The 576716-nt window shown below is 34.2% G+C and overlaps 46 protein-coding genes and 1 long non-coding RNA gene across 68 annotated transcripts in view; 23 read left to right on the top strand and 24 right to left on the bottom strand.

The window, feature by feature from the left end:
- Positions 1 to 2554: 2554 nt before the first annotated feature.
- Positions 2555 to 4593, top strand: LOC140056801 (uncharacterized). The gene has a single exon (XM_072102287.1). The coding sequence runs from the start codon at positions 2761 to 2763 to the stop codon at positions 3547 to 3549; it is 789 nt and encodes a 262-aa protein (XP_071958388.1). The 5' UTR covers positions 2555 to 2760; the 3' UTR covers positions 3550 to 4593.
- Positions 4594 to 5390: 797 nt separating this feature from the next.
- LOC140057172 (DNA repair-scaffolding protein-like) lies at positions 5391 to 37457 on the bottom strand. The gene is made up of 17 exons (XM_072102726.1): positions 37379 to 37457; positions 36710 to 36866; positions 36360 to 36586; positions 36010 to 36105; positions 35572 to 35774; positions 35157 to 35429; positions 34000 to 34105; positions 33110 to 33342; positions 32501 to 32683; positions 32198 to 32282; positions 31959 to 32096; positions 31191 to 31437; positions 30605 to 30742; positions 30191 to 30284; positions 29748 to 29865; positions 29317 to 29487; positions 5391 to 7929 (listed from the first exon to the last, which is right to left on the bottom strand). The coding sequence occupies exons 1-16, from the start codon at positions 37388 to 37390 to the stop codon at positions 29317 to 29319; spliced, it is 2481 nt and encodes an 826-aa protein (XP_071958827.1). The 5' UTR covers positions 37391 to 37457; the 3' UTR covers positions 5391 to 7929.
- A 156-nt stretch (positions 37458 to 37613) lies between these two features.
- Positions 37614 to 299512, bottom strand: LOC140056278 (tRNA-dihydrouridine(20) synthase [NAD(P)+]-like). Of its 3 annotated transcripts, none has more exons than XM_072101597.1 (13): positions 299227 to 299512; positions 42987 to 43152; positions 42593 to 42638; positions 42369 to 42504; positions 42123 to 42231; positions 41739 to 41804; positions 41309 to 41466; positions 40814 to 40982; positions 40104 to 40225; positions 39667 to 39816; positions 39302 to 39389; positions 38851 to 38921; positions 37614 to 38382 (listed from the first exon to the last, which is right to left on the bottom strand). In XM_072101597.1, the coding sequence occupies exons 2-13, from the start codon at positions 43137 to 43139 to the stop codon at positions 38208 to 38210; spliced, it is 1443 nt and encodes a 480-aa protein (XP_071957698.1). In that variant the 5' UTR covers positions 43140 to 43152; positions 299227 to 299512; the 3' UTR covers positions 37614 to 38207. The 3 variants fall into 3 exon arrangements, with proteins under 3 accessions (XP_071957698.1, XP_071957696.1, XP_071957697.1); XM_072101595.1 differs by lacking the exon at positions 299227 to 299512 and adding an exon at positions 44439 to 44478; XM_072101596.1 differs by lacking the exon at positions 299227 to 299512 and having other exon boundaries at positions 42987 to 43187.
- LOC140057308 (lysophosphatidylcholine acyltransferase 2-like) lies at positions 44582 to 58557 on the top strand. 3 transcript variants are annotated; one of them, XM_072102919.1, is made up of 12 exons: positions 44582 to 44832; positions 45437 to 45582; positions 45894 to 46111; positions 50571 to 50744; positions 51233 to 51326; positions 52303 to 52440; positions 52531 to 52656; positions 52845 to 52992; positions 53129 to 53227; positions 53651 to 53789; positions 54121 to 55639; positions 58063 to 58557. In XM_072102919.1, the coding sequence occupies exons 1-11, from the start codon at positions 44716 to 44718 to the stop codon at positions 54249 to 54251; spliced, it is 1530 nt and encodes a 509-aa protein (XP_071959020.1). In that variant the 5' UTR covers positions 44582 to 44715; the 3' UTR covers positions 54252 to 55639; positions 58063 to 58557. The 3 variants fall into 3 exon arrangements, with proteins under 3 accessions (XP_071959020.1, XP_071959018.1, XP_071959019.1); XM_072102917.1 differs by lacking the exon at positions 45894 to 46111 and adding an exon at positions 48456 to 48679 and having other exon boundaries at positions 44583 to 44832; XM_072102918.1 differs by lacking the exons at positions 45894 to 46111; positions 58063 to 58557 and adding an exon at positions 48456 to 48679 and having other exon boundaries at positions 44583 to 44832; positions 54121 to 56503.
- LOC140057309 (lysophosphatidylcholine acyltransferase 2-like) lies at positions 59378 to 74434 on the bottom strand. 2 transcript variants are annotated; one of them, XM_072102920.1, is made up of 11 exons: positions 74107 to 74433; positions 73181 to 73326; positions 71675 to 71898; positions 71114 to 71287; positions 70174 to 70261; positions 68943 to 69080; positions 68617 to 68742; positions 64472 to 64619; positions 63648 to 63746; positions 62987 to 63122; positions 59378 to 62003 (listed from the first exon to the last, which is right to left on the bottom strand). In XM_072102920.1, the coding sequence occupies exons 1-11, from the start codon at positions 74242 to 74244 to the stop codon at positions 61867 to 61869; spliced, it is 1554 nt and encodes a 517-aa protein (XP_071959021.1). In that variant the 5' UTR covers positions 74245 to 74433; the 3' UTR covers positions 59378 to 61866. The 2 variants fall into 2 exon arrangements, with proteins under 2 accessions (XP_071959021.1, XP_071959022.1); XM_072102921.1 differs by lacking the exon at positions 68617 to 68742 and having other exon boundaries at positions 74107 to 74434.
- On the top strand, positions 76494 to 82655 carry LOC140057234 (monocarboxylate transporter 12-like). Of its 2 annotated transcripts, XM_072102802.1 has the most exons (6): positions 76495 to 77367; positions 78138 to 78434; positions 80236 to 80528; positions 81066 to 81291; positions 81824 to 81967; positions 82368 to 82655. In XM_072102802.1, the coding sequence occupies exons 1-6, from the start codon at positions 77196 to 77198 to the stop codon at positions 82589 to 82591; spliced, it is 1356 nt and encodes a 451-aa protein (XP_071958903.1). In that variant the 5' UTR covers positions 76495 to 77195; the 3' UTR covers positions 82592 to 82655. The 2 variants fall into 2 exon arrangements, with proteins under 2 accessions (XP_071958904.1, XP_071958903.1); XM_072102803.1 differs by lacking the exon at positions 78138 to 78434 and having other exon boundaries at positions 76494 to 77367.
- On the top strand, positions 90063 to 99166 carry LOC140056597 (uncharacterized). The gene is made up of 2 exons (XM_072102025.1): positions 90063 to 90689; positions 97193 to 99166. Exons 1-2 carry the CDS (start codon positions 90308 to 90310, stop codon positions 98134 to 98136), a joined length of 1326 nt encoding a protein of 441 aa, XP_071958126.1. The 5' UTR covers positions 90063 to 90307; the 3' UTR covers positions 98137 to 99166.
- On the bottom strand, positions 102812 to 113099 carry LOC140057121 (uncharacterized). Its single transcript, XM_072102662.1, has 8 exons — positions 112857 to 113099; positions 106912 to 107047; positions 106395 to 106546; positions 105885 to 106119; positions 105293 to 105462; positions 103925 to 104090; positions 103502 to 103585; positions 102812 to 102879 (listed from the first exon to the last, which is right to left on the bottom strand). Exons 1-8 carry the CDS (start codon positions 113097 to 113099, stop codon positions 102860 to 102862), a joined length of 1206 nt encoding a protein of 401 aa, XP_071958763.1. The 3' UTR covers positions 102812 to 102859.
- On the top strand, positions 116772 to 117956 carry LOC140057092 (large ribosomal subunit protein bL17m-like). The gene is made up of 3 exons (XM_072102630.1): positions 116772 to 117010; positions 117256 to 117324; positions 117568 to 117956. Exons 1-3 carry the CDS (start codon positions 116858 to 116860, stop codon positions 117901 to 117903), a joined length of 558 nt encoding a protein of 185 aa, XP_071958731.1. The 5' UTR covers positions 116772 to 116857; the 3' UTR covers positions 117904 to 117956.
- Positions 121367 to 130135, bottom strand: LOC140056334 (uncharacterized). 2 transcript variants are annotated; one of them, XM_072101679.1, is made up of 10 exons: positions 130100 to 130135; positions 129407 to 129477; positions 128791 to 129081; positions 128179 to 128356; positions 127355 to 127503; positions 126182 to 126888; positions 125721 to 125890; positions 125182 to 125280; positions 124723 to 124885; positions 121367 to 123058 (listed from the first exon to the last, which is right to left on the bottom strand). In XM_072101679.1, the coding sequence occupies exons 2-10, from the start codon at positions 129467 to 129469 to the stop codon at positions 122965 to 122967; spliced, it is 1914 nt and encodes a 637-aa protein (XP_071957780.1). In that variant the 5' UTR covers positions 129470 to 129477; positions 130100 to 130135; the 3' UTR covers positions 121367 to 122964. The 2 variants fall into 2 exon arrangements, with proteins under 2 accessions (XP_071957780.1, XP_071957778.1); XM_072101677.1 differs by lacking the exon at positions 130100 to 130135 and having other exon boundaries at positions 129407 to 129510.
- Positions 131272 to 140108, bottom strand: LOC140057062 (protein maelstrom homolog). The gene is made up of 14 exons (XM_072102607.1): positions 139826 to 140108; positions 139228 to 139350; positions 139042 to 139123; positions 137969 to 138160; positions 137233 to 137363; positions 136713 to 136767; positions 136347 to 136497; positions 135863 to 135925; positions 135601 to 135754; positions 135157 to 135240; positions 134855 to 134894; positions 133964 to 134170; positions 133449 to 133586; positions 131272 to 133204 (listed from the first exon to the last, which is right to left on the bottom strand). The coding sequence occupies exons 1-14, from the start codon at positions 139964 to 139966 to the stop codon at positions 133065 to 133067; spliced, it is 1701 nt and encodes a 566-aa protein (XP_071958708.1). The 5' UTR covers positions 139967 to 140108; the 3' UTR covers positions 131272 to 133064.
- On the top strand, positions 141810 to 160760 carry LOC140056308 (DBH-like monooxygenase protein 1 homolog). The gene is made up of 13 exons (XM_072101634.1): positions 141810 to 142191; positions 142842 to 142988; positions 144643 to 144816; positions 145249 to 145335; positions 150452 to 150622; positions 151162 to 151264; positions 151536 to 151702; positions 152033 to 152087; positions 152279 to 152403; positions 152724 to 152783; positions 153648 to 153769; positions 154584 to 154728; positions 155168 to 160760. The coding sequence occupies exons 1-13, from the start codon at positions 141922 to 141924 to the stop codon at positions 155354 to 155356; spliced, it is 1815 nt and encodes a 604-aa protein (XP_071957735.1). The 5' UTR covers positions 141810 to 141921; the 3' UTR covers positions 155357 to 160760.
- LOC140057124 (DBH-like monooxygenase protein 1) lies at positions 161258 to 164933 on the top strand. Its single transcript, XM_072102667.1, has 6 exons — positions 161258 to 161368; positions 161727 to 161873; positions 163002 to 163175; positions 163588 to 163674; positions 164099 to 164269; positions 164787 to 164933. The coding sequence occupies exons 1-6, from the start codon at positions 161258 to 161260 to the stop codon at positions 164931 to 164933; spliced, it is 837 nt and encodes a 278-aa protein (XP_071958768.1).
- Positions 173903 to 178936, top strand: LOC140057125 (DBH-like monooxygenase protein 1 homolog). Its single transcript, XM_072102668.1, has 4 exons — positions 173903 to 174328; positions 174686 to 174832; positions 178323 to 178496; positions 178832 to 178936. Exons 1-4 carry the CDS (start codon positions 174059 to 174061, stop codon positions 178934 to 178936), a joined length of 696 nt encoding a protein of 231 aa, XP_071958769.1. The 5' UTR covers positions 173903 to 174058.
- On the top strand, positions 178921 to 184133 carry LOC140056723 (DBH-like monooxygenase protein 1). Its single transcript, XM_072102192.1, has 11 exons — positions 178921 to 179012; positions 179205 to 179372; positions 179845 to 179947; positions 180393 to 180559; positions 180844 to 180898; positions 181400 to 181524; positions 182168 to 182227; positions 182465 to 182595; positions 182853 to 182991; positions 183205 to 183710; positions 183942 to 184133. Exons 2-10 carry the CDS (start codon positions 179256 to 179258, stop codon positions 183385 to 183387), a joined length of 1080 nt encoding a protein of 359 aa, XP_071958293.1. The 5' UTR covers positions 178921 to 179012; positions 179205 to 179255; the 3' UTR covers positions 183388 to 183710; positions 183942 to 184133.
- LOC140056734 (DBH-like monooxygenase protein 1 homolog) lies at positions 189804 to 197683 on the top strand. Its single transcript, XM_072102209.1, has 13 exons — positions 189804 to 190215; positions 190574 to 190720; positions 191808 to 191981; positions 192317 to 192403; positions 192901 to 193068; positions 193535 to 193637; positions 194083 to 194249; positions 194532 to 194586; positions 195083 to 195207; positions 195817 to 195876; positions 196113 to 196243; positions 196508 to 196646; positions 197043 to 197683. Exons 1-13 carry the CDS (start codon positions 189946 to 189948, stop codon positions 197217 to 197219), a joined length of 1803 nt encoding a protein of 600 aa, XP_071958310.1. The 5' UTR covers positions 189804 to 189945; the 3' UTR covers positions 197220 to 197683.
- LOC140056630 (receptor-binding cancer antigen expressed on SiSo cells-like) lies at positions 198164 to 203788 on the top strand. 2 transcript variants are annotated; one of them, XM_072102066.1, is made up of 5 exons: positions 198164 to 198376; positions 199009 to 199200; positions 199828 to 199965; positions 201905 to 202012; positions 202373 to 203788. In XM_072102066.1, exons 2-5 carry the CDS (start codon positions 199027 to 199029, stop codon positions 202583 to 202585), a joined length of 633 nt encoding a protein of 210 aa, XP_071958167.1. In that variant the 5' UTR covers positions 198164 to 198376; positions 199009 to 199026; the 3' UTR covers positions 202586 to 203788. The 2 variants fall into 2 exon arrangements, with proteins under 2 accessions (XP_071958167.1, XP_071958168.1); XM_072102067.1 differs by having other exon boundaries at positions 198164 to 198299.
- Positions 203925 to 205861, bottom strand: LOC140056739 (AAC-rich mRNA clone AAC4 protein-like). The gene is made up of 3 exons (XM_072102212.1): positions 205377 to 205861; positions 204886 to 205091; positions 203925 to 204332 (listed from the first exon to the last, which is right to left on the bottom strand). The coding sequence occupies exons 1-3, from the start codon at positions 205739 to 205741 to the stop codon at positions 204106 to 204108; spliced, it is 798 nt and encodes a 265-aa protein (XP_071958313.1). The 5' UTR covers positions 205742 to 205861; the 3' UTR covers positions 203925 to 204105.
- LOC140057126 (AAC-rich mRNA clone AAC4 protein-like) lies at positions 206402 to 206957 on the bottom strand. The gene is made up of 2 exons (XM_072102670.1): positions 206735 to 206957; positions 206402 to 206604 (listed from the first exon to the last, which is right to left on the bottom strand). Exons 1-2 carry the CDS (start codon positions 206955 to 206957, stop codon positions 206402 to 206404), a joined length of 426 nt encoding a protein of 141 aa, XP_071958771.1.
- LOC140057244 (AAC-rich mRNA clone AAC4 protein-like) lies at positions 226725 to 233258 on the bottom strand. Its single transcript, XM_072102814.1, has 3 exons — positions 232918 to 233258; positions 227381 to 227604; positions 226725 to 227228 (listed from the first exon to the last, which is right to left on the bottom strand). The coding sequence occupies exons 1-3, from the start codon at positions 233145 to 233147 to the stop codon at positions 226978 to 226980; spliced, it is 705 nt and encodes a 234-aa protein (XP_071958915.1). The 5' UTR covers positions 233148 to 233258; the 3' UTR covers positions 226725 to 226977.
- On the bottom strand, positions 277039 to 278523 carry LOC140057128 (uncharacterized). Its single transcript, XM_072102672.1, has one exon. It carries the CDS (start codon positions 278521 to 278523, stop codon positions 277039 to 277041), a length of 1485 nt encoding a protein of 494 aa, XP_071958773.1.
- Positions 278598 to 280487, bottom strand: LOC140057135 (uncharacterized). Its single transcript, XM_072102685.1, has one exon. It carries the CDS (start codon positions 280485 to 280487, stop codon positions 278598 to 278600), a length of 1890 nt encoding a protein of 629 aa, XP_071958786.1.
- Positions 286029 to 287785, bottom strand: LOC140056946 (uncharacterized). Its single transcript, XM_072102481.1, has 2 exons — positions 287294 to 287785; positions 286029 to 287025 (listed from the first exon to the last, which is right to left on the bottom strand). Exons 1-2 carry the CDS (start codon positions 287653 to 287655, stop codon positions 286791 to 286793), a joined length of 597 nt encoding a protein of 198 aa, XP_071958582.1. The 5' UTR covers positions 287656 to 287785; the 3' UTR covers positions 286029 to 286790.
- Positions 299513 to 300394: 882 nt separating the features above from the next.
- On the top strand, positions 300395 to 302047 carry LOC140057136 (uncharacterized). Its single transcript, XM_072102686.1, has one exon. It carries the CDS (start codon positions 300395 to 300397, stop codon positions 302045 to 302047), a length of 1653 nt encoding a protein of 550 aa, XP_071958787.1.
- Positions 302048 to 302687: 640 nt separating this feature from the next.
- LOC140057137 (uncharacterized) lies at positions 302688 to 303314 on the top strand. Its single transcript, XM_072102687.1, has one exon. It carries the CDS (start codon positions 302688 to 302690, stop codon positions 303312 to 303314), a length of 627 nt encoding a protein of 208 aa, XP_071958788.1.
- A 2091-nt stretch (positions 303315 to 305405) lies between these two features.
- LOC140057249 (uncharacterized) lies at positions 305406 to 307022 on the bottom strand. The gene is made up of 3 exons (XM_072102817.1): positions 306694 to 307022; positions 306064 to 306254; positions 305406 to 305866 (listed from the first exon to the last, which is right to left on the bottom strand). The coding sequence occupies exons 1-3, from the start codon at positions 306816 to 306818 to the stop codon at positions 305685 to 305687; spliced, it is 498 nt and encodes a 165-aa protein (XP_071958918.1). The 5' UTR covers positions 306819 to 307022; the 3' UTR covers positions 305406 to 305684.
- A 4650-nt stretch (positions 307023 to 311672) lies between these two features.
- On the top strand, positions 311673 to 312283 carry LOC140057372 (uncharacterized). Its single transcript, XR_011846930.1, has 3 exons — positions 311673 to 311710; positions 311831 to 311954; positions 312240 to 312283. It is a non-coding gene; the product is annotated as an uncharacterized lncRNA (long non-coding RNA).
- Positions 312284 to 317336: 5053 nt separating this feature from the next.
- LOC140057140 (uncharacterized) lies at positions 317337 to 318107 on the bottom strand. Its single transcript, XM_072102689.1, has one exon. It carries the CDS (start codon positions 318105 to 318107, stop codon positions 317337 to 317339), a length of 771 nt encoding a protein of 256 aa, XP_071958790.1.
- A 99-nt stretch (positions 318108 to 318206) lies between these two features.
- On the top strand, positions 318207 to 322374 carry LOC140056829 (uncharacterized). The gene is made up of 3 exons (XM_072102323.1): positions 318207 to 318270; positions 321649 to 321899; positions 322160 to 322374. The coding sequence occupies exons 2-3, from the start codon at positions 321800 to 321802 to the stop codon at positions 322372 to 322374; spliced, it is 315 nt and encodes a 104-aa protein (XP_071958424.1). The 5' UTR covers positions 318207 to 318270; positions 321649 to 321799.
- Positions 322375 to 323511: 1137 nt separating this feature from the next.
- Positions 323512 to 325730, top strand: LOC140056841 (uncharacterized). Of its 3 annotated transcripts, none has more exons than XR_011846833.1 (4): positions 323512 to 323584; positions 324079 to 324323; positions 324515 to 324637; positions 324921 to 325718. XR_011846833.1 is itself a non-coding variant. In XM_072102338.1 (4 exons), exons 2-4 carry the CDS (start codon positions 324089 to 324091, stop codon positions 325588 to 325590), a joined length of 921 nt encoding a protein of 306 aa, XP_071958439.1. In that variant the 5' UTR covers positions 323512 to 323584; positions 324079 to 324088; the 3' UTR covers positions 325591 to 325729. The 3 variants fall into 3 exon arrangements, 2 of the variants coding, with proteins under 2 accessions (XP_071958439.1, XP_071958440.1); XM_072102338.1 differs by having other exon boundaries at positions 324079 to 324216; positions 324921 to 325729; XM_072102339.1 differs by having other exon boundaries at positions 323555 to 323580; positions 324079 to 324216; positions 324921 to 325730.
- Positions 325731 to 328593: 2863 nt separating this feature from the next.
- Positions 328594 to 350220, top strand: LOC140057820 (ammonium transporter Rh type B-B-like). Of its 3 annotated transcripts, none has more exons than XM_072103568.1 (12): positions 328594 to 328636; positions 330186 to 330281; positions 331769 to 331933; positions 333445 to 333628; positions 334725 to 334875; positions 335570 to 335714; positions 336083 to 336246; positions 343109 to 343246; positions 343686 to 343819; positions 344044 to 344225; positions 344493 to 344566; positions 348638 to 350220. In XM_072103568.1, the coding sequence occupies exons 2-12, from the start codon at positions 330224 to 330226 to the stop codon at positions 348704 to 348706; spliced, it is 1464 nt and encodes a 487-aa protein (XP_071959669.1). In that variant the 5' UTR covers positions 328594 to 328636; positions 330186 to 330223; the 3' UTR covers positions 348707 to 350220. The 3 variants fall into 3 exon arrangements, with proteins under 3 accessions (XP_071959669.1, XP_071959670.1, XP_071959671.1); XM_072103569.1 differs by lacking the exon at positions 328594 to 328636 and adding an exon at positions 328856 to 328981; XM_072103570.1 differs by lacking the exons at positions 328594 to 328636; positions 330186 to 330281 and adding an exon at positions 330844 to 331169 and having other exon boundaries at positions 348638 to 350219.
- Positions 350221 to 351497: 1277 nt separating this feature from the next.
- Positions 351498 to 353964, bottom strand: LOC140057821 (probable N-acetyltransferase san). The gene is made up of 5 exons (XM_072103571.1): positions 353839 to 353964; positions 353290 to 353426; positions 353064 to 353186; positions 352572 to 352638; positions 351498 to 351985 (listed from the first exon to the last, which is right to left on the bottom strand). The coding sequence occupies exons 1-5, from the start codon at positions 353844 to 353846 to the stop codon at positions 351826 to 351828; spliced, it is 495 nt and encodes a 164-aa protein (XP_071959672.1). The 5' UTR covers positions 353847 to 353964; the 3' UTR covers positions 351498 to 351825.
- Positions 353965 to 354200: 236 nt separating this feature from the next.
- LOC140056132 (V-type proton ATPase catalytic subunit A) lies at positions 354201 to 383319 on the top strand. Its single transcript, XM_072101393.1, has 14 exons — positions 354201 to 354279; positions 355298 to 355391; positions 355656 to 355784; positions 356431 to 356645; positions 356867 to 357004; positions 357433 to 357584; positions 358047 to 358209; positions 358514 to 358622; positions 363465 to 363587; positions 365104 to 365218; positions 365892 to 366099; positions 367510 to 367664; positions 374588 to 374759; positions 380357 to 383319. Exons 1-14 carry the CDS (start codon positions 354277 to 354279, stop codon positions 380447 to 380449), a joined length of 1869 nt encoding a protein of 622 aa, XP_071957494.1. The 5' UTR covers positions 354201 to 354276; the 3' UTR covers positions 380450 to 383319.
- A 2825-nt stretch (positions 383320 to 386144) lies between these two features.
- Positions 386145 to 398282, bottom strand: LOC140056939 (uncharacterized). Its single transcript, XM_072102467.1, has 2 exons — positions 398148 to 398282; positions 386145 to 390592 (listed from the first exon to the last, which is right to left on the bottom strand). Exon 2 carries the CDS (start codon positions 390580 to 390582, stop codon positions 389023 to 389025), a length of 1560 nt encoding a protein of 519 aa, XP_071958568.1. The 5' UTR covers positions 390583 to 390592; positions 398148 to 398282; the 3' UTR covers positions 386145 to 389022.
- An 18872-nt stretch (positions 398283 to 417154) lies between these two features.
- LOC140056632 (bombesin receptor subtype-3-like) lies at positions 417155 to 422477 on the top strand. The gene is made up of 2 exons (XM_072102069.1): positions 417155 to 417307; positions 419803 to 422477. The coding sequence occupies exon 2, from the start codon at positions 419820 to 419822 to the stop codon at positions 420951 to 420953; it is 1134 nt and encodes a 377-aa protein (XP_071958170.1). The 5' UTR covers positions 417155 to 417307; positions 419803 to 419819; the 3' UTR covers positions 420954 to 422477.
- Positions 422478 to 423760: 1283 nt separating this feature from the next.
- LOC140056631 (galactosylceramide sulfotransferase-like) lies at positions 423761 to 432231 on the bottom strand. The gene is made up of 3 exons (XM_072102068.1): positions 432165 to 432231; positions 426329 to 426583; positions 423761 to 425380 (listed from the first exon to the last, which is right to left on the bottom strand). Exons 2-3 carry the CDS (start codon positions 426442 to 426444, stop codon positions 424240 to 424242), a joined length of 1257 nt encoding a protein of 418 aa, XP_071958169.1. The 5' UTR covers positions 426445 to 426583; positions 432165 to 432231; the 3' UTR covers positions 423761 to 424239.
- Positions 430285 to 433218, top strand: LOC140056633 (galactosylceramide sulfotransferase-like). The gene is made up of 2 exons (XM_072102070.1): positions 430285 to 430457; positions 431263 to 433218. Exons 1-2 carry the CDS (start codon positions 430342 to 430344, stop codon positions 432371 to 432373), a joined length of 1227 nt encoding a protein of 408 aa, XP_071958171.1. The 5' UTR covers positions 430285 to 430341; the 3' UTR covers positions 432374 to 433218.
- Positions 433219 to 434488: 1270 nt separating this feature from the next.
- On the bottom strand, positions 434489 to 436223 carry LOC140057144 (galactosylceramide sulfotransferase-like). Its single transcript, XM_072102694.1, has 2 exons — positions 436102 to 436223; positions 434489 to 435569 (listed from the first exon to the last, which is right to left on the bottom strand). Exons 1-2 carry the CDS (start codon positions 436221 to 436223, stop codon positions 434489 to 434491), a joined length of 1203 nt encoding a protein of 400 aa, XP_071958795.1.
- Positions 436224 to 437088: 865 nt separating this feature from the next.
- LOC140056183 (cilia- and flagella-associated protein 44-like) lies at positions 437089 to 462719 on the top strand. 2 transcript variants are annotated; one of them, XM_072101476.1, is made up of 32 exons: positions 437089 to 437120; positions 441087 to 441428; positions 441513 to 442302; positions 442708 to 442870; positions 442953 to 443272; positions 443564 to 443843; positions 444146 to 444304; positions 444529 to 444676; positions 444951 to 445045; positions 445223 to 445438; positions 445578 to 445688; positions 445942 to 446094; positions 448060 to 448180; positions 448928 to 449034; positions 449218 to 449378; positions 449596 to 449902; positions 451866 to 452081; positions 452192 to 452322; positions 452768 to 453122; positions 453446 to 453634; positions 454002 to 454186; positions 454903 to 455053; positions 455484 to 455767; positions 456683 to 456987; positions 457145 to 457260; positions 457430 to 457606; positions 457951 to 458147; positions 458782 to 459007; positions 459302 to 459436; positions 461057 to 461077; positions 461586 to 461654; positions 461771 to 462718. In XM_072101476.1, exons 1-32 carry the CDS (start codon positions 437090 to 437092, stop codon positions 461912 to 461914), a joined length of 6405 nt encoding a protein of 2134 aa, XP_071957577.1. In that variant the 5' UTR covers position 437089; the 3' UTR covers positions 461915 to 462718. The 2 variants fall into 2 exon arrangements, with proteins under 2 accessions (XP_071957577.1, XP_071957578.1); XM_072101477.1 differs by lacking the exon at positions 461057 to 461077 and having other exon boundaries at positions 461771 to 462719.
- Positions 462720 to 463403: 684 nt separating this feature from the next.
- Positions 463404 to 466918, bottom strand: LOC140057463 (intraflagellar transport protein 46 homolog). Of its 2 annotated transcripts, none has more exons than XM_072103135.1 (8): positions 466855 to 466918; positions 466207 to 466315; positions 465950 to 466032; positions 465681 to 465847; positions 465155 to 465323; positions 464564 to 464811; positions 464195 to 464408; positions 463404 to 463937 (listed from the first exon to the last, which is right to left on the bottom strand). In XM_072103135.1, exons 1-8 carry the CDS (start codon positions 466885 to 466887, stop codon positions 463827 to 463829), a joined length of 1134 nt encoding a protein of 377 aa, XP_071959236.1. In that variant the 5' UTR covers positions 466888 to 466918; the 3' UTR covers positions 463404 to 463826. The 2 variants fall into 2 exon arrangements, with proteins under 2 accessions (XP_071959236.1, XP_071959237.1); XM_072103136.1 differs by lacking the exon at positions 466855 to 466918 and adding an exon at positions 466720 to 466824 and having other exon boundaries at positions 463405 to 463937.
- A 61-nt stretch (positions 466919 to 466979) lies between these two features.
- On the top strand, positions 466980 to 490659 carry LOC140057461 (protein Aster-B-like). Of its 7 annotated transcripts, none has more exons than XM_072103129.1 (19): positions 466980 to 467438; positions 476728 to 476787; positions 477532 to 477579; positions 477960 to 477986; positions 478512 to 478733; positions 480550 to 480679; positions 480983 to 481067; positions 481186 to 481289; positions 481648 to 481743; positions 481890 to 481970; positions 482968 to 483165; positions 483415 to 483541; positions 483848 to 483997; positions 484337 to 484458; positions 484670 to 484815; positions 485482 to 485582; positions 485881 to 486033; positions 486540 to 486856; positions 487234 to 490659. In XM_072103129.1, exons 1-19 carry the CDS (start codon positions 467077 to 467079, stop codon positions 487372 to 487374), a joined length of 2670 nt encoding a protein of 889 aa, XP_071959230.1. In that variant the 5' UTR covers positions 466980 to 467076; the 3' UTR covers positions 487375 to 490659. The 7 variants fall into 7 exon arrangements, with proteins under 7 accessions (XP_071959230.1, XP_071959229.1, XP_071959231.1 ...); XM_072103128.1 differs by having other exon boundaries at positions 486537 to 486856; positions 487234 to 490658; XM_072103133.1 differs by lacking the exon at positions 466980 to 467438 and adding an exon at positions 474319 to 474484 and having other exon boundaries at positions 486537 to 486856; positions 487234 to 490657.
- A 1551-nt stretch (positions 490660 to 492210) lies between these two features.
- LOC140056353 (protein SSUH2 homolog) lies at positions 492211 to 501023 on the bottom strand. The gene is made up of 12 exons (XM_072101700.1): positions 500638 to 501023; positions 499611 to 499739; positions 498913 to 499074; positions 498425 to 498485; positions 497365 to 497497; positions 496819 to 496879; positions 496285 to 496409; positions 495881 to 495943; positions 495576 to 495748; positions 494678 to 494780; positions 494323 to 494424; positions 492211 to 493193 (listed from the first exon to the last, which is right to left on the bottom strand). Exons 1-12 carry the CDS (start codon positions 500672 to 500674, stop codon positions 493047 to 493049), a joined length of 1296 nt encoding a protein of 431 aa, XP_071957801.1. The 5' UTR covers positions 500675 to 501023; the 3' UTR covers positions 492211 to 493046.
- Positions 501024 to 501683: 660 nt separating this feature from the next.
- LOC140057275 (protein Aster-B-like) lies at positions 501684 to 505035 on the bottom strand. The gene is made up of 6 exons (XM_072102858.1): positions 504766 to 505035; positions 503851 to 503976; positions 502954 to 503066; positions 502600 to 502742; positions 502227 to 502327; positions 501684 to 502016 (listed from the first exon to the last, which is right to left on the bottom strand). Exons 1-6 carry the CDS (start codon positions 504839 to 504841, stop codon positions 501985 to 501987), a joined length of 591 nt encoding a protein of 196 aa, XP_071958959.1. The 5' UTR covers positions 504842 to 505035; the 3' UTR covers positions 501684 to 501984.
- Positions 505036 to 506277: 1242 nt separating this feature from the next.
- Positions 506278 to 511287, bottom strand: LOC140056500 (etoposide-induced protein 2.4-like). The gene is made up of 8 exons (XM_072101887.1): positions 511206 to 511287; positions 510644 to 510830; positions 510292 to 510419; positions 509712 to 509836; positions 508604 to 508720; positions 508177 to 508288; positions 507535 to 507721; positions 506278 to 507180 (listed from the first exon to the last, which is right to left on the bottom strand). The coding sequence occupies exons 2-8, from the start codon at positions 510826 to 510828 to the stop codon at positions 507090 to 507092; spliced, it is 945 nt and encodes a 314-aa protein (XP_071957988.1). The 5' UTR covers positions 510829 to 510830; positions 511206 to 511287; the 3' UTR covers positions 506278 to 507089.
- Positions 511288 to 511369: 82 nt separating this feature from the next.
- Positions 511370 to 576716, top strand: part of LOC140056460 (palmitoyltransferase ZDHHC23-like) — a 94643-nt gene continuing 29296 nt past the window's right edge. Inside the window, exons 1-4 of one of the 2 annotated variants that reach the window (XR_011846764.1) lie at positions 511370 to 511581; positions 511798 to 512646; positions 512956 to 513123; positions 515295 to 515570. Coding sequence is in view for 1 of the 2 variants with exons in the window: in XM_072101827.1 (XP_071957928.1) it covers positions 511454 to 511581; positions 511798 to 512646; positions 512956 to 513123; positions 515295 to 515529 (1380 nt within the window). In the remaining variant the exon portion in view is untranslated. Of the gene's footprint in view, positions 511582 to 511797; positions 512647 to 512955; positions 513124 to 515294; positions 515887 to 576716 lie in introns of those variants that run through there. The other variant, XM_072101827.1, reaches the window with a different exon arrangement.
- LOC140056461 (follistatin-related protein 1-like) lies at positions 516200 to 549152 on the bottom strand. The gene is made up of 10 exons (XM_072101828.1): positions 549001 to 549152; positions 548776 to 548851; positions 535802 to 535862; positions 530762 to 530859; positions 527551 to 527680; positions 526656 to 526816; positions 524476 to 524603; positions 523982 to 524094; positions 520737 to 520800; positions 516200 to 518567 (listed from the first exon to the last, which is right to left on the bottom strand). The coding sequence occupies exons 1-10, from the start codon at positions 549006 to 549008 to the stop codon at positions 518210 to 518212; spliced, it is 1197 nt and encodes a 398-aa protein (XP_071957929.1). The 5' UTR covers positions 549009 to 549152; the 3' UTR covers positions 516200 to 518209.
- On the bottom strand, positions 550898 to 575072 carry LOC140057158 (galanin receptor 2a-like). Its single transcript, XM_072102712.1, has 3 exons — positions 574856 to 575072; positions 552913 to 554003; positions 550898 to 552610 (listed from the first exon to the last, which is right to left on the bottom strand). The coding sequence occupies exons 2-3, from the start codon at positions 553981 to 553983 to the stop codon at positions 552500 to 552502; spliced, it is 1182 nt and encodes a 393-aa protein (XP_071958813.1). The 5' UTR covers positions 553984 to 554003; positions 574856 to 575072; the 3' UTR covers positions 550898 to 552499.

The raw sequence follows: 576716 nt of genomic DNA on the forward strand, positions 1-576716 counted from the left end.
AGGCGTATCTACTCTATATTCGATTTTTATGAATACCTAAAGCAGTTACTATATTATTACTCATAATATTCTAATGGTATTAATTTAGTTGCATTATTGTTATCAACATAATATGATTATAATTAATACAATCAATATCATATATATTATAATTATAGTAATAAAGAATAAATACGTTCAATAATGCACTTAAATGTGAAATAAAAGAAACACTACTAATTAATGCTAGCTTGATAGACGATTGATTAGATTTAACAATTCACACTTCCTCAAAACAAATATACAATAGTATTGTATACCTCAGAATACGCGAGGTGACGGTGCATAGGGTGCAACGTGTGCGCGCGCGGGTTTACAAAATATATATGCCCGGTATCGCCTGGTAGGGTTTTATGATATAAAGTACATTTTAGTGGTAAATTTAACTTATATATTTTCCTTTCCAGAAACAAATTCAAATCAGTTAAAATAACGTGACAACGCATTCAGTTTAAGAATAAACCTAAAGTTTTTACATCAGAAATGTATAAAACGTACAATTAAATATCACAATGAATAATTCAATATAATTTTAGCATGTACTTGATAACCCTACCGGGCGTTACCGGGCCCTACCGGGCGTAGATTAGAATCGCGACTCTCTCTCCCGATTGTAGTATTGCTGACTTTGTGAGGTCGATATAATTTTGCAGTGAGCCCTCTATAGTGTAAATGTTTATGAACTTATATAGGAGCAGTAGTTATACACATTGTATATAAGCCAATTTACAACTTTTCCACTTTATAAGAGCCACTTTAAAATGTTACATAAGTCAAAAATTAATATTAAATTAAAAATTCATTTATTTTTTGTATTTTATTGTTTATGTACTGTAATTATCAATTATTGTACTGTATAATGACATCGCGTAAATAATGAAGTGAGCCCTCTATATTTACACAACTTTAAATGAGATTCACTGAAAAACGGATTAATTCATCTACTAGTAGGTCTAAAACATTATTGTTTCGTTAAAACGGAATCATAAGAATCATAGAATATGATTAACATCAATTAAATTAAATATAATATTGTTTACGAACACATTAACAAATAGTGGTTGTAAATTAGGGACTTTTTTTAATTGTTTAAAAGTGACATTTTTATCATCTTTTGGATTTAGACCAATTAAGATCTTAAATTATAATGAATTTTGATGTGAACTTTTTGATTTGTGAATTATCTTTATTAGTATTACTGCAATTTCAATTTGAGATAAAATTAAAACTTAAAATTAAAATATTGCTCTTTCAGTGGTGGGTCCTATACTAATTTTTTTTTTCAATTCAACTGTTAATAATATAATTTCAAATTAAATATTAACAATTATTCTCTCTAGCGTGTCAATGTCAAATGATTAGTAAATCTCAAGGTCAATTAGTTTTGAACATTTCAATTCAGTCAACGACCTTTCACCTATTAGTACAGTTTTGATAAATCGAAAACGAAACTAGGAGAAATGCACGGAATTTGAATAATGTAAATTTTACCGTCACGTGCTTTTGACACAATCGAGGTATTCCCTCAACTTTAGACACGCTCATAATTGCACTTTCGTTCGAATCGAAAGAAAAAAAAAATGATGATGATGATGATATGAACATGCATCATCTTTTGTATGAATGCATGCACTCAACCACGAAACCATGAATATTTCTCACGGAATTATTTCGTTATTTTATTACGGGTTTTTATTCTCATTAATTTGAAATAGCTGCAAAATTATTATTTTTTGAGTATCTGACCTAAAAAGAAGGTGTATACTAATAATTATAGACAGGCATGTTTTATTTTGACTTTTATATCATATATGTACTTGTCTCTGCTTGGTTTTAAAACCCAGCCTACCCGGCCTAACATATTTTATTTTAAAATATGGAATAGACCTTCTGAAAAAAATACAAATATAAAATAGGGCCTAGATCGATTTAAAATCATTTTGTTTGCTCAGCTATGAATAATTGCAACAAAAAATTAATAACATTGTAGTTTATTAAACATTTTCACAGTTCACACGAAGTAAGATCATGTGCTACGATCCGCCGAACCAGTTCTAGCCGGTGTGTCCTCATTTACAACGTGGGGATTTCGTTGGCAACCGATTGCGCAATACCAATAGCGAAATGCATTGGAAAACCCCTTTTGCCGCGTATAAATATCGACGTTGTTAAACCAATTAAAACCGGTTTCAGTGACGTCAAACCTATTTTTAGAAAAATCTTCTTCAAAGCCCAAGCCTAGTCACTACTGTAAAATATACGCCGATATTTTAAAGTTCCTAATGTAATTTAATAAGTTACAAAAACATGCAATAGAATACAATTAAAGCACAATATATTGTTTATTTAATATTTATGTATATTTTTAATGTTCAATTGATACGTTTTTAATTTTTTTTAAACACAAAATTGTGGGGAATCGTCCGCGGATTGATATTTCACGTTAACATATTGCGAACAGGCCATAGGTCAAACATTGAATTTGAGGAAGATAGAAAAGCCCTTTTCGACAGGGAATCTCTTCATTCTGAAACGAGCTAAACATACGGAACAACGAAATATAAAATAACTTATCGTTTCGTTTGTTTTACATATATACGAATTACACCAGACTAAACTGTGGTTTTTATTTGTTGAAATCACTATTGTTTTGAGTTTGTACGATCAACGAATTTCTACATTTTGACTTTAGATAAAATATGTTGAAGAATTGCATCGGCCATGGATCATACACTTGGGTTCTACGATGAAAACGATTTCTGTCAAAAATTGCAATTTAGCACCGAAGAAGAATACTTTGATGGTTTTGGAGGACTAAACGGAGTAGAAGACTCCATTGACTTATCAGCATTTCTTTCTCAAAGTCAAAACGAACCAATAAATTCAGTGTCAAATACTGGTAATACTGGTGGACAAGAGGGCTTCCCAACATTGGGAAACCTAGATCATTTATTTGGAGCACAACCTCAAATTCAGAACAATTATTCATTATTACCAGCTGTGAAACAAGAACCAGCAGAAATCAACTACGGTGAGTGCGAATCAACCGTTACTAGTCCAACAATTCAATCCGATATGCCGCAACAAACATTTTTCACGAACACTTTACCGCAGCCCTCGACGGGGATGATGCCAATGGCAAACGATACAACTCAATCGCCATATTCTACGCCGGTTTCATCGCCAACAAGCACGACAATGTCTTACAAATCTTCTCCAGCCAGCAAATCTTTAAACAAATCGAGCTCGGGGAAGAGACAAAGACCGGTTCCCGAGAAGGGTACGCAAGAATATGTGGCGAAGAGACAGAAAAATAATGTTGCGGTACGGAAGAGCAGAGAAAAGAGCAAGGCGAAGGCGATGCAACTGCAAGACACGGTCAGTCAGCTGACCGACGAAAATGACCGTTTGAACAAAAAAGTTGAACTACTTACCAAAGAGTTGTCTGTGTTAAAGCAACTGTTTACGAATGTTGGGAAACATGTTCCGCAAGAACTTCAAAACTGTTGAACGGTCTCTTTTAACAAACAATTGATAACGAAGAAGCCGCTCCGGCAAAATGGGAGGCATCAACATAAGAACCAAAACTTGGGGACACTTTTTAAGTGATTTACCAAACAGAAGAACCTTTAAAACTGTCGAAAGGTTGTCTAAGCATCAGATTGTCTGCCGTCGAGTATGGAGCAGTATCGCTAGCATTCCAGTACGACTTATGAACCAACCAGGAAAATTGGAATAAACTAAAAAAAAAAGGATTGTTTTCGTGAACTAAACACAGATTGTTGTACTGTAGTTGTACTGAATATAATTGTATTTTTGCAGTTTTACTTAATAGAATAGAAAGATGGTTTCCTTATAAGTTATTGTATTACTTTTTCAGTTTTGTGTTCATTTTGATATTGTATTGTACTTAGGCTAGTAGCCTAATTAAAAATTGTTAAACAACATACAAAATAACTGTAGTGCTAAATATTTAAATAAAATAATAATTTTGTTGAAACCATTACTAATAATACTATGTACAGTAGCAAGTTAAAAAGTTCAAAATACAATGAATAAAAAAAAAATGAATGTATAATTAATTGAAACTACATTTTTAAAGAAACAAAAAACCATTTGCCTTGTATGTAGTGGTGTGTTGGGTACGATAAAAACATTTTTAAAAAAAATTGCAATATTATTGATAAATCCATCGTATAAGAAATATAAAAAACATGCAATTGTATTTGCACTTGTGGATATTTTTAAAGTTGTTTAAGGCATGCCGCGTAGCATGACATATTTTTATAATGACGCTGCTCACATATGTTTTTAATGCAGTGAAGCCGCCAAACTAGAGACGAGACTGCGTACATATGTTTCCAAGCAGTTAATGAGTACTCCTGTAGATAGTATAGTATTAAATGATCAGGCTTTACTATGTTGATTAGAGAGCAATTATGGCGATGATATAAATATTAAAAACAAATAAAATTTAAATTTTATTGCATTTTCCAGATCATATATGTTACAAAGTTTAGTGATATGAAATAAAAATTCACTATTTTATGATAATCAGTTGCTTTTTGAGTTTGTTTTAAATACTGTTTGACTCTTATAATTTAGAAATCATTGCGAGATTTAAAGAATTCTACCGACTTTTTGACAGAAATAAGTGGCAATATTTCACCGATAGATACGCTCACGGACAAAACTTAGTAAAACGACTATCCGTAGTGTATATTATAATATTCTATCGTTGTAACTGCTAGATATCTCACAACGACCGACACCAATGAAACGACTCAAACTGATCACAACAGACTCAAACTGATCACAACAGACTCAAACTGATCACAACAGACTCAAAGTTGAAACGACGATCTTAACATCAGACTATTTACTGATAGATACGCCCAAGGACAAACATTTTGGTGAAACAACCAACACTGATCACACGCGGACAAAAACGTTAACTTCGATCAGTATTTCATTAGACGACAAACTACTCACTATGTATACTATTTTACATATAAAATTCAACCATTAACCGATAGATATGCACACAAACGAACATTTTCATAAACATCATTTGATACCATTAAAAATTATATTATATTTGACACCAATATGAAACAATATTTTGCCGTATCAAGGCATAAAAATAATTATTAATATTAACATGAGAGATGCTGGTACAGTGAATAGCTGATGCAATGTGGATAATATATTTCAGTAGACTACAGACACAATACAGTACTATGATAGTTATACTGTAATATATAAACAAATTGAACATACTAATATAGCTATTGTAGCAGCAATATAAAAACACCTAGACAAGTAATAGGTATGTTAATTATACTGTAATAACCAAAACGTTAACAAAATGACATACATAAGTTAATTTATAAAAATAAATACTAAAAAAAATATTAATCTTTTATCTATCACTGACAAAACAATCATGCTAAAATATTGGTGCCAAAATATTGGTAATAAATTTACAATACACAATTTTACTATACAGTGGTAATAAAATATAGTATAATAATATATAATCGATATTTCAATTTACTGTACAATTTACATAATAATTAAATGTATGAATATTGAATTTTTGAATTGGTGGGTGTAGGGTGGTTTTCGATTAAGTGGTGGAGGAAACAAATCGGTTTGGAGCAATTTGCAAATGCATACGTTAGTTATTATAATTGTGGCATGTGGGTGGAGTGGTGAACTTACAATAGGACGAACCATAATGAAATAAAAGCGTGAAGAATGTGTTTTTTAATACTAAATGGTGGATAATTATCCATTCGATAAAATTGTGGATATTTCCGCTGGCATTGGCAAAAACTGAATTTAAATTTATTCACATATGTAACCAGTTATTTCTTCCCCAATGATAGGACAACCACGGTTGTATTCAGGGACTAAAACCGCTAAAAATAAAAACTGTACACCATCATATAATAACTAATTTAACTACACGCAATAATTGTAAATTAATACTAATTTATTTTACATATTTAATTAATAATATTGTCTCCAGAATTTGGCAGTCTAAAAGGACCTGGTTCTGGTAGACCAAATCTAAGGTGGGTATCCTCTCCCCCTCAATAATGAAATAAAAATACAGATATTTCTGTTTTATTTAATAAAACATTGAATCATCGCTAAATCTAACCGCAGACAATTTTATTACCCGGAAACCGATTTTTATTAATTGAATCAAAAATCAGTAATCAGAATATCAAACTTGCTTCAACTCTACTCTAAAGCTCACTCTTCACTATCAAACTTTATGTGACACAAAAATGTGATGTGCGCATATATGGACATGATGTCATATCACTACCATATTTGGGCATATCACTACCATATTTGAGCACATCACACTAGTTTGATAGTGTACACAGAGCAATAACTCTATTCACTTATTGATTTTGTAGGAAAACACCTCTGATCATCAGCAGATACAATCATTCGATATCCAGTATGATATTTCACACAGGTGTTAATACATCCATGTTTAAATTACTGGGGTTCCTAGAATAGGGTAACATATTTGACACTTAAACTTAAGGTGGAATATTAAATTCTGATGTTAAACTTTGCAGGAGTAGAAGAGAGAGGGAGCTGTGTGTTTGTGTGGGGGTTGTGTGTCGATAAGAGGGGTAATTAAAAAGGAAGGGGCTAGCAGTATGGAATAGTTTTCAAGTATGGTAATAGTTAAAAATAGATATGAAAATTCAAATGAATATTTTTAGAAAGTACGTCGGGAAAAAACTGGTATTTCCAAAAACCAACTATCTATGAAAATCAACCCATCTATTTTTGTCGATTATTATATACACAAGTAGGGATTTTCCAGAATAACTATTGACTATGAAAACACAACATACAATACAGGTGTATTTCAAACTCAATTTTGAAAATAGGGATTTCCAAGATGGTAACTCAGCATAACACATAGGCCTACATGATGGTAAACTTAAATATCAATTTATTTGTGTTTAATTTACTTTAAATACAATATTTGGAATTATTGCAAATTGTTTTAATATACATACTGCATATTCAGGGGGACAACTATATTCAGGGGGACAACTATATTCAGGGAGACAACTATATTCAGGGAGACAACTATATTCAGGGAGACAACTATATTCAGGGAGACAACTATATTCAGGGGGACAACTATATTCAGGGGGACAACTATATTCAGGGGGACAACTATATTCAGGGGGACAACTATATTCAGGGGGACAACTATATTCAGGGGACATTTTCTCAAGAACAAACAAGAGTAAATATATGTTCAACACTACAGCCATACCTATATGCAGGGACACCCTGTACCTCTATTAAAGGGACATTTAGCTGGGTCTGGTTGGTGTCCCCTTAATAATAAGAGTACTACTGTATTACTTATTTAGATTTTCTCAATTTCCAGCAGTGAAAATATGTAGGCATGGCATATTAAAAGGAAACAGCCAACCCATATAGTGGACACCCCTATCAAGGGGACACTTTGCAGGATCCTGAAGGTGTCAATTAATAGAGGTTTTATTGTACAGTATTACCTATTTATACGTTTTGAATGGTTTTCATCATTGAGAGTACTGCATAGCTATATATTATGTATGTATACCTCCATGGTTATATGCATTGACAATGTTGTTTTGCATTCAACAACATTCTTGCCAGCTGTTCCCAGTGATGTGTGCACTTTTTAGTTTCAAGTCAACTAGAGGCCAATGAGATTCCAGGAAATTCATCCTGTTAATAGGGTCAGTAAACGCAGCGAACAGCGAGCCTGCCTGCCTGCCGGCCTGCCTCCAGTCAACATGAGTTCATACTTGTTTTTGGCAAGCTTAGTGGCATTGTCTTTGCGTCAAGTCAAACCTGGGGATGAACAAAAACATTTGATATGATTTATGATGGAGAAATAAGAGTTATAATAGAATAAATAAGTTTATCAACCCAATACAAACATATGATAATAATTGTATGATGGTCAGCTAAAGCCAGCTGGCATCGCTACATTTGACCGGGAAACCCAGCAGTTTATAAGGACATTTATATTCTTATTGTCTTCCGATTAAAACAAAATATCTATTTAGGAAATTTAATAATTAATCAGTTATGCACAGTATTTGCAATATACATACTGTATTTCTTAAGTTAGGTTGGTACAAAATTACAATTTAAAGACAATGTTTGGGGCTTTGGATGGTTGGATCAGAGGGGATATTTTCTAGTACTCTTATACCCACCCTTGATAATCTTAAGTAAACCATCAGGAAACTGTAATAACAAGTAATATACAAACTCAGGTAAAATCTATTCAATTTAATATGCATCACATTAAATAATATATTAATATATTTTATACAACACAAGAAGATAATTATGATTTTTTTTTTTTTTAATTTGGTTGAGCGAGGGGTGGGGGTAGGAAAGATTGGGATAGGCGACCCTGTGCTTGGATATTAAATTGCTGACATTTTTACTAGTGTAATAACTGTATACATACTACTGGTAGTTTTTTTTCGGAAAGGGGATGGTGTGAGGGGGTAGCTGTGGGGGTGTGGGGTGCGGGGGTTTGGGCGCAAGGGAGAAGAAGGAAAGAAAAACAAAGAGAAGGGGACATCTATGAATTCAAATGGTCAAACAATGAATGGACATGGGCATATACAATGATATACTGTATTAAACTATGTTACAATGGTAGGGAACAAGAATATATTTAATTTTAAATTAACAAGGGCAGTATTTATATAGTGACACGTCAGCCTTTAATTGCACACTAAAGTAATAGCTTGTCATCAAATCAGAAAAATCTTAACATGAATACTAATAAAATGTGAGTAGGCTGTTGAACTTATTTAGACAAGCAAGTCGCTGATCACAAGAATATGAGTCACGAGAAAAAATAGTTCACAGTGACAGTATTATGATGAAAGCTGTACAATAAAGGAAAATTCTAGGCTCATGAATATTCGTGACATCACAATAGCTTCTATTCAAGCCTATTAAACGCGTGGGCGACTCACAGCAAACAGGATTTTCCACTGCAGAGGTCACAGCATGAAAGAAAATGTTTAAATATTTTAATTTCGTGGGTAGAGTGACGCTTAATTCAAAAGTACCCAACTCCAATTTTTTTTATTTTAAAAGAGCAAAGGTTGTGGAAACGTAATTAATTTAACAGACAAATTATATTTAATCCTAGCTTGACCTTTTTTAAATAATGTAATACTATAGTAACAAACTTATAGGATAACCGTATCATTTTTATTTAATAGTAGTAAATATTTCCAAACTACAAATATTAATTGAGTTAAACATTATTTCATAGAAGCATGTGATGAGAAGTTATTGTTTGCTGCAAAACGAGGGAATACCATTTTGATATTGTGTGTCAATCAGGGTTTGTGTCAATCTGAATTTTAACTAAACTGATTAATTAAGAAAGTATACATTTAAATCTAGATAATTATAATATTATAGCACAGTAGAACCCCTATTAAGGGGACACCTTTTGGACCAAGAGCATGCAATAGTACCAATGCTCAATCATTAAAATAGAAGAAACTAATGCATGGCGTGAAATCAACCAGTAAAATAGCAAGGATAATCAATGCTTGCTATGTGACAGGGAGAGGGGGGGGGGGGGAATCATTATGTGCTTCCCTTTTAACAGGCAAAATTAAATTATTAACTATACCTTTCAATCTATTTAACACTGACAGATTATTAATATTATATATCCACCATTTAAAAAATCTGATATACATAATATATTTAGGCCTACAGTACTTCTATCTATGATAATTTTGCTTTATACACAAACTTTATTAATTTTATAAAATTCATATAAATACTGTATTACTTCATTTTAGTAATAATACTAATCATAGAACATAAACTTTGGAACACCCCTTATATCTAGGGGACACCGCTATTAAGGGGAAACTTTCCTGTGCAAAACAGTATATCTTTTAATACTACAGCCAACCTTATTCAAGGGACACCTCTATTAAAGGTACATTTGTTGGGTCCTGAAGTTGTCCCTTTAATAGAGGTTCTATCTACTGTACACTATTTGTTATTGTACAACACACAGTGTAAAGAGTGGTTCCCACTAGCGACGCAACGCAAGGACGTAACGCAGCGCAAGTGAATTCATGACCAATCACAAGCGATGGCTTATTCGCTTGTGATTGCTAACTGTCTATAACTTCGCTTGTCATTGGTTAAAGCGCTTGCGTTGCGTTTACGTCCTTGCGTTACGTTCTAGTGGGAACCAAGCTTCAGTAGTATCCACAGATATGCTGTATTTGCTTATTTGATACCATAACAACTCTATAAATACAAGAAAATGAATGATGGCATTTGTATTTACTCATCAAATCATTTTATAAACTGGTATCCAACAATACAAATACATTTATTATCTCTCTATTAATACCTTTGGAAGTTTCCATCATACAATGCTGATTAACATTCATGTGACCTTTGAACCTGTTGACAAAAACTCCTACCAATAAATTGACTTTCAATACCACCTCAATGTCATTTTTTTTATGGATTATGATTTTCATATTGTTATCAGCTGGTGAAAACAGGAAAAACAAATTCTGTGTATGATTTTTTAAAACGGCAAATAAAATTTATAGGGATCGAATAATGTGTGAGGTCGGAGATTCTTGTGTATATCGGCAAATCAAATGAATTCAGTATGTTTGCATTTTTAAGGATGAATAACGTGTGATGTCAGAGATTTTTTGTACAGTATATCAGTCAAAATCAATTCCATTTTTAGGAATGACTGATCATCTTAATAATACAAGCCAACAAGGGCATACATTACTAAATACACAGTCTTATATTTATGTGAAATTTAAATAACATTTGACATGCAGTTAATTGTTAGTGGGCATACAGAAGGTTATAGTTGGCATTCATGTTCGATATTAGACACGCCACTAATTGTTTTCTCAAAAAGATGCCTTAATCTGCTTAAGCTCTGTCTACTCTATAGTATCAAATTAGTTTGACAAAAAAAGTGTGATGTGTCCAAATATGGTAGTGATATGCCTAAATATGGTAGTGATATGCCTAAATATGGTAGTGATATGCCTAAATATGGTAGTGATATGCCTAAATATGGTAGTGATATGCCTAAATATGGTAGTAGTACTATAACATCATGATGTCAATATATGGGCACATCACATGTTTTTGTCACATCATGGAGTAAAGACATAAAGTTTGCTAGTGTGGACAGAGCTTTAGACTACACGTAAATAAGGTACAGCAATTAATCAAATTATATGACTTATATATGATTGAAGTTTAATCTACACTATATTTTGTATAACAAATGTTCAAAGTGATTCAAGTACATACAATTCTACTGCAACATCACTAAAAATATAAATGTGCCAAGCTTAAGGTAGCATGCACGTCAATGAACACATTTAAGTACAACAAATATATAAGCTGGTATCTATGTTGTTTATTTAATCTTGAATAACTAATCTATGATAAGATGACGAGATGATGAAAAACATTACAGTAAACAGGTAAAAACAGCAAATTTAAAGGGGAATTAAATCAATGAAATATTTTAATATATTAGGCCTACTAAACAGTAGACCCCTTCTTTGGTACATCCCTAATAGGGAACACCCCTAATAGGGAACACCCCTAATAGGGAACACCTCTAATAGGGAACACCCCTAATAGGGAACACCCCTAATAGGGAACACCCCTAATAGGGAACACCCCTAATAGGGAACACCCCTAATAGGGAACACCCCTAATAGGGAACACCCCTAATAGGGAACACCCCTATTAAGGGAACACTCCTATTAAGGGAACACCCCTATTAACCGCCAGGCATTCAATAAAGGAAGTACCCCTCACCGCCAGCCATTTTAGACAAAATTTACCTGTTTTTCAAAGCTCATAGCAAAGGTGTTTGTAATCAGAATAACATGCAATATACACTCAAATAATGAGATAGAAATAAACTTTCCAATGGTACCAAACACTTTATTGAAATAAAACTATAATACCACATAATTGTACAAAGAACTTGGCTCACTTTTAGCACTTTAGGCTCAATCGGAGAACGGGGATACTTTCCAATAAAATGAACAAGGGGGCTGGGTAACATACATTATGGATACCCCTTAAAGGAGTCATCTTATGAAAACATTTCTTTTTAAAATTTATTCAGAGTACAATAGAACCCTTATAAGGATATCTTCAGGTTGCTAATAGGGGTGTGAGTGTCCCCAACTGAATATAGTGGGGGCGGGGGGGAGAGGGGTTGAGTATGTATCAGCTGTTTATTTCCTGGGAAGGTTTCCACTTAATAGGGTGTCCGAAAGGATTCTACTATAGTAGGGCTAGACAAGAAAAAAAAAAATTACTGTAGGACTCTCTGTCAACATGTGTTTATATCTACAGTATCGTCCCTGTGATTCTAATAATTTAATTCCATAAATCATAATTGAGTAATTTAATAAGGCCTATAAAATGATCAGAACTGCTATTTTAACCACGGTGAGTCAGAAGATTTCACAGATTTCCACCCTAGTGCCACATCACTGCTAAAATGGTTGGATGGATTTGAATGTGGTTTGGCAGATTCCACTAAAAAACCTTCAAAATCAATATTTGAACACGGACTATAATACCGGCAAATATAGATACAGTAAGCTATGGCAAGACAAGTGTGCCAAACGATATATATGTTCAAGAATGATAGACTCATTGCTGGTTCTAGTATTTGTACGTAACTAGAACCCCCATTAGGAGGACACATTTAAACCCCCATTAGGGGGACACCTTTAGGATCTAACAAAGTGTCCCCTTAATAAACCCCCATTAGGGGGACACCTTTAGGATCTAACAAAGTGTTCCCTTAATAAACCCCCATTAGGGGGACACATTTAGGATCTAACAAAGTGTCCCCTTAATAAACCCCCATTAGGGGGACACCTTTAGGATCTAACAAAGTGTCCCCTTAATAAACCCCCATTAGGGGGACACATTTAGGATCTAACAAAGTGTCCCCTTAATAAACCCCCATTAGGGGGACACATTTAGGATCTAACAAAGTGTCTCCTTAATAAACCCCCATTAGGGGGACACCTTTAGGATCTAACAAAGTGTCCCCTTAATAAACCCCCATTAGGGGGACACATTTAGGATCTAACAAAGTGTCCCCTTAATAAACCCCCATTAGGGGGACACATTTAGGACAGTGTCCCCTTAATAAACCCCCATTAGGGGGACACATTTAGGATCTAACAAAGTGTCCCCTTAATAAACCCCCATTAGGGGGACACATTTAGGATCTAACAAAGTGTCTCCTTAATAAACCCCCATTAGGGGGACACATTTAGGATCTAACAAAGTGTCCCCTTAATAAACCCCCATTAGGGGGACACATTTAGGATCTAACAAAGTGTCTCCTTAATAAACCCCCATTAGGGGGACACATTTAGGATCTAACAAAGTGTCTCCTTAATAAACCCCCATTAGGGGGACACATTTAGGATCTAACAAAGTGTCTCCTTAATAAACCCCCATTAGGGGGACACATTTAGGATCTAACAAAGTGTCCCCTTAATAAACCCCCATTAGGGGGACACATTTAGGATCTAACAAAGTGTCCCCTTAATAAACCCCCATTAGGGGGACACATTTAGGATCTAACAAAGTGTCCCCTTAATAAACCTCCAGTAGGGGGACACATTTAGGATCTAACAAAGTGTCTCCTTAATAAACCCCCATTAGGGGGACACATTTAGGATCTAACAAAGTGTCCCATTAATAAACCCCCATTAGGGGGACACATTTAGGATCTAACAAAGTGTCTCCTTAATAAACCCCCATTAGGGGGACACATTTAGGATCTAACAAAGTGTCCCCTTAATAAACCCCCATTAGGGGGACACATTTAGGATCTAACAAAGTGTCCCCTTAATAAACCCCCATTAGGGGGACACATTTAGGATCTAACAAAGTGTCTCCTTAATAAACCCCCATTAGGGGGACACATTTAGGATCTAACAAAGTGTCTCCTTAATAAACCCCCATTAGGGGGACACATTTAGGATCTAACAAAGTGTCTCCTTAATAAACCCCCATTAGGGGGACACATTTAGGATCTAACAAAGTGTCTCCTTAATAAACCCCCATTAGGGGGACACATTTAGGATCTAACAAAGTGTCTCCTTAATAAACCCCCATTAGGGGGACACATTTAGGATCTAACAAAGTGTCCCCTTAATAAACCCCCATTAGGGGGACACATTTAGGATCTAACAAAGTGTCCCATTAATAAACCCCCATTAGGGGGACACATTTAGGATCTAACAAAGTGTCCCCTTAATAAACCCCCATTAGGGGACACATTTAGGATCTAACAAAGTGTCCCCTTAATAAACCCCCATTAGGGGGACACATTTAGGATCTAACAAAGTGTCCCATTAATAAACCCCCATTAGGGGGACACATTTAGGATCTAACAAAGTGTCTCCTTAATAAACCCCCATTAGGGGGACACATTTAGGATCTAACAAAGTGTCTCCTTAATAAACCCCCATTAGGGGGACACATTTAGGATCTAACAAAGTGTCTCCTTAATAAACCCCCATTAGGGGGACACATTTAGGATCTAACAAAGTGTCTCCTTAATAAACCCCCATTAGGGGGACACATTTAGGATCTAACAAAGTGTCTCCTTAACACTTTGACTGCCAAACACGAAGATCTTCGTTTTTGGAAACACAACGCTTGACTGCCAAACACGAAGATCTTCGTTTTTCGCGTTTTTTTACGAAATCCGGTAGATAGGTTAATTATTGGTATATCATATAAATATGGACACTATATTCGGTCTGGACCGTGATTATTTTACTTTTTGAAAGTAACTAATCTGGTTACGAACGATTGTCAAAATGGTACCTGTCGAAATAACATACACCGCGCATCACAGTAGCGCGTACAGCGATGGTTTTTGGCGCATTGTGTATCGGTCGCGCGCTAGCTATGCCGCCGAAGCATTACAAAGGTTTATGTGGATTGGAATGTTTGTTTGTTATCTGAATGAAAAATAATGGATGAATTTTCAATATGAAGTCTTTAATTTTATTATTGTATGTATACCCTAATTGTTATGGTGCTTCACTGTAAGTGGCCGAGTTCACGCAACAAATTTGTTTAGAAATGGTATGAATATTATCATCATTTTACTAGCTAGGCTAGTAGTACTAGGCTATAGCCTAGGCCTAGTCGTAAAACGGTTCTGGACCAACTTTAGGCATAGTTAACTAGGCCTGGTGTCTTTACTATGTGGATTTTGGCGAAACATTGATGTAAGATTTATGATTTATAAAATGTAATACATTTTTCGATATTGATAACTTGTTTTTATAGGCCTACCGGTGCCGTGTAAGTAATTTTTTGTTGTTTGTTGATCTCACCGGGCGATATTTTCATATTGCGATGTCTTGCACAAAATAGCGTATATCTCGACTTTCTTGCGCAAAACTACGAAAAACTCAAAAAGTGGGTTACTTTCATTTTACTATTACGATTTACATATTGCGATTTGAAAATCGTTCTTGGTACCATTGTAAAGCTAAAATCTTTTTGATTATTTTAGTCTAAATTAAATGTAAATCAGATCAAATACATAGTTTCAATCAGCTTTGATAAAAACATCGAATTGGGCTATAAACGCTGGCGGTGGCAGTTTCTAACTGGAAAAACCTCTGGCAGTCAAAGTGTTAATAAACCCCCATTAGGGGGACACATTTAGGATCTAACAAAGTGTCCCCTTAATAAACCCCCATTAGGGGGACACATTTAGGATCTAACAAAGTGTCCCATTAATAAACCCCCATTAGGGGGACACATTTAGGATCTAACAAAGTGTCCCCTTAATAAACCCCCATTAGGGGGACACATTTAGGATCTAACAAAGTGTCCCCTTAATAAACCCCCATTAGGGGGACACATTTAGGATCTAACAAAGTGTCCCATTAATAAACCCCCATTAGGGGGACACATTTAGGATCTAACAAAGTGTCTCCTTAATAAACCCCCATTAGGAAGACACATTTAGGATCTAACAAAGTGTCTCCTTAATAAACCCCCATTAGGGGGACACATTTAGGATCTAACAAAGTGTCTCCTTAATAAACCCCCATTAGGGGGACACATTTAGGATCTAACAAAGTGTCCCCTTAATAAACCCCCATTAGGGGGACACATTTAGGATCTAACAAAGTGTCCCATTAATAAACCCCCATTAGGGGGACACATTTAGGATCTAACAAAGTGTCCCCTTAATAAACCCCCATTAGGGGGACACATTTAGGATCTAACAAAGTGTCTCCTTAATAAACCCCCATTAGGGGGACACATTTAGGATCTAACAAAGTGTCCCATTAATAAACCCCCATTAGGGGGACACATTTAGGATCTAACAAAGTGTCTCCTTAATAAACCCCCATTAGGGAGACACATTTAGGATCTAACAAAGTGTCTCCTTAATAAACCCCCATTAGGGGGACACATTTAGGATCTAACAAAGTGTCCCCTTAATAAACCCCCATTAGGGGGACACATTTAGGATCTAACAAAGTGTCCCATTAATAAACCTCCATTAGGGGGACACATTTAGGATCTAACAAAGTGTCCCATTAATAAACCCCCATTAGGGGGACACATTTAGGATCTAACAAAGTGTCCCCTAAATAAACCCCCATTAGGGGGACACATTTAGGATCTAACAAAGTGTCCCCTTAATAAACCCCCATTAGGGGGACACATTTAGGATCTAACAAAGTGTCCCATTAATAAACCCCCATTAGGGGGACACATTTAGGATCTAACAAAGTGTCTCCTTAATAAACCCCCATTAGGGGGACACATTTAGGATCTAACAAAGTGTCCCCTTAATAAACAACCATTAGGGGGACACATTTAGGATCTAACAAAGTGTCTCCTTAATAAACCCCCATTAGGGGGACACATTTAGGATCTAACAAAGTGTCTCCTTAATAAACCCCCATTAGGGGGACACATTTAGGATCTAACAAAGTGTCCCCTTAATAAACCCCCATTAGGGGGACACATTTAGGATCTAACAAAGTGTCTCCTTAATAAACCCCCATTAGGGGGACACATTTAGGATCTAACAAAGTGTCCCATTAATAAACCCCCATTAGAGGGACACATTTAGGATCTAACAAAGTGTCTCCTTAATAAACCCCCATTAGGGGGACACATTTAGGATCTAACAAAGTGTCCCATTAATAAACCCCCATTAGGGGGACACATTTAGGATCTAACAAAGTGTCTCCTTAATAAACCTCCAGTAGGGGGACACATTTAGGATCTAACAAAGTGTCCCCTTAATAAACCCCCATTAGGGGGACACATTTAGGATCTAACAAAGTGTCTCCTTAATAAACCTCCATTAGGGGGACACATTTAGGATCTAACAAAGTGTCCCCTTAATAAACCCCCATTAGGGGGACACATTTAGGATCTAACAAAGTGTCTCCTTAATAAACCCCCATTAGGGGGACACATTTAGGATCTAACAAAGTGTCCCATTAATAAACCCCCATTAGGGGGACACATTTAGGATCTAACAAAGTGTCTCCTTAATAAACCCCATTAGGGGGACACATTTAGGATCTAACAAAGTGTCCCATTAATAAACCCCCCATTAGGGGGACACATTTAGGATCTAACAAAGTGTCCCCTTAATAAACCTCCAGTAGGGGGACACATTTAGGATCTAACAAAGTGTCTCCTTAATAAACCCCCATTAGGGGGACACATTTAGGATCTAACAAAGTGTCCCATTAATAAACCCCCATTAGGGGGACACATTTAGGATCTAACAAAGTGTCTCCTTAATAAACCCCCATTAGGGGGACACATTTAGGATCTAACAAAGTGTCTCCTTAATAAACCCCCATTAGGGGGACACATTTAGGATCTAACAAAGTGTCCCATTAATAAACCCCCATTAGGGGGACACATTTAGGATCTAACAAAGTGTCCCCTTAATAAACCCCCATTAGGGTGTACACATTTAGGATCTAACAAAGTGTCTCCTTAATAAACCCCCATTAGGGGGACACATTTAGGATCTAACAAAGTGTCCCCTTAATAAACCCCCATTAGGGGGACACATTTAGGATCTAACAAAGTGTCCCCTTAATAAACCCCCATTAGGGGGACACATTTAGGATCTAACAAAGTGTCTCCTTAATAAACCCCCATTAGGGGGACACATTTAGGATCTAACAAAGTGTCCCCTTAATAAACCCCCATTAGGGGGACACCTTTAGGATCTAACAAAGTGTCCCCTTAATAAACCCCCATTAGGGGGACACCTTTAGGATCTAACAAAGTGTCCCCTTAATAAACCCCCATTAGGGGGACACATTTAGGATCTAACAAAGTGTCCCCTTAATAAACCCCCATTAGGGGGACACATTTAGGATCTAACAAAGTGTCCCCTTAATAAACCCCCATTAGGGGGACACATTTAGGATCTAACAAAGTGTCCCCTTAATAAACCCCCATTAGGGGGACACATTTAGGATCTAACAAAGTGTCCCCTTAATAAACCCCCATTAGGGGGACACATTTAGGATCTAACAAAGTGTCCCCTTAATAAACCCCCATTAGGGGGACACATTTAGGATCTAAAAAGTGTCTCCTTAATAAACCTCCAGTAGGGGGACACCTTTAGGATTTAGCAAAGTGTCTCCTTAATAAACCCCTATTAGGGGGACACCTTTAGGACAGTGTCCCCTTAATAAACCCCCATTAGGGGGACACCTTTAGGATCTAACAAAGTGTCTCCTTAATAAACCCCCATTAGGGGGACACCTTTAGGACAGTGTCCCCTTAATAAACCCCCATTAGGGGGACACCTTTAGGACAGTGTCCCCTTAATAAACCCCCATTAGGGGGACACATTTAGGATCTAACAAAGTGTCTCCTTAATAAACCCCCATTAGGGGGACACATTTAGGATCTAACAAAGTGTCTCCTTAATAAACCCCTATTAGGGGGACACCTTTAGGACAGTGTCCCCTTAATAAACCCCCATTAGGGGGACACCTTTAGGACAGTGTCCCCTTAATAAACCCCCATTAGGGGGACACATTTAGGATCTAACAAAGTGTCTCCTTAATAAACCCCCATTAAGGGGACACCTTTAGGACAGTGTCCCCTTAATAAACCCCCATTAGGGGGACACCTTTAGGACAGTGTCCCCTTAATAAACCCCCATTAGGGGGACACCTTTAGGACAGTGTCCCCTTAATAAACCCCCATTAGGGGGACACCTTTAGGACAGTGTCCCCTTAATAAACCCCCATTAGGGGGACACCTTTAGGACAGTGTCCCCTTAATAGATGTTCTACTGTATAACATTTAAAAGCAAATTTATATATTTGAGAATCCATGTCACAAAATTGTGGTCTTAATTTGGAGGTCTAATTTTAATAATTGTATAATTATTTCATTATTAATGTTTCAAAACCATGTAACTTTTTTGAATCCAGAGTTTTTTTTCATTGTCTAATTTTATTCTTAGAATAAACCAACATTTTTTTTTCAATTTCAATTCAATTCATCGACATTTTTATTCCATAATCAAAATAAAAACATATACAAATACAATACAAATAATAAGATAATGGAATGGGATACAAAATAAGCACAAGTGCTTTAAGCATGTAACCCTAACAAAAAGATCAAACAATTTTTAACAATTAGTTACCATAATTTCTTAGTACTGTATTTCTGGGTCAGAATATTTACCTGTTAGACTTAATACGTCTCCTTGACTTTAGTACCAGTGTGTGCTCATTAAAAGAACGGATCTTACTTGATTACTTAAGTACACCACTACTAGAGAAAGGTGGGGATGTCTACGTGTGGTTTTGCACTTCCTAAATAGTTTTCTTTTTATAGAGTATGTTGTATACAACAAGTTATTAATTAGAACTTAAGCTCTGTCTACACTATCAAACTTTATGTGAAAAAAAAATGGGCATGATGATGTCATATTATCACCACCATATTTAGGCATAATACTACCATATTTGAGCACATCACACTTTTTTTGTCAAACTAGTTTGATAGTGCAGACATCTTTAGTGTTAGGTGGTGATTGGTACTCAGTGTGTGTATGGTGCTACAGATGTTGTATTTAATATAACACTGGTAAATTAATAAAGTACAGAACATATTGTAAATTGTCACGTACAATACAGAAAGCAATGATGTCATTCATACAGTAGTAGTAAATTATACACCAAATGTTATCAGGATCACATGAATATTAAATCATTTTATTAAAAATTGTAAAAAAAAAACATATTAGAAAATGAATTTTTATGTAATAAATGAATCAAAATGTTAAAAATAACTCTCTAAAGCTCTGTCTACACTATCAAACTTTGTGACAAAAAATGTAATGTGCTTACAGATTACTATGATGATGTCATATCACAACCGTATTTGGGCAAATCACACTTTTTTGTCAACTTAGTTTGATAGTGTAGACAGTCTTAAGCGACATCATCTTACAAGTTACATCGAACCCCTTTTTAAAAACTTTTTTGGAAACATGGCACCAAAATAGAGGGAGGCTTAGAATACCTCATTTGGGACACGTCTATCTAGGGAAAACTTTTCTGTGAAGTGAAGTGGAAATGTTTAAACACTACTGACAACACCTATTCAGGGGACACCCATATAAAGGGACACTTTATTGGGTCACAAAGGTGTCTTCTTAATAGGAGTTTTATTGTAAATAGTAAAATATCGAATTATTATATTCTTTCAGTTATGAGCTGGGTTGCTGTTTATGAAGGGCAAAGTTAATAGAAGGAAGAAACTACTAGAAAACACTACAAACCAACTTCCTCAATGATTGATTGTTTGCAAGAAACAATTATAACAACAATATTCACTATTGTTCTATTGTTCTTTTTCTGACAGATAAATTAAGCATAAACAATTTGTTTGTTTGCTGTCAAAAAAAACACCAAAATACAACTCAGCAGTGTGTGAGCATCCGCTATTGTTTATGCTAACATTTATAAACAATATTTAACAGGATTCCAATATCATGTGTATATCACATTACCTAATTTACAATGCTCTGTCTACACTATCAAACTAGTTTGACAAAAAAAGTGTGATATGCCAAAATATGGTAGTGGTATGCCCACAGATGGACATCATCATTTCCATATATGGACACATCACATTTTTCTGTCATATAAAGTTTGGTAGTGTAGACAGAGCTTTCAACAAAGAGTTTGATTTTATATACTGGTATGCTGGCCAATAAAACACATGTGATGTTGAACTCCCAGTCAAATATACCTCAAAAAATGTGTTAAATTTATGATAACCAGTATAATTTAGTTCAGGCTAATTAAATTTAAGAACTGGGTTAAAATAATTTTCTATAATTCTCTTTCATAACCTGAACAATCAAAATTTCTCCCACACCTCATCAAGCTAACCAGGATCTTGATACCTAACTAAAATATTTCCTCTTTGTTTGAGTGATTGATAGGAAAAAGACTACTTCCACCACTGTTTCAATTGTTATACAGTAGTACAAAACGAAAGCAAACACAAAACACGCACGCACGGAATCTCCACAAACAAGCCATCCAGGAAATCCATCACAAAACAAGGAATTACCTTGAAAAAGCATGTGACTTGTATTGTAGAAGGTCACATGACTTTAAGTAGAGTCACATGGCATCTTTATAGGTGTCGGCTAAGATTTTAAGTCTGTTCCCATAAGCAACACAATGGTACAGTGATAAACGATCTATCTAAAACTATTTTTTATTTCTGGAATTGACCATTGGAATAACAATTTATGTCTGGTTATATTGAGTTGGATCCTGTTTGCCAGGGTGTTTCTGGCTTATAAATAAATAATGGACAAGTATATAGGAAGTGATATAAAAATATATGAAAGGGTATAGCTTGCTTGGGTAGATAAAAAAACAAACTGCCAATAATATTCTATACAAGATACTCTATGGGAATCCCAATCAATTTAAAGCTCTGTCTACACTATCAAACTAGTTTGACAAAAAATAAAAATGGTATTCATATGCCCAAATATGGTAGTGATATGACATCATCATGTCCATTATATGGGCACATCATATTTTTTTGGTCACATAAAGTTTAATAGTGTAGAGCTTTAAGTGGGGCTTGGGCTGAAGGGATAATATGCCACAACTCTACAGATCACATAGGCCAATATAATGCGCATAATTTTATTTTATTAATTTTGATGACTCTTAATAATAACCCAATACAACAACATAGAAATCGTACCAACCAATGAACAAACATCGCCAGCAAAAGAGGGCGCACTACTGGCGCTAGAAGAAATTCAGTAGCATGACTTGAACCCAGGATAATGGTTTAGTAAGCAAGCCTAATATTATATTCCACAAAGTTTAAATAATTGTCAAACAAGGCGACTGTCCGGTCTTAACCTTTTTTATCTATTGATTTCTTCTTCATATCTGATTGGGAAGGACCCCACTTACTATTTAATTTGTATGTTATAAGATAACGATACAGATAGGTGAATAGTATAATACCATATTTGGTTTGGCTAACAGCAGCCTATCTGGAAATCAAATATATCCATTATATTGAATAAATAAAGATGTACTATATCAAATATATCCATTTAAAATGAATGAAAGATGTGCCATTTGTCAGTGACACCACAAAATGGCCGTAACTGCGTAGTATTTAGCGAATATCGGTTGAAAAAAAAAAACGGTTATGGACATAGTGTCTTTCACAAAACACACAATTTAGCTTAAAGATATTGTGTCCCCCTAAAAAAATTAATTATTTACCTAAACAATTTGTAATTGAAAGCAAAAAAATAGTAAAAGTTTTACCAGTTTTTTAAGACAGTATTTAATTTAAACCATTAGTTTTTTTCACTTTTTTATTACGGAAGTGAAAACCTTGATTAAAACTACAAAATGGTGTATTTAAAGTCTGATTTTATTAATCTTCATTTTTCATGTTTTAGGAGGACAAAGTACATAATTATAACTGTAGATAGTCTCAAGGTAGTCTTTTGTGGGTACAAACTGCTGATATCGCACATAAGAGTCTCCCCACTCCCTGATCGTACCTTAGAACAAATTTTAAACCCAATTTATATCACTATTATAGATAATCGTTAATGTATTTCTGATCCAGAAATGATCACTATATGCCAACATATACATGCTGACTAAACAGAAATGTCACTCAAAACAAGACTTTCTTAAATCAATTAAATGATGTGGTTGTTCCAATTACTTATACAGGGTAGGGTCACGTCGTCCTAGACTTACTAAGCAATGGATATTTTAAGATTTCCAAGAATATAAAATATGGAGTGGATTACGAAGGTGTTGTGTCAAGTTATACTCAAAGTGCAAAAGAAAAAACAAAGTTTATAAAAAAAAACAAAATTGGAGATCCCCACTATTAAGGTGGAGACATCCCTCATGAGTCATAAAGGACCCTCTAACAGGAATTCCCCTGTAATTATTCTTTTCAATCTCTGTCTAACACTATCAAACCTTATGTGACAAAAATGTGTCCATATATGGACATGATGTCATATCACTACCATATTTGGACGTATCATTACTATATTTGGGTACATCACACTTGTTTTTGTCAAACTAGTTTGATAGTGTAGACAGAGCTTAATATTTCTCAGTTGCTTTATGATGCTAGTGTACTTTCACTCTTGGTCCATTGTTCCTCGTGTTGATTGTTATATTATAACCGTATATCTGGAAAATGATAAACAATCTGCTGCCGATAAAATGACTACTAAGTGTGTGTCACAATCACGATAAAACGTAGTTCAATAACCGCAGGAGAATTTAAAGATACAATTACTTACGCCAAAGCACAGTTGAAATAATTCAATCAGGATTTATTTATGTATATGGTTATATCAATTAATATAAATCGATTTTGTTGTAAACACTTGAAATTCAATGTTATTGTTTAATAAACTTCCCACTAGGATGCAAAGCAAGGACGCAACACAATGGCAATAAGAAACGACAGATCGTCAACATTTCTGTTTGTCAATGTCATTGGTCAAATTAACTATTTACTCCTTTCAATGTGTTTTAGTGCGAACAAAGATTGAAGCATTCACATTTTTGGAATAAAGATTGTTCTAAAGCTCTGTCTACACTATTAAACTAAAATGTGATGTTCCCAAATATGGTAGTGATATGCCCAAATATGGTAGTGATATGACATCATCATGTCCATATATGGGCACATCACATTTTTTGTCACATAAAGTTTGATAGTGTAGACAGCTTTTGTTAGATCATGGAGCAAATGTGTTGCTAAGGTCAGATTTGCTTTTGTATACTGTAGGTACCTAAAACTATATCACAAAAATTTGAGCATATTTGGGCACATCACACTTTTTTTGTCAAACTAGTTTGATAGTGTAGACAGAGCTTAATAATAAACCTAATATAGATGATGGCTAAAATGATTATACTTTTTATATAATAAATAACAGCAATTATTAATTATAAGTCATATTATTATTATTATAAAATTCAAAGTATCTGAAGAATTCAAAGTTATTAATATACTGTACTGTACTTAAAATTCCATTTCTGTCACCTTAGGTATAAAAAAAAATTTAGTAATTCTGTGAACTGCCTCTTTTACTACCGTATGTAAAACAGGACTAACAACAGTAGAGAAAGTATTTGGATTTGCCTGGGTTGTCTCGTGACTGTATTATTACTAGCATAATAGATTAATAGAAGTGATACTTCCTGGTGTTATGGGCATTCCTGTTATGCACGGCACAAGTCACATGCTTCAGCCAACAAGTGTTTGAGGCTCTATTGTTTCATACTGGTTCCTGTTTGTTCACTTGACAGAAGTGACTTTGACGATCAAGGTCATTGAAACCAAATCTGACAGCAGTATAGAAAGAATGAGTAGGGAATGGAATATGTAAGGAGATATAGGGTGGGTGGGTGGGTGGTGTGGAAAAAGAAGTGAGGGGTTGTTGGAAAGATTAGATAAAATAGGGAGGTATTCTTGGGAAGTGGTAGAGTGTTGAGGAGATGTGGACAAAGGTGAAAATGATTTGGTGATAGATAGGGAGGAGTGGGGTTGGAAAAAGAAGTGAGGGATGTTGGAATGGTAATATAATAGAGAGGGGTAGAGTGTGATTAGGGAAGGGGTAGAGTGTTGGGGAGGGGTGAAACAAGATGGAAAAGGGCTTGATGATGGAAAGGAGTGGGGTTGGAAAAGGATGTGGAAAGAGTGAGGGATGCAAATGCAAAAAGATTAGATATAATAAGGGGAGTATTGGGGACAGATGTAGAAGGTGGAAAGGGATTAGGAGGTGAGGTATTTTCGTTAGGGGCGGGGGGGGGGGGAGATGTTGAAGAAAGAGGAAAAAAGAGTTGACAATAGAAGATTTGAAGGGTGTGAAAGGGGAGAACAAAATTGGGAAAGTTCACTTTAAATATATTATTTTTTATTTCATTTTTATAAAACATTTGAAACGTTAGCACGTTTAGACTTTCAAACTACTGTACAGAATGTATTCTAAATATTAATTAAACAGTGATGAGTCACCACCGGCATTGTTATAACACTGATTCAGGCAATACCTCTACTTGAATAATATTTACCAGCTGATACATTGTTTACAGTGTATCAATGTTTACTCAAGGAGCTCATTAATATTTGACAGGTAGGAATTAGCATACAATCACCAGGCTAGATTGTTTAAACCATCAATCAAATATATTGTTAGTTTCCAACTCAGTTCACATAAACAGCTGGTTGGTCCAGGTGTACTTTCTTGTATTGGTATCAAAAACAATGTTTGGAAAGGGGACAAAAGAGGGGGAAGATGAGGGATGAAGGGAGAGAAGGATGGATGGAGAGAGAGGAGGGGAGAGAAGAGGGAGAGAGAGGAGGAGAGGAGGAAATGGAGAGGAAGGGGATGGGGGAAAGGGATGGAGAGGAGAGGATGGAGAAAGAGGAAGGGATGGAGACAGAGGAAGGGATAGAGGATTTTGTTGGGTCGCAAAGGTGTTGAACTATCGTAATACTAAAAAATATATCCCGACTGAATTTAGCCAAGTTATTGACAATTTTGTATTGGATGACGACTAACAAAATAATACTTGAATGGAGTGCGACACTAGGTACTATTAATTTAATACGTGAATTTAATACGTGAATTAATACCGCAAATAATAGTTCTGTATTAAGATTATATAAACTCTCTATGCGGACATTGAGCGGAACTGCCTCACTATAATTACAAATAAAATACTTTAATAATAGTCTAAAGTAAATCGGTTCAAGTGGAATGTCACTATCATTAACTGTTTTACTTACTAATGTTACTTTTAGTTTGAGTTTCTAGTTAGAAGCAATTATTTTGTGACTAATGGGTGACAAGAATTTATTATGTAAAACATATACCACCAATAACTATGGCCCTGTTTCTGCTGCCAACTAAATACCGTATATTATACGGTATTTTTTGAATACCGTATATATACGGTATATTTTTGGCAGCAGAAACTGCACTCATAAAAAATATACCGTATTTTGTATACCGTATTTTCCCCACAAAATTTGTGGATAAAATACGGTATTTACAAATTTATACCGTATCTTTTGTACCCGTTTCTGCTGCCAATAAAAAATACCGTATTTTTTTTTTACATGACAAAAGGTCAACATTCGTGTTTTTATTTTCTGTCGCTGTCAGCTGCTTTACACACGTGTATAGATATATTCGGCGAAAATGTGGAGCGAAGACGTCACAGTTTTACTAAATAAATGTGTGTGGGGAAGCTTAAATGTCTGGCCAACTAAAAGGTAATAAAAGGGACAACCACATTTATAAAGACATTTCTAAAAAAATAAAGCAGGAGTATGGAATAGACTTGTCTCCAAAGCAAGTAAACTGAAAGCTGAAGAGCCTGCGAAAGCAGTACAACATTGCAAAATACAATAACTCGGGGAGGGAACGAATTATTGTCCCCATTACGATGTTTTCTGTGCTCTCACAACATCTCTATCACTAGGGCTATGCTGTTGAATGTGAGACGTAAAACTTCCTTTATTGCGACTTTTAATTATCGATCAAATAAATGAATGGCAATTTGGGTAAAAAAGATGAAATTTAACACGACCACCCAAGAAGTATTGTTAGCAGAAACGGGGTACTAAAAAATACGGTATAAAAAATACCGTATTTTATACCGTATTTTGACCAGTTGCAGCAGAAACAGGCCCTATGACAAACTCGGTCTCTTAATAATAAATAGGTCGAGTAAATGACATCAACATTGTCACATGTATTTGTCATTAAAATTGTCACATTTTGTCATTAATGTCATTTTAGTAACGTAATTATCACAACAGGAGTTTCAAATGACGTCTCTATGTAAAAACAAATCCTAGTGGAAATTGTCCCTTTTAAATTGTCCTTTTTAAATTGTCACTTTACACTTATCACGATCAATGGGTTTAAAAAAATAAAATAAAGCTAAGTGACAATTAAGTGTTTTAATAAGGAAATGTTAAAATTGTCACAGATAATTATGGTGTCAAGTTACAGCGATTATCACAATGAGTGACAATAACACACTACAATGCGAAACAAAACAACAAACAGTATTTTATTAAGTAAAGTGTCAAGTAAAATGTTAAAATTGTCACAAAAGTCACAAATAGTTATGGTTGTTCCCTTAAAGCAATTATCACAGATGACTAATAAGTGACAATTAGCTACAAATCTTTTGTTCAAATTCCAGGGGTAATTATCTGTAAACCCTGTTCCTAAATACTGATAGTTGCGATTAACTAAACTATGAAAGTAGGAAAGTACGATGTCTTTGTTTGGCTTAAGCTTTGTCCACACTAACAAACTAGTTTGACAAAAAAAGTGCGATGTGCCCAAATATGGTAGTAATACCAGGGAACATTTTCGCCAGTGTAGCATAGCAAAAAGCTATACAAAACAACCTTATTGCTACACATTTCTAAAATTGTGTAGCAAAAAATACAATACAAAACTATGTTTCTCGACTTAAAAATCAGTTTGAATATTGCTAAACAAAATTTGTTAATGAAATTTTCCCCTGAATACGCCCAAATATGGTAGTGATATGCCCAAATATGATAGTGATATGACATCATCATATCCAATGAAAACCAGTTTAAACTGTTTGGGCTACCCTGGGTAAAGAAATTTAATAATAACAATATATTAATTATGTCCATTAATATATATACATTTTTTTTTCACATAACGTTTGATAGTGTGGACAGAGCTTTAGCAGCAGTTTTTTTTTTGTAGAAATAAAGTTCATATATAGCAAAGTTGATAACAATACTTGAACAAAATATCTTTTTGTTTTGTGTGATAATGTAAAGTCAAAAGTACAGTGGTATAAACTTGAACCTACTGACCAAGTCAAGGAACTATTATAACTCACGGATGTCTGTGGCTGTATTTACCGTTCACACTAAGGCTCTGTCTACACTATCAAACTTTATGAGACAAAAAAATGTGATGTGCCCATATATGGACATGATGATGTCATATCACTACCATATTTGGGTACATCATATTTTTTTGTCGTCAAACTTGTTAGATAGTGTAGACAGAGCTTTAGGTTAAGGAAAACCATTGATCTAATAAACAACACTAAATGAAAACCCTTAAATATTTATCGACTCAAGTAAAAAACTAGGTATATTATGTGAAATAATATGAGCATTGGGCCTTTAACTACTATGGCATGTGGTATATTCCATTATACATAAAGCCTCAAATATTAACTTGATCACAAATAAACAACAATATTGTCCCATAGCTGACTTAAAACTGCCATTATCAACCTTTTCACTTCTTCTTTTTTCATTCTTAAGCAAAAACTTAAAGCTTAACAATATTGATTATCTTATTTATATTTTCCAAGGTGGGTAATTAGTTGATATAACAATAATAATAAATAAAAATAAGGGGTGGGATTATACTTAAATTTCAAATTTAGCTTAAAATACAGGGTGGGATTTATTTGTTATAAATATTTTTATTCTTTTGATAAATGAAATTTAAAAATCTGTGTGGCTTACCTAAATTTTAATTTCTTCCAAAATAAACTGATTTGGATGTTCCGAAGTATTTCTAACAATTGCACTGATTGGTCCAAGCTGTTTACCCATGATGCTTTGCATGTCAAATCCTTGTGACCTTACCTCTGGTGTGATTGGTGGTAAGATCTTTTCAATAGACGACTGTAATAACTATAAAAAAAGAATATTTATTTTTGAACTAAAATATAAAAAATATCGATTCACTATTAAAAACAACCAAAAAAAAAAAGAACACTTTGAATTTGCTAAGAATAAGTTATGTAATGTTAAATCATTTTGTCGTTGCAGCGACATTTCGACATGTTTCCTCTTTCGATTTCCTAACAAATTTTTGGTGGAGAAGCATTTAAATGCAGTAGGTCTTAGGTCTTTGAAAGCTCCATATTGTAATTAGCTGTACAACAACCTACCTGAACTTTGACCTGGGCTTGTTTTACTGCTGCACATCGTATATACACTTCTAAGTACATCTTTAAATCAGTCGAGGTGATGTTCATTTTACATGTTTGGCAATAAAACTGATCATTTCTGTAAGATATGATATTCTATAGCATTAAACTGTACAGCATATACTGTGCAATTGCATAGAATAGTAGATTCAGTAATAAAGCTCTGTCTACATTATGAAAATAATTTGACAAAAAAGTGTGATGAGCCAAAATATGGTAGTGGTATGCCCAAATATGATAGTGATATGATATCATTATGTCCATATATGGGCATGATAGTGTAAACAGAGCTTTACACTAATATATTACTATATTTCGGTTAGAAAATTGGAATAATCCCACACAAAATACACCGTTAATTCTAGTTAATAACTGTACAGTATAAATTTCATTTTAATTCTTACATTGATGAAGATGAGGCACATAGTTTATCAGATCCACACTGACCACACACTGACCACTGGTAAGCACTGGACTCGTCAGCTCCAATAACTTCACCTAAAACAGAAATAATTGCATAACTTGATAGAATTAGTTACAGTGGTAACCCTCCTTCGGGACTTGCATATTCAGGAGACACCACCTATATATACAGGAGACACTTTTATGTGACATAAACATGAGGAAGTTAATGTTTTAACACTACGATCAACCCGACACTTCTTTAAAAAAAAAAACACATTTTTTTTTGGGTTGAGAGGTAAAGCATATTGCTTATAAGCCTTTCAAAGATATTATATTGTTCCCATCCCATCCTTCCCACCTCTACCCCTTCCCACCTCTACCCCTTCCCATGGTGCATAATCAACCTCAGTTACCTTGTATCAATACAAGCTCAAACTGATTAGTATCAGCATGTAATGGTTGTAGATGTACATCAACGTTCTCATATTCTTCATACACACATGGATTGTCAACCCTCACAATCCTGCTATACTTGTCTGCATAAAGTTCACCTAATAAATCAATTATTAATATTATATATAATAGATAAATATATATATAATTATAAAATAATGCCTGAAAATATTATAAAATATATATACTATGATACGAGTTATGTGTTTTATTTAATTTACTCTTTGTAACATAAACATAATGTTAATAATTTATACAGGGTACCCTTCCTGAACAAAATATGCCAGTTATTCTGTCTACACTATCAAACTGTATGTGACAACAAATGTGACTATTTCATATAACTACTATATTTGGGCATATCAGTAGCATATATTTGTTGGGCATATCACACTTATTTATTTTATTTATGTTTATAAGGATGGTGATGATAATGATACAGATTACAATGAAAATTATGATAATGATTAGAACATTGATGAAGAAGTGATGACATCTGTGAAAATGATAATGATGATGTAATAATGAGATCACAATCACACTTACCATTTTCTAAAAACACATCTTTAAACATAAACACATGGCCTATCAGATTAGATTCCACAACACATGATGCATCCAATAACAGACACCTGTATGCAAAACAGTTAATGTCGGCGGTATCACACTCTGACCTGTGACCTTTGCCCAGTGAAAGGTCAGTAAGGTAAATTCTTTTCAAAACATGTTTGTCCGTTGAAGTACATGTGCTGTACAACACTTTTGAATAAAGGCTTATTCTTGGTGATAAACTCTGTAAGAAAGAAAATATTCAAATATGTTTTTTAACAGAAATCAAACTACGTTAGAAACTATTAAAGATGTAGGCCTACTTCCCCCCAAAAAACATGAAGATCAATAAAATCAGACTTTAAATAGGTCATTTTGAAGTTTCAATAAAGTTATTCACTTCTGTAAAAAAAAAACCAACAAAAAATAATTTCATTTAATTTGAACTAAAAATCATTGTCTGACAAGAATTTTTTGATTAAAATTTTTTTTGATTAATACATTTTTTTCCAATCCAAAGTTTATCAAAGTGAATAACTATTATGTGACATCAAAATAGCATATTCAACAACAAGGAACACACTCTCCCTTTAATGTTTAAACACATATTTCCGCTCAATCGTTTCAAGAAAGTGTCCCCTGAATAGGAGTGTCCAAATTATTGATAATTTTTCAATTTTGAAATCTACACCTCCTCCATCTCAACCCCACCCCAAAATATCAGCCTCATCATGCATGCATCCATAAAACGTTGCCAATACTTACACTGACTGTGTTTAGATTGCATTCTGTTGAACTTCTATATATGACATGTTGTTTATTACTCTTGGTGATGATGTCACTGTCTAGTTTCAACACATAACAGAATGAAGGTGCTGGCATGATATGAGACGCTTGTTCACTCTGTGTAAATATATTTATAACAAAATAAAAAATATAATTTAAAAAACACTTCATTAATATGTTGCACAGCCAAAAAAAACCAAAGTTATATGTAACCTTACATCTGATTGGCTGTTAAAACTTGCTGGGAGAATTTTGTCACTTGGAGGCCACATGGAATCAAGCATACTAAACAATCTAGAAGACCTAAATAAAAAACAAACAAATTGTAATGAAAAAATATGTATCATGTGCTATACATGGTACGAATCAATTGTGGTCTTTAACATTATGTATAACATCAGGTTCATGAACTTTTATGAACCCCAAAAGACAGAAAAAAAAGGCACCAATGACCTTAGTTGACCCAAGGCTATCAAACAACAGACTTGAACCAGGAGTACTACAACAATAATATTCCTCACCTTGAACGTTTTGTTCTTTGTAGTACTTTTGCTCCCTTGAATATCAACGTCTCACCCTCAGCATTCAAATATTCCTTCCATGAATCACTGTGATGACAGTCGTCTGGCAAATACATCTCACAAAATACTCCTCTGATATCTTGAAGTAACATAAACCACTGTATATTAAATGTACAATCAGGTCTAAAAGATCAAAGACAGTTTCAACTTATCACTATCATATTTGGGCAGATCACTACCATATATGGGCAGATCACACTTTCTTTTGTGAAACTAGTTTGATAGTGTAGACAGAGCTTTAGGCTTTTATCAGGGGTAATAAAGGCTCGATTTATTTATTATCTTTGAATGGTGAGAGGTTATGTGGTGGTTTGCGTGTGTTTGTTTTTTTCTATACTTGCAGCAGGACTACTCAAAAAGTTATTGCCCATTTTAAAGTATGGTTTCATAGCTGTATGGAAACATGCCATTAAATATTCATATGCCTAGGTGGAGGTTTGCACTCTCTGAGAGCCTTTCTAGTTTAGATATACAACACTTTAAAAACATTTCTTATTTCTTTTTTTTTTAAAAATGGGACAAAAATTGATTTAATTTGAAACTTCTTACTTGTCATTTGTTGGTGAATTATAACAACATACTCTCTGTACTGTTGCCCTAATACACATCCCTTTTGTGCTATGTCCACTACTGTCCGCAATACTGTCCAGTATCGAGTCCGAGGCTTGGTCATCCTCATTAAGGGATTTAACTGGTTGAATGGTAACCTCTTCCAGAACAGGTCTTACTGCCGATTTGTCATCAGAAGGCCATGTGTCAAAGGTCATCTTTCTTCTTGTAGTCTATACAATATTATTTTTAAAATGGTTTATACAACTGATGTAGTTTTAAGTTTAGTAAAAATATATTTGTTTGACTTTTCCTCTTTGATTTCAGTATATTAAACTTTGTCTAAACTATCAAATGTGATGTGCCCATATATGGACATGTTGATGTCATATCACTACCATAGCATATTACTATGTACCATATTTAGACACATCACATTTTTTTTAATGAAACTAGTTTGATAGTGTAGACGGAGCTTTAGGCTTTTATCAAAATGCCTGTTTATCCTACATGTTTGCCATTATTCATAATAATAACAAACACACTATAAGGTAATCTGTTCTTCTAGGACATTATTAAGGGGACACCCCTATTAAAGGAACACTTTTTGTGAAATGAATGAAGGAAAAATATTTTTGACAAACCACTATTCAGGGGACACCTCTAATAAAGGAACACTTTCTTATGAATATCTTTTTCAACACTGACAAAACAATATTCAGTAGACACCTCTATTAAGTAGACACCTCTATTAAGTAGACACCTCTATTAAGTAGACACCTCTATTAAGGTGACACCTCTATTAAGGTGATAAGGTGACACTTTGATGGGTCCTGAAGGGTTCCCCTTAATAGGGGGCCTACTGTAATTTGTTTACTACTATTACTTACTTGTGTTGAGGTGCTTGGTACATTGGTAGAGTCTTGCCCCACAAGTTGACAGTAATGAGTGCATAGCAGAATGGGTTCACTGTGCGTTGGCAAGTTCAACCGCTGCCTACAATATGAAACAATATTAGGGTGAATAAGAGAAGGGGAAACATCAACATTTAACAGTTGGGCTCACAACATAATTATAACATAATAATGTATAAATTTAGATTGGCATTTGTATCTACTGTGTAATAACATTATTTTGCAGCAGATTTTAGAGAGAATCTCCTCCTCCACAACCAACCCTCTCCTCCACCCCCTAAAAAATAATATGATTTTAAAAAGTTTATAAATCACATTTTAGTTAGGAATGTTTACACATATTATTTCTTTCTTATACATATGCCAATGATCTCCCTCGTTTCTCCCATAACCCACTCTATGCGTTCCTTTAAAATATGCAGAAGTTCCCCTTGAATATTCCCCCATTATTTCATTTTTTCATTTCTTTATTCGACAACAAGCGGTCCAGGGATTGCGACAGCAACAGAGCACCATAACACATTTGTGTCCGCAATCCCTGTAACATACAACTTAATACAAGTTAAAAATGAATATAAAGTATACAGAATATATAAAAAATTTAATTAATTTGTATTACTGTGTTACACCATTTAAAATACTCCTATACAATTAAAATAAATTTAGCGTTGATCAAGCAGATATTTTTTCAATTTCGACAGGAAATTTTTCAAAGGAAGAGTAACTGCTTGATCTTTGATTATGGAGGGTAGTGATGACCATATAACAGGAAAATTGTTGATAGACGAATATTTTAAAGTATCGGTACGTGCAAAAGGGTGGACAAATGTGAGTAATTCAGGATGGCGTTGATTGATATGGATATTGTTATTTACAGTACTACAAAAAGTTACATTATAAAAACAACGAAATATAAAGGAAATTAAAATCATTAAACGTCTATCACGTAAGGATAACCAACCCAAAGTTATTAAACGTTCGTCGTATGATATAGGTCCGCAGTGGGGTCCCAGAATACGTCTAGAGGCCCGTCGCTGAACCTGTTCGAGGCGTTTTATGTGTCCTCCATTTCTGGGGCCCCACGCCGGCAAACCATACTCTAGAATAGGTAGCACCAAAGTTTTGTATCTTACCATGGTGGGTATATTGTGACGATGGAGCCTTCAGCTATGCATAACTGTCTAGCAGTTGAGGTTGAGAATAACACATGTAGGACTGCATGGTCACTGTCACTTGTATCTATGCATTCACTGACGTATATTCCACGGCTAATGTTTATCTTTTGTACACAAACCGTCAGAGCAGTGCCGCTGGCCTTAGCTTTGTCTGCAACATGGTGATTCCACATGGCTACTGAGGACCTCTCCCTAGAAATTAACTTCTGTAACCTTTCAGCAAGACCACCTCTAATGGAACAAAAGCAACAAGAAGTCACTACTATAATCTTCTACTTTAAAATAAAGGCCTGTTCACACTGAGCAAAAAAACTCCCAATCAGTTCAAATTTATTTTATGAAAATTCTAATTTATTTTAATTTTGTTTCTCACCTTAGATATTTACTTTTCTTTTTGGCTGAATCCAGTGGTTCAATTTCGTCGGTCTCTGTTTGAGGTGATTTTATTTGTTGCTTCATTAGGTTGATAAGGTTTGACCCTTTCTTTGACATCGCCGTTTTATTCTCTCCACTAGAGGTCACAGAACTTGAAGGCAAGGATGACGATATGGATCCTATGCTGTATGTTTCGGATACCTGTGTGGAAAAAAGTTATTATAAAACATGCTGTCTTAAGCTTGGTTCCCACTAGGACACGACATAGTAACGTTTAAGTATTTTGACCAATCATGACACAATGGATATCTGAATTGTCTCTTGTTATTGGTCAACTTGCTTGGGTCTTACGTCCCTACGTTGCGTCCTGGTGGGAACCATACCTAACCTGCTTTTATGAAATGATTTTATAAAGAAAGTTTTATACATACTATACCTGTGGCGTGTTGCTAATTTGTTTAAATTCCTCAACTTCTTCACTAGCATCAGATTCCTCTGTAGATTCATAATCTGATATTAAAAGCTCAGAAGCCTAAACATAAACAAAATAATGTTAGCCATAATCAATGGAACATACAGATGCACAATAATAAATAAAAGTTAAGCATATGTCTATGAATATGGTAGTGATATGCCCAAATATGGTAGTGATATGACATCATCATGTCCATATAGGATGTGAACATCACATTTTTTTTGTCACATAAAGTTTGATAGTGTAAACAGAGCTTTAGAATACACCAAAATTGGGTCAAAGACTAAAGTGGGGGTCAATATTACAAGTACCTGGGATGCCTGTGAACTTTGAACTTTGACCATAACAACTTGTTTAGGAGGTTGATCTTCACTGGAGATCTCATCATGACATGTGCTTCTAAATGACGTCTTTGGACGTTCAGGTGATTCAAACACTAGAGGGAGTGCATCTGCTGAGTCGCTGTCATCTTCACTTGAGCTCCAACTTATATCGACATCTTGTTGGTTCCCTATTCTTGCATTAGAAAGTAATTTACCTAAAGTTTTAAAGATAATTTTGTTTAGAAACATGTCATGAAATAAAAAGCATTTATCATAAAATATTAAATAAGAGAACTTAAAAATTATTTAAGTAAACATAATATCAATTAAACACCCACTTTTTAAACCTTTTTTACTGCCAACTGATTTCCGGGCAGAAGACCTTTGACCTTCAAGAATGATGTCCGGATCAAAACCATCTTGACAACGATCCCAACTGTCATCGGCGGACAAACAATTCTGTTTACTGCGTAACTTGGTAACGCAATCAGATCTCTGCCAAACAAACAAAAAAGATCCAAAATGTTTATTAGTTTACGTTAGGCCGCCAGCCTTAATAAATAGGCCTACTACTCTAGGAGGCTGCCTACTTACTTTTCCAATTTACACATTTATAATTACAAACTTAACCTAGCTAGGCCTAGGTGGCCCTAGCCTAGCCAAGGCCTAGACTTATTACAAGCTAGGCCTAGTAGGCTATATATATATCATTCTAGACCATACCTAGCAGAAATAACCTACCTAAGTAACCTAGTAGCCTAGTTATTCTTAGCCTCTAGCTAGGCCTAGTCAGCTAGCCTGGATGACTTAGGCCTAGGTAGCCAAATCACCTGATAAAGGTGAACTCACACGCCTGGTGGTGGGTGTGAGCGAATACCGGTGTGAGCTGGCTAGCCTACGACTTTTGAGAGCAATATAATGGTTAATAAACGACCACATTTCTTAATAAAATATGTAGCAAACCAAAATAAAATGCTTATTTTGTCATCAGATAATGTTAGCAGTACCTTACGCTTCATAATTTCTAGTTTTTAATGTCATTCACGCACATTATTTTTTTGTCGTCTGCTGCTATAAGTTTGTCGCCCTCTCTTGAAACCAACGACGCATGTCCACAAAAACAAAAATTGTTTTTTTTTGCGTAATTTTGTAGTAAGTTCTATAAATTTGTAATTCATTTTAAATAAGTTTTATAAATTATTTTAAGTTTGTAATAAAATCAACTCAATACAAAAAGACTATTATTTTTTTTTATTATTTTACTTTGATATACCTTGCTAAAATAGAAAAATGTATTTTGGAATGAAATATTTAAAATTTGCTATAAACAAAAAATATTCAGTTTTTGTTTTTCGACCTCAACTGGAATTTGCTTCTACGCACTTGGCTGTAGCTTTGATTGGTTGGTTAGACAATATTTTAAATTCTTGGCAGGTTCATAAAAGAATGCATAGTCAACTCTCTCAATGCCAGACCCCTGTATACCGGAGACTCTCCTCTTTTCTCAAGGTGCAAAATGTCCCCAGTTCATTTTAACATTCAAAACACATTTAGAATACCAGACTTTCCAGAAAATCAGACATATTTTCCAGCCCAAAGGTGTCCATTTTTGGGAAAGTTGACTGTACAGTAGTTACAATTATAAAAGAGTAAACAGCAGTATATATATAGTCCTTTGTGACACCCTTATTCATGGACACCCTTTAATGGTAACACTTTTCCGTGAAATTAACTAGACATAATACATATTTTAACAATACAGTCAACTCCTATTCAGGGTCATCCTAAGATGGCGCTACTCTATTAACATAAATTGTTCAATATCATAAACCACTGTCAACTACCAGTTGCAGATGATTGTAACCTATCCTCTGGTTCTGTTTTCTGGGCTAAATCTTTACCCTGCACGTTTTTGTGTTCTAGATTTGTGTCGAGTGAACCGTCGTGTGCCCCCTTAATGCGTAGGCACACCATAGCTGCACCGTGCTCAGTAAAACGCTTGTTTTTCTCCCTGTAGGTAGATACAGATACAGATACAGATAACTTTTATTGTCCAAATAAACTGGAAATTGCATTTGCTCACTTATCACATAAAAATATTGCATAAAAATATCGTATAAAAATATCGTATAAAAATAAAGTATAAAATGTAGAATAACAATATAAAAATACACAATGATGAAAAAACAACATGTATTTAGAAGATATGCATTATAAAAATTTGGGTTCAAGTGCTATAGTGTAACTGTACTGTATATATGCAAAAATAAATCAATATAAAAATTACATCCTTTATTTAACAAACTTCCTATTCTTAAAGTGAACTCAATTGACAAATGTATTGACTATTACTTATTTGTTTTACCGTACAGCATATTGAAGATTTGAATATTCCATTGGACATTAGAAATTCACATTTTCATAAAAACAAATATCTGGATTTGGACCCAGAACTTTGATTGTCACTAATACAACTTACCAGCATGTGGATGAGAAATATTCACCATCGACTTTGACAGTAGCTTGGTACAGCCTGTCCGCGTTCTCATCCTATTGAAAAAATAACGTAATTTAAAATCTATAAGTGACATAAATTAGATATTATTTAGATTAGATATTAGTATTATATTAATATTATTAAAATCATGCCTAAAGCTCTGTCTGCACTATCAAACTAGTTTTACAAAAAAAGTGTGATGTGCCCAAATATGGTAGTGATGTGACCATAAAGGTAGTGATATTACATCATTGTGTCCATATATGGGCACATCACATGTTTTTGTCACATAAAGTTTGATAGTGTAGACAGAGCTTAAATATTTCTTAAATGGGGGGGAAAATGAAAGAATCACCGAGACAGTGATCATTTATCCTCCTGGGTGAACAATACTTTTTACAAGTATTGACAGTATAAACATGACATTACATACCATTGAGTAGACTGGTAGGTCTAACTTGTTTGTCTGACACCATTCACTAAGGGCCACTTTTGGAGTCATCAATGAATTGTAATTTTTTCTGAAATTAGAAAAAAGATGAGTGAGACAAAGTGGTTTTAAACAGCGTATTATTACTGTATTATGATTAACAAAAACATAATTTTCTGTACAGCTCTGCCTACACTATCAAACTTTAAGTGACAAAAAAGTGTGATGTGCCCATATATGGTAGTGATATGCTTAAATATGGTATTGATATGACATCATCATGTCCATACATGGGCACATCACATCACATAAAGTTTGATAGTGTAGACAGAGCTTTAATCTAAGGACAGAGTTGGTGAATAACTCACTTATCGTATCTTAGATGTATTCTGTATAATGTTGATCCATCGTCCATCTTTAATTTCTTCACTGCTTCTACTCGATGTTTGTAAACTTTTTCAACTTCTTTGCGTTCTTTATTCACAGAGTCAAAATAATCTTCCATTTTCCAGATTGCACTAAAACCAATTTATATTATTTTATTTAAATATTTTTGGCAGTATATGGAGTAACAATCAAAATACAGCGAGAATAGAAACTGGTATACACATCTGCATTTGATAGTTTTTCTAAGATTTTTACCTGTAAGGCCAATTTACATAGACGAGTGCTAACGGTAAGCAGAAAACCGTGTAGCTTGTCCCATGTAAAATCTGTATGAGCGGAAACCGCCTTTCTGCTCTCTGCGTGCATAAATGGTCATAAGGAATAAATTAAATAGATATTAAAAGTAAAGATCACTCACCACATTTCTCTTAATGTTTGGCTTTTTAGTAACCGCATGTATTCTGGTTCGTCGCTTTTTCCCACCATAAGCTGCTGAACACAATACTTAGTGTTAGCAAACTGGTTATCGTAATCTACGGCCTTAACAAGAAAAAAATAAAAACATTTTATCATAAATAAATACAAAGTAAAAAGTACTATTCAATTTTATAATTTCAAATACTGTACCGTACCGTATAATCCCAATTCGGGTCTAATCCCACCCCCTATTTTATATCTAATTTTAGGCAGTGGCTTGGTGGTTATGATGTATTGGGTTCAATATCTGTCAGAGTCAGGATTTTTTCTAAAAATTATAACTCCATAATAATAAGACTTTGTTTATGTAGAGCATCTTGTGTATATGTTTGTCTTGTGAACAGGATTGCCACTTTTTAGTAAATGAATTTGCTTATGGCTATCCTTTGCAATTTGCCTAAATATATAAAAAACAAACAAATAGGCATATCTCTGGATATAGTCCCAGTATTGACTTTTGGTCTGAAGTAGGCCTCTCTCTAGCCAGTTCAGTTTTTACAAGAAATGCTTACCAATATTTTTTTTTCCTGAACCAGAACCCAAATGTTCTAGAGTGGGGTGGGATTATACCAAAGGATATACAGTAGTCTGTAAAAAAGCGTAAAAGTTATTAAAACATTTTTCAAATTACTACTCACTAATCATACTTACATATTTTATATAGTCTTTGACAACCTTTAGTGCCGGATGTTTGCCTTCCTGACGGAATATTGACGGATTCCACTGTGCTTCCCTGGCAACCATTACAGATGATGCTCCGGTCATTTTCCGGAATTTTTCAATATCTTCAAAGTTTTTAATAATCTGACCAGATCCCCCACTGAAAAATTATATTAATATTATTAATTAACATTTTTTTTCCAACTGAGTTAGTTTCACTTGCCCACATGCCTGTATTGCTAGCCCAAATTATTATATAATTGTAGGCATATACTGTAAAAGTATTAGCCTAGCAATTGGGGTTGTTTATACATTTCTTTTCTTATTCATTTCTTTTCTTATTCATTTATTTTCTTATTCATTTCTTTATTATTCATTTCTTTTTGTTGGTTTATTTCATTTCTACATGTTGATAACCATTCACAGATACAACTCTACATAATCATCTCTACATTGTATTAAATATTTATGATATGAATAACTCACTTAGCAATAATCGGAACAGAAGCTATGTTGGAGATAACCTTGATAGCTTCGCAATTTACTTGATGACGAGGGCGTTGTTCTCTTAAGCGGCCATGCACGCCAATAGCCGAAACTCCCGTACCTTGCATCACTTTTACTAAATCCAATGTATCTTCCATCTAAAACATAAAAATAGCAACAATTAAAATTGTGAAAAACAATATAAAAGTGTAATTTATGGCAAAAAAAAATTACATGAACAAATGCTTATTTCTTAGGCTCTACTATCAAACTTTATGTGACAAATAAATGTGATGTGGATATGATGATGTCATATTACTACCATATTTGGGCATATCATACATTTTTTGTCACACTAGTTTGATAGTGTAGATAGAGCTTTACTGATGATTCACATGTGTACATTTGAATGAATGGACCTACAACTAACCTTTGGTAATAGTCTCATCTTACAGGTGATTGGCTTGCAGCATCCTTTAACAAGAGTTGATAAAATCTGTATCGAGTAATGATTAATAACAATTAAATTGTGACATTTTTTTACTAGAAATGAGGCTTGTGAATTAATTAAAGTTCCATTCAATACAAATTGTGACGTTTTGTAAAAATAATGCATATATATTATGATAAAAAGAGAGAAACAATGCACTACCTAAGTAGCTTGCGGTGAATGTCCTCTCGTTACATTGTACGGTAGCTGTAGGCCTAGCCTGACGTCTAGTTGCTACACAAATAGGGAATAAGACATCAACTGATACAGTTATGGAACAACTGTGGGATGAAAATGGCTATTAATGATGATAAATCTACTTACATCATTGATGTTATCTGGTCGTTTCAGCAAAGCAGCTCCCATTCCTCCTTTGACAGAGTAGTCTTTTGGACAACCCATATTGATGTCGATTCCAGCAACATCATTTTCTCTGTAAACAAAATGTTCAGCGCTCAGTGGTTTCACAAAATTAGGCGCCATATAAATCCAGGATATTATTATTATTATTATTAAATAAAAAAATAATAATAGAGCAGAAAAGATCGCTTTCCAAATGTATCTACTTACACGAGCTTGGCGACTTTAAGCGCCCTCTTTGCATCAGCCGTACCCATTTGAAGTACGACAGAGTTCTTTTCTTTGTCGCACGTCCTGAAGACAATAGTACCGTCCTCGTGTACAAAGTCTACTGTACCCAGAATCTCTTAAAACAAAATTGTAATAGGTGACCAAAAATTAAGCATGTTTTTTCAAATCAATAAACAATAACAAGACTATTTTGTGAAACTTACCATTTTCAATTCTTTCACTTCTTAACAGTTTAAAATCAATTAGCTCCTGTCAATAAAATTAATTTATTACAATTGAACATTAAAACACAAAATGTGGAAAAAAAAAAGGGAGGGGGGGGGGGGCCGTAAATAGAAAAGCACTAATAGTATAGGAAAGTAAAATGCAAGAATATTTCAATCAAGTGTGAATAATGCCATATTTTAAAATATTTTTTGTTACCTTTTTATTATAGTATTGTTAACCTTAAAATATTGTACCATTCAAAATGTTATTCTCTGCAGGGTTTAGGCTTATGTCATAGATCCTTTTGATATATATAATGCATGCATGTATTTGTACAATAAAGTTATCAAATCAAATAAAAAGTCACGTGTACCAAAAAGAACATGTTACCTCACAGTAGACTATATCAGCTCCGTAGTCTAAAGCTAAAAGTCGCAAGGGCAATGTTCCTGCTCTAACCATCGGGGCCAGGATCAATTTGCCAGCATATCCTAACTTGGCAATCATGTCGTCTTTCTTTAGAGTATTTTCACCCTCATCCATAATACATTATCTACTGAAATACAAATGTTATACATACAACTTACATGATGGGTGATTAGCACTGTGTAATAGTTAATAAATTAGTCTTTTTACTGTGTATGTTATGCGCGATTTGAACGATTTGCGCAATTTGAAATTGCGCAAAAAAAATCCTTGCGCAATTTGAATTGAAACATGTGTTTCAAATTGCGCAAGCAACGTATTAAATTGCGCAAGTAATCTGCAAATTGCGCAAGGTTTTTCGACAGATTGTGAAATCATGCACACCCATATTTTTATAGTATTTAATTTCTAAGAATGATTCAAAATTAAAGATAAATATCACATTTCCTTATTTTAGTAGTGCAAATATTGTTATAAGTTAGCATACCGTCGAAGAACCGACGAAGGAAAACGAAGCGGTGGTGTTCCACCAGGCGGGCGCGGCGCGGGCGGCCGGCTATACTAGGCCTACTCTAGCCTAGCTAGGGTCTGGACTGCTGATACTGACTAGGTTACATGGCCTAGCTTAAACTAATATTAAAAACTTAAAAAGTGAGTATTAAACATTATCTTCATTGAAATGGTCTTATTTATATAATAAAATACTAAATTTTAAACTCCTCTGCCTAGGCCTAGCCTAGCCATGTATGGGAAAATTTACAGTTCGTTTTCAAATTGCGCAAAGGTGTCATATTGCGCAAGAACTATCTTGCGCAATTTACAAATTGTGCAGCGCAATTTAAAATTGCGCAAAGATTTTCTTGCGCAATTTGAAATTGCGCAAGTTGATTGCGCAATTTGAAATTGCGCAAAAAAATCCTTGCGCAATTTTAAATTGCGCAAGAATTCTTTGCGCAATTTCAAATTGCGCAAGGATTTTTAATTGCGCAAATCGTTCAAATCGCGCATAACATGTATACTCTGTAAGTCTAGGCTAGGAGGTCTAGTTTGTTTCCCTATTTAATTAAGTTAATTAAAATTAAATATTCTGAATAAATCACGCCTATATTCATTATTGAGGGTGATTTTATTTTGATGTCATTGACACATGCTAGGCCGGTAGCCTCAGTATCATATTTTATAGGTCCGGCCGGGCCCTCCTCTATCCGGGCTTCTCCTCTCCTAACTACTACTAGCTAGCTACTAGCTAGGCCGGCCGCCTACCTACCTACCTAGTTAGTTAGTAGGAGGGTCATTTAGCTAGCTAGCTTACCTAGCCTATAAGTATATATAGAGAGGAATAGCTTTCCCTAATAATATATGACCACCTAGTAGAACCACATTTGTTAAATGTATTGTTATTAACTTTTTATTTACTTTTTAGTTAGGATTCCAAGAACAACACTCTTCAATTTTTAGCGCAACGTGACCGAACCAATGAAGCGGAACCAAGTACTTTCATCTGCTGCCCTCTAGAATGAATCCAAACGTCAAAAAACAACAACAAACTGCTGCTGAGATTGTCGAAGGAGGAAGGATTTGTTTTAAATTAGGGATAGGAAAAGCATTTCTTGATCCCTCGGATGTTTTTCAGTTGTATTTTTTATAAAATACAGTATAATACACTCTTTACTAACAGCAATAATATTTAAAAATGAGTTCTGCGTCGAGCAGGAAAGATAGGCTGAAAAGAGCCGAGTCGCTAATCCACCCGGAGATTCGCAATCCGTTTGTCCACGAACTGAATTTAACTACAACCGATAAAATCAGAGTAAGTATGGCAGAGGTGCGGCCTAGCCAGGCTCTGGTGGTATTATGGTGATACTGTATAGTTGCATGTTTTTCACAATCAATTAAATTGACTGATTCAAATTTCCAAATTAACAGATAACTGTGACAAGAATTGAACTTCTTGATTTGATTTAAGGGCACTTTTCCTATCCAGCATTGAAAAAAACAAACAAAACCACCGGACAGAGACAATCATTGAATACAACAGGAGATATATAATGAATAGCTACTTTTATACCCCCATCTGCATCATCATACAGTACAGTACATCTGCAGTAGACAATATTTTGTAGCGCTTTTAGATTTTCCCTGACACAGGTCAAGCAGCGCGCAATGAACGATGATATACGCCACGTTGACAACATATGGATATTCTTGTAGGAATTGGAATAAAACCTGTATGTGATTGGTCAGTTGTTAATGATTCGTTATGTCAGTTTAATTCGGCAAAGTTAAATCAATAAATAAAGTTTCCATTTCTGGCGAAAAAACGCTCTAGATTGCATCAGTATGGTCAAATTTTATAAAAACCAGGCTTTAGAATAAGACAAATAAACATTGTATCTTCTCTCTTAATACTATAGATTGCCTTAATGTCGGTAACGGTGGCTCCTATCCGTCTGTTACTTGTTTTAGTGTTAATACTGGTGGATTGTTTACTTGCCAACATTGCTATAGCAGGACTTACGCAACAGCAACTAGAAAGTGAACCCCTTAAAGGGTGGAGAAGGTAAAGTTTATATATAGAAAACTAAAGCCTCTAATTTTACACCCCTTACAAATATAAAATAAACAAAATTTAAACAAAAGTTCATCAATTACAGGTAGGTTTTTTTTTCTGTTAAAGAGTGAAAACTCATCAAGAGCTAGGCTAGAACCCTCAAACCGTTGGCTATGGGCTTGATGATAAAACTGCCTGGTAGTTTACCATGGCCTAGTAACCCCCTACCCCAAAAATGTAGTTTGGCTCAATTTAGTTTTTCTTGGCAATATTATAATTACAACAATGCCTTATTTAAGTTATTGACTTTTACTTTCCAGGTCTCTTTTAAATTTTGCAAAATATTTATATCGTGGTGCTTTTCTAGCCAGCGGCTATCATTGGGTAAAGGTCAAAGGTCAGAAGTTGTCAGTTCATGAAGCCCCAATACTTGTTGTTGGGCCTCACTCGTCGTTTGTCGACGCCATTTTGTTTGGCATGTACTTCGACATAAGTGTGGTGTCCAAACACGAATTACAATCAATACCGGTCTTAAGGAGTACGTCAGATTTTAGTTTGATTCTAGCTTTGCATGCAATTTCAAAATACGAATTAAAACAACTTGCATATCTAAATGGAGCTTTCGATTTTGTGTTGACCAGCACCTATCACTGCAAGTGCCAAAATTATTCTTATACAATTAAGAATTCATATTTGAATTTGTCAAAATTCAAAGATAATACGCTTTTGATCATTATTAGGTTTGACCAAGGCAATTTAACCACAGGATGCTGAGCTCCGGGAGCATTTATCTGTGGCTGCGACATCATCAGATCCATGCCCCTTAAAAGACACTGCACCTCGCGAAGAACATGTATAGTACAGTACAGTAGAACCTCCATTTTACGTACGGTACGGGACCGAAAGGCGTACGTAAAACAAAGGATTCGTAAAATCAAGGTTGACCTTCTTAAATTGACCCCAAATACGTAGAGATCGTAGCTATAAAGGCTACCCTGTTTGTCTACTTTATTGAACAGCATGCAGGTTGTCACTAGCTAGGCCTTGCCTAGACTATTCAGGCCAGGCTAGCAAGATGTCAGGCCTAACTAGAAAAGTACAGTACTGTACAGTATATACAGGCTGTGAGATGTTTAAATAAAGTGTAAAATATCAATGTTCTTGTATTTTCTATCAATAAAAACAGTTGCTGCTTAAATGCACGTGCGTAGCTTGACTCAAACACACAGCAGAATTCCACACACAGCCATGATTGTGGCTTTGTGTGCTTTGTTGTTAAATTGCGCCCTCAATGTAAGAAAATGATGACGTCATCGGTTATTTTAAGCGTACGTAAAATCAAGGGAACGTAAAACACAGGTTCTACTGTACTGTTGGTATTTGTCGCAGCCAGACATAAGATCAAAGGATTGTTACGCGCTCCTATCTTGGCAAGGCGAGCTCAGCCCTGTTAGATTGCCTTGGTTCGACCTAGACCACTAAAGATTGGTTACCACTAGATGCAACGCAAGAATTTAAGCCACAATGCAAGTGAATTGATCAATCCCAAGCAACAGTTGGACCAAACCATCGCTTGTGATTGGTCATGGCTTACTTCCTACAGTGGGAACCAAGCTTTAGAATCAAAACTGTGTCAATGAGTGAGAAAGCATGTCCCAATATCCCAGCATGCAAAATGAATTAACATTACATCATAACCAGTTCCTACTGTAGGTCATAGGTCGTCAAAAGCTCCCTATATTAATAATATCAATTGAATACAAAACTATTTTTAAGATTGTTTTCATTAACACATACAGTAGGACCTGGTCCACAAAATAAAAGCTCCATCTATATATTTTATGTTATTTTGTCTGAGCATAGCATGCATATGAATATATAATTCATTTTTATAGAGCATTACTTTATAATTTAAAATTAATAATTATATTATAGATACTTAGCGTAATGTCACAATGCTAGGTCTGCTGCAATGCTAATCAAATCGGTGGCGCTGTTTACAATCAATTTAACTTAACAAATCTCTGTAACGTTTCTTTGTCACACTGTGACTTGGTTTTCTTACATTACGTAAAATAAAGGCAGAAAAATGTTAAATGTGTATAAAACTTTTCAAACCCTACACATGTGCTAAATTAGATTTCAATACAATATTTGAAGATACAATAAAAAAAGTTTTAACAAAGTTACCATGTTAACAATTGTCTATAGGACACTAATGAACCTATGGGATTCTGCAATTCATGGTTTTAATACTTCAAAATAACTTTGTGTCAAGTTAATTGGTTAGATTTCTTGAGGTATAAATGCCACCGTAATGATCTGGAGGTTGTAGATTCGAATCTCATTTGAGAATTACTTGCAAATTTTAGCAAAGTAATTTGTCATAATTGCATCTGGGAGATATAAAAATAAGTGTTATACCTCCCTGATTGTATTCCTTAGTAAAAATTATATGTATACTTTTCGGTTTAGAAAAGTAATTATGGTGTTGTAAATTATAATTATGCGGCATAACAGGGGTTTTGTTTATATTCTATTCACTTACACTGTACAGAGATTAAAAAACCATGTTATTGTTACAACCAGTATGAAGAAAATTCCTTTGTTAATTTCAATGTCAATGAGCTACCATCAAATATAATGAATGTGGCATTCATTATGCACTACAGATTAGTTATTTATTTAATAATACATCAGGATATGTATAAGCCCATGTATTATAACATCAAAATATTTAATTTGTATAAGCCCATGTTTTAATATTACATAAAAATAATTTGGTATGTCTTGGTTATAATCTTTGCCATGGTCCATCCCTCCTCCTCACTAAATCATGCAAAATCCTTCTCTTATATTGCCTGTATCTACCTCCATTCTAGAATGTTGCTGCACCCCCTCTGTTGGATCGGACGCTTTCAGTTCTTTATCATGGGTTTTCACTATGTAACGATCAAAGGTCAAAGGGCAAGTGGTGAAGAAGCTCCTATTTGCGTTATTTCACCTCACACGTCCTTTTTTGATATTATGATTGTTTTCGTGTTGGGACTAACGTCTTCTAGCTGCGTGTCCCGAGAAGAGAATCAGAATGCGCCCTTGCTTGGAAGTAGGTATTTTATGTTTAAATAGATCTACTGTCTGTTTTTATTTTATCTATATTTGCTGCTACATTAATACTGTACTAAACTATTGGTGCTTGACTCTTTTAGCTCTAATGCTATACTCTACTACTGCTTGTTCTGTTATTCTACTAAAATACTACTGTAGGCTACTACAGTAGCATTGGATTTCTAATTTGTTACCTGTTTTACCTTCTTTAACTACTGCCAGTATTGACCTTTGACATACTTCCCAATTTCCAAGTAATACTACTACTACTACTACTACTACTACTACTACTACTAGTCTTAGTTATACCACTACCATTTAACACTATAAAATGTTGCATACATGCCAGCGCTTCCGTTAGGCCGAGATACACCCATTCTTAACCCGGCTCCTGACTTATCATGCTCCACGTTTTTCCCTGGGTTACAAGGATAACATTAAATGGGTTGTTATTTGCAATAAATCTACTTCATGTTGGCATGTAGTGATAGTGTTGGAACATTTGTCATTTATTTATTATTATCTAACCATCCTCATTTTCTGATCTTTTATCATTTTGTATAAATTACATCATTATAGACAGTCACTGAAACAAGGTTATAAAGTATTTTCCATTATTTTATTTCTTTGTGTTTTCTGGATACCAATTGATAGACTAGTCCAGATAGTCATATTTCCACTCTGATAAGATGCTGTAGGCATTTCGTGTTAAAAGCGAATAAACATGTGCTTTAGGGTAATTTTGGGGTGCTGAATTCAAATCTGCTGTTTACCCGGCTAAATTTTTAGATCTTCACCCTTAAAATGTGAAAAACAAAATGGCCGCCATTTCAGACTTAAAATGGGCATTTATCTGAAAATATTTTATTTTCAAGATTAATTTGACGTCGTTAAACATACAGGGTTTAATCGACACATTAACAAAAATAAAATACATTAGGCACATGTGTATGCAATAATATTCATTGCAGTAGTTCTATACACATTTAAGATCACCCATTTACAATCGCTTATTTTACGATCGCTATTATTACGATTCTTATTACTAAAAGAATTATTTTATTATACCACCAATTATTGTTGTTCAAAAGAAGGTTTGCCATAAAAAGACAAATATTAAAATTCATTTTGTAGATTAGATATCTAAACAGTAGTTATTTTATATCGGGTTTCTTTCTAATATGTCATCATCCTGTACATGCATTTAGTTTAATTATTATATTCATACGGCGGCATTTTTTTGTTTGTTTTTTTCATTTGTCTGCCGTAGAACCATCAATCTTATATCCTCTCTACCTTGTAGTATTTTAATATTGAATTTTTTTATTGATTTTCTTGTATTTGAAATTGTTATTTGTTTAGCTATTTTGTGCGACAGCCATCCATGTGTATGTATAGTAATTATTATCATAGTTGCTTCTGCATTTTTCATGTTTTCATTCATTTTTCATTAATTATAATATTCGCTTGCAATTTATTGTTTATATTTTTTAATTGATTGTATATTTTTGCTTGGAATTAAAGCAATTAAAATAAATAAAAATATTATATTATCGTATTTTTCCAAAAATATGATCAAATAATGGTTTGTTTTTTTTCAAGATTGAATTTTTTTAGTTGAAATTGCATGAATAAAAAAAAAATACAAAATCTATCAGCTAAAAAAATTCTGATTGAAAAAGTTTTTGAATATACACTGTGCTTGGACAAAATAAGCAAGCTTCTAGACCTCAATGCTGGTGACATATAAAATTGGATAAGCGGATAGCCTAACCTAGTATTAGAAAACTTTTGCTAAATAATAAATTAAATCACGTAAATCATACAATTAACATGAAAATTATTATTTACGATTATTATTAACTTCTCATTTTGTTTGCGTCGTTTAGCTTTAGTGCGTGTTCTACAACCTGTGTCTGTATCACGGACTGACCCTAACTCACGTCAGAGCACGGTTCGTGAAATTATAAAGCGGAGTCAACCAGGCAGCAAATGGCCACAGATTTTGATATTCCCCGAAGGAACTTGTGCCAATAGAACCTGCCTGATATCTTTTAAGCCTGGTACGTGAACCTCTATTAAGGGGACGACTTTGGGGTCCAAAAAAGTGTCCCCTCAAAGGAGGGGTTCTACATATTATTTTGCAAGCCCATGGTTGCCCGGTATTGGGAGAGTTATTAAATGCTGTAAATGTAAACTTTGATGAAATGATGAGGGTGTGGTTTAGCTTATTTTTTACCCCTCTTTGAAACCTTGTTGAACAATCTTTGCTTTGTTTATCTTTTGCTTCCACATGATGATGACGCTATCTAGTTTAACAGTCATTCCGCAACATGTTCATATTTTTCTGAACACAAAATGACTTTTGACTCAACAGTTATGTAAAAAGGAAAAGTTTCTAAATCTTTCTGTTAAACATTAGCTCAGCCTATCCTATGTGGTTGGGGTACAGGGTTATTTTTTCTATGTTGGGTGTTGACATTTCAGTGTAATTTGGTTGTCTTATGATATAAATAATTGTAATTAGTTTATTATTTTTTCTTTGAAATAGGAGCATTTTATCCTGGTCTGCCAGTGCAACCTGTTGCTTTACGGTATAAAACCAAACCAGACACCGTCATCTGGACATGGAAAGGACCAAATGTGTAAGTCTTATTTAAAGCTCTGTCTACACTATTAAACTAGTTTGACAAACCAAGTGTAATGTGCCCAAATATGGTAGTGATGTGTTTAAATATGGTTGTGATATGACATCATCATGTCCATATCTGGGCACATCACATTTCTTTGTCACATAAAGTTTGATAGTGTAGATAGAGCTTTACAAATTGTTTCTGTAAAAACGTTTCTACTATAAATATTATATTGCTGTGCTCATAATGTGTATGTTAATGAATTACAATAAATGGTACATTAGTGACATGAAATTGGAACTTGTGTTTAATACATTGTCAGTATGACACATTCTGAGAGAACAGTCGCAATGTCACCCCTCAGTACATATACAATGCAATTGTTTAGGTCAAAACTAGCTTCCCGAAATTTAAGTATTTTAATTGTAAAAAGAAATTTAAAAAAGTTTTCAGAGAGTCTGGTATTGAGATAATGGACTGCTGTACTATAAAGTACTAACTTAGGAATGTAAAAAAGAGGGAGGCCTAACTAAGTATAAATGCAAGCAATATGCTACATATTATGATAAATATACAACTTACCCCATCTTTAATACACTATTCCTGGCATAAATAATACAAATTTGTAAAAGTGTTTATGACTCACTTAATATAAACAAACTATTATCTATACTATAACATGCAACACAATATCTAGTGTGCCTTAAAGACCACACTGTTACTCCAAGAAGAGTATACTGTATTGTACATGACAAGAAAGAATTCCTATCTAATTTACATAAACAACACCTGGTCAACACAGATGGTCAAACATATTGAGGGCAGCAAACCTAAAAAGTCTATGAAGGGCCAAAGATGCCAAAATATTTGTTAATAGTTTTTGTTTCTATAGTGTACAGAGCTACATTTGTAATTTGAAAATAACAGATTTTTTAAATGTTTGAAAAAAATTATATTTTAAATGTTTTTTATTTTGAATATTGTTTAGCTTAACTTGTGTATGGCTGACATTTTGTAATTTTAATAATGAAGTCGAAGTGGAATTTCTACCAGTCTACAAACCGAACGAGGAAGAGAAAAAAGACGCAAAACTATTTGCTCGCAATGTGCGCGGTGTTATCGCAAAGTAAGTTCAAAGGTCATTGACTTTCTGATTATGGGAAAACTAACCATGCAATACGCTTTCATTAATTAATTCATTAAATATTGTCTTTAGAGCGTTAGATCTCCCGGTAACGGATCATACATTTGAAGATTGTCGCCTTATGATGGAGGCAAGCAAATTTGGACTGCCAATGGAAGCGGGAATTGTTGAATTTCAAAAGATAATTGTAAAATTAGGGTAAGTTTGGACAGGCACATAAAACAAAAAGACAGAACCCTTTTGTAAATGAGTACAGTTGTGTTCTGGTGTGTCATTTATGTCCTTCATTTTTAATTTTTTTATATTTTTAATAACATTCATGAACAAGTATTAAAGTCTAAGGGCTTTTTTTCCAAACTTAAAATTTTAAATATTTTTATTGCTAGGTTGAAATTGTCTGACATTAAAGAGCAACTTCCCAAATACGCTGCAATTGCCAATTCAAAGGGTTACATAAGCATTGAGGATTTTGCAGAATATCTCAAACTACCAGTATCGCCAGCTTTAGAGGAGGTCTTTGCAATGTATGATAGGGTATGTTAATTTTAATAATAATTTAAAATGTCATGTGAATTACAACAGTGCAGGGTTTCTTAGTCTACTACTGAGGGCCACCACAAGAAAAATCTTTTATAATATGTAAAATAACGATTTTTTGTTATTTTTAAAGGATGGTTCTGGCAAAATAGATTTCCGAGAATATGTAATAGGATGTTCTTTGGTATCGAAACCTGCAAAGACAGAAGAAACGATCACAATGGCATTTAAGGTGAACGCATAAAACCTTAGAATAGAGAGCATACAACTTGACATTACAAGTGTGTGTGCCTTACCGAATGTCAATGCTAGTTACAGTAACACCCCTAAAGGGTCTTTCACACCAGTGGTCCGGCACGGTTCCCACCCGGTACTGGCAAATCAAATTGAACATCAACGTTTTGTTTTCACACGGCTACGTGCATAGCCGTCATAGCCGTGTGTAGCAAAACATTGACTAGCTGGTGCCAGACCAAAAGCGGGCCGGAACAGGTGTGAAAGAGCCATTACTCAAAGGACATCCCTATAAAAGACACCTCTTGCAAGGGGACATTTTGTTTGGTGTCCCCATAATAGGAGTTTTTTGTGATCTATCAGTGATGAGATACTGATTAGAAAAAACAACATACTATTATTGTCATATTATTTTTAACAGCTGTTTGGGGGCGAAAAAGGCTACATAACCAAAGTCGAGTTGGTACAGATCCTGAAAAATGCATTCACAATGAAAGATGAAGGAGCGGAGGAATTATTTAACCAAATCGATGTGAACAAAACAGGTCAAATCACCTATGGTAAGAGGATAAGGGATAACAGATAGGTCACCCAGCATAAAGAAAACATAAACCAAATCAAGAAGATTACAATTGTGCAAATAAGCTAAAATTGGGGTAGTCAGGGGAGCTATCATAACGCACATTAAATTGTATTGTTTAACATTTATTTTAAAATAGTCCAAATATTACAAAGCAATTTACAATGATTAAAATTGGAGGTAGTAAAACTTGTCTCGCAATAAAAAACATAAACTTTGGTTCCGCATAAATTGTTTTCCATACATTCAATTAAAACAAAAATAATCTATTTGTATTACATAACTTTCATCAATATATATTTGTCTTTTAGACCAATTTAAAGCATATGCAGATGAGAAACCAGAATATGCTTCTCTTTTTAACATTTACCAAGAATTAACCAACTCGGAAACAACAAAGACGGATTCAAACGTCAACAATAGCAAAGATAAAACTGATTAGTAACCATGGTAGTTGAAGCTTGCTATAGTACTAGCCCGATGTAAATGTCTAAAGTTGCTCTGGGCTAGTAGCCATCTTATTTTGTAACTTTTTCAGTCTAAATTACCGGTATTATGATGTTTTTTAAAATGCCATTGAGGCTAGTAAAATGCCATACATTTGGAATAGATATATAAGAATACCTGGTAAATCTATTTGCTATCAACAAAAATATTTACATGAGAAAACAATTCTAAATTAAATATTAAATGTAAATATGAGAATAAAAATTAGCAATATTTAGGTATTAATTTAAAGATAAACTAAATTCTACTATTTTTACAGTGTGAAAATCATGTTATCTACCAAGTATAAAATGCAATAGCATAAGCCTGTCAGTTGTTCTTATGTAAAGTACTTATTTTCCAAGAAAATAGCAATATATTGTTTAAAGTTTAAGCAGTTTTTTAATCATTATTATTAATAAAAATTTATCAATTTTTACCGCCACCCCCTTTCAATAATTGTGATATTTATATTTTGGATATCTAGAAAAAAATCATTTTTTAGACTCTACTACTTTGATTTTAACTAACCCCATTTTGTCATGACACAAAATTCTCCAGTATTATAGGAAGATTCCATAATACACCAGCACATGTGTTTCACATGTATTGTGTTTCATATGTATCACTTTAGTATCATAGATCAACCTTGATACTGCCACCCCATAAAATACACACAAGATGCTGTATTACAGAATTAGACTGGGCAGAAATTATGTTTAGATACAGCGGGTATTGTTGTCATAATGAAACCATTCCAATTATCTATTTAGTAATTTGGTATAGTGAAATAAATAAATAATAGGAGGGGATGAATGTGTAAATATAAAATGAAAATAGGATTCTTAAACCCTGTCTACACTATCAAACTAGTTTGTCAAAAAAGTGTGATGTGCCCAACTATAGTAGTGATATGACATCATCATTTCCATATATGTGCAAATCACATTTGTTTGTCACATAAAGTTTGATAGTGTAGACAGAGCTTTACACAGCAAACCAAAACCTTTAAATATGATTACTTTTGGCTTTTAATATTTACCAGAAAGTAGTGCAACTACAATGTAATATTTATTAAAGCATAAACATCTTTAAAAGGTTTATAAATTAATATATGTATATATAGTCTAGTTAAAAAGAATATTTATTATAAAATACATAAAAAAATATAGACATTGCTAGAACTAGATAGTATTTTTGTGTTATAATTTATGTTCTCCAAATAATTAGATGTAATTAGGTTGATATATTGAGTGTTATTCTGTGACTGGTCATAAAATATAACCCAGTTTAATAAGAATGTAATGTGTTATAACAATATTAAATTAGTATACTAATTTTGAGGTGTTGATTGGAATACAGGTCAACCCGTACCCATGCCAACTCGTACCCACCAACTCGTACCCAAATTTTGGCTTACTCGTACCCAAAATTTTGGCTGACCCGTACCCATCATTGGCTGACCCGTACCCATCATTGGCTGGCCCGTACCCATCATTGGCTGGCCCGTACCCAAGTTTAATGCTATTTAAAGTATATTTATATTACATTTAAACCCAGTTTTATTAAATTTTTAGATACCAATCATATGTTCGATATTATAATGGCAAAAACTATTGACCTAAAATGTATAATAATATGTACAGACTCGTACGAAAAAAGCACAGCTTTCATCGTATTTGCGTACGTCGTATTTGGTCAAGTTAATACTTGAGGGCGCTGTTTTATATGGCTCTGTGGAAGATGTCAGTGGTCGGCTGCTGTGCTGCATTCTATTTTTTTTTCATTTATGAGTTATTAATCTATTATTTTCTACGAATAGTAGTACATGGAAATTGAAATACCCACTAGTCTGTGATGATGAAAACTTGAATTATTAAAAGTAAACATGAATATCTTTTATACATAATTTGTATTTTCATTTTATTTTACAGATAATGAAGTAATGTGCTTTTTGAAAATCGTTTTTTAACGAATGGTTTTTGTTGTTTTGTTTTGCAAGTTTTGGAAAATATTAAACTGTTTTAACATTTCGAAAATATTTAATACATTTTTAAATAGTCACTCGTATTTTAAAATCACGAAACTATTTAAGTGGATACCAGCCTCATTGCTGCTATGAGCATTTAGTAGTAGATTAGATTATTGCCGTTTATCTAGTATACAATGACGGATGTGAGAGTAATAATAAAAGGTAACTACTGTACTAACCTCCAATAATTTAACATTTAATTACAAACGACGACATTTGCTGTTATTACGTTTTCATTTTATAATGATTATTACTGTATTATTATGACTAAAAACCGAAATAAATACTACTAAAACTTAAAAAAATCATCTTATCGCTGACAGATACGTAAGTACTCAGACACGTGTAGGTAGGCCTTCAGAACGTTTATATTATTTTAGTAAATAAGACGACATCCGTTGCCATGGAAAAACGATCGTAGTTCATTTCATTTGTCTTATTTGACACATTATAGAATGCGTATTTTTTTTAAAAAAAGGGAATCCCTCGTCAGCAAAAACACGTAGCTGTAAGTTATTGAGGAAACATCTACCAAAAATGTTTAATTACCGTAAACAAACAGATAATTTTACTGAATTATTTAAGAAAAAAAAATAAATAGAAAACGATCATACGCCACATTGCGTTGCCTATTTTTGGACACACTACAAATGGACCCGTACAAATGCGTTTTTTTTTTTAATAATAAAGAGGAATCCCCATTCAGCAAAAACACGTAGCTGTTATAGAAGAAAATCTGCCAAAATGTTTAATTGCCTTAGGCTACAGTACGACAGTACGTGTATATGATCATTTCACTGAATTATTAATAAATAAGATATATGGAAAATGATCATACGTCATTACTAAGTCGTCTATTTGACGCCGGCCCTACAAATGCGTGTTTTTTATAATAAAAGGTTAATCCCGGTCACAAAAAACACGTAACACGAAATCTACGAGTAATTCGACCCCATAGCCCGGCAGGCTTTTCGCTTAAAACAGGGTGTTGTTAATTCAACCAATTTTAAATATACCAAATACAATAGAAATAATTACTTGATCAAATGTAATCAGGGAAGATAATTAGAATTAAATAAAAGTATAAAATTATACGTTGTTGGTGCTTTACCTGGGCTTAATTGAATTGTAATACTAACTATACAACAGTTAAAATATTTTTTTATTAATTAATGTTCTCTTACGTAAATAAAAAAGACACATCAAACATACGTTTATAAAACTATAATACTAGATTTAAATAAATGTTAACAAATATATGCCTAATTAAACGAAGTCTACAATCAAATCAATGGTCATTTTTATTAGCACACATTTCACCGAGACCTGTAAAATAAAAAAACAATTTAAATATAAAAATATTCATACGGCAAAAGCATACCACTAGTTTTACGCCGATCAAATCATTACAAGTAATTATTCAAATTGGGTACGAGTAGGCCAAATAATGGGTACGAGTAAGCCAAAAATGGGTACGGGTAAGCCAAAAAATGGGTACGAGTAAGCCAAATACTTGGGTACGAGTAAGCCAAATATTTAGGTACGAGTTGGCATGGGTACGGGTTGGTTTGGGTACGGGTTAGCCAAAGTGGGTACGAGTTGACCAATTATTTGGGTACGGGTTAGCCAAGTTGGGTACGAGTTGGCATGGGTACGGGTTGGTTTGGGTACGGGTTGACCAGCACCCGTTGATTGCAGTAGCTGAGTGGTTAGGGCACTTGACTATCTCACAGAGGTGTTGATTGCAGTAGCTGAGTGGTTAGGGCACTTGACTATCTCACAGAGGTGTTGATTGCAGTAGCTGAGTGGTTAGGGCACTTGACTATCTCACAGATACACATCTCACAATCTTCAATTCCCGATAAGTCTACTCGGCTGTAAATGAGTACCTGGTTGAAAATTACTAGGGAGGATAAGGCAGCGTAACCACCCTACCACATAAAGCTGAGGCTTAGTACAATGAGCTCCTAACAGCTCATTCTCCTACCTGTACGTTCAGAATGAACACAGGCCTCACCTACCACATAATGCTGAGGCTTAGTACAATGAGCTCCTAACAGCTCATTCTCCTACCTGTACGTTCAGAATGAACACAGGCCTCACTTTTACCTTTACAGTACTCATTACATATTTATTGTTTTTATCTATAACTAATAGAACACCAGGGTAATAATATAAGGCAAATGCACAATAATCCTATTTTCTTTTTACTTGATAGTAATTATTGTAAGGCTATTGGTAAATACATTTTTATATAACAATATGATAGATATATTCGCCAATAAATTAATGTTCTTTAAGCCTGTTTGACTATTGTGTCATTTTGTTACAAAAATATTTGTTGTACGAGCATGTTTTTTTAAATTTTTTTTATGATGAACAAACCGCAACTTCAATCGTATTTCTACTTACTCCACGTAGATACGTAGTTTATGGGTTAAGATACACAGAAGCCAAAGTGGCTTGTCTTTGTAGTCCTAAGCATAAACATAAAACATATACGGACGCATTACATTAACAAAAATGACATTTGAGACAGAAAAAGAAAAAAAAAACAAAGTGAGATAAGCAAAATATAGCTATCTAAAGTTCTGTTTTAGGACCCCTACCCCTGCCTCTTTGTAACAGTTTTTCTTTTATATCTACCCATAGTCGTAGTTCGTCATGCCTCGGGTCACATTCTATGGTCACCGTACAGGTAGGCTACTACATTAGTACTTCTATGAATGGATCACTAGCCGGTGACAATAACGCTAGTTGGTCATACCCAGTACCGTTTTGATTTTACGATCATTCGGGAAACCACCTCACGAATAAAATAATAAAAATATTGGAATAAAAACACTAACCTTCTTTATGTTTATTGGTATTTCTTGTGTTAATTATGCATTTTGAAAGAAACAAATGACAGTTTGATCGATGGAAAAAAAAACCCATGTAAACCAAACTGTATGGAAATACACCTACTAAATAAAAAGAAATGAAGTGATGTCAAATACAGAAAAATTTAAAGGAAAAAAAAAACAATAAAATATTTAAAAAAACAATAATAATTTTATTTGATTTATTAACCTTTTCTTGGTAATTTAAAAACATACCAAATAGAAATCATTGAAAGTACCATTTTTTAAAATTTCGATATTTAAATCCGTATTAAATCTCTGGCTCATCAGTAAAATGTTCCTCAAATTAAGGACATTTAAGGCTACATGGTATAAAACTTTCGTACAATTTGCTTTTAACAGCGGTAACTAAGTAACAGAATAAACAAATTGTTAATCAACCAATGTACATACAATAGTAAAAACAATAATACAATTAAATGAATAAATTGTAATTTTTTTCCAACAATACTGATAGAACTAAATTATAGTAACAGTACTGATAGATAATTTCATATAAATTAATTGTAGTAAAGTAAGGTTTATTGTACACTATTTGTTTTTTAAAAATGAAATAAAATAAAATTGAAAATGTCTTGACGTTTCGGTTGTTATGCGCAAGAAAGGAGTACCAAGAGTAAAAAAGACGCAAATTAAGACATTTTATTTATTATTAATTTTTGGAAACATGGTGTACTGTGAATCTTACTTTACTATTGTTTAATCGCCATGGAAATCTTATAATTAATTGTAAACGACAAAACAAACTAAAAGTGCTAAAGGCATACAGTACGAAAACATAGTCATGAGGCATGTCATACCTACACTTAAGGTGGAATTTAGAATAGCAAAAAAATTGAAATGCTGTGGTGGGGTGTTCGAAAAAACAACAACAACCAGAGAAAAAAACAACTAGAGCTTGCTTATATAAGAATGAACTATTATTATTATTAGAACGTCTAATATAAACATAATAGGCAACTTAATGCCGCTCAATATTTTGCAATTTAATAATTTATTTTTTTTTAAATATTTTTGGTGAAGAATTTTATGATCATACATTTTATTTTCATATCTTGTGTGGACGGTTGATAACTTGTTGATTTTAGGTTTAAAATGTTTTGAGTTTTGCTTTTAAAATATGAAATATGTATTTATTACTCATAATATAATATCGATTTTTAAGCTACTACTATATAAATGTCTATATACACATTGTGATTATAAAATTAGGTGGTAAATAATATTATTGTTACAAAATTAAAGCTGCAGCACCTACTATACTAACCCATGGTAAAAAATGATATAAAAATGTATAAAATATTTGTCATTTTCTATAGACAATTAAGGACTATTATATGTGTTTGAACACAGCCTTATATGGAGTTTGGCCAATTGCTGTACAGGTGCCATCTTGTTTCCAAACAACCAACCTCTATTTTATTTCGTTAGCACTGAATATACTCTGGATAGTTTTCTTAATTCATTTTTTATTATAAAATATTTGGTGCTAAAATTTGTGCTCATGGAGATTTTTAATGATTGTTAAAAAAATATTTTGTTGTATATAATATTGTCATTCTGTATGTATGTTGTTGTATATATATTGTCGTATGTATAGTACCAGGGAGTTACACATTCCTCGTAGCACCAAATATAAATCAAGATTACTGGAGTAATCAAGATTACTGCAGTAATCAAGATTACCTATGTTGTATACAGAATACGAGTAATGCTTTTTTAATACACAAAATATACACCAGATGAAAACCTAGGCCGGGCAACACAAGGGATACAAATATTTCATTCCTTGTTTTTAATTTAGAGAACGAAAAGTGATTTTTGGCATGGATAAGTAAAGTTCATAAAATCAAATGATAGCAAGGCAGAAAGCAAGGCTTTACTAGACAGTGTATAGGCAGAATTGAATATAATAATTATTTGATGGGTTTTTTTTGTTCTCTCCAGGTATCGTGATATTTTGTGAAAGCAGAAAGTTTTGATTATCAGAGTGAAGGCACACAGTATCCCCGTCTCCACACACTAGCCTATGCCATTCCACAACATGTATAGTCCCATGGGATAACTCAAGAAACAACGGTCCAGATGATTTTATCTATCATTATCATTTCCATCATAATCATCAAATTAATAATTTATAATCAAATTTATAAAATTATAAACATTACCTGTACTAAGTTCTTGGCACAGATACATTTAACAGATTGTGACACACATTTTCCTACAAAATGATCAACAACCCACGTTTAGCCACTGTAGATTATATTACACTGTATCAAGGCAAGTTCCATGATAAACTATTCCATATGCCTCATACAATGGGATACTGTATTATCCTAATATATTTCCAACACATAGACACATATTGGTACTGTATCAAAGCATTTGCCAAGATACTGAAGAGATACAGTTGGTAGAATAGGGTACCTCAGGTGTAAAAAACTATTCTAATCAGAGGTATTTAAATTTGTTTGCTTTTAAAGAAATTCAAGTCACTCTTATCAGCACAGCGGAAAAAGTTGCAGCTACCTTCTCATGCACCAGTAAAATTGTTCATTCGTATATAACACTCAACGTTCATAAACTACCCGTTGTAAGCCTGAATACAAAAGTTAAAATATGTGAAGAGATCGGAACTAGTCTGTCTTGTTTTTATTTCTATCAACATTTGATTCTTGTTCCATTTGGTTTCTTTCCTCTTTCTTTAATTCTTGGTACACATTAAAGAGAGTAGCATATTCGGGTTTCAAGTCTGCATATGCTTTGAATTGGTCTGAAAAAGTACAAACAGAATATATTGATGACTTTAAGAGAGTGATATGGCGTAATGGTAAGGTAAGATCTAGTCATCAGGTGCTACTGGACATTCCGAGGAGCAAACATAGTTGGGGAGATCGGACTTTCAGTGTTGCTGGACCTAGGCTCTGGAACCACCTACCCTTGAACATTAAACACACATCATTATTGAGTCACTTTAAGTCACTACTCAAAACTCACCTTTTCTGATTTTTTCTACAGCGCCATGAGCAATGAATGTTGGAATGGCGCTATATAAATCGAACGATTGATTGATTGAAGGTAATCAAATTAGTATGCGAGATGGTGAGTGAGTGAGTGGCCGAGCGGTTAAGACAGTGGAACCGTAATTACGTAGCCATAACATCGGCAGGGGTTCGAAGCTCACTCACTCCATGGTTCTGGTGGTAGAACGAGTCTTCTCGGATAAGGACTATAAACCGTAGGTCTATTGTACACATCTAGCTCGTGTGCACTTTAAAGAACCTAGTACATCTTTCGAGACGAGTAGGGGGTTGCCCAGGTGTATTAGTACATCACAGCCACTGATCACCAACTGGCCCTCTGGGAGACCAGTCTTTGACTGAAGAGGTTACCCAGTATAAATATAAATTTCAATCAAATTTCCATCAATCATGCATGATTTCAATACTTGTCTGTGTCAGTGTTTGTATCTTAAGCTTGGTTCCCACTAGGACACAACACACACATAAGCCGTAACGAAAGCAAATCACCAATCACAAGCGATGGTTTAATTTAACTGTCGCTTGTGATTGGTTGTAGCATATATACACAGTGTGCTGATTATCGTAGGTGTGGTACATGGCTGCCATGGCGATATGATCCCTTACTCTTTTTGAATAGTTCTTTATCACGAAAAGTAGTTGCTGTAGTTTTCAAATTTTAAATTCTAGTTTTCTAGAGCGAATTTTGAGCAAATGAAGGTGCATTTCTGCTTACCATATGTAATTTGACCAGATTTGTCTACATCAACTTGATTGAATAACTCCTCAGCCTGTGCGTCTGTCATTCTCAATGACTTTTCCATAATCTCTACCAGTTCCTTTTTAGTTATGTAACAATTACCACAAAAACGCTAACAGAATGAAAGTATAATTATTTAAATTAAAAGCAAAAAACTAGTCAATTTGGACCAGCTCAGATGGTTCCCAATAGACTAGATGATCTGGGGTGAGCTTAAATAGTAAATACAAAGTGTATATGGGGGTGAGCTTATACTGTCAGTATGCATAACAATAAATTGGTTTTTTTTTTCATTTAAAATAGAATCCAAACAGGTAATTTTTACGACTGGATCTGATGTGTGAAAGTGTCATTTTAATTCATACATATGGTTTAAAAGAAACAATATTTAAAAATAAGTATATAAAAGCTCTGCTAACTTTTCTGGCTGTTTTACTTTATCGTTTTGCTTTTTATTTTTGTATCTCCATTGAGATCCAGCCACTGATACCCACAGCATTGTCATTTTTTTCAGTAATTTGCCTTTGGATTTATATATATATACATACATATGCTAATTCCTCTGTACATCGCAATTTTAAATTCTTGAGACTAAATTTTAATGTGAGAGAGCACTCGTGAGTCATCGCATGCTTACTTCAAATGCCAACGCAAGGGTCTCCTCATCCTCTGCTGGTTTTGCTACCAAACAACTTCCAATAACATATTCCCTGAAATCTATTGTCCCTGAACCATCCTGTTAAAAAACAAATAGTACTAACAAATGAATGAAAGCTGGTGGCATCTTCATTGTCTATGCGCTTGTACGTCAGTAAAAAGTACAATGAATGGATAAAGAGAGATTATTAGGATTAGGAGGCTGATATAAGATTTAAGCCAAAAATGCCGAGTCACACAGGGAATTTGGTATAAGGTTTGAATGTTCATTTTGTATTACTTGTATTGCCAATAGCTTGTGCAAAACCTGTTTTTCATTTAGGAGAATTTATTAGCACAATCAAATTGACTTGTGCGCATGCATTAATGTTTTTAATACTTTTTGTGATGGAAAGAAATCGTTCAACCAATCAGAACTCAGAAATTTTGTATTCATTCAAATATGTTCACTAATGGGACGCAGGTATGATCCTTCAATTCCTATATAAGGATATTATATAATGGATTCGTCAAATACACAACCATGCCTCAACCTTGGGTCAACAAACCTGGGGGTCATAGTTCACATGCAAAATTAGGAGAGTTACAGTCACTACATCAAATTATATTTTTAAAGCTCTGTCTACACTATCAAACCTTATGTGACAAAATAACGTTATGTGCCCATATATGGATACGATGATGTCATACCACTATTTGGGCATATCACACTTTTTTTTGTCAAACTAGTTTGATAGTATAAATTGAGCTTAAAACTGCCATTAAAATGCTCCACTGTTTTTAAAATTTTATACTAGAACATACCCTATCATACATTGCAAAGACCTCCTCTAAAGCTGGCGATACTGGTAGTTGAAGATATTCTGCAAAATCTTCAATGCTTATGTAACCCTTTGACTTGGCAATCGCAGCGTATTTGGGAAGTTGCTCTTTGATATCAGAAAACTTCAATCTGTCAAAAAATAAGATTATTTTAAAGTAATCATTTTTATAAAACCCATAATCAAGGCATTAAGGGCTATTTATACTATGATAATGACATTTTTTTAAAATGTAATTTCTGTATATGAAAAATAATAATCGATTTATCATTAATGTTTAATATAAAAGGGCCATTACCCTGTAAAAATATGGCAGATTGGAATAGAACGCCATTTGACGAGTTAATATTTGCTGCAAGTTCTAATTATCAAGCAAGCAAACTTCGATAGGTAGATAGATAGATACACACCCGACATCATAATACCCTGTATGTATGTTCATTTGTTGATTAATAATACTTTCATGAGCATTTAATTTCTCAGCAATAATTATTTGTTACTTTGACCGTGTAAAAGACATATGGTGACCTTTCCTTTGGCACGCCAGAACTAACACATTGACGAGCTTATAAAATATTATGTTATGTAAGTGAATTTATATAACACACATGGAGCAAACACTCATCACAAGTACTGACTACCAATACAGATTGTCAATAGATAACAAACACCATTATCATAAATTATTCAAATACAGTAAACAGAGGCCCTGTTTCTGCTGCCAACTAAATACCGTATATTATACGGTATTTTTTGAATACCGTATATATACGGTATATTTTTGGCAGCAGAAACTGCGCTCATAAAAAATATACCGTATTTTGTATACCGTATTTTCCCCACAAAATTTGTGGATAAAATACGGTATTTACAAATTTATACCGTATTTTTTGTACCCGTTTCTGCTGCCAATAAAAAATACCGTATTTTTTTTTTACATGACAAAAGGTCACCATTCGTGTTTTTATTTTCTGTCGCTGTTAGCTGCTTTACACACATGTATAGATATATTCGGCGAAAATGTGGAGCGAATACGTCACAGTTTTACTAAATAAATGTGTGTGGGGAAGCTAAAATGTCTGACCAACTAAAAGGTAATAAAAGGGACAACCACATTTATAAAGACATTTCTAAAAAAATAAAGCAGGAGTATGGAATAAACTTGTCTCCAAAGCAAGTAAACTCAAAGCTGAAGAGCCTGCGAAAGCAGTACAACATTGCAAAATACAATAACTCGGGGAGGGAACGAATTAATTGTCCCCATTACGATGTTTTCTGTGCTCTCAACATCTCTATCACTAGGGCTAGGCTGTTGAAAGTGAGACGTAAAACTTCCTTTATTGCGACTTTTAATTATCGATCAAATAAATGAATGGCAATTTGGGTAAAAAAGATGAAATTTAACACGACCACCCAAGAAGTATTGTTAGCAGAAACGGGGTACTAAAAAATACGGTATAAAAAATACCGTATTTTATACCGTATTTTTATACCGTATTTTGAGCAGTTGCAGCAGAAACAGGCCCAGAGATATTATCTAGGTTGCATAATTAGCCAGTGGTTCCCTTTAAGGTCCTGTGGCCGTATCCACCAACCACACTTAAGTCAGATATTTCCCTTAACTAAAAAAATATTTAAGTATTTCACTTAAATTGTATTCACTTAGATACTGTAGGAGATTTTTTAAGAGTAAGTTCCCTCAGCCTCATTTATGAATGCTGAATAGGGCCACTGTTTCTGCTGCAGAGTGCCAAATAAACTTGTTTCAAAATATATTAAAAAAGGTTTTAATCAACCCCGTTTCTGCTAAAATTATGCTCGCAAACAAACTGTTTAAATTAGTGGGTGGCCATTATAAAAAAAAATTAACATTTGCATAAAATATTTTAATTACAGAATCTAAACACGAACTAATTTGCATAAAATGTAGTAAGTATAGCTTTTGACCAGGTATAATATACCTCTCTCTGCTTTAACATAAACTATTTTGCATAAAAAGCCAGAAAAGAAAAGATCTTCACAGTAGAAAAATATACAACCAAAACATATTGAATCTCTATACTTTTCACAACTGCAATTTCTAAAAGCGGTTGTGTTAAATTAATTCACACAAAATCTTTACAATATTTATGAAAACTATCATAAAAAAACCTTAATAAATTAAATTCTTAGTATCATATTATGTAAAGTGAGACTAAAAAACAAAGTCAGGGAGCGTAATATGATATACTTAAACCACAGATCAACAAAAGATAGTGCATTATGCCTACTGAATACAACCAGTGTTGCATGCTAGAGGGAATGGCTGTGGCTTTATATAATACATCTTCATTATATAATATATAACAATACACACAATGAATCATATTCATGTGAAACCACATTGTTGGAATATTGCCAAAAAAAATGAATAATATTCGTGACCTATATTCAAAATCAAGGTTCTTTGGCATTATTATTATTTCCATGAAAAACAAATTAATTTACTTCATATTGAATTAAGGATGTATTTTCCCCCAAAACAAGAAAATCCATTTTGTAGTTTTGGGAAATTTTTGTCAAAAGAAAAAAAAACTAGAATGTCTAATTATCAATTTGTAGCACTCATCATTGTCACTCCACAAAGAAGAGTAGAATCAGACTAGAACTCAGATTCATGGAAGAAGAATGCTATGTGCAGTTATAATCATGTGCACCATCCTCACCCCCACCCCACAAAAAAAACCAAAAAAAAAAACTCATATACATCAGAATACTATTTTTTGAAGATATTGTTCTCTGAATTTTTTTTTTATTATGGTAATTTAATGTCACATTACATCATCTTTAAAGCCCCATTCCCTACGTTTTTTAGATCTAATTTAAGATCACAAACTATATTTAATGTAAAAATAATACTATATAATATAATACTACTTTTTTCGTCTTTAAACGGTTAAAAATGTGAAAAATAAATCGATTCTAATAATTATAGCGGCCCGCTATAAATCCCAAAATGCATTGCGCGCGGATTGATATTTTTGTTTTTCACCTGTAATTCGCCCACTTTTCGATCGATCGTGAAGCCAAAACAAATGGAAGACTCCTAACTTTTCCCCAATTTGTATCAACGGAGTCTGGCAAAAATAGAAAGACAATTAATGCAGCAACTATACAACGTCAGGCTAGGTATATAGCTAGCGTACGATGTTCGTACGTTACCGATGTTTACCAGCTAGGCCTACAAAACTAAGCCTAGCTAGGCTAGGCCTGAGACCGTCCACGAGAGTTCGATCGCCGCGAGCTACTTAGGTAGTACATTGTTTCTCACTTTTTATCATAATTTACCATAAAACGTACATTTAAGACAAGGAATGACATGGTTTAATGTTTTTAAAGTGATATATATGTATTATTTTCCAAAAAACGTCCAAAATTGCAGGGAAGGGGTCTTTAAGTTATTAGAGAGAAGAAACAGGTATACATTAAACGAAAAAGTAAATTACATATCACATGTCATTAAACTTATATAAAGGTTATATAATAAATACAGAAGTTATGTAAAGTGAGTTTGTGTCAATATTTGTCTTATGCAAATATTTGCAAACGACCGAATAGTAGTACTGGAGCCTATTAACTCAAAGATATGACAATGTACTGTTCTGCTAGGGCACAAAAGTAGTTATTAATAGGAGAGCATCTCTGTTTATGTAGCTGGGTTTGAGAGAAGGACTAACTGAAGCATTGTTGTTGTTTAACATTCCTATGGGCCTAAAGTTGTCTTTTATGTTGGAGGTAGTTCCGTATTAATAAATCATTACTATTGCATAAAATACAATCAATAATCATTTTTAGATACTAACTGACCTAAAGGGGTCAAATTAGAGCCTTTTAAAACAGTAGCATAGGGAAGATGCAAGATTTTGTGGTAGGGGGTACCATAAAGACCTCGCAACCTTGGCCCTACCATGTTTGGGGTTGAGATGTTGCTAAGCTTTACGCTCTGTCTACGCTATCAAACTAGTTTGACAAAAAAAGTGTGATGTGCTCAAATATGTTAGTGATATGACATCATCATCCATATATGTGCACATCACATTTTTTTTGTCACACAAAGTAGACAGTTGTTGGTGTGTTGTTAGTGCTTACCCCAACTTCACCGTTAACTTGTGAAACTCTACAGCTCCTGCTTCCATTGGAAGACCATGTTTTTTGGCTTGTTTCATCAGAAGACAATCTTCAAATGAATGATCAGTAACCGGAAGATTTAAAGACCTACACAATTAAAATGGTAATCATTATAACCCTTGTGTATTGGGTTCAAATCTTGGTTTAGTCACAGTACAAAATATTTTCTTAATAGCAAACACCACTACCTCATTTTTGATATATAAATAACATGGGTTTCTTTCCCATCATGTGATTGGTCAGTAATAATATGCTTGGTGAGAATAAAAGAAATGTCTGGAACGTACCTAGCAATCACACCTCGTACATTTTGTGCATATAGTGCGGGATCCCGCTTCTCCTCCTCGCTTGGTTTATAAACTGGAAGGAATTCTATTTCTAACTTATTATTAAAATTGCACATTGTCAACCACATAGAAGCTAACCTGTAAAAAAAAAACAAAAAAAATGTTGATAATGTATATTGTCCCCCGAAATTTGTCATTGAATGCCATTTTAATGTCACATAATAGTTATTCAAAAATTATTTACCTGAAAAAATGTAATTTAAAGCAACAAATAATTAACTTGTCTGTCAGACAATGGTTTTTGGTTAAAACTAACCATTTCTTTTGTCTTTTTATAAATAAGTAAATAACTTAATGTTGAAACTACAAAATTGTCTATTTAAAGTCTGATTTTATTAATCTTAATTTTTCATGTTTTTGGGGGACAATACATACAAATTTAAATAAAAACAGCAAAAATATATTAGGATTAAATTACTCTTTAACATAATCTTATACTACATCATTTGTGTTGTTCAAGAATATATTCGTAAAGTTAAGTTTTTGAGAGAGAATATCTACTGGACTTTAAAAATATCAATTTCTCACAGAATTTACAACTGTTAGTTTTATAGCTTTCAACGTGTACAATCAATTTGATCTGAACTTGTTTCATTAAAAGATTGGATATTGACCTCTAAGGTAAACATTTGACCTTAAAGGTCAACAAATTGTTTATTTAAAATAGAAAGTTAGTTTTTGCATTTGTGGAAGAGTAAACCATTGACATTAAACATGATCAAATGTAGGACATGTTATTCTTAAATGTTAAATGTAAATGTACTTGGCAAGGAGCAACTTGCACCTGCTACAGTATGCAAATAAAGCAAGTTTACTAATACTTAGCACCTATAATAAATACAACCCATTAAAGTGAACTTCACAATTTTCGCAATATTTTCATAGATTTCTCATCTCCCGCTAAAGGTACAATTTAGTGCATATATTCATTTAGGTACTACTACTTCTACGCCTGTTTTGGTGAGACGTACATAAACATATTTCATGCTTTATGAGCTAACATTAACTAATGTTTTGTTTACCATGCTGATTCCAAATATCTTTATGCTTGGATGTATTTAAAGAAATTATAGCTATGGTTTGGAATGGTTTCATGAAGTCTCTCAATATTACACTCTCTCATATTATCCAAACATTGAGACCTTTTCTAAACAATACAAATATCACTTACACCTGTGGTCCCTTGTATGCCCATGTCACAGTGTCAGTGTTGTAGTGTAAAATGACAGGTTGCACTGGCAAACCAGGATTAAATGCTCCTGTAATAAATATCATGTTATTACATTAATTATAGTATTATAATAGTTTAATTTAGTCATTATTAAATTAATTAATTAATAGGCCTAGTATAATGTAGAATCACTTTGGAAGTCTCTTATTCTGGGGGGACCCCTATTAAGGGGACATTTTCCTATGGAAAAAAATAAGTTTTAACACTACAGCCAATTAAGGGACAGCCCAGAGGAAAATTGTTGTGTTTCGTATATTTAGTAATAATAATAGGTTTTTTTTATTCTGGGGACATCCCTACAGTAAGGGGAGATTTTTCTGTGGAACAAATAAGTTTTAACACACAGCCTATCCCAATTGAAGGGACAGTCCAGAGGCAAATTGAAGGGACAGTCCAGAGGCAAATTGTCGGGTCTTCCAGTGTATATAGTAATATTAATGTATTAATAATAGGTCACTTTAAAAAAACCTTGCATATATTTCTACATGTTTATGTTCACCAACCTGATTAAGAACTTTCTTCATATTTATACAATTAAACATAATAGAAAAGGTACTTAGCACTTTAAGGTCACTTTAAGGTCACTTTAAGGTCACTTAGATGGTCTGTATAAAACAATACATGGGTGGCATAGACTATCTCTTATAGCCTACATTACAAAGCAGTGATCATGACAAGAAAAAGGTTTGGGTATGTACATTATTAATGCCTTGTTTTATTAAATTAAACTTTTTTTGTAATAAAATATAAAATAAATAGAGAAATAGATCGATACTGATAGGCCTGAGTGAGAAAAAATTAACATACTTCCAATAAGCATGAGCGATAAAACAACTTTTTTAAACAAGTGTTATCATTCCAAATCTAAACATACACGTACCTTGTTTAAAATTAATCAGACATGTTTTATTCGTACATGTCCCTTCGGGAAACATAAGAAGCTGCGGCCAAGGGCTGTTGGGTTGCACTCGCCTAGTTATTTCGTAACTCGCATTATGGCGTGAATTTGACTGTTTTCTTGACACAAATACTGGCTGTAACAAGTTTACTAAAGCTGTGTGCAAAAGATGTTTGAACTGCATTATACAAACAGTAAAAATACATTTTTCGATGAGCAAACTAGGAAATTATGTAATCATTGTGTTTGAAAGTGAACCTACAGTATCTATACTTCAGGTATAATACAGTAGAACCTCTATTCAGGGGACACCTTCAGGAACCAACAAAGTGTCCCTTGAATAAGGATTTCAACAAATAATGTTATAAAACTATATTGGCCATTGTTCATTTCACAGTGACAGTAAAGTGTTAATAGAGGTGTCCTTTTAGGACAACATAGGAAAACTATAGCCAGTGGAAAACCCGAATCAAGGGTACATTTAGGGGACTCATTAATTAAGGACAAAAATATGATTAAGCAACCTCGTGAAATATAACTTACTTCCAGCCAATGGCGCTTTTCCATTCTCCTCGCGCGACACAGAGTTGGTGTGAGGTAGACCCAATACAAACATGATAAGAATATCAAAAAAAGCGGTATGAGGAGAAATAACACAAATAGGTGCTTCATCACGACTTGCTCTTTGACCTTTCACTGAAACATAGTGAAAGCCCATGATAAAAAATTGAAAGCGTCCAATAAGCCAGTTGGGGTACAACAGCATTCTGCAATGAAGGCAGGAAGAAAAAAATGCAAAATTGGGAGGATTATAAGGAGCTTTGATTCACGACCTATGACCTACTAGGTCATGTCATAAATTGTGCCCATTCTTGATGGCTTCTAGTAATTAATAATCTGAATGAGGCGCTCTTTACAAAAATAGTCTCACAGCGCTTGAAGTTTAGAATTAAAATAGACCAGGGAATGACCTACAACAGATCAATTGACCTGACCTAGTTTGTTTCTAGGAAAGGTCATAGGTCATTACAAATCAAAAGCTCCATATTTAGATTTGAAGCAAGGAGAAGAACAAACGATTTGCATTCAAATTTAATTTTTAAAGTTAAGGAATCTTGAGTTAGATTTTTTAAATGAATTTCTATATTTCGAAGCATTATATTAGTAGTTTAATATCATGTATTTATGTGTGTTATTTAAAAAAAATGTTTTATTTTGTTTGTTATATACAAATTATAAAAATGGAGGTTTTAGTAATGCATTAATTATTCGCAAATAAATGTTCAATATTTTTCAATCTTGAATTTAAGGAAACATTTTGAAACAACAAGGACACAATTCAAGCTTGTGAATATGCATTAGGGACCAAGTCAAAAGTATTCTACTGCAGTTACTGCAGTAACTACATTTTTCACTGCAATATAAAGTTTACAGGTATGAGTCATCAGCCATTGCAATATACAATGCATATGATTTTCAAACCAAAAAAAGGATAAAATAAAATTACAAAAAGTACAAAACATTACCCCCAGCAGAATAATTTTGACATGGTTATATAACAGTTGCATTTGGGAATGCATTATTAATATGATTAAAACAAAAACATAATGCCAATTAAGTTAATTCATCTACTCAGTCATTACTGTATATGATAAATGCAAAATGCATTTTTTTTTACATTCAATCAGTATTTTATTTTTATTTCAAAATCCAAGCAAACAGAAACATTAATTTGCCAATAACAAGAGGGTAAACATGTATATATATATATATTTGACTAAAGCTCTGTCTACACTATCAAAAAGTGTGATGTACTGTATCCAAATATGGTAGTGATATGACATCATGATATCATATATGGGCACATCACATTTTTTGTCACTTAAAGTTTGATAATGTAGATGGAGGTTTACTGTAGGTATGTATGAAGGGGTGGCATTGGCTAAAGCTCTGTCCACACTATCGAACTTAATTTGACAAAAATATGGTTAGTGATATGACATCATGTCCATATATGGGCACATCACATGATGCCAAGCCAGTTCTTACCTCCTCCAACCTTGCAAGGGTTCTTTAACAAGTTGTTCCTCTGTAAGGCCTGCTAGTGCAATTCTGCAAAGAAGATACACTATTGGAAAAAATGCCAGGCCCAAAATCAACCGTAACGGAACGACCGTTACTGACATTATAGCAATCTGAAATAGAAATAATAACACTCAAGAATTAACATTTACGATCACTACAATATGAATAGTTTATACATATATTTTATATTTTCTGAAAAAAAAATTTTTCAATAATTATAGTTATTAACTTTGACCAAAAATTGGATTAGAAAATAAAAGTATCACAAGTAAAAAGTAGTACTACTACTTTAAATTTTATTCAGTTTATTTTCTCTTTTTGCAAGTGAAAAATCATTAATTTTGTTCAACTGCATTTAAACTACAAAAGTTTGATTTTATTTGTCTTTATTTTTTATGTTTTGGAGACAAAAAGAATATATTAACAATTACCGGAGTAGAACAAAAATTTAAGAAATCACTTGACTAGAAAAAAATGACATCATCAATTCATACGTTTTATTTGTTGTGGTTTGGCAAGCAGCCCACTCCACCTTCTAGCTAGGCAAGAAGCTAGATCATTGGCACAATAAATTATTATTAAATCAAACAGTATTTTATGGGCGAGTTGGGAACCAGGGGGCACCTTTCGCATGTCATGGGTATATTGATATACTAAAGTACATGTAAAAGACTCAAAAAACACCCTAACCTAGAATTAGAAAGTAGGCCACTGACCTTCCTTCTCATTCACCAACAAAACTTTTCACTATCTCTATCGCAATCTTTTATAACTTTTTCAACATGAATACAGACAGGACATACACTTTTATTGACTGTACTGTAACTCAATTAATCAATGACCAAGTAATGAAAGATTATTTCAAATAAATTTGGTGTCTTTATACTTACTCTAATCTTGTCTAATGTAGTCAAATTTAAGTGATGAACGAACGGATTGCGAACTGCAGGCTCCAGTAACGATGAGGCTCGTCGCAGCAGGCGACGCCTTTTCTTGACCACCGTCTCGAACATGGGCCTAGAATTCATCTTGACGATCGACTCAAATTGAAGATATTTTCATCTATTTTACACCTTCTCATACTTTACCATAAACCACTCCGTTCCTCTCCACCAAATGATATGCAATCACTTCATTTAAACTTTAGTTTACGAAATAAATACACCCTCCTTCGTCGACGAAATGTTCTTATTATGTAACTTGTTTATTTTTGCAGACTGCATCAAATATAGAGGGCGACATACGATTTTCGTGATTTATTTTATTGAGCGACACCAAACTTTTACCATCCAAATTGAATATTCTTCGTTTTATGAAACGTATTTTACAAGAAAGAATATACAGTACTAGACAAATTTATTTTCTTTTTAACTTAATCTTTGCTTAAAATGTGAAATAATAGTTGAATTACATAATAATGGTTTACCTGTTGAAAATCTATGTGCCAACAAATCCATAATTATTGAGAGATCAGAGAGATCCTCGATTGAAAATTGTAGTAATATTTTACACATTTTAAGTTATTACCCAAAAAGCTAAAAAAAAAACACAAAAAATGTATACCTATTAGAATAAAAATTATTATGATTAATTTCAATTAACAACTTAGTGTTAACTTATCCCATATTAGTCACTTCACTTTCAAATGCCTGTATGGCATTTTACGTCATCCAGAAATCTGACTATGTATAAATCCTAGACAAACTGAAGGCCTCGCTTTTAATCATCTCTTTTTTTCAATCAGGCACTTAATTCTCCTATAAACTGCTTCCTTTTTTTTTTGCATATTTAATTTAATGTATATATGGTGTTTTTGTTTTGGTTTTTTTTGTATATACACGTCTAATATAGGCCTATTGTTTATTCTCAATTTATTTTAGATCATGGGACTGTCAATTGACTCTTGTCTTGTAGTTATAGTAATCTTTCTTACTTTAGCCGTTCCCTTACCAATTCAGTATATTTTCTTTATTATGTTTTTTTTCTCGTCAAATAAATAAATGATGAAATGAATTACAAAAGAAAAATAAAACACGCCGTCACGCAATGCCAGTTTCTACAGTTCGGTAACAAAGGTGTCCATAACTTTGTGAATAATTGGCCATGCATTCTATATTGACTTATAAAAGGGTATAGAGGTTACCAAAATATTCTACTTGATTATTAAAGCAGTATCGATTGAGCGAATAAAAGATATTTAGAAAGGTCGAGTTCTTCTTTGTCGCCTTCATGCTTCGGGGGTCCGAGTATATATAGCTTAACTATAGCTAATATAATATCAATTGTAAGATGCATATTATTAGTTTTTTATTTCTCAGATATAGTTTAGGTGTTTAAAGTATTAGATATCTTCCTGTACTTAACTGACTCATCACTGATCACTGGGATGTCTGAATTAACGTCTTGCAAGAAAGATATCGCCAGTCTGCAGAATACAGTTCAGATTTAATTTGGATCGGTGGAACTGCCATTTTAGGGATTGTATACAGTCTGTTCCGATCGCAGTAGTGTGTCAGAAGAGAGAACATCACTGTACTAAATCGATTTTAATTGTGAAGAGAGAACGGAATTTCACTTATCGTGAAACAGGCCTACTACAATCTCTGATAGTGATAACACTGTAGTGAAGGGAGATCAATCTAAATAGATTGAATCGTGAAGAGGACAGCAATCTAAATAGATTGAATGAGGAGGACAGCAATCTAAATAGATTGAATCGTGAAGAGGACATCAATCTAAATAGATTGAATCGTGAAGAGGACATCAATCTAAATAGATTGAATCGTGAAGAGGACATCAATCTAAATTGATTGAATCGTGAAGAGGACATCAATCTAAATAGATTGAATCGTGAAGAGGACAGCAAACTAAATAGATTGAATCGTGAAGAGGACATCGATATAAATAGATTGAATCGTGAAGAGGACAGCAATCTAAATAGATTGAATCGTAAAAAGGACAGCAATCTAAATAGATTGAATCGTGAAGAGGACAGCAATCTAAATTGATTGAATCGTGAAGCGACAGCAATCTAAATAGATTGAATCGTGAAGAGGACAGCAATCTAAATAGATTGAATGAGGAGGACAGCAATCTAAATAGATTAAATCGTGAAGAGGACAGCAATCTAAATAGATTGAATCGTGAAGAGGACAGCAATCTAAATAGATTGAATCGTGAAGAGGACATCAATCTAAATAGATTGAATGAGGAGGACAGCAATCTAAATTGATTGAATCGTGAAGAGGACATCAATCTATAAATAGATTGAATCGTGAAGCGGACAGCAATCTAAATAGATTGAATCGTGAAGAGGACATCAATCTAAATTGATTGAATGAGGAAGACAGCAATCTAAATAGATTGAATCGAAGAGGACATCAAACTAAATAGATTGAATCGTGAAGAGGACAGCAATCTAAATAGATTGAATCGTGAAGAGGACAGCAATCTAAATAGATTAAATCGTGAAGAGGACAGCAATCTAAATAGATTGAATCGAAGAGGACAGCAATCAAATCGATTGAATCGTGAAGAGACAGCAATCTAAATTATTCCTATAGATTGAATCGTGAAAAGACAGCAATCTAAATGAAATTTAAATAGGTAATATTTTATCAATTGAATCGTGACGAAAGCAATTTGTATTGAATTGTGAAGCAACAGCTAGCTAAATAGATTGACATATTAATGATGAATAATTGTTGAATACGTCACAATAAAAGGTTTTGAAGCGTAGGTAGGTATAATAGACCTCAAATTGTATATTTTCAGAGAAGACTTTTCTTTTTCATGTAGGCCTCTACGTTCTGTTTGCATTTGTGTTTGTGCAGGATTTCTTGCCAGGAAAATGTTGCATTATTAAAGGCCAATTTACACAGACGAGCGGTAAACGGTAATACAAAAATACCATCAGATAACCAAGTGAGTGCAATACGAGTTCAGCGCAAAGGAGATAGTAACGTACCACAAACGCACCATGGCTTTTGTTAACGAAAACAGCAATGGTGGTTTCTTCAAGAAACACTGGTCTATTCTGGTCCTTATTGCGGTATTTTGTAATTTTTTGTGTTTATCTGGAGTTTTATTTAACTATAACCTGTTGTACATCGAGATAATGCATTCCTTTAACTCAACAAGCACGCAGGCTGGTAAGTAATATTCGTTATAAAATCCTATAGGGCCTAGGCTAAAAGTAAACTCATAATGTGAACGCCCGGATGCCCCGGATGCGCAATCGACGGGATTTTTTTATTAGGGCTCATCGGCTCTCATGTGGAAATTAGGGATAGAACCCCCAGTACGACCGATGGCTGATGATGTTGGCGCGGGGAAATAGGTCACCGCAAGACTTGGAGTCTTGGTCACCCTTCTTTCCCATCAGTATAAGAGAGAAAATGTATAGGCTAAAAGGAGGCCAGCAGCATAATTAATATTATATAACTTATAGGGCCTAAGCAATAAGTTTTAATCCCGGTTTTTTAAACCCAATATCGTTTGCATGGCGTCTTAAGCGTGGTTCCCACAAGAGACGCAACGCAAGGACGCACGCGCAAGGCAAGCGAGTTGACCAATGATAAGCCGCTTGTGATTGGTCAAATCATTATCATTACGTCCTTGCGTTGCGTCACTAATGGGAACCAATCTTTAACGACGTCCTTGCGTCTGTGTAGTGGCAATGAAGCTGTAACCGTGACTTTACATGACAAAAGGCAGCACATGTGTTACACATGTGATGCTGTACAGGCCTATTACCGCATTTTTATATTATACTGGGGCGTAAATATGAGGGGTACAACCATGAGAATCGGGGTATACGTCAGTACACGTGCGTACTCGCACAAATGGCCGCAACGTGACGTCACAAAGCCGACAATTAATGTAATGAATTCTCAATCTATCTATGTTTGTTTTATCTCAGGTATACCTGGTGCTATATCGTTTACGTTCTTCAGCTTTACCTCGCCCATCGTGACTGTTCTATACCAGATACTAGGGCATCGGATAACGGTTGTACTGGGAGTGTCACTATGCTGTGCAGGCCTCTTATCATCGTCTTTTGTACAACACGTGGCCGTGTTATGTATCACTTATGGCTTTATGTTCGGTGTAGGCTTCAACGCATGCAATTTGACGTGCACCGATATGATACTGAGGGTTTTTGACAAGCGGAATGCCACTAGAGCTACGTGTACGGCTCTGTGTGCCATAAGCGTAGGTACGTAAAAACGTACATCCAAGCTTAATCTTGGTTCTCACTGGCAATCACAAGCGAATAAGCCATCGCTTGTGATTGGTCAATTCACTTGCGTTGCGTTTACGTCCTTGCGTTACGTTCTAGTGGGAACCAAGCTTTAGCATGCATCGTAAGGACGTAAGCAAAACGAAAGCGAGTTGACGTTATCATTTCAGTATATATTATTTCATGGTACGTCCCAGATTATGATGACGTTTCGACGGGATTTTTTTATTAGGCCTACGCTGCGCTTACGTCGTTGTGTTGCGTCCTAGTGGGAAGCAAGCTTTAAGCTTGGTTCCCACTAGAACGTAACGCAAGGACGTAAACGCAACGCAAGCGTTTTAACCAATGACAAGCGAAGTTATAAGGAGTTAGCAATCACAAGCGAATACGCCATCGCTTGTGATTGGTCAATTCACTTGCGTTGCGTTTACGTCCTTGCGTTACGTTCTAGTGGGAAACAAGCTTTAGCATGCATCGTAAGGACGTAAGCAAAACGAAAGCGAGTTGACCAATGAAAAGCGACAGTTCGGATAATCCATCGATTGAGATTGGTCAACTAACTTACATTGCGTTATGTCCTTGTGTTGCGTCTCTAGTGGAAACCAAGCATTAGAGATCGGTACTTTCCACTAGCATGCAACGTACGCACAACGCAAGCGAGTTGACCTATGACAAGCGACAGTTCGGATAATCCATTGCTTGCGATTGGTCAAATTCTTACGTTGCGCTAACACGTCTCTAGTGGGAACCAAGTCAAATATAAATGACCGTTCTCTCGTCAATATTTTCTCTGCCAATTTGTCGTCTGATATTCAATATAACAGACATTGCACAATCTTTTATCCGGTGGTCATTGCTGGTACCGCTAAAATTTACTTTTATTTAATAATTAATCAATTAGTTAATTTTTTTTACTAGTGCATCACGTATAGTCATTTAAAGTATGAGAATAACGGTCAATAAACTCTAAAGCACACGTATGCTTAAAGCCAATTTACACAGACGAGCGGTAACGGTAATACAAATTTAGAATCTATGTTATTCCTTATGGAAAATTTACACAAAGCGCGCGGAGCGGACGGGCGGTTTCCGGCGGTGATAATAGATACAGATTCTATGTTGGACAAGCTAAAGCGTGGTTCCCACTAGCGACGCAACGCAAATAAATTGACAAATCACAAGCGATGGCTTATTCGCTTGTGATTGCTAACTTTCTATAACTTCGCTTGTCATTGGTTAAAACGCTTGCGTTGCGTTTACGTCCTTGCGTTACGTTCTAGTGGGAATCAAGCTTACGCGGTTTTCCGCTTACCGTTACCGCTCGTCTGTGTAAATTAGCCTTTATAAACCAACTTAAAAGAACATTATATAAACCCCTATTGTACACCTTCGGGACCCAAACAATTGTCCCCCAAAAAAGCACAGAAAACGTATTCATACTCTTACTAGTAATATTCCTGTGAATATGACTATTTCTTTGAAACTAATTTGAAAAGAGCGGTGCGCGCAATTCCTTTTCCCGATAGCACCGTTTCTTCGTTTAAGTTACGTTGCACGGAGTTAGTTCGAATTCTGGTAAAAATAGGTTTAGTGTTTAGGTCAAGAGCCGTTTTACACAACGTATTCCGGATAATTCCGTACACAAAAAAAAAACCAATACTACATACGAGCGTGATTGAAAAACGTAATGTATATACCCGGACCCCCCGAGTTTTTTACGGACCCGGGAAAAATACGGGCTGCCTCCTTGTAAACGTAGCTTTCTTATTCGTTGTAGGTTTTCTGATGTCACCAGGCATCGAATGGCTTTATGAAACGTATTCATGGCGTGTTGCCTTTAGGATACTCAGCGTTATACTGGCCTGTGTCGGCTATTCCTCAGCTCTAGTTATGGTGGACGTAACACCCAAGAAGAAGAAATCCAGGGAGAAGGAAACCGAACAATCTAGTCGTCAACAAACAGTTAGCATAGCAAAATATTGCTTTCTACTCAGAAGAAGAGGTTATAGTTTTGGTTTACTGGCATTTATTTTAACAGCAATTACGATTACGTTTACTTTTATAAGTATGGTGAGTTGTTACACAGGTCTGCATTTAAAGCTTGGTTCCCACTAGAGACGCAACACAACAACGTACGCAACGTAAGGGATTTGACCAATCATAACGCGATGGATCATCGAACTGCCGCTTGCCATTGGTCAACTCGCTTGCGTTGCGCTTACATCCTTGCTTTGCATCCAAAGGTTAACCGGAGGTCATACTTTCACTCAGTTTAAAATTATTTTGTTATGAGTTCCTTCATATAAAATTATTATTCTTGATCGTTGGAAAAAGATTCGAGAAATTTCACATAATGGTAGTTGAGATTTAGGAACCATTCACCACAGAAAGTGTTGTCTTAATATATTAAACCAATTGAGTGACGCGATGAGATATTCATTTCACGTTGAATATTAGCTGGAGGTCTGGTGGTCCAGCGATATATTCACACGACGGCGGTGCATCGAAGTCAGACTTAGCCCTGGAAGGCAGCTGTCGTTTACTGGACCTTTGGTACATTTAGTTGCTTTTTCATGATTTAATAACAAGGTTTTGTTCATGTTTTAGGGTAACTTCTTACTGGAAAATGGAATGGAAATTTCGTCAATATCTTTTATCATATTTATGATGGGCGTAGGGGACCTTGTCGGACGTATCGTAGCTGCCATATTCTCCGATAGATTACCAATATCACGGATATACCAGCATGCCTTGAGTAGCCTCCTTACGGCTCTGCCTACTGTCTGCTTACCGTTCATAGGCTCCCATACTGGTCAAACCGTAGTTTTTATAGGTAATAAGGTTCATCGCAAATAGCTTGAATTCGCGAGGAACGTCATTGCACAATGCATGATGGGAAGGGTTTGGGAGCAAACGTCACAACGCGTAGCGCCTACGTACAAACAACAAACCACGTACGTGCGCGTCATGACGTTTTTGCTCCCAAACCTTCCCATCATGCGTCGCGCACGCCATTTGCGATAAATTTTATAATGTTCAATATTTTAGTTCGTTTGCACGCCGATATGAAAACCATAGAGCCTCTGCGCATGCCTAGAAGCAATTCTTTGTTGCGATAATAATTTAATCGCGACAATGCCGAATTTAAATTCTGAAGAAACGCTCAGTTGCTTCGACAATTGAGTAGGACCTGCTTACAGACTAATACAAATGACAAAGAAAAGAAAAAAAATTAGTATTTTAGGCCCCATTTCAAAATCCTAGATCGGCCACAGGGCGTCAACATGTACATGTAGCTTCTTTAACCCCTACCATGCATTCTATGTATACGGTTTTAACATTTTTTACCGTTTCTTCTGTTTTAGTGATGAGTCTTCCACGGAGTTTATTGATTGTGCTGATGCCCTCTATCGCCATGGAATTAGCAACAGACAACACAACGTCAGAGTCGATGGCCGTTAGTTACTTGGCATTCGGCATTGGCGCGTTTACAACTCCATACCTAACAGGTAAATAATGCCAACTCTCTAGAATTATTTCATTTTAAATTCACTCATTGAAATAAAAGATGATAATACCGTCTCCATGCATCTAGTAAACTATAAGCTACCGCATGGTAACGGTTTCGGAAGGGAATCGGAGTAGAATGTAGAGGTCCTCACAAAGAATATCAATTTATACGGATCGCGCCACTAACACATCCCTTTCCATTCATTTGGGAACGCGCGACACATTTTCAAGCGTCCATTTGGAGGGTACACAACCCATTTTAGACGTCCATTTCGGGGGTGTCTCCCATTTTCAACGTAAGACCCCTTTTAACCACCCAGGGGTGGGGTGGGGAGGGGAGGGGATGACCCGTTTGACCCATACAAGTTAGGTGACTCGATGTTATTTTTCTTATTGCAGACTTGATATACGAAATAACTGGTTCATATGACATACCCTGGTTCATCTGCACGGGGTTGTATGTGCTAGCAGCAGGGTTTATGCTGCTTGCCGACAGGGCTAGAAAACAAAATTTGATGACGGATGCGAGACAATACAATTTGGTGCATAAGGACACAATCGAATACAAAGATACACAGATCAAAACGAACCAGATTGACAACAGGACACTTACGGCAATCTAAACAGTTTTAATTCGATTTGAAAATTATAAATTAGGGAAAAATTGTAAAATAAAAGCCTATATTTTGCTTTGAATAATCGTCATTTGTTGTTTTTTGTTTTTTTATCATCTATCTATCTTTATCTATCCTCCTGTGATGTCATCTATCCTCCTGTGATATCATCTAATCTATCCTCCTGTGTTGTCATCTATCCTCTTGTGATTTCATCTATCCTCTTGTGATGTCATCTATCCTCCTGTGATGTCATCTATCAAGGTATAATGTGACCATGAGTTTTATGAATTTATGCAAAATTAAATATTTATGTAACATTTAATGTACATCTTTCGAATCATTTTACATTATGTAATTCCAGTTATCGCTCGTTGTAGCAAAAAAGGATGATTAAACGCCGCGTTTCAGGTGAACCCCGACGTACGTACGCACACACGATGACGTCACTGCCATTTCATAAACATTAATCTTGTACATCAACACCATGTCGTTTCTCTTCAATTCGTGTCCGTGTGGTTAGATGAGATTTAAAATGACAACCATCATAATCGAATAATTTGGTGGTTTTAGTAGAAATGTACTCTTTTGATATTTAGTGTTCATTTGTTATGTAAGTTTCACAAGTTTCCCACTGATAAAAAACGCTGAACCAATCAATTATTATATTCTTATTATTATTAAGGGTACTTGGCAAACAGAAGTCAGTGTCAGTGAATGACAATTTAGATAAATCAATTTTTGTATGTGATGACGCCCTCACTATTCACATTCATTTAGACTAGACAAAAAGTAGTGAGCCCTCTAGCGGTCATTTGTGATTTCTGAGATTCATCGAAGCGCGACAACATCACCCGGAAATGATGTGAATTTAAAATTTTAATAGGGTTAAACTCTTTTAACCAATTGAAAGCCTTAAATTATAGTTCATTATGAATAATTCATGAGAATAATTAAAGCAAGGGTTGAAGAAGCATGTGACTTGGTTTTTGGAACAGGATAGCAGTTATGAGCGTGTCAGGTAATCATTGAATTTGCTCTTCTTTTTGTTAGATTTTATACGGTTTTTATCAATAATAATATTGTACATTTTTACGAGACCATAACAAAATTCCTCAATTTTTGAGTAAACGAGTGACTAAATAAAAAGTTACTATGTAATGTAAATATTCGTTTGACAAAAAATGGGCATGTTGATATTTTCAGGTATTTTTTAAATGGCGATTGAAATAGGTAAACAAATCACATGTATAACGGTGGTTTGTGCGAAGCTGGGCCTAGCCTTGATGGTCCAACGCGTACTGCGTGTTAATCAATGCGTATAAGATACACACGTAGTCGTTTAGGCCAATTTTTTTACATGTTTATTTATTAATATTAGGCCCCATTCTCATTTATTTTAATTAATGTACTGAATGTACCACACTTTACAACTCTATATAAATTAGATTTTGTACTTGTATTAAATTCAAACGTTTTATGGGATTTAAAACATTAAGCTAGGCCTTATAGTAGGCCTAGGACCACATGCTAGGTTGTTCAGCCTAATTTATCATGCAGTAGGCCTATACCTCTAGCCCATCTTTCAAATACATATTTAAATTAACATACTTTTTATATTTCTATATTTTTTATAGGATCTGACTCCAGAAAACATTTGCATCACTTGAAAGCGGCTATTTATGGACAGCATGTTGACATTAAAAAAAATTTGACCAGCTCTTATTAATTAAATGTCTTTTAAATTAAAGGTTTTCATTACGGTATAATGAAATGTACGGTGACAGAAATTTAAATGATTCTCATAATTGAGGTTTCTCATAGATTTAATATTGAAGGTAAATAAATAAAGCTGTTTGTTATTCTTGCCTTTAGAAATAAACATGTTGTTAGTACTATATTATTAGGCCTAGGCCATTATACAAATTAAAACTAAAAAAATACAGTAATCATATTTAAGGCCTACACAGCAGTACCTTACTTGATTTGATTTTTTTCAAATATTTAATTGATAAAATAAATGAGTTTGACTTTTCAATTAGTTGCCATTTTATTAGTTTCTGTGTGTTTTTATTTATATTCTTAAAATAATTGTATACAACAACTTTAAAGTATTGCGCAGAAGTGATCAAATTATAGTAGGCCTATTTGTATGTTATTGTCGCTTAAAATTATGCAGTTAAAGCATTTGATTTTAGGGTGACAGAAACGGTTAGGCAAGAAAAGAAATAAATTTGGGAATTTTGTTATGCGGTAAAAACAATTAAACATAATTTACCCCTAATGCATGTATATGTAGAAAACATTGCTTATGTTAGCGCGACCGAAACTCGCTACTGGGAATAGAGCCTGCAAAAGCGACGCGTACACACCTACTCGGGCACCGGCGGAGCGCGATCGATAGTAAATATACCCGATTTCAAATGATCATAAAATTCTTTTAAAAAATATCAACATTTTGATTTTTTGAGGATTAAAAGTAAAGATATTGAAATTTAACATAATATTTACAAATATGTATTTAAAAATTCGGAAACAATTTTAGCGTGATATTAAAACAAAGTTTTTAGAGTTCCGCGATTTCCTACGCAGGATTTGTTTGTTTCCATTGTTAATGGGCGAATGTTACCTAAACTAGAATCGTTATAAATCTTTTAAATTTGTATTATAAGTAATTTCTTTAGTATTCTTAGTAACATCGAATGTCTCTAATTAACTAGCAGTTATTTATACTAACTATTGTTCAATAATAAGCATGTATGAAGTGAAAATCTATAGTAATAATGTTCTTAGTCAGTTCGTCTCGCTCGCGTGAAGTCTTCGGGTTTCTCAATACAATTCTCAGCGGTAAAGATAGGCTCGCGCTAATGTTTAAATCAAAAGCGCTCTCAAAACACTTTTTGTCCAAAATTCGCAATATGACGTGAGTGTGTATTGTTTACGTACGTCCATGGATAACGTGTAAACCGGGATACATTATATAAATTAATGCAGCGTATTCGAGAATTGTCCTCGAACATCACTCGAAAAATACACGCGAGTATACCGTGGTGGTATGTACTGACCACGCCCACGTAAATGGAGAATGCATCACCATCATTTTATTACCAACTTTCAATGCAGCTCGCGTCAAATTTTGGGACCTTATCTTGAGTCGGAGTGGACTATCGAATAGACCGACTCATCAGATTTTCATCATAATGAATTGAACAGTAACGCCCGTATTCTTAAACCGGACTTTAGTCGTAGTTCGAAGTTCGACTTGGAAAAGTCGTAGTTCGAGCTATTACTTCAAATTAGATTCAAAAACGAAGTAGTCGAAGTTTGCAGTTCGACTTAATGAAGTCGAGCTTTTAGTCGAGTTGCACACGTCTGGGTAACAAAGGCTATACATTGGCCAATGACAAGAGAGTATTTGAGGAGCAGACGAAATTTTGCGCATTGATATCACTTTCCATTTCTTACAACACTTTTTACGCATCAGGACTATATACATGAAAAATAATTTTAATCGTTAATTATTAGAACAATATCAGTATTAATTTAACAGTGAAGTATATTTGATTAACAACAAATAAAATCTTAAAAATATATTTAGGAACCATGGCGGTACGGTAACTTTTATATTTTCTAGGCCCCCAACAAAGTATGATCGCCACGAACCACGCACTTCATAGCGTGACAAGAAAGCGCTAGGCCCCCTAAACATTCCATCGCGTGGTGAATTGCCGCATCTCCCATTGTCGCTATGGCGTGACGGAGCTCAAGTCGGACTTGCGCGAAGAAAATAATGTAATTTGTATACAGTTGTAAATAAAGATGGTTTTCATTATTATAATTTATACCAATGTATATTTAATTAAGCTAATATAAATATAGATATTTCATTCTTCAATATCTGGCCAATATAACAACTCAATGACTGTTACGTTTTTTATAAACATCGTTTAAAAACCATTTAGTCAACCATTTAGTCTGCCCCCTCCAGGACTAAAAAAATCGATCAAAATCCGTCTCGATTTAGTCGAGGTTGGCCTGATTTAGTCGGTGATTTAGTTGAAGTTTGGTTTATGAATTAAAATGACGTCATTTTTTTAGTTTTAGCTCGAACTACGACTAAAGTCCGGTTTAAGAATACGGGCGTTAGCCACATTCACACCAATTGCAGATTGGTTCGGTATCGGAGAAATCCCCGGGCTACATCCACGTTTAGTACGAAATAATCCGAAATTAGTTAAAAGGTTCGTTTCTACTTAGCAAGAGAATGCAGATTTAAATACCGTATTTTGAAAGAACGGTAATCAAACAGAAACGGGTCCATAAAAAAAGAAATATTGACTCCGCTTTTAAAATGGCTTCCGTGGAGCAATTTTTTAGTTTAGCAGTAACGGTATCTTTGTTATAACCGGTTTCGAAGATATCCGTTATTTTAGGATTTCACACTAGAAACATAATCGCAAGTATGAGTGGTTTCTTGTTAAGCTCGGTCTACATTATTTCATTTTTCATTTATTCCACATTTATTTAGTCATCAATTACAGTACATCATAATTACAGTACAACTGAGAACAGGGATCCTGCATAAAAAAGCTATAGCTTCGTTTTTTTGTAGGACCCTTTTACATAAGAACAAGTATATAGAACTTAAATAAACAAAGGTGTTGTTAATCAGCATATAGTGATAAAAAGTATTTTTTAACCTGTTTTTTTATACATTTATTTTGTTTCTTTAAGATAACCGGTTTATTACCACCATTACAAGTGAATTCTTTCCACAATTTTGGTCCATATATGTGTATAAACTGTTGACTGCAAGTTAGTCTTGTGAAGGGAATTTCGAATTCAGTTTCTGTTCTGAGGTTATGAGTAGGCCTAATACTGTCACAGTAATTAAAAATATTTAAAATGTGATGTGGTAATTCATTGAATTTTACGTTTGCCATAAATCCTATGACGTTTACTTTGTAAATATCATAAACGTTTAATATTTTTAGTTTCTTAAACAGTGGCTCTGAGGCTTGTCTGGATTTAGAGAAGGTAATGCATTTTACAGCTCTCTTTTGGAGTTTTAGTATTACTTCTAACGTGCTCTTGTATGTATTTCCCCATATTAAGTTACCATACTGAAGGTGAGGTAATACTAAGGTGTTATAAAGACTAATACGGACTTTATGAGGAAAGAATTCTCTTACTTTTAAAAGTATACCAATTGCCCTAGACATTTTTTTCCTAATAAGCTGTATGTGATGTTTCCAGTTAAGATTTTCGTTTAACATTACACCTAGAAATGTCACATTTTCTTTTCTATGTAATAACACATTATTCATTTTTATTTTAAACTGGTTTTTGTCAAAGTTCTTTTGGCTAGTTCTAAAAACAACGTAATTAGTTTTGCTGACATTCAGTAACAGCTTATTTGCTTTAAGCCATACGTTTATTTTTTCTAGTTCAATATTCATAGTATGGTTTAACATTGTAGGGTCATCTCCCCTTGTTATACAAGTTGTGTCGTCAGCAAAACTAATTATATCTATTTTACTACTTGCTCGACTTATATCATTGATGTAAATTAAAAACAAAAGTGGTCCTAAAACAGAACCCTGTGGCACCCCTATATTGGTGTCTTTTAAACATGATGATCTACCGTTGGCATAAACATATTGTTTGCGGCCACTTAAATAGTTTCTAAACCACATTAAAACGATGCCTCTTATACCATAATGCGCCAATTTGCTCAACAGAATACTGTGATCGATAATGTCAAACGCTTTTGACAAATCCATAAAGGTAGTAAGTGCATATTCCTTTTTTTCAAATGCATTTAATATTTTATGGACCAAGTCGATCATAGCATGAGAAGTTGAGTGTTTGTTTCTAAATCCATATTGATTGTTGCTTAACACTTTACATTTTGTAAGATAATTGTATAATTGATTATGGATAATCTTTTCAAAAACTTTCGAAAAAATGGGCAACAGCGATATGGGACGATAGTTTGAGGCCAAATGGCGGTCCCCTTTTTTATGTATGGGAACTACTTTGGAAATTTTCAACTTCCCTGGTATTAGTCCAGTTTGAAGTGATAAATTAAAAATATATGTCAGCGGCTTTAAAATATTGTATTTTACTTCCTTTACAACTTTAGCTGAAATGTCATCAAATCCGGAGGCTTTGTTTGAATCGAGAGATTCAATAACTTTTAGTACCTCCTCCTCATCAACATAGCAAAAAAACATTGAGTTGCGTTGTTTGTTTGTGAGGTATTCAGAATACTTTGTCGTAGTAGACTCAATATTGTCTCGAACCTTACAACCTACATTAATAAAATAATCATTAATATGATTTACAACATTTTCGCAACCATGTATAGTTTCATTGCTATGTGTAAAAGAAGATGGAACTTTAGTTTTTCCTTTATTCGGATCAATTACATCATTTATAACATTCCATGTTTTTTTAATATTACCATTTGTTCGATTGAAAAGATTTTCATAATACATCTTTTTGGCGATTTTGCACGTGCGTGCAAAAGCTTTTTTAAATTCTTTATACGTATTTTTGTTTTTTACAGTAGGGTGTTTTATGAACCTTTTATACAGTACATGCTTTCTTTTACTTGACCTTAGTAACCCAAAACTCATCCAGGGCTGCTTGAATTTGTCATACTGTTTTGATGACTTTACAGTTTTTTTAAGGTGTTTGTTATATAGAAACTTAAAATTATCCAGAAAATCATTATAAGCGATTTCTGGATCAGTCGCTTCATATACTCCAAGCCACTCTGCACTTAATAAATCACTATTTAGTTTCATAATATTTCTATTGTTAACTATATACGTGTCACATGAGACTGAGGTGCCTTTATTCATGTGCGTGTTTACGTGGGAAGACGAAGCAGAGTGAGTTATTTGATATACTGGTAAATGGTCGGAAATGTCCGAGATTAGTATACCAGATAGAACTTTTTCGGAAATTGTATTTGAAAATATGTTGTCAATTAGTGTTACTGACTGATCTTGTATTCTAGTTGGTCTAGATAAATTAATTTTCGAATCGATTCAATTATCAAACTAGTTTGACAAAATGTGCCCAAATATGGTAGTGATATGCTCAAATATGGTAGTGATATGCTCAAATATGGTAGTGATATGACATCACCATGTCCATATATGGGCGCATCACATTTTGTTGTCACATAAAGTTTGATAGTGTGGACAAAGTTGTAAATACGACTGCGTTCATGATTGTTTTATGGCGCGCGGCCACCTGAATCTGACCGCCAGTTACCCGGATTATAATATCAAGATATTGGCATCACAATGGTTGTTTAAACATATCAATCAAACGTTAACTATGTATCATATCATCATGATACATTATGATTAATTGCAAAATGTGTAAATAAACTGGTTGTTATAAAACAGTATTTGATCAATAATAACAGTGCATCGATAATAAAAGCTCTATTGACCAATAAGCGTCGTCCTTGTATATTATGACGAGCGTTGCGTTCAGAAGCGATTTGTAATCTCTCCATAAAAGAATCTATTAACAGGCGTTGTCGGTAACAATAGTTATAATAACCACTAGACAGCCAAGCTGGGATTACCAGATGTAGTAACCGTTTGAGACGGGCTAGCCCTGTTAAAATGACGCATTTGTGGCCATAAACTTGGAGAATTTTCGCTTGATTGTTTTATTGGAAATAGGCCTACATCGAAGAAAATGCATGCACTACGCAGACGACAAGAGCAACTTAAGGGACACGCGTGTTGTGCGAAACTTTGCGCTCATTTTACTCTACTTTTGATAACAGCGGTCTGGTTTTTTTACCTCATTTTTGGTGCGGTGATATTTATTGCAATTGAGGAAGAAGGTTCCGAGGAAAATCGCAAGATAATGAAACAAGAATTTTCAATACTCATGACGGATTTTTTTAAAGACACTGTGTGTAATAGTTCTGTTGAGAATAACACGATATCGGAAGAAGCCTTATCGGAATTGGAAACGAAATTATACCGAGCAATGGGTTTATCCCCCAACAAATATATCCATTGGGATTTCCTCGGCGGAGTTCACTACTGCTTATCTGTAATTAGTACTATAGGTATGTGTTTTTTTTAGGCAGATTTAATTAATTAATTGTCGTTAATTATTAATAAGAGATAATGTCAAAATGATTATCATTGTTACTGCATCTACTGTAGTTAGTTTGATGGGCATGGAATAAAACAGACATTAGGTAAGATGCTTTACTCTAATTGCCTCGTCCTTCGGATGGGACGTACAGTCACAGTCCCCGTGCACTACATTGCTCATGTGCTCGTAAAAGAGTAGGACCCTCCTGTATGCCGTTGGTCTGATCATTATCCGTACACTGGACCCTTTGGGATAATAAAAGTTCACCCAGAATAAATATCAACTTCATCAACTGAACTTAATAGTATCAATGCAATCTAACAACAGGACACTGAGCTCGACTTCTCAAGATAGCAACTTGTAACAGTTCTTTGATATTATGTCTGGCTGCGACAAACACCAACAGACTGTACTGTGTACATTCTCCGTGGCGCGTGGTGTCTATTATTTATTAAGGGGATATGGAGCTGATCGTGTCGCAGCCACAGATAAACCCTTTGGTCTCCGGAGCTCAGCATAATGTTGTTAGAGTGTCTTAATAGTATTGTGTTCTGTGGCTTGACGCAACATAGCAGGTGTACTGCAACAAGATCAAAGTATTTAGTCAAAACTCAAATTAAAATGTACCGTACTAATTACAAGTCGCGAAAATAATGTTCATATCCACGTACATGACCTGTATAATGATACATAGCTTTATATTCAAATTTTACATACAGAAAATTGAATTCGAACTATTAAGTTTATAATGCATTTTGGGTCGAGGTTATCTAATATTTGCATATATTTAAATATAAACACAAATGAGCATATAATAACGTTTTAGAGAAAGGAAACAAGAAGGATGTGACACCACGGAGGCATCCCATGCCTCTTTAAAGATGGCGGAACAAGCGCGGCATGAATACAGAATGTCTGTTTCTATATTTTACTATCGCTAATACAAAAAACCGTATTTAGTTATTTTATTGTTGTTTTTTTTTTACGCTAAGGTTTTGATAACTCACAAGAACCCGGTACCATCAACTCGAAACTAACAATAACAACACCCTACGTCACACATCTATTTATACAACAATTTATGAATGCGAATAACTATTATAATAGTTTTGACTGAATATGAATTGTAAAGTAAATTTCTTAAACGAATTAGAATTTTTTAGATTCATTGATGGTAACAATAGAAATGTAAACATTAATGTTTTTTAAATAATTACGTTAATAATTAATAATGTTTTTTTCAATTTCAATTTAATTTATTTCCAAAATATAATAACATATACAGCATAATAAATGCAATGAATCATCGATCATTGCCACATTAAGCCTTTGTGAAAGCTAGAATTAGAAAATAATAATAATAATAACAGGGTTTTTATAGCGCACATACCACTCAAGAGTGCTCAAGGCGCATTAAAAAAAAAAAAAAAACAAACACAAAAATGTGCCTCTCCCCCCGCCCAACTCCCAACCCGCCTCACACTCCTGTTGACCCAACAGTGCCCCCTTAATAACCCCTTAATAAGAGTGTCTCCCTGAATAGGGGTTGTTAATTGTAGTAAAACAATATATCTCCCCTCATTCATTTCATGGGGGAAGTGTCCCCTTAACAGCTGGCGTCCCCTCCCCAGCCCCAGGTATGTCCAAAATAAGGGGTTCTACTAAAAATTGGCACACACATTTTTATAGATAGCCTTAAGCTTGGTTCCCACTAGCGACGCAACACACGGACGTAACGCAACGCAAGTGAATTGACCAATCACAAGCGATGGCTTATTCGCTTGTGATTGTCTATAACTTCGCTTGTCATTGGTTAAAACGCTTGCGTTGCGTTTACGTCCTTGCGTTACGTTGTAGTGGGAACCAAAGCTTAATGTTGTTAGATGCTAACGTACTACTATAAAGACAAACGACACTATTCCATTGATTACTACTATCAGCTTTGTTTATTATCGATCGAGTTTAAACACATTTCTATTTAAAGAGGGATTAGCAATGGTCATGACGCACAATGGATTAGGTACACGCTAATCCCAGGCGTTCACCAGAAACAATCCTAATTTGGCATGTTTCGACTGTAACGACGCGGTGCCAAACTATAGGAACATATCAATATGTTTGGCCATAACCGATCTCGTTATCTAAATGTGTTCAGTATCATAGGCAAAATCTGTAATACAGCGTCATTATGGTGATACACCACACATGTGATACACACGAAATGCAGTATTAAGGAATTTTCCATGATACCGTATGGTTATCACTCGTTTCTGTGTTGTTTCTTTCATAATGCTATACGGTACTCTCATAAAAGAAAAACACCCAAAATAGTGTACACTTAAAAAAGTAGCATATGCCAACGGCTATCAGATATCTCCGTAGACGGTTACTTGACCAGCTGTACCAGTACCTGTATATTTTCGGATGTGCAAAGTTTCCCGGAACTTGTGGGCGGCTCTTTTATGTGGGCGTGTCTGAGGAGGAGGCCTGTGAACTCCTCCCTACATACATTTCAGTCAAGTCAAGTGTTTGGCAGCCATATCGAATTTTGTTTGTTTAAAAATTATTTTACTTACCTATAAAGACAAAAAACAACAACAAATGACTTGTACGATAGACTTTAATTAAGATAAGTGTACCGTTCGATTAGTATACAACAACACGTGTGTTAATGTAATTCTAATGTAAATAGGCCATACGCTATATTAGAATGTATTGTTGGTTTGCAACAGAGCAAAATTTATGTAAATCCTATGTAATATTTGAACGATTAGTAACTAAATACAACAATGTAAAAAAGCAGCGTTATCACTCTCGTTGTAGTAATATAATTTTATATTTTTCGTTGTTTTGTTTATTTTTATTACATACCTTATTTTATATTGGCGCACTGCGCACAAAGGGTTTATAACCGGGGGCGGGTGGATGTGTTTTCCTGTATAGTAGATTTGTGGATTTTGGAACAATAATTTTTCATCGTTGAAAACAGAAAGATAACGTTGCAATGCCTTTATTTTTGTTAAAATTGATCGTGGTAAAACAGTCTATCGTGATTGGAACGACGCTAATACCAAACAAATTAATGCCATAGTAACTCAGTAGGCCTACATAATGTAGGTCTAGCCTACCTCTTCAGGGAAGCTTCACATAGCAAACTCACTCGTTCCGTTTCATCCATAGGCCCATGGCCTACATTTATTATATATACAATTGCATGCTACATCCTTTAACCCATGTTATAATACATTATAATACATTTTAGGCTGTTTTCATAATTGATTCGCAGTTCTCTATTTCATATAGTAAAGTCATATGTATTTTCCCCTTTAAATAACAATTGTGATCCCACATTAATACATTAATTAACATTAATCCTGGGGTGCATGGGGCCGGCTCGCAAACTGAATGTCGAGTTATACGATAGATTGGTGTGGTAGTCTAGTCCTACTGCAACAAGATGATGATTTTGACAAAGTGATTTTGCGTCACGAACGATATTTTGCCGTACTTTGACACAATTTGAAAAGCAAAATTACGTAAAGCTCTGTCTACACTATCAAACTTTATGTGACAAAAAAATGTGATGTGTTCATATATGGACATGATGATGTCATACCACTACCATATTTAGGCATATCACTGCCATAGTTGGGCACATCATACCTTTTTGTCAAACTAGTTTGATAGTGTAGACAAAGCTTACGAGTGATGAAGAAGCTACCTCGTTATAATAAAATAATATTGAGAATAACAATAATAATATTACTGTTATTAATTTATATCTTGGTCTCATCAGTTCATTGCTGTAACGATTGTTTTTCATAAACGATTTATTCATTCATTTATTTTACACAAAGCAAAATTCAAAAACATGATAACATAATGTTTAGCAAATAGTTTATGTGTCGTTGTATCTAAAGCGAATAAGTTCATAGGGCTTTGGCACTTAGATACGAGTGTTAATAATGCTATTGTAATTCACAATAAACGTAACGTATAGAACATTATATTAAATGCTTAATCACATGAACGTCTTAATGTATGTAATACATTATGAATTTAAATATGGTAATCTTATTTGTACAAGGAATATGCTTGTGCCGAAGTCTGTTAAGTAGATAATTCATGTTTATTTGTAATATTTTCTGCACTTAATTGCAATAGTGTTAACAAGTCTAATGTTAATAATTAGTCAATGTTTAAAATGTCTACTGTAGAACCTCTATTAAGGGGACACCTTCAGGACCCAACTGAGTGACGTAACTTCTAAATATGGGTCCTAGTACACTACGTTGGGCCCCAACAGAATGACTGAATGAGTGGTGACTTCTAAATACAGTATGGGTCCTAGTACACTACGTTGGGCCCCAACAGAATGACTGAATGAGTGGTGACTTCTAAATATGGGTCGTCCTAGTACACTACGTTGGGCCCCAACAGAATGACTGAATGAGTGGTGACTTCTAAATATGGGTCGTCCTAGTACACTACGTTGGGCCCCAACAGAATGACTGAATGAGTGGTGACTTCTAAATATGGGTCCTAGTACACTACGTTGGGCCCCAACAGAATGACTGAATGAGTGGTGACTTCTAAATATGGGTCCTAGTACACTACGTTGGGCCCCAACAGAATGACTGAATGAGTGGTGACTTCTAAATATGGGTCGTCCTAGTACACTACGTTGGGCCCCAACAGAATGACTGAATGAGTGGTGACTTCTAAATATGGGTCCTAGTACACTACGTTGGGCCCCAACAGAATGACTGAATGAGTGGTGACTTCTAAATATGGGTCCTAGTACACTACGTTGGGCCCCTACAGAGTGACTGAATGAGTGGTGACTTCTAAATATGGGTCCTAGTACACTACGTTGGGCCCCTACAGAATGACTGAATGAGTGGTGACTTCTAAATATGGGTCCTAGTACACTACGTTGGGCCCCAACAGAATGACTGAATGAGTGGTGACTTCTAAATATGGGTCATAGTACACTACGTTGGGCCCCTACTACAGAGTGACTGAATGAGTGGTGACTTCTAAATATGGGTTCTAGTACACTACGTTGGGACCCAACAGAATGACTGAATGAGTGGTGACTTCTAAATATGGGTTCTAGTACACTACGTTGGGACCCAACAGAATGACTGAATGAGTGGGGACTTCTAAATATGGGTCCTAGTACACTACGTTGGGCCCCTACAGAGTGACTGAATGAGTGGTGACTTCTAAATATGGGTTCTAGTACACTACGTTGGGCCCCTACAGAGTGACTGAATGAGTGGTGACTTCTAAATATGGGTTCTAGTACACTACGTTGGGCCCCAACAGAGTGACGTCAATTTAGTGGTGACTTCTAAATATGGGTTCTAGTACACTACGTTGGGCCCCAACAGAATGACGTCATTTAGTGGTGACTTCTAAATATGGGTTCTAGTACACTACGTTGGGCCCCAACAGAATGACGTCAATTTAGTGGTGCCCAGTGTTCCCTTAATAGCGGTTCATGTTCCAACCTAACTTAACCTCATATTAAGAAAACACATTGAAACCCAATTGTTACTTGATAGGACGGTCTGGGTCGTTTCACGGATGGATAAGTGTCCCCTTAATACAGAGGTATCCATGAAGAGGGTCGTCTCAAAGGAGGGGCTTTTTATATTGTTTACGACTTGAAACCATTATAAACCACTATTCCCTTTTGAACGCGAATCGCAATTTCTATAACAAACGCGTTAACGCGATTCGATCGTCAGATACGGTAAATATTTTTTTTTATGCATGCGGCCACAGAATACGAATAATGAAATATATAAAATTGATAAACGGTTACCGTTTTATACAATGACTATTATTAATAGTGTCATAGTATTTACATACGGTATTTATTGTTGTATTATTTGCCTCGAATATGAATATTTTTAGGATTCATTCAAATGGATAAATCGATGACGTACAACAGTTTAATAATATTATGTAATATATTCACATATACTGTAGTACAAACAACCTTTAGCATATGCATGCCAATAGGACTATATCGAGTGAATTTGAAGACAGATTTTCGAGTAGACCTAAAAATATTTTAAGCCTTGTTCCTCTACATGTTTTGAGATCCTGTAACAGGAATACTTCATTAAAACCGTAATAAATAACAACATTTATTCAACATTCAACAGTTTACATAGTTTATGGTCAAGACACACAGAAGCCAAAGTGGCTTGTCTTTGTAGTCCCAATCATAAACATAAAACATAGACAACCGCATTACAATTACACAAAAAAAGCAGATTTGACCATACACAATCGATGTCACTTGTCATTGGTCAAAACGCTTGCGTTAAGTTTACGTCCTTGTGTTACGTTCTAGTGGGAACCAAGCTTTATGAAATACTATAACTTCATTCCTTTCGACATGGTATACTTTGTTATTATTAATGTTAAACAAAATATTTACATTCTTCCTTATAGGTTATGGACACTACGTGCCAGCAACTCAAATAGGGCGTGGTCTCACCATGCTGTACGCGCTATTCGGCATTCCTTTGAACTTAATATTTCTGGCCCGGGTAGGAACACATTTGAGTCGTCTTATCACGTTTACGTATTATCACCTGAGTTGCTTCATAGACCGTAGGCAAGAGGAGGAGCATAGATCGGATGTGACGTCAATCTCGTCAGCGACAGCCAGCAGCGCCCAGACCTCTTTGTCAGACCACTCCAATGATACGTCACCAAATAAGGATAATTATAGCAGCCAATCACATTCATGCAAAACTTCTGTTAGCGTAATAGAACTGGATTATAGGGAACATAATGGTAAACAAAACGGTCATGTAAATCATGTTGATCAAGAAAAACAAAAACAGAATTCCGACATTGTGTCAGAAAATAAAAAACGGAATTCCGAATATGTCTCATATACCGGTAATAAAAAACGGAATTCCGAATGTCTCTCATGTACCGGTAATAAAAAACGGAATTCCGACTCTATCTCATATAATAAAAAACGGAATTCCGACTTGGAAAAACCGGATAGAAACTACAGTTCAGTTCCTGAAAATTTTAAAGTACCTGTTTTATATGTGATTTTCCTATATTTTATGTACAATACAGCCGGAGCATCTTTAATCTGGTATCGAGAATACGACTGGACTTTCTTAGACTCTTTCTACTACGCCTTTATTTCGCTGAGTACGATCGGATTCGGCGATTTGCTGCCGGATTCGTTTACGAGCAACGACCAATTAGAACGCATCATTGGTGACATGGTTTTGATACTTTATATATCGCTCGGAATGGCACTGCTTTCTGCTTCGTTTACAATACTGATTGATAGAGCGAACGGGTTTGATAAAAAGAACGAAGAAAAACAGGAATCGGAAGATACCAAAAGTGAAACAGAAATATGCTAGCTGGAAAGTAGATATAGAACAGATAAGATATAAACATTGCTATTGTATAGTACTAATAATTACAATAATAATGAGTGGTATTTACAAACTGATATAATCAAGCATGCATTATTTGATGACGTCGAGTTTCGATAACTTACTGGGTTGTTGGGGTAGGCTATGGCAAGCCAAATCCGCCAAAAGTCCTCAATCCATACCATTTTTTACATGAATGGTTTGTGTTGATGATGAATGCATTGTTGTTGAATGGTATGGATTGAGGACTTTCGGCGGACTTGGCTTGCCATAGTAGGCAATCCGACAACAGGACACTGAGCTCACATTGTCAAGATAGGAACTCATAACAGTCCTTGATCTAAATGAGTGTCTGCGACAAATACCATCAACAGTACTGTATGTACATGTTCTCCGCGGTAAAGGAGAGTCGAACTGCTCGTATCACAGTCACAGATAAACCTTCTGATCGTCTGACCTCTGTTGATAGATTGTCTTGGTTGGGGCCAGGGTGGGTGGGGGTGTTAGAGGGCCCCGGAGTGACGGAGAGAAAGGAAGAAAGATAGAGATGATAAGAGGGAGGAAAGATGGAAAAGAGATAACACGAGATAGTAGAAATATTGTCATGAGGCACAAAGGTTGGACCAACAGTTTTATTACGTGTTTGTATTTCAAAATTGTGTATTAATAATACAGTACTGTATAAGTGTTTTACGATATTCTATATAATATACGTTTATAAGTGCTTACACATACAGTCTTTTATTTACCTAATAAATATATATTCATCACAGTGCAACACAACCTATTCCTATACCTACCCGTAATCTGCATATCCATGAATATTTTCTAGAATAAATATTATCATCAACCGTTTACAATAATTATATTCAAATATTCAAATGCACATTGTATTATTTTGCAAACATATTTTTAATTTATTCTACGTCTGAAATCTCGACAGGTTCTATCTGGTTTCAATAAATTATGTTAATAAGATGTAAATATGCCGCAAAATGTATAAAATATATTTAATACTGACATTCTGTTTAAAAAAAAGTTTAAATTATGCTTTTTATCAATCTTTTTTATTCACTGAAATAAATGATACAGTTTCTAAGATCCTTATTCGTTGCGGTTTTTCTTTCACAATACTGTATATATTATAATGTAATGCAACATATAGCGCTATTTCATGAAGATCAGAGCGACGATGTGGACTTAGATATTACACCTTTTTATTCTTCTACCCCGAGGGTTCCATCGTGTCACCGGCAGCCAATACGGTGCCAGTAACGTCTGTCCACGACAATGGCTCGTGTATGAACTTGTACACTGGGGTAACACCCCTACTCGTTTCGAACGATATACCGGGCCTAGGTTCTTCAAAGTGCATACGAGCATTGCGTTTACTGGACCTATGGTTTATAGTCCTTCTCCAAGAAGACTCGTTCTACCATCAGAATCGTGGATCGAACAGTGACAATAAAGCCCATGACGATTTTGATATGATGACAATGATAATGATAAGAATATGACGACGATAATGATAGTGATAACTGGCGAGTAAGAACTTGGCGGTGGTCGCCACTCCACTTCTGGCGGGCACAAGACATAAGTACCGACCGCCGCCAGATAAAGTCTCAATTGAGATTAATTTTCAGTACAGCCGGATTATTACAAGATAGTAAAGATTTTATTTTCTCAAATAATTCAATTTGTAATAAATTCGAAAAAAACTGCCCATAACAATTAAATTATTCTAGGAAATTTGGATTAAAATCTGAGAAAACATCAGCACAAATATTGTATATGTTTTCCTGAGAATACATTATATTTTAGCATAACCGAAAACATATTTAAAAGTACATAGTACGATGAAAAACTAAAGATATTAATTTAACTCTTATTCGGTACACATTTTAACAAAGGAATTTTATATGGTATATTCTATTAAAATGTGGCCTGAAATTATTTATAATAATCGATAATATTACCAGTTTGATAATATGAGTATTAGAGATTATTATTAATTTAGCATTGCGAATGACGCAAGACCGGATTAAACCAGCCATTACTACTATCAGTAAAGGTCGTTAGCCCCCGGAATAATGAAAGTTTGACACCTTCGGCGTGTCATAAATTCTAGAAAAATCAATATTTGAACAGTTTAGTTTATTACGATATTGTATATTGTAAACAGAAATGTTTTAAATTCCACAGGTTCTAATACAATACTAGGATAGAGTTGTTGCGTAAAAACAAACAAGTGTTTTCTTCAACGTTGAGAACACGTTTACGGTTTTAATTATAAACATCGCCTGGCTCGAGACATGTGTCAGAAAACCGTCCTTTTGCTCTCTTTATAATCGACATTTCAAACGGGTTCTGCGAGAAGATTAGATTGGCCCTAAGTCTGTAGTTATTTCGATGTTTGGCTGAACATGGAGAACTAACTAATTTCTCCATGGGCTGAGTTTACAAGCTCAAGTAGTATACGTATGAAACGCCATATGTGCCAAAATAGTTATATTTTTACTAATATATTATTAAGTCAAAACTGCGAGAAGTTCCGTGAACATACAGATGTCCTCAACACTAAATATTTAAGCAGCCTCCTTGAAGATAAGAATGAGAAGGAGGTGGTCACAACCCGGACAATACATTGGCTGGCAAGGGGTCCAGTGTTATAAATCAAATCAAATACATGCGGTACGGTGTAAGTGTATATTAGCGAAACAGCGATAAAGCGAATATTACCAAATGCAGCGTCCATTTTTTCAAGACCGTTTACGTTGCGTACCGTAAATATTAAGATATAAGTACCGGCCGCCGCCGCCAGATAAAGTCTCAATTGAGATTAATTTTCAGTACAGCCGGATTATTACAAGATAGTAAAGATTTCATTTTCTCAAATAATTCAATTCGTAATAAAAATGTAGATTCTCAAAAACTGCCCATAACAATTAAATTATTCTAGGAAATTTGGATTAAAATCTGAGAAAACATCAGCACAAATATTGTATACGTTTATATTACGAATATTTGTGGCAAATGCAAATAATGTTTTCCTTTAATCCACGGATATAGGCCAACAATATCCATTAGAATCGAAACTGAATCACACACAGTTGGCCAATAGGGTTTATTACATGTAAAGGCTAAGTAACACAGAAGAGCGGTGACTGTAATACTATGTTATTCTAGCTTGGTTCGCACCAGGACGCTACACATGGACGCTACACTAGGACGCTAGTAAACGGTAGTACAGATATAGACGCTGTGTTATTCCTTATGATCATTACACAGAATGCGGAGCGGACGTGTGGATTCTACAGATACAGATTCTATGTGGTACCAGCGATGCGGCTTTCCGCATAAAGCTTGGTTCCCACTAGAACGTAACGCAAGGACGTAAACGCAACGCTAGCGTTTTATAACCAATGACAAGCGAAGTTATAGACAGTTACGATTGCGCTTACGTCTCTTGAGAAAGTTGACTTCAAGTCAACTTTCGTAAGATACGTAAGAAACGTGACGCAAAGGCGTTCATTCAAGCGTAAGATCAAAAATCACGGTTTCCTGTAAAATCGGAAGAAAACGTCGTAACGCAACAATTGTTAGGTCATCGGTTTCCTGTAAAATCGTTTGTCGTTACCATTTTTCTTACGTTACGTCGATTTTATAAATTTTCGATCGTAATCGGTTTCCTGTAAAATCCGCATTTCTTACGACAAATCGACGTAGTCGCAACAAACGTGATGTTCTTACGTCGACAGGAAACCAGGCTTTAGCAATCACAAGCGAATAAGCCATCGCTTGTGATACAAAGAACGCAGAGCGGACGTGCGGATTCCACTGATAGATACAGATTCTACGTGGTACCAGCTTACCGTTATCGCTCGTCTGTGTAGTCTTAATAAAAATTACGAGAAATCAAGAGAAGAATATACTCAAATTTTAATTTATTAAAAAACTAATCAATAAACATCTCTTTAAAAAAAGAAAACAAATTTTTATATAAAATATTGTTGAATTGTATGAGGTATTTTTTATGAGCGTTAAAACATAGAAGTACATTAACAAATTGACTCTTTTTCTGTGTGACGTCACTCATAATCGTGCAGCATACTAGAACACCTAATTGTAAAAATATATATGACACGTGCAGTTGCTTACTTTTGCATTTTAAAACTTTACATGTTAGTTTGTAACAACAGGTGTATATTTGTTGCGACGTAAACAGTGTAAAATAGACTATTTTCGGACCGATATTTTAGAAACGAGTTTTTGGAAAATATTGCCATAATTTCCCTGTTTTTGTTATGTCATGTAATCACTTTCAATTAAACGTAATTAAATATAATATAAGCTAAGAAAGTCTGAGTGGAGCTCCACTTTAAACAAGGGTGACCAATTTGCCATTAAAAGATAAATTTTTTTTTTGCTTTTTAAAAAATGTTTAAAAACCTGAATTTTATGAAAAGTGAAAGACAACATTATTTATAAATATATCTACATATTATATACAGTGTAACTTTTTTCAGCTGCTAACTTAAATACCGATAGAGGGCGGACTGTTAAGCCCAATTCACACACACACCGTGTGTACAACGCTCAGAATTAGCGCCAGTTGTTGAGTATCCGCTTTTTTGTTCCGTTTCGTTTAAAAACGGATAACCTTTTCTGTATTGGTGTTTTTTGTGTGTGGTGCAAAATCCATTTGTGTTTATGATTTTTCTTCACGCCCTGAATTAAAATAAAATTGAAATATTGTGTTACTAGTCTAGTAGTCTTAAAGGACCACTTTCGTTCGTGGCTGGATGTAGAGAGGAGGACTAAAATAATAATATTCTTTATCTAAGTATTACGTCACAAATGTGCGCAACGATTTCGATAACAAAAATACACGAACAGGAGAGAAAGAAATTTAATAAGTATTCTCAGCCGTGCGTTGCCAGTAGTACAAGCCTTTACCCATTTATTCGCACTTGTTAGATATTTTTAATTATTTATTATAGGCCTACTATTAGTTCCTTGCGGCTATGAGCGCCCCGGAGCCGTTACAAGGGCTCTCCTGAGCATGCAGCGCCCAGAGGAAAAAACAGGCATTCAAATATGTCGAAAAAGGCTAAAAACGCCCGAGGCCTACAGCGTCGGTGGGCCACTTGGATTCTTAAATCAGAGGCATCAGGCCTCTGCGTTAAGCCACTGCTTAATTTCTTAAAACTTTAGTAGGCCTACACAACATTTAACAAGGAGCGAATTAAATCAGAGTGTAGGCTTAACTTTCTCTACTCTTTACCGTTCGTCTTTACATTGAACTGCCGATTTATTTTGCTTAATAATTTCGAGATAATTAAAGGCTTACCATTGTGAGTTTTCTTGTGGCTTCGTAAGTTACAAGCCAGAGCGAACTTCTTGTTGCAGACATGACATTCATGTGGACGCTCACCTGGTTTAGTGAATTGAAACAAAATATTTAAAGTTTTTTTAATAGCGCCACCAATGTTTGGTTAAGAAATAAAACTTTTTTTGGTTATAGGTTTAATTTGTATCACAGAGAAGTAGACGTCACAAATTCGTAACACGAAGATTGACCCCATGATGGAGTCGAAACATCGTTAAATTTTTTAAAAACTTTATTTCTATATTAATTAAGAAGAATATTATGATGATTGTCTGGTTGGCAATTAAAAAAAAGTTCTTTTAAACGCACTGCCACGTCACGTGTTTTATTTTCCCATAGTTCATTAGCACTTAGCAGTATTTTGTATCCAACGTGGCTACGTACCCGTATGTAACATCAAATGGTTTTTCAAGTTGGTATATTTGCTAAATCCGCGTTCACACACGTAGCACTTGTAAGGCCAGTATCCGTTGTGTACGTACATGTGACTCTTGAGGTCACCGGGGGTCGGGAACGACTTGGAACACATGGAACATTTGTGAGGCTTTACCTATAGAATAACAATTTCAAGAAATGAATACTGATGATGACGTCAATGGAAATGGTTAAAAATAGAAAAAGACACATCCCAAAGCGCTAGGACACGCACAGGAAGTTGTTGTGGCTTTTAAGCTTGGCTCCTATTTGTAGTAAAATTGACCAATCACAAGCGACGAAAGGTAAGATAATCGATCGCGACGACGTGATTGGTCAAATGTCTTGCGTTGCGCGTAAGTCCTTGCAGAATTTCGTACCACCAATAGATCAGGATGCGCCTCCACAAAAAAAAAAGTTATGAAAAAGATCGACAGTTCACTGTACTGTAATGTACTCAAGACTTAAGCTTTGTCTACACTATCAATTCAAACGAGTTTAACAAAAAAAGTGTGATGTGCCCAAATATGTACCCAACACAAATACTTAGGTACTATAATTGACAACAAATTAAAATGGGAGTCAAACTCTCTCATGATTTCCAAGAAGGCATCTCAAAGGCTCTACTTTCTCAGAAAACTCAAGCAAATTAGAGTTGATAACACTATTTTAATTCTATTTTATCAAAGTATTATTCAAAGTATTTTATCTTTTAGCATTGGATGTTTTTATGGTAACTTTACTGAAAATGATAAGAAAAATATTGAGAGACCACGTAAAATTGCACAACGTATTATTAAAGCTGATCTTACGCCTTGTTCATTTATCTATGAAAAGAGTATTCTAAAAAAAGTAAACAATATTATGAAAGACCCCACTCATCCGTTACATTACTGTTATAACTTAAATAGATCAGGCATTAGGCTACGACCTCCAAGAGCAAATCTTTGTAGAACTAGAAAATCCTTCGTTGTAAATAGCATTCATATTTTTAATTCTAATGTAAGACGTTAATGCAATTTTTAATAGTTTTACATTTTTAACAGTATTTTTAACTTTTTATCTTGTATTTTTAATCTGTTATAATACTGCACGTTTTTAAATTGTTGCAATATTGTTGTTTTAATCTACCAAGCAAAGTGAATTTCCATTTTTATGGACAAATAAAATTTCTTGAATCTTGAATCTATGGTACAGTAGTGATATGACGTCATCGTGTCGATATATAGGCACATCACGTTTTTGTCACATGACATTTGATAGTATAGATAGAGCTAAGAAAAGAGCTGTAAGAAGACCATTCAAAATGGTAATGCTATTTGCATGTGTGCTCCATACCTTACTATGTGTCATCTTATGGTAGTAGAGATTGGAGCTAGCCGTGAATCGCTTGTTACATGTCAGGCAGACATGCGGCTTTTCACCCGAATGTATCCTACGATGGGTGTTCAGTGAACTCGACGTGCTGAAGGCCTTTAAACAAACATCACATACGTGTGGTTTCTCCCCTATCGAATAAAATAAAAATATTATATGTACTGGATATCAATGGAATGTTCAATACTCAACAACGAAACGTTAGGATGATGAACTATAGGCCTAGATAAAATTATGATATTGGGAGGGCGTGCAATAGTAATAGTGTAGGTTTATGGCGCGCCATTTGATAACGTGATTTTGTTTAAAATAAACGTGTCGTTTTGGCGCGTGTTACAAATCAAACGTTAAAGGGTACATCCACGTATTTAAAATACGCAGGAGGAGAGAGAAGAGGAGACGTACGGATTCAATACGTTAGAATGGTGAAACTCTCCTATCTTTTGCATAATACACTAATTTCAGAAAGTTAGGGGGTGGTGAAAGTACGTATCAATAAATAAATAAATAAAGAATTGCGTGAAAACGAGAGATGTGATTTAGCTAGGCCTACCTGTGTGAGTTCGCATATGCCTCCTCAGTAGGGATGGTCGGTCGAACGTTTTGCCGCATACATTGCACGGTAGCATTGGTTTCTTGCCTTGTTTAGATGTAGCGTCGGTTGTTGAAGGGTACGAGTTGGATAAGTACATGCACGTATTAGGCAAATATGATCCATTGTTAACTATAAAAAAACAACATATATACATCAGGCACAGAACATGTATTCTAAACCTCCCGGTAATATACTGAAATGTAATTAATTAATTTGAAACGATTAATATGAGGAAATTTGTGAAAATGAGAAAAAGTTGCCCAAAACGAGATTCGAACCCGGAACCTTCCGCTTGATATGCAGATGTCCTGACCATTAGACCACTAGGGCTGTCATGGTCGTATTCAAACCCGATTGGATAGCGACTTTTCAAAACTCTCGGCGTGGTTACGGCGGAACAGCACAAGATGATTGTACGTACACTAGTTATCATGACGTCATATTATTTCTAAAACATGTTAATTTGGCCTTACCTGTGCCTCCTCCTGTGGATGGTTGATTTGTGTCACGTGTTGCATCCGTTTTCAGTAAACTTTCTATGCTAAAGTCAGTAGATTCGAAGAAAACAATCAGTTCACTACAGGGCGTTACGGGCTTCAGAACACTAAACACCGGATTCCCTAAACAATAAAAAAATACGGAATATTATAAATAACATCATCATGGTCTCTCTATATATAGGTATATCACACTTTTTGTCACATAAAGTTTGATGGTGTAGACAGAGCTTAAGGTATTAAATGGTCACTCATTGCAACAAGCGTTCATTTAAGCTTGGTTCCCACTTACGTAAGAAGCGTACCGCAAGTAATTTGACCAATCACGACCCGATGGATCATTCGAACCGTTGCTTGCGATTGGTCAACTCACCTACGGATACAGTGCGCCTACGTACGTCGATGTGTCTAAGTTGGAACTATGCTTAAATGAATGGTAATTTATAATCAATATAAACAAATATCTTTATGAACTAAAATGAATTTACCTTTGACCTTTGACGCAATAACATTTGCATCTTGACGTCTGGAGGTTGACTGTATGAACCGGACCCAGTTACATCTACGAACCATCGAGTCATCACTTGCTAGGAACACTTCAAAACTACCATAGCCATTACGTACCTATACGGGTAAATAGGAACATACACATAATAGAAATGTACGTACCTATACGGGTAAATAGGAACATACACATAATAGAAATGTACGTACCTATACGGGTAAATAGGAACATACACATAATAGAAATGTACGTACCTATACGGGTACATAGGAACATACACATAATAGAAATGTACGTACCTATACGGGTAAATAGGAACATACACATAATAGAAATGTACGTACCTATACGGGTAAATAGGAACATACACATAATAGAAATGTACGTACCTATACGGGTAAATAGGAACATACACATAATAGAAATGTACGTACCTATACGGGTAAATAGGAACATACACATAATAGAAATGTACGTACCTATACGGGTAAATAGGAACATACACATAATAGAAATGTACGTATCTACGGGTAAATAAAAACATAGGTCTACACCATAATTAGAAATGTACGAATCTACGGATAAATAAAACATACACCATAATAGAAAATTACGAAACTACGGGTAAATCAAAACATAAGGCATGTTATCTCTAATAGTAAAACATCAATATTCTTTATAATGTTATGTATAGGTTCAATCGTTCAAACTAAGTTTTTACGAGGGTAGTCATGCGCAGAGTAGAGTTATCGCTAACATTGGTGGGTATAGGAACCAACTTAACTCCGTATAAAAATATCGTCAAATCTTAAATTTTATTTATTTGAAAAAAGTTTAACAATTTGTTTTTATTTAAAAAAAGAAGTATTGAAATCTTGATTGGAGATTTGTAGTGGTATTTTTGCACTCGCCATGATCCTGTCTATGGGAATTAAAATCAGTTGGGCCCGTAGATATTGGTAATTGGAGGCCTGAAGATGACAATTTAAACGGTAATATATCATATTTTGAAGTTAACCATAACGAACTTTTAACTATAAATTGATTGAAAATAAAGTGTGGTGTTTGAAGGTGAATTGATAAAATAAACGTTTCAATTGGGAGCTAGCTTTCAATTAATAGTTGAAATAGCCGTAAAGAGAAATATTTACAGTACGGTCGTTAAAACGCAATCTTAATCAATAGAAATCCACGTTATGTTTATAATCGTTCCGTGTTTTGTTTGTAAAATGCCGACTATAAATGTGTGAAGTATTGGTGAGATTTATGCGAGTTTAGGACTTTCATTGGCTTCACCCCGTGAACCAATCTACCCTGGTCAGTAAGCCACGACGTTTTGGATCATAAATCGACGACGGCGGGGACTTAAAATTAACCACAGTTAGAGGGACACAACAAAACTTGATAGAAGATAGTAAACACAGTAATGCTGGTCGCACGCAACCTTCGGTTGCCCAGACTGTGATATAATAAATAAAAGATTTTATACGATTTAATTGGTGTTGAAACTGACGACGGACGTAAGTGTGGACAAGTAAACTATGGGAATTGAAAAAGAGCAATAAAAAGGACAGACGATGAAATTATGTCCAGTCCATCTTGTTTTTAAAAGTATATTGAAAACATTTGTATTGTGTATACGACACTTGTAGTTTAACACTTTAATACAATACTTTATATTCTGTTCAATATACATGAAATACATATGAAAAATTTAATATACAATAAGTTATAACATATACTTTCCCATTACACTTGACCGTAATGGTAATCTACTATTTTATAGCAACACTTCAGCCGTTTCTCCACTGTATCTATTTCCGAAGTATCATAGAAATTTGCTAATACATAATCACATGTGTTTCACATGTATCTAGTAGTAAGTAACATTGCATATGTTACAGGCAGTAGGCCTACATGTGATACAAATGTTATACTGTGTTATAAAAAAATCACGATACTTTGGAAATAGGTATGTGGAGATACAGCACTGGGAAATTTATATAACAAACAAACGTAGTCAAAATTCAGGATTCAGATGCCATTTTTGGGCACTATATTGGATCCAAGATGGCGGCTATTTTTAAAATCCTTCTTTATATGACCATCCCCGTCATTTTTATACTCCATCTGTATGGGGGGGGGGGGGGGTGAGTGCTAATATATATATCCATGCAAATATGATGGAGAGATAGATACGATCAGTTCCTTTAAAGACTATAGTCACCTCATGGTTCAATGTATACGATTGTGCGTTGGTGATTTATCCGGTATGACATGTTGTTTGAGTATACAAGCACCATATTTTAAGTTAAGTCGAAGACCAATTAGTAATGACAACAATAATGAAAATGTGACCAGAATCTGCCTACTAAACCTGCGATGTGCAATAATAGGATCGTGATTTACGCGTCCAACTATAAACAGATTATTGCGCCAAGTGCGCTCCATAGTGAAAGTATATTGCGTCCGATGATGTTTTAAAATATATTTGATTTTGATAATTAAAAAAAAACTAAGAAATCAGATAAAAAGTATTTTATTTCATGGAGACTCATATGTTAACTAATTGTATAATTGATTAAATGTTTTAATAGATTACAAGTTCGCAGTGATCTATTGTTAAATAAAAAAAACCCGAATTATTTGTGACTTTTATTTATTTTAAATTTATAAATCTCCATGATTTAAAAATCGATACAATTGGAGATAGTCTATGCCTAATTTGATTAAATAACGAGACAATCCTGAAAAAAGGTTAATCAAATTAAAATTAAATTCTTTAAACTTTTGTTCTTTTTAAAATACATTAGTTAAAATTATATAACTTTGCACACATTAATCGTCACCAGACAACATCAATAATAGTTTGAGCCTTGGGGATCATCAAATACCAACAACATTATTAACCATTATACGTGTGGTCCGCCATACCTAACCAGCTATTTATCAGATGTTACGTAATGGTTATCTAAACAGGTCATCGCCCTAGTTTGACAAGGAGTGAACAAGCTAATAAAGATCGTCTACAAGTAAGGTAACCATCACTCGATTACACACGACGAAAACGATTTGTGACGACTTAAAACGCCCAAAGGGACGGTGAATGGCCATTAATGTCGGGCCTACCCTTGTGCTCAGGGTATGGCACGAGGTGTGAACCCAATAGCGCCATTCCAGATGTCACAATGATTTGATAATTGATAAGATGAATGGAACACAACAACAAAAGTTACTGCTAACTCCATGACTACCATGACCCTCCATGACCCCTTTCCCATGTTTTTAATTTCCATAAAAATGCTCTGGCCTTACTCCTTTATATTTCATATTACTTTTTAAAACAATTCAGATTTTAAGTTTTATTTAAATGGGCCTAATTAATAATTCAGCTGAAAGTGGGGGGAGAGTGACTTTTCGTATATTTAGGCGCTCGACGTGGATAGAAAAAAACTGTCAATATTATAAATTAAATAACCCTAAAGAAGTAGGTCTATTTTACGATGTCATATCACTAATATGTTTGGGCATATTACTACCATAGTTGGGTACTGTCTACAAAAACAACATAGGTGAAATAAAACATGTGTGTAGCACAGTGAACCTGACCAACACATGACAGATGTTGCATTGTTTTACCAATCAGTGAGATTAGTGTTTACAAACATAGATAAAATTGTAACGTTAATGGTGTTTCCCAAAATATAATATGACCTATTGGATTTTTAGTTTTCAGTCAATTTTGAATTCAGGTACGTGGAGCACGAAGGTATAACATTTGTTATTTACTCTTGTAGGCTATGTTGTTGCGACTGACCCGACTATCGACAATTGAGATTTTGTTTTACACGAGTTCTTTTTATGTACAGACCTTATTATGATAACTGGAATGTTTATGCAGTGTTATTTCTAAAACCTGTCCTTTTATTAATTAATTCAATCAATTTGTTTTATTTTGGCACATTGGTTGAAATAAAGCGTGATCAATTTAGACTAAACGATTGAATTTACATAATAAATGTTTTTTTTTTATTACTCGTGTGTTTAGTTAGGTGATTTTTTAAGAATTAAAGCTTAGTTTCAATTGGTATGATTCTTTAATACTCTTGTCTTCATTACTGTTTTCACCACTGATTCTTAGATTTAATATTTAGCCTAACCATGCAAGGAAGGCGGTTATAAAGAAAAAGAAAAGCGTATAGATAGATAATAATGTCAATATTATAAATAAACGTGCGGCCTTTTTCATTATTCACCGAAAAGCCGTTTTGCTGGTTTATTCACAGATCAAAGGCATGGTTTATTTGACTTTCACTGTATCAGTCGTAAGCCTACAGTACAAGAAAAAAAAGCTGCCTAGAATACTAAATAGAGATTACAGGCGATTGTCGCCGCACAGGTGTACATCAATGGATGCGACAAAAGCAGGCCTAGCGAATAAACACAATTATTTGTTTGTTTATTTACCCAATCATCAGACGATTAATTGAGCAGAGATATACAAGCCCAACACAACAATTGGACGATAATCTCCTGAGCCTAGCCAACTCGATTCCTCACTAAACAAAACAACTACACACTTTTAATTCGTAAATAAACCATCAAAGTTAAAGCTTTTGTGTTCATGGTAAATAAACCTAATATTTTTTACAAACCAATTAAGTTTCTTTTAAAAATAGAAAATAATTCTTTGGAACAGATTTACAAAAAAAATATATAAATATAATAGGCAATTACATCTTATACCCCTTTTGTCAGGAAGAGAAAACATTTTATTTATATTTTCATTATTATACATTTTAATTATCTATATTATAATTATATATTTATTTTTTTAAGGAAATAAAAATTCTAAATTGAATAGAATTGAAGATGCGCATTACAAAATTCGATTGAATAAAATATACAACAAATACAAAAACAGTAGCTATAATGCAATAAATCTATTTACAGGAATAATCATCTATTTACACGACTAATCAGCTATTTACACGAAATAATAATCTATTTACACGAATAATCAGCTATTTACACGAAATAATAATCTATTTACACGAATAATCAGCTATTTATCTTACGAATTATTTATCTTCTTTGTATAAATGACCGACAAACTGTTTGATGTTTTCTTGGCTAAAATAATTTGGCACCCAAATAATTTGATAGTATTTGAATTGTTAAGTAAATAGGATAAGTTACATAGTTTAATATGAGATGTATGTAATTGTTTTAAAATTTATTTACAATATAACAAATAGTCGTATACAAATAACGAGCTTCAGTGCATGCATTTTAACCGGCAATGCAAAACTGTATTCATAACAAACAGGTATGCAACAATTATGTTATACTTCATGCTATTAACCACAGATAGGAAAGTTAAGGATGCTAAAACCGGCATTGCCTAATCCAGTATATTGGCCTAGTTAATATTGCACACTGCTTTTCCCACAGTACTGTCTGTAGGTAAATACCAATGTTGTATGCCAAAAAGATGGTATACTATCCGGTATACTTAAACGTACATAATTTCTATTAACATTCAATAATAACTATAACTATTGTATCATGTGTAGGCCTCATAATATATTTCAAGTAAAGTAAATATTTGTAAAAATAGGGGGCCTAGAAGTATTTTGTCTTATTTTGACATAATTACGCTGATAATTAAAATTTATTTTTAATAATTAAAAACTATTAATAACCACAATTAATTAAGTACTTAATCAACAATTCTTTTTATATAACAAAAATCATTGTACTATAACATAATAGTAACAATGAATATATATATATATATATTCAAATAAATGTTAAATTGTTTTTCGCTGCAACTTTGTAATACTTAACTTAAAAACAAAAAAATATAAAAGGTACAGTCAGTAATAATTAAATTTAAAGGCAACAAAAAAAGAGGAAATAACTTACGTCCATATGTTGAAGTAAATTAAAACATTTGAGTCGATGAAATACAGGAATACCATGCGAATGCTCTAGCACAGCACCAGGGTTGAGAGTCGTCACCGACCAGACGCCGTACTCCATCTCATCAAGCGGCGAGAACCTGCTAGTAGTTGGGGTAACAAAACGCGATGGGTAGTGGCTAGGGCACTCGGTAGCCTTGCTTGGTGCTATCACTAAACCCGGTGGTACAGTTACCCACGAATCCATCTCAAAACAGACTAACTTTATAAAAAAAACTTGTTGAAAACGTTGCAAAATAATTGTTAACACTGTTACAGAATTAGGACGATGACTTGTGACTTCAGAGACAGAATAAAAAACTTACTCCTAATACGTTACTTAAAGAATACTTTTTGGACTCCTCCATTTCTATAATGGGTAAATTTTGTATACCTATATTCGCGTGCATCTTTTCACATATTGTTATCAATCAAATTTAAATATAAACTTTATTGTAATATTATAATAAAAGTATGAGTACGTAAGTTACTTATTTATAATCTATTTTTTAAATAGGAAATAGGGAATTATTTCTTTACAAATTACACAGAAAACGGTTTTACCCTACGTTTTATTGGAACAATCCATGGAGTTGGTAATCTTTTTCAAGATAAGTTGTGTCGGGATGTGTATTTCTGGCATCCCGCTTGCTTTACAGCACCTAATAAAAACTGGGGTTTGTAGCCTAGCAGGAGAACAAACAGACTGGATCGACTCGACAGTGGCCTATTGTTCTGGTCGCCAGCTGGGCCTAGGTGCCTGGTGATAGATGCCAGAAGTTTTACTAATTACGATTAATTAAGCAGTCTTTACACATTATTTTAACATTATCACCTTTTTCGTTTCTTAAAAAATTGAAAGTTTTGGAGAAGCATGCGGTAAAACAATCACAATGTATATGCCTAACTCTTGTTAAACAGTTTTATAAAAAGTAAACGATTGTTAATATCCAGTGCATGGTTCTGTTTTAGCCGCTGTTATCTGTATGTAAAACTATTACAACTCATCCTATCCTTAATAAAAGGGAATACGGGATTCTCATTATCTAACATTTATTACGATATATGTAAATAACACATATTCCCTTGCCATTGAAGAAGCCTAATATTTAATAAGAACGAATTGCGGCTGGAAATCAATTAGACTTAGAGACTCGATGATGCACACATACATACATTTTAATCTGAAAATACAGATGGTTTTTATCAGTGAATTTTTAATTCAATTCGGTCTCATATTCTTATTTGTAAGAATAAGAATAATAAACTACAAAAAACGTAGCTTATCATATAGTGGTGCCAAGGTTTGGAATGAGCTACATGAAGATATTAAAAATGTGAACTCTGTCTCTCTTTTTAAGAAACTGTTAACTGCTAATTTCATGTAGCTTTATTTAAATGTAGTGTATTATTTAATTTTATAGTTAGTAAGTGTATCCTTGTTTCATTTTATTTCATTGTAATTGTTTTATTATCTGCTTTTGTTTTTTGCTTCTGTAATTGTTTTATTATTTGATTTGATATCTGCTTTTTACATTTATTATTGTTGGTGTTTTCCTTAGAGCACGGTCTTACTGAAAAAACAACTTTTAGTTGAGTTAAGTATCCGTGATTAAATAAAGCTTATTATTATTATTATTATTATTATTTCGCCATGCAAATCTTCCAAAAATATACATACAAAATGTGTAAATGAATAAACAGCAGTGGGACACCCCAAAGGGAACACTAAAGCGTGGTTGCCACTAGCGACGCAACACAAGGACGTAACGCAACGCAAGTGAATTGACTAATCACAAGCGATGGCTTATTCGGTTGTGATTGCTAACTGTCTATAACTTCGCTTGTCATTGGTTAAAACGCTTGCGTTGCGTTTACGTCCTTGCGTTACGTTCTAGTGGGAACCAAGCTTTACTGTCTATAACTTCGCTTGTCATTGGTTAAAACGCTTGCGTTGCGTTTACGTCCTTGCGTTACGTTCTAGTGGGAACCAAGCTTTACTGTCTATAACTTCGCTTGTCATTGGTTAAAACGCTTGCGTTGCGTTTACGTCCTTGCGTTACGTTCTAGTGGGAACCAAGCTTTACTGTCTATAACTTCGCTTGTCATTGGTTAAAACGCTTGCGTTGCGTTTACGTCCTTGCGTTACGTTCTAGTGGGAACCAAGCTTTACTGTCTATAACTTCGCTTGTCATTGGTTAAAACGCTTGCGTTGCGTTTACGTCCTTGCGTTACGTTCTAGTGGGAACCAAGCTTTACTGTCTATAACTTCGCTTGTCATTGGTTAAAACGCTTGCGTTGCGTTTACGTCCTTGCGTTACGTTCTAGTGGGAACCAAGCTTTAATTAGGGGTTCTATTGTATCACTGCCCTAAAATGGGCCTAAAAGTTTAGCTGCTAAATACTGTAAATAAATCATTACAAAAATATTAAGAAAGCCATTTATTTCACAGCAATTGTTGAATACGCCTCAATTAATCAATTATGCACTAAAACATAATCCAGTAATTTATCCATTTGCATTAAAAGAAACAAGCGGCACAACAAAAGCACATTTATCTTCTTATTGACCATTAATTAGCATAATCAAAGCGGCGTTAATTGATCTTTGGTGATTAGGGGATCGTGGCTGCAGCGGACCGCTTTGTGATTGTCAACAATGGGCTTACAATGAGCTTATAAGCATCCATAAACAAACAATGGATTATGACAAAAAGAGGGCGGGAAGTAGGCCTACAATAAAATAGGTGTAATAATTCTCTAATATAATAAATTTAAAAAGCAATAAAATTTGTATATTAGTATTTAATATTAGGCCAGCATTAGAGCACAATTTTACGGAATAAACTCATACTTGGAAAAACACCCTTGATTAAATTAATGACCTTTTTTTTTATTATAATTATAAAAAATGCTTGTCGGATTGTTTTATAAGTACAGTATATTATCATAATGAATGTAATTTATACCATTTTTTATTTTATCATCGAAATAAAGATCGAAACTTTGAATCATGGCTTGCCTCTCTCGCTATTTTGAGTCAGTTTTATATTATATAATAATAATTTATTGGCACTGCATTTTGTTATCAGTGGCACCCTTCAACTTGTGAAGGTGCGTCCAAAGTAAACAAAATATAACAAAGTACCATACTAAATGATTTGATAATGTGTTAGGCCTACTTTTGAAACAATTACCTACTACGTACCTATGCTATTTTAAAACAATATATGCTTTATTATAATTATACAGGAACTCGTAATTGTTTTGAACAATATTAAACACTGGGAACATTCATACATTAGTCATAATAGGCCTATGGTCAATAGATTATGATTAAAAAATAGTCAACACACCTCCAGTTAGCTCAAACGTGAGATACGTTCATGGTGAGACTCAGAATTGAATTAGCCCTCAATTAGCATTTCCTGTCACCAACTTTGGTGCTTAGTGCACATAATTATTATTGTTTTGTATTCACTTGATCTTGAAAATGGTTCTATGATGGTACCGAAACGTCGATCTCTCTTTTTGTCATTAAATTTTATATTTAGTTGTTGTTTTATATTTTATTCATTGGACTTGATAATGACCCCATGATGGAGTCGAAACGTCGTTCTCTTTTAAGCGTTATTTTTATATTATAAATTTTATATTGAAGTTGAAATAAGCCTAATTTATTTCTCCATATGGTTTTACAACTCCATGTCATATCTGAAGAATATTTTAATTTATAGGTTTTTTAGAAAAAATATAAGTATGATTGTTTCTACTCCTTTTCATTAAATTGTATTGAATTATGAATATGAGTAAATGAATTTCAAATTTAAAATACAACGCCCTCTATTCACAGAAATCAACATTGAATTAATCAACAACAAACAAACAAAATGGCAGCCTACATGTGAAAGAAGAAAAGATTTAATTTGAACTGCAGCAAATAACACAAATATTTACGTTTTTCAAAATGTTGCGACGTTTTAAACCATACAGGCGACTAGCCGGAGGTCCAAAGGAACGAATTAAGTTAATGCAAGGATTAGTTATGAACCTTGTAAAATACGAACGGCTCGAGACTACTTACGGCCTAGCGCACGAGACACAGAAATATGCAGAACGGGTAAATACTGCATGCAGCATATCGCATGCCTTTCTATAATGCGATGCCCAACAAGCGGTGACTTAGGCCTAGCGTTTTATAATGTTTTTAATGTCAACAGACCTTTCACAAGTCCATTAATCATTTTTTAAATATATTTTATTTTAAAGAACTGATACAAAAATTGTAAACTAGCGTTAAATTAAAAAAATATTTTAATAAATAATATTATTAAATCATAATGTTGTATTGTATTTTTGTTTCAGCTGATAAATGTTGCAAAAAAAGGTGATAGCGATCCAACAGCAATGAAACTAGCAGACTATTACCTCTATGTAAGTGATGATCAGTGGCGTATAGTTGGGGGAAAGGCAACTGGTTTACTTTAGCACTCCTAGACTAGGCTTGTATTGTAATTGAAAACAAAATAAATTGTTGAGGAGGTTGAGGTAAACCCTAATTTTAATAGCATATATACAGCTGTACGGTACTTCAAATTAAATCATTGTGAACATTTTTTTTTTATTATTATTATAATTAAATTAAACTTAATTTTGATTGTCTCTTTGATCTTTCAGGAAAAACAATTAATTCACAAACTATTTAAAGTGTTAGTACCGCGGTTTGAAAGGAACAAATCTGGCCCGTACACGAGGCTACTCAAAGTTCCAGGTTATAATGAGAACGGAATCCCAACTGCTTTTATTGAATACAAAGGAAATCCATACCCACCGCTAAGGCCCGAAAAAAAAAAGAATCCTGATTGGATAATAAATCAGCTGATTCGCGGAGCTATGGCCGATCTAAAGAACTCTGGGAAATTAGAAGCTAGTAGTGTAAAGCCGCCCTCTACGAAAGACATTGAGGGTGCGAATATTGCCGCTAAGAGTAGCAGTGAAGGTACAACAGTATGAATATGTTATTGGTTGATTTTCTTCTCTGTGTGAATAATAATTGGCTGTCCTAAAAATGTAGTAAATAAATAAAAATAATTCTATTACAAAAAAAATGCAGATTGGTTTGTTTCTGTTTGTAACTCAGAGGGCTACTTAATAACAACTTGCTGTATAGTGTTAAACTGCTCACAGGAAAATGTCCTCTTAGAGGCAAATTGACACAGACAAGCGGTAACATTAAGCGGAAAACCGCATAGCTTGTCCTAGTAGAATCTGTCCTTTGCGGAAACCGCCCATCCGCTCCACATTGTGTATAAAGGAATTGCACAGATCCTGTATTATTATTACCGTTTATTGTTCGTTTGTGTAAATTTGCCTTAACACAGGATTGTCGGCCTTAACAGAGTGTCCCAAACGAGGGGTTCAAATATATAAAGTTGAAATTTGCGTTGTAATAAAATAAAAAGTATGAAGTAGTTCTTAAATATTACAAACAAAATCGATAAAAAACATGTTAGCTTAAGATTGTTTATTACTATTATTAATTACAGTAATTAAAAATAATACTATGTGTATTGTCATAGCAATGTTGAGCATGCATTGTTACTACCAACTACTACTGCATAAATCTTTCATTTCTAGTAATATAATTCTATTTTACAAATATGTAAATGAATAATAATATAACGATTGTTATCCATAAAATATAATAAAATATGTATTGACATTTCCGAAGATCGCGAGATGGGCGTTAATTTTATTAATAATAAATAATATATAATATGCCCTCTCTGCATATACAGGATAATGTTATACATTTAAAACAAACGTGTAATTAATTAACCACGTGCAAATTTACGAGGTTTACGTTCTTCAAGAATTACTGAAGTAATCTTGTTCTAAGATGGATTACTGATACAATATTTCAACTGGGTTGTGTGATCAACATTTAGGAACAAACAATTCAATTTTATTCCGTCAAGCACACTGGCTCGAAAATTGCCAACACATTGTATTGCGGGTTTTGAGTGAATTACTTGAATAAATCCGCGCTCTAACCAGAATTAAAAATGGTGTAGCTCAGTTACTGCATTTTTTAGAGTGTACGGTATTGGGAGCCTAAAAATAACTGTATCATCGGTTACATAAAAATTATAAAAACAAACTTGAGCTCTGTCGACACTATCAAACTTTATGTGACAAAAAAGTGTGATGTGCCCATATATGAAAATGATGATGTCATATCACTACCAAGTATATCACTACCATATTTGGGCACATCACACTTTTTTTGTCACATAAAGTTTGATAGTGTAGACAGACAATTGTGAACATCTGGAATCAAATTACAATGCTGTTAGGTCAGCACCATAACATCATTTTTACATATTTATATTGGTAAATAACATAATCAGTGATTATTGGACATACATAGACATATTTTGTGGCAGTTTTTTTTCTCTTTCCACCACAATATTTGTAATATTGTTATTGAGCCTTATGTTAGAGTCTGTTTCTGATGCGAAAAAATAACAGATTATTATAACTGTGTGGTAAAAATGTTCAATTACCGGTTAAATGGCAGCGTGAAAATAACAGTTAAAAAAAAAACGAATCAATTCCGTGCTGCCATGTAACCAGATGCTCACTGATTTTAAAACAATTTTGTCAGAGCACACATTTAGCAGAAATTTTTGTAATATTCTATTTTCTAATCTAAACGATTATTCATAGTTATGCAGCAGAAACAGACCATTGATTGAATCATTTTCAACCATCAAAAACACAATATTATAGAATACTTTAATTATAATACATCGTTTATACGGGTACTGTGATGACAAAATCCTATCTTCTGGTCATACTCATTTAATATACATAAATATTTTTACAAAAAGTTAAATTTTAGTTCAAAATATTAAAATAAACCAACATAAATGTACAGTATAATAATATATAAATTTACAATGATAAAATAAAAATTTATTGAGGTAATTGAAAAAAAAATATGATTAAATCATAAATTACAAAAAATGGTAGTGCTCTGTAAATAAAAATAAATACATTTAGCTAAATTATAACACCATATTTGGAATATTAAATCAGGGAGTTGTTTCACGTTACTTAGATTTACAACTCCCAGTTAAATTCTTTAATTCACATTGTACGATTTCAAAAACATATAAAACTCTCTACAAAAAAAAAAACAACCCAAAAAACATTTGTGTGAAAAAAAAACAAATCAATATATTTAATTAAGTTTAAAACAGTTTTAAACTTACATTATTGCAACTTTAAAAAACATCTCTTTTTCTTTATATTCAATATTATTTGAATAAATAAAACTTTGGCTGCTAGATCTAAAAATAGTAACAATTACTGTAGCATGTTACATACTGTACATTTAGTGTGTAGGTAATGGTAGGAGGATCAAACATTTTGAGAGGGTCGGTGGTGGTTTCATTATTTAAAAAAAGGTACCAATAAATAATTTACCAATCAAACTTAAGTGAGATATTTCCCTTAAAATATTTTACTTAAATAGGATATTTTTCCAAATTTTAAGGATAAGTGTTTGCCTTAGCCTAAGTGTGAAGGTGAATACGGCCACTGGGCCTAAAGAATTTCGACCACAAGTGGCCACGCTATTTCCACAAAGCAATAAATTCTTTTTTGATTGTCTGCTACAGTTTTACTTGAGAAACCTTGGTATCAAAGCAATTCTGTAATAATAGTAATGCAAGAAGAGTTTGTCATCAGATGACCTATACTTGACCCATTTTATAGTTTTTCTTTGATTGTTTATTGTCTGTATTTTCAGTTGCTTTGAGCATACACAGTACTAAAACCAGGTCAGGCTAATTTTATGAGTGATATATTATTCATGTTTCATATATTTTGACAACAATCTAAGGATGTCCATCCATACAGTTCTCATGACATATCAGCATTGAGATAACATTACCACAATACTTAAATATCTGAAGGTTATTGACATTGCTTAGTAATTCTATGGCTGTGAATAGTATAAGATAGGATTGTCTAACACCTTCATTTCAACTCTAACAGTATGATGTTTAGATCTATGGTAAAGGTCACATTGTCTTAACAGCAAAGTGTTCAGACTCGATTAACTAGCGCAAGAGTAAAATTAATTAATTGGTTGGAGGTCAAAATCATTGATACATGACTTCCGTATTATAAGCGTCGTACAGTAATCTAGTACCTTGAGCTTTTGTAATGAAGGAACGGTCAGTTTCGTAAGAGGTGGCTTCCATTAATCTTTCCCTGGTTCAGAGTTGTACGCTTCGTACGAAATGAAAGCATAATTCTGTTGGTCTGAACAGGCCCTTAGTGTTACAGACTACCACTTATAAACTAAATAAAAAAAATATGTCTGAAAAAGTATAAAAACATCTCAGACACAAAATGTTATATTAAATAATGTATAAAACTTCTTAAGTTTATAAAATAGAGGGCGCTATAATGGTTTTGGTAGACTTTAGTAATTTTGTGATACACTGAAGTTTATGTAATTTACTAAACCATTAATAGTGTAAAAATGTTTCCCTATTCCGATTAGCTTGTTGTGTTTCGCTTCAAAGCAAAATCAGCTGTTAACAGTTGTGTTTCCGCACCACATGACTACAAACCTAACATTTAAAATGACTTTTTGACTTGACAGCTGTGAAGTCTAGCACATTGGTGTTACATGAAATTTAAAGGTTACTATTACTATCCTCCATGGAGGAATTGACCACTCCTACTACTAGGCAATTTCTTTTCCGCTCTGGAGATTTGTAAATTCCAAATTATCTTTCACTAAATAAATATACTGTAATAACCTTTGCACCCTGTAATGTAATACTTCAAATGCATAAATATTCATTGACATCAAAACAATTATATGAAGAAAAAAGTCAATTGTAAAAAACAACAGGACATAATTTGTGCTGCAAATTTTCGTACCACAGAAAACTGGTATTGTAACGTATATCTGCACAAAGTTTGATCGAAAAGTGTCAAACCATTCGTGGTGCCAAGAAAGGAACATCACTAACTAGTTATTAAAGGTTCTTCCACTGTTCAAAAAATGATCGTAGTGTCTTGTCTATTGAAACCAGGTATAGTAGACATGGGTTGAAATTATTCTTTACGATGAAAACATTTTTTTCACAATACTTGTTCTCCAGTTTTGTTGGCAGTGTAAAATGGCGTCTACTAGCTTGGTGACGGAATTGATAAAATAAAGTATTAAAATTTAGATATACTCGCTATAGGTCCTTGTATAGAAACCTTTTATATTGCACTTGCACCAACCTACGAAACCATGCTGTGAACTCCTTCATTTTAAGCGTTATTTGAGTAACAACGGTCATTTTTCTGTAATTACGATGAACGATCGCGGAAAAACATGATCAGAGTCACAAACACGGTTTACAGGTTTCAACAAAACTTTTCTTGTCCCGCTTTCCTTTTCAATATGCAATGAATTTATGAAATCTGCAAAATTCTTATTTTTTTCTCCTCTCTCCTTTTGTTTACCGTTTATTTTCAGCGATGAAGAATTTGTAAAAACCTGATGTCAGAACATTACAATTTTCGAACGTTTTCAATTCCGTTTTTTTTCCCGCAATTGACTGCTCAAGCATGTAGTGAATCCCAACAGAAACGCTTTAGTACTGCCGTAGCAATTTTAGTTTAGAAACAATTGATAACTTTATTCCATTCTCGTTTCATAATTTATCCAGGTTTTCGAGAGAAATTTTCAAATGCACAAATGTCCACATATATGACATACATCTGTTGTCAAAACTGATTTCATCATTTTCATAATATAATAAATAGAATTTTCTTATAAAAAATTCCGATTGTCATAATTCAAGCCAAATATTTAATCATTTGGCTACTGTACAAAATTCCATATTTGGCATTCTATTTATTAACCTATACAATTTTTTGTCTTGAGACAAATCAGACATTTAATAACGTACCTCGTTTGTTCTGGTTGAAATGCACCACTGTAAAAGGCAAGACTGAGTTGGATATTCATGGGTTTGGTGGTAACATGGAGGATGATTATGGCACCATTAGAGGAGGACGATGAATACCAGTGGATGTGATGGCAGATGGTTTGGTTGGCTTGTGTACATTCATACTAACAATATTTGAACTGATCGTAAATAAAAATAGAAATTGTACCATTAGGATTAACACACAAGAATTAAATATACAGAGATAATAAAAATGCGTTTCGTAAATGGCCGTCGTTTCTTCACAGGTGAGTGTCCCCTATATGGAACCTCTATTCAGGGTGACCCCTACTGAGGGGATACTTTCCTGTGAAATGAACAAGGAATTCATATTCAAGGTACACTCCATAAAGGGGACAGTTTGTTGGGTCCCCAAGGATGCCTAGTGTGTAAACATTATTGACATAATTTCCTTAAACATCCACATACAGTACAACTCTTCTTAACAATTTTTTCAATCTTCTATCAACTAAAAGTCGTAGTTAGTCATGTCTCGGGTCACATTTCTATGGTCACCGTACAGATAGGCTACTACTGTACATCAGTACTTCTATGAATGGATGACTAGTTGGTGACAAGAACGCTAGTTGGTCATACCCAGTACCGTTTTGATTTTACGATCATTCGGGAAACCACCCCACGGCATTTTTAGCATCTCTATCAAGTGGGTACACTGGTGGGTCCCAAAGGTGTCCCCTTAATAGAGGTTTTACTATACATGCATTTCAGTATTTCTATCAAGGGGACACTGGTGGGTCCCAAAGGTGTCCCCTTAATAGAGGTTTTACTATACATGCATTTCAGTATCTCTATCAAGGGGACACTGGTGGGTCACAAAGGTGTCCCCTTAATAGAGGTTTTACTGTACATGTATTTCAGTATCTCTATCAAGGGGACACTGGTGGGTCCCAAAGGTGTCCCCTTAATAGAGGTTTTACTGTACATGCATTTCAGTATTTCTATCAAGGGGACACTGGTGGGTCCCAAAGGTGTCCCCTTAATAGAGGTTTTACTGTACATGCATTTCAGTATTTCTATCAAGGGGACACTGGTGGGTCCCAAAGGTGTCCCCTTAATAGAGGTTTTACTATACATGCATTTCAGTATTTCTATCAAGGGGACACTGGTGGGTCCCAAAGGTGTCCCCTTAATAGAGATTTTACTGTACATGCATTTCAGTATTTCTATCAAGGGGACACTGGTGGGTCCCAAAGGTGGGTCCCAAAGGTGTCCCCTTAATAGAGGTTTTACTGTACATGCATTTCAGTATCTCTATCAAGGGGACACTGGTGGGTCCCAAAGGTGTCCCCTTAATAGAGGTTTTACTGTACATACATTTCAGTATTTCTATCAAGGGGACACTGGTGGGTCCCAAAGGTGTCCCCTTAATAGAGGTTTTACTGTACATGCATTTCAGCATCTCTATCAAGGGGACACTGGTGGGTCCCAAAGGTGTCCCCTTAAAATGAGGTTTTACTGTACATGCATTTCAGCATCTCTATCAAGGGGACACTGGTGGGTCCCAAAGGTGTCCCCTTAATAGAGGTTTTACTGTACATGCATTTCAGTATCTCTATCAAGGGGACACTGGTGGGTCCCAAAGGTGTCCCCTTAATAGAGGTTTTACTGTACATGCATTTCAGTATTTCTATCAAGGGGACACTGGTGGGTCCCAAAGGTGTCCCCTTAATAGAGGTTTTACTGTACATGCATTTCAGCATCTCTATCAAGGGGACACTGGTGGGTCCCAAAGGTGTCCCCTTAATAGAGGTTTTACTGTACATGCATTTTTAGCCTCTCTTACCTGCAAGGTTTCACCTCCTTTGATGCCACTTCTGCAAGGTCTGTTAAACTAAATTTGTGATAGGGATTTTTTATCTTGGTAAATTCTTCATTAATTTCAGTGGCTTTTTCATTATCCAGCACTCTGCTATTGTTATTGTCTTTAGTGTCTTCAATACAACCATCTAATAACAACCAAAGTGAACTGATTAACATAAAGCTTTATGTGACAAAATAATGTGATGTGCCCATATATGGACATGATAATGTCATATTACTACAATATTTGGGCATATCACTACTATATTTGGGATCATCACACTTTTTTTTGTTAAACTAGTTTGATAGTGTAGACAGAGCTTAATACCACTAGAACATCGACTTTAATGAGGAAGTTCGTGTTAAAACCACTCGGCCATGGAAGAATCACCTACTGCAGATTTCGACGAAAAACTTAAATATTTTATTTTGTAAATTTTACCTTCTAATCGTGGAACTAAGTGGATAATGGCCGATTTCTTTGCCTTTCGTTTACGGCTTCCTTTTATTTCTGGTTCAAACTTTCTTGGTTTAATTATAGCTGAAAATAGAAAGCATTATGATATGAGGGTCGATTCAAGTTGGAGATGGAGTAAGTGCAGAATCTGTTTGGGCTTTAGCCTATTCTCATTCCTGGTTATTTTTACATTGATGACCGAATAATTATTATTATTATTAAATTTCAATTTAAGAACAACTACAGTAGAACTTCTATTCAGGGGACAACATTCGGACCAATTGTCCCCTTAATAGGGATGTCCTCTGAATAGGAGTCGGCCGTAGTGTTAAATTGTATACTGTGTTGGTTTACAGGAAAGTGCCTTAATAGGAGGGTCTTTTAAGTGGAGTGTCCTCTGAAAACAGGTGTCCATACGTGTCCCTTAATAGGGGTGTCTCTTAAGTGAGATGTTCCCTGAATAGGGGTGTCCAAAATGATGAGTTTCACTGTAAAAATAAGTTTAAGAATGAATAACAATTTACCATTTTCGTTCTTGTTCTTATGTTTACCATCTTTTCTGAAAAACATGGCGTTCTTGTACATTTTGGCGCTCTTCTTTGATCGTTGGGCTTTGGTCTTGGGTCGGAACTGATCCATGGACAACTGAGGTAACGCTGCTAATTTTGCCTCGATATTTATTTCTCCATAATCACTAGAGAAACAAAATTTAAATTGGTTATACATTTACTTTAACCAATGGTTAGTTCGTCTATTTTTTCTTAAGCTCTGCCTACATCACCTTTTTTGTCACATAAAGTTTTGAAGCTCTGTCTACACTATCAAAGTTATGTGACAAAAGAATTTGATGTGCCCATATATGGACATGATGATGTCATACCACTACCATATTTGGGTATATCACTACCATATTTGGGCACATCACACTTTTTTGTCAAACTAGTTTGATAGTGTGGACAGAGCTTTCGTCTTAGTGTAAACTTACATAATGTTTGAACCACACCCACTGATTGTCCTCCTCCGCCTCTTTTTACCAGTTTTCTGCCATTTCTCTATTTCTTGCTCGAAAATCATATCTTCCTCGTCGGTAAAAGTTGTGTTCTCATGCCGCCACGTCTTCTTACAGTTGAAAGGTCGTTCTTGACGTTGCAACGTCTCCAACATCCCTTCCATTACAAACTCACGATAAAGACGCCCTTTGCACGACCGCGATGACTGTCTCCGTCTTGGAGTCCCACTCTCATCATCAGAAATTTGATCGTTGTCTGATTTGATCTTTGTGCCGTCATCGTCCATGTCTTGTACGTCTAACCTATCGTCGCAATCCGCATCGTTTTCATCTAATGAATTCGGTTTGCTTTTACTTGCGCTTTTGTCTGTTTCTTTCTCCTTACTCTTGGATTTCTTTTTCTTCTTTCCTTTACCTTTCATCTTTGATCCTGCTTTCTGACACTCTTCATCTTTTGAACAATCAGAAGTTTCCTTATTTTTTATATTGTCTTTTTTATCTAAACGTTTTTTACTGTGACAGTCTTTCTTTCTCTTTTTCTTGCACGACCCATGTGCAGAGGCAACATCTTCATCATCACTTTGTTCACATTTTGTGGAAGAATTTGGACTTTTCTTGCTCTCATACTGTTCCTTCTCCTTCCGTTTCATCATAACTGACATTGGCAGGCGATCAGAGCACATCTAAAAAAAAAACCACATATGGCATATTAGTAGTTGTGTGGTGTTGGGGGTTATGATGTTTGGCTACCAATTCAAGGGTCCTGGGTTCAAGTCCTGTCATATGTCAGGATTTTTTCTAATGACAATTTACAACTCCACTCCTAAAGACTTGTAATAAGACTTTGTTTATGTAGAGGATCTTGTGTTTATGTTTGTCTTAAGAACAGGATTGACACGTTTAAGGATAGTGAATTAATTCACTTTTGGTTATCCTTGGCAATTTGCCTAAATATATAAAAAAACAACTGTGAAGATTTCTCATTATAATAAAAATTAAACAAATTATGTCTGTCAAGTTCTGTCTACACTATCACACTTTATGTGACAAAAAATTTGATGTGCACATGGACACAATAACATCATATTACTACCATATTTGGCCACTTTTTTTGTTAAAACTAATTTGATAGTCCAGACTAGACATTACCTGAGCCAGTTGAAAGAGAGTCGATGTTGGGCTAACAGGTTCTTCATCCTCAACCTCTTGCTTGCAGCTCCCTGATGAACTCTCTGGTTTCACCATGGCGTGTTGTCCAGCTAGTAAGAGCATGCTTAGACCTCCCATGCTTTCAGGATCTAAATAAAAAATGAAATCAGAGTGTAGCCATCGAATTTGACAAACTACTAGTAACATTTTTTTTTCTTCAATTTATTATTTTATTTCATACGCATCCAACAGCGAGTAACTCGCCAATAACAGGATGGATAAACTATTTTATAATTTATCGTGCTTATAAACTAAGTCTCATTTAAGGCTTAGGGAGTGGAATTGAGTCATAAGTTACAACCATGGCACTAGGTCAGGATTGAACCCAGGACCTAGGTCAGGATTGAACCCAGGACCTAGGTCAGGATTGAACCCAGGACCTAGGTCAGGATTGAACCCAGGACCTAGGTCAGGATTGAACCCAGGACCTAGGTCAGGATTGAACCCAGGACCTTGGGATTGGAATACAACCACCAAGCTACAGCTCTATTGAGGGGACACCAAAAGTGACCCCTTAAAAGTGGTTTCCACTAGAGATGCTAGATGCGCAATGCAAACAAGTTGACCAATGACAAGCCACTGTTCGAATAATCCATCGCATGTGACTGGTCAAATCTCTTACGCTGCGTTACGTCTTTGCGTTGTGTCGTTAGTGGGAACCAAACTTTAGGGTGTCCTCTGAATAGGAGTTGGCTGTAGTGTTAAAACCGATATTGCTCCTTGTCCCATAAATAGGGTTGTCCCAAAGGAGAGGTTCTACCTACCTGCTAGTTTACCAACTGTAATGCCCTCTTTGGCGATAAGACCAAGGTTCAACTTTGACACGTCCTTCATGGGAAACACCTTCCTAGACGATACCGGGCAAGCACTAGAGTTTGATTTGTGGCGACTGGTTCCACACCATTTGTAGTCCGGATGGGCTTTCATAAAAGCTGCCTTACACTGCGACAAAAAATGTTAGTAAATTGGTTAAATGCTATACACATTGGATAGACAATGGGTTAGGGGGTGAGAACAAAAGATGGATGGATGTTACAGCAAATCAGATCAATTTTAAGGTGACCTTATGTTGACATGGAACTGAAAACAACTCAAAGCAACTTTGTCAACATAAGCGCTCCATACAACTGACCAAATTTATGCACAGTTGCACAAAATATGCTGACATAAACACAGTTTAAACACAACCCAAAATAAAATTGCATAAAGCGCTGTCTACACTATCAAACTAGTTTGACAAAAAAAGTGTGATGTGCCCAAATATGGTAGCGATATGCCCAAATATGGTAGTGATAGGACATCATCATGTCCATATATGGGAACATCACATTTTTTTGTTATATAAAGTTTGATAGTGTAGACAGAGCTTAAGTTACCTCTCTAGCTAACTGTAAGTATCTGTTCTTTTCATCAGGATCCAAGACAGCCCACATGTCTGCTAGCATCTTGGTGCAAGAGCGGTTATCCAACCACGGGTGTTTCTGCTTCACGATAGCACGATGTCTCTTGCAGAACAACAAGAATGCATTCATTGGCCGTCGCAACTGATTGTCATCAGTTAGGTTGTCACTCTGACCTTGTAAATTAACGAGGTCAATATCGTTGTCATCAATCGTTGAGGATGATACAGCAATAGCTTCATCATCGGATAAATTCATTTCGGTTTTCTGAAGAACAATATTTTAATGTTAAAATTACAGCATATATCATCAATTTGAAAACATGGTTATAAGTATTGTAGAATATCAAATAGAGTTTTCAGTTGGTCATTTAATTTCAAGCTTGGTTCCCACTTAGACGCAACGCAAAGACGCAAGCAATTTGACCAATCATGAAATGTTTATGGATGATCCATCGAATCGTGATTGGTCAAATTACTTACGTCCTTGCATTCTAGTGGGAACAACACTTAAATGGTTGATGTTTCAATTGTCTTGCTGTATATATTTTCGGCAGCGCTTGAAGTGAACGACTGAAGTGAAATGAACATACCTGAAAAGAGGCTGGGTCACTAAACCTCCGAAAAAGTTTTTGATGAGGTGAAATTTTAGGCATGACTCAGTCTGAAGAAAAACAAAAAGAAGTTTTTTTTTTTAGATTTTGAAACAATCTACATTTATTTATGAGAATTTTTAAATAAATAAAAAATACACACATGTTTTAATGGATGAATTTATAAATAGCATGGTATAAAGTATACATTTTAAGTATCATAAGTATGTTTATAATGTGTTTAAAAAAAATGAAAATGCATGCACTTCTTGATTCCACACACGATGATGTTTTTGTAATCACCATGATTTTTCTTCCAGACAAAAAATTAGACTTTTCTTGCCTCATCAGATCAGCATCATCTTTTCTGTATATGTTGGAAAAAATAAATAAATCTGACAGCTTACTTACTTCACTGAATTTTTAACTTTTATTTTAGATATGTTAAGAAAAAAAATCAGATCTATATTCGCTAAGCCCTTGAACAGTTTTTGCTGTACGTCGTGGACTCGTCCCGCACAGCATCCACGGGCCGATCAGCACGATCTTGCTTGTTGTTTATGCTGCGCCGAGGGTTCACCAACTGGCACAATATGAAACGATTCTTAAACAACATTGCATTATCAAATAGTATTGTAAAATTGATGTATAGAAGTAGAAAGTATTATATTTCAATTACAAACTCATTCATACCTTTTGTGAACCTTTTGCCTCTCTAGTTGATCAGTTAATTAGGCTAGGCTGTGTATTTACTATTTTCATCGACACACCACGGCACCTACCCACAGCAGAACTGCGGCGATTAAGTAGGAAAACACATCAAACGCGAGAAATCTACTGGCTGGCTGAAAATATCGCGACCCATATCATTGCTTATTCATAATATGCAAAGTTTTTGTGACCTCCGTTTCCGGAATGTCAGACGGACGGCCCATAAAGATAAGAACTACCCATAAATTAATATTTACACTTTTTATAAAAATGTACTAATCATTTTAAAGAAATAATCTTTCAAATAATTGTTTCAATTGGGCACGTAGAGGATGTTTAGTTTTATTTCCCTAACTCTGTCTTAACTTTAGACTAGAGTTTGGTTTTGAGTGTCATTGGAATAAAAGTTAACAAGAAATTTTTCCTACAAAAAACGCCGCTCGCTTTTTGACGTAACGGTTTTAAAGATATATTGTCCCCCTGAAATTTGTTTTTTTCAAATTTGTTTTTGAATGTGTCATTTTATTGTCACATAATAGTTATTCACGTTAACCAAACAATTATTTACCTGGAAAAATGTAATTTAAAGCAAAACATACTTACATTGTCTGTCAGACAATGTTTTTGTTTGGTTATAATTGGTTATCCATTGTTATTGTCAGGATCTTTTTTGTTTCTATTTTTCTTTCCACGAATTTTGTTGCGCGTGTTTACAACCGTCCTCTGGTTTATACTAATAGCAAGGGTAAAACTAGATTCGTTTCCTCAAAATTACGTCATAAATATGCAAATTTATGACGTAACGATTAGAATGACGTAATATGAAGCACGTATAAGACTATAATACTATTGAAAGATGGTATTGTAGTCATTCGCGGTCAACACGCCACACTGTTCAATTTTGATTTTTGTGCTAAACATAACATTTACAACATCAAAAATCGGGTGGCGAAAGTTTATTTTTTAGTACTCTTGGGTTGGGCTTCTTTTCCAGATGGACCTAGCATACAGTAAGTTCTATGGCTCTGTGTATGGAAATAAATTTTCTCCTTGTGGGAACGAATAAAGATTATACTTGATACTTGATGTAACAGCGCCCTCTATACTATACAAAAGTTTGTAAATAAATGTAGTATAGCAGACCAAAATCTTTCTTAACACCTGCGCCACGAGTAGGAGAAATATAGTGACATCTCTGTATAACCAAACGATCAATGAGAATTGGTGGTGTGTGGTCCACCACGAGTAGGAGCTTTTTCAACTGTGTCTAATTTCATGTTTAAAAGGAACCAGAGAAATTGTAGCCTTTATTCCCAAACAAAAATCAATCATTTTCATCTTTTAATACAATATACAGTAACTTTTATTCATTTTTACATCTTGAAAGAAGTTTACGTCTCTAGTGGGTACCAAGCCTAAGTTTCATTGAAATTGCCTTAAAATTAGCTTCTCAAACTATTGATAAAAATAATTTTTTAAACATAATTTTTTTAAACTACTTATTATAAAATTTAAAAAGTTACCAAAAGCAGAAATGAAAAGTTCAAAAGAAACTTTTGTACAGCCACATACATTAAACATTACCCAGCACCAAATGCTATGAAACACTAGGGAACATCTACCAATACCTAATATCGGATATTGGGGTGGTTGTGGGTGCTATCACAATGCTGATTGGTTTATAGGCATGTGTAGATGTTTTGTTCTAGTACCTCATAGTCTTTGATGCCTATACATGTAAACTTAACAGCCATGTTAATGAATGTAAGTATTATTTCATTTACCTAATGGATAACAACCACAAATAAAAAATGCATAAAAAATGACCATAACACAATCGAAACAAATGATTAAATGTCTTGCAAACTAAACTTTTGTTATTTTAAAATTTCTAACAAGTTAACAATCTGGAAACAAAGAAACAGTGTTATTTATATAACCTGGACATTGAAACTGGACATTAATTATAATGTCCAATGCATTCTGAAGACAGAACTTTCTGAACAACTGGACAACATCATAACTGTCATATTTCCCAACGATCTGGCTCTGACTGGTAGGATCCTATTTTTGGTCAGATTTTACACATTTATAAGTTCTTAAACATTCCCAAACATGCATAGGCAATCAGTTGGGAGACAGGGAGGTCATGGCTCTCCAGGATTGGTTGGAACTCATCCAGCTGGTTCCCCATAAAAGAGCTATGACAGTCGAATGCCAAAACAACCTAAACCACCAGAGAAACCCCTTATGCCCTACATGCGATATAGTCATAGTGTCTGGGATAAGGTGAAAAAAGAAAATCCTGATATGAAGCTCTGGGAGATTGGCAAAGACGATGATGATTATGCAGGTAATAGGAAAAGTGAAGAAGAGGAAGATGATGACGATGATGCTACATTAATTCCCCAAGATCTTGAAGTGGATGTTCCAGACGAAGAAGTAGAAAATGGAATTTTTACAGGAAAGAAATTTACAATTCTTGAATTTCTTGAAGCCGAAGAACAATAGTATGGAGTGAGTGCAGAATCTGCTTTCGCCTATTCTTTTTATCCTGGTTATTTTTACATTGACCGAATAAATTTTATTATTATTATCATGTGACGTCCAAATCGAGTCTGGGTTTGAATCGGTTATCATGACTACATTTTTGATATGGGTTATTATATAATTTTAAGATGATTCTAATGCTATATCTTTACAGTAACATACAATTGTAGTTTAATAGTACTGTATTATTATACCATTTTTTATAAGTATCATTATGTAATAGTAATCTCTGTTTCATTATCAATATATCCTTTTCAAGACTGGATAGACAACTAGGCAATCTATGACAACAACGATAAAATCAATGTGTAAAACACGCGGTAGCGGTTTAATCGTACAAAAATAAACTCATTAAAGATGCATACTTTACATTTGCGTAAAATGATGAGTCATCAGCCTAAAGATTCTGATAGGCCAGTACACCTCGTCCCCTACCTGTTCCCCGAAAGTACTCTTGTATCTGTTTGGTTTTTACTTCCGCCATGTTTCTGTTCAAACTTGGAAACTGTTGAGTTGTTTTGGGGGGTACTCCAGTAACTAAAAATAAGTGGAAAATATATACATTTCATTTCGAAACCTGAGCTGCACTGACGAGATCTAATAAGATCGAAACAGTACTGAGTGCAGATTAGATACATAATATAATATACATTATTTATTGTTGCGGAAAATATTTGTCAGTTACTGCAGTAAGCAGTGTGTATGATTAGCCAAAAAGAGCTTTTAACAAGTATACAAAATGTAGTTACTGCAGTAGAATAATTTTGACATGGTTCCTTACCTGCTACAAGACCTCTACCACGTCCAGCAGTCTGCCACGATGGAGCAGGTTGTGGCACTGCAGATGGAGGTGGTGCTACTTTACCGTTGGCGTACTTCTTGGGCATCGCACATTGCTTTTCAAAAGCTGCGGGTGGCCCTGAATTTTAGACAAAAACATGTTTGCTAATATGGAGTGCAAATTAATTATTGCAGAATAATTCAAATAATAAATTAAATATCTTTCTAAGAAGTTTATAGACATAATTATTTTATAATACTTGTATATTATAACATATAATAATGTGAACAGGAAGCTCTGTCTACACTATCAAATTTGTTGGACAAAAAAAAGTGTGATGTGCCCAAATATAGTAGTGATATGCCCAAATATGGTAGTGATACGACATCATCATGTCCATATATGGGCAAATTACATTTGTTTGTCACATAAAATTTGATAGTGTAGACAGAGCTTTAGGAAACAAATACGTTTTAAATATATTTTTCTTAGGCCTTATGCTGACAAAGATTTACCTCCAAGAGATGGCCACTCATCAGCATTTGAAGCAGATATATTAACATCTTGTTGATAAGGTTTTGAGCCAGGGTTCCATCCAGCATAATCTAGCCTGGGCATACCTTCTAGGTCCGGCTCAGAGGCTGGCTCGGAGGCGGTGTCTGTGAAGGACGTCTGGGATAAACTTCTACCAGGGACAGTAACTCCTATACTACCAGCAATCCCTAAATCAATATGGTAAAAGATCAAGTAAAAGCAATAATAAGATCTGCTATTCAAAGAGATAAGCTCTGTTTACACCACCAAACTAGTTTGACAAAAAAAAGTGTGATTTGCCCAAATATGGTAGTACCATAACATCATCATGTACATGGGCACATCAGATTTTTTTTGTCAAACTAGTTTGATTGTGGAGACAGAGCTTAAGAAACAAAATGAGCTATAAAAAAGTAAGACTGTGTGGGGTGTTAAAGGAGGATCTTCAACGGGGGAAAAGAGGGGGTGTGTGAGTGGGGAGATGAGGGGATATTAAAAAAACCCTGTTGGCTTCATTTGACAACTTCAGAGTATTCTAGGTGGATAAAACCACAAACAGTACCACTTATTCTGATGTTATGTTGTTTTTCTCCTCTTAAGCTCTGTCTACACTATCAAACTAATTTGATGTGCCCAAATATAGTAGTGATGTGCCCAAATATAGTAGTGATATGCCCAAATATAGTAGTGATATGCCCAAATATAGTAGTGATATGCCCAAATATAGTAGTGATATGCCCAAATATAGTAGTGATATGCCCAAATATAGTAGTGATATGCCCAAATATAGTAGTGATATGCCCAAATATAGTAGTGATATGCCCAAATATAGTAGTGATATGCCCAAATATAGTAGTGAAAAACATTCATACCTCGTCCTTTTGGTCTTCTTAGTGGCTGCTCCTCTTGAAGCTATACAATGATAAGATTGAAGATCACATATAAAAACTCAGCACTTAAAATACTATTATTATACAGGATTACTACATATTGAATTCAATTTTATATTTAGTATATCATTTTTATAAAATACGTAGAAAATTGCTGAGACTACTGTATGCAAACAAAAAAAGTACAAAACGATGACATTCTATAACATTCAATGCTCATAAGAAACTTAATCTTCTTTATGCAGTTACTGCAGTAAAATTAATTTGACATGATCTATACCTACCTCAGGTTTATTGTATCGTATGTCTCTTGATGCAAACGCAGAACCCGCACTCAGTTTCTCGGAAAGATCCCCATACCCATTTTGCTGTTACACAAAAGAAAAATCAATAATTGTTTGTAGGTTGGTTTCTCAACAAATAAAAACAAATAAGTCATATATTTTGTTCAACTTTTTAGCTGGTTCTGAATCTGCGTATGTTTGGAGAAATCCCAAACAGAAAAAAAGAAATTAAACACTTCAGAGCCGTAGCCAGCTCTCGCTTCATCTGAAATTTTCCAGCCCAATTCCCCAGCACAGATCATCATATTTTATATTAATAATTGTATTTAAAGCCTCTTTGCCTTGTCTGTTTTAAGATCTCGCTATGACCTTGCACTTAAGTATCTTAGTTTTTGAGACACGATAACCGATAAATGTAAAGATGACGCAAAACAATGGTCTTACCCTATTCACAGGCATTTGATTCTGCCTAAGCGGAGGTGGCTTGTAACTCGAAGGGGTTGTATATGTATAATAGGATCGATCCGACCTCACAGGGCAATGCGATGCAGTCAACTCAAAGTCATAAATAGTAGCAAGTGAATCACTCAAAATGTAACTAATAATTTAAAAAATACAGAAAAATATATACATGGTGGGCTTATAGTATACAGTACATCAGGGTGGGCTTATGCTAGAGTTAGTACGTTAATATTTTATAACTTACCAATGTATTTTAGCCACAGCAAGTGCACAATGCTTATTCTCCAATTCTTCATGGAAATCACATCTGCAGAGAAAAAAATTATTTTTATTAATCCGATTTCAATAATATTTAAAAATAATAACTTCTAATCTATTATTGGTGAGAAAAGTTAATTCTTAACAAATACAGTAGTATTTATAAAATAGTTGTCTGACAATAATTATAAAATTTGAATTATTAAAGGCAAAGCTTTAAAAATAACCCTAGTAATTTTTTTGCAAGCGGTAAACATAACGAGCGTCATTAGCCCCTCCCCCTTTTAAAATTGGGGCTACAGAACGTTTTTTTGTTGTTATAAGATAGGAAATTCACCAAAGTTAATTCTTTTAACACAATTGAATTATCGCTCTAAATTCCATATGGGTCAAATAATAAATAACACGCCCTCTGTTGCTCTATTTATTTTTATTTCGCTCACTTAAATTATTCGAAATGTTTACGATACCTTGTGTTTGACTCGTAATCAAAGGACGTGGAGCTGAACATGATGGTGGCGCACGTAAGCGAAGGTTTATCACCCCGAACTCCGTGATAATGCAGTTCAGTGTACAGAATCTCCAACTGGTAAATTTTCTCGTCAAGTTTATTTGGAACATCTATTTAAAATAAACAAGTTAGCTAATTATAATAAATATTTTTCAATATAAAATAGTGATTTAGATTTTTATAGCGGCATTTTAATGGTTATTGCTCGTGGCACTGTTTAAACTGACTCCGAACATCCTAGCACGAAACTCCGCTCAATCGTAGGTAGGGCGCCCTCACGGTGACTTTACAAGTACTTGTTTATGTACAATGCTTAAACACTTACCAGCATGCCTTGCCATCCAGTCAACACAAAACGCAACTTTATCACAATTTTCCTTCTGAAAAGGGGAAAGAAACAATTTTTTTTTTTAAATTAATTGCTTTATTAAATTAATTCCAGTTTAGCCCAGGGGTTAACTGATAGTCAGAGGTTTTCTTTAATAACATTTAAAACATCATTAAAACAAACAATATATAAACAATCCTCATAACTTTACTAAAAATTATAATTGTTAAAAAAAGATGATTCTTGACAATCAATAATTCTGTTTTCCCCCGCCTGCGTGAAATCAAACCTGCTTGTGTGTCAACATTAGTTGCCGGCTTTGAGTAGGGGCTGTACTATGTTTTCCGGTGTTCTTTTGCCTTGAGTCGTTGCGTGAAACCGATTTGATTTTCCATAGCGATGTTTGCAGCACTGTCTTTTCATCGGTTCCCATTTGTGATTACGCAATATGGAACCTTGCTTCGATACGTTATGTTCTAGTGGGACCCATGCTTTAGAAATTCTTGCGATTACTTACAAGTGTGTATAGGCATGGCAAAGATTTTCTCTTGTCCGGGTTAATGAAATTGCACATGTCGGCCCATAGTTCCCTATAATCTCTCTCTGCTCTGTCAAAGTTTTCAATTGGGATTTGGTGTTTATCATCACCTAGAAGATGACAACAAATTGAAATGTACCTATAGAAACTATTAAACTTGTTGTAAGAAAATAACAAAATCCCAAGAAGCAGTTTAATTAATTAACAGGTTTGATGTTGTTCTCTGTACTATTATAGAGCAGGTTTTGGCAAACAGGCATCACATGTGATACAGGCATCACATTTAATACAGGCATCACATGTGATACAGGCATCACATGTGACACAGGCATCTCATGTAATACAGGTGTCACATGACATGTAATTGTTTGTATTGATGTATTGTTATGTGACACTGTATTACAGAATTTGCCATGATACTGTTATCTTATTTGTTACCATTACCGCTCGTCTGTATAAATTGGCCTTAAAGCTTGGTTCCCACTAGAACGTAATGTAAGGACGTAAACGCAACGCAAGCGTTTTAACCAATGACAAGCAAAGTTATAGACAGTTAGCAATCACAAGCGAATAAGCCATCGCTTGTGATTGGTCAATTCACTTGCGTTGCGTTATGTCCTTGTGTTGCGTCGCCAGTGGGAACCACGCTTTAGGCTACAAGTCACAGGTTAATTTAATCACAAATTTTGAAATATTTATACCAAAAATGTCTTACTAGTTGACAAGCAGAGAAATCTAAAACCCATAGGTATTGGTCCAGGATCTATGAACCTATGAAATATTCTGATGATGCCGGCGCTAAGACTGTACTCAATAATGGCGACTTCAGCAGGTAGGTAGCCTTGATTATCTGGAAACTTACACAATACCTCAAACGTGATGATGTAAAATATCTCTAAACAGACACCTGTGTGAATGAAATGATAATGGTCATTGTAAAGCTAAGAATAGCAATTAAATATTTAAAGATGTATTGTCCCCAACAAACATGAAAAATGAATGAAGATTAAATCAGACTTTAAATAGGCCATTTTGCAGATTTAATAAAGTTATTCCTGTTCACTTATTAAAAAAAAATTTCACTTATAAAAAGACAAAAGAAATGTTTAATTTTAACCAAAACCATTGTCTGACAGACAATTTCAATATTTTTTGCACTAAATAAATTTTTTTCGGGTAAATATATATTTTTTTGCGATCCATTTTTTGGTCACAGTGAATAACTATTATGTGACATTAACATGGCAAAAAATGTTTACAAAAAATTGTTTAAGGGGGACAATATTATTTATTATAGCGGCCAATGAATATTAACAGACATTTTTATATCCGGCTAGAATGGTTATAAAAATAAATTTAAAAAATAAAACAAAGCTAATTAAGGAAAAACTGAAGGAGTATAACTGTGACCACAATTCCATAGGCTTCTCAGAAAACGAGCTAAAAATAAACTATTTTTCTTTTCCGCTTCCTGTTTATAATAGAATATGTTCCTATTAACATACATTTAATATACACTAAACCTCTTAAGCTCTGTCTACACTATCAAACTTTATGTGACAAAAAAATGTGATGTGCCCATATATGGACATGATGATATCATATCACTACCATATTTGGACATATCACTACCATATTTGGACATATCACTACCATATTTGGGCATATCACTACCATATTTGGGCATATCACTACCATATTTGGGCATATCACTACCATATTTGGGCATATCACTACCATATTTGGGCACATTCACACTTGATAGTGTAGACAGAGCTTTATATTTACCTTCTCCTTCAGGCCAGAATTCGCTTACACATCTTTGCATCCTTTCATTTCGCCTGTCTATTTCATCAAGATCTATAGTCTCCTATAAATTAACAATCAAACAAAATTGAAAAATAATTACAACATTTAGTATGAAATTATTAGAGAAGATAATCAATTATTTCATCAACATAATGTAATACTTACAGACATGAGGTTACCAACACAGTCAAGACGCCCTCCTGAGAGCACACCGCCAGCATCTCGCATTTTTCGTTTTGCTTCTTTGGCCTGATCATTGTACATCTCCCGCTCGTCTGCCGATAGATTCTGAAGGAAAATTATATGCTAGTTTTATGCTAATGAATTATCCTACAAATGTAGTATGCAAAAACACATGAATAATTTAAGCTACTTACTATGAATTCGACTCGGAAGTTAAAACGTCATTAAATTATTAAAACATTCAGAGAGTAAAAACTAGCCTTAAATAATAAAATGCTATTATAGTATTAATATTATTATATCACAGTGACCTAATAATCATTAGTTTTCACAATTTTTAAACAAGGAAGTAATAATTTAATGAATTAAAAGTAATATTCTTTTTTTGTTAAAAAAAAAAATTCTAGGCCTAGGCTATTTTTTAAGGATATCACAGTGATGAATAAATCACATACATGCTGACTGGCCTACCCTTAGTGCCAGCACGAGGTCTGCTGGATAATGGTGGGCGGTGTAGTAGTAGGCCTATAGGTAGCCTAGGCCCTATCCTCTAATGATATGATTTATGATGCCTTTTTACCTTCCATAGTGGGTGAGCAATTTGAACCAACTCGTCCATTCTCTTATTATTGTGTCCTTGACGTTGAAGTTCAGGTTTTATATCTTGAATAAACATAGATAAACCAGTAATTTGCTTCTTGTTTTTCTTTTTATTAGGCATTTTGTTGTTGTGTTGCTTCTTTTCTTTCAACCGTAATGCACTTTGGAGCTAGAGGCCTGTCTTGTGAAATGATTATTACTGGTAACACAGGAGCTCAGAGAGCGTGTTAGCGGAAGAGACAAGAACTAATTGTCGTCTGAACGGATGGCTTATCGGGAAATAAACATAGTGCCTTCCATTCTTATATAGGCATAATCCATTTTAACAATTAGTTCAATTACATTGATTTCCACTTATAAGGCAATTTTAACATAAAATAAACAGTAATAATTATTTTTAAAATAAATAAATATATATTTATCTATTTAAATGAGTAAAGTTTAATTTTGTTAACGTCAAATTAAATTTAAATACCCCTATTATGTTATAGTATCGTCCATGCTGACCACATGTATTGGAAACGCTATTTTGAACATGCAGGGCGCCTCGGCGCGGCAGGATGTACCAAACTTTTGCGCTGATTTTGTGCGGGATTTTGTGTGTATTCCTTACTAATATGAGATATTTCTGTATTATATTAGGCCTACTGCTGTTTTTTCAGTTACCACCACCCATGATAACGGTTTGTTTTTCAATATAAAAATCAGTTTTCATGTGTATGACCAAAAGGGTGTGAGTAGGCTAAATGTACAAATACAGATAGGCCTACAATAAAAAAAGGGTGTAGGCCTACTCAGCAAGCATTATTGTACCCTCATTATTTCAAATAAGTGTGACGAATTTCACTTTCTTTCCGTCTTCAAACTTTAAATTAGTCACTTTTATTGATTCTTTCTGGAAATTGCTCATATAAAAATATAAGTATGTATAAAAATATAACAGGTAAAATTAGTACAACGCATAGGCCTAAACAAGAAGACACGGACATCAGACATGAGGAGTGGTCTTCTAAGACACCTAGATAAGGCTTAGATAGCCAGAGTTTGCTCATTCGCAGCATGGCACAAAGTAGGCCTACTACGCAACGCAAGGGATACGTGGTGGATCATCCGAACTGTTGCTTGTGATTGATTAATAAATCGCATTAAAATCTAGAGTAGAATCTTTTATCTCCACCATTTTTTAACAATAAGTGTAATCTTGAACTTCTGCCAATGGATGTCTATTGTCGAGCGTGTTCACACGATAGAATAGAATGAATAGATGGAATCAGGCACTCAGTGATGCGAATCTGACCTTGATGTAGCTGCAGAATGCATACGCTATTTTTGTTTGATAAAGACGGGATAAACTGTCCTATTGAAGCGTGCAACAAAAATATATTATATAATGTAAATAATGTAATATTATATAAGTTTTTAAACAAAGCAAATCGCTTGAAAAAAGCAAGACAAACAAATACTCATAATAAACAAATACAACGAAGAAGCGCTCAGAGTTTGAGCGAAAAACAGTTAACTAGAGATTATGATGAACTTTCCTGACGTCATCCATATCGATTTTCTTTAAAATTTCATTTCATTTCAATTCGCTTAGTGGGATTGATCAATAACAAGCGCTGGATACGAACTGTCGCTTGTCATTGGTTAACTCGCTGGCGATTTTCGTCTTTGCGCGTTGCGTCTTTAAGAGATATACTAATTTCCAATATGAACAAATCGATTAATTCATTTTAATAAGTCAGGTAGCTGACATGAAAATTGTTATTAGAAATTACATATCCAATCGATAAAACGCAAGGCTATTGTGATACGGCCAACCGAGGAAATAAATAAACTCCTTACAAAATAACAACGCATACAAACACAAAAAGATATAACACTTATCTATATTACAAAAGAATTACAAAAGAATAACTCACCTCGTATAAGATTAAACAGTATTAAAAACGTATACAATAATCACGCTCAAGTGAGTCTCATTTTCCATTAACTTAGTCACAAGCAGCGTCTAAGCGCGGAACCAACTGTTATTTATACATTTCTGTGTGTATTTTTTTTCTAATAAGTCTCACTATGTCTGAGATTGTATCAAAGACGATATTGTTTGTTTGTATGTATTTTGTGTTAGTAAACACCGAAGATTCCATCAACGAGGATCACGAGGTTGTTATGAATGCCGAGTATGATTTTAAGCTAAAATGGCGAATTGATGGTGGAGACATTCTCCTTGAAATCAGTGCCGATACGATGGGATATGTCGCCATTGGCTTTTCTCCTAACGGTGGAATGCCCGGATCGGATATCGTGATCGGATGGGTCAGAAATGGTCAACCATATTTGTCTGTAAGTTGATTAAATATCTTGAAAATTATTTTGTTTTTCTCAAACACATTGCATAATTGTACCAGAAGGTCCACTGAATAACTTCAAGGATAACTCCAGAATAAACAAACCGATATCTATTTGATCTTTTTTTAAACTCTTATAGCCTAAGCTTCACATTTTTCCATGTATGCCTCGTAACATTATTTACAACAATTGAATACTGTTACTGAAAACAAGTTTGAATTGACCAATAGAGTACCAGTAATGTTTTAGCCAAGTCAATGACAATTTTCATAGCATTGGATTTTTCAAAACAAAAATATGACACTTTATTATCTACTCAATATTCAAATTATTATAACTGTAGTTTCTTAGTTTTGTCTGTTGTTGCATCGAGATCATTCAACTTCATCAACGATATTTTTGGTATATAATATCCTTTTCTTGGTTCTCATTTGCATAAGGGCGCGTACACGCCATACGCAAGTAAGTTGACCAATTACAAGCGACATTATTTTGCTTGTTATTAATAAAGTCAATTCGATTGCGCTTACGATACTGTACGTGATCTAATTGCGTTGCGTCCTAGCCCGAGATTAACCCAAGATTTACAAGATGTGAAAAAAAGTAGTTGGCTTTTCATAATTCGTTATCATTCTTATATTTAGGACCGTTATGCAACTGAATATGCAAAACCGGAAGCGGATACATCTCAGGATTATACTCTTCTGTATGGACGTGAAGAAGGAGGTCGAACAACAGTTGGATTTAGACGGGCATTGAATACATGCGACGACAAGGATAACGTAATAAATGTACGAATACTCATTACTTGTCATTATTCTTTAACTAAGGTCAAGAACTTTTGATGACCTATAACCCACCAGACCTGTATCTAAATACAGATTTCCATTTTTAAAGTGGGCCAATACAATTTCTTGAATCTTGAAGCTTGAATCCTGAAGAATTAAAGTTATGTGGTCCCTCAAAATCATGAAAAATAAACATGTCTAAAATCAGACTTTGAATAGGCCATTTTGCAATTTTAATCTAAGTTTAATAAAGTTATTTACTTTTATAGAAAAAACGAACAAAGTAATAATTTCATTTTCGTTTATTCAAATTTAACAAAAAACTTGGCTGGCAGCCAATTTAATATTTTTGCTTTAAAGATGTATTGTCTCTTTGACTAATTCCTAAAAAATTTTTTTTTTAATATTTCGAAAAAAAGTGGGTCATTTTAAAGTATCATAATAGTTATTAACTTTCACTAAAAATTTGTCGAAAAGAAAATTATTTAACTGAAATACAGACATACTTTTGTTCAAAAAATAACTTTGACTTCCAGTCAAAGTTTTCGATCAAAACATATTTCATAATGCAACGCGCTTGTTTGGCTACTCTGTATGCATAATCATAAAACTTCCTTGCGACGATCTGTGTGAAAACACCTTCTCAAACCGTGACGAGTTGTTAGCATCATGCATAATGCATACTCATGGTTTGAAATCTTTTCCAGCAAAATGTAATCAAATTAATTTACCGGTTAATTACGTAAACTTGATGTTTTTGGCCCGAATTTTCGACTTAAAGTGAATAACTTTAATATTACTTTGATATGGCCAATTTAAATCTAGAATATTTTGACCTTCATTTTTTTGTGTTTCAAGGGACAATACATCTTTAAATTACAGGTTTTTTTTCAGGTAAATATTTTTTTTGACGATTCAGTGTTTGGTCATAGTGAATAAACATCAAAATGGCATATTCAACAAACAAGTATTATTCAGGGGTACAATATTTATTTTTAAGTGAGGTAATTCAGTTCAAGTCCCTGTACTGTAGTAAAGATTATCGTCGCCACAGATCGACAGTTTTTGTTATCAACTACATGTACAAAAGATAACGATAATTGAAAGACAATTTTTCCTGTTGTCGTGTTTTGAATTTACATCTGTACAAAAGGAAATTGGTTCAATGGGTATGGATAAATAGGTAGCATGCACTGCAGACGCCTTTGTGTCCATTTTTTTTTGTACCCGAGCGGTTTTGAATAATTATCTATAGCTTTACAATTTGGTTATACAATTGGTTTTCACAATATTAGTTTTGCTTACAAAATTTCGAACTTTCATTATAATGCTTCTTTACTTATTAAACCTTGGTTCCCACTAGAGTTTTGCTCATATATTTGGAACTGTCATTGTAATGCTCTTTTACTTATTAAACCTTGTTTCCCACTAGAGCTTTGCTTTTATAATGCTTCTTTACTTATTGAAACTTGGTTTCCACTAGACACACAACGTAAAGGCGTTAATATAAGCGCAATTTGACCAATCACAAGCGATGGATTATCCGAACTTTCATTTGTCATTGGTCACTCGCTCGCATTGCGTTTATGTCGTTTGTTACGTCCTCCTGGTAAGGAACCAAGCTTACTAACGTATTTTTCTTTATTATTTATCCTAGGATGACACACTTAGAGTCATTTGGGCCGTGAATAACATGGATCCTGTCAATTCTGACGACATCATCTACCACGGCACGTCACGTGGAGTGCGATCAATCCTACTGCTTAGTTCTCAAGAAGCTGACTTCGACTTTCCCGAAGAATACAACTATTTTGATGGATTTATGCCAAACGTATTTATACTTTTCTAAAGCTCTGTTTACACTATCAAACTCTATGTGACAAAAAAATGTTCTCATAATTATATGGACATGATGATGTCATATCACTACCATATTTGTGCATATCACTACCATATTTGTGCATATCACTACCATATTTGTGCATATCACTACCATATTTGTGCATATCACTACCATATTTGTGCATATCACTACCATATTTGTGCATATCACTACCATATTTGTGCATATCACTACCACATTTCGGAATACATCTCACTTTTTTTTCACTAGTTTGATAATGTAGACAGAGCTTTACTTTCTTTTGTTTGCCCATGATATTGGTAGTAAACATAAACAGAATGGGAACGGTTAAACAATAATAAAAAAAAACCGAGAGAATCTATAGCCTTTTCTTTATGTTTTTCATATAATTTATTTTAGGTGACAGTACCCGACGATAGCGATACAACATACTTGTGTTTTTCTTTACCTGTTCCAAAATTTGACAGCCCAGTACATATTTTCCGGGTAAGTTCCAGGCCTTATGAATTTTATAAACAGAATAAAGTTTACTTTTAGAATACATTTAAACATAAGTTATGTGTCAACATATTCTGTAGTAACTAATTAAAACTATACGGAACCATTTTCCCCGATATGATAATACTCAATATAAAGAATGCAACAGAGGGCGTGCTATTTATTATTTCGGCCCATATTGAAGATAGAGATAACTCGAGATTTTAATTAGTATTTGTAACGTCACCATCGATTTTTTATAAAATTCAACGATAATAATAAGTTTGGACGCTGCAAAAAAACAAAGCACGTGATGTCGGGCAATAGGCTTCTGACGACAAGAAGTAGGCCTACACATTAACGACAATCAGCTAAATTCATTCGTAGGCCTACTTTACTTTACTGACTTGTTACAACAGCGAAACTTACACTGGTCTCCCGTGATGTGCTCGAATAAACCCCGAGTAGTCCTACAAATCTTTCTCCGTATTTATGCCGTTTATGCATGACGTCATTCTATTTTAATCATGCATAGAGGCTATCGGTAAGTGGAAAACCATGTAGCTTGTCCCACGTAGAATCTGTATCTATCCCGAGCGCGGAAACCGCAAGTCCGTTCTCACACAAGTCACAAGTCACAAATCAGTTTATTTGATCCAAAAGAAAAAAAAAATAATACAAAGCAAAAAATATACAAAAGGACCAGGGAGACTTCCATTAAGGCCAAAAGCCGCATGCATGGAAGCCACCCGAACATTTTAAATAATATATAATTCTCATGTATATAATATAATTAAAAAAATTAACAAATCATAACATTAACAGAATCATATCAGAACAGCTACAACCCATCTCTATTACATATATAACAATTTTGGATATAACATACATCATATTCTGAAATAAAATTATTTTTTAAATATGTAGAAAAACCTTTCAAAGAATGTGTATTTACCTTTTCAGTAATCAAATTTACAGTATTGTTAATTAATAAAGGTAGGCTATACCTAATACACTTCTTTGCAAACTCATGATTGACCCTCACAACATGAAAGTTGTCTTTAATACGTGTGTTATACGAATGTAAAGCTGAATTTAGTTCTAAAGAAAACCTTTGAAAATAATCAGGTAACATATTATTTGAATATTTATAGTAAAATTTTAATTGGCATAGTTTATGAATATCACATACATTTAGAAATCTGAATTTTTTAAAAAGAGGTTCAGAATGGGCATTGTATTTACTTTGAGTAATAATACGTAAGGCTTTTTTCTGCAATATTGTTACTCTTTTACAAACATAACCCCAAAGCAGTATACCATAATTTATGTGTGAAACAACTAAAGAGTTATATAAAATATTCATAACATTTGCTGGGATAAAGCGCTTGAGTTTATTTAAAATGCCAATAGTTTTGGAAATCTTATTTGAAATATAATCACCATGGCTATTCCAATTTAGATGTTCATTAATTATTATACCAAGGAAGTTGAAATTATGAACCCGCTGAATCTTAACATTGTCAATTTCTATATCCAACGTATCAACACGACGTTTACTCATATGAAATATCATATACTTCGACTTCAATACATTTAAAGATAATTTGTTTAATTTAAGCCATTCACTAACTTTATCAAGTTCAATGTTGAGAATGTTGTTAATTGGATTACATGTCCTGAGGGTACTTAAAAGTGTTGTATCGTCTGCATATATTATAGTTTTAAAAATAGTGCTAACGTTTGCGATATCGTTTATGTATATGATAAACAAAAGCGGACCCAGTATTGATCCTTGTGGAACACCTGTAGTTATCTGTAAAATATCAGATTGAGTTCCATTAATGTCCACATATTGTTTACGATTCGTTAAATAATCCTTCATAAGATTAAGTGAATTCGAATGAAGGCCATAATGATTCAATTTATGCAACATTATTTTATGATCCAATGTATCAAATGCTTTTGATAGGTCCAAATATATGTTAATTGGTATTTCATAATTGTCCATGTCTTGAATAACTTTATCTACAAGCTCAAGTGCAGCTAATTCCGTAGAATGGCCTGACCGAAAACCATATTGGCTGCTGTAAAATAATTTATTTATTTGAAAGTGCAAATATAATTGGTTGTAAATTACTTTTTCAAAAATTTTGGATATTGCAGGGAGCAACGAAATTGGACGATAATTTGTAAAACAGGAGTTATCACCATTTTTAAACAAAGGTATAACTCTGGCTATTTTCAGTTTATCAGGAAAAATCCCTGTGTTTATCATTTGATTTATAATTATTGTGAGTGGTTTGATTATAATTGATTTAATTGATTTAATTAATTTCGTTGATAAACCATCCCAACCACAACTTGACTTTGATTTTAATTTATCTATAATTTCCAAAACTGTATCTTCATTTACATTTTCAAAATTAAAGTTATCTGTTTTATTTGAAAGAAAATGTTCAAAAGATTTGTTACAGCTGTCAGTATTGATTTTATTTGCAAGGTTTGGGCCAATATTTGTGAAATATAAATTAAATTGATTTGCTATTTCTAATTGATTTGTTATTGATCGATCATCATCTTTAAATAATTCAGGAAACTGTCTACAATTTTTTGTTTTATTTAGAACATCATTTATGGTTGACCATGTTTTACGAACGTCATCTTTACATTTGGAAAAGCATGATTCATAATACATTTTTTTAGCTGTCCTAATATTACATTTAAGAATGTTGTTATATGTTTTAAGATTTATTTTTAATGTATCATGCTCATTTGATGTTATTGGTGTTCTTTTTAATTTTAGGTGTAATTTATCCCTAAACTTGATAGATTTGATTATTCCACTAGTAATCCAATTTGATTTTTTGTGTTTATGTTTATTAAATTTTACAATTTTATAAGGCATACATTTATTTTTAGCAGTCGTTATAAGATTATTCATGATATTATAATTTCTGTTGGGGTTTGTAGCAGGGTCATGATCTAATTTTAAAAGTATGTCAGAGTTTTCTATTTCATTAACAAATTTGATGATGTCACTATGATTATAACTTTTAACATGGTGAACAGGATTTGCTTTTTTAAGATATGTATTTAGTATATCAAGACATAGAAAATAAGGTTGATGGTCACTGAATTTCTTAATCATAATACCAGAATTAGCACTATTTGATGATCAGAGTATCGATCAGAGTTCCACTTCGGTTTGAAAATCTAGTTGGCAATGTGATATAGGGGAAATAACTGAAACTTGTCAATGTATCAAAAAAATTACTAAAACATTCTTTTTCATTTATTTTAAGTAGATTAATGTTTGTGTCTCCAGTTATAATAATCTCTTGATTGAGTTTGTCAAAACGTGTAAGTTCAGGGACCAACTCCTGTATAATCCTATTGTAATTTTCATTTAGATCTTTAGGTGGGCGATATATATTACCAAGGAGTATGTTTTTCACCAAATTATTCCCTGTTATTTCAAGAAATTGACCTTCCCATTCAGTAGAATGAACAACACTTGATTTCATAGTGTAATTAAAATCTTTATGTAGGTATATAATCAAACCCCCTTTTGAGCTACACGATTTACCCTGTGAAATACATACATAAAGTTCAATTTGTGAAGTATCGGCAGTGTCACTCAACCATGACTCTTGTATACAAATAGCAGAAAAATAAAACTGTTTAGTTGCTAAATCATTTAAAAATACAACTAATTCATTGAATTTAGCATGTATTGATTGGATATTCGTGCTAAGTATACAGAAATTGTTTTTTCGTAACTCAAGAAAATTCAACATAGAATCACAATCATAATATGGAGAGTGTTTAAGTAACTGAACTGGATTATCACTTAAATCATTTTCATCAAGACACAAAATGTTTTGTAGAGAGTTACCATCTACACCACCATAGTTTTGCAATATTGAATTATCAAGTGTATTCATCATTAAACTGTATAAAACTTAAATATATTGACATCCCAAAATACATAACTATGTTTGGGTCTAAATAATCTAGAACATTTCTGTAAGGCATAACAAAAAAAAAGAAAAAAAAGGTGAAACATCAGAAAAGATTTATAAAAACAAAATAAATTTTCCAACTTGTATCGCCTTATCTAAAGGTCAACCAGCTCATATTGTTAGTTATAGAATGTCAATCATTGTTATATATTTATAGTTCAAGCTTTTAAATCGTTTAGGTTCCGAGATAGATCTAGTTGATTACTGATGGTAAGTTTTTTTCATGCCGTTGGTAAGAATAAAGATCTTGCCGTCAAGTGTCCATGTAGATTTAATGAACTTCGCATATTTGGTTTTTATGACTCGTAATAGCTCCGAGCGTTTCAGGGTCAGATTCTCATGTATGAAGTATTTAGTCCCTTTAAATTGCTTCTTTGCATTAAATACTTCTCTTCTTTTGTTGTAGTTTGAGAATTTAATGATAACACGTCTAGGTTTGTTAGCGTCTGAGCCCTTACTTTGTCCTAGTCTATGAGTTCTATCTATGTCGGCAATTCCAACGCTGACATTAAGCTTTTCTTGAAGCAGATTGATAATCTTGGTGAGCTTACCAATTAGATGTTCTTGTACGGAATTTGATACAGCTGCAGCAATGTTCTTCATAAATGTGGAGTCAGGTGCTAAGCATTTCGTAAGCTCTAAGTCGATCAGTTCTTTAATTTCTGTTTTTTCAGTAGGCCCAATGGATTCTGCTTGGTTTCCAGATCCGCCGGAGTCAGCTACGTTTTCTCCGGAATCTTTAGGAGTCGGTTTTTTCTTACTACCACCAGCCATCATCAGTGTAATTGTAATAATGAAATGGGCAGGTGGACGGCTTGGGCTTGAGAGTGTAGTAATCTGATTGGTTGGTATCTAACAATAGGAGCCGGGAGAGCTACGTTTAGGCACGTCCGTTCGCCATGGCTGCTAATTCACAAAAAAAAAAATAAATGTATGTAATGGTAAGGAATAATTACATAGATTGATATTATGTTTATTACCGTTACCGCTCGATCGCCTGTGTAAATTGGCCTTTACGGTGTGTACACTGGCGCCATCATAGGAACTGTATACATTGGTCAGGGTGCAAATGTATTTATGAATGCTTCCTTTTTTTCCAGGCCGAAACTATCGTTCAAGAGGGGCATGAGTCGTTGGTTCATCATTTACTGGTGTACAGTTGTCAAGGTACAACCACGAACTGGACCGGTGACTGTTATGATTCAGCTAACATGCCAACGGACTTGCGAGATTGTGACCGTTTACTATACGGATGGGCTGTCGGTGCCCAGGTAAGTAATTCATCTAATAATCAATGGCGGATCCAGAAAATAGAGGGACGGGGGGAAGGAGGAGGGGATGTATAGGTATAAACATGTAATATGCATAAATAGTAAAATGAAATCAGAATTCAACTCAAGCCATAAGCAAAAATTAATGTTAGTTATTCCTTAAAGCTTGGTTCCCACTAGAGACGTACGCGCAACGCAAGCGAGTTGACCAATGACATGCCACTGTTCGAATCATCCATCACTTGTGATTGGTCAAATCAATTACGTTACGTCTTTGCGTTGCGTCGCTAGTGGGAACTAATCTTAAGGTTGGTTTCCACTCAAGCGACGCAACATAAGGACTTAAGCGCAACGCACGCAAGTTGACCAATCATAAGCAATGGATTATTTGAACTGCCGCTTGTCATTGGTCAACTCGGTTGTGTTGCATCTCGTCCTTGCGTTACGTTCTATAGAGTTGGAACCATGGTTTAGTGGGAACCAACTTTTATACGATTATGAAATTCATTTTCTGTACCTTATTTTCGTCTGTATTATAGCCATTGAACTATCCTGAGCATGTTGGAATTTCTCTTGGCAAAGAAGGCGACCCCACCGTGATTTTTGTACAGATTCATTACGACAACCCAGGCCTTTCCCCAGGTATTTATCATAACTATTTTTTGTTATCGAAACATCATTTTAACATCTGTTCCCATATGATCGCCAGATATTGCAAACTTACCTCGTCTGAAATTTTCAATTTTCACCACCCACCCCATTTATCCAGCACATCGTCATATTTTATATTAATAAATATTTAAAGCATTGCTTCGTCTGTTTTTAACCTCCCGCTACGGCCTTGCTGACCATAGGCCTCTCTAACCAACAAGAACCCGGCAACAACGAACCCCGTTTCTCTACTTTCACACAGATTTCCACGACAACTCTGGCGTGAGGTTTTTCTACACGCCTATGCTTCGTGAGTACGACGCAGCTGTTTGGGAAATAGGCGAGGCTGTCACAGAGCTGCAAGCTATTCCAGCAAATGAAAATTTATTTAAAACATTTTCGTTTTGTTATGCGGATTGTACAAGAGAGGTAATATTAAAATCAGGTCCTTATCTTAAGTGCAAAACTGGTAAATATTATATTATTATCTTCAATAAATAAGAATAATTATAGTATTGTATTACCCGCGCTCCACATTGCATTGTGGGTAGGGGAACGAGTTTGTTCGGAAATTATTAGATATGTGGCCTAATGTATACTCTGATGTTATGCGCAGTTACATTAAAATTATGTACAGACAACGAAATCTAGATTATAGGCAGGTACCGGTATCTAGTCTGACCACAATATTAATTAAAAAAAAATCCCTTCTGAATGATCAATTAACGTTTCAAACTTTTTTTTATTTTACTATATAAGGTATTGAACGAGGACATCAAAATATTCTTCGTGTTTTTACATTCTCATCTGGCAGGTAATAATCAATCATGTTCTACTGTTATGATTATGATAAACAAATCAAAGCTTACGTCACGAAATATCTACATCTACATCTTTAAAAAGTGCACAAGAGTATTTTGTTTATAGTCCTTACCCGTTCTACCAGCAGAGCCATGAAGCGAGCGAGTTAGTGGCGTATTCATTGACTTTTTCTTGTGCACTTAGGTAGGCAAATGAGCCTCCAGCATTACCGAAATGGAAGTTTGATTGACGACATGGCAAGGGACGACAACTATGATTTCAACCAACAAGATACTCGTGTTTTGAGGCCAGAAAGAGTGTTTAAGCCGGTGAGATAAACATCATTCTCCTAGCCCTATAGTTAGTATGTTCCCCTCGGGGCCTGTTTCTGCTGCAACTGATCAAAATACGGTATAAAATACACCGTAATTACTATTTTTCAGTACACCGTTTCTACTAAAAATATTTCTTGGGTGGTCGTCTTAAAATTCATCCTTTTTAACTGCCATTCGTGAGCCGGAAGTCTGTGACATACGTATATTGAGCGTGCGCTCTGTAATTCCACTCTGGAGTAATCCCCGTTCGGAACATTGCTATTTTTTTATGTCGACAAAATTAGTATGTGAATTTTGTCGTCTTCTTTTGACAGGGTGACGAGTTCGTGTTGACGTGTGGATATAACACAGTAGGCAGAGACGATATTACATTTGTGAGTAATTTGGTTCTCACTTTAATAACGTAAGCCCAACGCAAGTAATTTGACAAATCATGACGCGCGATATATTTATCGCGTCGTGATTGGTAAAAAATCTATGTTACGTAACTATCGTCATAAACACTCTTGAGAATCTGATTGGTTGCTCTTTTTTTGGATATCACAAGTACTGTACATAGACATACGAATAATACGCATGCGCATAAACTTTTTTCTTAGGGTAAAATAGGATTTAATGAAGAGGATGGTACAGTATTTTACGAGGACGTTTTGATTACAAATAATTCCACTTCTTAATTTAATCCTGCACCACACCTTTCTAACCATTAGGATTAAAATATACTGCGTCGATTCTAGTTATTTACCTCTACCAGTTACAGGCCTACTTTTAATTTTACTTTTTATTTTATATTTTTAATTTTAATTTTGTGGCATGGCATTTATTCTTTCCCATATTCCCTATACATGGACATATAAATAATTTGCATGCGCATAAACTCAAAAATCAAATAATAAGATTTAAACTAGTATTCATTTTAAGTCTGTTCCATTACGAATGTATCGTCACGAATATTCTGAATTCTGATTGGCCGGCTGCGCGCTTTTTTCCGCAGACAAAAAGTACTGTAGATGGAAACTTAATATTAATAATATTTATTCGGCAAAAGTTCTTAAAAGTACGTTTTACATTTCATCATGCAAGGAGCAAGTAATAGGCATGAGCCTAAACAGAAAACTGCTCTTACTCCATCGAATTTTCAATACGCATGCGCATAAACTTTTCTAGTCTAAAAGGATATAAACTACTATATATAATAATAATAATAATAATAATAAGCTTTTATGTTCATTTTTTAGGGTGGATTGGGAACGTATGATGAGATGTGCTTAGCATACGTTTTTTTCTATCCAAAACAAGCAAATGCTGGATCCTGTCTCTCCACTCCTGACGTAGCTGATGTCTTTACTATATTGAACCTGTAAATATACTGATATCTAAAACTTAAGCATATACCAGTACATGTTAATATATCCTAACCACACCTTCACTAACAGTGTTAGTGAGGAGTTAAATAAATTAATAAAAAATAAATAACTACATGGCACATATGAATTTTAAAAGTAACAACATGATGGATGTTCGTTAGTTTGGTGTGTCCACGAAGGAACCATGCCTAACCGTCTCTTTTGTTTAATCTAATTATCTCGTCAGCACACAGAGAACATTCACTATCAAATAGCATTGTCAGCACACAGAGAACATTCACTATCAAATAGCATTGTCAGCACACAGAGAACATTCACTATCAAATAGCATTGTCAGCACACAGAGAACATTCACTATCAAATAGCATTGTCAGCACACAGAGAACATTCACTATCAAATAGCATTGTCAGCACACAGAGAACATTCACTATCAAATAGCATTGTCAGCACACAGAGAACATTCACTATCAAATAGCATTGTCAGCACACAGAGAACATTCACTATCAAATAGCATTGTCAGCACACAGAGAACATTCACTATCAAATAGCATTGTCAGCACACAGAGAACATTCACTATCAAATAGCATTGTCAGCACACAGAGAACATTCACTATCAAATAGCATTACATTAAGTTTTATCTAAACCTTACACTATCAAACAAACCCTGACAAAAAAAAAAAGCGATGTGCCCATATATAGACATGATGATGTCATATTACTACCATATTTGGGCATATCACTACTATATTTAGGAACATAACAATTTTTGATAGTGTAGACAGAGCTTTAATTACTAATTACAGTGGATGTGTTCCGGGTGATGATGTGTGTGCATACGCCAGTCTAGCACAAATGGACCCAGTCGTTTTAAGAGATGGCTTGTACAACGTGGCGAACACTGCCAACCGCAACAGCTACTGCAGAGACCCGGATTTCAACCCGATTCCTGTAAGTTTGTTACATTTCTGAAATACCCACTCTTAAGCCATGGTTCACACTAGGACGCAACCCAATGACGTAAGCGCAACTCTAAAGTAATTTGACCAATCACGACGTGATTAATGATGATAGATCGCGTCGTGATTACTCGAATGTGTTGCACTTAAGCTTGCTTCCCACTAGGACGCAACGCAAGGACGGAAGCACAACGTAAGTAACTTGACCAATCACAAGCGATGGATTTTCTGATGAACTGTCACTTGCCCCGATTGCATTGCGTCCAAGTGGGAACATGGCTAAAAAGGGGTTAGTGCTATAATTTATGGTAGCAATCTTCCCCATGAATAGTAGAGGTCGAACAAACGGTAAAACAAGATATTATATATGCCTACCTCACTTACTATTGAATGAACAACTAATTAGGCCTACTATCAATATTTAATTTCAGGGTGTGGGACTTTACAAAGATTTTCCTGCTTGGTTCAGTGTATACGATCGCATCGATGATGCAAATGACGTGTGCAGCAGTGGGACAGGGACGACTATGGCAACAGGGAGTAGTGTTTCAGTCATACCTGCAGGATTGATAGTGTTGCTGATGTTCAGTCTTGTAACCAAGCTGATATTACGGCAATAAAATAACAAAATATATCGTTTATAATGGTTTTATATCAGTTTTATAATGTTTGGTTCTCACTAGCGCTAGAGACGCAACACAAGGAGTCGACGTAAAGCTTGGTTTCCACCAGGACGCAACCCAAGGACTAAACGCAACGTAAGCGTGTTGACCAGTGTCAAGTAACAATTCGAATTGTCCATCGCTTGTGATTGGTCAAATCACTTACGTTGCGTTACGTTCTTGCATTGCGTCGATAGTGGGAACCAAGAAGGCCGGTGATTTCATCAATCACAAGTGGATTTTTAAACTGTCGCTTGTCGTTAGTCAACTCGCTTTCGTTGCATTTACGTCCTTCCTTTGCGTCTCTAAAGCTCTGTCTACACTACCAAAAAAGTGTGATACGACATCATCATGTATATATTTGGGCACACCACATTTTTTTTTTGATAGTGTAGACAGAGCTTGAGTGGGAACCACGCTTTAAGACGAGATGAACGATGACAATTAGTTTTAGTTTTACTGTTATTCTAGGATTTCTGAAACGGGCGACGGATTTGGATGAAGAACCTATAGGCCCTAGGTTTAGAGGCCTCTGCACATTAGCGTAACAATAATGTTACCAATTTTAAAATGTATGTGTTATTACTACCTTTATTATTGATAAGATGTCAAGAATAAATATAAAGATTTATAATTTCATGGTGGCAGACAAACATGGAGCGCGAGACTCTAGCGATCCTCTCGAACCCTATTTAATATACATGTAGTTTGTACTAAATCCTTTTAACACCTTTTTTACACTGGTCAACATCTCTAATGTAATTCCTATCATTAAGTGTAAATGTTCACTTACCATATATAGACATGCGAGTCATAATATAATATATCGCATTTAATCGAAGGTTGATTAAAAAAATAAAAACATTTTTCCTTTTTAAATAAACAGTAGGCCTGTGTATGAAAAGTAAATCAGCCTATAAAATACTAATAAAAAAAATATATAATAATTAATAATTCGTAAGTATTTACATTATGATGTATATTCCTTTTCCAACCTTAACGAATATTTTACGAGCCCTATAAAGTGTCGTTTCCGGATTTGAACCCCGACTTCATCTACAAGGTGGGCGCCTTAACTATTAGACCACTAGACATTCTAAAAATGTCTACTTATTGTTTCTCGCACTTACCACCATCGTTTTTTTTCGATATATGTATGACACGCCAAAATGAATGAATAATTATTCATATTTTGTTCGTCTTAATTATAAAAGTTATATAATAACGTTATTAGCTATAGTATTGTATACATACACCGTTTATATTATTTTGTTTCTAAATAAATACAGTTTTGTAAAAAAAAAGTTTTTTTTTCCATATTTTTGTAAATTAAATAAAACTACTTTACACCGCGGTTAATCTAAAAATACCCCTATGTTGCAGTGGTATGTTCCAAATAATGCCTGGTAGAATAATTCCAGTTGTAGTCCAGTCAATCTAGTGATATTTAGAGGTAAACCCACCACAAATTGCAATAGTAACGAAACATTAATTTTTTCATTCCAAATGTAGTTTATAATGACATATTAAAAGTCACCAAAAATTGAAGCATTGGAACACATTATTTTTTACGTAATCTCAACAACTATAAAATGATTTTATTCCATAAATATTTTGGGGTAGGGGGTAACATTTATGCCCATAACTTGTGGTTTTATAATCCAATCTCAATAATCTTGATATCAATGTGTAGAATATATATTTTTTTCTAATATGCAATTTACAAAAACAAAATACAACATTTATTTATATAACTAGAGGTCAAAAGGTTATTGACCTTTTACAAAAACTCATTTTTTTTCTTTAAAAAATGATTAACTGTAATATTGTGCCATAATTGTATATGCATTTAATCAAAATTGTGTTTTATCTGTACCTATCGATATATAAAATAGCAAACATGATGTTAACTAGAAGAATGTTAAAAGTAATGATGTACTATTCTTATTGAAATTGATTCTTGATCAAATGTAATGTAAACAATTTTGGGGTAGGGGTAGCGTTTATGCCTATAATCCATTGTTTTATAATCATATGTAAATAGCTTTAGTACCAATGTGTAGATTATATATATCCTACTAATAATAAACATTAAAAAACAATTAATAACAGTTATACGTAACTAGGGGTCAAAAGGTAATTGACCTTTTACAAAAACTCAAATGTTCTTAAAATAGCGTAAAACTAAATTATGTTTATATATATTATATTTATATTTTGGAAGTATTTGGTGCAAATAATGTTTTTCTTGTACCTATTGTATCGTCATGAAATAGGAAAAATGATACTAGCTAGAAGAAAATTGAAATTCATTAGCGGTATGTACTATTGATGATTAATTAATGAGTCTTGATAATTTGGAATCAACTCATGATTTACTATAGATAGATTTTTGATAATTTTAGTATCAACGAATGTACGTAATGAGAAGTATTTTATCTTCGCAGGGTTGCGTCTTCTCTCCTCTCTTGTATATTATATACACGGATGACTGTCGGAGCAAACAGGACAATCTTTTCAAATTTGCTGACGACACTGTCTTGCTGTCTCTCCTTCAAAATTCACAGGACGGTCATGGTTCCGCATTAGATGGTTTTATCCAATTTTGTGGAAAAAAACCAAGGAACTAATTGTAGATTTTAGGAAGGAGAAAGGACGCAGCCCTCTGGTATCCCCCACAAATGACGAACCATTGTCCATTCCTTTAAATACCTAGGTACTATATTTGAGGACAATGTCAGCTGGGAATTAAATACAGAGGCAATAGTAAAGAAAGGACACCAGAGACTTTATCTGTTAAGGAAGCTGAACCATTTTAATGTCAATAAAGTAATTCTCATGGTTTTTTATAATTCCTTTATTGAGAATGTTTTAACTTTTTTCCTTTATATGCTGGTTTTTTAGTCTTAGGGTCAAAGAGAGAAACTCACTACAAAGTTGTTAACTTAAGTTCTAAATTAATAGGTTGTCAACTTCGTAGCTTGTCTTCCTTCTGTGACATGCAAACTCTAGAAAAAAAGTAGAGCTATTCTAAAAAATGTTAACCATGCCTTGTTCAGTGATTTCGAGCCCATGCCTCATGGGCGTCGCTTTCAATGCCCGGCATGTAGAACAAACTGGGAAAAAAAATCGTTTTTGCCAGTTGCCATCCGACTCTTAAATTCTTGAACTTTGACTCTTGTTATATTGTACTGTATATTGTGATATTTTTGTATATTTTGTAAGATCATTTTAATCCAGACCTTTTTATTTGAATTGCTCCGTGTGGGATGATATTGTTTAATCCTTCAAATAGAAAAGCACTCACAACTTATATGTCATCAGTATCACTTTCTTGTTCGGGTATTAGTACAGTGCAATGCCATTGCATTCACCACATGTAGTTCTAGTTACCCCTGAATGCTTCAAAGAGATACTCAGGCTCTGGCTTTAAGTCTGTGTGTAGAGGAACCATGTTTCCATCATCTGATCTTCCATCCCCAATCCTCGGTACACATATCAACCCCACTCCATTGCTAAAAGATAACTTGAACTTGAACCTGATGTTAAGTACCTTGGTTGTGGTACGATTATGAAGTTGGCGATATGTGAGGTTGTACTTGTAGATGGGATGGAGTCAAAGGCATTCCACGTTGTCCAGGTAGTCCATTGTACAGACGCACTAAACCATTTTCTCTAGCAACCACAATGTCATCCTTTGTAGCTTGTTTGCATTTGAAGACTACAGCATAATGTCAGAAATAAGTGCAATGACAAGCTTTTTTTAGAGCCACTTGTTTTCCAATTCCGAAAACTCTGGATGTTGTGTCACCAGTATCGCATGAGCAAACAGAAGGTTATCACAGATGTCTCTCAAATGTACTGTTTGAACCAGTTTGATAGTCCAGCATCTCAGCTCCAGTCTAAAGAATATCACAAGATGTTTTAAATGCTTGACTGCAGAGGAGCACTAGTAGATCCGTGTCATCGGATAATGACAGCTGTTTTCCTGTTTGCTGATTCAATGGTTTTTGTACTATCCGAAAGAACATCTGCATCAGCAGCTGCATTCACTCATTGCCATGTTGTTCAAATACTAGTTACGAAGATTTATAAATTGTTGTTTGTTACAGAAAGTGATCCTATTTTGTGGAACATGTCACTGGTAAAATGTACAGGGACACTACCACCTGACCCGCCTTACCATGTGCGCCGTCTTTGGTGGACGAGCCGCTTTCATAATTATCAAAGACTATGCAGAGCAATATTTTTTACAGATCTCTACACTATTCCATATGAATGCTGTGCAGTAGAGCACTACCATCTAAAATGTAGGCCTACTGGACATCATTCAGTGAGTTGGATGTATTAGACTTTTCAGAAGAAGTTGTTTCCACGTGGCATCATGTTGGTTTATTAGCTGAAAGTATTGTAAGTTGGTAGTTTCAAAAAGTGGTGGTGGATAACAGTCACCTCGAGTCTCCTCTGGAACTGTAGGATTGATGCACACATATGACTTTATTGCCAGGATCTTGAATACATTGGAAGACTTTCTGGCCAAAATATTCAATGCTTAATACCACATTGCTAATATTCCGAGTCACCTGCCGTAACTCCCGTGTCAATGGTATGAAGTCTCTGAGTCGTAACCAAATGGATTTTTCAATTGCCATTGTGTTCCTGACGTGTGGCCATAAGGTCTTATGTTGGCCGCTGCTGCTCTGGAGTAACGCCCTGATACTATTACAAGGCATTACATACATTTCAGCGCAGATTTGGTCTGGATGTACGCATTCCTATATTTTCTTGTCAAACCTCTTGTTTTCTTTGAGGCTTCTCATAGAAACTTTTTCAATCACCTGCAGGTCTGTTGACAATCCAGCCCAGATGGTCCGAACGTCATACAACATGGAGGTCATTGTCAAACTGCTGTTGAATATCTTTGTATTTCTACTGGTTAAAAAATACTTATACATTCCAATATAAATACTGTAACCATGGCAACACAAATGCCAACTGGAAAAATTGGAATGTAGATCATCCAGAAGCAACAGGAACGGAGATGTCACTCATCTGCATCTTGAACTGGTCATGTGTATCGCGTTGGACTGAAATGTTCACCCCAGGGAATCCCTGTGTTTACAGCGAAAACAACATTTTTAGCCAAAATTGACACATTATGTTGTGTTTTTCCGCAAAATTGACATTCTAAATAAAATGTTATGACTATAAGTTTGATATCACTGAATAGAAAATTTAATAAGCTTTCGGATGACATAAATCCCACTTGTATATAATGTATTTTAAATGGTTAAATATATGTAATTAATGGGGCATATTAATTTTGACTTAAAATGACCTTTATTGACCTCTGACCCCTTGACCCAATGCTTGGATTTTCTGTGACTTTTAGTATGTCGTTCTACAAATTATATCGAATTAAAAAATACTAGCTTTGTTACTATTGCAATTTGTGGTGGGTATATCATTAGATTGACTGGACTATTGGTGCGTCGATCGCCCATATGGAAATGTTATTACAGTCGTGTGGTTGGTAAAAGACTGACAACATTAATATTTAACGCTAAATAAAAAGTGTAATTTTGCTTATGTAGCTAGGCCTATCCTGAAGAGAGCGATTTACTAATTCTATTAATTAAAGAAGAGTGAAAGAAGGAGTTTCGAAACAGAGTTGAATTAACAACGAATACTTAAGGCAGCATGTTTGAAAAATCTTTATTGTTTACTTGTTTGTTTATATATATTTATACATATTCTTTATGTGTTGATGCTGAACGTTTTATCAACGAAGTAGTTCTGGACGAGAAATATGATTTTATTCTGAAATGGAAACTTGATGAACAAAATATAATCTTCGAAATGAGTGCAGTTACGTCAGGGTACGTCGCTATTGGCTTTTCTCCTAATGGTGGAATGCCAGGATCGGATATCGTTGTCGGATGGGTGAAAAACGGAAAAGCATTCATATCCGTAAGTTGTATTTGTGAATAACCTAACTCTTCTTGGACGATTTCTAGTCTAGTTGTTTACAGTATGAATGAATTCGCTTTTTGAATATCATTTATTTTCAAATATATAAAAATATTTAAAACTTGTTGTTTGTATACATAAATATAAAAAAAGCATAAAAACAATTAAAAAAAACACGATAATGAAAGTATATAGACAAAGGAAAACATCCTATAATAACAAATTGTCATGAGGCCTACAATAATGAAACACAGTCTATCATTTTCTACTAATCTTATAGATGTATTTTCAACAGAGTAAATTAACATATTTTCCTAAACTATTATATATATCTAACTATTCGTAATGTATTATATAGGATCGGCATGCAACCGCCTATGCCAAACCAGAGGCGGATACATCTCAGGATTACACTCTTCTGTATGGACGTGAAGAAGGTGGTCGAACGACAATTGGATTTAGCCGAGCATTGAAGACGTGCGATGACAAGGATAACGTTCTAAATGTAAGAATGCTTAGTATTTAAGCTTGGTTCCCACTAAGACGCAACGCAATGACGTAACGCAACGTAAGGGATTTGACCAATCACAAGCGATGGACTTATTCGACTGTCGCTTGTCATTGGTCAACACGCTTGCGTTGTGTTTACGTCCTTGTGTTGCGTCATAATGGGAACCAAGCTTAAGTATGTCAGTGGTATGTGATTATATATCGTGGATCTTTAACATAAGTTGGCACATAGGTTAATAAAACACGTATTCACACTGAGCCTCTTGCGCATGCGTAAACGAATTATTTACAAATATTCGTATTAATCAAACGCGAGCCTCTCAGCCGGAAGTTCTAGGTTCGTGAAGAGGATGATACAGTGTTGGTTCATGGGTGTACTTGGAAGTGCTACGAGGACGTTTAGATTAATACAAATAATTCCACTTCTTAATTTAATCCCGCAACACACCTTTCTAACCATATTAGGATTAAAATATACTGCGTCGATTTAGTTATTTATTTATTTATTTATTCACCTCTACAGACAGGCCTACTCTTCATTTTATATTTTGTTTTCATTTTGTGGCATGGCGTGAACACTTGCACTTTTTCTTCACACATTAATAATAAATATTATCATCATTGACTTTTTTCATTATTTTTTTGTAATAATTTTCTAATATCTTTTCTTTCATTGTTACAGTAAATTATTTTCAACTTTTGTAAATTAAAAATGTTCATATTTTTTCACATATTCCCTAATTTTGTGTTATCATATTCTTTTAAATGTGTCTATACTATTTGTACTTCGAAGGCAATGCAAATAATATGTACCTATCTAGTACCTATTTAGGCCTCGTGGCTCATAAGGCTGTAGCAGCAACTTCCAGTTGGTTCTATCAATGGCGATTTGTTTTGCTTCGTTCCATGTTTTCCATCCAAGTTATTAATTCTCTCTCTTTTTTCAAATGATCTCCGCCATGTTTTTTTGGGCCGTCCGACTCTCAACCTGCCTTCTGGTTTCCATGACATATCTGTCATACACTGACATTGTTTTCCATTCTCATCACATGGTCGATCTATTTCCATCTTTTGATCTTGGTCTCTTTGCTTATTATTTTTTTTTTATTTTGTATCATTACAGGATGACACTATGAGAATCATCTGGGCTGTGAACAACCTTGATCCGGAGGATTACGATGATCTTGCGTACCATGGCTCGTCCAGAGGAGTACGCTCTGTTTTACTTACTGCTGCTATAGAAAATCGAGTCGAATTACCAAATGATGCTGAGTATTTTGAAATGTTCATGCCAAACGTAAAAATAACTTGATTTCGGTTAATAATCTTCTGACAAGTACAAAAAAAAAAAAACGAAAATGAGCTAAATTAATTCCTACTTTATTTACATAAATGCATATCAGGCTTGTTGCAATAGCATTACCGGCCTCCAGATTTTACTCTCCATTTATGCCCGTTTATGCATTACGTCATTCATTAATGATTCACTCATGCATAACGGACTGTAACTAGTGCCATTACATATACACAGAAGGGAAAGACGGCTAATAGTGACAAGATTTATTTATCAAAAGAAATCCAAACTTGCAGATTTTACTTTAAGTATTTCTTTATACTGCGTAGCTTCTTCAGTCAAAGAAAGTTCTCCCCGAGGTCCCAGTTATGAACAGTGGCTGTCATTGAGAGGTATATTTTTGTTTAAACTTCAGGTTTCGGTACCGAATGATCATGACACAACCTACTGGTGTGCGTCATTCGCAGTTCCAAGATTTGAAAGGCCAGTTCACATTGTGATTGTAAGTATTGAGGTTTCTGGTAGCAAAGACAGACAGACAAGAGGCATTTAGACACAGGACGGTTTTTGATAGCATAAAGAAAACGTTCTGACTGGATAGAACGCTGAATTACATCAGCGTCTTATGCTAAAATGGTACTTTACCGTTTTCCACTAATATTTCGGTTCTGAAACACCGGCTGCACAGTCATACATTTTTCAAGAGTTTGTTTGTAAGCCAAAACACTGCAACTCCTACCAGCTGTAAGTCAGATTATTAATATTTGGAGATTTGCCAAAGCATTTTTTTTTTTTACATTCATCAAATATACCGCTAATCCTGTTTGCCATTACAGGAAATCCTGAGACCACGACCCATAATTACATTTAACATAATTTGGTATATAATCAAACACATGTAATATGATTTCTGTTTGATTTGATAGGCGGAGACAATTGTCCAAAAAGGACACGAGTATCTGGTGCATCATCTGGTAATGTACGGTTGCAAAGCTACGAACACAAGCTGGTCAAGTAGATGTAATAGTGAACGTATGCCGCCTGATTTACAGGCGTGTGATCGTACTATGATTTATGGATGGGCAATTGGTGGTGGTGTAAGTATATTACACTACAGATAAACTAAAAGAGAAACAAACAATAATTTCCATTTTGTATAGCACATTTCAACAATAATTCATGCTCAGGGCGCCGTGTATTCGATGCTTTTAAACTACATGTATGCTTCAGCTCCCTAAAGCTGGGTTTACACTATCAAACTTTATGTGACAAAAATGTGATGTGCCCATATATGGACACGTTGATGTCATATCACCACCAAATTTGGGCATATCACTACCTTGGGCACATTTGATAGTGTAGACAGAGCTTTAGGGTCTGTGCTGTTAATTCAGGCCTCTCCTCTGACATAAATCAGTGGCCATGTGAACTCCGTGCCACCTACTTAACCTACACCGTCTTAAACAGATGCACAACATGTACAAGAGCATTTTTTGTACACTGGACTGGACTGTGTTATATAAGAAAGTGGCCTACTGGAATATTTCCTATGTCTGGCAGGCGAGGAGAAATTTCATATTATATAATTATTAAATAATTTTCCACGTACTATAGCCTCTTGTCCTTCCGGAGCATGTTGGTATTTCTCTTGCCAGAAAGAGTGACCCCACTGTTATTTTCCTAGAGATGCATTATGACAATCCTGCACAATCACCAGGTAAGTCGATTTTATTTCAGAAACTGTGTAAAACTTTGAATTAAAAAAAATTGTATTCATTCAATACTTCAAAAGTGTGTTTGCAAACTCCGATTTTGCCACTGTTTGGAGAAGATTGTAAAGCCATAGACTGGGGACACTACATCCAGTCACAACCTTCTCCGAGCAATTGTGGCAAACCCAGTGGCGTAACGGCTATGAGTGCTCACTAGCTAAACCCAGGGGCCCCGGAGCTTATGGGCCCCTGAGCAGTGTCCAGAGGAAAAAGCAGGCATTAAAATATGTCGAAAAGGACTAAAAACGCCCGAAGCTCCAGCGTCGGAGGGCCACTTATAGTTCCAAAACCAGGGACCTTAGGTGTTCGAAAGGGTAGACTATAACGCTTAACACTGCAAATATTTCAACATCGTTGATTGTATCTTTAGATTTCCACGACAATTCTGGTGTCAGGCTTTACTACACTCCCACACTTCGTCAATACGAGGCAGATGTGTGGGCACTTGGAGAGAACATTACCCCCCTGCAAAGCATTCCACCCAATGAAACGTCATTCAAGACATTTGGATTTTGTTTTAGTAATTGTACAAAGAAAGTAAGACCAGTTATTAATTAAATTGCAAATAAGTCCAATGACGCGCGTTACGTCATTCTAGTAATTAATCATGCATAACGGAGTGTAACTAGCGCCATCACAGAGGCGCGTATACGGAATGCTTCAAAAGAGTTGGCCTTATTACTAAACTTTTTCACTCTTAAACAATTAAGAACGAATTTGAGTAATTTAAGAACGAATTTGAGTAATTTTCCAATAGTTTTTGCTATAGGCCTACCTTGTCTGTTTCCATTAAAGCCTATTAAAATCTAGCTACCACAATATTTTGTTTATTATTATATTTAAAGGTCTTGCAGGAGGACATTAAAGTAATGTTGGTAATGCTTCACAGTCATATTGCAGGTATGTTATCCTATCACATTTGGTACACTGTAATGGTGATCTGTTTCCTGCAGTAAAAGGTAAAAACGTAGGCAAAGTAGGCCTAACGTAAAACTTGCTTTGTGTTCTAAAATCCGAGTAGCCTATATTACAGTATTTTAAATAATGAGCTTTCGGAAAGGAATGAGATAGTGATTAACGCTACATTCATACTTTTCCGTTCGCGGAACAAAACTCTTTATATAATTTTCCATTATTTCACAACACGGCGTTGTGTCTTTCGTTCCATGAAACAGAACAAGTTGTGAATGTGGTAACTATTATTCTGCGCATGCGTATAATCCAAGTGTACTTTTTTTTATTTTTGCGTTCTTTAGCCCGGCAAATCAGTCTTCAACAATATAGTACTTTTGGTGGATTTAACGTTCGTTACCGACCCGAAAATGCTCATCTGATTCAAAACCAGAACTAAACTCGTTTGTTTTATTTACGTTCTTAGGCCGGAAAATCAGTCTTCAGCAGTATCGAGATGGAAAGTTGATCGCTGATTTGGCAATAGATGACAACTATGACTTCAACCTTCAGGAGAACAGATACTTTAAACCTGAGAAGATTATTAAAGCCGTAAGGATTTCTAGTTAGAGCTTGATTCCCATTATAGAGACGCAATAGATGGAGTATTCGAACAGTGGCTTGTCACTGGTCAACTCGCTCGCATTGCGTGACATCCTTGCGTTGCGTTGCGTCTCTAGTTGGAGCCACGCTTTTAGAGGACGAACCACGCTTAAACGATAGATGTTCAGGCGGATCCGTAGTATAATCCGGATTGAATTAAAATCATCCCGCCGTTTTTACCATTTTAGTCTACACTAGGTTCATACAGGAAACACATATAGGCCTAATATAATAATCTTTATATGCTATCGACCGTTCATTTTTACGACGCGCAAATAGTAGACTACGCGGCGCTTTTCCAGTAAAACATTTTGAACACGCTATGAGTATGCGTTGACTTGGGGTGCGTAGTAGAGATGCGCATCGTGAAAACTTCTTGCTTAAGTGTCTCATTGGTGAAAAGGCCACCGAAAATTTAAGGAAAATTTACACAGAGGAGAGGTAACGGTAAGCTGAAAACGGTAAGCTGAAAATCAAGAATCTATGTTAATCTTATGGCCCTTTACACAAAACGCTGGATGTGAGACACTGCTATGTATAGGTACCGGTGGTAGGTAGGTCATATTTGTATATTGGCATTTCTGGCTATTGTTGCAGTGTCTCGCGTTACTCTGATAAAAATAAATACATCTGATATAAGGTATGATAATGTGTATATCGAAATAATCTTTTAATGGCCAATTTCTTTTTTTTAATAGGGTGATGACTTAGTTGTGACGTGTACGTACAACACAGTGGGTAGAACTTCTATTACAACAGTAAGCCGCCTAAGATGCCTATAGATACATTACATACATAAACATTGTTCAAACACCAAACAAAAGAAACTAGAACATCTTCGAAGAAACTATTATTTCCCAATAAAAATGACATCATGATCAATAAGAAAAATAAATCGTATGCATTTTATAGTGCCTTAATTGATAAAATATTGTTTTCATCAAACACAGAATCGTGTTTTCTGTTTATAGGGCGGTGAAAGTACAAAAAATGAGATGTGTTTAGCGTATCTCCTTTATTATCCAAGGCAAACTCTTGTTGTTTCCTGCCTCTCAAATCCATCCTTACAGGCCTACTTTGATGCATTCAACATACCAGCTGGGTAGGTAAAGAAATAGATTATTGGCTTAGAATTGGTCCCAACAATAAGTTATCTTATAATGTAAGGGCGTGTGGCGCAATGTGTTGGACGTTCGACTACTACTGATCGTGAGATCGAGGTTCGAATCCAACTCTCGCTTAGAGATTTCACAACATTGGGTGCTATATAAATCCAGGATATTACTATTATTATTATTATTATCTACATCAATTAATAAAAGAACCTTGATTGATTTTTGCATCTCTGAATAGATCATGTGAGATTAAAGCTTGCCTTGACATGCTAGCTTCTTCCGTCGACCCAGAGACGTTGAGGCAAGGCTTGTATGACGTTTCATACAAAGGAAAACGGCTTGATATTTGCGTAGATACGGACTTTGAACAAGTAGACGTAAGTAGGCATTTTTCATTTTTATTTACTTTCTCAATAATGATAATCAAAATAACAGATACCTATGCCTACCTACCTACCAACAACCTACCAACCTACCTCCTACTGTACCTACCTACCGTAGGCCTACCTACCATACCTACCTACCTACTTACTTCTTACCTACCTACCTATCAACCTACCTACCTACTTACCTACCTACCTCCTACCGTACCTACCTACCTACTTACCTACCTCTTACCTCTTACGTACCTATCAACCTACCTACCTACCATACCTACCTACATACCTACCTACTTACCTCTTACGTACCTATCAACATATCAACCTACCTACCGTACCTACCTACTTACCTACCTACCTACCTACCTACCTACTTACCTCTTACCTCTTACGTACCTATCAACCTACCTACTGTACCTACTTACCTCTTACCTCTTACGTACCTATCAACCTACCTACCTACCTATCAACCTACCTACCTATCCTCTTATGACCCTTTCGCACCAGGCCGATTAACAGTTAAATTTAACCAAATTAAGATGGACATCCCGAGGAATTCCCCGTGTGGTTCAGTGAGAACGACAGGATGGAAGATACCAACGATGTATGCAGTAAGCCTAACGACTCGCCGAGTAGTAGCGTGACATTGAGGGCGGCAGCATCTATCATAGCGTTGATACTCATAGTGTCATGGTGGCTAACACTCTAGGCCTGAATATTTTACTATGCATCTTTTCTATATGAAATTATATTTTTGTGAAATTAAATACAATATTTTGTGTTAATCTCATAGCAATACAGTCTCAAACATATTTTATAAAAAATAATAGTATTCATACCCATAAAACTAGATCCTCCTGTAACCTCCACCCGCCCCTTACCAAATTTACATAAATGCAACATAATATCCGTTATAGTGGCACCAAATTATTTAATGATCTCCACCTTCATCAAGGATGTATATTGTTAAGCGAGTGAAGACAGCTAAAGACTACAGCTTCAGGAAAGACCTAATGAAAAGGGTCTTTGACAGGGTCATTTATGGTAAGTTATATTTCTTCATTGTTATTATGCCTTGTCTGCAAATCTGAAAATCTTCAAAGCTCTGTCTACTCTGTGACAAAAAATGTGGTGTACCCATATATGGACATGATGATGTCATAATACTGTACCACCATATTTGGGCACATCACACAACTTTTGGGCAAAAGTACTTTTTTACTGTTTAAGCAGTTAAAATTTAAAAAGTAATAATCTTTTTTTTTTCAAAACAGGTATCAAAGGCAAGTCAACACTTGTGAAAACTGCTGTAGCAAGCATGGAAGAGAGAAGAGGTGAAAAACCTACAAAAGCAGATGCTGTAGCCGCACACAAATCTAGAATTCGATGAATTATTACAATCCGATCTGACCCAAAAGAATCGAAATAAATATTTGCATTTGTTTTACTTTACAATGAATTGATTGTTTTAAACAAACTAATGTATATATCTTATTGTTACTGTTTTATTAGATCCAAAACACAAACGCAAAAAAAAAAAAATTAAAATGCTTTCATTTAAATTTATTGTTCACAGTACAGTACTTCAAAATGATTTTTTTTTAATGCATTTGGATATTACCTGTATCTATGCAGTATTCAAGAACTATACACAAATATTTAATTGTACAAAAATGTTTCATATTACCTAAAATATGCAGTACAGTACATACAGTATTCATGTCGTCGTTTTATAATGCAATTTATAGAAAATATTATAACTGTAGATGCTGCCAAAAGAATAATAATATTTCTACAATGTGATAGAAGGAATTTCTTTGAAAATTATTACACAGTACTACTGGACTAGTCTCACAATACTTTTGAATAAATTATTTAGTTTTTTTAAATTGTTCTGCCATGTTCATTCTGAAAAGTCATTGTCAAAAGGAACTTCATCTTCTATGAATCATGTGTAGTTATCACTCTACTCGGAATATTTATCTCTAATCTTCCACACACAGCAAGCTGGAATTGCTCTTCTATCTCCTTTGCTGAGTTTTGAGTAAACCCACCAGATGTAACAACGATATGCTATATACCTATATGTTCTGTAAATGAAGCAGAATAACTCTGTAAGCATACTGAATAGGCTTAGTAATGTTACTGGCATATTCACTTGGGACTTTAATGTAGTACAGTATTGTTTTTCTGTTGATTATTTAGTTTATTTCGTGAGCAACGGGCTTGCCGAGTTAACAACAATAACATTTATTATCATTTCCTACTAAGAAAAAGGGATCGTTTACGATTTAGTTTATACCATTCTTAGAATAATCAGGAAAGGATTCTGAATTGATGTTATTGTTTGTTTTTTTTTCTTCCTGCCAAAACAATCAATGGCATAACATAGGCGCGGCCTAGGCTTAGTAGTAGAAAACATACTACTAGGCCTAGTAGTAGTAGTACACATACGCCTAGTAGTAGTAGTAGTACACATACTACTAGGCCTAGTAGTAGTACTACTAGGCTACTGCTGTAGGTCTAAACAAAACTAGAGTCGATGTAATGAGATATAAAGATTCGGCAATACCGTACGTAAATTATTAATGCAATACTGTATAAAGACTCGATAGTATGTAAATGAGATATAAAGATTCGGCAATACCTTAGTACGTAAATTATTATTGCAATACTGTAAAAAGATTATATGAGATATACTGGATTCAGCAATACCGTACGTAAATTATTAATGCAATACTGTATAAGGATTCGATAGTATGTAAATGAGATATAAATATTCGGCAATACCGTACGTAAATTATTATTGCAATACTGTAAAAAGATTCGATAGTATGTAAATGAGATAAAAAGATTCGGCAATACCGTATACGTAAATTATTATTGCAATACTGTATGAAGATTCGATAGTATGTAAATGATATAAATGTTCGGCAATACCGTACGTAAATTATTAATGCAATACTGTATAAAGATTCGATAGGAGAGTGCTCAAGAAACGTCGGGTCAAGAGATATAAATAAACAAATAAATAGTACGTAAATGAGACATAAAGGTTCAATAGTATGTAGATTATGATGCGTAAATTATTAATGATTCGATAGTATATGTAAATATATTTAGTTAGTTAATATTAAAATACAAATAAAAAATATACATTGATCTATCGGCAGGCAAACTAAATTATTATAGAAATATAAAGATTCGATAGTACATGATCTGGCTTATATTTATTGGTTTGACCATACATACAGCTGTAACTCAACTCGCCATAGGCCATGGCGTTGACAACCGACAATCAAAGATTGTGGCGTTCAATACAAATGACGATATTAAACGGCCGCTTCGACAATACTCCGTTTGTGCCTGCCTAATACTCTAGGCTTTAGCTAGTTATAATAGTATGCAGTAGGCCTAGAGTAGTAGAAAGGGGCCAAATCTGAGTGGGAGAGTAGGGCCTACTCAACTCTGAGTCTAGCCAGTGTCTCTCTGTACTTACCGGTTTGTCATTTTATCCTGTTGTACTTTCCCTCCAAGGATTTCTTTTTTACAGGCGTAAACAAGTTCTAAGACGTCTTTAGTCGCATATCAGTACAAGTTTAGTATTTCAAGATGTGGTATAAGATTTCGTCTTCAATATTAAGGCTTGTCTCAGTAATTTCAAATCGATCATTCTATATAGATAAATGCATTAGCTGTCAAAAGTGAATTGATGGGTATTGAAACATTTCACCATATTAAAGATTATAATAATATCAACTATGATTTTGACAGTTATTATCATATGATACAAGTCATAGTTTAGTACTTTAAAGGAAATGAACTAAAGTGAGGTTGATGAGAATGTCTTGATGTTTCGGGTTTTTTATACTATTCTAAATGATTTAATCACTGAATCTTGTGTCATTGGTATATAAATCTCTAGAAAATACATCATGATTGTATTGGCTGTTCACTTTGTTGCATTGTGAATTTGACATCCCTCCAAGTATTAACATTAGAAACATTGCTAAAAATAATGATTTTAGAATTATTTCCATTTTCCTATCATGATGTTATGGACAGTTCCTGCAGCATCCAAGTTTTTAAGAGGTATGGGATGTACAAGGGTGCTAGAGTGTGTCAAACAACAATGCTGTCCCATACTTAGATGTGGTCTCCCTAAGGTGTCAATCTGCAGCTTGGACCAGTTGGTTCTGATTGGCTTTGCAGGTGTTGGACCCTTCTAGGCAAATATCAAATCAAGCAATTTTCAAGTCAATCATGTGACTTACGTTGCGTTACGTTCTTGCATTGCGTCGATAGTGGGAACCAAGAAGGCCGGTGATTTCATCAATCACAAGTGGATTTTTAAACTGTCGCTTGTCGTTAGTCAACTCGCTTTCGTTGCATTTACGTCCTTCCGTTGCGTCTCTAAAGCTCTGTCTACACTACCAAAAAAGTGTGATACGACATCATCATGTATATATTTGGGCACACCACATTTTTTTTTGTCACATAAAGTTTGATAGTGTAGACAGAGCTTGAGTGGGAACCACGCTTTAAGACGAGATGAACGATGGCAATTAGTTTTAGTTTTACTGTTATTCTAGGATTTCTGAAACGGGCGACGGATTTAGATGAAGAACCTAGGCCCTAGGTTTAGAGGCCTCTGCACATGCGTAGCAATAATGTTACCAATTTTAAAATGTATGTGTTATTACTACCTTTATTATTGATAAGATGTCAAGAATAAATATAACGATTTATAATTTCATGGTGGCAGACAAACATGGGGCGCGAGACTCTAGCACCTTTTTTACACTGGTCAACATCTCTAATGTAATTCCTATCATTAAGTGTAAATGTTTACTTACCATATATAGACATGCGAGTCATAATATTATATATCGCATTTAATCGAAGGTTGATTAAAAAAATAAAAACATTTTTCCTTTTTAAATAAACAGTAGGCCTGTGTATGAAAAGTAAATCAGCCTATAAAGTACTAATAAAAAAAAATATAATAATTAATAATTCGTAAGTATTTACATTATGATGTATATTCCTTTTCCAACCTTAACGAATATTTTACGAGCCCTATAGTGTCGTTTCCGGATTTGAACCCCGACTTCATCTATAAGGTGGGCGCCTTAACTATTAGACCACTAGACATTTTAAAAGTGTCTACTTATTGTTTCTCGTACTTACCACCATCGTTTTTTTTTCGATTATGTATGACACGGCAAAATGAATGAATAATTATTCATATTTTGTTCGTCTTAATTATAAAAAGTTATATAATAACGTTATTAGCTATAGTATTGTGTACATAGACCATTTATATTATTTTGTTTCTAAATAAATACAGTATTGTAACAAGAATATTTCTTACAAAAAACGCTGCTCGCTTATTGTTATTGCTAAGGTCAAGTCTGGGGGTCACTTCATCACGCCTAGATACTTCAAGTATCCTATTACAAACAAAAACTTCAATGGACTGTTTTGATAATAATTCAATGATTATCTGACAGCGAATTATATCATGGGACTCATAAATACCAGAATGCTTTGGGATTTGTCGTTAGACTCTTTTCTCAGCCGTTTTTGGATTCAACAGGTGGTACCAATAAATTATAGTGGAGTTTCCATTTTAACAAAAATGTCAAAGTGTAGTACTATAAAGCTGCTTGATTTCATCTAATGAATGAGTCATCTCGTGTGACGTAGCGGGCTAGAGCAGCAGCGTGAAAAAAAGTTTTTTTTATCCATATTTTTGTAAATTAAATAAAACTACTTTATACCGCGGTTAATCTAAAAATACCCCTATGTTGCAGTGGTATGTTCCAAATAATGCCTGGTAGAATAATTCCAGTTGGTGCGTCGATCGCCCATATGGAAGTGTTATTACAGTCGTGTGGTTGGTAGAAGACTGACAACATTAATAGTTAACGCTAAATGAAAAATGGAAATTTTGCTTATGTAGGCATATACTGAAGAGAGCGATTTACTAATTCTATAAATTAAAGAAGAGTGGTATTGAAGGAGTTTCGAAACAGAGTTGAACAACGAATACATAAGGCAGCATGTTTGGAAAATCTTTATTGTTTACTTGTTTGTTTATATATATTTATACATATTCTTTATGTGTTGATGCTGAACGTTTTATTAACGAAGTAGTTCTGGACGAGAAATATGATTTTATTCTGAAATGGAAACTTGATGAACAAAATATAATCTTCGAAATGAGTGCTGTTACGTCAGGGTACGTCGCTATTGGCTTTTCTCCTAATGGTGGAATGCCAGGATCGGATATCGTTGTCGGATGGGTGAAAAACGGAAAAGCATTCATATCCGTAAGTTGTATTTGTGAATAACCTAACTCGTCTTGGACGATTTCTAGTCTAGTTGTTTACAGTATGAATGAATTCGCTGCTTGAATATCATTTATTTTCAATATATAAAAATATTTAAAACTTGTTGTTTGTATACATAAATATAAAAAAAGCATAAAAACAATTAAAAAAAACACGATAATGAAAGTATATAGACAAAGGAAAACATCCTATAATAACAAATTGTCATGAGGCCTACAATAATGAAACACAGTCTATCATTTTCTACTAATCTTATAGATGTATTTTCAACGGAGTAAATTAACATATTTTCCTAAACTATTATATATATCTAACTATTCGTAATGTATTATGTAGGATCGGCATGCAACCGCCTATGCCAAACCAGAGGCGGATACATCTCAGGATTACACTCTTCTGTATGGACGTGAAGAAGGTGGTCGAACGACAATTGGATTTAGCCGAGCATTGAAGACGTGCGATGACAAGGATAACGTTCTAAATGTAAGAATGCTTAGTATTTAAGCTTGGTTCCCACTGGAACGTAACGCAAGGACGTAAACGCAACGAAAGCGTTTTAACCAATGACAAGCGAAGTTATAGACAGTTAGCAATCACAAGCGAATATGCCATCGCTTGTGATTGGTCAATTCACTTGTGTTGCGTTATGTCCTTGCGTTGCGTCGCTAGTGGGAACCACGCTTAAAGGCTGGTTTCCTGTCGACGTAAGAACATCACTTTTGTTACGACTACGTCGATTTGTCGTAAGAAATGCGGATTTTACAGGAAACCGATTACGATCGAAAATTTATAAAATCGACGTAACGTAAGAAAAATGGTAACGACAAACGATTTTACAGGAAACCGATGACCTAACAATTGTTGCGTTACGACGTTTTCTTCCGATTTTACAGGAAACCGGGATTTTTTATCTTACGCTTGAATGAACGCCCTTGCGTCACGTTTCTTACGTCTCTTACGAAAGTTGACTTGAAGTCAACTTTCGCAAGAGACGTAAGCGCAATCGTAACAAGCAACCAATGAGCGACAAGAGTTATGACGTAATGTGTATGACCTTACAGTGAAATATGGCCGGACAATAACATTTGTATGTATTTATCGTACTACTACAATTTTAGCCCACTTTACGATGTTGTACAATGTACATACTTTACAAATGCACAGTAGTTTCAATATAATATTGTTCTAATCAGGGAGTTTACAACTCATATCAAAATATAATACTCTTATTTATGGACGTGCAATAAACAATCCGCATTGAAACCGACATTCTTCTGTTCTATTTGTCGGTAGAAACGTCGCGATAATGAACATTTGCAACAAGATAAGATATAGAAAGCCCTTGTAAGCAATATAATATTATTATGTAACTTTTAAAAAAAATGTTTGCTTGATTTTGTATAATTTATATTGTTTTGTCAAATTTATTCTTATTATAGGTAAATAATGGGTATCTTACTGCGTTAGTACTATCTCATGCTCGATTAGAGTACGGTATGCCTGGGCCCATAGGTAGGTCTAATAATAATAGGAATCCCGAAATGATTTGCCGTTTTTTAATTTTGAAAACTATTTAAGGCTAGGCCCACTAAGGCCAGAATAATTAATTCATATTTTGGTTCATACAATAGTGCATAGGCCTAGCCTATTAGCCTGGCTCCTAGGCTAGTTTGATTATATTTTGGTCAAATCCATTCCTATTAGTACAGTATTAATTAAGTATTATTACTAATACTAGGGCCTAGCCTATCTACTAAAAATAATATGTTGGTGTGCTGCACTGCACTGACACTGAGTAGCTACAGGTACAATAACAACATTCAACATTTCGCGCGAAAAATGATAAAACCCGCTCTAAAAAGAAACACCAATCATAGATGTTGTTTCAAATACGTCATAAATCTGACCGACGAAAGAAAAAAAATTCAACTTTCGTAACAACACTAAAATCGACGTAAGCATACGACGTGTGTTTCACAGCCAAAATTTCAACTTTCGGGAGCAGCATAACTACAGATGTTTCTCTGCGGCCTGACACGATCTTGACTAACGTCAACGACGTCAATTTTTTCTCAACTTTCGTAAGAGACGTAAGAAACGTATGAAACGCAAGATTCGTTGCAAAATTCGACTTCTTACGTCGACAGGAAACCAGCCTTAAGCCTGTTTTCCTGTCGACGTTATTCGACGCTATCGTTAACAAAAATCGGCGATCTTCAACGTAAACATAGAAATGTTAACGATTTACAGGAAAAGGGACTTTTTGAACTAACGATGACGATACAAAATGTCGGCGATTTACAGGAAAAGGTGTAATAATCGACGGTAATCGACGCTACAAGTCGCGATCGTTGACAATCGCAAGAGTTGAATCCAGTTCAACTCTAGCGATATCGCAACGCTAAAACGTAAGAACTGACCAATCATCATGGCGATACAGCACATGACGTCACATAATTGATGGCAAATTCTGCTGATTACATTTTATTTTTGTTGCATCGCGGCGCGGTCAAAGCTAGGCCTAGCCTTACCAAAGTTACTATAAAATGATGTTCCGGAAAGTAGGCGCGGGGATATTAGGTAGGTCAAAGTCTTCAGCCTAGTCCAAAATGCTATTTGGACTAGGATAGGCCTACTGAAAACGAAGAACCATCAGTATAGAGATATTAGTATGCCTAGGCCCACGTGTCCTACACTGTGAGCCTACTGCTAGAGGCAGGGGAGTCCTCTATTCACGTCGAGAAAGAAGACCGGAGTTTCAACTCTAACGTTCAACGCTAGAAATCAAATGTTCGCGCTATCGTTAACATTTCAACTTGATCGTTTTCAAACGATCGTCGTTGAACTTTTAACGATTAACGATGATAGCGTCGACTAACGTCGACAGGAAACCAAGGACGTAACGCAACGTAAGGGATTTGACCAATCACAAGCGATGGACTAATTCGACTGTCGCTTGTCATTGGTCAACACGCTTGCGTTGTGTTTACGTCCTTGCGTTGCGTTATAATGGGAACCAAGCTAAAGTATGTCAGTGGTATGTGATTATATATCGTGGATCTTTAACATGAGTTGGCACATAGGTTAATAAAACACATATTCACACCGAGTCTCTTGCACATGCGTAAACGAATTGTTTACAAATCTTCGCATTAATCAAACGCGAGCCTCTCGGAAGTTCTAGGTTCGTGAATAGGATGATACAGTGTAGGTTCATGAGTGTATTTGGAAGTGCTACGAGGACGTTTTGATTAGTAAAAATAATTCCACTTCTTAATTTAATCTCGCACCACTCCTTTCCAACCATATTAGGATTAAAAATAAACTGTTAATTTATTTATTTATTCACCTCTACCAGCTACAGGCCTACTTTTAATTTTACTTTTATATTTTGTTTTCATTTTGTGGTGTAAACACTTTTTATCCACACATTAATATCATCATTGACTTTTTTCATTATATTTATTTTTTTAATATTTTCTAGTATCTTTTCTTTCATTGTTACAGTTAATTATTATCAACTTTTGTAAATTAAAAGTGTTCATATTCTTTTCACATATTCCCTACTTTTGTTATTATTCTCTTAAATGTGTCTATACTATTTGTACTTCGAAGGCAATGCAAATAATATGTACATATCTAGTACCAACCTCTTCAGGCCTCGTGGCCCATAAGGCCGCAGCGGCAATTGTCCAGTTAGTTCTATTAGTGGCGATTTGTTTTGCTTCGTTCCATGTTCTCCATCCAAAGTATTAATTCTCTCTCTTTTTCAACTGATCTCCACCATGTTGTTTTGGGCCGTCCGACTCTCCACCTGCCTTCTGGTTTCCATGTCATAGCTGTCATACACTGACTATATTGTTTTCCATTCTCATCACATGGCCGATCTATTTCCATCTTTTGATCTCGGTCTCTTTGCTTAATTTTTTTTTCTATTTGAAAAATAATATTGTTTGATTCTGTATCATTACAGGATGACACTATGAGAATCATCTGGGCTGTGAACAACCTTGATCCGGAGGATTACGATGATCTTTCGTACCATGGCTCGTCCAGAGGAGTACGCTCCGTTTTACTTACTGCTGCTATAGAAAATCGAGTCGAATTACCACATGATGCTGAGTATTTTGAAATGTTCATGCCAAATGTAAATAACTTGATTTCTATCAATAATCTTCTGACAAGTACAAAACAACGAAAATCAGCTAAATTAATTTGTACTTTATTTACATAAATACATAACTGGCTTGTTAAATGTAATGTGAATGTAACTAGTGCCATCACATATACACGGATGGGAAAGACGACTAATAGTGATAAGATTTATTTATCAAAAGAAATCCAAACTTTCAGATTTTACTCTAAGTATTTCTTTATACTGGGTAGCTTTTTCAGTCAAAGACAGTTCTCCGCCGAGGTCCCAGTTATGATGAGTGGATGTCATTGAGAGGTATAACATACCTCAATGGTTTAATTTTTCAGGTGACGGTATCGAGTGATCGTGACACAACCTACTGGTGTGCGTCATTTGCAGTTCCAAGATTTGAAAGGCCAGTTCACATTGTGCGTCTTATGCTAAATGATTAGGCCTACTTGACCGTTTTCCACTAACATTTTGGTTCTAAAACAATGGGCCTAGGTAGTATGAAGTTTGATACCAGCTGTAAGTCAGATTATTAATATTAATTTGGAGATTTGCCAAAGCATGTTTTTTTGCATTCATAAATATACCGCTAATCATGTTTGCCATTATAGGAAATCCGGAGACTACGACCCTTCACTCCCATAATTAAATTTAACATAGGCCTAATTTGGTATCAAACACATGTAATATGATTTCTGTTTGATTTGATAGGCGGAGACAATTGTCCAAAAAGGACACGAGTATCTGGTGCATCATCTGATAATGTACGGTTGCAAAGGTACGAACACAAGCTGGTCAAGTAGATGTAATAGTGAACGTATGCCGCCTGATTTACAGGCGTGTGATCGTATGATGTATGGATGGGCAATTGGTGGTGGTGTGAGTATATTACAGATAAACTGAAAGACAAACAAACAAACAATAATGTCCATTTTGTATAGCACATTTCAACAATAATTCATGCTCATGGCGCCGTGTACTTCAATGCTTTTAAACTACATGTATGCTTCAACTCCCTAAAGCTGGGTTTACACTATCAAACTGTATGTGACAAAAATGTGATGTGCCCATAATATGGACATGTTGATGTCATATCACTACCTTATTTGGGCATATCACTACCTTGGGCACATACAATTTTTTTGTTAAACTAGTTTAATAGTGTAGACAGAGCTTTAGGGTCTGACATAAATCAGTGGCCGTGTGAACTTCGTGCTACCAGCCTACTCGTCTAAACAGATGCACACAATGTATTTTTTGTACACTGGACTGGACTGTGTTACATAAGAAAGTGACCCGGCTGAAATATTTCATATTATATAATTATTAATTCATGTTCCACGTACTATAGCCTCTTGTCCTTCCGGAGCATGTTGGTATTTCTCTTGGCAGAAAAAGTGATCCCACTGTTATTTTCATAGAGATGCATTATGACAATCCTGCACTATCACCAGGTAAGTCGATTTTATTTCAGAAACTGTATAAAACTTTAAAAATGAAAAATAGTATTCATTACAATACCTTTAAAAGTTTGTTTGCAAACTACAATTTTGCCACTTTTTGGAGAAGGTTGTACAGCCATAGACTGGGTTCCCTACATTCAGTCACAACCTTCTCCAAGCAATGGTGGCAAACCCGGTGGCGTAACGGCTATATGAGTGCTCACTAGCTAAACCCAGGGGCCCCGGAGCTTATGGGCCCCTGAGCAGTGTCCAGAGGAAAAAGCAGGCATTAAAATATGTCGGAAAAGGATAAAAGCTTTTTGGAGGGAGGGCCACTTATACAGTAGTTCCAAAACCAGGGGCTTCAGGTGTTATGCCACTGGGCAAACCCAGAGTTCGAAAGTGTAGAATAACGCTTAAACTGCAAACATTTCAACATCGTTGATTGTATCTTTAGATTTCCACGACAATTCTGGTGTCAGGCTTTACTACACACCCACACTCCGTCAATACGAGGCAGATGTGTGGGCACTTGGAGAGAACGTTACCCCCCTGCAAAGCATTCCACCCAATGAAACGTCATTCAAGACATTTGGAGTTTGTTTTAGTAATTGTACAAAGAAAGTAAGACCTGTTATTAGTTAAATTGCAAATAGGTCCAATGACGCGCATTAAGTCATTCTAGTAATTAATCATGCATAACGGAGTGTAACTAGCGCCATCACAGAGGCGTATACGGAATGCTTCAAAAGAGTTGGCCTTATTACTAAACTTCTTCACTCTTAAACAATTAAGAAAGAATTTAAGTAATTTACCAATAGTTTTTGCTATAGGCCTGCATTGTCTGTTTCCAATATAAAGACTATTACAATCTGGCTACCACAATATTTTTTTTTTATAATTTAAAGGTCTTGCAGGAAGACATTAAATTAATGTTGGTAATGCTTCACAGTCATATTGCAGGTATGTTTTCCTATCCCATTTGGTACACTGTAATGGTGATCTCTTTCCTGCAGTAAAAGGAAAAATGTAGGCAAAGTAGGCCTAACGTAAAACCTGCTTTGTGTTTTTAAATCCAAGTATATTACAGTATTTTAAATAATGAGCTTTCGGGACCGAAGGAGATGGTGATTAACGCTACTTCAATGCAATCGGAACAAAAGACGGCGCCGTTCAACTCCTTTTTTTAACTCAATTTTCTATTATTTCACATAGCGCTGTGTCTTTCGTTCCGTGAAACAGAACATGCAGATTGTAAATGTGGTGAATATTACGCTGCGCATGCGTATAATCCAAGTGTACTTTTTTATTTTGCGTTTTTAGCTTGGCAAATCAGTCTTCAACAATATTATAGTACTTTTGGTAGATTTAACGTTCGTCCTTACCGACCCGAAAATGATCATCTGATTCAGCTTAACAAATCAAAACCAGAACTAAACTTGTTTGTTTTGTTTGCGTTCTTAGCCCGGAAAATCAGTCTTCAGCAGTATCGAAATGGAAAGTTGATCGCTGATTTGGCAATAGACGACAACTATGACTTCAACCTTCAGGAGAACAGATACTTAAAACCTGAGAAGATTATTAAAGCCGTAAGGATTTCTAGTTAGAGCTTGATTCCCACTATAGAGACGCAATAGATGGAGAAGGGCATTTGCATAGATTGCGTCGCTAGTGGGAACTATAAAGGGGGGGGGGGGGGAACCACGCATAAACGATAGATGTTTCAGGTGGATCCGTAGTATAATCCGGATGGAATTAAAATCATCCCGCCGTTTTTACCATTTTAGTCTACACTATAGGTTCATGCAGGAAACAAACTTAGAATTCCAAAAAATAATGTTCATATGCTATCGACCGTGCATTTTGACGAAGCGCAAATAGTAGACTACGTGGCCCTTTTCAAAAAACATCCTGAAAACGCTATGTATAAGTTGACTTGAGGTGCGTAGTAGAAATGCGCGTCGTGAAAACTTAATTAAAATATTTTAAGTGTCTCATTGGTCACCGATCATTTAAGGCAAATTTACACAAACGAGCGGTAGCAGGATGTGCAACCCTGCTATGTAATGTATAGTTGCCGGCGGTAGGTAGCTCATCTTTGTGTATTTGGCAATTCGGGCTATAGTTGCAGTGTCTCGCGTTATATATAGTAATACAATTATAGTGTATAAAAATGTGTATATCGAAATAATTTTTTTTATGGCCTATTTCTTTTTTCTTTTTTTTATATAGGGTGATGACTTAGTTGTGACGTGTACGTACAACACAGTGGGTAGAACTTATATTACAACAGTAAGCCGCCTAAGATGCTTATAGTTCTAGACGATAACGAAACGATATATTACATACATAAACATTTTTCCTACACCAAACAAAAGAAACTAGAACATCTCTCTAATATTATTTCCCAAGTTTAATAAAAAATGACGTCATGATCAATAAGAAAAATAAATCGTATGCATTTTAGCGTGCCTTTAATTAATAAAATATTGTTTTCATCAAACACAGAATCGTGTTTTCTGTTTATAGGGCGGTCAAAGTACAAAAAATGAGATGTGTTTAGCGTATCTCCTTTATTATCCCAGGCAAACTCTTGCTGGTTCCTGCCTTTCAAATCCATCCTTACAGGCCTACTTTGAAGCATTCAACATACCAGCTGGGTAGGTAAAGAAATAGATTATTGGCTTAGAATTGGTCCCAACAATAAGTTATCTTATAATGTAAGGGCGTGTGGCGCAATGTGTTGGACGTTCGACTATACTACTGATCGTGAGATCGAGGTTCGAATCCAACTCTCGCTTAGAGATTTCACAACATTGGGCGCTATATAAATCCAGGATATTACTATTATTATTATTATTATTATTATCTACATCAATTAATAAAAGAACCTTGATTGATTTGCATCTCTGAATAGATCATGTGAAGCTGAAGCTTGCCTTGACACGTTAGCTTCTTCAGTCGACCCAGAGACGTTGAGACGAGGCTTGTATGACGTTTCATACAAGGGAAAACGGCTTGATATTTGCTTAGATACGTACTTTGAAGAAGTAGACGTAAGTAGGCATAAATAAATCAAACCAAAGCTAATTCATTTTTATTTACTTTCTCAATAATTATAGTCAAAATAACAGTTACCTATGCCTTCCTACCTACCTACTTACAGTAGTAAGTAGTAGTACTTACCGTATCGAAAATACACACACAAACAACGATAACATTAATATTCATATTTAGATATTTATTTTAATACTCTTTTCTTTCTTCAGGGTGTTCCGTATCCCGAGGAATTCCCCGTGTGGTTCAGTGAGAACGACCGGATGGAAGATTCCAACGATGTATGCAGTAAGCCTAACAACTCGCCGAGCAGTAGCGTGACATTGAGGGCAGCATCATCTACCATAGCGTTGTTGATACTCATAGTGTCATGGTCGCTAACACTCTACGCCTGAATATTTTACTATGCATCTTTTCTATATGAAATTATGTTTTTGTGAAATTAAATACAATATTTTGTGTTATTCTCATAGCAATACATTCTAAAACATATTTTATAAAAAATAATAGTATTCATACCCATAAAACTAGACCCTCCTGTAACCTCCACCCTCCCCTTACCAAATTAACATTAATGCAACATAATATCCGTTATAGTGGCACCAAATTATTTAATGATCTCCACCTTCATCAAGGATGTATATTGTTATAAAGACAGCTAAAGACTACAGCTTCAGGAAAGACCTAATGAAAGGGGTCTTTGACAGGGTCATTTATGGTAAGTTATAATTTCTTCATTGTTATTATGCCTTGTCTGCAAATCTGAAAATCTTCAAAGCTCTGTCTACTCTGTGACAAAAAATGTGGTGTACCCATATATGGACATGATGATGTCATAATACTGTACCACCATATTTGGGAACATCACACAACTTTTGGGCAAAAGTACTTTTTTACTGTTTAAGCAGTTAAAATTTAAAAAGTAATAATCTTTTTTTTTTCAAAACAGGTATCAAAGGCAAGTCAACACTTGTGAAAACTGCTGTAGCAAGCATGGAAGAGAGAAGAGGTGAAAAACCTACAAAAGCAGATGCTGTAGCCGCACACAAATCTAGAATTCGATGAATTATTACAATCCGATCTGACCCAAAAGAATCGAAATAAATATTTGCATTTGTTTTACTTTATACAGTACTGTACTTTACAATGGATTGATTGTTTTAAACAAACTAATGTATATATGTTATTGTTACTGTTTTATTAGATCCAAAACACAAACGCAAAAAAAAAATTAAAATGCTTTCATTTAAATTTATTGTTCACAGTACAGTACTTCAAAATTATTTTTTTTAATGCATTTGGATATTACCTGTATCTATGCAGTGTTCAAGAACTATACACAAATATTTAATTGTACAAAAATGTTTCATATTACCTAAAATATGCAGTACAGTACATACAGTATTCATGTCGTCGTTTTATAATGCAATTTATAGAAAATATTATAACTGTAGATGCTGCCAAAAGAATAATAATATTTCTACAATGTGATAGAAGGAATTTCTTTGAAAATTATTACACAGTACTACTGGACTAGTCTCACAATACTTTTGAATAAATTATTTAGTTTTTTTAAATTGTTCTGCCATGTTCATTCTGAAAAGTCATTGTCAAAAGGAACTTCATCATCTATGAATCATGTGTAGTTATCACTCTACTCGGAATATTTATCTCTAATCTTCCACACACAGCAAGCTGGAATTGCTCTTCTATCTCCTTTGCTGAGTTTTTAGTAAACCCACCAGATGTAACAACGATATGCTATATACCTATATGTTCTGTAAATGAAGCAGAATAACTGTGTAAGCATACTGAATAGGCTTAGTAATGTTACTGGCATATTCACTTGGAACTTTAATGTAGTACAGTATTGTTTTTCTGTTGATTATTTAGTTTATTTCGTGAGCAACGGGCTTGCTGAGTTAACAACAATAACATTTATTATTATTTCCTACTAAGAAAAAGGGATCGTTTACGATTTAGTTTATACCGTTCTTAGAATAATCAGGAAAGGATTCTGAATTGATGTTACTGTTTGTTTTTTTTTCTTCCTGCCAAAACAATCAATGGCATACAATATTTTGTGTTATTCTCATAGCAATACATTCTAAAACATATTTTATAAAAAATAATAGTATTCATACCCATAAAACTAGACCCTCCTGTAACCTCCACCCTCCCCTTACCAAATTAACATTAATGCAACATAATATCCGTTATAGTGGCACCAAATTATTTAATGATCTCCACCTTCATCAAGGATGTATATTGTTAAGCGAGTGAAGACAGCTAAAGACTACAGCTTCAGGAAAGACCTAATGAAAGGGGTCTTTGACAGGGTCATTTATGGTAAGTTATAATTTCTTCATTGTTATTATGCCTTGTCTGCAAATCTGAAAATCTTCAAAGCTCTGTCTACTCTGTGACAAAAAATGTGGTGTACCCATATATGGACATGATGATGTCATAATACTGTACCACCATATTTGGGAACTTCACACAACTTTTGGGCAAAAGTACTTTTTTACTGTTTAAGCAGTTAAAATTTAAAAAGTAATAATCTTTTTTTTTTCAAAACAGGTATCAAAGGCAAGTCAACACTTGTGAAAACTGCTGTAGCAAGCATGGAAGAGAGAAGAGGTGAAAAACCTACAAAAGCAGATGCTGTAGCCGCACACAAATCTAGAATTCGATGAATTATTACAATCCGATCTGACCCAAAAGAATCGAAATAAATATTTGCATTTGTTTTACTTTATACAGTACTGTACTTTACAATGGATTGATTGTTTTAAACAAACTAATGTATATATGTTATTGTTACTGTTTTATTAGATCCAAAACACAAACGCAAAAAAAAAAATTAAAATGCTTTCATTTAAATTTATTGTTCACAGTACAGTACTTCAAAATTATTTTTTTTTAATGCATTTGGATATTACCTGTATCTATGCAGTGTTCAAGAACTATACACAAATATTTAATTGTACAAAAATGTTTCATATTACCTAAAATATGCAGTACAGTACATACAGTATTCATGTAGTCGTTTTATAATGCAATTTATAGAAAATATTATAACAGTAGATGCTGCCAAAAGAATAATAATATTTCTACAATGTGATAGAAGGAATTTCTTTGAAAATTATTACACAGTACTACTGGACTAGTCTCACAATACTTTTGAATAAATTATTTAGTTTTTTTAAATTGTTCTGCCATGTTCATTCTGAAAAGTCATTGTCAAAAGGAACTTCATCATCTATGAATCATGTGTAGTTATCACTCTACTCGGAATATTTATCTCTAATCTTCCACACACAGCAAGCTGGAATTGCTCTTCTATCTCCTTTGCTGAGTTTTTAGTAAACCCACCAGACAACGATATGCTATATACCTATATGTTCTGTAAATGAAGCAGAATAACTGTGTAAGCATCATACTGAATAGGCTTAGTAATGTTACTGGCATATTCACTTGGGACTTTAATGTAGTACAGTATTGTTTTTCTGTTGATTATTTAGTTTATTTCGTGAGCAACGGGCTTGCCGAGTTAACAACAATAACATTTATTATTATTTCCTACTAAGAAAAAGGGATCGTTTACGATTTAGTTTATACCGTTCTTAGAATAATCAGGAAAGGATTCTGAATTGATGTTATTGTTTGTTTTTTTTTCTTCCTGCCAAAACAATCAATGGCATAACATAGGCCTAGGCTTAGTAGTAGAAAACATACTACTAGGCCTAGTAGTAGTAGTACACATACGCCTAGTAGTAGTAGTAGTACACAGGCCTAGTAGTAGGACTACTAGGCTACTGCTGTAGGTCTAAACAAAACTAGAGTCGATGTAAATGAGATATAAAGATTCGGTAATACCGTACGTAAATTAGTAATGCAATACTGTATAAAGACTCGATAGTATGTAAATGAGATATAAAGATTCGGCAATACCTTAGTACGTAAATTATTATTGCAATACTGTAAAAAGATTCGATAGTATGTAAATGAGATAAAAAGATTCGGCAATACCGTATACGTAAATTATTATTGCAATACTGTATGAAGATTCGATAGTATGTAAATGATATAAATATTCGGCAATACCGTACGTAAATTATTAATGCAATACTGTATAAAGATTCGATAGGAGAGTTCTCAAGAAACGTCGGGTCAAGAGATATAAATAAACAAATAAATAGTACGTAAATGAGACATAAAGGTTCAATAGTATGTAGATTATGATGCGTAAATTATTAATGATTCGATAGTAGGCCTATATGTAAATATATTTAGTTAGTTAATATTAAAATACAAAAAAAATATACATTGATTTATCGGCAGGCAAACTAAATTATTATAGAAATATAAAGATTCGATAGTACATGATCTGGCTTATATTTATTGGTTTGACCATACATACAGCTGTAACTCAACTCGTCATAGGCCATGGCGTTGACAACCGACAATCAAAGATTGTGGCGTTCAATACAAATGACGATATTAAACTGGCGGCCGCTTTAGTTTGGCGGCCGCTTCGACAATACTCCGTTTGTGCCTGCCTAACTAATACTCTAGGCTTTAGCTAGTTATAATAGTATGCAGTAGGCCTAGAGTAGTAGAAAGGGGCCAAATCTGAGTGGGAGAGTAGGGCCTACTCAACTCTGAGTCTAGCCAGTGTCTCTCTGTACTTACCGGTTTGTCATTTTATCCTGTTGTACTTTCCCTCCAAGGATTTCTTTTTTACAGGCGTAAACAAGTTCTAAGACGTCTTTAGTCGCATATCAGTACAAGTTTAGTATTTCAAGATGTCGTATAAGATTTCTTCTTCAATATTAAGGCTTGTCTCAGTAATTTCAAATCGATCATTCTATATAGATAAATGCATTAGCTGTCAAAAGTGAATTGATGGGTATTGAAACATTTCAACATATTAAAGATTATAATAATATCAACTATGATTTTGACAGTTATTATCATATAGCATGATACAAGTCATAGTTTAGTACTTTAAAGGAAATGAACTAAAGTGAGGTTGATGAGAATGTCTTGATGTTTCGGTTTTTTTATACTATTCTAAATGATTTAATCACTGAATCTTGTGTCATTGGTATATAAATCTCTAGAAAATACCTCATGATTGTATTGGCTGTTCACTTTGTTGCATTGTGAATTTGACATCCCTCCAAGTATTAACATTAGAAACATTGTTAAAAATAATGATTTTAGAATTATTTCCATTTTCCTATCATGATGTTATGGACAGTTCCTGCAGCATCCATGTTTTTAAGAGGTATAGGATGTACAAGGGTGCTAGAGTGTGTCAAACAACAATGCTGTCCCATACTTAGATGTGGTCTCCCTAAGGTGTCAATCTGCAGCTTGGACCAGTTGGTTCTGATTGGCTTTGCAGGTGTTGGACCCTTCTAGGCAAATATCAAATCAAGCAATTTTCAAGTCAATCATGTGACTTACGTTGCGTTACGTTCTTGCATTGCGTCGATAGTGGGAACCAAGAAGGCCGGTGATTTCATCAATCACAAGTGGATTTTTAAACTGTCGCTTGTCGTTAGTCAACTCGCTTTCGTTGCATTTACGTCCTTCCGTTGCGTCTCTAAAGCTCTGTCTACACTACCAAAAAAGTGTGATACGACATCATCATGTATATATTTGGGCACACCACATTTTTGTTTGTCACATAAAGTTTGATAGTGTAGACAGAGCTTGAGTGGGAACCACGCTTTAAGACGAGATGAACGATGACAATTAGTTTTAGTTTTACTGTTATTCTAGGATTTCTGAAACGGGCGACGGATTTAGATGAAGAACCTAGGCCCTAGGTTTAGAGGCCTCTGCACATGCGTAGCAATAATGTTACCAATTTTAAAATGTATGTGTTATTACTACCTTTATTATTGATAAGATGTCAAGAATAAATATAACGATTTATAATTTCATGGTGGCAGGCAAACATGGGGCGCGAGACTCTAGCGATCCCCTCGAACCCTATTTAATATACATGTAGTTTGTACTAAATCCTTTTAACACCTTTTTTTTACACTGGTCAACATCTCTAATGTAATTCCTATCATTAAGTGTAAATGTTTACTTACCATATATAGACATGCGAGTCATAATATTATATATCGCATTTAATCGAAGGTTGATTAAAAAAATAAAAACATTTTTCCTATTTAAATAAACAGTAGGCCTGTGTATGAAAAGTAAATCAACCTATAAAGTACTAATAAAAAAAAATATAATAATTAATAATTCGTAAGTATTTACATTATGATGTATATTCCTTTTCCAACCTTAACAAATATTTTACGAGCCCTATAAAGTGTCGTTTCCGGATTTGAACCCCGACTTCATCTATAAGGTGGGCGCCTTAACTATTAGACCACTAGACATTCTAAAAGTGTCTACTTATTGTTTCTCGTACTTACCACCATCGTTTTTTTTTCGATATATGTATGACACGCCAAAATGAATGAATAATTATTCATATTTTGTTCGTCTTAATTATAAAAAGTTATATAATAACGTTATTAGCTATAGTATTGTGTACATAGACCATTTATATTATTTTGTTTCTAAATAAATACAGTATTGTAAAAAAAAGGTATTTTTTCCATAATTTTGTAAATTAAATAAAACTACTTTATACCGCGGTTAATCTAAAAATACCCCTATTGCAGTGGTATGTTCCAAATAATGCCTGGTAGAATAATTCCAGTTGGTGCGTCGATCGCCCATATGGAAGTGTTATTACAGTCGTGTGGTTGGTAGAAGACTGACAACATTAATAATTAACGCTAAATAAAAAATGTAATTTTGCTTATGTAGGCCTATCCTGAAGAGAGCGATTTACTAATTCTATTAATTAAAGAAGAGTGGTATTGAAGGAGTTTCGAAACAGAGTTGAATTAACAACGAATACATAAGGCAGCATGTTTGGAAAATCTTTATTGTTTACTTGTTTGTTTATATATATTTATACATATTCTTTATGTGTTGATGCTGAACGTTTTATTAACGAAGTAGTTCTGGACGAGAAATATGATTTTATTCTGAAATGGAAACTTGATGAACAAAATATAATCTTCGAAATGAGTGCTGTTACGTCAGGGTACGTCGCTATTGGCTTTTCTCCTAATGGTGGAATGCCAGGATCGGATATCGTTGTCGGATGGGTGAAAAACGGAAAAGCATTCATATCCGTAAGTTGTATTTGTGAATAACCTAACTCGTCTTGGACGATTTCTAGTCTAGTTGTTTACAGTATGAATGAATTCGCTGCTTGAATATCATTTATTTTCAAATATATAAAAATATTTAAAACTTGTTGTTTGTATACATAAATATAAAAAAAGCATAAAAACAATTTAAAAAAACACGATAATGAAAGTATATAGACAAAGGAAAACATCCTATAATAACAAATTGTCATGAGGCCTACAATAATGAAACACAGTCTATCATTTTCTACTAATCTTATAGATGTATTTTCAACGGAGTAAATTAACATATTTTCCTAAACTATTATATATATCTAACTATTCGTAATGTATTATGTAGGATCGGCATGCAACCGCCTATGCCAAACCAGAGGCGGATACATCTCAGGATTACACTCTTCTGTATGGACGTGAAGAAGGTGGTCGAACGACAATTGGATTTAGCCGAGCATTGAAGACGTGCGATGACAAGGATAACGTTCTAAATGTAAGAATGCTTAGTATTTAAGCTTGGTTCCCACTAAGACGCAACGCAATGACGTAACGCAACGTAAGGGATTTGACCAATCACAAGCGATGGACTTATTCGACTGTCGCTTGTCATTGGTCAACACGCTTGCGTTGTGTTTACGTCCTTGCGTTGCGTTATAATGGGAACCAAGCTAAAGTATGTCAGTGGTATGTGATTATATATCGTGGATCTTTAACATGAGTTGGCACATAGGTTAATAAAACACATATTCACACCGAGTCTCTTGCGCATGCGTAAACGAATTATTTACAAATCTTCGTATTAATCAAACGCGAGCCTCTCGGAAGTTCTAGGTTCGTGAAGAGGATGATACAGTGTTGGTTCATGGGTGTACTTGGAAGTGCTACGAGGACATTTAGATTAATACAAATAATTCCACTTCTTAATTTAATCCCGCAACACACCTTTCTAACCATATTAGGATTAAAATATACTGCGTCGATTTAGTTATTTATTTATTTATTTATTTATTCACCTCTACAGACAGGCCTACTCTTCATTTTATATTTTGTTTTCATTTTCACACATTAATAATAAATATTATCATCATTGACTTTTTTCATTATTTTTTTTGTAATAATTTTCTAATATCTTTTCTTTCATTGTTACAGTAAATTATTTTCAACTTTTGTAAATAAAAAATGTTCATATTTTTTCACATATTCCCTAATTTTGTGTTATCATATTCTTTTAAATGTGTCTATATTATTTGTACTTCGAAGGCAATGCAAATAATATGTACCTATTTAGGCCTCGTGGCCCATAAGGCTGTAGCAGCAACTTCTAGTTGGTTCTTTAAACGGCGATTTGTTTTGCTTCGTTCCATGTTTTCCATCCAAGTTATTAATTCTCTCTCTTTTTTCAAATGATCTCCGCCATGTTTTTTTGGGCCGTCCGACTCTCAACCTGCCTTCTGGTTTCCATGACATATCTGTCATACACTGACATTGTTTTCCATTCTCATCACATGGTCGATCTATTTCCATCTTTTGATCTTGGTCTTCTTGCCTATTGTTTTTTTTATTATTTTGTATCATTACAGGATGACACTATGAGAATCATCTGGGCTGTGAACAACCTTGATCCGGAGGATTACGATGATCTTTCGTACCATGGCTCGTCCAGAGGAGTACGCTCCGTTTTACTTACTGCTGCTATAGAAAATCGAGTCGAATTACCACATGATGCTGAGTATTTTGAAATGTTCATGCCAAATGTAAATAACTTGATTTCTATCAATAATCTTCTGACAAGTACAAAACAACGAAAATCAGCTAAATTAATTTGTACTTTATTTACATAAATACATAACTGGCTTGTTAAATGTAATGTGAATGTAACTAGTGCCATCACATATACACGGATGGGAAAGACGACTAATAGTGATAAGATTTATTTATCAAAAGAAATCCAAACTTTCAGATTTTACTCTAAGTATTTCTTTATACTGGGTAGCTTTTTCAGTCAAAGAAAGTTCTCCGCCGAGGTCCCAGTTATGATGAGTGAATGTCATTGAGAGGTATAACATACCTCAATGGTTTAATTTTTCAGGTGACGGTATCGAGTGATCGTGACACAACCTACTGGTGTGCGTCATTTGCAGTTCCAATATTTGAAAGGCCAGTTCACATTGTGCTTGTAAGTATTGTGGTTTCTGGTAGCAAGGTAAATCACAGTAGGCATTCAGACACAGGGCAACGATGCTTATCAGGACGGTTTTTGATAGCATAAAAAAAAAACGTTCTGAATGGATAGAACGCTGAATTACTTCAGCGTCTTATGCTAAATGATTAGGCCTACTTGACCGTTTTCCACTAACATTTTGGTTCTAAAACATTGATTGCACAGACATACATTTTTCAAGAGTTTGTTTGTAAGCTAAAGCACTGCAACTCCATCGGTGTGACCAATGGGCCTAGGTAGTATGAAGTTTGATACCAGCTGTAAGTCAGATTATTAATATTAATTTGGAGATTTGCCAAAGCATGTTTTTTTGCATTCATAAATATACCGCTAATCATGTTTGCCATTATAGGAAATGCGGAGACTACGACCCTTCACTCCTATAATTAAATTTAACATAGGCCTAATTTGGTATCAAACACATGTAATATGATTTCTGTTTGATTTGATAGGCGGAGACAATTGTCCAAAAAGGACACGAGTATCTGGTGCATCATCTGATAATGTACGGTTGCAAAGGTACGAACACAAGCTGGTCAAGTAGATGTAATAGTGAACGTATGCCGCCTGATTTACAGGCGTGTGATCGTATGATGTATGGATGGGCAATTGGTGGTGGTGTGAGTATATTACAGATAAACTGAAAGAAACAAACAATAATGTCCATTTTGTATAGCACATTTCAACAATAATTCATGCTCATGGCGCCGTGTACTTCAATGCTTTTAAACTACATGTATGCTTCAACTCCCTAAAGCTGGGTTTACACTATCAAACTGTATGTGACAAAAATGTGATGTGCCCATAATATGGACATGTTGATGTCATATCACTACCTTATTTGGGCATATCACTACCTTGGGCACATACAATTTTTTTGTTAAACTAGTTTAATAGTGTAGACAGAGCTTTAGGGTCTGACATAAATCAGTGGCCGTGTGAACTTCGTGCTACCAGCCTACTCGTCTAAACAGATGCACACAATGTATTTTTTGTACACTGGACTGGACTGTGTTACATAAGAAAGTGACCCGGCTGAAATATTTCATATTATATAATTATTAATTCATGTTCCACGTACTATAGCCTCTTGTCCTTCCGGAGCATGTTGGTATTTCTCTTGGCAGAAAAAGTGATCCCACTGTTATTTTCATAGAGATGCATTATGACAATCCTGCACTATCACCAGGTAAGTCGATTTTATTTCAGAAACTGTATAAAACTTTAAAAATGAAAAATAGTATTCATTACAATACCTTTAAAAATTTGTTTGCAAACTACAATTTTGCCACTTTTTGGAGAAGGTTGTACAGCCATAGACTGGGTTCCCTACATTCAGTCACAACCTTCTCCAAGCAATGGTGGCAAACCCGGTGGCGTAACGGCTATATGAGTGCTCACTAGCTAAACCCAGGGGCCCCGGAGCTTATGGGCTCCTGAGCAGTGTCCAGAGGAAAAAGCAGGCATTAAAATATGTCGGAAAAGGATAAAAGCTTTTTGGAGGGAGGGCCACTTATACAGTAGTTCCAAAACCAGGGGCTTCAGGTGTTATGCCACTGGGCAAACCCAGAGTTCGAAAGTGTAGAATAACGCTTAAATTGCAAACATTTCAACATCGTTGATTGTATCTTTAGATTTCCACGACAATTCTGGTGTCAGGCTTTACTACACACCCACACTCCGTCAATACGAGGCAGATGTGTGGGCACTTGGAGAGAACGTTACTCCCCTGCAAAGCATTCCACCGAATGAAACGTCATTCAAGACATTTGGAGTTTGTTTTAGTAATTGTACAAAGAAAGTAAGACCTGTTATTAGTTAAATTGCAAATAGGTCCAATGACGCGCATTAAGTCATTCTAGTAATTAATCATGCATAACGGAGTGTAACTAGCGCCATCACAGAGGCGTATACGGAATGCTTCAAAAGAGTTGGCCTTATTACTAAACTTCTTCACTCTTATACAATTAAGAAAGAATTTAAGTAATTTACCAATAGTTTTTGCTATAGGCCTGCATTGTCTGTTTCCAATAAAGACTATTACAATCTGGCTACCACAATATTTTTTTTTTATAATTTAAAGGTCTTGCAGGAGGACATTAAATTAATGTTGGTAATGCTTCACAGTCATATTGCAGGTATGTTTTCCTATCCCATTTGGTACACTGTAATGGTGATCTCTTTCCTGCAGTAAAAGGAAAAATGTAGGCAAAGTAGGCCTAACGTAAAACCTGCTTTGTGTTTTTAAATCCAAGTATATTACAGTATTTTAAATAATGAGCTTTCGGGACCGAAGGAGATGGTGATTAACGCTACTTCAATCGGAACAAAAGACGGCGCCGTTCAACTCCTTTATTTAACTCAATTTTCTATTATTTCACATAGCGCTGTGTCTTTCGTTCCGTGAAACAGAACATGCAGATTGTAAATGTGGTGAATATTACGCTGCGCATGCGTATAATCCAAGTGTACTTTTTTATTTTGCGTTTTTAGCTTGGCAAATCAGTCTTCAACAATATTATAGTACTTTTGGTAGATTTAACGTTCGTCCTTACCGACCCGAAAATGATCATCTGATTCAGCTTAACAAATCAAAACCAGAACTAAACTTGTTTGTTTTGTTTGCGTTCTTAGCCCGGAAAATCAGTCTTCAGCAGTATCGAAATGGAAAGTTGATCGCTGATTTGGCAATAGACGACAACTATGACTTCAACCTTCAGGAGAACAGATACTTAAAACCTGAGAAGATTATTAAAGCCGTAAGGATTTCTAGTTAGAGCTTGATTCCCACTATAGAGACGCAATAGATGGAGAAGGGCATTTGCATAGATTGCGTCGCTAGTGGGAACTATAAAGGGGGGAACCACGCATAAACGATAGATGTTTCAGGCGGATCCGTAGTATAATCCGGATGGAATTAAAATCATCCACAGCCGTTTTTACCATTTTAGTCTACACTATAGGTTCATACAGGAAACAAACTTAGAATTCCAAAAAATAATCTTCATATGCTATCGACCGTACATTTTTACGAAGCGCAAATAGTAGACTACGTGGCCCTTTTCAAAAAACATCCTGAAAACGACGCTATGTAGAAGTTGACTTGAGGTGCGTAGTAGAAATGCGCGTCGTGAAAACTTAATTAAGGCAAATTTACACAAACGAGCGGTAGCAGGATGTGCAACCCTGCTATGTAATGTATAGTTGCCGGCGGTAGGTAGCTCATCTTTGTGTATTTGGCAATTCGGGCTATAGTTGCAGTGTCTCGCGTTATATATAGTAATAAAATTAGGCCTATAGTGTATAAAAATGTGTATATCGAAATAATTTTTTTTATGGCCTATTTCTTTTTTCTTTTTTTTATATAGGGTGATGACTTAGTTGTGACGTGTACGTACAACACAGTGGGTAGAACTTATATTACAACAGTAAGCCGCCTAAGATGCTTATAGTTTAGACGATAACGAAACGATATATTACACACATAAACAATTTTCCTACACCAAACAAAAGAAACTAGAACATCTCTCTAATATTATTTCCCAAGTTTAATAAAAAATGACGTCATGATCAATAAGAAAAATAAATCGTATGCATTTTAGCGTGCCTTTAATTAATAAAATATTGTTTTCATCTAACTCAGAATCGTGTTTTCTGTTTATAGGGTGGTCAAAGTACAAAAAATGAGATGTGTTTAGCGTATCTCCTTTATTATCCAAGGCAAACTCTTGCTGGTTCCTGCCTTTCAAATCCATCCTTACAGGCCTACTTTGAAGCATTCAACATACCAGCTGGGTAGGTAAAGAAATAGATTATTGGCTTAGAATTGGTCCCAACAATAAGTTATCTTATAATGTAAGGGCGTGTGGCGCAATGTGTTGGACGTTCGACTACTACTGATCGTGAGATCGAGGTTCGAATCCAACTCTCGCTTAGAGATTTCACAACATTGGGCGCTATATAAATCCAGGATATTACTATTATTATTATTATTATTATAATTATTATTATCTACATCAATTAATAAAAGAACCTTGATTGATTTGCATCTCTGAATAGATCATGTGAAGCTGAAGCTTGCCTTGACACGCTAGCTTCTTCCGTCGACCCAGAGACGTTGAGGCAAGGCTTGTATGACGTTTCATACAAAGGAAAACGGCTTGATATTTGCGTAGATACGGACTTTGAACAAGTAGACGTAAGTAGGCATAAATAAATCAAACCAAAGCTAATTCATTTTTATTTACTTTCTCAATAATTATAGTCAACATAACAGTTACCTATGCCTTCCTACCTACCTACTTACCAACAACCTACCAACCTACCTCCTACCTACCTATCCTCTTATGACCCTTTCGCACAAGGCCGATTAACAGTTAAATGTAACCAAATTAAGAGGGACAACAATCTTAGAGCTTGAGAAGAATTGATCCGATACATTTAATCTGAAAAAAATGGGACAATATATATTATACAAATAAGAACAAATGCGTTGTGTGCGACGGTAAAACCGTATCGAAAATACACACACAAACAACGATAAAATTAATATTCATATTTAGATATTTATTTTAATACTCTTTTCTTTCTTCAGGGTGTTCCGTATCCCGAGGAATTCCCCGTGTGGTTCAGTGAGAACGACCGGATGGAAGATACCAACGATGTATGCAGTGAGCCAAACAACTCGCCGAGCAGTAGCGTGACATTGAGGGCAGCATCATCTACCATAGCAGCGTTGATACTCATAGTGTCATGGTCGCTAACACTCTAGGCCTGAATATTTTACTATGCATCTTTTCTATATGAAATTATATTTTTGTGAAATTAAATACAATATTTTGTGTTATTCTCATAGCAATACAATCTCAAACATATTTTATGAAAAATAATAGTATTCATACCCATAAAACTAGATCCTCTTGTAACCTCCACCCTCCCCTTACCAAATTAACATTAATGCAACATAATATCCGTTATAGTGGCACCAAATTATTCAATTAAATTAAAATGGCACCTTAAAAAAAAAATTATTTTCTTTTAAACTTAAACAAATTCTACTCCATAAATAACTTATAATAATAAATAATATAAGAACATATTTATTCTGTTTTTCTGTGCTTTCATAGTATTTTATTATTATTACCTTGTCGTTGTTTTTCTTTACTTGTTTGTTTGTCTTGTTTGCTTGTTCAAACTTCAATAATATGATTACAACTTCTTAACTGGCTACCCGTCACAAGTTTGTTTGGAGGGAGACCTCCAAATGTTATTACTTTCTGGGTTTTGCCTCTTAATTATTTATATTTAAATTGTTATTTCAATTACTTTGATAGATAAAGAAATAAATGTTGTTATGAATGAATGAAAAAAAAGTATGTACATTTGTAAAAACTCCTGTATTTTGTCTCCCGGTCCGCGGATTTCTTAAAAAAAGTTGTCGAGTTCGAAACGTATCGAAATTTTTTTTTTTCATTTTAATTTTTTACTGATTGAGAGATATTTATATTTAGTGGTTAGGTTTATTATTTAGAATGAAAAATGTTTTTGAAAATTTGCTTCTTCGTCTCAACAAACGATTACTACTAAAGTATGCGTACTCAACCAATCAATACGGCAAAACGTAAACATTGTGTCAATTTGTTTCTGGAAGGCGTCTATTGCGTTCCATACACATTTTAAAGATCGTGTCACATAAAATTCGCTCGACTACTACTATCCGCTCGACTCATCATTGCTTTCCGAACCGTACCGCCCGCCGAACGAAGGCTTCTAGACATGCACCACATGAGAGCAGCAGTCCCAATTCAGGCCTAGCTTTCCTACTAGAGTAGCAATTTATATTGTGTTTTAGGTATACTTAAAATTGTTTACTTACGACGAATAACCAGGTCACTTGGATTTTACTCTCTGGCAGTTCTAGCCAGCCAGGCAAGTAGTAGCAGGCCTAGGCCCTCTCTAATATTTAAGTAAGTATAGGCCTACTATCATTATTACACCAACAGCAACAGTTATTATATTTTGAATCAATCTAGCCTAGCTAGTAGTAGGGCTAGGCCATATAGTACACTAGCCTATTTAGGCTACACTTGTCACTAGTCTAGGTAGGAGCCTAGGCCTTGTGCAGCATGCTAGGCCCGAGTAGAAGTACTCACTAGTTAGTAGTAGGCCTCTCTCTAGAATAGGCCTGTCTCTTTCTCCACTGTGGCTGCTGTAGTTCAATAGAATAGTTTGTGGTAGGAATGATACATCCATGATGATGCACATGGAAGTAGCCGGCACATCCATCATGATACATTACTACCTAGTAACCTACTACTAATAACTACTACTACGGTCTAGCTAGATAGGCTAAAAGACTATTATTTTATTATCATCTTACAATACAAATACAAGAATATGTTATCTTTTAATTTTATATTATTATATACTATATAGGCTAGGCCTAATATTTATGCATATGTAACGTACTGTAATTCTGTATTTTAAACAAAATAAATTAGCCTAATTCATAATTGTAACATATTGTTTTTATGCTAATAAATTTAATATCATATTAACAGGTTCAAGCAGCTTCCAAGATGAAAATAGTGCAATTAAATTTGAGTAAACTATGCTGCTGTTTTACATTTTTGATATCACTGCTAAAAAGGGCCATGTGTTTTGTAAAAGGCCACAAACGAACAAACAGTGATTCAGCAATTACAATCAATGGCGATTCAAGGTTGCCAGTGTCATCCAGTGGTAATGCAGAAGTAAGTTTGTCTGCAACAAAACATAAACCCAAGGTGAACTACATATCCTAAAATGACTATTGGCTTGGTGGTTATGAAGCTTGGCTACCAATTTCATTTCATTTCATTTCACATTCAATTAATGAAAACTTAAACAATGTAAACAATATAAACAAATAATGATTTCATTAATTTGGATCAGTCTTAGAGGCCAAGGCCTGTCTGAGAAAGACCCAACAAAACATAAATACAAAATTAAAATGTGTACAAATTAGGTAAAAGTGGCATAATAATAATAATATATTTATGAATGATAATTTTCCAAATAATTAAACTTAATTTGATGTCTGAATATTTTTGCATTTTCACATTTTTTTAGAAGGGTCTTGGTTTAAGTCCTGGCAGAGTCAGGATTTTTTAACTCCACTCGCAAAGAATTGTAATAAGACTTTTTATGTAGAGCATCTTGTGTATTATGATTGTCTTGTGAGCAGGATTGCCACCTTTAAGAAGGATAGTGAAATAATTTGCAAACAAAAAACAAAACAACGCACAAAACACATACCTGCAGATGTCCTTATGTTTTTAAATTGTATTATATTATATCAATTAATTACATTGTTACTGTAGAGGCTGTTATTCTTTCAGAATGAATTAGATTGGGATGATTGGGGGGATGGCGCACCAATCAGCATCAAGATTGATCCGACCAATCAAATACCAGCAAATCAGGATCAACAAGAAATGGATTATTTTTCCGATATGGTGCCATCTTTTAAAAAACCTGTAAGTTGTCATTTTTAGGCCTTCTTCATTCGCTCCTATTTCAAAAACCATGGACCCGCCATTGTCAGCTTAGGCATGACATGTTGGACCGCCAATGTCAGCTTAGGCATGACATGTTGGACCGCCATTGTCAGCTTAGGCATGACATGTTGGACCCGCCATTGTCAGCTTAGGCATGACATGTTGGACCGCCAATGTCAGCTTAGGCATGACATGTTGGACCGCCATTGTCAGCTTAGGCATGACATGTTGGACCGCCATTGTCAGCTTAGGCATGACATGTTGGACCGCCATTGTCAGCTTAGGCATGACATGTTGGACCGCCATTGTCAGCTTAGGCATGACATGTTGGACCGCCATTGTCAGCTTAGGCATGACATGTTGGACCGCCAATGTCAGCTTAGGCATGACATGTTGGACCGCCAATGTCAGCTTAGGCATGACATGTTGGACCGCCAATGTCAGCTTAGGCATGACATGTTGCACCGCCATTGTCAGCTTAGGCATGACATGTTGGACCGCCAATGTCAGCTTAGGCATGACATGTTGGACCGCCAATGTCAGCTTAGGCATGACATGTTGGACCGCCAATGTCAGCTTAGGCATGACATGTTGGACCGCCAATGTCAGCTTAGGCATGACATGTTGGACCGCCAATGTCAGCTTAGGCATGACATGTTGGACCGCCATTGTCAGCTTAGGCATGACATGTTAGACCGCCAATGTCAGCTTAGGCATGACATGTTGGACCGCCATTGTCAGCTTAGGCATGACATGTTGGACCGCCATTGTCAGCTTAGGCATGACATGTTGGACCGCCAATGTCAGCTTAGGCATGACATGTTGGACCGCCATTGTCAGCTTAGGCATGACATGTTGGACCGCCAATGTCAGCTTAGGCATGACATGTTGGACCGCCATTGTCAGCTTAGGCATGACATGTTGGACCGCCAATGTCAGCTTAGGCATGACATGTTGGACCGCCAATGTCAGCTTAGGCATGACATGTTGGACCGCCAATGTCAGCTTAGGCATGACATGTTGGACCGCCAATGTCAGCTTAGGCATGACATGTTGGACCGCCAATGTCAGCTTAGGCATGACATGTTGGACCGCCAATGTCAGCTTAGGCATGACATGTTGGACCGCCATTGTCAGCTTAGGCATGACATGTTGGACCGCCATTGTCAGCTTAGGCATGACATGTTGGACCGCCATTGTCAGCTTAGGCATGACATGTTGCACCGCCATTGTCAGCTTAGGCATGACATGTTGGACCGCCAATGTCAGCTTAGGCATGACATGTTGGACCGCCATTGTCAGCTTAGGCATGACATGTTGGACCGCCATTGTCAGCTTAGGCATGACATGTTGGACCGCCATTGTCAGCTTAGGCATGACATGTTGGACCGCCATTGTCAGCTTAGGCATGACATGTTGGACCGCCATTGTCAGCTTAGGCATGACATGTTGGACCGCCATTGTCAGCTTAGGCATGACATGTTGGACCGCCATTGTCAGCTTAGGCATGACATGTTGGACCGCCATTGTCAGCTTAGGCATGACATGTTGGACCGCCATTGTCAGCTTAGGCATGACATGTTGGACCGCCATTGTCAGCTTAGGCATGACATGTTGGACCGCCAATGTCAGCTTAGGCATGACATGTTGCACCGCCATTGTCAGCTTAGGCATGACATGTTGGACCGCCAATGTCAGCTTAGGCATGACATGTTGGACCGCCATTGTCAGCTTAGGCATGACATGTTGGACCGCCATTGTCAGCTTAGGCATGACATGTTGGACCGCCATTGTCAGCTTAGGCATGACATGTTTTACAATTATCATTTTTGTAATTATTACAGTAGTGTCATATGTCTAGAAACGATAAACTGTCTTACAATTTTTGACTAATGATATTTATTTTGTCATATTAAAGAAAGTTATTCGTAAGAAAATAGTTGACCAGAATGCACCAGCACCGACAAATCATAGTTCTCTTTCCAGTCGACTGGCTGTTAATGCATCGGTGATAATGCCAGAAAATGTAAGTTTCACGGAACACTAAAGAACCTCTCCTTTGGGACACCTCTATTAACAAACAAGGGTCAATATATGTTTTAACACAACTGCCAACACTATTCAGTCAATACCCTATTAAGAGGACACTTTTTTAGGTCCTAAAAATGTCCCCTTACAAGGTTTATGTAGTTTGTTTGTGTAAAACCCTGGTACACACACAAAGATTTGAACCCAGGACCCACGAAATTGAAAGATAGCATGTTATTGTTAACACTAACTAATTGTTCAATAAATTTTGTTCGCGATGATTTTTATTCAGAAGACAAATGAACGATAAGCTATTGTCAACATTACTTATAACCTAATAATATGTCTATATTTTTAGCCCGAGTTGTCAAATTGGGACGATAGCAATGAAAATGCCTGGGATGAGGAGTCTAGTAATGATTTATTATGGGAGGCCGATCAGGTCTTAAGACAGCAAAAACAAGCAGAACGAGAACAAAGAATAGCGGAGCATCAGCGAAGAAAAACTGAAAAAGAAATGCAGAGAGAATCACGTAGAGAAGGAAATAGATTAGCTGTAAAATTAAAATGAAACTTAAAATATTAATATTAAGCTCAGATGGAATAGGTTATTGGATTATCTTAGCTGTGGATTATCTCCTTCTAGTTGCGAATTATTTCCATCTAGTTATGGATTATCGCCATCTAGTTGCAGATTATCTTCATCTAGTTGCAGATTATCTTCATCTATATGCGGATTTTCTTCATCTAGTTGCGGATTATCTTCATCTAGTTGTGTATTATCTTTCTCTAGTTGTGGATTATCTCTAGAGAATTATCTCCATCTTAATCCTTTATAATTGATAACCTTACGAATTATTCTAATAATTATTATTTCTAGTGCAGATTTAAGTTGCCTCAAAACACACACTTGTAATAGTAATTAATTACAGTTAAAATTTATTACTTTATTGTAAAACTTTCCTTACATTTTTAATTATTTAGTGAACTTTATGTGATAAATATGATCATTCTTATAATTCTACTTTTTATATTTTTGAATTTTGATTCTGTTTTAATTTGATCATCGTACAATTTAAATATTGTTTTTAGTGTGTATTGTACTGCTATTTAAAATACACAATTGTCTTTATGAGGTACAACTGGACTGTCTTCTATTACTATAAAAATTCATTGTGGTTTGAGCGCTCGGCCTGACAATTATTATTATTTATGAATTTTTAATTCCATTTCTTATATATTTATAATTTGAATTATGTTCTTAATTTATAAAATGTAATTATTACATTTATTGATTTATTATATAATTTATCCGAATTCGTTTTGCACTCTTTCTAGATGTTCATGAGAGAGAGAGAGGGGGTCGGTGTCTTAAGCTCTGTCTACACTATCAAACTAGTTTGACAAAAAAGTGTGATGTGCCCAAATATGGTAGTGATATGCCCAAATATAGTAGTGATATGATATTATCATGTCCATATGTGGGCACATCACATTTTTTTGTCATATAAAGTTTGATAGTGTAGACAGAGCTTTAACTTTGTTTTATTTGACAGATTTAAAATATTACAACTTTGTTTAGGAATAAAATAATAGGAAATTTATTAAATAATGTTTTATATTATGAAGTACTGTATGTCAATGTCTGTTCAAACTACCGTATAGTGTCCATATGCACTTCCGTATCAGACTAAACCTACAACAGATAATCATTGAAGATTGCGTCTAATAAGTGAACATTTTTGATTGGACAAAATCAAAAACAGAAAATGTCATTTACTACAGTGTTTATTGCCGTACCTTGTTTATGATTTTTGTATGTTACCTGGAAATTGAATAAAATAAAATAAAATAAAATAAATAAAAAAAAAAATACATTTAATACACGAACATTTTAAAGATATTTTACAATTTATACAAACAACAATACACCTATCGTATACAATTTATTAAAAAATAATAATTTACACTATAATACAGATATTGCTAAACTAAATAACACTCTCTTTATATATTTTCGTTTGGATTTTACTACAGAGTGTTAAAATAAAGATGGCATGACAGAACATAACAAATTTACATACAAACATATCATTTTTGTCCTATTGTTCGCTTTTTTCGATTGTCGAACATTGAGCAATACTGATTGGTTACTTCAGTGACAGTTACCATGACAACTGTATTCGCTTTTACGTCTGCGTGTACCGTCGTCTCGTACGCTATCAGAACGGTATCGGCAACATGGCGAGACGGTGCCCAGACGTGCAGCACTTGTTTATGCCAGTCCTCCATCGTGTTTTGAGTCGCATTTAATATCCCTGTAAGAAAAAAAAAAGTGTTATAACAAATAGATAAAAAAAAATAGACTTAATCGCAAATATCTATCCGTTGCGCTCATTTTGATGCCCATTGCATGGATGCGTGCACTTAGCAAAAATGTATTGTATACGTATAAATGTTCTCACTAAAGCTTGTTATAGACAGTTAGCAATCACAAGCGAATAAGCCATCGCTTGTGATTGGTTAAAACGCTTGCGTTGCGTTTACGTCTTTTCGTTACGTTCTAGTGGGAACCAACCTTAATGCTTGGTTCCCACTAGAGACGCAACACAAGGACGTAAAGCTTTATGCCGACAATTTGAAAACGGCCAAAATGACTGTTCTCTTGTGTAGAGGCGTTTTGTATTGAATCATCAACAAGCTTGATTCCCCATTTTGACGTAACCAGATGTAATGTGTAATGTGGCCAATCACGACGCGCGATGGGCCATCTGAACTGTCGTGATTCATGGTCAACTCACTTGCGCTTAGGACATTGCATTGCGTCCAAGTGAGAAATAACATTATTTATTTGTTGTCAAAAACTCGTACCATTTAGTTTCTTTGTCAGTAGTCTCGTGGCATCCTCTACGTCAAACTGGCCTTTGTATTTCATCGCCCTGGTAACGGACACGCCCAATGTGATACCAAACAGACGGCATGTGTAGTCAGTGATAGCGCCACCAGATGGGAAGTAATCTACTTCCATTTCGGTCTTCAGAAGCTCGGCACCAAAACAGCGATGTAACATTTCAAAACTACGATTGAAAATAAAGAAAATTATTATTTTTTCCCTCCAATAAATGTTGTCCATAACACCAATTAAAAATGAATTATATAAATGTTCATTACAATATTTCTAAGCATTTTTCTAAGGTTTTTTTAATTTTATTTTGTCCCACATTTATTTCATCAGTAACATTGCCAATAAATCTATAAATAGTAAAATAATTATTACTAACTTTTCTTTATTAAATTTTATGTTTATGTATTGTACTACCATATTGAGCAATATTACTAATAATACATGTTATTAATCTTACCTGAGAACTTCAGATTCAACCGAATTTCCACCAGCATTTGGACACATTTCCAGCTTCTTTCCAGAGGAGGACAACTCCATAGACGCGAACGATCTGAAACAGTTGAAAGAGCACTGGACTAGCGCCCTCTCTCCAGCATGCTCAACTGCGCGTGCAAACTTAAAATAATCGCATAGCTTAACACCAAAATTCTTCCCAATGTAGATATTATTTGGGGACGTAGTATTTCGTATTCTTTCCTTCGTTTGTTGAGATTTTTTTGTGGTGATATGTTTTACAAATCCGACTTTGCAAAAGGCCTTCCTTCGGCCAGGGCGGCCGGTATTCAAAAAAGCGATAGGGGTACGCTCTGGAACACCTCTCATTCATCGCTATCCGTCGCTGCTTATTTGCTGTCATATTCGTCATTGTCATGTTTAAAGATTTCTCTATTACCAACTTTCTTTAATTCTACCGCTTGAATTACATTGTGTTTATTATGGTGTATCTTGTCGAGTTGTGCAACGCGCTGTCTGTTTAGTTCGCTTTTATATTGACACAGTTAGTCGCTTACGACATTTCTAAAAATAGAACATTACTAATCGATATCGCCGCGGTGGTTAATCACTGTCTAAACACGTTCGTGATGCAATCTTTCAACCATAGGTGTAATTCAGTGTATGATTACTATTACATATATGGTACACGCGGCAATACTCGTATTATTAAAATTGCGAAAGAAAATAATAATTTAGTTATATCCATGGAGAAATTATTTAAATTCCTCCATTATTTTACGGACACAAAAATAATTAATAAACACATCCAGGGACAACCGGGTGTGTCATCGGCTGGTGACATCATGAAGGAAATTGAACGAACTTATCTTCAAAACAAGTTTCCATGGTGATTAAATAATTCACTTTACACCAAATTAAAAAAATAGGTCTATATATTTTATTTACATAATTGCATGTGTCTATAAACAGAAGAACAATAATTGATTAATTATTATGTTATATTTTTTTATTTATCTTTTTTTTTATTTATCTTTTAGGGCAATCGAACATTGAACAATGTTTATTTGTTTGTTCGGTAACGGTTACTAAGACAACCGTATTAGATTTTAAATCTGCGGGTATCTTGTCGTACGCCTTCTGAACTGTATCAGCAACATCACGAGAGGTCGCCCATATGTGAAGGAGCTGTTTCTCGAACTCATCCGTGTTTTGCGTAGCTTCCAATATTCCTAAAAAAGAGAAGATAACTACATATAGGCCTAGAAAAATTTTCTAAAAATCATGAAAACCAGGTGTCAACAATATCTATCCTGTCATTTCGGTCATTCAAGATAATGCTTAAAATAAATTCATGCATACCTTTTAACTTCCTTTCCAGTAGTCTGGTGGCATCCTTTATATCATATTCATCTTTTTTGTTTTTTTTTTGTTTTTTAAATTTCATCGCCCTGGTAACGGACACGCCCAATTTTCTACCAAATAGACTGCATTTGTAGTCGGCAGTCTTTGGGCCTGTAGGCTTGTTATACATGACTTCCGTTTCTGTCTTCAAAAGTTCTGCGTTACAGCAATAATGCAGCATTTCGAAACTACAATAAAATAGAGAAAATGTAGGATAATAATTCTTTCACATCCATGGAAACATTATTAAATACTATAATTATGATGCGAGCGGTAAATGAATGTGTATTTTAGGCTGTAAAATTAGGGAAGATACTATTTATTTTATTTTTATGTTTCTTTAGCGACTTCTGGTAAACAGACTTTTAGGTCAGCCTGCTGTTAGGAAGAACTTCATGGTTTAGTCAACCGCTAAAAGCTCATTTTGGCCTAAACTGCAGGAGCCTAATACAGATCGACGATAAAGAGATAAATAGGTCTACCAATATGCATTTTTCCTATATAAAGCAAGATAAATCTAAAAAGTAACTAGAATTTAATTCGTCACTTTGACGAATTATAGGTGATCATATCCTAGAACTATAGGATAACCATATATGCTGCCTTTGATGAAAATGATATTTTTACACGTCCAATCAAATGACGTCATAATTAGTAAGAGCGATAGTAATAATGTGATACAACGATTTTATTGGTATTATTTATTATGAAGTCATTTGATGGGATTGAAAAAAAATTATTTCTATCAAAGACAGCACAGTAATGGTTGTTATCCTAATAGTTCTAATTTCTTTTGTTTTATGTCAGAAAAATGTATATTATGTTTATTGTCGATCATTATATAGGCCACATTTTAGTCAGATTAGGCCAAGTTGAGCCGCCCCCGGCCAGAAAAACGTTATTTTATATGAAACGCCAAATGCTATTCTATTGCCGGTACTTGTTTCTTCTAATAGAAGTTCTATTTATATTAGGAATAGCGATGTATATTCAAAAGTTAATATCACCGTTTTTAGTATATATTATTAAATATTTCAATTATACTGTAAAGAAAAATGAACGTTTTTAGCCACGAAAGATGTAAAGCAAGTTGTCCCCACAGTCGGCAATCGTATGAATTACGTCATTTGATAAAATAATTACATAAAATCATGTTTTTTATTGAAATATTTTGTATATTAACATTGTAAAATTCAATAAAATATGATATTAATAATGATTAGTAAATAAAAAATAATGTTTATTTAACCTCATTCGAAAAATGTCAATACTTTATTTAGACATAGAGACAACGTGACTTCACGTGGTACACGCGAGAAAAATCTTAATTAATTCCAATAACTTTAACTCGCGAAGGGAGCAATGCGCATATAACATTACTTAAGAAAAAATTTTCCGGAATTCAGAATTAGCGGTTCACAACATATAATAGGCCTATTAACGAAATGCACAATACATCGGCGCATGAATGTAAGATTTACAAACAAAGTACCATTCTATTACAGCTAAACACGGAATGGAAAGATAGATTGATCTTCTAAAAATGAGAACCGCAGCTATACGTAAGAAACAATCGTTCAGATACATATTAACTGTAAGTGCTGTCTTTAGCCGGTATACATGGTTACGTCCTATTGAAACGAAATCAAGTCGAAATGTGGCACGCCACTCAAAGACTCAAAAATTAAGTATACACAAATAAAGTTGGCTTTAAACATCCCTGCATGAATGAAAACGGAAAAATGGTTTTAATGTGGTGAACAATACTTTGTCTAATCAAAACAAACGTGAACAAGTCTCTTTTCCAAAAGAAAACACCATAACAAATATTATATAATTTTAAACGCAGGAAACAGAACTGAACAAGTACTGGAAAACTATGGACTATAATCCGACGGGAGATCGTAATTGCCAGTTTAGTGCCGTATCTGATCAATTGATAACAATAGAAATCTATCTATCCCATTTTACTTAAAGACAGTAAGTTGTTTATTACCTAGAAAACAACTCACACCTTGCGAACGAGAGGGAATGGTCGGTATTTATTACAGAAATGCCAGAAGATTATCTTATCAAGAAATGGAACTTATGGTAACCAAATAACCCTACAGGCAATTGCCGATATTTTTAACATTCAGATATTGGTCATAAGTTCTTTAAGTGGAGGAACAACGCTGATTTCACCAGATGATGCCAGCATTTTCACGTTCAATTTGCCATATATTGTGCTAGGACATCTACCAGAAGGCAACGGTGAGCACTACCTGTCGCTTTCAGTTCCCATATTGTTTTTGAAGGAGACATGGATCATAGGCCCATTGTTGTAGATGAGACATCAGATACAGACGAAAGCATAATCGATAAAGATACAGACAAAGTAAACAATGAAGAAACTGAAAGAGCAACCGATAAAGATAATACTCATCAAGGAATAAACAGTGAATACATTGATCGAGAAGTAAACGATCACAGCACTGGAGAATGTCAACGATGTAAATAGGCCAGACAACGAATAAGTAAATGAGGAAGACGTAGGAACTTGAAGCATATCTCTATTTTTGAAAGACTACCCAACGAAATTCTCATCATGATTCTTACATTTGCAATGACCAATGATGTTGCAAGTAGACAGTTTCTGCCATGTGTGACATGGCTGCAGCAGATGGTGCCATGTGTGACAAAAAGGTTCAAGGGTTCAGCAGATGGTGCCATGTGTTCCCTTGATGAGCTGCTTGTCTACGTCAACCCAGGCGTAGAAACAAGATCTAATGTTGCTTGGGTGATATTACTAAAGGGAGAAAGTCTACCATGATGGTATACTATTGAACGCGTCTTTTGGAGGAAAGGAAGAAAAAATACACGGTTTTATAAGTACGATTTTAATTACTGTTTATAGTATTTTATTACCATGTTTTATCTATATATTTTAATTAGGCCTAATATCTTCTTTAAAATTGTAAATGAAAGCAAATATGGTTTTATATTGAAATCAACCATCTTTTAGGTAAATATGCCTGCATTAATAACTCTTTTACCACTGTAAAGAATCGTAGCCTACGATAAAATAGCCTTAGGAAAAATATGCTTACAAATATTTAATTGTCAAAAATGTAGGTCTACATTTGTGACAATTAAATAATATATACTGTTATATATAAAACAGAGAAGAAAGGTGGGACGAACCCACACAAGACAAGAAAAAAGTAACTTTACCTTAACCATTTGAAGTAACATTAGAACATTTTGAAAACTGAGTTATATACGTGTTTTCGATACTTTTCATTTCATTACTTTTTCACATTACATTTGCTTTGTTTGTTATAAATTATGTTAGATTTTATATAATTCTCTTAGTTGTGTTTTTGAATTGTGAATGAGTGTTTAATAAATAAAATTCAAGAACTGATTTAGTATTCTTATTTTCATCATAAGAAATAACATAACTATATCAATTATAATTTAAGTAGACGGTACCGATTAAAACATTCATTATATAGATTAATTTTTTTTTTAAACAGAAGAAAGAAGGAAGACTGAAAAGATTCAATCTAGAAACAGCGCAAATAACGATAGCCAAAAACTGATCGGTCAACTCGGCCACAATAAAGTATGGAACGAAAAAGTGCTTTGTCTATTATTATTTTTATTATTTAATATTATTTTATTTTATTATGGATAGGCCTATTCAGGCTTTAAAGAAGAAATAAAAAACACTCGTATAAAAAAATGATCTCATTGCCGATATGAATACGAAACCTCGTGTTAAAAAACACATGCTGATATTTGACATTTAATTAAATGTAATAAGGAAATCATTCTTATTTTTGGTGCTGTAAACGTTGTCTAAATATAATTATTATTCATTAAAAAGTCAGAATTATTCCTAGGTAAAAAAATAATATGAAAACATTTTATTTTATCTCATTTTTTTGGCACTTTTTGGGTGGCCGAGTTGACCGATTAGTTTTAGGCCGAGTTGACGTGAGGTCGAGTTGACGTACGTGAGGCCGAGTTTACTTGAGAGCGAGTTGACTTGGGGCCGAGTTGACTTGGGACCGACTTGACTTTGTTCAAGACAGTTTTAGGACCGACTTTGATCGAAATCATTAATAAAATACAACAGTATAGTTATTTTTTAATATTGAACATTTTAGATTGATTAGACTCCTTTTCTATTGTTATTTCTACTGTACTCTGAAAGACACAGTACGAACCAAAAATATAGGCTAAATGGAATAGGAGTTTGGCTAAATAAATGATTTGCACATTTTTGTAGAATACCTTTTGCACATTTAACGTCAAAACTGATCCTTTTTACATTTAACGGCGTGATGTTTGCACATTTAGTAGGTTTTGAATTTTGACAGATTAGCACATTTGAGGGTGACATGTTTGCACAAATGCGACTTTTTACACATTTCACGGCCGCAACACGGTCCAACCGGTCATATGCCATTTCTTATATTGGATGAGGCCATGTCTTAAATTCGTTGTTGTCATTCAAAAATGGTTTGGAATTTACCATTATCGTGGATTTGCTTTTTTTAGTGGGCACTGAAAATAACCTATAATAAAGATGAAATAAAATTAGTTTCAATCAAAATTACTGATGTATTTTTTTCAAATTATTGGCTTTGATAAATTTCAACATGTCTACCCATCATGTGGACTATTAAATGCGCAGCCGATGCTGCTGCTCAGAATTAATTATGATAAATCAAACCATGGTGGAAATTTTCACCATGCATGATGATCCGACCAACATTAATACAGGACAAAATTACTAATTAATAAAGGGAAGAGAGAACCAATGTATGTATGGTTTTAATCTTCGACTTATCATATTCTTAATTTTAAAGAAACATTGATGACTTGTACTTGTAGTAGGCCTAGGCCCGAAAATACGCTCCCTAAATATTTAGGCCTAGCACAGCTTAGGATTGGTGGTTCCGAGAATCCGTGTTAGATAGTGTAATTATTGAGATTACGATTATGTGATACAAAATTGTTTACGTTGATGAGAAGCTTATTAATTTCAGCGGGTAAAAACAGAAATCTAGCCTATTTGTTTTAGGGAAATTGTACAATAGAGATATCCTATATTGTATTGTTTTGAAGGTTTAAATGGAGAAAATCCTCTTCCTTACTCACGAGGACGATCGATACGAGGCATCGATTGCGTCCGAGAAACTCAACAGGTGTTTTTTCAGACCTAGGCCTAGGACTAGCCTAGTCCTGCTAGGCCTAGGACTAGCCTAGTCCTGCTAGGCCTAGGACTAGCCTAGTCCTGCTAGTGTGGCCTACCGAAAACTTTATATAAGGCTTGCAATAACGATTCTATCATAAAATATAAAATTTATTGTAAAGTGTAGGCCTACTGTTTACCGCGCTGAGGCATATGAAATCAGAAAATGAATGTTCATTGATTTCTCAAGTAACAGAAGAGTAGGCCTATACTGTATTTATTATTATTAATATTAGCATATAATTTTCTTACCTCAGAACTTCTGATTCCACTGAGCTTCCTCCACCATTCCGTGTATTCTTGATCCTTTTCCCAGAGGGTGATAATATCATAGACTTAAAAGATTTGAAATAGTTGAACGATGATGACTGAACCATTTCCCCTCCACTAAGATGGTTAACGATTCCTTCTTTAAATTTCGATTTGGAAAAATCGCAAAAAGTCACAAAAAAATTGTTAGGCCTACATCCTGTTGATATTCCGTAACAGATAATAATCAGTATATATAATAATATATCAGTCAGTTCGTCAAGCCAAGTGGCGAGGCTATTGCAAAACTTACAGCAATTAGCTATAAAACATATAAGAGATAATAGAGTCATAGGCAACACCAATACCCGTCACTGCTTCTTTATATAGTCGTCGTCGCTAAAAAACAATCGGCAGCCAACCAATCAACAGTCAAATATTATTGGATTGTTCAACTTAATCAGAGGGATTACAAAAGTACTGATACCTTTATAATAGCATAATTTATTAATTATTAAATTTACTATATCTTCATCTTCTAATTTTTTTCTTTTGTGAGATTCACTCACCTTTATTTCATATTTTTATTACATACTTATTTATAATAAATACATTTCTTTGTATCAGTTCTTGTTTCTCTTAGTTTGTTTTTTTATTTGATTCTGAATCGCCCGGGTGATATTCTGAAAATTAATGATATAATATAATTATAGTATACATATATTTCTTTATATATTTCTTTTTATATATGAAGTTTCCTATTTGCCTTACAGATGTAGATCATAAATATAAATTATACAATTCATCATTAAAATATTTAAAATAATGGAAGCAAAACAACTCAGCTAACACTTAGAGTACAGCCTTTTACACATTAGTTGTATTGTGCACCAAATTGAGTACGGTATATAGTATGATTTACAGTCATCTTCACATAAAATAAACTTAATGAATCAAAAACAGAGTTATTAGTTTTAACTCCACCAAAAGTCGACATTAAGTAATAGAAATATTCAACTGAATATTGGTGAAATTATTGTTAAACCCTCCAACACAGTTAGAAATCTTGGTGTGGTGTTTGATGTTTTTCTTCGTATGACACCTCACATTGATAATGTCTGCCGTACTGTAAATTTTTTCTTTTCTTTCACTAATTCTATCCAGGTTAGATTATTGTAACTCACTATTTGTTGGAATGTCCAAACATAACATTTCGAGATTACAAAAGCTTCAGAATCGGGTTGCCAGGTTAATTTACCAAGTACCTATGTTTGTTAGTTCTAGACCTCTGCTTTATGAATTGCATTGGCTACCTGTTGAAAATAGAATCACTTTTAAAGTGTTACTTCATGTCTACAATTGTATAACTAATAATGCGCCCTGTTATCTGAGCAATCTCTTACGGGTGTATAGGTGTGCTAAGAGAGGCCTGAGGTCCGAGATAGATCACACTAGATTGGATCACTGTCTCGAAAAGCGGACCTCTGGAAATAATACTTTCTCAAAATTTGGACCGGAGATGTGGAACGAACTCCGTTCTGTGATCCGGGAACAAGCCCTCAAAACACATCTATTTCTTAAGAAGTAACTCATTGGTGGGTCTGCTGATGTAAAGCGCTTTGATCATTTTACACTAATTTGGAAAAGCGCTATATAAATAAATAATAATAATAATAATAATAAAAATAAAATAAAAACAATAAATTAAATTAAATCAGCATTAATAAAATGCATTCATAGTATGCTCCTGTACAAGGATACTCTTAAATATGACCCATGGGTTTTTACAGATTGGTATTAGTAGTGCTGACAATATTTTTATTTTGTATTATAGAGTTATAGAGTAAAAGAACCGGCACTATTGTTAAATTGTTTTAAAATATCTCCAACCTTTTTCCATAGTTAAACACTTACATTTGAAAAACATATGTTTCTCATCTTCTGATATTTCACATAATTGTTTGTATGTTTATTTCCATTTATATAATTGTATATTTGTTGGTATAATTCTAAGCAGTAATTTGTAATTAAATTGTGCATATTTTTTGTTTTTCTCATTTTTTACTTTTCTTGACCAAAATGTCAAAACCAATTAACATTTTCAATACTAATTTCATGTTCCCATTTGGGAATAGTAATGGGGCAACAAATATGCCATAAATTAAACTTGAAAAAACTTTTTTGTCTTTAATTTGAAAATCCTGCTTATACTATTATTCATCTGGATTTAATTTAACACTGTTTTCATTAGAAATGTTTTTTTTATCATCAAAATATTTAGGAATAAGTTTAATTGTATAAGCCAGGGAGATGTAAAATAATTATATATATTTAGTTTAGGTCTACATATCCCTGTATAAGCGTATCATATTCACTAAGCCAGTTTTATTTTACTTCTGTAACAGAATTTCACCTTGGTGCATTAGTATTTTAATTTTGACTTGATTGATTGATTTGATAAAAACCCGACTCCACATTATATAAAACAAAGCTTTGTTTTTACATACAATATGCATACGGTATATGAGTCAGAAATGCTAAACACGCTTCTAATGTAATGAGACCGTATATTATAATTATACTCGTGTTTGTAACATGTGTTTGTAATTAATTATCGTACACTTTCAATATTATTTTTGGTGTCATTATTATTTGTATTAGTTATTTAACATACATGTCATCGTATAAAATTTAGAAAATTTAAAAAATAATTTACACTATAATACAGATATTACATTATACCAATAACACTCTCTTATAATATTCTCTTGTTTCTCATTTCGTTTTGATTTTACAACAGAATATTAAATTAAGAGCGCATGACATAAAATATTCACATCAAAAAATGTATGAATCTCAATTTCTTCCTATTTTTCGCTTTTCTCGATTGTCAAATATTGAGCAATACTGATTGGTTACTTCAGTAACAGTTACCATGACAACTGTATTCGCTTTTACGTCTGCGTGTATGGTCGTCTCGTACGCAATCAGAACGGTATCGGCAACATGGCGAGACGGTGCCCAGACGTGCAGAACTTGTTTATGCCAGTCCTCCATCGTGTTTTGAGTCGCATTTAATATCCCTGTAAGAAAAAAACATTTGTTATAAAAACCTTTGTTATAAATGACTACAGTAAGAAAGAAATACACCTAATAATAATCCCAGAGCGTGTTTCAAATATCCATCCGTTGCGGTCATTTTGATACCCATTGTGGATATGATGCGTGAAAAAAAAATCAAGAATTGGGTTGGAAACACAATTCTATTTTGAGAACGGAGAGGGCGGGTTTTCGACCACTTTGATCAAGCATCCTCTCTGTTAACACGATCACATTAAGTTGAAGACAATTTTCCTTATTTTCCATCACCGATTTCCATCCTAACACAGCAACATTTTTACAAGTAAGTTTTCTAACAATTCGGCACCTTATGCGATGCTACTCATACTTCCACGACTACAAATACTACAGCCCTTTCCTTTATGGAAAGTCTACCTATGTACTGTATGTGTGGTAACCAGGGGTGGCGCCAGGATCTTCCCGACGCGGGGGCTACATTCCCCGACGAGGGGGCTATGCGAGCGAAGCGAGCATCACAAGGCTGGGGGCCAGGGGGCCGCCAAGGGCCCCCGGTGGGGTCCAGGGGGCGAAGCGCCCGGAAGCAACGCGTTCTAGCGTCATTTGAGGTCATTTTAATCAGATTTAGGGTAGCAATTTTTTCCATTTTTTATAATGCATAAATAAAATACTGCGTGCAAAAAAACGATGCGCGATGACTGTTTCAATCCATCTTTTTCAATTTAAAAAATAAAATTTCAAAGAAAATTTAGAAAAATAGAGTTGGAGGTCCTGGAAATTGGACTTATTATACTTCAAAACATGAAACAAAGTATATAAGTCCCTATCATGGTTGTGACTGAGCTAAGAAATGTTTGAAAAATAGAGATGTTAGGTCCCGGAAAATGCACTTCTTGTACTTCGAAACATGACCAGCTTTATTTTTGGGGCTGAGCTAAGAAAATGTTTAAAACTAGAGCTGCAGGTCTTCAAAAAATTGCATTTTATACTTTGGAAACATCAGGCCCAGAGGCTTAAAAAACGCAAGCGTAGACCTTTTTCAGTCGGGGAAATAAGTTTATTCCTCCCAAGTGTATGCCTGCGTACCATCTGGACTTCCGAGTGGTGAGAAATTCATGACATACAGGACATTGAAAATTTAATAACTTAGCTATAATAAGATGTTGGCTAAGCGAAAATGGCATGTTTTTTTGTTTAGTAATGGATGAAATATTTATTTTAGGTGCCCCACGGTACAGAAGGTTACTTGTAAATTAAAAAATTGGTGAACATACGAACAATTAACATAATTCGTTTTTGCTGTAACTAGTGTAGCGTACGTCGACACAGTACACGACGTAACCGTCGGTAAACTTCGCCTGGAAAATAACTACAGTACACATTTTGGTCCCTGGATGGAACATGATATCACGACCCAACGTTGAACGATTCGTACAAAAGGGATACCGCCAGACAAGTGCGTACCTATAGCTATTGTTTATAGTAGTAATTCAGATCGCTGGCAATAATGAATGCATATAAAGTGCATAATTTCACTCTGACGTACTCTCACGGTCAATGAAACGTCGAGGTTTTCTAGGCGCTGAAGCTACGAAGTGAACGCGAACGAATTATATTCCCCGACAAAAAGTACCCGAACCACCGGTAAACTTCGCCTGGAAAATAACTACATTACACATTTTGGTCCCTGGATGGAACTTGATATCACGTCTCGACCCAACGTTGAACGATTCGTACAAAGGGATACCGCCAGACAAGTGCGTACCTAGCTAATGTTTAGTAGTAAGTTAGATCGCTGGCAATAATGAATGCATATAAATTGCATAATAGCACTCTGACGTACTCTCACGGTCAATGAGACGTCGCGGTTTTCTAGGCGCTGAAGCTACCAAGTGAACGCGAACGTTTTTTACTGTATATTATATTCCCCGACAAAAAGTACCCGTGTTCCCTTCGGTAACCGTCGGTAAACTTCGCCTGGAAAATAACTACATTACACATTTTGGTCCCTGGATGGAACATGATATCACGCGTCTCGACCCAACGGTGAACGATTCGTACAAAGGGATACCGCCAAACAAGTGCGTACTAGCTATTGTTTAGTAGTTAGATCTCTGGCAATAATGAATGCATAAAAGTGCATAATAGCCCTCTGACTAGTCTGGGCTCCAGACGGAGTTTTTTCTTAATATTAGTAAAAATATAAATATTTTTGCACATATGGCGTTTCATACGTGTATTACTTGAGTTTGTATTTTCAGACAAAAATCGCGGTCGAAATAAAAACAAATAAATAAAAATAAAAAACAAAACAGACTTGGGGCAAGTCTACCCTCTGACGTACTCTCACGGTCAATGGAACGTCGTGGTTTTCTAGGCGCTGAAGCTATATGAAGTGAACGCGAACGTTTTTTACTGTATGTTATATTCCCCGACAAAAAGTAGGCTACCCGTGTTTCCCGACGGGGGGGCTAGGCTCCCCGACGATCCGAGGGGGCTAGAGCCCCCGTAGCCCCCCCCCCCCCCCGCTGGCGCCACCACTGGTGGTAACGTGAGTGTGGTTTATGGTGTGTCCAGGCTACTGGTGTGATTCCAGTTTACACAAGGGCCAACTGTTCGGCCGCCATTGTGATTTAACACATGTTTTTTCCGACTTTATACGTATATATATATATATATATATATATATTTCTGTTTACTTTTATATGTTGTCCTCTCGTAGGAAAATGTTAACGACACAAACATTACCCGCACATATTATACTCTTATATTATACTGTAATCCCTGTATGTCGTGCGATTAACGACTCGGACACGAATTTTATAGGTCGTGCGATAACAACTCGCACATTTACTTTCGCCTTAGCCGAAGACAAGGCCCATATATAAATCCTCTTGTAGGAAGATATTAACGACACAGACATTACTTGCACATATACTTTTATAATATTTCGTGCGATGAACGACTCGCACATGAATTTTATATGTCGTGCGATAACGACTCCCACATTTACTTTCGCCTTAGTCGAAGACAAGGCCCATACATAAATCCTCTTGTAGGAAGATATTAACGACACAGACATTACCTGCACATATACTTTTATAATATGTCGTGCGATGAACGACTCGCACATGAATTTTATATGTCGTGCGATAAGGACCCGCACATGAATTTTATATGTCGTGCGATAACGACTCGCACATGAATTTTATATGTCGTGCGATAAGACTCGCACATGATATGTCGTGCGATAACGACTCGCACATGAATTTTATATGTCGTGCGATAACGACTCGCATATGAATTTTATATGTCGTGCGATAACGACTCGCACATGAATTTTTATATGTCGTGCGATAACGACTCGCACATGAATTTTATATGTCGTGCGATAACGACTCGCACATGAATTGTATATGTCGTGCGATAACGACTCGCACATGAATGTTATATGTCGTGCGATAACGACTCGCACATGAATGTTTATATGTCGTGCGATAACGACTCGCACATGAATGTTTATATGTCGTGCGATAAAGACTCGCACATGAATTTTATATGTCGTGCGATAACGACTCGCACATGAATTGTATATGTCGTGCGATAACGACTCGCACATGAATTTTATATGTCGTGCGATAACGACTCGCACATGAATTTTATATGTCGTGCGATAACGACTCGCACATTAATTGTATATGTCGTGCGATAACGACTCGCACATGATTTTTATATGTCGTGCGATAACGACTCGCACATGAATGTTTATATGTCGTGCGATAACGACTCGCACATGAATGTTTATATGTCGTGCGATAAAGACTCGCACATGAATTTCATATGTCGTGCGATAACGACTCGCACATAAATTTTATATGTCGTGCGATAACGACTCGCACATAAATTTTATATGTCGTGCGATAACGACTCGCACATGAATTTTATATGTCGTGCGATTACGACTCGCACATTTACTTTCGCCTTAGTCAACGACAAGGCCCATACATAAACGATAACGACTCGCACATTACAAGGCCCATACATAAATCCTCTCGTAGGAAGATATTAACGACACAAACATTTTTTAACAGACAGGCACTATAGTAATCGCAAACCACATTACACATTGGTATGGTATGTCGAGCGATAACAGACTAGCATTTTTCACCTTAGTATCAGATATTACTTCGAGTATCCAGTTTTCCTTACGGTGTGATATATTTTACTGGGACACTGTTTATTTCCTTTATATATACACAGTATATTAGGTCAAAGTGACGAGTTAAATTCTAGTTTTAATAATATACATTATTTTATATATTTTTTAAAAATATATACACACTTCTACTTCTAAGTAAAATATAAAAGCTAACTTTCTATATTAACGTCTACAAACGACTATGCCTAGTAATTACACAAACAAACAAACGTGTACCTTTCCATAAGTTCGGTCAAGTGAAGTTTTGAATTCAGCCTAGCTCCACTGTACATAATGTATAATAACTATAATAATTATATCGTACGGCAATCCACACTACGTTTTGGGGTATTAACATTTTGTGGTATTGTATTCTTACATCGATTTCTGCTAGGGGTTCATATTGGCCAAACGGACAGCACGTAAGACAACCATAAATTGTACCAACTTAGTTTTTTTCAACTGTTATTGATTGATGTAAATACATCTTCTATAAAACTTTTGCAAAAAAAAAATCATAAAATATTGTTTTATCATAATACATAATGCAAATAGGTAATATTTGAATGTAATATAATACACAAAAATCTAACATAGCTCTTTAATTATTAACCACATTATGCACATTTTTTCACCAGTTAATTGTATAATATAAATACATCATTTTCCTTCAAAACTTTATTAAAAAATATGTTTTGTTAACATGTTGTTAACGTGTAATAAAAAAAAATAAAAAAAAAATTAAAAAATTGTCGTTTTATCGCAAAAATACATACAAATCAAAGATAGTTCTTTAATTATGAATCACATAATGCCCATTTTTTGTTTTCACTATTTAATTGTATACTATAAATACACAATTTTTAATAAAACACGAAAAATATGTTTTTGTTGTTATCATGGAAACGTGTAACAAAATAAAAATGTGTTGGTTAATCGCAAAATTACACAAAATCTAACATAGCTCTTAATTATAAATCACATCATGCCCATTGTTTCACCAGTTAATTGTATAATATAAATACACAATTTTAAATCAAATGTTTATTAAAAATATGTTTTTGATACCATAGAAATATGTAATAAAAAAAAATATGTTGAAACGTAAACATTATTTGCACGATCAATTTTCTTTTTCAAACTGTCGGAATTACATGTGTTCATTGAAGAATCTGATTCTGATAATTTTCTTTCATATTTTCTTCCATTACTGTATAGATTAAATACCCGTTGATCAATCATAATCTATATATAAATTTACGTAAGGAAAAAATTCGGTAAATCGTGCGTTATTCCTAGAATGTTTACTCGATGATAAAGTTGGTTAGAATCTCGGTACTGGTTTTTACCACCTGATGTAACCCTGTTTACTAATTAAATTTAGTCAGATAATTAGTTATTAACAATTAAAACGAATTTAGGTTCAATTATTTGCCCCAAATAGGGGTGTTGGTTTAACACAAGTAGGTAAATTTATGAGCCCTTGGAGAATAAACTTAAAACTGAGATATTGCAAAACTTTGACATTATTGTAAATACGTATTAACCATTTTTGGTCGCCATTTGAATCGAAACTTTCTTACGGTGAATGTGGTTACTGTTAGATATATAAACACATATACAAAGAACATGTATTACTGTTACCGTGGGTATGCTCTACTGCTGGATATATAAACACATAATATACAAATAAGAAACTGTATTACTGACAGCTGCTTCTCAACGTTTATATTAATAATTAATTATAAACAATATAAACTTCGTAGTGGTGTATCGTTACATCCTCTTCCCTATCCCTCAACCCTAATGTTATATACAAAACACAAATTGGGTTTGTTTAAATGAGTTCAAATAAAAAAGTTTCTCCTTCTTCGGAAGTAGGTCTAATTACCATTGTGCTAATTTTAGTTGACTACATAAATCATCGTGTCTATTTATTCGTTTCTGTAAACGACAATGTTCTATAGTCCTGCGGTACGTACATTTGAAATCGCCAGTTTTTCGTTGTTTTTTTTTTTCACGCTGAAATTACTGTGTATTCGAAAACCATCCGTGGACACGACCATCTAGTTTAATTAATTACAATAAATTCAGTTTTAAAAATAATATGTTTTCATTTTAAAAAATAAATATTAATTGAAGAAAATGCAAACATAGATTTCTATAGCAGTACTAACTGTTTTAAATTAATCAATTAAAACTAAAAACATACAAAATATGATTCCGTTCATACTTTATATATATATATCCAATGGCAAATTTATATATATATATATAAATAATACTCAATCAATAATAATCAAAGAATATCCCTTGAAAATAAGTGGACCTGTCCATAAAGTATTTAACAGTACTTTCATGGTACGGACGATTCCATTTGCTATAATAGGAATGTTGCGCATTTCTAACTAATATGTTTTAAAATACTTCAAAATAATTAAGTATGCCTACCTATTATTAATTCTTCGGAACGTTAGGAATGGCAAATATATTAATCATAATTATAATCAATGTTGGTTAAATACAATATATAGAAGATTTAACCTCCGTTAAGCCAAAATTCTACTGACAGTCACAGGTTAGCCTCACCCAGCCCGAGACAATGGAACTAATGGACTGTGGCTTGAGAATCGAAAAACATGTGCCTACTCTTTTCTTTTTCCGTTCATCAATTCTCAACCAATCACTTTAATATGTTAACAATATGTACTTTAAACATTATATTTTTATTTTATATGTGTCTTTGATTTAAATATTGGATCAACCTACCGAAAAACCGAAGACAATTTTTGAAAGTTCACCAATTCTGTTCTAGACATCGTCCAAAACTCTATTCATGTTTCCAATTCTCAACCAATCACTTTAATATGTTAACAATATGTACTTTAAACATTATATTTTTATTTTATATGTGTCTTTGATTTAAATATTGGATCAACCTACCGAAAAACCGAAGACAATTTTTGAAAGTTCACCAATTCTGTTCTAGACATCGTCCAAAACTCTATTCATGTTTCCAACTCAACATTTCAAAGATAGTTTGTTTTACTTGTTTACAACTGTATATATTTTTAATGTATTGTATTGATATTTTTAATGTTTTATATATTGTATGTGTTTTTAAGCATCAATGAAAACCAATTTCATGCTCGCCTTGTTGTGTTCATGACAATAAAGATTTATCTTATCATATTTTATCTTAACCTGGGACATGATTTGTTGACAACCTAAAGCCCTTGGCAATCTAATTGACAATCACCTCAGGTTGTTACGGAAACTCTAATCAAAAAGCATCATACTTTTAGATCTCCAAATGGGCGGTCATAAACTGAAAACAGGGATTTCCCTCATCATGTTCAAGAGGTGGCCAGCTGTATTGTTGTATTTCATTGAATAATTTATATTTCTACGAATTTTCAACAACATAATAAAAATCTACATTTACATTATAACTCACATCCATGCGTTTTTGTTTTTTCTGTCAGTATTGTTTATTGGCGATGTGTTAGTACAACTTTGCTCCCATTGCAGTGCACGGTAGTGGAGCCCTTGGATTAGCCTTGGGTGGAAGGTGCTGATGCTCAACATACTGCCATGAAGTATCTGCGTATACTTTCATGGGGAGCATCGTTGTATTAATGGTGATTTTTGTACCTATCAGTCTCTTTGGAGACTCTTCCAGGGAGTCCTGGTTGTTTTTTTTTATCTCAGTTTCATGCGAGTAAGTGAACATTCTTCCTTGTTTCCTGCTCTTTGGTGGGCTGCTCTTGGCGGTGCCTTGGCACCTGCCGCGGGCTATTTTTCTCTGAGCATCCCTGTTGTGCTTACTTAGAATTGGAAAATTATTGCTATATAACTTATATTTGCTTATGACTTTTATGTGCAGTTTTACATGGGTGAATGTTCATTTACTAATTAAACTATTTAAGCCAGAACTTATGTTGTATGCGTCTTTATTTATTATTCTATGAGTTTGTTAATTGCCGCAGTCTCCGAGTAGCAAAATGTATTTTATTTGTATAAATGCTCTCGCTTATGCAGACAATTTAAAACGGTCAAAATTACTGTTCTCTTGTGTAGAGGCGTTTTGTATTGAATCAAGTATAGGTTTTTAGTCGCGTGGAAGCGACTCTATAGTTCACTATGTCGGTCGGTCGGTTGGTCTGTCGGTCTGTCGGTCCGGTATCACTATGCGTTTTATCGCTTTCTGACCTTATCTTGATATCAGTTTAATCTAGGTAGGTCAATTTTTTCACAGTATATTCCTTATGGCCAGGAATCGATGTGGTTATGTTTTCACGCACGGTGCGCAATAACAAATTACGCGGTCTACGCACGATTTAACGAAATCACGTTTGTAATCATATCTTCACAACCATGAATCACAATTAAATAAAATTTGGTACTCATAAATTTCAGGGCATAAATCATCATATGGCAATACAATTACGTGCGTAGCGCATGTAACGCATGCGTACGCGCGCTTAAAATTTTCAAAATTTATTTTCGATGAAATAAGAGTACGTTTCAGGCAATTTTAAGCGTTTACAAAATTGCCATGAGTGCGCATATTTTTGCGCGCGCACTACGCGTTAAATGTTATTGCGCACTCTTTTTGCCCGATTTCTGTTTTCTTGACTTACTTTTCAACTCGAAATTACGTTATACGAGCACGTCAAAAGTGACAGGCTACGCACGTGTAAATTAAAAAAATATAAATGTTTTTAAAAATTTCAACCTTTTTAAACATGTTTAGTAATTTCGGTCAGTTGGTAGGTTGGTCGGTCGGTCGGTAAACACTAAGCACGCGACTGCAGCCATCTATATGGCCTTGTTTTATTTTATTTTGTCCCACATTTTATTTCATCAGTAACAGTGCCAATAAATCTATAAATTAATAGTAAAATATTACTAACTTTTCTCCATTAAATTTTAAGTTTATGTGTTGAGAAATATTACTAATAATACATGTTATTAATCTTACCTGAGAACTTCAGATTCAACCGAATTTCCACCAGCGTTTGGACACATCTCTAGCTTCTTTCCAGAGGACGACAACTCCATAGACGCGAACGATCTGAAACAGTTGAAAGAGCACTGGACTAGCGCCCTCTCTCCAGCATGCTCAACTGCACGTGCAAACTTAAAATAATCGCATAGCTTAACACCAACATTCTTCCCAATGTAGATGTTATTTGGAGGAGCAGTATTTCGTATACTTTCCTTGGTTTGTTGAGATTCTCCTGTAGTGATTGGCAAAATGTCATAATGCAATATAATGTGTGACACGAACTGCTGAGGCATGTGGTATCGCTTGAATTATTAACTGTAAACAAGTTTTATTTGTACAGGATAATATTTATTCAAATATGCTCGACGTGTGAGAATTGCCTAGCTGTAATAATTAATTATATACTAATAATTAATATTATATTAATCATCAGCATCATCATTAATATCAAAATTGTTAATATTATTATCCTGTCCAGATGTTTTTTTAAATTATCACCACCACCACCACCTCAACCACCACCATAAGCACCACCACCTATCATCATCATCATCATTATCATTACAAGCAGTAACCCTTTTTCTGGATTTAATATGTGGTTATATACTTTACATGGGCAAGTATAATAAAAGCGCACTCTGATAAAAATACTTTGGGAAATTATTGAAATAAAAACAAATTGTATCAAGAAAAACATTCGGAACTATTTTACGATCATTGATTTTGTTATACACTATCCTTTCACTTGGAAATATCTGCAAGCTAACAATAAAAGAAATACTGGATATGGAACTTTATACTTTACTTTTGACTGTTCTGACTTAACGAATATAAAAGACGCTAAAGAAAAATTATGCTGTGTGAATTAGTTAGATGATGCGCGCAAACACTAACGAAAGTATAAATTACCAAACGATATTATTTTGAGTGTTTTTTGTGGTGTATTCCTTATTTGATACATTATAGATAAAATAAAAATAAATCGAATAAAAATGGTTTTGACATTTTGCATTTTTTTTATGTGGGATATTTGTTACCTATTTGTTACTTTTGTAATTAAATTGTGGTCTAGCAGACCCGTGCTTTGCATGGTCTTGTCTGTCATGAGAGGGACATGCACGTTGAAGTCTGTCATTCAGTCGGCAGATTAAAACATTTTAATGATATGAATTGGTAAGAATTAAGAAATAATAAAACTACAGCTGCTTACGGACTTTGAAAAAAGTGTGGTAGTTGAAATTGATGATGCGCTCGGACACAAACTTTAAAATTGTGGATTTTTCGTTGATATTTGAAATTCTGTGGAAACACGACACCCATTTGAATTCGTGTTCGAATTTTTGGTGTTTTTGTTTTTTTTGTTCATTTACATGTTTTAATTTTTTGCGGCATGGTATTTGTGGATACGGCCACATAACGGTACATAACAGAGGAGGTTGTGTAGTTGATACGTGACGTAACAACTCGCGAAACATGGTCAGATTACTGTTATTTTTTTACTTTTAGTGTTTATCCTTAAAATTTAGGAAAGTGACACAGCCTATCGTGTGCGGCCTATCAATAAACATCAGTGTGCCAAATGTGAGCAGTGGTTTGGGAGGAGATACGTAAAATTAGGCGAAACATTAGTAGCATTAATAAGATATAGATTATTATGATAATGATGATAATAATGAAAGTAATAATAATAATGATAATAATAATAATTAATTAATTTTGGCCATTTTCCGAAAAAATCCCTGTACTATTATACAGGGACATTTTCGAAAAATTGCCACAATTAATATAATTAATTAATTAATTAATCGATTTTGGCCATTTTTAGAAAAAAAATCACTGTACTATTATACAGGGACATTTTCGAAAAATGGCCACAATTAATATAATTAATTAATTAATTAAAATTAATTTATTAAGTAATTTTGGCCATTTTCCGAACAAATCCCTGTACTATAATACAGGGACATTTTTGAAAAATGGCCAAAATTAATATAATTAATTAAAGTTAATTAATTAAGTAACTTTGGCCATTTTCCGAACAAATCCCTGTATTATAATACAGGGACATTTTCGAAAAATGGCCAAAATCAATATAATTAATTAAAATTAATTAATTAAGTAACTTTGGCCATTTTCCAAACAAATCCCTGTACTATAATACAGGGACATTTTCGAAAAATGGCCAAAATCAATATAATTAATTAATTAAAATTAATTAATTAAGTAATTTTGGCCATTTTCCAAACAAATTCCTGTACTATAATACAGGAACATTTTGGAAAAATGGCCAAAACTAATATAATTAATTAAAATTAATTAATTAAGTAATTTTGGCTATTTTCCGGAAAAATCCCTGTACTATAATACAGGGACATTTTCGAAAAATGGCCAAAATTGATTAACTAATTAATTTTAATTAATTAATCGTTCATCCTCTTCCTGCTGCTTGTTGTCATTGTTACTTTGTTCTTAAAATAGTTAGGATTATGAAACATTGAGCAATATTCTTCTCCAACTGAAACTGAAAACAGAATAGTATTAGCTTTCAAACATTCGTCTATATTCTCCCATGCGTCTTCAGCTAACTTAGCTAATCGGGGAGACTCTGCCCAGACGAACAGGACCGGTTTATCCCACTTCTTCATCACGTTCTTCAATGCATTCTGTAACCCTGCAGAATAAAAATAAAGACTATGGCATTTAAAAAACAATAATCATACAAATGCGCGCCTACGATGTCTAGCAGACTGCCTCTTAATATCACTTTTGGTCAAAATAAACTTTATATAAAAATGTTATTCAAACAGTGCACGTGTAGCCTACCTTTAAGTTTCTTTTCCAGGAATTTTTTGACATCACGTATGTTGAATGGGTCTATGTTTTTTGCTCTTCTTTCCTTTTCCACTAACCGTGTAACCGACACACCCAATGTGATACCATTAATACTGCATGTGTAGTCAACTTTGGTGCCTCCTCTCGGGAAATACTGGATTTCCATTTCGATATTCAGAAGTTTTGCACCGAAACAGCAACGTAACAACTCAAAGCTACAATAAAAAAAAGAGTTCAATACCACCAGGGCTAGTGTTCACACGTCGTATTGAAGCGTGCATTGAAGATAAATGGTTTGGGTTAGGTACGGTAGGTTAGGATAGATTCCTTGGCAGCTAAAAATGAATGAATCAAAATGAGTGTCATAAAAACCCATCAACCAATTCAAGTTAGTGATCGGGAGGCTGAGTTTTTCTTGTTTTACCTTGCACGGTGTCCATCTGTTTATTTTGACCCCCAGGGGCGGACGCAGGGGTGTTGCCCCAGTTGCCCGAGAAACACCCTAAATTTCATACTAAATGTTTTTTCCTGCCACTAATTAAAATTAAGATCCCATTTCATCATATTATATATTAACTATTAACGTTATAGAAGTTCAAGATTGGAAAAGACTATAGGCCTATGTAAATTGACAGACTGCAGCGCAAAATTAACCAGCAGTCAACAATACCGTGCAAAATTTACCGTCGGTCAGCGTTTTTGTTGTTTGTTGACTGCTTGGATTGCTTGTGTCCATGAGAAGGTAAAGGCCACTACACACTGTGTTCGATGTAAATTCCGTCATAATGGGTAGTTGATTTCTCCATAATCATGGAATTTTCCCCAATTCCCCATCACTAAGTATTTCCGTAGTACCATAATAATTTATCTTCATTTCCCTACGTAATAATTATGGACGTTCCGAACTTTGAAAAAACAGTGTTTAATTGCTTCTTTCTGCAAATTTCGATCATATTTTCTTTTCTCGAGTGTGGTTGTACAGGTTATAGTGGATAAATGAAAATTAATTTTGGAAATTGTACTGACTAAGTAAGCATTTATTTCAAAATAAAACAATTTCAACGTTTTGCTCAATATAGCAGCAGCTTCACATTCTTTTCTAAATTGTTTTAGTTATCAATTGATAATAATTAATTTGTATTAATTGATTTTAATTCATAGAATTTATTACATTACCGGAAGAACCTTCGTCGGGGATCTCCTCTGAACCTTCGCATTGAACGCAAAAAAAATGTTTTCCTATTATTTATCGCATGTGTTTTACCTGATACGACCTGTTTGACTGTAGCCCGATAGAGTGTCGTTTCTATCTATTGTGAATGTTACGTGCGAGAGTACCATTTCCGGCCATCTAGGTGTGTCATTTAACAAAAATTCCCTGGCGCAAATACCGTCAGTATCTACGACCCTCTGAGCACTCTTGGGCAACCCCCTTAAAATAGTCCTGCGACCGCCCCTGACCCCCAACCTCTATTCAGTTAGAGGACACATGGGAAAATCAGCACTGTGGTCATGTTACAAGAGTAGTCAAAACAATATAGATTATCTGATAAAAATCCTAGAAAGTAGGAAACCTTTTGCCATTTTCCCCTGATTGTTTTGTAAAATAAGAACTTTAGTACCAATCTGGGCTTCAAAGCAACTGACTGTGGGTCACAATAGGCACATATAGCCTTTGTTATATAATACCATGGAAATATAATTATTGTTCCATGGTCAAAACGTTATGAAAGTACCAACCAACCATGGTATGGCTTAGGTGGTTTGGAGTCTCTTGCTGCATAAGGTAGTAGGTCGCAAAATTCACATTTATCTTGACCCCCAAATTTAAATTCAACGTTCCGCCGGCCCGGTGAGTTAAAACTGATCCAAATAATCCGAGATGGATCGAGATACCCAGTCCGTGTCGTTAAAGGCCAATTTACACAGACAAGCGGTAACGGTAAGCGGTAATGGTAAGTGGAAAACCGCGTGGCTTGTCCCATTTACACAGCGCGCGAAATTCGCGAGCGGAGTGGTGGAAAGTAGGCCTCGAGGCTACTGCATGTTACAATCACTGCTGGCCTGGATGTGACTGACTGTCAGTAGGCCTAGCTCACACAGGCCTAAGTTTTAGAGTTTGTTAACGTCCTAAATGTATATGTTATGCGCGATTTGAATTGAAACATCTGTTTCAAATTGCGCAAGCAACGTATTAAATTGCGCAAGTAATCTGCAAATTGCGCAAGGTTTTTCGACAGATGGTGAAATCATGCACGGGTGTTTCGAAACTAGAGACCCGAGACCAGAGACCAGAGACCCGAGACCCTATACAAAAAGGGAGACCCCACTATACGAAAAGGGAGACCCCAAATATACGAAAAGGGAGACCCCAAATATACGAAAAGGGAGACCCCAAATATACGAAAAGGGAGACCCAAATATACGAAAAGGGAGACCCAAATATACGAAAAGGGAGACCCAAATGTTCGATAACTCAAATACGTCAATTTACTGTTTTTTTATACTTTCTGGTTATCTGCTCGTGGCGTTATTGTCAGAACGGTTTCTGCCATTTTGGTGTATCGCTTTTCACAAAAACTTACAAACAAAATATTACCATGATGTTGTTTACAGTTGCGCAACGTTTCATGAATTTTGCGTATTTTATCAGAATGAGAATTCTGAATTTATGAGAATAGGTTGCGAGCTTACTTATAGTTTGAGCATATGAGGTTTTTTTATGTATTGAATATTGTTTTTTAATATTATATTCAGTTCTTTTTTTAGAGCGCAATCAAGTTTAAACTATGTTATGTCCGACACTCCAATTCAGGCCCGTAGCCAGGGTGGATTTTTTATGGTTCGGGTGAAAGTATTTATTCTCTCGTTACTATATCATCATTATATCATTACCATTAAAATTATAATTTTACATTTTTTCATTATCCACATAGGCCTAAGTGTACATTGATTCATTGTATTGATTGAAAACATATTTTCACAAATCATATTAAAGAAGAAACTTGATGTAAAAAAATATTGAGTAATTACAGTAGCCTCCTACACATCATCCTAGTAAAAAAAATCACTCGTGCCGCTTCCTTATATAGTAAGGCAACAAGGTCCTTGTATATAATTACTAGCCCAGATACTAGCCAGGGCGGGAGTACGTTGTTGCATTGATGAAAGTTTAGAGAATCGACTGTCGATAGAAATAATGATATATATTTCAATCTTTTTTGGTGGTTTCCCATCTATTTTTGTAAAATGTAAATATTAATTAATGCAGAAAGAAGTAAAAATAGAATGTAACATTCTCGGCTGTATATTAAATAATACAGATGTTTATAACATCTGCTTTAACTGTGTAATGTGTCATATTGGATAATGCTTGAAATTGTTTGGGTCGCCTTCATAGGGTCAACTATATTGTGTTTTGAGAATATACCCTTTCCCACCATGCCAAGCGAGCTGCCTGAATCTTCCTGTTCGGCGGAAAGACAGTTGTGAACGTTCGAAAGGCGACCCTGGGCCGACCTAAAACACTGACTGTGAACAAAACTTTGGTTTTGAGTTTCTACAGTTAAGGCGGCTCTGGGCCGACGTAATAACTGTATATTTTAGGTTTCTATTTTCGTATATTTGGGTCTCCCTTTTCGTATATTTGAGTCTCCCTTTTCCTATATTTTTGGGTCTCCCTTTTCGTATATTTGGGTCTCCCTTTTCGTATTGGGTCTCCCTTTTCGTATATTTGGGTCTCCCTTTTCGTATATTTGGGGGTCTCCCGGCCCTTTTCGTATATTTGGGGTCTCCCTTTTCGTATATTTGGGGTCTCCCTTTTCGTATAGTGGGGTCTCCCTTTTCGTATAGTGGGGTCTCCCTTGAGACCGGAGACCCAATACGAAAAGGGACTCCCTTTTCGTATTGGGTCTCGGGTCTCTGGTCTCTGGTCTCAAGTTTCGAAACACCCATCATGCACACCCATATTTTAAAAGTAATTTCTAAGAATGATTCAAAATTAAAGATAATATCGCATTTCCTTATTTTAGTAGTGAAAATATTGTTATTGTTAGAATACCGTCGAAGACCCGACAAAGGACCACAAAGGTGGTGTTCCCGGCGGGCACGGCGGGCGGCTAATACTACTCTAGTACTCTAGTAGTAAGTATAGCCTACTACCAAAGATTGTATAGCGCCGCTATACAATCTTTGCTACTACTGGCTATGTTTTGATAGCAAGTCTAAACGTTGGTGGCGGTAGACTATGTTGTGTATTACTACATTATTTTTTGTTATTTTTACATTTATTTTGATTTATTTTAAGTTACAATGAGTGATAATATTATTTAATTGTGTATGCCATTTATGTTGTGTATTATACACATGTTATCTTCGCATTTATTATGTTTCATTTTGAGTTATATAGTTTCCAATAAATTATTGTTGTTAACCGATCGTCGACGTTTAGCACGCATTGCAGAATTCTGCTGCGCAATTTGACAATTTTACAAATTGTGCAGCGCAATTTTAAATTGCGCAAGGATTTTCTTGCGCAATTTGATATTGCGCAAGTTGATTGCGCAATTTAATATTGCGCAAGAAAATCCGTGCGCAATTTAAAATTGCGCTATAATTTTTTGCGCAATTTCAAATTGCGCAAATCGTTCAAATCGCGCATGACATATATTTTTTTTTCACTATCCTTATACAAACAATCAGCCACGTCGTAGTTGTCTGTATTTCTGAATATAAGAAGTTCCAAAACTAAACTAGGCCTACTATACGGCATGACTCGACGGACAAAAAATGTTGTTGATACGCTTCAATGATGCTTTCATTTTGTGTCACGCATGTAGGCCTGCACAATGAATGTAGTTCTGAAAATAACTGTGAGCTTCGATTTCCGCATTCTCACTCCAAAAAATCGAAGCATATAATAATAACTGATCGAAACATAACATTATTTCAGACCATAAATTAACTAAAAATGAATGAACCAAAATGAAAAATTATCATTGTAATGAACATTTTTTTGAACGACAACGAATCCAATAAGTGACCAATGCCGGAGTTTCTCCTCGTTTTACTAATGCATTATTATTTCTTGAAACAATTTGACCAGCGGTTTTTTTATTAGTAATAATCACAGAACAGTAAACGATAGCTGATAACTACGGGGCGTTGTTCGGGACATTGCTAATTTCTTTCAATACAGCTGAATGAATTCTGTCCATTCAAAAGAAATTCACGACATAATCAATATGTCTTTTTAAAACAACATAGGCCTAAATGGTTTTTAAAGGAAAAAATTAATATTCTGATTAAATAGATGTTTATTATTTGTGTAATTGAATTATGTATGATACAAGTTAATTATGTCTGTACAGAATTGTTATCATTCAAATAGAATTAATATGTGTCACATAATTGTATTTTGTTGACAAAATTAGCACAAGCCCAAAATGTCCTAAGCGGCGCCCCGTAGATAACGAGGCTATCCATACGTTTGCAAAACAATAAAGTGTAATGATTTTGTCTCGTCTTACCTCAGGGCTTCTGACTCGTGAGAATTTCCTCCGCCGTTTTTGTCCGCCAATCTATCTCCTGATGTCGACAATTGCTCTCGTTTATATGGTCTTAAGTAATTGAATTCCAAAGTGAGAATACTAACTGCGTCTTCCTCAAGTGCTCGTAAAAACTTAAAATAACAGCACAGCTTAACAATAAAATTTTGTCCAAGATAGCCATTAATACATCGAGATTGTTTTTTAGTCATGCAGCGGGGGGGCCGCCGCCTGGGCCATAGCGGCCCGCGGCCGAAAGGCCACCACTGACTTTTTTTTTTTTTTTTTTTTTTTTTTTTTGCTAACCGTCTGTTTAATTTCGGCATACAGAATATACTGAATACCGTCGCTGTGTGTCATGAGCATTATATTGCTATGTCAAACAATCGGTAGCCAATCAACTTTCAAAAAGGTTATGACGTACGGTACTGTAACAATTGAAAATATTAATCCAAAACCACCGAACTATATCCACAACAATAATAGCATTTGAATGCTTTTGGCATATAATTTGCCCGTTTTTAGCACTCAATTTGTTTTTTAAAAAATCTGTGAAAGTCGCTGATTTATACCGTACAGGCGCGACTTACAACATTAGGAAGCCACTCCGCTCCTCCCAAAGGCCTCTTTGTCAGACTTCTTTGTAAAGTATTCAAAAGGACAACCACCAAGTACCCATGTGTACATGCGCCAAAATACTCACCGGTACATGGCTGTCATTTATTGATTATACTGTAGATATTTCTAATATATCTCTATTAAAAACTAAGAAATCTTAATTTTAAATAACTCTGTTAATAGGCTGCGATATAATAAGATAAGATAATAAGATAAAAAGATATCTGTATTGACTGAATAAATTACAGCTTAGTGCGTCATAACGGTACCATTACACAAAATTAAAATTACAATGACATCTATTATAAGTGAGAGAGTTTGTACGTTTGTTTGTTTGTGTTCGTTATACAAAAAGACCGCAACTATCTATAAACTATTATTTGAACATTATCTGCCATCTTGGATCCAGGTTAGGGGCCAAAATTCCCCACTTTTCCCACTTTTGATGTTTGCTTCTGTCTACAGGTAACCACATGAGGGGTATCAATGACCGCAATTGTACCGGGAATATTTTTCAAAAATTCCCGGGGCATTTGGAGGTGGGAGTTAAGATTGAGGGGATGGTGGAGATTTTTTTGGGCTAGAAGCAATAGCTGACTATCAAATGGTAAAATTATTGTAATTTCTCTGGGAAGGTTTGTGAGTTTGGGGTAGGGTAAGACCTATCAACATGATCGAAGTTGTACTTTATCTATCTATCTATCTATAAAGTTTTTATATGGCGCCATACTAGCCTTTGGAGATAATGAAGTACAATATATACGTAAAAACGGTTATGGAAGGCGCCAGTATTATGAAAACATTCATATGTAATCCTGAAATAATTTCATTTGGATCTTAAATCATAAGAGAATGTTTTGTTGCTGTTGATCCACTTGAGAAAGCAAACTGAAGTGTTTAGTACTTTCGACATATTGGATCAACAAAAAAGAAAATGTCTCTTCCATTCATATCTAATGATGAAAGGAATTAGAGAGCAAATGCTTCAATTCAATTGAATCATCAATAATTGCGTTTCACGGTCTGTAGCGTTATGCACCCATTTTATGACTATTATTCGATAATTATTCTTGTTAAAATATAAATTTCCTTTGAAATTGTATAATTATAATTCCTCTAAACCCCTAAAGTACCGTAGGTCTAGATATTCAAATGGATTCACCTATAGAAAGTTCTGGGAAGAGAACACAGCTGAGTTTATATAGGCAGAAGATGAATATAGAATTCCCGGTCACTACTATTATTAGGCCTACCACCATTACATTTTCAAATAAACGCATTGGCTTTTTGGTACTAAATTAGACCTATACGCGTTACCATGTTTTATAGGCCTATGTGTTAAAAAAATGTAACACGATTCGCGTTCTGCCTCATCATGTGATCATAGTCAATATTGTGAAAATTGGTTATAAATGCTGTGCTGAGAATAATTCTTGATATTTACATAATACTCAGTTTTCGCTTTGACCTTTTTATATTATTTATTCGTTTATTTAGTTTTCAAAGCGGGAAATGTCATGGTTAGGACGTGGCACAACAGACACAATTAACATCAAAAAGCACCCTGTAATCTCGCAGCAGGACATTGGAATCTATGAGAAGATGTTAGGTATTATAAAATAAATATTATTATTAAAAAGTGGTAAAATACAGTAAATTTATCAAATGCTTGGTATTGTAGATCATGGCAGTCAATAAATTAGGCTACTACAAAATAGAAATGTGTTATACAAAATTGTATATATAATGCATGGGTCGGGGCGTTTATTTGAGTGTGGGTGTCAAAATCCAAATGATGTTCTATGGGAAGTTTATTCAAAGTTTAAAAAAAAAAAATAACGATAATAATCAATAATTATCTTATACTAAGAAACACATACTAAAAGTAAAAGGTCTACAGTAAAATGATGAGAGACTGACGTGTGATTCAGAGCCTTATACATTTGCGAAATTGAATATGAATCAAATATGGAGTTATTATATAACATTTACAGTTAAGTTCAAAATGGATATTAGAAGTGCAACATTTTACCCAAAACAAAACGTTTTTCAGAGACTCTTTCATCATTTCATTTGTGATCATTTGCATTTATTATTATTATTCATTCTCTTTCAGTATACTAACAAATATATCCACGACACTTATATAATATGTTGCCAGAGGTCCCAACTTGGGAAAGTCCATTCGCAGGAGATTTTGTCGTGAACCAAATTCAATTCGTCGGGGCGTCGAAAGTCAACGCGCGGGGAATCGAAAATCAACACGCGTGTCGTTTACGTCTCTTAATTAACTAAATATGTTACATATACAGTATATACAATATTTACACATAAGTTGGCTTAAATTTTACATAGGTTTATCCATCAGTATTTTTACATTCTTATTTTTTTTATGGACACACCCTCAGTACAAAGAATTTAAAAAATATATACTGTATTTTTTAACTAATAAAATTCAGTATATAAAATAGTTTAACTTAATTACATAATGTACAATATTTACGCGAGTTAACATATTATTTGAGATGAATAACATTGAGTTTTATATTGTTTTATCCATACGTAATTACACTGGCATTAAAGATATAACATTAAACTGTAGGCCGTTTATGAGCTTTTTCGCCGATTTCTTATCGCTGGGAAATTCCCCACCAGCGACATCGATCGATCGAGGAGTAGGCCTAGGCTAGAGGCCTAGCGTGCATGCCGGAACGGGTGGATTATTGCTATATAAATAACAAGTTTGAACAAAAGAGCTTACGACAATCTTAGGTAAATTTTTATTAAATGTAGGCCTACTTGCTTGGCGAATCCATGCCTTTTAAATCATTTAACATGTTTGTATTATCGGATCGTACAGTAAAACCAAATAAAACACCGCCTCAACAACCTCGTGCGATGTGCGATCTGTTGTTCTTTGCAGCAAAGAATATATATCACAAGAATGAGTATTCCGCGATTTTTGCATGAGAAACTTGTAACAGAGAGCTCCAGTGAATGATGCCCGCCCTCATAAGGGCGGATGTATACATACTAAATAAGACTTGATTTAATAGACATGATACATGTCGCATTAAATAGAATTATGATGATAGTTTTTGCAATTGTAAACTATTTTATAATACATATTTATTAACAAACTAGTGTTTATTCATTTTTACAGACAATTATTTACTAACATGCTAAGTTAGTTCACAAAAAAGGCCTAACACAGCAACACCAAAAATCAACGAATATTACTCAGCACGGCATATTCTTTACCATTGCCGTGTACTACTGTACGCCCGGTAAATTAAGTATTGTTTTTATGATATAAATTAGTATAAAACACATGTTATTAATAGGAGAAAATGTTAAATGTCATTAACATTTATTTGTTTTACCAGAAACAAGTTAAATATAGGAATATTATTAAACTATCCTTCGTGAAAACGCGTAAACACCAACACGCCCGGTCACGCTATCGTAGCGCCCGGTTGATAAAGCAAACTGTTTATACGGCAGTTTTTACTAAATAAATTGCATAAAACGAACAATTAAATATCCAAATAGTATTTAACATGATGTTGGCATGTAGTTGATAACATTTTTATCATCGGAAAATACTCCGGTGGTCCAGCCTTTGATTAGTGAAACCTTCACAAAAAGTTGTATACATCCCAGATACATCCACACTTATGGCGGCGCCCTACCACATGGACAATATTACTGTTACAGGGAAAATCGCGGATTACTCATTCTTGTGATATATATTCTTTGTTTGCAGCGGATCAACATTGGTAGAGTCCATTAATTATGAGGGTGTTTAAAAATGTAATAACTATTAAAAACGTGTCTCAACCACTGTGTAATTAAAGCGTTTATTTAGGGCCCGTTCGGACGGGACTGAAACTACCGTGTACTTCCAACTGTGAGGTCGCGTGTGGCAATTAACTTACGCCTCTGGCTATAAAAAATTAGAAAACCATCTGGACGAAAAATCCACCAACTTTACTGGTTATTTCAATCCCATTCCAATTACACGCTGCCTCGGGGTATAATTAATCAAGCGTTAACGGGGTCATGTCAAATCGCGACCTCAAATAAGCTTTCTGATTGTTTAACAATTATTGTTTAAAATGTTCTTTTTCGTTAATGCGAATGTATATCTATTGTTTTGTAAAATTATATATAAATAATCAACTCGTTGGTTTTTTTCCGGTGACCTGAACTTGCGAATCGGTGGCTTATAATGTACATGTAACGGCAGGGAGTTCTGTATTGTGGTAGCCTGGTGTCTGTGAATTACCACATCAACCGTTCGGCTCGCACGATAAGAGGGGTACAGTGCGTGTTAAATGGAATTTTTACAACAATAGTTCGGCTCGCACGATGAATACACGTGGTAATTTTTACAAGAGGGGTACAGTGCGTGTACATTAAATCAAAGAACTTATAACACAAGAATCTCCTGTTCTTCAATTTGCATTCAAAACACAGTATCGGAAGTACAGGGTTAAACGGTCAAACTGGGCGACGCCATTTCACAGCATGGAGCAGCGCCCCCTCCAAACTAGGAAGTCAATTACTCTATCCCCCCTAGAGTAATAGCAGATCCCCTCTATGATTTTGACTTTCTAATTTGATGCGGGCGCCCTACTCCTCAGTCAATTACTCTATACCCCCTAGAGCATCAGCAGAACCCCTCTATGATTTTGACTTTCTAATTTGATGCGGGCGCCCTACTCCTCAGTCAATTACTCTATACCCCCTAGAGCATTAGCAGAACCCCTCTATGATTTTGACTTTCTAATTTGATGCGGGCGCCCTACTCCATGGCTCACAATGGCGCCACCCATAGCTCTATTCTATCCCACAATGCCTTTCGAAATTGTTACGCGCTTCGGACGAACAGGAGATTCTTGTGTTATAAGTTCTTTGATTAAATGGAATTTTCACAACAATAGTTCGGCTCGCACGATAAATACACGTGGTGATTTTTACAAGAGGGGTACAGTGCGTGTACATTAAATGGAATTTCCACAACAGTAGTTCGGCTCGCACGATAAATACACGTGGTCAACAAACAACATACGTTAGCAGGATTTTCGATCATTATTTATTTAAAAAGTAAATTGTATTCGATGTATTATAAATATATAGGTCTGGTTGTCGATTGAAAAATAATAATCGAACGATTCGCGCGCGAAACGACATGCAATATCCAGTTGAATTTGTCAACACGCCATGTCAATTGATATGGGTCGTCGACGCACAGAGGGCGCTTTTTGACCTAAGAATTCCGATCTTAATTGGTTTCGTGTCAGCTTACCGGTACTTTGTTTATTCGTACGAACGTCGTATGGGTTTTACCCCAAGGGTAAAAACCAAATAAACGTGTATTTCAATCGCCGTACGAACACGGTCATAGTTAAAACTTGGATCCTCTCAAAATTGATACCACGTGATTGATTCACGGTTGGTTGCACGCTTCTTTTTTTTCTACGTCCGGCGTGTAGTACCGTGCATGTTTATATTATTGTTACGGTTTAACAAAGGCAGTGCATACAAATAAAAATACAATAATAGACCACGGAGACTGCATGAATAGACATTGTTTCAACATCCTGCCTCACTTTTGTCTGGTTATTGACTATTGTTGACCTGGGCTGAGCCTGGGTGTAACCGTAAATCAATTTGTCCAAAAATATGGGGAAATTTGAAAATGCGGTAAAAAAAATCAAAATGCGGTAGAAAACGTCGAGATAGCGGTAGCGCGGTAGATGGGTACTAAAAGCGGTAGACTACCGCGAGTAGTATTATTCATGATTTCTGCCCACGTTCGTCCTGGAAAAAAAAATTACGCTGCCCGTTATTCATAGTCAGCATAATTATTCTTATTAGCTGACGATTTGGAACAGAGCGCCCTCAATGGTAGGCCTATGTTTTCATCAAAGATAAGAAAAGTACGCTTGTGTCAAGCTAGCCGACAATAAGCCAGCCGACAATAAGCCAGCCCACTTTTATTTTTTCCAGCCGACAATAACTATGAAACGCCGTTTGTGTATTTTTCACATTTTCAGTATTGTTTAAGGTTTTTATAGTATTAGAAATTCAATATTTGTGAGAAAATGGCGGATTGCTCCTGGGAGTCACTTGGTGGGGTTATACTAGTGTACGTACCTCCTTAGTCGTCCAGTATAAGTTAGAGTAGGACCGCTGGTCCTGTTTACTCAGCCCTCATCTTTTAAATCTGAGTGTAACTCAATTACGATTTTTAATATTATTAGGTTATATGCATGATATGCATATAACCTCTTGATTCTGTCAAAATCTTTATTTATTTATTTATTTATTGGTTATCCGCCTCAAGCGGATAACCTTTGTTATTGTAGTGTTACTTTTTTTTTTTATTATTCTTCTTTCTTTCTCCGATTTTGTGTACGCGTTTTCTCTTGAACGTGTTAACATAACATTTTGTAACTTGGTCAACATATAGACAATTAACTGAAGATGTACTGCGAAGCTTTTTGACAATGTCAGATCCGCGTAGCGTAAGTTACGCGCGATTTTCTGAAAATCTTAAATCGGTCATAACTTCGAAACCGATAAATATTTTTTAACGAAATTTTCAGCCACGTTTTCTTCACATCAATGGCTAACTTTTTCGCTCTTCAGCAAATTTTTGAACACTAGAAAGTCTGCGCGTAAACTGCGTTTGAAATTTTAAAATGCTCCTAATTTGTGCACGCTGTTTCTCTGTAACGCGTTAACATAACATTTTGTAACTTGTTCAACATATAGACATTTTACTGAAGTTGTCCAGCCAAGCTTTTTGACGATGTCAGAGCCGCGTAGCGTAAGTTACGCGTGATTTTCTGAAAATCTTAAATTGGTTATAACTTCGAAACAAATGAATATTTTTTAACGTCATTTTCAGCCACGTTTGCTTCACATCAATAGTTAACTTTTTTAACGCTATCGCAATTTGTAACATTAGAAAGTGCGCGCGTAAATGGCGTTTGAAATTTTAAAATGCTTCAAATCAATTTCTGATTAAATTAGAGCACGATTCAGGTCATTTTAAGCGTTTAAAAAATTGCCACTGGTGCGCACATTTTTACGCGCGCACGGCGCAGGGAACAGGTATGAGCATTTCTTTTACACGATTTGTGTTTTTAAATCTTCTGTTAACAATTTTACGTTATTTTATTCACTTTTCAACTTGAAATGGCGTTCTACGAGCACGTTAAACATGACAGGTTGCGCACGAAAACGTCAACAAATTGTGAAAATGTTCCAAAATATGTCTACTTTTAAAAATGACACAGTTCATCAGAATGCAAGGTTACCCCCATTTTTTATTTTAATTTCTTGCAGTGTATGAATCATGGGTCTGATTTATTATAGTGTTGAATGCTAAAACGTGTTTGATGGCTACATTATTTGCATATTAAATATAATTTTTGAAATATTTATCATCAAACAAACATAAACTTATTCAAAGAGCAAAACAATAAACATAACATTTATCTTTTTTCTTTACATGTTAATATATAAAACTTGAAAGTATGTACTTTCATAAAATATCAGCGTTTAAAATTTTTGAAGATTTCATCATAGTAAAATTTATGATTTAAGTTTGATATGTAATAATCAACTTGCATCGAGGGGGTTCACGACATACCGAATGAACGAGGACTCTTTCTTCGGATTTTCGTCAGCAGGTGGTCATATGGCTCGATGTGTAATGCAACCGACTTTGGTATCAGAGGTACCGGGTTCGAGTCCCGTCACGGGAAAACAATTAATTAAAAGGGTTTAGTTGGTTATTACACTGAGAGGGCAGTTTTAATTTTGAATAGCCTACTTTTTTTGGAAAAGTCATAACTTGGAAGTACTTGAATACGCAAGATACGCTTTGTTGCTGGCGGATAACCAAACTCGTCCTCAAGTGACGAGTTTAAGTTCTAGTTTATTTATTCTTTCCTTAGCACTATTTTGTCCGTGAATTATCTTGATATCAGTTTCATCTATCTAAGTCAATTTTTCAGAGTATATTCCTTATGGCCAGGAATCGATGTGGTTATATTTTCACGATGCGTAATCAAAAATTACGCGGTCTACGCGCGATTTTACGAAATCACGTTTGTAATCATATCTTCACAAGCATGAATCACAATTAAACAAAATTTGGTACTCATAAATTTCAGGTCATATTTCATCATATGGCAATACAATTACGTGCGTAGCGCATATAACGCTTGCGTACGCGCGCTTAAAATGTTCAAAATTGTCAAAATTTATTTTCGATGAAATTAGAGTACGTTTCAGGCAATTTTAAGCGTTTAAAAAATTGCCATGAGTGCGCAGATTTTTGCACGCGCACTGCGCGTTATACGTTAATGCGCACTCTTTTTGTCCGATTTCGGTTGTACAACCTTTCTTTAATAATATCATCATATTTTATTCACTTTTCAACGCGTAATTGCCTTATACGAGCACGTCAAAAGTGACAGGCTACGCACGTGTAAGTTAACAAAATGGTGAAAATATGCTAAATTTTAAAATTAATATAGATCGTCAAAATGCTCGGGAACACATATTTTTTATTTCATTTTCTTGAAGTGTATGTATCTTATGTATGATTTATTATTAAACTAAGGGAACAAAAGTTGATTAAGCCATAATTGATTGCATATTAAATTAAAAAAAATTCATTTCGACAATCAAACAAATTATGACATTTTCTTAGGCCAAAATAACAAACTTAACATTAACTTTCTTCCTCCAAAAGTTCATATATTAAAGTTAAAAGTATATAGTTTGACAGTGCATCATTTTTGTACATTTTTAGAGATGTCATCATAGTAAAAAATTATAATTCATTGCGGTATTTAATAATCTATCTGCACCAAAGTGGTTACTGCATAGTAAATACACGGAGGAATTTTTCTACAATTTTTAGACAGTTGTGTATGGCTCGGTGGTGTGTGCTCGTGTCTATGGCACTCAAGGTACCGAGATCGAGTCTCACCTTGGGAAACGAAATAAGATTTTTTTTTTTATTATCCGTATTGTTTGTTCAAATTTATTTCTTAGTGTATATATTATACACATGATTTATAATGAAATCTAGATAAAAAATAACTTATGTCTTTATTATTATGTAACAGCAAATGTGGTTTATGACATTATACGCAGAGGGATCTTTGATCGGATTGTGATACCGGCTATTGTATTCGCGTTAGCAAGGTCCTATCATATATTATAAATAATTATAGAATCTGAGAAAATCAATGAATCAAAATATCTTTTAAAAATCAATTATCTTTATTAAAATCAATGCATATAACCTATAATTCGTCATAGTGACGAATTAAATCTAGTAGTGAAATTTGATATTGTATTTGTGAGAAAATGGCGGATTGCTCCTGGGAGTCACTTGGTGAGATTATACTAGGGGACCTCCTTAGTCGTTCAGTATAAGTTAGAGTAGGACCGCTGGCCCTGTTTACTCAGCCCTCATCTTTTAAATCTGAGTGTAACTCAATTACGATCTTTAATATTATAGTGAAATTTGATACTGTATTTGTGAGAAAATGGCGGATTGCTCCTAGGAGTCACTTGGTGGGATTATACTAGGTGTTGTGGAATCGGTGAGAAATAATGAGGTGAACACGTTGTTGCAATATATTGTCTTTATTAGATTTATTATTATTCAACAACTGTGTTGGGTTGTCTATAAGAACAAACAAAATACACTAAGTAGATAGTTCTGTAGTCAACAAATACTTCGAAACATAATGATAATAAAGAATAGTACGACTACCCCCTCTATAGTAATAGAAAGATGTAGACACTCGTACGCCGACTCCACTCGAAGTGATAACGTCAAGCGAAGCCTAGATATATGCACTTTAACAACAATAAAATATCTCCCCATACCTAGGCAAATCGTTCTCCCCCATACCTAGGCAAATCGTTCTAAATGGTTTCAAAGCTCGTGTGTTTCACGAAGGACAAGAGATCAAATGTAACAAATGCTTGAAAAATGGACACGAAGCTTATCAATGTAAGGCTAATAGAGTATGCTTTAAATGTCACCAAGAAGGTCATACTATGAGCACTTGCAACAATGAAATAGGCCAACAGCAAATATCAGCCAACTCAATGGGATCAACAGGGGCATATATTAACCGTATGTGGGAATCATTTGTGCACACTCCAATACCAAAACAAATAACAGATAAAGACTTAAAGATAACAGATAAAGATAAATCACATGATAATGCAAACCCAAATTCAGACACAGAAGTAGATATTGATGAAGTGTTCAGCTCACAAGATACTGCAGATGACAGCAGCGGAAGTGAATCTGATGAAGAACAAGAACATGTAAAAGACAAAGATATAATAATTTTGGACAGTGAGGAAAAGACCATTAGTGAAGCAAGTGAAAGCAAAGAACAGAAGAAGGTAACAGATTTTTTTGTTTCTTCCACTCAAAACTCAAAAAGTAACAATGAAAGGAAAGGGGCTACCACTGATGAAAGTAGAACTGAAAAAGATTTAAAGGAAACGTCACCAGAAAATCCACCACAGAAAACCAAAAAAAAAATCAACCTAAAGAAAAGGGTTACAAGGAAGTAAGTTGCAGAACTACTGTATCATACTGTGCAATATGACTTCAAATGTTTATTATTACAATTTAGTTTTTTTTATTTAAGATAAATTATAAAGTTTATAAAATGTTTTTATATTTAATAATCATATGACACCAAACATACACCTTTTATCATTAAATGTTAGAGGATTTAGAGAAAAACAAAAACAAATTAGTATTTTTAAATGGGTCAAAGACAACAAAGCAGATATCATCTTCATTCAAGAATCACATTTGACAAATGATAAAACCCAGTCACTGAATGATATATGGCAAGGTGATTCCTACCACTGCTTTGGCTCATCACACAGTAGAGGAACATCCACAGTTATTGCTAGTAAAATTCAACACAGGGTAACAAAACAATACAAAGATATTAATGGTAGATTTTTACTTCTAAGAGTTGAAATAGATGACAACTATTTCATTCTTGTTAATTCATATGCCCCAAATTATGTAAAAGATCGATGTTCTTACTTCAGGACTTTACATAAAACAATTATTGACTTCAAAGAAAGCAAAAATGATAAAATAATTATAGGTGGTGACATGAATTGTGCTCTAGACAGAAAATTTGACCAAAAAGGTAGTGTCGATAGAGTAGATAATTCTGTTTTTACAATAACACATTTTATGAAAAATCTGAATCTTAATGACATCTGGAGAAAAAATAACCCGGATACATGTCAATTCACATGGCGAAGGAAATACACCCAAACGTACAGAAGGTTGGACTATTTTTTTATATCTAACGACTTATGTGAATATGTTAACACATGTGATATCAGGCCGTCAATCATGTCTGATCACCAAGCCATATCCTTAAAAATAAGTTTAACTAATGAAGAAAGAGGCCCAGGATTATGGAAAATGAACAATTCTCACTTAGATAATGAAGATTATATAAACAACATCAAAAACATAATAGAAAGAGCTAGATTAGAAGAACTTAACCCAAAGGATAAATGGGAAATGATTAAAGTAAAAATAAAGGAATTCTCCATAAAATATGGGAAAATGAAAAATAAAAATAAATGCAAAAGAAAAGAAATACTTCAACAGGAAATTGCTATCATTAATGATTTAATTATGAAAAAGGATAATACTGATAATAATATCCAGTATGAAACAGAATTAGATCAAAAAAAGAATGAACTTGAGCAAATTTACCTATTGGAAGCTAAAGGCGCTCAAATTAGGTCAAGAGTAAAGTGGATAGAAGATGGCGAACGAAACACTAAATACTTTCTTGGTTTAGAGAAAAATAATAGTAATAAAAAACATATTAAAAAATTAAAAAAACAGGACGGATCCATTATATCAAATTCCACAGAGATATTGAAGGAAGAGGTTAATTTCTTCAAAAAAATATATGCAAAACAAGATGTTCCTTACAAATCAATTGATAAGTACCTATCTCATGTTAATTTAACTAAACTCACAGAGGCAGAACAAGAGATGTGTGAGGGTCATCTCTCTCTCTTCGAATGTGAGCAAGCAATAAAGAAAATGAAAAAAAATAAAGCTCCAGGCAGTGACGGTTTAACAGTTGAGTTTTATCAACTCTTCTGGTACCTTATCTGTGACCTTGTTTGTGATGCACTAAATTATGGTTTTGCCACACAAGAAATGTCTGTGTCACAAAGAAGGGGAATAATCAACCTTATTTACAAAAAAGGTGATCACAAAGATTTAAATAACTGGCGCCCTATCACTTTACTCAATATTGACTACAAAATAGCTTCTTTTGTTCTTACAACAAGATTACATCGAGTTGCAAAGTATATAATAAACAATGACCAAAAAGGGTATGTAAAAGGTCGCTTTGGTGGTGACAATATAAGACTAATAGAGGACATAATTACTTGCATGGAAAATGAACAGCTTGAAGGTATACTTATAAGTTTAGATTTCCAAAAAGCATTTGACAGTGTCAATAGATCATTTTTAATAGAAGCCTTAAATAAATTCAATTTTGGTATTTCATTTGTGAACTGGGTAAAAGCACTGTATAACAATACAAATTGTATATTCACAAATAATGGTTGGCAATCAGAAAGTTTTGCAATGCACCAAGGTATTAGACAAGGATGTCCCTTGTCTGCTCTATTGTTTATTTTAGTAGCTGAAGTCCTAGCTACAAAAATAAGAGCATAGCCCCTTTCTCACAGAGTTGTGTGTCAGGAATATTGCGGGAATATACCATTACCATGCCGGTATGGTTTTCTGTGAGAACGGGTCGTCTTGGCATCATGCCGGCACCATGCCGGCATCGACATGACCTGCTTTAGACCTAGTAATATTCTAGGGATATTCCCCGCAATGCCAGACGGGCATTCTGTGAGAACGTATTGCCGTTATATTCCGGGGTTCCCCGTCGAGGCTTTGACACCTTGCGCAGTCAAGTGTATCACTTTGGCGCCTATTCAATTCAATTAACAATAATAATGTCGAACTGGAGGGATAATGAGATAAGAGAGCTGCTTAAAATAAGGGGACAAGAAGAAATTTGTAGCATAATCTATATAGGCCGCTAGGCTAGGCCAGCCATAGCTCTTTGTTTGTTGGTGCCTGACCTTTCATCGCCTTGTAAATTGTAGGCCTACAGCCTTCTAAGGTGTTTTACAGATTGCCGATGACGGCAAATTAATTGCTATACCTGTATAATATATGCACAATATACTGTACATAGCATGTATTGCATAAATATGCTATAAAGGAAGATAATAATCTGTAACTTAACATTCGCCGCCATATCATCGCTAGACAAAAATAATAACAATAAAGGACGCCCTCAATAATTATTTTGTCAGAGACTTTTTATTGGCCGAATATGCCCGACTCCTTTCTCACAGAAAGCCGGTATATACCGGTTATATTTCCGGCACGATAGTCCGATGAGAATGGGTATATGCCGGTAACGATACCGGCACGACGCCAGCACTGTACCGGTATATTGCAGGCACATCTGTGAGAAAGGGGCTCATGTGATATGGTCAAAGGCCTGATTGTTCCTGCAGGCAATGGTATATTTAAAGATATTAAGATTGCACAGCTAGCAGATGACACTGTGCTTTTTCTAAAGGATATAAATAGTATAGATAACAGCATAAGTAGTCTGGGTTCCAGACGGAGTTTTGTCTTAATATTAGTCAAGATAAATATTTTGGCACATATGGCGTTTCATACGTATACTACTTGATTTTGGATACTCCGTCTGGGGAAACACGCACAAGTCACGTGGTTTGACACCAAGAATTCTTGGTGCATACGATTATCCGGTTGACTAGTTTCAGCTGCATGCGATTGGCTACTCTCTCGTACACCGTTTAAATATTCATATTTCAGAATTTCAATAGCTCAACAACTAAGATGATGCGCATGCGCTATGTTACGTTTAGACAATGTGTACTTGGGTACATTTATGAAAGTTCTGAAGGCTAGAAATTATTTATATGCCTAGTAGTCTGGTAAACATTTGATGGGATCTTTGAAACATGAAAACTCGTCTTGATATATGATAGGCTAGCTTCTCCGCAAATCTGACATTGAATGGATCATTTATTATGCGGAGATAATTTTGATTTAATTCCCACCCAGACCCTGTCCTGTTCTGTGTGGTGGTGTAGCCCTGTTGTGTGCCGGTGGTATGTAGGCCTACTTCATTGGCGTTTTATTTGGCAGGGCATACGTGCGAGTTGAGTAGGACCTACGAAAGAGGCCTAGGCCAAGGACTAAACAATTAATAAACAAAACAACTTGGCATTACTATTTTATATTTCAACAGTCTCGATCGTACATTAAGCACTGGTAGGCCTACGTACTCGATCTTTTTCATTTTGAAACAAAATGATCATTGGTTGATTCGAAATCCATATTTACATACCGCCCGCCCCATATAGCCAAATACGGTATGATAACCTACGTCATTCTTATCGTATGTTTGCGGTCTGCAAATCGATTTCTATACGTGTTTCACAAGTCTGTATTTTCAGACAAAAATCGCGGTCGAAATAAAAACAAATAAATAAAAAAAAAAAGATAATACAGACTTGGGGCAAGTCTACAGCATAAGTATTATTGAAAAGTTTGGAGAGGTTTCTGGATTAAAATTAAATAAGAATAAAACAAATGCTTTTTGGCTTGGCAGTTTAAGAGACTGCAAGGACACACATGGTAACATTTCTTGGACATCCACACCAATTCGGATATTAGGTATCTATGTTGGACATGATAAGGAATATTGTTATCAAAAGAACTGGAAAGAAAAAATAGACGCATTAGAAAATACCCTAAAAACGTGGGAGAAAAGACACCTCACTTTTTTTGGAAGAATTACTATTGTAAAAACATTAGCGCTCTCAAAAATTATATACAATTCCTGCATTTTGCTAGTACCAGAAAAAGTAATAAAAGAGGTGGATAAATAAATTTTTAAATTCATTTGGGAAACCAAGAAAGAGAAAATAAAAAGAAAAACCATGTGTGCCAATTACAGTCAAGGTGGTCTAAAAATGGTAGAATTCAGATCTCAGGTAATATCTTTCCAAGTTAAATGGTACAGGAGACTGTATGAAAACGATGATGCCAAATGGAAATATTTACCTACATTTTATATAGAAAAGATAGGCCCAAAATCATTAACCTCAAATTTATCAAAAGTTCCGTGTAATATATCCGTACCACCATTTTACCTCTCAGTTATTAAGTCTATAGCAGTAGCTAATGCTTGTAATAATAGATTAAATAAGGAACCAATAAGCTATGATGACATTATTAATCAATCATTATGGGGTAATGAGTTTATATGTATTAAAAAGAAGCCGTTATATAACTGTAACTGGATTAGTTCAGGGTTTTTAAAAATATATGATGTAATAAATAATAATGTGTTTAATCAATCAATCAATCAATGTTAAAGGATGAGGAAAATATAATGTTAACAGTAAAAAGTTAGTAAGTAATTAGTATAACAGAGAATATGCATTGTTTAAATGAAAATATGTTTGCATAGATAAATCCAAAGAAAAATAAAATGGGACAAACCCATGGGATGGATTTATTAAACATAAACGTATTATAATTATATGAAATAAATATGCATGTAGATGAAAAAAAAAAACAAAAACAACTATGTAAGAAAAAATAAGCTTTGTTAATGAAAATGTGTTATAGATAATATGTATAAAAAGAGGAAACTATGTAATCAATGTGGTTAAATGATAATGTATGTATAAACAAAATAATATATGGAAATAGTTTTTTTTTTAAAGAAAATAAGTAAAAAAAAAAAAAAGTGGAATGAATCCACATAAGAGAAGAAAGTAAAAAAGTTAAATGAAAATTTAAGAAGTTATAGATGCAAAAAAGGATCTGCTGGTTTTGTAAACATTAAAGAACAAAAATATTAACATTAATGTTAAAGGATGAGAACAATATTATGTTAACAGTAAACATGTAGTAAGTAATGAGTATAACAGAGAATATGCATTGTTAAATGAAAATGTGGTAGATGAAAAAATCAAAAACAACTATGTAAGAAAAAAAAAAAGCTTGTTAATGAAAATGTGTTACAGATAATATGTTTAATCAATGTGATAATATGTAAACAAATGAATAAATAAGTATATGTATACAGATGATTAAACAAACATTGTAAATATAATGATATGTATAGTGTATAGTGAAAAATATATGTAAAGAGAACAGTGGTTTGGAAATAAAAGTGGGATGAACCCACATAAGATAAAACTAGATTTGAACTCGTCACTACGGACGAGTTAGGTTATCCGCAGTGCAAAAGCCACGTGCACGTCATACGTTAGAATAGTGCGCGCAAAAAAATAAAACGATTATGGCATTGAAAAATGTTAGTGCGCTCTCTATGTTGCGTCGCGTCTAAGTATATACGGTATAACACTATATACTGTATACGTACTACATACAGTGCAGAATAGGTGAAAATAAGTGACCAAAGTTATTGACGCATTTGAATATGATGACGTCATCACAATTTTTAAAATGGTGGATCATGCGAAAGGTAATTGATTGATCTAGACAATATAAAAAAATTGAGTGAAATGGAATAAGGATAAGTAGAGATGCGCTCTATTAAATTGACGAGCTATGACGAAAGAGAAAAAAATCCTATATTTTATATTCGGGTGGCCATACGATGACGTCACAATGTCTGGTTAGCCATATCAATGCATGATTCGAGAAAAACAACTCATCTACTTCCAGAATCTGAAATTTTAAATATTTTCACCTCGGAGTTTAGAATCTATGACTGTTTTAAAAAAGGCATAATTTTGACGAATTTTTGAACTTTTTCTTCAAAAACGCGCGCAAATTGTTCAATTCTACGTGCTCGTATGACGTGATTTTAAGTCGAAATTGATTGAAAATTGGTAAATGTACTAGAAAAGGCTGAAAAAACAAAAATCAAGCAAAAAAAAGATGTTTTTGCGCTACGTGCGCACGCGCGCGTAAAAAAATTGCGCACGTGTGGGAATTTTTGAAATGCTCAAAATGACATGAAACGCATAGAAAGTTGATTAGAAATTGATTTTTCGCATTTTGAAATTTCAAACGCGCGTGCGCGCGTAACTTTTTGTGAAACATGCCATTTTTAATCCATAGAAAGTTTGCGCATGATCTCACTTAAATTTTCACAAAGTTTCAATACAAAACAACTTTTAGTTTTTATTCTATGATCAATCATTGAAATTCATAAAATCGCGCGTAACTTACGCTGCGCAACTCCAAAATCGTCCAAAAGCTTGGCTGCACATCTACAGCTATAGGTCAACCTTATGACAAAGTTATACAATCTTATGTTGGCCACAAGATAGAGATGTGCTGCGAACAAAATTCGGGGAAAGAAAGAAGAATAACATAGAAACTAGATTTGAACTCGTCACTACGGACGAGTTAGGTTATCCGCATCGCAAAACCCACGCGCATGACACCTAAGTTAGAATATTGCGCGCAGAAAAACGATTATGCCATTGAAAAAATGTTAGTGAGCCCTCTATTTTGTGTCGCATCTAAGTGTGTACGGTATACACTATATACTGTATACGTACTACATACAGTGCAGAATAGGTGAAAATAAGTGACCAAAGTTATTGACGCATTTGAACATGATGACGTCATCACAACTTTAAAAATGGTGAATCATGCGAAAGATAATTGATTGATCTAGACAATATAAAAAAATTGAGTGAAATGGAATAAAGATAAGTAGAGATGCGCTCTATTAAATTGACGAGCTATGACGAAAGAGAAAAAAATCCTATATTTTATATTCGGGTGGCCATACGGTGACGTCACAATGTCCGGTTAGCCATATCAATGCATGATTTGAGAAAAACAACTCATCTACTTCCAGAATATGTAATTTTAAAAAAGTTCACCACGTAGTTTAGAATTTATGACTGTTTAAAAAAAGGTCTAATTTTGACGAATTTTTGAAGTTTTTCATCAAAAACACGCGCAAATTATCCAATTCTACGTGCTCGTGTGACGTGATTTTAAGTCGAAATTGTTTGAAAAGTTGATAAAATTACTAGAAAAGACTGAAAAAAACATAAATCAAGAAAAAAACAAACATTTTGCGCAACGTGCGCACGCGCGCGTAAAAAAATTGCGCATGCGTGGGAATTTATGAAATGCTCAAAATGACATGAAACGCGTAGAAAGTTGATTAGAAATTGATTTTTCGCATTTTGAATTTTTAAACGCGCGTGCGCGCGTAACTTTCTGTTAAACATGCCATTTTTAATCCATAGAAAGTTTGCGATTGATATAACTAAAATTTTCACCAAGTTTCAATACAAAATGAGTTTTGGTTTTTAATCTATGATCAATCATTGAAATTCATAAAATCGCGCGTAACTTACAATGCGCGACTAAAAATTTAGAAAATAAAGTTTCTTGCACATCTACAGCTACAGGGCAATGTTTTGACAAAGTTATACAATCATATGGTGGCCAGAATTAGAGATACGCTGCGAACAAAATTCGTGGAAAGAAAGAAGAACATAGACTAGACATGTAACTCGTCACTTTGACGAGTTTGGTTATCCGCCGCGCAAGTGGTGCAACATTAACATTAAGGGGATAGGTTGAGGACAAAAGGAAGTGTTCACGTTGGCATTATGACCTGAACTGAAGAATATGATATGTTGTTATTGCTGAATTTTATCTATATATAAATTCATATATAGTATACACAGTATAATCTGTATCCATATCACATACAGTGTAGAATAGGTGAAATTACGGGACCCGCTATTTATTGCAATTTTTAACATGTTGACGGTTTTAAAATGAAACGGGAAGGTAGCAATTCCGAAAGGAAATTATCTCAGCAACAACGTATTAGCGTGTAGAAGAAATTTGAATACGTGAAATATTGATGCGCGCTCTTTTAAATGTAATGAATTATGACGCAAAAGATGAAAATACGACCTTTTTTATTTAACTGGCCATATGATGACGTCACAACATCCGATTGGCAACATTTTTACATAATTTCGTATCTACAATCCAATAGCTTCCAGAAAAAGTTTTAATCGTGATTATCAAGTTTTATTCTTACGAGCTATAACAGATTAAAATTTACTGTAAAGATGAAATTGATGCCACACGTGATTACAATTTTTAGGCATGATGACGTCAAAAAAATTAAAATATTTTTAACTCATGCGAAAGATACTTGATTGACCTAGACAAAATCAAAATCGGGGTGAAAATGGAAAACGGATAAGTGGAGATGCGCTCTATTCAATGTGATGAGCTATGACGAAAGATACAAAAATCCTAAATTTTATATTCACGTGGCCATACGATGACGTCACAATGTCCGGTTAGCCATATTAATACCTGATCCGATATCTACAACTCATCTACTTCCAGAATATGCCATCCACAAAAAGTTGACCGTCTAGTTTAGAAATTACGACTGTTTAAAAAAAGGCATATTTTAAACGAATTTTTTAACCTTTTCATAAAAAACGCGCGCAAATTGTCCAATTCGACGTGCTCGTATGACGTATCTTTAAGTCGAAATTGTTTAAAATTTGGTAAAATTACTAGAAAAGGCTGGAAAAATATAAATCACGTGAAAAAAGTACGTTTTCAATACTACGTGCGCACCCCACACGTAAAAATGTGCGCACGCGTGGGAATTTTTGACATGCTTAAAACGACATGAAACGCGTAGAAAGTTGATTATAAATTAATTTTGCGCATTTTGAAATTTTAAATGCGCGTGCGCGCGTAACTTTATGTAAAACACGCAATTTTTTTTCAACAGAAAGTTAGCGCATGATAAAAATTAAACTTTTGCAAAGTTTCAAGTTGAAATGTTATTTGGTTGTCGAGCTATGTTAAATACGACAAAATCGTTAAATCGCGCGTAAGTCACGTTGCGCAATTGTAAAAGTCATGAAAAGCTTCGCTTGACGACGTTACGTAAATGTCAATATGTTAAGATAGTTACCGAAATGTTATGTTTGCGAGTTTTAGAGAAAAGCGTTACACAAAAATCATACAGGTTGATTTCGTACAATCACAAGAGGTTATCCTGCAACTTCGTTGCGGATAACCAAAAAAAAAAAAAAAAAAAAAAAAGAAAAAAAAAAAGATCCTGACAATAACAAGGGGTTATCCGCCAAGTGCGGATAACCAACTAGATTTGAACTCGTCACTACGGACGAGTTAGGTTATCCGCAGTCCTAAAGCCACGTGCACGTCATACGTTGGTGGAATATTGCGCGCAGAAAAACGATTATGCCATTGAAAAAATGTGAGTGCGCTCTCTATTCTGTGTCACGTCAAAGTGTATACGGTATACACTATATACCGTATACGTACTACATACAGTTCAGAATAGGTGAAAATAAGTGACCAAAGTTATTGACGGTTTTGGACATGATGACGTCATCACAATTTTTAAAATGGTGAATCGTGCGAAAGATAATTGATAGACCTAGACAATATAAAAAAAATGGAGGGAAATGGAATACAAATAAGTGAAGATGCGCTATATTAAATGTGACGAGCTACGAGGAAAGAGACAAAAATCCTATATTTTATATTCGAGTGGCCATATGATGACGTCACAATGTCCGGTTAGCCATATTGATGCATGATTTGATATCTGCAACTCATCTACTACCAGAATATGTAATTATAAAAAAGTTCACCACGTAGTTTAGAATTTATGACTGTTTAAAAAAAGGCATAATTTTGACTAATTTTTGAACTTTTTCATCAAAAATGCGCGTAAATTGTTTAATTCTACGTGCTCGTATGACGTGATTTTAGGTCGAAATTGTTTGAAAGTTGGTAAATTTTCTAAAAAAGACAGGAAAAACAAAAAACAAGCAAAAAAATGATGTTTTTGCGCTACGTGCGCACGTGCGCGTAAAAAAATTGCGCACGCGTGGGAATTTTTGAAATGCTCAAAATGACATGAAACGCGTAGAAAGTTGATTAGATATTGATTTTTCGCATTTTGAAATTTTAAACGCGCGTGCGCGCGTAACTTTTTGTAAAACATGCCATTTTTAATCCATAGAAAGTTTGCGCATTATATGATTTAAATGTTCACCAAGTTTCAATACAAAATGAATTTTAGTTTTTAATCTATGATCAATCATTGAAATTCATAAAATCGCGCGTAACTTACGCTGCGCAACTCCGAAATCGTCCAAAAGCTTGGCTGCACATCTACAGCTACAGGTCAATCTTATGACAAAGTTATACAATGTTATATTTGCCAGAATTAGAGATATGCGACCAACAAAATTCGTGGAAAGAAAGAAGAACAAAGAACTAGATTTGAACTCGTCACTTCGGACGAGTTAGGTTATCCGCAGCGCAAAGGCCACGGCACCAAAGGCCACGAAACATCATACGTTAGAATATTGCGCAAAGAAAAACGATTATGCCATTGAAACAATTTCAGTGTGCTCTCTATTTTGTGTCCCGTCTAAGTATATACAGTATACACTATATCCTGTATACGTACTACATACAGTGCAGAATAGGTGAAAATAAGTGACCAAAGTTATTAACGCTTTTGAACATGATGACGTCATCACAATTTTAAAAATGGTGAATCATGCGAAAGATAATCGATTGACCTAGACAATAATAAAAAAATTGAGGGAATTGGAATACGAATAAAGGAGATGCCCTCTATTAAATGTGACGAGCTATGACGAAAGAGACAAAATCCTATATTTCATATTCGAGTGGCCATACGATGACGTCACAATGTCTGGTTAGCCATATCGATGCATGATTCGATATCTACACCTCATCTAATTCCAGAATGTGTAATTTAAAAAAAGTTCACCTCGTAGTTTAGAATCTATGACTTTTTAAAAAAAGGCATAAATTTCACAAATTTTTGAACTTTTTCATCAAAAACGCGCGCAAATTGTTCAATTCTACGTGCTCGTATGACGTGATTTTAAGTCGAAATTGATTGAAAATTGGTAAATTTACTAGAAAAGGCTGGAAAAACCAAAATCAAGGAAAAATTGATGTTTTTGCGCTACGTGCGCACGCGCGCGTAAGAAAAGTGCGCACTTGTTGGGATTTTTGATATGCTCAAAATGACATGAAACGCATAGAAAGTTGGTTAGAAATTGATTTTTCGCATTTTGAAATTTTAAACGCGCGTGCGCGCGTAACTTTTTGTAAAACTTGCCATTTTTAATCTACAGAAAGTTTGCGATTTATATGACTTAAATTTTTACCAAGTTTCAATACAAAATGACTTTTGGTTTTTAATCTATGATCAATAATTGAAATTCATAAAATCGTGCGTAACTTACGCTGCGCGACTCGAAATTTGAAAAAAAAAGTTTCTTGCACATCTACAGATATAGGGCAATCTTTTGACAAAGTTTCACAATCTTCTGTTGGCTAGAATTAGAGATACGCTGCCCACAAAAAATGGGAGAGAAGTGTGGAAAGAAAGAAATAAATACTAGATTTGAACTCGTCACTACGTACGAGTTAGGTTATCCGCAGCGCAAAAGCCACGCGCACGATATAAGTTAGAAAATGTTAGTGTGCTCTCTATTTTGCGTCACGTCTGAGTATAAACGGTATACACTATATACTGTATACGTACTACATACAGTGCAGAATAGGTGAAAATAAGTGACCAAAGTTATTGACGCGTTTGGACATGATGACGTCATAACAATTTTAAAAATGGTGAATCATTCTAAAGATAATTGATTAACCTAGGCAATATATAAAAATGGGGGGAAATGGAATACGGATAAGTGGAGATGCGCTCTATTAAATGTGATGAGCTTTGACGAAAGAGACAAAAATCCTATATTTTATATTCGTGTGGCCATACGATGACGTCACAATGTCCGGTTAGCCAAATCGATGCATGATTCTATATCTACAACTCATCTACATTCAGAATATGTAATTTAAAAAAAATTCACCACGTAGTTTAGAATCTATGACTGTTTAAATAAAGGCATAATTTGTACAAATTTTTGAACTTTTTCATCAAAAATGCGCGTAAATTGTTTAATTCTACGTGCTCGTATGATGTGATTTTAAGTCGAAATTGTTTGAAAGTTGGTAAATTTACTAAAAAAGACAGGAAAAACAAAAATCAAGCAAAAAAATGATGTTTTTGCTCTACATGCGCACGCGCGCGTAAAAAAATTGCGCACGCGTGGGAATTTTTGAAATGCTCAAAATGACATGAAACGCGTAGAAAGTTCATTAGAAATTGATTTTTTGCATTTTTTAATTTTAAACGCGCGTGCGCGCGTAACTTTCTGTAAAACATGCCATTTTCTCTCCATAGAAAGTTAGCGCATGATATGACTTAAATTTTCACCAAGTTTCAATACAAAATGATATATAGTTTTTATTCTATGATCAATCATTGAAATTCATAAAATCGCGCGTAACTTACGCTGCGCGACTCAAAATTCATAAAAAAAAGTTTCTTGCACATCTACAGCTACAGGGCAATCTTTTGACAAATTTATACAATCATATGTTGGCCAGAATTAGAGATACGCTGCCAACAAAAAATGGGAGAGAAGTGTATAAAGAAAGAAATAAATACTAGATTTGAACTCGTCACTACGGACGAGTTAGGTTATCCGCAGCGCAAAGGCCACGTGCACGTCATACGTTAAAACATTGCGCGCAGAAAAACGATTAAGTAATTGAAACAATTTCAGCGTGCTCTTTATTTTTCGTCACGTCTGAGTATATACGGTATACAGTATATACTGTATACGTACTACATACAGTGCAGAATAGGTGAAAATAAGTGACCAAAGTTATTGACGCTTTTGAATATGATGACGTCATCACAATTTTTAAAATGGTGAATCGTGCGAAAGATAATTGATAGACCTAGACAACATAAAAAAAATGGGGGGAAATGGAATACAAATAAGTGGAGATGCGCTATATTAAATGTGACGAGCTACGAGGAAAGAGAAAAAAATCCTATATTTTATATTCAAGTGGCCATATGATGACGTCACATTGTCCGGTTAGCCATATTGATGCATGATTTGATATCTGCAACTCATCTACTACCAGAATATGTAATTATAAAAAAGTTCACCACGTAGTTTAGAATTTATGACTGTTTAAAAAAAGGCATAATTTTGACTAATTTTTGAACTTTTTCATCAAAAATGCGCGTAAATTGTTTAATTCTACGTGCTCGTATGACGTGATTTTTAGTCGAAATTGTTTGAAAGTTGGTACATTTTCTAAAAAAGACATGAAAAACAAAAATCAAGCAAAAAAATGATGTTTTTGCGCTACGTGCGCACGTGCGCGTAAAAAAATTGCGCACGCGTGGGAATTTTTGAAATGCTTAAAATGACATGAAACGCGTAGAAAGTTGATTAGATATTGATTTTTCGCATTTTGAAATTTTAAACGCGCATGCGCGCGTAACTTTTTGTAAAACATGCCATTTTTAATCCATAGAAAGTTTGCGCATTATATGACTTAAATTTTCACCAAGTTTCAATACAAAATGAATTTTAGTTTTTAATCTATGATCAATAATTGAAATTCATAAAATCGCGCGTAACTTACGCTGCGCGACTCAAAATTTGAAAAAAAAAGTTTCTTGCACATCTACAGATATAGGCCAATCTTTTGACAAAGTTATACAATCTTCTGTTGGCTAGAATTAGAGATACGCTGCCCACAAAAAATGGGAGAGAAGTGTGTAAAGAAAGAAATAAATACTAGATTTGAACTCGTCACTACGGACGAGTTAGGTTATCCGCAGTCCTATAGCCACGTGCACGTCATACGTTGGAATATTGCGCGCAGAAAAACGATTATGCCATTGAAAAAATGTGAGTGCGCTCTCTATTTTGTGTCACGTCAAGTGTATACGGTATACACTATATACCGTATACGTACTACATACAGTTCAGAATAGGTGAAAATAAGTGACCAAAGTTATTGACGCTTTTGCACATGATGACGTCATAACAATTTTTAAAATGGTGAATCATGCGAAAGATAATTGATTGACATAGACAATATAAAGAAATTGAGGGCAATGGAATACGGATAAGTGGAGATGCGCTCTATTAAATGTGATGAGCTATACGAAAGAAAAAAAAATCCTATATTTTATATTCGAGTGGCCATACGATGACGTCACAATGTCCTGATAGCCATATTGATACATGATTCGATATCTACAACTCATCTACTACCAGAATATGTAATTATAAAAAAGTTTACCACGTAGTTTAGAATCTATGACTGTTTAAAAAAAGGCATAATTTTGACAAATTTTTGGACTTTTTCATCAAAATTGCGCGCAAATTGTTTAATTCTACGTGCTCGTATGACGAGATTTTAAGGCAAAATTGATTGAAAATTGGTAAATATATTATAAAAGACAGAAAAAACAAAAATCAAGCAAAAAAAAGATGTTTTTGCGCTACGTGCGCACGCGCGCGTAAAAAAATTGCGCAAGCCTGGGAATTTTTGAAATGCTCAAAATGATATGAAACGCGTAGAAAATTGATTAGAAGTTGGTTTTTTGCATTTTGAAATTTTAAACGCGCGTGCGCGCGTAACTTTCTGTGAAACATGCAATTTTTAATCCATAGAAAGTTTGCGCTTGATATGACTTAAATTTTCACAAAGTTTCAATACAAAATAACTTTCGGTTTTTAATCTATGATCAATCATTTAAATTCATAAAATCGCGCGTAACTTACGCTGCGCAACTCAAAATTCATAAAAAAAAGTTTCTTGCACATCTACAGCAACAGGGCAATCTTTTGACAAAGTTATACAATCATATGTTGGCCAGAGTTAGAGATACGCTGCGAACAAAATTCGTGGAAAGAAAGAAGAACATAGAAAAAAAAAAAAAAAAAAAAGAAAAAAAAAAAGATCCTGACAATAACAAGAGGTTATCCGCCAAGTGCGGATAACCAACTAGATTTGAACTCGTCACTACGGACGAGTTAGGTTATCCGCAGCGCAAAGGCCACGTGCACGTCATACGTTAAAATATTGCGCCCAGAAAAACGATTAAGTCATTGAAACAATTTCAGTGTGCTCTCTATTTTTCGTCACGTCTGGGTATATACGGTATACACTATATACTGTATACGTACTACATACAGTGCAGAATAGGTGAAAATAAGTGACCAAAGTTATTGACGCTTTTGGACATGATGACGTCATAAAAATTTTAAAAATGGTAAATCTTTCGAAAGATAATTGATTGACCTAGGCAATATATAAAAATGGGGGAAAATGGAATACGGATAAGTGGAGATGCGCTCTATTAAATGTGATGAGCTATGACGAAAGAGACAAAAATCCTATATTTGATATTCGTGTGGCCATACGATGACGTCACAATGTCCGGTTAGCCAAATCGATGCATGATTCTATATCTACAACTCATCTACATTCAGAATATGTAATTTTAAAAAAGTTCACCACGTAGTTTAGAATCTATGACTGTTTAAAAAAGGCATAATTTTGACTAATTTTTGAACTTTTTCATCAAAAATGCGCGTAAATTGTTTAATTCTACGTGCTCGTATGACGTGATTTTTAGTCGAAATTGTTTGAAAGTTGGTAAATTTTCTAAAAAAGACATGAAAAACAAAAATCAAGCAAAAAAATGATGTTTTTGCGCTACGTGCGCACGTGCGCGTAAAAAAAATTGCGCACGCGTGGGAATTTTTGAAATGCTTAAAATGACATGAAACGCGTAGAAAGTTGATTAGATATTGATTTTTCGCATTTTGAAATTTTAAACGCGCATGCGCACGTAACTTTTTGTAAAACATGCCATTTTTAATCCATAGAAAGTTTGCGCATTATATGACTTAAATTTTCACCAAGTTTCAATACAAAATGAATTTTAGTTTTTAATCTATGATCAATAATTGAAATTCATAAAATCACGCGTAACTTACGCTGCGCGACTCGAAATTTGAAAAAAAAAGTTTCTTGCACATCTACAGATATAGGGCAATCTTTTGACAAAGTTATACAATCTTCTGTTGGCTAGAATTAGAGATACGCTGCCCACAAAAAATGGGAGAGAAGTGTGTAAAGAAAGAAATAAATACTAGATTTGAACTCGTCACTACGGACGAGTTAGGTTATCCGCAGTGCAAAAGCCACGTGCACGTCATACGTTAGAATAGTGCGCGCGAAAAAATAAAACGATTATGGCATTGAAAAATGTTAGTGCGCTCTCTATGTTGCGTCGCGTCTAAGTATATACGGTATAACACTATATACTGTATACGTACTACATACAGTGCAGAATAGGTGAAAATAAGTGACCAAAGTTATTGACGCATTTGAACATGATGACGTCATCACAATTTTTAAAATGGTGGATCATGCGAAAGGTAATTGATTGATCTAGACAATATAAAAAAATTGAGTGAAATGGAATAAGAATAAGTAGAGATGCGCTCTATTAAATTGACGAGCTATGACGAAAGAGAAAAAAATCCTATATTTTATATTCGGGTGGCCATACGATGACCTCACAATGTCTGGTTAGCCATATCAATGCATGATTCGAGAAAAACAACTCATCTACTTCCAGAATCTGAAATTTTAAATATTTTCACCTTGGAGTTTAGAATCTATGACTTTTTAAAAAAAGGCATAATTTTCACAAATTTTTGAACTTTTTCATCAAAAACGCGCGCAAATTGTTCAATTCTACGTGCTCGTATGACGTGATTTTAAGTCGAAATTGATTGAAAATTGGTAAATGTACTAGAAAAGGCTGAAAAAACAAAAATCAAGCAAAAAAAATATGTTTTTGCGCTACGTGCGCACGCGCGCGTAAAAAATATGCGCACGCGTGGGAATTTTTGAAATGCTCAAAATGACCTGAAACGCGTAGAAAGTTGATTAGAATGGAATTTTTCGCAATTTGAAATTTTAAACGCGCGTGCGCGCGTAACTTTATGTCAAACATGCCATTTTTAATCCATAGAAAGTTTGCCCTTGATATGACTTAAATGTTCACCAAGTGTCATTACAAAATGACTTTTGCTTTTTAGTCTATGTTAAATACGCGAAATTCATAAAATCGCGCGTAGCTTACGCTGCGCGACTCTAAAGTAAAAAAACGAGCTGTCCTGCACTTCTACACATAGAGGTAAATCTTCTGACAAAGTTATACGATGTAATGTTGATCAGAATTTGAGATACACGTGACACAAAATTTTGGGAAAGAAAGAAGAATAACATAGAAAAAACTAGATTTGAACTCGTCACTACGGACGAGTTAGGTTATCCGCAGCGCAAAAGCCACGTGCACGTCATACGTTAGAATATTGCGCGCAGAAAAACGATTATGCCATTGAAAAAAATGTGAGTGCGCCCTCTATTTTGTGTCACGTCTAAGTATATACGGTATACACTATATACTGTATACGTACGACATACAGTGCAGAATAGGTGAAAATAAGTGACCAAAGTTATTGACGGTTTTGGACATGATGACGTCATAACAATTTTAAAAATGGTGAATCAATCGAAAGATAATTGATTGACCTAGACAATATATAAAAATGGGGGAAAATGGAATACGGATAAGTGGAGATGCGCTCTATTAAATGTGATGAGCTATGACGAAAGAAACAAAAATCCTATATTTGATATTCGTGTGGCCATACGATGACGTCACAATGTCCGGTTAGCCAAATCGATGCATGATTCGATATCTACAACTCATCTACATTTAGAATATGTAATTTTAAAAAAGTTCACTACGTAGTTTAGAATCTATGACTGTTTAAAAAAAGGCATAATTTTGACAAATTTTTGAACTTTTTCATCAAAAATGCGCGTAAATTATTTATTTCTACGTGCTCGTATGACGTGATTTTAAGTTGAAATTGTTTGAAAGTTGGTAAATTTACTAGAAAAGGCTGAAAAAACAAAAATCAAGCAAAAAAAAGATGTTTTTGCGCTACGTGCGCATGCGCGCGTAAAAAATATGCGCACGCGTGGGAATTTTTGAAATGCTCAAAATGACCTGAAACGCGTAGAAAGTTGATTAGAAATGGATTTTTCGCAATTTGAAATTTTAAACGCGCGTGCGCGCGTAACTTTATGTCAAACATGCCATTTTTAATCCATAGAAAGTTTGCACTTGATATGACTTAAATGTTCACCAAGTGTCATTACAAAATGACTTTTGCTTTTTAGTGTATGTTAAATACGCGAAATTCATAAAATCGCGCGTAGCTTACGCTGCGCGACTCTAAAGTAAAAAAACGAGCTGTCCTGCACTTCTACAGATAGAGGTAAATCTTCTGACAAAGTTATACGATGTAATGTTGATCAGAATTTGAGATACACGTGACACAAAATTTTGGGAAAGAAAGAAGAATAACATAGAAAAAAAAAAAAAAAAAAAAGATCCTGACAATAACAAGAGGTTATCCGCCAAGTGCGGATAACCAAAAAAAAAAGATCCTGACAATAACAAGAGGTTATCCGCCAAGTGCGGATAACCAACTAGATTTGAACTCGTCACTTCGGACGAGTTAGGTTATCCGCAGCGCAAAGGCCACGTGCACGTCATACGTTAGAATATTGCGCGCAGAAAAACGATTACGCCATTGAAATAATGTTAGTGCTCTCTCTATTTTGCGTCACGTCAAAGTATATACGGTATACACCATATTCTGTATACGTACTACATACAGTGCAGAATAGGTGACAATAAGGGACCCAAGTTATTGACGTTTTTGGACATGATGACGTCATCACAATTTAAAAAATGGTAGATTATGCGAAAGATAATTGATTGGCCTAGACAATATAACAAAATGGGGGGAAATGGAATACGGATAAGTGGCGATGCGCTCTATTAAATGTGATGAGCTATGCGAAAGAGACAAAAATGCTATATTTTATATTCGAGTGGCCATACGATGACGTCACAATGTCCGGTTAGCCATATCGATGCATGATTTGATATTTACAACTCATCTACTTCCAGAATCTGAAATTTTAAAAATTTTCACCTCGGAGTTTAGAATCTATGACTTTTTAAAAAAAGGCATAATTTTCACGAATTTTTGAACTTTTTCATCAAAAACGCGCGCAAATTGTTCAATTCTACGTGCTCGTATGACGTGATTTTAACTTGAAATTGTTTGAAAGTTGGTAAAATTACTAGAGAAGGTTGAAAAAACAAAAATCAAGCAAAAAAAACATGTTTTTGCCTTACGTGCGCACGCGCGCATAAAAAAAATGCGCACTCGTGGGAATTTTTGAAATGCTCAAAATGGCATGAAACGCGTAGAAAGTTGAATAGAAATGAATTTTGCGCATTTTGAAATTTTGAACGCGCGTGCGCGCGTAACTTTATGTAAAACATGCCATTTTTAATCCATAGAAAGTTTGCGCATGATATAACTTAAATTTTCACCAAGTTTCAATACAAAATGACTTTTCGTTTTTAATCTATGATCAATCATTGAAATTCATAAAATTGCGCGTAACTTACGCTGCGCAACTCGAAAATCAACAAACAAAGTTTCTTGCACATCTACAGATATAGGTCAATCTTATGACAAAGTTATTCAATCATTTGTTAGCCAGAATTAGAGATATGCGACCAACAAAATTCGTGGAAAGAAAGAAGAAAAAAGAAAAAAAAGAAAAAAAAAAAAAAGATCCTGACAATAACAAGGGGTTATCCGCCAAGAGCGGATAACCAACTAGATTTGAACTCGTCACTACGGACGAGTTAGGTTATCCGCAGAGCAAACGCCACGCGCACGTCATACGTTAGAATATTGCGCAGAGAAAACCATTATGCCATTGAAAAAATGTTAGTGCGCTCTCTATTTTACGTCACGTCTAAGTATACACAGTATACACTATATATTGTATACGTACTACATACAGTGAAGAATATGTGAAAATAAGTGGCCCAAGTTATTGACGCTTTTGGACATGATGACGTCATCACAATTTTTAAAACGGTATATCATGCGAAAGATAATTGATTGGCATAGACAATATAAAAAAATGGGGGGAAATGGAATTAGGATAAGTGGAGATGCGCTCTATTAAATGTGATGAGCTATGACGAAAGAGACAAAAATCCTATATTTTATATTTGAGTGGCCATACAATGACGTCACTATGTCCTGTTAGCCATATCGATGCATGATTCGATATCTACAACTCATCAACTTCCAGAATGTGTAATTTAAAAAAAGTTCACCTCGTAGTTTACAATCTATGACTGTTTTAAAAAAGGCATAATTTTCATGAATTTTTGAACTTTTTCATCAAAAACGCGCGTAAATTGTTCAATTCTACGTGCTCGTATGACGTGATTTTAAGTCGAAATTGTTTGAAAGTTGGTAAATTTACTAAAAAAGACAGGAAAAACAAAAATCAAGCAAAAAAAAGATGTTTTTGCGCTACGTGCGCACGCGCGCGTAAAAAAATTGCGCACGCGTGGGAATTTTTGAAATGCTCAAAATGACCTGAAACGCGTAGAAAGTTGATTAGAAATTGAATTTTTGCCTTTTGAAATTTTAAACGCGCGTGCGCGCGTAACTTTTTAGAAAAGTGCCATTTTAAATCCATAGAAAGTTAGCGCATGATATAAATAACACTTTTGCCAAGTTTCAATTAAAATTGCTTTTTGGTTTTCAATCTATGTTAAATACGCAAAATTCACAAAATCGCGCGTAACTTACGCTGCGCGACTCTAAAGTCAAAAAACGAAACGTCCTGCACATCTACAGCTACAGGTCAATCTTATGAAAAAGTTACACAATCTTCTGTTTGCCAGAATTAGAGATACGCTGCCAACAAAATTCAGGGAAAGAAAGAAGAATAACATAGAAAAAAAAAAAAAAAAAAAAAAAAAAAGATCCTGACAATAACAAGAGGTTATCCGCCAAGTGCGGATAACCAACTAGATTTGAACTCGTCACTACGGACGAGTTAGGTTATCCGCAGTGCAAAAGCCACATGCACGTCATACGTTAGAATATTGCGCGCAAAAAAAAAACGATTATGGCATTGAAAAATGTTAGTGCGCTCTCTATTTTGCGTCGCGTCTAAGTATATACGCTATAACACTATATACTGTATACGTACTACATACAGTGCAGAATAGGTGAAAATAAGTGACCAAAGTTATTGACGCATTTGAACATGATGACGTCATCACAATTTTTAAAATGGTGGATCATACAAAAAGATAATTGATTGATCTAGACAATATAAAAAAATTGAGTGAAATGGAATAAGGATAAGTAGAGATGCGCTCTGTCAAATTGACGAGCTATGACGAAAGAGAAAAAAATCCTATATTTTATATTCGGGTGGCCATACGATGACGTCACAATGTCCGGTTAGCCATATCAATGCATGATTCAAGAAAAAAAACTCATCTACTTCCAGAATCTGAAATTTTAAATATTTTCACCTTGGAGTTTAGAATCTATGACTTTTTAAAAAAAGGCATAATTTTCACAAATTTTTGAACTTTTTCATCAAAAACGCGCGCAAATTGTTCAATTCTACGTGCTCGTATGACGTGATTTTAAGTCGAAATTGTTTGAAAGTTGGTAAAATTACTAGAGAAGGCTGAAAAAACAAAAATCAAGCAAAAAAAACATGTTTTTGCGCTACGTGCGCACGCGCGCGTAAAAAAATTGCGTACGCGTGGGAATTTTTGAAATGCTCAAAATGACATGAAACGCATAGAAAGTTGATTAGAAATTGATTTTTCGCATTTTGAAATTTTAAACGCGCGTGCGCGCGTAACTTTTTGTAAAACCTGCCATTTTTAATCCATAGAAAGTTTGCGCATGATATGACTTAAATTTTCACCAAGTTTCAATACAAAATGACTTTTGGTTTTTAATCTATGATAAATCATTGAAATTCATAAAATCGCGCGTAACTTACGCTGCGTAACTCCGAAATCGTCCAAAAGCTTGGCTGCACATCTACAGCTATAGGTAAATATTATGACAAAGTTATACAATCTTATGTTGGCCAGAATTAGAGATATACGACCAACAAAAATCGTGGAAAGAAAGAAGAACATAGAAAAAAAAAAAAAAAAAAAAAAAAAAAGATCCTGACAATAACAAGAGGTTATCCGCCAAGTGCGGATAACCAACTAGATTTGAACTCGTCACTACGGACGAGTTAGGTTATCCGCAGCGCAAAGGCCACGTGCACGTCATACATTAAAATATTGCGCGCAGAAAAACGATTAAGTCATTGAAACAATTTCAGTGTGCTCTCTATTTTTCGTCACGTCTGAATATATACGGTATACGCTATATACTGTATACGTACTACATACAGTGCAGAATAGGTGAAAATAAGTGACCAAAGTTATTGACGCTTTTGAACGTGATGACGTCATCACAATTTTGAAAATGGTGAATCGTGCGAAAGATAATTGATAGACCTAGACAACATAAAAAAATGGGGGAAATGGAATACAAATAAGGGGAGATGCGCTATATTAAATGTGACGAGCTACGAGGAAAGAGACAAAAATCCTATATTTTATATTCGAGTAGCCACACGATGACGTCACAATGTCCGGTTAGCCATATTGATGCCTGATTTGATATCTGCAACTCATCTACTATCAGAATATGTAATTATAAAAAAGTTCACCACGTAGTTTAGAATCTATGACTGTTTAAAAAAAGGCATAATTTTGACAAATTTTTGAACTTTTTCATCAAAAACGCGCGCAAATTATCCAATTCTACGTGCTCGTGTGACGTGATTTAAAGTCGAAATTGATTGAAAATTTATAAATTTACTAGAAAAGGCTGAAAAAACAAAAAACAAGCAAAAAAAGGATGTTTTTGCGCTACGTGCGCACGCGCGCGTAAAAAAATTGCGCACGCGTGGGAATTTTTGAAATGCTCAAAATGACATGAAACGCGTAGAAAGTTGATTAGAAATTGATTTTTCGCATTTTGAAATTTTAAACGCGCGTGCGCGCGTAACTTTTTGTAAAACATGCTATTTTTAATCCATAGAAAGTTTGCGCATGATATGACTTAAATTTTCACCAAGTTTCAATACAAAATGACTTTTAGTTTTTATTCTATGATCAATCATTGAAATTCACAAAATCGCGCGTAACTTACGCTGCGCGACTCGAAATTTGAAAATAAAAGTTTCTTGCACATCTACAGCTACATATCAATCTTATGAAAAAGTTATACAATCATATGTTGCCCAAAATTAGAGATATGCGACCAACAAAATTCGTGGAAAGAAAGAAGAAAATAGAAAAAACTAGATTTGAACTCGTCACTACGGACGAGTTAGGTTATCCGCATCGCAAAACCCACGCGCATGACACCTAAGTTAGAATATTGCGCGCAGAAAAACGATTATGCCATTGAAAAAATGTTAGTGAGCCCTCTATTTTGTGTCGCGTCTAAGTGTGTACGGTATACACTATATACTGTATACGTACTACATACAGTGCAGAATAGGTGAAAATAAGTGACCAAAGTTATTGACGCATTTGAACATGATGACGTCATCACAATTTTAAAAATGGTGAATCATGCGAAAGATAATTGATTGATCTAGACAATATAAAAAAATTGAGTGAAATGGAATACGGATAAGTGAAGATGCGCTCTATTAAATTTGACGAGCTATGACGAAAGAGAAAAAATCCTATATTTTATATTCGGGTGGCCATACGATGATGTCACAATGTCCGGTTAGCCATATCAATGCATGATTCGAGAAAAACAACTCATCTACTTCCAGAATATGTAATTTTAAAAAAGTTCACCACGTAGTTTAGAATTTATGATTATTTAAAAAAAGGTCTAGTTTTGACGATTTTTTGAAGTTTTTCATCAAAAACACGCGCAAATTATCCAATTCTACGTGCTCGTGTGACGTGATTTTAAGTCGAAATTGATTGAAAATTCATAAATTTACTAGAAAAGGCTGAAAAAACAAAAATCATGCAAAAAAAAGATGTTTTTGCGCTACGTGCGCACGCGCGCGTAAAAAAAATTGCGCACGCGTGGGAATTTTTGAAATGCTCAAAATGACATGAAACGCATAGAAAGTTGATTAGAAATTGATTTTTCGCATTTTGAAATTTCAAACGCGCGTGCGCGCGTAACTTTTTGTGAAACATGCCATTTTTAATCTATAGAAAGTTTGCGCATGATCTCACTTAAATTTTCACAAAGTTTCAATACAAAACAACTTTTAGTTTTTATTCTATGATCAATCATTGAAATTCATAAAATCGCGCGTAACTTACGCTGCGCAACTCCAAAATCGTCCAAAAGCTTGGCTGCACATCTACAGCTATAGGTCAACCTTATGACAAAGTTATACAATCTTATGTTGGCCACAAGATAGAGATATGCTGCGAACAAAATTCGGGGAAAGAAAGAAGAATAACATAGACTAGACTTGAACTCGTCACTTCGGACGAGTTAGGTTATCCGCAGCGCAAAGGCCACGCGCACGCCACACGTCAGAATATTGCGCGCAGAAAAACGATTATGCCATTGAAAAAAAATTTAGTGCGCTCTCTATTTTGCGTCACGTATAAGTATATACGGTATACGCTATATACTGTATAGGTACTACATACAGTGCAGAATAGGTGAAAATATGTGACCAAAGTTACTGACGCTTTTGTACATGATGACGTCATAGAAATTTCAAAAAATGTGAATCATGCGAAAGATAATTGATTGACCTAGACAATATAAAAAAATTGAGGGAAATGGAATACGGATAAGTGGAGATGCGCTTTATTAAATGTGACGAGCTATGACGAAAGAGAAAAAAATCCTATATTTTATATTCGAGTGGCCATACGATGACGTCATAATGTTCGGTTAGCCATATTCATGGATGATTTGATATCTACAACTCATCTACTTCCAGAATCTGTAATTTAAAAAAAGTTCACCACGTAGTTTATAATCTATGACTTTTTTAAAAAAGGCATAATTTTCACGAATTTTTGAACTTTTTCATCAAAAACGCGCGCAAATTTTTCAATTCTACGTGCTCGTATGACGTGATTTTAAGTCGAAATTGTTTGGAAGTTAGTAAATCTACTAAAAAAAGACAGGAAAAACAAAAATCAAGCCAAAAAATGATGTTTTTGCGCTACGTGCGCACGCACGCGTAAAAAAATTGCGCACGCGTGGGAATTTTTGAAACGCTCAAAATGACATGAAACGCGTAGAAAGTTGATTAGAAATTGATTTTTCGCATTTTGAAATTTTAAATGCGCGTGCGCGCGTAACTTTCTGCGCAACCTGCCATTTTTAATCCATAGAAAGTTTCCGATTAATATGACTTAAATTTTCACCAAGTTTCAAACCAAAATTACTTTTGGTTTTTAATCTATGATCAATCATTGAAATTCATAAAATCGCGCGTAAGTTACGCTGCGCAACTCGGACTGGACCGAAAACCTTATTACGACATCTTCAGATAGAGGTCAATCTTCTGATAAAGTTATACAATGTTATGTTAAGAAGATTTTGAGATACACGCGCAACAAAATTCTGGGAAAGAAAGAAGAAAAAAGAAAAAAAAGAAAAAAAAACTAGATTTGAACTCGTCACTTCGGACGAGTTAGGTTATCCGCAGCGCAAAAGCCACGCGCACGATATAAGTTAGAATATTGCGCGCAGAAAAACGATTATGCCATTGAAAAAAATGTTAGTGTGCCCTCTATTTTGTGTCACGTCTAAGTATATACGGTATACACTATATACTGTATACGTACTACATACAGTGCAGAAAAGGTGAAAAGAAGTGACCAAAGTTATTGACGCTTTTGGACATGATGACGTCATCACAATTTTAAAAACGATATATCATGCGAAAGATAATTCATTGGCCTAGACAATATGTAAAAATGGGGAGAAATGGAATACGGATAAGTGGAGATGCGCTCTATTAAATGTGATGAGCTATGACGAAAGAGACAAAAATCCTATATTTTATATTTGAGTGGCCATACGATGACGTCACAATGTCCGGTTAGCTATATTGATGCATGATTCAATATCTACAACTCATCTACTTCCAGAATATGTAATTTAAAAAAAGTTCACTACGTTGTTTAGAATCTATGACTTTTTTAAAAAAGGCATAATTTTCACGAATTTTTAAACTTTTTCATCAAAAAGGCGCGCAAATTGTTCAATTCTACGTGCTCGTATGACGTGATTTTAAGTCGAAATTGATTGAAAATTGGTAAATTTACTAGAAAAGGCTGGAAAAACAAAAATCAAGCAAAAAAAAGATGTTTTTGCGCTACGTGCGCACGCGCGCGTAAGAAAAGTGCGCACGCGTGGGAATTTTTGAAATGCTCAAAATGACATGAAACGCGTAGAAAGTTGATTAGAAATTGATTTTTCGCATTTTGAAATTTTAAACGCGCGTGCGCGCGTAACTTTCTGTAAAACATGCAATTTTCTCTCCATAGAAATTTAGCGCATGATATAAATTAAACTTTTGCCAAGTTTCAATTTAAATGGTTTAATAGTTTTCGATCTAAATGACATTCTCGAAATTCATAAAATCGCGCGTAACTTACGCTGCGCAACTCGGACGGTACCGAAAACCTTATTACGACATCTTCAGATAGAGGTAAGTCTTTTGATAAAGTTATATAATGTTATGTTGTGAAGATTTAGAGATACACGCGCAACAAAATTCTGGGAAAGAAAGAAGAATAAGAAAGAAAAAAAAAAAAGATCCTGACAATAACAAGGGGTTATCCGCCAAGTGCGGATAACCAAAAAAAGAGAAAAAAAAAAAAGATCCTGACAATAACAAGAGGTTATCCGCCAAGTGCGGATAACCAAAAAGAAAAAGAAAAAAAAAAAAAAAAAAAAAAAGATCCTGACAATAACAAGGGGTTATCCGCCAAGTGCGGATAACCAACTAGATTTGAACTCGTCACTACGGACGAGTTAGGTTATCCGCATCGCAAAACCCACGCGCATGACACCTAAGTTAGAATATTGCGTGCAGAAAAACGATTATGCCATTGAAAAAATGTTAGTGAGCCCTCTATTTTGTGTCGCGTCTAAGTGTGTACGGTATACACTATATACTGTATACGTACTACATACAGTGCAGAATAGGTGAAAATAAGTGACCAAAGTTATTGACGCATTTGAACATAATGACGTCATCACAATTTTAAAAATGGTAAATCATGCGAAAGATAATTGATTGATCTAGACAATATAAAAAAATTGAGTAAAATGGAATACGGATAAGTGGAGATGCGCTCTATTAAATTTGACGAGCTATGACGAAAGAGAAAAAAATCCTATATTTTATATTCGGGTGGCCATACGATGACGTCACAATGTCCGGTTAGCCATATCAAGGCATGATTCGAGAAAAACAACTCATCTACTTCCAGAATAAGTAATTTTAAAAAAGTTCACCTCGTAGTTTAGAATTTATTACTGTTTAAAAAAAGGTTTAATTTTGACGATTTTTTGAAGTTTTTCATCAAAAACACGCGCAAATTATCCAATTCTACGTGCTCGTGTGACGTGATTTTACGTCGAAATTGATTGAAAGTTGGTAAAATTACTAGAGAAGGCTGAAAAAACAAAAATCAAGCAAAAAAAAGATGTTTTTGCTATACGTGCGCACGCGCGCGTAAAAATATTGCGCACACGTGGGAATTTTTGAAATGCTCAAAATGACATGAAACGTATAGAAAGTTGATTAGAAATGAATTTTTCGCATTTTGAAATTTTGAACGCGCGTGCGCGCGTAACTTTTAAGGAAAGTGCCATTTTAAATCCATAGAAAGTTAGCGCATGATATAAATTACACTTTTGCCAAGTTTCAATTAAAATTGCTTTTTCGTTTTCGATCTATGTTAAATACGCAAAATTCACAAAATCGCGCGTAACTCATGCTGCGGGACTCTAAAGTCAAAAAACGAAACGTCCTGCACATCTACAGCTACAGGTCAATCTTATGAAAAAGTTACACAATCTTCTGTTTGCCAGAATTAGAGATACGCTGCCAACAAAATTCAGGGAAAGAAAGAAGAATAACATAGAAAAAAAAAAAAAAAAAAAAAAAAAAAGATCCTGACAATAACAAGGGGTTATCCGCCAAGTGCGGATAACCAAAAAAAAAAAAACTAGATTTGAACTCGTCACTACGGACGAGTTAGGTTATCCGCATCGCAAAACCCACGCGCATGACACCTAAGTTAGAATATTGCGCGCAGAAAAACGATTATGCCATTGAAAAAATGTTAGTGAGCCCTCTATTTTGTGTCGCGTCTAAGTGTGTACGGTATACACTATATACTGTATACGTACTACATACAGTGCAGAATAGGTGAAAATAAGTGACCAAAGTTATTGACGCATTTGAACATGATGACGTCATCACAATTTTAAAAATGGTGAATCATGCGAAAGATAATTGATTGATCTAGACAATATAAAAAAATTGAGTGAAATGGAATACAGATAAGTGGAGATGCGCTCTATTAAATTTGACGAGCTATGACAAAAGAGAAAAAAATCCTATATTTTATATTCGGGTGGCCATACGATGATGTCACAATGTCCGGTTAGCCATATCAATGCATGATTCGAGAAAAACAACTCATCTACTTCCAGAATATGTAATTTTAAAAAAGTTCACCACGTAGTTTAGAATTTATGACTGTTTAAAAAAAGGTCTAATTTTGACGATTTTTTGAAGTTTTTCATCAAAAACACGCGCAAATTATCCAATTCTACGTGCTCGTGTGACGTGATTTTCAGTCGAAATTGATTGAAAATTCATAAATTTACTAGAAAAGGCTGAAAAAACAAAAATCAAGCAAAAAAAAGATGTTTTTGCGCTACGTGCGCACGCGCGCGTAAAAAAATTGCGCACGCGTGGGAATTTTTGAAATGCTCAAAATGACATGAAACGCATAGAAAGTTGATTAGAAATTGATTTTTCGCATTTTGAAATTTCAAACGCGCATGCGCGCGTAACTTTTTGTGAAACATGCCATTTTTAATCCATAAAAAGTTTGCGCATGATCTCACTTAAATTTTCACAAAGTTTCAATACAAAACAACTTTTAGTTTTTATTCTATGATCAATCATTGAAATTCATGAAATCGCGCGTAACTTACACTGCGCAACTCCAAAATCGTCCAAAAGCTTGGCTGCACATCTACAGCTATAGGTCAACCTTATGACAAAGTTATACAATCTTATGTTGGCCACAAGATAGAGATGTGCTGCGAACAAAATTCGGGGAAAGAAAGAAGAATAACATAGAAAAAAAAAAAAAAAAAAAAAAAAAAAAAAAAGATCCTGACAATAACAAGGGGTTATCCGCCAAGTGCGGATAACCAAAAAAAAAAAAAAAAAAAAGATCCTGACAATAACAAGGGGTTATCCGCCAAGTGCGGATAACCAAAAAAAAAAAAATAATAATGTGTTTAAGCCTGCGATAGAGATAAAAAGAAGGTTAAGATGTACACAAAATTGGATCAGTGAATATTCATGTGTATTGAAAGCCATTCCAAAAGAATGGAAATGTATTTTAAAATCAACACATGACATTAATGTAAATGATATACCTATTACAAACAATAAGGTCTTAAATATGACGTCTAGACAATTATATAGATTCATAATAGATGCTCAATATATTACACCTACGGCACAGGTTAAGTGGGAATCCATATTTGGTAATATGCCATGGACAAAAATATGGGTTAAGAAAGTTTCTGGTCTTAAAGAAAAAAAACTGGCACATTTTAATTTTAAATTGTTGCACAGAATATTGCCAACAAATGAAAGATTACATAGGTGGAGACTTGTAAATTCCCCATGTTGTGACACATGCAATGTTATTGAGAATGATAAACATATGTTAGTAGAGTGCATAACAGTAAAATGTTTATGGAGAGAGATAAACGAAATAATTAGAGCAGTAAGCATACATATTCCTGTTTTTTCTTTCAAAAGACTTTTATTTGAAACTGACAATAATTACGTAAATAAATTATACACTTTAGGAGCATTTTGTATTTATAAAGTAAAGATATTAAGTTTATTGGAAAAAGAAAAAAAATCAATCTCCTACAAATGTTTAAATCTGAAAAAAAGATAAGAAATATGTAAATCTGCAGGTATACTGTATATGCTCAACCAGATTAAGGAAGAAAATATGTAAATGAGATACCATGAATGATGAATCTATTATGTTTTTTTTTTTTTTTTTTTTTTTTTCTTGCTACTATATTGTATGTTTTGTAAATATGTATACCTTGATGATTTGAAAAAAAAAAGACAAAATGTGAAAAGCTTTTTATAGATTGATGATAAAAAAAAATGATGAAGGATAAGAAGGTTTAGGTTTAAGTGGTGAAGTGTTTTCATCAAAGCTTTTATATTATAGGTATATACCGTATATATGTAATTTGCACATTCTTACTGCATGTGGAATTTTGAAATGATAAAATGGTTAAAAAGAAAAAAACAATTTCTAATTTTTTTAATGGATCATTAAACACAAATGTTGTTAAATGATAATGTATGTATAAAAAAATAATAGAATAAATAATAAATAAAAAAAAATAATTGAATGAACCCACATAGGAAAAAAAAAGTTAAATGAAACTTTGATGGGTTATACTGTAGATGCAAAAAAAGATAATCTGTTGGAAATAAATTTTGTAAACATTTAAAGATAAAAAAAAATCAATGTTAAAGGATGAGGAAAATATAATGTTAACAGTAAAAAGTTAGTAAGTAATTAGTATAACAGAGAATAAGCATTGTTTAAATGAAAATATGTTTGCATAGATAAATCCAAAGAAAAATAAAATGGGACAAACCCATGGGATGGATTTATTAAACATAAACGTATTATAATTGTATGAAATAAATATGCATGTAGATGAAAAAAAAAACAAAACAACTATGTAAGAAAAAAATAAGCTTTGTTTATGAAAATGTGTTATAGATAATATGTATAAAAAGAAGAAACTATGTAATCAATGTGGTTAAATGATAATGTATGTATAAACAAAATAATATATGGAAATAGTTTTTTTTTTTTTAAAGAAAATAAGTAAAAAAAAAAAAGTGGAATGAATCCACATAAGAGAAGAAAGTAAAAAAGTTAAATGAAAATTTAAGAAGTTATAGATGCAAAAAAGGATCTGCTGGAAATAAAAGTTTTGTAAACATTAAAGAACAAAAATATTAATATTAAGGTTAAAGGATGAGAACAATATTATGTTAACAGTAAACATCTAGTAAGTAATGAGTATAACAGAGAATATGCATTGTTAAATGAAAATGTGGTAGATGAAAAAATCAAAAACAACTATGTAAGAAAAAAATAAGCTTGTTAATGAAAGTGTGTTACAGATAATATGTTTAAAAAGAGGAAGCTATGTAATCAATGTGATAATATGTAAACAAATGAATAAAACTCTTTAAATAAGTATATGTATACAGATGATTAAACAAACATTGTAAATATAATGATATGTATAGTGTATAGTGAAAAATATATGTAAAGAGAACAGTGGTATGGAAATAAAAGTGGGATGAACCCACATAAGATAAAAAATAAAAAAAAAAAACCAATAAAATATCTAATTTTTAAAGGTATACACAACTCAAAGACTGCCCCTGCAGACTCCTGGCTAAACATATTAATAAACGATTCTAATTAAACTCACCCAAAGGGTTCCAAATAACAAATAAAGATGATTACACAGCATGAATATCTCACACGATACCAAATTGTATATGATTTCGTTCAGCCTGCGTATTGTACGCAACTCATTTATTGTATTGTCAGCCCCTCTGAAACATTTGCCATTGTCACTCACCAATAAAGATGGTGCTCCTCTGATGCTTACAAATCGTTCCATTGCTTGTAGGAACGCTTGGGTAGTAAGATCTTGGACACAGGTTAAGTGTACAGCTCTAGTCACGGCACACGTAAAAACTGCACAATATCCTTTTCTGGTGGTATTTTTGTTCAGTTTAACGTTAACTGGGCCCAGATAGTCTACGAGTGTGGAACTAAATGGTGGTAAGCATGGTTTCACTCGGAAGTCTGGTAGGTCAGCCATCTTCTGCTCTATTGGCTTCCCTTTGTGTCTCCTACAAATAGTACATTGTCGTACAACTGTTTTTGAGATGTTGGTATCCCCAATAATCCAAAACTTCTTTCTGACCTCTTATGCGGTTCTCAGGTGGCCCCCATGTAAAGAGTGTCTGTGTCTATCCCGAACAATCAGTAAACTGATATGGCTTCCCTTCGGTAGTAGGTAAGGGTGTCTTATGTCATACGACAGTGGTGCATTCTTAATCCGTCCACCAACACGGTACACTCCTTCTTTCTCATCGAAGACTGGATCTAGCTTCATGATGTTGTGATCATTGAAATTTATCTCAGCTTGTCCCTGTCGGATCCAAAGCAACTCAGCTTCCTTCAATGCATGTGGTGAAGGCCACTCAGAAATTTGTGAAGTTAACTTCTTTAACCATTGGTTCTTTGGTAACTGCTTTAAGGACACAACTCTTGCTGTGACCATCTTAAGTTTTGGCCAACTAGAAAACTTGGTGGGATCAAGTATTCTTTCAAATTCAGGGATAGCCTTTATTTTGAGTGTTAGTGTCTTAGCATTACGGACATGGAATTTCTTTTGTTCTCCATCTTCAGGAGCTACTTGAACATTTGTCGGAGTTTTAGGCCAAGAGATTGGTGGTGATCGTCGGAACCCTGGTCCATCGATGACTTTCTTCATATCGTCAATGTTTCCTCCTCTTGAAACAATATCTATAGTGTTCTGGTCTGACGGTACAAAGGCAATATCTTTGATCGGGTCAAATTCAGAAGTGATCTCACCTACACGGTATGCAACATACGATCGGAAAGATTTAGATTGACCTCTCAGCCAACTGATGGCAGTCATACTGTCTGTCCAAATCTTTGAATAAACTATGTCAAACCTCAAAGCATTCTTTACAGTGAGCATCAGCCTTGAAAGCAGCAGAATTGGTTGAAGTTCTTTCCTGGGGATGCTTGATTGTTTAAGTGGTGTGAGTCTGGCTCGGGCGCACACAAACGACAAATAAGCTTCAGTTGACTCTTCATGTGACCACCTTAGCCAAACTCCAATACCCATAGCATCTTCTGGAGCATCACTTGCACCATGCAGAGATACTTTTGGTAATGGTCTTTTTCCTCTAAATGGCTCTGGAATAAGACATCTTGGAATTTCTATGTCACTTGCTTTTTCAAGGTCTTCATTGATTTCACTGAGAATAGCACAAAGTTCACCTCTCTGGTTAAGTGGTGTATCCCAATCAATGTTTAGTTGCCACAGTTTTTGTAACAGTGTTTTCGGTCGGACAAGGATACCGGAAAGCATACCGAATACGTCATAGTAAGAAGCGGTTTGTTTCAGAATGCTACGTTTAGTTGGGATTACACCTTGAATTAGTTTTACCTCTTTGACCTTTAGAGTGTCGTTCACAAGGTCCCACTTTGTTCCCAAAGCTGTTGCAGCAGTGGCGTGTTCTGATTCATCACACATATTCCTAACGTTGGATTGCCATTTTCTGATATTGAAGTTTCCTTTCTTCAGAGTCTCAATGAGTTTAGACTTTAAGTTGTCAGCCTCATTAGCATCAGTAACAGATTCATTCAAATCATCCATGTAAAACTGGTCAGTAACAATTCTTTCTAATTGTTTATCACCGGGTGCATGCTCAGATACTATATGTCTCAAAGTCACAATAGCCGCAGTGATGGCTTGTCACCAAATGTAACAGTCGTCAACTCGTACACTTGAATTGGATGGTTAGGATTCTCTCTGAACACAAATCGATGAAAGCGGGCATCATCAGAACTGATTTTAATAGCCTGGAACATCTTACTAATGTCGGAAATTATACCAACTTCGTTTTCTCGGAATCGTAGGGCAACATCAAAAAGATCTGTATTAACATTTTCTCCTTTATATAAATAATCATTAAGAGAATGGCCTTGAAATCTTGCCTTCCCATCATATACCACTCTCACAGGTGTTGTTTTAGATTCTTTGGTTACGGCAAAGTGTGGTAAAAACCACATCTTCCTTCCAGCCTCTCTATCTCTTTGTAGCTCTGCTTCTGTCACTCGACGAGAGACACCTCTTTTCAGTTGATCTCTCATTTGTTCGCAATACACTTCCCATTCTATGCTTCTATTCTCAAATTGCTTTTCTAGGCTCTTCAGTCTCTTCACAGCATACCCATAGTTATCTGGAAGGTCATTTGGTGCCCTTTTCCAAGGCAATCTAATTTCATAAGTTCCATTTGGCAGTTGTTTCACACTCTGATCAATTGCTTCCGTTGCCTTGCGGTTTGTAAGATTTTCCGAGCATTTGCACTTCTTTGGTTCTAAACCCATTGTCTCAATGCCAAGAAAATCTTCCATTGGTCCAACTGCAGACACATTAACATAGTTGAAGAGTGCTGATGTGGTGAGTTGTCCTCCTTGGATAAACCATCCAAAAGGACATTTCACGGCTACAGGTTCATTGATACATTCACCTCGGAGGTACTCTTCCCAAATCATTAAGTGTGTGTTATCGACACCAAGCAGTACATCAATAGTTGGGTATGGAGCAACTTGTAAATCAATTTCATTTAGATGACTGTATTGTTTAAGCTGTTCTTTGTATACTATAGGAGCATCTCCGCAGGGTTCGTCTATTTCTGTGACGGTGAGTGGACAAGACCATGTACCATTTACGTCTTCAATGTAGCAATTCAGCAATCGTAGTTTCTTAGTAATTGTCTTACCACCAACCAGACTCAGATCGTGTTTTTGATAAACATCTTGATTAGTAAGTGGAATGAGTCCCGATCTCAGAAGTGTCGCTTGGCTTCCACCATCCAATAAGATACGCACTAGACGGCGGGTTTTGCCACATCTCAGGTACCCCATAACAGTAGGTAAAGTCACTTGTAATTTACTGCCTGCCTGCTTAACAACTGTGGTTGGATCCGCTGGTTGAAATGGTTGAGCATTGCAATTAAGATTGGGTTGATCCTTTCTTTCATACAAGACAGGACAAACAGCCGGAAAGTGAAGGTTACTTCCACAAGATGGAGTTCCACAAGGTGCGGCAAATTGACAGGAATTCTTATCATATGGAGGTTTACCAGCAGAGCAATTGTTGTGACCACATCTAAAACAGATTCTGTTCTTTTTCATCACTTCATATTTCTCCTTTTGAGACAAACTTCGAAACTTGTTACAACTCTTTAAGAAATGGGTATTCGCAGTTGAATGTAGTGCACACTTGGGATTTCTATTGTAGTCTGACTTGTATCCTTCTGCAGATGACACTACAGCAGCATTTGAAGCCTTCTTTGACGATGAAGATGATTCAGTTTCAGTCATGGGCATAGCTTTCTCAAGTAACAATAATTGGCTGTACAGCCATTTAACCAAGCCAGTGAGAGAATGACCTGTTTCGTTGTCCCTAACGCTTTTATAGTAAGCTATTCTGTGTTCTTCTGGTAATTTCTGTTTTATTTGGCTCAGCATGATTTTGCTGTTCAATTCTCCAGATAAACCAATGGTTTCCGCTCTGGTTTCAAACGTTTGAAGGGTTTGGACAAAACGACTCATGGCTGGAATGTTGATCTTGTCCTTACTTTCATAGGACTTTCAATTCTCTAGATCCTTCAACAGACTATCAACCACTCTGTCTTTGTCTCCGTAGCGTTCATCTAACACTTCCCAAGCTCTAGCCACATCGATACATCCTTTAACCATGTTTCTTTCTTTGCTGTTAATCATAGATTCAGTTAGCTGGTAGAAACATTCAATCTCAGTTAGATTAGTTGCACAATGTGTAAATAATTCTTTAAATCTTTTGTAATCCCGGATGTTGCCATTAAATGTATAGTAGGATACTTCATCTTTGCCATGGTAGGCGTTGACCTTGCCATAGCAGGTCGAAGTGTAGGTGAACTGAATGCAGGCGGCGAGGCAACCGTACCAGCAGGCTGCGTTGAGGCTGATGTTTGAAGAGGAGTTGTAGGAGTTGAGAATGGTACATCGACTGTAGATTGTGAGTGGCGCAGGGTAATCTCCCGTTTTGCACATACAAACTTTTGAAGGAAATCCATCTCACATTCTGACATCCATTTCTCTTCCGTTTCAAATTCTCCCTGGTCTTCAATTACATCAATCAGTTCAGAGTGTTTTAACTCAACTTTTCTGAACTGTTCCTCCGCCTTGATAATGTAAGTTTTTAAAACATCTGGTTCGCAATTTTCTTTAAGTAGTGATTCTATCATGGACAGAGTCCTTGTTAACTGACCTTTGCTGTTCCGTCTGGTAAGCTTCAGTTTGTTTAAGTCTGCCATTGTAATTATTTCACTAGTTGTTGAAGCTGTTGTGGAATCGGTGAGAAATAATGAGGTGAACACGTTGTTGCAATATGTTGTCTTTATTAGATTTATTATTATTCAACAACTGTGTTGGGTTGTCTATAAGAACAAACAAAATACACTAAGTAGATAGTTCTGTAGTCAACAAATACTTCGAAACATATGATAATAAAGAATAGTACGACTACCCCCTCTATAGTAATAGAAAGATGTAGACACTCGTACGCCGACTCGACTCGAAGTGATAACGTCAAGCGAGGCCTAGATATATGAACTTTAACAACAATAAAATATCTAATTTTTAAAGGTATACACAACTCAAAGACTGCCCCTGCAGACTCCTGGCTAAACATATTAATAAACGATTCTAATTAAACTCACCCAAAGGGTTCCAAATAACAAATAAAGATGATTACACAGCATGAATATCTCACACGATACCAAATTGTATAAAATTTCGTTCAGCCTGCGTATTGTACGCGCACTGGCACGCAACTCACAAATTGAAAACAAATGACGTCATGACATCAGGGGACCTCCTTAATCGTCCAGTATAAGTTAGAGTAGGACCGCTGGTCCCGTTTACTCAGCCCTCATCTTTTAAATCTGAGTGTAACTCAATTACGATTTTTTATATAGTGAAATTTGATACTGTATTTGTGAGAAAATGGCGGATTGCTCCTGGGAGTCACTTGGTGGGATTATACTAGGGTACGTACCTCCTTAGTCGTCCAGTATAAGTTAGAGTAGGACCACTGGTCCTGTTTACTCAGCCCTCATCTTTTAAATCTGAGTGTAACTCAATTACGATTTTTAATATTATAGTGAAATTTGGTACTGTATTTGTGAGAAAACGGCGGATTGCTCCTGGAAGTCACTCGGTGGGATTATACTAGGGTACCTTCTTAGTTGTCCAGTATAAGTGAGAGTAGGACCGCTGGTTTTGTTTACTCAGCACCCTCATCTTTTAAATCTGAGTGTAACTCAATTACGATTTTCAATATTATAGTGAAATTTGATACTGTATTTGTGAGAAAATGGCGGATTGCTCCTGGGAGTCACTTGGTGGAATTATACTTGGGTACCTCCTTAGTCGTCCAGTATAAGTTAGAGTAGGACCGCTGGTCCCGTTTACTCAGCCCTCATCTTTTTAATCTGAGTGTAACTCAATTACAATTTTTTATATAGTGAAATTTGATACTGTATTTGTGAGAAAATGGCGGATTGCTCCTGGGAGTCACTTGGTGGGATTATACTACTAGGGTACCTCCTTAGTCGTCCAGTATAAGTTAGAGTAGGACCGCTGGTCCTGTTTACTCGACTCAGCCCTCATCTTTTAAATCTGAGTGTAACTCAATTACGATTTTAAATATTATAGTGAAATTTGGTACTGTATTTGTGAGAAAACGGCGGATTGCTCCTGGAAGTCACTCGGTGGGATTATACTAGGGTACCTCCTTAGTTGTCCAGTATAAGTTAGAGTAGGACCGCTGGTCTTGTTTACTCAGCCCTCATCTTTTAAATCTGAGTGTAACTCAATTACGATTTTTAATATTATAGTGAAATTTGATATTGTATTTGTGAGAAAATGGCGGATTGCTCCTGGGAGTCACTTGGTGGGATTATACTAGGGTACGTCCTTAGTCGTCCAGTATAAGTTAGGGTTGGACCACTGGTCCCGTTTACTCAGCCCCCTCATCTTTTAAATCTGAGTGTAACTCAATTACGATTTTTAATATTATAGTGAAATTTGATACTGTATTTGTGAGAAAATGGCGGATTGCTCCTGGGAGTCACTTGGTGGGATTATACTAGGGTACCTCCATAGTCGTCCAGTATAAGTTAGGGTGTGACCACTGGTCCCGTTTACTCAGCCCTCATCTATTAAATCTGAGTGTAACTAAATTAAGATTTATAATATTTTAGTGAAATTTGATACTGTATTTGTAAGAAAATGGCGGATTGCTCCTGGGAGTCACTTGGTGGGATTATACTAGGGGACCGCCTTAATCGTCCAGTATAAGTTAGAGTAGGACCACTGGTCCCGTTTACTCAGCCCTCATCTTTGAAATCTGAGTGTAACTCAATTACTATTCTTAAAATTATAGTGAAATTTGATACTGTATTTGTGAGAAAATGGCGGATTGCTCCTGGGAGTCATTTGGTGGGATTATACTAGGGTACCTCCATAGTCGTCCAGTATAAGTTAGGGTGTGACCATTGGTCCCGTTTACTCAGCCCTCATCTTTTAAATCTGAGTGTAACTCAATTACGATTTGTTATATAGTGAAATTTGATACTGTATTTGTGAGAAAATGGCGGATTTCTTCTGGAAGTTACTCGGTGGGATTATACTAGGGTACCTCCTTAGTCGTCCAGTATAAGTTAGAGTAGGACCACTGGTCCTGTTTACTCAGCCCTCATCTTTTAAATCTGAGTGTAACTCAATTACGATTTTTTATATAGTGAAATTTGATACTGTATTTGTGAGAAAATGGCGGATTGCTCCTAGGAGTCACTTGGTGGGATTATACTAGGGTACCTCCTTAGTCGTCCAGTATAAGTTAGAGTAGGACCGCCCTGGTCCTGTTTACTCAGCCCTCATCTTTTTAAATCTGAGTGTAACTCAATTACGATTTTAAATATTATAGTGAAATGTGGTACTGTATTTGTGAGAAAACGGCGGATTGCTCCTAGCCTGGAAGTCACTCGGTGGGATTATACTAGGGTACCTCCTTAGTCGTCCAGTATAAGTTAGAGTAGGACCGGTGGTTCCGTTTACTCAGCCCTCATCTTTTAAATCTGAGTGTAACTCAATTAAGATTTTTTATATAGTGAAATTTGATACTGTATTTGTGAGAAAATGGCGGATTGCTCCTGGGAGTCACTTGGTGGGATTATACTAGGGTACCTCCTTAGTCGTCCAGTATAAGTTAGGCTGGGACCACTGGTCCCGTTTACTCAGCACTCATCTTTTAAATCTGAGTGTAACTCAATTACGATTTTTAATATTATAGTGAAAAAACACAAGTTTCATCAAATGCAACGGCAATTACGGAATAAGACATTTTGTTAGGAAAAATTTGAGTTTTTGTAAAAGGTCAATGACCTTTTGACCTCTAGTTAAGTATAACTGTTGTATCAATTGTTTTTTTAATGTATATTAGTAGGATATATATACTATACACATTGGTACTAAAGCTATTTAGATATGATTATAAAACAATGGATTATAGGCATAAACGCTACCCCTACCCAAAAATTGTTTACATTACATTTGATCAAGAATCAATTTCAATAAGAATAGTACATCATTACTTTTAAAATTCTTCTAGTTAACATCATGTTTCCTATTTTATATATCGATAGGTACAGAAAAAACACAATTTTGATTAAATGCATCCACAATTATGGTATACGATATAACAGTTAATCATTTTTTAAAGGAAAAAAATGAGTTTTTGTAAAAGGTCAATAACCTTTTGACCTCTAGTTATATAAATAAGTGTTGTATTTTGTTTTTTTAAATTGCATATTAGAAAGAAATATATATTCTACACACTGATATCAAGATTATTGAGATTGGATTATAAAACCACAAGTTACGGGCATAAATGTTACCCCCTACCCCAAAAATATTTACGGAATAAAATCCCTATATAGTTGTTGAGATTACGTAAAAAATAGTGTGTTCCAATGCTTCAATTTTCGGTGACTTTTAATATGGCATTCTAAACTACATTTGGAATGAAAAAATCAATGTTTCGTTACTATTGCAATTTGTGGTGGGTTTACCTCTAAATATCACTAGATTGACTGGACTAGACGCAACACAAGGACGTACCGCAACGTAAATGAGTTGACCAATCACAAACGATGGATTATTCGCAATGTCGCTTGTCATTGGTCAACACGCTTGCGTTGCGTTTACTTCCTTGCGTTGCGTCCGAGTGGGAACCAAGCTTTATGCAGACAATTTTAAAACGGTCAAAATGACTGTTCTCTTGTGTAGAGGCGTTTGGTATTGAATCATAAACAATTAACCAATCAGATGCAAGTATAGGTTTCTCCTGTCTCAGACGCGCAGTGTGTATTTGAAGAAGTCAATGATTCCCGCAGCAAGATGACGTAAGTGTAACGCAAGCATTGTTTTTTTTTTTTTTTTTTTTTTTTATTTATTCTGGTATATAAAACATTACAAAAAGCAGAACAAGTCTGAAATTATTGTAGCACATTATATAAAAAATTTACATTACAGATAAAAAATACAAAACAATTTACAATATGCATAAGAAAAATAAATATACTGTACATTGATCATTAAAATTTATCTAGTATTTTAAATATATTTATCAAGGTTTTAATTTATTTTAAGCAATATATACAATAGTATTAATTTAAATGAATTTATTTATTTTATTTATTGAAAAAATCCTATATAAAAAAAATTATTTCGAGTTAAGCAGATTAACAATATACGGAACAGCAGACCGTTTATATCTCTGTCTGTTTTGCTTTTAGGCACTTCCAGATTTCCACCATTGGATCTAAGATTTAATTTTCGCTTGCGGCAAGGAGGGAGCATATCCCTGTGCAAAGCCGATTTTATGAGACCCTGACCAAAAGAAAGGACCAGACTTTCCCTCCTTGCCGCAAGCGAAAGGAGTTGCGTCTCGATATATATATCGTACGATAATTTTTCCCATGTGGCCAATCACGACGCGATCTGAACTGTCGTGATTCATGGTCAAAACTCTCTTGCGCCTACGTCATTTAGTTGCGTTATATATATAAACTTTATTTAGACACGAGACTGATGTGCAGTACAACTCGTTCAATCAATATTGATTGTTTTTACACAAGTTCGTGATACTGTATTACAAAACAAACAAAAAAATCAACACCATATAAATACAACAGAAACGAACAAAATTGAAATTGAAAAGAAACAAAATTACAGCAGAATCCCCTTCATCTGACACCTCTATTTAGGGTACACCATACCGGTACTTCCTGTGTAAACGGAAACCCTTATCGAAGTGTATAATTCATGGGGATTCAACTGTAATACATAATAAATCTTTTGGATTTCATTGACGTTAAAATAATAGTGATAAAACACACATTTTACATAGTATTTAGCCATTTTAAAAGTTGGGTGTAGATCGTAGATTACCATACCATTATGTTTTACAATGCATTTTTCAGATACGTTTTAAACAACTTAACTGAATTTGGAAGGGTATCAACATTGAGACTATTCCATATAATTGCTCCACGATAAGACAGACTTCGTTTTTTAAAATCGGTTTTTGGCTTTGGGATGAATAGATGTGTATCACTGTTCCTTAGATTATAATTTATATCATTGAATGTAAATACATTATTTAGGTAAGGTGGGGCATTATCTGTCAAAACCTTATATATAACCATACAACATTCATATCTATCTTGATAAAATAAAGGTGACCAATTAATTTGCCTTAGTGCCTCACTACTAACCCTTCACGTGAGAAATAAAATTATTTCTTTGTTGTCAAAAACTCATACCATTTAGTTTCTTTGTCAGTAGCCTCGTGGCATCCTCTCGGGCATCCTCTACGTCAAACTGGCCTTTGTATTTCATCGCCCTGGTAACGGACACGCCCAATGTGATACCAAACAGACGACATGTGTAGTCAGTGATAGCGCCACCAGACGGGAAGTAATCCACTTCCATTTCGGTCTTCAAAAGCTCGGCACCAAAACAGCGATGTAACATTTCAAAACTACGATAAAATAAAGAAAATTATCATTTTTTCCCCAATAAATCATGTCCATAACACCAATTAAAAAATGAATTATATAAATGTTCATTACAATTTTCTAAGCATTTTTCTAAGGTTTTTTATTTTATTCCACATTTATCATCAGTAACAGTGCCAATAAATCTATAAATAGTAAAACATTACTAACTTTTCTTTATTAAATTTTAAGTTTATGTATTGTACTACCATATTGAGCAATATTACTAATCATACATGTTATTAATCTTATCTGAGAACTTCAGATTCAACCGAATTTCCACCAGCATTTGGACACATCTCTAGCTTCTTTCCAGAGGACGATAACTCCATAGACGCGAACGATCTGAAACAGTTGAAAGAGCACTGGACTAGCGCCCTCTCTCCAGCATGCTCAACTGCGCGTGCAAACTTAAAATAGTCGCATAGCTTAACACCAAAGTTCTTCCCAATGTAGATGTTATTTGGAGACGTAGTATTTCGTATACTTGTCTTGGTTTGTTGAGATTCTTTTGTGGTGATATTTTTCACAAATCCGACTTTGCAAAAGGCCTTCCTTTGGCCACGGCGGCCGGTATTCAAAAAAGCGATAGGGGTACGCTCTGGAACACCTCTCATTCATCGCTATCCGTCGCTGGGTATTTGCTGTCATATTCGTCATTGTCATGTTTAAAGATTTCTCTGCTACTAACTTTACTTCCTTGATTTCTACCGCTTGTATTACATTGTGTTTATATTGTAGCCTACCTTGTTGTGTTGTTGTGCAACGCGCTCTCTGTTTTAACTTGCTTTATATATTGTGACAGTATATTACGACATTTCTAAAAATAGAACATTATTTAATTGAAATCGCCGGGAGCCAATCAGCTTTCAAATACGCTATGATGTAAGATTTTGACAATAAGTGAAATCGGACGCCATCACTGTGATGCATAGTGGCCAAATCTAGCATAATTATGCCGTCTAGCATAATTTTGACCCACTAGGAATAATTTTTAAAAATCTTGCATAATCTGGCATAATTCTAAAAAAAAACAATTTTTTATTTTTTCGAACAAATCTACCATAATATTGTAAGCAAATCTAGCATAATTTGGCCAAAAACCCGATATAACCATTTTTTGTTTTGTTTTTCGCTGTTGTGACATGGTACATACAACATTATATACCATGTTTTGGTGACATTCTCCTATAATTGTGCCTAGAATAATGACATAATTCTGTGCTGCCACCTAGCATAATTTTGTTTTCATCGCCAAACTGCTGTGATGTGGACTTCATTTGAACATGATAATATTTAATCAAATATGTGACTATATTATTAATATCAATATTAAATTTATTAATATTATTATCATGTAGGCCTACGAATGTTTTTTTAATGATATCATCAAAGCAGCAACGTGACATTTAAAATTTACATTTACATTAAATTTAAAAAAAGGTTAAATACATTGCTAACATTAGCCCTATTTGTGCTGTTAAACTCCGATTTAATCCGATGTGTATCCTCCAAAACAAGTGAGAAATGTTTGATTTACAATGGGGATTAACAATCGGATTAACTTTGCGTTTAAAATTAAGTGTACGTACGTTACGTATGATATAGGCAATAGAGATATTACTCTATGTATAGGCCTACCTGTAAAATCTATCAAATGTATATAACGACAACTAATAGGCCTATACATACTACGAGCAAACGTCGGAGTAACTATCTGTCTCTGCACATGTACGTTAATTTAATATTGTTTATTTCATTTTATAACCGTCAACATTTACTGTATATTCTCACAATTTGATTCCTATATTCGAGAAGCGACGACAGATTTTCGTTATTAATAACACCCGATTATCTAAATAGGCCTAACAATGTTTACGATTTGTAAAACTAAACAACTGTTGCTGTATTGATGAATGGTTTATTTTATCCATTGAAAGTTGTTACATAAATTTAAATACGCTTCAATAATCCTATTCAGTTTGTGTCACGCAATTTATTTTTAGCCAACAATGTATTGTATGAAGGTTTGCAAGGCAAAAATCAATGTGATGATATTGCGGTAGGCCTACACCATGAATGTAGTTCCGAAAAGAACTGTTGAGCTTCGTCACATTTCGATCAATATGCTTCGATCGTCCGCACTCTCACTACAATCAATATTGATAAAACGTCGATAAAATCAACAGTTCTCTTCTTATTTTCGTCGTATCCGCAAACTTTATATGATCATGCGTGTTACCGAAAATGTCAATTTCATAAATGTATGTCTTCTTTGATTTGATTCTAAATCAGAATGTATATTTTTTGGCGTAAAATTCAACAATATGGTTAATAAAACCCCAAAGCACCGACAACAATAATAGCATTTTAATGCGTTTTGGCTTAATTTAGTTTTTAGCACTTAGCATTCAATATATGCTATCAATTTGAAAAAAATTGAAAACTATTTTATATGAAGTCACTGCTAACAATAAACAAGCGATTACAATATTAAACTTTTCTAGGATTATGATTAGCAATTTGCTTAACAGAGCATTATGATTCCAGGGCGTGTTTTAAGAATAATATATTGCGGTCATTTGAGATACCCAGTGTATAATTATGGTTGCGTGCAATTAGCAAAAGATATGTATCAGTTAATGGACAACGTACAAGAGCTTTTATTTATAATGCAGACAATTTTAAAAATCGTCAGAGACGTTGACCAATATTGCAAGTGCTTGTGATTGGTCAAAATTACATACGTTGCATACAACACCCGATTCTGACTGTATATAAAGTTTACCGTTGCGCGGTTAAAGCCTGTTTTCTTGTCGACGTTATTCGACGCTATCGTTAACAATAATCGGCGATCATCTGCGTAAACATAGAAATGTTAACGATTTACAGGAAAAGGTACTCGCTATCGTTATCATTTCAACTTGATCGTTTTCAAACGATCGTCGTTGAACTGTTACTGGTTTGTTTATCCGTTTAAGTCTGTTTTCCTGTCGACGTTATTTGACGCTATCGTCGTTGATCGTTAAAAGTTCAACGACGATCGTAACAATATGCTTCGATCGTCCGCACTCTCACTACAATCAGTATTGATAAAACGTCGATAAAATCAACTCTTCTTTTTATTTTTTACATTGTATCGCAAACTTCATACTGTTATAATTATCAAATGCGTGTTAGCGCAAAATTCAATCTTCATTTCAATCTTTCTTATTTCTTTACACTTTTACAAGGCATGTAAGCATATTCGCTTTGATTTGCAAACCTAAATAAGAATGTAATTGTATTATCTATATAAATCCAAAGGCAAATTACTGAAAAAAATGACAATGCTGTGGGTATCAGTGGCTGGATCTCAATGGATATACAAAATAAAATAAGCACTGACAAAAATGACAATGCTGTGGGTATCAGTGTCTGGATCTCAATGGAGATACAAAATAAAATAAGCACTGAAAAAATGACAATGCTGTGGGTATCAGTGGCTGGATCTCAATGGAGATACAAAATAAAATAAGCACTGAAAAAATGACAATGCTGTGGGTATCAGTGTCTGGATCTCAATGGAGATACAAAATAAAATAAGCACTGAAAAAATGACAATGCTGTGGGTATCAGTGTCTGGATCTCAATGGAGATACAAAATAAAAAAAGCACTGAAAAAATGACAATGCTGTGGGTATCAGTGGCTGGATCTCAATGGAGATACAAAATAAAATAAGCACTGAAAAAAATGACAATGCTGTGGGTATCAGTGGCTGGATCTCAATGGAGATACAAATTAAAATAAGCACTGACAAAAATGACAATGCTGTGGGTATCAGTGCCTGGATCTCAATGGAGATACAAAATAAAATAAGCACTGAAAAAAATGACAATGCTGTGGGTATCAGTGGCTGGATCTCAATGGAGATACAAAATAAAATAAGCACTGAAAAAAATGACAATGCTGTGGGTATCAGTGGCTGGATCTCAATGGAGATACAAAATAAAAAAAGCACTGAAAAAATGACAATGCTGTGGGTATCAGTGGCTGGATCTCAATGGAGATACAAAATAAAATAAGCACTGAAAAAAATGACAATGCTGTGGGTATCAGTGGCTGGATCTCAATGGAGATACAAAATAAAAAAAGCACTGAAAAAATGACAATGCTGTGGGTATCAGTGGCTGGATCTCAATGGAGATACAAATTAAAATAAGCACTGACAAAATGACAATGCTGTGGGTATCAGTGGCTGGATCTCAATGGAGATACAAAATAAAAAAAGCACTGAAAAAATGACAATGCTGTGGGTATCAGTGGCTGGATCTCAATGGAGATACAAATTAAAATAAGCACTGACAAAAATGACAATGCTGTGGGGTATCAGTGGCTGGATCTCAATGGAGATACAAAATAAAATAAGCACTGAAAAAATGACAATGATGTGGGTATCAGTGGCTGGATCTCAATGGAGATACAAAATAAAATAAGCACTGAAAAAAATGACAATGCTGTGGGTATCAGTGGCTGGATCTCAATGGAGATACAAATTAAAATAAGCACTGAAAAAATGACAATGATGTGGGTATCAGTGCCTGGATCTCAATGGAGATACAAATAAAATAAGCAATAAAAAAATTACAATGCTGTGGGTATCAGTGGCTGGATCTCAATGGAGATACAAAATAAAATAAGCACTGAAAAAATGACAATGCTGTGGGTATCAGTGGCTGGATCTCAATGGAGATACAAATTAAAATAAGCACTGAAAAAATGACAATGCTGTGGGTATCAGTGGCTGGATCTCAATGGAGATACAAAATAAAATAAGCACTGACAAAAATGACAATGCTGTGGGTATCAGTGGCTGGATCTCAATGGAGATACAAATTAAAATAAGCACTGACAAAAATGACAATGCTGTGGGTATCAGTGGCTGGATCTCAATGGAGATACAAAATAAAATAAGCACTGAAAAAATGACAATGCTGTGGGTATCAGTGCCTGGATCTCAATGGAGATACAAAATAAAATAAGCACTGAAAAAATGACAATGCTGTGGGTATCAGTGGCTGGATCTCAATGGAGATACAAAATAAAATAAGCACTGAAAAAATGACAATGCTGTGGGTATCAGTGGCTGGATCTCAATGGAGATACAAAATAAAAAAAGCACTGAAAAAATGACAATGCTGTGGGTATCAGTGCCTGGATCTCAATGGAGATACAAAATAAAATAAGCACTGAAAAAATGACAATGCTGTGGGTATCAGTGGCTGGATCTCAATGGAGATACAAAATAAAAAAAGCACTGAAAAAATGACAATGCTGTGGGTATCAGTGCCTGGATCTCAATGGAGATACAAAATAAAATAAGCACTGAAAAAATGACAATGCTGTGGGTATCAGTGGCTGGATCTCAATGGAGATGCAAAATAAAATAAGCACTGAAAAAAATGACAATGCTGTGGGTATCAGTGCCTGGATCTCAATGGAGATACAAAATAAAATAAGCACTGAAAAAATGACAATGCTGTGGGTATCAGTGCCTGGATCTCAATGGAGATACAAAATAAAATAAGCACTGAAAAAATGACAATGCTGTGGGTATCAGTGGCTGGATCTCAATGGAGATACAAAATAAAATAAGCACTGAAAAAATGACAATGCTGTGGGTATCAGTGCCTGGATCTCAATGGAGATACAAAATAAAATAAGCACTGAAAAAATGACAATGCTGTGGGTATCAGTGGCTGGATCTCAATGGAGATACAAAATAAAATAAGCACTGAAAAAATGACAATGCTGTGGGTATCAGTGGCTGGATCTCAATGGAGATACAAAATAAAATAAGCACTGAAAAAATGACAATGCTGTGGGTATCAGTGCCTGGATCTCAATGGAGATACAAAATAAAATAAGCACTGAAAAAATGACAATGCTGTGGGTATCAGTGGCTGGATCTCAATGGAGATACAAAATAAAATAAGCACTGAAAAAATGACAATGCTGTGGGTATCAGTGGCTGGATCTCAATGGAGATACAAAATAAAAAAAGCACTGAAAAAATGACAATGCTGTGGGTATCAGTGGCTGGATCTCAATGGAGATACAAAATAAAATAAGCACTGAAAAAATGACAATGCTGTGGGTATCAGTGCCTGGATCTCAATGGAGATACAAAATAAAATAAGCACTGACAAAAATGACAATGCTGTGGGTATCAGTGGCTGGATCTCAATGGAGATACAAAATAAAATAAGCACTGAAAAAATGACAATGCTGTGGGTATCAGTGGCTGGATCTCAATGGAGATACAAAATAAAAAAAGCACTGAAAAAATGACAATGCTGTGGGTATCAGTGTCTGGATCTCAATGGAGATACAAAATAAAATAAGCACTGAAAAAATGACAATGCTGTGGGTATCAGTGGCTGGATCTCAATGGAGATGCAAAATAAAATAAGCACTGAAAAAATGACAATGCTGTGGGTATCAGTGTCTGGATCTCAATGGAGATACAAAATAAAATAAGCACTGAAAAAATGACAATGCTGTGGGTATCAGTGGCTGGATCTCAATGGAGATGCAAAATAAAATAAGCACTGAAAAAATGACAATGCTGTGGGTATCAGTGGCTGGATCTCAATGGAGATACAAAATAAAATAAGCACTGAAAAAATGACAATGCTGTGGGTATCAGTGTCTGGATCTCAATGGAGATACAAAATAAAATAAGCACTGAAAAAATGACAATGCTGTGGGTATCAGTGGCTGGATCTCAATGGAGATACAAAATAAAATAAGCACTGAAAAAATGACAATGCTGTGGGTATCAGTGGCTGGATCTCAATGGAGATACAAAATAAAAAAAGCACTGAAAAAATGACAATGCTGTGGGTATCAGTGGCTGGATCTCAATGGAGATACAAAATAAAATAAGCACTGAATAAATGACAATGCTGTTGGTATCAGTGCCTGGATCTCAATGGAGATACAAAATAAAATAAGCACTGACAAAAATGACAATGCTGTGGGTATCAGTGGCTGGATCTCAATGGAGATACAAAATAAAATAAGCACTGAAAAAATGACAATGCTGTGGGTATCAGTGGCTGGATCTCAATGGAGATACAAAATAAAAAAAGCACTGAAAAAATGACAATGCTGTGGGTATCAGTGTCTGGATCTCAATGGAGATACAAAATAAAATAAGCACTGAAAAAATGACAATGCTGTGGGTATCAGTGGCTGGATCTCAATGGAGATGCAAAATAAAATAAGCACTGAAAAAATGACAATGCTGTGGGTATCAGTGTCTGGATCTCAATGGAGATACAAAATAAAATAAGCACTGAAAAAATGACAATGCTGTGGGTATCAGTGGCTGGATCTCAATGGAGATGCAAAATAAAATAAGCACTGAAAAAATGACAATGCTGTGGGTATCAGTGGCTGGATCTCAATGGAGATACAAAATAAAATAAGCACTGAAAAAATGACAATGCTGTGGGTATCAGTGTCTGGATCTCAATGGAGATACAAAATAAAATAAGCACTGAAAAAATGACAATGCTGTGGGTATCAATGGCTGGATCTCAATGGAGATACAAAATAAAATAAGCACTGAAAAAATGACAATGCTGTGGGTATCAGTGGCTGGATCTCAATGGAGATACAAAATAAAATAAGCACTGAAAAAATGACAATGCTGTGGGTATCAGTGGCTGGATCTCAATGGAGATACAAAATAAAAAAAGCACTGAAAAAATGACAATGCTGTGGGAATCAGTGGCTGGATCTCAATGGAGATACAAAATAAAATAAGCACTGAAAAAATGACAATGCTGTGGGTATCAGTGCCTGGATCTCAATGGAGATACAAAATAAAATAAGCACTGACAAAAATGACAATGCTGTGGGTATCAGTGGCTGGATCTCAATGGAGATACAAAATAAAATAAGCACTGAAAAAATGACAATGCTGTGGGTATCAGTGGCTGGATCTCAATGGAGATACAAAATAAAAAAAAGCACTGAAAAAATGACAATGCTGTGGGTATCAGTGTCTGGATCTCAATGGAGATACAAAATAAAATAAGCACTGAAAAAATGACAATGCTGTGGGTATCAGTGGCTGGATCTCAATGGAGATGCAAAATAAAATAAGCACTGAAAAAATGACAATGCTGTGGGTATCAGTGTCTGGATCTCAATGGAGATACAAAATAAAATAAGCACTGAAAAAATGACAATGCTGTGGGTATCAGTGGCTGGATCTCAATGGAGATGCAAAATAAAATAAGCACTGAAAAAATGACAATGCTGTGGGTATCAGTGGCTGGATCTCAATGGAGATACAAAATAAAATAAGCACTGAAAAAATGACAATGCTGTGGGTATCAGTGGCTGGATCTCAATGGAGATACAAAATAAAATAAACACTGAAAAAATGACAATGCTGTGGGTATCAGTGGCTGGATCTCAATGGAGATGCAAAATAAAATAAGCACTGAAAAAATGACAATGCTGTGGGTATCAGTGGCTGGATCTCAATGGAGATACAAAATAAAATAAGCACTGAAAAAATGACAATGCTGTGGGTATCAGTGTCTGGATCTCAATGGAGATACAAAATAAAATAAGCACTGAAAAAATGACAATGCTGTGGGTATCAATGGCTGGATCTCAATGGAGATACAAAATAAAATAAGCACTGAAAAAATGACAATGCTGTGGGTATCAGTGGCTGGATCTCAATGGAGATACAAAATAAAATAAGCACTGAAAAAATGACAATGCTGTGGGTATCAGTGGCTGGATCTCAATGGAGATACAAAATAAAAAAAGCACTGAAAAAATGACAATGCTGTGGGTATCAGTGGCTGGATCTCAATGGAGATACAAAATAAAATAAGCACTGAAAAAATGACAATGCTGTGGGTATCAGTGCCTGGATCTCAATGGAGATACAAAATAAAATAAGCACTGACAAAAATGACAATGCTGTGGGTATCAGTGGCTGGATCTCAATGGAGATACAAAATAAAATAAGCACTGAAAAAATGACAATGCTGTGGGTATCAGTGGCTGGATCTCAATGGAGATACAAAATAAAAAAAGCACTGAAAAAATGACAATGCTGTGGGTATCAGTGTCTGGATCTCAATGGAGATACAAAATAAAATAAGCACTGAAAAAATGACAATGCTGTGGGTATCAGTGGCTGGATCTCAATGGAGATGCAAAATAAAATAAGCACTGAAAAAATGACAATGCTGTGGGTATCAGTGTCTGGATCTCAATGGAGATACAAAATAAAATAAGCACTGAAAAAATGACAATGCTGTGGGTATCAGTGGCTGGATCTCAATGGAGATGCAAAATAAAATAAGCACTGAAAAAATGACAATGCTGTGGGTATCAGTGGCTGGATCTCAATGGAGATACAAAATAAAATAAGCACTGAAAAAATGACAATGCTGTGGGTATCAGTGGCTGGATCTCAATGGAGATACAAAATAAAATAAACACTGAAAAAATGACAATGCTGTGGGTATCAATGGCTGGATCTCAATGGAGATGCAAAAAAAAAGCGAAAAGCTAAATCAAAACGATAAGTAAAACAGCCAGAAAAGTTAGCAGAGCTTTCGGGCAACACATAGCCCTTCATCAGTTCTATATATAAATCTACGTAAGGGCAAAATTCGGTAAATCGCGCGTTACTTCTAGGATGTTTACTCGATGGTATATCAAGTTGGTTCGTACTTTCGGTACTGATTTTAACCACCTGATGTAACCTTGGTTACTAATTAATTTGAGTTAGATAATTAGTTATTGACAATTAAAACGAATTTAGGTTCAATGATTTACGCCATGTATTTTCCTCCAAAAAAACATGAACAATGAAGATTACTTTAAAAAGCCATTTCGAAGTATAAATTAAGTTAATCACTTCTGTTTTCACTAAAAGACAAAATAAACTGTTTTTCAGGTAAATTGGATCCAGTGTTTGGTCAAAGTGTGTAAGTATTATGTATTGTTATGTATTGTGTGAAGGAAATTGAACGAACTGATGGAGTTTCCATGACGATTGAATAATTCACTTTAAACTAAACTTTTAAAATTTGAATTCTTAATTTTTTTAATTTGTCAAACATTAGGGGGTAAGCAGAAGTGAAGGAGCTGTTTTTCGAACTCAGGCGTGTTTTGCGTAGCTTTCAATATAGGCCTATTCCTATAAAAAAAAAAGAGAAATACGAATGGACATTTTCTTTGTCAAATCAAAATTAATGTGCACAGGCCTATATTGAATGAATTCATTTTAATTATTTAGTGTATGTTGCACAACAAAAGTAAAAAAAAAATCTTCAATGCTAATGGAGCTTGTTTTATAGATATACATACATAATTATCATATATAAAATATTCTTTTTTAACTGATGTTAACAAGATGTTCCTTGTTTAGATATTTTATATATACCAATTATACTCTTGTAAAGATATGGTTGTTTGAAAATTAGCTATATTATGCATTTGTCTTAATTTTTATTTAAGATGAGTAAAATGAGTTACTACATGACTCCGTTTCTGTCTTCAAAAGTGTTGCGTTAAAGCAACAATGCAACAACTACAATAAAATAGAGAACATAGGATAATAATTATGTCACATTCTTATAAAAATATGCCAACATAGATTATTAAATACTAGTTATGATGTTCTTCATTTGATTTTCTGCCGTTCATATTTGAGCTTGCGTACAGTAGTAGTGAAGATTATGTTTATTTAGGAGGTAGATTATTTAGTGTCGAATTGATGAAGCATTTTGTTCCAGAGCGTAACCTGGTACGACTTCATCAGCATATCAAGCAACTCTTATGGTTACAGAGCTTTCGCCACAGCAGTGCTGCTCCATATCTGTAAAACCCTGCCGATCTTAGTTCGCCAATGTACTTAACTTAGATTCGTTAACATTTTTATTAAAAACTCATCTTTTTGCCCAGGCTTATATCATGGAGGTATTTATACCTCCATGCTTATATATAAAGTCAAAATGCTTCGTATTTAAATTTGCAATTTGTACAGGACGAAATTAGAAACATGTTCATTGATACGAGAAACAAAAATAATGTGTATATCATCAAAAAGAACACAAACATGGGACAAAGGGGAATATCTTATGAAGGGCCAAGAATATGGAACAATATTAGTAACGAAATTAGAATGAGTAATAATTTGTATAATTTCAAAAGGAAAATTAAAAGTTTATATATTATTGAATACAGGAACAATGTAAATAGGTGTTTATGTTATGAACATTTTTTAATTTGTAATCGCATATTATGAACTGAATTATCAATTGTTGTTTTTATAATAATTAATATCAATAGTTTAAAATGTTAAAGTTTAAGTTGTTTCACTATTGAGAGGGGCGCCCAAATTAAAGCTTGCTTGCTGTGGCGTCCCTTTTCCACTTACCAACTTCTTTTCTTGCATTATATTATTTATGTTCATTTTCAGTTGTATATTTACAGTATTATGCTACTCTGTATTTTGCTTTATTATTTGTGGAAATAAATAAATATTATTATTATTATTATCTATATATAAATTTACGTAAGGGCAAAATTCGGTAAATCGCGCGTTATTTCTAGAATGTTTACTCGATGGTATATAAAGTTGGTTCGTACTTTCGGTACTGATTTTAACCACCTGATGTAACCCTGTTTAGTAATTAAATTGAGTTAGATAATTAGTTATTGACGATTAAAACGAATTTAGGTTCAACGATTTGCCCCAAATAGGGGTGTTTTTCGATCGTGGTATACACTGTCTAATGGATGTCCGTCTTGAAAAATACCCGTAGACGATAATACGAGGATGCTTCGCATTTTCCTATCTCCTCCTACGATAATTGTTTTTAATGGCTGAAAACCGGTCGAACAGCTCGAGTACAGCATCATAATGTTGAAGACAGGCCGATTTTCTTTAAAAATCCCTCCTTGCACTAAACCTTGACGTGGTGGATTGGCTTGCGTGTTTTGTTGATCCGGAGAGCTATGCTGGCGGGAGGCGATTTTTTTTTTCGTACATAAGTTGGGGACCCCCTCATGAAACGTCACAAAATAAACATGAATAATTCATCAGTTAAATTTTCTTGTTCCGTGTGCACCCAAGCGTATAGCAACAAGAAGTGATTACACAAGTGCGGTACGATTCTAGGCCTATCTCCGCTGTTGTTGCGGCGTGCGATTTCATAGAAGATAGCGGCGTTTTGTGTGGATTGTCGAAATAATCAGCCTTTAGTTTATGGTGTTTTTAATATAATTTATTACTAAAGAATTACGTGTTAAAATTATAGTTTCTATTAATACTATTAGGCCTAATTATTAGTCTCTAAACCCATGTCTATTCTAGTAGTAGCTGTGGGTGTGTGTGACGTGTGTGTGTTAGGTATGACCAAAGATAGTTATCTTTGGTATGACACAATCCGAGTAATAAGTCAGCAAAATTAAACAATAAATTACACAAAAATACATTTTTTTATTCTCGTGGGTCAAATCTTCCCATCTCATGTGTTCATATACGCGCATTTTTAAAGTTCCTTTGAGTAGCCTACATCATGCATATTGTTTGATAATAAAATAGCAGAATTAAAAAAATACAGTACACAAATTATACACATTCTTTATTCTTGTGGGTCTAAGATTTCATTGGGCTATGTCCAATGAATTACTACTTAGTTTAATGTCTTGCCTAGCTGTCGATTAGCCTCGACTCGACACATTTTGTGTGAAGAAGAGTGCGCGAAGGCAATCACGTGGATTGACTTAGAATCCTAGGCCTACTGTAGAAACGTATCGTATCGCAGTTGTGTAATCACTTCTTGTTGCTATACGCTTGGGTGCACACGGAACAACAAATTTAACTGATGAATTATTCATGTTTATTTTGTGACGTTTCATGAGGGGGTCCCCAACTTATGTACGAAAAAAAAAATCGCTGGCGGGAGCCTCGGCTCCTGGTAGGGTTACCCAAGCCAGACAGGTCAAAGGGGAGAAACCAGACGAAGATAGTGCAACCAAACCCATGGCGCGACTGTTCCAGCATCTGGCGGCAAAGTGGTAGTTGTGACCTCTGTGTCTGGAAGTAGCTTTCGACAAGTTATAACTATTTTTTAACTGGCTGTAGAATTGGCGAGCGCAGTCAGTATATTCAGCCACCGAAAGATTTAAATGACTACACAATTTCCCCGACGTTCATCCCGCATCGCTCGTCGCGCGGTTACCAAGGAGCACGTTCTACCGCTGTCCTGGATTCTCCAGCGGAGTCCGAAAAGTCAGCTAGAGATCCAAAAACAAAAACAAAAATGAACTTGCTGAAATGCAAAAACTTCATCATTATCTCAACCTTTAATGTTCGTACTTTGAACACCATCAATCAGATACCTGAACTTATCGCAAACTCGATAAATTGGAAAATTGACGTTGTGTGTATTCAAGAACATCGCAAATTTCACGAAGCCAATGAATTAGAATACAAAGATGCTGGCAAAGGTTGGACCCTCATCACAAGCTCTGCTACGAAAAATGACATAAACGCTACCATAGGAGGCGTCGGCTTACTCCTAAGCCCCAGAGCAATTAAATCCCTTAACAAAATCGAGAAAATCAACTCCAGAATTATTATTGCAAACTTCAACGGTAACCCAGAAACCACAATTATCTCTTGCTACAGTCCTACAAACGTAGCAGATGAAGATTTGGTCACTCAATTCTACATCGAACTATCCTCGTTAGTTAGAGATGTTCCAAAACATAATCTTTTATTGATTGGAGGAGATTTCAACGCTCAAATTGGTATGGAAAATAACAAAACGTTTTCCTTTCATGATCAGACAAACCGAAACGGTGAACTTTTTCGGGAGTTTGCTGTTGAAAACCGGCTGCTGGTTCTGAATACCAAGTTTCAAAAGAGAATGGGTAAACTTTGGACCTTCCAATATGCAAACGGTAGAAAAGCTCAACTTGACTACCTTCTTATAAACCACAAATGGAAAAACAGCTGCTTAAACTGCGAAGCATATAACAGTTTTGCCAGTGTGATATCAGATCATCGCATCGTTTCCAGCCGTATAAGACTGAGTCTTCGAGCAAACAACAAAAAACTTGATAATCCTCCGCCATATTATTGGAAGTCCTTAATACACGATGGTAATAACCTCGTGCGGTTCACCATTGAACTTAGAAATCGATTTGATGCTCTCCACGATGAAAGTGTGATCGACAATCCAGATACCACCTATGAAAACTTTGTGAAAGCACACTGGGAAGCCGCTTCCAACTGTATTCTCTTGAAACCTAAAAAACGCAAAAGAGTACCCTGGGAAACGCAGGCTATTCAAGACCAACGAGAGAGGATCAAACGATCAGCAACTCGTAAAAATGGTAACCCTACACCCCAAAACATCTCAAAATTCAACAGAGAGAAGTATAAGTTGACGAGACTCTATCAAATCGAACTGGAAACCTATCTGCAAACTAAGATTGACTCGATTAAGCAATATTCGGTGAATAAGCAATCATCGATGGTCTGGGATACGATTAATGAAATCTCAGGTAGAAAGCGCATCAGTCAAGCAAAGCTGAAAGCCACCAGTCAAAATGATCGTCTAAATCAATGGAAAAACCACTTCAAGAACCTTCTTGGCAACATTCCCAATATAACCAATGTGGAAACCATTGAGCTATTTCCAGCACAGACTGAATCTAACATCAAAATCGGTCCTTTTAACGACGAAGAGTTAAACAAAGCACTCACAAAAATGAAAAATGGAAAATCCCCAGGACTTGATGGGATTCCTCCAGAAGTGTGGAAAACGAAACATTTTAACAACGTACTCTTGAAGTGGTGCAATGAGGTCTATGAACAAAGACCTATTCACTACTGGACAAGAGGCTGCATACTACCATTTCCAAAAAAAAAGGAGATCTTGGAAAGGCCGAAAACTACAGAGGAATAACTCTCACCTCCATTGCTGCCAAGATCTACAATCTTATGCTCTTGAATAGAATACAACCATGGATCGAGACAATACTTCGTAAAAACCAAAATGGTTTTAGACAGGGACGCTCAGCAAGCAGCCAGATTCTCACAATTAGGAGAATACTTGAGGGAGTGCGTGACAAAAATCTTCCTGCAGTCCTCCTCTTTGTAGATTTTGCAAAAGCCTTCGATTCTGTCTATCGTGAAAAGATGCGTGAAATTCTTCTCGTCTACAAAATTCCACTTGAGATTGTCAATGCCATAATGATGCTGTACAAAAACTCAAGTGCCCTGGTTCGTTCTCCAGATGGTGATACTGATCCGTTTCGGGTAAAAGCAGGCGTGCTTCAAGGAGATACTCTCGCTCCCTACATCTTCATCATATGTCTTGATTATGTTCTCCGCTCGGCTATTGATCCACTCAACAAACACGGCTTAACATTGAAGCCAAGAATCAGTAAGAGGTTCCCTGCGAAATTGGTAACTGACGCTGATTATGCTGACGATATAGCCCTGTTGTCGAACACGATTGCTGGAGCAAAAACCCTCCTACACGCCCTTGAAAATGCTGCATCCTCAATCGGCCTCCACATAAATGCCAAAAAAAACCAGAAAGTATGAACGTAAACTGTCAAGGTCAAATTCAAACTAGCTCCGGATACGCTCTCAATCAAGTCGACCAGTTCACCTATCTTGGCAGCAACATTGCCTCAACAGCAAAAGACGTTGATATACGTATCAGCAAAGCCTGGTCAGCTCTCAAACGCCTGACTGTCATATGGAAGTCCAACATCTCAAACAACATGAAGAAAAATTTCTTTAAGACCACAGTCGAGTCTGTCCTTCTCTACGGGTCATCGACATGGACCCTAACTAAGAAACTTGAAAACACTCTAAACGGAACATATACTAGGATGCTACGAGCCGTTCTTAACGTTTCGTGGCAAGAGCACCTCTCCAACGCTCAGCTATATGGGAATCTTCGCAAGATCACCGATGTTATCAAAGAAAGAAGAGTCCGATTTGTTGGACACTCTTTCCGCAACAAAAGTGAACTGATAAGCGAACTTATGCTCTGGATGCCATCACATGGGACAAGAAGACCAGGCAGGCCCCCAAAATCATTCATTGACCAACTAGTTGCGGACTCCGGCCATACAATTGAAGAGCTACCAGGAGCAATGATGAACAGAGACGGCTGGAAAGAAGTAGTCAAAAGGATCCGAGCAAGCTCTACGCAGTAGTAGTAGTAATATACGTTTATACAAATGTATTGATTTCCGATGAATGGAACATTCCAATATAACTCTTTGCTTTAACACAAGTACCACCAGCTTTAGGTAAGTTTATTGGCCCTTTGGGAATTAACCTAAAACCTATCTCGATATAGTATTGCAATACTATTTATTCGTTTCTGTAAACCACAATAACTATTATAGTCCTGCAGTACGTACATTAAAAAAAAGCATTTCTTTTTACGCTGAAATTACTGTGTATTCGAGAACCATCTGTGGGCACAGCCTAGATGGTACGCGAGCGAAGCGAGCGTACCATCTAGTTATTCTAATTAACAGAACGGAAATTAATATTATTTGCTTACCTCAGAATTTCTGAATCTAATTAATTAATGTTTAAATTTAGTGTATCCTTGAGTTTTCTTCCAGAGGATGAAAGTACCATGGACTCTAACGATCTGCAATCTGAACGATGAACGAACTTTTCCCCTTTCCACGATGCGTTACTATTGTCAATTGTTATGATGCCGAAAGTGAACTCCTGACATATTATTTCATTCATAAAACATATCCAATTCAATTTGTACAATGTTATTACATTTTCATTTGTAATGGTAATTTATAATTTATTAGAATTCAATATGTTTTGCAGATGATGTTCATGGGGGTGGGGGGGGGGGGGTTGTGCTCAACTGCGCGTGCAAACTTAAAAATCGCATAGTTTAACACCAAAATTCTTCCCATTGTAGATGTTATTTGAAGACGTATAATAGGCCTAGTATTTCGTATACTTGGTGATACTTCTCTAATTCTACAGCAGAATTACATTGTACTTATATTGTACCTTGTTTTGTGCAATTTCGCTACGACATTTCTAAAAATAGAACATTACTAATTGATATTGCCGGGAGCCAAATCAACTGTCAAATACGGTAAGATGTAATATTTTTGCCATCTTACTATAATTCACCAAAAACGTGTTATTGTCTGTCTGTCGTCCGGGTTTATTCAGAGACTTAAGGGGTCGCATGGTCTTCAAACTTATTTTATTATTTAATTATTAGTGTGGGAGTTTTGAAGAAAGAACGAGTTTGCGTTCGTTAGGTCCTCAAATCTTGAATGTTTTTAATTGCTTCGATCGAGCTGAAACTTGTGGAAAACAATAATTATATGGATATATTTATTATGTATGCAAGAAAACAATACTGAGGAGGAGGGCGCCAACCAAGGTCATGCAATGTCAAAGGTCAGGGTAAAATTTAAAAATGGGTCTAATTCATCTGTTATTACAGTATGTATGCAAGGTGCAACAACGCGATGGTGAAAGTTTTATCATAGTAATTTTCATGCAATAATTCCACTACAAATAATAGATGAATTGTGCAAAGTAACGATCTATATATAAATTGCGGTCCATCTATCCCTGAATTAAGTGCGCATGCGTAAACTAAATAGGTGCGCCATGGATGAGATTTAGACTCTTCCCTGAAAATAAACTTGGTGGGCGGAATGCAGCTCAGTAAGAAAGAACGAGTTTGCCTTCGTTATGTCGTCAATGTCAAATCTCAACATTTTCAAATTAGGCCAACTTCGATCGAGTAGAAACTTGGGTAAAGTATAATCCGTATAAGGCCTACCGTATTTATTCGAATAAACGCCCTGCTTTGAATAAACGCCTCCCAAGAATAAACTCCCTCTAACATAATTTTGAATAAACGCCACGCCCCATTGTTACTGTATTTTATCATTTCTCGATATTAATTGTGTTATGCCTTAATTAAATAAATATTTTTTCCAAATCTGATGGGTTATTTAATTCTCCATTACACCCAAAAAATAAACGCATTTGTTTATTCGAATAAATATGGTATATAGGGCGAGTATGAATCTGATTTTAAACTACATTTGAAACCCCGAGTATACTTGCTCCTAGTAAGTGTAAATTCAGATGCCATTCTGTGATACTATAACAATTTCTTTGGTTTAGTTTACACGCTGATTATAGAAGCGTTACTGTTTTAAATGCGTGATTATTTTATTCTTTTCCTTTTTGATATTGTAAGGGTGTTCATCCCAAGGGTCGATGTTGACAGGTCACAGGCAACATTTCAGCAGTATACGAACTGCTAAAACTGTGGTATCGCTTGAATATTTCACTTTACACATTTTTTTCATTTGTGCAGGATAATATTTATTCAAACATAATCGTGTGACAATTGTCTATATTATTAATAATATTTATCAACATATCATCCTGTACAAATGTTGTTTGTTTTAAATTATCACCACCCACCCACCACCATCGCCGTCGCCGCCGCTGCCGCCCGTCCACCTCCTCCTTCTCCTCCTCCTCTTTATTACTGTTAATTAAGCGGTCTTCTAGTTAAAGTGTTGTTCTTTTTCAACTAGAACTACAATGAGCATAGTATTAGCTTTCAAACCGTGTTTAATATTCTCCCATGCGTTATAAACTAAATCAGCAAATCGGGGAGACTCTGTCCAGACGAACATGATCGATTTGTCCGACTTCTTTATCGCTTTCTTCGTTGCATTTTTTAACTCTGCAGAATATAAAAAGAGAATCTTATTTTGTTAACATTTCAACACAACTTCTTTGATGAAATCACAAAAAATATGTAGGCCTATAGCAATATTTTACAGTGAAATTACAAAATATAGTTTTGGTACCGCAGTAAATATGCCTCTACGGTAAATGTGTCTATTTTGCTTCTATCACTTTCAAACGCAATGTGCATACCTTTAAGGTTCACTTCCAGGCTTTTTTTTACATCATCTATGTTCTTTCTTTCTAGCCATGTAACCGACATACACACCGAAACAACCGCCGACTTATCTGTAAGTTTGAAGTGAGCTTTGGAAGGGGAATACTTGATTTTAGTTTGAGTTTCCAGTTTTGCATCGGGTAAGAGCAAGAGTAACACCTCAAAGCTATACAATAAAAAAGAGTTAAATTAACAGAGGTATGTGTTCACACGCACTAGAATTAAGCGTTCATTAACTGAGTTAAGCTCATCCGAAAACTCTAAAGTTATTATTATACAACTTGGACAAGTGAGAAATAGTAATATGTTCCCATCTGATTTTCAACAGGGGTATATCGGATTAACTTGTTTACGGTTTTGTGTTAAAAAATCCTAAGGGACGCTTAAATAGTTAGTCTCACTCGCTTTGACAAGATAATGTGTATTTTTTTTAAGTAAAATTCAACAATACTGTTAAACTTAGTTAATTTCCTTGGCAGCTAAAAATAAATAAATGTCAACGATCAACACACATTTCTTATAGAAAATCAATTATAAAAAGAACGAAAATGACAATTTGTTGCTAACGTTTAAAAAAAGCATAACAAAGCAAGAGTTTGTCTTACCTGAAAGCGGCTTTTAATTGAATAGAAGTTCCCGTGGAATTTCTGGTCTTTAAAAACTTCTTTCCAGAGGACGACAATTGATCCTTAGTAAGAAATGAGCTAGTGACTAGTAAATTGACCTTCATATTCTCTTTAGAATGCTCATTTGCTGGTGTGATCTTATACTCACCTAACTTAACAGTAAAGTGTGGCCCACTATAGATTTTTCGGGGCTTGTACTCTTCGGGCGGCCTTTTGCGGCGGCGCCGCTTTTTTGTATTAGACTTACTTTTAGACTTGCGTTTTTGAGTTTCTTTCGAAAATATGAAATTATTACATCTTTTGGTATCCATCTGGTAATACTGAATCCAGTCGCGGTGTCACCATTATATAGACAGTGTTGAACAATCGGAGCCAATCAACTTTAAATACGTTATGACGTCGTGATCGTAAGGTGACGATTGAAACCAGACAAAATATAAACCCAGAACAATATCGATATAATATCAACAACAATAATACTATAATAGCATAATATAATGGAATAATTTTCCCGTTTTAGCAATGTTAATATTTACATGCGGTAGTAATCTAATACTAATTAGATACAGTAATAATCGTGTCGTGAGGCAGACTGACTTTTTCACTTGACTGAATGCAGTGTACAAAAGTACTTAGCATTGATAAATAGCCGAGGCTGTGTGAAAGGGGCTTTAAATTAAAAAAAAAAAGATGTAATGCAAAAGAGGACTATAAAGTTGACCACTTCATTTCAAATGTACCATATTTAAATATCATCACTCTTTTGTACCATGTTATATATAGTCATTAATTTAGAATAAACATTGATTTTGTTTACACTAAATTAGTAGCGTTACCAAATGTAACACTATTCGTATTCGTGTGACTTATTGGCCCGGTCATAATCATTGTGAAACTGGTTAATACTGTGCTGCTTAGAATAATTAATCTTGATATACATAGGCCTAAACTCAGTTTAAAAAAAAATTGTTTATTCATAGTGAAACAAAACAATCCCGCAAACATCGGAATCTTCTGATCAAACTTTATAACTGACTGACGGGAGGCATTAGCTGATGATGGATGATGATAATATTAATTGATTAGATATTCAGAGCCATCAATTAGGCTAAATAAAGATTGGCTCTGCTGGATGATATTTGAATCAGAGCGCCCTCATGGGCAGGTCTATTTATCATCACCCATGCATGATGATGATGTATGCTCGGATGATATAATTATATCAATATTCAAATAATATATAAGGCCAAAGCCGGCCATATATATAAAAAGCCGCAGTTACGGCATTGCGTTCACGGATTTTAGAAAGTCACGTGGGGTGCACACCGGCCATCTTTGGGTCCAACTATGCTTATGTAGGAGTATCGAGTCGAGTCATTTGCTTTTAAAATGTATAATAGTACAGGAAAACTATGAAATGTCGTTGAAAAAATTGCAACAGAATTTATTTCACCACAATGCATTTCTATAAGGTCCCTATATGAACATACTAAAAGTCTAGAAAAATCCAGGTAGGGGAAATAGGTTTTTTTAAACAAAATGGCCGCCAATGGCGAAAATGCCTAAAAAGGGACAAAAAAAACATAAATGATAGATCTAATTACCACTTTATAACAGTTTTTACAAAGGTTTATATATTTCTTTACAGTTTCAAAAATCTGAACTACAATATACACATTATTTTAAGTGCTGTTAATTAGAAAATGGCCGAAAAACAAATGTTTAAGTATCTTATAGATATATCCCTATTGTTATAATATATAAACGCAGTCCTTCCTATGCTTAATGCATAGGATTACGGTGTCTAATAATAAATCAGTTAATTTACATTTGTACTGTTATAACAATATATTACAACATTGGTGGTGCCAGTGGGGAGGGGTATAGGGATAGGAGATCATGGGAAGGGTGAGGGAGTCTGTCCCCCCCCCCATCCCCTCTCCCCAATTGGCTATTTTCGGGAGTATATGTAGACAATATGATGATATTTCCTAATATGAAACAATACCCCATTGAGTGCTGTTTCAAGGATTTTCATTTTTAAAAGTGATTAAAATTACCCTTTACCGGTATAATATTGTCGGAACTTCTGGGTGCCCTCCAATTGATGGCCCAGCCAATTGATGCTAGCTGCGCTCTCCTCCCCCCCCCCCCCTCCCCCTCATCGGGAAAATCCTTGCCCCATCACTGGACTACAATCTATTACCGTATTTATTCGGATAAATGCTACATTTAGAAAAATCGAATAAACGCCCCCCCCCCCCCATAGGACATCATTTGGAATAATCTACGCCACTGCACCCGTCCCCCGCCCCCATTGGACATCATTTTGAATAATCTACGCCACTGCACCCGTCCCCGCCCCCATTGGACATCATTTTGAATTTATTTCCTCGAATGTACGCCCCGCCACATGCATACAGTATTATATACACAATATTGTATTTTAACACATCTCTATTCACTGAATGACATGATGGTGTTGTATTTGTTCATATCTAAAGGGTGTATTTATTTGATTATACATGTTACCGTACCACATTACACCCACAAAAATAAACGCCTCTCCGAATAAACTCCTCACGACGATTACACGCCCCCACTACCCTCCTTAAAAATCAACCGCCAAGGGCATTTATTCAAATAAATGCGGTAATTTCACTTTCATCTTGTCAGTATCTCATCTTCCATCTATTGGTAGGGAATTGAGCATGTGCTGATGCCGTGGCATTCTTAAAAAATAGTGGAGCAGCAGTCAAAACCATATTCTGCAACTGCAATTCATTTTACTACAACCTTATTTACAGGTACATCTAATCAACTTTAATAGTTTCTCTGGTGCTGGTAGTAAATTTGTCATCAATACTTTCCATCCCTAGTCTGTGGGTTGAAGAGTATTTTCTATCCAATGCTATAATACCTGGTAATAAAGACTCACGAAATGAAATTTTGCAGCAAGGGAATAATAGATTTGCTTTTTGCAACTTTCTCAAAGAAAAGTAGGCTGTCTAAAGTCCCCATTGACTTCCCTCCATATATACGGTAGCTACCAATGTCAAATTCCTGATGCAATGTTTTCTTTTTTTTTTGGAAACCGTTTGGTTTACAGAATTTGACATACAACTCCAACTGTGATGTGATGATTTTTAAGACCAACACCTTTTCCTAAACCAAATTTACTTACGGCCCATAATTATAGCCATTAAACACAAGAGTTTACTTTGCCTTCACATAAAGTAACAAACATACATGGTACATAATAAATGTCTTGAAATGTTACTGTTTCGGTCCAAGAGGTTTGATGTAGCAGTGCTCCCCCATTGATAACATACATTGGGCAGTGAGATGAAGGTTTCTGAGTAGTCTAGCAGTGTGTATGGAGTCAATGGAGTAAAAGAGGGCTGCAGGAAAAGTACAAGGTTCTTTTTCAACAAATGATGCATTGTGTATGACTGTCTCACATAGCCATCAATGATGAAATAGTATATGTGAGGGAATGTGCACTGCTTCTCTATTGATGAATATGGTTGATTTTGACCCATGTGTAATAATTATTATGTTCTTTCCTCTTAAATTAATATTCTGTCACGGTTGCTTCATTCATTGATTTAACCGTATGTTCTCGATGAGGGAGCACTGTGAATGCATGTAAAGTCTTTCCTTGGTGTGAAGCTCTGTAAAAATCAATTTGCTTTTTATACATGGAATTCAGGGATGTGATACTACATCCCATCTATTTGGTATAGGAAAAGGTGTTAGTCTTAAAAAGTCATAACACCTGGGCAGTAGTATGCTTACAAACTCTGTAAAACCAAACGTCTCCAAAAAAAAAGAAAGAAACCATCGCATCAGAGGAATTGGCATTGGTAGCTATATACTGTATGGAGGAATACGTTCAGGGAGAAAGTAGCAAAAAGCAAAACAGCACTTGAAATAAAGTCTATTCCCCCAACAACAAATGCTGCATGTCTATTACCATGGTACAGCAGTGGATAGAAAATACTCTTCAACCCACAGACTAGGGGATGGAAAGTTACAAATGGCGTGATGTGTCCATTGACGATAAATTTACCACGAGTACCACCGTTTGTAAAAAATACCACAGCATCAGCACATGCTTAATTCCTACCTATAGACAGAGGATGATAACTGGACAATGAAAATGAATGGATTAATAGATTCTAAGATTGTATAATTCTATTGTTGTGACAGTACAAATGTAAATGAACTGTTTTATTAGACACCGTAGTCCTGCATTATGATGCATAGGCCTACGTTGTCTATTACTATAACCGTGGTGATATCTTGATACTTAAAATGTGTGTTTTTGCTGCTAAATAGCACTTGAATTAATATGTATATTGCAGTTTAAATGTTTGACAGTAAAGAAATATAAAAAGCATTATAAAAACTGCTATCAAGTGGTAATTAGATATACAATGTTTTTTGTTCATTTTTAGACATTTTTTGCCATTGACGGCCATTTTGTTTAAAAAAACCTATTTCCCCTACCTGGACTTTTAGTATGTTCATATAGGGACCTTATAGAAATGCATTGTGGTGAAAAAAATTCTGTTGCAATTTTTTCAACCTTTTACTGATTCTGAGCATATCTTTCCTGTACTATAACTTTCACAAGGCTTTAAATATCGAATGTAATATCAAAACAATCAATTTGTTTAAAGGTTTTTGTTAAGATAATAAAAAAATTATAAAGTTACTGCGAACATGATTTTAAACAAATATGGTAGTGATGGCAACATGGCATCAACATGTCCATATATGGCCACATCACTTTTTTGTCACATAAAATTTGATAGTGTAGTCAGAGCTTTAGATTCTGTAGTACTAGCTAGTAGTAGAGAGGGCTTGGCCCTAGACTAGGCCTAGTTCTAGTCCACTGTCCTCCAGCTAGCTAGGTCCAGGCTAGGCGCATGTTATTTTATTGTTATGGAAGCTCAGCTGCTGAGGGTTCCGCGCGTGGTGTGAAAGCTTGGTCTGTCTAGTTTTTAAAAGTAGGCGCTATGTATGTAATGTAATTAATAATAATACTGTCTGAACTATATTAATAACTTTATTTATACCTATTAATAATATTAATATTAATTATTTTTAGGACAGGAATCATGGATGAACAGAATGAAAAAGAACCTGCTGTGCTAAGCCCCCTGGGAGGCCAAATGATTAAAGTATGTCTCTATTCTTTCTGTTTATCGGTGGATCCAAGATGTTTGAAAAAGGTGCAGGGGCTTTCATCATAGAAAACAATAATAAACAAATCTTTGGATACTAAGTTATTGCTTAATGAAGTTTTTAATAGTCTGATGACAACTGTCATACACTTCATACAATGTTGTACCCCAATATTGCCCATGCAAATATAAAAATAAAATATTTTATTAAAAAAAAAAATTAAAAAAAACATTCAATAAGATTTTTAACATTACCGTATATTCATGTACATATAATTATCTTATAAGATAAGTTTCTGTATCTTTGTATAACAGTAATTTGTTATTTTTCAGAGATAGTGCTGAGACAGAGGCAGTGTCTGTATTAACAAGTTTAGGGCGTAAAAGAAATTCAAATGTCAGTCTTTCACAGGATTCTCCCGATGAAACAGAAGATACGCAGCCAAAGACAAAAAGGTGATTCATTATTGGGGTTAATACTGTACTGTACTCCGAAAATTTAGTTTTCATAGAATTTAGTATCTCTGGAGGGGAGAGAGAGAGCTGGTTTTTATTAGAAACCGCGGGGAAAAAAGTGTTTAATTCTTAAGATCTGTCTAAACTTTCAAACTAGTTCGACAAAAAAAAAGTGTGATGTGCCCAAATATGGTAGTGATATGCCCAAATATGGTAGTGATATGACATCATGTTCACATGGTCACATCACATTTCTTCTGTCACAAAGTTTGATAGTATAGACAGAGCTTTAGACGTTTTGATTTCGAAGTACACAATCACACCGAGTAAGCTGGAAATCATTTTTATCTTTATTAAGGTATTTGTTTTTATTTTAGAGATTTAATGTAAGCCTATTTCAAAATGACACAGAAATGCCTTATTTTCACAAAGGCAACTGCCGAAGAATGACCGCTCTCAACGTTGTGAATATATTGATAGAAAAACAACGCTTCACGTGTATTTTGCATCTACAACTACAACAAGATATGATGAACGTTAAATATATATATTTTATAAGACCAGTTAAGATCAGATAAAATGGTTTAAATAGAAATTGTAGCTTTGTTTTCTTTTATTTATTATTAGTTTATGTATATTTTTTTTCTTTTTCGTATTCGTATTTAATGTTATATCTTGGGGTGGGTCTAACGTCAAAAGTCTTTCTGACTTATATGACCCTTCCCACATGATTACTTCATTGTATTTATTATCCTGTATTTTATTATATTGTGGAAATAAATTGAAATTGAAATAAAACCTATCATGTGCTAAAATTGAAAGTGACGTTCCAATGGGATGTTTTAATAATTGTGCATAAATGAACGAAGGTTTCAATCCAACTACATTTTTTTTCTCTATTTGTGATATGTTATTCTGATACTGTAGTTCTTTAGAGATATTTATCACAAAAATAAATTCTGTTCTAATTTTGTGTAGGTATAAGCCTACCCATTGACCGGACTATACGCCCAGTAGTAGTGGTACTACCATTTACTGGCAAATTGCCGTCTTTAGTGTCAGAGGACGGCATTTTTTTTTCTATTGCTAAGACCGCCAACCTAATATTTTTTTTAATGGTACGGTAATATACTTATGAGATATATAAATATATATCATAATAGCCGGGTATAAAGGAAGATATCTGAACGAACAATAAATTGCAATGAGATCTGCCTGTCATTGTTGTCTCTGTTGCTGTCAATGTAGTATATTTTTTTGTTAAAGGATCCGCAGCTGCTGTATATTAGTCAAAACGCATTTCGTAATTAGTTTTGTCAATAGTCTTATGGCATCCTAGTCTATCAAACTGGCCTTTGTATTTCATTTATTTAATTTTGATTTCTCTACCAAATTTCTTTAAAGATGTAGGCCTTATTGTCCTTCAAAAACATGAAAAATGAAGATAAATTTAAAAAAAAACCTTTTAAGCAATTTCGAAGTATTAATAAAGTTAATCACTTCTGTTTTCACTTATAAAAATACAAAATAAACGGTTAAATTCAATCAAAAACACATTGACTTCCAGTCAATTGGACAATTTTTCGATTTCATTTACTGTTTTTGTTCGAGCGATGTGTAAACTGAACACGAGCGATGTAAACATAACACGAGCGATGTCTACATAACACGAGCGAGGTCAACTTGACATAGTTATGTCCGTCCTGGCGTGCCATACTATACACAGTGATTAATCGTCGCGGTGGTTTAATCAGTCGTAATCTTTCAACTGTAAATTTATTCAGTTTCTATAGAAACACTCGTTCGTATCTTTAACACTTGAAAGAATCGTTATTTTTAACAAACACATTCATTCAAAAGAAGGAAATTGAGCTGATGAACCATGACGATTGAATCAAGGAGGTTTTGAATAATTCACTTTAAACCAAACTTTAAAAAAAAAAAATTTTGGTTTTTCATTTTTTTTTTGTTTTTATTTTTTATGTCGTATCCGTAAACTGTCTATTGTGCGTACGTGTTACCGAAAAATCTAATCTTCATTTAAATGTATGTCTTATTTCTTTACACTTTTACAACGCATATATTCGCTTTGATTTGCACACCTAAATAAGAATGTATATTTTGTTGAGTAAAATTCAACAATATGGTAAAACCAAATAAAGCCAAGCAACTATTAATGCGTTTTGGCATAATTGCCCGTTATAGCACTTAACATTCAACATGCATCAATTTGAAAAGAAAAGGAAAATTAATTATATATGATATTAGGTAGGTGCTATAATAAACAAGCGATTACATATATATCCTTTTCTAGGATTAGGCCTATGATTAGCAATTTCCTAACAGAGCATTGGTAGTATATTTTTTTTGTAAGGATCCGCAGCTGTAGGCCTATATTTGTCAAAACGCATTTCGTACGATTTAGTTTCTTTGTCAGTAGTCTTATGGCATCCTCTAGTCTATCAAACTGGCCTTTGTATTTTCTTAAATTTTGAATTTCTCTACCAGTTTTAGATGTATTTTCCGCCAAAAACATGAAAAATTAAGATTAACATTAATATAAAAAAAAAGACTTTGTTGTTGAACACTAACTTTATTTGTTTGTTCTGTAACGGTTACTCTAAGACAACCGTATTCGATTTGAATTCTTCTGGAATCTTCTCGTCGTAAGCCTGAACTGAGGCCTATCAGCGCAACATCACAAATTAATGAAGTAATGTCAGGGGTTTACTTTCGGCATAGAAGATTAAATTTGGTGTTCAATATAAATGGACATTTTTATTGAGCATAAAATAGATAATCTAAAATAATAGCAAAATAAAATATATTGTTATTAATTTCCTATTTAGCACTTTTCAAAAATATGTTATGTTTGTACATACCGTACACTTTTTAGGTACGTATATAAGATTTGAATATTATGCATTTTTGATCGGACGGGTAGCACCCAACCGCCCCGCCATGCACGTGACTATGTTTGAATGAAACGATTTTAAAACGTGTATACATTTAAAAAGACGAATGTCATGCCAGTTACCTAAAATTGCCCGGTTGGAAAACATTGTAAATGCTTATTAATATCTTCGAATCGATCCTCACAACAATTCACTAACCGTATAGAAGACTATTGGATTACTAATTTTTAATTTTAAACATGATTTTAGCTGCTGCTCAAAATTATATAGGCCTATCCTCCTTTTAAGTAGTAGCTTCACATAGCAGTGGTCCTTTGTATCATTCATTTGTTAAGCTAAACATATTTATATTAAACAAATTAACCACATCAATTTTGGTTCCATCAAAGAACCATTCAACCGGGCAAATTATGCCACAGGCACGGGCGCGCACAGGCATTGAACTGATTTTTGTTTGTTTTTTTAAATCGTCACCTTGCGTCATAACGTATTTGAAAGTTGATTGGCTACCGATTGTTCGACACTGTCTATATAATGGTGACACAGCGACGGGATTCAGTGTATGTACGCATATTCACAAAATCTAGTACCTTTAATTTTATATAAAGAAAAACAAGGAAAAAGAAATACAAAAGAGCGATGCCGCCGCGAGAGGCCGCCCGAGGAGGGGCGCAAGCCCCTAAACGGCTATATTGGGCCAAATTTTACTGTTAAGTTATGTGATTATTTTGCTAGACTTACAAAAACTAAATTTTTTATAACTATATCAGGTCCTAATTTGTGGAATCATATCCCACCAAATATCAAAACGTCAATATCATTATTTACTTTCCGAAAAAAGTTAAAGAATCATTATATATCTAAATATTATACTGCTTAGTTAATATGCTTATTATCATTATTTATACTCATATACTATTTGTGTCTTACACAAAATATTAGTTGTTGTTTATTATTGCAATCTTTAATCTATACTATATATAATGTATATATAGTATATACTATATATATACTGGAATTATAATTTATGTATACATATTTTTTTTTCATTTACCAATATCGGTAGTTATTTCATTTATAATTAATATGAAACTATTGAAATATAATTTAAATAATTTTTATAAAGAAGATGTTAGTTATGTTATTATACTGTAATTTTTTATCCTAAATTATATAATTATATATTCTAGGTTATTTTTATTTTTTTAGTAATGTGTTTTGTTATGGGTCCCTACGAGACAAGTTTTTAACTTCTAGAAGGGATCCATGATAATAATGACTACCAATTACTGCTTTATCTATGTTCACTTTAATATCTTTTTTCTATTTTGTATATATTCATTCATTATTATCTAAATAAATATTATCTGAATCTAAATAAATATTATCTGAAGATCACACGAGCAATTGAGCATGCTGGTGAGAATGTGAACGTCAATTTCATATTCACTTATTTAAAACCATTTCAAGATATGAAATTGTCGTCCTCTGGGAAGAAGTTATCGGCCAAGAATAACGGGGCACCTTCTTCTCTAGAGTCAGAAGCCTTGAGGTAAGACAACATTATTACTTCTGCTTTTAATATGTTTTTTTTTTGCTATGGAAACCTTCAAACAATAGCCCGTTTTCCATTCTCAATCATTTATACGGATCAGGTGCCGTTTTCAGCCACCTCGACTTATATGGACTATACCATTATAAAAAGATGGGAGAATAGGGGTGTCCCATTTATTAATTGAGTGTGTTAATGTGTTAAAATACTGCTGCTTTTGTTCTTTTGTTTAGTGCATTATGTTTCAGCAACAAAGCGAAAACAACTACGCCCTGCATGCTGTAGAATTAATTTCAGTTTTCAAGTTAATACAGTATATATTATTATTATTATTATTATTATTATTATTATTACTTGTATAGCGCACATTTATACAACATTTAATATTATAATCAGCGGCGCTTCACATCAATTAGTATCGTAACATTCTTTGAAATATAGTGCTTTTAAATGTTTTTTAAACTGATTATAGTCGTCTAAGTGCTTAATGTGACTTGGTAATCTGTTCTAAATTTTGGGTCCTGCTACGGCGAATGAACGGTCAGCAAATGTCTTTCGTTTAGTTCGTGGGATTGTCAGGTTATAATTGCTGGCGCTTGAACGAGTACGGCGAGAAACATTCCGGACAGTAAGAATATCTCTCAGGTAACTTGGAGCGGAACCTTTAAGCGAAAGCCATACAAGACACGCTATTTTGAATTGATATCTATGAGACATCGGAAGCCAGTGCAAGGATCGCATGGCGTTAGTTGCACTGTCATACCGACCTTTCCTGACAATTATTTTCGCAGCTTGGTGCAGTAACCTCTTCATTGGAGCAAGGGTATTAGCAGGTAGACCATAATACAATGCATTGGCGTAATCAATATGTGACAGCACGAGCGATTGAACTAGTTGTTGGCAAAGGTCCTTGGAGAGAAATTTGCGGATTTGACGAATATAGTATAAATTAACAGCTATCGTTCTGCATTTATCACGTATGTGGTTCTTGAAAGATAGCTGGTCGTCGATATTAACACCAAGGTATTTTACAGATGAACCACGTGGTATTCTGTCCTGACATACGATGATATGATCTTTCTCGCATTTCAGGAGTTGAGCTCTGCTTCCCAATAGTATGAACTCTGTTTTTTCACTGTTCATTTTTAGTCTGTTGGACTTCATCCAGTCGTTGATGGATATGAGGCACTCTTGTAATTTGGTGATTGTATTTTCCATACTAGAACTAGAATTTGGATTAAATGAATCATACACTGAGTGATCATCGGCATATCCCATCACAGAAATATCAAACTTACTGATATGATCTTGTAAAGTGCTGGCATAATTATATGGTGTATAGAACTGGACCGCATATACTACCCTGAGGTACAGAGAAGGACAAATTGGCTGTCTCCGAGTTACTTTCGCCGATTGTTACGTTGGCAAATCGAGGACGAAGGTAAGTATCAAACCAGTTCAATGCCGCATTGGCCACTCCGAATTTGTTCTGCAAAACGTCGAGGAGTACTTCGTGGTTCACTGTGTCGAAGGCGGCTGACAAGTCTATACATACCAGCGCAGACACCCTTTGCAGCTCCATATTCCAGAGTACGTCATTGGTTAACTTAAAGTGGAGCTCCACCCAGAAAATTACTATTTTTCATACATTTCAACTATTATTTAAAAATATCATCCCTTATACTTCATATTTGTTTGAATTTTTTTTCAATGAGTACGATTTTCTTGAAAATCACGCCTTTTGGCGTTTTGGGGGGATACCTTGTAATTTCCTATTCTTTTACATGCAAAAGGGGGGTATATTTGAATAATCCTAAAAAATTCATTTCTTCACCAAAAAAAAAAAGTAAAATATCTATTAATGTAATTTTTCCAGATCTTTCTATTTCTGGTATTTTTATCACGTATACATTGCGCAATTTTGCGTAAATAGACACTTTCCCCCGTTCGTGTCCAATTGGGTTTTTTATTTTGCTAGGGAGTACGATCACGTGACATTTTTCACAATCACACTACTGCAGCTGCTGGCGATCTGTTATTTTGTCGCGATGTTATTTTTGACGGGCGAAAAGTATTAAAACATTCTGAATGTGACCCTATTATGTTTCACAGTGTAATAATGTGATTATGAGACTATTACTAAAATGTCAAATTTAACGAGATTTGAGAAAGACGTGGCTATAAATTCAATAAAGCTAGGCCTAGGCCTACTAGAGTGTAGGTATGTACCGATGCTGCTTGGCCTCTAGCTGGGCTAGGCTGACAGCAGTGAAGTTTGTTTTGCTGGCACCCGACCTTGGCCTACCCATGGGCCATGATAGGGTGCCTGAATAGTTGCTTTTCAGTCAGGTCTAAGCTTGCACATCTCTTTACTACTCTTGTTCTGTATGCTATAGGATTTTGTGTTTCACAATTCTTAATGTGCGAGAAAACCCAGGAACGATAAATGGGGCGAAACGACCATGAATACATAGGCCTCTAGACAAAAATTCTAGGCTAGCTAGGCTGAGCTAGGCCATGGAGTATGGCTGGGCCTAGCCCTAGCTTAAAGTTAAAAAATCTTATTATTATGCTGTTGTTGTACAGTGAAAATCATGAGGTTACATGTAAATTAAATACTGACATTCTTATCGGAAATATTACTTAGGCCTAAACAAATCGTATTAATTGTGTGTATAAAATTTATTCCCCATTTTTCGACACACAATTTACCAAAGGGGAGACATTTCATCAATGCGTTGACCGGCGACTAAAACGCGTCAGTCGCTAAGTGTAACGCGTTTTGCGACGTATTGTAAACTAATAACCCCTAAGTTACTGAAAAACTGTAATGTGTTAAAAAACACTATTTCCTGACCGATTTTTTAGAAATGAGTTTTTGGAAAATATTTCCGTATTTTCCTGTTTTTTTTTATGTAATTACTTTCAATTAAACATACTTAAACATGATATAAGCTGAGAAAGTCTGAGTGTAGCTCCACTTTAACCAAAGCCGTCTCTGTGCTAAAACCTTACCGATAGGCAGATTGGTACGCCGGTAATAAGGTATTGTTTTCAACATAAGCTATATGAATTGGTTCAAGCATGCGCGTTCAACCAGCTTGGATACGAAGGACAGATTGCTTACTGGCTTATAATTTCTGAGGATACATTCAACACCCTTCTTTTTTATAAGCGGTTTTATAACTGATATTTTCCATCTATGAGCAAATACGCCGTTACACAACGAGTTGTTGATCATCCTTGTAATAAGTGGTAGAAGTGTATCCAGATGCTGTTTCACCAGTGTCGACGGTAGGGGGTCAGTGGAGCAGGTTGTTGGTTTTGCGCATAATGATCAACTTCCTAACATCATCTTCGCTAACTTCCTGAAATGCAATAAATTCATTTGCCATTTGCCGTTCTTGTTCATACAAAGGGAAGTGTTCCAATTCCTCTCGTATTTTCTCTATTTTGCCCATAAAGTAAGATATGAAGTCGTCTGCTAACTGTTTATCAGTTTCATGTGGTGGAAGTGGGTTATTTTTACGTCTACCAATGAGCTCAAACACGATCTTGTAAAGCTTTTTTGAGTTGTTGCCAGCTTCTTTGATAGCACCATTAATGAATTCGTACTTGGCTAAACAAAGATAACGTTTGTATGAATTGCGTATAGATCATTGTAAGCTGACCTATTTTCGTCGGTGGCAGACTTCCGTAAGGTCTTCTCAGCACGACGAAGTTGCTTCTTCAACACATTAGCCTCGTCATCAAACCAAGGTAACGATCTTCTGACAGTGGTAGTTTTCTCAACAATAGGAGCATGCTTATCCAGAGCAGCAAGTAGTTGAGTGTTGTAGTGATTTGCCAAATCGTCGATATCATCGATATTCGTTGATGATATAACTACTTGAGACAAAGCTTCATCAAAGTTCGTGTGATCTATTTTATTTATCTTTCGAAACTTTTGGCGGTAACATTTCGGTTTTGGTCTCGATAAAATAGTCTCTACAATATAATATAGCTATTATGGCTTTTTTTCTATATAATTTTTTAGGAATCCCTTCCCTAATACGGATATTAGGTGGATATTATTGAATAATTTTTAAACTGATTTATTGTTTGTGTATCTACAATCGTTTCATTTATTTACATTTAACATTAAATGTATCAGGTCAGCAAAACAAAAATACATAATATTATTATGTCTAATAATCTATTACCCGTTTGTTTCTGTATCTACAATCGTTTCATTTACATCAAGTAGGCCTAGTCGTAATTTACTATAGTACAGTCAAACAAGGTGATCAGTAAAACGAAAATACATATTATTATGTCCAATTAATCTATTACCCGTTTGTTTCTGTATCTACAATCTGACCATTTAATGACACAAAATGAATAGCATCATTGAAGCGTATAGAAACTTTAATGGAAAATGAATCTTTCACTGAATAAATAACATCTCATCAACAGTCTTTTTAGTTTAATAACACATCAAAATTGTTAGGCCTATTTATAATCGGGTTAATTATTATATACTAGCACAAATGCCACGACATTTATGTCGATTATCGGAAATATTTCTGTTATGAAGAGCAATCAAACCGCTTTTTTGATTTGATAAAAATATTGTAAGGAATACGTGTGTAAAGCATGATAGAAGATCTCTTCTTATTAAAAATCAGAATGTATTCTCCATTGCTGTATGGCTACATTGCTGTATTATGTAAACTTATTTAATTTATTAATTAATATCTTGGGATCAGATGGGTTAATGAATGTTTAATTCTAGTGCGTGTAAACATAGCCCCGGTATTTAACTCTTTTTTTATTGTAGCTTTGAAGTCCTACGGAGCTGTTTCGGTGCAAAATTTCGGGAAACCGAAACTGAAATAGAGTATTTCCCTGACGGAGGCTCCAAAGTTGACTTCACATGCAGTATAAATATCATCAAACTGGGTGTGTCGGTTACACGGAGTATAGAAAAAATGAGATTAAAGAACAAGAAAAGAAAGAACAAGATCAGAAAAGACTCTTTAAATATAGGCATAGATGATTATGAAACAACACTGACAAGGAAACTTAAGGGTACGCACATTGCGTTTGAAAGTAACAACATTTTATTTAGAAACATTATTTATACCGTAGGCATATGCCTATTTACCGGTACCAAAACTATTTTGTATGTGTTTTGTATGTGGCCTAATTTCACACGCTGAAATTTCACTGTAAAAAAATGCTATATGCCTATATACTACTGCACATACTTTTTGTAATTTCATCACCGAAGTTGTGTTGCAGTTTTAACGAATAGGCCTAATATGTTCTATTTTTTTTTTATTCTGCAGAATTACAAAACGCAACAAAGAACGCGATGAAGCAATGGAACAAATCGATCATGTTCGTCTGGGCAGAGTCTCCCCGAATTGCTGATTTAATTAATTCCGCATGGGAGAATATTAAGGAAGCTTTAAAAACTAATACTATTCTCATTGTAGTTCTAGTTAAAGAGGAGCATTGCTCAATGTTTGATAATAATAAACGTAACAAGAAGACATCTTAATTAACAGTAACAAGGAGGAGGAGGAGGAGGAGGAGGAGGGGGTGGCGGCGGTGCGGCGGCAGCGATAGTGGTGGGTGGGTGGTGATAATTTAAGATAAAAACATTTTTACAGGATATAAATGCTGATAAACTTAATATTATTAATAATATAGACAATTGTCACATGAGTATGTTTGAATAAATATTATCCTGTACAAATGAAAACGTGTGTAAAGTGAAACATTCAAGGGATACCACATTGCTGTCTGTGACTTTTCAACTTATACGGAAAAGAGTAAAATCATTTTTTGAGTTTATTATCTCACTTCAGTATGATTTGTGAATAGGCCTACTTTACAGCTACCATACACTTTAAAAACAGCGGGTTTCTCGTATCTATATCTATATCCAGTTTCAGCTCGATCGGAGCAATTTGAAAATGTTGAGATTTTACCTTGACATTGACGACCTAACGAACCAATTCCTTCCAAATCCGAGCTGTTGCACCCACCAAGTTTGAAAACCGTGCGACCGACACTGACACGCAATTTTGCTTAATTATAGTAAGATTGGAAAAATAATTGGCCCCCACTCCTAATTTCTGAGGGAAAACAATTATTAGGCCTATTAATATTGTAAGATATATTTTATCGAACTAATTTCTAGTACTGGTAACCAATATATTCAATATTACAGTACAACGTCTAATTCACGAACTCAATTTCATTGCGGTTCGTACGCGTCGATATATCTGGGCTGTATCAAAGTTACAGGGACCATGAGTGTGAATCAAGTTACACTGTACTTACTATAAGGACTTAAGGACGCACTTGTCTGGCCTGGCGGTGTCCTTTTGTACATTTATAAAGTAATATATTTAGAAGTTGGCACAGCTCACGCCTAGCTCACGCGTCGACATCTGGGTCCCATGCTATACTACATCCAGGGACCAAAATGTGAATCAAGTTACTTACTAAGGACAAGGACTGTCCTGTAAGAATCGGCAATTCATCATTCGCAATTTACAAGTCTGCCGACTGTCCCTTTCGTTGAGTTGTTTATAATTATTACTCGAACGCCTAGAATGTAGAATATGTAGCTAATAATATCGCGCACACTCGCATCATGTACAACAAAAAGTAAACGCTTTACTGTGTACACCACATAAACAGAGGGAGAGAGAGGGCGGTCTTCGAGTTTCGGATTAAACCAAAGATAGTGTATTTAGTTAGTAGGTCTATTTTTATTTGTTCTTTACATTACAATTTATAAAACGCACAATTCAATGTCACAATAATATTGAATATAATGTTTCATTTTCTATTATAAGATTAGATTAGTACAGATAAAGAACCTCTAGGCTAGGCCTACTAGGCCAGGGTTTCTATACTAGGCCTAGCCTAGGGAGGGGAGGCCCAGGCCTAGGCTATTCTTTATTGGTAGCTGTAATGACCCGAGGAGGTTGTTGTGGTATGCGAGGCGTACTTTACGTCGAGGTACAGTGGGAATCCGGGACGATTCGGCCCACTTTTGGTGGTGCGATAATGTAGTACTGTAAAAAAAAAAATCAATCCAAATGTTGTAACTCTACATGGCTTTGGTTTTCCATGTGGTAGAGCGCCGCATACGTCGGGATGTTATATAACTTTTTAAATTTCCAATGCAAAAATCACGGAATGCTTATTCTTCTGATATATATTCTTTGTTTAAATGCATTATTTTTAGGAAAGAAATCATGGATGAACAGCATGAAAAAGACTCTGCAGTTTTAGACCTAGGAGACCCATTAAAAAAACGGAGTGATTCTGTTGGTGAACATATTCTTTATAGTGGCCAACAAATTCAAACAACGTTAAACTTGAGGTACATCATCTCAGCTCTTGTTTATTTTTATATGGTGGATCCAAGCTGTTTGGAAGAGAAAAGGGAGGGAGCGAAAACCTTCCTTAGGACTTTCAAAAACATCTTTGGTACTAAGTTATTGCTTATTAAAATATTAATAACAAGTTTGAAATAGTGTGATTTAAACAACAGATTTAATAAATTGTTTACTATGCTATTTTTAATATTATATATACGGTGTAGGCCTTCACACTACAATTTCCCAGCTATATGAATAGCAGATAGGTTTCTTTATCTTTTTAATGCGTTACCTTTACAGGGATAGTGCTGAGACAGAGGCAGTGTCTGTATTAACAAGTTTAGGACGTAAAAGAAATGCAAATGTCAGTCTTTCACAGAATTCTCCCGATGCAACAGAAGATACACAACCAAAGAAAAAAAGGTGATTCATTATTCAAGTCAAGTTAATACTCCGACAACTTAGAATTTAGTAGAGAGAGAGAAGAGAGAGCTGGTTTTTGTTAGAAACCGGAAAAAGTGTTAAGCCCTTAAGCCCTGTCTACACCTTCAAACTACATAGTTTGACCAAATAAAGTGTGATTTGCCTAAAATATTGGTTGTGATATACCCAATGGTAGTGATATGACATCATCATGTCCATATACAGTATGTGTAGACAGAGCTGCATTTGTAACTTTTTATTAAGTTATTTGTTTTTATTTTAGAGATTCAAATGTAAGCCTATTTCAAAATGACACAGAAATGCCATATTTTCACAAAGGCAACTGCCGAGGAATGACCGCTCTCAACGTTGTGAATATATTGATAGAAAAACAACACGTGACGTGTAGAAAACGGCCGTTTAGTTGTAAAGAAAACGCTGTGTTTTTAGTAGAGCTGTCCAGTAAGTGTTTATTCGAAGACATCACATTTGACGACATGACGTGGCTCAGCTCAGGGAAACGTAAATACAGTTTAACAATCAATAAAAACGGTGTTCAAATTTTACCAAAACACAGCAGTACAAACTATGTTTTGATACGTATGTACAGAAAAAACAAATCGAATGAAAACTTTCGCTGTATAATTAGTTACATAAATGATCGCGAGGTTATTTTAAATAATCAAGTTTTAATACAGTACTATTTTATTGGCCAGCCGTCGTCATTTAGCGTTAAACCGCATGGGAATTCGAAAAACGTTACATCGTTTAAACCAACGAAACCGTCGACAAAACGGCTGTTAAAAGAGCTTTTACGAGTTAAACCGCCGGCTGAAGCGGTACGTGAAGTTAGACGCATCGTTGAAGGCGGCGAGAAAACGAAGAACGCTTGCGGCGATCTGCCACTGGGGAAACAACAAGCGTATGACATGAACAGAAGGAAAAAGAAATAACAAAGAACATATATTTATAAATGATTTATGATATATGATGATAATTTATAATATATTTTGTATTTTCAAACGGGAATAACTAGGCTGATCGTTAAAAGTACAATAAAAGAATTTAAACAGCTAAAACACGAAGAAGTGGTTATAAAGTGTCAACTCCATATTTATATACAAGTACGTACGGTATTATATGTTTTCTTATGACCTAGAACTCATATTGAAGACCTTAGTTCGATTGGAATAGTGAAAACGCCACTGACTACCATCCTCTGTCAAACAGTAGGGCTTCCGTCTAACCATCAACATTGTTTCCTTTAAATATATAGGTTTATCCTTATTGACTGACTGGGGTGGTGCTGCGGTGCAGTAATGTGAAGAAGCGCTTGGAAGCTTTGAGTAAGCACTATAAGATTGACGCATTACTGTATTATTAATAGGGTAGTCGTTGTATTAAAACATAAAAGCTATGTCTAACTATCAAACTAGTTTGACAAAAAATTGTGATGTGCCCAAATATTATAGTGATATGACATCATCGTGTCCATGTATGGGCACATCACATTTTTTGTCACATAAAATGTGGTAGTGCAGACAGAGCTTTACATACCTCTCGGGCGTTTTACCGAAAAGTGTCATGGGGGTCTGCCGAACAGTGTCACGGGGGTCTGCCGAACAGTGTCATGGGGGTCTGCCGAACAGTGTCATGGGGGTCTGCCGGACAGTGTCATGGGGGTCTGCCGAACAGTGTCATGGGGGTCTGCCGAACAGTGTCATGGGGGTCTGCCGAACAGTGTCATGGGGGTCTGCCGAACAGTGTCATGGGGGTCTGCCGAACAGTGTCACGGGGGTCTGCCGAACAGTGTCATGGGGGTCTGCCGAACAGTGTCATGGGGGTCTGCCGGACAGTGTCATGGGGGTCTGCCGAACAGTGTCATGGGGGTCTGCCGAACAGTGTCATGGGGGTCTGCCGAACAGTGTCATGGGGGTCTGCCGAACAGAGGAGTGGTTCTCAAATAATAATATACAGTATCTTGTATGAGGCACCTTTGATGGACAAGGTAGGCCTAATTAGTGTGATCTTTGTTTTATTTGTTATATTACTTCCTCTTGGAACGTTATTTTGAATTCATTGACCCTAATTTTTTTTGTCAACAAATCTAAAAAACGAATTAGTTGATAAAAACAATGAAACGCATCATAAATCACAAATCGTTTACCATTTGGCAGTCTAAATGAAGAGACCGAGTTAATCGGGTTATGCTCGTAAAATTGGTGGACGCTTTTGTTGATTTTCGAAACACTTTAAAAACAAAAATGTACATCAATCAAAACTACAGCAATCAAAACAAAACTGGTAAAGAATTGACCATTTCGCTCTAATTATTTCGTGCATAAATTTTGACTCCTATTGTTGCGTACGGAAGCTTTAGCTTAGCTTGTTTTCCGAAAGACTTCACTTTTTCAACAGATCACCAAGGGAGCAGTTTGAGTTTAGTTACCGGCGAATCCAGCAAACCTCAGATAGGCTTACTTCACATTATATTTAACTGAAACACCAATAGAGAGCAGTTGAAATTGATTTACCGGCGAATTCAGCAATTTCCAGATACGTGATGCCCGGCGTACCAAAACGTAAACTGGAATATAACCAGTAAAGAGAGAAGTTGAAACTCGGATCAGATACGGTACCCAAAGACTTCATATTATTTTTAACTGAAACACCAAGAGAGAAAAGTTGCCGACACAAAGGAAAGAAAAGAAATTATCATATACGCGGTGGTAAGGATACTGTAAGTGATATTTTTTTATATTTAAGTTTGATTAATTTTAAGAAGCGTATGAATAAGTCAAGATATGAAAGGCTTGGCTTTTAATTTATTAAACCAGTTTATTATCTTAAGAAATGAAATCTAAGATTTAAGAAACAAGTTAAGATATAATCATTTACATAAAAACATACTTGGGTGTGTAAAGTTTGTTTATGTTAAATTAGATCGAATTTCGTCGGTAGATTAAGAAAATACCGCAATCGATCTGTGACAGACTTTGTCGCGTGAAACTATTGTTATCCCCTGAAAATGAATCTGTGTTATTGTTCGTGGACATTGAAGGGTTGCATAAGGGTGTACACTTCGTACTTCAAGAGGTCTATGATGCTACGTAATCTCAAATTTAGTTACCGTATAGATTAATATGGGTTACTGCCGCTTGAGAAATGTATTTATTAGTCTTCGAGCTTAACTGGAAACTGAGGAAATTCGGATTAGTCCCTCAACAGACCCATGGCAGCCAACAGTACAGCGCCTACCAGATCAGAACACCACCGGGAGACGATCCCCTAAACTCTTTTCGAATAGTGTACCAAATACCTGTTATTTCCAATCTTAGTACTACTCGCCACAGGATACAATGATAATAAAAATATCACATCAATAGAAGAAAAGAAAGATAACAGTTATAATATTATTTTCAATTCAATTCAACTTTTATTTCAGACAATTATTATGTATAACTGGGTCGAAATTAGCCATGGATTGATTTATCGGTGGTTGTTAGGCAGTGGCTATGAGCGCTCATTGGTTAAACCCAGGGGCCCCAGAGCTTACAAGGGCCCCTGAGCAGTATCCAGACGAAAAAAACGGGCATTAAAAAGCGAGTAAAAACGCCCGAGGCCTCTAGCGTTGGAGGCTTACTTAGGGTTCCAAACTAGGTGCCTCGTGCCTCAATTACGCCACTCTGATTTTAGGTAATTGCGCATCTTCCACGGATGTATGCTAACTAGCCCTATATACTTATGTTTGAAAGCATAATTTGTGGTGCACAGAAGATTTTGAGGCACGAGTTTCCAAGGTTAATCTATTTTTAATATAGTAAACATAAAACATGGTTATCAATGTTTGCTTATAGCATGAACAGATGCTGTTACAATAGACGTCGACCCAAACAAAGGGCTCTTTTGATTTGCTCTGTATAATAAACAGGGAAGTGCCTCCCATTACCATATGTGAACAGGGCTTAACTCCATGCACTGACCAGGCTCGGTTCTGAGGTAAAATTTAAGTTATATTTCTGTAGGCTTACCAGTCTCATATGTTGATTGTGTGTTCGTATAATTTAGTGTTTTATTATTGAAACAGAACAAGTTTATGTTTGTCGTGAAATTTTACACAGCTAATAGAACATGCCGGTATCGATTAGTCTTAGCCTTAGTCCACGTGATGTGTTACGTATTTAAAACATATGCTTTATGAAAATATAGAATCGCCATCATAGAACATACCGGTACTTTGTATAGGGTAGGCCTTCTCTATAAATTATTTGAAATAGTGAGTAGGCCCTATCCGTTGATTGGTATGATTTTGGACTTTTTAAGGACGTGATAATACAGTTTCAGGTGAGAATGTGAAATTATCTTAAAGGCCTCTGTCGAGCTAGCTCAATAGACGGCATTTTTGCAGAATATCTATTAAAAATTGCTGCGATTTATACTAGTCAATCAAGTTCCTATCAACTGGATTGATTTCACGCACTTTTTTACACTAATTTAAGAAGTTTGTATAATCAGGGAGTAGTGTGCTGGGCCTGGTAATAATTATCATTATAGGCTAATGAACTGAATTTGCAACAACAGGAATTAATAATTCGCTTCCTTGTAACGACATTGTTTTCTCGAAAGTTGATAGGGGTCTACATGCTACCAGCTACTCTATTGAATAAATGAATATATATATATACATGTATATATCAATGCATATACATACAATGGTGTGTACGCTAACGAACGTACCTTGATTCAATGGACGACGGGACGGTGTACAAAATGATAATAATTCGTCGATTGTTTGACTTTGTTCGTAAATAGAATGAGGTCGACTGATTATTTAAGTAGGCCTATAGCAGGGACAAGTGCCGGATGTAGAGTGAAGTGCGTTTATTTGTCAATGTAGGCATACAGCATGAGGTTCTTAAATAAATGTATGCATTTGATTCACTAGTCGAGTTCTATAGTAGAATATCTTATAGCTGCATGTCGAATGCAAAATCAAAAACTGTAAGTAGAGTGGGCCTACATTTTATTAGCTGAGTTAAAGGTCATAATTATACAATTATCAATTGGGAATATTCGGGATTGGGAACTTTCGTTGTCAACATAACGATCCATTGAGTATTTTTTGCATTCGAATTTTAAACGGATTATGCTCAACAGAAAGTAATTCGAATTTGACAACGCAAGCTTTTTCGTTAAGAACAATCTCAACGCTCAAACTTACTCCGTTAAATAAGTACTCAACGGAAAACTGTATACTCAACGGTAAAAGTCTCGAATACGACAATTATTAGTTGCATAGATATTAATACCACAATCAATAGAGCACACAATTTAGGCCTATGTTTATTATTATCATTACGTCACGGGGACCGCTGATGTATAGATGAGGTTAGACTAGACAAGCTTATAATATTGAAAATGTGACTCAACATGCTAGTCCGTTATAAATTTTAATCGATATTTGGCACACACAGAAAACATTCAAATTGACAATATTTTATTACTATTTGACTCGTATTTCTCAAACGTATATTTCACTTGATTTCAGATATTCTACACAAAGGAATCAGACGATCTTAAGTCACAATGGCCGAAGCAACAAAATACGGAGAACTTGCAGTTAACGAAGAAAGTGGTAAAACATGTAAGCGCATACTTAATATGCAAATTTAAATATTTTACGTGTTTTTTTCTTTTTTAGCAATTTTTCAGAAAGTATATAGCGCCACCATGCGACTTCAAAACACTTGCCGATACGACTATCGACTGTGAGGCATTTTAAACATTTAAAATAGTCCGATACAAATGTCATTGTCCATGAAGTATAAATAATATTAGGACATATTATTAAGTTTGGGTACAGTACTTGAATTGTAATGCAAACATAGTCCAAATCATCTGTATTATTTGTCAATCTTGAGGTTTAGATATAAATCCCCTATTTGTGAAATGGACGTTTCCAAACACTTTCAACCAATCAGAAATTCTCTTAGTTTTAGGGTCATGTTTTGAATCTATTTCACTGTATTAACTAACGCATTGAAGATCTGGATTCTTTTCACTGCTGAAGTTAAAAATCTAATAGAAAATGAACATATGTGTAACTTCATTAAGGCACAACGTAAATGGGGTGCAAAAAAGGAAACTCTGTTACAATTGATAGCATGAATATAGTCTGTATGAAGTGTTTTTTTTTCATGTTTTCTAAAATGCAATATGTTTTGTTTATTTCCCAATTACAAATTGTATACAGAAGTAGAAGTAGTATTATAATAAGATGTCATCGGGTATGAAGCGTCTCACATACACACAGAGCCAAAATGGCATCTTGGACTTGCACGGTGTATGGACTCTAACCTTACGGTTTTCATTTAAATATTTCATTCCACTCTATCATCCTTATCTAGTTTTCAAACTTTTGCATTCCTCTTTTTTCATCTCATCCTTTTTGTCTTGGTGAAAAGGGAGGATATTTTATATTCCTCCTCTGAGTTTATAGCCTCTCTACCAGAACATGAACAAGATTTTATAAGTACGTTTTTAATGACAGTTCATAGACTTTTATTACCATCTTTTATCTTTATATTTTAATTAACATCTTTTTAAAATTGTAAATGAAAGCATGGTTATTATATTGAAATTAATCATCTTTTTATGTAAATATGCCTACTTTTTAACTACTTGTTAACTTGTAACAATCTTAGTAATATACAACAGAAATAGAAATATTCATACAAATAATTAATTGCTACAATGTACCTTTATTTTATATATAATATATATACATATAAATCTGAGAATTATAATAAAAGTGGGAAGACCCCACACAAGACAAAAAAAAAAAAAAAAAAAAACTAACGCATTGATAAACAGTACACGCCCACCAATTTTAACCAATCAGAGTGTGATAATAATAGTAAAAATTTAAATATTAATAATGATTTAGTAGGCCTACCCCTTTGAGGTGGTACTTGTCTATTTGACAGTGCGTTACAACTTGCCTGTTAAAAAAATAATAGTGAAATGATTTATTTGTTTTGAGGAAACATACCACGACCTAGGCCTACGCATTTAACCACACCTCTCTTCGTTCAAGGAAAATTTATTTACTTTGATCGCGTTACTTTTCAGCCAACCACCAACGATTGAAGATGTCTTGGAATCGGGGAAAGTTCGGTATCATACTGGCATGTTTTCAGATCGTTTTCATTATTTTATTTGCAATTTTCATTGATTATGGAGAACAAGCGGACGCAAAGGGACACGAAGAATCGGAGCTTGAAAATTATTATCCTTGTGAGTACACTTCCTTTTCTTCTTTTAATAAAAAGCGACGCAGCATTTGTTGGAACCAGTCAGTGTAAACTTTTTTTTGAGTGAGTGGCCGAGCGGTTAAGACAGTGAAACCGTAATACTTAGCCATAACGTCGTCAAGTCGACGCTCACTCACTCCATGGTTCTGGTGGTAAAACGAGTCTACTCGGATAAGGACTATAAACCGTAGGTCTAGTGTACACATCTGGCTCTTAAAGAACCTGGTACATCTTTCGAGACGAGTACACATCCATGGTGTACTAGTACATCACACGGCCACTGACTGTCACAAAGGCATCAGCTACACTAGGCCTTCTGGAATAACAGTATTTGACTGAATGAAAAAGCTACCCAGTATAAAGAATAAATAATAATAGTAAAAAGGTCATTTCAGGTCATAATCACCACTAACCTCACCAGAATTATTGTGTGCTTAAATAATGAATTATTCGATTTTAGACATTGTCTCATTTATCATATTTTTCATTTGTTTAGTCTAGCTTGGCTTTCCAAAAGTTTGCTGGTGTAGACAAAGCTCTTTCTAAACAGCTCTGTCTACACTACCAAACACAAAAAGTTTTATGTGCCCATGGTAGTGATATTCCCAAATATCGTAGGCTTACAGACAAAATATAAAAGTATTAGTTATAAGAGTTAATCTGATATCCTCAAATTTACAATAACTCTATAAATACAGGTATATCTAAACAAATAAGTCTTCGACGAAAAATTGAAACTAGAAACTAAAGAAACAGACACGTACGTATAGACTGCAAACTAGGCCTACAAGGGACGTAACCATGACAATCCTTCTAAGACCAAAGGGTCAACTTTTCCAATCTGAGAAATACTTGTTGATGTTGAATGATTTTGATGAACCGTGGTGACATTTGTTATAGCGTTATTAACTTCAAAAGAGTCATGTCATCAAATACTACAAACAGTTCCAGACAATATACCATTCTTCTTTCTGTGCTTCAACGTTATTGTCATAGAATATTGGTGATATGCCAAAATGTTTCACGCGATGCCCATGCATTATAATAAATACGTTTTTTTTCACGTTATTGTAAGCATAAAATGTACTAAGTACAGTTAAATAATAAAGTTCTGTTTCTTAAATTTTATGCATGATTTTATTGATTTTTTTTTCTCTTACAAAAGTTTTTTTTAACACAGAAACCGATAAACTAGAGTACCTATAGTCTGCACAAGGTAATCTAACAACAGGACGCGGAGATCAAATTGCGACAAGATCAGTTCCCCGCATATTAAAAATATGTACATAGTACAGTATTGTTAGTATTTGTCGCAGCCAGACATAATATCAAGGGGCTGTTAGTTTTACGAGTTCTTAACTTGGCACGGCGAGCCTGTTGTTAGATTGCCTTGATCGGACTATCGAAAAGAATGTTGCTTTATTTAAAAAGGCAGGAACGATTTTGCGCCTACTTTTTTTGCGTTGAATCTGTCTCTTTATTTTCTAACAACAGTATTCCAAGATGTCCATGTGATGATCTTCATTGGTTTCGGGTTCTTGATGACATTCTTGAAGCGGTATGGCTTTGGGAGTATAGGGTTCAATTTCTTGCTGGCGGCATTTGTTATCCAGTGGGCAACTCTTATGGAAGGATTCTTCTGGCAGGAAGATGGAACATTCCATGTTGGAGCAGAACAGTGAGTTTTCTATCTAAAATTTTTGTTTTTTTATAGGATGATGTATAATACAGGCGAATATGTGTGGCGTAACGCGGGGGCTTGGAGGTCCCTGGTTTATGAACGATAAGTGGTCCACCAATGCGGGAGACCTTGGACGTTTTATTTGGGTCCCTGGGATTATCCAGTGATCGCTCATCCGTTACGTTATGCAGAATACCACGGTTCAATTCCTAATAACGACAATCAATTGTAATATTCTGTATGAAATGTCGAAACCATTTAAACTGAGATCGCTGAATTGAAATATTAAGCGGTGCGTATTTGGTAATAATGGAACATAAATTGTTAAGTCAAATTTCAAGTCGATCGTGAGCAACAAAGGATAGAAATCTTTCGTTATGTTTTCAACACAGAGTGTTCACTCGTCCATGGTTTTAGCAACAGTAGTAAGCCTATACTTATAACTTACGTATGTTAATGCTGGTTAGGCCTATATGCACTAAGCCATACGGGACACTCGTGGACAACAATACATTCTGAGTGCTTTGATATTATGTGTACTATTGTTAGATTAAGTGTAAATAGGACAAGGAGATACCTCCAACCCTTGTCTATATACACGTTGACGTACCTCCTTCAGATTCTATTTGATGTATTATTACAACAAAAAGTAGAACAAGTGTTCAGTCAAACCCTTATCTATACTACCTAAATATTTTAAATATATACGGCTCTCAAGATCCACAAACAACGTTGATTACCTTATTGACTTTAATCACACTGATAAAACTGATTATTATGATTAGAACATGAAATTAATGCCAATTTACAAAAATAAATTTAATATTCGTTTTATTATCATAATACTTAAGCGTGGTTCCCACTAGCGACGTAACGCAAGGACGTAACGCAACGCAAGTGAATTGACCAATCACAAGCGATGGCTTATTCGAATATATCGCGAAAATTCAACATCATTGGTTGCACAATTTTTCTCGTCACAAAAAGAAGTTGGAACTTTTAATACCCATGCATGCGCATTAGCCAACAAAGCCAATACGCTTAATATATAAGAATGAATAATATAAAAAAAATAATGTTCTTTTTTCTTCAGGATGCTGACGGCGGACTTTGCCGCTGCGGCAGTTCTGATATCGTTCGGCGCAGTACTCGGTAAAGTGTCGCCTCTTCAGCTCATCATTATGGCATTCCTCGAGATTATCATCTTAACAGTCAACCTCTATCTTGGCCTAGAACATCTTAAGGTATAAAGCTTATTTTCACACGGATTGCATCGCCACGTGCGCATCTAATTTGGCGATATTTTAGGAAATACAGGTTCTTTTCAGACGGTCCACAGCTAGCTATGTGCGTGACAATACGTTCACACATGACAGCTTCCAGGCACTATATACAAATTATAAAACTATACAAAGTCATAAAACCATTGGACCAAAGTGATGCAGTTCAATGACTGTAAAATGTATTCAGGGAAGGTTTTGTATTCATGGAAGAGATGAATGTAATTTGTGGCGTGTATTTCTGTGTATTCTGTCTATACAACAAATTCTTTTATATTATTATGCTAGTATGCTATCTCGCAAACACTAAACATTAAACGCTTTGCGTAATCTATATTGTGACCATAAAGCTTTGAGTTCAATAACCACATCAGTGCTGCTCAACAAATTATTGTTATTCTAAACAATTTCAATGAAAAATTAATAAAAACTTTAATAAGTTGTATTTAGATTACGACGTATGCCACGTGTTTCCAACTCACACCCCAGATGTTCAATACTCAGTTTCGCTTGTAGCCTAAATCATACATACATCTTTAAAAATCGTTTTATTACGAATGAAAGAGAGCTACAAAGAGAATTTCACACGTTACACTCCACACTATCAAATAATCTGTATGATTTATAACGTAGGCCTACTTATTTAAACCTATTACAGGTCCTGGATGTTGGTGGGTCTATGTTTATCCACACCTTCGGTGCCTACTTCGGCTTAACTGTTGCAAGAATTCTGTACAAGAAATCGGCCGAAGACAACGATAAGGAAGGATCCGTATACCACTCTGATCTTTTCTCGATGATTGGTAAGTAAATGTAACGTGACGTGATGACGAAAGGACAGCTGACGCGCGCGAAATTCATTATTCACATCTGAGGAAGTTCGGTCGTACGTGCTTTCCTACACGGTATCGTGGGTCGTAGGTCCAAGCGAATGACGACACATCGGTCCTCGCCTTCAAAGCTCCGTTTCACGACGATCGCATTTGCGCACTTTAATTAAGCGTACATTTTTTTAAATTGTTAATGTCCATTGCCTCTTAACCAATCAGAACACACACACATGTAACATGATTAAATGGCGGTGTAGTGAATGACACAACTGCTCCATTGGATAACTATTCTTAAAGAATAATTTGACGAGAAATACATTATAAGCATTTGTCCATTTTAGGTACTATATTCCTGTGGTTGTTCTGGCCCAGTTTCAACGCAGCTTTAGCCCAGGGAGATGATCGTTATCGTGCCGTACTCAACACCTATTATTCTCTTGCCGCATGCACCGTCACAACTTTCGTCATCTCCCATTTGGTTCAGAAAGATGGAAAGTTTAACATGGTAGGTTCCCTCTTTATTATTATGCTGCGTAACCTTATTATATTTATTGCGCGCGCGTAATGGTTAAAAGGCTTGCGTTGCGTTTACGTCCTTGCGTTACGTTCTAGTGGGAACCAAGCTTTAGCATGGAGGCCCTGTGCGTACCGTGGAGGCCCCTGGCGTACCATGGAGGCCCCGGGTCTACCATGGAGGCCCTGAGCGTATCACGGAGGCCCTGGGCGTACCATGAAGGCCCGGGCGTACCATGGAGGCACTGGACGTACCTTGACGGGCATGTGCATACCACGGAGGCCCCGGGTGTACCATGAAGACCTGGGGCGTACTACAATATGGCGGCCTGGTTCTCTAGTGGAATGTCTGCGTGTAAAAGTATCGCTTCAAATATCCCGCCTTTTCTCTGTGAAGATCATGAGGGCGTATCAATTTAATCTCTGCTGCGCATGTGTTCACAATGAGAACGAGTGCTGGAGAATTGTTATTGAAAATGAAATATTTCGCATTTTACTTGGATTACATATTCCTATACTATTTGCAACTGTTCTTATTACCACTATTCTATACTTCTGGTCCATTTTCCGAGAGTAAAATTTATAGCGCAATGGCGATGCCTGGGTTGATCAATTCAAGGTCAAAACTTCTTTTCGAAGAATAAAAATATAGAAATAAAAGAATTAAGTTTGTTTGTTTTGTTTGCAATATTTTAATGTGGGTAATAAAACGAAAAAGTATGGTAATTCAATCTTTTATGAGTTTCGTTTTATTAGTTTTCATAAAAATTCAGTTTTTATAGTTCAGATCGAGGCTTAAAAAGTGTTACAATAAATAGCTTAAAATCTGTTTTATGGAGATTAGCATAGATTAAACAAATTAGTTTATATGGATGGATTTGTAGTTGCACCTACAATTCGAATACAATGTACCCATTGTTTTCACATTTGTTTACAAAGAAACAATTCATTGTTAAAACTGCATTTTTGACTGTGATACCCATTCTTCTTGTACAAACTAAGTTCACTAGTAGCTGGAATAATTTGTAATTCCAAATCTCCATGTATTTGTCACTTGGTCGTAAAAATGACAATTTTACGTTTGTTACCGTTTATGAACTTCGGATTAGGATTAACGTATTAATAGGACGGATTACTATAAATTCAGGTTGATTAATCTGATATCGAACCTTGCAGGGTTCATTTTATTCGTTAATACAGTACCTAGGAGAGTTGGTAATAAAAATGACACAGACATACAAATTACCATTGTTTATGAGCTTTGGATTAGGATTAACGTAATAATAGGACGGATCAACGTATTAATAAGACGGAGTAATATAAATTTAGGTTAGGCGTTGTGAAGACCATGTCTTTACCCTTAAAAGCATAATCGCAACCAGAAAAGCTGAAGGTAAAAAAACTGATCTTGCTTTCATAGACTTCAAAAAAGCATTTGACACTGTTTGGAGAGATGGCCTTATTCAGGCTATCAACAATATAGTATCAAAGGAAGTTTACTTAATATAATTAAGAACATTTATCTGAATGTACAATGTAGCATTTGGAGACACTGTTACAGATTATTTTGGTATTGACGAAGGTATAAAGCAAAGATGTACCCTATCACCATTATTGTTTTCAATATTCATTAACGAACTGTATAAAAATGATTAAATGTAAGAACTTGAGTGTAAATATATTTAATACTAAAATAGGTAGCCAGTCTTTTGGGCAGATGATGTGGTTTTAATTGCAGAGAATGAACGAGATTTGAATTCACTATTAGAAACCGCAGCTGAATTCTCACTAAAATGGAAACTTTCGTTTAATTATGACAAATCAAATGTCAAAGAATCAATTTACACAGAAAATGGAGACTAGGTAAAAATTATATATTGGAAACAGAGACCTATAAATACCTTGGTGTACATATATCTCGATCATTGTCTGATGTATGTCATATAAATGAAGTAATTAAGAAAGGTAACCGTATAATTGCCTACATCAAATCCATAATATCAGAACAAGTAGACTTTAACAGAGTCTACTATGGCGATTTGCTTTGGAAAATGATCGGACTACCTACCATAAACTATGCTAGCTCTGTTTGGCTCTGTAATGGGAAAACCTCACAAGACAAAATTGAGAATCTACAATATCAAATGGCTAGAATAATACTAAAAGCCCCGAGAAATGTTGCCAAAGAAGCATTGTATGGTGACTTGGGATGGCAAAGTATTATTTCCCTACAAAATGATTACAGAGTTCAATATTTTAACAGATTAAAGAATATGGAAGATTTGTAGGTGGTCTCGATTACTTTTCAAGGCAATTATATCTGTTCAAGAAAATATGGCATGGCATTAGTTATCCAATGTAAAAGATATTTTAAATAAAACAAATTTTATAGACAAATTTAATCAAGAACCATCTACTAACTGGATAAAGCCATTTAGGAAAAATAATAAACAGGTTGATCATAACGAGTTTACAAAGGCCCTGTTACAACCGTTAATGTAGAAAACGCCAGCTTATGTCGAAACAACCGTTAATGTAGAACAATCCACCGCTTATGTAGTAAAACCTCCAGCTTATGTAGAAACACCAACAGCTTATGTAGTAAATAAAAACCAACACCAGCTAATGTAGAAACGGTCAACGGCTTATGTAGTAACGAAAATTGCCTCCCAGCTTATGTAGTTACTATCGCCAGCTAATGTAGAAAATGTTATATATTTTACAAAAATGTCTAAATCATGTGCAAATGCATCGATATTAACTTAGCTATCAGTCTTTCCACCTCTCGTAAGCAACCAACTTTCTAAAACGACCACACATCGTAAGCTACCATCTCTGTTAAAGGACCGCTTCTCATAATCGACCACCTCTCGTAAGGGATCACCTCCTCTCATAAGGGACCACTTCTCATAATCGACCATCTCTCGTAAGTGACCACCTCTCTTAACGACCACACCTCTCGTAAGTGACCACCTCTTTTAATGGACCACGACCTCTTTCTCTCTATTAAAGGACCACTTCTCATAATCGTCAGTGACGACTGTTTTAAAGGACCACCTCTCTTAACGACCCCACCTCTCGTAAGTGACGACCTCTTTTAAAGGACCACTTTCTCTGTTAGAGACTGCTTCTAATTATCGACCATATCTCGTAAGCGACCACCTTAACGACCACACCACTCGTCAGTGGCGACCTCTTTTAAAAAGCCAGCACCTCCTCTATTTAAGGACCGCTTCTCATAATCGACCTTCACCCGTTACATCGACCTCTGGAAAGTTACTACCTCTATTGAACGACCGCCGTCTCTGTTCAGGTGCCACTTCTCATCATTAACCATCTCCCGTAAGCGACCACCTCAACGACCACACCACTTGTCAGTGACGATCTCTTTTAAAGGACCACCACCTCTATTTAAGGACCGCGAGAGGTGTGATCGTTAAGAGAGATAGTCGCTTACGAGAGGTGGTCGATTATGAAAAGCGGTCCCTTAAAGGAGGAGGTGATCACTTCCGAGAGGTGGTCGATTATGATAAATGGTCCCTTAAAAGAGACGGTGGTCGTTCAATAGAGGTGGTCACTTACTAGAGGTCGTTGTGACGGGAGATAGTCGATTATGAGAAGCGGTCCTTTAATAGAGAGAAAAAGGTCGTGGTCCCTTAAAAGAGGTGGTCATTTACGAGAGGTGTGGTCGTTAAGAGAGATGGTCGCTTACGAGAGGTGATCGATTATGGAAAGCGGTTCCTTGTGAGAGGAGGTGATCAATTACGAGAGGTGGTCGATTATAAGAAGTGGTCCCTTAACAGAAACGGTGAAAGTTCAATAGAGGTGGGCAATTCAATTGAGAAGCGGTCCTTTAATAGAGAGAAATATGTCGTGGTCCCTTAAAAAAGGTGGTCATTTACGAGAGGTGGTCGCTTACAAGAGGTGCAGTGGTCGATTATTAGAAGCGGTCCCTTATGAGAGGAGGTGATCCCTGACAAGAGGTGGTCGATTATGAGAAGCGGTCCCTTAACAGAGATGGTAGCTTACGATGTGTGGAAAGACTGATAGCTAAGTAAGCTAAGTAAAGATCGATGCATTTGCACATGATTTAGACATTTTTGTAAAATATGTAACATTTTCTACATTAGCTGGCGATAGTAACTACATAAGCTGGGAGGCATTTTTCGTTACTACATAAGCTGGTGACCGTTTCTACATTAGCTGGTGTTGATTTTTATTTACTACATAAGCTGTTGGTGTTTCTACATAAGCTGGAGGTTTTACTACATAAGCGGTGGATTGTTCTACATTAACGGTTGTTTCGACATAAGCTGGCGTTTTCTACATTAACGGTTGTAACAGGCCCAATGCAAAACAACGTTAACGGAATATACTATGTATAAAGGAACTCCAAACCTTGAACAATATTTGTTAGATAAAACTAATTTTAAGAGTATCAATTTAAAATTTAAAGCAAGATCAAACTCTCTGAGGGTCGTAGACGATCCTGGTCAAGTCATAACACAGGATTATGTAAGATGTGTAGTACTAACGAAAAAGAAACAGTAAACCACTTTTTATTTAAATGTCCTTCATTAAGCTCTGTTAGAAATGATGTATACTTGGATCTTAAGAACAACCTCATAGACAATAATTTAAGTATTTACTGGGATAATTTTAATTGTGGATCTCAAGAATTAAAACACCACTTTATGCTAGACAATTTATTCACTGAAAATGAAACATTAGGAGAAATCTTTGATTTTTAATGAAAGCATGTGTTACTAGATCTACAATTTTACCAACATTGCCTCTCTCAACTAATTGATTAATATAGTAAACAAGCTACAGATATCTCTATGAGGATGTATCTGTAAGTTTTATTTATTTATTTTTATTTATTTATTATCATATATTTTTGTTGTTCTGTTTTTATTTTTGTAAGTTATATATATTGTACATACAGTTTACGTATTATGTATTTTCATACAGATCTAATTAATTACTTAGTTTACATTTTGTTCTGATGTTATGTGTTAGTATTTAGAACTTTGTAGCTTATGTTATTTGTATTTTGTCTGTAAATTGGATGCACCATTAACTGATAATGTGTGCCACCGATATAAAGGTGATTCCATGAATAAATAAATAGGTTTATTAGATATCGAACTTTGCATTGTATATAACAATTTCATTGATTCATCATGGAGTACGCCATTATACACCTAATAAAAGTGACACTGACATAGAAATTACCATTGTTTATGAGCTTCGAATTAGGATGGAGAAATTTTCACAATGGATTAGCGATGGTGACAATTTATATTCAGCGGTATTAAAATTTCTTTCGTACAATAAAAATGGAGTTAGTTAAAGAGTTTTAATTGGCTCGTGTCAAGATCGTGTGAAGTAGGTATCATGACAAACGTACGCGCAACGCACGTGAATCGTTTAAGCTTGGTTCTTCCCACACTAGCGACACAACGTAACGCAACCTACGCAACGTAAAAAAATGCCCTTCTAATAATTGTGTTTGCCTCCCGGCCGCCTGCTTGTTGCGCGTCAACGTTAGCAGACTTTGACCTGGTTCACCCCGAGTACGCGCTGTACTTTGTTTCCCAGTGTTCTTTTGCCTTGCGTTTGTTGCGTGAAATCAAACTGATTTCATTTCCCGTAGCGATGTTGCGTTGGCGCAATGCACAATATCCGTTTGTCGCGTGTGATTGGTAAACTCATTTGCGTTGTCGCGTCCACGTTGTGCGAATCAAGCTTTAAGCGTGGTTCCCACTAGATACGCAACGCAATGACGTACTCGCAACGCAGACGAGTTGACCAATGACAAGCCACTGTTCGAATAATCCATCGCTTGTGATTGATCAAATCATTTACGTTGCGTTACGTCCTCTTGCGTTGCGTCTCTAGTGGGAACCACGCTTAAGGACAACGATCGAGAATACGCACTGCTTGCAAATTGTTGAATTTACTGTAGGCCTAATTATAAAATGACCCAGATTTATTTTCCCTTCCCCACCTAGTTTTAGTCGATTGTGTGACAGAAATCAAACTATTTAATGTATTGTATTTTAAAAAGATATTTATTCAATAACAAACTACTTATTATTACGGTATACGATCTTTTGACCCGTGTGAACTGGGTTCTAGACTTGCGTGACTAATATTAATACCACCTATTATTACTATTACTATACATTTGTGTAAAGTTGCACTTTTATGGAGAGATACAGATCACATACCGTGCTTTTCATTGTAACCCAGTCGAGTGATAATACAGGTAATCAATGTAGCCATTTAAAAAAATCGGTACAATGGGTGTGAGTCTTGAATTTAGGTTAATGAGATAAGTTTAAAGTTAGTGTACATCGTCCGTTATCTTTAATAGTTATTCATGGTTGCTCTTCCTATTATAAGAGGCATTTAAACAAGTGACTTTATTTTACAACTCCTGTGAGTTTGCTTTTGGCTGTCATGATTGACTTCGTTTGTGAAAAAAATGAGCCGGAGGCCTGTTATCGTTGAATGAAGAACAATTTTCAAAATTAGCTTTGGTTTAAAATTCGATTTAAATCTGTAGTGTGGAATGCATTGTTATTGTCATATAAATCCATGTCTACACTATTGAACTTTATGTGACAAAAAATGTGATGTGCCCATATATGAACATGATGATGTCATATCACTACTATATTTGGGCATATCACTACCATATTTGGGCACATCACACTAGTTTGATAGTGTAGACAGAGCTTAATTAAGTCATATAAAATATTTATTTTATTTGAAGAAAATAGGTTTATTTTGAGTTTATGAAATCATATTTTTGTATATTAATATGATGATTGTTTGTTTATCAGGTGCATATTCAAAATGCCACACTGGCAGGAGGAGTTGCTGTCGGATCATCTGCTGACTTAATGATCCACCCGTGGGGTGCCCTTATCATTGGAACACTAGCTGGCATCCTGTCCACCATTGGTTATACCTATTTCACGGTAAATATCCATTTTCCAAAATTAAGATTATTCATAAACAGGACCACTGCGGGGACAGAGGTTTATAAAAACCGAGACAAATAAAAAACAAGACCACTGCGGGGACCAAGGTTTCTTAAAAAAGATCACAAAACAAGACCACTGCGGGGACCGAGGTTTCTTAAAAAAGATCACTACAAAACAAGACCACTGCGGGGACCGAGGTTTCTATAAACAGAAATCAATTGCATTTTTTTTTATTGAAAAAAAAACATACATACCCCAGTGCTGTGTGTGTAATTTGAAACTTATGAAGGGTTGGTCTGTATTTACTAATGGTTAACTCTTCTGGAAAGCAATAAAAACATTCACATGCACTGAGTATAAGTACAGTATACTAAGCATTCCTATATCTATCCTCCATGTATGTAATATTTTGTATTTTCTACAATTTTCCCAGCCCTGCTTATCCAGCAAAGCTAAGGTCCATGACACATGTGGAGTGAATAATTTGCATGGCATGCCAGGTGTTCTGGCTGGGATCATTGCTGCCATTGTTGTCAGTTTTGCTGATGAGGACACTTATGGGGACAGGTAGGGTAAAATTAAATATTGTCGCGCTGGGTAGAGATACAATTTAAATAAGACAAACATTAAATCAAAATGATAATGCAAACAAAAAGAAATGCCAAGCTTTTAGAATAACACTATTCTGTACCTTCATAATACTGTATATAATATAGGTTGTACATAACATTACCTTACAATAACACATTCCTATAACTATTTTATTTACACATACAATTTATTTATTTCAGTCTTTACTCGCAATTCCCCGCACTTGTGCCGGCCAACAATACTGCAGAATTCACGGAGCTTGCTTCCAGAATTGAGGGCCTTGAACCTGGCGATGGTCGCAGTGCCAGTACGCAGGCTGGCTATCAGATGGTTGCCCTCATTGTCACGCTTGCCTTCGCTATTGTAGGAGGCGCAATTACAGGTAAGGAAACCGAGAGATTATAGTTATTATAACCACTTCTTTGTAGGGATGTGTGTTTGATGTTATGCAGTTCTTACACTGATGTAGCCACGATAAATGAAGTGGTCCGGTTTTCATAAGCCACTGGGTTGTGTCAAAGGCCTCTGTGAAAAAGTGGTCAGGTTGAAACCTTACCAACCGTTCTGGTGGCTGGTTACGGCCCTGGACTATCATTGAGAAGACTGACATGATTTTGAACTAATATATTGACTTTATTTTTACATTAAGGGTTCATACTTAAGCTGCCAATATGGGATCCATCCCAAGAAGATGAACTATTTGAGGACGAACCATATTGGGAGGTAAGTTTTATTTAAACAAATATCCCTAGTTGTATAGTCAAGGGTTGCGGTACAGCATGCATCTTCAAAAAGGAATTAATTAAGTAAAGCTCGGTCTACACTATTAAACTAGTTTGACAAAAAAAATGTGTGATGTGCACAAATATGGTAGTGATATACAGTACCTAAATATGGTAGTGACAGTACCTAAATATGGTAGTGATGACATCATCATGTCCATATATGGGCACGTCATCACGTTTGTTTTGTCCATAAAGTATGATATTGTAGACAGAGCTGAAGAGTTGTTGTTTATAAAGTGATTGTATGAAAACCCAGGCATATTACAGTACATGCACCTGTCTTGTAATCTAGAATATTATATGATAGTGTCTGCTTCTAATCAGAATATTGGGCCCAGGTAGTGTTAATAAATCATAAAATGATAGCCAAACACAGCTTGATCCGTACCCTTTCTCAGTGACCCTAAACAGAGCAGACATTCCAATCAAGACTTAAAGCACTTGTTTAACATCAAAACAAATGCACAAATGCATTGGCATAACAATATTAGATTTAATGAATAACAAACATAGGTTATTGTAGTAGTAAGGAATCATGTCAAAAATACTGCAGTAACTACATTTTTTAATGAATAAAATATATAAGTTACTGCAGTAGACATTGTCGTACCATAAACAAAGTGATCATGTCAAAATACTTACTGCAGTAACTGCATTTTTTAATGAATAAAATATATAGGTTACTGCATTAGACATTGTTGTACCATAAACAAAGGTCATGTCAAAAATACTTACTGCAGTAACTGCATTTTTTAATGAATAAAACATATAGGTTACTGCAGTAGACATTGTTGTACCATAAACAAAGGTCATGTCAAAAATACTTACTGCAGTAACTACATTTTTTAATGAATAAAACATATAGGTTACTGCATTAGATATTGTTGTACCATAAACAAAGGTCATGTCAAAATTAGTTACTGCAGTAACTGCATTTTTCACAGCTTTTATACATACAAAAAAACACATTTAAACAAAAGCAAAATCACAAGTTAAAACAGGTGAAATAACAAACAAACAGCTACTGTAAAGTAAATGTACTTTTACTTCAGTAGCTGCAGTAGAGTAATTTTGAAACGATGAGATTTGTCCAAATTATCGAAGAGTTAAGAGAACTATAGCATACAATTATACCAATTGACAATTTGTTTTTTTTTTACTGCCTTTTCACATTTTTTTTCCTCTGATCCTAATTGATTTGTACTGAAACACTTGAGAGAAATTTATTGCACAAAAGTTGCAATTTAAGTGATTAATTGTCAGTATGTCAGTTGGTCCATAGGTTAAACTGTAGTTTTACTAATTGAAAGTCAATCTGCAGTCAAAAAGAAAAATTTAAAAAGTCCCCTAGCTACCAATTTAGTAACTCAAAAAAATGATTTATTGCAAAAACAATCTTAGCAGTATTTTGATGAGTGGGCTACTGACAGGAATTGGCCAAAAGTTGAATTTATAGTTAATATCTTTCACCATCTGCACACACAGCAGGTACTATGATAAAAAAAATATCAAAATTTACATTTCCCAAGTAAAATATAAGACTAAAATTCTAGATATTTATAAAGGGTGAAACAAAATGGAATATTGTAAAAGACTGAACTTTATTAACATATGAACAGATGCAATGTTTTATGCAATACTTTTGACATCTTTTTTACATGCAATTTGACCATTTGTTGGTCAGCATTCTTTGGAAATAAAAAGAAAATATATTTTATTATTTATTTTATGTCTTTAGGCAATGTGGCCAAGGATTACCAATAGTGAATTAATCACTGTCCTCAGATAGGTGGTAATCCCCCTGATACAGGGGCTATTGTGTGAACCAGTTCACCGGGGTAACCCCCTACTCTTTTTCGAATAATGAACTAGGTTTCTTTAAAGTACACACAGGTTATAACTGTGTACACTGGACCTACGTTTATAGTCCTTATCCGAGAAGACTTGTTCCACCACCAGAACTAGGAGCGAGACGGCCTCGAACCCTTACCGATGTTGTTGTTGGCTCTTTAGGTACGGTAAACGGCGCCCCTGCCTTAACCGCTTGGCCATATGACTCACTCAATATATATAATGTAGTATATTAAATTGACACAGCAGTTCAATTTATTTACAGTCAAGTGAAAAATGGCAAAAGGTTTACTTTCTAGGATATTTATTATTTATATGTATTTGTTTTGACATCTATTGTAGCATGACCACAGTGGTGATTTTACCATTAGTTTTTTCCTCTAACTGTTTAATTAAAACTGATGTGAGTTTTAGTGCTTAGGTCTAGGTTGCTTGACAGTTTTAGGCCTAAAGTTGCATTGTTTTTTTACAGGGAATTGAATCAACCTACCAAGTGAAAAAGGCTAAAAATGAAAGAGATTTAGGCTTAGAAGAAGCAGTTAACGAAACTACAACTTTGCAATAAATTGTAACAAAATTTAAGACAGCTACTGGCAACCTTTTTACTCAAAGCTGCTTAGTTAGTTAATAAATAGGAAAGTTGACATCTACAATTAAAGTCAAATAATACATAATCGAATATATAATTTTATTTTTAATAGTGTTTATTTCTATCCTGATAATTATTTTATATCATATTTTATATTTAGTTGATCTATTATTAATATTAGTATTACTTTTTTTCTCTTTTGTGGGGGCAACCCACTTTTATTGCAATGATCATGGTGAAGGTTACAGTATGTCTATTTATCAATGTATTACTTAATGTTTTATTTCATATGTTCTTTAGTGATAAAAATTATGTTATGCGGAGTAGCTTTGCGCCAGGGAGTTGAGTAGGCCAAAACATCTGTCTAATTTTTTATAGTGGTTTAAGAAAATGGTGTGAAATATTTATTGTAACATGAGCAATTTATATAAAGAACAAGCCTTCATTAGCCAATTTTTTCAGGGGTGGTGGTGTCTCTTTTTTCACAAATGTGGCAAAAATGTCTATAGGCATATTTTTAAAACACTTCCGCTGCTAGTTGAAAAGCGGTGTAGGGCATTTATTAGAACTAGGTACCTGGCAACACGTTTGTAGAATGTTTTATTTAATTCATATCCTCAAGTTCAAATTATCTTTATTGTGTAATAGGTATAAAACCAAAAATGGTTGACAAAACACCTTTAAAAATGGGTTCATATATTCCAGGTCAACCAATGACAAAATATTTAGTGGTTTTATTTTTCTATACAATAATTCAAAAAGACTGTAAAGGTTGAAAAAAAAATTCTTAAAAAAAGGTCTTAAAATTCTTTTGGTAAAGTAACCTTGGTAAGTACATGTAAAGGGCTTAGTACTATGAGTGAAAGAGTTATAACTATTTTGTAATGTCAGAGGATCAGAGGTCTTGGAATTTATAATTGGCCCACCAAATTCAAGGAGCCCACTTTAAATTTTATGGGTCCATAAAAACTTATGAAAACAAATAGGAACAAAAAAAAGTTTAAAATGCAGTTTTAAATTGCTACAGGCTAATTAATAGCTTTTCATAATTTTCAGGGTAAATAATTTAAAGGACAACTTGACCGGAACCATATTTTAACAATGTATTAAGGATGTACATATGATTTCAGAACCATCGCGAGATTAAGGATATAGCCGCACGCGCTCGCCGTACAGCCGTCGCTGTAAATTTCTGTGACGTCACAGGTGCATCGCAAAATTGACGTCATGAGTTTTCTGGCAAAGTCTCACAAATCGCGAAAATTTCTAGTAAACACACTTTGTAAATAAATCTTAAAAAATATAAATGTTGATTTTTTTTATTGTTTCTTTTGCTTATCCGGACTTATAAAGTAGATTTTGCGATGCACCTGTGACGTCACAGCAATTGACAGCGACGGCTGTACAGCAATATCCTTATTCTTGTGATGGTTCTGAAATCATATGTACATCCCTTATACGTTGTTAAAATATGGTCCTCGGTCAAGTTGTCCTTTAATCTGTAAAATGTTTGTGTATTGGTGAGTCAAACGTCACCATCTAATTAGTATTCCCTTGTATATCTTGCAGGATATTGAGAAAGAACCAATGATGAAATACGCAGATAAAGAACAAAACCAATCAGAAAGCAAAATCTAGAAAAATGCCGTCGTCCAATCAGGTATCAATAATAAAAGTTGCTGCTGCAAAAAACAATTTAAACTAATTTAAGTTTTAAATCTGGATAATATTGGAATATTGAATTACTAATTATATCTATGTATTTCATCATTCTTTATAAGAATTATGTCCAGAATTATGTGATTTGAGAACAAAAATGATTTTGAGAGTTTCACTTTTTCACTTCACAGACATTTCATAAACTTGTCTTCCATATTTCATGATCAATACAATATTTTTGTACAGTAAAAAATAATAAATTGTATTATTACTTTATAAGGTACAGTAGCTGTACATTGACTCCAATTTTGATCCAAATACTGTACTTTTACATTTAAAATAGAGTAATGTAGTGTACTTCTTTGTACTGTATAAGTATTGTACTAAAGTACTATTAATGTAAAGTAATGTTACAAGTAATAACAAAACCAAGTGTGTTGAACTCTATTAATTCATTACAAAAATACATTAATATTTTTTAATTCTTTAGTATCATATGTTAGTTAGTGGGTAGCATAGTAGACAAAATGTCTAAGATAATTTGACAACTTTGAGGAGAAATTTTCCAAAGTTAAGGAGAAATATTGTATATACAACAATGGATTTTTCTCTGTAATTGTCAATGTAGAGAGCATAGTTTAGGGGCCAGCAGATAATGTAGTTTTTGTTAAATGTATACTGTATATCCTCGGGTATAATCCCACTTCAGGTCTAATCCCACCCCCCTACTTTATGTATGGTTTTACAAACAGGCATATCTCCAAGTATAATCCCAGTATTGACTTTTGGTCTGTCTCTAGTCAGTTCTGAGGAGAAATACTTACCAATAATTTTCCTGAACCAGGGCATAGTCCACCCACCAAAGTCAGCCCAATTTCGTGTTCTTAGTGGGGTGGGATTATAACAGAGGATATACGACATAGTATCATGTTAGGTAATATATATGTTGGAACATTTGGAGCTAAATGTTCAATTTTATTTTAGCAAATGATAATTTCCAATGTATCGTATATATTAAGAAACCTTGATCTTGACAACTTTTTTTAAATAATTACTTTTGTAAATAATTTTATGATTGAAATACCAATAAAGTTATCAACAAGGTGTTTGTATAAAAATATTGCAATGATTTCTCAATAATTATTTTACGATGCGAAACTATATTATTAGGAACCAGACAGTGTTGCAGTGATGGATTCATTTTGAAGTAGAGGGGATGTTGTGGGAGGAACCAGTTGTTGTTTATCATGTTATTTTTTGCATTGTAAAGTGGTTTGATGAGGAAGGATAGCAATGGGGTGGATGCACACAATATGCGACTCTAGTATTACAGTAAAAACACCCTATCTTTTTATATGTTAAATTTAAAGAAGATTTACATTTTTATAAATATAACAATTTTTTTGGCCTTTATTATTGTTGAAGAAAGCAGCCAAAATACATTTTCCCTCCAACAACTGTATGTTCACCAACCCTGTGTGAATGACATAAGATAAAATGACAGTTGTATATCATACAAAGGTTAAGGGCAGACAATTAGAGCAAGAGTAGAAGTATAGAGTTAAGGGTGAATCTCTTTTCAAAGGCGGGTCAAGTCCTAAATATTTCTTGAAAATTTATAACCGACTTATTTACAGTTCATTGATCAATCATTGACATTACCATGACAACCACCATAGAAACAATAAACAAGACAAAGCTCACATGAACTTCTTTCTAATGGGATATCATTATTTTCCCATTTGTTTGAAAAGGTATTATAAACAAGAGATGGCTGTATGTAAGTGGCGGATCAAGAATTTTGAAATAGAGCAAGGGGTGCCAGTCCTAAAAATAAACTGAATCTAATATCTTGTCTTTGGCAGTGCAAGTTTTTAAATTGAGGAAAAGAGTGGAGGGGACAGGAACCCTCCCCCTCTTAAAACCGTCTCTATGTGCTAGATGGGATCACCAAAGTAATTGTTCCAAATTTAAAGCACCCACCATAGAAAGTCATTTTGTTTTCATTTTCTATCTGTACATCATGTTTATCCTATCTGAATACTGTACTTGTACAGAACACATCAATAAACATTGAGGAGAAGCTAATAGACCTATTGGCATTTGAAAAGCAGCATATTTCTTGTTATGGGCTGGGAAAGTGGGTTAAACCTGTTCCCACCTGTTACTAGTAAATATCATCTGATTCAATATTATTTCTAATATGCATGGTATGTGTGTTGGAATTTGATTACAGGAGGAATACTTTCTAAATTCATAAATAATGGTTTTTTTTTACTTCTGAAAATGGTAAAATAACCCCACAACATTATTTATTATGATAGGATATAAAATACAACTCCACTCCCAAAGACTTGTAATAAAGACTTTGTTTATGTAGAGCATTGTGTGTATATGTTTGTCTCGTGAACGGATTGCCACCTTTAAGAAGGATAGTGATTGAATTTGCTTATGGTTATCCTTGGCAATTTGCCTAAATATATAAAATAAATAAATAAATAAATAAAAAAGCATAACATTATTAAAATGTTAGGAATTTGATACATTTTTTTTTAATGCACAAATAATATAATAGTTTAGATTTTGCCAAAACTTCCAATGAATAAAATAGAGGTCTCACTTTGATAGCTAAAATGACAATTTGAATACCAACTACTTTTTAATATCTATTTTTGACTATTTAAAAATTCCTGCACCCGCCCCTTGACAAGAATAAAGAAATTTTCTGGTATAACAAATTTTTATATTAATATTTATTAATAACTCAAATTTTACAAAAAACAAGTATATCTGGTTACTTTACTATGTAATATTGTATAAAAGAACTACAAAAAAATCACCATATACCTTCAGTTGCAGTTTATGGAATCTAAATATATATCCATTCAATATTTTAATATTATAATAGCGCCTTTTATTATTAATTAATGTGATTTGCATCAACAGTCAAAGGTCAATGCATTTGTGTAAAACTTTGCAATCAACATCCACTGCAATAAGTTGGTGTATTCTGTTGCCATGGACACCAATCTTCAAAAATCAACAAAGCAATAAACAACGTTTAACAAACAATCAGAAATTGTTAAAATGGAGCTGGTTCACCTTGAAGTTACGTTGTCTTTACGACGCAAAGTTTTCTGAAGGACGAAAGCATCGGCAGGTTCTATTCGTTTGTAGTAGTGTTCTTTCGTTTCCACAACCTTGAATCCGTTAGATTTGTAAAAGTCGAGGGCGCTATCATTGTTGATTTGGACATGCCTGAAATAAAGATAAAAATTATTCTAATAAAATTTAACTTTGAATCACTATAAATAAATCACATTGTGTGCGTACAGATTTTGGGAAAGGTTGGAGGTCGCTGTGCAAGGGTTCATGATTAGGTCATTATTTCAGTTCAGGGAATAAATAATTCTGTCTCTAAATTCTGCAAAATGACTTTGATGTACAGTACTGTGTTGCAGAGTGAGTGAGTGGCCGAGCGGTTAAGACAGTGGAACCATAATCACGTAGCCATAACATCGGCAGGGGTTCAAGGCTCACTCACTCCATGGTTCTGGTGGTAGAACGAGTCTTCTCGGATAAGGACTATAAACCGTAGGTCCAGTGTACACAACTTGCTCGTGTGCACTTTAAAGAACCTAGTACATCTTTCGAGATGAGTAGGGGGTTACCCCGGTGTATTAGTACATCACAGCCACTGATCACCAACTGGGCCCTCTGGGAGATCAGTCTTTGACTGAAGAGGTTACCCAGTATAAAGATAAAACAAACAAAGTGTTATAGAATTTTAGGTTAGTGATGCTATGCAAAATGTATTGACCTAAATTACTGCAGTACCACTTACAGGAAAAGGCTGTCAATATTGCCATCTTGAGCACAGTACTCCAGTACATGCTTCAACATAATTGTACCTGCAACAAGAAAAACAACTTACAAATTACAACTATAAATTTATTTTTGGAAGAACTAGCAGATTTTGATATTTTTTTTGGTTTTTATATATTTAGGCAAATTGCCATGGTTAACCATAAGCAAATTCATCCTTCTTAAAGGTGGCAATTCTTGTTCATAAGACAAACATATACTCTTTGGGAGGTTTTTTAATTTGTCATTAGAAAAATCCGGACACAGGACTTGAACCCAGGACACTTGGATTGGTAGCTAAGCATCATAACTTAACCACGGCACCAAGCCACAACTCCACTCCATTTTACCAACCAACCACCTTTAGATGTCGATAATACTTATTTCTTATAGCACATATACTGTAAGCAGGTTCTCAAGCACTGTGCATAAATTGGAGTAAAGAATGTCATTATGTCATTATATAGGTTACCTATTCCAAGACGTCTGTAGGGTGCTAAACAGCCAAGAGTCATTATGTAAAGTCTCCTGTAACCCTCCTCTGACGTGTCTATCCTACAGCAAACAGCTCCTACCACAATATCATTATAATAAGCTAAAAATATAAAAAGAGAATCAATTAATTAACATAAAATAATAATTGAAAATATAAACAAGCCATAAATGATACGATAAAATAAAAAAAAATTAATATTTACCCAATTTTGCTAATTCGCCAACGTCCAACACATCCTTGTAGAACTTGTCATTGTACGAAACTGGAAACACAACTTGATTTAATTTCTTTAGTTGCTTGATGTTGTGTTGTGTAACCTCACCAAGTTCTATACGACCTCTGAAAGTAAACAAATATTTCTTGTCATGTTATAAAATTATTTTAAATATAAATTTAAATTAAAGTACAGTATAAATAAAAGGTCACTATAATTAATAACAGTAACTGAATTTAATAGCATCACATCAAATTGTTCAATGTTGGTACTCCTAAAAGTAACATATACATACTACTAGGTTCTGATAATTATTGATGCACGTGCCTACTACTGCTGACCTAGCTAGGCCTAGCCAGGGCAACTAAAAGGACAAACCACTGCACTGGCACGGTTTCCTGACTAAAACCCTGACCTGACTCATATGAGATGAGTGAGGCCAGGCCTAGCCTACCCTATACTATGCTGTACTTTAGCCTAGTCCACTCTGCCTAGCTTAATAGTTAAAATTATTGAAAACTCTATTTATTATCGTACTTTGTCATGATAAATACTAGCAATAAATATTTGAACAAATAACTGAAACAATTCTTCTATTTTCCGACGGCACGGACTTCTGCTTTTTTTTTGGTGGCGCGTGTTTTTCCGGGATCATCCAACCGTATCAATATATTGACCTGATCAGATTTCTTTATTCACATAATTTCTGTTCAATATTTATACAATATTTGCTGCTAAACTATTGCAATTAGAATATTTATTCGTAGTACATGTCATTTATTATGTTTATAAATTAGAGATTTATAAAAGAAATATATTATCAAATTAAATATATATAACAACTCCCCCTAAAAAATCTACAGGTATTCCTAACCTTTGACATTCAATCATCATGTGATTGAACTTCAGGCTGATTTTTCTTGTGATCAGACAACATTTTCAGAGAAAAATTTGCAAGATTTAAGACACGCAATCATGGTTAGTATTACATTAAATTATAAAATTATTTCTTATAATGATAAAATATTTAAAGATCTATCTGTTTTTGCATGTAATATGTACTTATTTATGTATCATACACATTAAAAAATGAAATTAATTAACGCATTAATTAAAAGTAAGCCGTCACCTGTCTGCCTGCCTCTCATCAGGCTACTGCCGGCGAAGTCGGGGTGGGCTAGGGGAATTTATGCGGGTACTTGGCCTGGGCTTAGTCTATTTTAGATTTCTTATACCAATTTTTCTCCCATTAGGCCTAGGCCTAGCTAGGCCTATCTAAGCCTAGTACTAGGCCGGGTAGGCTACATTATTATTTTCAATCTTTTTTTTTTATTTTTATGCTGGTTGGGCAAAATTACGCCCATTTCTTTACTCAACAACCTGTATTTTTATTCAGCCTCGCCCTCAGTCAGGGTTTTATTCAATTTGTCTGTATTATTATTATTTAAGTTTTTAAATATTAGGCCAATTATTATATTAATTAATAATACTATTATTAATACCCGCCCTAATTGATATTGTTATTAGTGGCATATATATTATAAATATTATTTTGTTTAAAATTATTAAAAATATTAATACGTAGCATAATCATAAGGTTTTTTGCAAATTGCATGAGCGAAGCATAATGGGAAAGGTTTGGGAGCAATAGTGCCACCACCAGTATATAAAGTTTTTATTATACGGTGGTGCTATTGCTCCCAAACCCTTCCCATCATGCATTGTGCACTGACGTTTCTCACGAAATCAAGACATTTTGAATAAACCTAATATTATAGACTAGGCCTAGGCTTACTTTAGGCATATGGCACTTTGTATAAATTGCAAAAATGTAATAATGGGATTGGCACAGTTGACCATGCCAATAGAAACGTTATCCGCATAGATATGCAGCAGCTACACTATCCCTATGTATATTATACTGTACAGTGAGTTAACTGCACTGTGATAGAATGATAATAATTATACCATTGATAATGGATTAATGATAATATAGGCTGGGGCAATGGATAGAGCGAGGAAGACGATCAAGATACGTGATGAAGACAGAGAATCATTGTTTGGATATGTGTTTGCTGTATCTGGACCAGGTAAAAAAAAAAAAATTAAATTTAAATTATTGAGTGTGTGTAAAGATAGAATTGTATAAAGCCCTGTGTACACTATCAAACTTCATGTGACAAAAAATGTGATGTGCCTATATAGTGTGGACATGATGATGCCATCAGTACCATATTTGGGCATGCAGTATCACTACCATATTTGGGCGCATCACACTAGTTTGCTAGTGTAGACAGAGCTTTACAGAACTTCTCTTCAGCAGTTTCCAATAATACTTCTTTTTTTATCTTTAGTTGTTACAGCTCAGCAGATGTCTGGAGCTGCTATGTATGAACTTGTACGTGTTGGACACCAGGAATTGGTCGGTGAAATTATTCGGCTGGAAGGAGACATGGCCACCATTCAGGTCTATGAAGAAACTTGTATCCCAATTGATAAAGACAGTTTATAAGTGTTAGAAAATTAAGCTGGGTGAAAAGCATTCCAATAAAATTATATAGATGTGTAAGATAATAGGTTTTTGCCTTGTACCATCAAGGTGCACTAGGCCTAGGTTCTCCATTATGGTACAGTAGGTAAAAATGCTCTTAAGGTTTTAGGTAATACAAGTTTAAATAAACTTTTCAGATTTACCTATCCTACTGTACGTTAGGATTGTAAGGGCGTGTGGCGCAGTGTATTGGACGTTGGACTACTGATCATGAGATCAAGAATTAAATTCTAATGCTCGTCGCATTGCCTGTGTGATTAGGCAAGACACTTTACTTACGTTTAGCTCACTCCACCCAGGTGTATGTACAAATGTGCTAAAACTGCATTATGATAGTACTGTATGTTTCCATTCGTGTTTATTCAAAAAATGACTTGAGTAATAATGTGAAGAGGCTTTAAGCGCTATATAAGAATGACATATTATTGTTAAGAACCGTTTTGTATTTTATTTCTATTTTTGTATTTGTTTTTACCTTTTGTTACATACTTTTTAGTTCTACCAAGTGCAAAAACATAGGCAGATCTAGTTTGTTTACAATCAATACCCAGCTAACTTTTCCTTAACACACCCTACAGCTGGTGTAACTGTCGGTGACCCTGTACTTAGAACTGGTAAGCCGCTATCAGTTGAACTAGGGCCTGGTATATTGGATAGTATATTTGACGGTATCCAACGACCTTTAAAAGAAATTAACCGTCTCACAAACAGTATCTACATTCCACGTGGCGTAAACACACCGGCTCTTAATCGTGAATTGAAATGGGATTTTGAGACGCAAAATGGTATTCGGGTGAGTTGATTTATTTTATAAATACACACAGTAATTGTTTAATCTATCCTGTTGTATTGTATTAAACAATAGAATGTTCAACTGGCAGTTAGTGTTTTTTATATAGCACCTAAATGAATTCATGTGATTTAATTGGAAGATTGTGGGTCACATGGTGTGCAATAGTACAAAAATAAAAAAATCTGATTGCATTTAAAACAATTATTTATACTTTATTTTAGATTGGTAGTCATATCACAGGTGGTGATATATTTGGAGTTGTACATGAAAGTTCACTAATTGAACATAAGTTAATGTTGCCACCAAAAGGCAGGGGTACAGTGACATGGATGGCTGAGCCAGGGAGCTATGACATCACAGTAAGTATAGTTCTGCACTATAGTAATCTCTAATTGAACATAAGTTAATGTTGCCACCAAAAGGCAGAGGTACAGTGACATGGATGGCTGAACCAGGGAGCTATGACATCACAGTATGTATTGTTCTGCGCTATAGTCACTTCAAACTGGACACCAATGGCCTGATAAAATGTCCATGTATTAATATAATGTGTTTGACCATAACAAAATTCATAGTAAGTAGTATAGTTTGCACTGTATAGCCAACCTGTATTATGTCACTGACATCATAGAAAAATTGCTATTGTTCCAGGATTTGAACCCTAGAATCTAAGATTGATAAGCAAGAATGCTAACCACTCCTACTGTAATTTCAAGCCAATTCTTACCTAAATATCTGGAAGTAAAATTAGTTTATTAATGAAGTTTTTAATTATGTTATCTTGCAGGATGTGATACTAGAGACAGAATTTGACGGAGAAAAGTCTGAACACACAATGGTTCAAGTTTGGCCTGTCCGACAGTTACGTCCAGTATCCGAGAAACTAGCCGCCAACCATCCACTGCTTACCGGTCAGCGTGTGCTAGATGCCCTCTTCCCGTAAGTAGTTACAAATTATAGATAATTCAAAGATTAATTATTTATATATAATACAGATTTTGAAAAAAAATTCATTACTTTTAAATATATAATATAGTGCCCTCTATGTTAAATATGTATCTGTTGCATTGAGTACAGTTAACACTCCCAATACCAGACACCTTTGGGCTGACCTAATATATCTGGTTTTCCAGAACCAGATATATTATTGGTATTATGAAATTGTTTTTATAAATAAAAATAATTTTGGATTTTAAGAAAAGTCGGATTTTTAGAGAGTTTACGGTTTAAAGGAGCCTATTTACTTATCATACAGTAGCTCTCTCACTCCTGAGGACGATTAAATCATATTGATAGAAATGTTGAGAAACTCTTTTCAGAACTAAATACACGTTGTGTACTGCAAGCTTTATATCAACATTACCATAGCTTCTTATAAAATCTTATATATTGTATATATAGATGTGTACAAGGTGGAACTACCGCCATCCCTGGTGCGTTTGGTTGCGGAAAGACCGTAATCTCTCAGTCGCTGTCCAAGTACTCCAACAGTAATGTTATCATTTACGTTGGATGTGGAGAAAGAGGTAACGAAATGTCTGAAGTACTCAAAGATTTTCCAGAGGTAAAAAGTTACATAATTTTGGCAATAAATAGTATTGTATCGTAAAAGCAATGTCCTTTTCAAACCACACAGTAGAACTCCTATTCAGGGGACACCTTCAGGACCAACAAAGTGTCCCTTGATGGGGGTGTCCACTAAAATTTATTTCCCCTTATTTTTGTCATGGAATAGTGTTCCCTTATCATGGGTATTGTACTACTGCAATTCTTATATATTATTCTATATATTTTTGCTGAACCATAAAATTATTATTATTACAAATTATAAACACAATAAAAGTCCGAAAATCTTTTTTTCTTTTCAGTTAACACTAGAAATTAATGGTAAAACTGAATCAATTATGAAGAGAACTGCTTTGGTAGCCAACACTTCTAACATGCCAGTCGCTGCCAGAGAAGCATCCATCTATACAGGTTAGGCGTCATGTCAAAATGTTTAAAAACGATGACTATGCGTGAAACGCGTATTCTTTTGTTCTTTAAACTTGACCGTACTTCCAATTGTGAAACAACGTGAAAAACGCTAATATGCACAGCTCAATATTAGTCCCGCCCCCACTGCATGCTTGACTAAATATTTGCATAAACGCATTAAACATAACAATAATAAATCGTTTTTTTCGTTACACGCGTATATTTCGTTTAAGAAAAACAAAAAACTAAATCGTAAAAGTAAGTTGTCAATCGATCGCCGCTAGGCCGTACATACGCTGAACCTAGGTACGTAGTAGCCTAGGTCCAACCTATCCTTGTTTTAAGGTGCGTTGCGATCTCATAATACATAACAATTATTAACCTAAAAAACAATGAAATCGCAGATAGCCGAATGTGTAATAACTGTAAAATGCAACTGTAATACAAATAAAATACCTATTTAAAGTTTGCTCAGTAAACAACAAAAGCCGATCACTCTTGGCAGCCCATCATTCTCGCCGCAGTGCCATTATAGTGCGATGTTGATAGGTGGAGTATTGAGTCGTTTTTATACTAAAACTACTGTCAAAACTTAACCAAGAAAATGAATTTCTACTGCTACCACAGTTCAATTTCTACTGTTATAACATTTTTTTGTAATGCTTTTGTATACAGTCTTTAATAATCCTAATTAATAAATTATCTACGCGTCGATCGTAGGGTGGTGCGTAGGGTTAGTAAACACCATTGTTATCGCCTTTAGAAGCATGGACATTGCAAACAAACAATGTTTTGTTCGCTATTTAAAATCCTATCTAAAGCTAGAAGACGTCAATTTTTGTAGCCGCCCTATGCTGTTAGGTTAACCTAATTTGGCCGGTCATCCGCCGACGAGACGACATCGGGCCCGTTGGGAAAGGGGCCTTTAGCTCACGTAGAGAGGTTGGGTTAGCGAATTATAACAAAAAAAAAGACATCTACGGTAGGCTAGGACACCAACAAAATATATGCAAAATAAATATATATTCCATGTTAAGATTTAAGATAGGCTTTTTAAATAATCATTACATGCGTAAAGAAAATGCCCGACTGGAATTTGGATGGAGGGAAGAAAACATGTGACTCTGAGAGGTTGCGGTAAACAGCAAAGAGTATCGTGTTTCATGCCATGTGACCAAAAAAAAAACTAGGTCTATACTTTTAATTACGGTCTTCTGTCGGCAGTCTTTTTGAGCGACCGATTGAACGTTCTGATACTAGATACTGGACTATATTATTTTTATTTTTCACGCCGCCATTTTTAACATCTTTTTTTTGCCGACGTACTTTTGTTTAAGGGCTGCGTAAAGCCTAACATTTTTCTTGTGCAATGGAAAACTGCGCGTGCGAATACGTGAAATGTTTGATTCACACGACTAAATTCGCCTAGTGGAAAACAGGCTTTAAGAATTTCGTTTTCAATGCGAACGTCTACGAAAACTGCATTAAACGTGGCGCTTAATGTGTATAGGCTACTTCAGTTTTGTTCAGAAAAATATTTATTTTATTTTTGGATTTAGGGTGGGGAGGACTATAACTTCTTTATATTTATCGTGACGATTTTTCAATCATAAAATAAAACGGGACACAATGACTTATAACTAGAGGCCTAATGTATTTTAAAAATATTCCATACCGAACGATTTATTCAAATAAAGAACAATTTTTATTAATTATTTTTTCCCAAACAAACTAAAGACAAGATGACAAACCCTCAATTGAAATTAAACAAAACTTTTATTAAACATTTTTAGTATCTATAATAATATATAATTATTTTTGTTTTCTTTCGATTATTATTATTATTATATAGTATGTTAAATTAAATGATCAGTGCATGATCCTATAGAAATAAATGTTGTTATTTTGCAAAGCATTGTTTTGTTGAAGCTTTTGTTATTTATTGATCCATGAATAATATGTGGTGGTTAAAATAGGAATTCGTAAAATAGCACAGCTTTTACATTCAGGAAATAAAACTAAAACGCATAGCATCATAATATACAAAAAAAATGAACCGATGTTTTTTCCACTTTTAAACAATGATTGTACCATTCATTGTACTGTTGTTCATATTCCTATACAAAAATGAGTAAAGAAAATTATTAACAGAAACTTGACGATGAACTTACTCTAAAATAATACCAATAAAGAATCAAAGGTAATAATAATCAGCGTGATTTGATCAGGGAGATTTTACATCTCCCTGATTTGAAATACAGAAGGCATGATACAAAAACAGAGCAACATTTTTTAACTGTATTATATAAACCGTATTTACGTTACTGTATATTTTTGGCAGCGGAAACGGCGCTCCAAAAGATATACCGTATTTTCCCAACCACATTTGTGGATAAAATACAGTATTCATAAATTTATACTGTATTTTGAGTACCCTTTTCTGCGCCAATAAAAAAAGACCGTTATTTTAATTTGCTGAGTTAAAATGTTGAACATTTAATTTTTACAATGTAATAATACTTATTAGTGCACAGGAAGAGACTGTTTATGTAGTTAATTTATGCAAGCATCCACATATTGTTCATTTGGCTAGTAGTCTTTTGTGTCTATTGTCCTTCTATTCTGCATTATGCTGATTAATTCATTTCTTTGGTTAAGTGAAATGTCAACTTACTATTTTTTTGTAGACATAGGTTGCATCGTTTAATACTATTATAATTGTTATTTTTTGTAAACAAAATATTGTCCCCTTATAGAATCACAAAAAAAATGTTTTTTTTGCGATGACGTCATTATACGTTTCACATTCATTTACGAGAATCTCGCGATGTCAGTGTGCTAGACCATTATCTTTCCGGAAGATAACGTCATCACGTCAAAAAATTTGAATGATGTGGGTCACCTATTTTTATCTTTGCAGTATTTTATCAATCAATCAATTTTAATCTGTTATAGCTCCTCCGAATAAAAAGTGATACCCATGAATGTGTATACTGTACAATGACCCAAAATATACAGAATTCACCATATAACAACAAAATATTATATTATTCTATAATAATTCTAATAATAATTTTCTGTGCGCAATATTCTAAAGTAAGTAACGTAATGACGTGCAAGCAAGTGGATTTTGCTGTGCAGATAACTAAACTCGTCAAAGTAGGCCTAACGAGTTCAAGTCTAGTTTAATTCGTTTATTTATTTTAAATTGTAATATTATTTTAACTAGTTGGATGGCGATCAGTTGATAAGTAATTTTTTTTTTTAGGGCCAACGTGGCCAATAAGCTTAAGAATGTCTTTTTAATGGGTCAAAAAGCTTGCTGAATGCTGCTGGCCTACACCTACCATGTTGTTCGTTTGGGCGACCCACCTAGGCGTATTAAATTAGTCAACAAAGCAAAGACAGTAGCCTACTATTGTTTTATTCGAATATGCTTTGTTTTATTTATCTTTTAAGAACAATGGTATTTGCGTGTGGCTTTTGCTTCTGAACTGAATATAGTACGTCCATGAGTTGGGAGGTCTAAGTTACAAAAGTTATTCGAAATTACGGATTACATCTCGGGTCCTCCGTGCGTGGAGTATGTTTTAGTTACCATATGAAGGAATATATATATTTATTGTAAATATTGTATTTATTTTGACCACTTTGACCCTGGTAAAATAAACGGGGAACATTGGTGGATTTTAGTTTTTTCAATTGTTTTATTATGAATAGCCTATATAGCATAGACCTACCAGTAACATTTCAAGTTTATTTGTTGTTTATTAGGCCTATTACTATTCTAGCTTTGTTCTCTAAAATATAATAACTACGAAACACCCTACTTATCAAACTCTCATAATGGTCATAACTGAAAAACAACTTCAGTATAGTATAGTATAATTAAATAAATCTTGTATAAATCTGATTTTCATAAACAGCAGAGCACATGTACACAATATGCATAGGGTGGAAGAACATTTAAAGAAAGAGCCTGTTATTGCTAGGTATGCGCGTAAAACAAAACAGTCCTTTGTATCCACGGCAGAGCACGTGTACACAATATGCATAGGGTGGAAGAATGTTTAAGGAAACGGTCCTCTGCCGATCCTTTGGATCGTTGGAGCACATGGCCAAAACAATGTCGTTTCTTAATATGCGCACAACCATGTGACATTGACTGAATTGATAATATAAATTAATGAAGTATTTTATGATGATAATCATAAAATAAGGACACACTTAACATATAAACAATGCATACATTTCAATGAACTAAAATACTGAATCTTCCTAAACATTCAAATCAAGCTATTTAGTATTATATTCGGCTATACAAAAAAACCCGTATACGGTACAGTATAGGCTAAATGAAGCCTACAGGGTTTCCCCATTTATTTTATGTATGTATACGTACACGACAGTATATGTATAGACCGGGGAATAGGTCTACATTATCAGCCGATTTCTTTGTTGTCATAGGACCTGACCCTAAAAACGCATTTTTATCGTTGTGTTCGACGCAAAATCGATTTCAAAATAGTATTACATTGAACCGCGATGTTCGCGTTAATCGCGTCTTTTTACCGACGTAATAGTAGGCGGTCCTAAGCTTTGAATATTTAATGAGTACAATTAATGAGCTTGATTAAGACGTTTAACGCGTTAAACGGTCAAAGAAATCTGAACCGCGTTTCACGCATAATTATCGTTTTGAAACATTTTGACATGACGCCTTAGGAATACTCAGTGTGGGTTTGCTGCCCTCTGGAATGATTTAAAAGCCAGTACTGGAGTTACTAAATGAACATTTCTAATTTGTCTTAAGTTTTTAATTGTTATAATTTTTCTCAACAGGAATCACTTTATCTGAGTATTTCCGTGATATGGGTTACAACGTGTCTATGATGGCCGACTCTACGTCTCGTTGGGCTGAGGCTCTTCGTGAAATCTCTGGTCGTCTCGCTGAAATGCCTGCAGGTAGATTATTATGACGAATTTCAACAATTAAATTGTTCAATAGTTATTTATTTTGAAGACATGGATACAAAATGTTTGGTGCAAAAAAAATATTTTAATTTAGATGTAGCTATGGTAGTTTATTGGTAGGTTATTTATTTCTTTATTCTGATATAAAATCAATAGGATAAAAACACAAAAAAGCACCGAGACGGCAAACTTATTTCCATTGTGGTTTTGAAAAGTTTAGGGCATGGTAACGAAAGTATTTTTAGGTATTTAGAGGCTTCTTGAGATGTCTCTGCTATCAAACTACTTTGACAAAAAAAAGGGTGAAACTCCTAAAATATAGTAGTAATAATGGTAGTAATATGCCTAAATATGGAAGTGATATGATGTCATTTTTTCCATATATTGGACATAAAGTTTGATAGTGTAGACAGAGCTTAAGACTGTTTAGAAGACTGTTAAGTGTTACCACTGTCTATCCAGAACATTTACATCTATCCCTAACCTGCTGTGCAATAATAGCATTCAATAGGACTGTTACCATGCAATAGAACTATTAGTGAACTGCACGAATAATAATGATGTCATTACACGACAACAATGAACGATCACCGAATGAAAAACTGTTTAGTTTGAGTAAAATTTAAGCTGTAAGATGATCTTTATTATGTATAACAAATTACTAAAACTGGATTTTAAGAAAACTAAATTTTTTAAAAGAAATCTAGTTCAATGTCAATTGGTGTTGGATGTAATCTGCATGTCTAATAGGTAATTGTCTGGCAGTCATCTGTCAAGCTTATGCAAATAATTTAGCCATAGTTGCTTTGTATTCAAATGTACATACAATAATGAAGTCGCTATTTAATCGGGTTTGAACAATACGATGAAAGCCCCGGCGGCCTAATGATTAGGACATATGCATATCAAGCAAGGTTCCGGGTTTGAATCTCGGTTGGGGTGACTTTTTCTCATTCTCACAGATTTCCTCATCTTATAGTTTAAAATTAATTAATTAATTAAATTTCAGTATATCAGTTGTCCGTTTAGTATCTATTCTCTGCCTGTGATGTTTATATAATAATGCAGTAACTACAGTATCTGCCGAGCAAATAATTCAGTCTGTTATAGCTTTTGTTTATAATAACAATTAAGTAACGTACATATTGCCAACAATGTGTTTGTTGAGTTGCTACAACCGATAATATATGCTAATTTATGCATTTTATGAAAATAACACTATGCCAAATGCACCAATGACGCCAGTTAATACTTTAGGATTCTTGACCATGTGGTTTGGTTTATGAATCCCAACATGTTTTGTCCGAGATAATCATGTTTGTAAATTGGTACCACCAGCATATTTTGTATTCATAGAATTAATACTGCCATCTGGTGATTGATTTTTCCATACAATAATTTCAATATGCTAATGTGATAATGATGTGCTATTTTTAGAACCTTTCTAATTGTTGTTCATATTTTTTAACATATTTACGTTTAATAACGCACGCAATGTTGTTTACAGATAGTGGCTATCCAGCTTACCTTGGAGCTCGGTTGGCTTCTTTCTATGAAAGGGCAGGCAGAGTTCAATGTCTTGGAAACCCGAGCAGAGAGGGCAGTGTCAGTATCGTCGGAGCGTAAGTTTCTCACAACTTTGACTTGATGTTCACGCCTGAACTCTGCAATGCAAAATAATTATTTTTCCAACTCAATGTTCTTCACCAAGTACAATAGCCTAGGGTGGGGGAAGAGTGTTATGGAATAATGGTAAGGGTAACAGACTAGCATATCAGAGGCCTGGGTTTGAGACCTGCCATATTGCTTGTATCCTAGGCAAGATACTTTACTCTAATTGTCTCGTCCTTCGGATGGGAAAAAAAGCTGTTGGTACAGTGTAAATAATATTAAAGAAGAAAAGGATTGTTTCCCCATGAGCTGATCTTGTACTGGCCCATATGGGAAAAATGTCTCTGTTCACTAAAGTGGTCATTAGGTATAAAGAAAAAAAATAAACAAAACGTTTTCTGTGGTACAAAAGTTTGAATCTCAACTGGGCTAGTGAATGTTACTAGCCCATATATATGTGTAAAACTTGTGACATGACATGCCCATTTTGTTTCACTTGCCCACTATGATGAACAGAGAAGAAGTTGTTTTGACAATAGTGTCTATACTAGAGAAAGCTTGCCCGGTTTAGTACTACATTGTTTGTTTATTAGTTTTCCACCACCATTAAAAAAAAAAAAAAAAAAAAATCATTACACTTGAATACATTATAAACATGAATAACATTATTTTGTTTCCTTACAGTGTCTCTCCCCCCGGTGGCGACTTTTCTGATCCAGTAACATCTGCTACGCTTGGAATCGTACAAGTTTTTTGGGGTCTGGATAAGAAGCTAGCCCAACGAAAGCATTTCCCTTCAATTAATTGGCTCATCAGTTACTCCAAGTACATGCGAGCGCTGGATGAATTTTATGACAAAAACTACCCCGAGTTTGTTCCCCTTAGAACAAAGGTACAGTATTTATTTATTTTATTATTTTATTATTTATTTATACTGGGTGACCTCTTCAGTCAAAGACGGCCCAGCTATGATCAGTGGCTGTGAGTTACAGTGGCTGTGTGTGTACTAGTACACAGGGGTAACCCCCAACTCGTCTCGAAAGATGTACAAGTGCAGATGAACTAGATATGTACACTGGACCTACGGTTTATAGTCCTTATCCGAGAAGATGTGTTCTACCACCAGGACCATGGAGCAAGTTAGCCTCGAACCATTCCCAATGGTATAGCTACATAATTATGGTACCACAACACCTCAACCACTCATTCCTTATAAGGAGTAATTATTAAATGAATTTCCTTCTTCTCTGTGCTTAGGGAGTCATATTGTGGCAACAATGCTAAAAGGCTGTAATATGCTATAATAATATATTAGTAGAACTTCTTTTAGGACACACCTGTGTTTTAGGACATTTGAAGGACACCCTTTGTTTGGTCCCAAATGTCCACTTAAAGATATATTGTCCCCCTAAAAAAATATTTTTTTTAAATTTTTTTGTTGAATATGTTATTTTAATATCACATAATAGTTATTCACTTTCACAAAAAATTGGGTCTGAAAAAGATTTATTTACCTGAGAAAAATGTAATTTAAAGCAAAAAATGGTCAAATTGTCTGGAAGACAATGAGTTTTTGGGTAATTTAACTGTTTATTTTGTCTTTTTATAGGTGAAATATTTTTTTTTCCCCGTTTTTTTTCTTATGGAAGTGAACAACTTTATTAAAACTGCAAAATGGCCTATTCAAAGTCTGATTTTAAAAATCTTTATTTTTCATGATTTTGGGGGACAATACATCTTTAATAGAGGTTCTTATTTATTATTGTTAATTGATGCATATGTAGATCTGGAATTAAACTTTTTATTTGATGGTGCATCCGAGAAAGTAAAAAAAAATCTATCCAAGAACTCATGTATTTAGACCAAGGGGAAAGACAAATTACTGGTCCATCATCTCTCGTACAAATAGTTTTCATAACAGCTTTTATCCAGCTGCCATTCGGGCACTGAATGCTTGTCAGTATACCCTACGAGAGTCATGTGACACTGTTTTTGTATATCTCAAAGCAAACATAATTTCTATGTATATTTTTTTATATGCAAATGACAATAAATGAAAGTAATTTTCCACTGATGAATGAATGAATTAATGAACAAAATTGCAACAATCAATTCAAATTTATGTTTTTTAGTGACAATAATTTCCAGGTTGTGCTGAACATTTATTCATTTAATCGTAGATAAATTGCTTTAATATGTTACAAGTACTATTAATTTTGCTTCTAATGTTTTATAAAAAATTTAATAATATTTTTAATATTTAGAAATTGTGTCGAAATTAAAAACACCTTTTTTCCATCAGGTGAAAGAAATTTTACAAGAGGAAGAAGACTTATCAGAGATCGTACAATTAGTTGGAAAGGGCTCTCTCGCCGAGTCCGATAAAATTACACTTGAAGTGGCTAAACTGCTCAAGGATGACTTCTTGCAACAAAATGGTTTCACACCTTATGATAGGTAAGTTGTCATGCTGGTTCACTTTAACTTATGTTCACGCCTTATGATAGGTAAGTTGTCAATGTAATGCTGGTTCACTTTAACTTATGTCCACATTGGTAATCTACAAGGCTACAAAATATTTCAAAAGTATTTGGCTTAAAGCTCTGTCTACACTACCAAACTTTATGTGACAAAAAAAATGTGATGTGCCCATATTATTACTACCATATTTGGACATATCACTACTATATTTGGGCACATCACACTTTTTTGTCCAAACTAGTTAGAGTTTATTGCACAAATTAAAAGTTCAACAAATTCATTTTGTAGTTTTGTAGTCATTAAGTGATTGTTATTCAATTCAATTCAACTTTATTTCAGACAAACTGTCCATATGAAACATATAAATACAATAAAAATAATACAAAGCATTATGGGACAACCGTCATGGAGAGAGGACTAATAATTATTTGTTGACATATAGTGCCTCTTAAAATACATGTGGATTATGTTTTGGGATTTATTGGATGTAGACTGTAGACATTATTATATTATTGATTACTATAGTTTACAAAACAACACATTATTATGGCTATACTGATACTAGTTAACACACGTAGAAGTATACATGAGATTATATATACAAAAGTTCTGTCCATTTTCTATTTTTATTTCTTTGTAACTTTATTATAAACATGTGTATGCATACATGACACTTATGGAGACTATAAACATGAGACAATCAGTGATATTGACAATACCATATTTAAAACAAAAATATTTGTTACTTTGTACTGTGTGGCTAATACAGGTATTTAAAAAAATTTAAAAATTTAAATTCTTTCTGAGAAAAAAAGTAAAAAAAAAAAAAATTAAAACATAACTGTACTTTTGTTCCGAATTAAAATGCAGGAAAACTTGATAAAGCCAATTTATCCTGTTTATTTTAACTTCAAAATCGAGAGAAAAAAATACATGAACAATTTTTAATTGTTCAATCAATCAAAGTTAGTCTGCATTTTGTGACAGGAAAAGCTGGTTATACTGTCCTTTTGAATTATAGATTTATTCTCAGAAATAATGTGTGTATGCTTTTTGAATATTAAATAAAGCAATATTTATGAAGGTTTTATAAATAGGAGAGGAGGAGGTTTACCTGCACTAATAACATATCGCTAAATGTTTAAACAAAAAACACTTTAAAAAATTGGCTCTTGTGTCAAAGCGCATTTTATTGATCACACAATAAGGAAATTTATTGCTTACAATTTACAATACATAATAAATCGTTGGAAAAAGTTTATTAAAATCGGTAAAAACATAAAATACTGATATCAAAAGTCAAAGTTGTGATTAAGATGGCAGCTGGCACAAAAGAGCAGCATATACTGTAGGCAATTTGTAAGCTGGAGATGTTGTCCACTTTGCTGAATTGTAAAATATTGGTGGAAGGGGTAACTAGAGAACCTAATTGTTGAGCATTTAGCCAGTATAATAATGAAAGCAAACAGACCCCACCAATAACTGATCCTCACTAGCGGCGTAACACAGAGGCCTGAGAGTCCTGGTTCAAAGACCCTAAGTGGCCCACAACCCTGAAGGCCTGGAAGTTTTCAGCAATTTTGGACATATTTTAAAGCCTCAGGACACTGCGCAGGGCCCCTTGTAAGCTTCGAGGCACCTTAGTTTAGCCGGTGAGCCCTCATAGTCGTGACGTCACTGATCCTTACCTAAATGTGTACTTGTACTGATCAATCTTCCATCAATCAAATGAAGTCAAAAACGAATGAATACAATTTGTATCTTGAAGCGCAAGGTCATTAACTCATTGAGTTTATCGGAGTCTTATGTTCGGATTACATTTTTTGGGCAGTGTGGTTATTTTACGAGACCATGTTAAGCAGCCTCTACTGGGCAGTCCCTGTTCAGTAACATTAATTGTTGATATTGGTTAATTTAAGCCTGAAGGTATTGCAGCCAGCGTTCGAATTTGACTTTTCTTGGTAATTTAGCTGTTGATTCAGTTAATTTGTCCAAATTAAGTCTAGTACGATTGAGAATTAAAGAATAACATTTTCTTTTCCATTTGACATTTGAATACGTCAACCGTATGTAAGTCAGCCGCTAAAGAAATTAAAACAATCTCGATATATCAATGAAGAATGAAAAAAAGTATTATGCAAATATATATTTTACTCCGAATGTGGCATTTTGAATATATTATTTGATATTGGGTTTTATCAAAGATCGCTTTTAGCTGAATTTCATACAACATCTATTATACAAAATAATGTATTTTACATTTTTTATACGTAAAACGCCTTCCAGCATTGTCATATTGTCAATTTATATTAGGGTTTCATCTCGTACAAAAGTTAAACGTTTTTTTTCTCCAGAAACTGCTTTCTGTGTATTTAAATTCCTAATTGGCTAAATGAGTAACCGAATACTGAACAAAAGCAAATTTATTAAAGGCAACATATAGTAATGTTAAAATAACAAATAGATGGATATATTAGTATCGCTGTATAACATACTAGTTAATATTTTTGCCTAGAAATTTGAAACAAATATAATTAATAGAGGCGTATAACCTACAAATATCATTTTTATTCACGCAAGTTATTTAAAATATTTTACAGTGGGACCTCTCCTTTGGAACAGTGTGAATGACGTTTAAGAATATTATTACCAGTTTTTATTTTTTATTATAGTGGCACTGCAATACAGTGCGAATGAGGTTTTCAGACACTATTATGTTTAAATTTAAAATAGTGCTGGAAAATTTATCCAGTGTGAATGGGGATTAAAGTAATATTATGTTTAAAATGATAATGCTGCAATACAGCCAGTGTGAATAGGGCTAGCATGAGTGTAAACATTATGTGTAACAGTATTATAGTGCTGCAATATAAACTGTACAGGGTGAATGAGCCTTGAATATACTTTAAACATTACTATCACATCATCTAACAATTATCACATCATCTAACATTAATCACACCATCTAACATTATTAACAGCATCTAACATTCTAACATTAATCACACCATCTAACATTAAGCATATCATTTAACATTCTAACATTAATCACATCATCTAACATTAAGCACATCATCTAACATTAAGCATATCATTTAACATTATAACATTAATCACATCATCTAACATTAAGCATATCATTTAACATTCTAACATTAATCACATCATCTAACATTAAGCATATCATCTAACATTCTAACATTAATCACATCATCTAACATTATTCACATCATCTAACATTCTAACAACCAGGGAGTTGTAAAATAAAATGTTACAGCTCCCTGCATTAACAATCACCACATAAAACTCTCTGATATCTTGTGTTTATTATGCAATAGTGACTGTGATACATCATCTATTTTTATAGGGAATATCTTGTGTGTTAAAAGTTTAGACTTTGTCACAAACACCTATCTTTCACTCTATATTTACGCATTGGAAATTGTACACACATCAACAGATTATGAAAGCAGTGCAAGGCTGAATGCATTAGGATTATCTTAGTTTAAAAAGTCTCATAATACTATTTAAAGGTAATTAACCAGTGCCATTCTTAATAAAATTCTGTTCCCACAAATGTCACAATAGACTATTATTAGTTTGTAGTGAATTGAACCCATGTGATCATTGTAATAGGGGTATCTCCGCTTGTGGAAAAGCCTACACAGTTTTTATATGCTAGAGATGATTTTCGTTATCTTTTTTTTTAGTACATCTCCATATACGGACACCCATATTCAAATATAGGGTTAGGGTAATACAGTAGAACACTCTACTTTGAAACACCCATAAAGGGGACACTTTCGAAAATATATTATAGTGCAGCTGAGCTAGTTGGTTAACATGCTTGCCTTCCAATCCTAAGGTCTGGGGGTTCAATCCTGACCTAGTGCCAGGGTTGTAACTCGCGACTCTTTTCAACTCCACTCCCTAAGCCTCAAATGAGACTTGGTTTAAAAGCATGATAAATAAAAAATAGTTTAGCCATCCTGTAGTAAATGGCGAGTTACAAAAAATCTAAAACAATTTTTTAAATTTATTTATTTCAGATATTGTCCATTCTACAAAACGGTTGGAATGATGCTTGCCTTCCAATCCTAAGGTCTGGGGGTTCAATCCTGACCTAGTGCCAGGGTTGTAACTCGCGACTCTTTTCAACTCCACTCCCTAAGCCTCAAATGAGACTTGGTTTAAAAGCATGATAAATAAAAAATAGTTTAGCCATCCTGTAGTAAATGGCGAGTTACAAAAAATCTAAAACAATTTTTTAAATTTATTTATTTCAGATATTGTCCATTCTACAAAACGGTTGGAATGATGCTTGCCTTCCAATCCTAAGGTCTGGGGGTTCAATCCTGACCTAGTGCCAGGGTTGTAACTCGCGACTCTCCACTCCCTAAGCCTCAAATGAGACTTGGTTTAAAAGCATGATAAATAAAAAATAGTTAAGTTAAACGTTTTTTTTCTCCAGAAACTGCTTTCTGTGTATTTAAATTCCTAATTGGCTAAATGAGTAACCGAATACTGAACAAAAGCAAATTTATTAAAGGCAACATATAGTAATGTTAAAATAACAAATAGATGGATATATTAGTATCGCTGTATAACATACTAGTTAATATTTTTGCCTAGAAATTTGAAACAAATATAATTAATAGAGGCGTATAACCTACAAATATCATTTTTATTCACGCAAATTATTTAAAATATTTTACAGTGGGACCTCTCTTTTCAACTCCACTCCCTAAGCCTCAAATGAGACTTGGTTTAAAAGCATGATAAATAAAAAATAGTTTAGCCATCCTGTAGTAAATGGCGAGTTACAAAAAATCTAAAACAATTTTTTAAATTTATTTATTTCAGATATTGTCCATTCTACAAAACGGTTGGAATGATGCTTGCCTTCCAATCCTAAGGTCTGGGGGTTCAATCCTGACCTAGTGCCAGGGTTGTAACTCGCGACTCTTTTCAACTCCACTCCCTAAGCCTCAAATGAGACTTGGTTTAAAAGCATGATAAATAAAAAATAGTTTAGCCATCCTGTAGTAAATGGCGAGTTACAAAAAATCTAAAACAATTTTTTAAATTTATTTATTTCAGATATTGTCCATTCTACAAAACGGTTGGAATGATGCTTGCCTTCCAATCCTAAGGTCTGGGGGTTCAATCCTGACCTAGTGCCAGGGTTGTAACTCGCGACTCTCCACTCCCTAAGCCTCAAATGAGACTTGGTTTAAAAGCATGATAAATAAAAAATAGTTAAGTTAAACGTTTTTTTTCTCCAGAAACTGCTTTCTGTGTATTTAAATTCCTAATTGGCTAAATGAGTAACCGAATACTGAACAAAAGCAAATTTATTAAAGGCAACATATAGTAATGTTAAAATAACAAATAGATGGATATATTAGTATCGCTGTATAACATACTAGTTAATATTTTTGCCTAGAAATTTGAAACAAATATAATTAATAGAGGCGTATAACCTACAAATATCATTTTTATTCACGCAAATTATTTAAAATATTTTACAGTGGGACCTCTCCTTTGGAACAGTGTGAATGACGTTTAAGAATATTATTACCAGTTTTTATTTTTTATTATAGTGGCACTGCAATACAGTGCGAATGGGGTTTTCAGACACTATTATGTTTAAATTTAAAATAGTGCTGGAAAATTTATCCAGTGTGAATGGGGATTAAAGTAATATTATGTTTAAAATGATAATGCTGCAATACAGCCAGTGTGAATAGGGCTAGCATGAGTGTAAACATTATGTGTAACAGTATTATAGTGCTGCAATATAAACTGTACAGGGTGAATGAGCCTTGAATATACTTTAAACATTACTATCACATCATCTAACAATTATCACATCATCTAACATTAATCACACCATCTAACATTATTAACAGCATCTAACATTCTAACATTAATCACACCATCTAACATTAAGCATATCATTTAACATTCTAACATTAATCACATCATCTAACATTAAGCATATCATTTAACATTATAACATTAATCACATCATCTAACATTAAGCATATCATTTAACATTCTAACATTAATCACATCATCTAACATTAAGCATATCATCTAACATTCTAACATTAATCACATCATCTAACATTATTCACATCATCTAACATTCTAACAACCAGGGAGTTGTAAAATAAAATGTTACAGCTCCCTGCATTAACAATCACCACATAAAACTCTCTGGTATCTTGTGTTTATTATGCAATAGTGACTGTGATACATCATCTATTTTTATAGGGAATATCTTGTGTGTTAAAAGTTTAGACTTTGTCACTAGAACAATAAACACCTATCTCCATATACGGACACCCATATTCAAATATAGGGTTAGGGTAATACAGTAGAACACTCTACTTTGAAACACCCCATAAAGGGGACACTTTCGAAAATATATTATAGTGCAGCTGAGCTAGTTGGTTAACATGCTTGCCTTCCAATCCTAAGGTCTGGGGGTTCAATCCTGACCTAGTGCCATGGTTGTAACTCGCGACTCTTTTCAACTCCACTCCCTAAGCCTCAAATGAGACTTGGTTTAAAAGCATGATAAATAAAAAATAGTTTAGCCATCCTGTAGTAAATGGCGAGTTACAAAAAATCTAAAACAATTTTTTGAATTTATTTATTTCAGATATTGTCCATTCTACAAAACGGTTGGAATGATGCTTGCCTTCCAATCCTAAGGTCTGGGGGTTCAATCCTGACCTAGTGCCAGGGTTGTAACTCGCGACTCTCCACTCCCTAAGCCTCAAATGAGACTTGGTTTAAAAGCATGATAAATAAAAAATAGTTTAGCCATCCTATAGTAAATGGCGAGTTACAAAAAATCTAAAACAATTTTTTTAATTTATTTATTTCAGATATTGTCCATTCTACAAAACGGTTGGAATGATGCAAAACATAATCTCCTTTTACGATTTAGCAAGACGCGCTGTCGAGTCAACGGCTCAGAGCGAAAACAAAATCACATGGGCGATTATAAGAGACAGTATGTCCGATATTATGTATCAACTAAGTAGTATGAAATTTAAGGTAAGTAAATTGTTATTTATTTAAAATACCTCTTTGGCCATTGGTCAAATAGGTATTCCTAAAGTACATATATTACTGTGGAAATACCTCCTTGACCATTGGTCAAAGATGTATGTAAAGTATTCCTAACATATACTAGTATCACTGGAAATACCTACTACTATAGTATATTTGGCTAATAGTCAAAAAGGTATTCCTAAAGTGCATACTTCTAATAAATTGAAAATTGACTTGTGTACAATTAGTGAATATTATTGGGACACTTTTATTAATGATTCAACAGAATTTAAGCATCACTATACTAGACGACATGTATAACTTGTACCAAGATAAATCAATTTTTGACAAAGTAAAAATTTTTAAATAAAGCTATGTCACATAGGACTGAAATATTGAAAAAGATTTCTACCCCTTAATATGATTTTTTTTTCTCTCTCTTTTTTACTGCTGTTAATAAGTCAGTAGAATTTTTGCTGCTTGATATTATGTAATTGTGAACCATTATTAACTTTTTGTACCTGTATATATATATTAATTGTAATAACTGTATGACTTTATTTTGTAAACATTTTGTATGGGTCGAACCTCCTGTTACAAGAGTGTTCCTCCGTTTTAAAGGAGAGTAACCAATAAATATTATTATTATTACTACCATCACTGTGAAAATGATAGCGATTAAAAAATGTGTCAGTTTTCTTGAACCCTGTAATGCACTATCACAGTGCATCAATATTATACATTTCAAAACCTAATTTTCATTTCATAAACACACGTATAGACAAAAATTAACACCTTTTTCTTCCATTAGCAATTAAAATGTTGAAATGGTAGATTTAAATAATGGTGTTATATATCTGCATCACAAATAAATTCATGAGGGACAAAATAAAGTAGTTTTTCTGTAATTATTACATCATGCAATGTATAATTAATAATATCTGATCACTGCAGTGTTACATACAAGCTTTTAAATGTATTAATTTAAAATTTATTTCTCTGATGATAATAACAGGTTTGATTTATGTATACAATTTCCTCATTTGTTTCCATTATGTTAGATTGAAATTTAAATCCTTTATTGCATTCAATTTTGTTTTAATAATAATACTGTAATAGTAGCAACAGTTTTTTTTTTACAAATTTAAAATTTTTTCTCCTGAAAAAAAATAATTTTTTTTAAATTTTTGTTGAATATGCCATTTTAATGTCACATAATAGTTATTCACTTTGACCACAAATTGGATCGAAAAAAATAATTATTTTCCTGAAAAACTGTAATTTAAAGTAAAAAAAAATACTGTAGTCAAATTGGCTTCCAGCCAATGGGTTTTTGGTTGAATTTATCTGTTTATTTTGTTATTTTATAACATACATATGTTTGTTCAGGTTTTTTTATGCAAGTGATTAACTTTGTTATTAGTACAAAATGGCCTATTCAAATCTGATTTGTACTGTAGTTAATGCAGTAACTGCAGTAGAATGATTTTGATATGATCCCAAGTTTTTGTGTATACTTTATGATATAAAACCATGAACCTAATTTATAGGTCCATGGTAAAATTAAAGGGCCATACTGTAAACAAACAAAATTATTTAATCTATTAAATATGTAAATTTATTACAGTAAAAAAGTGTAGGTACTGCAGTAACTGCAATAGAATGATTTTGACATGATCCCAAATGTTTGTATACTTTATGATGATGTCAAATCATGAACCTAATGTATTGGTCCATTGTCAAATTAAAGGCCCATAAACAAAAAATTATTTAATAGATTAAATATGTAAATTTTTTTGAGCGAATTAAATACATATGATTTGTCACGTACAAATTCAAGACCCGCATCAGGCTGTCTTTGTTATTGCAAAATTCATTATATCCTTAATTCGATTTCATCAAATACAGTAAAAATTAATAAAATTTAACAGTACAAACATTTGAATATTTTCCATTTTTTTTTAGTTTAAGTTAAATAAGGAATTTAAAATGAATTATTCTTCTGAATCCATCTGAAGCATAGACATATTAATAATGTTTATATATAATATTCACAATTTAGCATAGTTTCATCTTTGTGCATTAGCAATAATTTGTGAGATTGGCTTGAATGATAATATCACTGCACAAATATTGTTTATATTATACTCATATCTAATACTACATTCATATGTGATCCTCTTCTACTGTAGAGCTAGAGTCAAAAACCTATTCAGCAATAAATAGCCAATTAAGTTAAAGTATTGTCCCCCAAAAAACATGAAAAATAAAGATTATGAAATCAGACTTTGAATACAGTACGGTAGGCCATTTTGTAGTTTTAACAAAGTTAATCATTTCTGTAGAAAAAAAAACCTGAAAAAATAATGTTTTCAGTTATAAAATGACAAAATAAACGATTAAATTCAACCAAAAACCCGTTGGCTGGCTGCCAATTTGAATATGTTTTGCTTTAAATTTTTCAGGTAAATAATGTTTGTTCAGATGCAATTTTTGGTCAAAGTGGATAACTATTATATGACATTAAAATGGCATATTCAACAAAAAAATGTAAAAAAAATTATTTTTTCAAGGGGACAATATATCTTTAAGGTGTTCATTAAGATTTTTTTGGGATTGTGTAATGGATTTGGCTTGCCTGATCTAAAGGCCTTTTCACACAGAACTTCGGCAATATTGCGGTAAGCAAGCCGGCGTTATTGCCGGTCTAAACCCATTCACACAGAAGGTAATATTGCGCGCACATCATGTTTGCTGATGTTGTTTTGTGTGTCCGTCGTTTAGTTTTATTGATTTTTATTTACGATGCATAAAACCTATATTTTTGCCCAACACCACTCCGTGCTAATAACTGCCCGATCGTGATGGCCATTCTACAGAAACAAAATCTATTAGGCCTACAAATAGACGCGAATTTAATTATCAGAAGCTGTTATGAGCTAGCACCGGGAGTGCGCACCGGAGGATGTTCCTGCTAGAACTATGCTAACTAGGGCCTAGGCTTACGTACGTTACAGCAAGTTAAATAATCTTTGGACCAACATCTGTTATATTTTTATTATTATTGGCCGTATTCTTCCATTGTATTATTTACAAACTAACCTAAAAATATATGTATATATGGATATAATCTAATAATTTGGTAATGGTAAGTAATTGCCACAGTCTTTCTCAATCAAGGAAAATGTCCCGAATTTATCCTTGCTTCACTGCGTAAGCAGGCGTTATATCGTGGACTCTTTTCACACACATCAGGCTTACGACCGTGACGGTAATATTACCGCAATTTTACTAGGTCCAGAGGCGGTCTAACGGAAGCCGGCATTAAGGGGTTTTTACCCTTTCACACATAAGCCGGCGTTCGCGAATTACCGCAATATTACCGTCTTACAGCTCTGTGTGAAAGGGGCTTAAGTCTGTGTTTATACAACACACTAAATTTGAACACGTCTTTAATATGCGTGTAATAGCGTGCCCTAATAGAGATTTAATCCATGGATCACGATACCCACTGTCTTTTGTAATTGATGCACTGTAATTCAATAGACCATCTTGTTGGGACAGCAAACAGCATCTTTTTTGTAACTAATGTAATTCTGATAATATACATGAACTGATATACTTACTGTATATACAACCTTCCAAAGGAATACCAAAACCTACAGGATATAAAATGTTTAATCAAAATATGAAGGTCATGTCAACATTGCTCTACTCTAGTCACTTAGTTTGTCTGAGATTTATTGGTCCTTTCAAAAATCCATTGCTCAAACAAACAAATGAATTGCAGTATAAATATATAAAAAAATATAGAACATGACACTACAAATATACAAGGTACACCTCATGATAGACTTGCAAAGTAACAACCAACAGTCGCTGAAATAAACAGTGTGTATGAAAATGTAGTTACTGCAGTAACTGCAGTAGAATCATTTTGGCATAATCCCAACACTGTCTTATTAAACCTCTAAATTTAACATAGATGCCGTAACTTTAAAAATGGTCTTTTTTCCAATCTAAAATTTAAATTATTAGGGACCAACCAAACAGGTCAAACTATTATAATAAAGTTACTGCAGTAACTGCCTCGTGAACTTATTATACTTTTACAAATATTTTGTTAAAATTAGAATTTGTGTGTGGAGGTGATAGAAAAGCATATGTTTTACTATACTGACTGTATATACATACTTTTTATTAAGGAGACTATTGGATGCTATGTATATACATATAGGAGACTGTTATACTGACTGTTATACTGACTGTTATACTGACTGTTATACTGACTGTTATACTGGTCTTGTTTGTATTCATCTTTGGTGATGCAATAATAGAAGCTTTAATTTAAATCATTAAAGAGGTATTGTCCCCAAAAAAATGAAAGCTAAAGATTAGATTTTGAATAGGCCATTTGTAGTTTTAATAAAGTTAATCACTTCCGCAGCAAAAAAAATTTAAACAAATTTTCTTCACTTTATAAAAAGACAAAAAAAAACGGTTAAATTCAACCAAAAACCCATTGGTTGGCAACCAATTTGACATTTTTTTGGTTTAAATTACAGTTTTTTAGGGTAAAATTTTTTTTTTTTCGATATTATTTTTTGTCAAGGTGAATAACTATTATGCAACATCAAAATGGCTTATTCAACAACAAATTTAAACAAATATTTTTTTCAGGTGGACAATATCTTTAAACCAAATTTGAAATTTGAAAAAAACAAAAAAACAAAAAAACGTGGAAAAAAAAAATGTTTCAGGAGGACAATTTATCTTTAATGTATTTGAACATTTTATCTATCCTATATAAAATTCAACTAACCTCATAGAAGTATTTCAAGTATTTGTTGCGGTCCATTTACTGTTTGATGGAATAGTTATGTTCTAACATGTCTGTGACAATGTAAGAACGACGCTGAAGAAGCTTTCTCCTGAGTATTTAAGAAAATCCTTAAATGGTATTAACATTATGTCTCATTTAATTGATAGACTACACCGTGCTTTTAGAGGTGAAAGGGCTGCACTTTCAGAAATGCTTCCTCTTTTTGACCGCTAAAATGAAATTATGAACTACTTTCTGATCTATTCTGTTTTTTGACAAATTATTAAAATATTATTTGTTGGCGCTCCCCCATTTTGACTATTTTCCCTGACTTTATGGCTGTTTACTTCATTCATTCATAAACTTAATTATTTATTTCTGTCTTTTACATGACAAATATTTAATTTATCACAGTACTGATTTCAAAAGTAAAGTGGATCACAGATATACTGTAAATACCTTTTACATAAAAAATATACAAAAACACACACAAAATTAAACAAATATTTAACAATAAAAATGTTGCAATAAAAGGCAAACGAAAAATGTGTTGTATAAATTCCAATCTCACACAAATCTGAATTTGTGTATACAGTACTCTCTGAAAACCGGAATCTCCCAAACCAGATTTTTCTTGAACTAAAATTCATTTTTTCCATTAAGAATGCATTCAGAATATCAGAATTTCTGGAAAAAGCAGACATATCAGGCCATTTCGAAGATGTCTGGTATTGGGAGAGTTGACTCGGTATTTTGATAAAATTTTTTTCTCTTACAGGATCCAGTAAAAGATGGTGAGGCAAAGATTAAAGCAGATTTCGACAAACTACTAGATAACATGCAGCAGGGATTTAGGAACCTTGAAGATTAAACAAATTAAATCAAATCTATTACTGCAGTAGTTGCATAAATGAATGATACTGTGAGGTATCAATATGTGGTGTAAAAATGTCTATATGGAGGCAATAATATTTGTGAACAACTTACGGCGATTTAGTTAATCCGTTTTTAGGTTTAAGTGTATCAATGGGATTAAGATAATCCCTGTACTGTGTATTAGTGGTGTTAATCCTTGGATTAATGTAATACGGCATGAAGGGTTTTGTTCAGGCTGATGTCGGTATGATGGTGCGGCTATAGTGATTCACAATTACTAAAACTGACTAGGTATCTACCGTTTTAAAAAATGTTCAAAACACAACATTGCTCGGAAAATTTAATATTATTGAGAAAAATTGTAAAAACTGAAAACATATATTTCGCAAAATTATGCAATACAGTAGTAGTCCCTTCGTTAAATACAAATTTTGAACCAGGGTTTAAAACCACAAATTGTTGCATCATATTAGGTTTGTGTGTACCATATTGAAGTATTGGTGTTTATTTGAATGGTCTTTGATTAGAGGTTATATACTACAGATAGTGTTTGAAGAGTGTAATATGTTAACGTAGGGAAAATAATTATTATGGTTATATATACAGGATAATTAATGTTGTCATTATTGTAGAAGTCTTTAAATTGTATATCGATTCCAAAATGCATACATATAGGATTATTTTGTACTGTGATACTACAATATTGTTAGAATAAATAAATTATATTTATATATGTGTATTTAAATATCATATACAGTACGATTACCAACCAAAAGAATTTTGTTTCTATATTATCTCTATCAACAATACTAATTTGCTAACTCAAATATGTACACAGGCTCTGTGTCTAAAGCTCTGTCTACACTATCAAACTTTATGCGACAACAAAAATGCGATGTGCCCATATATGGACGCAATGACGTCATATCACTACCATATTTAAGAACATCGCACTTTTTGTGTCAAACTAGTTTGATAATGTAGACAGATAATAATTAGTTATTAATTTACAGTATTGAATCGTCAATCCAAAGTCAATATAATGGCTATTATAATTGAATTTATTATTTTTGCAACATATGCTCAAATATTTGTAATAGTGTTATATAGTTATTATAAAATGCTTAGTTTTGAATCACCATAATTATTGATATATATACTGGTACATATTCAGTATTGTTTCATGTTGAAAATCATTCCTAGTTTAGCCGATTCTTTGTACTGTATGTATATTTTCCCCAGTATCATAGGCACATTCTGTAGTACAGTGTCACATATGTATCACATGTGTATCATAGGCCACCTTAATACAGGCATGTATCACATGTGATACTGTATTACAGAATTTACCAGTGATACTGGTCAAATTATGCCATATGTGGAGATACAGTACAGGAATCAGGTACATGAGTCCTTTTTCATGTTTGTTTATAAATTCTAAAATTAGATTTACTACTGTAATATTGGAATTAGTTATTTTAAAATGGTTGAAAAATTGAAAAAAATATATATATCTTTGGGAAATCTTATTCATATTCGCTCTCACGCACTGGAGTGGAAGCGCATGCGTGCTGTCCAATCGACGTTGCGATAGCGCCCTTGACTACGCTGTTTAATTTTTGGTTGAAAACGTCGTCAAACCTTTGACATGATTTTTTTCTTTTATTCACAGTGCTGATGTTTTCAGTAAATTTATTTATAATTTGGCAACATTTTATTTATCAAAACTAATAAATTAAAATCTCAACAATAATTAAGTTTATAATTATTTTTGTTGGTATTGTTGCATGTTTAGCTATAACTTGTTGAACTCATTATTCCTTGCCAGGTTACTCATGTTTTTGTAATTCATTCATTCATGTAATTGCCAGTGTGGTTGCTTAAGAAGGAATATCATCAGGGACTTTCGGAGTTGAAGAAGAAAGAATATTGGAAGAGATGAAGATGTTAGGAAGAACAGAGAATACGCAGTGTTGGGGAGGAGTTATACGATAAAGTAAGAGATACCGGATCGGGAAAGAAGGGAATCATATTATAAGCAACAGATACAAGGGTGTTAGCAAGAGAACCGAGAATACACAGTTCAAGAGAGGTGTTATACGATGACGTGAGAGAGATAATGATGAGATCATGGACTAGGTAGAATGAAAGATTATTGCAAGGGAGAACAGAGACGTAGTAGGCCTACCAGGGAAGATACGATGACGTAGTACTGTACCAGGGAGGATCCGGTGACGCAGTACTGTACCAGGGAGGATGACGTAGTACTGTACCAGGGAGGATACGATGACGTAATGGAAATCAGGCAAGCAACAGAGAAACGTGTGCTAATATAAGCGATAGCATGCTGTCTGGAATGGTGAAAACCCGTTGAACGATCAACAAAAGAAAGAAGACGTTTATTATGAGAAAAAGATTGTATTGAGTATAAAACAAGAATATTTCTTACAAAAAACGCTGCTCGCTTATTGCATAGAGATATTGTTGTTGCTAAGGTCAAGTCTGGGGGTCACTTCATTACGCCTAGATACTTCAAGTATCCGATTACAAACAAAAACTTCAATGGACTGTTTTGATAATAATTCAATGAATAATATCTGACAGTGAATTATAGTAATATCATGGGACTCATAAATACCAGAAATGCTTTGGGATTTGTCATTAGACTCTTTTCCCAGCCGTTTTTTGGATTCAACAGGTGGTACCTATAAATTATAGTCAAGTTTCCATTTTAACAAAAATGTCAAAGTGTAGTACTATACTGCTGTTTGATTTCATGTAATGAATGAGTCATCTCGTGTGACGTAGTGGGCTAGAGCAGCAGCGTGAAAATAGAAATAGGCCTATGGAACCTGTGTGAAACTTGTTGAACGAATAACGTATTTACGTCGTTTTTTTTTCTCGACGCACAGTTCATTTTTAGGGCTTCCGCGAGAGCCCACCTGCTCCGACGAACTCGGATTTTATTCGCTTCACTTTTGTATCAAGTTGATGGTGCACTCGGATACCATTACACATAGTACAAAAAATAGACATGACGAAAACTTGTTGAACGGATAACGTATTTACTCGTTTCTTTTTTTCTCGACGCATAGTTGTTAGGGCCTCCGGTTGAGCCCACCTGCTCCAACAAATTCAGATTTGTTTTTCTTCGCTTCACTTTTTGTAGTTAATGGTGCACTTAAATACTATACCATTGATATGCAGTACGAAAGGGAGACGTCACCAGGGAAGAGTAAAATGCCACTCTTCCCTGACGTCACGAACCAACGTCACGCCGTTAAGTTGTAACGTGTCGTAACAATTTATTCTTAGTGCTGCCTACGGTCGTTAATCATTTCGTCGTTGATAGAATCGTGACGATTTCAACATGTGTACCGGCAAAACAATTTATCTTTTCTATAAATGTTGTTGATAAATGATAGTAGTAAAATAAGGTTTATATAATATTAAACTTGGATTCGTTTATTTTTTCTGTGACTTCTATGGCGCGCCATAGATTTCCCTGCTATCTTCCTTCACTTCGAACACGTACAATATGATTGTCATTCCATGGTGTCCCCAAGTCTAATATAACTGAAGGTCGAGAGAACCGTTCTCAACTTAAGGGGAATAAGGTGTTGCGTAAGGGGAGAGTTTGTTAATTTTGTTACATTATATCGTAGAATTACATCTTTATTATTTGCATAAATCTACATATTTGCTGTAGGCCTGGCTTTAACAATGTGAATGTACTTATGATTTAGGCCTACGTCAATGATTGATTGAATGAAAGAAAACCTTTTGGGATTTATAGCCAATCCATTCTTTAATTACTTGTATTTTCAGAGGTCAGAATTGTTGATTGGTACAAATGGTTTTTGGTGAATGCTGTTATAAGACCGTAACGACGGTTAAAGTTAAAACTTTACTGTCGGGAATAGTAATACAAAATTAATCCGAAAGATCGTTGACTATTTTGCGTGCGCGCATCCCGGGCTGAAATCTTTCCTCAACTGAACATTATAATTATAATAATTCATCATTACATCACAAATTATTAAAGGGACACCATCTACGTAACTTAATGTCTCTTTAATATGGATAATTATTCAGGGTGTCCTCTTATTGAGTTGTCCCCTTTAAAAGTGTCGCTTTGATAGGGTTTGTCCGTAGTATTGCAATATTTATTGTCGTCCATGTATTTCCCCTTGTTGGCTGTTTCCCTTTAATAGAGAGGTGTCCACTGAATAGAGGTTTGCCGCAGTGTATTTCTCCTTGTTCGTGTCACAGTAAACTGTCCACTGAATAGAGGTTTGCCGCAGTGTATTTCCCCTTGTTTGTGTCACAGTAAACTGTCCCTTTAATAGAGAGGTGTCCACTGAATAGAGGTTTGCCGCAGTATATTTCCCCTTGTTCGTGTCACAGTAAACTGTCCCTTTAATAGAGAGGTGTCCACTGAATAGAGGTTTGCCGCAGTGTATTTCCCCTTGTTCGTTTCACAGTAAACTGTCCCATTAATAGAGAGGTGTCCACTGAATAGAGGTTTGTCGCAGTGTATTTCCCCTTGTTCGTGTCACAGTAAACTGTCCCATTAATAGAGAGGTGTCCACTGAATAGAGGTTTGCCGCAGTGTATTTCCCCTTGTTTGTGTCACAGTAAACTGTCCCTTTAATAGAGAGGTGTCCACTGAATAGAGGTTTGCCGCAGTGTATTTCCCCTTGTTCGTGTCACAGTAAACTGTCCCTTTAATAGAGAGGTGTCCACTGAATAGAGGTTTGCCGCAGTGTGTTTCCACTTGTTCGTGTCACAGTAAACTGTCCCTTTAATAGAGAGGTGTCCACTGAATAGAGGTTTGCCGCAGGGTAACCCCCCCCCCCCCCATCTTCTCTTTTCCTTCTCCTCCTTCTCCTCCTTCTCCTTCTCCTCCTCCTCCACCTTCCCCTCCTTCTCCTTCTCCTTCTCCTTTTCCTCCTCCTCCTCCTCCTCCTTCTCCTTCTCCTTCTTCTTCTTCTCCTTCTCCTTCTCCTTCTCCTCCTCATCCTTCTCCTTCTCCTTCTCCTCCTCCTTATCCTTCTCCTCCTCCTCCTCCTTCTCCTTCTCCTTCTCCTCCTCATCCTTTTCCTCCTCCTTCTCCTTCTCCTCCTTCTCCTTATCCTTATCCTTGTCCTCCTCCTTCTCCTTCTCCTTATCCTCCTTCTCCTTCTCCTCCTTCTCCTTCTCCTCTTTCTCCTTCTCATTCTCATTCTCCTTCTCCTAAGAATGGTTCGACTTTGGTCTATATGCATTTAGCTCACGTAATGTATTGATATTTGAGATTCGCATTTCAATTGTATTTGTGCTCTAGGGAACATGCATTGCTCGTACAACAATGATAACATAAACAGAAATATATATCATGTAAACAGTTCTAATTAAAATATGTTTGAATTATTTAAGAATGTATAGGAATATGAATATACAGAATATGCAATATAGTAAACGTACCGTAACGCACTTAAAACACTCGTGTCCAGCGGCACGCGTTGTCACGACTGCAGCTGACAAGCGAGTTATGTGAACGTGTGTTTATTTCAAAACTTTCGAAAAACGGCTGCTCGCACGAAAGAGCTCCAAATCGGACGATTATTCGGCACCTCTATTTAAACGTCAACTTAAAATTTTTCTTTTTAATTAATTTTTAAATATTGTTAGGTTCTTTGTAGGGCCCATATAAAAACCTGAATAGAATAGAATTATTTTAACCATCTGAACTCCATTGATTTCTCTGTGTTACGGAGTTGTATTAGTTTATAATAAAGTCCATCATCCATCCATAAACTCTAGGACTATTTACGACAACCATTAGTAAACGAATTAGAAGATTAATGTAAAAGTCAACCTTTAAAACACAACATAATGAACATACAAATGTTTTATTAGCGGCCATACACAGTCATACACAGATTATCATAACTTCAGATTTAGAAAATATAATTTATCTATACAATACATTTGTGCCATGACAAAACATTGCATGTAAAAAGCGTTTACAAAATAGAATTTATTATAATAAATTACAATATATAACATTTATATTGATGTATATTGTGACGTATTTGCATAATCCAATGTATAGTGTGGCTACACATCTAAGCTTGTTTCGTTTTACGGAACGGAAGACGGAAAAATTTGTAAATTCTGTTACGTAGCTGTACCGTATAATATATAGTACAGTTTACTCTACAAGCATAACGTTTCTCTGCGCTACCAGTCCATCGCGCGCTACCAGTCCATCGCGCGCTACCAGTCCATCGCGCGTTAACAGTCCATCGCCCGCTACCAGTACATCGCGCACTACCAGTCCACCACGCGCTACCAGTCCATCGCGCGCTACCAGTCCATCGCGCGCCACCAGTCCATCGCGCGTGCTTTAAAAGCTTTCATTTAGGCACAACATTTTTAAGAACCCAGCGTTATAATACGATATTATTAAATGATATAATTATATATATATATATATTCCATTAAATGCGTTGCCAACGCAATTTTCTTCTAAGGAAGTACACCAGTTAAACCTACACATTTCACGTGAAATGCATTGGCAACGCAATTTGCTTATAATTATGTACACCAGTTAAACCCACATTTCACTTAAAATGCGTTGCCAAGGGTTATAAGTACACCAGTTAAACCTATACATTTCACTTGAAATGCGTTGCCAACGCAATTTGTTTATAAATACACCAGTTAAACCTACACATTTCACTTGAAATGCGTTGCCAACGCAATTTGCTTATAAATACACCAGTTGAACTTCAATTCACTTGAAATGCGTTGCCAACGCAATTTGCTTATAAATACACCAGTTAAACCTACACAATTCACTTGAAATGCGTTGCCAACGCAATTTGCTTATAAATTTACCAGTTAAACCTACACATTTCATCAAAAATATTTAAAACGAATACCATGGTATTTATTATTTGTAGAGATAAATTGGAGATAGATTAACATTGTATATATTGTCGTATCAAAATGCGACGAAAAAGTAAATATCCTACATCATGGCAGTAAGTATACTCATAAATTATTATCGTTTTTAAATATTAGAATAACAAATATATTTCTATTATCATTATATATTCAAACTTAATATTCACGAATATTACTTTTATCTCATAAATGTATTCATACTTGTTCGCGAATAATATTGATTAATATTGTAAAAGGTATAAATTATTATATAGCGCTGTCGTAAACACGATAAAGAGAGACACCAGCTATTCATTGAACTGCATCCAATTATTAGGTGACAAGTTGATCGTGCCAACACATTATTTTTAAAAGCATAAACAAAAATATCACAATAGTTGATTATTTTTATTATATAGTTATTTCTTAATATAATCTATATTATTCATTATATAGAATTTAAATTTCCGGCGAAGGAAAGTAGACAACATTTCCGACGCAACATAAAGATGTAACGCAACGTAAAGCTTGGTTCCCACTACAACGTAACGCAAGGACGTTAACCAATGACAAGCGAAGTTATAGACAGTTAGCAATCACAAGCGAATAAGCCATCGCTTGTGATTGGTCAATTCACTTGCGTTGCGTTACGTCCTTGTATTGCGTCGCTAGTGGGAACCACGCTTAAGTGAGTTGACCAATCATAAGCGATGGGTTACTTGTCACTTGTCATTGGTTAACACGCTTGCCTTCCGTCCTAGTGGAAATCAAGCTTTAGAGATTTTGCCTTCCCTCTTTGCGTCACATGTATATGTCCAGTTCCAGTTTCTCTTTTCCGTAACCGCGTACATAATGTAAGCGCATGCGAAAACAAACATTTTCTTCCATAACTTCAACAGAAATCGTATTCTGTGGCCGAATTATCATGGAGGTATGCCTCCATGGCATTATTAACTATGACTTCCCAAACGGCAGGGAAACACTTAAGGGTCATTACAAAAGTGACATAAGGGATTCAACAAAGATGGTATTCTGCATGGTATTTCACCGACGGAATTGAAATTATAAAGTTGGGCAAACTTTTTTTACTGATTATAAAAATCATTCCGCGCGCGTACGCTCAGAAAATGAGCATGCGCGGAATTTTTGTTAAGCTCAGAGCTGATGACCAGTCGCGTGGTGAAAAACGAAATGTCGCTATTATATGCAATTAAACTCAAATATTCAAGGACATTTTTGTGTAGCTGAACTTTTTGATAAAATCCGTCATTCCAAATATGTAAGAGTCTTATAATCAAACGATCAATCAAGAATTATAATTGTTGCTCGTCGTTGATCATCTTCAGGGATCACAATATCTTATGGCACTTGCCTTTAAAACATTAAGCTTCCATACATTTTACCGTACTAAATGTAATGCCATTACCGTGAGTGCTATACACAATGACATAAAATTAAGTTTGTACCTCCTAATGGAATCGATCAATAAGTCTGATTGCAAATTTGAGAATGTTTACCAGTTTTAGGTGAAAAGCCATTGATAGTACAGTAGTCTGCGTAGTTCATCATCTTAACCGCTAATTTATACTATTCTGCGATTCGTTTTGGCTGGAATCTTTTTATCTAGTAGATTTGTTAACAATTAAATTCTTCTGAGAGTTCTTTGCCGCCATCTAGTTTTTGGAACATTTTTATCATGGAGTTAACGTGACCATTAGCTATGCTGCGTTTGCTTTGTACTACTCCATCTTCCTCATTTTCCAGCGGTATAATTTTTACGTTTGTATTTCGAATATTGTCTGCTTCTTTGGCAGACGATATGTTGCCGTTATCGCTGGTACTGATTTGGTTTGTCGTATTTGAAGCATTTTGTGACGTAGTTGCTGCTTCTTCGTCGTTCTTTTTTACCAAAACTACAGATTGCGGAGTGGTAATAATGTCCATCTTCAGCGGCGTCGTTTCAGCAGTTTTTATTTGGATATCGTGGTGGGTAGATGTTTTGTCTGTCAGTGTCGTCTGCTTGTTGGTTCCGTGAAATTGAACTTCTGTTTCATTTTGTGTTATTTTCTGACCGTTGTTGTTTTTGTCTTCTTTTGGAGAGTTAGACTGAGGAAGGTTGCTATCTTGTATAGTTTGGCCATCGCTGCTGTCATCATCTTCTTTACCATCATCATCGTCCGTGTTTTGATGAACTGCAGCTGTCTGGTTACTGCTTCCTTTATTGTCACTTTTTTCAGTCGTTTCGATTTCCACAATCGCTGGTTCGTCTTCTTCATCACTGATCATAATAAACTGTCGTTTTCCTGAAACTTTCTCTGATGGAACGTCCTCTTCTGAATAGCCGCGTAAAATATCATCTATATTCTGATCATCAAGTTTAGGTCTATTAGCTGAAATTATAGAAATCTTCGACTTTTCTGGAGTTTTAGGAGGAGATACAGTTTTTGCCTCGCTTTCATTCTGACGTTCTAACGCAAATCTAACAGATTTTTTACGTGACGACACACTGTCCTGTTTTGCAGAACCATTTTTATCTAAAACATCCTGATTGCTTGGTTTCATGATACCTTTCTGTGATTTATTCGTTAATTTGTTTCTTTTATTCTTTAATTTTTTATCTGAATTCTTCTTTTTAATAGCTTTTGTTTTTGTTGCGCTTGCATCTCTTTCTTCATCAATCGAACCAGCAGAGTTCATCCGAATGATATCTGCACGCTGTTTACTCCGATGATGAGGGTCAATCCGTTGGTGGCGTTCCCTTTGTTTTCCATTCTTTGATGACTTCTTACCAACCATCGTTATCGATGTTAGTTGAAGTTCTTGTGCAGACAAATCCTGAACTGGATCGGAAGACTTCTGAAGACTCACATCACCTGTTCCCTTAGCCAAACCATTTTGCTTAATATGTTCGTGCAAACTTTCTAAACGTCTGTTTTCCGACTTTGTCGTCTGTTCCGTCGTTTCAGAGATAACTGACACTGAGGTAATTCCATGACCATTTTGTTGTGATGAGTTTGTGTATCGAGATGATGACTCTACTTTATCGAACTTAACTTTTTTTTTTAGTGTCGTACTCCGTCGATTGTGACGAACAAAAAAGTATACAGAAATTATAAATGTCTCGATTATCAGAACACCGCTAACGGCAGCCAATCCGTAGGCCTGCCAACTTCGAGAACAATTCATGTCATCCATAATCCATTTACTGTGAAATGAGAAGAGAAAGACAATATTGATAGATGGCCATACACATTTCTGATTGAAACCCCTATTCTTAAAACGAACTTCAGTATGTTAACTTGTGACTTGAAACTTTGTAATAGTCTACGAGTAGTCCTACTGAGTTTTGACTTAATATTAGTAAAAGGATAAATATTTTGGCATATATGGCGTTTCATATGTATACAACTATTTCAGACAAACATCAAAATGCCTCGAAATAACTACAATCTTGGGCAAGTCTCGTTTACGCGCAAGCATTACGATAGTTCCCGATAGTTTAGTTTAGTTAGAACCCCTATTAAGGGGACACCCCCTCGACCCCCATCAAAGTATCCCCTTAATTGGATTAGTCTTCGGAATAGGGATGTCTCTACCGTGAATTAGGCCTAGAATGTATTGTAGTCGGGACATGATTGAAGTATGAGCAAAACAAAATTAAATCATCTAAATTTAATTCTAACAGTGCTGTGAAACGAGCGACGTGTTACATTTCTGTCGGCAAAAGACCTATATTATTCTCATAAAAAATCTGCATTTGATTTATATACTGCGTTGTTTACAGATAGCAAATAAACCATAAATAGTACTATCAATACTTATGTATTGATATGTAAAGCCTTGCTACACTATCAAACTATCAAACAAACAATGTGATGTGCCCATATATGGACATGATGATGTCATATCACTACCATTTGTGGGCATACCACTACCATATTTGGACACATAACACTTTTTTCGACCCATTTCATTGAAGTAATGTTATTACGCCGTTAATTCCGCCATGGTCTCGTCTCAATACAACGAGCAGAAAACAAAAACAAATTTAGCTTCTCCAGAATGTCCTGCTAGCAACTGTTACATCATTGTATAACACTAAGATCGGATAAAACTAGTATCCCCTAAGTTACTGGAAAAGTGTTTGTATTAAAAAACACTATTTTCTGACCGATTTTGATTTTTTGGAAAATATTTCCATATATTTTCCCTGTTTTTTATATAAAATCAATTTCAATTGAACATACTTAGACATAATATAAGCTAAGAAAGTCTGAGTGAAGCTCCACTTTAATGTCCTAAACAATGCCATGACGTAACCCATACGTAATATATACGTTTTTATTCATTCGGTCAAAATCAATTCAATGACATAATACAGAAAAAATTTACGAGAAAAATATTACAAGCAATAGAAATGGGAATTAATATTTTGTAGTGGGCTCATATATCCGATAGATAGTTAGACAGACCTGAATTTACAACAATTTTACATAGGACACATAGATGTCGTTGACTTGTCATTCACCTAATGTGATTTCTAATGTACTTTACTAATCTGCTATGGGACGCCTGGGCCGTGTCTAATGATATAATCTACTAATCTAATCATTATTGCCTTTAGGCAACACACTAAAAAAAGTGTGATTACAATTTCACTATAATTCAAAATATTGATAGTTTACTGCTATACACGCGTATAAATCTTCATGTGGACTAAGGTCGTGTTTATACAACACCCTAAATTTGAACACGGCTTAAATTTTTAGCGTGTTGTTCGGACCGAGGTCAACCCACCTTAACGTTTGCTGTTATACTAGAAATCACGATGCCGTGTTGTACCGGAAGTTTCATCAACACGCAGTGCATGCTAGGATAAAAGGTCAAATCGTTGATCGCTTGAATTGAATTGTTGGCTGGGTTGTTGTCAACAAATCATCGTCGCCTCCTCGCTGTCCGATGATTCGCGCGGTTTTTACCATTTTCATTATTGTATTCGTTCACGTTTGCATTGTTGTTTATTTTGTTCTCGGTTCATTTAAATTAATAAAAGTTATTTTAAGGGTTTCATTGTTTCATCTATACACTATGGAAGAAGATGCCATTTTTGCGATGTTATTTTTTATTCTGTTTGGAGTGGGAAACGATAGTCTATAGAGGCCTACTACCACTACGAGTTGGCCCTACCAGGCTAGGCGTAAGACGTGGTAGGAGGATGATTGCTGGCAGCGAAGCAGCAATAAATGGGCCCAATCTTGTTAGACGTCGCATGACATGATTGATATTACGACCTGTTTTAACGAGAGGTCAAAATATACCCTGAGGACACTTCCAACACGGTAACGGCGACCGGGAATCCACCAAATTTTAGGATTCAGCCAAGTAGCCTTTTTTGCAATTAAAATCTCATTACACGGAATCTCTTTGTTGTTATACAACACACTTCTCGTAGGCGTGTAGAATATGCGTGTAATAGCGTGTTGTATAAACGCGCCCTAATTTAGTCACAACTGATCGATTCATTTACTTAATTGGAATCATCAGAGGGTCAGTGCCGTTGTTATTGTTTACTAGATCAAACAAATTATACTAAGGAGAAACGACAGTAAATTGGGGCTGTTCTAATTATTTTGTGCTGGTGGTGCGCACTGTTTAAAACCATTAGTCTAATATTTTTGCTCCTTTTTTTAACATTGACGATGACACTTTTTTGTCAAACTAGTTTGATAGTGTAGACAGAGCTTTAAACCATCCGTGGTCTGCGTTAATCATCAGTCATTTCAATCTTTTCTGTCTTCTATGTCTGTTATTGGCTATTCATTCGACAATGTGTTGAAAAAGATTTTAAAAGATTGAATATTGTGAAATAAATGGGTTTTTAAAACAATGTGGGCTTATTCTCAACGTTACTTTACTATCTTTTAGAAAGACAATTTTGTACCAATAAAGCAATTAATTATTATTATTAATTAATTATTATTATTAATTAATTATTATTATTAATTAATTATTATTATTAATTAATTATTATTATTAATTAATTATTATTATTAATTAATTATTATTATTAATTAATTATTATTATTAATTAATTATTATTATTAATTAATTATTATTATTAATTAATTATTATTATTAATTAATTATTATTATTAATTAATTATGATTTGTATTTGTTTACTCTTTAACCTGTTTATCTAAATACATTATGTGTAGGCCTAACGTTGTTATTTGTACCTGAAAATTGAATAAAATAATTTTTTTTTAAATAAAATGTAATCATACAATACTATTTATATGTATCATGAGCTTTGAAACAAACTAAAAACGTCTGTTATTACAGTTTAAAAAATAGAGTTACTGCAGTAACTGCAGTGGAATAATTTCATAATAATGATCCCTTATTTCTCTAAATCATTTTTACTGATAATAATTGTATATACCTATGGGACTTAGGCCATGATACGAAATAATTAAGAATCCAATTGATCTTAATTATTACTGCGAGGTAGAAAGTTAATTTTAGTCCTTACGTTGATTAATCTGATTATCTCTGTGGTTAAAGTTGGAATCCCATCGGAAAACTACTACATTACACTAGAACGCTCATCATTAATCGTACTCCTTCTAGTAAAAAAATAAATTAAAGAAAAATATTTATGTAGGCCTATTTTAATTTTTAGAACGGTAGCCCTAATTTATCTATATATAACTATTTGTTTTTCGATGTTTAGGGGCTGAACTTTTTTTAACTACCGTATTTTTTATTCCCTCCACTTGATATATTATGTTTTATTTATGTTACAATATTTATACTTAATATTCGTAAAGTAATAAAAAGAAAGAAAGAAAGAAAGTATTTGAGAATTTCACAATGAGAAAGTATAGGCCTATTCATTCAATTTATAATAATTTTACAAATCCGTTCAAAAAAGATTTAAAAAAATATCACACTCCAAAGACTCATAAGCTAGAATCCTATTATAGTTTTAAAAAAAACTTTCTTTCAGATAAAGATGTATTGTCCCCAAAAACATGAAAAATTAAGATTAATAAAATCAGAATTTAAATAGGCCATTTGCAATTTTAATCAAGTTATTCACTTATGTAAAACAAAAATAAAAAAAAAATAAAATATATATAGGCCTATATTTTACTTAGAAAAAGACAAAAGATTTAATTTTAACAAAAAACCATTGTCTGACAGACAATATGTTTTGCTTTAAATTACATCTATTTCAGGTAAATTTTTTTTTTTCAACCAATTTTTGGTCAAAGTGAATAATTATTATATTCAACAGCAATAGCATATTCAACAAAAAAATTTAATAAAAAATGTAGGGAGACAATATCTTTAAAGGAAAACTGTTTTACAAATATAAGATAACAGAATACAAAAATACCTAAATAAAAAATAAAAATACTGCTGGCTGCCGTGGGTCCGTGGTGGGCCTAATCCGAATTTCCTCACTGAGGACAAACATTAATACAAAATACAAAAATACAAAATACCTAACTAACTGAAGAGAACCTATAGTAAGTGCACGCTCTGTCCTTAGGACATCAGTACAGTGATTACTACTATTAATATTAGTATTCAAAGCCTAACATATTTGAAGTAATAATACGCCGGTATCTATTGTGCTAATTTGGCGTGTAGATTATATTCCCGTTATACATCAAACATTATTCATGTCAGTCCTGGTAAATGCATTTCTGTTTTGTAAAAACAAACGTATAATAGACAAGATGACGTGAGTTTTAAGGTGTATTTTCTATTATACACAACTTTGTGCAACTGTAAATTACACTGATAATTGTGTTATTATTATTGCCGTTTGTCTGGTGATACATAATATGTTCGGTAGTGCATGAAATTCAAGTAGGCAAACTCAAAAGATTTTTGGTATTGTTTTCATTTTTTTATCCTAAATGGTTGTAGGCGGTAAAGGTTATAGAATATTATACAAATAATGAATGTTTATGAGTGCAATGGTACAAATAATGGCACGAGGTGAATGATGAAAGGTTATATCAACGAGGCAAAGCCGAGTTGATATAACCTTTCATCATTCACCAAGTGCCATTATTTGTACCATTACACGAATACAAAACATTCATTATTTGTTTTATATAACATCTAGACGTTTTTTTTCGTACACAAAAATGTTTCAAAAAGTACTATTTAACGATCGTTGAATAGTGCGTACTATTGCACGCCATGTGACCCACATTCGTCCAATCAAATGACAGGAATTTATATAGGTGTTATATAATATAATATATTTATCTAGAATAGTACAGTACTACCTTTTGTGTAAACTTTATCAGGTGATTGTCTTTACTGTCTGTGTCTGTTTTATTCCTTTTTTATATTTATAATATATATATTATAGGATTTTACGTATATACTTTCTGTATTATTTTTACCCATTTGTTGATATTGTAAATGTGTATCATATTGTTACTACACATGACAGGCAACACATTTAAAACTTTGTTCCTGAGTTTGACAAAACAAAAGTTTTATTGCTTGCTTCAGATAAGAATTTATTTTATTTTTTATTTAACATATTTAGGCAGGATAACATAATTCAGAAATAAAAAGATCACAAAATTTCTGTTTTTCAATATGGTCCTGCAATGAAACAACCTAAGCGAATATAAAAATTGTGTTTTCAATTATTGTTTTTTTATTTATTACGGTACTTTTTTTAAAAAAGTTTTGCTTATACCTCTGTATCGTTAAGACTGACGTAGCTCGATCTACCTCTGATATAACTCCGATAAGTTTGAGAGGAATTCGATTTTACGCTATACAAACATGAACGGAGAACACGTTAAAGAGTTCGATGCACCGACCTGGATATTCTCCTCATATCGTAAAGCTCTGTTTACACTATCAAACTAGTTTGACAAAAATAGTGTGATGTGCCCAAATATGGTAGTGATATGCCCAAATGTGGTAGTTATATGACATCATCATGTCCATATATAGACAGATCTTTAAATTTAACCTATATAGTATTTGCACTGAGCATCTGTAATTAGTACACGGAATTTACTATAGTAGTTAAACGGGTAAACACGCCACAATCAAACAGTTTGGTCTATTATAGCCTATGGGCACTGTGTGTGTGTTGCGTCAAAACAACGATTTTAACCTTTATTTAATTGTTCTTTATACGATTCGGTTCAACAATATATTTCTATTAAAAATTGTTGACAATTGCCTCACCTATTGTATAACATGTGTTCAAATTCAGTTACTGCGGTTAAATTAAAATGAATGCCTACTTTTTAATTATATTTGTCCAACATATTGCTCTTTTACTTTATTTATCCACTTTCATTCAGCAATATCACTTCAACGTATCAATTGAAGCTATTTGAAACTATCTTAAGCGAAGATCTTGGAAAAACACTTCAAAATGTGTCAGTCATGTATGTTGTACTGCATTTCTGACATTCATGTATTGCTTACAAATTGTTTTAAACTATTTTAAGCTATGTTTACAGTATACTAACAAACCTCATGCGATGTGAAAAAATGTGATGTGCCCATGATGATTCTATATCACTACCATATTTTGGCATATCACTACCATGTGGGCACATCACACTTTTTTGTCAAACTAGTTTGATAATGTAGTATAGCCTAGAGCTTTACACGATCTTAGAAAACCGAAATTATGTATGAAGCTTAAATTATCTTTTTAGTCGCGTGGACGCGACTCTATAGTTAACTATGTCGGTCGGTCTGTCGGTCCGGTATCTCTATGCGTTTTATCACGCGACTTATGGCTGTTGGCCTTGTTTGTTGTACACTGTATTATCACCATTTTGATTTTGTTTCATATCTTTTAACACTTGTAAAGTGTAATTTTACTTTTGTTAAATCTTTTAATATAAATGAATGACAAATTTTAAAGTTTAAACTTTATTTATTGTTTATCGAATATTAGCAAAAATAGTGATATATAATCCTAATTATTTTTCGACAGTAGTAGAAGCAAAAAGAGCGTAGTGAGAAAATAAAAAGTGGGGTTCAGGGCCCGGAGCTACCATTTAAGTTAATATTAAATCTGATCCATCATTAGGCCTATTCTCTAGCAGAGATATTGTGATCTTTAACTTGCTTGATTTATAACACTGACTAATTTTTTTAATTCGTTTTGTTTCGTTGAATTTATATTCATTTATTCTCAGCTTACAGATTGTAAATCCTTTAATCGGACTCTAGAGACCTTCATTTATTACAACGGCCGTGTTTGACACATATGCATCTGGTAAAAATGAAAAAAGGGAATAGTATTAGTATATAAATATAGTACGGTACCCCCAGTTTATCTTCTGTTTTTCTCATGCAATCTACACTATTTTGACAACTTCCAAAATGTCTATGTATACATGATATTATCTTAATAACCTGAATTGATTTTGCCTTTTGCCTTTTCCCTCTAACTACATATAGTCCTATCAATTATTCAATTTTATTTGCTATAATTGAAGTGGCTGCTGCACCCACCCCCCCCCCCCCGTTTGGTTTATATACAAGTGACCCCCCGGGCTTTGTAGTATGAGCCAATTGTACACAATCGGGCCTATAATTATTTGTAATGACGTCATCATGTTTTTCAACCAGGAAGAACCTGTTAGGCCTGGTTCATGTTGTTTATTTAATATCATACTAACCTGGCCTAAAGCGACACCTGTGCCCTACCAAATTATAATTCTAAAACTTCGAAACTATTAATTACCTTTCCTAGAATCTCAACCTTCTAAGGTAGTTCTCCGTCTGTTCATTCAACGACGATGTTTTCAATATTTCCAGAAAAAAGGCATAATACATCTACACGGCTTAAAAGGCAAATGGGAAACATCCTAGAGATAGATATTGTGTAAACTATGGTGTAAAGGGATCAGTGAATCTTTTATATTTCAACAATACTTGGAACAATAACTTAAACTTGTTACTCAGCCATCTGAAACGTGTTCTTTTCACACGCTTGTTATTCAGAACTCGATCGGGACCGCGATTTAATGATCGCAGTGAACCGAAGCCAATCAATCCCCCCAAACAGTATCGTTTACATCGCTTTTTACCATTAAAAGCAAAGTAAAGTGAGAAGAGTGTTTCATTAAGTATATTTTAATAATTAATAATCGTATGATTAGTTTATGCATTAAAAGTATAAAATCCCAGTGGAGCTTTGTGATTAACGCGCCTTTCAACCCCAAGGTCCATGTCTATTGTAGTAAGGTTCAATCTTCTAGTTTTCACGCTGCTGCTCTAGCCCGCTACGTCCCATTAGGACTACTCAATCAGAAGCTAAAGCAAGCAGCAGTTATAGTTCTAAGGACAGACAGTTTTGTGAAAATGGAAACTCCACTATGATTTATTGATTCCAGCTGCTACAGTAGACCCAAAAAACGTCTGGGAAAGAGTCTATTAGGACATGTCATGCTAAAATTACAAATCCCTAAGCATTTCTGGTATATTCACTGTCAGATATTCATTGAATTATTATCGAAACCGTCCAATAAAGTTTGTGTTTGTAATAGGATACTTCACAATTGAAATATCTAGGGTGATGAAGTGACCCCCAGATTTGACCTTAGCAATAAAATTAACTAAAGTAACAGAAATTTAGTATTCACTTCTGTTGTAACAAAAATATAATATTTATTCACATATTATAAAAAAAGAAAAGAAACCCAAAAACCATTGTCTGACAGACAATTTAAGTATTTGTTGCTTTAAATTACATTTTTTCAGGTAAAATAACTATTATGTGACAATAAAATGACACATTAAAAAACTTTTGAAATAAAAAATATTTTTCAATAAGCGAGCAGCGTTTTTTGTAAGAAATATTTCTTGTTACAAGTTGTAATTCAGAACTTTTATAAGCATGGTGTATGGCGCGCCAACGGTGAATTATAAAATGTTATTCATCCTGTTATTGACGAGTTTCTTGTTGTTGATCCCGTGTATGGAAACGTGTCATAGATTTAAGACAGGAAGAGAACCTTTTCCCAAGTAAGGTATCAATCGCTTCATGCATATTCCCTTGCTTTTTATAGTTTATGCCTTAACATGTTAAAAAAATAGCCGCCGAAAACCATAATTAGTCGATTTTTGTCTATGTATCAGCATGGTGTATGAACGGTGAATTATAAAATGTTATCTATCCTGTTATTTTTCTTGCTGTTTGATCCCATGTAGGAGTTTTTGTTGTTGTCTACGTCTCAGTCGGTCTGGTTGATCCTTCACTTATTAAAATTAATTTTCTAAGAAAAGTAGTCATTCATTGCATTCATAAGTATTTTTTATTATTCGCAGTGATTGATTTTAATGTTAACAATCATTACTAATTCAAATGTTGATTGAAATGGATTTATGTCCGGTTGTCACATGATTGTAACATTATACTATAGATTATCGTTAACATCATTCGGTAAGAAGCATAATTGATTGATAACAAGCAATCGTCGCCTATGTAGAATCTTGTCTTGTTTTCCATTTTTACTACTTAGTAAATGTCCAAATCCTCGTGATTATCTATTCCGTAAAAGAACGTAGCATACAGTATTCGTAAATCTTGGTTACGACTAGCACACACATCGTAACGCAACCTACGCAACGTAAGAAAATGCCCTTCCTGTCGACGTAAGAACATCACTTTTGTTGCGACTACGTCGATTTGTCGTAAGAAATGCGGATTTTACAGGAAACCGATTACGATCGAAAATTTATAAAATCGACGCAACGTAAGAAAAATGGTAACGACAACCGATTTTACAGGAAACCGATGACCTAACAATTGTTGCGTTACGACGTTTTCTTCCGATTTTACAGGAAACCGGGATTTTTTATCTTACGCTTGAATGAACGCCCTTGCGTCACGTTTCTTACGTCTCTTACGAAAGTTGACTTGAAGTCAACTTTTGCAAGAGACGTAAGCGCAATCGTAACAAGTAACCAATGAACGACAAGAGTTATGACGTAATGTGTATGTCCTTATAGTGAAATAAAGCCGGACAATAACATTTGTATGTATTTACTACTATAATTTTAGCCCACTTTACGATGTTGTACATACTTTACAAATGCACAGTAGTTTCAATATAGGCCTAATAATTTTCTAATCAGGGAGTTTACAACTATATCAAAATATAATACTCTTATTTATGGACGTGCAATAAACAATCAGCATCGGTAGAAACGTCGCGAAAATGAACATTTGCAACAAGATAAGATATAGAAAGCCCCTTTGTAAGCAATATAATATTATTATGTAACTTTAAAAAAAATTGTTTGCTTGATTTTGTATAATTTATATTGTTTTGTTAAATTTATTCTTATTATAGGCCTGTAAATAATGGGTATCTTACTGCGGTAGTACTATCTCATGCTCGATTAGATATGCTTATAGGCCCATAGGCCAATGCCTAGTCTAGGGCCTAGGTAGGTCTAATAATAATAATAGGAATCTCGAAATGATTTGCCTTTTTTAAATTTTGAAAACTATTTAAGGCTAGGCCTAGAGGGCCAGGATAATTAATTCATATTTTGATTCATACAAATAATACATAGGCCTACTAGCCTAGACTAGGGCCTAGGCTAGTTTGATTGTTTGGTCAAATCAATTCCTATTAGTACAGTATTAATTAAGTATTTTACTAATACTAGGGCCTAGCCTATCTACTGAAAATAACATGTTGGTGTGCTGCACTGACACTGCTGCTGAGTAGCTACAGGTACAATAACAACATTCAACATTTCGCGCGAAAAATGATAAAACCCGCTCTAAAAAGAAACACCAATCAGAGATGTTGTTTCAAATACGTCATAAATCCGACCGACGTAAGAAAAAAATTTCAACTTTCGTAACAACACTAAAATCGACGTAAGCATACGACGTGTGTTTCACAAACAAAACTTCAACTTTCGGGAGCAGCAAAACTACAGATGTTTCTCTGTGGCCCGACACGATCTTGACTAAGGTCAACGACGTCAAGTTTTTCTCAACTTTCGTAAGAGACGTAAGAAACGTATGAAACGTAAGAATCGTTGCAAAATTCGACTTCTTACGTCGACAAGAAACCAGCCTTAATGCTTGGTTCCCACTAGCGACGCAACACAAGGACGTAACGCAACGCAAATGAATTGACCAATCACAAGCGATGGCTTATTTGCTTGTGATTGCTAACTGTCTATAACTTCGCTTGTCATTGGTTAAAACGCTTGCGTTGCGTTTACGTCCTTGCGTTACGTTCTAGTGGGAACCAAGCTTTAATAATTGTGTTTTCCCCCTTCTGCGTGAAATTAAACCCGAGATGAATGTTGATGTTTGCGGCATTGTTGCGTCGTCGGTTCCCACTTGTGATTACGCAATACAACATTCATTCGTAAATACGGACGTAGATACAACGCAAGTCAACCAATGACAAGCGACAGTTCGAATAATCGCTTGTGATTAGAACGTAACGCAAGGACGTAAACGCAACGCAAGCATGTTAACCACTGACAAGCGATTTGAATAATCCATCGCTTATGATTGGTCAATTCACTTACGTTGCGTTAAGTCCTTGTGTTGCGTCGCTAGTGGGAACCAAGCATTAGAGGTATAAAAAAATGTCATATGTCGTAAAGTAATTTTCCTGATAAATACTCACATGACATATTATATGGACCTGATGACGTCATATCACTACTATATTTGAGCACATCACACTTGTTTGTCAAACTAATTTGATAGTGTAGACAGAGCTTTAAAGTTTATGATTTTTTTCTGGGTTGCATAATTATCAATAACACTTCTTCAGAGTATTGTTTACATATTCTGATTGACTAAAATGTTTATACTACAATAATATATCAAGCAAGGTAACATTCGTTTTTAGATACCTTATCTCGATTTCAGAATGATACCTTATCTCGATTTCAGAATGACATAATTCTTTCATTTGAATGCTAATATGATTTTGATCCAATATACTTCAGAAAGCAAACCGAATGTTTACGAAACGTTGTTGTAATTACCATTTTCATTATTACTTTAGATCAATTGGATCAACAAAAAAGACACATTTTCTTCGACATAATTCTTGGTCGATTTTTTTTACGGCTACTTGTCTTTTTAGTATAAATAATAATATTTTGTTTTTAAATTTTAGTAAATAAAAGTGTTTGAAATAAATAGTTACCTTAAATAATCATCGCTTTGTATGGTTAGCCTTCAGGATGACCGACTTTTTCTGTCGGTCTCAGGCGAGTAATAGACTTGTTGAACCTTTAGGGCATATCCATATATAATTATCTGATTAAAATAATAATGAATATAATTATTCAAATAGTACCGCTGAGGATCTGTCCCTTTTTCCCAGAGCACGTGCTCTTGCTTCATGTGATGTCATAGTTCACGGTTCACCCTTAAAGAGAGTTGCGGTTGTTATGGGGGTGTTTATGTTACCAAATGTATACTGCATCTTTACTCAAATTGAGATATAATTATTCTGGGCGCACACGCGCCACTTCGCGTACATTATTTCTGTTCGTGTTTCGAATTAAATAATAGAAATATAAAGCAAGATAAATATTTTGGCACATATGGCGTTTCATACGTGTTGGAATAACAAGACAATAAATACAGACTTGGGCAATTACAAATCATGCGTGGGCCTTATCCATAGTTAGAAACGGACATTGCTTTGCAACCTTTCGGAAATCAACAATTTAAATGAGTTTAATCCACCCATTTAAATTTCCATATTTGATGGCTTAAGGATAAATGAAATTTGATTCTTTGTATAAGTTATTATGTCGGTAAATTGTTATTAATTTGAGTGAAATTATTCTTTATATCATATTCAATTTCCGCCTACTGACTAATGTTGATATTATTGAGGACAAGTTACAAAAATGACTACACTAAATTCCGCCGTGCCAATTCATCATGTAAAAAATATTCTTCAACGCTTTATTTATCCCACTGCCTGACGTTAAGCTCTGTCTACACTATCAAACTGTATGATGTGACAAAAAAATGTAATGTGCCCATATGAATATGGATGTCATATCACTACCATATTTAGGCATATAACTACCATAATTGGGAACATCACAGTTTTTTGGTCAAACTAGACAGAGCTTTAGTCGCAAATGAGACTTAGTTTATTAGCACGATAAATTATAAAATAGTTTATCCATCCTGTAACTGGCGAGTTACGCACTGTTAGATGCGTATGATTGAAATAATGGCATTGGCCGTGCGTCCTAGCGTTGTCGTCCTGGGTGACGTGTACATGTAGAGACTTTGGTTCCCATACTGGATGCAACCCCAAAAGGCAACGCAAACACATTATTATGAGCTATTATGCTTTTCTTTCACACATCCATGTTGATTATCAGAAAGGCATCATTTATTATCTCATAATAAACACCAAGTATCGATTCATGTTGATTATCGGAAAGGCATCATTTATCATCTCATAATAAACACCAAGTATCGATTTTAGTCTTCATATTTTATTTATTTTGATGTTCCTCTCTAAATTTTTCTTTTTCTTAGTTCTTCGTTAAAGATGTAATGTCCACCTGAAAAATAATTTTTGTTGTTGAATATGCCATTTTTAATGTCACATAATAGGACCAATAATTGGATCGAAACAAAATGTATTTACCCGGAAAAACTATAGTTTAAATAAAAAAATAAAGTGGCTAGCTGCCAGTAAATGTATTTTTGGTTGAATTTAACCACTTATCATGTTATTTTGATCTGAAAACATTTTTTTTATTCGGAAGTGATTCAATTTATTACTACAAAATAACATATTCAAAGTCCGATTTAATTTTAATTATAATTTTTTTTATGTTTTCAGGGGCAATACATATTTAAACCTTTCGTGTAAAGGATATTCTCGTGTAAACAATCTTAATCGCCGTTAATTTATTATTAATTGACGCGACTACTACAGAGACCATTAATTACTGGACCTTTAGTAGTATAGTACAAGTTATCTAAATAACTTCAAACAAATTATTTGCAAGCAAGACGGTTAACTACTACTTCGAAGGAGTTAAAATCAACATGATATAACTAACCAACTTGGCTAATGGCACTTTCTTATGCGGTGTCGTTGATGTTAAGGCTTCACTAATTGGGAATAAGTTGCTTTATGTTTTATTCATTTTAAATTAATTGTATATGCCAATAGAATGCATATAAACTAGAACAAACTAATGAATGCTTCTGCTAATTCTTTGCCTGGGAAATCAAGAGAACAGAGTAGCGCGTGTAATTGCCAGCATTTAAAAGCCGCGCGCAACATGTGTTTGTCGTGACTTCATGACAAATTAACCGCGTTTTTGTTGAACCATAAAGCCGATTTTCCACTAGGCGAATTTGTTTCTACGCATGCGTATTTATGTTTCCAGCCTCCAGATACAAATACACATGCGTATAAGCTGACGCTTTGAATTCGCACGAAGCCTAAAGATGTATTGTTCCCCTAAAAAATAATTCTTAAAAAAATTTTAGGTGAATATTCCATTTTAATATAACATAATAGTTATCCACTTTGACCAAAAATTAGATTTAGTGTAATGTATTTGCCTGAAAAAAATGTAAATTAATGCAATAAAATGGTCAAATTGGCTGCCAGCCAATGGATTTTCTGTTGAATTTTACGATTTATTTTGTCATTTTATAAGTGAAAACATGATTTTTTTAGTTTTTTTAAGATTAAGTATTAACCTTTAAACTACCACTTTATTTATAAACAGAGCTACAGAATTGCTTTGGCTTGAGAATTGCGTTATTCTAGATTTCGATTAACATACAATTTCGATTCTTGTTCGAATAAACTAAATACACTTAGCCTATTTTTAGGTTATTTCAATATTAGAACTAGTGTAGATTGTACAAAATAAAGGTATTTGGCATATTATTATAATAACATATTTGTGAATTAAAAACGATATATCCAACGGAGATTTGTTTTAGAAACCAAAAGATACAATAATTAATTAGAAATCGAAGCAGACATTTTTATGACCTAAATGTTAATTTGAAATTTTAATATTTGAAAACAATGTAGAGTATTAATCACAGAACGGGGCCATTGATTACCGATATTTATCAACCAACCGTTATTAATACGAATAAGGTCCGGGAACAGGGAAATGATTTGCACAATTATTGTAATACATGCCTTTTCCTCCAAGCCTCAAAATTAAGAAAATAATTTCCTCAAATGACAAACAAATAGTACTACAATTGTGTCGGTCAATCAGGACATTAGCCATATTTATTTATCGGCATTTATATCGTGATGTAGCCTATGTATACTTAAGAAGAGGAGTAGGAGGGATGACCATTCGCCCGCGCAGCTAGATATTCATAGCATAAATGATGGTAAGGATCCTGCATAGAGAAGTTTACACTTCTGTTTTCGCAGGACACTTTTACATAAAGAACATAAAACAATAAACACAACATAATAGATATAACAAAATTTAAAAAAATTTTTTAGAGTTGTTCATCATCAAAAAGCGATAGTGTTTTTCTAACATGATTATTTATACATTAAAAAGAAGATATTCAGTTTATTACTTCCAGTACATGTGGATTCTTTCTTTATATATTATAGCAAAAGTATGAATACATATAATATAAAAACAGGATATGTGTGTATACTCGCATACACCAACATAACGCATAATATATGCATATATATTTTATGAGTGAAGTATTCTAAATTCTGTAATTTAAAAAAATCCTCTTGGAACACAACGTAAGGCGCAGCTCAAGTGAGTTGACCAATCACAAGCGACAGTTTGGATGATCCATGATGTCGCGTCGTGATTGGTCAAATTACTAAAGTGAGGTTCCCACTAGAACGCAACGCAGCGATGTATTGACGCAAAGTGTTGTATTGCGTAATCACAAGTGGGAACCGACGACGCAATAGTGTTGCAAACATCGTAAGTTTGATTTCAGGCAGGCGGGGGCAAGCACAATTATTAAGCGTGGTTCCCACTAGCGACGCAACACAAGGACGTACGGTAACGCAACGCAAGTGAATTGACCAATCACAAGCGATGGTTTATTTGCTTGTGATTGCCAACTGTCTATAACTTCGCTTGTCATTCATGGTTAAAACGCTTGCGTTGCGTTTACGTCCTTGCGTTACGTTCTAGTGGGAACAGTGGTGGCGCCAGCGGGGGGGCTACGGGGGCTCTAGCCCCCTCGTCGGGGAGCCTAGCCCCCCCGTCGGGGAACACGGGTACTTTTTGTCGGGGAATATAATATACAGTAAAAAACGTTCGCGTTCACTTCATATAGCTTGTTCAGCGCCTAGAAAACCACGACGTTCCATTGACCGTGAGAGTACGTCAGAGGGCTATTATGCACTTTTATGCATTCATTTATTGCCAGAGATCTAACTTACTACTAAACATTAGCTAGGTACGCACTTTTCTGAATTATGTTAATTGTTCGTATGTTCACCAATTTTTTAATTTACAAGTAACCTTCTGTACCGTGGGGCACCTAAAATAAATTTTTCATCCATTACTAAACAAAAAAACATGCCATTTTCGCTTAGCCAACATCTTATTATAGCTAAGTTATTACATTTTCAATGTCCTGTATGTCATGAATTTCTCACCACTCGGAAGTCCAGATGGTACGCACGCATACACTTGGGAGGAATAAACTTATTTCCCCGACTGAAAAAGGTCTACGCTTGCGTTTTTTAAGCCTCTAAGTAACTTTACTGAAAATGATAAGAAAAATATTGAGAGACCACGTAAAATTGCACAACGTATTATTAAAGCTGATCTAACGCCTTGTTCATTTATCTATGAAAAGAGTATTCTAAAAAAAGTAAACAATATTTAATGAAAGACCCCACTCATCCGTTACATTACTGTTATAACTTAAATAGATCAGGCATTAGGCTACGACCTCCAAGAGCAAATCTCTGTAGAACTAGAAAATCCTTCGTTGTAAATAGCATTCATATTTTTAATTCTAATGTAAGACGTTAATGCAATTTTTAATAGTTTTACATTTTTAACAGTATTTTTAACTTTTTATCTTGTATTTTTAATCTGTTATAATACTGCACGTTTTTAAATTGTTGCAATATTGTTGTTTTAATCTACCAAGCAAAGTGAATTTCCATTTTTATGGACAAATAAAATTTCTTGAATCTTGAATCTTGAATCTAGGCCTGATGTTTCCGAAGTATAAAATGCAATTTTTTGAAGACCTGCAGCTCTAGTTTTAAACAGTTTCTTAGCTCAGCCCCAACAATAAAGCTGGTCATATTTCGAAGTACAAGAAGTGCATTTTCCAGGACCTAACATCTCTATTTTTCAAACATTTCTTAGCTCAGTCACAACCTTGATAGGGACTTATATATTTTGTTTCATGTTTTGAAGTATAATAAGTCCAATTTCCGGGACCTCCAAATCTATTTTTCTAAATTTTCTTTGAACTTTTATTTTTTAAATTGAAAAATATGGATTGAAACAGTCATCGCGCATCGTTTTTTTGCACGCAGTATTTTATTTATGCATTATAAAAAAATGGAAAAAATGGCTACCCTAAATCTGATTAAAATGACCTCAAATGACGCTAGAACGCGTTGCTTACACATTCGTAAATACGTAAATAATCTGACCAATCGCAAGCAACAGTTTAGACAGTCATTGGCTTTTGATTTTGAAAATGGCCGGGAACATGGCTTAATTTTTTTCAAACGGTAACTCACCGTTAAACTAAATTTGAATACATCTATGTTATCTGTCGAATATTGAATTGATTATGCTATCGTAAATTAATCTATCCATTACAGCATATAAGATCCGGCTTTGGAAATGAAATGAATATGCCATTAGCCATCCATTACTTCGATTCAGGCTATGAAGGTAATCAATATAATCATATTTTAATAATACTAATCAATATGTTTTAATCAATTGTCATGAGTCATTAATTCCTCGTACTATCGAATGAAATGAAATTGGGTTTTCACATCTTATTTTCACCAATAACGTTTAATCAATCATTCACGAATTATTAAACGAGTTTTAGGCGTGGTTCTCACTAGCGATGCAACGCAACGCAACGACGTATTGACGCAAAGTGCAGTATTACGTAATCACAAGTGGGGACCCGACGGCGCAACAGTGCTGCAAAAATTACAGGTTTGATTTCACGTAGGCGGGGGAAAACACAATTATTGGAAGGGCATTTTCTTACGTTGCGTAGGTTATGTGAAGGTGGGAACCAAGCTTTAAGGTCAATTGTCACAGACTAGCGGTAACGGTAATACAAAATAGGATCCATGTTTTTATGACCATTTACACACAACGCGGAACGGACGGGCGGTTTCCGTTTAGGATAGATATAGATTCTAAGTGGGACAAGCTACATGGGTTTTTCCGCTTACCGTTAGCGCTCGTGTAAATTGGCCTTTAATCTTTGTGTCCACTAGGGACACTGCAAAGACGTATTTCCACCGCACGTAATTTGACACGACGCGATGGATCATCGAACTGTCGCTAAATTGTGATTAGTCAACCCCTTTTTCGTCGCGTCTACCTCAAAACAAAAGTATAAGTACAAATCATAACAAAACAAAAAATAACTTTATCTTTAAAAACAATGTTACAAATAAAAGAACTTATACAAATTATACTTAATTTAATTTAACAAAGATCTGTAAATAAATAATATACATATAGACTTAATTTTAATCAACAAACATCTGTTATTCCTATTAATCTATTACTTGCACATCCGGGCAATTGAGTCCATGCAATAACTCCAACTCGGTAGAAAAAAATAGTATTTGTATTTTTATAAGTATAATATTTATTGATTCGCGGTAAGACATCGGTTTTAAGAGGGACGGTACTTTGAATAATATTATTTTTTTTATTCTTAATTGCCAGGATCATTTCTATTATTTTATGCGGTAACGGTAAGCGGAACACCGCGTAAAGGCTTTACACAGGCGAGCGGTAACGGTAAGCGGAAAACCGCGTAGCTTTGTCCGACGTAGAATCTGTATCTATGAGAGGAAACCGCACGTCCACTCCGCGTTGTGTGTAAATGGTCATCATACGGAATAACATAAGATTCTACATTTTGTTTTTTTTTTATTTTGTAAATTGGCCCTAAAGTCATAGTACAGAAGATTCTATCATTTACACTAGGACAAATGTCATACTTTCACATGTGACAAATTTTAAGCATTAGCCATAACAGTAATTTCTTACAGTTTGTAACTTGCCCGGAACATGTGATACTGTATCACGGAACATTCTACGATACTTAACAAAAATAAGATAATTGGATGATAGTACAATGCCAGGAGTCGGCAATAATAAGTTCTTCGATCGTTTCTATACAATTCAAATCCATATGCACACGTACGGAAGTTGTTTTAATCGTTTTATTAGGCAATATATTTGCGCATGAGGCCGCAACACTCTTTTATGTAATCATATTATTGTTAGTTAATATAATAATAATGACTGTGCGTGTGGCCGGCCCGCGAATTTTTTTTACTCGTCATATAAGGCCGATTCAGCAGAAGTCAATAGAGGGCGCGCTGCATCCCTCATGAATATTTTATTAGAAAGTGCTACTCGCATGTATTAACATAGTCTGGGTTCCAGACGGAGTTTTGTCTTAATATTAGTAAAAAGATAAATATTTTGGCACATATGGCGTTTCATACGTATACTACTTGATTTTGGATACTATGGGGGGGAAACACGCACAAGTCACGTGGTTTGACACCAAGAATTCTTGGTGCATACGATTATCCGGTTGACTAGTTTCAGCTGCATGCGATTGGCATGTCTGGGTTCCAGACGGAGTTTTGTCTTAATATTAGTAAAAAGATAAATATTTTGGCACATATGGCGTTTCATACGTATACTACTTGATTTTGGATACTCTGGGGGAACACGCACAAGTCACGTGGTTTGACACCAAGAATTCTTGGTGCATACGATTATCCGGTTGACTAGTTTCAGCTGCATGCGATTGGCTACTCACTCGTACACCGTTTTAATATTCATATTTCAGAATTTCAAAGACTCAACAACTAAGATGATGCGCATGCGCTGTGTTACGTTTAGACAATGTGTACTTGGGTACATTTATGAAAGTTTCTGAAGGCTAGAAATTATTTTATATGCCTAGGAGTCTGGTAAACATTTGATGGGATTTTTCCCAAGAACATGAAAACTCGTCTTGATATGATAGGCTTCTCCGCAAATCAAACATTGAATGGATCATTATTACGCGGAGATAATTTTGATTTAATTCCCACCCAGACCCTTTCCTCATGTTCTGTGTGGTGGTGTAGCCCTGTTGTGTGCCGCCGGTGGTGGTATGTAGGCCTACTTTATTGGCGTTTTATTTGGCAGGTCATACGTGCGAATTGAGTAGGACCTACGGACGAAAGAGGCCTAGGCCAAGGACTAAACAATTAATAAACAAAACAACTTGGCATTACGATTTTATATTTCAACGGTCTCGATCGTACATTCAGCACTATACGTACTCGATCTTTTTCATTTTGAAACAAAATGATCATTGGTTGATTCGAAATCCATATTTACATACCGCCCGCCCCATATAGCCAAATACGGTATGATAACCTACGTCATTCTTATCGAATGTTTGCGGTCTGCAAATCAATTTCTATACGTGTTTCACAAGTCTGTATTTTCAGACAAAAATCGCGGTCGAAATAAAAACAAATAAAAAAAAAAGATAATACAGACTTGGGACAAGTCTAGTATTAACACTTTCGCGCTAGCTATCTGTCGATACGCGATACGATGTACGATCGCCTTCCACTTGCTTCCACCATCTCCCTCTCTAGCCGATGGATATCACTATGGAACGCCTCCTCTGCCTTCAGTTCACATTTATCATGCAGTACACACCAATGGTCATGCAGTACACACCAATGGTCATGCAGTACACACCAATGGTCATGCAGTACATGCATGCATGACCATTGGTGTGTACTGCATGATGTTTGGTGTGTACTGCATGACGATTGGTGTGTACTGCATGACCATTGGTGTGTACTGCATGACGATTGGTGTGTACTGCATAACAAATGTGAACTGAAGGCAGAGGAGGCGTTCCATATATCACAGTTTGTGATGTCCATAACTGTAGCGATATTGATGATGATTATATTTATAAAAGAAAAAAATATATATATATAACCGGAAATATAACTACTAGGCCTATGCCACAACCATGGTGGGACTGAGGCATATTGCACCCATTTAAAGAAATACTGCATCCGCAGGCGACAGTCATCATGAACCGAAAATACTCAGAGAAGGCGCGATTACAATACATCGGAAACGCAGTTTCAAACTGTTATTGTTAAATGGATTAGTTGAAGACATTCTTGTTGTGTCAAAGAAGAAATTTCCAAATGCTTAAATAAAATGTACAGATTGGTATGATCATAGTGGTATGATGTAAGCCTAGCCTACTGTAAAAGGGTAAAAATCAATGTTAAAACCTCCTTGGTAAAAGCGCGAAACCCTTTGGGTGTTATTACAGTATCATCATAAATTTTACGCCGTGGCTAAAGATACGGTACCGTATTCTAACTTCTGTTTACTAATTAAGGTACGGTAAAATTGCATTACGTCATAACCAGCCAATGGCTTTTGTGTAGACAAAATTAATTCTGTGTAGACAAAATTCATTCTGTAACGACAAAATTAATTTTGTGGCGACAAAATGTGTTCTGTTTAGACAAAATTTATTCTGTGTAGACAAAATACATTCTGTGTAGACAAAATTCATTTGTCGCGACAAAATGAATTTTGTTAGCCTAGCCTACTCAAGCGTGGGACAAAACGTTTTTTAAAACATTTTGTCCCACGCTTTAGTAGGCTCGGTTTTAACATTTAAATTAGAAGGCGGAGTTTAAACGTGAAAAGGGCAAGACAGGGTGAAGCTATAAATGATGACAGCGCGCGAATCTTGTACATTTGTTATTGGTTCAGTTATTATGGCTGAGCATGCCTCCGTCTCTATTGCTATCATATTAATCTATTTTATAATATCAGGGACACCTGAAAATATCAGATATGATCAGTATTCAAACTTTGACAATTTAATATCTACATCTTCAGTAATAATTATTATTATAATGTATTTTATATTAAAAAATCGGAAAATGGTTTTTATAGAGCTCTGCTTCCTACTTAAGTAACATTGTAGTAATGGAGCTATTTAATATTTTGCCGTTTAAAATATTATTTATTAATCTTATAAAATGTATATACTTTATTTTAAAATTAAAGATGTATATTGTCTCCCAAAATCATGAAAAATAAAGATTTTTAAAATAGGACTTTGAATAGGCCAATATTCAGTTTTAATGAAGTTGTTCACTTCCATAAGAAAAAAGAACGGGGAAAAATTATTTAACCTATAAAAAGACAAAATAAACAGTTAAATTACCAAAAAACTCATTGGCTTCCAGACAATTTGACCATTTTTTTTGCTTTAAATTGCAGTTTTTTCAGGTAAATACTTTTTTATCAGACTCAATTTTTTGTGAAAGTGAATAACTATTATGTGACATTAAAATAACATATTCAACAAAAAGATTAAAAAAAACATTTTTTCAGGGGACAATATATCTTTAAGATAATAATAATCATTGCAGAAATAATGATGGTGAAAGCTGTCCGTTATTTGAAAATTTTTTTTTTTAAAGAACTGACTACAAAAGATTGCTCACGTTGTTTTACTATAACAGTCATCCACCCTGCGAAACCTAATAACCTTTAACCTACAGTAGTAAGTAGGCCAGGTAGCCTACGTTGGCTAGGTTCAGGACTGATTGCCCATAAAACATTCGATGTATAAATATCAACACCCCAGACAGTGTAATAATGACCTTTCCAGACCGAAAACCATTCTGCCCGAAATTACGATACTCTCTCGATACAACTCCATATTTTATTAGTGGAAAATGCATTTATTTAACATCAATCTTATCAAGCCACCCAAAAACTGAATACGTACATTAAAAGTACAAAGAACAATGTAAACCTATAAACAATTATTTGCAATTAGCAATGTATAATAAATAAAATCAACGATGGAGAAGGTGGAAAGGTTATATACACTGCCATGGGATTGGATACTTGAGAGGCGCCATAATTTTGTCTACACAAAATGAATTTTGTCGTGTAATATAATGTTTCGTTGTTGTTGTACTAATAAAGACTCTTACTCGCTTGACTGTCGTAACACATATATTGTTTATTCAGTATAATACTTCAGTACAATATACAACTATAAGTATAGATAAGGAACGGAGGATCAATGATGCTGTCGGTGAGGTGTGAAGTGTGTAGGTCTGCTTCTGAAGAAGTGGCTGTGAGGTGTAGATGTTCTTCTGAAGAAGTGGCTGTGAGGTGTGTCTGGGCCCTTCTGAAACTTGGGAGTATATTGGCTCAGTTCATTTGCATAATGTCATTACATCATTTATGGAGCTAATGATTGGTCCTAAGTTGGTCCAGGGGTGTTTAAGTGGGAATGATTGATCTTATCTGGGGAGGTTACAATGATGAATTGGCCCTGTCGAATCTCTGCTTAAAACTGTCAATATCTAATTGTTTTACGATGGGAACAGTCACAAAGTTAAGCTAAGTGTTTTCTTTAGGGATTCTATTATAAACTAAATGGTCATTAAAACATCTGGACAAACTCTCCTCTGGACTTTCTGGGTCAAGTTTGTGAACCTATTTGAATTCCGATACAAAGGTATATAAGAATGAATTTTGTCGTTACAGAATGAATTTTGTCGTTACAGAATGAATTTTGTCTACACAGAATGAATTTTGTCTACACAGAATTAATTTTGTCAACACAGAATTAATTTTGTCTACACAGAATGAATTTTGTTTGCACAAAATGAATTTTGTCAAGACAAAATTAATTTTGTCCACACAGAATAAATTTTGTCAACACAAAATGAATGTTGTCAATACAAAATGAATTTTGTGTTGACAAAATGAATTTTGTATTGACAAAATTCATTTTGTGTAGACAAAATTGTAATATTTCGACAAAATTAGCAATGTCCCATACGGCGCCCCGTATTACTAGGCCTATATTTGTTGATGTACAATAATAATTGGATAATAATAATAATGTGTGCCTCTAATTGTTGATGTATACGTGTTTGTGCCTCGTCTGTTATCTGTTCTTTCATGGATGTTAGGTATAAAATATACCCCCAGTGGATTATTATTATTCTTTAAAGTTTAGTAGGCCTACACTTTAAAAATTGTGTTTAGATCTTAAATACCTATTTTGTACCCACTTTTCCCACACGTTTAGCTTTTAAACACGAGTTACATGTTTATTGTGTTTAAAACCCAACGTGTTTATACTACATATTGTTTTCCTCCACTTGTGTAGCAGTCAACATGTCACTATTATGTTCAGTCAACATGTTCAGTCAACATGTTTAGCGTTGCATGCAAATAGAGTGGCAAATTCAACACGTTTAAATCCTAAACGTGTCTTATATTGCTCCACTTAACAATCAACACGTCACTGCCATGTGTTGAGTGGTATACAGACTACATGTTTAGAATGTATTTAGAACCTAAACATGTTCATATCTAAACATGTTAAGGCTAAACGTGTGGAAAAAGTGAATACAAAACACATGTTTAAGATCTAAACACTAATTTTACAGTGTACAATAAGTCGTGGCGTACAGTGTCACGTCTAGAGACAATTATTTCATGTCAAGCGACGGTAACATGCATCCTTGCCTTGGGTGTCACGAAACTTAAGACTACGAAAGCTAAGACCCCCTAAGACCTAAGATCACGAAAGCTAAGACCCAAGACCTAAGATTACAAATATTTATCTTTCGCACCTGCCTTGTATTTTAACTCCCAACATTTATTCTGAATACCACACCTTAGAATTAGCACTTTATGAAAAAGAATCACATAAAAAGTAACAAATACATTTTCAAATTGATGATTTTACAGACGTTTTTCTCACTGTTTGCGAATTTCGCATGACTAGCCTACACTACAGTTAGGCCTACATCATGTTCAATGTTTTTGTTTCTATGGAACGTCAATAGAGCAAAAATTATATAGAGGGCTGAAAACTCTGTGGAGTCCATCTACAGTGTGGATGGAACAATGTAAAAATTAAAATTGTAATAATAATAGTATAATCATGCTAGTACGAAGAAATAAATACTCGCAAATAAATTTTAATTTAAAAATCATGATAATAAGTTTTTTTGTTTCGTTTTCTTTCTGTTTTTATACTTGTACTATTATTGTTGCTCTTTTGGCGCTTCATAGAAACAAAAACATTGAGCATGAGGAGTTACAGTATACAAAGAAACGCGTCTGTAAAAACATCAATTTAAAGGATTTATTTATTTGTTTTTATGTGTTTCTCCTTCTGAAAGTACTTATATAAGTCCTAATTTTAAAGTGTGATATTCAGAATAAAGTCAGTTAACAAATTTGGAGTCAAAATACAAGAAAGGCAGGTGCGAAAGAAAAACATCCTCTGAACCAACACAATGGAGTAAATATATACCAACAAACAACCAGTCAAGTTTGTTTGTTGTAAAGGAAAAATATACATTTACTCAACGGGCGAAAATAATGTGAGTTTATCTATGTTTTGCGGTAGTATTTAATTATATTTATGGTAATAAATGAAATCTACTATGTTTAAAATTATGTATGGATAAACAAGTATTGTTTTTAAGCTGTAGTAGGCCTATATCTTAGAATTTGCAATCTTAGGTCTTGGGTCTTAGCTTTCGTGATCTTAGGTCTTAGGGGGTCGTAGCTTTCGTGGTCTTAGGTTTCGTGACACCCTCCTTGCTTTAATTTACTAAGAGTAAGACACTATATACCATTCAGCCAAACGTATTTGAAAAGAAGGAAAGGTATTGTACTCGCTAAAGACATAAGCAGTAATTCCCTGTGTTTAGGTGCCATTGTCTCTAGGTACAATACCGTAATGTGAATAAATGAATATTTTATACGCACGCGTATGACGTCAACTTATCACGTGTGTTTTATGCAACCAGTAGGCTTAATGGAGAGATATTGTTGACATAGTGGTTACCATCATACCAGTACAATTCAGAACACATTACAACACTGAATTAGGCTGTAGCAGTATTTATGGTATTTTTCCGCTGCCAGATGTCAAGCAATATTTATTTATGATAATAATTATAACAAGCTTAGGTTAAACACCGTTATTCGTACCTGATACTGAGCGACCTTTATGCAACATACATGCTCATTGAATGCTTTTATTATTGTTTTTTCTTTTATATCTTTGTTTATTTTTGTAAATGTTGTTGTTAACTATATCTTGATGTTAAGGTGAATGTTAATACATTTTAATTTATTAAGGTAATTATAGAGCTAAATAATTGTTTAGAGTAAAGTAACGAACTGTTCAATTCTAAAGGTTAAATGTAATTATTATCGTTCTAAAAAATTTAATTACAATTACATTCTAACCTCTCCGCTTGTATCATAAAAATTAACATTAAAGATAAATATTCACAAAGAAAATAATACTTGGGCATGATCCGTAAGATTTTGATAATTTGACATATAGTCAGCAACATCGAAGTAGGCGTACAAAAACAGCCTATAAAAGATAAGATCGATCGGAAATGCCATATTTGATTGGACGACGAATACGTTGGTCTTATTAGAGCGCGGTTTATAGTATCCGCATTCACGTTCGTTGTTTATTACGATAGTTGGATGGTTTAGGATGGCTTTTAAATTGCTGCTTTAAGGTACCCGAACCACAAGGTTAGTTTGAAATATTCTTTTAGTTTTATAGTTGAATTAGTATTAGAAGTCAATTATTATTGTTATTATATTCAAATCGGGGCATCAACACCGGGGTGTAATCACCGGAGTATCAACACCGGGGCATCAACACTGGGGTATCAATACCGGGCTATCAGTACCGCGGCATCAACATCGGGGCACCAACACCGGGGCCGGGAATCAACACCGGGGCATCAACACTGGAGTATCAATACCGGGCTATCAGTTACCGCGGCATCAACACCGGGGTACCAACACCGGGGAATCAACACCGGGGCATCAACACTGGGGTCAACTGCGTGTCATCATCCTGTCTTAAATACAAATAAATCGGGAAAAAAGTAGATTTGTGAAAAAAATGAGCTCGACATCTAGCTTTAAATGAAGTTGGTTTATTTAAGTAAGTATAAGTAAATGTATTGTCATTTGTAAGTAGGCCTATATAAAAAAACAATTTACATTAACATTAATTGAAAGGTTTCGGCTAACAACAAATAAATAGAACTTTAACTACATGGTGAAACTATCCCCCGCCGGACACCATCCGGGTATTTTTAGAACTGGACAGGAATGGTAAAAACCTAAACCCCACCGGACACTATTATAGTCCGGTATTTCAAGGTTTCGTGGAAGTACAAACTTAACGTCAACATGCGTCAATAATTGCACGGATTGCTGTTGGGTGGAAAGAAGAAACTGACCTATTAGTTCTTTCAATTTCATTGATTTACCATTGATTTTAAGATCGGTTAAAAATAAAAAAAATAAGTATAAGTTTACTAATAGCAATAATATTGCTATTAGTAAAATTATAAGATATCACTTAAATGGTCTTCTTCTGATAATGTTTTTGATCCAGTCCTTTAATTAATCATCCATTATTACCGAAATAATCTTCAGATTGAAATTAGGCCTACACAGAACAGAAAAGATATGGGTTTTTAAAAGGCGTTTGAAAACTTCAATAGAAGGTGCATTATTAAGTAATAGGAAGTAATTGTTCCACAGTTTTGGAGCTGGAACTGCAAAAGCTCGATCACCATGGTGTTGAGGTCACTAGGTGAATCAAAAACTACACTATAAGTATAGCCAATTTAAGAAATATTTTACAGGCTAAAGTTCTACGTATAATTAAGGTGGAAATATGGTGATGCTTTGTGAAGTGATTTATAATATGTAATTAACATCAATTTAAATATCGTTGTTTAATTGGAAGCCAGTGGAAGGTTTATATACGACGTGACTGTTTCCTGGTAAAAATTAAAAGCCCCGTAATTTGTACGATAAATGTATATCTATCAATCGTCGTTCGTTAGTGAATGAACAGCCTATTCATTTAGTATCTCGTTAAGCAACTTAATAGGCCTACGTCTTTCGTAAAAAAAAAATAAAAGAAAAAAAGGCCTACGTTTTTTTCTCCTTTTTTTGGGACATTTTGTATGTCCAGATATCTGCTCTCATCACTATTTTGCAAACAAAATTATCTAACTTGTATAGGCCTCCTACACGGAAAATATAAAAGCTGAACAATATTTGTGAATTATAGTCATTCAATGTTCTTATACTGGCGTACATTGTTCTCTTGGCCTATACATTTCCGGGGTTTGTTTTCTGTACCGTATATAATGTACAAATAATAAACGTTGTATTTTTATTAGGGACCAAGCCAAAATTATTCTCTACTGCAGTTACTGCATTACGTATACTTTAACCAGCTTATAATCAGAAACATTCTTATTATAAAGTTCAGTAAAAAATGAGTTACTCCAGTAACTATAAAGTAGAATACCGAACATGGTCCTAGTATTATTGAATTATGAAATTATTGAATAAATGAAGGAATGAAGAAAATATTTTTTTTTAAATCAGAATACGGTAGTCAGTGGCAGATCTAGGATTTGAAAATACTGACAAGTGGCCCAAGCATTGTAAAACGAAGTAGGCCTACGAGTAGTACTAGCCTAGGCTTGATGTCGAAATACACGAAATCTGAAAATATAGTAAAATTATATAATAATACAAAACTTCGGAAATCCAGCCTTGTGATCAGTAACTAAAATGAGGGCGTAATAATGTAATTTTTATCAGAGCCCATGTAGGCCTCATATGAATCTGATCTGTTTTGTGCGCGTGTGTAAAATCGAGATACAAAGCCGATTTTAAAGTGTCAGTGTCTTATACGCATGCGTAGAGGGTGATTAAAAAAATGGAAATATAAATACGGGGTACTAGTGGAAAATTGTGTTGTTTCATGCTACCGCACGCCGAGGGTGTGTTGAAGATTAGGTCCAATCATTGATCAATACCAAAGTGGTGGTCAATCGGTATGACGTCTCCCTATCCAGCAGAAGATTCCAGGTTCGAGTCTCTTAGAATCATGAATTTCTATCTCCATTAATTGTAATTCATTCTAAACAAATATTATATTATTTAAATTATGAAGGTATATAATGATCTCTTTCTGTTTATTTCAGTAAAAACCACTGCAGCGATGTCGAATCAGTCATCTAATACAACACTGGAAAGCGATATAACTGACGGGTCGGAGGATTGGGCAGAGTCATGCCAAATTTATCTATGGGCAGCCATTTGCTTGACATGTGTAGGAGTCGGTGTGATTGGAAACCTGACGCTAATTTACATAATTCTGCGCAATGACACTATGCGCAATACGCGTAACATGTTGATATGCAATATAGCCGTCGGTGATTTGCTTTTACTCGTGTCCTATCCTACGTATACACTTTCATTTGTTTTCGACAGCATGACTATAAGTTGGACCGATATATTGTGTAAATTTTTTAAAACCTGGCTGTTAATATCACAAGGTGTTTCTGTTTTGAGTCTCACGTGGCTCAGCGTTGAACGGTACCAAGCGTTTTCAACAACACAGCGCGGTTTCGTTTCCCGTTACGTTATGGCTATAACGCTTGGTATATGGATCGTAGCCATCATTTTTACGTTGCCTCTAATTATTTACACCAATGCGAGTGAAGGCAATATTAGGTGCCTTGATTTTCCTGTACAAGAACTATCTGGTCGATTGTACGGTTTATTCCAGTTTGCTGCCCTCTATGTGATTCCCTTGTTTATCATTCTAATACACTATTGTTTGATAATAGGTATATTGTTTAAAAGTGTAAGGAGGATGCCGATTCAAACTTCGAATCGTGACGATCAGATCCGTCGACGTAAGCGATCGTCACTGGTTCTATTTCTCATCACGGTCATGTTTGCGATGTGTTGGTTACCGCATTTTATTCGCTCTATGATAACGCATTTCGATGATGATTATATAAACCTCACGTTTATCAAATTTAAACTATTTTCAGAAATGATGATCTATGTAAGCGGTTGTATAAACCCGGTAACATTGTTTTTGATCAGCAAACGACATCGGCATTATTATAAGAAATACCTTTGTTGCACTAGCCAACGTTCCCGCCAACTCCGAGTCGGATTTCTTTCAAGCGCACGTTCAATCTTCAGCACGCGGCAAACGCAGGCAGATCTGCACATGCGCACAGTTGATTTAACATATGGCGAAAAGGATAGCGAATCAACGTGTTTGAAACAAAATGAAGCCGTATACAAAGATAACTTGGGAGGCGAGAAAAAAGAATGAACGAATGGAATGATATAACGTTCACATAGAAATATTCAATACAACGAGTTCAAAATTCATTTGTTCTTGATCTACATGTACATACTGATCAATGGGTGCCCAGCTTGCTTGCTATGTATTTATACCATATCGCATATCATTATATATTACGTCATTTTATAAATCAATACATGACGAAAAGTAACTAGCGCCATCACAGAAGAAGATATATTATTGAGTTGTCACAATATCGACAACCGTTAATTTTCGCCTGCCGGGGAATTGTACGTCCTATTTGAAAGGAGAATGTGTTTATCATGTTCAATCATTTCGACTTGTATGAAACATTTTCCAAACAGGAATAATGGGAAAATATCCGAATTTATGACAATTGCGATTTAAATTACAAATACTACGACCTTTTTTACATGGAAGGCAAGCATTTCAAATCTGGCTAACAAAAAGTATAACTTTAAATCTAAAACTTGAAATGTCAAAGTGCAAGTGATTGTTGGTTGCGAGCAGATCTATAATAGGCCTACATACCGTAACTATCATAAGAGCAAACCGAATGTCTCTATTAGAACAGTTCTCATTGGATGACAAAATACCTTCCACGGACTATGCAGTGATAATCCTCGCCTGCAAGAATTGGATTTCACCCGCAGAGAGCGAAAGCCATAAACTTGGCCTAGGTCGTCTTGGGCCAATGTTGTGTGTAGACAAACCATGCCCTGGTAAGCAATAAAGCGTGACGTGAGGTCAAATTGCTGTGCAGAAATATGATAGCTTCTACTACAATGACGAGAGTTCCACGTTATTAATGCGGAGTTTCATAACCGGCGGCCGGATGATCAGAAAGCATTTTTTTTTTGAATTTCTTAAAATTGATGTACGCATGTAGCCTATAAATAACAGACAATGCACCATATTATGTACAGAAAGGACTATTTAAAGTGTCATGTCATTGTGTCGAAAGTTCTTTCACTTTTACATAATAATAATAGTTATCCGATCATAATGGTAAAGCGGTATAGGCCTATATTATGTTTTTTTTTTCCACCAAAATTCACGTACTCAAGTAATTATACGGTACCGTTCATATTTTGTTTATTGATTAATATTATTATTTTAGTTTTACTTCTAATTTTGATCCCTAAGATGGTCTTATTTTAATTGTTGATTATTGTTTATTGCTATATTGTTAGTCATTAAAAACAATATATAACAATCTTTAAATAAATGTTTATTGAAACTATTGAAACTTTACCAATCTCAAACGGCAGTTCCGAACGAACGTTGCTTATGATTGGTCAAACTAATGTATGTCGTTCTGTAGTATCTAAATGGGAAATAACTATTAACAGTGTAAATAATTAGGGATAAATAAATATTTTAATTATTTTATATTCTCTTATGACTCACTTCTTTGTATTATACTTTAATTAATTAATTAATAATTAATTAATTGATTATTCTTTCAGCTGAATATTATTTTTCTATCAAGTTTTAAATTTCTCTCAATTGTATTATAACGCTTATAAAATGTACAATAAAGTGTCTATTTATTCCTCCTACTGAGTGTCAAATGCACTTTTTGCGTTCCATACCTTTACCAACTTTGCTGGAAGATAGTTTTGCGACTCGTAACACTGCAGCAAAGATCAAAGTATTTTCTAAGATCTTTGTAGACTTTCCCTACGTCGATCTGTAGTTATTGTCTTTTTTATTAATTTTTTTTTATTTCGATTGTTGTCTGGAAAGAGGTATATTCAGAGCATCATTCTGACGACTGAATCATTCTCTACTTCTCTACGTTAACTGCTCAAGTGGACCCAATTTAACACCAGGGTAGCAGTGATATACAATAGAAATAAGTCACTACTTTTACGCCTGAGCGTCGTGTTGACAACAAGTATGTCGTGGGTTCGATTCCCACGCTGGTCGGTGGAATAGAGTTAAAGGTATGCAACCACTGTGTTTGGGGTTCACAGAAGTATACGTCCCCCTTTCCACCACACATCATGAGGCGACAACATCAATGCATCTGGTGATGTGCTGGAAATGACCCCAACAGGCTGTGGCAGGGCCTTAGTGCTGAGGCAGGGAGAGCACATTTAACATCTTTTTTTATTTAATTTTTTTTTCAACTTGTATTCGATCTTGTAAATTTTATGTTTGCCTCCCTCAATTTTAAAAGAAATTGAATTCATTATTTTCATCGCAGGAGTACGAAACAGTTTGGTATGCCGTGCGTGCGAGTATACTGTGGAGAATAGTTTATCAAATTACATAGCAAGAAATGTTTGAAATCGAGTGAAACTTCTAACCGAGTTGCTGAGTAAGCTGCCAGGACTTGTGTATACTGAAAACGTGATCTTCCTTCTTAGTCCAAAACAACCTACTCTTTCGCGGAAGTTAGTTTCAAAAGATGTTTAAACTAAATAATGTATTAATTATACCAATTAGGATGGTATTTATTTGAATAAACGTCTTCCTTATAAAACATCACCTAGAATATGTATTAATAACTACAAGGGCCCAAACAAACATTAAATAATATGCTTTAAAATGTTATTAATTAATCATCTAAGACACTGTGAAAAAGAGTAGGTATAGTTTTACGAATATCAAGCATTTCAATAATGGTAACCGACAGAAAACATGTATTCAATTCAATTCAATTCACATTTATTTACGTCCAGAAAAAAAAAGTAACAAAAACAAAATGGCAAGTGATAATACAAGAAAATGGACAAAGGCAAATCCCAAAAAGATTATAATCTTGTGACAGGATTGCCTTTACAAATTTAAATTAAGAGAAGAAAAAAAATATAAATAAAGTAAATAAATTAATTAAACAATAAATAATATATATATAAAACCAGTAGATAAAAGTTGGAATAAAAAGTAAAAAAATAAAGAACAGAAAAAAGTTCTTTCTATAGATGGATGTAAGCCATAACGTCCTTCTAAAACCTTTTTACCCGAGTCATTATTATTCCAAGAACCATCGTCTACACTTCCTAGAGGGGCAGCGAGCTCACCCTCTAGTATTAAGTAATTTGAAATTAAAGATGATGTATTGTCCCAATAAAACATGAAAAATAAAGATTAATAAAATCAGACTTTCAATAGATTATTTTGTAGTTTTAATAAAGTTAAATCACTTTTATAGAAAAAAAAACTGAAAAAAATTAATGTTTTCACTTATAATTAATGACAAAATAATTGGTTAAATTCAAAAACCCATTGGCTGACAGCCAATTTACCGTTACCGCTAGTATCGAATATTAATGCTGCTGCTCTATCCATTTTTCTTTCTACGACGTGATAGTTTTTTATTTCTTTTGCGACGAGTTAGAGATAACGGTTTAAGTACTTTCTTAGTTTTTACACTCGATTTTACAATTTGTTTATTTCGTACTGTTCTCGCAAATTCTTTAGCTGATTTCATCATGTACGGGCACAGAGTGTTATTATGTTTCAAGTTTGCAATAGGCCAGTACGATCTATCTTTGATGTTTGGTGTCTTGTCAGGTAGAGTACATTCATACATTGTTTGATTTAATTTAAATTCTAAAATCTTCAAATCCTTTTCCAATTCCGGACCGTAATTTTTAAGTTTTTCTAAAAGTATAACTTTGAAATGGTCATATAGCTGGGCATCTGACGCGCACCATTTTCTGGCATCTTCACGAATTTTATCTGAAACATTGTACCTTAAACTTGCAATCCTTACTGTCTTTGTAATATATAATATATCATCCCATTCCCAACAGAAAAGCTTCTTCAACAGTAGTAAAGACTCATTGAAATACTCTTGCAACATTATAAGATCAAATTCCGTTTCTATTTTTCTTATGGTTTCGTTTAACAATGTTCGGTTCAATTGTTGAACGTGATCCAGTCCAAAATCATACAGAAGAGGATTTCTTAAGTAAGATCTTTGTCGAAATTCTGGATATCGATCAAGAAAATATTGTGGTTTGGACATAAATGTTCGATATGGATTCTGTTCATTTTGTAAATGCAACGGATTAAAAAGCTGAAAGTATCCAAAGACAGACTCCAATTGCGTAGAAGGATCTCTAATAATTGTTATGTATTTAGTATCTGGTTTCATTACGGCTTCCATTTCTGTTCGGTTGTACCTTACATGGTTCACCAGTAAATCGTAGGTGCCTGGAAGTACCTGTTTTCTGTTAAAGTGTGTGTGGCTAATTATATGTCCGCGTTTAGGTGATGCAAAAGTTAAATTTCGTAAAAATCCATATCTCTGCAAGATTAAGCTCATTGTGGTACTTCCAGTTTTGTGTGTCTTTAATAAGACAATATGTTGGTACGGCTTGCATGCAATCTCAGTTGGTTTAGTTGTAGAATTGGCGTGTTTGGGTTCAATCAATGGAATGTGCCTTCTCCAACTTGAGTTCAAACCTACATAGTACCTGCAATACACATTATTAATATAATAATATAGGTAATATTATTTTCTTCTATTCCTATCAACAACCATAGTCACTTGGAAGCAATACAGTTTTTATAGCAGTTTTAGCCAATGCAATGTGCCACAAAATTAAGTCATGTTAAACTCGTTTCAAACTAGACGAACTCATTAGCCCGATTGCAATTTTTTCGAAGAGAAACAAGGCCATATAGATGGCTGCAGTCGCGTGCTCAAGTTATTGTTTACCGACCGACCAACCTACCAACCGATCAACCAACCGACAGAAATTGCTGAACATGTTTAAAAATGTTGAAAATGTTTTAAAATATTTATATTTTTTTAATTTACACGTGCGTAGCCTGTCACTTGACGTGCTCGTATAACGTAATTTTGAGTTGAAAAGTAAGTCAAGAAAACAGAAATCGGGAAAAAAGAGTGCGTATTAACATTTAACGCGCAGTACGCGTGCAAAAAATCTTTTTTAAACGCTTAAAATTGCCTGAAACGTACTCTTATTTCATCGAAAATAAATTTTGACAATTTGGACAATTTTAAGCGCGCGTACGCATGCGTTACACGCATATGATGATTTATGCCCTGAAATGTATTAGTACCAAATTTTATTTAATTGTGATTCATTTTCGTGAAGATATGATTACAAACGTGATTTCGTTAAATCGTGCGTAGTATAGACCGCGTAATATTTTATTGCGCACCGTGAAAACATAACCACATCGATTCCTGGCCATAAGGAATATACTGTGAAAAATTTAGCTAGATTAAACTGATATCAAGATACGGTCATATACAAGTTAGTGTTTACCGACTGACCGACCAACCAACCGACCGACATAGTCGCTACCCAGTCTAATATACCAGACTAAACGTTTCTCAGATACCTTATTATTAGACTACTATTGTTAATAAGGTTACAGCTAATTGAAATTACCTGGAATCTGTGCACTTTTGGAAAAGTTGAAGCTTTCGGATTTGATATATTCCTGTCAAAGTAACGAATGTCAATAGAACCAAAAACAGTGGCTTCGCTTTAAACATTTCAGACATGATTTTTCTTACTTCAGGGTTATTTTCTTCAAACAATACAACGTTTCACCACAAACTACAACAGATAAATGTACAGAGGAATCAACCATGACGTAGCAGGTGGTCATGACGTAATTGCTGAATCCAAGCCTCTGAGTTGCTGAAAACAACAATTAAAAAAAATACCACCGGAGTTAATTTGAATATTCATGTGCACATTTTAATGGTTACGTTATCATTACCCTTAAAGAAGGCAGGAGAGGAGGGTGGGAGCTGATAGCGGCTTCAGAGGGTGCGTACTATTATGGATATGTTTCATCGGATAAGAATAATTCCAAAATAAGGTCCTTGAAAATAAACACATTAGTTGAATTTTAATTTATGTATGGTGCCTACTTTGAACGTGGTAATGTGCAAACCATAACATACAGGAGCTGCCAAGTCCGGTGCGATATTTCATTAATTTGTTTTCATTAATCATATCCATAAGGTGTGACGTAAGAATTGAGCTAATTACAATTTTCTAATGCAAACGCTTTCTGTCGAGCCGTCTGGATTAGATTGACTTTATATGTCGATGTATGGGGTTCGAATCCCATGAGCAACTTCTTTTAACTTTATAGTGAGAGAGATATTATTTAGAGGGTTAGGTTTAGTTATATTTAGGAAGTAGTTCGGCTATCGTTTACATAAGAGGTCCCCAACTTATGTACAAAAACAAAAATCACCCCGGGGACGTAATCTTTGGCTAACATGGCAAGTTAGTTCGTTTTAATCGGTTTACACCAGGCACACTTCTAAACGATGAGACGTAAAAATCGGTTTGCAAATGAGATAGACATTCAATACGATTTTAATTCCGGTTTTTGTAGTGGGGTCATGTGAATATAATTGCGATCATAAAACTGAATTTGCTCACATTCGCTTCAGGGGCGGACCAAGGGTTGTGCCCTAGTGGCCCGGGAAACACTCTTAATTTTATACTAAATGTTGTTTCTGCCACTAAATTAAAATTTACATCCCATTTCAGCGTATCCAATATCCATATAGAGTTAAACTGTATTTGTAAATTGGCAGAATGCACCGTAATATTTAACCAGCAGTCACTAAAGACCTACTACTGTATCCACGTACAGTATATATCGGCGGTCGACGTATTTTTTGTCAATAAGTTTCTGTGCATGCGCAAAATAAATTTCTGACTGACTAGTTGCTTGTGGTGCGCGCGTCATGTGAGCATGGAGATGTATCTCTCTTCGTCACGAGAGGTAATAATAATAGTCTGTTCTTATATAGCGCATATAAGCAGGCTCTCAATGCGCTTTACATAAAAAATAAAAGCAGGAAATGATAAATTAATGAAAAGCTTGTACGAAAGGAGCCCAATTATACACACTGTGTGTGTGGAAAAAACCGTCATATGTGTCGTCGATTTGTTCATAATTATTGCGTTTGCCGGGGTTTTTCCATAATTTAAGGCCAAATCATAATTTTGCGTATAATTTTTGTTTTTCCGTGTAGAACCCTATTTATCTTCATTTCCGTATTAGACTACATTTCCGTAGTAACAGTGTTATACCGGTAGCTGAGCACATTTTGCTTCTTTCCGCAAATTTTCTATCATTATTTTATGTCTAATATAATTATTGAGTACGTTTTCCTCAATATTTATAGCAGCAGCTTCATATTTTTTATCTAATTTTTTGAAATCATTAATTGATGATAATAATTAATGTACTTATTATTATCTTTTATTATTTCATTATAGTTAATATAATTTATCACCGTACCGGCGGAAGAATCTTCATCGGGAATTCCCCCTGATTCACATTGAAGCAAATCCTTTTATTCTATTTTTCGTCACGCGTGTTTCTGCTTCGATCGTTTTGTTGTTTGCTTGCAGTTTTTCCGTTGTGTATACAAACATACACACATATATGTCACATAATTAAAACATTGAACGTTGATAGGCTTATAGGGTATGTTCAAGTTACAGAGTTGCAGGAAGGTTTTGTTGTTAGCTTATTAATAGATAAAAGAAGTAATGTCAACGAACGACCTTCACCAACAGCACTGTATCGTATAATGTAGGCGGGATTGAGTGTAATGCTTCAATTCACTCGGACAATTCGTGCGGTCACAGTCTGTAACTAACGCTAAGCAGGGAGTTGCTTATTTTACAACTCTCTGCGCTAAGTAACCCATTACTGTATATTGTTTCTTTGTGTTACATAATATATTTCCTTATAAATTATATCATTACCTGTACTTTCCGCGTGAACGTTGCTTGGAGAAAATAACTTATTTAGTAATGAGAATCATGTCTCGAATGTGTAAATTGAAGTCACTATTTTTTGTTATATTAATGTTGGTTACTTTGACCGGAATTAATATCAGAAAAATTTTACTTGATCAAAAATGTCCAAATTCCAGATAAGTGTTGAAGCGAGAATAGGACTATTCTGTCGTGGGGTTTACCAGCAGCTACTAGTTCTAGTTCTAGTTGATCATATGGGCGTAGCAGATGAATACAGTGTACCAAGTTATTCCATAGAGGAATAGTAGTTGTACTCATCATGATATGAGGCATCATACATCATCATACACAGGCATACGCCATATCTCCCAGTGGTGCATCTCCTCTCCCGACTGCGGGTTGTTTTCTCGATGGCCGTCGTTGGTTCTCATCAACCGACGCCCTTGTAGTTTTTTGTTTGTTTTTTGTACCAACTGGGTGTCCAACCACCCTCCACATCTGCTAAAGGAGTGGTGGGGGTATAAGCTAATTGGTTTAATATCACATTTACACTCGTAATATTTTTTTTCGCTTACTGTTACCGCTCTTCTGTGCAAATATTTATAAGATTTCGCAGTTTCTAAAGCTCTGTCTGCACTATCAAACTAGTTAGACAACAAGGCCATATACATGGCTGCAGTCACCTGCTCAAGTTAGTGTTTACCGACCGAACGACCAACCGACCGACATAGTAAGCTGGAGTCGCGTTGCACGTGACTAAAAACGTGTGATGTGCCCAAATATGGTGGTGATATACTCAAATATGCTAGTGATATACCCAAATATGCTAGTGATATGACATCATCATTTTCATATATGAGCACATCACATTTTTTGTTACATAAAGTTTGTTAATTTATAATTACAGGCCAATGAAACTATCACAAAAATGCCAAATTTGACCCTTTTTTAGACATAAATCGTACTTCTTCAGAAAATAAATACAAGAAATACCGAATTCAGCAATTGTCATTTAATGCATCTTTCCCTACTGATACCGTACTCGAACATTTTTCTAATTTTATTTTGTACTATGATGTGTTATGTATGTTTATGAATTTGTGAATGGAAATAATGAAAAAAAATGTTTTTTTTTATTGAATAGAATAATCAAAATGATAGTGTTTATGAATAAATGATTTAATTATTTAAGTCTTGAATATTAATGAGGGTATTATTTCTATAAGTAATTATAATTATGATATTTTAATGAATACATTAATGGTATTATTTATGAATAAGATGGTTCTGAAATCATATGTACATCCCTAATACGTAGTAAAAATATGGTCCTCGGTCAAGTTGTCATTTAACATTCAACTATAACTAGTTCCTCATTGTTTCAGTGGATTTAATTATTAAAATGATTTGGTGATCGAGTCTTTTTTGTAAGAAGCATTGTGATGATTTAAATGGATGGCGCCGATGGATCAAGTTTATTGTATCGCCTAATGTAGGCTAGGAATGAGTGTAATGCTTCAATTCACTTGGACAATTCGTGTCACAGTCTGTAACTAACGCTTTATGCATGCCATTATATATTATAAATTAATATTTAGCATTACCTGTACTTTCCGCGTGAACGTTGCTTATAGAAAATAGCTTATTTAGTAATGAGAACCATGCCTCGAATGTGTAAAATGAAGTCACTATTTTTTGTTATATTGATGTTGGTTACTTTGACCGGAATATATAATATCAGAAAAATTTTACTTAATCAAAAATGCCCAAATTACAGGTAAGTGTTGAAGCGAGAATAGGACTATTCTGTCGTAAGGTTTACCAGCAGCTACTAGTTCTAGTTCTAGTTGTCCCACCATGACCTAGAAGATCATATGGGCGTAGCAGATGAATACAGTGTACCAAGTTATTCCATAGAAGAATAGTAGTTGTAGGCCTACTCATCATGATACGAGGCATCTACATCATCATACACAGGCATAAGCCATATCTCCAAGTGGTGCATCTCCTCTCCCGACGGCGGTTTTTTTTTTCTCGATGGCCGTCGTCGGTTCTCATCAACCGACGCCCTTGTAGTTTTTTGTTTGTTTGTTTTTTGTATCAACTGGGTTTCCAACCACCCTCCACATCTGCTAAAGGAGTGGTGGGGGTATAAGCTAATTGGATGGTTTAATATCACATTTACACTCGTAATGCACTTATTGTGGTCTAAAACCAACCGTTAAGGGGATACGGACTTTAAGAGGTGCAGTATATATAGTGGCCATTTAATTTATGCCATCAACTCACTTCGATGTCCGATTTTGGTAAACTTTGAATAGTATGATGTTCGAACAATTGTGACATATCAATCAGAAAAAAGACTAAACAAAATTATGTCCATATATGAAGAATATGTTCTGGTCAAGAGGGGCACAAAAGTCTGAACATTTAGGTAGATCCAGGTAGGTAGATGTTGAAATGTGTTCTAAGTCTATACTAATTTTACTGGTCTATTATCATTGCTTCCTTCTGACTAGTTTGTAAAAATAGGAAAAAAAAATAGAAAATGGTATAAATTATATTGGTAATTTGTATTGCAGGTACTGTGTCGATTTAAACTCAAGTTGGAGAAAGCACATTTCATGGAGTGAACCTAAACAGGCTAATTCTACATTAAGTGAGATTGCATGCAACCCGTACCAACATATTGTCTTATTAAAGACACACAAAACTGGAAGTACCACATTGAGCTTAATCCTGCACAGATATGGATTTTTACGAAATTTAACTTTTGCATCACCTAAACGCGGACATATAATTAGCCACACACACTTTAACAGAAAACAGGTACTTCCAGGCACCTACGATTTACTGGTGAACCATGTAAGGTACAACCGAACAGAGATGGAAGCCGTAATGAAACCAGATACTAAATACATAACAATTATTAGAGATCCTTCTACGCAATTGGAGTCTGTCTTTGGATACTTTCAGCTTTTTAATCCGTTGCATTTACAAAATGAACAGAATCCATATCGAACATTTATGTCCAAACCACAATATTTTCTTGATCGATATCCAGAATTTCGACAAAGATCTTACTTAAGAAATCCTCTTCTGTATGATTTTGGACTGGATCACGTTCAACAATTGAACCAAACATTGTTAAACGAAACCATAAGAAAAATAGAAACGGAATTTGATCTTATAATGTTGCAAGAGTATTTCAATGAGTCTTTACTACTGTTGAAGAAGCTTTTCTGTTGGGAATGGGATGATATATTATATATTACAAAGACAGTAAGGATTGCAAGTTTAAGGTACAATGTTTCAGATAAAATTCGTGAAGATGCCAGAAAATGGTGCGCATCAGATGCCCAGCTATATGACCATTTCAAAGTTATATTTTTAGAAAAACTTAAAAATTACGGTCCGGAATTGGAAAAGGATTTAAAGTTTTTAGAATTTAAATTAAATCAAACAATGTATGAATGTACTCTACCTGACAAGACACCAAACATCAAAGATAGATCGTACCGGCCTATTGCAAACTTGAAACATAATAACACTCTGTGCCCGTACATGATGAATTCTGCTAAAGAATTCGCTTCAATAGTACGAAATAAACAAAATGTAAAATCGAGTGTAGTCAAAAAAAGAAAGAAAACTGGTCGTCGTAGAAAGAAACTGCACAATAGCAAATATTTATAAGATTCGCAGTTTATAAAGCTCTGTCTACACTATCAGTTAGACAAAACGTGATATACCCAAATAATGCTAGTGATATGACATCACGTCCATATATGATTGATTATAGTTTCATCATATTTAAATCAAAATACAAAAAATACCTAATATCAAAATACAAACCAATTTAATATTTCACCCAAATTTTGACCTATTTCAAACACCTCTTTTACCCTTATTTATTTATTTGTTTGTTTGTCTTGTCTTCGTCTATACTTGGTCTCTTGCGTAGTGTATGTACCGTCTGTAACCCCTGTTTGTCTCTGTCTATGAACATTTGATCCAAATTTTTTTATACAACTTTTTTCCTGGTGGAACCTGTCGTAAAGCTCTTTGAGCTTATTTGTGTTTTCTCCAGATACAATGCATTTATATTAACTTGATTCATACTTTGTCAACATATTTTGAAATTTGCTTTGTATAAATAAATGATTGAATGAATGAATGAATATGGTCACACCACATTTTTTTGTCACATAAAGTTTGTAAGTTGATAATTACATGCCAATGAAACTACCAGAATAACCATTCCGACAAATTTGCCAAATTGGACCCTTTTTTATTAGACAATACATCATATTATTTATTTAGAAAATAAATATGAGAAATACTGAATTCAACAATTGTCATTTAATGCATCTTTTCCTACTGATACCGTACTCCGTACACACCGTACGTATTTTATTTTGTACTATGATGTGTTATATTTATGAATTTGTGAATGGAAATATGAAAAAATAAATGTTTTTTATTGAATAATGAATAATCAAAATGGTATTGTTTATGAATAAATGAATTAATTAGTCATGAATATTAATAAGGGTATTTTTTCTATGACTTATTTTTAATGAATAAATTAATGGTATTATTTATAAATAAGAAAATGTATTTTCAATAAATATATGGATTTTAATGTTTTTTAATTATGGTGTTTTAGTAAAAAATAAATAATTTAAATGAAAGTACTTAAAAACTGAGTGAAGTACTTGGCAAAATATATCAGAAAAAAACATTATGCGGAGAGAGGGAGACTTTACATACTATTTGATATTCTGCGACTTACAGCCTATTGGGCTGAATTGCGCACAGGTACGTATGGATGGACAACAAATACCAAAACTTTCTACTTCCCTAGGGTCCCTTCGTGTCAAATGCTGCCACCAAACGGTGCCTGTTCGTCTCTATACAACAACAGGGGCTGAATGGACCAGTAACTCCCTACTCTCATGAAAGATGTGTACATTTGACCTCCAGCTTTGGGTCATAATCAGAGAAGACTTGTTCTACCACCAGGAAATGGCCGAGGAGTGTCTTGAACGTGTTCCGCCGCTTGTATAGCTACCGCTGTTTTGGTTCATGTCAAAAAATATAAATTTCATTTTAAAACACTAGGCCTACAAAGCGGATGCTATTTAATATTTCGTATGAAAGATACATGTACGTTTAAAGAATAACAGTTTTTCTCCTTTTTTTTTTTAAAGGTTATTATGAACCGATTTTCTTGAATTTCAATAAGCATGTTCTGTAAGTATATACCTTCTAAACCGAAAAGAGAATGATAACTGAATTAATCTTAATGGCAAAACATGTCCATATAAATACATCAATCGTTCATGTAATCTACACTAAATGTAATCTATGTAATCATGTAATCTACACTAAATTCATGGAATGCTCTCCCTGCCAGTACAGTAGAAGTTGACACAACCATACTATTTAAAAGAAAATTTTAGAAGACGAGGGGGCTAATAGAGGGCCACGACCGGCCCACCAGCCTCTTGCACCACTCATTTAGAGTGGTGTACGGTGAGTTACGGTGAGTTACACTGTAAAACTTTATGTGACAAAAAAAGGAATTTGCCCATATGGAGACGATGACGTCATATCACTAAGTAATTTGGGCACATTTTTGTCAAACTAGGTTGACAGTGTAGATAGAGTTAACATTATAATCAATAAAAATAATATCTAATAAGTAATGGAGCTACCAAACTGGTTGATCGTTATTGATGTCTACTTTAATATACCCGTTGTGACATTATGACGAAAAAAAGAATTTCATATTTTCACATGTGTTATTTAAACATTTGTCATCAAACTTGTATTTTGTTTATTTCGTATTATTGTCGTAAATACTTGATCGGATTTCAGCATGTACTGGCAAAGCGAATTATTATTGCTACTGTTTGCAATAGGCTGATACGCTCTATACCTTACTTTAGGTGTCTTGTCAGGTAGAGTACATTTATACATTGTTTGATTCAATTTAAACTCTAAAATCTTCAAATCCTTTTCCAAATCCGGACCGTAATTTGTAACTTTTTCTAAAAATATAAGTTTGAAATGGTCATACAGTTGGGCATCTGACGCGCACCATTTTCTGGAAACTTCGCGAATTTTATCTGAAACATTGTACCTTAACTTTGTAGTTCTTGTTCCTTTTGCAATATATAATATATCATCCCATTCCCAACAGAAAAGCTTCTTCAACAGTAATAAAGACTCATTGAAATACTCTTGCAACATTATAATATCAAATTCCTTTTCTATTTTTCTTATAGTTTCGTTTAACAATGTTTGGTTCAATTGTTGAACGTGATCAAGTCCAAAATCATACAGAAGAGGATTTCTTAAGTAAGATCTTTGTCGAAATTCTGGATATCGATCGAGAAAATATTGTGGTTTGGACATGAATATTCGATATGGATTCTGTTCATTTTGTAAATGCAACGGATTAAAAAGCTGAAAGTATCCAAAGACAGACTCCAATTGCGTAGAAGGATCTCTAATAATTGTTATGTATTTAGTATCTGGTTTCATCACGGCTTCCATCTCTGTTCGGTTGTACCTTACATGGTTCACCAGTAAATCGTAGGTGCCTGGAAGTACCTGCTTTCTATTAAAGTACGTGGAGCTAATTACATGTCCGCGTTTAGGTGTTGCAAAAGTTAAATTTTGTAAAAATCCATATCTCTGCAAGATTGAGGTGATTGTAGAACTTCCAGTTTTGTGCGTCTTCAAGAAGACAATATGTTGTTGTGGCTTGCATGCAATCTTACTTGGTTTAGTCGTAGTGAAATCACTACGTTTGTCTTCACTTCCTGTAGGCCTAGGCCTTCTATGCGTTCGCCGCTCCGATTTTACATCGACACAGCACAAGCTATTGTAATATATAATTAACAAAATTTATTAATATAAACAAGCCGAGGTTCATGGATGAGTTAGACGTAAATGTTACGTTTCACATTAAAATGAACATGAATTCGTATGTTATTATTTTATGTAGTCTTTGGAACGGTTTAGTTACATCTATCCATCAGGTTACTTCAATCGTTTATTTTAAGGCTCCTCTGAAACTCATCTTTCTAACTCTTTTTTTTTTTAGTTTAACGCTTTTTATATCTTTTTTAACAGGCTTTATGCGCTATACAAGCCCTATATTATTATTGTGTATCATTTTAAAATTAGTTTACTGCAGTAACTGCATTTTTTACTGCAATAACGCATGATTTTAGTTTGCTTCAAAGCAGTATTTGCAATAACAAGGTGATGTTAATCTAAAAATTGGCCTTCACTGATAAATATTGCATAAACAGGTTTTTAAAGAGTGTGTCAACACAATAATACACTTCGGTAACTGTAGAGTATAGTAAGTTGAACTTATTATTGGACCCTTATTCAAATAAACTTACCTTGAATTTGTGTAAACATCTTTTAGGACAATTGATGAAAAGCTCCTAAAATGATGTATCCCGATCACACTTCCTAAAATAAATACAGCAATCAGTAGAAATTTTAACTTTCGTTTATACATCTTTATACTCCTTGAATTACTAAACGATGAATTTTAAGTGATAATTTTAATAAACTAAAGTGTTTGCACAGCTCTGTACACTGCTTTTTATATTGTCCTCTCATGGACTCTACCATTATTTATGTTTGGTTGTTACGTAGGCTTTTACAGACAATCAACCTACGGGTTCCAAATAGTAAGATCGCGTGGCAGATAGCATTGATGAGTGGGTGTTTGTACTGTGCGAGTGTTTGAAAACGGTAGGGGTGGGGGGGGGGGGGGTTCTTTGTAGATGAGGGTGGCTTTACTTTAGCTTTTGACATATAGTTAATCGATAAATGAGTTGTATCCTAATACCAGTGAATAATATGGAAATTAATATGATCCGAAATCCCCATTAAATTCATGGCCAAACGAAAATGGACACTCAGTACCGGTACCAGCATTATTGAAAAATATTTAGGGCTAATTAAAATTCAGTAGATTTTTAAAATGTAATAATTCCACGCTATGATAGTACGAGGATCGTTCCAAAGGACTATTAACTGGAACAGACACCCGTTCAGTGTTTGAAAATTAATTGCACATTTCAAATGAATTGTTAGATTATTAAAACTTGGGCAAGGCCTACTATTATATTGACGGCCAAATTTTTATAGATTTCTTTCATTATTTACTATTTGAAGCATCAATTGTTAATACAAATACTTCCAAATATTTTATCTTGAATTTGTTTTCGGTAAATATAGGCTATAAGTAAGGATATATTTGCTGTGTAAACAAACAATTATTTTTGTTTCTCTAAAAGTTTAGTTCAAAGTCGTTGTACGGTGAGGGCGCAATTAATTCGCGATTGCGCAGTTACCACTTAGCAACAGACTGGTAAAATGGCCGAACGTGGTAAACACGAAGAAAACGGTTTGTTGATTTCTTAATTTAAATTGGCGTATATTAATACATTTGTAAAATAACCTTAATGCACTATTGCCGACATAAGTAGCGTATAACTGGTATAAAATAGTTATTTATAGGCCTAGGCTACTTAGGCTAGGCTAGGCCTAGCTAGCCTATAATAGGCTAGGCTAGGCCTAGCTAGCTGGCCTAGCTAGCTAGGGCCTACTAGAGTATTACTTAATATAGGCCTAGCTAGGTAGGCCTAGGCCCTATCCTTCCTAGGTCTAGGCCTACATACTACAAATAAAATGCCTCCCTTCCTCCTCCATACCCCTATCATGGCTAGGTAGGCTACTCCTATATAATTAATATTTAATAAGGCTAGGTAGCTAGCTCTAGCAGGGTGGTGTCAGCCAGAAAGCTGCTTTAGTTTAGCCTTATTATAGCCTTTTTGCAAGGTTACAGTACATACTTTACTTGTCAATATTATAGGCTACCTACCTAGCTAGGCCTAGGCTAGTATAGTAATACTATAATACAATAGGCTAGGCTTCTAGTAGGGGCTACTAGAGGGGGATAGGTCTAGGCTAGTTAGTAACTATTCTAGGCCGGTCAGTCTAATTACCGAAAACAACCGAAAATAACCGAAAACAACCCCAAACAACCGAAAACAACCACAAACAACCGAAAACAACCATAAACAACCGAAAACAAACCGAAAACAAAATAAAATAATCTAAATACCGAAAACAAATTTGTATAATATTTTTTAAATGTCGCCCTCTATTGATGGGTGTTTCTAAATCTAAGACCATAACATGCAGAAACAAAACCGCGCGCGCAAAAGCCAAGGAAGACCCTACGATGGTAGTGTGCACAAAATACAACTAAAAATCATGCAATCAATCAATGATAACATCGCATTTACTTACAGAATCTATAAAAATATTTTAATTTTAGTCTTTCGATTTTTGATCCAGAAACCAGCGCATTACTCCTTACAATAATTGTGAATATGTTAATCCATAGTATAGAAAGTAAATTGACTATGGTTAATCATGATCGATTTAATTATAGATTTTCAAAGATAATTATACAAAGATACTAGGGACTATAAAGTATACTTAAAACAAGCTCACTATAAAGGATTCACAATAAAATCTATTCAGTAAAATTACTGTAGTCGAGTAAATAACGTTTTTATCCTTAATCGCTTCAGTATTCACTTAATAAGTGACGAAAACCGAGGACGAAAAAACGCAAAGTTAGATAAAATCATGCTTTGTTTTTGAAAAGACTAAAAACGAAATGGGTTTATAGATTTTGTAAGTAAATGTAATCTATTTCATTGAATTTGTACGATTTTGAGTTGTATTTTGTGCACACTACCATTTCTTAGGGTCTTCCATGACTTTTGCGCCTCTGTATGGTCTTAGCTTTAGAAACACCCATCAATAGAGGGCGACATTAAAAAAAATATTATACAAAATTTGTTTTCGGTATTTAGATTTTTAAAATTTTTTTTTCGGTTTGTTTTCGGTTTGTTTTCGGTTGTTTTCGGTTATTTTCGGTTGTTTTCGGTTGTTTTCGGTTATTTTCGGTTGTTTTCGGTAATTAGACTGACCCTTCTAGGCTACTACTAGGGTAACCTCTGGGTGGGCCTTATTTATTAGTTAGGCTAACCTTGAATTCTTTCATTAATTCATTAAATTGATTCTTTTTTATGCAATTTCCATTTATTTTTAGAGCCTCATTAGAGTAGAGGCATTTTCTTTACTTTATTGTCAAGTTTTTGTAATTTATCTATAGCCTCTAGCCTAGTACTTGTTGACAGTAGTAGCCTAGTATTAGGACTAATTAATAATAGGCTAGGTAGTAAAGTGATTGTTTAGGCTTACGATACTTTATAGCCTAATACTATTATTATATTGTTTATGTGGGATTTTTGTCTGGGCTGGGCCCTACCTAGCCTAAGCCTAATAATACTATAATAGTATGTATAAGAAGATAGCAATATAGCCCTGTTTTTTTTGTGTGTTTTTTTCGTTTGCATTTAGAAGATCAAAGAAATGTTCTAAATAACATGACAGCCTAATCTGTGCTGGTATTTTTTTGTATACAACCCTCGCTACATAATTTGAGTGCCTGTACTTAGTAAGCCAGCCTACTCTATGTCTTAAGATCATCAGGCCTAGGCTTAATACAACTTAATATGTTTTTCTTATTTATTCCACATTTTGCACGTTCACTTGTTTTATTAGAAATTTCACAAGAAACTGTTAAAAAGTTGAGTTTAAAAGATGCAACACATAAATTAAAAGCAGAAGCTCTAAGAGAATTTAATTTGCGAAAAAATGACATCAGTACTAATGGGGAAGAGGATAGTAGTAAGGAAATTCACTCACAGCGAGACGGTGTTTTAGATGGAGGTAGTGGAGATAATGAAGATGGTATAAAAAGAATGACCAGCGATGGTGATAACTCCAGTATTGGTAGAGATGCTCAACCAGAATATGAAGAAGAAAGTAATGCTCTTTCTACTGAACCTACCAAACAGCCGCCTGATGCAAAAAACTCACATGTAGTAAAAAACACAAAAAATATTGAAGAAGAAACTTTCTCTACCGGTGCCAAACTGCCTTTCTCCACCGCAGATTCCTCTGCTGACAACAGAAACCTGAGTAAGAGGATTGAATCCAAAGAGTTACTTAAATCATCTTATTTATCAGCTGACTGTCACCACATCTGATTTTGCATGTCACGATTTATGATTCTTTAGAAACATCACCTCTCCTCAGCACCCACCATCACACATGTTTCATTTATTGCAGAGCTTTGCACCCATATGTAATAATATATAACTAAAAGTTTGATCATTTCAGAATAATGAAGGGACAGGGGGAGGGGGGGGGGGTGTGGTTGAAGGAGAAATGACCTGTCTGCATTACAATATTATCTTGTTTCATAATTTCTGTGGAACTTGTTGGAGAAGTGAGTGGCCAAGCAGTTAAGACAGTGGGACCGTAATACCCTGCAATATGAACATCAGCAAGGGTTCGAGTCTGACTCACTCTATGGTTCTGGTTATGGTAGAATGAGTCTTCTCGGATAAGAACTATAAACCGTAGGTCCAGTGTACACTTCTGGTTTATGTGCACTTTAAAGAACCTAGTACATCTTTCAAGACGAGTAGGGGGTTACCCCGGTGTACTAGTACACACAGCCACTGTCACACAGACACTTATCATATAACTCATCGAGAGGGCCCCTTGATTGTCAGCATACACTGTTTAGGGTAACCCTCTATAAATAAGGTAAAACTGTATTGTACTGGGTTTTCCACCTGTGTTGAATACGATTTTACAGTAATTCAATTTAAAAAATACGTTCTTAAAATGATTAAATGAATGTGTACTAATTGATAGTTTAGAACTACTAATTAATACCACAGTGTGTATATCAACTGTACTGTAATAATTTGAATGATGTAAATGGTACATGTTTTCCTTTTTGAATATCACTAATTGCTTTAAGTTCACATACTGTATGTTTTCTCATCTCAGACTGTTTAGTCATTTTTTAACATTATTTTAATATAATAAGAGATTAAAGTGGATCGCCTTTGCTACATCCCATAATGTATATCTGAGTCATTAGCTAAAGTAAAGTTACTTAAGCTCTGTCTACACTTTCAAACTAGTTTGACGTGCCCAAATATGGTAGTGATATGCTTAAATATGGTATTTATTTTTTGTGTCACATAATGTTTGACAGTGTAGACCGAGCTTTACAAAAAAAAGTGACATTGACAAATAAAAGAACATCCATAGTTTATCAATTGTTTCATGTTCCAAAACTAATTCCATATTCCACAACGCAAAAATCCTTTTTATTTATTTTCTCAGTGAACATCTTTAACTGCATACACGCGCATAAATAATTAACTATAATGTTAATTATTTTCTGTTCTGTTTTTCGTTTAAAACACAGAAGAGAATGGTGATGTGGAGAGTGGAACCAATGCAGAAGGATCTGAACATGTCTTAGATACAACTTCTGCTGTTGGACCAGCAACGTCTGCAGATCTTGAAAACACTGGTGAAAATCTAGAAGTTGACAAAGCATCAAAGACTAAGAACCCAGATGCTGGCGACTCAGAAAATGACCACATAGAAAATGGAGACCATTCGGCAACTATGGAAGAAAAAGTGGTTGATATTAAATTGGCAAAAACTGCCAAAGACGATGACAAACAAGCAGGTTCAGAAAACACAAATGGTGAAGACTTAAATTCTGAGAAGGAAGACTTAAGCAAAGATAAAAATACATCAGGTATCCATTTCTTGATTAGATAGTAAAAAAAAAGATTTTCTTTTTAAACTAAATTGTTATTGATTCTTTGTTTTACATTTTCAGAAGAGTCACTTGAAAATGTTACAAATGATGGAGATGCCACTGAGCAAGCTAATAACAATAATGATACCCTGGGCAATGCAGAAGAACAAACAACCAGTGAGACCAATCAGGATGATAGAACCTCTTTGGAAGCTAATACAAATGTCAACAACTCTGCAGATGGTGAGAAAAATGAAAACAAGGAAACAGAAGATTCCACAGCAGACCAGGAAAATGACCAACAAGAAGAGGAGAGTCGTGAACCTGTAGCAGAAAGTAAACAAGAGCAGGACAAAAACACAGATGGAGATAAAGGAAAACAAGAGAGTGTACCTGCAACAGAAGAGGATAACAAAAACACTGATAAACAGCAAGAACAGAGTAATGTATCCACAACAGAAGCTAAGAATGAGGAAGACAAAAGCACAGATGGAGCTGATGGAGGCGCATTTTCCAAAGGACAAAAAAGTGATAGTTCTGCTAAAGATGCAATAGAACTTCAAGAAGTCCAGCAAGAGTCTTTCAAAGAGTCAACTAATTTTGAAGAACCTATAGCAGAAACAAAGAGTTCACCAGCACAAGAGATTGTGCCAGAACCCTCAGCTGGAGAAGCATCTACTGCAGCAGCTACAGAAGGTGATCTTCAGAAGGATGATCAACAACCAGATGAAGGCTCTGTGGAACCAGAAGAAGCCAGAGAGCAAGATGAAGATAAAATCCCATCACAGTTTTACTATGATTCGTCAGAACTGCAGTCTACTGCTAAGGTTGCAGAAGATTCAGGACTACCATTGGATTTGCTTAAAATACAGTATCCTTGGATTGTTTTTACAATGCTATAGTTAAGGTTTAAAGCTCTGTCTACACTATCAAACTAGTTTGACAAAAATAATGTGCCCAAATATGATAGTGATATGACATCATCATGTCCATATATCGGCACATCGCATTATTTTTGTACATAAAGTTTATAAGTGTAGACAGCTTTAAGAACCATGCCAAACTTTTACAGTAACTACATTTTGTGTACTCTTTAACTTTTGTATGCATGCAAGCTTTTTATGGGAAATTATACACATTGATTTTTGCAGCGACTGTCTCATAAACTTCTACATTGAAATAAACTAAACTAGTAAAAAATGTAGTTACTGCAGTAAACTGTAGTAATTTTTGAAGAATACTTTTTATGCTTATTATCCTTGAAATACGACTCCAGTCATTCTTTTGGCTACGACTGTTTGAAACATCACAATTTACTGATGTTGGATGCCAACACTATCATCTTCATAGCAGGTAATATGGTTCAATTGTTGGATATTACTACCAATGAACAGAAGTACATCCGAAGCACAAGTGGTGGAGGAATTGGTGCTATTGCTGTGAGTACACGTAGAGATAGATATTTTGCATTTTCTGGATTTTTAAAATCATTGATATCTAATACTGTATATGTTTTTTAAGGTTCACCCAAGTGGCAAGTATTTCGCTGTTGCCGAAAAAGGAGTAATGCCTAATATAAACATTTATGAGTTCCCGTCACTAAAGCTGTATCGTATTTTACGAGAGGGGACGGAGACGGCCTATGCTCACATTGATTTCAACCCGTCGGGGTCACTGCTTGCCTCAGTTGGAAGCAGTCCAGATTTTATGCTGACCGTGTGGAATTGGGCAGATGAGGTGATTATGTTGCGATCCAAGGCTTTCTCTCAAGATGTTTTCCGTGTAACATTTTCACCAGATAACGAAGGCCAACTGACAACAAGTGGTATTGGCCATATTAGGTAAATATATGCTACTGATCTAAAGCTCTGTCTACACTATCAAACTGTTTGTTATCAGATGGGTTATTCCATTTTATATATAGGGCTTCTTTTATTTTTAATTTGTAAAAAAGTGTGATGTGTCCAAATACAGTAGTGATATGACATCATCATGTCCATCTATTGGCACATCAAATTATTTGTCACATAAAGTTTGATAGCGTAGACAGAGCTTAACAGCCTTCCGATAACTAACATATTTTTTTTTAAATAATTTTCCTAATAACTTTGACAATAATGTTTACTTTATAGATTCTGGAAAATGGCCCATACTTTTACCGGCCTAAAGCTTCAGGGTCAACTTGGCAAGTTTGGTCGTACTGCCATTTCCGACATTCGGGGGTACATTGAGCTACCAGACGGCAAGGTGCTATCGGGAACGGAGTGGGGAAACATGCTGCTTTGGGATGGCGGCTTGATCAAAGTTGAGATTGCTCGCAAACACAAGAAGAATTGTCACACCGGACCGATTGAACAATTTGTGATGGATGAAGGCGAACTCATTACAATTGGAGCTGATGGTTTTATTCGCGTAAGCTAATTTGAATTTTCTGAAATATGAATTTAATAATATTCCATGACTTAAGCTCTGTCTACTCTATCAAATTTTTATATAACAAAAAATGTGATATGGACATGATGATGTCATATCACTACCATATTTGGGAATATCACTACCATATTTGGGCACATCGCACTTTTTTGTCTTGAAACTAGTTTGATAGTGTACGGTATTCTGTATACCATGTAATTCTAAAAAATGGAAAAAAAAGTTTAGAATGTTTTGACGTTTTATTAACTACAGTAAATAATCTTTGTATGGTTCCTTTACAGGTTTGGGATTTTGAAAGTATAGATACCGCAGACTCTCACGATGACTCTGGAATATTTGAGATGGAACCGATGAATGAGTTGAAAGTGGGGAACGGGGTTCATCTTCGATCCATGATAAAATCGGTTGATCCAGAGGCTCAAAGTATTTGGTTTGCTCAGGTAAGGATTTTTAGTCAGGACTTCAATAAGTTGTTGATAATGTTATTTAGAGAAAATTAAGTTAGAGTAAGGCATCTGGTTTCTGCCGATTCTAGTTCCAATACATTAGAACCCTTTTTATAAGGTTTTTGTGAAACTAGTTTGATAGTGTAGAATAGCCTAAGGAGACACTGTGTCTAGATAAAGATGTACGCTCTTTCTAATTATTTATCAAATCTCTCTAGGATGCAAACGGCGCCATATGGAAGTTGGACTTGTCCTTCTCTCACACCACAAAGGATCCAGACCAGTTATTTTCGTTCCATTCTGGAGTTATCACAGAGGCAGTTTCTTCTGGTGTATCGCATCTGGTTGCCACAACTGGTGATGATTGTAAGTGAAGAGGTTTGCAATGTCAGAATATGGGACATTTTTTTTTCTGGCAATTACATTATATGGAACAGTCAATAGTTTGTGTAATTTATTATTTTCTATCCGCACGGTTAACTATGAATACTGTGCTGATGGAAAACGAATGAAGCACTGAAAAAAGAGATTTTTTTTCTTCTTTTTTTTTTTATAGATATTAAATAGAGATATACTACTAAAACTACTGTATTTCAATTCAGAGGACTACTGTTTAATAACATGTTTAATTTTTTTGTAGGTACCGTTAGAGTCTATGACTATAGCTCTAAGTCCAAGCTATGTCAGACTAGATTTAATTCAGGTGGAACGTCACTTTTATGGATACCTGATATTGTAAGTTTTTAGTTATTAGTGTGTTTATCATAGTCAATATAAAAATGAATATTTATTATGCTGGTTAGTTTTTTTGGGTTTCATAAGATAGGGAACCATTTATAATAACCCTGACTCTCCCACAGACAGACAAACTTTCAATATTAACATTATGTTTACGTTTTAATTATCAACCAGATTGACCCAAAAGGTCGAACAATCTTGGCAGGCTTCGAGGACGGTGTGGTACGTGTTCTGACCGTTTCTAAACGTGACCCTAATGACACAACACCAGTAAAACGACAATCAATCGTAACCAATGCTCAGTTATTACTTAAGCAAGCATTCAAGCCTCAAAGTTCAAAGGTCACTTCAATGGCAATTGACTCAAAAGGAGAATTCCTAAGTACAGGGGTAAGTATCATGTAAAATTAAACTATGTCTGTGTAAATTATTTTCTAATACAAACATTCAACAGCTTTCAAAAAGTTTTGTCAACCAAATAAAAACACTTCTCTTCATAATTTTAAACACGTTTTTTGTTTTTTAACAGGGTTCTGATAGCACTGTGTTCTTTATGACAGTTGGTGATGTGTACAAACCAATTGGCTTTGTTGATGTCCCAGGTCCTGTAACCCATTTGACATGGTCCCCACCACATTTTGTAAGTATACCACTTTAATATTTGCATACATGCTTAAAAGAATTACCACATATGATCTGTTCAACATTGTGGTGTTCTCTCAGCAAATACTCACAAAGAACGGTTATGTATAGAATCTAATCAGAGTTTTCTATACTTTAGCTCAATATACAACACGTCTAAAATCTTTTCGTCCACACACGTAAGCACCCTTTTACATCACAAGTTGATATCCAGGTTTGCGTAGTGTGAATGAAATTTTTTTTTTTTCTAGGATAAAAATACACTGCTTGTGTTCTGTGCGAACGGCGAAGTAGTAGAAATAGAAGCTCCTGATAGCGACACATACGACACGTCTAAAACTTTCCGTCTGAAGAACGTCAAGATGCGGAATGCAACTTTCAAAAGCGTTAAATCAAAGCTAAGAGTAAGACGCAATTTTTTTATGTATGAATCAAACCGAAAAGAGCTTTACAGACATTGAAGGGGTCAATAAGGGGTCAAGGGTGAAATATTTAGGAAATCGCACTCTAAGGTTTGGGTAATTATTACTGTATTCAGTCACAGGTATCCACATATGACATTATCTTTCCAGTATCAGGAAAATTCTGTGATACGGTATACATATGTATCACATGTGTCACCTGATTAACCCATGCTTTAGTATCACATGTGTTACCTGATTAACCCATGCTTAAGTATCACATGTGTCACCTGATTAACCCATGCTTTAGTATCACATGTGTTACCTGATTAACCCATGCTTAAGTATCACATGTGTCACCTGATTAACCCATGCGTAAGTATCACATGTGTCACCTGATTAACCCATGCTTAAGTATCACATGTGTCACCTGATTAACCCATGCTTAAGTATCACATGTGTCACCTGATTAACCCATGCTTAAGTATCACATGTGTCACCTGATTAACCCATGCTTAAGTACATGCTTCAGATGTGTATTACAGTATATTGTTAAATCAATGACCTTACCAACTAATTAGCTTCAGGTTGTGATAGCTGATGCTAAACTAACAGACTTCACAGAATTATTTGAGTGTTAGGTAAAGAAGAAAATATCAATAACAGATTTTTTTTTATTTCATTCATACACATCCAACAGCACGTAACTCGCCAGTTACAGGATGGATAAACTATTTAATAATTGATCGTGCTAATAAACTAAGTCTTATTTGAGGCTTAGGGAGTGGAGTTAAAAAAAGTCGTGAGTTACAAACCTGGCACTAGGTCAGGATTGAACCCTGGAACTTGGGATTGGGAGGCAAACACATCAACCACTAAGCTGCAGCTCCACCACCTTAAATGTTTACCACATATAATAGTGATATTTAAACTGTAAAGACAGAAAGGGGCACTCTGGTTGGTGGAACAATTTATTTGCATTTTCTTTTTCCTTGTATTCCACCATTATATATACAGTATGTATAAAATAGTCGAAATTGAAATTTGAAAACCTCTTTTCACTCTTTGAATAAATTTGTATAGCCTATAATTGTTAATATTGGTATGCATAAATATGTAAATCAAAAGGCAAATTACTGAAAAAATGACAATGCTGTGGATATCAGTGGCTGGATCTCAATGGAGATACAAAATAAAACAAGAACTGAAAAAATGACAATGCTGTAGATATCAGTGGCTGGATCTCAATGAAGATACAAAATGACAATGCTGTGGGTATCAGTGGCTGTATCTCATTGGAGATACAAAATAAAATAAGAACTGAAAAAATGACAATGCTGTGGATATCAGTGGCTGGATCTCAATGGAGATACAAAATAAAATAAGAACTGAAAAAATGACAATGCTGTAGATATCAGTGGCTGGATCTCAATGGAGATACAAAATAAAATAAGCACTGAAAAAATGACAATGCTGTGGGTATCAGTGGCTGGATCTCAATGGAATAAGAAAATGAAATAAGCAAAACGATAAAGTAAAACAGCCAGAAAAATGAACACTATAGCCCTTCATCAGTACAAATGGCAATTAACATCTGTGTAAATATTAATATTTGGGATGTTTATATTCATAAATAAATATGAACAATCCCAAATATTAATATTTGTACAGATGTTAATTGCCATCCACTTACGCACAGTATTGTCACCAAGATGTTGACGATTGAAATTTGTGACAATGTATTATAATATTTTGTAAGATTTTAAAAATATGCTTTTAAAGTATTTGGATATATTTGGTAACAAACGTATTTCTTATTCTCAATGTTTTTAATTTTTAAATAAAGTAAGTAGTAAGTAAGTAAATTTATTGTAATTTGTAAATATATAAAAAAGTTTTACATTGAAATGAATTGACCAGATAATTCTCAGACAAATTGACCCAAAATGTTGATATCTTAATTTAAAGAGAAAGGAGGAAGAAAAAAGAAAAGAAGAAGAAATGAAAAAGAAAAGAGAAGAGGAAGAAAGGCAGCGAAGAATTCGACGAGAACGTGGGATTGAATCGGATGAAGAAGATGAGGAAAAAGGTATATATTTATTTAATATCCTTTTTTTAACTGTTTTGTAAAAAGTAAGAACTTTTAACAAGATATATTGTCTCATTGAAAAAATAATTCTTAAAAATTTTTTTTTTAATATGTCACATGTAATATTGTCACATAATAGTTATTCACTTTGACCAATATTTGGATCGAAAACAAAATTATTTACCTGAAAAAACTGTAATTTAAAGCAAAAAATAGTCAAATTGGCTGCCAGCCAATGGGTTTTTGGTTGAATTTAACCATTTATTTTGTCATTTTTTTTTTTTTCGTTACGGAAGGGATTAACTTTGTTAAAACTACAAAATAACCCATTTAAAGTCTGATTTAATTAATCTTCATTTTTCATGTTTTTGGGGGACAAATACATCTTTAAGAATATACAAATAATGAATGTTTATGAGTTGAATGGTGAGAATACAGTATTTTATTAGAGAAATTGACTGCTATATTGAATGAAACAAAGCCGAGTTAAATATAACAATTTTCAACAAATACAGAACAGTCATTATTTGTTTTATAACACACTTACTGTCCATTATCGTCGAAGGGAATCTAGGTCATTCAAAAAGGCAGCACTCAAATTTTGAACGAGGAGTACAATAGTTATAGAGGTTAATTAAATTAGAATATTTTTTTAGCGAAAACTAATTAAAACATAAACCTGTCAAGAAAGGTATGCAGGGCAGAATAATATGATATATTTATGTTGTTATCTGTTTTTTATTTCAGAAGAGGAAGAAGAGCAATTACCTCCTCTTTACGTACCAGACGAACCAAATTCAATTCACTGCGGGTTTTACTCTACTCATGATCCAAACAAGTTTTGGGTTTCTATGGTAAATATAATAATATAATAAACATAATAATAATTCTTACCCCAGTCATTGAATCAAATACATGGACAGCTCCATAATTCCAGTAATCAGTGCAGTTGTGTTTGACCCTATAACCCTACTACGTATCCAATTATGTTACTAATGGGTATACTGATGTAATCATATTTAAAATTTGTTTTGTAGGGTAGCTACGATGCTGGATATCTGTACGAATGCGACTTTCCAGATGAGAAAAAGAATCTGCAGCTGAAGCGAGAGGATCGTGAAGATGATATTGGGGATCCATGTCAAGCAGTTCCAGTAACTGACAGTAATGATGTCCCTATCAGGAACATCACATTCAGGTATTGACACATCTATTATGATGACAAACAAGTGTGATGTGCCCAAATATGGTAGTGATATACCCAAATATGGTGGTGATATGACATCATCATGTCCATATATAGGTACTTCACATTTTGTTGTCACATAAAGTTTAATAGTGTAATATGATGTCAGATCTCGCGCAATTAAATATTTAATGTTGAATTCTAATTAAAACCTTTTAATTTATTCCAGTAAAAATGGTCAGCAGGTTATATTTGGCTTTGAAGATGGTTCAATCCGAATCCAATCAATCAATCAAGATGGATTGAAATTCAAACCAAACACCTCACATGGAGACTTAACAGGTCTTGGACCTTATTGGACGTTGAATGTGCACGACAACAACTACGGTGAAGTGACCAGCGTGGCTACCAGTATGGATGACCGTTACATCTTCACTACTGGTACCGATGGTAACTTCTTTGTCTATAGGCTGATGACGCAGGAACAGATTGAGGAAGCTAAGGCGATTGCTAAAGCTAAGATTCCATCCGCTAGGGTAAGTGATGTTTTACCTTAAGCTCTGTCTAAACTATCAAACTAGACAAAAAAGTGTGATGTTATGGTTGTTATATGACATCATCATGTACATATATGGACACATCACATGAAGTTTGATAGTGTAGACAAGGCTTTAGAAAGAGTACAATTATTTTTGTAACTTACTTTTTACTGTGGCCCTTCAGATGAAACGTCGAGCCGATAGTCCCATACGATGCACGCTAAAGGTAAAAGAAAAGCACTGCTCGCTGCCGTGGGGCCACAGAACTTCCTCAGTTTCCAGTTAAAGTTTGAGCATGATTATAATTACATTTTACAGTGTTCAAATTTAGTTTTTATTGCTCAAATTTAGTATTCAATTTTAGCTTTTGTAAGATTTGAATTTTATCCAGAAACTGAATTCTATTTCACTCAATTAGTTGGAACTTTATATGCCTTAAATTTATATTGTAGCATTATATGCCATATGCTTTAGTTAGTAAGTGTTGAACATCAATCATTATGTGCAAATTTAATCTAGAATTATTAAATCTATATATGAGTTAAATTTCTTTATGGACTTTGTATGCTCTAAGTTATAGATATTGCAACATATGTTCGGTAAGAATATGTTTCAGTGAAAAGTCAAATAGAAATGTTTGAATTATCAATGTGATTGCAATGTAAATGAAATTAATTGTTTGATATTTGTTGATAGTAGAGGTTGTGCCTTATGTTCATAGCATTGAAAAGATTGTTTGAAAAGTAAAATTATTTGTTTAATAAGTTATTGTTTGGGAACAATTTTGTGTGTTAGAGCATGGATTAAAGAATAGAAATGTAGAGGCTAAGAGAATCTCTCCAAAAAAATAAAATTACCTGGTCTTTTTTGAGAAATGATTAATGGAATTCATTGATCGTCTACTGTAACATCATTTGAATGCATTCACTCCAAATCTGAGGTCATGAAAAAAGGGTGATGTGGCCAAATATCGTGTCCATATATGGAACTGTGAAAGAACCACTTAAGCTCTGTCTACACTATCAAACTTTATGTGACAAAAAATGTGATGTGCCCATATATGAACACGATGAAGTCGTATCACTACCATATTTGGACACATCACACTTTTTTTTGTCAAACTAGTTTGATAGTTTAGATGAGTGTTACCTTTATACTTATATTGTCATTAAAATATGAATATAAACACTTATATCTACACTATCAAAGTAGTTAACAAAAAAGTTTGATGTTCCCAAATATGGTAGTTATATGTTTCAAATATGGTAGTAATATGACATCATCATGTCCACATTTATTTGTCAGAATTATCTTATATGCTGATATTAGAACACCTGTTGATTATCTCATGAAATCACTTAATTGGAAACATATAAATCAACGATGGGACCATAATATTCTTATAATGACCTTTAAATGTTTAACAGGTACTGTTCCCGATTACCTAATTGATTTATGATTTTATTGATAATTATCATAATTTAAATACAAGAAGCAAATCGAAAAACACTTTAGTCTTACCAAAATGGCATAATGATTCTGGTAAAAGAACATTTCAATACCGCTCAGTCAAACTCTGGAATAATCTTTCACCAGATATTCGCAGCTCTATAAATTCATTAACTTTGCAATCGTTTAAAAATTTGATCTAATTGGTTTTTTTCTCTTGCTTCTTGTGATATTGTAGTCTTTAAAAACGTTTTCATAATTTTCCATTTTTATTGTTTATATTTGTAATTTGTAAGTGTTAACTGGACTTCAAGGAAGAATAATGTACAAATATTGAATGAATATCAGAATAAAGAAAGATTTCTATCTATCTATCTATAAAGTTTGATAGTGTGAGATTAACACTAGTAACTAACTAGCCTATCATGGACTAGTCGGCAAAAACATGTATGTACACCTACAGTATGTACTATCATTCACTACAGTATGTACTATCATTCTCTATTCACAGAAAGAAGATATAGAAAGGAAGGTAGATGATATTGAAAATAAAGACCATTACAGCATTGAGGTTGAGAAGCAGAAGGCAGAACATGACAGAATGATGAAGCTTGCCGAAGAGAAGAAAATGAACGTACGAAGAACAATTGCTAGACTGAGACGCCAGTTTAAGAAACTTCTGGAATCAAACGCTGACCTGCCAGAACATTTGCAGCTAGAAAGAATGGTAAAGATATTTTCTGACATTACATTATTATTTTTCTTTTATGCATATTTCCAAGGGTAGCCGTAAGAGAGTTCAATAATAAAAATAGATAGAATTGTTTCTGCTTTTAGGAATTTGAAATGGATCCAGAGATTAAGAAAGATATGGAACGGCAAACAGCACAGAGAATTGAACTTGTTCGTAAAGAATTGGCATGGGAATCTGATAAGCATCAGATTGCTCTAGACAAGCTGAAGAAAAGGTAATTATCAATTCAGAGTCTCAACATTTTGTACCTCAGAGCAAACTATTCAACTGTGTCGGTTCTGTTGTGATATTCTAAATGAGTCAAATCACTAATAACTGGACATCTGGCTTAGAGTATGTGCACATTAAAGAACACAGTGCATGTTGTTTGTAGGACCCCTCAGGATACAAACCTCCGGGTTTAGAGGGTTATCCTTTGCTCCTGCTCGTTTTTTGTTGTCTTTGTTCTGTTTTTGTTGTTTGTTAAGTCTGCGACTTTTGATGTATATATACGTGTATATATTTCTGTAACACTGTTATTTTTATATGAGCAAAAAATAAAAACAAACAAACAAACTGCACTGTGACTACTGTAGGTCCATGTAGGACCTACAGTAATTTGAATTTCCGCATTTGAGAATCAAATAAAACAAATGTATTTATTTATTATTTGTTTGCAGATTCAAGAATGAGCTTGAATGTGAAAGAATCACAGTGATATCAATCCAGAGTTCTCACGAGGTGTCCACATTCCGTACGTCAGAACTCTCTGAGGACTTCTACCAGTTGAAAGCAGATATGGTCAGTCGTCAAGCAACCAGAATGACTGAGAGAGGGCTGAGCAGAGATCCTACCAGAGAAGCTCTTCTACGGCAGGCCAAGAGATCAGAGAGTGAATCTGATACCATGATCGGCATTGGGGCACAAGATCACAAGAAGACCATGGTGCTTACTGGCAGACTTGGAGAGAAAGTTGCCAATGCTTTGCAGAAAGCGGAAAGAATTAAGAAGAAGAGAGAAGCCAGAAAGGCACAGGTTGGTAATCATCATTTTTCCCTGCTCTGAGTCCGACATATTTTCATGGTTCATTAGAAACTTAAGTCAAATCTGCTAGTGCAATATCTTTAATAGGCCATAACAAAATATCACTAATAAATGTAAATTGAAATGCAATGGCCACAGAAAGAGAGAAAGTTTTACCGATTGTTTCACACTTCAACATCTCCAAATATGGTATTGATATGACATCATCATGTCCATATATGGGCACATCACATTTTGTTGTCACATAAAGTTTGATAGTGTAGAAAGAGCTTAAGGCTTTGTTCTTTTTTAAAATGATTATTTTTCTTTTCCAGTGGGTGGAACTGCATGAACACAAGCCCCCTGAAGACTATGAAGACCCAGATGACATTCGTGCCATCAAAGAAGCCCAGGAACACATGGGAGACTTCAAGTTAAAGACCGCTAAAGACTATGTAGTGCCGGAGCATCTGCGCATGAATGCACACAAGAAACTGAATCAACTGATTATCCTTAAGGAATTGGTATGTTAATCTTGTAATTTGTTGTGTATTACTGTATATTGTTTCTTTAATATTCTGTTGAAATTATATGTATATTGTGACAGCACACATCGCTATTTCTCATAATCATTATCATTTTTATTATTTATTATATGATAAGTTTTATCAAATCATCACATGAAATGAATCTTTATTTGGAATAAAGAAGTCTTATTAGTATGAAACAACCTAAAGCTCTGTTCACACTATCAAACTTTATGTGAGAAAAAAATGTGATGTGCCCATATATGGACATGATGATGTCATATCACTACCATATTTGGGCATATCATCTTTTTTTTGTTTGATAGTGAAGACAGAGCTTAAAGTTCAAATTTATTCTTTACAGCTACACGAACACAAATACGAATTCAACCAAAAGGTAATCGGCCTGCGAAACAAGAAAGTGCGTATGATCACCGACATCAAAGGCTATATACAAGATCTGGTTGAGCTTCAGAAGGAAATGCCGATGGAGCAGCATAAGCCACTCCCAACCTGTCCAGATCTCCACCCATGTGAAGTACCAGAGAAGTAAGAATAGTTTGGTTTTTTGATTCTGCGGATCTTTTTGTGCGATATTCACCAGTCACATGATTCTCAGTACTGTATCTGTAATTTGTCCAGTTTAATAAACATATTCTGAAATACAGTGTTACATCTGTATCACATGTGATGCCTGTATTATATTCAGGTTAAGCTTATGGTTTATTATTCTGATATTGTCATATACAATACAGAGAACAGGTGCTAAGTAAGACATTTTCCTTAAATTTACAAGTTAATAAATATTTTTCTTAAATGGTATATTATTCATTTAATCTTTAAAGCATTTCCGAATAGCTGAATATGGACACCACTGTCTTAGTTGATCAGGTTGTTTCGTATCCATTTTTCTATGGTTGTAATAAATTATTTTAATTGATTGAATTGATTGAAATATATATTTATACTGGATAACCTCTTCAGTCAAAGACTGGTCTCCCAGAGGGCCCAGTTATGATCAGTGGCTGTGATGTACTAGTACACCGGGGTAACCCCCTACTCGTCTCGAAAGATGTACTAGGTTCTTTAAAGTGCACACGAGCTAGATGTGTACACTGGACCTACGGTTTTAGTCCTTATCCGAGAAGACTCGTTGTACCTCCAGAACCGGAGTGAGTAAGCCTCGAACCCCTGCCGATAATATGGCTACGTAATTACGGTTCCACTGTCTTAACCGCTCGGCCACTCACTCTCTTTAATTTTAGGAAATTTGAGTACACTAGAGAGAGCTTGTTAAAGTTCAAAGAAGAGATGGCAGTGAGAGCAGTGAATGAAATCAAGGGTATAGACAGTGGTGGGTTTGGAGGATTTGGTGGATTTGGTGGAGGAGCTGCACCCCCACCTCCGGAGCCAATGGTAAAGTCTTAGTTACCTTTGTCAATGTTTTCATCCTGTTTGCATATTGTGAGGATATATCAATAGTTGAAAAAAAAAAAACAACTTGTTTAAAGTTCATTTCTTTAGATAAAAAGAACTATTATTGATAAATAAAGATTCCAAAGTTTTTTCACTTAAGCAGTACTTAACTATCTTAAGAAAATTTCTTACCTTTGCCGAAAAAGTTATGTTTTCACCCTATTGTGAGGATATTTCAATATAGTTAATACAATTTGTAAAATGTTCAGTCCGTTATATAAAAAGAAAATTTTTGATAAATTTTCAGTTTTTCACTTAAGCACTACTTATCTATCTTAAGCAAAACTATTGATGCGACTGCTTGCCCTGATTCCAATCATGCACCTCTGTTGAAATTCAACTCTATTTACAATTTGTTTTCCTTCTTTAGAAGCAAGAATCGGCTACTCCTACCAAAATAGGCACACCAAAGCAGATTGTTTCGTCCATGTCTGTGCGCTCAGGTGTGTCGGTTGAGAATATATCCTCTCCCGGAAAAGAACTGTCTGTGTTGGAACAGCAGCTGCTGAAAGTGAAAGAAATAAGAGTTCTATACCGGCAGGATACCATCTTGAAGAAGATTGATGAACTGATCAGAAACTTTGATGCAGAGCTTCGTATTCTCCGACATTACAAGTTCAAAGAGGACATTGACCTCAAGAATGCTGACCTTCGGTATGATGATACGATTGTTCTTTAAATGATAATTTTGACTTTTAAGCGCATAATGCATATAAAGTTTCTATGCTCTTCACATAAAAAAAAATAAAATGAAATAAGTCAAATAAGAAAGAGCAATGGTAAATGTTAGTGGCACTGCGTAAATTAGCTTACCAATCTTTAAATCTGTGATTTTTTCATATCCAAAAACAGTATCACAAACTAAGCTTCAACAGCTAGAGAACATTCTTAAATTACATTATGAGAAAAATAAGTATTAGTTGTGATCTTAAGGAACCAAATCATAATACACGTATTTACAGCTCTTGTCTGTCCTCAGTGCTCCCTTTGGCGATAGTTGTCATTTACAGCTCTTGTCTGTCCTCAGTGCTCCCTTTGGCGATAGTTGTCATTTACAGCTCTTGTCTGTCCTCAGTGCTCCCTTTGGCGATAGTTGTCATTTACAGCTCTTGTCTGTCCTCAGTGCTCCTTTTGGCGATAGTTGTCATTTACAGCTCTTGTCTGTCCTCAGTGCTCCCTTTGGCGATAGTTGTCATTGACAGCTGTTGTCTGTCCTCAGTGCTCCCTTTGGCGATAGTTGTCATTGACAGCTCTTGTCTGTCCTCAGTGCTCCTTTTGGCGATAGTTGTCATTTACAGCTCTTGTCTGTCCTCAGTGCTCCCTTTGGCGATAGTTGTCATTTACAGCTCTTGTCTGTCCTCAGTGCTCCCTTTGGCGATAGTTGTCATTTACAGCTCTTGTCTGTCCTCAGTGCTCCCTTTGGCGATAGTTGTCATTTACAGCTCTTGTCTGTCCTCAGTGCTCCTTTTGGCGATAGTTGTCATTTACAGCTCTTGTCTGTCCTCAGTGCTCCTTTTTTATGTTTCACTGAAAGAAATAAATAAATAATATTTTTTTAATTTTTTGTAGACATGTAACATTATTCGAAGAGCTGCAACTTCTCAAAGAGTTTGAGAAAAGCGAGAATGTCCTCGCAGCGAAAGTGGAAAGCAAGGAGAACGAGAAAGAAGAAATGCAGATTAAAGTTGCAGAATGTAAAGCGAAATTAGACGCCAAGAGAAAAGACATCGATCGTCTTCATGACAAAGAGAAGGCTTTGTACGCCCAGTTTCAGGCGTCTCTTGGCGAGAACAACAAGTTTGCAGAGTTCTTGACAAAGGTGTTTAAGAAGAAAATTAAAAGAGCCAAGAAAAAAGCTCTGGCTGAGGATGGAGGTTAGTTTGAGTTACCAAAATGGCAAAAAAAGATATGTTACTGAAATAAGAAATAATGATAAGATCAATACTCTTTAAAATAATCACTTTATTATTAATAAAAAAATGTGAATATTAAAAGATAGCTGTAAAACTTTGAACTTTTGTTTATCACCAGCCTCTGATGATGAAAGTGAAGAAAGTTCTGACGATGATTCTGATTGGTCAAGTGAGGAAGAAGACAGTGACGAGGACGGACTAGATGATTCTGTTTGTCCACCAGGATGTGATCAGGTAAATTGAGAAGTTTGACTATTCCACTTTCCTGTGTTTTTTCTGTGTTTCTCCTGTGTTTCTGAAGCACTGATGAAGAAAGTGAATCTAGTGGGGACTATAGAAAGGACTGAAGACATTTCAAACTTTCATTTTAAAATAATTACCTTTTTTAATATTTATTTTCAAGGCTTTGTTTGACAACACATGTGCTCTACGTGAGAAACGACTTGACTTTGAAGAGTTACTGGCTGAGGAGAAAAAGACAGCTGATGCGCTTAAGAAAGAGACGGACACTCTCAACCGCAAACAGAAGATTATTGACAATGCGCTCTCTACAGCTGAGGGTGACCTAGAGGCATTTCAAGTGTGTGGATAGTAGATATATTAACATTTAGTTATGATTCTTAAGCTCTGTCTACATTATCAAACTTTATGTGTCTAAAAAAATGTGATGTGCCCATATATGGACATGATGATGTCATATCACTGCCATATTTGGGCATATCACTACCATATTTGGGCACATAAAGTTTGATGTAGACAGAGCTTTAGAACATTGCTCTATTATGATAAAAACAACAGCATTGATTTCAGGTGGTAAAAAAAAAATTAGGATTGATTATTATAAAAAAATGTTAAATTAAAAATTGTTGAACTTATAAAAAATATAGAGTTAATTGAGATAAAGAGATCTTTTTTTGAAATCAGCTTGAGAAACAACAGAAGTTGAACGAGCTTGACATCGTAGTGACTCTGAAACTGCACCAAGTTGAACATGTTGTCAATGGCTCCTTGCCTCAAGATCTGTCTTCAACCCTTGTGTTCACTAACAACAGCATGGTGAGGTTGCAGCGGCGTATCACAGAGCTTAAAGAAGAGAAGACAGCACAGAGACGGCTCTATAAGTAAGATTTGTGATAGGGATCATGTCGAAACATTTTCTACTGCAGTAACTACATTTTCTACTGCAGTAATTACATTTTCTACTGCACTAACTACATTTTCTACTGCACTAACTACATTTTCTACTGCACTAACTACATTTTCTACTGCACTAACTACATTTTCTACTGCACTAACTACATTTTCTACTGCATTAACTACATTTTCTTCTGCAGTAACTGCATTTTCTACTGCAATACTACATTTTCTCCTGCATTAACTACATTTTTTCTACTGCAGTAACCATATTTTCTACTGCAGTAACTACATTTTCTACTGCAGTAACATTTCTTCTACTGCAGTAACTAACTTTCTACATTAATGTTTTTTAGTTTGTTTAAAAATTCATTAGGCAGTCACTGCAATTTACCCAAAAAGATGACTAAATATTGACCTATAAAATAAATATATAGTTACTGTACTGCATTAGAATAATTGTGACATGATTCCTCCGACAGTACATTCAGAGTTTGTCATCTTTTCCTATATTGATAATTATTCCTCAAAACACGCTGAATTTACTTACCACTTTTCAACGCAATAATTGTAAAAGAAAAGAAAAAAAATGATTTATTGATGACTACTTTAATTATACAGGGAACATCGGCAGCAACATGTGCGTTTAATCAAAGAACGCAAGTTGATGGAGACACGCATCGTCGAACTTGAGGAGCAGTGCAAGGAATCCATGATCCAGAAGTTTGGATGTGTGGTTGATCTTGAGAAAATTGAAACACTGGGCGTCAACAGAAACATTGAAGAGTTGAAAGAGAGGATTCGACAGAATGAAGTGACAAATACCAACGATTTACAGAAATGGCAGGTTAGTGAAGGAATCATATTACAATTATTCTACTGCAGTTACTGCAGCAACTACATAAATATTCAACTCCAATAACATGATTTTAGCTTGTTTGAAAGAAAAAGTTTATAACTACAATAAATAGTAAATTCGCAGCGTATGTGGCAATTGACGTTTGTCGCTGCATAGTCCCAGATTAATATTTAAAACAAATAGTTTGACATGTCCCTTCTAAACAACCAAAGTAAAATTTTAACCATCATTAGTACTACTACTTTATATAAAAATCTTAAAACATAATTTGACATTGTTTAGGAAAAGATAGAAAGCAAAAAGGATCGAATAACGGAACTTACTAGAGAGAATACAGAGGCAATCCGACACCTAACCATGCTTCTTGGGGAGAATAAGGGATTAGAGAAGGCTCTTGACTCCAGACAAAAGACACTGGTATGTTTATGTGTGTGAAACTCTTTAACACTGATTGCTGTGGAAGGAAATCACCATTTCTAATAATCTTCACGTTTTGCTTGTGTGAATTAATATTCTTTACTCCATGTGTGAATAAAAAGAAAAAAATGATGTTGATTATTTTAGATTTTAACGACTCAAGTTCATAAATTCGCCATGTCATATCAGCCGAGAGTAAGAGAGATATAATATAATAGGCCTGAAAAGATTTACGTTTTTGCTCCAAACAATCACATATATACAAAGTTAACAAATTTGTTGAAATGACATAAGTGCATGTATGTTGCATGGTAGGTTTTAAGCTCTGTCTATGCTATCATACTAGTTTGACAAAAGAAGTACCCAAATATGGTAGTAATATGCTTAAATATGGTAGTGATATGACATCATCATGTCCATAAAATGTGCACACCACATTTTTTTAGTTTGATAGTGTAGACAGAACTTTATTAAAAAGTGTGTTTTGTATATGATTATGACAATGAGAACTTTGATGATGTTTTGTTTTGTTTTATCCTTTATTCATATTTTCTATATTACATATGTAGTACTATTTTCGTTTTCACAATATTCATTTTACTTTTATTTCACTCATTATACTGTATAGTGTGTATAACATTCATTTTTAACTTCACTTTATTCCATTCTTGTTGTTTTCTGTGCATATATTTATATTATTACAGTATGTACATAATATATGTATTTGTATGTGAGGAATCTTTCCCTACAACATTGTACCTCTGTCCATATTCACAAATTGCACTTAAGTGTAAATATTTCCCAAAAGGATGTCTCCCTGAAAAAAATACTTTTTTTCTATTGAAGTCAAGTGTCAAATTGCAAAATGGCCTATTCAAAGTCTTTTTTTGAATGATCTTTATTTTTGATGTTTTTGGGGGACAAATACATGTTTAAATATAAAGTATTTCACTTAAGTCAATTTACAGATTACCTTTAAGATAGTAATAGTTATACAGCATGTATGTATTTCTATTTGTTCATTTATATATTTTTACTGATACAGTAGATCCCTATTAAAGCGTGGTTCCCACTAGCGACGCAACACAAGGACGTAACGCAACGCAAGTGAATTGACCAATCACAAGCGATGGCTTATTCGCTTGTGATTTCTAAAGCGTGGTTCCCACTAGCGACGCAACACAAGGACGTAACGCAACGCAAGTGAATTGACCAATCACAAGCGATGGCTTATTCGCTTGTGATTGCTAACTGTCTATAACTTCGCTTGTCATTGGTTAAAACGCTTGCGTTGCGCTTACGTCCTTGCGTTACGTGCTAGTGGGAACCGAGCTATTAAGGGGACATTTTGTGGATTTTTAAAAGGTGTCCCCTTAATAGGGGTTTATGTTCTAGTATAATCCCTCAAATTTTAAATGTATAGTGAATGTGGTGTTTTTCATCATAATATTTTGCACTCCTAATTGAATTACTGCACCAACTGTCTTACTTGGAGAATAGCCTCACCTGGGACTACTATCGACTATAGTGATCCCATACCTCACACTCTTAATTCATTGTGTGCCGTGTCATTAATATCATTCATTTTCTTCCTTCATCACTTCATTGTGTGCCTAACAGAGTCTTGGACCTGCAATGGTGGTAAATATTATCATAATCTTATTATCATTAATAGTTTTCTTCACATTAATCTGTCTTGAAATTTATATTACATTATTTTATAGTATTTAAATACTTACATAAAGAATTATAACTTTGTGAAATAAATATGTTTGTGAATTGTAAAAATTGAATGGAAACATTTTTAACAATTATTAATTTCGACCATTATTTCTAGTATGACATTTTTAATAATCATGTCATTGTGGACAGATGATTTTTTTTATTAGTCTTCTTTAGGAGGGAAGGAATCATGCAGTGATATCACTACTTTCCACTAAGGCCCTCACAACCCCGGTCATTTTTGCATCAAACATATATGAAAACATACTCCCATAGTCTAACGTCAAACACACTGCTCCACGCGCCCACTATTTGGGACGTTCATTAACAGACCCTGTAGTGAGATAAAAGCTGTGTGTAATTCAGACTGCAATAGGTTCCGGGTCAAATCTCAGTATTTACAAATACTTTTTTGTTTAAAAATTAGGGTGGAGAATTTCAGGGAAGTCGCAAAGCAGATTTGGAAGAAAAGCAACGACTAATACAGTTAGTTCAGGTAAGTACAAGTTAAGACAAGTAACAAAAACAAAAAAACAGAACTTATAGATAGGTCTTTTAATGACAGAAGCTGAACTTATCTTACACGCACTTTTGTTTTAATATTTCATTTAGCTTCAAGCCCAGGAGATTGAAGCCTTGAAAGAAGAGATAAGTTTGCTGTCCCGTAAAGGTGGTCATATATTACCTCCGACCCAACCACCTATGCCGCCAACTCCACACAACAGGCAGGTTATGTCAAGCAATGGGCCCTCATAAAACACAACAAAATTATTAAATTTCACTAATTGTATCATATTGATTTTATTAAAATTATTTCTGTTGTCTCATTTTATTTTTAAAATGAATTAGTTATTATTATTAGTTATAGATATAAAGTTATTATATATGATATTCTTGTTGTGTGGTACAAAATTGATATATGTTGTTTACCTGCACAAGTTGTATTTTGATTCCGTCCACATTTGATGTACACTGTACTATGCTGTTAATATTACAAGTGTTTTATACCTTGGTGAGTAACTCTCCTTCATGATTTTGTTCAAATTTGAATTACAAATTTTTTCTATACCGTGAAATTCATGCACATTATTTCCACCTTATTCATTCGTGTGAATGATTCCGTCCAATATAATAATATTTTAACTTTGTGTTAAAAATTGTATATATATATACGAAATAGAAATCCATGCAAATATTTACTATAATATGCTTAGTTCACTCCGTCCATAGTTCAAAACATTAGATGTATTTGATGTCATTATATTTTAAAGATAGAATTTTACATAAACACACATTCAAAGAAAGTGTTGCATTAACAAAATATTTTGAATATATTGTGATGAAAAAGTTGTACTGTACCAACATGGAAAATTACATCAATATTTGTAAAAATCTATTTGAAAGCGCCATTCCATAATATCAATCCGTCCAAGGTAACATAGCATTCTTCCAGTTTACTGATATAACACTATTCCAATATTCTGTGATGAGTGTAATGTAAATAATATAATAAATCAAGATACTACTGTATATTATAACCTAGTCATGTTCATTTGTTAAAAATTACTTTACTTAGTACAGCACTCCAAATTTTTGGTTTTTTAAATTGCTTTATAAGGCAATTATAATCTTTTTAAATACTTGGCAACACTTTTATCTTGCTTAGTATAGTACTTGCTTTGTTTGTTAGCACGATAGCATTCACAATTTTTAAGTTATCATTCTGAATTTTCGGTGTAATTAGGTAGATACTTGCAGAATATGCCTTTTGAAATTCAAGAAAATTGGTTCGCAAATAAAAAAAAATAAATATTTGTATTCTTTCATCATGGGCCGAAATATTCACATGCGCCATCTGGCAATATTTTGCAAAGTACTTCACTCAGTTTTTGAGTTCTTTAATTTTGTTTGTTTTTGGTTATTTTTCAATCGTTAATTAAATCTGAATTGTTGGCTATAAACCTCATGGAGTCGCACAATCGACGCGACATTCATAATCGTACTTTCACTGTTGATAGATTTTTTAGAACTAATAACAACATTTCTTCAACATTTAACAGTTTTATGGGTTAGATACACAGAAGCCAAAGTGGCTTGTCTTTGTAGTCTAAACATAAAACAAAGACGGATGCAGTACATTTTGAGACAGAAAAATAAAAAAACAAATTGAGATTAAGCAAAATATTTACAACTCCATTGTGCAGTAGCACTGAAAAAAACACTAAACAGCAATTTAAATACCTGTTTCCAAATAAGTTTATTGAATATATACACAGAAACAATACTACTGTACAGTAAATTCTAATTGATGTTGTGATATTTTTTTTCATCTTTAATATCAGTGAGAAGTTAAATATGTGGACCAGTTTGCACTATATGTATACAAGCGAAATGTTATGTCAAACCTTTGTACACAATACTTAGAAAGAAGAAGAAATAGAAAGAGGCTGGATTTGAAGTCACTGTTAAGTGACATCTTCTAGTGCACGATCATGCCAGAATACTTAGTACTTGTTTACTTCAGTTACGATAAGAAGTCTTAATGGTCAACAACTAGTCATATTTTTATGTGCAAATCAACAATTATTAGTGTGAACAAGACTCAACAGTCAAGTGAAATGTAAATCTAGAGTATGTTCAGACAGCATTTAGAAAGTTCTAAGAAGAATCAGAGCACCAGCCTATCTGGATCAACCTCCTCTTGGCTGTAGTCGTGTTCATCTGGTTTTTCCTTGAGAGCATTGTCCAATTTATTCTCCTCTGCTAATGTACGGAAATGCTGAAATAAAGAAGAAAAAGATTGTGTCGTATTTTTGGAATAATACTGAACATTCAAGTAGGGTGGACTTGAGGTACGAGTGCCAGGCTAGTGATCTGAAGGTTGTGGGTTCGAGTCCTGACAAAGGTTCATAAATTCATTCATTCAGGCTTATCGCCTGACTTTATTTACTTTAGGCCTCTGGCCCCTATTTATTAACAAAAATAAGTACAATTTACATCAGTTTTGGCAGAATTTTACAGCTTATTCAAACTAACCTGAGAGTTTTTAAACTCCGAGTAAAGTGTGAAGAGAACATGCAAAGCTTGAGTTTTACTCTGGTAGATTGGGATATCAAGAATGGCACAGATCATCTCCACATACTGGTCTAGGGTGCAGTCAAGTTCAGCTGTTGGTAGTCCAACCTTATTCAGAAGCTCCTCAAATTCTTCTGGCCATTCCTGCATCAAGGCTTCAATTTCTGGCATTGTTCTATAGAGAGAAAAACATGGTGTATTGAGAAAACAGTTTGTTTAAGGTATAGCCCTCAGTCAGAAAATTTATACTTTTCGAGTCTTTGTTCTTCGAGGAGAAAGAGCTAGATTGTCAGTTTATCCATGTAAGCTTGGCACGAATTAGACACTTACTTATTGTAATGTACAGTAGGTGGTGGCTTAGACCTATGCAAGTCACTAATACTTTCTATCCAGTTTTTTATTTGTTTAGGATTCTTGTCCGCGTTCTCTATACTCCTGACTTGCATCGTCTTGGATGTAGTCTGCTTGGAGATTGCACGTAGCTGCAGGTCAAGGACCGTGGGGTCAGACTGCTTGGCGCATGGTTCATCGAGCACTGATAGACCTAATGTGTCTGGCTTGTTGTCTGGCCTTGGGATCTGTAAGGACAGAGAGAAAAAGAATTGTGGAGTTGTGGCTATGATGCTTGGCTATCAATGCAAGGGTCCTGGGTTCAAGTCCTGTCATATGTCAGATTTTTTGCAACTCCACTCCCAAAGACTTATAATAAGACTTTGTTTAAGTAGTTGTGTTTATGTTTTTCTTGTGAACGTGATTGCAACCTTTACAGAGGATAGTGAATGAATTCGGATCGAAAGTTTTGTCTATTTGGTGCTATTATCGAGTTGGTTGGTGACGTGCGTTGGAATGTAAATTAGTTAAGCTAACCCAATCAATAACCGATTGTCAAACAGGACATTAAAAATAAATGAAAAAACTTGCCTTAATAAAAGCATCTATGTCTCCAACTGCTGGTATGTAGTCTGGGATAAATGGCCTCAACTTGTGATCTAACTCAATAGTCTGAGGGGTGTATCGTGTAATGTATTGGAATAGATCTTTAATCTCTTCACTCACAGGCAGAGTGTCATACTCGGCTGGGTCGTAAGCGCTATAAAACAATTTTAGGAGACCAAATAAAGCATGGTACAAATTCAAAATATACAGGCTTTTAAAAGATAAAAATATTGTTAATTTGTACATTTTAGATAAAGAAAATACTACTGATAAAAATCAAAAGTAATTTTAAACCCTTTAAGATGTAATTCATCTGTGTGTAATGAAAGCTATAGAACGAAACACAAACCAGTTGATCTGTGGCCATTTCTCTAATGTAATTTATAGATTTGTTTTGTTTTGTTGTTGTTTTTATAGTTATGATCAGTGGCTGTGAGTGACAGTGGCTGTGTGATGTACTAGTACACAGGGGTAACCCCGCTTTGTAAGCTTAATTTAAACAAATGATCACCCTTCTAATGCCACATGGGGGTCATCGCCATCTCCATCAGAAGAATCTGATCCAGATTCATCATCATCATCATCATCTTCTTCTTCTTCTTCATCGTCATCATCATCATCGTCTTCCGAAACTTGCCGTTGCTTTGGTGGTACCGTCTGCCTTGGCGGGTTTAAAGCCTGCAAACAAAACATGAAATACAAATAAATTAATATCATTTTTGCGATGTTATACTTTTTAAATGATTGACCACACAAGAGGTTTTAGTTCGTCTACTCTACCTTCTTTGTCATAACCTCGTCCTCAAAGTCATCATCGCTGTTGTCCGTCATGCTCGTGCTATTTCCTCGCAAACCAATCCCAGCTTTATTCAGAAAGAGAAGAATAATTAATCAATTAAAAAGAATTTTAAATATATTTGTATTAACTATTATAATAAATTTCTGTTTATCTACAAAAGAAGGGTTGATAATAAATAAAAGGTGTAAAGATATGATTAATTTTATCTAGGTTTAGCCTAGGCCTATTATACCTGTACCTGGGAAGCCTGCAGGAACTCGTGGGCTAGGAGTGTAATTTGAAGCAACCTCTTCTGCGTCCGGCACTTCTAGAGACTCGTCGTATGGTTGGTTAGTTACGATCTTTGCCTGTAAAAATAACAAAAGCAAATAATTATCAGATACTGTATATCATAACATAGGCTATAATAATAGAATACAGTAGCATTAGTTTTAGTATTATTATTATTATTGATAATGCCGGTACATACTGAAATAATATATATAATAATAAAAATCCAATCAATATTAATTATTATGTTTGCACATTTACAATGCGTCCAAAGTGTGTGGGCAGACGTAGGCCTTTTTAAAAATTACCATCATCTTTAGAGGCTGGTAATAGCATAATAGAGGCATCATCATATCACACTTAGGCCTATTCCCCGGGGTGCCTTCCCCGGCAGTGTCTTTTTAAATCAAAAGTCAATCAATGATTATGACAATGAGGTGAGAGCGTCCCACACACTCTTCCTAGCAACCGCGAATCTTACTTGTTTTTTCAACAACTAAAGCCATTTCTTATCATTTTTTGCAGCCCCAAATCCACTTTAAATACTACTCTAATAGCTACATGTACTTTTGTTTAGTTATAATACTTATAAATGATTTAAAAACTAGAAATTTACTCCTCCGTTTTCGTCTTCAGAATCATCCGCCATTTGGCCATCGCAGGTATGTTGATTATTAATAGAGGGCTCACTTCATTCAAATATAATGAGGGCAGTATTGATAAATAATGAGGTGATTTTTTCCCATCAGCAAATCAACATCATTATTACAATCTTGAGTTCTCAAAAATGTAAATAAAGGTCATTTTTAGTTTTCATTTGTTGCATATTAATTCTGGAATGGCCCAGAAGCCCCAACGGTCAATGCTTTCAAGCCAGAGGACACTTTTAGAACTTGCTGAGGGTAAAGAATCACCAACGACAGGTAATCGCGAAGGCCGACCGACTTCTCTTCCTTCACCACTTGCAGGTAGTTTGAGCAGCGGCGGAAAAGCCGATGAATCGCCTACTACTGGGACTGCGGCGGAGAGAGAGCCTGGATTGACCACATCATCACCACCGGGTTCTTTGAATATGGACAATCTTGGGAAGACTTCAAAAGAAAATGATCATCCATCGATGCGGAGAAATGCTAGTGCACCAATTACTTTATCTGGTGTAGGCCTAGGTGGAACAAATGGAGATTCACACAGCCTTACCAGGTAAGACAAATATTAATTTATAAATTTTAATATTAATATTATTATACTTATTTGACCTAGGTCTACCTCTAGCTCAGGTAGGCCTAGCAAGTAGGTAATAAACATACCTTTTTTTTTAGTTTTTCATGTGATTATACTGGCAACCTTTATTTTTTTGTTGCAAATTATAAAAATCACTGATCAATAAATAATGCACTTGTCAATTGTATGACCCACTATACGACCCCCGGGAGAGGTGCGTCATTTGTCCGATGTGCGTCATACTTTTGAATACCATGACGCACCCGTGCGTCAATTATTTTTACTGTTTTTTAAAGAGGATACTGTAATCCCCAAGGGCCAATGTTTTCATGAATGGTGGATGATAAAGGTGATAATATATATTATTGATGTATTTTTAATGTTATGTATTGAGATGCCAAATAAATGTAAGAAAGAAAAGAAAAAGTGATGGATATTGACACGCCATTTTTCATTGATGTGACGTACCATCTAGGTTTTTTACACACCCCTGCATTAATAATACTTGTAAATGACGCACCTCTTCCGGGGGGTTGTATAGTGGGTCATACAATTGACAAGTGCATAACCCTAAAATAATCTCAGTTGTAATATAAGAGAGATCAGCGAGAGAGAGAGAAATGCGAGAAAGAGGGATCAGCGAGTGAGAGAGAGAGATTTTTGTAGTTTTGTAAAAGTAGGTAAATTTTGATTGTATTATTGTAATTTGTTCTCTAAATATTGTAGTTCAAGTAAAATAAATTCAAAAGTGTACATTCAATAAAAACATTATAGTGTTTTTTTAAAAATTCTATTTGAAATAAATTATGATAAAATACATTGTCAATTATATAATTGTTAAAATGACCACCACACCTGCATATAATGTACCGGTAGCATATGGCTTTCATTGTGAGTTTTAATGGTATGTTATTTAAATACAATTTCTGATTATTAATTACTGTATATCAGGTGATCAGATTATTTCTGCAGGTTAGATGTTTTGATAAAGAATGATGATATGTTATTATATTACAGTTTATGATGTATGCTATACTTAATATTAATGCAGTTATATTATCATTATTATAGTTAAACATTAAGATTTTAACTACGGACAGTAAAAAAGACATTTAAAATTCACAATTTAACAATAACATTTGTAATGTTAAATTGTGAATTTTCTTTTTAATAACATACAAATGCACCAACTTCCTTCTGTTTTTAACTTGTGCCTGCAGTCCGGTTTCCTTTTCTTTTTTTTTTATTCATATAACCATCCTTATAACTTACTCATAAGTAGGAATAAGTACAAATTTATGTTTGCTGCCCTCTGTAGTATGCATTTTGTTGTACTGTAGGTGATGAGAGTCAGCAACGAGACATAAAATATTGTTAGTATCTAAAAAATTAATGATCTTGTGAAAAACCATCATGATAAAAAACATTTTCTTAATAAAATAATAGAGTACTGTTAAAAAAAAATTAATTATAATTAATATGAAATGAATACTGTTTTGGTAATTTATTTAAGTTCTGCTAATTTTTCTGGCTGTTTTACTTTTATTATCATTTTTATTTAGCATTTTGCTTATTTCATTCCAATCTTCATTGAGATCCAGCCACTGATACCCACAGTCATTTTCTTTTGAATTTAATTAATTAATGAAGATATTATTTGTTATTTCTTTACCTTGTTTTTTATTTATTAGAAATAACATGAAGCATTATTATTCTATTGCAATAACTACATTTTCTGAACCCTTTTAACCTATTTATGTAATTAAAATCTTTTTTGGGGGTAATCCTACACCCCTGTTTATTGCAGTGACTGCCTGATAAATTTCAACATTGATTTAAACAAACTAGTCATTCATTATTGCAATAACAATTATTGAACAGTACTGCAGTCGTCTGTAGTAAAATTGTCACCTAATCCCTAATAACCTAATACTGTAGTGATATACTAATAATTGCCTCAACCAGTGAAGAGAGAAATTAAACAGTGCACACAATTCCACTATACGCTACCTATTGTTTTCTTTTTGACACCGTCATTGTTTTTAACAAGAATAGAACCCATCAATAGGAATTTTCACCAAACAGTTTAATAAGTGCATTTAGCATCCTGTTGGCTGCTATGGAGACAAAAGCTTTGATCTGATTGGCTAGTTGTTTTGTGTCATTCATTCATAGAAAATAAGATTACTTAATCGCGGCTAAGATGATGACTTGCAGTACCGGTGTATTATGAAGTACCAGTAGTCACTGGTGACCAGCAATGCAGATTTTAAATTCTTATAGGACTACGTTTTTAAAGTTGACTGCCAGAGTTTTTTTTTTTACCAAAAGAAGCGCGTTTGTTAATCTACCTACCACCAGGAAGCTTTCGACGTTGCTGCAAGCATTGTAACACAGGCCGCCACACAAAGACTGTCCGTTCTATTTTCTGCATCATCGGGTTTTTTTCTACTGGAAACCAGGTTTGAGATTTGTATAGGAGAAATTGATTCCATAGATTATCTAATACCGTAATAATATTCAGCTTATGTAATAATGTAGCCTTGAATAATATTAAATTCTTTACTAATTAATATTATTTCAAATTATATAATTTAAAGATATATTATCCCCCTAAACATTTTTTTTTTTTCAAGTTTTTTTTATGTCGCATACTATAGTGACACTTTGACAAAAAAATTAAATCGGGAAAAAAAATTATTTACCTGAAAAAACTGTAATTTAAAGCAAAAAAATAGTCAAATTGGCTGCCATCCAATGGGGTTTTCGTTGAATTTTACCATTTATTGTCATTTTAATGAGAAAACATTTTTTAATAAAACTACAAAATAACATATTCAACGTCTGATTTTATTAATCTTCATTTTTCATGTTTCTGGGGGACAATACAATACATCTTCAAATACAGCATTGGCGTATTCAAGATTTTGTAAACGGGAAAGAGCTAGCAATAGCCTACAGTTAATTAATAAATAATAATATTCTGGCAAAAATAATTATCAAGAAGTACAGGTAGTTTATAATTTCATAGTAACTGTTAAAAGTTGATAAACTGCATATAAATTAATATAAAATTAATGACATCATTCATATTTATAGATATTACACATAATTATTATAATTCATATTAATCATTTTTTGTATTAAATAGGATGCATTTTATGATCCAGGATTTCATATTCAACGTCATCTTATCTTGGTTTTAAGTTGGTAATAAAACATGTTACAGTAATGCTGGTATACAGATATCAATAGATATGAGATATCAATCTTAAAATTAAAATATAGAGTGAAAAAATTAATCACAACTCTATTCTAATCTTTTGTGAAAATTAATTGGAAAGCACAAATAATTTTGTTTTTATCAAAATATTTTTAATCATAAATTTATTTTTACTTTTTACTTTTTTGAAGAAATAATATTACAAAATTTTGTTTCAAGAAATAATACTTACAATACAGAATAGTATAATAGAACACATTAGAAAAAAGATAATGAAAATGTTATGATATTACACTATAAATTGCCAATGATGTTTATTAATACAGTATTTAATTTTATTAATAAAATATGTAAATCATGCCATGATGAGACTAAAATATTTATTTTATAACTGAAGATCTACAGTTTAGAAATTTGATTCCAAACAGAAAAACATTGCAAATTAATAATTATATACTTTAAACTTTACCAGACTTTACAAATATATATAATATCACTATTATTAAAGCTTAGTTTCCACTAGAACGTAACACAAGGACGTAAACGTAACGCAAGCGTTTTAACCAATGACAAGCGAAGTTATAGACAGTTAGCAATCACATTGCGTCCTTGTGTTGCGTCGCTAGTGGGAACCACGCTTTACACAAAATTTAAACTGCCCGTTGAAAAAACTTAATTAATTAATTTAAAATGTTACATATATATTTTATCACCTGACAATAAGGTTTAAATATTAATTCCAAACAGAAAAATATTACATATTAATAATTTTATTGTGTAAATATAATATCAATTTTAAACTTTACCAGTTACAAATATAACAGTAACACTAACAGGTAGAGAACAAATTCTAAACTGCCGGGTGATATACTAAAAATCAATGAATTAATTTAGCAACGATTTTACCTGAAAATAAGGTTTAGAAATTAAACATTGCAAATTAATCATTATTATAATATTGTTTAGTCTATTTCATGCCTACAGTAGCTTACCTGGATAAACTGAAAATAGCCCTTTTTCCCCAAAAAGTAGAAACATAAGTAGAACACAATCAACAAACTTGACCTTACCTGTAATTCCTACAACCAAACTTTCCACTCCCGGAAAACAGGTAATCCCCAAACAATCTAACCGTGTTTAGCAAATAAATTGACCTCCCATTTGCATTTTGTTCTTTTTTACGTCTGTTGATCCACAGATTAAGAACAATAATCGTTCCCGTGAACTACGCCATCATCTGATCCTGCTTGCATTGTTAGAATTCGACAAGTGGAAACTTTTATGGAAGATCAGCATTCCATTGCTATTTAACCTAAAATCATATGACTTTATGTTTTGTATTGAAGCTTTGTTTGTACCAGTCACCAATTCATTCGTTAAACAACGTTGGCATAATATTCATGTGTGATGCGGTAATCTATGCTGTACCATTATAAAACGTACTACTGTACAATATTTGATAGGAAATAAAAAGTACTGTGTATTTAACAGAGAATTAAAACCACAAACAACGCTGAACTTTCATCATTTAGAGGAAATATTCCGGAATATATTTTCTTTTTATTGACCAAAGGAGTGTTGTTACCAGCGAATCAAACCACACCGGATTATATGGATGGAAAACGTTTCTGTATAGAATTAATATTTTACCTGTAGCATTGTGGTGTTGTTATACCATTGTGTTGCTTACTGAAGGTGAATTGACCTGAATTCAGTAAATCTATTCAGGAATTTATTAAACAATGAGAGAGAAGATCCCATCCTATGCGGATGAATTGATTGGATGGTTTAACGTTTTGTTATCCTAATACCCTGTCAACTTTACATCATTTCTAGTTCAGAGTTTGCCTGTCATTCGTGTTGTACTAACAGTGTACTTCAGTTGATTAAAAACACTGGTATCTCGTATATACAGTGGATGCGTATTATTTTGCTACTGAATTGTAAAGCCATACAAAATGTATTTGTTGGTATCATTGGTTTAAACATTGTTTTTCGGTTGGATTATTTTCTTACGAGTACCTGAACGTTTTTTTTTTTTACTTGCTGGGATGATGAAGTTAAATATTCAGAGTGAAGATGGAACTAGGCAAGAAGAAAATGAGGATGAGATCATTGGAACTATCACAAATGAAGTAACGTTAGCAACGAGTTTGGTGACGAGTTCACCAACGGTGCAATACGTGCACCAAGATACCTTGAATATACCGACTTTAATAAGACACAGAACCACCAGCGTACCAGATTTAATGTCGGATGATAGCTCAACTTGCGAGAGCGATGCGTATAAAGTACAAAACAGATGTCAATCGGCTACTCTTAGCCGTGATGCGACGCTACAAAAACCAAAGAAATGCAATCCACGTTTGAGCCCAAAAATAAAGAAAGTCACAAAACTGATCAAGAAGAAAGTTGCAATTAAATCAAAAGCGAAACTGTAAGTTTGGCAAATCATTTCTAAATTAAAAATTCAATTCAAACAAAATTTGAGAGAGTTGAAAGATTTACCTAGAAACTAGCATCCTTTCCATGATTTGTATAGGGTTCAAGACCTGTAAACAGGCCATCTGTAAACTAGCCTAGCACCTTTTGTGTGAAAAATTCTGTCTACAGGCTTGTTTTTTAATAATAGCTATACGTGAAAATAATGACTAAAAATGCAGGTACAATAATAACAGTACTCTTACTATTATGTACCATTTTGACTTTATGTTCCACTTTCAAACATTCTTTGTTGTTCAGTTAATTGGTTAGTCAAAGTCTTAGTACTTTCATGGAGTAATATTAATATTACTCCGTTGTACATTGAAACAAAATCACAGAGCATGAAATTGGCTCAAAAGAGCATTGTAAGTTAGAGTTGGTGTGCTCATAAATGAAAAAAATACATAGCCAGTGAAAAATATATCCTAGACTTTATTACAGTCTAGACTATATGCCACTGCCAGAAGAAATTTTAAATAAAAATATTTTTTTGAATGATGTATACCAAAGTTACATCCCCCTTACCAAAGTCATTGGTGTACTCTCCCAGCCCCGCCCCCTCCCCTCCCCCCACCTATTGAACTCCCACCAAAGCCTTTGGTCCCCCGCGAAAATTATTAATCTCCCACCAAATTCATTGGTCCTCCACGAAACATCTTGTTGCTTTCTGATCATCTGAATTTATATTGAGCGCTGTTTTACTAGTCCCCAGTTATTGTGAAATCCATATCCTGTGACCTCTGACCTATGAAGGTTACTTTAAATTGTAAAAAAGAATTTATTATACTGTACATTTCATTTTCTTAAAAGTTAAATTCATAATTTCCGGTACACTTTACCGTAAAAGTTTTGTTAATGTAACTACTAATTAAATTAGTAATTCTAAGATAAATTTAGAAAAGTGTGTGTGTGGAATAAACCATTAAGATTCAGTATCAACATATGGAAATCTATGTGTTTATAGTACCTCGACAGAACGACAACGGATGGGGACCCTCCAAAGAAATTGCATTTTATTTGTCAGGAATTTGTATGATTTATTTCTTTTTTATTTTTAAATGCGCCTTGAGCACTCTGGAGTGGTATGTGCGCTATAAAAATCTTATTATTATTATTATTATTACCTCAATGTGATTTAAACCCCCTATTATAAAAATGGTATAATCTAAAGGATGTTTATATGGCATGATCATGTGAAGGACATATAGCCAATCCTGTACTTCTTGTGTAAACCTGCTGATTCAATGCAACGACGTCCAAACATGGATTTCGTCTTTTTAAATTTCATCCCAGAACTTAAATTCCTGTCAAATAAAAGGTAGTATTTATTTAAGTGTTTATTAAGTAATTATTTTTTGTTTGGCATTGGATTTATATTTTATATATAATTATTTGAATGATGGAAGAATGAGTTTGTTTGAGCTGTAGGGGAATTCCCTATTACGATCTCAAGATCAAATTGTGGTAAAGATATGTACCTGGCACTGATGGAAGTGATGCGATTTGATACAACTTTATGTCCTGTACTTAGAATTTTAACTTGGTGTATATAATATTCATACAATATTAAAGTTATGTACTAAACTATCTATCTACATTTGAATTTAATTTTAAAGTTTATAAATTTACTTAAAAATTAAGGACAGTTTTTGTTGCAATGTTACTCACTACAAGTGGTTGATTCAGAAGAATAGTGGCTTTGGAAGTGAGGGTGGGAAGTGAAAAATGGGTTGGGATGTAGTACAGCACAGTACAATTATACAGTAGTACCATAATATTTATAGTTAATATAATACTAATATAATAATAAACTTTCATATTAGTAAATTTTTAATAATATATTTTTTGTTCAATATATTAGCCATAATTACAATTTCTACTGTGTGTTAGTATAAATGGTTCAATGTATTTTTAGCTTGTTTAATACTGTATGTGTTTTTAAGTACTTTCGAGGACCACTTATACTTATTATAGTTTTACCTATGTACATTACAGTACAATAGTTAAGTACCATAATATACTAGTGTACTGATAAGACAACTATTGATAGAGTTTAGGATACATTGTACTATACAGTTGTAATACCATAATATACTAGTGTACTGATAAAACAACTATGGATAGAGTTTAGGATACATTGTACTATACAGTTGTAATACCATAATATACTAGTGTACTGATAAGACAACTATTGATAGAGTTTAGGATACATTGTACTATACAGTTGTAATACCATAATATACTAGTGTACTGATAAAACAACTATGGATAGAGTTTAGGATACATTGTACTATACAGTTGTAATACCATAATATACTAGTGTACTGATAAGACAACTATGGATAGAGTTTAGGATACATTGTACTATACAGTTGTAATACCATAATATACTAGTGTACTGATAAAACAACTATGGATAGAGTTTAGGATACATTGTACTATACAGTTGTAATACCATAATATACTAGTGTACTGATAAGACAACTATGGATAGAGTTTAGGTTACATTGTACTCTACAGTTGTAATACCATAATGTACTAGTGTACTGATAAGACAACTATGGATAGAGTTTAGGATACATTGTACTATACAGTTGTAATACCATAATGTACTAGTGTACTGATAAGACAACTATTGATAGAGTTTAGGTTACATTGTACTCTACAGTTGTAATACCATAATGTACTAGTGTACTGATAAGACAACTATTGATAGAGTTTAGGTACATTGTACTCTACAGTTGTAATACCATGTTTCATTTGGTAAACATTTAATTTTGTAAACATTCAATTATTTTTCTCCATCTGTTTTTTTATTACCTCACTGCATCAGCATACCTGTATATTGTAGATAAGGAATTAAAGTATAGATCATGATAATATTAAATAATTTGCATAAGAAAACCTATTTTTTTTCCTACTCAGACGTAATCCTACTGTATTCTTAGGACTGTACGTTTCAGTCATACCATTGGACTGTATACTCCTTAAGTTAAGCGTGGTTCCCACTAGTGACACAACACAAGGACGTAACGCAACGCAAGTGAATTGACCAATCACAAGCGATGGCTTATTCGCTTGTGATTGCTAACTGTCTATAACTTCGCTTGTCATTGGTTAAAACGCTTGCGTTGCGTTTACGTCCTTGCGTTACGTTCTAGTGGGAACCAAGCTTTAAGGAGCTTTCGAATTTCGACGAACAAGCTATATCATGTTAATTCATTGTACGAATGTGGGGTCAGTGGGTGTCGCTCCCCACCACAACACAGGTTTTTAAAGCTCTGTCTACACTATCAAACTTTATGTGACAAAAAAATGTGATGTGCCCATATATGGACACAATGACATCATATCACCACCATATTTGAGCATATCACTACCATATTTGGCCACATCACACTTTTTTGTTGATAGTGTAAACAGAGCTTTACAGTAGGTCTAGACGACGACCGACGACACATAGATTGAAGTGATATGGTATACTTTGATAGAATGTTTAAAAATATAAGATTGAATGTATTCCATTTTAATTATTCTTTCATAATTTTTTCTTTTTTTTAGTAAAAATAGTGAATCTTCTGATGTTAATGCTGACGAATGTAGCCAATCAGGTGATGAAAGGTAAGTCCTGGCACATGACTACAAAATCAATAGAGCGTAAACAAAACGATTGTCACATGCTTTTAGTAAATCGTTGGTTAAGGGAGAATAGGAAGGTTTATTAAACAATAATCAAATGCTTTCAAATAACTTTAGAGTTAAGCTCTGTCTACACTATCAAACTTGATGTGACATAAGAATATAATGTGCCCATATACTAGTATAGTATGAACATGATATCATATCACTACCATGTTTGGACATATCACTACCATATTTGGGTACATCACACTTTTTTTGTCAAACTAGTTTGATAGTGTAGACAGAGCCCTAGATTGTTAATCTACGCATCTAAATCCAGCTTATCCCCCAAAAAATTAAAAAATTAAATTAATAACAAAAAAAACTTTGAATAGTAAAGTGAATCACTTCCATAGAAAAATAAAAATTATGTTTTCACTTGTTAAAAGACACAATTATCAGTTATATTCAACCAAAAACCCATTGACTTCTAGTCAATTTGACAATTTTTTGCTTTAAATTTCGGTTTCTGCAGAGTAAATAATTTTTTTATCCAATTTTTAGTCCGTCACCTATTATGTGACATTAACATGATATATTCATCAAAAACATCGGGAAAAAATTTTTGTTCGGGGTGGACGATATATCTTTAACAATAATTTAACAAACAGTTCTCTTTTTTCCCTATTTTTTTCCTTTTTTTTTATTCCGGTGTTGGTTTTTCAATCCTCTTTTTTCTTTCAGCCTTCCTTCTTCCTCCACCTCTTCAACCCATTCTATGTTATCATTCAGGTAATACGATCACTTCATTTGTTTTTGTTTCATGTCATTCTCTTTCCTACTTGGGGATTCTATGCTCTTTTTTTAGTGTCATTGTTTATATTATTTAGTTTTATGAAGCTCTGTCTACACTATAAAACTTATGTGACAACAAAATAGGATGTGTCAGTACCATATTTAAGCATATCACTACCACCATACAATATTTAAGCCCATCATTCAGTACTTTTTTGTCAAACAAGTTTGATAGTGTAGACAGAGCTTACAACACCATAATACACAGTGTATATTACTACTAGACATTTAATTGGTTAATTTTGTACCATGTGCCGTTCACTAATAAGCTTTAATATAATTATAATATGATATTTTGACATTTGTTGTTCTTCTAGCATCAAATCAGAAGATAGGAATGCAAGGTATTATAACAATAATTTTGATTCATATTTATATTTAAAATAATTGATTTATTTATAATCAAAAGTAAATTGATGTTTCTTATTTTCTCTTGTGTAATACAAATTGGATCTCCATAACGTTTTTTTTATTTGTGTTACCCGTTTTACCTCGGAATTCTCAACCAAATAAATTCAATTTTGATCATGCATGTTACAGATTTTATCTTCTTTACATTCTATATCAAGTGTAGTGAATCAAGCTGAAAAGTGGGTCATTATACCTAAGTTTTTTATGTAACTAGACAAAAATCACTCCTGCCTAACCCCCCCACGCAAAAAAAAAATCATATTGTGTTTTATGATTAAGAGTGGTTGTGTGGTCATTTTAAGTTTGGTTTACTGCTGCTGTATCTTCTTTTGATTAACTTTAAAACAATCCCCTCTTATGCCATAATTGCAAGTAATCACATAGTTTAGGATGTTTGCATACAGATTTCCTTAAAAACGCATTTCTTATTGTAAGTTATTGTTTATCCTAACGTAAAGCAACATTAAGGATTTGGACCCATGCTCCTCAGAATCATTGTCTGTGTCAAAAGGCGCACCGACCACCAACACCAAAGTGACGCACGTGGTAAAGTCACGTACACCGCTCGACGTCTTTCTTTCGCATTCTCATAAAATGAAAGTACGTCGAGCCCGTGGAATACGTAATAAGCGGTCTTCCCAAGGCGATCGTCTACGTCGTTTTGAGCTACGAGAAATCAGGTACTCAACGTTGTCGTTGCTATGTCAGTGGTGCACTATAGAAGAGGGATAACCACACGTATTTAATGTGCTCTGCGGCAACGTACAGTGGCCCTTTGTTTACGATCGCATGTCGTTGTTAATTTTATATTGTAATAACAGTCCCATGCAATCACCATTGCTTTGTTCATGTTCATTTGTTAATATTGTACTTCAGTATTTAGATTGTTGTAGTATTACACAGTAGTTGTCTTAGTGAAAATCAGTATTTTGTGTACGTACCGTAAAGTCAATTACTTATTTCAAATTCTTTCCAACAAATTAGTATAAATGATTACCAAGCCAACACCTTAAATAATAATTTGTTCTCTTAAAAGGGGTGTCCACTGAAATAGAGGTTGGCTAGCGTTATACTATGTATTTCTACCCGTTTGTTATAAGAAAGTGTCCCCTGAATAGAGGATGTTCTTAAAGGATTCTACTGTATTTTATCTGACTTAATAAGTCTATTTCATGCCTTGCTTACCTGGATAAACCGACAAATGCCATATTCTCCTCAAAGAGCAAGATATACTCGAAAAGTAGAACATTCATTGAACACTCCTCTCCATAAATGGTTTGTGGACTGTATCATTTATGGAGAGGGGTGTTGAATTTTCTACTTTTCGAATATATCTTGCTCTTCGAGTAAAATGGCATTTGTTGGTTTATCCAGGTAAGCTAGGCACGAAATAGACTACCAAAACCATTTCTGATTTGTGTAATTTTCCATCTCCATCCTAATCATCTCTATTTCTGTCGTTAGTCTGTCAGCTAGCCCGAACTATAGACTTAGGCTTTGTCATCGCTATGATTTTTTTAGAACAATCAATAATTTTAATCACATAGAAAGTCAGACACTAAACTCATCAGGATTTATTGACAATCAGTACTTAATAAATATTCATAAATTTATAAATTTATCCAGGTACGGTAATCATTGTTTATCTTATCATCTCATAATTATATTCATTTGAGCTTGGATATGAATATGTTTGACCTGGAAATTATTTTATTGCTCATATTGTCTTTCTGATTGCAACTGTGTGCACTGAACCATAGTAATGTCTCAGTCTTATTTCGTCTTTGCTCTGTTTGAGCATAGAGGTACAGTTGTACCCTTCCTAGTTTGATTAGCACACTCACACACGATATATTTATTGTTCAAATTGAACTGTTAAATTCATAAAAACCAGTTGAATTCTCAAGTTTAGATATTGTTGTTCTTTGGCAGTTTCAGTTTTGAATGAAATGTAAATATTCAATTTGTGTATTTTGTACACATACTGTATTTCACATCAAAGGTATTAGTCTATAAACCCCTACCCTCACCTCAACTCATTTCCAATGTAGGAGGCTACTATTACTAACAGTCAATATATGCATCTGTGCTGTACCCAGTTCCTTAGTTTAATACTGTAAAGCAATGATAAATTTGGACCTGCCGTTTGTTCGAGTACCGTATTTGTTGTTGGTTTTGTTGTTGTTATAATATCTCCAATTCATAATGCTAAGTTTAATAGCTGAAATTAAATTAATTATTGCTAATCATTTATGGAGAATTAGGCTTTGATTATTTTGCAAGTGTATGTTAACTGTTTAAATTTATTTATCATGTATTAGTTACTACTTTATGTTACTGTGAATGATTAAAAGCATTGTTAAGACTACCGTTAAATTTACACCACAGCCTTTTTTTAAATATGTTAAGGTTTAATATGGTTTTTCTTATTATTATCTTATTTTTTGAGGTTTTTAAACCGGTTTTATAACTTAAATGTAAACTTTCTTTTTGTAGCAATCAGAATGGTATGACAACATCACAATCAGTCCCAGAATACCTTGCAGCTGACAACAGCACCGTCAGAAAGCGATCACCTAAACTAGGAAAGAAAAAAAATGTCCGCAAATCAACTCCATGGTACAGTGTAAGTGTCTCGAAGCATAAAATGTATTTCAATATTATATTTATGTATTTAACAAGGTATTATCTTTCTTTAGTGTATTTTGTGCCTAGCTATACCTGGATAAACCAACATTAGCCCTTCTCTCTGGAGTGAGAAAACGATACCAAAAAAAAAGAATTGTAGATGTCTTGTACATTCCATCTAGAGTTTCCTTAGTTTATTTTGTGCGTAGTTATATCTGGATAAACCAATCTTAGCCCTTCTCTTCTACCTACTCCCACACCTCTAGTGATGTGTTGTTATTTATGTTCATTTTATTTATAGGTCCTTCAATCAAACTACAAATCAAGATGTGAGGAATTTCAGAAACTTTTCAAAGGTATTCCAGATACAGAGCGTTTAACAGTCGGTGAGTTTAAGAATAAATTGTTGGTGCAGTGACCTCTGACCTTAATTTTTTTTTTCTGCTGATGACTGACTTCAAATTCCACAAATTTAAAATCAAGTTTTGAATCCTGTATTTTCAGATTATTCATGTGCATTACAAAAAGAGATATTAGTCCATGGACGGATGTATGTTACACAAAACTACCTGTGTTTTTATGCAAATATATTCAAATGGGAGACAACAGTGAGTACATTATTATTATAATCATATTGGTCCCAACAGCAGACCTCAATTCTACAACCTCTCCCAAAGACTTTTAGCTGTAAATGTAATAATTGATGCAAACCGCTGATTCAATTATATAGAAATGTCCCATGCAAGTTGCAATGTTGTTTATACTGTTTAAAAGATTTTTTGGAAATCCAAAGATTTTGGCCAGTCTAAAGCTCTGTCTACACTATCAAACTTTATGTTACAAAAAATGTGCCCAAATAGGTATGTCACATAAAGTTTGACAGTGTAGACAGAGCTTAAAGATGATGGGGTTTTTGAGGATTTTTACTTTAATTTCTACTAAATTATTTGATTCTTTTTGTTTTAGCTTACAATTCAACTAAAGGACATAACGGCAGTGACTAAAGAAAGGACAGTGCGGTTCATACCAAATGCATTGCAGGTCACTACAGCAACAGAAAAGGTAAAAAAGAGTTAGTTTTACAATTATTGTTGACATTTTTTATCAAAAAACATCATTATTAAAACATTTATGAAATTGAAAAAGTTTTAATTTCAAGGTGTTTATTGATTTTTTGTTTGAATTATGATTCATTTTATTTTCCACAGTACTTTTTTACATCATTTGGGTCTAGAGACAAATCGTTTATGACCATCTTCAAACTATGGCAGAATTCACTCATGCAACTGGTGAGTATGCTGGCATTATGCCAAGTATACAGTTTTTATAACGTGTGCACATTGTCTGTGTTGGATTTAAAAACATGTCGTCGTGAGGTGGTTTCCCGAATGATCGTAAAATCAAAACGGTACTGGGTATGACCAACTAGCGTTCTTGTCACCAACTAGTCATCCATTCATAGAAGTACTGATGTAGTAGCCTATCTGTACGGTGACCATAGAATGTGACCCGAGACATGACTAACTACGACTTTTAGTTGATAGAAGATTGACAAAATTGTTAAGAAGAGTTGTACTATATGTGGATGTTTAATGAAATTATGTCAATAATGTTTGCTATACAATTGTCTCACTGGATTTGTGCGCACAATATTATTTATAAGTCCAAGATCTGACACTAAATTTTGGAATTTTAATTATAGTTTTTAATAATAATAATAATAATATACAACATTTCTATAGATAATTATTGTGCTCAAAGGCGCTTCACATAAAAATACATCACTGTACAAGACAAACAGTTCATCAAATAAGTTAGATAAATTACATTAAATAAATATATATTTATATTTTTGATTTAGCTTTTCGTTTTGATTTAGCTTTTCGCTTTTTATTTTTGTATCTCCATTGAGATCCAGCCACTGATACCCACAGCATTGTCATTTTTTTCAGTAATTTGCCTTTGGATTTATATAAAAATATAAAAATATATCTATTTAGAAAGTGGTTAAATTTTAATGTTGTTTTCATTATCAAAGTTAATGCTGTTTATTGTAAATCTTGTTGTTGTATAGTATGTTCTGTTGAAGGAAACATTTTCAATGCACTTTCTGGCCTTTAAATGAATAAAGTGGATTTAATTTTTCCAGGTTTTTTTCCTGCCATAAATGTTGAAATTGGTTTTTGGCTACCGTCACTTTTGCGACAATGTCCAGCAAAAATGCCCTTTTCAATTTTTATTTCCACAGGCTGTTTTACAAAAATCAAATCTTGTTTTCTTCCGTAGGAAATGCCTCCAGTAGAGTTCTGGAAATGGATACATTGTAATTACGGATATGACCTTGGAATTCCCGAAGACGAGCTTCCAGAAGATTATGTATTTCCAAGTAAAGAAGCAGAAGACAGTGGAGATGACAAATCCAGGGGTCAGGCCTCTGAAGGTCGTGGTAGTGATGGAGATGACCTCAGTTTGTCCGAGTCAAGGGTTAGTACAATTCAAAGATTATTTTTAAAATCTGCTTAAAGCTCTGTCTACACTATTAAACTAGTTTGACAAAAAAAGTGTGATGTGCCTAAATATGGTAGTGATATGTCCATATATGGGCACATCACATTTTTTTGTCACATAAAGTATCCAGAGCCTTAAAAACCTTTAAGTCTTTAGCATCTCTGAAGCTACCCACAACGTTCTTAGAATATTTGTTACACCAATGATTTTGATTATATATTTTAGGAAGAACCTGCTGTAAAAGATGTTGAGTATATTATTGAAGAGGATGAAAATGGTACAACAGCACCACCATTACTAACTGGTCTCGATCCTCCTCGTATTGATGTCTCCGACTACTCAGAAGCCGAAGGTAATTGCACCTAATAATTGTAATTCTTTTAGCCTGATTTTGTTTGTTTGTAATATTTTTTTACCGTAATAAATAAATGCGTATTATTTTATAAAGTGATTGTTGTTAATATTTTAACATTGATCCATAGAGTTTGTGCAATCTGTTTATTGTTTTATTTTTTTATCTTAATTATGCCAAGCAAAATGAATTTCCATTTTAAGTGGGCCAATAAAATGTAATCTTAGTATTATTTTATTACTATTAATAATTATTTTTATTATTTAACAGTTTTAATAATAGTTTTATTTTCATCTGTTTTTCCAGAAGAAGTTTTGTGCGGCTGCAATGACATGCATCAAGGGAAGCAATATTTAAATGAGGTGTTTGGAGTATCGTGCGAAACACTGTTTAAACTGTTATTTGCGGAAGATTCAGTATTTTATTTAGATTATGTTAAAGCAAGAAAAAGTACAGGTAAATCATCATCATTAAACGTCACCATCATTATCAACTCAACTCTCTAAAAGCTGTATAGTATCAAAAGAGGTCTGGCCTAGCAGATGTACTTTCTCTGCTGCCTAGATTGGAACATTTCCGTGACCTAGGCCTATTTACTTGCACTTTTAGTGCTTGTTTCGTCTTGAAAAAGGTACTACAGGCTTGTATTTGGCTCTAAATTTTAACAAAATGTGTCACCCTTTAACAGAATCTATGCACATGTATAAAGTATAATGTTGCAGATTCAGAGCCTTTAGAGCATGAAAGTGAAATGTGCATTATAGTATGCTATTTTTTATTTTTTTTAAAATTAAGATATTGAAATTGGAAAATGGAGGACAGAAGAAGATAGCTCAAAAGACTCTAGAGTGGTCACGTATATATTTCCCATAAACAGCAATATTGGACCGAAATCCTCACAAGTTACAGAAACTCAAGTAAGAATTATTTGTTTACACAATACAATTTATGCAAATTTGTTTATTTAAGGCATTGTAATTTATGCAAATTTTCTTTACATTTATTTTTCGTTTTAAACAGTATAATTTATACTAATTTTGTTTACCATTTATTGTTTGTTTAAGACATGATTTATGCAAATTTTTCTTTTGTGGTTTTTTGTTCATTGTTTTTTTTTTTTACATTTAGACATTCCATCGTGATCTTAGTAAAGAGGGAAGCTGCTATATAACAACAAATAAAGTAGAAAATAAAGGAATACCATACTCGGACAATTTTCATGTTCTAGGTCGTTGGTGCATCACCCGGGTCAGCGAAAATAAATGTCGTTTGTGGTAAGGATAAACAACTATTTAAAAAATGTAAACTCGAAAAAGTCTGGTTTTGGCAAAATTTACTATGTTTTAATCTTCAGTATAGAGTAGAATCCCTAATAAGTGGACACCTGAAGGATTCAACAAAGTGTCCTCTTAATAGAGGTGTCCCATGAATAGGTGTTGAAAACCATATATTTCACAAAAAGAAAGAAATAAAAACTCCCAAAGACTTGATTCGAAAGCTCTGTTTACACTAGTATCAACACTAGTTTGACAAAAAAGTGTGGTAGTGATGACATCATCATCATGTCGACATCACATGTTTTTGTTGCATAAAGTTTGATAGTGTAGACAGAGCTTTAGACTTTGTTAATGTAGAGCATCTTGTAAATGTTTGTCAGGAAGACTTTCAAGTGTACGATAGAATCTTATCAGTTCTTTTCAATAATTAGTTTTTCTCTTATCCTTTTTTAACATTATTCCTAAGCTCTGTCTACATTATCAAACTAGTTTGACAAAAAAAGTGTGATGTGCCCAAATATGGTCTTAATATGCACAGATATGGTTTGGATATGACATCATCATGTCCATATATGGGCACATCACATTTTTGTTGACACATAAAGTTTGATAGTGTAAACAGAGCTTTATTCTTTCAACATTTATTAATACATTTTTCCACAGTGTTCATGCTGAAATAAATTTTACCAAAGCATCTTGGTTTATCAGGAATATTATTGAAAAGCAGGTTCATGTTGGACTCAAGAATGGCTATATATTCCTAGGTAAGTGACAACCACTAATTTGCCATTTAACATTCATTATTTGGAATTCAATTTGTTAATTACTTTATCATACTGTTTAGTAACAAATAAGTATTGTTTGAAATTTTGTTTGTTTTGGTGATTTTATAGACCAAAAAAAGTTTTAAGTAAAACTGTTCGTATGTCTTATGTCTATACAAAAAAGATCATAAAAATACATTTCTGTATTAAAAGTATAAATAAATGTTAATATTTATGTTATGTATATTTATATTCACTCCAGAATTGTGATTTTATATTTTTTCTGTTTTGCAAAAAGGTAAATATCTGAGAGAAAATCTTGAAGTAGTAAGTGGTAAAAAGAGGAAGGTGAAACGAAGGAGAATCCCAAGTCATAAAGAAGAAGGAGATGAGAGCACTTCCTCCCAACGTCCATTAAAGAAAAGTATATCAGTACATGACCAAAACACTGGTAAGTGTAACTAAAGCTGTGATATGTCCATATATGGACTTGATGATGTTATATCACTACCATATTTGGACATATCATACACATTTTGTTGTACTGTAGGTGACTTCTTAAGCCCTGTCTTCACTATCAAATTTCTGTATATGGACATGATGATGTCATATCACTACCATTATTAATTTTTTTTCCACGTTTTTAAACATCTTTCTTTAAATTAATGTCATCTATGAAAACATTATCACAATATGCAAATAAAAAAAAATCCATTAACACAATTATTTTAGCAAAAATAATAAAAAATATTCTATGCTAATATTAGTATTCTCAGTGCAACGATTTTTACAACACTATTTATGTTATCCAATCCAAAAACTCAACTGTGTTCAAATTTATTTTTAATGTAGAGCTCTTTCTACACTGTCAAACTAGTACGACAAAAAAAGTGTGATGCTTTATAGCCCTATGAGAAAGAAGTTTAAGAGCTGTTCAGTATTATTATTTTTTAGCAGGAGTGTTATCGTACCTCTTACCTCCCTGGTTACGTGGCACACAGTCCACCTCTCGTGGCGTGATGTTTGCGATTTGCTTAGTACTGTTTCTTCTGGTTGTGGTCAATGTCTTCCTATACTCTCAACTCCAGCATCTAGAGCGCAAAAGTCTCGATAGGAACCTGTGGACACGGAGTGAGGTGTTTGATAAGATTGATAAGGTGCCGGCGTCTGCTGAAGACTGGAAGAGGTTGATCAAACAGCAGCAGATATTCCATGAGGAAGAACTCGCAAAGTGGAGAGATATTATTAGTTTATGTGTTCAACTCATGAGACAGGTTGGTTTTTTTTTTTTTTTTAAAGCTCAGGTACATGCATGAATTTCAAATATAATCTGGTTAAATATATCAGAAAACAAATAAGTATGAGCAGGATTATAAACTGTAGGTCCAGTGTACACATCTAGCTCATGTGCACTTTAAAGAACCTAGTTCATCTTTTGAGACGAGTATGGGGTTACCCCAGTGTACTAGTACAACACGGCCACTGATCATAACTGGGCCCTCTGGAAAAAGAGTCTTTGACTGAAGAGATCACCTTGTATAAACAAAGAAGAAATAAATATCTTATCTGACCATTCCCTTCTTTCTGTGTAACAAGACACATAAATACAATGTTGTATTTTTACTTTATTTTCTTCTTCTGTTTTTTCTAGATGGAGACAGCGTTAGAAGATCTAAAATCAGACATAGACCCAATATCTTCACTATCAAATCTGGACAAGTTTGCAAGTGAAGCACTCCAACATTTACCGATATCGTCACGTGACAAAGAAAACGATCATGGACCCACCTGAGATTCTAATGCAGATAATATATCTATTTTATAACAATAGTTTATATCTTTTAATTATTCATAAATTTTTAATATATTCATGTTTTTTGTCCAATCGCGCACAACATTGTTATCAAACAGCCGATTCTAGGTGCTGTATCTAAATTGGTGTCAGTATCGTAGGCACATTCTAAGATACAGCATCACATGTGAAGCACATGTAAAAGCCTGTATCATAAATTTTAACCTTCAGTTATACAGGTGTCACATGTGATACACATGTATTGCTGTATGTTAAAATATACCTATGATCGCGGCAAATATTTTCATATTTGTAGATACAGAACTGAGAATCGGGTGAATATTATCACCTTTTTTCACCTCAATTTTTGGATGTATTTGTTTTTCTCAAGTTTGTTTACAATTTGTTGCATTTCGAGAATTTTTTATTTCTAAATTTTACTCCGACTAAATATAGCGGTAACTATATATGGAACATATAGAGTAGGTATTATTCTTAAATTTTAATTATTATTAATTACTCTGTTTAGTTCTTATCAAAAATGAATTTTTGTCTAGATGAATTTACGATTAAATTCATCTTGACATTTCTATATTACAGTACTACAGTAAAGATAAAGGTGCCAGAAATAAACCAATCAGATTGCAGTTCTAAGTCATGTGATAAACATGTCATCATACACTTTATTGACGGAAAATTCAAACATTTCAAATTTAAATCATTAATAAATTATTAAAATCCCTTTGATTGAATTTTGCAGTAATCATTTCCAAATTTTTAATATTATTTAAATTTGTTTATCATATTGTTGCATCCATAGAGTATAATTAAATTAAGAATTGATTTATTGATAGAATTAAGTTTTATTATTACATAATGATGATAAATATGCTAATTGTAATTGATTTTTGCATAATTATGCAAAACCCTTTTGTTCATGTCAACGCACATGCATTACAGATAAAATTAACCTCGGTCACCATCAGGGTCTTGTTTTTTTATAATACAGTATTAAATTCTGTCTACACTATCAAACTTTATGTGACAAAAAAATGTGATGTGCCCATATATGGACATGATGATGTCATATCACTACTATATTTGAGCATATCATTACCATATATGGGTACATCACACTTTTTTGTCACATAAAGTTTGATAGCGTAGACAAGGCTTTACAGGTTGGAGTATTTTAAGCATTAACTTATTAAATGTTAGCCTTTAAACAGAGTATAGATTATATAAATGTAACCTCGTACATAGTTTTACCTGTTTAGTATGACGTCATTTTAAAGGTAAATTCTGTATATTGTTTGATATAGGTAGCCTCTAAACTGACTGATGTAACTTGCATCAAATCAAAATTCACCTTGTAGCATGGATTAAACCCGATAATGTATATTTATTGATTCCAGATTTTACAAGTTGAAAATATTTAATCTAATCTAAAGAGCGTCTCCAATCAATATTTTTATAAAAATAAGCAGAGTGTACTGTACTACTTATACACACAAAATAACTATATTATTCATATTACATTGCAGCAGAACCCTTTAGAGATGCAAAAATATGTCCCCTTAATAGAGGTTGGTCGTAGTTTTAAAATATATTGCCTCGATAATTTCACAAGAATTTTACTCAAATAGACATTCCCCTTATATAGGTGTGTGCCAATGTAGGGTTTCCACTGTGTTTTAATTTATCTATAAATAAATAATAAGGATTTAATAATATTAATAATTAATAGACATTATATTATTATGATTATAAGAAAAAACATTTTCAGTTTTGCCAAAAACATAAACAGCGTTAAACATATTGGTAAGCTATTATACCCACCAGCTCGGTTAATTAAAGGAACAGTACAAGTTACTTTGTTAGTGCGATTGTGATTTTATTTTTACTCATAATTCATTTGAGCCATTTTCTGTGTTTCATTCGTACCTCTCTGTAAAATGTTGTTTATAATATCATATTGTCTCTTAATATTCTTATGAAAGTAACCATCTAAACTTTAATTGTAAAATTATGTTATTAACTATTAATTTACTCAATATGTGTGTTGCTTTAAGTTTGGCCATTTTTCGTTTTGGTTTTGTTTTATGGTTGTTGTTTTAAATATTATTATAATGTTTATATTACTGTAGACAAACATGTTTTATGTTATTTTTATGTATCTTGTTATATTATTACAAGATCTAGTACCACCACAATTATTTCTTATGATTTGATTAAGTTTTCAGAGTTTTCATTTTAATTTTCGTTGCCGTTCACATGATACTAATGTCATTTTCACCATGTCAGTTGATAGTTTTCATATTAATTTATTAATGTTTTAAGTTAAATCTCATATGGATAACACTACATTATTTGTGATTACCTCATGGTGTAGTACCTTCCCTTTCATCTCACGAGTTTGGTTCAAGTCCTATGTTTGTTCAAACTAAAAATTAACACTAAACCCTATCACCACTAACAAGTTATAAATTAATAAATAATGAATGTTTTGTATTCATTGAATAGGGATGATATTTATACTCGTTTAAAAATTGACTATTTAACCTATCATGTTCAATAGTACAGTCGAATATTCCATATGTGTAGATATAATATCCCTATTCAACTCATAAACATTCATTATTTGTATGAAATAATATACTATATTAATGAGACAAACCATCGCAACCCAATATTTTGAACTCTATTAGTTCATCTTCAGGGAACCCCATTATGCTGTACGACGATGGTACCCAGCTTTAAGCTCTGTCCACACTATCAAACTAGTTTGATAAAAAAGTGTGCCCAAATATGGTCGTGGGATGCCCAAATATGGTAGTGATATGCTCAAATATGGTAGTGATATGACATCATCATGTCCATATATGGGCACATCACATTTTTTGTCACATAAAGTTGTAGACAAGGGTTTAGGGCATTTATTGTATTGTATATTTAAAAAATATGTACGTAACTCGAGCGTACATTTGATCGTGCGTATTTTGTCTTTATTTGTGCTAAAAAAAATAGATATTAGATATTTTTAAAATTGGACAAAACGGTCAGTAACGATCTATTATGTAAGTATTGTATCATAGAAATATAGTTTATTTATTGTTACCAATTAAAATACATAATTACGATGGCTGGTATTTAATATGGCGTTATTTTATTAATATAATATTTGGATGTACATTTAATTTATTGAAGAGATTGATATTATTTGCCTACGGATTTTCACGAATGTTGAAACAAAAATAAATGATTTTTCTTTATGGAAATATGTATTTTTCTTTATTATATACTTGTTGTGTATAGAACAAAAAACAGAAGACAAAAGACAAGATAAGAAAATAACCGTCTTCGCTCGACTTTTTCTGTTGAATTTCAATCACGCGTGTCATTTTGTTTTAGGATTTGTGATTGGACAATGCCTCTACCAACAAGTTGTCTTTACTAAGCAGCTCTGTCGAGCAATGATGGAATGGCGTGACCAGTATGTTTCAAAAGTGTTATGTGAGAGGAGATGATTTTGGTAGGCCTACGATTTAGCACCATATCTGTGGACAGAACATGAGCAGGAAACACCAAATACCAGCTAAATGGAAACACCAAATACCAGCTAAATGGAAACACCAAATACCAGCTAAATGGAAACACCAAATACCAGCTAAATGGAAACACCAAATACCAGCTAAATGGAAACACCAAATACCAGCTAAATGGAAACACCAAATACCAGCTAAATGAAAACACCAAATACCAGCTAAATGGAAACACCAAATACCAGCTAAATGGAAACACCAAATACCAGCTAAATGGAAACACCAAATACCAGCTAAATGGAAACACCAAATACCAGCTAAATGGAAACACCAAGTACCAGCTAAATGGAAACACCAAATACCAGCTAAATGAAAACACCAAATACCAGCTAAATGGAAACACCAAATACCAGCTAAATGGAAACACCAAATACCAGCTAAATGGAAACACCAAATACCAGCTAAATGGAAACACCAAATACCAGCTAAATGGAAACACCAAATACCAGCTAAATGGAAACACCAAATACCAGCTAAATGGAAACACCAAATACCAGCTAAATGGAAACTACATCCAAAAATGAATGGATACAGGATAAAATGAATGATTGTATAAATTTTTATATCAATGCAAAACTTAGTTTTAAATAATTGTACATACATAGTATACCTATTGTATAATAACATGTTTTTTTAATGGAATGTATGCTAGAAAATGTCAAATCCGTTAAACGATGACGTTATTAACAGATGACGTCACGATTACTTGACCAAGTTTGAAACTTAAAATACTACACCCTTTTTCAGTTATGTATACCCATGGCGGATCCATGGTATACCTATATAGGGCCCGCCTACAGTCTATGAGAGGATGACGTATATTGACGTCGTTAACAGTAACGACGATGTTGCGTAACAGATTTTTTTTTTAAGCCTCTTCGTATACATTTTATATTTTATAAGTTTATATACATTTTTTTTACGTTCGCCAACGGATTGCTGACACGTCGCGCTGGAAAACGGTATACAAAATATCGTTACTAAATCTATTCTTTTTACACACACACAATCTATGACGCGTTTGCATCGGGCTTCGCTACTGTAAGAAAACAACATTATATTACTATTAAACTTAATTTAGTCTCTTCGGCCGCCCATATCTAAAGAATCGTGCATCTTACACACGACTCTCTTCAGCCCATATCTAAAGAATCGTGCATCTTACACACGACTCTCTTTGGCCGCCCATATCTAAAGAATCGTGCATCCACTTACGCATGACTCCTTTTGGCCGCAAGTATCTAAAGCCTGTTTTCCTGTCGACGTTAAGTTACGTTCAGTTGCGTTGAGTTGACATATTCAACGATTTAACAGGAAAAGGGGGTAAAAATTAACGTTGAAAATCGTTAAAATCTTAAATCGTTAAAGTTGAACTCGGTTCAACTTTAACGATTACGATCGTTACGATCGTTAAAACTGACCAATCAAATGGTCCACAAATTACGTCATTGCAGTTTGTGAAAAAATAGGTACGCGCTGACAATTCTTGAATGTTTACAACGCGACGATGTTTTTCACCTTTTTTGTACACTTTTATTAAGGTCTGATATTTAAAAAAAACAAGTGTAAGTTAAATTAAATTATAATATTAAACCAATTAAATTTAATGTTTGTCTTTAGTGTAAGCCTAGATTACGATATCAACGAAAGTATGTCCTAGGCTGGGTTTAAGCATCAAAACCCGTAACTTTTTCAATTTTCACGCGGTCCCGGCTGCGCGTGGCCGGCCTTAGTTTTGCAACACTTCACGTCCGCGTGTCCCAGCAACGCTCGAGAGAACCAAGAAACTATGAACGATCGCGTAAAAATGTGTAAATATTGGCGGTCCGACTCGATCATCGTCATCGCTATTTTATTTTCAACTTTAACGATTTTAAACTCAACGCAACTCAACGTATTTCAACGTCGACAGGAAAACAGGCTTTAAGAATCATGCATCTTCTTACGCACGATTCTCTTCTGCCGCGCTTACCAAAGAATCGTGTATCTTCTTACGCACGATTCTATTCGGCCGCCCATATCTAAAGAGTCGTGCATTTCTTGCGCACGACTCTCTTCGGCCGCCCATATCTAAATAATCGTGCATCTTCTTACGCACGACTCTGGATAGTCTGGCGCATACACTTTGTTTTCTTCTCCGTAAACCCAGAATGACTTGGTCTTTCTCTTCCAGTCGTACTTTGCCTCTACTGAAGGTAACGCAACGAGAACATGGCACTAAAAAAATGAAAGAAAAACGTTACGTTGTTAACGTGCGCATGCGTGTATGTGCCATCTGGTACTTGTTTTGTAAACCATGGAGCTATAATAACAGTAGCCCCATGTTCAGAATATTCGATAGCGTAGAGCCCCTCCTTCGAGACACCCCTGTTATTTCCCGTGTGTATAATAAAAAAAAAAAAACGATAGGCCTGTGATGTTTTGGAAAATATTATATTCAGAATTTGTATTTCGCAAAAAGATCTTGGTGTTTTTATTGATAGTTCCCTTTGTTTTTCTTTTCATATTGATTATCTTGTTGGCAAGTGCAATAGACTGCTTGGGCTGATGTGGCGTAATTGTAAACATTTTGACAGGCAAACCAAAATCCACCTTTATTATTCAATTATCCATCCCATTCTCAACTTCAGTTCTGTTATTTTTAATTCTATTTCGAAAACTCAGTCTACGCGCATTCAGCGTCTGCATAACCGTTTTTTACGCTACATCAGCCACAACCAGAATCCTGACTTTCATTTCCATGTCCGATCTCCTGAGTCTCGTAGAACCTTTTTTGATCTTGTTTTTTTGTATAAATGTATTAATTCTTTATTTGACTGTAATTTAGTTAGTAATTTTTATCTTAGAGTCCCTAGTCGTCGTCTTAGAAGAAATACTACTTTTCATATTCCTTTTAGTAGAGTAAATGTTTTAAAAAATGGTTTTATTAGTAGATTAAGTCAAACTTATAATTCTTTTACTTTAAGAAATCCTGAGTTAGATATCTTTAGTAATGATTTCCGTAAGTTTCGTAACATTGTTAGTAGTTTAGTTTAATGTTTGTTATTGTATATGTTCGTGTTTGTCTATGTTCCCTCCTGTAAGTGGTGAACCATGAGCTCACTGTTGGTTGGGAAATGAATAAATAAATAAAAAAATAAATAAATAAATAAAGAAGAGGAAACCCTTCTTGGGACACCCGGCCCTATTGAAGGGTACACTTTTCCATGAAACTAACGTAGAGCACTATATATCTTACACTGCACTCACGAGCAAGCCCAATTAGGCGACACTTTGTTGGGTCCCGAGGGTGTACCCTTATCAGAGATGCTACTGTGGTGTAAATACTATTAATGTATTACCGTACCTGCTGGACGATACGTTTTGTTGAATCCACCGCATGTTTGGATATCATGTCGTCAGATGCTGTATTTACGTCTCCAATGTGGTAATTTGCAATAGGACTAACCTAAAATCATTGTAAAATACCTGTCATGCATATATACTTATTCGTGTGTGTTATTTGGAAAACTATGCGTACTTATACTTCTTTACTTTGCTGTGCCACAACACACTCTGTCTTACATCTTATTTCTGGTCGCTTTCAAACACAAATTTATTTATTATTATTTTTCATTTACAGTATGAACTACTAATGTTGAGTTATAGGTCCTTTTTTTGGCCAGTATTCTCAAGTATTGGAAAAGAAAATTCTTTCTTACCGTTGTAGCTTCTGTTTCAATAACTTTTATCTTATGCGACTTTTGTAGGTTTTTGTTTGCAACTTTTGTTGGGTTCAGCCAAATCTCATTCTCGATAATATCACTAAAAGAATTACAACATTAGAACATTGTACCTCAATGTCTTTTTTTTTTAAGGAAGAATACGTTATTTATATCTGTTGTCCGAATTTCCCCCCCCCCCCCCGGGTCCGGCGCCGTCAAATCAAATCAAAAGTGAATGCTTTACGCGGCTATACGCCAATAGACATGCGCGTTTCCACGAGAGTTAACGAAACATTGACGTTCGATTTGATTTGCCGGACCGGAACCGTGCTGGAACAGGTGTGAAAGACCCTTTACGCGGATAATTGATAAGTGTATTGTAATCTGGAATAAGTGACTAATTTACAAGATTAGTATTAGATACCATTTTTGTTGTATCTGTTATGTCATGTTCTTACTAGATTACATTGTCATATCAACATTTATTGCATCTTCACAATCATTGATGAAGTTGTTTCTGATTAGATAAATTCTTTTTATTCTGACAGCGCAAACATGTTAATGTGTTTACATTGAGCAAATTGGGTCTAAACTCATGATAGCGATCAACACATGACCAGATCCTTTGGTACGCCATTTTGGTTCTTTCATTCTTTAAGCCTATAATGGTTTAGCCTACATAATGTCGACATTTGTGTATGTTTTAGACGGAGATTTTTGACTTAATATTAATAAAAAGATAAATATGTTGGCACATATGGCGTTTCATACGTATAATACTTGAGCTCGTAAAATACAGGCTTTGGGCAAGTCTAGTTTCGACCGTCCTTTTGAGAAAGGAGAGACATGTTTTTATTTTATTACAAACTTACTTTATAGACATTCGTATACTTACAATTTCGATAAAAGTTTTATGTAGAAATGTAGCTGCTTGTGTCCCTGGCAGACCGAGCATACAATGCAAGCATGTCCCCGACATAGCTGGCAGTTAGGGTGTCCAGTCCCTCCGCATTGTACACATCCTGTCTCTTTCACTTTCCCAGTTCCTTTGCACTTCTTACAAAACGTCTAAAAGTTTATACGAAATTATGAATATTTTTTATTACGATATGAACATTAATTAATGAATAAAAACATTTTATTAATTTAGTGTATTAAAGAGAAAAAAGTATAGGCCTACAATTATGCAATTTTGTTTACCGTTCCACGGCCCTGGCATCGATAACACTTGTTAAACCCTCTCCCAGTACATCCGTGACATGTCTGTAAAAAATCAAAATAAAATAAAATTGTTTTCCTCGACAGAAAATATGGTAAAACATTCACAATTACATCATACATAGAAAAAATTACAATTAAAAACATTCATTAAAACATCATATCATACATAAAATGAGACGAATTTAAATAATATTAATTCGTTTTGGAAACATATTTACTTTGTTGATGTCACGATCACAAAGTTCCATAATTACAGAACATAAACTTGTTTTTTTATTACTTCTCCTGATTACCTCGCGAGTGACACGCGGCAAATATTCGTGTAAGTAGGCCTCGTGTAGGATTAGTTTCAAACAGTTGTAAAATAGTTGTATTGTAATTACCTCTATAGTTGATGTTTTTGGTACATTACACGCTTTGGTATGTTTCTTCCACATGGCATCGGGTTCATTGTTCACATTCCACAACATTGGTGTGAGTGTGTTGTTGTGTCCGTCCACAGTCTGACCTAAAACATCCAATTAGGCTATTATTAATTGAGATTTACTACTATTTTCCCTATAGGTATTTCATGAAGATAATTTTTTTTTTTTTGTGATAGAAAACCAGTCGAGGGAAGTCTTAAGCTCTGTCTACACTATCAAACTAGTTTGACAAAAGTGTGATGTGCCCAAATATGGTAGTGATGTGACATCGTTTCCATTATATTGGCACATCACATTTTTTGACACTTAAAGTATGATAGTGTAGACATATCTTTACAGTTGGTATTCCACGATTTAAAACATGTTGTACTACCCAAACTTGAAAATATTGAGATAGACAATAATAGCAATAAGGAAGCCTACAGTAACAACATGACGTTGTCCTGTCTTTTATTCTCATAATTAATTAGTTACCGTCACATTTTTGTATACCTTTAAATGGTTCGAATACCCTAATGGTTTCCCTGGTTTCTGTAAACGTGCGGAGTTTGTACTAAAAAAAAATAAAAAAATTAATTAATTAAACATAATTAGGTTAGTTATAGAGGTCGTTTGTCATAGAAGTAGATAGATTGAATCAGTTAAAACATTATTTGCCAAGTTATGATTTAATTCCAAATTGAGACGCAACACAACGACGTAGCGCAACTTTAAGCTAGGTTCCCACTATAACTTTGCGTGTTAAGCCACCAATGACAAGCGACAGTTCGAATAATCCATCTCTTGTGATTGGCCAATTCACTTAAGTTGCGTTACGTTCTTGTGTTGCGTCTCTAGAAGGAACCATGTATAAAGGGATTTGACCAATCACAAGCGATATATTTGTTCCACTGTCGCTTGCCATTGGTCAACTTGGTTGCGTTGCATCTACGTTCTAGAGAGAACCAAGCTCCAGATATCTTGACAATTTGTCTTAGCTACGTTTTTATGGTAACTCTTCTTAATATCATTTAAATTATGTTCAATTCCTAAAAATACCTTGTGAATGGGAAGGTTGATAACTTGTTCCACATCAATATCATTTATAACTCTTTTTCCATAACAGCATTGCTGCGATACGTGTAATGTTAGGGCCTCTTTGGCTTCTGTTTTGTTTATGGGATTGGGTAAACTGGAATATAAAGCGAGAGATACAGTTAAAAACCAAAACAAGATAAAATTAAAGCAACACCATGATGTAGACCCATGGTTAACTATCATCAATGAATCTTCCTTTTTTACTAAAAAATTAATGTAGAACTAAAAATGTTTTTTTATGGAATTATTATATATTAACAAGTTTGGAATGAGACGTTCCATTTGATGGATTTATGGATTGAAATCTTGTTGCACGGTACGGTTTTTTTAAATCAGAATTCCTTCATTTTTGAAAGGAGATAAAGAAAATATCATAGGCCCTATAATATTTTAATATTTAAAAATATTTCTATTAACAGAAATGCTATGAAATTAACTATCACAGTATCTATTAAAATTAATATTACTTAATAATAGTAATTTGTTTGATCGTGTGGTCTGTTGTTTTTATAGGCCTATTTTCTCTACTATTTTATTATACTCGACTTGTTCACCTTTGCAACCGGCCTCGCATTGTAGCGTGTGTCTAACCTTTATAGCCAATATAACCTAATCGATTATTTAAGAGAAAGTCCTACAATGTAAATATAATCAAATCTCCACTTTGGCTATTAGTACGTGGAGTTTAGTACACATGTTCACATTGATTACTACAACTAGGTGTCCAAAATCAATTTGCTTTTATAAGCATAGAGCAGAGATGCGTTATTATGCTTGTTTAGTATGTATTACAAATCGAATTACTCGTTGATGAATTTATCACGGATTTTAAGCTCAGTCTTGTCATCAATTTGTGGAATTAAATGCATGTGGAAATTCTAATCAAACATTTTTTACCGAAATATTAAACATTACTGCTCGTTGTTAATTTTCCATTTTCTCGTAAATAGCAAGTTGTTCGAAATAAAACTTAGACCTAGTGTTTTAAAGAAAATATTTAAAATGTAATATTATCGCTTACCTTTGAAACTGTTGGGAGATATTCTTTTGTACGGCCTGATTGGGCTTAGGATGAGGTTTTCCTATACAAGTTAAATTAGTTAATATGATATAAAGTTGTGTCATGATACGAGATTTATGGAGATCATAACGTATGTCCATTTAGGTTACGGCAATGTTAAAAAGTACCGTATTACATTCATAGTCAACCATTTCGTTTTAATGTATATTGTGATTCTGTAAAATGAAAACTGTACTTAATTTTGTGATATATAATTAGGCTTAATCTAACCAAGGCAATCTAACAACATGATGTTGAGCTCCGGAGATCAAAGGGTTTATCTGTGGCTGCGACACGACCGTTAACAGATACCGCGGAGAATAATGTACATTGTATAGTACTGTTGGGTATTTGTCGCAGCCAGACATAAGATCAAAGGACTGTTACGAGTTCCTACCTTGGCAATGTCAGCTCAGTGTCTTGTTGTTAGATTATTAGGTATTTCTTACCTTGGCGAACTGTGGTTGTTTCATAACCTGGTATAGCTTGTAGCGCCTGCGTCATCTTGTACTGGGGCTCCTTGGCGTTCGGGTTGTCAACAACGTCTTGGTCTGGAGAGTCCGGCCACGAATACGCTGCATTCTTGGCATCTCCATCGGGAAGAGACCAAGCTAAGGGAAACCAGGATTATTCAAAATATGAAAGTAGTAGGCCTACGGTTCTTTCTTGTTAACATTTTGCATAGAATTAACATACCGTTCCGGTAGTTTAACTATTATAAGCTCTGTCTACACTATCAAACTCTATGTGACCAAAAAAAGTGATGTGCCCATAATGGACATGGTGATGCCATGTCACTACCATATCTGGGCATATCACTACCATATTTAGGCACATCATAAGTTTTATTGTCAAACTAGTTTGACTCCTTATCAACGATAGTAGTACCTCTTGGCATAATTAATATACAGTATGCTTGTTTTGTTGTTTGTTTTTTCATGATTGCATAAGTCCACATCGTACAGTACAATAACAAAATAACTTGCATGTTTTAACTAGACACACTGCAGGTTTAGAGCATGTGCTGTAATTGTTTATTTAAATAAGAATCTACCGCTGTTTTTATTACTGAACTTTAAGTGCAATTAGTCTATCTTAATCCAACATGACGTGTTCACACGACATCATGATAGCGTTATAGACTTACCTACAGTTGCAGTGTTTGGTGATTTGTATGTTGTTATTGTGTCGTGTGACACGCCAGGATATACTCCTGCTGTAGTATTACTATTAGCTCTTGTTTCAACATCGGGCATGGGTGTGTACTTTGGTGTGGCTAAAAATAGAAAACAAAACATTAGTGAGAAATCAAGAAATCGATTCAGTTAGGAGCCATTTTTTGTATCGATTTGAAACTAGAAATACAATCTATTTAGATTATAACTATGTTTGTTTTTTCTTCTTTCTGGTTGCTCTCTCCCTTCCCCGGCCTCCCATCCCGTCTCCCACCCCCCCCCCCCCCTCCCCCCTCTCTCTCTCTCTTCTTCACTTTAAAACCAATGTTTAAGATACGATTCATTGGCCAATCACAAAAGGAAACGGCTTCCAAAATTTGAAAATTAAACAATACTGCATTTAACTTCATTCTTTAAAAAAAAAAAGTATGATAGCAACAAGATACAGCACCGTGCTTGATGTATTAGATCTAATGTTTTATGTCGTACATTTTCGAAATGTTCTGATTCTGTTAAAATATATTTGTTCCAAGTCTTACTGTATGCGTTTCTATTGTAGTCTTTGGTTCAATTATACTAAGCGAACATTTCATTCTTTAAAAGTTTGTTACAATAATTATTTGCGTATGTTGCTGGATTTGAGTAAATTATGTAGTGCTTCTGAAATGTTTGTTAATTTTGATGTTTCTAGTTTGGTGAATTTATGTGTAAGTCTAGTTATAGTGTTTTGTTACGTATTACTTTATCTAATAATTTGATTGTGAAAACTGTGTGTGATACACTGCTTTTTAATTCCCAAATTTTTTTACATTATTTTTTTTTTCTATTATATATTTTTGATATTCCATGTTATTTTTCCATGAATTTGCGAAATAAAAGTTTACATAGTGTCTACCAACAAATAGTATCATTTTCATCATCCTGAACCAATTTAATTTAAAACGCCTACGAGCAAGTTATATAGGTAGATTTAGTAGGCCTACTAGTCTATATACTTACGTGCTTGGCCCACTACGTATCCCGCTGTATCACCCATCGTAACGTCGCTTCTCTTTGCACATAGACCTATAACGTATTATTTTGATTATTATATTTTACTTTTAAATGTCAACCCTTCCACGATATCAAATAATACCTAAACATTTATTCAGCACAGAACGAGGATATTAGACATAATATGTTCGAAGTCCATCTTGTATTATCCCCCAAACGTCACCGTCTTATCACTTATCGTGAACGATTGTACTTATATCAATTTATAGTACTGTGATTGGCTAAATTTCATATGATAGTCGCCCCCTGATAGAATATTTTCGTTTCTTAGATACCACGTGTGGATGTATTTTTGTTATGTTTATCATTACCATAGGAACGGTAAATATGTACTTTAGTTCATAAGTGACACGTTCTATTGACAGATATACCCCCTATTGGCAGGTTTTGGAGAATGCTACCAGGCAGCATACGTCACTGGTTTATTCTAGGGCCTATATCATTTTACCGAGACACCCCGGAAACGATTTCAATTTTTCTTATTCAATTTTTTTTTTTAATGTTATGTCATGTACACAGTTGTAGGCCTCATGTTTTAGGCCGACACAATTTGATTTTTTAATTTCATTGAGATAAGAAGGCGGCCCATTTTACAAATATGATAAATAACAATCTACTATAGCGATAGTACACTTTTGTTTTCCATGAATAGCATGACTTCATTATGTGTACTAATGCCAGATCAATTTACATACACAGTTCTGTACCTTGGGAATTATAACATAACGCACAATAGTATTTGCAATTGCTATGGTATAGGTTCTTTAGAAATCCCAATCTTCCTTACAAAGGGACTTATTATATTTGTTGATATTTTTCTTTAGGCCTTCTGATATGTTCGATATTAGTTCATTAATGTTACCATGATGTGACAGTCACCGTACTTTTCAATTATAATGCAAAAAAACAACAAAAAACTCGGTACATTTTTAGTTATGAGTTTAATATTTCTTCTATCTGTTAACATACCATATACTTCCTAATATATCTTTAACACACGAATACCTGCATTGGTTTAAATATGAAATTATATTAACAACGACATTACCAAATTAAATTCAAGTAAGAATGAAAACAAACCAGGATATTTAATACACAAATGACAATGAATAATTATTAATTTAGTATATACAGGTCTAAAAATGGAACATGCTTTTATAGTCTTCATATTATAGATCTGACTCGTAATGTAGTTCTCAGGCGTAACGTATCGTCACGTTATATGTAGGTAGGCCTACTTCAGAGAGAAGGCCTATCACCAGTATCGTAGTTCCCTTTTAATGCGCATGCGCATCATTGTTTCATCTGTTCCAGTAGTAGAGAATCTAAAGAGATAATTTGATTAAACGAACAAAATTTATTTAAAAAAATAATAGATAAATGTTCAATACAGGAGTTCCCAATATTAACCAATCACAAGCGACAGTTCGGATGATCCAACGCGTCGTGATTGGTCAACTCCCTTGCGCTGCGCTGACGTACTAGTGTGAACCAAACTGTAACCACCGCCCCTATTATCCTCCAAAATAACTTACCTAGAACAGCATATGCGTCTTTAAATCCAGAACGTATCTTCTTCTTTATAATACTTTTTATTACTTTGTTTACTTTATGGAACTTTATTTCAGCGTGCACACTAAAAGATAAAATTAATAAGTTTATAGAAAATAATTACAGAGGGCGTGCTCTTTAGCAATTCGGCCCTGTTAAAGATACAGATAACTCGAGATTTTAATAAGATTTTGCAACGTCACCAACACATCGATTTTCCTGAAAATCAATATATCTGTTAGTATAATACATATGTTAAACAAATTCAGGAGGGTAACTTGAAATAGTTGATGCTATCTTATAATACAAACATACAAAGCAAGTACTAATATTTGGCCAAATAAGAAAGATAAATACCTTATGTTACATTTACTATTGTTTACGTCGGTTATTGTCCATCTTTCCAATATATGAAAATTATCTGCGTACAGTACTCCCTTATTACGAACTTCATTTTCAACAATGTTGCAGTTGCTGCTATCCTTTCTAGGGTCACGTGTCTAAAATAACCGAAATAGTACAAATGTTAACATTCATTTAAGTAAAGTAGCCGGAGTGGTGTTTAGCCTGTGAAAATTAGACAAGCGGTTTTCTAAACTTTTCTACTGCTGGTAGTGGATTTTTATAACTTCAATTACTCTGTGAGCGCCCTTCCTGCTCCTTTACTAATAATAAATATCCACACGTACGCGCGCGCACTAATTCGTTTACCTGTAGTTCTGTAACATGGGAAGCCTTCTTTTCTTTCTTTTTGATATGATAACGATAGCTAACAATTCTCTTTTCTTTTCCGTCCTCAGTTTTCCATTTTTCAACAGATATATCTATAAATTATTATTAATATTAATTTATAAGCAAAAAATTCTGAGTATTGTTCATTGCTATCATTCTCAACTTATTTGTGTACATCAACTCCACCATCGTCTTCTTCATTATCATCATCATCCTCTTCGTCACCTCCTCCTTAAACTCTCCCTAGACAATCAAACTTTATTTGACATAGAAATGTGATGTGCCCATAGATGGACACGATGACGTCATATCACTACTATATTTGGGCACATCACATTTTGTTTGTAGTGTTGATAGAGCTTTAATCTTTTTTATTATTGTCATTATCATCATCCTCTTCGTCACCTCCTTCTTAAGCGCTCTCTCTCTAGACAATCAAACTTTATTTGACACAAAAATGTGATGTGCCTATAGATGGACACGATGACGTCCTATCACTACCATATTTGGGCACATCACATTTTGTTTGTAGTGTAGATAGAGCTTTAATCATTTTTCTTATTGTCATTATCATCATCATCCTCTTCGTCACCTTATTCTCCATCTTTTTTAAAAGTATTATTCTCTGTATTTTTATCCTCGTCTTCTCATCAATTTCCAAAGTTGTCATATGAACACACTTTTCTTTTAATTTTACTTTTGTAATTTTAACCTTCCTTGGTTATAGGCCTACGTCATTGTCATACGTCATTGTCGTTCACTTTACGTCATTTTTGTCCACCTTATGTCCGTTTCTGTATATGTAATGCTTGATCGTTGTTGTATTCCAACTATTAGCAGACTTTCTGCTAATCTGCAAAGGCAGGCTTTATTTACCTGATGATTTTCGCCCTTTTACATAATCCAGATAGAATGCTGAATCATCTCCGAAAATCAATTGATAAAGAGTATCACGTGACATGTCATAATTCTTGTTAAGGTATTCTTTGAATCCAACTTCATCTAAAAATCAAATGTTTTAAATTAGTATTATGGAAAATGTCAATATCCCAGCAGATATCGTTTGGGATATCCTAGTCAAAATGTTTACGTTAATTGTCTAACAGTTCTTTTAAAAACTAGTATATATTTGAATCTTTGATATCATGTTTTCTTCTTTTAATGAAAGGTTTATAACTCTCATTTCTAGCTTATAATCTTGATCTTCTAAATGTTCTTGCATTATATTGTAATATAGGTATTGTTTTCGACCAAATAAATTAATCAATTTCCTATTCACGGAAAAAAAGTAGGGAGTTCCCAATCGCTTTGATCGATTTCATCCGATTGGCAGATTTTGTTGTTATGTCGGCCTATGTTGTATGGACCTTGTACCATTTATGTCCACACTCTTGATATACTTTCTTGTCATTGACATACATTACTTCGTGTTGGTATAGATAACATGTTTTTTATTTTCTGGTCGATTAGTTAGTCGAGTGTTTACTCATTGTAGAGTAGGCCTAGGCCCTATACTGTATTTTCGACGTTCCTTCGGAATGTTGAAGCCGCATTTTAATGCACACTTTAGTGTGGGTGCCTCCTTTACCATTATAATAAACTTAGTCATATGCTAATAAGCAAACGTTACACCTGTATACGAAATTTAATTTGAATGACACCTTAAGAAAGTAGTTCCAGGCCTATATAAGTGCTATTCCTAGTTTGTAACCGATGGACTGTAGAGCCTTTCGACCAACAAGCTACAAATACAAATATGCCTAAAGCTACAAATGGTTACAATTCAAATACCTGGTTCAGGGGCCGCTTCGCTGCCGTCTTCTATATCAACTGCTTCGTCGAAATCTATATCTTCAAAGTCACTCATAATGCCTTCCAAGTCTCGCCCTACTACTGTATTCGATTCAGGACCGGCTTAGTAGTAGGCTTACTATCGTATCGTCTGGAATAAAACACGTCACAACTCCTATCGCCAAGTATGTATACTTTATGCTTTCAGAAAATTTTGTACTGATACTGTTATCTGTGATTACTACACGGGGGAAATCAATGTGTGTTATATATACCTGTTGGTATTCTAGTATAATCGTACTAAAATCGATAGGCACGTCTAACCCGGATTGCTGTCAATGATTAACGTATAGATTGTGACTTCACACTCACCTGTTTAGGAACCGAATAGGCATATTATACATTGTAAGACCATTTATCCATGGTAATATTAAGTTTAAATCGAATTCAATGAAATACTGTAATAGTTGTTGTAATAAGGATTCACTTTGATTTTAATGAATGGACGAGTGAAGTCGACTATAAGCTGTCAAACGCAGACGGTTTTATGCTTTTGTATTGTCCGGTATTGAAAAGAAATTAGCTTTTGAGATTTTAGAGATTAGGCCTACTATGTTATTAACCCTTTATATAACTGGATTTTAAATGTCACCAGGACTGTTTCATATGGCAATGTACTGCAACAGTTTGTAGGCCTACTGGAGGGCCGGAGTGGGTAGTTAGGCCTACTGGTGCGAACAAAATAAAAAGTAATTGGCCTACTTTTTTTATATTTATCTAGAAAAGTATCATCTCAATTCTACAGTAGGACAATTTCAGATTGTATGTAGGGCCATAGGCAAACCAGACGCACACACTATGGTACGATCTATCGATTAAGCGAGGTCCAATGAGAACATGTTCAAAATCCAATTCCCCACTAGGTCAAAATATTTAAAAAAAAATCAACTTCATTTTATTGTTAAAAAGATTATGTATTAACTTTCCGACAGCTGTCGAAAGTTGTATTCCAGAGCGGTAAGAATGTTTGGTATTTGTCATTCGATGGATGGAGATCATAGCCCTGTCATATTGCCTAGTCAAAACTCCGGAGTGGCACCGGCGATTTGTGTGCGTTGTGTGTAAACACCGGCGATTTGTGTGCGTTGTGTGTAAACACCGGCGATTTGTGTGCGTTGTGTGTAAACTCCGGAGTCAACACCGGCTATATGTTTGTGGTGTGTGTACTCCGGAGTCAACACCGGTGATCTGTGCCAAACTGTGTTGTAGGTGTGTATTACTTCAACACTGGCGATCTGTATCACACTGTGTTGTAGGATGTTCGAACAAGTCCACTCTTGCGGTTCAACATTCAATTGTAATTGAATTGTTTAAATTGTAATACTTTGATAACGTCACCAGAATGTGTAATGACGTCAAAAGAGTTTTTACCAAATTCCGCATACTGTATATTGCAAAATATAACAAATAAATAGTACTCAAAATAAATGTTTAAAATTCATTTATTATCAGTTAAAATTGAAAACAGAAAAATATAACATATTTTAAAATTAATGCCATGGGCTCAACTCAGTCACAATGAACGCCAAGTATAAATGTTTGGTAACAATATTGCTATACGTACCACACCACATAATAAATAATATCAGTGATATGATATATTTTTACAATTTGGTTATATTATAATTATTACTGCAATGCAAACCGAATGCGATTCACGAAAACCAACCAAATCTTAAATTACGGAGTAGTTATTTCTTCATGGTGAAACACAGCAATATTGAGGGTAAAATACAGTCAGGACAAATACACGCGAGTATCGCTCGCATTAAGGTAACGGATTACGTCATTATGCAAATCTCCCTAGAATTAAAATCTGGTTGTGGTTATCATTATTAATAGCACCTTCTATTTCGTGTATAGAGACCTATCCTATTAAACTTTGTGTGACAAAAAAATGTGATGTGCCCATATATTGACACTATGATGTCATCGCTACCATAATTGATAGCATAGACAAATAAGGTAATTCTTATCCACATAAAAAATAATAATCGCAAATGACCAACTCGATGTACACAACTTGCTTGTGTGCACTTTAAAGAACCTAGTACATCTTTCAAGACGAGTAGGGGGTTAATACCCCGGTGTATTAGTACATCACTGCCACTGATCACCAACTGGGCCCTCTGGGAGATCAGTATTTGACTGAAGAGGTCATCCAGTATAAAAATGAACTAACTCTTCAATACTGTTCTTATCCAGTACTGTTGATACTGTCATGGTAATATTATTCTAAGATCTTCCTTTATAACATTTATTAGTTATTTTTGCTTTGATGTAGCGACAACACTTCTCTTCATAATTCTATTGGCTAATGTACTCACCACGGAGAATATATGTACGGGATAGGGACTGAAAAAAAAAAAATTGAATCGGTTTATTAAATAAAACCCATTGTAGCAGCTTCTGCTTTTCGGAACATAAATAGTATACTGAAGATATATATTTTAAAATAGCAAAATTATTTCGGAGTTTAACATTATTTCAACATTTTTATTTGGTAAACAAAGCTCTATGCCACCCGATTGTCTGTACTGTATTTCCACATATGTCATTATATGTCCAGCATCATAGGAAAATTACTGTATGTAATACAGCGTCAAGAGGTTAAAGTTAAGTTTAGGTTTATGGCTCGAGTTTTTTTCTTTGTTTTAACGCTTTATGAATTTATATTGTATAACGCATTATAGAAATACACACACTTACCATGTGTTCTTTGGTATATGAGCTTCGTTGCCACTGATGATGAACAAAGGAAATAAGATGGAGAACAAACAACCACTCACAAAAAAAGATGACGGTAACGAAGTAATAAGAGCGAGTGGCAGACCGAACCCTACAAAATACGGCCAATTGGATTCTATAAACGACAGACGCTTGTGAACTTCCCAGCCTGTAAAAGAGATAGTAATCTGAACATTTTTGCAGAGCTCTTTACCAAATAAGGCCTCACAGCGAGGAAAAAAAAGAATAAGAATCATAAAGGTGACGTACACGATGAAGAAAGTTTCAGCGGAGAAGTGGAACTTTCCAAGTTTATTTTCAGAACTTTAATGGTGAATTCTACCAAGATAGCATGGCTTTTAGCCACAATAAACAAATAGTGTTTTCCATAAACTTTTTTTTTACTTTTATATCTTTTTGATTTATTCTTATTTTTTTTAAATTCCAGTTCCAATTGTTCAGATTTATAAAAGAAGGCATACAATACATTTTGTTGGAATCAAACACGCCCACAAAACAATGTCATCATCATCGTTTTGATATTTCAGGGTTGTTGACAAAAAGTTAAATTGTTGCATATTCAAAGGTCAGAGTTCACACCGCATTAATATTCATGAGTCTCACCTTGATTAAACCAGGTGTATTCAAAGGCATACAGAGAATTAAGAATACACAGATGTAGCAACTTAAGAAACTGACCAACACCAGATAGCGGAATCAGGCTCACCAGCAAACTCTGAAAAAGAAATCGTCAAAATCGGTCAGGTAATTGGTAAGTTAGTGAATGAACGCACACTTATAACTATCCTTGGAAATATGCTAAACTGAGAATAATAATACTATTAAAAAAAATCTTCCCTTATCTATTTATAAGTTGTTATGATAAAGACTAACTAGGTCACTAGACTAGGTCACTAGACTAGGTCACTAGACTAGGTCACTAGACTAGGTCACTAGACTAGGTCACTAGACTAGGTCACTAGACTAGGTCAGTACAACTGCAGTTCTTTTATTCAACACTTATTTTGTACAAAAACTCTTTAATTTGTACCTGCATCAAAAACAAGGTTTGAATGAGTATACTAATCATAATATCTGCAACCAGACGACTAAGGCTTGGTAGACGAGGGCGCCCTTTTGATTTCTTATATGCTGCATCCGCTATATCCTATGAAAAAAAAATATATATATATATAAATTTGGAATTTCTGCATACTGGTCAAATGCTGAATTCTATCCCGGTCAACTCAGTCTTATATTGTCAATTCTGTTCAAATTAAAGCCCCCTTCCCTATGTTTTTTAGATCTAATTTAAGATCACAAACTATATTTAATGTAAAAATAATACTATATGGTCCTATTGCGATAACTTTTTTTCGTCTTTAAACGGTTAAAAATGTGAAAAATAAGTTGATTCTTTCTAATAATTATAGCGGCCCGCTATAAATCCCAGAATGCATTGCGCGCGGATTGATATTTTTGTTTTTCACCTGTAATTCGCCCACTTTTCGATCGATCGTGAGGCCAAAACAAATGGAAGACTCCTAACTTTTCAGCGAAAATACCGGGTTTTCCCCAATTTGTATCAACGGAGTCTGGCAAAAATAGAAAGACAATTAATGCAGCAACTATACAACGTCAGGCTAGGTATATAGCTAGCGTACGATGTTCGTAGCCAGCTAGGCCTACAAAACTAAGCCTAGCTAGGCTATGCCCAAGACCGTCCACGAGAGGTCGATCGCCGCGAGCTACTTAGGTAGTGCATTGTTTCTCACTTTTTATCATAATTTACCATAAAACGTACATTTAAGACAAGGAATGACATGGTATAATGTTTTTAAAGTGATATATATGTATTATTTTCAAAAAAACGTCCAAAATTGCAGGGAAGGGGTCTTTAACTTAGTGTGACAGTTTTTGTCACAAAGTGCAATGACTGGGCTGGTTTTAAACTGGCTCTGTCTACACTATCACACTATATAAAAAAGTGTGCCCAATATGGTAGTGATATTCCCAAGTATGGTAGTGATATGACATCATCATCATCATCATGTCATGTGTTGGTGTTATAGATTAAGTTATAGCATATCGACATTTACTGGCACATCACACTTTTTTTCAAACTAGTTTGATAGTGTAGACAGAGCTTCAGTCTTTACCTGAAACCAGAAGCTACTGACAATCTTGCTGAGAAGAAATACTGGTATTACCCACAATGCACTGAATGTATATGAGAGGGCAGGCTTCATCCATGACCAGACAATATTCTGTGAAGAACTGTCACCTGAATGAAGAAAATTGCTAATATTAAACAGCTTTATTCTGAATAATTTAAATATAGATGGATAATTTTTTTTATAGCAAACGCAAATAACTTCAATGGCAGGGGAAACCTGATTTTTTATTTTTTGCATTGTAAGAGCGTGTTTGACGTTGGACTACTGATCGTGGGTTTGCTGCATTGCTTACATTTGTCTCTCTCCACCCAGGTGTACAAATGGGTACCTGGTAAGATCAAGACACAACTTTGCGTTGATTAATACTTAATAGCTGCATTATGGGAGAATGTTTCCATAGATGTTTGATCCTAAAAGACCAGGGTAATAATATGAACAGCGCTCGGAGGTTTCACAACATTAGGCACTTTATAGATTCAGCATATTATTATTACATTTGCCAAAATCAGGTCAACATAATAATACGACAAACGCAACTTGAATTGAAACTTGAAATACTCACCAAGTAGTAGATGAGTTAAGGCATGTAACAAAGGTATTAACATGGAGTTGAACACTATAATACTCAGCCAGAATACGCCACCATTTAACGCACAACATTGCAGAACACGTTGAAGTATTCGTGGTTCCCTATAACCAAAAACAAAATCATGAGAAAGAGTGCAATAACAATAATAATAGTTCATTCTTATATAGCGCATTAGACAGTTCTCAATGCGCTGCACATAAATTAAAATAGACGATGGCAATAATTTAAATTATTGCCAATCACTTGACAATCACTAATAAAGTTGGTTGGGGATGAGAGAAAGAGAAGACGACTAGATCCATGACAGATCGTTAAGACAACATACTCTTCTTTCTTCATTTTTATTGGTGGTCTTCTGCTGTTCTTCTGCGATTCCTCATATTCCTTTCTTCGTTTCTCTTGCTTGGCAGCAATTTCTTTATCAACTGTAAATATTATGGTTGACCCTAGCACAGCATCTTTCATGCCGAATACAACATCTCGAAGAATAGATTGCAAACCATCAGCCATATCTAGATTAGAAAATTATAAAATTATTTAATTTTGTAAAAATTATCATCTACAGTCACCTGCACTGCCCACGTTTTGTTTCAAGGGCCTCGCCTAACGAGAGCATATTGGTATACCCCTAAATAGTATCCGTATGGCCTCCGTGGGCTAGTCCCCTAGTAAGTATAGAGTAGGCCAATCCTCCACCCCGTCCTGTGCTCTGCTACTGCTGACATGAATCATCGCTTGTTGGCTGGCAAGTTAGCCTTCCTTGAGTTAGGCCTAGCAGTAGCTAAAACGTTTGTCATTAAACTAGTACTAGGCTATTATAAACTTGGCAACGCATACTTAATTTAAGAAAATTATTTATTTATTTATTTACTATATCCATAATTTACCTATTTAAAGAAATGTATTTTCTTATAAACAAAGAAAGATAAGAGAAACAAAAAGATACGACGATGTCGTTTTCATTCGATTCGCTTCAGTGAATTTATTTTGTTTTTATTTTTCTCTCCTCTCTGGAAAATCAAGATGACGCCCTCTAGAGAGAGTGTATCATCATAAACATCAAGTTCTAGGAAAAGTGGGAATCCATCCTAAAAAGTTTCGTTTATAAGCTCTATTTTGTTTATCCAAGTTTGAAATGAACTCAAAGTTAGATGTTATTGACGGGCCGCTGTGCTGTTGTGAATATGAAAATATAAATGGAGAAAAAAGTCATGTTCTGGCTGCATTTTGTGATTGTGAAGATGTTGACTCGGTGTGTGACAGGTAGGCACTGTCTAATCACGTCTAAGCTTTCTATGCAAAATATGCGTTATATTACCTAGGTATTGAAGTTTAAAGTCAATTCGTCCCAACACGGTTATTTTTTTAAAAATCCATGCTTGAACCCAAAGTCTTGTGATAGAAGTATGTCTATCTATTGTTATAATAAATATGAATTATATTTGTTTTATCATTTACAGTATCTTGTTTAAATTACAGACTTTGTAAAGGTTACAGTGTACCAAATGAAAAATACCAGCGAATACAAGAAGTATGTTTGGACCGCGTTCGCGTACCAACATGCTTTGGTGGCGGTGCTAAACGTATAGATACATTCCTCGATTTATCATCAATACCTGCTATAATTTTGTTACCCACACTTATACTAACCGCATCCATACATCCGTACGTGACCGTTATTATTTATTTCAGCCTGCCATTGTGCTTGCTTACGTACTATCAGTCATTCTTACGTCATCGCAGACGATCAAAGTTTTTTATGACGTGGGGTGTCGTATCAGTATTGTTTGTTTACTTCGTGTTCATAAGACTTGTTGTGCCTCTCGGGCACGTCTCTACAGAGTGCTTCTTCGTCATGAATTTCTGTTTCGTTGCAATGTTGGCTGCGTTTTTAATGTCTAGGATAAATCCTGGTGTAATTAAAAATAGTAAACAGAGTAGTTATTTGAAAGATTCTGCTGGACAGAATTTTAAAACAAAAGTTGCGTTATCGAGAGAAGAAAGTAGAAATAATATGATTGAAGAAGAAACAAATAATATGCGATTAAACCAGGGTTATATACAACATAGAGGGAGTCCTGTTAGACTTGTGCATAACGATGAGAAAAATGGTGATTCGTCGTTACAAACGTCACCTGATATCTACTCAGAAATTCCATCGCAACATAAAAGGACGGTCTCGGATGGCCAGTTGTCAATGCTTAGCGATGATTCGGTATTTGTTGACGGAAACTGGTGCGAACTTTGTCAAAATCATCAACCTCGTCGAGGCGGTCACTGCCGTGTGTGTGGTCATTGTGTCAGAAGATTGGACCATCATTGTGTTTGGTAATAATTTCATAAACTGTAAACTTTTTGTAATTTTATATATATATTTTTTTTTAGTTTTGTTCTAGTACAAAATCAAACAAATTCCTTATTTTTATTTGAACATTTATATGTATGCCCCAATAACACTACCATTAGTGTTTTTATCGTGGCAAACCCATATATCTGACATTGATTCTTGTATTCATACACAGATGTTACAATACAACTGTGATCATAGGCTAGGCTATATAGTGTTTCATTGACAATACATTTTGTCTCAAATCAAATCACAATAAGTTTATGTATCTTGTTTGATTATTTTAAAAGGATAGATAGCTGCGTCGGCGAGGAAAATCATCGTTCTTTTCTTCTCTCCATTATCTTGTTTATCATTGGTGGTGTTTGGGGTATGGTGCTATCACTGCAAAGTGTCTGCCGCAATCCAAAATATGGATTTCACGTGGCCGAGTGCTTTTATGCATACAAGAAATATAGGTAACTAGAAAGCCACTCCGAGAGGGCATACCTCCGCCTACTGTAAAATTCTCCTACATAAGATTTCTCCGGTAAAAAAAAAATATATATATTTGTGCGTGTCTTAATGCTGTTATGATTTAGGCTAATTTCATTACAAGCATGTGTATGCGAGTTTGGTGTAATGGTTATGTAACAAGCCTTTCAATTAACAATAGCTTCAGTCGACTAACAATAGAACAGCAACGCGAAAATTAAACGAGTGAATTTGAAAAGAAATAGGTTTTTTAAACTACCCGCATCAAAAAACGTGCACATTAAATCAGATTATGTTTTAAAATTACAAATCACAAATTATAACTCTTGCCTCTTGTTAAAAAATGAAGTTTTTTGGACAAGTAGTTCTCGAGAAAATGCAATTTCAGTTTACTTGTTACTTTAAGACTGCTCGCCGGCTTTTGAAAAATTCTGTCCTATCTTTTAACACTAGCAGGTCTAAAAAAGTATACTAAAAAGTGGTCCAAAATTGGGACTGTGGTCCCAAATGGTCCCAAAATTTAATGGAATGGTCCTTGACCACATATCTATATGTCTATTCATTTTGGTAAAGATCTTGTAATTACTTTTTGAGTAATCCTACAAACAAACAAACAAACACACGCTACCGATTACATATACCTCCTTGGCGGAGGTAAATTATAACACATCCGATTGTATTATTGCAATTTGATTGATTTATTGGTTGGTCATTTAGAATTTGCCCTATCCCATTTAAAGTGACATCTAATAGTGATAATCAACAGTTACTATATACACATACAACTTTCTGTAATAATAATAATATCCTGGATTTATATTAGCGCCTAATGTTGTGAAACCTCTAAGCGCTGTACATAAACAAATACGGTAAAAGGGATTCCAACCATGCAAAAAAAAAAAACAATCCGAAGTAAGGTATATAAGGGATTAATATGCTTTATTTTATTTTATGTAAACATTTTGCGGATTTTTGTCATGCGACATTGTTGTCGGAGCGCGTTCGGAAATCCAACTGGCTGTGCGTGCCGTCTATAACTGTTCTACTCTGCATCTAAAGTTGGAGCACTGCCTTTTTTAATGGCCTAGCTTCTCAGTCTAGCATTCGTCAATGATTTACGATGGATACAGTAACTTGAATAAAATAGGTGTGTTTAAAAAACAAATAATTTATGTATTGTGCGCATAAACATTAATTATTTGTATATTAATGCATCTTCAGAATGGAAAATATGCAATACAATCATAAAACAGTCACAGAAGTTCATCCAAGTTCATCATCCCTCCCAACCCCAATTTTTTTTTTTTTGACAAAAAAATATATATTTAATATTGACTTCAGTACTTTATTTAGAAAAAAAAGCCCATACCCTATGATTGTCATGTTTTTGGATTTTCAACCTAATTCTACTATAATGCATCTGCTATGAACATGCCCAAAAGTATTTCAACGTCGTGAGGTGGTTTCCCGATTAATCGTACGATCAAAACGGTACTGAGTATAATCAACCTAATCATCCATTCATAGAAGTACTGATGAAGATATCAATCTGTGGCGACAATAGAATGGACCCGAGACCTGGCTATCTTCGACTTTTAAATAATAGAAAGTTTTTAAAAATTGTGTTAGGGTAGAAATGTACGTTGTATGATGTGTAGGCCTATGTTTATTGAAAAATGGTTGTAGTTTTCTAAATTACATTGTACAAGTTGCGATGAGAAAACTGTTATTTGATCGTTAGTTGTCGTGTACATAAAGCAAAAATATAAATAATATTTGTTAGTAAAACTTTTAATAAGAGTAAAGATATAAGGAAGAAAAGCAAAGAGATTATGGAGCGGCTGTACCAGAATATACAACACTAAGTATTGTAAAGTTAAAAACTAAAAAATTTTAGGCGATCTTGTCAAAGGTCAAGCGCCTTCAGCCTGCCACGGTTTCGATATTCAATATTGAACTTGATTAATCGGGAAACCACCTCACGAAGTATTTCAACTCAAAGATTCTATATTTATAATTTAAATTTAATTACTCATTCATTCATTTATTTTTTCTATTTCGGTTCACATCCGTGTACAAATCGTACAAAACAAAAAGAGAAACATTTCACTAGGTAATTAACAATTAACAAATTATATTTAATTAATTTTTACAGTTCAGCAATTGTATTGTCCTGCAGTATATACACAGGGCTAGCTTGTCTAGCCATGTTAATCCTGCTTGGACAGCAAATACACCTGATAACGCACAACTGGACTTATCGTGAACGCAAGTTAGCCATGCGTGGTCAGCTACCGCGGGATGTCATGATCGCCTTCGACAGGGGTTTCATCAATAACTGGAAGAATTTTCTCCTTAACAGACCAGACTCGGATTTACTACATGTTTGAAAAACACTTAGCTGTTAGAAGAACGTGTCGATGACTTAACAGTAAGCACATTTCACGTTGTTTTAGGTTGTTATAATATATGTATCATTTATCAGGTTTGACACATGGCTTTTATTTTCACATTAATGGTTATAAGATGTAGCGAGTTATTTAACCCGTGGCATTAATATACGTCGCTAGTAATTCTTGTTCAAAAGCAGATAATTCAGTTTGGTACAGTAGTACAACTAAAACTCCAATTGAAGTAAAAAATGAATTGGACCCATCCTTTGTAAAACCCTACAGTATCTATAGGCCTATGATACTACTGTAAGTGTAAACACCCTACTAAACACTGTTTTGAACATATGGACAATTTACTGTGTAATGAATGGAGGGAAATGATTAGCACTATGGATTCAGTAGACCTCTATTAAAAGGGACAATTTCAAGTTGGTTCCTGAAAGTGTGGTGGTACTTTTTTTTCAAGTATTTCTTTTGTCAGTGTGGTTGTAGTGTAGAGTCACTTTAATTTAACAGCTGTAAATTATATAAGATATCTTTTATATTGAAGGTTGCGTGTAAAGTTTTAAAAAAACAATATGTTATCGCAAATTATTTAAAAGCATTTTTTATTTCGGTTTTTATTCATATTTACATGGTCATCAAATATCTTCTTCATCTTAAGTTCTGTCTACACTATCAAACTAGTTTGACAAAAAAAAAGTTTGATGGGCCCAAATAATATGTATGACATCATCGTGTCCATATTGGCCCATCACACTTTTTTTGTAACAAAAAGTTTGATGGGCCCAAATAATATGTATGACATCATCGTGTCCATATTGGCCCATCACACTTTTTTTGTAACAAAAGTTTGATGTGCCCAAATAATATGTATGACATCATCGTGTCCATATTGGCCCATCACACTTTTTTTGTAACAAAAGGTTTGATGGGCTTTAGATAAGTTGAATCCTACCCAACAAAGTTCCATTGTGTTTATGAGTTTATCAACTATAGCTTGTATTCACCTATAGTCTCTGATAAAACTCTATCAAACTAGTTTTACAAACAAGTTTGCTCAAATATGGTATTGATATGACATCATCTTGTGACTGTACATATATGGGTACATCACATTTTTTGTCGCATAAAGTTTGATAATGTAGAACTTTACAACTTTGACATGACCTAAACAAATACAATACAATTGTATTCAGTACAACTACAGTATACAAAATAGTATATACAATTTCAAAATATGAACTGCTTAATTAATAGCAGTATGTTTCCTATTTTGGAGTCACATTATTGCTTATGAAAATTTTGAAATGAGAATTGTCACTTGCTACTAATAACAGTAGGTGTAAAACCTGTAAAAATATTATTAACAATTATCAATATTCTTGAGTATTATTGTAATAAATAATTTTTCTTATCTTTAGAGTCCAATTGCTATAAATTTTGTAACATTAATGTATAAAACGTGTATGTTTCCAATTTAAACTAATTGTGACACACACACTTACAAGTTTCACAATTTTTTTTTTTAAATGTATTTTTAATGTTTTTAGCACTTAAATTGACAGGTATCCACTTCTAGTTAATGCTTATGTTGTATAAATTGTGAATTATTTCTAAGACATTCACACGTTATACCATAGCTAAATGGTGCTTCAATTTTAGCAAATCAAACTTTTATATCTCTTCGTACACTAAACTACATTTCCACATTTGTGATGATATATTACATAATATTAATCTCTGAAACAATATGGTAGTATTGTATATGAAATAATAGGTAGTATTAACAGGCCTAAATACTTAAATTAACTTCTTTTTTTAAACTTCTTTTTTAAAGCCACCCACCTAAAATGTTGTCAGGTGCACAGCTTGTCTACATAAACCAATTTTTTATTTTTTTTTTCCAGTTTAAAATAAAATTATATGTACATTATTGAATACTGTAAGTAACCCATAATTCTATTTACAATAATATTATTAAGCAGTAGTTGATTTACATGGTTAAATCTCATTATCATTGAAAATATAAAAGTTAAAAAATAATGTTATAACTTATTCAAGTTGAACTTATTTGTGTTAGTAATTTTGCCTTAATTTAATGCAGTGCAATATTAAATGTAACAATGTGATATAAATTACCATATATGGTCATAGTGTATAATTAATTAAATTTTAAAGGATTAAAACCAGTTTAAGTTATTTGGAGTAAGAACAAAATTTAAAATAAGTTTAATTTATGTTTTCTTTTAATAAGGTCACTGTTGTAAATAAACACATACAGTATCTTCTGTCTGTAAAATATATGTAATGTTTTTTAATAAATGACAAAGTATAAGGAATGTGGTGTTGGAAGACTGACTATTTCACACACTTTTACATTGTTCCAATAAACACAATAGCTTTAAATTGAAATACTAAACTTACTGTTTCTTACTAAGAATTTTTACAACATTTAGATGCAAAATTATAAGAAGGTAAGCCTTTCTGTCTTTTGCATTCAGACTACAGTACAAAGAAAGGAAATACTGCGTAATATCGCACGCCATGTGACCTACAATCATCCAATAAAATGACAAGAATTTATTTAGGTGTTATATAATACCATTTATAGTATGTGCCGTTTACATTCTTTGCACAATACTAAATTCAGTATTACAAGCTAGCTACAGTACACTTATCCTAATCTTTGTGCAAATTTTCCCAACTTCATGTTTGCGGTTTTTTCTTTGGCCAAGTCCAGTCCACCAGACACTAAACCACCGCCTAACCTTCCCAAAATGCTTGTTGTTTCGTCGTCTGCTCCTTCTTCACCTGGTGTACGTTGTGATGGTGATGTTTCACCACTGATTATCTGAGGTATGTATTGCCCTGAAACCTGTACAGCGCCCTCTGCCATTTCTTTGAGTTTGTCCTCCCATTGTGTCTGTGTCATTATCAGATCTTCTTCATTTGTGATGTCTTTGTTTTCAGGTCGTTTTGTGTTGTCACACACTACGTGAGCAGTACATACCCAACTTCCACAAGCACATACACTTTAATAAAAAAAAATTAGATATTTTAAAATTATGTTTTTTTATTGTTATATAAAGCTGTGTAATCAACTAACTACTTTGACAAAAAAGTGTGATGTGCCCAAATATGGTACAGTAGTGATATTCTTAAATATGGTAGTGATATGACATTGTTGTGTCCATCTATCACATTTTTTTGTCACATAAAGTTTGATAGTGTGGACAGAGCTTTAAACAAGTAAATGCTACTAACTTTATGATCGTATTGGTCTTCATGTTTAAAGACGCCAGTCGATATTGAGGAATCAGAATGGAGCAAAATTAGAAAAGATACAGGACAAAATGTAGAACACTCTATTTCCATGATTATACTGTACCACTGGAGTACATTTTTAATTATGGTTTATATAACTTTTTTTGTGTTACTTTCACTCTCGGTTCAAGACAGTTTACAGGTCTAAAATCCAGTAGACTATTTAATACTTGAACCTCCAGGTCGTTAAATTCATGTTATTATTGGATTGTGTGCAAGTTTATTATAAATATTTATTTAGCGGTTACTGGTGCGAGCTCAGCCCCTTCCATCATCCAGTATTATGGTATTATCAAATATACTTTATTTAATCTATATTGGATTTATGACTATAAACAATAAAACCTGTTTTTTTCAAGAAAAGTCAATTTTTTATTGGTTCAACTTCTTTTGCACGGCAATTAATTTCCAGTTTTTCATTTGACCTAAAACTGGATCGAAAAACAACAATTGTTCTTTTCTTTTTTTTTCTGGTTAGTGTAGTGCTATAAATGCTAATATTATAATGATAGATGGTGCTTTAGTGTTTTAAGTTTATTTGTTTAAGTATCAAGTACTGTGCAGATTCAGATAGAGTTCAAGTGAATTACAATGAAGATTTTAGCTTGATGTTGTATAATCTTTTTATCAATCATGTCAAAGTAATCGCCATTTAAATGTAAGTTATGGGTACAGGGGATTTCCTATATATTCAGAGTGTTTGAAATGTTGTGTTTAACATTTTAGAGACTTTACAATCTTTTTTTTTTATCAATATTTTAGTGAATGCATTTGACTGTTTGAATGTGGAGTGGCACTAGTGAAAGCTCAGATGTGTAATTTACTGTACCGTAGTTCCTACTGTATAGTTTTAATTTCAACATAAAACCGCCCAATTTACTAGTTGAAATTGATGTTGACTCCTACTCCAACTTTGATTGTAATTTTATATTCTTTGATTGGAAAATTTAATCCTGCAAACAAGTTTAAGATTGTTTTCTGCTAAAAATTTGCTTGGACGTAACATATTCTTTTAAATGTTCTTTAGCAAAGCAAGTTTGTCTTTTACTCAATGGTTTTGCTCAATGCAAATTTTTTGTTTTTTTAAATCTGAGATTATTTTTTTTTTGTTACTTATTATTTGAATAAATTTCTAAATCAGACCCTAATCTGTAGATATATATTTAATGGTTGCTTGTCAAAATTTAGGTTTGAATCTAAGTTTGGGTGCATTAAAAAAAATGTTTCACATTTTGAAATAGTCAATTTATTATAAAACAGTATTAGGTTTGTTGTTGTTTTCATCATAGTTTAGTACATTTTGATCAAAATGTTATTTTATGATTACCAAATCACAGACCAAGCAAAACTAAAATGCTAGCGGCACAATTAATAATACACGAAGACGTCACCTTGAGTGATGGCGGATATATCCTGCTTCATTCGCTCGCATTACTTTGACGTCTTTAAACTTCACTAGAGGGAATTTATCAAAAACCAGTAATTACTTAATTGGTAAAATGTTTGATATAGCATGAATTTAAGATTAACAAAATTAATAAAACCTTGCATTTGACAGGTATTAAAAACCCAAAGTAAAAACATTCCCGATTCTAAGTATATGATATCTGTAACAAAAATTCTGATGAACTTTTGATTGTTATTATAGGGATTGAACGTTTCTTGCAGCATATCAAAATAATAATAATAATAATAATAATAATGTGCAAAATAAAATAGTGAAAAACGACTCTAAGCGCTGAAAAAGCAACAGAAAATTTTTTTTAAAGCAAAAAATTAATGTTAAAAGTGCAAATTAAATTTTTTTAAAGGTAGCCATGATTTGAGGAGTTGTTTGATTGTGGCGAGTGATTCGGTAAGCCTGCCTTTTTGCTTACCAGACATTGCATTTCTTTTGAACAGCATTACCATCATCATATTCTTTATCATCTAATGAGCATTCTGAAATAATAATGATAATAATAATATTTAGTTATAATAGAACATGATTAAAATTAATATTACACGCAATACCGCAATAACTTTTTTCTAAAATATGTTTTTTGGAAAGTCTGGTATTCGAAATGTTTAAAAAAGAATTTGTGATCTTTATGGCTAATTTACACAGACGAGCGGTAACGATAACCAGAAAATCGCGTAGCTTGTCCCACGTAGAATCTGTATCTATCCTGAGCGAAAACCGCACGTCCGCTCCGCGTTGTGTGTATATGGTCTTAGATTCTATTTTATATTACCGTTACAGCTTGTCATGTAAATTGGCCTTTACTGATAGGAGTTGACTAAATAAGTTAATTGAACTTGTAACCGACTCTTTCAATTTAATCTTAATTTTTTTTTTCTCTTTCCTAAAATTTTCTTTCTTTCTGTGATGATCCAATAATATTCTAAATAAAAACTGTAATCTTGCGTTTTATTCTCACGCTTTTGTCCTGTAATCAACTCAACTTAATCACAAGTGAGTTCATGCACCTTGGAAACAATTTTGTGTTGTTGTTTTTCTTCAGAATTTTATTGGATCATCACAAAGAAAATTTTATGAAATACAAATAGAGATCTACTAATTCATTCAAATTGATTAATTAAGTAACCTTGTATTGTTAATTACTACAATACTGGATTGCATTGATTTACCATCAGGCTAATATTAATATAATAAATGGTCATATATTCAAATTCACAGGCTATTAGGCAACTCTGACAAACTTTGATATTTCAATTATCCTCATTAGCCTAATAATTTCCCTGGTTTCAATCACGTTGGTGGAACAATAATATATCAGTACCGGATACAGTAACTGCAACTACAGTATATAGATTAATGTATACTGTTATTACCAAAATCATTAATTTTTTACTTCGTAACCCCGCCGGCTTAAATTCAGTAGGGCTGATAATGAAACCTACTATAGATCCTCGAGGCGATACCCATTTGGTGTGTCGACTATTTACAAGTTTAATCTGAAATTTATTGCGGCACTTTGAAGAATTTATATTCCCAAGTAGGTATAGCCTGATTGCGTTATTTGAGTGTAAATTAACGGTTTTAATTTAGAGCTCCCGCTGGCTTCGGAGCTCCTGGAAATTAGATATTTAAACTTTGTTACTTTTGATTGTTTTCATTGTCAGTAGAGCTGTAATAAATATCTTGCTATTCAAGGAGATTTAAAAGTCAATGTTCCATGGCTGCTGCCTTATGATATTGATTAAAATAGTTAATTTTCAATCTTCAGTTCACGGCATTTTTAAGACCATGCAAAAAGCATTCCACAGCAGTAACTGTTTTTTATCTGAAGGTCTTCATCAATTTTTTTCCCTTCTAGAGTGTTGTATAGGTAAAAGTAAAACTAAACTCTTTCATGGTTTTAATACTCGTTACGATTTGTACTTCTACTTGCCCGTCAGTAAAAAAAAAACACCACAAGCTAGGCTATAGTTACAGTAGGCCTAGATAGCATTACTTTTGCTACTTGTCAAGTCTAGTTGGAAAAGGTCACTTCAACCAGGGAAGTACTTACAAAGTATTTTGTTCTTAATAATGTACAGTGTGTATTGTACATTTTTAGTCGTGTGGACGCGACTCTATCGTTCACTATGTCGGTCTGTTGGTCTGTCTGTCTGTCAGTCTGTCTGTCGGTCCGGTATCACTATGCATTTTATCGCTTTTTTGTACTTTTTGAACTGTTTTGATGTACAGAAAAGTTTTAAAGTACATTACTTTTTGAAAGTTCATTTTTTTCTGAGAGCACGCGACTTATGGCTGTTGGCCTTAATTATTGTATGCTTACTTCATTGAACAATAGCTAGTATGCTCTGTCTACACTAACAAATTTTATGTGACAGAAAAAAATGTGATGTGCCCATATATGGACATGATGATGTCATATATATCACTACCATATTTTGGAATAACACTACCATATTTGGGAATACCACTACCATATTTGGAAATATCACTATCATATTTGGGAATATCACTACCATATTTAGGAATATCACTACCATATTTGGGAATATCACTACCATATTATTTAGGAATATCACTACCATGTTTGGGAATATCACTACCATATTTGGGCACATCAACAGTTTTTTTTCACACTAGTTTGATAGTGTATACAGAGCTTTACAAGCTTTGAACAATATTTTGTTTAATCATAAACTTCATATCCCATTAAATGTGGTAATTTCTCTTATTTCGTGGTTCAATGGACAGAATAATTGCTCATTTATTCAACAAATTACAAACAGGATCAAACAATACCACACTACATCAGGGCACTATGGTTTATTTAAATCATTATTTTGTAAAAGCACACTCGCGGGAATCTTTAGAATGCCAATTTTGTCACATGGAATGGTGTAAATGACAGATTGTTAAATGAATTATTAATTACCCATTAATTATTCTGATGAAAATCTTATTCTTAAAAATTATCCCCTGAAAAAAAATCATTTTTATTATTACATTTTTTTGGATGAATTATGCCATTTAACTGGGGCAAAGTTATTCACGTTTTGTTAAAAGTAAAATCATTATTGTTTTTTCTACATAAGTGAATAACCTTTTAAACCTGAAAAATTACCTGCAGTATTCAAATTTGATTTTATTAATCTTCAGTTTTCATGTTTTTGGGGGACAATGCTTCTTTAAATGAAAAGAGTTGCAATATAGGTAATAAGATTACTGTAGGCCCTTCGAATACTATTTCTTGTCATTTTTATTTATCACAATTAAAGGCATTTCTTTCACATTTCATATGACAAGTTTCATAACATAGCTACTAAAATAATCAGTTGTGACAACATATTGAGGCTTTAAATTTTCATTTGACAGACAGTATGCAGATTAAAGTTTAATCTGCATACTGTCTGTCAAATGAAAATTGTGGAGCATGGCTGCTGTGAGGCTATTGTGATCATATTTATATTCACATTTGACATGTGCTACATCAAATTGCCATTTTTAAATAGTTATAATGATGCAAACAAATTTATACTAATTTCTGATATTTTATTTTTATTTTGTGAACTTTATTTTTATGATGATGATAATACCAAATGTTGTACTATGTATTAAATCACTATTTAATTATTATTTGTATAATTTGTTGGATAGACTTACTTCGTTTAAGTGGAGTAAATTCCGTTTGTAGACATGATGAAAGCTCTCCTATATTTAGTTTCCAATCTTTATCAACGTCAGCACTCTCAATCAAAGCATCTACGCATAGACCTCTGATAAAATAATTATTTATTCAATGTTCAAGTTTAACAGTTTCAAAACAATTTGCAAGTATTTTTTCCCTGAAAAGAACTGGTTTGATCATTTTATTTTATTATTGGCCTATATGCGTTTGTGCAATTTGATATATTTTTGTCATATTTTTATTGTCTTTTTTATTGCCTTAATTATGCCATGCAAAGTGAATTTTCATTTTAAGTGGACCAATCTGGAATCAGTTTTTCACTTAAGCACTATTTTGTATATGCAATTGCCTTAAGCAAAAAGATTGACAAATGCCAAGCCACTTGTTTCCGGCTTTCAATTGATAAATTTAACAAAAAATTAAACATTACTGTAAAAATGACTTGCTAGGGATTGTATGTCTTATTTACCTTATTAACGATGCATCCTGCTCGTCAGGATCTGTGATGTTTTTAACGACACTCACATCCTGATTGGTCTCAATAAGAGTTTGAAATTCGGCCGAGTTTAACGCGCCGTCAAAATCTCTATCAAACGTCTACAAAAATAATAACATATACAGTAATACGTAATTACAAGTGATAATGCTCAAGTAGACGTCAAATATAACAGGATTTTGAAATGAAACTTGTAAACTAAATCATGTCGTAATAATTTAAACATTGAATAATCCGTTGTGTATGTCGTCAGTTACAGGTATAAATAATGTATACTGGTTTATCACTGGACGCCGTAAGCTAACGGTTTTGTTTTGCTGGCGGATCCAGAATTTTTCAAACAGGAGAGAGCTGACATTTAATATTAATAGCTGTCAGAAAAAGATATCAACAAATAATTTCATTTTAGTTGTAAAAGTGGGAGAGTGCACCCTAACAGCAACCCCTCTGGATCCATTGCCTATGCATTCATTCTTCTATCTCAGTACTAGGCCTACTACCTGTACTACCATTTTTTTTTCAAAATACAAATTTTAAAATATTTTGTTTTGGCTATTTGTGACTATTTTTACAAATAAATGACAAAGTGCGCCCTCTACAATTACATTAAACGTCCAATCCTCTTATCGCTTAATGTGGAATTCACTTAACCTCCTTTTACCAAACTGGGATCTCTAATGAGGTCATCAAATAAAATTTTTATCATTTATGAAATAAAAATGACAATAACAAACATATTAGCACTTGTTACGGCTGTCTCGCAAAGCTAATCAACCAATTACTATTTTGAGCAGGTGTGTTTTACGGAATTATTCGAATTGCTTTAACATTTAGAGTGATGAATTGTGGGAGATTACTTAAATGGTGCTAAAAAGTAACATTTTGAATCATGTATAGCTGGACAATATTATTTTTATTATTACAGTCTACGCTCCTATGCTGAAAACTTCTGAAAAAAAAACAACTTTTCTTTACTTGTTAGCATTAAAAACACATTATGAAATACCCGACTTTTAAACCAGACATTGGCCAGCCAAGTGTCCGGTATTGATAGAGATGACTGTGTTGTTGTTGTTTGTTGTTCTTGTTGAATGGCAACTTTAAGATTGTCATGAATTCAAAAACTACTGGCCCACTGATCATAATAGTAATACATTTCTTCAACAGTATAAAACGATATAATGTTGCTTTATATAGCGCTTTTTATCAAAATGCTTCACAATAAATTCATATTTATTTGCTTTTAGAAATAGCGCTCTGGACTTGATCACACCAGGGAGTTGTAAACAACTCCCTGATAACACAACAACTTTCATCTCTCTAAGGATCCCTTGCTTTCATTCATTCTGTAATAATGTTTTTACAAAATGTTTTCCCCAATATTTCATATCCAATAAAAATTACTTTTACAACAGGATTGTTTTTCCTTCAAAAGTTCTAAAACAGACAAACATTAAAATCTGAAGTCGTCCATCACATTTGCTCCCAAGTGGTTTTTACACTTCCTAATTCCATTACTGTACCGGAACCTTTACTATCGGCTGATTGAAGTGGACAAACATGTCTTTTTATCCGTTAAACATGTTTTTTTTTTAAGAAACCGCTTGTCATGGTATCTTAGAAAGATGTATTTTTTGGATGCTGCATATTTAATACTTTTGTATGTTTATTTGATGACAGTGGATAATAGCATCAGACAGATGTAAGTTTTGTTCACTTAGGTTTCCCTGGTCTCCTTAATTTCAGTTTTTTTTTTTTGTTATGTACAGTATATACTCAAATAGACCAAATAAATAATAAAATGAAATGTGTCAGGAAATTATTCAGGTTTTGGAAAAGAACAAGGTCCTCCACCTTTTGACAGTGAAATAAAAAGGATCCAATTAGTGAACACTTTCCCAAAATCTTGGGATCTTTCTCCACTTTCCCCACCCAATCACTGAAGATACATACTAAATTGTTTCTTCAATTTTTAAAGGTCAATGTTACTGCAGATTTTTAGATTTTACATCTCTCTGGTACAGCATGATTACTTAGAAAAGCTTTAATATTTTCGTAGTGGGAAAAAGTAAACAAAATGTAGTTACTGCAGTAAAGTGCAGTAGAATATTAAGTTTAACATAGTTCCTACGAGCTGTATAGATATTACCTACCATAAATGTATCTTTAATAATCGCAAACTTGTCTTTAGCCGTTTCAGCAACCATCAAGTCGATCCATTCTAAGATTTTTTCATGGATAGTATCACGATCTTTCTCGTAACATACGATTGGTCTAAATTTCATAACTCTTGCTTCTGGTTCAGATTCTGACGCTGTGATACAAACAAGAAGGAAATCGTAAAATTATCTAATGTTGTCGCCTTTGGTTTACCTTTTCAGGTAGCGTATTAAAATTTAGGCAAGCCAGGTGTTTCATAACCCCAAATACTGTTATTATTACAGTTTATAAACCTATGTATTATAGGAATTATCACTGTTTTATTAAGACCATGTGTTTATTAAAGCCTCCTGGGTATAGAATAAGAAATAGGAGGGGTGACATTTAAACTCATTGACAAAAGTGTCGCGTAGAAGACGTTTAATCAATAGTTGTAAGATGTTCGCTTTGCTTAGTGACAGCAAAGTAATTTATCTTTCTGCCCTTATACTTGCTAGTTTTAAATACATACTTTTTTTCCTAGTGTTAAATGTTTTTATTTTAACATAAAAAAAAACACACTAGTAAAGTATGTATTTAATCATTACAATGATTTTTTTTTAAACCAGAAATATAAAGTTTTATCAATGATGAGGCTTTAATGATAATTGTCTTGTTCATGGTTTTGCTAGAAGTTTTAAGACCGCAGACCATTTGTCATGAACCTCTGACCGGTGGTCATCTGAGGCAACAAGAACCTCAGACCATTGGTTAAAAACTTCAGATGAACAAATAAATGTTGAAATATTGAATTATAATTGCTTGTCTTACTTTTTTTGGAGTTAGTTAGTAAATAATGTCACCTTAAGGAAGAACTTTTTAAACTATATAAAACCAAAAAAACATTACGTAGGCATGGTTTACTGTGGTTCTTCGACAGATGTATTCCCGCTATGCAGGCGTATCGATGCATCTCACACTTATTGCGAAACGTTTGTCCGTTGCTTGCACATATTGGCCGATCATTCTTTGAACACTTCTAAAAAAACAAAAACAAGACAATGCTAGAAAATGGGCACAGTGTGTAAAAAATTATTAAAAAGAAATAATAAAAATATCAAAATGTCAAATAAAATATAAAACATTTGGTTGTTTTTATTGTAAATCCAAAGGGGTATCAGTGGTTGGATCTCAATGGAGCTATACAAAATAAAATAAGCACTGAAAAAATGACAATGTTGTGGGTATCAGTGGCTGGATCTCAATAGAGATACAAAATAAAATAAGCACTGAAAAAAAATGACAATGTTGTGGGTATCAGTGGTTGGATCTGAATAGAGATACAAAATAAAATAAGCACTGAAAATATGACAATACTGAGGGATCTCAATGGAGATACAAAATAAATTAAGCGCTAAATATGACAATGCTGAGGATATCAGTGCCTGGATCTCAATGGAGACTTAAAATAAAATAAGCCAACAGCTAAATCAAAATGATCAAGTCAAACAGACACAAAAGTTTGCAGAGCTTTCAGACAACACTAGCCCTTCATTAGTGCAAGTACGTTGTTTTATTATAATATTTATATATATATATTCAATAGATTGTAGATTCCATGTTTTTCAATTCAAACTAAAACGAGCATACATCATTTAACATTCATGTTATTTGACAATCCATCTCATGTACATGAAACGTGGAAGAACTGCTCTAAATTTGTCTTTACTATTGAAAATATGTGACATAATACACAAAGTATTAGCAATCTATAGCTATAGAGTTACCAGACATTGAGAAATAGTATTATAGTATTACATAGCATGTATCTCTCTGTCTATGAAGAGAATGATTGCGGCATATATCTATGAGAATTGTGCGAAATGGAGTCATGGTTGCGGAAACTTTTATTTTACTCGCATTATTAATTTCAGCTTATAGCGAGTAGTTTTCATGTAATTTAAACTAAACAAAATTCAAGGGTAGATTGATTATTAAATACACAAATTGATAATATAATAATAAATTTGTTTCGTTTGTTTTGTAACAATAAGTATTAACATAGTCGTGTACAGTAGTTCACATGTTCCGTAACGTAACTATATTAAAATATTCTTTTAATATGTTATCAAAATATAAATTTAATTTGCGAATTTAAGTAGTTTATATTCTGAGGTCCTTACCATATAATTTCAACCATAGGAGTTATCAGGAATTGAATCCAGGTCTCTCTGTATGACTGACTGACAGTCAAGTGACTTAACCACTTAGCTACCTAACTCCTAATACTAGGGAAGATAAGGCGTCGTGGAAAGGAACTGGCCACCCTACCTCATAATGCTTTGGCTTTCAATGAGCTCCTAACAGCTCATTAACCTATGTTCAGAAATGAATACGGAACTTGCCTTAATATAAATAATAGTGTAAAGCTCTGTCTACACTATCAAACTTTATATGGCAAAAAAATGTGATGTGCCCATATAATGGACATGATGATGTCATATCACTACTATATTTGGGCATATCACTACCATATAAATCACTTTTTTGTCACATGAAGTTTGATAGTGTAGACAAGGCTTAATAGATTCTTTTAATGAAATGGAATTCCCATATGTTCTGACTCTCTGGCCAGACCATATTAGGAGTACACTTTGCTGGGTCCTGAAAGTGTCCTGTTAATAGAGGTTCTATTTATAGGAAGACTCATAACTCACTTGGATTATCAAATTCTTTATTTGTTTTTGGAATAACAAGATATATAACTTCCAAGAAAAGGTATTTATCATGTCTCCGTTAATAAATAAAAACATTAATATCATAGTCCCTCTAGAATACATGATAATCCAATCACCGTGATTTATAGACAGAATGCCCCCACCCAAAATGTTGTTGTTGTATGCCTTTTATAGTAAAAAATAAATACTAATGGTGAATTATAGTTTTCGAAGAATGTACAATTAATGTTCCATTACTTGATGAATGTTATTATTCCATTTCGTACATCTCATATGATTTTAAAATTATAGGGTTTTTTTTCTCTCCGTAGTACTAGTAAATCAATACTGCATTGGAAATGCGATGAAGGAACAAAAAAATAAGTAGTTACTTCAGTAACTGCAGTACACATTTTAATATTTTCAGTTCTTATTTATTGTTTTTAAGTTATTGTAAATGTATCTTCTTTAATTTCTTGAACTGTTTCTAAATAAATGTGGAATTAATTACAAAAATATACCTTATGACGTTGACATTTCTTTACTTACCGTATACGCCAGACTAAATATTTCACTAAGCCAATGTCACATTATATAGTTTAATCGATGACATCGTTTAATTTACAGTGTAATGGAATTAACATTATTCCTTGTCACAATTAATATAAATAACTGTCATTTCCCACAGGCACCTCTAGTGGTTAACTTGTCCAAAGTATCCATTATTAATTACTAAGCTTACGATGGCAAGTTTTATTCTCTTAAGTCAATACTACATCTTAAAGTATCTGCTGCATGACGCCAACAAATCACAATTTTTTTTTTAGAAAACAAATAATAATAAAAATAATAATAATAATAATAATTCCTGTATTTGTTCCAAAACAATTTTTTAATCAGGATATGTTAATGTAAAAAAATAAGTTATTTTAAGAAAGGTCGAACTTCTCCTTTAGGATATCCTTTTATGGGTCCCATGAGTAAAGTGTGGGGACATATTTAACTATAGAACACCCACTTCTTTGGATCATTTTTGCACAGTATTTCATGGTGTAAAGTTTGTAAATCTTTGCATTTCTTTGTGAATGAAATCTCATAGTGATAGTAAAAGAAAATAATATAAAGACTGAAGCCTGGCCTGTCTACAATATCAAACTTTGTGACAAAAACAATGTGCCCATATATATGGAAATGATGATGTCATATCATAATACAGTATTTGAGCATAATACTACCATATTTGAACACATCACACTTTTTTAGTTTGATAGTGTAGATAAAATTTAAAGTCATTTACTTTAGTTTTAGAGTACATTTGTGTTCACAGATCTGATAGCAGCACTCACTTACAATTTCTGGTATTACATATTTATTAAAATAGAATATTCAAATTAACTTCTCACCTGTATGCAAATGCATGTCACTTGGCCTTCATCATCAAGAGCACATTGTCTTCCAGGACTGCAGTCAACACCACGACATGCAAGCTTTTGTGCTCGATCTAAAAACGAATAAAAATGAAATAATCTATGCAAATGAGATAATTCAATATTCAAATGAGATAATAAAATATGCAAATTTTGCACATATTGAGTAAAAGAATTGGCGCGACCTGTATGATGCCACGTCATGAATGCGAAATATTGTAAAAGCGATTTGATTTACCGTACCGAAGCAGGTGTAAAAGACCCATAACCCTATTCAGTGGACACTTTCCCGTCAAACAAACAAGGTAGTATATTTTTAACGTTCCCGTCCAACACATTGTTTGGTCCCGGTGGCATGTCCTCTTAAATAGGATGTCTATCTATACATTTATTCATTTCATTTCAATGTCACATGCACATTCAGAGAGCAGACAAACAACTTTGATAATTTAATTTGGTGAGCAAAAATACTCTTGTCACAAGAATATTTTTGCTCAACAAATTAAATTATCAAAGTTGTTTGTCTGCTCTCTGATTATTTTTGTAAATGAATGCATGATATTTTGATACCAGGTATTATCATTTATCTGTGTGGATATGTTTCCAGTTATGGCATGGTCAAATGAAACTAACATATTCAACAATAAATAACATTACAGATTTATAGATTAGCAATTTCATTGAAATCTACTTCCTAGGGCACTACTATAAATGTTGTATTCCCATAAGGTATCTAGATATTAATACAACATTAAGGAAAAACTTGATTAATGAATTCCTCAAATTCATAGATAAATGTCATCAATAACATTTAAATACATGATCATTTAGAATATTCATATTTTAAATTAATAATGAATAAAATTGATTAATTGTTTATTACACTATGACTTTTATATTTCACAGATACTTGATACACTGATGGCTGCAGTAGTGTGAAATATAATTTCTTTTTATAAAACATTACGTTGCATAACTTTTCGCCCGCTCCTTTAAGCAGTTATATTCAAAAGAACGGAAACATTAGGAAATAGTTACCATGCGGTAGCTCATAGTTTACTACGGCTAAAAAATGGGTATTTGGAAACTCAGATTGGGCATGCGCACACCCCAAATCATGTCTGGGAAAAGAGCGTCTATGAAAACATTTGCTGATAAATATTGAGATAGTTTTTTGTTAGAAATATTTCTTATTACTGTATCAGTTATCATATTTTCCCCAGTATTCAGTTGAAAAAAATTAAATTTAGAAAGAAATTGAATGTTCACTGTGATCAAGCACTCTATGATAAAAATGTTAACTGAACTACCTATCATAAAATTGTACCATGTGACAAGTATTTTCTTTAAATAATGTCATAAACATCAGTAGACAATTTATGCAAATAAGTTAATTTTGCATGTACTGTGAGACCCCTCAATTGGGAGACCCATATTCAGGGAACAACCCCATTAAAGGGACATATAAGAGAAATATACTTTTAACACGACAGCCAACCTTATTCAGGAGACATCCATATAAGGTGACACTGTGTTGGGTGTCCCCTTAATAGGTTCTGTATTATGAGATTTATTTATTATTTTGTAAACTAGAAAATATTATAAAATGGCATTTCTGGCATTATTCATATTTTTCATTGTTCTCCTTAAGCTTAAAACAACAAGTTTGTCCTCTGTTGGTTTGGTTATAACTTTGTTTGACTTTGACCAATAAATCTAAATAAATTGACTTTAGCAGACACTAATTCTCCTTTCCAAACATATTAAACCATCAGTAAACATAGCAAAAGCTACATTTCAATATTGATTTCAGCCTGCTGTGTGCCCAAGAGCACCAGTGGGTCTACCAGGCTCTTCCTCCATGATAACAGTGCACACAAGAGTAACTTTATAGTCCTCATAAGTCCTCATTTAAACCCTAATCTTAGTATATACTTACAAAATAAATAAATATTTGTTATAGAAGAAGCCACTCTTGAGAGCTATTTACATCCATAGCATTATATTCTTGATTTCTTTTATGACTTAAGGGTTAAGTGTCTTAAGTAGATACTTGACTTAAGACATCAGATACCTCGCATCAAGGCAACTGGGTGTATTCAAAAACAGAAGTTCATATTTGTTGAAATAAATGTTAGGTAGTATTAGTAGCATGGGGCTCCTTATCCTTTTTCTGTTGTTTTTATTTACTTGTCAAATTACCTGTTATTTTTGTAGATGGTTTAATGTTACTGATTTACTACAGTAAAGGTTGTTTCACACTTGGATGCAAAGCAACAACGTAGAAACAGCGCAAGCGAGTTGACCAATCACAAGCGACAGTTTGGTTTCCATCTGGATGCAATGCAACAACGTAGAAACAACGCAAGTGAGTTGAAAGGTGGTTGACCAATCACAGACAACATTTGGGATGGTCCATCGCGTCGTGATTGGTCAAATTTCCTACAGACGTGACCTTAGGTCCTTGTGTTGTGGCCAAGTAGGAAACAACCTTTATAAATACTACAGAGATTATTGATATGTTCATCGGATAAAATAAATATGACTAGCAGACTGGTGTTGAATTACTTTTATATAAAAATTAATTTATTTGAAGTTAGTCTTCGCATTTTGTCCTACATAAACTTGTTTCTTTTATATAGTCTACACTATCAAACTAGTTTGACAAAAAAAGTGGTAGTGATATGTCACGTTAAGTTTGATAGTGTAGACAGAGCTTTACAGATCGTAAACAGCACATGCATTTAATATTTTTAAAACACCTGTTTATGTGTTAGGTTCAATAAAAACATTTTAATGTTATTTGTTTCCATCCAACGACAAAGATTTGATGGGTATCGATTTTTCAATCATGAACAGCATCTATTCCATCAATCAGTATCAGTCTATTCCTAGATACCTTACTTAAATTTTAAAATGTAAAATACTTCAGTTACTGCAGCTACTTTTTCCTGTTATGTTTATGCAACTAGCTTTTTTTGGGGGGGAGGGGGTGAGGGTGTTATTTCAATGACTTCCTCTTGAAAACTACTCTTGATTGCAGTGAAAAATTGCAGTATAATAATGAGTTGACATTGCAAAGATGTATTCAGAAAAACTGAAAATATTAATAGGTCATACACTACTGTGAAACTAAACAAGATCCCTGTGGAGAACATGGTTCATATTTATAAGTTATTAATTCCATTTTTTGTTCAAAAAATTGGTTCGAAAAAAAAAATTATTTACTAGAAAAAAACTTACTTAAATCAATATTCAAAAGAATTTTCAGTGAGTTCAATTTAACCCTCATTTTGTCTTTTTGTAAGTGAAATCATTATTTTTGTTGAAACTGCCTAATTCAAAGTCTGATTTTAATTATATCTTCATTTTTCATGTTTTTGGACAATACTTAAAAAAAAAATTGAATTTAATTTTTTTTTATAACAGAAACACAATAATTATGCCTAAAAAAACAGATTTTAAAATCTAAATTACTGATAGTGATATTACCCCTATTGTAAATAGATAATTGAAAGCAGGGCTCTTTTGTTAATTTATCTCCTTCATCACTATACCATCTTAATCATATAAAACTAGGTATTAAAGGCTAAGTAAACTGCTGTGAGGCAGTAAAGCAAGCGTATTACCAAGAAAGTCCAACTCAACCAATCCAATGATTAAAATAGAGCAGTAATGGAGAAGATGGTACTTTTGATAATATTAAGTGTTATCATGGAGTACTCCATGGTGTTATCTATGCCTGGGGTGTATTAAGAAGACCTAATGATTTACATGTTAAAGAACAAAACAATTAAAGGATTTAGATCAGAAGTTAATGGGATAAGTTCCTTGTCACTGACTTGATTAGTATGATTAACGATAAACTCTATGTGGCCATTTATTTTATTTCTTGTTAATAATAAAATATTAAGTTAAATTGTTTTATTTATTTATTCTTTTGACTAGATTACATTTTCAGTAACATCTATACCCTCTGTAGCTAGGTTGTTTTACAGCCAGAGTTCTCTTTTACACAACAAGTTCAAAGGCAAAAATTGTTAGGCTAGTTAGGCCCATATACCATCACTTTTGCATTTGGTATCTAGCTTGAAAAGTTCACATCCAAACCCTCAAACCTCCCCTGCCTACTTGATGAATGAATGGGCAAGTTATTTTATATGATTTATAAAGTAAATTAATTAAAGTAAAAGAAAATTCAGATAGAAATGAAAGGCTATTTCTGAACGCTTTTGATCCCTTGAAGTTATGCATACAATTAGATAAAGATGAGCTAAACTATAATACGGAGGTAGATACCTGATCAGATGAAAGCCTATTTATAAATACCTTTGAACCTTTGAGGTTATTTAATCCTAATTAGATTTGGTTACAACTTTTTTTTTTAAATGATAGATTATGGGAAATATGCTTCAGAATTGGTTTTTTAGAATTATGCCAGATTATGCTAGATTTTAGAAATTATACCTAGAATAAAATACTAGATACCAGATTGGTCAAATGCTAGATAGCATAAATAATGCTAGATTTGGCCACTATGGAAGGCAGTGAGAAAGAGAGCAATATTACTTTCGTGAAGTGCAGTAGGCCTACATATTGAAATTTAATTTTGTACAATCTTTTTAAAAGAATCACAAGTTGTTCAATCTTGCATTATAAATGGGTATGAGAAGACTTGTTAAAAGATCCACAAGTTGTTGGTGGATGGGACTTAAACATTTCTTAAATTTGTCACATCAAAGTTAATGTGACAAAAAAATGTGATGTCATATCACTACCATATTTGGGCATATTACTGCCATATTTTGGCACATCACATTTTTTTGTCTAAACTAGTTTGATAGTGTAGACAGCGCTCTAAGTGGTCTAATAACAGCATGAATTTTGTTGTAAATTTTAATCCGAATAAGATAGAGAGATGTCTTTATGTTCAATGGAATGTTAATGATGATGTAGACTGAATTCAGTATAGATTTCTATTGAGTATTAATCTCAAGAGCTTTACTGAGATCTTACTTGGATTCTTTAGAAGCCTCTTCTTATCTGTGTCACTTTTTGATCTCTCAGATCGCGCATCCTACAACAACAAAGAGAAAATGAGCATACATTAGTATAAATTTGATTTGATAATATTTTTATATAATGTAATTATTGGTGGCGCTGCACTGTAGCGACACGGCCTTTCCAATTGAATTGAATTGAATTACACTATACTTTAGATTGCTTTAGTGAAATAATTACTGAATTGTACATTTTTTACATCAAAATTAATGTACTTTTTATTTTATTGACTCCCAATTTATTTTCTTGCTATAGCAAAAATTATCCACTATCGTTTTTCACCTTCTAGGGAGTCACCAGACATGTTATTTCATTAGGTTAAACTACCTAACTACTGAAAAAAAATCTTCATGGTTTTTATAGCAGAATTTTGCCAAATTTTGTATTAGACCATTTTAAGTGAAATTCATGTTTTTTTGTCTTGATTTCTATTAAAAATATTTGATTATGTACAATTAACCAGATATTATATTTAGAATTCATGCCTGTACATGAGCTTTAACACTATGTGCAACCCATAATTAGAGACACTCCTTATCCTTTAAATAGGAGTTGTATCTTTGATTTACTATAGTTCATTATGATATTGTGTAAAAAGACAGGTGCACTTTTCCATTGTGAATAGCATTATCAATTTCATGGTCACGTTAAAGGTCAAAGGCCACAACAGTTATCACCAAAAAGGAATATATTTGGAATTAGTTGACAATACCTAATGAGAATTAAATCCCAACAAACATATTGATATCGTTAGAAGAAACTCTGATATTTACCAACTCTCATCCTGATTGTTATCTCTGCTGATTTATAATCAAATTGATTATGAACAAACACAGACCGGGGATCTGTTCTCATCCTTCCGCTAGGCTTAGCATTAACATCTCATCAATTAAGCTCAAAGATTTTAAATGGGATTTTGTAAATGGCATTTCACAATATAGAGTTATTCAATCAGAAGATGCTTTTGAACCTACTCAACGTTTATCTATTTTGTTTGAGAATTGATGTTCAATCAAATTTATGCAACGAACGCATCATGTGACGTTATCAGACGTTATCAAACTACACAAGTAGTCACAATTTTTCTTCGTGATGTGGTATTTTTGAGCATTTTGTTTCATTCACACTGTTTTATTCCAATATCAAATATATACAGTACAATATAAAACAACCAGATCCAAGTGGGGACCAAGGTTTCTACATCTTTAAATAAGTTTATTTTTTATGTTTTTTTATTTTTATTTTGTTATGTTTCAATCTACAGGTATATTAAGTTAACCAATTTGTATAGTGTAAATTTAACTACGACTAAAGCTTTAAAAAAATTGCTTTGTACAGCCCTAAATTGTATTAGTTTTTTAGTTCATCATTATTTTATTTTTATTAACATTTGATCAATCATAGTAATTGAATGTATATTAAAGACATCAAAAATAATAATAAATGGTGGGCGTATGATTTTAGAGTTAATAGAGTTTATTAAGGAGAGGTTGAATTGTAAATTGCGATAAAGCTTTATTCTTGTAATATTTTTGCAAATAAAAAAAAAATGGTATACAAATCGAAGTATGACTAGATATGGAAGTATGACAAATATATTTAAAATCATATTTTAACGCTTTTACAATGTTTAAAAATCTTTTTCATACTTTAAAAAATTGTCAGGAAAAATGAGAGGCAGTTACAAAAAATAGCTGGATCATACCAAGGGGAATTTTAAAGACCTTGATAATCCCCAGGGTCCAGGAAGGTCAAGGTTCAACTTAAATAATCTCTGCTTAACATTCAAAATAGGAAACAGCCCACTTCCAATTTTAACATCAGAATTCAGCGATCAGATATAAAACATTTTTCGTACATTATATTGACACAGAAAACAGGTGTCTACACTGTGTCAAAATCCTAATCAAATAACCCCAGTAATTAATTTTTGTTCATTTGATGTGGAAAATATGCAGCCTAGTCTCTTCAAAGATCAACTACAAAATCATGATTACCTCCTTTTCAGGGAAGTTATATGTAAATTTCTTTTTAATCAATGATTATTTAACTGATGTTTTTGTCAATGTATTCCTTATCTAATGAATGCAAGATAAATGTATAAAACGTTTCTAAATTTAACTAAAGTATTTAATTTAAATTTGACATTCTTTCCTTCATTTTAATCAATCACTTTGTTTTGAATCTTTAACACTTAGTTCGTTGACATGTTAACGTCTTGAAAATTAAAAAGTCAGATTTTTTACTTATATGGATGTATTGCCTAGAATAACTAAAGCACATGCTGACGAATGTTATTAGCAACTTATATTTTAAATATTTCTTTTTTTACCCACTTTTTTTTTCAGATTCCAATTTGACCTCGATTAACCAACACTCTTAAAATTCCAGACTTAATTTTGTAGATGGTAAACATAAAGTAAATGTAAATTTATTACATTTCTCAATTTTTTCAATTTTCTTCAAATAGTTTTCTTATGCCTTCAGGTTACAAATCATCAATGAATTTACTCATGTGATTAATAACTAATATTTATATGTAATTTAATGGCTCCAATCTGTAGTCTTACTAATTTATGGTATGCGTTCTGTAATTTGTGATACAGATCATGTTCTAATGAATTTAAAGGTTTTATAGTATTTAATATACTTTGCCTCAGCTCTTCTTACTTTAATAGGTCTCTACAGTAACTACACTTTTTTAGGTAATCATACACACTGTTTATTGGAATTACATCGTAAAAATGTAGGATCGTCCACACATGGCTGTGTGTGAGGTACAGTAGTACACCGGGGTAACCCTCTACTCATCTCAAAAGACAAACTTATATGTTCTTTAAAGTTCACACAAGCATTTTCTGTATAGGCCTAATGCACTGAGGACTATATACTATAATGTATTAACCTATTTTAATGTTTATTTTTGCTTAAAATATGTAATGTATTAAATAACCTTGTATTTCTTGAGGCTAAAGATAATAAGATAAATATTCAGTCAATCAACAAATCCAAATACTGCTTTTCAAAATTCTTACTAAATACATCAAATAAATCAGTTACTATTTCTTCCAGAAAAATAAATCTAGTTACAGAAAACTGATTAAAATTTAATTATATTTGTTAATATTTGTGTTTGTAATATATCACACATCTGTACATGTCCCCTAGGGCATCACTGCTTGATTTACGAGTATCCGCTGGTATCTATTTATATTTATTTAATGTCAAAGAAAATTAATAACAGGAATAAAGGGGTTAAACAGTAGTTTCAACAAATGCTGCCATTTTTGTTTAAATTTGCAAGAAGCTTAATCTTCAAAACTTAAAGATTCTAAAATGTAGGGCAGTTTTATACATAAACAAACTTGTTTTGCTTTAGTTGCCCCTGACCATTGTGCTTTGTTTCTGTTCTGTATCTGTTTATTAGTCGAATAAATAAATGAAATGCAAAATATGACTCCAAAAAACAACTAGAAATTCTGATAAAATCTTATAATTTGATTATCGTGGCTAAATTATGAATAACAAAGAAGATTAGAAGGATAAAACAAATGACATTCAATTGATTTGGAATTTGATAATTTTTTCAAAGCATTAAAAATGTTATTAGAATTCGTTCAAAATACAATAATTCAAAATCAATTACGGTATAGTCTTTGACAAAAATATTCTACATTTTGTTTATGGATACAAAACTACATTAGAAAACAATGCATAGGAAAATGCATAGGAAAATGCATAGAAAATGCAATGTTGGGACTTCAGTTGAAAGGGGAATAATTTGGAAAACTACAATACAAAGATGTAACATTAGGTTAAGTTCAGTATTTATTGAATTTAATTGTTCATCTCTTGGCCTTTCTCCCTCATTAAAAACCTGGATCCTTTCATACATTTTTATACTATTTAATTAACTAGAACTATTTTAATATTGAATATAAAAGAATAGAAAATATAACTTTAGTGATTTACAAAGGTACAAGAACATAAAATTCCTCAAACTTTACATTTTTTGTTTACAGTTACTACTCATCTCCTTAATTGAATGATATATCTAATGATTTGTGACAATCATAATGTACAGTGAGGTAGTGAGAGTAAACATATTTGTTTATTCAATTTAATTTCCATATAGTATTTATTTTTACCAATATTCTATTAACACTAAATCCTTTTTTCAGAGAAATATTTACCATATGTGAAACTGTGAATAATATTCATTACAACAAACATTCATGATTAAGTTTCATAAAGCTCTGCCTACACTATCAAACTAAGTGTGAAGTGTCCAAATATGGTAGTGATATGCCCGAATATGGTAGTGATATGCCCGAATATGGTAGTGATATGACATCATCATGTCCATCACATTTGTTTTATCACATAAAGATTGATAGTGTGGACAGAACTTAAACATTTATTTCAGTATGAGTTTAATTTTGATAAGTGATCAGCGGAAATGTACGATACCTCAGGATTTCTGAACATAATTCATATCAGATGAACATTGCTAGAAAAGAATTATTTATTTTTTTTTCATTTCCGTTAGAGGAGATAACTGAGACTATTTTAAACAAAAATAGAGTAACTGGATATGTATTATCTTGTTCTTACTCATCTAAATAAATATACCGAAGTTAGATAATATACACAATTCTAAAAATGGATATTAGTTCATCAAAAAGAGATTTAGTTTAAGTATTAGAATTCAATTTAATTTCAAGTTTCCTCCAAAGCAGTTTTATATTACTAGACGGATTTGTAGATATGATAATATACATGAAAACCAATATTGTATAGATTATCTGTACAATCACCCAGCCTAGAGTGATTCTAGACTACCCTCCTAAGTACTGGTTCAGGCCACCCTCTTATGTCATCATCATGAATGACCGAGCAAACCCTACAATTTAGAATAATCATCGCAATAGATTCTAGACTAACCCTCCTAGTACTTGTTCAGGTCACCCTCTTATGTCATCTACTTGTCATGGATGACCGAGCTAACCCTACAATTTAGAATAATCATTGCAATAGATTGCTATTGTTATCATTGTACCATTATTAGATATAACAAGGGCTGTCATCGCCATACATTAAACAAAAGCTGTTGGGTAACTTTCACTGTACTGGGAATTTGTCTAAAGCTCTGTCTGCACTGTCAAACTGGACATGATGATATATATCATATCAGTACCATATTTAGGTACATCACACTTTGTTTTGATAGTGTAAACGAAGCTTAATTGGAACTATTAAATACATTTTAAAGATTATTATATATTGTATTATTATTATTAAAAACATGAAAAATAACAAGAAGAAGTTTTAACTTAAACACAATAAACAGTTCTACCCAAACTTTGAATATTGTTTGACTATTTATTTTTTGTAGTACAAGATATATGTCTACATTTTTTGATAGGTAAATATTTTATTTTGATACAATTTTTTGTCAAAGTGAATATTATGTGACATTAAAATGGCTCATTTATTCTTGTGAAAACTGTATTAAATTTTTGATCAGTGTGGGATATATCTTTCAACCCAATAGTTTGTTTATGATGTTGTTCAATCTCAAGTTTTTCATTTTTTTCTAATCTATTATTCATAACATACAGTAATAGTGAATTTATTTACTACATGCATGGCTGAATGTCTATGCTACAATAAATCCTTATTAAATTTAAGATTAATTAGATTAACTTGTGTGATGAAATGGATTATTAATATAATATTATGGTAGATTAGAAGGATTAAACAGTGTACAACACAGATTATATTAAGTTAGATGAGAGGGGATTACTGTACTAGAGTATTGTTGATCAAATTGATTAAACGTCTAAATAGCATAGATGTGATTATACAAATGCAAGTAAAGTTCAAAAGGATTATCAAAGTGTGTTAATCCAGACAGATTAATAGAATCAAGGGAATTATGAACAATATTATCAATAATACATAGCAGATAGTGATTACCAATATTGAACATTGTACAAATTTTAGAAAATTTACTCTTTCACCTGTTTTTGTAAATTAAGCTTGGTTCCCACTAGAAAGTAACGCAAGGACGTAAACGCAACGCAAGCGTTTTAACCAATGACAAGCGAAGTTATAGACAGTTAGTAATCACAAGCGAATAAGCCATCGCTTGTGATTGGTCAATTCACTTGCGTTGCGTTACGTCCTTGTGTTGCGTCGCTATGGGAACCACGCTTTATTTAGCAACATTTTGTTGGTAATCATACACATTGTTTAGTTCAGTATCTAAATAAAATCATATGTTATTGCATTTTTGTTGATGTAGTTGCTGCAGTAGAATTTTGAAATGAAAATATGCCTAATAAACATGGATTTGATGTTTGATAGACAGTAATAATATAGCAAGCTAAAATTCTTCAAAATATGATGCTTCAAATAGATATTCATAAAAAAAAGAGTAAAGATATTTGTATTTCTTATTTATCGAAATTAATTATTTGAAATTTGATACTTACCTACCGTATTTAAGTATCTTATTAATTTATATTTTTGTAATAGTTTAGGAAAGAAAGAAAATGTTTACGTTGAACGTAACAACAAATAGTACATAAACTTTTATAATATTAGCTCCAAAAACTTTATTGTATTTAAAAAAATAAAAATGACATTTTGAAACAATTAAAAAAAAGTATATAATTGTAATTATAGATTCTAGCTACTAGATGGAAAAAGAATACACATTTAGAAAGAAAAAAATTAGGAAAATGGAAAAATAATACAGGTCTAAATAAAAAAAACAATTTAGAAAGAAAAAAATTGTAATAAAAAAACAAACTTTATGTGACAAAAAGATGTGATGTGCCCATATATGGACATGATGATGTCATATCACTAACTTATCTGGCCACATCACACTTTTTTTGTGTAGACAGAGCTTTAGGCTACTACAGCAGCTAAACTCCTACAGTAATCTTCTACTGATTTTAAAACCTAGGTTTAGTTTAGATCAATGATATTATATCACTATAAGGGAAGTACTTTTATAGAGTGTTAGTGATTATTAAACTTCCCTCGATGAGTTCAATTTAAAAGTGTCCGTATGACGCTCTGTTACTTGTGACTAACACTTTAACAGGTAAATAATTTAAACATTCATTGAGCAATTTATTTGTCATAGAAAGCTAACATATGACAGGCAGTGATGGTACTTTGCTATAAAGCTCTGTCCACACTATCAAAAAAGTGTGATGTGCCTAAATATGGTAGTGATATTCCTAAATATGGTAGTGATATTACATCATCATGTCCATTATATGGGCACATCACTTTTTTTTGTCACATAATGTTTGATAGTGTAGACAGAGCTTTAGAGAAATAATCGTATTGAAAATGAATGGTGTATTGAATCCACAGCTATGAACTAAAAACTATCATTTGTAAATATGATATCTTTACTACTAGAGAATATATCTCAATAAAACTAAGATATCTCTATTTAAAACTTAAGATGTATCTATTTTAAACTATCTTTATTTAAACTAGTATATCTCTATTTGAAATTAAGATATTTCTATCTAAAATTAATTCATCTCTATTTCTAACTAAGATATCTCTCTTTATTATATTAATGATATCCTATATTTCAAACTAAGATGTCTCTATTTTCCAAAAAAATGACAGGCAAACCATATACGACCCTGGCATTAGAAAGCATTTAACCAATTTAAATTCTATCTATCTAATTATAATTTTTTTGTTTGTAAAAATATAGAATAAAGTATAAATTATGTATATTATTACCTCTTTAAGTCAATCCATACATTATGCACTATTTCCATCGTACCACAAATTAATTTTTTCGATTAATACACTCTAAAATTATCCTGCTATATATCATCATATTAATTGGAAAAACTCATTTTTGTATTGACCTCGATAAACTTTCATATTTATTTTGAAATTATGATTTCTAACCTTGAACCAAATTAATATTGAACTTTGAAAAGTCATAATTATGCCGCATCACAAAACTCTTTGATTTTATTTATCTTTATATATTACACGGATGATCTAGGGCAGATTGGTATTAGTCACCAAGATGAAGGATCGAACATTGTTAGTGCGTGGAACTACACAGCACGCTAGCCATAACACTTAAACTACCAAACCTGAATTTGTCATTGAAATTCTATGAATAATGCTTTGTCAGCCAAGTTCATCTTTTCAATCATTTTGTTTCAATGCATGTTTTGAATATAGTTAAACTCTGATTCAGCATGATGTGGAAATATTTTAAAAAAAACCATAGAAAAGTAGTGTTACATTTTAACATTTTGCGAAGTTTTATTTGATTGAGTGTTTAAACTATTGTGTTGCCACTGTTTAAGAAACAATCCATGTTTTGGTCAAATCCATTTTTATTAATATTCAATTTTGTTTTTTTATCCTTTTATCGTACAATGTACATACATATATATTTTTGTATTTTTATTGTTATTTTACTGTTTTATTAGCAAGTTTTAAAGAGTTTTTATGCATGTTTTTCATCTTTTATTTTCTAAAAACAGGACCATATTTAAAACAGGTGCTACATCTATACCTGATGTGTTTTTATCCTGCATAAATATGTTTTAAATTTGAAAAAAAATTGCATACAATTTAGTACATATACATACATATATGGGGACACTTTAATTCTATTAATTTCAACTTTATTGTATATAAAATGTAGGCTACTCCAATCTGCAGACAGCCAGTTACTGTCGTAAGTAACACTGTTACGGCAACTCAAATTCAGAGGAATTGTATATACATATTTATTTATAAATGAGGGTGGCCTATCAAGTCTAGTGAAGGTAAAACATATAAGTATCAAACATTACAATATAGAATAATGATATTAAAGAGACACTTTGATTGCTCCTAAACTTTAGATAATCAGTTATCTTTTTCTTTTTCCAGGAGTTTTACAGTTCTTTTACTTAAAAAAAAAAGATGAATATGTAAGTAAGTAAAAAGAAAAATATTTACCAAAACATTTTATGATGCCTAAGAGATTTGTGATGATATGTCAGGTTAATAAGGGCCTGTTTCTATTGAAAAATAAAAAAAGAACGGTTTTTTGGAAACCGGTTTCGGTTGTTGTTTATAAATAAAGATCGCGTTGCAGCTCAATTTTTACTCCAATAAAACCGGTTCCGTCCATGTGCGTTCGTTATGAATGACGTCATTATATACACCACAATGCAGTTCGTTAGGCGGAAGCGCGATTTGATCGAGGTCATGTTTACTTTTTTTCGCATAGCGCGATCCCCAAGAAATAGCATCCATTTCATAATAGAAGGGGGAATTATACCTGAAACGTTATTGTGGTCCTTGGTTAAAGTATAGGTACGTCGCACCCTCTGATATTGTCAAGTTGAACTCGTCTATTTTTCACACGCTTTACAATATTCTTAAAAACATGTAGGCGCGGCCTATAATACGTGAGTCTTTCTTCCGACTCCCGACAAGTCCCCTCATCTTCTTTCCTTCACATATTTTTTACGAACCTCGTAATGGCATCGGTCAACATTTTTTATTTAAATAAAATACTCACTATCTAGAGAAATAAAAATGACTTAGGCCTAGGTCCTATCGCGCGAGTTTGACTGCAAGTTGACCGCAATCATCCCAGTGCAGCAGACTGCAGAGTTCAGTTTTTGGGGTCAAATTGAGACCGCGATTGTGTTGCAGCTAAAAATTGCTCCGCGGAAACCGGTTTCAGAACGGTTCTTTGCGATCGAGACCGCAATCAATTGGGGTTTTTGAAACCGTTTTTAAGATCGGTTCTTTTTTGTGGTTTTTTGTGGGGACCCATTTCTGCTGGCAAGAAAAAACGGTTCTTGAAAAGAACGGTATTCAAAACCGTATTCTCTGCTCTATAGAAACAGGCCCTAAAAGTGAAACCCCTGTGACTAATAACTGGGATAAAACTTAAGTACTAATTATCAAAGTGACCTCAAATCAACCTTTAGATGTAAACCAGTTGATTTTGACAGACTACACAGAGTCCTTCATTATGCAGTGGAATAATCCTATCATACAGCAGGCCGTTAGTTGTCTTAGTTAATTAACTAAAGTTAATGACATTGGCCATGCCATTAACAGGTTTCTGATTGGTTGATAGAACCAGGAAGCAGCTTTTATGAAGCACTCTTTCAACAACGTTAGTAAGAAGTCAACTTCCTTGATTTTTATGAAGTTTCTATTTTTAGTTTAATATTAAGTCATGAAATTGAACTTTTCTTAAATACTTTATGGATGTCATTCATGAAGATACGTCCCTCGAGCTCTTCGAATTTTGGCTTTATTACTATCTGCTAAATATCTTATTAATATCTTTCAACCGTTTGGATAGAATATATATGTATATAATTCAATTGTTTGACGTTTATCGCGGAGGCGAAACACATTCGCCAAATTGTAGAAGACGACAAGAAACTCAAATCGCGAAAATAAAAGGTCGCGAAATAGTTGGAAATGAAAAATCACGAAAATTTAGAACCGCGAACATGTCAGTCTTACAGTAGTTGGTAATTCATTAACATTCACAGTCCAAAAAAAAAACAATGATACATTTAAATGGTACAATACAAGTTACATGATTATGTACAGTAAATCGAATTTAGCTTTTATATGTATATCGCTTTTGTAAAGCCTTTTTTGTATTTTTACGTTCTTCATTGATTTCTGTAACATTTCTCGTCTTTTGTAAATCCCAAGCAATTCGATTTTTGTATGTGAGTTGAGGATATTTGAATAAATAAATGAATGATTGCATGTAAGGTATAAAGACCACAAAAAAGGTCTCTAATTTTTATATAATTGATATTCTTATATATTTTTTTTAATGATGTATATGTTTTTTATATGACTATGAATTGAAATATATATTTATACTGGGTAACCTCTTCAGGCAAAGACTGGTCTCCCAGAGGGCCCAGTTGGTGATCAGTGGCTGTGATGTACTAATACACCGGGGTAACCCCCTACTCCTCTCGAAAGATGTACTAGGTTCTTTAAAGTGCACACGAGCTAGGTGCATACACTGGACCTACGGTTTATAGTCCTTATCCGAGAAGACTCGTTCTACCACCAGAATCATGGAGTGAGTGAGCCTCGAACCCTGCCGATGTTATGGCTACGTAATTACGGTTCCACTGTCTTAACCGCTCGGCCACTCACTCACTGTTATATTTATATGTAGTGTACAGAAAGTAAATTTCTGATATTTTATTTTGGACAAATAAATGCTGTGGATAGCAGCACATTCATAATTAGGCCATCGTATCCATATTCGAATTATTCAATTATAGGAGTTCAGTAAGCCATGATCTAAGTTAATTCCCATAGACAATATTATAACATAATGTTTTTTTTAAATGTACGATGGTATTGGTGGGCTAGGCCAATTAATAGGTTAATAACTTCCACTACAGACTGTCTCAACATGCACTGTGTAAATCCAACGACAGGCCATCATCAATCGTAAGACCGATATTTTCAAAGATGAGGCCTAAATAATGTTCTCCTGGGACTTGGCTGCATTTCATAATCTTTTTTACAGTATTAAAATCTTGTGGAGATTTGTGGATGTCTCAGTTAATACTTAAGTAGATTATTATAAGTATATTGAAATCTTGTTTAAAGCAAGAAGCATTGGCAGTAGATGATTTTCAGACATACTTTTACATTGGTTTTAGGATACCGATTCGCACTATGATATGATATTAGCATATACAGTAAAAAATTAGGAAATAAAATAAATTGTACTCCTAGTGAAAGGCTACCGTACTGTTTGTACATATTCATCGGTATTTTTTACTAATTGTATATCAATCACCTTGTGAAAGAACGATTTTTAATCAAACTAGTTTATTTGCACATGGGAGAGCTACGGTAATGGGTTATATTTAATTTCTGATTGTTGTGTACATTATAATTTTGGGACATTCCTATTCATGTTAATTTCAACATTTAGAATAAAAGTTTTGAATAGTGAAAATGATTTTGTTAGGTGTACTACGAACTACCTGTTACGATCTTCAAATCTCGTTTTGCATTGTTTGTTGTATATATGGAATTTTTATTCTGAAATAAAGTGATCAATCAATAGGCCTATAGCGCACATTTTCTATGATGAGGTCATCATCAGCGTGGATACTTTCCATCAACCCTATTTATTACGGTGACATCCGTTGCATGTTTCCAAAGACATGTACGCGAATGAAAATAATCTAACCAATCCCAAGCAACGAATCATCCAAACTGTCGCTTGTGATTGGTCAAATTACTTACGTTACTCAAACGTTCTTGGCTGCGTCCCCCCAATGTGAACAAAACTTTAAAGACCGCCGTTGTTTTTCCACACAATAGCATGTACCTACTAGAGATAGCACACGTTCGGTGCCATTTTGTAAAAGGATTTGGGCCAAAGCAGATTAGGAAGCCGCAGGTCAAACATTCTCAGATGTGCTACCCACCCTTGCAAAAAATAATTAACCAATTATTTTAGTTCTAAAAGTGGAAGGCCTGTACTCTAGGGTGTATACAGTTGAAATATCTGCGTATGAAAAGCATCGAGTCAAGACAAACATTGTTTGGCTTCCATCAAATTGATTAAATATGACAATAATGATATAGGAATGTATGATTAAGATAAGGTGTCAAATATTACATAATATGTTACATTATTGCCTAAAAATTATAAATTAATGATGCAAAAAATTACGATTATAATTATAAATTAGCTTGATGCTTTTTAATTACATTTATATCTTAATTTATCGAGATCATTACATGCGGTCGTTGGTTCCAACCGCAAGTGAGTTGAGCAATCACGACGCGATAGATTTTAGTAATTAGGCCTAACTAGCTCTTAACATATTCATTTTAAAAATACATACTTTTTTAGTCGCCACTGATAAAGTAATTCCTATGCTACAAAAGCACATAAGGACAAACAGACAAACCAACTTCATCCTACGAAAATGAAAAAAAAAGGAGTAAAATCGAAACATGTCGAGGGAGAGCGAGAAGTCTCAGAAAACATGCATTTAGAAAATAAGATTTAAACTTTTACAAATCTGAAATGATTAATTGATTATGGAATAATAATTGATAAATATTACCTTGACATCTCCTAGAATCGATTAGGAACACAACTGTAGGCCAAGTTTTCGCGGTTCCCCGGTAGATAATTTAGGTCCACCACCATCAACAAGTTTATTCCAATAACTTTGTCACCCTGGAAGTCTAAAGTCGTGATTTTACAGGACCTTGAAGTTCTTGTGCATGCGCTGCTGCCATTGGTTGAACGTTCGAGTGAGGTATTTGCGAATTGACCAATCACGAGTTGGCAAGTAAGATAGCAAAAACTATCAACCTGTTTTGCAAGCTTGGTTTTTAAAAGATAAGTTGCCACTCTTTATTATAAAACTGGTTGACAAACATTTGAAATTCAATAAGAAGATTGCAAATTTACAAATAGATTAGTTGTACAGAATTGTTCGTGGATATTCTTTATATTATTCAATATATAATGGGTTTTGTTTGAAAGTTATACTTAAGGTCTGTCTACACTATCAAACTAGTGTGATGTGCCCAAATGTGGTAGTGATATGCCCAAATGTGGTAGTGATATGACATCACCATGTCCATATAATGGGCACATCACATTTTGTTGTCATTTTGTGTGATAGGGTAGACAGAGCTTTAGGCCTATATTATATGGACAGTTGCATTCAATTCGTTCAGGGAGAGGGCCATATACTGGGCTCGCTTATCTTGATCCTATTGAACATTCCTTTCTTTTGAGTTCCGTTTAAAATAGTAGGTTATTGAGATGACTATTGAGACGGGGTGCTATTCCACTCTTGCCTTATGTTTTTGTTTGGTGACGTCATGATGTCGTGAAGTCATGTTATGGTCGTTAGATATTGTATTGCTTTTAATTACATCTGTGCAACACTGTATGTAGTACAGTAGTATGTCTACGATGATGTTGTATTAAAAATGTTGTCATATAGTATACAGTATACACAGTTATTGTAGACATAATTCAGCACTTACAACACATTGTTTTCTTCATGTCATAATGGCAGAATTTGTATCTGTGCGCATTTTATAACGTACGTGCACGTGGCGTTTGTTGTGCGGATAACTAACTCGTCAAAGTGACGAGTTCAAATCTAGTTAGACATTAGTAGTAATATTAAGGTGTTCCAACCCAGTGTTTTTGTTAATCGATAATCAAGTCATCGAACTGTTCTATATTTGTTTGTTTGCTTGTGGTAACTTCAAGAAATATTGACTAGCCTGTAGACGTTTTGTCTCATCTTCTTTGGAAAATATCGGCAGTGGCTCGGATTCGATTCCATCTGCCTTTTTGATCCGTTTCATTTTAATCACTTTATACATTTAGATAAGGTTTAAAGTGTTATAAAATACCTGTTATAACTATACATTTAGACGATCGTTCGTATCATCTTCTTAGTAGAAATCACTAAATTACAATACTAATGGTGATTGGAATTCGATGTTTAATATCTATGTAATTTAACTAACTTCAACGTGTTTTTTTTTTCTTGTTAAAGGCTGCTTTCAATTTTTCTGTTTCATTAAAAATGTACCATCGCTTTCGTTAATACAGTGGAAAGAACCTCTGTTTTGGGGCACCGCTAAGGGGAAACTTTTCTTTAAAAAACGTGTTGACAGTACGTCAAACTCCAATTTAGGGGACACTTGGATTCCGAAGTGTTGGCTTATGCCTCTCCTCAGGTTAAGGTAGGCACTGGACGAGAGAAGCCCTAGATCAATGATGGACCAAGGTGCTTTCACCACCAGTCCTGGCTTAGTTTCATCCATCATGCAGATGAATGTAGACTAATACATCTTCGTTCGCGATAGATAGAAAGAAAGAATATCGATTCATTCATCATTTATAATTGCTAATCAAACCTTTTTTTCATGTTTCCCGTTGTTTACAGGCGTAGATGATATGTCAACAAAACAAATAAAATTATAATCAACACAATTTATTTCTTAACATTTATTTTCTATGTATTATTACACTCTATAGCCGATGTTTGCCCATATATGGACATGATGATGTCACATCATTACCGTATTTAAGCACATCACTGCCATATTTGGGCACATCACACTTTTTTTGTCAAACTAGTTTGATAGTGTAGACAGAGCTTAAAATAGACATAGCCTATTTTATCTACAGTACAGTGAAACGATTGATTTTCTACAGATATTATTATCATACAATTGTTATCGCACGGCAATACTCTTGGCACTATATGTTGACTACAGCAGTCCTGAAACTTGGTTCTTTCTTGGACGCAACGCAGTGAAGTAAGCACAATGCAAATGAGTTGACCAATCACAAGGGACAGTTCCGATGATCCACCGCGTCGTGGCGTTGCGGCGCCCTTACGTTGCGTCCAATTTGGAACCTAGATTTAGCGTGTGATAATCAAGTGAATTTATATATACATTACCATTAACTTATCGAATAAACGAAAATATTTCGCCGAACTAAAAATTGTATAAGCTCCGCGGATTATTTCAGTCTTTACTCGGTACAATACTTGATTACATTTTTCCAGTATCATGAGACATTAATCTAACTGAAAATAATTCTACACACATGATCGTAACCAGAGGAAAATGTTTTCACTATTAATTCTACATACTCATTCAATAATGTGTACACAGTATGTTATTCTAAGCGTACATATACTAATTAATCAAACGTATGTACTTCAAATGGTGTATACAGTACTTTAATATAAATGTAATGATCACAAACTCAATACCCAGTGTATTTCAGACGATTTGAAACCATATTAACTATATAGATTTATTTACAAGTTGTACTGGACAGTTATAAATAATCTAATGATACATTGTGGTTATGTATTTTAACGGAGTGTCTTACAACAGTAAAGCAAAACAAAGCGTTCCTACGCGTCACCATTATATTGTCTTTTTCTATAACAATTATTACATCCATGTTAAAATGAATATAAGTACCTCGGATTTTGGAAAAAAAAAAGAACAAGAACAAGTATTTGACTATAAAACAATCGAATTACGTTATCTCCTGCAAAAAACGTAATATATAACGTCACAATTAAGAAAGTTTATACGTAGTTGATACGTCACGGAAAGTAGTCTGTCAAGCACAGTCGTCGTCGTTGTTACAGGAATGGAATAAATTGAGGTTCAGTATTTTCAGTCCAGATAGGATATTGAGTTAAGTTCAGAACTTATTTTCACATTATTTAGACCCTGTGCCCCCTATTTCAAAACCCGTTGGTATTTGTCCTTACATGGGATAGTATGTCAAAAGAATAAAGCTTCTCTTCTGTACAACCACTATAGTAGTACCAACAGTACAGTACATTTGTTAGAAATCCAGTACTAACAATGTTCGAAGTTATTCTATTATCAATTGTATACCGGTTTGTTTATAATCGAGCATAATTCCATATTAAATCCTGGCTTAAAGCTGCGCTCCGACCCAGTTATAGCTAGCAGACCTTTAGATAGCAAGATGCGTATTCAAACACTCTTCACTGCGTTTTTCTTTTTATCCACAACTGCGCATGTCTTGAATTAATACGTGATATCTGCACCATCCGGCTTCAGAATACTTTTGCTTGTCATGTGAATCTGCTCTGTCTCCTTGCAGTTTCGGGATTTATTTCGTCCAGTTAGGCTTTTCCACTGTTGATAAAATAAGGAAAAGTTCAGTTCGTATCGTCAGGAAAACAATGCATAAAATAGGTAAACATGCGGTTAGTATAGTAGAAACCCAAGTTAGTTATCGGTATGAAATGGCCTATATACTAGACAGCAGTTTTTAATTCCGTTTAATACTGTATATAAAATATTTGTTAACGAGACCCCGATGTAGGCCTAAATAAAGTATCACAAACATGGGATGTTATTATCATGGAGCAATGCGGTAATTTATAACGGTTTTAGACTGTACGCATTTAAGTGCGGTTTGGAGATTCATCACGTACCGAAGAAACGACTGTAGATCCTCTGGAGAGTCTAACAAACTTGGATGACCCAACGGTTGAGGGCGTCGCTGCACCCTTGTGGTGTCCTATTCTATACCCGCAGATGTAACTTCGAAACTCTCGGCTTATTAAATAGATAATGACAGGATTAATGCATGAATTCGCACAGGCCAATACTGGTATCACAATCAACGAAACAGCAGCTCCAAATGTAAACAATCCAACTTCATACTGATGCAACAGGAACCACAGAACATACGGGAACCAGCAGACGAAGAAGGCTAGAGCCATGAGTGCAATAATGGCGGCCAAACGATTTCTTTGTTTATTGATCTTTTTATTTTCCGTTTCATTTTTCACTAATCTTCCAGTTGAGCAAAGATGATGCGAAATACTGATGTAACAAAATGCGATAATACACATAGGTATTACAAATAAAAATATAGCTTTGTTTATTTCAAATATTTTAGCCTGGGCTGTATATGTATCTGAAGCCTCACAATATTTTTTCCCGTTGTACGGATTCTCACCTAAATGTGATAAATAACCAGACGCAAATGCAAATGCAAGGCCTAGGCTCCAAGATACAGCCAACATGCTGTAGTATATTTTGGCAGTCTGCCATTGGCGGTGCTGTAGTGGACTCAAGATGGCTTTATAACGGTCGCAGCTGAGAATAGCCAAACTATAAACAGAGATTGCTTGTGAAAATACTGCAATTGACACCGTCAAACCGCACACGAATTCACTTTTGTTACCCACATCCTCTTTAAACATATCGGCAGCAAGTCGAAAAGGTGTATTCACCATTAGGTAAATGCAGTCACTCAAAGCAAGTCCAGCCAAAAGTATGTTTGGCGCCTTTTTACCTTGACGCATGCTCCGATTGCAAGCGATTGTAAGGAATACAGAACAGTTACCAAACATGCCGATAATAAATATTATGAAGTAGAGAATAATTGAAAATATTTTCAATCTGTCATAAATATGCTGATCAGGATCAAAATACTCAACATACGATGACGAGTTTTCATCATTATCTGTTTCCATGGCAACTGTTGTTATATCCATTGTGAGATTCAAAGGCCAATCTGAAATTATATATAAATATATATAGTTTAAGGTACAAAAAAATACAATAATATATTGCAACATTCTTATCACTATATAAATAGGCCAAATAAACATAATTTTGTGTGACGATATAGAAGGCGCTCTTGAACTATTACCAATTTATGTTGACATGCGCAGTAATTTCATTTAATTGTATAAAAACACAACATATTTCAACATTCGAAGTTTTTATGATGACCGTATTCTCGCTATCAATCCATCAATCGCATCGTTTTATTGTTATTCCAATCGTCACGTTGCCAGTGTGTATTGTGCAGCGTAATAGCTTTTACACATCTTTCAAAGCTGTCAATCGCGCCAGCTAGCTAACTAGCAATTGATGGTCTAATTACGTCAGCACTTAGGTAGTTAAAAAGTAAGCCATTTATTATTGTCTGTCTAACTTTTGCTTTAAGTAAATATTATGGATCGTAATGTGTCTAATGTATTGTACAATACTGTTTGGAAATTGGGGTTTCATGGTTTTATTCTGGAAAATAGTCGAATGAAAAATATTTGATTTGATGAGATTGCGGAGTGTGGAGTTTTCGAAAAAATATTTTATGGTTAGACTGCTTAATGAAGCCAGAAGAACCAATAGAAAGCTTAGGACTGATGAGAAAAAGGCAAGAAAAATGCGAAGAATATGGATGAAAAGAAATAGGGACAAGATGAAAATATGAACGGAAAGGAAAGAAAAAAATCTGAAATGAATATGGAGAATAATGGAAAAGTGAAGAATTAAAAGAATCAATATTAGAATAGTAACAAAGAGAATATACGAAGGAAACGAAGAATGGGAGAAATTAAATAGAATAGAAAGGAAAAGAATGGAGATAACGGGGAAGAGAGAGAATAGAAAACGAAGAGAAAAAATAACAGAGAATAAGAAGAATAGGAAAGGAAGGGAATAAAGATAACAGGGAAGAGGGAGAGTAGAAAAGGAAGAGAATGGAGATAACACATAAGAGGGAAAAGAGAAGAAAGAGAAAAAATAACAGGGAATAAGAAGAATTGGAAAGGAAAAGAATGGAGATAACAGGGAAGAGAGAGAATAGAGAAGAAAGAGAAAACATAACAGAAAATAAGAAGAATAGAAAAGAGAATGAAGATAACAGGGAAGAGAGAGAATAGAAAAGGGAGAGAAAGAAATAACAGGAATAAGAAGAATAGGAAAGGAAGTGAATGGAGATAACAGGGAAGAGAGAGAATTTCAAAGGAAGAGAAAAAAAATAACAGGAATAAGAAGAATAGGAAAGGAAGAGAATGGAGATAACAGGGAAGAGAGAGAATTTAAAAGGGAGAGAAAAAATAACAGGAATAAGAAGAATATGAAAGGAAAAGAATGAAGATAACAGGGAAGAGGGAAAATAGGGAAGAAACAGAAAAAATAAGAAGATTAGGAAAGGAAGAAAATATTAATGAAAATGAAGAAGAAAATAGAAAGGATAATAATGGAGATAACAGAGAAGAGGGAGAAAAGAGAATGAAGAGAAAACACAATGGAATAAGAAGAAGGGATAACAGAGAAGAGGGAGAAAGGAGAAGAAAGAGAATACATAACGGAATAAGAAGAAGGGATAACAGAGAAGAGGGAGAAAGGAGAAGAAAGAGAATACATAACGGAATAAGAAGAAGGGATAACAGAGAAGAGGGAGAAAGGAGAAGAAAGAGAATACATAACGGAATAAGAAGAATAAGAAAGGAAGAGAATTGAGATAACAGAGAAGAGGGAGAAAAGAGAAGAAAGAGAATACATAACGGAATAAGAAGAATAAGAAAGGAAGAGAATTAGTAATTCTCTTCGTTACGTGTTTAGAAGAGAATTTATATCTCATCGTAGTTGTACGACACGGTTATGGCAGAAAGAAGAGAAAAAATAACAGGGATTATGAATATTAATGAAAAGAAAGAGAATAGGAAAGGGAGAAAATCAGAACAAAGAAAAGGGCGAATTAGTAGATAGATTTTTTTGAAAAGAATGTTAGACTATGTCAATTAGGGATAGAATATGGAAAGGAGCAAACGGAGGGATAATAACACGATTGACTGATATGCCATTAATGACACCGTAGTAATGATGTATGGTTATTATGACATCACATTTAAAACATGTACTTAATAGCTCATTAGTTAAGTATCAACTCACATACATATTAATGACCACTTTAGTAACCGAAGTCGCCTTAACATTTCGTGCAAAACATGTATTAAGAAATTAATCGAGTATTAATTAGAAGCATGCAAGAGTACAAGTCGCATGGTGATTATAGCTCCTCCGAATACCCCCGTGATGGGTAAAACTGTTAAAAACCCATAAACCCATATTTAAAGATTATGTTATAATAATAGCCATAATTATATACCTATAATTACTTAGTGAAAGTTTTAACGAAAGTTGCTAATGCGGTACGAGCAATATGACACAAAACTGAACTTAGCCGCCGGACCGCGATATTTCTTTTCGCACATAATTTGGGTTAGGGTTAGGAAACGTCACAAAAAACATGAATATTCATATCCATAAGGTGTGACGTTAGGTGCAAAAAAACCCTTTGGACTATAATTGCTATGGTGGTCACAAAAAAGCATAAACACGTCCATTACGCCAACGTATTAGTATTATTATTATTCAAGAACAAATGAGATGACAATGTGTTGTCCTCGTTGATAATTGGACCCAAGGGTGACATTATAATCATCGTAATATTATTTTAATATCTAAAATCAAAACATGCTAATTAGTTTGCTATCATATCAAAGGACGCCTTCGGTTTGCGAATTACCTTCAATCACATTAAAAATTAGGTGATAACGTTGGTAATCATGTTTAGATACCTATCTACGTGATCTGTGATTCGTAAACAATGCAACGGTGCCGCTCTCCCATTATTACTCCGAAGCAGCTCTGCACGAACACATCTATTTTCCATTAGTGAGAACTAAATTAGTATTGTAAACATGTACATTATTTTAATGTGTAAGGCAAGCAGCATACAAAATGGAATCATTAATTATGTACGATTATAAAACTCTTTATTTTTGTTGTAAATAACCTATAACGTCAGTTTTATAGCATGCATCTTATTTAAAATAGGCCGGTTTTAAATTGTATCTATATAGGCTACCCATAATACGTTCATTCTTGCTAATGCATGAGAGAGACGTTTATTTTATATAGGCCTACATAGTATTATATTGTTTGAAGGTTTGCATGGCGTTATCAAATGTTGTTGTTTACGGTACATACACCTTAGGACGATCATAGCATATTAATTGAAATGTCAAGAAACTCAACAGTTCGTTTCAGAACTAGATAATACGTGGTGTACCCGCAAACATTATATCAACCTACATAGTAGTGTTTATACATTATTAAATTACGTATAGTATGTAGAAACACGATTTGAATGCGCCAAATACTTGAGAACACAGTTTAATTGAACAGAAAAGGTGAAATCTCCTATATTCATTAAATTGAAAGACAAACTACATAGGAAGAAAACTATCGCAATATTTGTTTGTATGGAAGTTTAGTATGGAATTAAAACATAACTGCTTAACAATAATATATAGTAATATACATATATATATATATATATATATATATATATATATAAATCCAAAGGCAAATTACTGAAAATATGACAATGCTATGGGTATCAGTGGCTGGATCTCAATGGAGATACAAAATGAAAGCGAAAAGCTAAATATATAAAAAAAAAAAAAATATATATATATATATATATATATATATATATATATATATATATATATATATATATATATATATATATATATATATATATATAAATAAACACAACAGGCAAATAACATTAATTAGTTATCAGGTTTTTTTTTGTAGAACACGATGTGGCACCGGTATGGTTGGTATTTCTTCTATTCTCCCAAACAGATTATGGGCATCCACCTGCCATATGGCGCAAATACATTGTTTCAATATTGAAATTCTAATTTAATTAATTCCCTATTCACTAAATTTATTTAAAATCAATTTGATGTTCAATTGAATTAATTACAGGAATAAGGCATCATTTTATCTAATCAAATCAAATTCAAAAGAAAATAACACAGATTAATTAGTGTCGGTAGAGTCGATTCGAATTTTAAGAGCAATTAATTAAAGTTGGTATTAGCATATAATACAATGATTAATTACAGATTATCATTAGATTTATTTTTTCACCAAAAATATCTTAAGGATGTTAGTATACTTCAACTACTATTTTAAAAACAGTGTTTAGATCTTAAACATGTATTTTGTACTCACTTTTCCACACGTTTAGCCTTAAACATGTTTTGATATGAACATGTTTAGGTTCTAAATACTTTCTAAACATGTAGTCTATATCCTACTCAACACATCAGTGACGTTATTTATTTTTACAGTGTATACGTCAACCTGATAATTTCCATTCGAATGATGAAAACATGGTTTTAAGCTGAGGTCGCTCAGATTTCAATTTTCATTATCGTTGTTAATGTTGGAAAGATTCTTCTTAATCATGGTTACTATTTAATTTAAAGGATACTTTTGCTTCAGGGGAACGACTGTATAATGAAGAAATCAATGAATTAAAACAAAAACGCACTAGTTTGTAGAAAAGGTCTTTCTAAAGGTCGCAAGTAATTTCTTTATGTTATTGTAAAGATGCGGCATTAAAAAGAAATGAATCGCAATCGAAATTGCCAATTTAAACTGTATTTACACGAGGTAGAGTTAAGAAGTCGAAGCGCGCATATACGAACTGGTGCAGATATGTATTACAGGCGTTTAGGAGTTTGTCAACATTTTGATTGGATATGGTTTATTGATGAACGATTACAGTATATGAATTTAATTTAGATCCAACGCGAATACTGACAAAACAAACAATGTTATTGGTATCAGTGGCAGGATCTCACTAGAAGTAAAAATAAAAATAAGCAAAGTTAAAAAAAAGTAAAACAGCCAAAAAGAAAGTGCAAAGTTTTTGGAAAACGATATTTCTTCGTCAGGAAAAATGTTGATCCATGGAGAATACTGCCAAAACAATGACAATGTTGTGGGTATCAGTGATTGGATCTCAATGGAGATACAAATAAAAATAAGCAAAATGCCAAATCAAAACAGTAAGTAGAACAGCCAGTAAGAAAGTGCCAATTTTTGGAAAACACTATTCCTAATAGGGCTAATCTTATTTAATTTATAAATAACTGCTGCAAACTTCAAAACTTTTTTTTTCCAAATTTTACAAAACTAATTTGTTGGTGTAATATTAAGGAACCCAGACATTGAAGTAAAGCTTACCTCTTCCAAAAGACTGATTATTATTTATTAATATTACCATCATGCTGTTGCTCATTAAAGTAACTTTTGAACAATCTTTCCACACACACCTCAACTACTACATTGTGACTCTTTGATGAATTTCTATAGATTACTGCTTTCAGAAGCTATGACAATCATAAAGTATATATTATATTAGTATGGCTTTTTTTCATTTAAAATGGTTGAGTGATGAATTGTGACGTGCGGATTACGTTAATATTAAAAACATACGCTGTTGAATATTCCAAATGTGCGTTTTTAGACCATGATTTCGTCGAAATTCAGGTTCAAAACATCATGATGTACATTTTAATATATGAATGTATCTTAACGGTAGAACACCTTTGATCTTTTAGTATTTTAATCCTACATCATTTGTTAATGTGTATAAATGAAGTACGTTTAGCCACGTAGATACTTTAACGTTATTACCTCCAGTGTTAAATATACCCAAGCCACTTATGGCGGCAATATTTCGGGGGCTGCGGTACAATGCGATTGATATTATGTTTCTGTCCTTTTAAGGAATCGGTGCTTTTTTTTTTATCATGTTTTGATGTAACAGTTTAATGGTGGCATGATGCGTATGTTTAATATAGGTCAGCATCAGCTAATAGGGCTGCACATCACCTCAAACATATGTTAATCTCGAAACCAAACGATACGGAAACCGAAGTTTTTAGGCAAACCAGCGGGCGCTTTGGTTTTGGGAGATTCCACTTTAAATTCGTCTATTATTCGTAACGTGAATAATTATAAAGAAGGTTTACGTAATGTATAGAAGTATACAAACGATGTAGACGTGTTCCCATTGTTTATTACTGGTAGGCCTAGTACTTGTTACCAGGCCATCAGTGTTGGGATTTCATTCTCAAATGCATACATTTAGTCTATGTTCTAGACCGAAATTAGTAAACGAAAACTATTTTGGCGGATATAGCGTTTCATACGTATATAAGTATTCAGACAAAAATCGAAACGCCGAAAAAAAAAGAATAAAAAAGACAATAACTACAGATTTGGGGCAGGTTTAGCAAACAGTATACTATTTTTATAAATCAATTTGTGTAAGTTTCTTTTGCGCGTGTATGAATTGTAGACAGAGTGTCGTATAATGAAAATCCATTTTGTTTTAATGATCGCACTATGCATGAACCTGTCTCGTAGGAATGGGTCATAACGATAAGTATATAGCTGTCCATTTGCTGCAGAACGAGCTATTATTAATGACTTAAATCATGTTACCTCTATTTTGTAATCATTAAGCTTGTAGCTTTAAACTAATTAGTACGTGCATGCAAGGGTTTGAACGTGTTACGCATAAACTCTAACTTAGTTACGATTAGTTATAGCGTTACGTCAGGATTAATCACCGACTGTACGTAACACGAATGTGTGAATGTACACTGTAGCTAGTGTTGACAATGCAATGCTGTATATCTGTCTGTCCTACTGACCAGTGCTATGATAGCATTAGTACCCTACTAACTGTTAAATATCTCAACCTCGCCACAGCAGTGAAATGCATTGCATAATTGTTATTACTGTATATTTGTCCTTATTTATGATGGTAGTAATGTATATATGTCTGTTGTCCGTCCGTCCTTCTGACCACTGCTGAAAGATTATTAGTACCTTTGTTAAGATTACTTGTTCAAAAACATCCAATCTATCTCAACCCTTTGTATATTGAAATTACAATAGCCTTGCCTCATCCGGATTAGGCCAAGTTGAGCCGCCGACAAGTTGAGCCGCCGCCAGAAAAACGTTATTTTCTATGGAACGCCAAATGCTAACTTTCGCCGGTGCTCTTTCAATTTATGTTAGGGATACCGGCGCCGATAACGATGTACATTCAAACGTTTATATATCATGGTTTTTAGTATATATATTATTAAATATTATAATTAAAGAAATAATTATGAAAATCTGGCTTGTAGATTCCAAAATATAAAACATCACCGAAAGTGATCGTTTTTAGCCAAAAATGACGACGTAAACATGTTGCCCCTCACTCAGTCGGCAGTTGTATGAACTACCCTAGGCCTACTCCATTTTTCGGTAAAATAATTACATAAAATCACGTTTTTTAGTAAAATATTTTGTGTATTAACATTTTAAAATTCAATAAAATATGATATTAAAAGATTAGTAAATAAAAAATAATATTTATTTAACCTCATTCGAAAAATGTTAATACTCTATTAATTAGTACGTGAGGCCTACACGCGAGAAAAATTATGAGTGCACTGAATTTTTTCCTCGAAAGATTAAAAACAATTAAATTATTAAATATTACTACTTTCCTTTGCTGTGTTAATTGTAATAGGCCTATATGTAATTATATGTTATTTATTTTCATGACACAATAAACCAAGACCATGAACTTTTATGTACTAGGACACCATCCTAATCACTACGCGAAATGTCGTAAAAGACGCATGCACTGGGCGTTTCATAGAAATCACCGGCGGCTCAACTTGTCGGCGGCCCAACCGGTCATATCCCGCCTCATCCGTGCATTTTCTTGAATATTCTAAGTTAGAACATGATTTCGTCCCCGAGATGACATGTATTGGAATTGCCCCGAGTCTGTCTTTTTTTATGTCAGTTCACCAGTCCGCGTTTCGATTTTTGTCTGAAATACGAGCTCATGTATTATACGTATCAAACGCCATATGTGCCAAAATATTTCGGTCTAGAACCTAGACTAGACATGTGTATACACGTACTGTAAAATGTCACTTTAACCTATGACACGGTTTTAAAAATTACTCTGAATTATTGACATGCAGACAAAAATCCTTTTTAAGGCATAAAAATAACCTTTTTGAGAGGGAACTTTTAAGTATCAGGGAACTGTGATCAAAAGGATTTGTTACGCAATCTGTAATTCGAAAAGCGTGGTACCTAAATTTTCGATACAGTTTAAAATTTCCCCAGAGATATGTTATAGATATAGGTATTTATTACTTATTAACGATTTCACAATTAGTCGGCGATTTTATATTGAAGTGGATCTCCCGTGTGAATAGACCATTGATAATATTATATTATAACCTTTGACAACATTCTTTACAAGCAATTTTTAATAGGTTTAACATTAGACGCTTAAGTCGACCATTCGTAGATCTGCATTTCACATTTTGTCGAAAAGTGTGCACTATTCTTCCGTGTGAATAGACCATTTGATAATATTGTAGTTACGGTACCGTAACTAACGGTCTTTACAAGCAATATTTGATTACGTTTATAATATTATGAACTTAGGGAGTTTAAGTCGTTATTAGTAGATCTGCATTTCACATTTACAAGTGTGTATTAGACCTTTCGTGTGAATAGACCACTTGGTAAGATTATGTGTTACGGTACCGTATACAAATCAATCTTTGATTAAGTTATACATTAGTAACTTAAGGAGAATAAATAGCACTAGTAATAGTAACAAAGAAAGCAATTTGAAAGAAAACGATCGTTTAATTTCTGTTTGTTACCGATACCGTAGTTGCTTTCAGCAATGTTTGTTGATTGTTGTCACGTGTGAATGACGTCATGTGAAAGCAAAGGTTTGAGTCGCCGCGCGCCTTGTATATGAAACAAATCTTTGACAAAGCACAACAAGGATGTACATGCAACAACTAGTTTGACTCTTCCCTGCTAGTATTGCGTACATGTGTAGTAAAATTACGTGAGTTACACGTGTTTGCGTCGCGTGCAAGGTGTAGGAACCAATGGCCGTATTCACCAATCTCACTTAGGCTAAGGGAAATACTTACCCTTAAAATTTAAGAATTCCCTTAACAAAGGGAAACACTTAAGGGGTATTCACAAATGAGTTAAGGGATTCACTTACCTAAGGAAAACACTTAATGTAAGGGTAAAACTTAAGGGTAAAAATAATCATAAATATTCATGAGTTGTCCCATTGTCCAATCACAGAGGATTTAATTCCCCTATGGTCCAATCACTTTCCTCTCTAAAACTAATTTGCATATTTAAAAAAAGAGTAAGGAGTTGGGGGGACGGGGAGGATGAAGAGAAAAATGTATAGACGATGGCAGTCAAAACAAAAACAAGTAAATGAATATTAAACCTAGACTAATTTGTATGAGGATCAAGAAAAATAGGTCTAGCCTAGATGCTACTAACAAACCAACATTCTGTGTAGGCCTAAACTAAACCTGTCTGTATTGAGGCATATGCATCCTAGGCTGGTTACTGGGCAGACCAGGTGCCTAGCATCTCTACCGAGCCTACTACTAGAATGGGGCTAATTTCTATTACAACGAAATGGGAAGCCATCTTCCACAAAAATAATGGCAGTCAAAACAAAACAAATAAATCAATATATAGGCATAGACTAATTTGTATGGGTGGGGATCAGCAAAAAAAGGTCTAGATGCTACTCAAACCAAACATGAATCCTAGGCTGGTTAGTGGGCAGACCAACAGGGGGCCTAGCATCTCTACCTAGCCTAGACTGGGGCCATCTACAAGTAGGCATAGTACTCGCACATACAGAATCGTCAGCACAACCAAGGTACTGAATAGTTAAGGGAACTTTTAAGGGACCTCTGAGGTCCCTTAAAAGTTAAGGGGAAAATAGACCAAGTTAAGAGTTTCCCTTAACCTTAAACCCTTTGTGAATACCACTTAAGTGAAACCCTTAATATTTTCTTGATTTAAGGGAAATCCTTAGGATTTAAGGGAAATATCTCACTTAAGTGTGATTGGTGAATACGGCCACAAGATTTTATTCGAACGCCATTCGCGAGTACGCTTCTCCTCCCTACGTAGGCGCAACGCAAGTGACTTGAACCATCATATGTTCGGACGATCCATCGCGTCGTGATTAGTCAAACTTGCGATGCGTTTACGGCCTTGTGTTGCGTCGAAGTGGAAACCAAGCTTCATAGAGTTAAGCCTGCAAAGTTTTGATTCCCCTTAGTTAGAATTTAAACATCTGCTAAAACTATGTTTGAGCGAATGTGTGCGTACCGGAGTTACGTCATTTTTTACTTAGATTCAATGATTTTAGTAAAGTTTCAACATTTCACGTTGCATTAGTTAGTAAATTGACATACAAGTCAAATATTCAGAAACTCCCCGAAGGCATAGATGTTGTCATTTGTTTTTTTTGAATACAGAAAGAAAATGTTGTTATTAAAAATGATCATGACAGCAGTTTACGCTACCCTGTCACTCCTCATCTGTAAGACTCAATGAACAAAATGAAAGCACTCAGAAACTGAGTGAAGTACTTGCCAAAACATTGTCACAGAGGGCGCATGTTGATATTTCGGCACTTTTTAAAAGAATCCAATTTTTCTTTTTTTTTTAATTTGTGAAATTATTAATGAACCGATTTTTGTAAATTTCCACAGAAATGTTCTGTAAATATGTACCTATGTATACAGACATTTTCAGAATGACTTGAAAATTGGCGCTATCGTGCTAACAAACAAACAAAGAAAGTACTATACTTGGTAAAAAACAAAACAAAAATTAGTGATAGAAGGAAGAACATCCACAACTGTTTTGTTCTAAAAAAACATACATAGAAAAATAGAATACCGGTTCAAAATGAATAAACAACAATGTAAATCAAAACAGAAAATAAACAGCCGGCGAGAGATCCCAGATTTCAAGACTTTTTTTTATCGATAATGAATCAACTATGTATGATATAGATGATGTAGATAAATCAACCGAAATTTATTCCTTGGCATGAGAAATTATGCTTGTGAATTTGTTTTTGCAAATTTCAGAGTTATTGCAATAGACCACGATGTCAAATGGAGCGACAAAACTCGCAAAGAAAGCCACTGGGAATTACTACTTAAAACAACAAAACCTTATGAACTTAACATTAGGAACATACTACTGTCGACAGATCGGTAAAATTACTCCATTGACTACCTAAATTTAAGTTTCAATTAAAATAATAATAATTTGGCCAAAAAAGCGCCACATTGGCCCATAACTCGGCGTTAATTTCATCATTTATGCATGTTATCGTAAGTTGAGGATTACACGGTAACGCCAACGTATTAAGCCTCAAGGGTCAATACTGGTAATTTCGATAAATTAGAAAAGTAACCATGACGTCATTCTACGCTTCTTACATACGTACGTACATCATCGATAATTCGATATATGAATCATTGATATACTGTCACCTCATCAATAACTTTGATATCTATCGATAACGTCACCGTATGAACATATTATTAGGTAATCCTTTTATAGTAGTAGTGCGCCAGATAACTTCAACTTCGGAGACTAGGCAAAACTTATTATTATGAGAGAAACACATAAATCATTCAATGTTGTAGTACCAAAAAAAGAAATCCCACGATGACAAAAATGCAATCATCTGATCATTAAATTGGAAGACCGTGAAGTATGGACTAAGCGCCTATCTTAACTAAATTCCAAAATCACACATCATACAGTAATTCAATCCAAGTACGGGGCGCCGTTCAGGGGAACTGCTTATCGTCATCAAGTGTGACAAAATACACAATGATCAGACCTTTCAGCTTTGAATGCCAATATGCAACTCGGTGTTTTTTTAAACCGTAATAGATAAAATATATAGATTTTGAACAATTATTTGGCATAATTAGAATGAATGTCCCAAAATGCGCCCCGTACTCGCATACCGTTATTGATGGAACGCGTCGTTAGTGACCACGCGCAAGAAACCGAAACAATTTGACACCCCCGGATGTCGTATACTGATATACGATGACAATGTTGCGAGTGGGTAAATCATATCATCATTAAATCAAACATTTCCTTTATAAATGGTGGGAATGGGAAGATGTATTACGTTTTCCCATTTGTTTACAATGTATATACAAGTCACAGCAGGTCACAGAGAGGTCAAATACACCCGTTCGCGAACATGTACCAACAAGTAATCTTAATTGATTGTCGTTATTATTTATTTTAAATTATTTCACTTATTTTGTAATACGTTTCTGTTTTATGAACGTAAACAAGGGATTTTATTTGTCGTAAATGCCGATCAAAAATTACAAAACATACCGCTTAACGATGGTGGCTCTACGCATACAAGCGCCATGTTTGATTTATCAACACTTTTATTATTATCTGGGAGCGTTCACAAAAAAATGTTGCTGCTCTATTTGAAAAATTGAACATTCAAAATGTATATAGATATTTTTTTGGTTCAAAACTCCAGAGGCAGTATCGATATGCCGCCGTGTTCTAGAATTAGCATAGTTCACGTAGAAAAAATTGCTAAATGTTTTCATGTAAAATTCTAAAAATAAAACGAAACACCAAGAATATTTTGATGATTAATGTAGACATCGCGTTGGTTCACGAAAATCACGTGTGTAGTGATGATAGCAACAATAATATTTAAAGTTTAGCCAATTTAATAACATTGGTAGCCTACATATCACCCCGCGTGTGTCCCCGCATTTCGCTCTACGGAGACAAACATTCAGCGGTTCAACCGCGGTGTTTTGAACTCCGGAGTTGTTTGATTTTACCTTTCACACCAACACACCGCGGTGCACCGGAGCGTCAATTTTGTTGCGTTTGGTGTGAAAGGGGTATTTAATATGTATGGCAATTATCGAATGTTGTAAAAGTATCCGTGTTTACTCGGATGTGAAGCGATGAGAACTTTGCATTATGGGTTAAATGTAATTGTATTAAATTACTGTGGAGTGGAGTAGCTTTGCGTCAGGGAGTTGAGTACATTACTGGTCAGATGTTTTTGCCGAGAACTACTTGTAAATTTTTTCTGAAGTATTCTAAAAAAGAGGCATACTTATGAAGTACACATTACGTCAGAGCAGGGTTAAATGTAATAAAAAAAGTTTTACCGAACAAACGTTTGTTTGTTGTCGCCGAGTCATGCATTTGTCACGCCTCTACCCGAGAGTTCATGACCTCCAATGCTACTGACGTCCTCAGAGCTTTACTTAAAATATGGGGTTAAATGTTAAACATGAATTATGCTTTCAAGAATTTCATTTTTTTTTTGGATCCCTATTGTATTGTATTGTTATCCCCAATGACGTCATGACTCCACTGTCTCAAATCGTTTCTATGGTGTCCCAGCAGACACGGATACTGCCTAAATGTTTATTGTCGTTAGTCACGATACCGGACGCCTGTATCATCACATGGAGAGATCGTCGATTTCTCACCTTATTTAATGTATTATGTAGGGCTACACGTTATGGTAAATGAACCCATTAACCACACGAGACTAACATTAATAGTCAATCTATATTGAACAGCGTTGGTTTACTTCTTCTTCTGTCTAGAGAAAGTTGTTAGTGTACACAGCCTCGTAAAAACCTCGAGATTCAAATTGATTTTTGAAATGAGTTTCTTGAAAAAAAAATCTACTTATAGAACTCTTAAATAAGAAAAAATAAGTATACTTTATCCCCTTCATATAAAAATGTTTCAGTTCGACTTAGTTGGTTAGTCAATTAAAAATAAAAGATAATGCATCAGGCTTAAAAACTAATAATCAGCTCCGTCTGTTTAAAAGTTTTAATTGCAATGAACTAACATTTATAATCCCTCTATTAACTTTTATAGTTTTTTATATCCGAATTCGTTACCAAGTTAAGTCGTCCTAATAATTTTTTTCACTCAAAGGTTATATCTATTTGGTGTGTAACGTATGCAGGCGTGTTTTAAGGTTTGACGCAACGCAATTACGTGAATGCACCACAAGGACGCAACGCACCGCAAGTAATTTAATCAATAACGCCGCGTAACTGTCGCTTGTCATTGATCAACTCACTTGCGTTGCGCCTACCACCTCTTTGCGTTTTGTCCAAACTTATAATATTGCCTGCTTATCCAACGCATGTATGGTAGTGTTCATTTGGGACTGACAATGTCAAACATTCACTGACTTGATTACGTTATACGAGCTGATTCCATTAGTTGCGTTGAGACATGAAAATCAATTTCTATTTCAATTTATTTTTTATTTTAGTTTTTAAAGAAAACTGAAGAATACTTCAAGTGGAATAATATTACACTTGATAATCAAATATAACATAAGTTAAAAAAAGAACTTTAAACGTTCCACAAATATATACTTACTTAACTTTTTATTATTATTAATTCTGTATCTGTATTAAAAATGTAATTGTACTTGCATGTCTTTCTATAATCTAAAACAAAAAAACTTTGTTTGTAACTTTTGTAACTTAACTTATGACTGTTTATTATTATGCATGCATTTCTTTAATCATGGACCATTTGTAAGAACATTATTTTTATTGAAAATGTCATCCATGTAAAATAAGTTTTTTTTTGTCTTGTGTGAGTTCTTCTCACGTTTATTTAAATTCTCATTGATGAATATATTATATACATATAAGTACATTTGTGACAATTAAAAGTAAGTGTTTAGAGTAGTTAAAATACCGGTATATTTACATAATAAGATGCCAGAATTCAGTATTAACCATATATTTTCTCATTTAAAATTTTAGATACGATGTTAATTAAAATGTAGAAATGAGAAATGGCGGTAAAATACATGATTAAAATTTTCTTGTTAAACTATCTTATTTGTAAAATAAGTTTATAAATAAATAAAATAAAATATAAAAACATGTATACACATACAAGGTAATTCATTTTTATTGTGTATGGAGGCGGATAGCCTGTCAAGTGTCTTGTTAGGCTTCAATTTTCACTGTCATAACAAATATGAACATTAAACTGTCGGTTTTTGAAAATCATAGCTTCTATTCTTCTTCGTACATTCATTATCGTAACATCGTTCCTCATATCTTCTTCTTACATTCATATATGTTCGTAAGATATTTCCCTCTCTCCTTCTTTTTTACGACTGTGCTTCGTTCTTTTCCCTTTTCCTTTATTTTCACGGTCATATTTTCCCTTTTTCCTTCTTGCACCCCTTTTTCCTTCTTGCACCCCTTTCTCCTCTCCACATCTGTGTTTCGCGAGATCTTCTCCTTAACCATTCTTTTCACAGTGAGTAAGATATTTTGCTTTTCCTCAATTTCTTAAATCCACTTTTTGTGAGATTTTTTCCAAATCCACTTTTGATTGTGACGTGTTTTCCGATCCTTCTTACATTTATTTTCTTATATATACATCGTTGTTTCGTAAGACATTTTGCTTTCCCCTTCTTCTCACGACCATTGTTCGTTTCGACATTTCTTTCTCCTTTTCTTCTTCAATCTAATTTCTTAATATCTTTTCCAATGTGTTACAATTCCCAGAGTAAGTAAATTTACATTAGATTCTCTTTCTTAACATGTAGCAGCCGTTTACACTGTCCATTAGATTCTCTTTCTTAACATGTAGCATCCGTTTACACTGTTCATAGTTCATAATTAATGTAAATAATATCATTTCAATTATCTTAATTCGTATTTTCTTACGTTACGTCATGATTGCATAATGTCCTCCTCAATTAATTATACCCACTTACATTATCGGATACTTCTGATAAGCCGAAGCTTTGTTTATGAATCCAAATGCATTTCAATTTCAAATTCTGTTTATGGGTCTGTTTCTGCTGAAAAAATCAAAATAATCGATTTTTTCCAGTCACCGCAAACCACAAAAATAATCGCGTTGCAATTGAAAATTGCTACGACTTTAATCGGTTATTCAGGTAATCGGTTTTTAAAATCACGTCATCATTCCCCCACAGCGCAGTTCAAGTTATGAAAGGCCGATGAGAGTTGGTTTGTTTACATCCTATCGCTGCCTAAAACTCTCACATGTAGGATTAAAAATTACTCTTACGTAAAGCTTTATTATTTCTAAAATAAACATCTAGGCCTACTACCGTACCACATACAACAGAATAATGATGTTATATTAATAAGGACACGTCGGCGAAAAAAGTTCGTTTCGCCGTTCGTTGGTTCTACCTTCGGCCTGCTAGGCCTAGAGGCTATTATATTTCTACCGAAACAAGTCAACAGACAACAGGCCTACTAACAAATGACATGTAAAACATCGTTAGCCTGAACTGGTGGTATGTAACGGGTGTACTTGTAACACAGAATCCCGGAGTCTCTCGGTATAATTCTCCCCCACAAAATAATAAAAATCAAATGTTTAACATTTGATTTTTATTCGGTCTACATCGCGATCGTGGTTTTGCTGATCGTCGTCGATATCGCGCAAATAAACAGCATGCTTTGTGACGTGAATAAGTTTGTCATACTCTAGAGGTCAAAGTGAGGTCAATAATCGCTATTTGTGTTGCAGCTCAAAACTGCTCCGCAATAATCGGTTAAAACAAGAAATAATCGATTAAAACACGCAATGGATTGAGTGTTTTTAATCGGTTATTTTTAATCGGTTATTTTATTTTGCGCCGTTTCTGCTGCCCAAAAATAATCGATTAAAAAAATAAACGGTTAATAATCGATTATTTCTGCTCAGCAGAAACAGGCCCTATGATTATCTTTAGTTGGTAGAACTACGTAGGCCTACATCTTTCAAAATTTTAAGTACTCATAAAATTATCTCTAGGGAAGAAGTCATTGAAACCATGCAGTAAATAGTAATAGTCCAAAATTGTATTATTTTATTTATTACTGTGAATGTGATGGTGTAGTTTTGGAAATTCTGGGGCACTGGATTTTCAGAATCGGAGTTTGTTTTAATTGTCAAAATTCATGCTGTTTTTTTTTTTACCAATCGGTTGAGCCTCAGCATATTCTAATTTTGGTTTTATCGTGTGGATTGAAGGATACATTCATTAATTGGAGATTTAATTAAGATCAAAGAAAATACACGGCCATATACATGGTTGCAGTCGCGTGCGCAAATTTGAATTGGTGTTTACCGACCGACCCCGACTGACTGACTGACCAACCGACCGACATAGTGAGCTATAGAGTCGCGTTTGTACGCGACTAATAATCAGACAAGGAACCATGCGCTATGTTTTTGATATGTTTTGCTAAAATCATTTGTTTAAAATTCAGGGCATTATTTTTCATCTCCAAATGTATTTGCTGAACTTCGATTAGAGCAAGGGACTGACAGAACGTGAAGACATGCGCAAACTAATCACCGGCTGCTGGCTACTAAATCTTTTTATTTAAAACAATGTTTGGGGGGTTGTTTAGTCCATTGCCCATGCTCTAGGTGTTTGTGAATAAACCTAGTTTCTTGAGATAATAAATTCTCTTGTTTGTAATGAAGAAAGGAGATATCTCTAATTTTTACCTAGGCCATTGACAATCGTGGACTTTTTTTTAAATCCGAAAGATTCATAGGTAATACCCCTAAATAAACTGAAGTCAACCACACTACCAGTAACGTCTCTACCCAGTTAAAACAAACAATTTGAGGCGATGCGTTCGAACTAAGTGCTTTTATAGTTCTATGAGTTACAATATATTAAAAATACTTTCTTATTTATAATTGTATCGCTATGTTATGGTCTGCAAGAATAACCAAAATGAGCAGTTAAACTTCAATGCTGTGGTGTCTAACGATGTGAACCATAAGACTGTGAGGGGGCTATAAGGTGCACACTGCTATACTTGTACTTCTATATTTCTATATAAACTCTTATTCATATAACAAAGATATTACTATTCATGTAATAAGATATTATGCATATTACCGGGCATTACGTTTATAATAATGGTCCTATCTATATTTAATTCAGATTACACTTAATATACAGCTCGCTTTTGAAGATAAATACAATATCCTTACGTTTATGGACAGTTAGACTAATTTCATAATTTGTATTCATGAAACTATTCTAATGATCGCTTATTTTAGATTATTATATTTTTTCGCGAAATGAAACAATATATACGTTATATTTTTAATTTAACAATCGCGAACATTTTGGTCGCAAAAATAAACGGTTTTACCGTATTGTTATTTTTATTTCAACAACCGCGAACATTTTGGTCGCAAAAATAAAAGGCTTTACCGTATTGTTATTTTTATTTTTGAAGATTTATTACTTTCCAAATTGTTTGATACATTTTTAGAACATGACGTAGACGTACGTCTTGTACTGACTTGTTACTGTACATCTCGAAAGCTCTGCCATTTTTTTCTGGTTGTTTTATTTTATCGTTTTGGTTTAGCTTTTTACTTATTGTATTTGCCTTTTGATTTATATAGTTCGAGTCTCGGTTGGGGCGACTTTTTCTCATTCTCACAGATTTCCTCATCTTTATCGTTTCAAATTAATTAATTAAATTTCAGTAATACACCGGGCGGTTTAGAATTAATGTTCTTTGCCTGATTTGTTTATATATATATATATATATATATATATAAACTGATGAAGGAGGGCTAGTGTTGCACGAAAGCTCTGCTAACTTTTCTGGCTGTTTACTTTATCGTTTTGATTTAGCTTTTCGCTTTTTATTTTTGTATCTCCATTGAGATCCAGCCACTGATACCCACAGCATTGTCATTTTTTTCAGTAATTTGCCTTTGGATTTATATATATATCTTTATATTCGTACCAGCACCTTTTCCAATATGGACAATACTTTAGTTAATTCTAAACATATTTGTTAAAGATAATTGCATTACTGTACAAAGCCCTTTGCTGTAATCTCTTTGTCTATCATTTGGCGGTTTCGGTATTATCGACAAATACAGTGTCACATATGTATCACATGTGACGTCTGCGATATATTACTTACTTTTGATATAATATACAAACATTTTAATTCCTCAATTTATGCAAAAAAGGTTATCGAAATTACTGTATTTCCATATATGAATATTTATATTACCAAATATTTATTCTTTTTTATTAATTATTAGCATTACCGATGTCGCAAAAAAACATGAAAAATGAATGTTAATTAAACCAGACTTTGAATAGTTTATTTTGTAGTTTGAATAAAGTTAATCACTTCCGTAAAAAAAAAATAATGTTTTCTCATATAAAATGACAAAATAAATTGTCAGATCCAACCGAAAACCTATTATATTTTTCAGGTAAATACATTTTTTTTCGATTAAAGTTTTATTCAAAGTGGTTAACTAAAATTGTAAAACTTATTTTTTTCAGGGGGACAATACATCTTTAACGCCATTTAGGCCTACATACTAAAATAAAACAATAATTTGTGACTGAGCCAAGACTGGGATCAGATGTCAACCACCAAGGTAAAACTGTTGCACCAATATTTCAATTATTGTATTCTTACTAAAAATAGTAACGTTTATCACATATTCCTGAAATCTCATACGTAAGGTACATTCACACGACGCCGTTCAATTCTCTATTCATTTTCCATTATTTAACAAAAACGGAAAAGGTGTGAGTAACTTTATAGAGAAGGTATAGAGATAAAGGGTTATATAGGCCAGGAATGATTTCTAAATGACCCATAGACAGTAACTTGACGTTATAGAGAGAACATAAGATAGTTGATCTCTGGAACAGTAGATGACAGATAGCTGTGTAAAGCTATTTTGTATTATATAACATCTGTTCACTCTGTCCACTATAATTCCATTTTTATTTCATTTTCTTTTCACTTTCATGTCTTACAGTTATAATTATACTTAGTTCTGACTGTTTTACTTTATCGTTTTGATTTAGCTTTTCGATTTTTTTTTATCTCCATTGAGATCCAGCCACTGATACCCTCAGTATTGTCCTTTTTCAGTATTTTGCCTTTGGATTAATTAATTAATTCATTCATTCATCTTTTATTTCGGAAAAAAATAATTCTCCATAGCTCAAGAACAAATATACTAATTAGGTTAAATTATTCATAATAATAACAATAGTATTGTCGTATGCTAAACACGTATATGAATTAAGAAAACAATATATTAATGTCACTAAGTTAAAGATACACATATTAATCTATGGAATAAAATAGGTTAATTCCTTCGTTTTTTTCCGAGTAGAATACAGAATACTATGAGAATAATATTATCAAGTTATCGGCTTGATTACTTTGTTTACCGTCATTATTTCACATTCATCCTAATAAATTGCTGTCTGGCTAGTAGTGTGCTGTCGAATCGCGTCCCGACAGATAATGACAGATAACTTTGTATTTGTATCTATTTTACGTCAGTAGATCAGATACATGCTACATATAGTAATAGGGCAGTTGAAATCCACTGAATGTGTTGGTGTAATTTCCCTAGTTCGTTTCCCGTGTAAACAGAGGCAGGTTTCTCAAATGAGCGGGTTTCTGCTAATAAGTCACCAATAATAACAAGTAGTCAGTAAGTTTCACGAACAAACACAACTTACGCGTTCGAGTATACAAACATCCAGCTACATGATTCACGTGTACCACCAACATTATAGGTGATCATTTTATTGTTATTACATTTTTATATTGTAGGCCTAATAGATACGTTTACATAATACATAATGAACTTTTAAATAAGTATTTGTACGTAATTAAATGTATTGTACAGCGTAATACACGCCGTTATCTTCTACGTAAAACATTTTAAAATAGACACCGTTCTTACCTTATTAACGCTTCGTTTTATTTTGAATCCGGAGACTTATTTCGAACGTTGTGTTACATACGCCGTATATACGGTTTATAATGTCTTGAAAAGATTGTTACATACGTTATACACAGCATGAAACGTCACTCGCGCATCTATAACGATTGTCACATACGTTAAGAACAGCATCAAATGTCACTCTATCTACAATGTCTTTATATTTCCATTAAAATGAATCTATATTTTGCCGTGTATCGTTTGTGCCATTTTCACTGATGATGAAACGACGATCACACTGCCAGTGCGTCGAATAAACAGACCATGTGATTGGTCATCCATAAAAAAAAGGGGCGTGGTTAACACAGTATATAATAACGAGCGGTTGACATTCATTTCAGTAGAAAATAGTGTCGCATTCGCGAGTAAGCGACACGCCGGATACAATGTACTTGTTTCTAAAGCTTGGTTCGCACATTGCCGCAACAAAGTGGAACAATACAAGACACATTGCGTCTTGATTGGTATACTTGCGGCGCGTATACCTTCTTGCGTTGCGTTTACGTGAGAACCAAGATATGATAATCACACTACGGAACACACAAGTCAAGAACCAACTTAAATTATTTTCCAAAATATATATAATACTACCCTTATTTTTTACCATCTAAAGGAACAAGACTTGCATTAGTACGGGGCGCCGTACAAATGTGCGTACTGAAAAGTCAAAACATAAAGGTTCGAAGAGGACATTGTAGGAAATCTCGACATTCCGGTAGGTAGGTGCGGACGTGATCGGTCAGTTAGGCCTACCGCAGGTTTCGCTGAAATTAGAGAAATGAAACTAAAAATTGACAAAACTCCACCAACCTGCTTAGTGGTGACGTTTCTGATGATAATTTATAGCTATTATAAGAGTTATAGCCTATAAGCGAGGGGAATTAGACTGGAAGGGTCATTGAACTAATACAGGACATAATATTCTTATTACGGTAGAATAGTGTTTCATACTACAAAACTGTAATTCCCGCGAATAGTAGAAAGCGTTGTACAGTATAGGCCTGCTCTTCAGCTAAAAGTGTTTCATGCGGTAAAATTCTAACTTATTCATGCGAATAGTAGAAAGCGTGCGTTGCAAACATTCACGTAGGTCTGTTTTCCTCCTGTGTTCGCGCGAATCGAACATTCGGTGAAGCTGATTGGTTGCTCATAAAGAGTAGATGGAAATTTGAATACGCATGCGCATAAATAAAGGAGGGGTGAATTTCTTGCATGAACCAATGCTTTTGCTTCTTCGCGCAAATAAATTCACTAAAATGAAAACATTTATGTTGAGACTAATATTAAAATGAAAGAGTACGAAGCCTACAGCTACCGGTAAGTATGGAACGCCAGGGCGGACATAATTGTGTTAAATTGACATCGCTTGTGTTATGCTGACATCGCTCGTGTTGAGTTTAAAAATCGCTTGTGTTAAGTTTACAAATCGCTCGTGTTTAGTTTACACATCGCTCGTGTTGAGTTTTAACACGAGCGATGTGTAAACTCAACAGGAGCGATGTCAATATAATAACAAGAGCGATGTCAACTTAACATAGTTATGTCCGTCCTGGCGTGCCATATTCAAGTCTCTATCTACGAATAACTCTTTATAGATGATGATGATGATAATAAGTTCAAGTCGTACGCGCTAACTTTTCGTTTTTTCTGGTTCTTATTGACGTCAAGAATATACAATGTTTTATTGCCACTTAGTGTGTGGTGAACGCCTGGGACCATTTTGGACAGAAGAGAAAGATATTGCTTATCATATATCACGGGACCATACTTACATCACAGAAGTAGAATGCATAAATCACAATACACAACCCCTTGAAAATAT

The sequence above is a fragment of the Antedon mediterranea genome, chromosome 8 (assembly GCF_964355755.1).
Source record: "Antedon mediterranea chromosome 8, ecAntMedi1.1, whole genome shotgun sequence".
Taxonomy (NCBI): domain Eukaryota; kingdom Metazoa; phylum Echinodermata; class Crinoidea; order Comatulida; family Antedonidae; genus Antedon; species Antedon mediterranea.

Excerpts from the sequence above, each read along its gene's own strand:
- LOC140056734 (XM_072102209.1), top strand. The coding sequence starts at position 189,946 with ATGTTTGGAAAATCTTTATTGTTTACTTGTTTGTTTATATATATTTAT. Across the intron at positions 194,587-195,082 it reads GCTTCACAGTCATATTGCAG|CCCGGAAAATCAGTCTTCAG; the intron begins GTATGTTTTCCT and ends TTGCGTTCTTAG. Across the intron at positions 196,244-196,507 it reads GCATTCAACATACCAGCTGG|ATCATGTGAAGCTGAAGCTT; the intron begins GTAGGTAAAGAA and ends ATCTCTGAATAG.
- LOC140056461 (XM_072101828.1), bottom strand. Across the intron at positions 526,817-527,550 it reads CCACAGTAAACCATGCCTAC|CGTCAGAATCTGAACCAGAA; the intron begins GTAATGTTTTTT and ends TTTGTATCACAG. Across the intron at positions 518,568-520,736 it reads CAAAAGAAATGCAATGTCTG|TGTATGTGCTTGTGGAAGTT; the intron begins GTAAGCAAAAAG and ends TTTTTATTAAAG.
- LOC140057137 (XM_072102687.1), top strand. The coding sequence starts at position 302,688 with ATGAACGTAAACTGTCAAGGTCAAATTCAAACTAGCTCCGGATACGCT.
- LOC140057308 (XM_072102917.1), top strand. The coding sequence starts at position 44,716 with ATGAGTTCTGCGTCGAGCAGGAAAGATAGGCTGAAAAGAGCCGAGTCG. Across the intron at positions 48,680-50,570 it reads GAATGCGCCCTTGCTTGGAA|CTTTAGTGCGTGTTCTACAA; the intron begins GTAGGTATTTTA and ends TGCGTCGTTTAG. Across the intron at positions 50,745-51,232 it reads CCTGATATCTTTTAAGCCTG|GAGCATTTTATCCTGGTCTG; the intron begins GTACGTGAACCT and ends TCTTTGAAATAG.
- LOC140057125 (XM_072102668.1), top strand. The coding sequence starts at position 174,059 with ATGTTTGGAAAATCTTTATTGTTTACTTGTTTGTTTATATATATTTAT. Across the intron at positions 174,329-174,685 it reads ACGGAAAAGCATTCATATCC|GATCGGCATGCAACCGCCTA; the intron begins GTAAGTTGTATT and ends TGTATTATGTAG. Across the intron at positions 178,497-178,831 it reads TTGAAATGTTCATGCCAAAT|GTGACGGTATCGAGTGATCG; the intron begins GTAAATAACTTG and ends TTAATTTTTCAG.
- LOC140057309 (XM_072102920.1), bottom strand. The coding sequence starts at position 74,244 with ATGAATTCTAGGCCCATGTTCGAGACGGTGGTCAAGAAAAGGCGTCGC. Across the intron at positions 69,081-70,173 it reads GCATACAAGGGACCACAGGT|GTTAGCTTCTATGTGGTTGA; the intron begins GTAAGTGATATT and ends TTTTTTTTACAG. Across the intron at positions 62,004-62,986 it reads ATCTGGTCAAATTACATATG|ACCAATTCAAAGCATATGCA; the intron begins GTAAGCAGAAAT and ends GTACTTTTTCAG.
- LOC140056632 (XM_072102069.1), top strand. The coding sequence starts at position 419,820 with ATGTCGAATCAGTCATCTAATACAACACTGGAAAGCGATATAACTGAC.
- LOC140057135 (XM_072102685.1), bottom strand. The coding sequence starts at position 280,487 with ATGAGTCGTTTTGTCCAAACCCTTCAAACGTTTGAAACCAGAGCGGAA.
- LOC140056630 (XM_072102066.1), top strand. The coding sequence starts at position 199,027 with ATGAAAATAGTGCAATTAAATTTGAGTAAACTATGCTGCTGTTTTACA. Across the intron at positions 199,966-201,904 it reads TGCCATCTTTTAAAAAACCT|AAAGTTATTCGTAAGAAAAT; the intron begins GTAAGTTGTCAT and ends GTCATATTAAAG. Across the intron at positions 202,013-202,372 it reads CGGTGATAATGCCAGAAAAT|CCCGAGTTGTCAAATTGGGA; the intron begins GTAAGTTTCACG and ends CTATATTTTTAG.
- LOC140057136 (XM_072102686.1), top strand. The coding sequence starts at position 300,395 with ATGAACTTGCTGAAATGCAAAAACTTCATCATTATCTCAACCTTTAAT.
- LOC140056334 (XM_072101679.1), bottom strand. The coding sequence starts at position 129,469 with ATGCCTAAAATTTCACCTCATCAAAAACTTTTTCGGAGGTTTAGTGAC. Across the intron at positions 127,504-128,178 it reads TACAGTTGGTAAACTAGCAG|ATCCTGAAAGCATGGGAGGT; the intron begins GTAGGTAGAACC and ends TTTTTTATTTAG. Across the intron at positions 125,281-125,720 it reads TAAGAACAAGAACGAAAATG|CTATAATTAAACCAAGAAAG; the intron begins GTAAATTGTTAT and ends TTCTATTTTCAG.
- LOC140056723 (XM_072102192.1), top strand. The coding sequence starts at position 179,256 with ATGTACGGTTGCAAAGGTACGAACACAAGCTGGTCAAGTAGATGTAAT. Across the intron at positions 179,948-180,392 it reads CAATCCTGCACTATCACCAG|ATTTCCACGACAATTCTGGT; the intron begins GTAAGTCGATTT and ends TTGTATCTTTAG. Across the intron at positions 180,560-180,843 it reads TTAGTAATTGTACAAAGAAA|GTCTTGCAGGAAGACATTAA; the intron begins GTAAGACCTGTT and ends TATAATTTAAAG.
- LOC140057158 (XM_072102712.1), bottom strand. The coding sequence starts at position 553,983 with ATGGATATAACAACAGTTGCCATGGAAACAGATAATGATGAAAACTCG. Across the intron at positions 552,611-552,912 it reads GATCTACAGTCGTTTCTTCG|TGGAAAAGCCTAACTGGACG; the intron begins GTACGTGATGAA and ends TTTTATCAACAG.
- LOC140057128 (XM_072102672.1), bottom strand. The coding sequence starts at position 278,523 with ATGGATGATTTGAATGAATCTGTTACTGATGCTAATGAGGCTGACAAC.
- LOC140056631 (XM_072102068.1), bottom strand. The coding sequence starts at position 426,444 with ATGTCTGAAATGTTTAAAGCGAAGCCACTGTTTTTGGTTCTATTGACA. Across the intron at positions 425,381-426,328 it reads CAAAAGTGCACAGATTCCAG|GTACTATGTAGGTTTGAACT; the intron begins GTAATTTCAATT and ends TGTGTATTGCAG.
- LOC140056308 (XM_072101634.1), top strand. The coding sequence starts at position 141,922 with ATGTCTGAGATTGTATCAAAGACGATATTGTTTGTTTGTATGTATTTT. Across the intron at positions 151,265-151,535 it reads CAACCCAGGCCTTTCCCCAG|ATTTCCACGACAACTCTGGC; the intron begins GTATTTATCATA and ends ACTTTCACACAG. Across the intron at positions 152,088-152,278 it reads TTTACATTCTCATCTGGCAG|GTAGGCAAATGAGCCTCCAG; the intron begins GTAATAATCAAT and ends TTGTGCACTTAG.
- LOC140056500 (XM_072101887.1), bottom strand. The coding sequence starts at position 510,828 with ATGGCTGATGGTTTGCAATCTATTCTTCGAGATGTTGTATTCGGCATG. Across the intron at positions 509,837-510,291 it reads CTTAACTCATCTACTACTTG|GTGACAGTTCTTCACAGAAT; the intron begins GTGAGTATTTCA and ends TTCTTCATTCAG. Across the intron at positions 508,721-509,711 it reads TCAGTAGCTTCTGGTTTCAG|GATATAGCGGATGCAGCATA; the intron begins GTAAAGACTGAA and ends TTTTTTTCATAG.
- LOC140056353 (XM_072101700.1), bottom strand. The coding sequence starts at position 500,674 with ATGGGTGATACAGCGGGATACGTAGTGGGCCAAGCAC. Across the intron at positions 499,740-500,637 it reads ATACGTAGTGGGCCAAGCAC|CCACACCAAAGTACACACCC; the intron begins GTAAGTATATAG and ends TTCTATTTTTAG. Across the intron at positions 495,944-496,284 it reads CAAAAACATCAACTATAGAG|ACATGTCACGGATGTACTGG; the intron begins GTAATTACAATA and ends GATTTTTTACAG.
- LOC140056183 (XM_072101476.1), top strand. The coding sequence starts at position 437,090 with ATGGCCGAACGTGGTAAACACGAAGAAAACG. Across the intron at positions 445,046-445,222 it reads TTTTATGGATACCTGATATT|ATTGACCCAAAAGGTCGAAC; the intron begins GTAAGTTTTTAG and ends ATTATCAACCAG. Across the intron at positions 459,437-461,056 it reads ACTCCAGACAAAAGACACTG|AGTCTTGGACCTGCAATGGT; the intron begins GTATGTTTATGT and ends TGTGCCTAACAG.
- LOC140057124 (XM_072102667.1), top strand. The coding sequence starts at position 161,258 with ATGAGTGCAGTTACGTCAGGGTACGTCGCTATTGGCTTTTCTCCTAAT. Across the intron at positions 163,176-163,587 it reads TTGAAATGTTCATGCCAAAC|GTTTCGGTACCGAATGATCA; the intron begins GTAAAAATAACT and ends TTTAAACTTCAG. Across the intron at positions 163,675-164,098 it reads GGCCAGTTCACATTGTGATT|GCGGAGACAATTGTCCAAAA; the intron begins GTAAGTATTGAG and ends TTGATTTGATAG.
- LOC140057144 (XM_072102694.1), bottom strand. The coding sequence starts at position 436,223 with ATGTATAAACGAAAGTTAAAATTTCTACTGATTGCTGTATTTATTTTA. Across the intron at positions 435,570-436,101 it reads GATGTTTACACAAATTCAAG|CTTGTGCTGTGTCGATGTAA; the intron begins GTAAGTTTATTT and ends ATATTACAATAG.
- LOC140057275 (XM_072102858.1), bottom strand. The coding sequence starts at position 504,841 with ATGAGTGACTTTGAAGATATAGATTTCGACGAAGCAGTTGATATAGAA. Across the intron at positions 502,328-502,599 it reads AATAGTAAATGTAACATAAG|TGTGCACGCTGAAATAAAGT; the intron begins GTATTTATCTTT and ends TTTATCTTTTAG. Across the intron at positions 502,017-502,226 it reads AGACGCATATGCTGTTCTAG|ATTCTCTACTACTGGAACAG; the intron begins GTAAGTTATTTT and ends TTATCTCTTTAG.
- LOC140056597 (XM_072102025.1), top strand. The coding sequence starts at position 90,308 with ATGCATGCACTACGCAGACGACAAGAGCAACTTAAGGGACACGCGTGT. Across the intron at positions 90,690-97,192 it reads ATCTGTAATTAGTACTATAG|GTTATGGACACTACGTGCCA; the intron begins GTATGTGTTTTT and ends TCTTCCTTATAG.
- LOC140057461 (XM_072103128.1), top strand. The coding sequence starts at position 467,077 with ATGGCCCAGAAGCCCCAACGGTCAATGCTTTCAAGCCAGAGGACACTT. Across the intron at positions 481,971-482,967 it reads AGAATTCACTCATGCAACTG|GAAATGCCTCCAGTAGAGTT; the intron begins GTGAGTATGCTG and ends TTTCTTCCGTAG. Across the intron at positions 486,857-487,233 it reads GTGTTCAACTCATGAGACAG|ATGGAGACAGCGTTAGAAGA; the intron begins GTTGGTTTTTTT and ends TGTTTTTTCTAG.
- LOC140057121 (XM_072102662.1), bottom strand. The coding sequence starts at position 113,099 with ATGGATTCGTGGGTAACTGTACCACCGGGTTTAGTGATAGCACCAAGC. Across the intron at positions 105,463-105,884 it reads GCATATGCGAACTCACACAG|GGGAGAAACCACACGTATGT; the intron begins GTAGGCCTAGCT and ends TTTATTCGATAG. Across the intron at positions 104,091-105,292 it reads ATAAGATGACACATAGTAAG|GTAAAGCCTCACAAATGTTC; the intron begins GTATGGAGCACA and ends GTTATTCTATAG.
- LOC140057821 (XM_072103571.1), bottom strand. Across the intron at positions 353,187-353,289 it reads TGGCGAATTAGCAAAATTGG|CTTATTATAATGATATTGTG; the intron begins GTAAATATTAAT and ends TTATATTTTTAG. Across the intron at positions 351,986-352,571 it reads AATATTGACAGCCTTTTCCT|GCATGTCCAAATCAACAATG; the intron begins GTAAGTGGTACT and ends TCTTTATTTCAG.
- LOC140057249 (XM_072102817.1), bottom strand. The coding sequence starts at position 306,818 with ATGAAGGTCAATTTACTAGTCACTAGCTCATTTCTTACTAAGGATCAA. Across the intron at positions 306,255-306,693 it reads CAATTAAAAGCCGCTTTCAG|CTTTGAGGTGTTACTCTTGC; the intron begins GTAAGACAAACT and ends TTTATTGTATAG. Across the intron at positions 305,867-306,063 it reads CCTGGAAGTGAACCTTAAAG|AGTTAAAAAATGCAACGAAG; the intron begins GTATGCACATTG and ends TATATTCTGCAG.
- LOC140056841 (XM_072102338.1), top strand. The coding sequence starts at position 324,089 with ATGGATGAACAGCATGAAAAAGACTCTGCAGTTTTAGACCTAGGAGAC. Across the intron at positions 324,217-324,514 it reads CAAACAACGTTAAACTTGAG|GGATAGTGCTGAGACAGAGG; the intron begins GTACATCATCTC and ends TTACCTTTACAG. Across the intron at positions 324,638-324,920 it reads ACACAACCAAAGAAAAAAAG|AGATTCAAATGTAAGCCTAT; the intron begins GTGATTCATTAT and ends TTTTTATTTTAG.
- LOC140056829 (XM_072102323.1), top strand. The coding sequence starts at position 321,800 with ATGAGATTAAAGAACAAGAAAAGAAAGAACAAGATCAGAAAAGACTCT. Across the intron at positions 321,900-322,159 it reads ACTGACAAGGAAACTTAAGG|AATTACAAAACGCAACAAAG; the intron begins GTACGCACATTG and ends TTTATTCTGCAG.
- LOC140057463 (XM_072103135.1), bottom strand. The coding sequence starts at position 466,887 with ATGGCGGATGATTCTGAAGACGAAAACGGAGGA. Across the intron at positions 466,316-466,854 it reads CTGAAGACGAAAACGGAGGA|GCAAAGATCGTAACTAACCA; the intron begins GTAAATTTCTAG and ends TTATTTTTACAG. Across the intron at positions 464,409-464,563 it reads CCTACTGTACATTACAATAA|AACAATGCCAGAAATTGAAG; the intron begins GTAAGTGTCTAA and ends TTCTCTCTATAG.
- LOC140057062 (XM_072102607.1), bottom strand. The coding sequence starts at position 139,966 with ATGCCTAATAAAAAGAAAAACAAGAAGCAAATTACTGGTTTATCTATG. Across the intron at positions 137,364-137,968 it reads ATTTCTCTGCTTGTCAACTA|GTGATGATAAACACCAAATC; the intron begins GTAAGACATTTT and ends GTCATCTTCTAG. Across the intron at positions 133,587-133,963 it reads TGAGTGGCCATCTCTTGGAG|GGCCACCCGCAGCTTTTGAA; the intron begins GTAAATCTTTGT and ends TCTAAAATTCAG.
- LOC140056132 (XM_072101393.1), top strand. Across the intron at positions 357,005-357,432 it reads CAGGGAGCTATGACATCACA|GATGTGATACTAGAGACAGA; the intron begins GTAAGTATAGTT and ends GTTATCTTGCAG. Across the intron at positions 363,588-365,103 it reads TCTCGCTGAAATGCCTGCAG|ATAGTGGCTATCCAGCTTAC; the intron begins GTAGATTATTAT and ends TGTTGTTTACAG.
- LOC140057092 (XM_072102630.1), top strand. The coding sequence starts at position 116,858 with ATGTTGCGACGTTTTAAACCATACAGGCGACTAGCCGGAGGTCCAAAG. Across the intron at positions 117,011-117,255 it reads CACAGAAATATGCAGAACGG|CTGATAAATGTTGCAAAAAA; the intron begins GTAAATACTGCA and ends TTTTTGTTTCAG. Across the intron at positions 117,325-117,567 it reads TAGCAGACTATTACCTCTAT|GAAAAACAATTAATTCACAA; the intron begins GTAAGTGATGAT and ends TTGATCTTTCAG.
- LOC140057234 (XM_072102802.1), top strand. The coding sequence starts at position 77,196 with ATGGCTTTTGTTAACGAAAACAGCAATGGTGGTTTCTTCAAGAAACAC. Across the intron at positions 78,435-80,235 it reads TCTGTGTGCCATAAGCGTAG|GTTTTCTGATGTCACCAGGC; the intron begins GTACGTAAAAAC and ends TATTCGTTGTAG. Across the intron at positions 80,529-81,065 it reads CGTTTACTTTTATAAGTATG|GGTAACTTCTTACTGGAAAA; the intron begins GTGAGTTGTTAC and ends TTCATGTTTTAG.
- LOC140056633 (XM_072102070.1), top strand. The coding sequence starts at position 430,342 with ATGCCTCGAATGTGTAAAATGAAGTCACTATTTTTTGTTATATTGATG. Across the intron at positions 430,458-431,262 it reads CAAAAATGCCCAAATTACAG|GTACTGTGTCGATTTAAACT; the intron begins GTAAGTGTTGAA and ends TTTGTATTGCAG.
- LOC140056739 (XM_072102212.1), bottom strand. The coding sequence starts at position 205,741 with ATGAGAGGTGTTCCAGAGCGTACCCCTATCGCTTTTTTGAATACCGGC. Across the intron at positions 205,092-205,376 it reads GTTGAATCTGAAGTTCTCAG|TTTTGAAATGTTACATCGCT; the intron begins GTAAGATTAATA and ends TTTCAATCGTAG. Across the intron at positions 204,333-204,885 it reads ACTGACAAAGAAACTAAATG|GGATATTAAATGCGACTCAA; the intron begins GTACGAGTTTTT and ends TTTTTCTTACAG.
- LOC140057172 (XM_072102726.1), bottom strand. Across the intron at positions 34,106-35,156 it reads GTCACAATATACCCACCATG|GCAGCGGTTGAACTTGCCAA; the intron begins GTAAGATACAAA and ends TTCATATTGTAG. Across the intron at positions 32,097-32,197 it reads GTTTTAACAGCCAATCAGAT|AGTGAACAAGCGTCTCATAT; the intron begins GTAAGGTTACAT and ends ATATTTACACAG.
- LOC140057140 (XM_072102689.1), bottom strand. The coding sequence starts at position 318,107 with ATGGGATATGCCGATGATCACTCAGTGTATGATTCATTTAATCCAAAT.
- LOC140057820 (XM_072103568.1), top strand. The coding sequence starts at position 330,224 with ATGGCCGAAGCAACAAAATACGGAGAACTTGCAGTTAACGAAGAAAGT. Across the intron at positions 331,934-333,444 it reads GCTTGAAAATTATTATCCTT|TATTCCAAGATGTCCATGTG; the intron begins GTGAGTACACTT and ends TTCTAACAACAG. Across the intron at positions 333,629-334,724 it reads TTCCATGTTGGAGCAGAACA|GATGCTGACGGCGGACTTTG; the intron begins GTGAGTTTTCTA and ends TTTTTTCTTCAG.
- LOC140056939 (XM_072102467.1), bottom strand. The coding sequence starts at position 390,582 with ATGGATGACATGAATTGTTCTCGAAGTTGGCAGGCCTACGGATTGGCT.
- LOC140056801 (XM_072102287.1), top strand. The coding sequence starts at position 2,761 with ATGGATCATACACTTGGGTTCTACGATGAAAACGATTTCTGTCAAAAA.
- LOC140057126 (XM_072102670.1), bottom strand. The coding sequence starts at position 206,957 with ATGCTGCATTATTGCTGTAACGCAGAACTTTTGAAGACAGAAACGGAA. Across the intron at positions 206,605-206,734 it reads ACTGGAAAGGAAGTTAAAAG|GAATATTGGAAGCTACGCAA; the intron begins GTATGCATGAAT and ends TCTCTTTTTTAG.
- LOC140057244 (XM_072102814.1), bottom strand. The coding sequence starts at position 233,147 with ATGACTAAAAAACAATCTCGATGTATTAATGGCTATCTTGGACAAAAT. Across the intron at positions 227,605-232,917 it reads CACGAGTCAGAAGCCCTGAG|CTTTGAGTTGTTACGTTGCT; the intron begins GTAAGACGAGAC and ends TTTTTATTGTAG. Across the intron at positions 227,229-227,380 it reads CCTGGAAAAGAAACTTAAAG|GGTTACAGAATGCATTGAAG; the intron begins GTAGGCTACACG and ends TTTATTCTGCAG.
- LOC140056946 (XM_072102481.1), bottom strand. The coding sequence starts at position 287,655 with ATGAGAGGTGTTCCAGAGCGTACCCCTATCGCTTTTTTGAATACCGGC. Across the intron at positions 287,026-287,293 it reads TCGGTTGAATCTGAAGTTCT|TAGTTTTGAAATGTTACATC; the intron begins CAGATAAGATTA and ends TTTATTTTATCG.
- LOC140056278 (XM_072101597.1), bottom strand. The coding sequence starts at position 43,139 with ATGGATGAGGGTGAAAATACTCTAAAGAAAGACGACATGATTGCCAAG. Across the intron at positions 42,232-42,368 it reads CTTAAAGTCGCCAAGCTCGT|AGAAAATGATGTTGCTGGAA; the intron begins GTAAGTAGATAC and ends TTTTGTTTACAG. Across the intron at positions 39,817-40,103 it reads CAAACATTAAGAGAAATGTG|TGCAATCTGGAAAATGGAAG; the intron begins GTGAGTGATCTT and ends AATTGGTTTTAG.